At 43.3% G+C, this 492,027-nt stretch overlaps 19 protein-coding genes and 4 long non-coding RNA genes across 52 annotated transcripts; 15 read left to right on the top strand and 8 right to left on the bottom strand.

Annotated features, from left to right (window-relative positions):
- Nucleotides 1-82,805: 82,805 nt before the first annotated feature.
- Nucleotides 82,806-174,405, top strand: Svp (COUP transcription factor 2). 2 transcript variants are annotated; one of them, XM_070665296.1, is made up of 4 exons: nt 82,806-84,695; nt 102,566-102,724; nt 127,807-128,358; nt 173,459-174,405. In XM_070665296.1, the coding sequence occupies exons 1-4, from the start codon at nt 84,347-84,349 to the stop codon at nt 173,731-173,733; spliced, it is 1,335 nt and encodes a 444-aa protein (XP_070521397.1). In that variant the 5' UTR covers nt 82,806-84,346; the 3' UTR covers nt 173,734-174,405. The 2 variants fall into 2 exon arrangements, with proteins under 2 accessions (XP_070521397.1, XP_070521398.1); XM_070665297.1 differs by having other exon boundaries at nt 82,808-84,695; nt 102,566-102,715.
- A 13,314-nt stretch (nt 174,406-187,719) lies between these two features.
- LOC139107569 (uncharacterized) lies at nt 187,720-188,925 on the top strand. The gene is made up of 3 exons (XR_011546538.1): nt 187,720-187,936; nt 188,015-188,280; nt 188,359-188,925. It is a non-coding gene; the product is annotated as an uncharacterized lncRNA (long non-coding RNA).
- An 805-nt stretch (nt 188,926-189,730) lies between these two features.
- On the bottom strand, nt 189,731-271,407 carry Trc (Serine/threonine-protein kinase tricornered). Of its 8 annotated transcripts, XM_070665262.1 has the most exons (12): nt 271,239-271,407; nt 267,363-267,493; nt 219,080-219,121; nt 196,472-196,548; nt 195,217-195,450; nt 194,364-194,571; nt 194,153-194,270; nt 193,936-194,075; nt 193,648-193,848; nt 193,418-193,570; nt 193,161-193,319; nt 189,731-193,074 (listed from the first exon to the last, which is right to left on the bottom strand). In XM_070665262.1, coding segments are annotated over exons 1-12 (1,581 nt in total). In that variant the 5' UTR covers nt 271,241-271,407; the 3' UTR covers nt 189,731-192,958. The 8 variants fall into 8 exon arrangements, with proteins under 8 accessions (XP_070521363.1, XP_070521364.1, XP_070521365.1 ...); XM_070665263.1 differs by lacking the exon at nt 219,080-219,121 and having other exon boundaries at nt 271,239-271,406; XM_070665264.1 differs by lacking the exons at nt 267,363-267,493; nt 271,239-271,407 and adding an exon at nt 259,902-260,491.
- Nucleotides 271,408-272,013: 606 nt separating this feature from the next.
- LOC139107567 (protein-lysine N-methyltransferase EEF2KMT) lies at nt 272,014-273,958 on the top strand. The gene is made up of 5 exons (XM_070665267.1): nt 272,014-272,361; nt 272,445-272,579; nt 272,656-272,844; nt 272,955-273,459; nt 273,536-273,958. Exons 1-5 carry the CDS (start codon nt 272,275-272,277, stop codon nt 273,640-273,642), a joined length of 1,023 nt encoding a protein of 340 aa, XP_070521368.1. The 5' UTR covers nt 272,014-272,274; the 3' UTR covers nt 273,643-273,958.
- A 219-nt stretch (nt 273,959-274,177) lies between these two features.
- Mical-like (MICAL-like protein) lies at nt 274,178-311,644 on the bottom strand. The gene is made up of 12 exons (XM_070665254.1): nt 311,581-311,644; nt 290,890-291,169; nt 286,354-286,532; nt 283,618-283,709; nt 277,615-277,926; nt 276,205-277,532; nt 275,904-276,123; nt 275,403-275,738; nt 275,127-275,271; nt 274,835-275,063; nt 274,632-274,744; nt 274,178-274,524 (listed from the first exon to the last, which is right to left on the bottom strand). Exons 1-12 carry the CDS (start codon nt 311,627-311,629, stop codon nt 274,343-274,345), a joined length of 3,465 nt encoding a protein of 1,154 aa, XP_070521355.1. The 5' UTR covers nt 311,630-311,644; the 3' UTR covers nt 274,178-274,342.
- Nucleotides 307,506-323,224, top strand: LOC139107563 (uncharacterized). Of its 3 annotated transcripts, none has more exons than XM_070665256.1 (17): nt 307,507-307,887; nt 313,913-314,133; nt 314,238-314,334; nt 314,422-314,472; nt 315,770-315,876; nt 315,972-316,091; nt 316,210-316,281; nt 316,415-316,594; nt 316,688-316,863; nt 316,952-317,025; nt 317,101-317,230; nt 317,304-317,525; nt 317,599-318,066; nt 319,307-319,632; nt 319,711-319,954; nt 320,051-320,434; nt 320,589-323,224. In XM_070665256.1, exons 2-17 carry the CDS (start codon nt 314,062-314,064, stop codon nt 320,647-320,649), a joined length of 2,784 nt encoding a protein of 927 aa, XP_070521357.1. In that variant the 5' UTR covers nt 307,507-307,887; nt 313,913-314,061; the 3' UTR covers nt 320,650-323,224. The 3 variants fall into 3 exon arrangements, with proteins under 3 accessions (XP_070521356.1, XP_070521357.1, XP_070521358.1); XM_070665257.1 differs by having other exon boundaries at nt 314,238-314,472; nt 315,767-315,876; nt 317,599-317,844; nt 318,010-318,066; XM_070665255.1 differs by having other exon boundaries at nt 307,506-307,887; nt 314,238-314,472; nt 315,767-315,876.
- A 4,800-nt stretch (nt 323,225-328,024) lies between these two features.
- Nucleotides 328,025-335,010, bottom strand: LOC139107568 (uncharacterized). The gene is made up of 10 exons (XM_070665269.1): nt 334,814-335,010; nt 333,573-334,248; nt 330,773-330,838; nt 330,238-330,364; nt 329,990-330,120; nt 329,765-329,874; nt 329,542-329,687; nt 329,254-329,452; nt 329,005-329,121; nt 328,025-328,853 (listed from the first exon to the last, which is right to left on the bottom strand). The coding sequence occupies exons 3-10, from the start codon at nt 330,830-330,832 to the stop codon at nt 328,736-328,738; spliced, it is 1,008 nt and encodes a 335-aa protein (XP_070521370.1). The 5' UTR covers nt 330,833-330,838; nt 333,573-334,248; nt 334,814-335,010; the 3' UTR covers nt 328,025-328,735.
- A 124-nt stretch (nt 335,011-335,134) lies between these two features.
- On the top strand, nt 335,135-339,095 carry Gabat (4-aminobutyrate aminotransferase). The gene is made up of 10 exons (XM_070665266.1): nt 335,135-335,303; nt 336,337-336,461; nt 336,755-336,922; nt 337,144-337,230; nt 337,314-337,509; nt 337,582-337,754; nt 337,845-337,985; nt 338,066-338,223; nt 338,311-338,579; nt 338,651-339,095. Exons 1-10 carry the CDS (start codon nt 335,240-335,242, stop codon nt 338,764-338,766), a joined length of 1,497 nt encoding a protein of 498 aa, XP_070521367.1. The 5' UTR covers nt 335,135-335,239; the 3' UTR covers nt 338,767-339,095.
- Nucleotides 338,950-339,462, bottom strand: LOC139107570 (uncharacterized). Its single transcript, XR_011546539.1, has 2 exons — nt 339,146-339,462; nt 338,950-339,030 (listed from the first exon to the last, which is right to left on the bottom strand). It is a non-coding gene; the product is annotated as an uncharacterized lncRNA (long non-coding RNA).
- Nucleotides 339,463-339,659: 197 nt separating this feature from the next.
- LOC139107625 (uncharacterized) lies at nt 339,660-341,530 on the top strand. The gene is made up of 4 exons (XR_011546543.1): nt 339,660-340,653; nt 340,738-340,969; nt 341,088-341,341; nt 341,427-341,530. It is a non-coding gene; the product is annotated as an uncharacterized lncRNA (long non-coding RNA).
- Nucleotides 341,353-347,050, bottom strand: LOC139107620 (VPS35 endosomal protein-sorting factor-like). Of its 2 annotated transcripts, none has more exons than XM_070665360.1 (18): nt 346,807-347,050; nt 346,613-346,703; nt 346,290-346,502; nt 346,057-346,216; nt 345,397-345,605; nt 345,189-345,319; nt 344,897-345,073; nt 344,482-344,826; nt 344,300-344,400; nt 344,039-344,220; nt 343,830-343,973; nt 343,585-343,748; nt 343,361-343,523; nt 343,075-343,267; nt 342,851-342,990; nt 342,614-342,775; nt 342,057-342,323; nt 341,353-341,966 (listed from the first exon to the last, which is right to left on the bottom strand). In XM_070665360.1, the coding sequence occupies exons 1-18, from the start codon at nt 346,821-346,823 to the stop codon at nt 341,880-341,882; spliced, it is 2,946 nt and encodes a 981-aa protein (XP_070521461.1). In that variant the 5' UTR covers nt 346,824-347,050; the 3' UTR covers nt 341,353-341,879. The 2 variants fall into 2 exon arrangements, with proteins under 2 accessions (XP_070521461.1, XP_070521463.1); XM_070665362.1 differs by having other exon boundaries at nt 341,894-341,981.
- A 143-nt stretch (nt 347,051-347,193) lies between these two features.
- On the top strand, nt 347,194-349,148 carry LOC139107624 (SUZ RNA-binding domain-containing). Of its 2 annotated transcripts, none has more exons than XM_070665374.1 (4): nt 347,194-347,469; nt 347,899-347,960; nt 348,077-348,254; nt 348,329-349,148. In XM_070665374.1, the coding sequence occupies exons 1-4, from the start codon at nt 347,425-347,427 to the stop codon at nt 348,515-348,517; spliced, it is 474 nt and encodes a 157-aa protein (XP_070521475.1). In that variant the 5' UTR covers nt 347,194-347,424; the 3' UTR covers nt 348,518-349,148. The 2 variants fall into 2 exon arrangements, with proteins under 2 accessions (XP_070521475.1, XP_070521474.1); XM_070665373.1 differs by having other exon boundaries at nt 347,207-347,469; nt 348,074-348,254.
- A 110-nt stretch (nt 349,149-349,258) lies between these two features.
- Nucleotides 349,259-355,636, top strand: LOC139107622 (late secretory pathway protein AVL9 homolog). Its single transcript, XM_070665369.1, has 9 exons — nt 349,259-349,835; nt 349,927-350,124; nt 350,201-350,429; nt 350,509-350,698; nt 350,997-351,531; nt 351,614-351,748; nt 351,834-352,222; nt 352,346-352,434; nt 352,765-355,636. The coding sequence occupies exons 1-9, from the start codon at nt 349,767-349,769 to the stop codon at nt 352,974-352,976; spliced, it is 2,046 nt and encodes a 681-aa protein (XP_070521470.1). The 5' UTR covers nt 349,259-349,766; the 3' UTR covers nt 352,977-355,636.
- A 1,138-nt stretch (nt 355,637-356,774) lies between these two features.
- Nucleotides 356,775-393,968, top strand: Tlk (Tousled-like kinase). Of its 6 annotated transcripts, none has more exons than XM_070665364.1 (16): nt 356,775-357,805; nt 359,442-359,805; nt 363,489-363,574; nt 387,173-387,263; nt 387,538-387,797; nt 387,881-388,051; nt 389,267-389,359; nt 389,522-389,983; nt 390,083-390,286; nt 390,379-390,470; nt 390,560-390,707; nt 390,818-390,929; nt 391,034-391,172; nt 391,254-391,365; nt 391,446-391,553; nt 391,627-393,968. In XM_070665364.1, exons 2-16 carry the CDS (start codon nt 359,775-359,777, stop codon nt 391,837-391,839), a joined length of 2,322 nt encoding a protein of 773 aa, XP_070521465.1. In that variant the 5' UTR covers nt 356,775-357,805; nt 359,442-359,774; the 3' UTR covers nt 391,840-393,968. The 6 variants fall into 6 exon arrangements, with proteins under 6 accessions (XP_070521465.1, XP_070521466.1, XP_070521464.1 ...); XM_070665363.1 differs by having other exon boundaries at nt 356,777-357,805; nt 387,881-388,114; XM_070665365.1 differs by lacking the exon at nt 363,489-363,574 and having other exon boundaries at nt 356,776-357,805; nt 387,881-388,114.
- Nucleotides 393,969-394,949: 981 nt separating this feature from the next.
- On the bottom strand, nt 394,950-404,628 carry Top2 (topoisomerase 2). Its single transcript, XM_070665359.1, has 22 exons — nt 404,263-404,628; nt 403,456-403,788; nt 403,122-403,365; nt 402,651-403,037; nt 402,340-402,579; nt 402,010-402,268; nt 401,766-401,935; nt 401,440-401,650; nt 400,757-401,345; nt 400,453-400,684; nt 400,172-400,371; nt 399,828-399,963; nt 399,449-399,748; nt 398,893-399,126; nt 398,633-398,818; nt 398,435-398,561; nt 398,214-398,354; nt 398,012-398,096; nt 397,865-397,944; nt 397,663-397,791; nt 397,471-397,589; nt 394,950-397,243 (listed from the first exon to the last, which is right to left on the bottom strand). Exons 2-22 carry the CDS (start codon nt 403,761-403,763, stop codon nt 397,106-397,108), a joined length of 4,515 nt encoding a protein of 1,504 aa, XP_070521460.1. The 5' UTR covers nt 403,764-403,788; nt 404,263-404,628; the 3' UTR covers nt 394,950-397,105.
- Nucleotides 404,629-405,131: 503 nt separating this feature from the next.
- Nucleotides 405,132-411,763, bottom strand: LOC139107623 (RNA-binding protein squid-like). 2 transcript variants are annotated; one of them, XM_070665370.1, is made up of 9 exons: nt 411,469-411,763; nt 408,190-408,230; nt 407,979-408,106; nt 407,758-407,904; nt 407,531-407,662; nt 407,165-407,423; nt 406,821-406,892; nt 405,824-405,978; nt 405,132-405,591 (listed from the first exon to the last, which is right to left on the bottom strand). In XM_070665370.1, the coding sequence occupies exons 1-8, from the start codon at nt 411,609-411,611 to the stop codon at nt 405,872-405,874; spliced, it is 1,029 nt and encodes a 342-aa protein (XP_070521471.1). In that variant the 5' UTR covers nt 411,612-411,763; the 3' UTR covers nt 405,132-405,591; nt 405,824-405,871. The 2 variants fall into 2 exon arrangements, with proteins under 2 accessions (XP_070521471.1, XP_070521473.1); XM_070665372.1 differs by lacking the exon at nt 406,821-406,892.
- A 232-nt stretch (nt 411,764-411,995) lies between these two features.
- Nucleotides 411,996-414,132, top strand: LOC139107685 (INO80 complex subunit B). Of its 2 annotated transcripts, XM_070665479.1 has the most exons (8): nt 411,996-412,159; nt 412,219-412,331; nt 412,405-412,570; nt 412,781-412,964; nt 413,087-413,320; nt 413,412-413,584; nt 413,672-413,800; nt 414,008-414,132. In XM_070665479.1, the coding sequence occupies exons 2-8, from the start codon at nt 412,286-412,288 to the stop codon at nt 414,015-414,017; spliced, it is 942 nt and encodes a 313-aa protein (XP_070521580.1). In that variant the 5' UTR covers nt 411,996-412,159; nt 412,219-412,285; the 3' UTR covers nt 414,018-414,132. The 2 variants fall into 2 exon arrangements, with proteins under 2 accessions (XP_070521580.1, XP_070521579.1); XM_070665478.1 differs by having other exon boundaries at nt 411,996-412,331.
- A 41-nt stretch (nt 414,133-414,173) lies between these two features.
- LOC139107682 (uncharacterized) lies at nt 414,174-424,610 on the top strand. 2 transcript variants are annotated; one of them, XM_070665469.1, is made up of 10 exons: nt 414,174-414,263; nt 414,497-414,608; nt 415,474-415,597; nt 415,961-416,171; nt 417,050-417,219; nt 417,448-417,625; nt 422,968-423,363; nt 423,558-423,779; nt 423,923-424,141; nt 424,243-424,610. In XM_070665469.1, exons 1-10 carry the CDS (start codon nt 414,194-414,196, stop codon nt 424,410-424,412), a joined length of 1,872 nt encoding a protein of 623 aa, XP_070521570.1. In that variant the 5' UTR covers nt 414,174-414,193; the 3' UTR covers nt 424,413-424,610. The 2 variants fall into 2 exon arrangements, with proteins under 2 accessions (XP_070521570.1, XP_070521571.1); XM_070665470.1 differs by having other exon boundaries at nt 415,471-415,597; nt 422,968-423,126.
- Nucleotides 418,247-422,769, top strand: LOC139107686 (uncharacterized). Its single transcript, XM_070665480.1, has 2 exons — nt 418,247-419,736; nt 420,573-422,769. Exons 1-2 carry the CDS (start codon nt 419,350-419,352, stop codon nt 421,008-421,010), a joined length of 825 nt encoding a protein of 274 aa, XP_070521581.1. The 5' UTR covers nt 418,247-419,349; the 3' UTR covers nt 421,011-422,769.
- A 129-nt stretch (nt 424,611-424,739) lies between the features above and the next one.
- On the top strand, nt 424,740-429,151 carry Slim (scruin like at the midline). Of its 3 annotated transcripts, XR_011546548.1 has the most exons (8): nt 424,740-425,358; nt 425,430-426,221; nt 426,289-426,522; nt 426,809-427,135; nt 427,241-427,413; nt 428,196-428,323; nt 428,441-428,621; nt 428,712-429,151. XR_011546548.1 is itself a non-coding variant. In XM_070665477.1 (6 exons), the coding sequence occupies exons 2-6, from the start codon at nt 425,778-425,780 to the stop codon at nt 428,457-428,459; spliced, it is 1,197 nt and encodes a 398-aa protein (XP_070521578.1). In that variant the 5' UTR covers nt 424,740-425,358; nt 425,430-425,777; the 3' UTR covers nt 428,460-428,625. The 3 variants fall into 3 exon arrangements, 1 of the variants encoding a protein (XP_070521578.1); XR_011546547.1 differs by lacking the exon at nt 428,196-428,323; XM_070665477.1 differs by lacking the exons at nt 428,196-428,323; nt 428,712-429,151 and having other exon boundaries at nt 428,441-428,625.
- An 810-nt stretch (nt 429,152-429,961) lies between these two features.
- On the top strand, nt 429,962-441,029 carry Ttd14 (TRPL translocation defect 14). Of its 5 annotated transcripts, none has more exons than XM_070665473.1 (10): nt 429,962-430,483; nt 433,141-433,208; nt 433,825-433,862; nt 434,597-434,634; nt 437,753-437,881; nt 437,961-438,033; nt 438,166-438,566; nt 438,649-438,856; nt 439,189-439,370; nt 439,566-441,029. In XM_070665473.1, exons 1-10 carry the CDS (start codon nt 430,444-430,446, stop codon nt 439,823-439,825), a joined length of 1,437 nt encoding a protein of 478 aa, XP_070521574.1. In that variant the 5' UTR covers nt 429,962-430,443; the 3' UTR covers nt 439,826-441,029. The 5 variants fall into 5 exon arrangements, with proteins under 5 accessions (XP_070521574.1, XP_070521577.1, XP_070521573.1 ...); XM_070665472.1 differs by lacking the exons at nt 429,962-430,483; nt 433,825-433,862 and adding exons at nt 430,666-431,657; nt 431,782-431,922; XM_070665475.1 differs by lacking the exon at nt 429,962-430,483 and adding an exon at nt 430,666-431,922.
- A 237-nt stretch (nt 441,030-441,266) lies between these two features.
- On the bottom strand, nt 441,267-443,666 carry LOC139107687 (uncharacterized). Of its 2 annotated transcripts, none has more exons than XM_070665481.1 (2): nt 443,423-443,666; nt 441,267-443,046 (listed from the first exon to the last, which is right to left on the bottom strand). In XM_070665481.1, the coding sequence occupies exons 1-2, from the start codon at nt 443,497-443,499 to the stop codon at nt 442,428-442,430; spliced, it is 696 nt and encodes a 231-aa protein (XP_070521582.1). In that variant the 5' UTR covers nt 443,500-443,666; the 3' UTR covers nt 441,267-442,427. The 2 variants fall into 2 exon arrangements, with proteins under 2 accessions (XP_070521582.1, XP_070521584.1); XM_070665483.1 differs by having other exon boundaries at nt 441,267-443,039; nt 443,423-443,665.
- A 192-nt stretch (nt 443,667-443,858) lies between these two features.
- LOC139107688 (uncharacterized) lies at nt 443,859-491,826 on the top strand. Of its 3 annotated transcripts, XR_011546550.1 has the most exons (11): nt 443,859-443,912; nt 444,825-445,110; nt 445,528-445,658; nt 445,760-445,890; nt 445,993-446,224; nt 451,499-451,750; nt 451,873-452,143; nt 452,400-452,504; nt 452,608-452,900; nt 453,020-453,064; nt 489,967-491,826. It is a non-coding gene; the product is annotated as an uncharacterized lncRNA (long non-coding RNA). The 3 variants fall into 3 exon arrangements; XR_011546549.1 differs by lacking the exon at nt 489,967-491,826 and having other exon boundaries at nt 453,020-453,318; XR_011546551.1 differs by lacking the exons at nt 453,020-453,064; nt 489,967-491,826 and having other exon boundaries at nt 452,608-452,913.
- The last annotated feature ends 201 nt before the right edge of the window (nt 491,827-492,027 follow it).

Genomic DNA, 492,027 nt, shown 5'->3' with positions numbered 1-492,027 from the left:
ATAATTTTTAGGCTATAAAATCGGTATTTTGTAACGATAGTGGATTTCACGATGGCATATATTAAATATATTATTCAGCGCTGAGTATAAAAATTTTATAAAAATTAAATTTACAGCCTTTTGTTGGCCGATAAATTAAACAAAGAAAACGAGGCGACATTAGTTAAATTTTTTTTTTGCGCCATCGACGTCTACCTTTTAAATGGATTTTGAGAGGATTTTATGGCGGTTCGACAACAATGCTGGGCGTGGGAAGTTAAAAGCTGAACGACGCAATTTGTCAAGCGGCGGCTCCAAAGGCAATCGAATATTGTATGAGCACGTGCCGCGACTAAGAAAAAAGAATCTCTCCTGGTCGTGCATAAAAATGAATATAAAATTAAATTTTTTCTAAGCAAAAGCTCGATTACGAATCCTTAAGAATATGTCTCAATTAATTTAATTTTTTTTTTACTGAAAAGTAGATGAAAGTTTTGAAGGAAAATTTTTTTTATTAATAGTTATCGAGGAAAAATCAGGTTTATTCCGTTTTTGCCATCGACTCGCACATTTTATCGGTCACTAGCTCCACCGTCGCGGACGTCGCTATCGTCATCCACCGATGAAGAAAAATGTGGTGCTCCGTGGCCCGTAGATGGCAGGGTCGTAAATTTCGCGTTGACTGCACGCACTTGCCGTTGATAGACAGTCGTGACCCCTTCGGTGGGAAGCGCGCGAGAAGAGTTGGTCGTTTCTAAAAATCGTAGAATGGATTCACAATTAACGGTGAACGTAACTCACCGAGCTATCCCGTCCGACTATAAGGACGTTTATGTTCGCGCGCGGACGAGTCATTCGATGCAAATACGGTTCGATTTTTCGCCACGCATTACTTCAAACGTACCGTCTTGCGCAGCAAACGCAAAATACCGATTTCTCGTAAACTTTTTTTTTTCCTTCGCCAACAAACTCAAACTCAAACGTCGTTCATACTTAAAATTACATCGTCGCGTTAAAAAATATTTATTGATAAAAAAGTAGAATTAAAAATGTAATTGAAATTAAAGTTCAATCGTAACGTTCGTACGGATGTCCGCATTGTCGCTAGGTATCCTTTTAGTAACCACGGAGACCGAAAGTCGGTTTCGTGCGGTTTCTTCGCCAAGGGAGATGAGTGGGAACGTGCGCACCATGGCGCGGTTAGGATGGGAGGAGAGTTTCGATGCAAAATACGAAGGCGTCTTAACGAAAGAAGTCGCCGCGCGGATCGGCGGCAATACGTAACGCAATAACGTCGAGCTCGGTTCGGCAGACCCGGAACACATACGGAATACGTGCACGCATACGTATCGGGAGTAGACGATACTTTATCGCGGCGCGTGCCCGCCACTTGGTTATGCGGAATGTGTCTCCCCGGTGCCTGGGTTCCCGTTCCCCTCCTTCGGGCGTAGAAACTTACCGATATCTACTACCGCGTCGGGGCTTCCTCCGCCGCCTCGATCTCGTCATCCTCCGTAAGGCGATGTAACAACTTGATTCCATATTCCCGAGGCGGTTGTCGCCCGTGAAGAATTGAATGAAATAAAATAAAGCCCCGGATTCCCCGTGTTTTATGGCGCGGCTCGTTCCCTATCCGACCGCAGAGCCGCACCATCCACCTCGGCGCGGCGCGGCGTGTACGCGTGTCTACATACCGCGAGCTTCTGCCTTTACGTTTTCCTCCGTTTTGTTTCTGTCTCCCCTCGTTCCCCTATTCTTCCCGCTTTCATTTTTTCACCGCTCCGCATCTTCTGCGCGCCGTACGATTTTCGATCTCTTTCGCCGATGATTGCTTGGTGCGTTAAGTATTTTATTAATGGGATTTTGTTAATTGATCGACGTTTTCATTACGATTGTGAGAACTGATTAAAACTCGAGTTTTCTTCTTCTCTTTTTTTTTTTTTACTAAGAAGTACTCGGCCTTTATATATTATACAATATACAGCATATTAAAATTGTATCGAATAGGAAATTCGTTGCTTTTGTCGTAAAATTATCGCGTAGAATAAAAATTTTGGATTCAGAACAGAATTATATCCGCGAATCATGTGTCGCATTTAAAAGAGATAAGGTCCAATACGAACTGACAAAGTAAAAATGATCCCCGACGAGAAGGCGAGGGCCGAGAACCGGGAAAAAGGCGGAGAACGGCGCGGCGCGGCGAAGGAGATGAAGAAGTGGGCGCGCGGGAAAAAAGTGATGCCGTAAAGCACTCAGCAGGGCGCGTGATCCGCTTACGAAAGTCAGCTGGGTCTACGTTACTACATTACCGGGTTACCATTTTACCAACTCCGGGTTATATCTTCATCCGCGACGTCACGCGAGCGTGACCGAAGACGCTTAACGCTTGTTTCGTTCCGCGAACGGTGTCTAAATCCTCAAGAATTTTCACGATAGCCGTGTGCGATAATAACGCAGAAATTGCAAAATTAATTTCCGACGTTGATTACAAAAGTCCGACATATAATCGTGTAACTGATGACAAATTTGTGTATTTAATTTTTAATTCGTAATTTTGGAAAATTTGTAAAAGTATTTCCGGTACATACCATGCATATATAATAATTCATAATTGCTGATGATTGTTTAGAATCGCATGATTATATCGTACGAAAATTAACGAGTTATCGAAACGTCTGATCGGTTTGGCTACGCGTCACTTTTATACGCGTCCGTAAAATCGGATCTTCGAAAAGGAACATACGCGCGAATATACACTAGCGGGAGGGTGGTGACGAAGATGTTCGGATGGAGAACGAGAAGCCGGGGAGTGAGTTTGCCGGGCAGGAGAGACGTGAATATAACGTGAATAAGGGGAACGTATGTAAACCGCATTCCTGCGGGACGAATACGCGCACCCAGTTTTTATATCGTGCCTTCCCATCTGTGACCGCCCGACGAGGCTGTAAAACTCGTACGTCGTCGTGCACCAAAAGGTTTCCAGGAAGCTTCCTTTCCTCCCGACTCTCGCGGCTCTTGGGTGAGTTTATGTCGCCACGTAGCCGCCTGCACCGTGGATTGCTACGAAGTAGCAGAGTAGAAGGCCGGGAAACCAAGGAGAATCGTAATAGACGCGCATAAAATCCGTGTCCTGCATGCGTTAAAACCAAGACTGCTCTAATCGCGATACGTTCCATCTTTTAATTACCTCGAAAGCTCTTAAAATATATTTAAATATTTGACACAAATATTCCATTTATGCGTCGCAAAGTTTCTATTTCCGTCTTCATCGCAGATAAGAAATTAATTTCTTATTGTCTCCTTTTTTTTCTTTTTTATTTTTACACCAATTTTAACGACAGAATATATTCATATATTTTTAACACGATTATCGTAATACTTGGCGAATGAACAGCGTACGCGACACTCTTAAACAAATGAATCGTTACAAAAGTAACACGCCAGCAACACACGTCACCGACGTATGTCCGCGTTCGTGCAGAGACTCGAGCACTGGTGCAAGCCATGTGTTATCACGTTATCTTTTGCGTTATTAGACGCGTGTTATCACGCTATCTCTTGAAACACAATCGCGGCAAATATAAAAAACGTTATTTTATCTATCATTAATTATTTGCAAAATTTATTGTTAAAAATAATATTTTTTGCGACCGATAATTTTTTTTTTTTTTTTGCTATGTTTACAAAGTAACTTTATTTGACGATATTAAATGTGTTTCGGCATCGAAGTGAGGAACCACGCGAGCGCAGCCGTTTCGCGGAGTAACAAGTGGCTAACGCGTTACTTAATAAATTAAGTGACAACGGCGCAGCTGTTCTTCTTAATGAAACATTAGTTCGGCACGATGCTGTGGCATCATCCTCGACTATGCTCGTTTGCCCGATGATAGACGATATGCCCTGATGATTTCAACGATACTCCTCATTCTCCTTCGTTCTCTCGTTCTCCCCTTAGAAGAATTTATTCCCGCGGAAACAAGAAGCGTGGTTTATTTTTAAACTTTTTAGATTTATCTCTATGGTATCACATAAATTTCAGTTAATATACCTGTTAGATGTAGATGCAAGCCGGGGCACGTGCGAAATAATATTATTGAGACAGATTATTTAATAAAAAAAAAAAAAAAAGTTTGTCTCTCTCGTTCTTTGCTCTCATCCTAATTTTTTTTCACCTTTACACATTTAATCACACCGCAAGATAATATATTTTCACGTAAAATACGTCTTATCTCCCATTTTTGAAAACGTAACAATCTGCGTACGCGATTAAAGATAGCACTGGATCGAAGGCAAAGAAAATGAGGGATTAAGGTTGTTCTTTGAGAGTAGTCCATACGTATAATCTAACTGCGGCGCAGAGAAAGAAAATATAATTAACCGGCTTCAAAGGGCCGCGGTTGCGGTCCGCATGTCGGATACCGCGTGGCGGCTGTGCAACCACCATTGGCGCAATCGGCCCTTTGACGGGGATGGAAATACAGAAATAACAGCGGTGCTTTTCATCGCGGAAGCGGCGGGGTTATATTATGCATTTTCGCAGCACGAGAGAGAGAAAGGGAGAGAGAAAGAGAGAGATGCGCGAGCACGGCGGCGGTAGGTAGTGGCATTGGCAGACGTTCCTGTCATTTTCCAGACGCGCTTCCATCCTTTTTTTCCCATTCGTTTACAAAGCTATTATTACGAGCGTTATATTAAACTCTGGCTCGCGGTGTGACTTGTATGGGAGACGCGCTTCTATTCACTACATAATTAAAAGCTACATTCATATGGCCGAGTCCATTCGCCGCGCGTATTCGCGCGGCGCGCGGACCTGTTCTTCGCGACAGTCCCGGCCGGGGTAGTCCTCCGGAGCCCGCGAAAGTCAAGAATGACAATGCTTCTTCGTCTCGCCATTGTGAGCGACCGTCGGCTTTTTACGTTCCCATTCGATTCGTCGGATCGAACGCGCTGCGCACCTTTCCGCGGCACTTGTTACCGTCCCGTCGTGCGTTATTTCATAATTACCTGCACGAGTGTGCTATTTCTTACCAGTAAAAAATGAAATAATTATGTAATCGCTGCCATACGTCGTTGCGTTATCATCAGCTTAGGCCGAATTAATTATTCGAGTCTTATATATGTACTATAGTTGGTCTATTTCATCTTTTCTTTTCGCTTGAATCGTTTTACGAAAGTGTTTCCGCGTGAACATTTTGAAATCGCCTCGAAGTCTCTTTGTTATCTCTGCTATTGCAAGTCGACCTCTATTTCATGGGTTTTTTTTTTTTTTTTTTTTTTTTGAAACGTGTGTACTCGATTCTCCCGAATACTTTTTCGAGGTAGGGAAACTTTATCCGAAGCCCTGGACGAGCGATCGATCCACAGCCTGGCGCGTCCGAAGAAAGCGAGGAGATCTCCTTTCGAATCAACATAACAAATTCAATCTCACGAACGTGTGCCGATGGACTGCGATAGCCACCGCCGCTGACATCCCCGCGAAATGTATGGGTGACATCAGCATATGCATGAAAGAAGGGCAGCCGCTGTCAGTGTCGGCCGCCCACTATCGATTGCCTTTTGACTCTTGTGCTGTGGTCATTGCTAGCTGGTGGTGCGATCGCTCGTCGGAGGGATGAGAGCGAAGGGCGACAGAATATAAAAAAAAAGGAAAAAAAAAAAAAAAACGGAAGAATAGGCAGGCAGAAGTACCAACTGCAATGGCGATGGTCGCGTATATGCTAGGGACGGCTGCTAAAAGAACACTCGGGGGAAAAAAAAAAAGACTTTAAGAAAGAAAAATATTCTCATTTCTTTCGCGATTCGTCGTATATTTCCAAGAAAATATTCGCTCAGTTTTTCTCCTTTGTGGAATTAATCTCGGTATAACGAGAGCTACAGTCTTCTCCCGTCAGAACGAATTAAAATACGATGAGTGCAATACTCGGTTCCGCTATTTCTTCTATTCGAAATCCTTTTCCCGGGTACATTAGATTACCTCGCTGCTTCGAAAACGAAGCTCCTTCGACGTCTCGTTTCGATGTTAATCGAATGCCGCGGACTTGTTTTCTCGCGGAAACCTTCCAATCTCGTCGCGCGCGCTAACGACATAATTAGAAAGAAAGAAAGAAAGAAAAAAATCCCAGCCGATTTATATTTATGAGTTCGCGATGGACGTACCAGTGGGAATTCCGCCGCCGGGGAGAAATTTTAGGTCGACGCCGTTGGGAGAAGTCGGGTTTTTAGCTCTGTCGGAAAGTGGCGGTAGTCCATTAGAACATCGTAGGGGAGGGTATGGGCATTCTTATTACGGCGTCAAGGGTAACTTGCGATTCATGTCGGGCAATAATTACTCCCACGTAACATCAGCGCGACACGGGGTAGACGATAGGGAACGTCGATGGCGCGCAAGTTCGGCGAGAGGAGCTTTCGCAGGCACGATGACAAATGGACGACGGAGGGTGAGCTTTCCTGTGTGCGTGCTCGAGAGGAAGTTCGCCCGCTTCTTCTTTGCGACAAACAGCGAGTAGCGCAATTGCGGTAAACAAAAAGCGGCGCGCCACGTGAAAGTTACAAATCGAAGTAATCAACGTTATAAATCGAGCGGTTATACATATGTCGAAGAAAGGTTTATCAAAATTAATAAACTCAACTAGATTAAATTGCGAAACGGGAAAATAAGTTTAAAAAAAATTTTTTTTTGATCCGCGTTTGAAATATTTTGAAAACAATATTGTGCAATGTTTTAATTAAATTTAAAGAATTATGTAAATTATACTTATGAATTAATTCTTATATAAATTGATTGACAGTTAATACGTAATTCAATTTGTATTAATATTATTTTATATATTTTATTTATAAAACTGTAGATTTTGTATTGGTCTTTAAAAAGTTAATTATCAAGCATTCATTAAATTGCGTGGGCTCGACCAAAAGGGCGCTTCCTTTTCGTTGTTTCCACGCTTTCTACAGAGGGGGAAGTAAGAAAAAGCGATACGCGTTCGCTACAGTTCGTTAGCGACTCCAGGGAGTTAATTAGCGAAAAAGTTAATTTCTTGCGCGCTCATAAACGGACACCAGTGATGAAATACGAGCTTGATAAAGGCAAGTACTCGCGGGGAAACCGGAGTTTTTGGCGCAGGAAGAAAGGGAGACCCGTAGCAAGTAAATAGATTAACATTGTTCTCACTTGACAGGGCGTTACGTTTAGTTTTTAAATTATTGTATTATCATTTAGCGTTCCACGATCGTCTTTCTTGTGTGAATCAGATTTTTATTAGAAAAAAACAAAAAAAAAATTGCGGCTGGCTAATAGCGTAATGAATTAATTTATACTAGGTCTAACGTTGGACTTAATTTTTTTTTTATATCGTCGCAAGGAGATTCGAAATATCAGTTTGGGATAGAAAATAAGTTGATACAAAACGGAAACGGGCAATAATTAAAATAATCTAAAAAATCAAAAAGATGAGTGAAACCGAGAACTTGATATACATATATCAATGCAAAAGAAATGGCTTTAGCGTGGAAGGTGCGACATTATGTAAATTTCCGGGGAATCGTTAAAAAGAGGAGCCAGCAATCGGGCCGCCAAAGAAGCGCGAGATAACTGGCGGTGCACCGGGCGCCGCTTGTGAATTCCTAGAAAGAAAAATATTTTTGTTTCGTTTCGTGGCGCAAATGCGCGGCTGACTTGCCCGGCGGCGGCGGCAGCGGCGGCGCTGAACTTTCTGAATAATTACCGCGGCTATGAGCTTGATTCATCACCGAAGTTCGCCTTCCTAAGATGCTTTATCTGCGCGTCGCAGTCTCAGCGAAATTAATATGCTAATACTCCGCGTGGTCCCCTCGGCCTCGACATCGTACACCCCCGTGAGCTCGGGTTCGAGAGATCGAGCTCCCGAGCCCTCGACCTTACTTCGCCACGAGCCTCGCATCGGAGTCTTGTTGTCCCGGCACTACATTCTGGTAGCGATCCTTAACAAGTTATCGCGTTCTGTTCGCCAAATGTCCAAAGCCTCAGTTCTACGGAAGATTGATAGATCGATTAGTTTCCTTGATAACTTTAAACTTGCAATTATACCTTTGTAGTTTGACGTACGATTAATCGGCTTTTATACCGGAAGACTCTTTCGACTTTTGTTATTAGATAAATTATAATTTTCTTATATACCTGTATGCTATAGGATTTTTTATTTTTAATAATTTAACATCTCGCAATTTAGGAAATTATTTTTTTAATGTTTTTAAAACTCTATGTTAAATGTCATTTAAATCAAAGTAATTTTTTTTTTTTTTTTTTTCAAATGATGCGATGTTTAATGTTTTTTATTCGACTTAAAAAAATTTTTTTTCCTGTATTTTTAAACAATTTTTAATTCTCACTCGACATTAAAATTTTTGAGACGTCTAGGTAATATTCTTATTTTAATAATATCTTAATAAACCGTTTAAACTTGAAAGCAGGGTTAATTAAACTCCGTTAACTCGTCTGCATCTATGTAGCTTATCCTCAGTAAAATTCCTTAACGTTAAGTAAGTTCGTAATTATATCTCAACTTGATTGGCATCTGGTAATAATATACAAACACTCGCAAACGGTGGTATAACAATTTCATTATTTTTCAACACTTTATAACTCGTTTAAGAAAATTATGCAAAATATTCTACAAGTTCCTTAGACAACCCGCGCCGTATTACCAGTTTGAGGCACGTAACCCTGTTGCGCGGCGCAAATACGCCACTCCGTTTCGCGGTATCAGCAACACCCATTACAACCGTTTACAACGAAGCTTAAATAACTCTTTCGACCCACGTCGGTTTTATACAACGATGTGTACGAATGTAGTAATCGAGGTAGGCATATGCCAGCGACGGTGGATGTTGCTCGCCGGTGAGGTCGGGAGTTTTAGATAGAGAGAAAAGGTAGAAGGAGGAAGCGAGAAAGAGAGGAAGTGAGGGCCGTGGGATAAAAATTGATCCATCAGTGGCTGGCACGACGTGTAATTTAGTAATGAAGTCCATACCTTGTTCGAACGTGCACGCGGCAGTAAATCACGAGACATGGATTGGGGCTCGTCCCGTCCAGATGTGACCCAGTGCTTTCCGCTAATTTGCTGTTCCCGCAGTGTACGGTGGCCGTGTTCCCTTCCTCGTCAGGTCGCGATGGTGCGAGAGCGAGAACACGCTGCACCGGGAGCGACCGGCTGGTTAGGTTAGTAACCGCGTTTCTGCTTTTTGCCAACTTATGTTTCCGACCGTTATTAGCAAAGGCGTGCTTATCAAGAAGCGTTCGTCTTCCCACGCTTCACGCTAATGGGATGTCCGTACGCGGGACGATAATTATGATAATACTATATCGTTGATCGAAAAGTCATTTCGCTGAGTTTTATTCGCTGAGAATTACCATACTTATATATTTTTCTGAAATCTTGATTTTAACGTAAATAAGTAAAAAAAAAAAAAATAATAAAAAAAAACTTACTGTTATCGGATCGTCGGTGAACATTCGTACTCGATACCGAAGCATGTCGCTCGAATCTCGTGCTTTAATCGACAATGGAAGTAGAGAAAAGTACAGTCGTGCGTTCGCCTTTGGGGTTCGGGAGAAAGCACAATGGAATTATGCTCTATCGTATCTGGGCGGCCGGGCCGCGTGCTGCACGGGGAAAAGCCTCGGCGAGAAAGAGAGAAATACACGCGTGCATATACACGAACGTGCACCGTGCACGCGCACAGCGACAGGACGACGGACGAGCGATATAGCATCGCGGTATGTCGGATATGCTCGCTATGCCGGGACCATATTCTGGTTTTGATCCGTGCGCCAGATAAGATCGCCCTTTGTTACCGAGGCTCGTGCCTTCGAGACCCGAGAGAGAACCACCACCGGTGTACTTTTACCTACGGCTCGCCCTGCATTTTACTCTTCCCTCGCCATTTGTCTCGTCCTTATCCGCGAATCCTCTTGCGAAAAGAAGATACGGTACGTTTTCGCGGCGAAAGTGGAAAAATTAGCGGAAAGCGGTAGGAACGGATCGTCATTATTATTTTCAAAATTGTATTAAATTAATTTATTAATATGTTGAAACGAGTAATATACATTCGAAGATAATATTAATTATAATTTTTATTAAAAAAAAAATTTTTTTTTTTATTTACTCAAAATTCAATCGGCTGCAATGGGACACTGGTTCGTATTAATAAACTCGCCGCTACTCGGGAGAGTATCGACTACTCTTGGGTGACGGTGGATTACGTCGGTGACTTTATCGGGACGCGTACGTCCTATCGCGTGTTAACCACTATCCTGATTCAATCGAATTAATCGCGGAACGATTTCCCGCTGCGAGGGTAACGCTTGTTTCAACGTCATTCTTTTCGGTCGATTCGATACTCAAAAAATCGTTGATATTTTCATAATTTATATATAAATAATTAATATTACATAATAATTATTTTTTAATACCACAAATTTGTATCATTTTTCCGTTGCCTTGTCTCTGATATTATTTTATTTTAATGAAATCCGAATATTTTGTTACGCACATCGGCCGGCACTTCCCGTGCATACACGTTTCATTTTGTCACCGTCATTATTGTCGCGAGACCAGCATAAGAAAAGCGGTACTCAGGCTCGAGTAATAGACCGTCTAATGGAAACGTGTTTTTCTGCCGGGCAGTTGAATGGTCGTCTTCGCCTGGGTGTTCGATGTTGCCTCTCATTGCAGTGATTAGCAACGCGGCATCATCGGGTGCCGTGACGAAGATATAAAGTACCATCAGCTGTTCCCGAAGGAAGAGCCATGCGTGTATTATGTGCACGCGTTGCGCGTTTACTCGCGGCGTCCGCTTCGTAAAGACCACGTACACCTAATGTTGAATCAATGAAGATGGCCCTCGCAATTTTTTTCTTACCGAATCGAGTATTATTATCGACTCCGCTTCTCCGCACTTTCTCAATTAACATAGAAATGCATTCGATTGATCCGCTGAATAAATCGTCCCCACGTGCATTCATCTCGTTTAATTTCGAATCGGTCTCTTCGAGACGCCGTCCTAACGATCGCCTAATAATACGCGGTAATAAAATCTGGCTCGGTTTTATTGACGCCGCAACGAATCTCTCGAGTCTCGAAATGTTTGCGCCAACGGAACTTCGTACCACTTTTTCCTACATTGTTTGTCACATATGCATATTTGAAGTGGATTTATCACTCGTCGAATTGAACAAGTTTCAACGTTTCAAAAAAATTAATATTAAAAAAGAAAATTATTTTTTGATATATTTTTAATTTTATTTCAATTTAAATGGCTCGTTGCTTAAACAAGTACGCAAACTTTTAAATACGCAAACTTCTCTGTCGCTGCTAGCATTGTCATTGCCCATCGTTGCCGATAAACGGCAAATCGCCGAGGGCTGCTGGCTGGCAGGCTCGCGAATAGTAAGACAAGACGAGACAAGACAAGGCAAGGCAAGGCAAGGCGATGCAAGCTGCGGCAGAGTATCGCGGAGATATGCCCTGTCTGCCTGCGGGTGCAACGACCCGTCTGACCTTTGTCCGGCCTGTACTTCGGTCTGGCCCTGCCGGTACCAACGAGATGCCCCATCTACCGACTCGCATCGCGGCCCGGTTTGTTCCGCTTCGAGCTCGGGCTATAGTCGAATTCGTGATCCGTCTTTTATTGGAATTGAACGCGACAAACTCGAACAACGGGAAAAATCGTGCGCCGTATAGTGTTTCGATAGAGAAGTTTGACGCGTGAGTTATATCTAGAAATAAAGCAGAATTTCCTAATTTATATTACGTATAAATACTTATATGCCTCGATTGGTATCGGAAGAAATAATAATGGAGAAAATTAAATTTGAAAGAGGAAAATTCTTTTCTTTATTAATTATAATATATTTCTGGTAAAAGTAGGTAAGGTTTTACTTTATACAAGTTTATTAATTAATTATTTCGGGGCTCGTAATTGCAACTCGTGATCGTAAAGACGTGACACGCGAATCCCACGAAGACCGACGCACGCGATAATTCCTCGGCTATTCGGAATTCCTCAGCTGGAAAAACGTGTCAATGACTCCGCTCGAGATCTGAAGACATAAAAAGAAGCGCAATAAAAGGGCGTAATCTTGTTGTCGTCGGGAATGAAATTATTTTTAACCGTAATTCAGTTCCCACACACTTGAAGGGAACGAGAAACGCGTTCGCGTTCCCGAAGAGGACCGGGCCACCTTTCGAGGCGAAGTTTAATGACGCAATAAAAATCTGGAGGTCGTTAGGTGGAGCAGCCGGGCTCTACATTTTTTCCGGTACGATGACCGCGCATGTGATTGTTTCAAAATTGTCGTGACAAATATGAAAAATGCGAGACATCCATCTCCACGAGATATGATCGATCATTTAATTAATTAGAAATAATCTCGTTTTTACGAACTGATTAATGGGGTTAAACTTTTTTATTTTTTTTTTATTTTAATAGCTTTTGCGAAATTTCAAGTTTTATTATTGGATATGAAATATGATATCAAAGAATTAATTGCTTTACCTGTTATTAGCTTTTGAGATACCTAATACTGCGTCGGTGTAATCTTTTAAATTTTGTCATCAAAATTTTACATGCTCTTTTATAATTTTTTATTTGATGAGGTAATCAAACTATATTACACGGCGACATTTTCTTGACTCCGTTAAGCGATGCGTTACGCGAAGGTAACTGCAAGAGCGATTTAGCAGATGGCGGTGCGCAGGTGACGTTGCGTTAAGTTACTCTTAAGATCATGGCTAAATAATTATTACCAGCGGGAGGATGGATCTTCTCGCCTAATTTGATGACGAAAATTCACCTGTCTGACGGAGGACTTGTTACGCGGATTACTTGCCTAATCAAAATCGCGATATAATATTAGACACACCGCGAGTTGTCTAACAACATTATAAAAAATAATTATTTTTTAATTTATGCTTTAATTAATTATTCTTGCGAAATCAATCTCAGTTATACAGAGCTTGCCTTTATTTTTTCACAAATATTCAAATATGCATATGTGTACGAATATAAAAGTCGCAACGAGGTGTAATTATTCTCGATTTCGAAGTGACTAATTAATTAATAATTTATAACGCGTCTTTGTTTCACCGTGCTTGTTTAGATAAGGATCGCACTTGGTATCGTCTTACTAACAGCGGGTTCGCGTGTAAATTCCTTTGCCTCTTTTTGTTAGATAACGAGACGAACTTTCCACGATAAAAGCACTTTCTTGCAACGAGCATCGTCGCGATATTACTTTTTACGGGTACGTCGGGTGTTGTTAGACGACACTCTCGAGGGATGCATTTATCTTCTAGGGTCCTTAGGTATCTCGTGTATCTCGATGACGTTAGTAGTACGACGTAGGATCCAGAGGACCTGAAAGTAGGATGAGACTTGGCAATGATTATGTTGCCCCGCTATTCATTGATACGAAATTACTTTCGGCGCTTGCTTTCTTTTGTCGCACTCACACCCGGCGGTGTCTGTTCTGTGTACTCAACGACGCGTTATTAAGATCGTTAAGAGACATTAAACGGTGACGTAATTTTTTTTATTTCTCTCGTGGAAGAGCAAATGTGCGCCGCGAGAAAGTAACATATTACATTTTGAAATAGAAATATATGAAGAGATTAAATAAAATTGCTTTATGTAATACATAAACTTTTTTCAACCAACAATCTTTATTTCGGATAAATAAAATTTTAGTAAGGGGGATAATCTCGTGTGGCGAGCGAATACTTTAAAGCTTGGCAAATTACGGAAGAGCGGTTAAAGCGTGGTCGCTCTCAAGACGACGTCGCTATCATACCGCGCTGGTGTGACCAAACGTAATATCACGCTCTTCCACGAGAGTCAAGGCTCGACGTCACGCTTATCCGCTCTCGAAATCTCGCACCAAACAGTTTTTCTGCTGCGTTACAATGAGTTTATCACCGCGAACACGCCTGAACGGTCCGTAGTCGCGCTTTTTGAACCTTTCATGCCTAATGGGTCGTTCATTTTACTTCATAAAAACGATATACCGATCGGGATTTTCCCAATGATGAACATTTAACGATTATTTCAAAATTACAAAATAGATTTACGCCGTGCGTTTTATCGTTTTCTCGAAATATATTCTTGTTACTAAATTTAATTCTGCGATAAAATGTCAGAAAAATAATTGTAATAAAATAATTTAGAACTAGCGACAATGTTTAAAAAAAAATCATGTTTGACGCTGGCCGCCGCTTTTATAAATAAGGTGTCAGATTAGACCATTAATTTAATTAAAAAAAAAAAAGAAATAAAAAAAAGAACAGATGTAATAAATACGTACAATGTATAGCTTTATCTACTAACATGCTATATGTGCAGTAAGATTTAGTACTCCGTAAACACTTGCGCGTTTGAGAAAATAACTTGCAATGTTCGCGAATCGCCAATCGGTTCGCCGATGTTCCGTCGAAAGGAACGAGTCGAGAACGAACGGTAGGTCGCTCGTTACCGCTTCTGCTGATCGTTTTATGTGATTTTTACGATAGCTACGCACGTGTCGCGCAAACCACACTTCCGTGGGATCTCGTCGACAATTCTCGCGGCGCGTACGTGTTGGTTTGTGTTCGCGGTTCCCGTCGTCGGCGGCGATTTAAGAGCGCTACCGCGCGCGGGCAGTACGCTAAGGCTACTTTGTGGTTACGCGATTACAGCCGTCTTCATTCTTGCGGTGCGTAAACGGCTGCGCAAAAAAACACAGACCGCGGCTAATATTTGTGGTGTATCCCATCACCGGTGGAGCTACCCGAAAGTATCAAATTTTCGAAAAAAAAAAACACAAGAATATTATTAATAATAATTACAATTGAATATATTTTAAGTATAACGATTAATTTTGCTATTTTACTCATTATTATCAACGTTTAATTAAAAGACACTTTGCTTTCGTAAATAGAAAAACAGTTGTTGGAAACTAATTTTTTTTTTTTTTTTACATTGTTATATTTATTTGTTCATTGAAACAATTACGTTGTGCGTACGCGATATGCATATGTAATAATCGTACAAGGGCTCGATAATTTGTTCTCCCTAAAACACAGCGACATACGGATGCTCTCGCGCGAGCAGAAGGGAGAGATAAAGGGATACGGAAGTCGAGAAGTTCCGAGGGTTGACGAGGGTGACGAGGGAGAATGCGAGATCGATGAATCGTGAAAGGAAATGGAATCTCCGAGATGGATCGCGCTCCTTCTTCGATCTTACGAGCTGCTTATGGAACGGCTAATTAATGACGCGCGGATCTATAGTTTACAAGGGCGCGAAGATTAATTTGTTAGTTCGTGCCTTCTTCGCGTACGGAACCAACTGATCAGCGGATCGATCTCAGGCCGTAGCATTGTAACCGGCCAGAAGAATGGCCCGTCGCTGTGCAATTTATCAGCATTTATTAATCTTCATGCAACGACGTATTAGACGTCGATAGTTCGATCCTTCAAAATTAATTATACTTGTTCGTAATTAGAAACGTACGAATCTCATACGTTCTCTCTGATCTAAAGTATCGACGCGTATAATTAAAATGATTTTATCTTAGGGTGGCAATTAGGAATTAAAATAGGCGCAAATTCGGCAGCATCGAATTCTTGTTAAAGCCTGGCTTTAATGGCAGTCCTTGTTACCGTGTTTCGGAAACTAAATCCCCACGTGGTAGAAATCTCTGGGCAATCTGATCTCGCCCTCGTGTGCAGGGCCTAGATAGTTCGAAACGTATAACAGCGACGGTCAGCGTCGAAACTAACGTTACGTTACGGGATAATTCTCCTCGAGGATCTCGGGCGGCGGGCGAGCAAAAACGAAAAACTCCCGGAGGTAGATAGGCCCTTGTCCGCGTGATTAGAAAGGGATTCCTGAGTTCGCTCGGTTCCTGGCCGCATTCTTACGCAGGCCGTGGCGATAATCGATTGGCCACGAACCGTCACGGATGGCGAAGGTAATCGATGACCTTCGGCCAGCAGAATCCGCGGCCGTTTCTTTTACATGTTAACGATCGTTACCTATGTTTTCCATACGCTGTTAACTCAATAGCGTGACCGCCTCGACGATACAGACTTATTTATACCGCGCAGGTCAATGAAAGTATCGATAGGGAAAATTGCACGCCTGTTTAAAACCCAGGATAGCTCCGCAGCCACTCGGACACTGTCGACGAGATATCTCTACGCTTTTATAAGCTGTAAATCTTAAAGATTAGATTAGAAAGAGAGGAATATGCACGTGCGCGTATTCCGTCCGCAAAAGTTAAACGTTTGAATAGACACTGCCCACGGCGAGGCGAGACGTTTTAGCATTTCTCGCACAGTCGGTGAACCGGAATGAGTTTGACTCGGTCGTTCCGCGAGAGATCATGTACCTGATGACGACTGAATGTCACCAGTGACATGACAAAGAGGTGGAAGACGGACGGTATCGCGACGGCCTCGCGGTGATTATTCCTCGTTTTGCCACGCAGCGAGCGGTCCGTGTAGATCGTGCGATCTACGTGGATCGTATACGATCGTCCGCGCGCGTACGAAGAGCGGAGGGCCGGCGCCGCTAATGATCGTAATGGGCACGTTGCTCCGTACGTACGGGACGAGGTGGTCGCGTTCGCTTCTTCCCGTTGGTTAGCTTACCCGTAGCGGTCGAGAATGGAACGAGGTAATGGCGATATTAATGGTGGTACCCTGTGGGCTAGCTCGCGATATTGCCGCGCCGATAGCGCGCGAAAAAATCACGCCTAATGTTCTAAGATTGCCGTTTCATCGATAGTCGAACTCTTGAGTGCCTGAGGTCGCATTAAGGGCCTTCCATCGTACTTTTCGCGTTCTCTCTCTCTCGAAACTCATCATCTGCTCGTCGGCCCGGTATACATATTTAGCGCAAAGTATTTCCGTTGGATTATTCGGACGAGGAGGAGAGTTTAACGATTTAACTGCAGATTGAAGAAGCTAAAGTGTTCTTTTTTACATAAACTCACGCGTTCGGGAATAATTATACTAATTTATATATTATTAACTTATGTAATTTAAGAAATTAAAGTTTTTTTTTTAATTTATTTCTAATGATAATGTATGTAAAAGAAGATAAAAATGACATTAAGTCTTGTAAGTTATAATAGAGAACAAATATAGATATATTGCGCGCGTATATGTTTTCGAATAAATGTCTGACATGGCTTGGCGGCATTAAAATGGGAATAAACGAGTATATCTATATGTTATAAGAATTGAGAAACATAATTCACTACATCGGCAGAACAGCCGTTTCCTGATTATATCGCATATCTATCACGCAGATACTGAAAATGAGCAATGATAAATCGCCGCTATGTATTGAGAAAGATAGCGTTTTACTGAAAAGTTCCACTCAAAGTATAAAGACATATGATTAATTGTTAAATAATTTAACTCGTCGTCGGTTGAAAATTGCATAAGACGATTTCGATACTCCATTCAGATTTCACTCCCGCAGTACGCGCGGCAAGACATTTCGTCGCGAGGAAAAAAGAGAAAAAAGGAAAAAAAAAAAAAAAGAAAAGCGATGTTGCACTCGAAGAAACGCATTTTCTGCGTCAATATCTTCGTGAAAGCATGGAACGACGTATTATCGATTATCTCGCTGAAGACAATGATGTTTAACGGCTCGTCAATTCCGCGGAAACGTCGCTACGCGGCAGGTAATAAATTTTAATGCGTGTAATGCGGGAATTAATGCGGGATTGTTTCCGCGTATCGGCGGAGAGACGCAATCGCGATTCCCAGCCCGCGATTTAACTGCGCGTTTAACGGCCGAAGTTACGACGATACCGCGCGCGAATTGTTAAATCAAATTAAATTAATTCGTACGATCGTGCCCGTCATCCGAAAACACGCGAATCGGTCTTTTCTTTGTGTCGCCGCCGATCGAAATTCCGTTCGTGAAATTAGCCGACGATGATTTCGCGCTCTCGTTCTCTTCAATCAATTAAACTTTTGTCGCCTTTGTGAGCGGCGACGTTTTACCGCGATTTCTATGCATTATTATGTATTACATATTAAATATCGCTTCGAACATTTGTCCAACAATATCTGCCTGATAATGTCGTCAAAAAATGGCAACTTATTTATGCGGAAAAAAAAAAAAAAAAAAACGGCATACGAATTAGTTAAAGCGATAGTGTACAATGTAGGTATATTGTAAAAAAAAATAATTAAACGGTATAATATATTATTGGAAATTAGGATAATTTTATTATATTAATTTTTTATTAAAAGCCTTAATGTTCTTATCTTCGCTTTATCTATGACTAGTAGATGCAGTTGATAAATAACGTAGCTCACTTTTTTTTTTTTTTTACACAAATTCCTTCACGATTCCGCGCCTGCCTGCTAAGATCCGCGACGTTATGCATCAAGCAACGCGTATCTCAGTTACTTCATCGCAAGCGTCTCTTTCTCCACGCTGAAAACTATATACTCCATGTAAATCACGCAGCGCAGCACTGAAAACGAGTAGAACGTGTATAATATACGTACATATACACATACGGTTCGCGAATCTTTAATTAGACGGCGAAACGGCGAATTAAAAACAATTCTTTATTTAATCCCAAGTATTCGAGCACAAAAATTGTAGGCATAGAGCTAAGAAAATCCTAACGGCGCGTCTTTCCATCTTCGCGTAACGTTTGCTTTCCCAATCGTAAAGATGCCCGAGTGGAAATTGAGCGAAACACTGTTTAACGCTGAGCCAGAAATGCAACGCTCGAAACGTCCAGGTACTAAGCAATCATTATTGGTTAATAACGAGCTAGTGAAGCTAGATATCTAAACGTTTTTCGCCGGTGTGCTAGCTTACTGCGCGTACAGATCTACGTTAACGAGCGATCGAGTGCCGAGTCCGCCGGGCCAGCTGAGTTCCGCGCCACGTGGATTGTAGCAGCGCGCGCGCGATGGCGAGGTAAACACACGCACGTGCTCACAGCTGACCGCGGTCAGCCGACTCGGCGGATTTGGCAGTCGAGCACGCGTTGCATGGGTCAGTACTTGTAGTAAGTTAACACACGACACGACAAATGTTTAGATATTTAGCTTCTCTTGCTCGTTATTAACAAGTAATAATTATCTCGCTACATGACCCGCATTGGACAGTGGACGGATACTAGATGGATTTTTTTTTTTAATTGCAATCTTACTTTTTTAATTTTATACAGTAATGAATGGACACTAGATAGATAATTATTAAATAACAAATACTCGCGTTGAGAAGTGTACAGACTTTAATACAGCGTCGATTTTTGAAAAATCACCGAGCAAACGGGAGAACGTCCCCCGAGAGTAGAAAATAAGTTCGTGAGAAAACTGTGATCCAACGGACCGTTACTCCATCGAAATCCGTAACGTGTTGCGCCTCGTAAATATCTGCTTACAACACGTCCTCGCGATTCGTCACGTCTCGGACTTCCGTGAAACGAAAGATTGTCGGAAATCGGGGAACGAAGCTCCCTTATTAGCGTGTGAACGATGGGCCAGTCATTTAAAAATATAAGGATATAGAATAAAATATTTCTACATATGTTTAAACTGCGATAATTATATTTCTTATTAAAAATGTATCGCGAAATGTGGGATGTCATAAAAATTCATGAAAATTAAAATAATTAAAAAACGATCGTGAGAAATTTAATGCGGACACCGCGCATAAAATTACACAATAAATTTAAAAAGACGATACTTGCGATTAATTATTTTTTAGATTATTACTATTGATTTATCGTTACTTAAGAAAAATTTAGACCGACTTTTACAAATACTTTTTTTTGGAAGTTGATAAGGGAGAGAGATCAGCTAGGAAATACATTCACGAGCCGAACAATACGTATGTTTTCGAAACCGGGAGACACGGCGGAGCGCGTCGGTGTCGAATTCGTAATTGGAATGTCGCGAGGGAGCGTGTGGTTCACTGGGGGTTGCACCCAAAGAGAAAGCAAGTCCGGGGAACGTCCACGCGAGGTGGGGGATTGAAAAAAATGTGGCCGGCATGCGAGATATCTGTCCCCCTCCCGATATGGTGTCGATATATATCGAGGAGCCGAGGGAGCAGCGGGGTGGCGGTGTTGGTGCCCGTCGGCGACTCGTTTACATATTGGTAAGCTCTCTGCGGGTCCGGGTCCGCGCGCGATAGATGCGATGCGACGATACCGCGGCGCCAGAGCCCGGGCTCTCCTTGGAACTTTCTCAGCGACCGGGGGAGGAGGAGAGAGAAAGAGAGACGCGGCGAAGGGAGAAGCAAAGAACTACGCGAGGTGGAGGTAAAGATGGCAGGGGCAGATGGTGCGAAGATCGGACCATTGTTTGCCTTCTGACAGCGATAAGTTCACAATAAAGTTACATTCGCTTCCAAGTAAGTTCCTGTCCTTCCTCCCTCCCTCCTCCCGGCCGTAGCCTCCTTCTCTCTTACCACTGGCTCTTCTCCTTTTAGTCGCCCCCGCGCACCCTTGCCGCACTGGCGGCAGCTTCTTCTCTTCTGCGGACACATGGGAGCTCCTTTGGAAGAGGTGGTATACTCACTAGCGATAACCATAACTCTCTGTACACCCGCGCCACTGCGCCTTCTCCCCGTCACCCTGGCCCTCCCGTTTCGCTTTTCTCGTCCTCGTCCGTGCTCGCCGTTCTTCCCGTCTCTCTCTTTCTCTCGCGGTCTTTCCTCATCACTTCTTCGCCATGTCGTCTCCTCCCTTCTTCTCCCCCCGATCATCCTGTCGCATCGACCACGGCTATTCCGCAATTGTTTTCGACCTTTCTTGCTCTTGTTGCGGTTGCCCGCTTGCAAGAGAATTTCGCGTGCCTTCCGTTAGCACGTATTTTACTGGACTTTTTTTTTTTTTTTCTTTTCGTTCCCTTCTCTCTTCTCTCTTTTCTTTCTCGTTCTCTCGTACGTTTTCCTCACCGCCATTTATCCCCTTCTCCCCGTTGCGGTCTGGCATCCATTTCTCGAGTCGTCGCATCTTCCTCCGGACTTTCGCGCTTTCTTTCCACCCTCTGCACTTTCTTTCATTCTCGAAATGGACATCGGAATTCATGAGATGAAATTGACGATTACGACGTTGAAACAACGAGCCGAACGGTCAACAGCTACTTGTCGAGCTATCTATAAAATAAAATTAATCCTTCTGTCATCTTTTACCGATCCAACTCGTTTGCCGATTTCTCCTTCTCTCTCTCTCTCTTTAGCCGTCTACTCCGTTTTGCACATCGAACGAGATACGATATGCGGACGATGGCCGCGCGGTTCCCCGTCGAGATAATTGTGCTGTTTGCTGTTTGTCACACTTGCGCCTCGCGGTCGTAACGACAAAGCGGCTTAACACGTCGAAATATTTCAAATCTCTTATTTCAGTGAACTCCGATTACATATATCATATGTGTAAGGTTTAAGATATGTTTTATGTCGGACATAGATTTGTTTTCGAGATGAAGATTTCGTAGAACGGGCGAGTGAGATAAGGGGAAAGTATGTTATTAGATTAGGAAAAGCAAGACGGGCAGCTGAAGCAGATCTCGTAGCGATGTACCCAAGACACGATACTCGACGCTCAACGCGTAATACTCGCACGGATAGCTAATACCGCTCCATTAGGCCCAATTAAACAGACAGTTAAATACACATTCCGAGCATAGTGTACTCCGTACGAGCACGCGGTTGTGCTCAGTGATATTAGTTGCCGCCATTGAACACAATTACCAAAAGATATCTGCTGTCCGAGTGTGTAAAAAACAATCCGGATGTTTTCTGTAGCTTACGAGTTACAATCGGCCTTATAGTTGGCGTCTTGATCCGTAGTTATTTTTTTTTTTTTAATTAAAAATTATTAATATCAAGTTTTTCCTTTAATTTACAAAAAATTATTTTAATTTAATTAAATTTATTGATATTTTACTAATCAACTAGCGGATTAATTTACGTCTTAAATAAGAAAGATTCGGGCGAGCACGGGAGTCTTTAATCAAATTTCGTGGCGGTCTCACGACGAGTATCGAATCGTAGAAAGATCGTTAAGTCCGTCGTACGACTCCTTGGAGGACTAAAAGCTCACCGTCTCGGTGAATTATTACCATAGATAAGTATATCGACGGTTGGATAAAGCTCGTGACGGGGAAAAAACTGAGCCGAACGCATCATCGAGCCGAGAATGGCCTGATAACCATTATTATTATTTACTTATCGCCTCTCGAATAACGCAATTGACGTCCATGAGTTTTTTTATTTTTTTTTATTTTTTGCTCGTCGAATAAATTGAGTTTCGAAAACCGATCAAAATCTTAAAAAAAAATATCGATACATTTCGCGGATATACATTTCAATAATATTTCTTTAAATGTGTTTAATTAATATAGAGTAATAATTAAAATACATTTAAGTGACCTAATAAAATATCAGAAATTTTTTTTTCACGTTAAAGCTGTAATACATTGCACTGTTTAGATTTCTGTATATTTTTCTCTGCGTTGTATCATTTTTACTTCTTACGACTTGGCGTGTCATATTATTCTTAGTTGTTACGAATCACTACAAATTGATCGTTATTTCAATATTCGTTAATGAATATTTAAGGAACCACTTTCGAGCTGACAAATCGTATTTCTTAGTGTTCGCGACGTGTGCGCGGGTGCGGGCCAATTTTCGTTCATAAAATATTTTTAGCCGGCCGGTGATTCCACGATTTCCGATAAAGACGTCGCGCGTGGTAGCCGTCGTCGTGCTGCCGGGCGAGAGCGCGAGAGAGACACACTCTTTGGTGGTGCATTCGAAGAAACGCGGGGCCGTTCGTGGGAATAATATAAGATGGGCTCGCATCTGCGCGAGTTATGACGGAGCGAGCCATTAAGTGGCCGTGTTTATTTTTAGAGGGAACCGAGAGAGGCTAGAGAGCGCAAAGTGGAACTCCTAATTGTTCTCGTTAGCGCTCAGCTCGCATCTGTCTGAACCCGTGAACTCAGGACGACGGACGACGGAGAATGTACGGGGCCCTTGCGCGCGGGACGAAAGGGGCCCGTGAGGGTAAGAGGGACGATGACGTCGAGACTGACCGGTGGTCGCGTCGGACAGTCTTGGCCGGTCGGCAAACCAAAAAAAAAAAAACAAAGAAAAAAAATTATAATAAACGGAGCCACCGCGCGGCGGGACGGGTCACGAGAGCGAGAAACGCATTTCGCGGACTGCAGGCGAAAACAGATGCCCCGACGGGATTTGCATAAACGAGGCTAAGCCGAAAGTTAATGTCGCGCGTAACGATCTGCCCCGGATTGCACGAGCGTGTCGTATGCTCTCGCGCTTTATTGTTATTCATCGGAACCCCGGCCTGACGCGGCATGGAAATTAATTCCGTGTTACACGCTGCTTATTTTGTGCTTCTCTTTCTCCTTTTGTTCCTTGTCGCGCCGCCCTAATCGCGCGAAGCATCGGCTGTTACGTCACTTACAATTAGTTTCAGAAAAGAATGCAATAAGATTGAAAATAATAAAAATCTATTTGCTACGCGAGGGAAACCGTAATCGGAGATTAACGGCAAATAAAATTTTTAGTTTAATTTCTTCTTGTTTTTTTAATATTTTTTTATATATTTTTAATTATTTATTTATTTTTTATTATGTTTATGGAGAGACTTGATATTATAATAATTTTTTTTTTAACTGATTTAAAAATGAAAATAAAATTAGGTGTCTAGTTTCTACTTTGAGATCGAAATTCATATGACGGCTATCAGATTAATACAGAAATGGGAAATCGCGGAAATTAAAGTCTGTACACATTTATCAACATACAAGCGGGAAATTAATAAAATGCAAAGGCATGTAGTTGAATTAAAAATACGATTATTATTTAAAAATACGTAAAATCTTTTATATATTTTATATATTGTAAAATAATTTTTTGCGAAGCTCGTTGTCCGCACAAAATTAATTACACACATTCACATATAAAGTACTTAATAATTATTTACATAAAAAGATGTTAAATTATCCGCGTAATATGCGAATAACTTGCATAATAGCTAATTACACAACATATTATCGAAGCAAGTAAATAGTTGCCCGTATAATTATTTAGACAAATGGCGATACTAAATTATACGAATAATACCGAACCCCAATGCAAAAATGGACGCGAGATATGGTTGAAGATAAACCATTCCCGCTGTATGTAAACGATAACGATTTCGTGGTGGCGGATGTTTTACGCGGGTGCAAAATACGAGCGAACGAGCGGGAGAATACAGCAGAGAGAGCCCCCCCTCTAACGAAAAGCTCGATCCGTACGTTGGTTGCGAAGAGGCAGCGACATAATATGAATAAACTCCGGTACTTTTCGCATACGCAGTCGCAAGGGAGAAAGGAGAGAGGAAAAAAAAAAAAAAACGGATTTTCTATTTACGATGACCATTTGGGTTTCGTATGCCAGCCGGGCCGAGGGGCGACTCGTCGTCGGTGATTTTGCCAGCTTTATAGTAAATTTCCCGCATAAAGGCAGCGTGGCACCCCTCGGCTTTATACCATTATTACGTATGCAAGTGTAGCCGTAGAAGTTTCCCCAACGAAAGCGAACGGCACCGATGTGCCGTTGCACCGAATCATTTTCGCAGGGTCCGCGACTGACCGCGGTGAAAAACAAACGTCGGCGATCGATAATGATGCACAGGATCGGTTACTTTTTTTTTTCTTTTTTTTTACGCGTAATATAAAAAAAGAATTTAACTTTCTATGCGATATATGCAGGTGCATTTCACCTGACGCCGCGCGATCATGACAGCATAAAGCGTAACGTAAAATTTTCTCCGTATATTATACGTATATGAACATATTGAAAATAAAATTAAAGAAAAATATGAAATAAATTGTAAAGGGAATTTTGTTGCATGTAAAATATTATTTTAATGAAATTTTCTTGTGTCTGTTTTGCCGGCGTACAAATTTTCACCGGAAATGTTTCCAATGTTCTTTGATTCTCTGTGCGCATATTTATTTGGATATTATTTTATTATTTGAAATATTAATATATTATTTAACAAACATGGGAATACGTTGGAAAAATTTCTTTAATAATTTCCTCAATTTTCTTGAAACAAAGATACATTTAGATGTATTATATGAATCGCGAGAAATATTTGATAATACTTTTTATTATATTTAAATTTGATCATGCACCTGTATTTTTAAAATTATTTTACTAAAATTAATTGTTAATAGAAATTATGATATATAATTTTTGTTGACTTGAGATCACATAAAAAAAAAAAAGAAGTAACTAATTAATAAGCACGGTCGGTTTCGCCCTGCTCTAATTCCCTTTTACTCCATTGAATATTCCGCACGAGGAACACTTTGTGCCGAGAATAACGCACGCCCTTCGTAGGGCCCATCCGATAGTGACCCCGAGCTCGTTGCAGGGTCCCGAGGAGCTTGTCATTGTGTTTTGGGCGTGCTGTAATCCGCGTTGACGCGTTCAACTGAGCGTTTATAGAAATGCGAAGAAAGAGAAGAAGAAAGGGGGAGTAAAAGAGAGAACCGACGAGAGAGTTTCGCACGGCCGTTGCCGGTATTTATAAGTTGGAAACATTTCCATAACGAAACATGCCAAGTTAGAGAAGTACGTCTCTTATCGTTAAAGTTTTCCACGTGACAAATTACGCCAATGCTGTCATATCCATTGACATAAAATAATCTGTTTGCGAACATCCAGGTATAACATTTGCCATTTTGAAAACGGTTTTTTCGATTCGAGTCTAGCTTAAAAATTAGCAGTAATTTTAATAAAAAGAATTAAATGAGGAACCGAGATCAGCCGGCTGGCGGCATCGATGCTATCGCAGTACCATGCGTAAGTGGAGAGTTGGCGGGCGACGTTTAACAAGTAGTCACGACCTTTGAAAAAAAAAAAGAAAAAAAAAACCTGCCGAGGTAGGGGAGATTTCATCTACGTCGCGGGCGGATGACGGCAGGTGATAAAGCTTCGACTTTACGATAGTGGTCTCGAGAAGGAAGAGGGACCTCCCTCCCCCTCGCTCGTTCTACACGGATCGTTCTACTCGTCTTAAAGCGTCGCGCGCGCGATTTATATCTCGAAAATCAGATGCGCCAAGAGAGGTTAAACTTTCACACTCTTTCACTCGTGTCAGAAAGTGATATAAACAGATTTCAGATTTTGATTCTTAAATAACTATAACTGTCATCGAGTTTGAAGCGTGTCGAAACGAGAAAAGTGTTAAATTATGTATTTGAATTACCCGATACGTTCCGTTAATAAAAATGGTCACGCGATATTTTTTTACTGCGGTACGAGTCTCGCAACGAATAGTGAATTACTTGCGGGTTCGACGATGCGTTACGCGGTAAAAAAAAAAAGAAAAAAAGAAAAAATGTCCGAGTAGGATAACGACGTTCGTTGGTTGCGGATTCAGCGTCAGGTTCGGTTGTATCGGTGTTGGCGGGTAGATTTATCGCTCCGAGGAAAATGACTCGCTCGCTCGTGTCTAGATGTGCGTGAGCATCGTACATACCTAATCTTCGAGTCGATGAAGATAACCCTGGCTGGTATCGATATCGAGCTCCGATGAAATTGACACATCCATCTATCACTCGGCATATGCGTGGCATGCATGGGAAAAAGTCGGCACGGTGCGATGTCGCGGGACTGACCATGCATAATTCACCGTATCTCCGCCGTACGGCCCGAAATCCTGAATAATAAGAGCGGACTTGAGCGTTTTTTCGGTCAAACCCCGCGGCACCGTTCACGGCGAGTTAGTTATCTGAGGATCCCCCGCGTTTCATCGAGATATCCCGAATTGACGGAGAGAAAGCGAGAACGTTTTCGTACTTACATATTCGTCAGCTATTCGGGCGAAAGAAGGTTTTAAATAAAAATCTTGAATAATTATTTCTTCAAGCTTAGATATATTTCAATTAAAATATATTCTATACATCGGTTTCCACAAAGAAAAATGCTCTGAAATTTTTGAGATTTAAGATCGAAGGCGAAAATTTATATTTAAATTCTTAAAAGACGTATAAAAAAATTCACGATAGTAGTATACTCCTTATTTCGATTAGCAAGGTGCAGACATTTAGTTGGCGAGGTGGCCGGCGTCGACCGGTCGGTGTAAAATAATTTATAATGTATTCCGCGGCTTCTATCGATGCATCGACGTGTGAGATCATGGATGACCGGTCGTCGCAACAAACGCGCGGAGACAGCACCGAGGTCATTTCCGTCGAGACGGTGAACGAAGGGTCGGTAGGACGGAGGCATGAGGACGACGACGGTGAGAGTAAGAGAGAACCTCGCGAGAGACGAGTCCCTTACCGACAATGGCGATCGGTTCGGGTTACGAGGACCGGCAGGGCGAGCCGAAGTTCACGGCATCCAATATGCAATAAACATACGGGGCTTTGACGTATTTAATAGTAACGTGGTCGTATAATGCTTGACATGCATGGAAGCTTTTATGGGGATGGGTATCTCGGTACGGCTCGAAGCACCGGGCCGTGTCTCTCCCGGGCGGCGAAAAGGCCCCGGAGGGTATCCCCGGCTCTTCGGATCCAATATCACACCGCGAATTAGTCAGTTGAGAGTCGCTGCTTCTCTCTCGCCTTGCTCGCCCCGAAGAAGTGTAGCCGGCGGTTAATTGCATGTCCAAGCTCAGGGAAGGATCTTTAGGCTGTCACGGGCCCCTCTCGCGCTACTCGTGCGTGCAAGGCCCCAGACATGGGACACGTGTCCGTCCGCGCGACTTCTGAAGCTACAAGTTCCGTGATAGCGAAATCGGCCGGATTGAAAATAATCCGATAGCGCTACTCCTCCTCCCGTCCGTTTTATTAATATTTATCTCCTTCTTTTTTTTTTTTTTCTCGTGGCACTCGAGAGCATTTCTTATTCCTGTAAAAGCGAACCGTAATTAAATACGTAATATGTATGATTAAAATTACTTTTTTTTTTACGCATACGTTTGATGCGTTTTTTTTTTATACGTTGATTTCTATTGTTAGTAGCGAGACATTGCTTTTGCAAATGATGGCGATGCATGCGAATAACGCGGAGCTATTATGATACGCAGGACTAGAATAGGTACTGTAGTCAACGCATTCTTGACTAATGACGGGCTCTCGTCGTATTGCTGCAACCGTCGCGCTGACGAATTGCGAGACTCTACATATTCCATCCACGCATTCGCATAGGATGAGTTATCGGATAACCATCGGACGTCGCGTAAATCATCATGTTTATGCCGTCAAGAAACTAAGCATGAATATGTCAGCTGTTACAAAATAGCTACGAAGAAGTCAAAAACTTTTTTTCAAACCACTTAACATAGGCGGAAAATTCTTAATCGCGAGAATATCAGCGTATCGCACGTAAATTTTTTACAACTTTTATAACACTTTATTCCAGAATTAATATTAGATAATAAATTTTGCGTATTATTATTTCGTACTTGCGATATTTTAAAAGAAACGAACTAATAATTTTAAAATGATAAAAATGTTATTTAGTTTTTTAATTATTTTTTAAGAGCCACTTAATTTTGAGAAGCACCTTTCGTATCGCTTCTCGCGCGATTTTGTCCGTTCGCGTGATTATGCGATCTCGAATAAGCAAACGGAAACGTGGTAGACAAGAAGAAAAGGTACAAGCAAATGTATCGCTCGAACGGTATTTCAATCTTCATAATGACCGCTCAGCTCTCGTTTCGTAATCGCGTACTAAGAGACAGAGTGAATGCTAATAACGGAGAAACTCCGTAGTGTCCGAAAGTACCACTCGTCCAGAGGTACTTCTTTTGCGTCCACGTTCACGTCCGAGCGCAATGAGAGAGAGAAAGAAAGAGAGAGAAAAAAAAAGAGAATGGGCGAGAAGGGGTAGAAGAGGGTTGGTCGAAAGGTTGGAAAGTCGATCCGTATAAGGGTTGAACGAGAAACGAAGAGAGAAGGGTACACGAAAGTCGGGTATTCAATGGCCCGTGTCATCGCGCCGAGGCACACACGTAATGCTCGATGTAAATGAGAGAGAAAGAGAAAAGGTAGATGGAGAGAGGGAGAGTACGGGGGTGTAGTAAGAAAGAAAGAGATCTGAGAGAGAAACCGGGAGAGTCGGAGTACCGCACGAGTTGCGGCGGGTGAACAATGGAGCACCGGTATAGCGCAACACTGCCATACCACCGATACCCCTTTAATTCCCTCCTCGCTATTCTCCCTCGCTATTCTTCTCGCTTTCCGTTTCCTCCTCGGTAACCTATCTCTATTTCACAGGTTATATTTTAAACGTTTGTAAAACTCGGTAATATATATACGTATATAAATATGGCAGTTGTTGAAATATTACGAAGAACGGAGTTAGAACGATCTCTATGATGATGAAAGAAAGAGGGAGAGAAGAGAGGAAAGTGGCAGCCCATCAGAGATGGCAAGGGGGGGGGAGGAGGGGGTGGAGACCGGGCCACCGGGGGCCGGGGCAACAATTACACAGAGTGCGCTACCGCGGTGAAGCCCTTTCAGCCTCTCTCCCACCGGAGATGATGGATTTGTTGTCTTCGTGGTCCCTCTGGTACATTGTGCATCTACCGGACCGTGCCACCAAGCGGGCTGTTACTTTCTCTCTTTCTCTAGCGCGGCACTTTCCTGTAATTCTCGTGTTATAGAAGACCGCGTGATACTGGGGAAAATAATCGCGCGTAAATAGCTTCTGAATGCAAGGCAATGATGGGAAAAGAACAAACAATGAAAAGTAGCGTGGAAATTATAATTGAATCATTGCTTGTTAAAGTCTTTTTGGCAAATTTATTTTTTAACGTAATATAATATTTATTATAATTATATTTTATATAATTATATAAAATATTATATAATTAAATATATAAAATATATTATGATAACATAATATTTTACAATAAAGTAAAAATATTGATATTCTTTAATAATAGAAAAAAAGAAAAAAAAAAAGAGATATACTTTTAATATTGTTGAATTAAAAATTTTTGACCCATATTCCGGACGCGGTAAATATACATATTGTAGAGTAAACGATAATTGAATTTCCGCGTTACCGAAAATTCACCCAAAGTTAATGTCGATGAAATAGTGCTTCGTTTAACCCATCAATTTGCAAATACTTATGCTCGGGGGAGAATTTACGATGCGACCGGCATATTTTATTACGTACTGTGAAACGGACATCTTCGAGATATTTATGTGACCGTCGCAGGTCGGAAGAAGGGAGTTAAAAGAATGAGATCAGAAGAGGATAGATGGCTTCGATATAGAATTAGTCGAGAGAAAAAAAAGTCACCCGCGTCGGTACGGGATTAAAAAACTGACATGGAGTCTAGATAGTTGCGACAGAAGTAGATGGGATTTCACCCTCGCGCGCGAGACTCAGTAAAAAAAAAATGGTAAAAGGGATTCGGGAGAAAGAATAAGCTGGCAGAATTAGCGACGGAGTTTCGATCTGCGAAACCGCGCCGTGAACGGTACCTACTCGTGAAAAAAGGATCGCAAACTTTTTCAAATGGCAAAGCCATTGCAAGTTGTGAAACGTTACAAAGCACGCGTACATCGTTTTCCGTAAAATTATGAGACTCGATTAAAAGATAAAATTCAGATTAGACATGTAGTTTTAACACTAAAGAAATTAAAAAAAAAAAAAAAAGAAAAGAAAAAACATAAAATATATTTAATTAAAATTTTCTCCGCACAAAAATAGTTGCATACTTTTACTTTTATCGATCTGAAAAAAGATAATTTGCAAATAACAAATCGCTGCTCCTACTCAGCAAGTTTCTTAAAAATATACAATGCACATGTTGCATCTCGGAGTCACGCGAGTCACATCTGGCGTTTAATCGAGAGAGGACAGACAGCACGAGCTCGCTCGTGCGTCGCGCGATCGTACGGCCGCCTTGGGTGTACACACACTCTGGACACTAAAGGGTCATCGTCGGCTGATTACACGAATGCGGGGCAAAGCCGATGGGAAGTGAACCGAGGAGAGCCTGGAGGCGCGTTCCTCTTCCGCTGGTGATCGACGATGATGGCCCGTGGGTGACGGGCGTGTGGTGGGGTTGGGGGTCAGCCACGTCGAGATACACCGCGCCGCTGGGTGAGCCACGAGGGTAAGACCTCGGTGCCCTGCAGAGGTCCGGGTCCCCGATTAAGAGGTTCTTCCTTATAGTCGCGCGCGGCGTCCGCGCCACAAGAGGATATCCCTGTTTTGTCTCCTCGCGCCTCTTTTCTTCGCCCGTCTCCTTTCTCTCTCGGTTTCTCGCTCAGACGGCGTGGCTGCGGAACTCGAGATAGGCGTTTCTTCCCTCGCACGTAGCTTGGACTATTGACCGAGGAGATGTTCCCTGTGTACTCTGCCTATTTGTCTTTCGCTTCTCCGCGCGCGCACGTTTTCTTGCTCGTGCTTCTCGCGAGGATGGTTTCGTGTTGCAAGTCACCGCGAGTCGGGTAGATATCGATTAGCAAATAAACTACGACTCCGTATTTTTCCAAAAAAAAAAAAAAACGTATGTATTTTTTTTTCTTTTTTTTTTTAGCTCGTTAAGTAGAAAATTAGCGTCGCTAGTGATTACTTTAATCTTTTATCTGTAATATTTGATATTCATATGGTACACGCGCTTTGAAATTCTGTTACAAGCGTCGAAATTATATGTAGATACAGCAAATATCTATTATGTTGACATTACGATATCAGAAAACTTTCATTACGATATTATAATTATTTCGGTCACATTTATACGATTCTATATAACCTCCTCCGAATTCAAAATAAGTGAACAATTTTATCAAGTATTAAGCATAAGATGCAGACCTTTTTTCTTCTCGTTACCCGTGACGAATTTACGTATCGCTAATTCTCACTCCACATTTACAATTGTCATCGCGTATGTAAAAAAAAAAAAAAATTGATCGCATTCGCTAGTAGGTAGCGTAAATCGACGGGGATTTCACATAAAGGATCGGCGGGGTCATTTACTATCTATGCGTCGGTCGCAACGACGATGCTGCGCTGGGACTGAGGACCATACTGCTCTCTTCTCTCTCTTTCTCTCTCTCTGTCTTTATGTCCCTTCGTTCGGCGAAAGCCCAGACTCCTCGTGCTGATCCTCTACCGTCCTTTCTTCCACGGAACAGCGGAACAACGGATGGGCATCCAGAGGCGGGGAGGCTGGGCGAGCCTCCGGAGATAGATGGCAGACTTTCGTAGTGCGCGCCCACATAGCAGCAATGTAAGTCATGCTTCTTTATGGGGCGGCCCGTGACCCCGCTACTTGTAAACCGACTAAAGATTCAGAAATAGCTGCGGCACGGTTACGAGCTCCCTGTCCGCGTTCTTTTCTCTGCTTTCCTTCTCTCCTCTTTTATCCCTCTCACCCCCCTTCGCCGCCGCCGCCGTTTTACCTTTATGGTACGCGCTCTCGCGTACGCTCTTGATCGCTTTCATTGTCTTTTCCTTATCTTCCACATCGTCGATCGGTTCGCTCGAGATCTAAGAACATCCCGTGCAATATTGCAACGTATTTACCGCAATACGCTCCAGACGACAGAATACCGTAAAATCACCTGAATGAGTAAACGAGCGAAGGAAAAGATCATATCAAAATGTACCTCCTTGAGTTTTTTTTTTTTTTTTTTTATTTCTCGCGACGACTCGCGATGATCATAACCGTGCGTCTTCGCTATCGCGGAAACCTAAAAGATCTATTGAACTGATGGGGGACATTCGCGGCCGAGTTCGCCTGTATCTCGACCGTGATCGATTTCCTTCCCCCCCGCGCGTCACGGAACTGAGCGGGCGGAGAGGAAAAGGATTGTCCGCGCGGCGCGTGGATCGAACTCCTTACAATAGGCTTATTATGTTGCGGCGCTTTCCAGCCAGGCAGTGACCGATTCAAAATGTCTGTCGATAGTCGTCGCGGAATCACCGCCGCACACACGCACACGTGGCGGAATATAATAATATTACCGGGCGTGCGTTATCTGTGAGAGAGAAAGAGCGCGCTCTCTCTCCCTCGCGCGCGCACACACGCGCGAAAGACCGATGCACGATCAATCATATCTCGTGGAGAAAGGCGCCTATCCTTCGTGGCCGAAGCGGCGACTATTCAGCGCTTATTTATCGGTCCGGAACGCGCACGTTGCTGCGTTGCCGGAAACGTTGAGAGAAAACGGCCGCGAGTTTGTCGCGTCCCGATGAAAGAGCCAAGAGAGCAACGCGATCTACGATCGCCCGCGCGCGCCGTTACGCCTTTTCGTCTTTGCGAGATCATCTTAGAGACGTCATCCCGGCGGTGACTTCCTGGCCGTTCGTAAGTCGTGACATCTTGAAACGAACAGTTATCTAAATATTGTACCGCAGCGAAGAATGCGGCTGCATGTACTTCATTTATCTTTCAACTAGATGTGACGCATGTGACATTTGATATTAATAGATGTAGAGGATACGCGTTGTTAAAGAGCTTATGCCAGCGGTGATTTAACTGGAAAGACAAAAAAAAAAAAAAAAAAAGAAATAGTCGGATTCAGTCGCGCGAAAACGTAATCTAACACGGGAGTACTTTATGACTTTTAATTTAACGTTGTAACGTTATGTAACGATAAATTGCAAGTAAGTTAAACTAAACATACGCTGAATCTTAGAAAGCTGAATTAATCTCGAGAGGTGGTAGCTTGTTGTTACGCATGACTCGATGAAACGTCCGTGATTTTTTTTTATTTTATTTTTCTGTTACATTTAGTTTTATCCTTTTCACCTTTGATTTACGAAATACTTTGAAAGATCTCAGTCGTGATCTTTAAATGTAGTGCTTCATAGCTTTTTTTCAAATAGCTCTGTATGCGTGGCATTTTAACTATATCTCAAGTGGCTTAAAGCCGGCAGCCGTATAAGGTGTTGCGAGGGTACCTGACGTGAGAGTATTGTTCGGCGATCTCATCAAAAAAGCCAGGTGAGCATCGCCGGTTCATTGTCGTAATACGCAATGTCAGCAGGTACACGCGCGGCCTTTTCCGTGGACTGCACGTCAACGAAGTAGATTGAACAATATCGGATTTCCTCTCTCGTATATCGATCATAGCAGTCAGCTTTTCGAACCGAGTGTAACGTCTCGATTACATCAAAGAAGCGGCGCACGTATTTTGCAGAATTTTTATTTCACGGCAAAAGAGATTTTTCTTATCTTTTTATGTTTTTTTTAAATACGTAATGTGAAATTCTTTATTTGTTATATTTTCTTTGATATGTATTTTCTAATTTATTTTAACCTAATATTTAAAAGGCTCTTTTTAATTAAAAAACAAAAAAAAATTTTAATTAACATAAACTACTGACGTAAAGTAATTGTTATTTAAAGGCAATTAATTAATGCGCATATTGCTGATTTCACATTGCGGGATAATTTACTTTCGTATTAAGATCATCACGTGAAAAAGATAGATTTAATCGTAATCGGTTTGCGGTTCCTCGGCAGATCTAATTGGGATACTTTTGGACTTTTAATTTCGCAAATCGTATTATCACATTGATGATATATAATAGTTATTATACGCATAATTATCAATGCGGATTACAGAGAAGAGCGGATAAGCGCGTCGGTGCGTCGGATGCGCGTCGCCGGATTGACGCGACGATTTTAAAGTCCGACGATGATCGCGCCCGATAATAAATTTAAATCACGTAATGGTAATGAAACGCGCCGAATTCAATGCGCATCACGGCGGATATTACTTTGGATGTAATTTCCTTTTAAAGGCGCTAAATGTTAAAACGCAGTGCGTTTGTGATAAATTCGAGTATTCCTATATCGCGAGATATATTTTCCGCGATTCCGTTCGTCCTCCTCCCGTCAGGATACCGGCAGAAGGACGCGGGGGCTACGCGCGAGTCGCTCTTTTGCCCTTATTTTATTGCGTCGAGTAATTTCGCAACTGAATTGAACTTTCCCGTTATCGACGATTTTGTGATACTCGGCGTAAGTGACGGGAATCATTTTTAAAGAAATGGAATTCAATGGAAGCGGCCTGAATTGAATATAAATTTTATTCTAATTAACTTTTGCTTTGCACATAATTATTAATACATTTAAAAAATTGTAAATTAATTTAAATATTATTAGCAGCGAGTATATTTCTCTTCGCTTTATCATTTTTCGTCGATTGGTTAATTAAAGAGCGGAACGTTCTCGTGACTGCCGATAAGAGCTCAGAGTGTAATTGATAATGCGCTATCGATGTTTGGCCGCTCTCGTGAAACGCAAATGGATCCCATTTTAAGCTCGCGGGGGGAAAAAAAAAATTTATGAAAGATAATTAAAGATCCTTCGGTAATCGTGGAGCTTTGATTGTTACAAAGTTGGCGTGAAAATTGCATACAATTCACAATGGCGATGGTTTCGCTGTAAACACCATTTGCTATTTAAATTAAGGGATTTATTGAGATTGTTTAGGCAGTACGCGAGCCAACTAGTTGTAAACGTGCCGTACGGCACGCCGGTCACATTCACGACAATTGACAATTTTCACCTCGGGCACTTGAAATTTGTTATGCCAATGAAGACAACCTCACTTCTATGCTCCGAGGCCCGCACATCCGTTGCACAACGTATTATCGTCCCACTTGACGACGCTTGCGCATAAGGAAATGAGAATATTATCTCGCTAGGTACCACCTCGCAGGGCCTAAAGTATCGTCATTATTGATGTACAGCGGCGAACGCGCTGTTTGAATTTCTGCCAGGCACGCCGCGCTTTCGTCATTACTTTACTCCACTCGCGGCGCAGCCGGTTATCGTCTCGCGTGATTTTCTTTGACCCACTTTCGATTAGTGCAACTTTTTTTTTTATTCGTTACCCTGGCGAAGCAAGCGTTACAAGTCGGGGGCAGAGATTACAAAGCCATTTTTTTTTTTTTTTTGTACCACTTTGTACGAGACGCGGAAATTACGTTCGGTAGGATGAGATTGATTCGCCACCGCCGTCATTTATGGCCGCGTAAAATTGGGAGGGGGAGGAAGGGAAGAAAGACACTCGTGGACAACTCCTGGACACTCGAGCGTTAAAAGCACATCGCGCGGATGCCACGGGAATGGAACGTTCGGGACGGGCGGAGTCGCGTCGACGTGGAGAGACGAGTGGGTGCTTCGAGAAAGTGCATACACTCCTCGCTCTTTGCACCCGCCATCTTCCTCCAGCCCCTTTCTCTCCTCTTTGCTCGCTCGCCGACACTCCAGCCCCTATCGTCGATGGCGCCTTCGGCCTGGATGCTGCACCGTATCGCTGACGCGTGGAGTGTTACTCGATTATGACTGCAAGATGCCGAAGTCGAGCACGCGTCATATCTCCATCTCCTCTCTCTTTCTTCCACTTGACTTTCCTCGTAAAAGAATCGATCTGGCCTTCTTCGACTGGGACCTTGTATCTGGCGTCTCTTCGCGGTTAATTCTTCGCGCACGTGTTCGGAATTTTTTTTCTTTTTACCGCCGATTGACTTAAATATTTTAACTTTTCCAAAGAGTTACGCTTACGGTGCACGTTAACTCGCATCGATCGTGCATCTCGAAGGTCGCACGTTGAAAGTTTTCGATATCCCCGACGTCTTTCGCTCTCGATTTTATCAGCGTCGTCGTCGCGCGCGAAGCAAACCGCCATCGCGGTGGAACTTGAACGATGTCAAACCAGACGCAAAGTTGTTGCAACAGCGTCACTTTTTATATTTCGCGACGTACCGGAGTAACGAAAGTAAAGCGAGGAAAGGCTGGTGGAGAGACCGGCCGGAAAAGAGGGGCGAGAGGGGGAGGTGGGGCACACAGAGGCAATAGAAGACGAAGGTTGAAGAACAGGAGAGAGAAGCCACTCGACTCTATCTCTCGGTGCCTCCTCGGTCGGGACCAAGAAGTACCAGGGGTACCGCTAAAGAGGCAATTACGGAACTCTCTCGCTGGAAGACGCTCGTAAAAGTTAGGGCGAACGAACGAATAAGAAGATCTCTTCGGAGCGACGAAGCTCGCGCGGAGAAGAACGAAGGAGAAGAGAAAAGAAGAAAAAGAGGTAGAACAAGAAGAAGAAGAAGGAGAAAAAAAAAAACAAGAAAGAGCGCGCGGCGATGTGAGACGAGAGAGGAAGAACGGGAGGACAACCGATCGCGGTCCCTCGGAAGATTCTGTCCCGGGGCGGCGTGTCATCGGTTCGCTCTTCTCCTTTTAGGCCGAACCGTGCCGAATCCGCAGATGCGAGACTGACGCGCTCGCGCTCTCTTCGACGAGATCAAGATAGCCCGGCTAGAGGGGCCTGACAGAATACGACCGCGAGATACGACCCTCTCGAGAACAGAACCGGCGACCGCGAGCGAGCGGGCATTCTTCGGATAGTATATGCGAGTCGTTATCGACGATTTTCTTTTTCAAATCGCTCGTAAGCCTTTTGTTACCGCTGAAACGACTTTCTTTTTTGACATACCCAGATTGGTCTTTTCGTTACTAAAAATATCACTCGCAGCTGCGAGCTCTGGCGTGTATTAAGAGTAATTAAATCGTGTAACGATTTAATTAAAGAATTTTCTTTGAAGGGATAGATGATTTATTTTGTTGTTTTATTTAAGATCTGATTAAAAAATTAATTTGTTTTTTTTTTATAAATATTAAACTATATATTTTAAACGTCTCTACAATTAATATTTTATATTTGTATGTTGCAGTATCGTCACAGTTACAGTTCGCTGAAAATCTGCCGCTGTGCATCGAACTGGTGAGTAGAAAAAATTTTTTTCAACCTTAACATTACGAGAAACTATATTACTCTACTAAAAAGAATTAATATCGATAAATTAAGACTTTCTGAATTCGTAATTCCGTCGTTTAAAACTGTCGAATCGTAAATTGACGACGACTGACCGTTTACTCCCGCGGCGCGGAGTCAGCTAATAAATGACCCAAACGGTATCGCGGATAAATCGGCGAGAATCAAATATGGTGCGATCGCGTTCGTGTGTAGGAACGAAAAATGCAAAATAGAAAAGGAACGATGCGTTGAAATTCGACCGGAAAAATCATAGTAGGAATATATCCGGCGACCCTCGATAGTCGATAATCCGGCGGAGCCGGACTTCTGGGGTTTGGACCGTGCGTGAAGATGAGAACTGGGGATGAGATGAAATGGGAGGGGAGGTAGAACCGAGACCAAGAACTCGGGCCAAGGGTGGACGACCAAGGGTGGATTGATCTGCGGTCATCGTATAGGGTGCTCCAACTCACTCGTTGTTAGCTGTATCTCTTTCCCTCGCCTTCTTTCGTTCTCGCAGTCTCTCTCGCGGTCTCCGGAATATATATTTTGTTCTGGTCCGAGTGTTATATCGGCCGGTCATTCGTCGACTCACTTCATTACGACCGGGACGACAACGGCAATGACAACGATTCTCTCCCTCTCCAACGGTCTCTCCCGGTCGCCCTTAAGTGAAATCCAGGCATCGATCTTGCTAACGACCCGGGATTAACGCTAATTTGTCGACCGTCGCGATATTACCGAATCGCCGAGATAACTCCGTGGGCTCATCTACCTCGCCCCCGACCGTTTCTTTCTGTCCCTTTGTAAAGTTACTCACTCCGCGTCCTTTGCGAGGGAGGGCTTGAATGGATGGCGAGACTGGCGGGCTCACTTTGTTCGCAACGATATAACTGCCCGGTGTTACGTGCGACGTGAGGAGACTATTGTGTCTGGTAATGTAAAAACTCGTTTCGTCGCGAGGTTTCGTATAAATCGCACAAGTAACTATATACTATACACACGCTAACCCATTAACAGTCGGCTATGTTCTTAAAACAATTACGAACTCGAGCTTTTTTTTTTTTTTAGTTAGCGAGAATGAAGCAATAAATGAGGTGGAACAAAATTTTTTTTGTTTGCACATTAAAAAAAATTTTATTTTTAAGAGAAAATGTTTTACGAATAAATTATTAGTTTGCTATAATTATTATTACTCGTCGGTTACTGTTATCTTCAAAGTCTACAGCGTAACATCTCAGATTTTAAGAGTAGGAATTACGAAAGTAGATTTATTTTATGTTTAGACTAGCAGATTGTTGATCGATGTCGATCAAGTGGAAATTTTTCTAAAATAGAATGCAACAAACGCGATTTCGCAGAAACATCTAATTGTGAAACTTATGTGCAGTCATATTTTCGTATTTATCAGTTTAATACGCGTTAAAATATTTATCTAATCATATTAGGAAGAAAATATAATTAATGAAACAAAAAAAAAAAGAAGAGTAGAAGAAATTATCATAAAGATAAGCGGCAATTGATAAGAGACTTAAAAATATATCTGGACCGTAAAAAGGTCATATAGAATGCGACTAAAAATTCAACTCAATTGCTCTAAATGAGTGAAGAAAATATGGGCTTGAACCACTTTAAGATTTCGCTCTTTTAATCGCGATAAGGAAAAGAAGGCATTTAAACCGTCTAAAGGCAATTAGAACGCGAGCAGGGTGTGGGTAGGGCAGCACGAATATTATTCGTGCAGTTTACGCGGTTTATTGCCGTTAATTAATGGACTCGGGTGCATTCGATGTGCATACGTACTCGTACGCTTGGCGTAACACAGTTGCTCTGTATCTGTCACGCTCCCGTCACGAGTCACGTTTGCAACTGCCCGCAACCCGGCGCGCCCGTACGTGTTTTGCTCGTGAAATTGATTCGACGTCCTCTCGATTCTCTTACGTATCGAATCTCACGGATGGATTCCTCGTACCAAATTCAATTGTCTTGCATTATCTCGCGCTTTCTGTGTCGCAAGTTATTCGCTACGCGTCAGTATTAATTATATTAAATATTGAAACAAAATAATTACATAAAATTAATTATGTGGTAGTAAAAAAGTTTCAATCTTTTCAATTTTTCCAAAGATCATATTTTATACTTTTTTTTTTTTTTAGCTTTATTTATAAAAGAATAACTATCTCTTGCACGTATTAGACAATTCACCAAATGTTTTAAGATGATATAGTATCGGGACGTTAGAGTCGCGAAAAAAATAGACTCGATACGACTACCGAGAACCGATTTGAAGACTTTACTCGGGGAAAAAGGGAGCGTTGTCATTACGACAGGCGTAGCGACTGAAATACCAGGAAGCAATGTTGCTCGCGAGCTTTGAAGTACGCGAATTATCGCAATAACGGGCGTCGAGAGTGTCAAGGCGAACAGTAAAGATGAAAATTAATTTCTCCACTGCTGAAATTAAGTTGCGGAATTGTCATCGTTAATTTTTAATAGCGAAATAAATGTAAAATTAAACTGCTACGCGGTTCGATGTATAAGTGGCTTACGGTTTTACCGGCGCGCACCCTTCGCTCGTGGAATCGACGATCTTTTCGACGCGCCGTCTTGCAAATACGTGCAATCGCAACGCACGCGATATCGAGCCGAATAATGCCTTTTCCTTCCTTTTGGATTCCCAACACTAATCGTCTCGAGGACGACATTAGGCGCGAGGAAGGGGTGGCGAGTGTATGCAAAGTACCTTTTTCGTCTCACCCTCGCCGCGCGAGATCGGACGGAAGGGTGGATGGGTTACTGGCGCGGCGGGAATCGGATTACGAGGCTCGTTAAAATATTATTCGGGCGTAAGTTCTTGGTGACACGCGGCGTGGCGTGGCGCGGCGCGGCGCGGCTCGACGTCAACGTCGACGTCGGGCGTTGTCGTCGTCTTCGTCTATGCAAAATAATCGCTTCTTAATTGCGGAGTAATTGCGAATTCGTGAGAGACACCGGGCGCGCGCCGGTGCTTTCTCGCCCGTTTTCCTCCTCCGTTTCCCACTTAAAACGGCGCCGTCTGTTGCCCGCATTATCCGCGCGAACTTAAATTTAACCCTTCGGGAACGCGCAGAAAAATGTTGCCGCGCGCAGTCTGCTGCGCGACTGTCGCGCGATTTTTAGTCCGCGTTTCGTTCGAGCCTGCCTCGGATTACTAACGCGTCGTAATTGTTATCTCCGCGGTACGCCTTACGTAAAATTTAGCAATAATTTCTAATGCATATCCGAAGACTTTCCGAAGTCAAATCGTATTTTTTATTGAACCCCAATGTCCTATTAGATTTTACAAAATTTATAATAGAACTTTCGAACAAAGGGGTTTATTCTGTATCATTTTCGAAGCGGTTTCGATTAGGAAAAACGTCGGCTAGCATTCGTCGCGCAGAATTCGAAGCCGTGCAAACGTTCTCTTCGGGGTTTGTGTTGCCACTAGTGCACAGGGGATGGTTCCTGTTTATCCGACGTTTCTCACGGCGCATGTCTCGAGATCATGGCCGATATACACGTCGGGGTCGACACCGGCGTGTTAGAAGACGCGCGTTTTTGATGGCCACCGCGGTGGCGGCGCGCTCGAGAGTCCGTGCCAGAATGCGCGTAGGAGTATATGCCAACCGCTGGTGGCAAGAGTAATAGCGCGGGCCCTCTTCTAACGCACACCCCTCATCTCGCTTCTGCGTGCCGGGTGCCTCTCTTTTCGCGGCACGGATAACACGCCGCAGTTCTTCATGCCGCTCACCGTCGGCCAACCCCGCGAACAAACGGGCCGCTGGGCCGCCTTATCTCAAGACGCTTTAATGTGTTTAACCCGGCGAAGATAGTGGACAATTTATTGCTCCCTATTTTAAGCGGGATTTCTATCTCTCTCTTTTCCCCTGCGTCTATCTCTCTCGGCTCTCCTATCTTTTTCTCTGTCTCTCACCCCTGCTGTTTTGCCCCGTAGTAGCTCTTTCTCGAATTTGGTTTAAGTTCGACAAGACCTCTATTTTTTTTTACGTGAAGCGAAGCGACAAAGAGAAACGCTTCTGTCTATTGTTTTCTTTAATTTAATTTTTTATTTCTCTTATGATAAAAATCTTTTTTTGCAATAATTAAATTTAAGTATAAGTAATTATTTTTTTTAGAAATTTTTTTTTATGAAACTGATACGTAATTTGCTTTTTTTTTTTTGGGAGGGAGAATTTTTAGTAATTATATTGTAACAAAGACATATATCTGCTAGCATTTCATATGCACAATAAAAGTATAACAATACTGATTGTTTAGAATAGGGCGTGTCGGTATAATTTCTTTTTTTTTTTTTTTTTTTTAAGTGCAGTCAGCGAGATTTGAAACTGTCTTAAACCAATTTATTAGTCGGCGATAACGGCGGAAACACGTGCGGCGAGCCACGTTACGAGCGTATTCCGGGCCAGAAATCGGAGTCCTTGCTGTCATATGTTTCTTCGCTCCTCATAAGACCGCGTTTCGTATCGCAGAGCATTCCAAGAAGATTTCGAGAACCGAAATTCCGAAAATGAGGCATGTGAAGTAAATTAATTTATTCAAACGCGACGTAATATTTAAAAAAAAAAGAACATCTTAAATTTTAATATTAATTACATTTAACCTCATATTTAAAAATAACATGTATACATTTTCGTGCGTAAGCCTTAATTCTAAATTCAAAATTTTGATTGCACAGTTAAAAATATTTATTTAATCAATTTAACATTATATTGTTTTTCTCTAAATCTTCCTAAAAACTCAAGTCTTAAGGGTTGGAAAGGAGGGATTTTGTCGATGCTACAATTAAATCGCGAAGCGAAAGAACAATGCCCACGTCCGCCCACTCGCGTGTTCAATTCAAATTTAAATGTCCGTCGTAAATTGGAGTTGTATTGCGCATCGAAAGGTCAACTGTGCCGGCTAGGCGACCGAGCACGCGACGGGAGAGAACAGGCACGAATTTTTCCGCGTTGGTTGATAGACGCGACACCTATTTTCCGCTCCGGCTTCATAAACCACCTGGCGAGACCATCGAGACGGCCATTCAGCGGCCGCCGCGCGATTTTTCTCTCCGCGCGAAACCCGCCGTGCGTCTCGTCGCGAGCGAATGAATACGCGACCTTTCCTCCCCGTTACACAACGACGGCACTCTGGATAATAGAGCCGCATCCTCGATGCGCTCGCGCGGCACGCAACGCGGAGACGCGAACGAAGCACGTGCGTTTAACGTGGCCGATTAAACAACGATTTATAAAACTGTAAATTTCTTATTTTCTGATTTAAGAGATCGTGATATCAAATGGCTAAACTTTGATAGTTCTACGCGTAGCGTGTCTTATTTCATTTCTCTACATACACTTCTCGAACGCGTCTTTTCTGCCTTTTGTTTCTTTTTCTTTTGCTGCCACTTCTCGTGCCACATTTTCTTTTCTTTTTTCTTTTTTTTTTTTTCTTTCTTGAGGATGAGGTCAGCCGGCGTTAATGAGCAAATAAATACGCATGTGCGTGGCCTATGCTAATTCGGCGTACGTCCACATATGCTTATCGCCGACGACAATGCGCGCGGCATCGGCCATCGGCGGCGATTAGCTTGCAGTAGAGGTGACGCGCGAACTTTGACCCGCGTCGTAAAAATCGTCGAGTTACCGTTTCGTTGCAGCTGTTACGGATGCAAATGCCGATGTTGTCGCCGTTGCCGTATAGCGACCCCGATTACTCGCCTCGTGAGTCCGTCCGGACCAACCGCTGCGCGATTCTCCATTTCAGACGATAATTACCGGCCGATCGGCATGCTTTCCTTCCCCGCGGTTTCGTCAGATTAGGTCAAACGCGAATTCTTTTTAACGACGTCTCTCCGCCCAAACGACAGGTGATCGAATCTAATCCAGCGGCATGTGCCGTCGAGTCGCTGGCGATCGTTTTTTTTTTTTTTTTTACCACAAAAAATATTTATAATTCATCGAAAAAATTCATCGAAATACACGCGCTGGAGATCGCGGTCGGCAAAAAGTTGTTTGCCGCATGCTTAATAATTAAATTTTCAAGATCGGTAGATTTTACAACTAATTAAACAGGTGAATAAATATTAGTTTCATACGCGGTATATAATTTTATAATAAAATAGAACGAATGTACTAGATTTTAATGCAATTTTATCTTTATTAAACTGTTAAAAAGTATCGTAAAAAAAAAAAGACTTCTTGAAATATTTCATACACATAATTTTACGAAGATATCGGCCTTTTCTTTTCTACAATCGCATCTTCTTGACAGATTTGTTTTGAATAATATTAAACTTTGTCGCGATATGCGGTATCACCTCATCCTCTTTATCGCACGAAAGCTTATCAGCATTTTATTACAGCATGGCGTGTCTTACTGTTGTACACATCGTTACTTGTATCCGATAACTCTTGCACATCGACGCGTAATTTATACAATTTTTACTAAGCGTAACCCGTCCTCGTGTCGTCCTCGGGCTCTTTTCTCGCGTGCGTAGACGCGTGTTATTTGACATTCGAAACTTGGTGCCTACCGCCGCATTGTCGCGAAAGATCATTACTGTTAGAGGTACAAAACGCACGGCACGTGACTCGTTCCTGATTAAAATGTTAATCAGCGGTTCGCTCTTTATTTTTTCTCTCCCCCCCGCGGCCTCGCCTCCCTCTCATCCGATATCCTTTCAATAACTCGGGCCCGGAGTCCCGGTCGGTGAATGAGCCGCCCCCGTAGATCCCTGTGCGCCCATACGCGTCTCCGGTTACCTCTGTGGATTAATTATGGGGGTAGATCAAAAGAGCATGCGACCACAAAGCCGGTAATGCCACGGGTGGTCCGCTTTCAAAAAGTGCGCCTCGTATTTTGAACTCGGTTGAAACCTTCGTGAAAACGAAATATGTAGGTATCCCGAATCGACGCGTGTATGCGTATCATGCGCGAGAATTTTTGTATTAAAAAAAAAAAGAATTCTTTTTTTTTTTTTCCTTACTCGAACCGTCTGTCTTTTTCTTTCTTCCCTCGTCGCCTTGCGCCTTTTATTTTTACAGAATTATGAATTTCTATTTCTGCAAGGAAGAGATACAGGGATATCAGCTCTAAGCAGAATGCTCGTTACTTATTTATAATTAAATGAAAGCTATCGCGCTTTATTTACTCACAATTAATTATTTATAAGATTGCGCATATCGAAAAGTCCGGTGGTCGTTCGCATATTTATGACAAAGTCCCGACTACTTCTTCCTCGCGTTTCAGACGATTATCGAAAAGTCTCGAGAACCGATCCACCGCCCTTGACTTTTGGGTTATCGCCGGAGGTCGCGGGGTCTAGCTGATATATCCATAGAGTGGGACGAAAAATCGCTCTTCTTCTGCACGCAATATGTGCAATTTATGCGCTTTACGAGTCCGTAATGATCTTCTTTCGTTCGAGCGGCGAGTGTTAGGATGTTAATTACATTGTGTTCCTTTCGTAACTGTTCTTGTTATAACATATTAATTTTTAAGTCTGCTGGATAAAAGTGCGATGATACCTTTTGTCTGAGATAAATTTATAACATATATATATTATATATATTTTTTTCTATCTTACGTTTTTTTTTCTCTCTCTCTCTCTCTCTCTTTCTCTCTCTTCTTTACGAATAAAAATCCGTGCGTATCAATCGGATAACCGACATATTTCGTGCTCCATGCTGGACGTATTCTTTAACGGGGATTCGCACTTCTCGGATTAAACGAGATATTATTTTTACTGTGCGCTGCCACAAAAGCGAAAAGTTGTGCTGTGCGCGGCGTTTTTGAATTTTTTAAATTCCGCACACTTTCTCTACCTCCACCCGTTGCCGCAACGAGTGTTTTTAACTTTTTGTGGATTACGGTCTCGTCGCAGTCGTCGACGCTAGGGCGTCGCGTATGTGCGTACCTGTTATCCAACGCGAGAAAGAGTTCGGTCCTACAATTTAAACGCGCTGCGGTTTCGCATTGTCAAACAGCTGGCACGTAGATCCTCAAAGGGATCGTTAAAACGTAGTTTTTGCTATAAATATCTCGCAGCGAATTTATCGCGATATAAGACAACAATTTTTATCATTTAATAACTATGTTTTTTTTTCTTTTTCTTTTTTTTTTTTGAGGAAAAAATTTTTTAATGGTACATTTTTTTTTAAATCTTATATACGATCACGATAAATAAGATGTTGCAATTGATTACATTCTAAGCAATTTTACCCTTTAAATTAAAGAAATGGCGACTACCCATTTTTAAAAAATATAATTTCGCAGCTGTGATTAAAATTCACCGTTCACGTAAGTGAATTGAATTTCTTCGGGATTGAAGCGGTTAAAAGGTACTCTCTCTATATAATATAAATCGCGGCACATCGTTCGAACCTCGGCAGATCGTCAAATTAAAGGTTGCCATTGGAACCCACGCCGCAGTATTCACGGGGGAGGCAAAAGGCGGCCGCCTCCAGGCATATTTATAAATTCACGCCGCAGATGCGCATAATGGCGCCGATTCATGACATTTGATTAGAGCATTGTCGCGACTCACCCCACACCGACGTCCGACTCGCACTCCCGCCGTTTTCCTACGACTGTGTGCAAGCGGTGGTGCGCCGTAAATCGCAACCCCTTGTAGCCCGTCATCTTTCTTTTTTTGTACCGGTCTTGCGCGACGTTTCGCATCCGGCCGCACGCGGTCATTAAATTGCGGCACCGGTCATTACTTTCCGATCGCCAGATCGATTTTCACGTCAACCGCAAACTCGCGGCTTCGCCTCTCAAAGTTTCCGCGAACAATGGCCCAAGTTGTGCAGTCGTGCACCGGGTGTTCATAAGTATCGACCTGACAGTTCTCGGTCGAAAGATCCGAGACAACAAGCTCGATCATGTGGATGCATAGATAAATCTGTTGACCGAGGCCGATCAAAAGCGTATTAAAAAAAAAAAAAAAAAGAAAAAAATTATTTATCGAGCCGTTGCAAAAGTTACGAATCATATAAATGAAAAAACGACACACACGTGTGTGTAACGAAAGATAAGATATGCACGTACCTATGTATAATACGTATAGAATAAAAAATTAACCGTTTGCCGAGATTAATGCGTGATATAAATTACTTCTTGGCTACCGCTTTCGATTCCGCGCGAACGCTCCGGCTCGTTGTGTATAATAAAAGAGACAATAATTTCGTTAGATTAATGAAGGAGGCTACCGTCAGATTTTCAAAGCTATCGGACTGAGAAAGAAGATATTAAAACTTAGAAGGAGGGCATTGTTGCGTCAATTCTCGTAACAAGGCGCGCTCGATCGGCGTAAATAGTTGCCAGTTAGCGCGCGCACACCAGGCCCCGGCCACCGGCGGCGATTAATTTATTTCAATCATCCGCAAGTCATAAAAGTTTCTTTCGTTGTCGGAGCGATGACTCGCTCTTTCTCTTTCTCTTTCCCTTTCTCTCGTTCGGCTATTAGGACTTGAGCCAGACCAAGCGCGAAGTCCGGGACGGTGCAACTGGTTATTAATTCAATGATATATTCCGATCCCTCGTCACCGGGGGCCGATGGAGACTCTCTCTCTCTCTCTCTTTCTCTCTGTTCACCTATCTATCCATCTATTTATCTCTCTGTCCTTCCCTTCGGTATCCATCTATCCATCCATCTACGCTTCTCTCATCTCTTCCGCCCCTCCGTTACTCTATCTCGCCACCGTCTTTCTTCTCTCTTCGCCCTGCACTCCTATCGCTTGCCAACTTGCGAGAACCGCATCCTCGCGTTATAGTTGGGGTAGTCGTATCGCCCGCGGGTTGGTAACGAGGTTACGGACTCATCTCCTACTCGCCCGACAACTTGGGCCCTCGGTTCATCAGGCCACAATATTACTAATCAGCGCGAGGATTGGCTCGGTCGCTAAGTGCTCCCAGGATTACCAATTCACGATGGCACGTGGAGTGCCGAGGCGGCGCACCATTCTACCGAAAACAATTCGGAACAAGTCGCCCGTCGTGTTGCTTTTCGTATCCGTAACGACCGTGCAAAATTACGTATTCATTACAACGTAAACTTTCCTTCTCACTTTATTAGTTTTATTTAGATTTGTGTAGAGAATAAACGTTCTTAATTAAGTAGGTTTCGAATATTTTATAATAAACTTTTTTTTTATTTTATTTTATTTTTTTTATCTAAATATAGTCGCTGGAACAGGTTGTATTAACTAAATCAAGGTATTTTCTTTCTTTGGTATAATTTTAACGGTTGGAAAAAAATTTTTTTTTTGAGAGAAAACTGCGAAAACCGCGATTGATCGCGATTATTTGAGGTGCGATACAATGATCGGCAATTAGGTCGCGCGATGATTACGCGTGATCAGGGCGTGGTCGCGTAATGCAATCTTAATGAATTGCCATCGAGGGGATCGTTAGGTATAACCATCAGACGGATATCCACGCCGTTCAACAACCTGATTACACGTCGGCTAATTATAACGCATTGCGCCGGTAATTAATAATCGACTTCGGGATTCGGCCGAGAGGCGCTTCCTCGTCCTTTGAGTTTCCAAGCGCCTTCGCAAATTCAACTCCCTCACTCCGGCTCACCCTCGTCACCCCCAACCCCATTCCGATGAGTGGATGGATCGAGTTGTACCTCACGGTGTCTAAGAAAGTTGCGTGCCGCGTTCTCGTCGCGTCGGATCGATGTCCTGTCGACAAACTATTCTCGTCGCGTTGCGGCCGGGGATTTAACAAGGTATATTGCCGGTACATTAATCGACGATTGAGAATAGCGCTAAGATGGCCGCGACATTTCGCAGTTCGTATAACGTACGGGCTTCGAGCTCGAAAATTGAATTCGGAATAAAGTATATTATATTTTGCCATTTTGCCTTCGATTAAAAATAGCTCGTAATTTTGCCGAGCTTTTCTCGCGCTTAACCCGATCGTCGGAGAAACTGAATTGCATAACGTTGTTTGAAAAATTAAAGCGGCACTTTTTGCACAACGATCTCGCCGTGTCAACAACTCAATTACCTCAACGATCATCCCGCGTCATTGAGTCCGATCTAACAGCGCGCTCTGACCTATTTCGCTCTTTATCGCTTTTTGCCGCGCGTCGCCTTCGGTAACGTTTATTAAAACCGCCGGGCAGTGTTCTACCGCGGCAACGGCTTTCGAATCGTTCCGAAGAAAATCACCGTCGGTTCGTCTCGGCCGAATTCGATGCCGACGGGGAGGAACAAAGCCGGTTTTCGGGACACGCACGAACGCGCTAATCGGGAATCCGGCGGGTGTAGAAACGCGCAAGAGATCGCCGTGGAAAATACGGCACCGTAGCGTCAACGTGGGAAGCGCCGCGCGCCGGGGCGATTTCTTGAAGAGAGCCGGTCGCCAAGATTTACAGCGCCCATTCTCTCGGCGGGCGCTTTCGCGTCCGCCCCTCGCCATTGTCCATAGCCCCGAGACCATATCTCCTAATGACCGCTTATTAATATCGGACACTCCTACCTAGCACCTTTGGTGCCAACGTATTTATAGCTCGTCATTTGTTTGCCGAGAGGGGGGGTTTTCGCCTGTACGCTCCGCGTAATCACGAGCGGTCGCCGCTGCACCGATCAGAGCGGTAAAACGGTGGCCGACCTGACCCCGTGCCCACGGCTGCGGAAAGAACCAATCGATAGTTCCGTCGTATCGGTCACTTTCGCCTCAATTTTTCCGCGCCTTCCAATCGCCTCGTAATTAAAGCTACCACAGAGTAAATCGTGCTGCGACCATTTCATCTCGAGCGAATCAATGTTCTCATTAAATAGAAAATAATTGAAAACTTAATTTCGTTTTGTTAAATTATTTATTTTAAAGTAAAGCGGGATTTAGGTTTTTAAGTTCGCTTTATCGCGAATTGACCGAATAACAGTTTCGGTATAACGCTGAATAAAATTGGACAAATATCTTTCCTTAAACGCGAAGAAACGATAGCAGTTATCTCGACTCGGTGAAATGCGTGGGCCAATTGTTAAGCGCGCTACAGCATCCACGCGGCTGGACCGCCGCGGAATTTTTCCACGAAACGCGAGTTCTTCGTCGTCTTCGTTCTAATCGACGCCGGGCCGTTTTATCGCCGCCTTTTCCTCGCTCTTCGCTTTTTCGCCTCGTGCTTCTGTTTCCGGCAACACGTCAACGCGAAAGATTGATATAGAAACAGCCTTTATGCCAGCGCGGCCGCGATTAATTATTACCTACTAGGTGCTGCGTTATTACGGCCGGTTGCTACAATATCGATCAATTTCTCTCTACTTAATGGCGATGGCTAGCGCCCCGGCCTGGCACTAATGGCGCGGCAAATGTATGGCTCTCGCCAAGTTTCTTCGCCTCTTTCCTTTTTCCGCTTCGCATCTCGCGCCGCTGCATTTCGTTCATCTCGCGCGCGCGCGTTTTTCTCAAACGCCTCGCGCGGTTAAGCCACTTCTGCCTGGTCAGGGTGCAGACACGATCTCGGTGCCGTGCATTGCGTAATACCACGTCCTCCTACCCGCGCGTCCCGCTCACGTTGGGCGAGCGTGATCTTTGTTCTGATACTCATTTTTATTCTGCTTACACCGCCGGCGATGCGTCGGCTATTAATTTCACGTTTAACGCTAGACTCGACAACCGAGGCTGGACCTTGCTTCCTTTTTATCGTTCGATCGGAAGAAATCCTAATCTGTCTGCTTTATTTCATCATTAAGGAGGACTAATCTGTGTTTAATTATTCTTAATTCCAATTTTTTCCGGGCGCGAAACGGGGATTTTTTTTTTAATATATCCGCATTTTTCTACTTTGAATTGTGCGTAAGATTTGCGGTTCAAAGGTTTTCATAAACAAATCCACGCGGTCGTTTTTAGAGAGATATATGCTAGAATTGTAATTATCTCGTATTTATCTTTGTAATTGAATTTATTTTTTAAGCATTTATTTTTCTGCATCGATATTACGCCTAAATTCAGAAAAAATATGCTCGGGAAATTAGCAACATTGTCGTGAAACGGTAACATTAGTAACGTAACATTACGCAAGAAATTATTTTCCGCGGTATAACGATATCGCGATCTCCGATTGCGTCATCTTGTTTGCTTTATTAGATTTCCACGGATGGAAAACGTGATACTTTCTCTGCACGGCTAAAGTAACATGCGAGGATGACATTTATGCGAGAAGAAAGTTAAAAGTTGTCTTGTACGTTGTAATTAAATCTGGGTTTTTTTTTTCTTTTCGCAATTTTATTAAATTTATAGATATACAACAGACGGAGACTTTCGTCGTCAAGTTTCTATCGTAATTGATTACAAGACCGCAAGTGTGTTTCTCGCGAGAAAAATATGACCGTTAAGCTACGTCGTATTCCGAGATAATACCACCGCCACGTTAACCGATTGTCACCTAATCGTTACCACGGCTGTCGGTGGCATTTGCGGTTCGCCGTGAATCAACTCTGGCAGCACGCCGCTCGTTTCGGGTGTCCCGGCCGTTAAGCTTTTTTAAATTAGCTTTTTACGTTCGGACGGGCGTGTAGGTGCGCGCTGAAGGGAGGAGGTCGATAGAGGAAGAGTTTAAAAAGAGAAAGAGAGAGAGAAAGAGAGAATCTGACCGAGTAGCAAAGTCCGTCATGGCCGGTCCGTGTAATCGGACTAAATTGGATAATGCATATTTAGAACGACCTAAAAAAAAAAAAAAAAAATAAGCGAGATACTCGAGTGCGCCGAGGGTAGACATATGGGGCGTAGGCACGAGGGATACGCGAAGGGGCAAGGGGAGAAACAAGCTTTAAAGGTCCTTCTTGACCTGCTCGAGTGGCAAGACGTGCCTGCTCACCTCGCCTTTCGTCGCCGTCGACGTCCATTCCGTTCATAAAGACCCACCACATACGCGCGGTTACAACAGCGAGCGGATGTCCCATCGATTCGATCGACCGAGAACACGGTTACAGTCATCGATAAACCATTCCTTAGACTTCGAACTCGTTTAATACCTTTCGTTAACGTTATATCGCAAGAGCGTCGTCGACGAAATCGTTTTAATGCGACGCGTTACGTATCCCGGATTGATTTAGTTTCGCGAGTGATTAATATAGGAAAGTTAGACGGAAAAGGAGAGGATGAGATATGACCGATTGATGGCTTCATTTACTCGAAGTCCCGGAGCAGGATAAATCATGCGCGCGACGTGTCGCGCGATCACGCCGCGTTCCATTTAGCGCCGCCGGTGAAGTTGAGCTCTCTATCTATTCTGCTTTTAAGATTAGGCACTTACAATAAGTATCATATAAGCTTCCAATTACTTTTTATCTTTTCTCCCGCGTTACGTTATCGCCGGCGCATTTGGCGTCGCTCATTATGGGAACGGCCGAGGCGCGATAGAACGCTGAGTTATGGCACCGATAAAACAGACGCTTCTCGTGTGTGTGCTCGTGTTTCCCGGGATAAACTATTTTTCAGATCTAGATTCTCGATATATCGTCCGTCTTCAAAATTCTCGGCTGGTGCGCCGAGACGTGGTCGAATTTTTCTTTTTTAACGTGTTACCCGTCACGTTGGTTCCCATAAAAAAAGAAAAAAAAAAGTGGTCGAGAAACTTTTTGTTGCCCAAGGAAATATTTTAACGTTTATCGTATCGGTACGGTTAATGGTAACGTCTTAAAATGTAGTATATGTATATTTAGCAAGCGAACACCGAACGAGCGTCGCGATTGCGGAGATTCGTTGGTAATCAATGTACGTTTTTGTAACGATTTATTTATTTGAGAATTTAATTATTACATTAATTAAACTTAAAAGAACAGATGTGAGAAAAGAGGAAGTGGATAGGTGGAAAAAAAAAATGATTAGAAGGGTCGTCCATGGAAGGCCTTTCAGGTCGCTTCTTCTGGGCTCGGTACGTTCGCACGTTCAGATTCATTAAAGATTTGATTTCGTTAAAGTATTATACGAAAGGCGAGCTCGGTGCGGTTTATGAGAGATATTTACGGCCTCGCTTCCACTGCTCTCGCGATCAGGAGATAGACATCTCTATAGCGGTAACGGGAGATGTAATGACGCGCGTGGATACCTCTTCTTCGATGTGCAATGCGACGCGACGCAAATATCCGGAAGCACTTAAAGCGACCGTGTTCCACGTACCCACTCTGGCTATCGACTAAAAATCGTCGATACGCGCATGGTTATCGGCTCGGCCGTATATAGACCCGCATCTCTCTCATTGCCGCCGGCCGCCCGCCCTCCCCATCGGTGGCCGAGGATAAACGGAAAATCGATCCGCGATTCGAAGGATCGGAAAGAACACGCGGAAGATAATGGCTGCATTTCCTGCTACGAATTCCCTTTGATTCCCCCGGTCGCCACGTATTTCACGCGATTATTCTCTTTGCGGCTGATCACACACATCCCCGGCAACGATCCATTAATGATTTTGGTGATCGGGACGCGATTCTATTCGTCTGAAAATTTCATCTCTCAAGAGCGCCATACGCGTCGCGTGCATCATTATATAATATATTTAACAAATATGTATATAACTGATACTCGGACTAGATTTTTTTTTTCTTTTTCTTTTTAAGGTATTTCGTTTCTTTTATCATAACCGTAATGTTTTCTCGACTCCGGTGCGAGATATACAATTTTTTTTTAACAGTTTTGTATAATTTATTCTTTGACTGCAATTTTCTCGTTTAGAATTTGTGTCATATGCATATTTTTATACGTATATTTTGCGAACATGTGCACGGTTAATACGGTTTATCTCGAGACATTTTTATCGACATGTCCATTAAAATTTCTTCGATCCTGCGAGGATTATTTTAAAGCGACTATAAAATCTTCGCGTATCTGAGAACGATTTATAGCGAGTCGAATTAATTCTTTCGCGTGCACTGGTCAGCTCTTTCGAACCGAGTTAACGATGCTGATGTTTAGCAAACGGATGGGGGGTTTACAACGGAAAGGCCATGAAAAAAAAAAAGAAAAAAAAAATCCCGTGCTGGTCAAACTTTCGCATATACTAATAAGCATACATATGTGTGTTTATCGTAACGCATATAAATATATGTACGAAATATTTTTAATTTAATATTACAAAATTGCTAAAGAATACATATTTAATGAATATAATCTCTTATAAGAAATTACGGCATAACTAATTTTTTTATTTTAAATGCTTACGTAAATAAATTTATTATTTTTTTTTTTTTTTTAAATATATGCTCGTTTATATACATATGTATGTATGCAAAGGCGCGCGCGGTAGGGCGTGTAGACGTGTATTAAATTTCGGATAATACCGAAGGAACGTCCGTTCGCGGGGTAATTAATGTGCCGTCGGGGATCCGGTCAAGGAAACGGAGGGACCGCGCGCGGAGGGAAACAGTCATGGATGAAGGAAAACGGCAACGAAAAAGGAAGGAGAAGGGGGCCCAACCTCGGATTGGTTTTCTCACAGTGAGCACTTCGTCCCGTACCCGAAAACCGGACATCTGGACACAGGACAGCTGCGCCGACCACAACAGGGTCGTGCCGCGGAAGGCAGGGTTTCACGGGGGTGAAAAACCATGCGCGCCGCATCGATACGACGCCACCCCGTAGCGTGCATACCTACGAGGCCGCACACTATGGGCACGTAGGCCCATCGAGCAAATCGTCGACGCGGTAAATGCGGAATCGTGTCAACGATCCCCGAAATCATCGAGCGCGACGCGAACGGTGGACTTTTCTCCCCTTATTTTCGCGCCGCGAAAACGCGCCTCGTGTCTTTCCCCATTTTCGGGAGCATACGCGCGAGAATGTCGGCCAAATATCCGTGTGACCCGACCTGGAAATCAATGCAGCTTCTATTGACTGTACGCGGGGCACAGGTATCGCGATGTGCATTCGAAAAGCTGTAATTTTACAACAGCTCTGGTCCGCATTTACGACACAGACTTTATCGATGATTTTAGATTAACAATTTTAAGATTTATATGTTTTTTTTTTTTTTTTTTCTGACAATATTGAAAGCCTTTAATTTTACTAAAATATTTCTACCGCCGGCAAAATAAGAATATGACGGAATTCTATACGGTTTTGGGAGTAAAAGAACTGCTTCTTCGAAATGAACGACAGAATCCGAAATTTGACACGAGCTAACACGTGGTCCCCGAGTAAAGTGGCACTCGGTCGCTTCGCCCCATGCTTTCCGGACCCCTTCGAGTGCCACCCACCCGTGCTTTCATCGTAGTGAGGGATTGTGCTTTCTCGCCCCTACCCGCCACTTGTCCACCCGCACAGAGTGGCCGCAAGGTGTTTCTCCTCGTTGCTTTCTACCTGTCAATAGCGGAAACGATCTCGACAATAGCCATTTATTATTGATCGATACACCATAAACGCATCGCTCAGAACGCACATGACTACTGTTTCGTTTTGCTTCGACGGAAATTATCTTCTTATTAAAAAAAAAAAAAAAATTAAATTATCGCACACTTGATTTTTTAAAATTGTCGATCCGCCGTTCGATCGTCGCACGTTAACTCGCACGTTAAAACGCAATAGCTGATGCAGCATTTCGAGGTCAGGTATTAGCTACCTCGGTGTAAGTCCGGGCAGGTATTTGCCGAGAAGCGTCGCGCGGCGTTTTGTTCGGGAACAGCACGGACCAGTATTTCCTCGCGAAGTTCCCACCCGAAAAAGGTGGACAGTGTCCAGCTCGTGAGGACTGTGGCAATTACAAGAGCAGGCTCCGGGAGGAGCGGGCGATAGTCCCGCGACGAGGAAACTAGTTTTCTCTAGGAGAAACGTCCCGGAAGCGATGCGCGGCGCGTTCTAGTACCCCTGTCGTGTACGGCTCGGTGAAACTTGCTTTTGGATTTTGATTATCAAGAAAACTCGATCCCGATCCCGTTCCGCACCCCGTATCCCTGGGATTCCCGCGGAGAGAAACGTATAACGTGCAACTCGTCACGGCCCGGCCGAGAAAGTCACCGAAAACCCTGGCGAGGTCACAGGGTTGGTCCGGGGTCACAAACGGCTGTTTCTGCCAGTTTGGCGCTCTTGGTCAAACGACTATCTTCGCTCTCGAAGACGGAGAGGATCGCAATAAATTTCGTAGTTATAATGGAAGTAAAGAAATTTAATGCGATAAAATAATTTACGTTCTTTGTTTAAAAAAATTTTTTTTTTAACTTTTTATTTTGTTCTTATTTCGAATATTTTCACGAGTAGCATATTGTGAGTTATTTATTACTTTACTTTTCAAAATCTTTTTTTTTTTTAAATAAAACAATTAATAATAGTTATTTAAATTTTAATGAAACGACGATACTTTAAACTGATAAAACTTATAAAGTTAATTATTACTTATAAAATAAATTAATAACAGCTTAAAAAACAGCTGATTACCAAGAGATAATTAAAAAGGACATTCGGCGATAATATATTGATCATAATGATCTCGTTTCGTTTACGACTGCAATAACGTCGAAGCTCCGCCTGATTAAATTTTCTCTCCCGCATTGGATATTTCCGTTACGTACATTTACGTAAAGAAATTCGTAAAAAGGCGAGAGCAGAATTTTCTGCGCTCGCTCGCTCGCTCCTTATCTCATTAATTATGACCATCGTAATATGCCATTGATAGTGTCGCGTCGACTGCTTGTTGACGCACCAAAGTTTTTTTTTTAATATTTTTTAAATATTTTTTATTTTATCGCGTCTTCGATTATCGCCGTTACTTTCGTAAGCAAATATTTTCAATTTACGTGAAAACCGATCGACCGCGTCCGCTTCGCTTCAGATTTGTTTTAGTTGTTCATAACAAAAAGTTATATACGCTGCAGACATGCTTTGCAATGCGAAAAATATGAACAATAAATTCTAAAGGTAAGCTAGAACAAAAAACATCGTGTGAATATATATGAATAGTTTGGCTTACAAGTTACGGGCTACATTCCATCGGCAATCATTGCTGACCGATAAAATTTTTTTTTTTTTTAATGTAAATAACACAACAACAGTTTGGTTAATATTTTTTAATTTTTTTTCTTTATTTAACTAAATTTTTTTTTTTACAACTGTGGAAGGCCACAAATTAATCCAGAAGATTGGCGTTAATCGATGTAGCGAATATATGTACAACTAAAATATTATTTCGAAAGTCTGAGCGCACGGTCTAATTATATTCTCGTTAATATCAGCTCTTATCAGTTTCGGTCGGTCATTAGTAAATGCGTGACGTAACTTCGCTAAGCGACAAGCGATGCTTGCGAAACGATTCGATCTCGTTATTCGCGAAGGTCCCGGGCCGCCGTTTCTCGTCGCCGCGATTTAATCTTAAGGGCGGCGCATTGTCATTCATCGCGCGCCATATCGTCCTTCGTGGCGGAACGAACGACTTCGAATTCGGGAGTCCCGGATATAGAAACGGCCGTTGTCTCGGACCTAATGTCGCGGAAGAGAATAGGGGGACGGAGCGCGGTTGAAAAGGAAAGGAAAACGGGAATCGAGTCGGATCGTGGGAGTGTATCGTTTCCTATTTAGCGTCGCGGTCGAAACTTTTAAGGGGCAGCCTCCCCCTTCCTCTATTGTTGAGAACTGAAGGACCGTGGAGTACCGAAGGGAGAGAGAGATAGACAGCGAAGAAACTACGGAAACGGGAAGAGGAGGAACGTTTCTCGTGCCCGAAGTTGCATTGAGGTTTCGCCAGTGGTCACTCGTGGTTACCCTTCAGTCGACAACGGACACGGTGTTTGTTTGTTCCGTCCTGGGTGTCACAACACACCCACTACAAACCGCAGCAGGGTGCTAACTAGCGTTATGTATTCGCCTAGGAACCCCCATTAGATTCGTGAAAACCGCGCAGCAGATTCGCAAGGTAGCAAGCGGTGTCGGTTAAAGATCTATTGTATATTTAGATATAGAGGGGTATTTTACGTTATTTAATAACGCTGATTTTTATAGTAAACCACAAACTTTAATTCGTATAAATTTTTATTAAAATAATTTTATACAAATATTCCGCGGTAGTGTCTACTTATCTCTATAAAATTCATAAAAAAAAAAACTCGTTGTTGAAACGATTTGATACCGCCCCGAACTGAGATTTATACATTTGTTTCCATTACTTGAGCTATTTGAAGAGATATACGTTGCGGTCTTGCCGTTCTATTAATCGAATCGGTGATTCCGAGATTTCCGGACCGTTGCTCGCGTCGCCGTTCGTAAAGTCGCAGGCCGATCACACACTCCTTCCATCCCCGGCGGCTCGTCTCGCCCGCGGAAATTTTATTTGCGTCCTACCGAGATTTACTGCCCCGTGCGACAGGATATGGGAACCTTCGGCTCCAATCTCAGGGTCCGGCTGCGTAAACTTTCGGGACGAGGAAGAAGTGCTCTCTTCTTCCCTCCCCGCTCCTTTCCTGACTCATACTTGCGGACACTCACGTGTGGTGTCCGACCCCTCGGACACGGTTCATAAACATTTTAAACAAAATTCAGGAAAATCTGAATTCGTCCTGCGGGGAAGGGTCCGCGCGGCGGCCGGGGCAGAAAAGCGTCTCCGCGGGGAAGGGAGGGGAAAGGGAGATATCCTGGTCGATTCATACATACGTCAACGTGTCCCGTCCACTTCCATAGGTAGCTATGTACTGCGCGCAGTTACGGGAGAGTCGGGGGCACACTAAATCATATGCAGGCTTCGAAGCTCAAGGGCAACCGCGTGCGGTCGGCAACCTTGCGGGACTCATTTCCGCTTCCGCTTTATGTTTCCGCTTTATGCGGACATTAATGCGTACGCAAGAACCCTTGCGGCCGAATTTCGCGGAGAGCTCGGCGATTTGCGGCGAGGCGTTGCTCGGTATCGATTTCCATATAGATTATGCGCGACACGTGCGACATTTATCTCGACGTCTTTCGTTCGACGATTAATATCTTTATGTTAAGTACGCAGGAATGAGATAATTGAAAGTAAAATTGAAAAATATTCGGGACCTGCTTTCGGCATTAAAATTGTTCGAATAAAATTAATATATTATTAAAATAGATTTATTTGCATGTACGTTACTGAAATAAGCTGTGGTCATTTTTTAAAAAAACTTTTGCATATTAATTTCGTACCATTTGCAACGTCTCGCGGAAATGTATTGTGGCTTAAAATAATACTTGAGCGCAAACAGTTTTTGCGTTCCCAATATCGTTTCACCCTCTGTTTCTATGTTTTTCATTCTTTGATATCACGAATGAAATAAAGCCACGGTTCGCGAGTTTTTAATACATTTATCGACATCCGACAGTTATTTATGTCCACACGTGACAAGTATTTCAGTTTGCCCAATGGAGGGTCCGGGTCTCGGCTTTTGCCCCGAACTTTCGATCAATAGCTTAAAGCTTAATACTAAAATTTTGCTTCGAGCCAGGCTAATTCGCACAAATAGTATTTCACGTGCGTTTAATACTCGCGCTGAATAAAAACACCTTTTCAATAAATATTACATTAACATTAATTGTTACGCTCGAGCGCAGCGATATACATTTTGAGATGAGATTAATATGTTTATCTTGCGAGAACAGATCGCAAATAGCGACAACGTAATTTCATCGTTCGCGTCTGCATGAATACCGCAGTGATTGCCGTCGTAGAGTGTAAAATATAATTTATTCGCGGGACATCGCCGTCCGCGGGATTTCTGGCGATTCCTCAGATTGATATTCCCGGCATTTCTACTCGAGTCGCTACCCGATAATGGAGTATTGTTTTATTAATTTTGTCTAGAAAGAGAGACGGCGAGTACGCGCGTCATCTTAGGGGTCCACTTACATCGTACATTAAGAAACAGATTTAATATCGTTTATTAAATAATTAGTGATATATAACTTTTACCGCTTTTATTTATTTATTTGTCGCTCGAAAGTGCATAAAAATCCCGCGCGACAAATCGAACGTGGTTTTATTAATTTTGCGGACCGCAGATTCTTTTTCTTTAAACGACACGTTTTACAAGGTAACAAGTGATTGAACAACGGTATAAGGAGAGAAATTGAAGACGGATTTCATCGACGTGCTTCGGAAATGCGTCAGGTCTGGTCTTCGCGTTATAATGACCAATAAAATGAAAGTATAATCGATTTCTCGCCAATCGAACTGCACCCCGATATAGTCAATTTGCCTCCGGTTAAATGGTTTACATCCGGCCAACACGCTGTCGTAAAACCGTTTACATTGCGCTGCTTAGGCTTCTTACGCCGATTTATGCCTCGCGAGACCCCGCGTCGTTTCGTTTCGTTCTTGCGTCCGGCGTTGCAAGTGCGCACCGTCGAGATCTCGTTACCGAGCAGTACGTTAGTACGAGCGCAGCGTGCGCGCGTTCGATTGACGTCGTTATTTACCTTGCTCATTTGCTAATGTCTACCTCTAACGTATTGCTATCCTTTGCGCCGCATGAATTTATAGATCGCCATTACTCCGGGCGACTTTTTCTATTCCCGATCATCGACGAGCGGAGCTCTATTTGCACCGCGATCGCGATGCTCTTTTATGCACGACGTGTAGCAGCATGAAATTAGCGAGCGAATTTATAACTATATTAGTGAAAATATTTCTCTTTATTGCGTTTCGGATGATATATTCGGGCAAATTAAGAATCGTCGTATTTATTAATTTCTTTTTTTTTTTTTTTTGTTTTAATGTCACAACTTACCAAAATCTCACTCTAATATTTTAACCGCGAAATAGACCGCGTACGTAACCGTTTTAAATCAAATTACTTTCGGCTAGGAACTGCGTCGACACCGTTCTGGCGTTGCGCCGTCGCAAGTTTTAAGTGTGTCGGCACCAGTCAGCAAATTGCGTGCGTTTTCCGCGTCGGGAAGCAAGAGAGGACTCGCACGGTCGTACGGGTGCTGCTTTTCGTGAATTTACAACGCGGGCAAAGTCGAGTAAAATGTAATGCGCGACGTTACCGTTGTTCGTTGCCGCGCAAGAGGCTCTCGTTCTCCTGAAAATTATATACGGCGGGATAAAATCGCGCGCGAATAATCTCTCGAGAAACGTCCGGGTAGGTACGATATGCGAAATTGATTCGATGCGAAATGAACGTTGCGAGATGTAAGTTTTTTTTTTTTTTAACGAGGCACTTTTATTGAAGCGATTTTCTGCGATCTCAATTTCTTGAAAAAAGTAATCGACAATTTGAGACCAGTGCGCTGCACTTTACCCCCAACGGATTTCTTTTATGTAACGTTCGTAGTAGGTAGTTGTCGCGAGATCAACCTTTCGAAAGTGTCGGGCGACGGATGTTTTAGGTGGCCGTCGGCGCTCTGTGGGAACTCGGTCTTGGATTCCAATGGGTGTTTTATTGCGCGCACATGTCGGCGAATTGATCCGCTGATCGTAAAGCAAACGACGTTGCGAAAGGTGAAAGGCACCCTCTCTCTCCACCCCTCTCCATTAGTTTATGAAATGAAATCATTAACGTATAGTTACTGGAGCTTAAAATTGAGAAGACCGTATAATAATAAGATTGTATAAAAACGAGCGTACGCAGAAGCGATGAATTGATCACGCAATATAGCTAGGTATTATTCCCGCATTTTTTCAGCGCGCATGATAATTACGACGTAACTAATTATCGCTATCCGCGAGAGACACCGATATAAGACGAGCTAATCGAAAGGTACAGGGATGTCGTTCGCGGTTGTCATTCTTGGGTGTCTGAAGTCGGCGGGGTACCGAGAGCGAATGGGTAGGTAGGCAACGTTTAACCCGTTACAAAGTACTCAATCGGCTTTTAATAATACACCTCCGCCGCGTCCGATTGTGCGCACGGAGCCGAGTTTGCGAGCGGCTCACCACCCGCGGCCGTTCTCGTCACCGTAGCAACGCGACATCGTTCTCGGAGCATTGTGACGGGTCTCAACCCTGGGACAAGCTGCCGCCGTCGCGCATCGCACTTTGCCGCATCCTGCGGGATCCCCGGGATACATGCTACGGTAGATTCGAAGAGGCTCGCTTCCTCCCTCCCCCTCGGTCGTTGTCAGGAGGCGACCGAGCGAGCTCTCGGCGACAAACTCGCCCGAGCTCGCACGGCGCCGACGAGTTTGCGCGCGTGCCCGCGTGCGTGGGCGCACGCACGCGCGGGGGGAGTACTCCGCGAGAGACAACGGAGACGAGAGGGTACGTCGAGAGGCTGCGGATAATCGAGGTCTGCTCTGGCAGCGCGGGGTGGCTGTTACGCCACCCTCGTCGTCACGGCGCGGCGCGGCGCAACGACACATTGACGGCAGGCAACCGACCGAGGACGGATTAATTCTGCCGGATTAGCAGCTTTGCGTCGAATTAGGCACTGTTACCGGCTAATAAAATCATCGAGACGCACCCGCCACTCCCTGATGCGTTCGCCGGATGGGAAACTTGCCTTCGTCGCGTCGGTGGCTGTAGGGAAGCATTGTCAGCGATCAGCGTCTTGTCGGCACGGGAGATTTTATTCTATTTCAATTTAATCATATTATCAAAAGAGCGGATTAGAGAGAAAGAGAGAAAGATCTTGCAGAGTGCTTAATAAATTTTTTAATTAACTTTTTTAAATTTTTTTTATATTTTTTTATTTATTTCAGGAAATACATTTACGACAAAATTTTCGATAAATTTTAAATCAATTATACATATATGCATACGTGATCAGATTTATAAATAGAACACAATTATTAGAAAATGAATTATAAAAGTTTAATGAAGATAATATTTTATTTTAGATGCAGTAAAAAAACAAAAAAAAATACTTTAATCTTAAGGATTAAAATAAAAAATAATTACGCATATCGAACAGAATGTAAGTTTCTCAGGTAATGAAATAATTTTCGAACCTTCGGCGGAAATCGGCAACGCGGGGTATACATGTTATACATTATTAAACGTCGCAAATCACAACGCAGAAAGATTTTTGTTCGAAAGTCGGGATACAAACACAGAGATCCGTTTCATGGTTAATTAAAGTATCACGACAGGGCGTTTACAAACGAGGCGGGACGTATTTCGCGACAAAAGGTGGAAGAGTCTCCCTTCGTGCGCGTTCACTTTGAACCGATATCAAGTCGTGAGAGGGCCCGGAAGGGGAGAGCTCGTAGAAAACCGAGGGTTCGACTCGCGCGCTCGTTGTTCGTGGCATATTCGAGGGAAAGCATCCGACCGAAGTCGGATTAATTCTGCCAGATTAACGCCTCTGCTTTCCGATCTTTTAGCAAGCTAATATACAGAAATCAGAAAGAGGTTTTTCTTCTACTTCGCGCGTTCTTTTTCTCTCCGAAGATTTTTTTCGAATTAACAGCCACGTTATCCCGTTTCTAACTGTTACACGGTACAGTTGATTCTTGATTGCCTCGCTATCGAGTCCAATTAGCCAGATATTACGTATTCCTCATTACGCTTCCACTCGGCTGCACGAAGCGCAATTTCGCTTTGACGAATCCAATCTATTAGCTGAAGCGCAGGTTTTTTTTTTTTTTACAACTGTTTGCGAAATAGAGTTGATGTAACGCGATCTGTCGGGTCATACTTTCAGCTTTTAAATATTACACTGCGCTAGTAAAAGAGCAATGAAAACGATATAAAGCCAGGTTAAAAGGATGTAAAGACGAAAGTAATGGTCTGTCAGGAATTGTGCCTTTCGATTGAGAATCGTTCGGCATCGAGGTCCGGGCGCAATTAGAGCGAAACCAATTCTCGTCGGAGATGAGCGAGAGGTTCCCTTCCGAAACATCCGCGCCGGCGATCGACTATCCCACGACGATCCGCGAGAAAATTTTTTTTCGGCCCCCCGATCCGTTCTCCGGGCCGCGTGACATTGCGGATCTCGGAATGAGCTTTATAGCCGTTTTTGTCGCGAGCTGGAGCAAGAGCCTCGGGGCATGGGCCGATTTTCCAGCCGATGATTCGCCGGCCCACACGGCGACTCTATTACCTCATTCCGTCGAGCTCTAAAAACTGGCGGTGCACATACGGTCTTCTTTTTCATTCTCAAGCTCGATCATGCGAAGGGCTAGAAGGAAAAGAGATAGAGAGAGAGAGAGAGAGCGAGAGAAAAGGTGTATTCATATATATAAAAAAAAAGCAAGGTAGAACGAATATTGTGAGCAAAGTTTATTTAAATTTCAAAAACAAGACGAGCACTATTTTTAATTAAAAGTATAAAATCAACAATTAAAAAAACTTGCTAGTAGGAAAGGGAACGACGACGATAAATAAGAACACTTAACTATATTCCGTGCACTCTAGGCTAACAATACTAAAATACCCACAAATATGGAAATAGCTGTACTAGAGAAAACTTAGAGAGAAAGGGAGAAAGGTATGTGCATCTTATGTGCATAAGGGAGCACGTTGGAAGGACATACGCGCGTACGCACGCAAGCACGCCAGCGAAAAGAAACCAGCGAAGAGGAGGGCCTCGTTTTTCATTTCTTTCCACGAGCGCGACGGACAAAGGCCATTGTGGAGGATCCCATTGTGGAGGATTTTAACGTATGCACGCAGACACGGGCGGGCGCGCGTACATATACTCATATACACGAGTTCATATAAATTGTATATGTATATGTACCTAGTCGGGACGACTGTGCGAACGCGGGCATGCTCACTCTCATTCTCGTACGGCCCGCCAGCGGAATACGCGTGTGCGTACGCACATGCATGTGCATGTGCACCCGACCATCGAGGAATCCGAGCTGACCCCCCGGGTGACACGTTGCATATTTATACCAGGAAACGATCGGTCGTCATTGCGCGCGCGACGGTTATCGCTCGCGCCGATAGATCTGTATCCGACAAGCGGAAGAATACAAGTCTGAAAATTCTATTTTCCGTGTAGTAAAAGAAAAAGAATCTAAAAGCTATAAGATTAAGGCGATCTCGTGTCTTAAACGTATCCGCGTAAAAATAATAAAACTGATACATGCAGATATTCTGTGATATGCATCCGTGGGTTTTTATATTTAAAAAAAATGCATTACGTGTTACGTTATTTTTTAACGCACGTAGTTTTATATTATTTCAATCTCTCTATTATTAAAAAAAAAAGATTTAATTAAGTCGACTAATTTTTAAATTTTATAAAAATTTTTTTTTAATATGACACTAATTACAATAGATCGATTTAAGAAAGATGCGTAGAGACGCATTTTTTATCGGCGAGAGTCGGAAATCGGAGATCTAAATACGAACGCGAACGCGTCCCGTTCGGTACTTATTGTTGCACACCGCCGAGGAATCCGAGGAAGAAGATGACACCGCAATTTCGTTTGTAGGAAGCGTACGGACGGCTACGCGGCGAATAGGATCGTTCGATTCGACGTCGAACCGCGGCGCGAGTCAATAGAACCATCGCGGTACTGCTAGATAGCAACAAACGATAAAGGTTTATAGTGGACAACAGTTTCTATAATCTTTCCCACGGATCGTTGCCCATCGCGAGGGCACGTTCCCGATCAACGTTTGGCGATTTGCGCATTAAGCACGTGCTCGACTCCTAATAGAGCTTCAAATGCTGGACGTACAGATTTAACTGCGATAGCGAGCGAAAATATTCGTGACTTTGAGCTTAGACCTTATTAAAAAAAAAAAAAAAAAAAAAAACCTCTAACCTCTCGTGAATAATTTAGATTTAATTTAATAATAATAAATTTAATAACGTGCTCGCAAAGTTATTATTCAAAGCAAATTAGAATTGTCGATGAAATTAATTACAGGTGTTTTGATACGCGATTATTAATCATTTTATCCCTACTATTATGCACTCTGTTAATTTACACCGCGTCTATTATTTCGTCTGTTACGTGAGATAATTCACGCGGAGCAAACGTAATCATATATGACCGTCAGTATCAGCGCGCGAGGTAAGAGGCCGGGTCTCTTGCTCGCCGCGGAGAGGATCCTGTGCGTCTGTGCTTAACAAGGAACGCTATCACAGGTTCTACGAAGATGAGCAGGCATGGACACCACCGGGTTCGGCTGGTGCTATCAATGACGCTTAGCAACGCGGAAGCCATTAGCCATATGGCGTATGGCATGCTGCACCGTACGTACACACCGTAACGCAGCGTTACCTACCTCGCGTTGCAATACGTCCGTACGTCCATCAGTGGTTGCGAGTTGCGCGCATTGCACCGGGTTGCGCGCGATACGCCGGCGATTGCACCGGAGAAGAAAGACGAAAGAGAAGAAAGACCCGGGGGAAGGGAGGGGAAGCCGAGGGAAAGCGCACATCTCGAGAAACGCGCAATCTCACCTTCCATGTTGCTTTTGCGAGATAAAACTGTGGATGCGGATGTACGGCGCGTACAGCCGGTACACGGGGTGCTCGTGATCGCTTTTGCAATTTTCCTTTCGCTGCTTAGGATTTCGCGCGCGATAAAATAATGAGAATTAGAAAAAGGGAGGGAAGACAATCTCTCTTTTTTTTTTTTTCCATCGTGTGTATATTTTATTGATAACGTTATTGCGTACATCATTCAAGTTTCTTTAAGTGTGCCATAGATTAATATCGAGATACGTTCGATTGCAACTCTGGAGGTGAAAAACCGATCTCTCTTTGTAAACCGCGAAATCGCGCGATTCCAGAGCGCCCGGATTAATAATCCGATATTAATCAGCGTCCTAATTAATTTACCCGTTGTGACACGGAGGGCTCCGCTAATTAGCCGTGCCCGACTCTCGTCGGTGTCGAAATCTTGCACCGTGGGCTCTTATACTATCGTCGTCGTCGTCGCCGTCGACTTCGTCATTACCATCGCTGGCACTGCCGTCGTCGGCAGTTCGCCAATTTGTAAACTCGAAACTGGGAAAACATGGAACCTTCATTTATAATAGTATGGTTTCACGGTTTGCTCTAACGCCGGTCCGAGTTGGGATTTAAATTCGCCGTTGCGGTGTCAACTTCACAAGTTTTATCGCAAAAGGAGAGAAAGACCGATTGCATCGCGATTTATTTAGTTCACTACATCATCTCGTATACAAAAATTAATTGAAATATTAATAATTGTTTGCAATTGCGCTGAAACGTACCTCTTGTCCACGCATTCGATGTTTCTTAATTAATTTTATTCTTTTTTTATAGTTATAAATTTATTCTTATTTGAAAAAGCAGACAATTTTTTTTTTTAACTTTGCTATTATTTATTATTATTAATATTTTTTTCTTTTAAACTGGTAGAAAGTTAATAATATGAAATCAGTTATTTAGCGCATAGCTATGACGATACGTATTGTATCGCGAGTCTTTTCCCTCTTTTTCGCTGTTAAGGAATACCGTTCCGATTTTGCGGCCAAGGTTCATACGTACCGTCACGAAATATCGTCTAGAATACGCATGATGCACTTCATGGTATTGCAACACGGAAATGGACGTCGAGCAGTCGTAAATTCTCCCATTCCCACCGTCCGCGACTTTTGTCCGGGCGATAGTATAATAGCATAAATAGCCGGTCCGGTACGTTGCATCGCGCGCATAAGACAAAGTGTTAAGATCCAGGGGTAGACTCGGGGCGCACAAAAAGGCCCTATTAATTATGACAGGTTGATGTACGAGCCATGCACACAGACCCAAGCGAATGAATTCGATCCTGGCGATCCCGAAAGAGAGAGGGAGAAAGGGAAAGAGATAGAGGAGAACCGGCCGCTCACGGCTCTCTCGTCTCTTCGCGGCAAGGATTCACGGTCCTTTTAAATCTGCGCCTCCCGAGCTTGGCCACGATGTCCGTTCTTCGTAACGTTAGCCGCTTATCTAATGCTACGACAAAATTATTGTCACTCGTATAACATTTATATGTATAATATATTATACGTAAAAATACTTTATGCCGCTAAATATTTCTATACGCGTAAAGTTAATCAGGTAATAATTATTAACGTGAGAAATTTTTTCAACTTTTTTCTTGACAGATTTTAATTTTATTACAAAAATAATATTTCTTTCTTCTTTTTTTAATTTTGTTTCTACAAGCAATTTTTTCACGTCAAAGTTATATTTATTTCCGTTATTAGAGGTACCAAAATCAAATAATAATTTTATTTTGAGGACCATTGAGACAATAGATCGCATTGGATATTTCGCGATCGGCCGATAGATATATCTTTGCTAAGAGTAAAGACGATCTCTTGTTTCTCACATCTTTTCTCTCTTTCTCTCGGCGTGGTGTACTTATGGTAATCCAGCCGATGCGTTTTATCGACAATGGCAGGACGGTACCGCAAGTATTAAAAGCCTCGCCTCCCCTGTCAACCCTTTCTTCGAGCCCTCGCTCCCGGGGGATGCACCCTATCATCGGTACACTCTCGGTCTCTCCCCAGGGAGACAATGATGCCCTCCCCCCAATCCGACCTCCCCCTTCTCTCTCTATCTCTCTTTCTCTCTTTTTTTCTTTCGTATCCCAAGCACCGCTTTCCTCTTTCTGCTCTCGGATCTCAATCGCTCGCAAAAAATCTCATTTATCCATTGTGTTCCGCGTTACCCGATGAAAAGAGACCTGAGAGGAAGAGAGAAAGAGAGAAGGGCCGCGAACGTAAAAGATCGGCGCGACAGAGCGAGGAAATAAACTAGACGGAGAGAAAAAGGAAGGAAGGAAAGAAAAAAAAAAAGGGCGTATCTATTCTCGCTTTCAGTTTTTGGCTCGTGCAGGTTATGCACTTCGGCGTTCTTGTAAGACATGTTTATTAAGGCGCATCCCTATCTTCTTTCCTCTTACCCCTCGCCCTTCCTTCTCGATCTTTGCCTCCTCGAATTGGAGGTCGCGTTGAATAGATCTCAAGGGTCGTAACGCGCGCGAGCGGTCCACAGGACCCCGGATGACTTGCGTGTGCTTTTCATCATTTAGCTAACCCGTTGCAGGCCCCGCCGTAGTACAAGCCCCGTGTCTCGCTTCACCTGCGAGCTTCACCGAGCACCCGAATCAATTCCTTCGCGACGACATGATGCGCTTAGCGCAAAGACGGAAGCTTGCACGGCGCGAGGCGAATCGGTCTTACCTCGTTACACATCTCGATCTCCCGGTAATCCTGTAATCGTCCCGAGATATCTGGCTGGGCCTCCGGATGCGCCCAGATTTTCACAATCGATCCAGCATACCATGCGCCTCGGGGCGAACAAGTGCTTAACGAAAAATTTATTTAATTAAACAAAACTATTTTTTTTTTTTTTTTTTGCTCGCGTACGACGAACGTTCTCTCATTTAATCCCGTGGAACTTGAAAAATATCGGCACCACTGGTCGCGTTTCGAAAAAGAGTCCACTTCAAATTGATTAAAGAATTCCAGAGCACCCTGTACATACGCGAGATTGCGTAAATAATGCGCATTGTCGACGTCACGGTGCGCGTTGGCGCATACGCGCGTGCACACGCAGAGGAGAAGCGGGGGTGCGGGACAGAGAGAGAAAGAGAAGGCTGTAGATCGGGGTGGAGAAAGACGAGAGAGAGAACAAGAAGGGGGCGCGGGGCGACGCGTTTTGGCACAGGGTGCAAGTTTCAAAGCTACTCGTTCGTAGTACATTCGAGTGTAGGTGGCTCCGGGGGCTGCAGAGATGCGAATGAACGGATTAAGGGATGATCTCCCGACGCGGGAGAGGCGTCCGCCCTGTCGGCGACGTTAACAGGATTGACGATTAACGTGTGGGTGGTTAGTATGCAACCGTTTTCATTGTTGCCGCCGCCAGTCAGGGCGCAGGCCTCTCACGGAAGCGACGAGAGCAGCGGAATGGTCGCCTGGATATTTAACAGCCGGGAGATGAGGGAAAGAACGGGGGCGCGATAACGGCGAAGATGGGCCTCGCAATTTCGCACCGCTTCATCACGTTTGATCCGGGATTGAATCTACCGCGATCCGCTGATCGACGACTTCCGCCTGCATGGTTACTTTTGGTTCGCGCGCGAAAAAAAAAAAATGTATCTTTTTAAATAGGATAAGCTTTGCCAGTCGTGTGGTCGGCAAAAATAGTTGAGATTTGCATTAAATGATTACATATTGAAGTTAAAATTTTATAATGTCGAATATATTTAATCAAAGCGCTGCACTACGTTCAATGAATGCATTTATTGTTTTCAATTTTTGCTCCTTTCTTTTTACCTTGTAACGAAAAATATTAATAACAAAATTATTACTTTGAAACTAGAATCTTTGGAAATGCTTTCAACGTGATATAATTTTGTTTAATAAGAATTAATTATACAGTTATTAATTCTGTTATAATGAATAATATTCCTCATTTACTTTTATACGAGTTTTCCACGCGAAAAAAGGACCACTTTTATCGTTCCTTCCTTTTTATTCCCCTTGTTCTTTTTTTTTTTTTTTAATTCAATAACCGGCGAATTATTATTTGCGCTGTGCAATTTTCATAAATCAACAAGAAAACGCAAAGTCACCGAAAGGTAGCCACCAGATCGTTCGGGTGGAAACTGCGAGTCGGCCGTTCTCTTCTTTTCACCGGGATATTGTTTCGGTTATGGGCGATTTTGGCCGGCCCTCGGGCCACTCCGCTGATTAATGCTTATGTAATTCATTGCGCGAGACGTTAAAGGCATAATCTCCGTGGCCTAACTGGCGGCCTCCGTCATCCCTCCTCCTCCCCCCCTTCAACCTCGGGCATATCAGTTACCGCGGACAGGTATATGCACAAGGCAACCCATCGAGGCCCCACCTGGCGCGCACGGACTGACCAGGGTTTTGTTTCTCACGCGCAACAAGGGGCACGGGCGCCATTGTTTGTACATAGCTCGAAGTAATTACCTTTCGGGATCTCGTCGTCGCCGCTGTCGTTGCCCGCACGGGGACCCACAACCCGTTCCGTTTTCTCGGGCCTACAGGCCCTCTGCCCTTCTCTGGCTCCTTCAAGGATAATCGATCACTTTTTGAGGGTCTATCTTTGCGAATAACCCTGTTCGGTGAATGCCTCTCGATTTTGTTTCGATCAAACTTGCCTGACGGTTAATTTTATTATCAGACTGTTAAATATAATCACGGTTAAATTGATCCTCCGCGCTGCAGGCTCGATACAAGTCTTGTAATAATCGTCGAGTTGACTTTTAGAAGAAGAGTTCCCCTTCTTCTTTCTTTTTTTTTTTTTTTTTAATCAAAAATTCTTCGCGCAATTGACGATCTGAGGGGAGGGAGAAAGAGGAAGCCTTTCGGAATATTCGCCGGCATATCGGAGCAACCTCAATAATCATCGGCCAGGCTGACGGTCAGCGGTCGGGCTGCCTATTCACGCGGTGTTACGCGGCCTTTCACGGATATCGGGTTGCCCATTAGCAACTAGAGAGGCTGTCCAGTAATTACGGCTTAATTAATCTCCCGGCCGTGCCCCTTCTCTGCCGGTCCTGCCAACTGATTAACGTTCGCCGCTCTCAAAGGAAGAGCCGACCACGCGGTGACCTTTTACGCCGAAAACCAGCTACCAGCTTCCCCGGGTGCGCGCTTGCTCTCGTCGGTCGATGTACCGACTCCAAAGTCCAAAAGTTTTAGTCACTGTAAGCGCCTGATCACGCCACAAATCCGCAGCTCGGGTGAAAATTCGCGCGATAAAGTCCATCTTCTCGTTTTAAGATTTACAGAAAATTCAATATTTAACACGTTGGCTTTAAATCTATTTTTTTTTTTAATTTTCTCCTTCCATCGCCTGTTACAAGTGACATTTTGTTCACGCAAGATGTTTTTCGAAAAAAGAAAAAAGAAAAAAAAAGTACAAGTGCTTACGCTAGTTTTTTGACGCGCTCGAACGCTTCTCACCTCTGTTCCTCTCTAATGTAGCTCTCGCGCGAGATCTCATCTAGTCGCCACAGGTGAACAGGTAGACGGTAAACAACGGAATCAGCTTACCGTTTTCCAAAGGGCGCAAAGGGTTGCGTCCCCGCCGCGTTTGTGAATCGGCGAGCGCGTCCGACTAAAAGATTCATGAAGCAGAAAAACACTCTCGCGCGCGTATTACGTTCCCGCGTCGGTAGGATAATAGGAGGAGAGGAGGGCGAGAGATATTGTTACATAGTCACGAGTCTTTGCCACCATTGTTTAGCTAATTATGAAATACTGGCAAGGCCGACGAAGCGATTGTGATAGACGACGAAGGGTTGACTCGCAACTAGAAGAATGTCTCTTAGACATCGACGAGCGTAATTGACTTTCTAATACCTGCAACAGCGTCGTATTGTGACGACGTAACATAATTTACCGTTGTCGTAAAATAATAGACGTTAAAAGTAAGATGTTTTGCTTAATTTGTCGATTATTTGTTGCGAAATCAATTAATTCGGTACATTGCAAATTATCGATATTTGTTTTACGTATTTCACGGCATGTTTTATAAAACAAAAACTGTAATTTACTTTGCCACATTGCCAAATAGTAGTTAATTTTATTTAAAAGAAAAAAAAAGAAAAAAAAAAAGATTTCTTTATTAAATCAAACTATTTTAGCGATAAACTATGACGCCTGCATTCCCTTTTGATATTTTTATTACAAAATAATCGGATGCAAAAAGAGAACAATAATGTTAGGAAAACCGAGCCAAACGAAACAAGAATGTCGTTCTCGATAGCCGTTAAAATCGAGCGGACAAGCGCGTTAGTCGAAGGAAGAAGCAAATCGAAGAGCGAAACGCCAGGGAGCTTTTGCGCTCCAACGATCGCTCCTCATCAATTACACGGCTGCCTAATTAACCGCGTCGAACTATTTTACGATACCGGCTGCGCCACGATAATTATTTATTGCACGCCACATCGATATCCTTGCCGCAACGACTGGTCTTTTATCCGTGGCTTCTCACCCATAATAAATCACGTACAAATGCGTAATAATCGCGAAATTAAAGATACATTTTAATGACGCCCGATGGATTCGCCGTTAGCGCGACTTTAACTGTTGCGTAATCTCGACGTCATACGTATGACCGAAAGGCAGCAAGACGAACAAGTTCTTTTTAAATTTCGGAGCTATTATTATTATTAAAGTGTTTGAAAATTAATTGCAAAGTTTGCCCGAGAACTGAAAGACGTCGACGATGACGTGCTCGATGAAATTTTGTAAAATTGATAATAACCCATTAATAGATGTTCCTTCGGTTTTAATTACGGGCTACAATTATCATCGCAAACTCACGCGCGATTGTGATAGATCGACGACAAAATTTCCGCGGATGGGGTCGGGTCGCGTCACAACACCTATCGTTAATGCGTGGCCGTACGCGGTCCTAAAGGAGCATTACTGTCAGCCTCTCTTTTTCTATCTCTCTCTCTCTCTCTTTCTCTCGGTAGTTCGTTAATATTTCTTGCTGCAATCTCGCGTGGCGCACCGTACCTTTTATCCGCGCGGGCCCCTCTCGAGGCCCAATCGATACCGGCGCGCTCATCAACGTTCAACGTTAACGAGTAACGTTCGGGCACCTAATGATGGACAAGTTTTCTCCTTGAGGTATGCCAGCCGGAATTGAATCGGGATGCAAATTACAGCCGGTCCCGGGCCTGCGCGCGAGCGCGCCTCCCCACAAATAAGAACGCCCGTCTTTAACATCGAACTCGCGATGTATCTACTAACGATCGGCCACAATGAGTAATGGAAATTTATCGTGCGAGCTGGTCGCCGGGCGCCTTCGAAACTCGTCGAACTCTCCGTGAACTTTAGCGCCAGTAGTACCTTCCATCGTGGAGGAGCACGCATACGATAATAAATAAAAAAAAACAAAGTAAAAGAAAAAAGAACTTAATCGAGAATGGGCTGCATTAATCTGGTTAACGAGATCATGAGTTTATTACTATGAAACATGTAACGCGAACATTTTCCACGTCATAGTATGCGTGCGGACGTCACATGCCAAGCTGTAATTTGCCGGTGTATGATTTACCGATAAACTTTCAAAACCACTTTATCTTAATACATCTTGCGAGATTATTAAAATTATTAATGTTTTTTTTCCGAGTCTTTCGGTGTCTTTTCTTTTTTTTTCTTTTTTTTTTCTTTTATGAAAGAGATCTCTAATACTAGGAAGGAAGAATGGAAAGTTCAGAAAGAAAATAGTAATTTCAGTTTTTTTAATTATATATTTTATACATTCTTACAATCTAACGTGCTATATTTTTATCACTTCTCACCCTACTAATTTATAATTTTTATTTTAAATAACATATCTCCCTTTTTTTTTTTTTAACGCACATCGTATTGATATTCAGTCGTTACGCTCGTTAAGCATCAGCTGTCGAGTCTCTTTTTATTCATTTATTCCGCGAAAGAAACTTTCCCCGAGAAGAAACGGCGCGGTAGCCTCGGTGCGAATTTTTCGCCGCGAAAGAATAGAAGCCCGATGTGATTGAGCGGCGTAGCAGAGCGCGAAGCGAAGGAGTCAAAGGATAGGCGAGGCTACCGTGAGAGGCGCCTGTAATTATTTGCCGAGGGGTGTCAACGAGACTAATGACGTCCGTAGATGGCGAGCGCTTTGACGGGTTGCATTACTCGTCACGTTGATGCAACGATTCCGCGTCGTTCTCTCTTTCGCCTCGCTCTCCTCTCCCCGGCTAATCATCCTCAATCATAATCACGCACGATCGTCGCGTCGATCAGACAGATTGCGCTTTATCGCCGGAATTAACGTGCGGCGTGCCTCGCAGCGACGACCATGTCTGTCAAAGTCTCTCGTATTTCTTTCCGTCCCGTATACGCGGTCGCTTCTCGAATACTTAGATCGTTTCGACACGCGGCGCGCATAAACATATGTTGGAAAATAATACTCGTTTAAATATATTTTTATGTATTTTTAGTGTGCAATTAAACGAGCGGGATTTATATCGCGGAAGAAAAGCGGTGAGAATTTTCCGCTTTCGGGATTTCGTGCCTTTTTTTCCTTCTTTCTTTTTCTTTTATCTTTTTTTTTTATAATTACCGCTCGGGACGTTATTGGCAGAATTAGAAAGTAGCTTGCACACTGGGGTGTAAAAATAATCATGCATGCGTTACTTTTGTAACGTCATGAATACAATGATGTAATGCAAAGGAAGCTACTGAAAGTAGTATTCATATCGCAGTAATTAAGTGATAATGGGCTTCTTGAATAATAATCCCGTCTTTACGAAGTCCCTTTTTTTTTTTTTTTTTTTTTTTTTACGAGTACGTGCTGGAAATCGAACAACGGTCTCGGGACTTCGGTTTTGAACATCAGGTTAAAGCGCAGAACCGGGGAATGGGTTTTTAATCAGGGTGTTCCGGACAATAGACTCCCCAGGGGGCACCAGCCACCCTTGTAGTACCTTTCTTCGCCCTTCGTATACGGAGGTGCCTAGGAACACCCCGTCGTCCACAGGAGTTTCTCATCATCGTGTACAACCCATATCGTATTGATAGCAGTAATTTTCCTTTCGCACAATTTATCACGTTAAAATCAATGTTCAAACGCTTTAAAAAGAAGGCATGTGTGAGTTTTTTTTTTCCTAGCTGCATTCGTGAAACCTTTCGATCAAATTGACACCTTGATGAACAATCATATTTCTTAACAAACTTTAATAATGCGATGGTATCATATAATTTCTTATTATACAGTAATTATGAAAAGAAACGTAAATTATAGTAAAAGTTCGATAACTTGAAAGTTATTCTTTAGAAAAAATACTATTGTTCAATAATATTCTTGTAATCTCTGACGTCAATCAGCTTTAAGAGTAATCTCGTCGGGTTTAAGAAAGTCAAATCTCCGCGTCAAATGTGTACGCTCAATAAATATGCGTGTACGTCTGCAGTCGGTGTATTAATTCGAGCCAGGGTGGCTGCGGAAGGGTCAGGGCGGGTCATTACCACCGTCATGGATGCGAAACCGCGGTGCGCCGAGCGTGGTTGAAAGTGAAACCGCGGTGCAATCAGTGATGGCCATATGTCGCCCGGGTGCGCGTACTCGCGTCGCCAATCGAGGGGAAACGCGGTTCGATCCCTTCCGGCGTGTCTCCCCCGAATGTCACTCCAACCACTCGAAAATACCACGTGTCTTTCGCGCTCTTCTCATTCGCACCGACGGCGTCCCGTGAGTCTCGGTAATTAACGCGCATTAGCTCGGTGCTCGAGACGCATGCATCTCCTTTATTCAATTTTGAACGTGCGAGAAAGTTCAACCTCGTTTTAAATTAAAAAAAAAAAAAAGAAAAAATGACGCGAAACTTTTATTAATCGCATTAATTAAATTAATTACTTTTTAAAGAACGATAAAACTTTTTTTTTTTTTTAATAGTTTTATGCAAAATCAGCTGTAAAAATTAGCTTTAATTGTTGACACTTTTTTTCCAATATCGTTCACGAAAATTTCTTTAACCAACTGTTTCCCGCATCTCTCGACGTTCTATTTAACATTGTTCAAAGCGCGGAGAAAACGTTAAACGCTCGATCGGCGAATGACTGATGCGAATCTCACCTGCGCTTGGCATCTGCAGTTGGCGGACTTGCATGTAAAGATTTTCGGTGAAATTTTGCACTCGCATCGTCACGAAATCTCTCTCTCTCCGTAGCTGCCAATAAAGCTGTTTACACACGAAAAGACTTCACAGGAGATTAATGATGAAACGCCATGAAAGTTCCCGCGCGGTTAAATGGCCAGCCGGTGTTTGATATAGAACCATTAGCGTTCCCTTCAGAACTGATGTCCGATTCTCCGTCATTTCACAGATTCATGAAATTTTCTCCCCGGTTTGTATCGGATCGTTAATGATCGCGCGCGCAATGACCATCGTCTACTTTTTGGCCATCGCGAGCAAACAGAACCTCAGTCGACGCAATTTGTCAATTTAATGGATTAGTTTTTATTCAAAAATGCGCAAAATCAAATATTATTCTTTATTTATTGTTATGTTTTATTGACTCGTATTTTTGTAAAATTTTTATATGTATCGCGTTTAAATATTTCAAAAAAAGAAAAAATTATTTAATTTTTAAAATCTTATTTTCTAAAAAAATATTTTATTTTTAAAGAATGCATGTAAAGTTATTCGTACGCGCGCGGCGTGAATCAGGTAAACGGGACAGTTTGCCGATTTGAATTTTCGTGAGACCAACCGGTGTCTCGAAAAACCATTAATTTATCGCAAATGCGTCGAACGAGGATTGGCCGGTGAGGTATAACAAGGAGTAGAGCTGCTGACCAGAGAAAAAGGGGGGCGCACGGGGGTTTCGTCGAAGTGCAAGGGTCCCGTTCCCGGCAAAATCCCTCTCGCAATCTTGACCCTGGATAATCGTGGGACAGGTGATCCCAAAACTGGACGACTGACCGGTAGCTTCGTCCACCAAGACGAAGGGTCAAAATCTCCCCTATGCAAATGTACGACGGAGGGTTCCTCCCTTCCGGGATATCGCTTGATTTATCGCTCAATCCCCAAGAGGAAGGTCCGGCCGATCTATGTCTTTTCCGATTGTGACTTGAATTTCTCGCGCGGTGCCGAAGATTCTCTCTCGCGATTTTATTCACTATCGAAACAACATATACATACGTTTATACCTTGCACTTAACGTTAAATACGTCCGAGCATTAATACGTAAATTTTATTCCTTACAAATATTCATGCGAAGAATATTATAAAAATCATTATCGTTATTACAATATAAATCAAGTACCTACTTAAGAATTTTTTTTTTCGCAACAGACAAATCGCTTATTCTGTCACCGCCACCATTACTTTCTTCATTCCAAGAATAAGAACAATTACTACTAAAAGATCAGCGATCGCAGCAGCTTTTAACACTGTTCACGGCACGTAATCAAGCGCCTTTTTCATTACTGCGGTAACCGCTCTCATTGCGATTTCAGTCCTTAAATTGTCGTCCTCTACCTCCGTTCACCCCCGCCAATCTGTCTTTCTCCGTCGGACATTCTTCGCGGAACCGTTTCTTTGGCCGGCGATAAAACGGGACGCAATAAAGGAGGAAAGCGTTATTAGGACTACGTCCTTTTACTCGGCGGACCCTAAGCCCGGGAGAATCTCCGACCGGCCTCGACAACCGCCGACGACAAGGGGTTGAACCGCTGAACCTCCGGAGACAAATCCGACGATGAAACGACTCGAGACTCGAGCTCTCTAATCTTTTTCTCTTTCTCTCTCTCTCTTTCTCTCCCCCTCTGTTCGCGCGGTTCATAAATAAATTAATTAAGTGTGCCCAAGCAACTGATAATGTTAAAATAATACCGCTCGCGCGGGGCACAATGGGATAGTGGCGGACGAAGTATGGCAAGGGCGGACGAGAAGTAGGAAAGTGTACGTATATATACATATATACGTATATATAAAATATATAATATACATATCTATATCCCCAGTCGCGCAGTTCTTAAACTCGCTCCTCGCGGAGTTAATTTCGCGGCATTAACAGTCGAAAGAGTGCGAACAAAAGGGCTCCGAGGGTAGGGAAGACAGATAAGGGATGGAAGGAGGCAAACGCAGGAAATATGAACACACTCATAATGCAGGCGCCGCCTCCACCGTCGCCGCTACCGCCATCGCCAACGCTGTCGACATCGTCGTCGCCGTCGTCGTCGTCGTCGCGACGATCTACGAGATCAGTGATTCTCCCTCTGGCCAAAATTTGGCGCCTACATAAATATTTTCTTCAACTTTGATTTTCGTCTCTCTAAATTTGTACAAAAATCGATAACGTTTCTTTGGCCGGCACGAGTGTTTAAAAGACCCGTGAATCCGCCGGCTTTTAATATTTTTCTATATTTCCGTCGAGACATTTTTTATCACGCGACGCGAAAATGTTTAGCCAAACAAGATTCGAGGATTTTGTCGCGCGTATTTAAAAAATTTATTCTAATATCTGAAATGTTTTTCGTAATATCGTAACATTCGTTACCGTAATTCGCATTTGATCCAAATAGTATTAAAAATGTATTTGAAATTTTATGACATATAAAATGCATACAATCTGTGAAAGGAAACGTGTGTGAAATGTAGAAACAAATTTTTTTATTTTATTTTTAAACATATTTTTGCACATTCAGACGTAATAAGTTTATAAATTAATATTTACGATACTGTTTTTTATGCACACTTTGATATGCAGCGGACTAAGCAAGCTGATAATGTAATTTGAATAACATTAAATGCGTCAAGAAAAATCGTAAATGCACGAACCGATGAGGCCGCAATCTTGACGTACGATTGCACAGGTATGGCGAGAGTGAGAACCACGTTCGGAAGGGAAAAAAAAAAAGCCAACGCTACCTTGTATACGCGAAGCAAACAAGCCTCGGTTCGGTAATAAACCTATCAAAGACGTACGGCAAGATTACACGGCCATCAGATGTAGAGGCGGGCAATATCTGCGTTCTTTACGGTTAGAGTTGAAAGATTGGAAAAATATCATCCGCCGTTTGCGTTTCGCGAACCCGGCCCGCGACTCAAACGAGCAACCGACTTCCCTCGGTACTTAATTAATATCGCGAGACAAATATTTGCTCGAAGTAACATGCCGCATTTTCTCCGCGATTTGAAATACGAGACTACTCTCTCGAAACGTTTGCGATTTAATACATAGTTGCGGCGCCAGATACAGTAGCACAATATTTCAGAATACAATTAATTATAAATTTGTCAATCGATAAACAATGAAATAATTTTTAATCGACCGAATAGAAAATTATTTTGAAAGCCTTTTACGTACGTCAAAATTTTTTTTTTATAAAAAAAGAAAATCGTGAAATATGTTTTTAACTAACTTCGCGAAAGATAACACGGCGCGTAACTTACCGTAACTTCAATGTAGCATTAAAAATGGCAAATTAACTTACGAGCTTGCATGCATTAAGAGCACAATGAAAAAGTGGAAGAAGGTCATCGCGTGGACTAAGAAGCACCGCGATGATATTAAAGTCGGAGGAAGGGAGAGAGAAGAAAGGGGACAAACAACCGCGGAATGGCGTGGAGTTTAGGGAGGTAGTTTCAAGGGAAAGGGGGAGGCGAAGGGGCCTCGTGCGTTTTCGATGTACAAAAAGTAATTACGGGATGGTTTCCGGTAATCATATCTAGAGCGCGTTGAATGAGCGCATTGTTCGGGCCACCCCTTCGCCGATATGCACTTGTACGCGACTCGCCTACCCTTGCCTTACGCTCCCATTCCCCCCCTCTCGCCCCGATCTACCGCTAGGACTTCTACCCTACTAACGTATCCGCGACGGCCGCCACACACGCGTATCCCTCTACAACTATTACGCACGCTCGCTCACCCTCGATCGCGGTTGCGGGGGCTGCGGTTACACCGCAGGTCGTTCTTAGGCTCGCCACGGGACGCCTCCGTCGTCGCCGGTGGGGCGGCTAGTGCCTCGGGTGATTCGAGATTTTTAGACTCTCCCCGCATCGTTATCGGATCCCGTGATTCTAAAGACGGTCCGGGAGTACGTGCGCCGCGATCGAGTTGCTTCTCGTGCTTTAGGAAAATGTCGAAAATTTATTTCCGAGTTAATTTAATAATCGTTATAATTGAATATAATTAAAGATACTTTGTTATCTTAAATTGATAAATTAATTAAGATAATTAATTTTAATTTAATACTAAAATTAATAAAATTAATAAATTAAAGGCAGCTTATTAGGAAATATTTTTTTTTTCTTTTACATACATTAATATCGCTTTTCTGTTGAAACGGAAATCTGGATTGAAACGATATACGTCGTCAGGTGGAACAGGTCGCGCGAAATTCGATGCGGTCGCGTCGGGTGCAGCCTAAATCCGACCCTCGACGACATCCACGACGACGGTGCTTGTAACGGCCGGAGGAGTCGGGACGCCGGTCGGAGGTCACGCTTATTGAGTTCGGTTCAAGAGCACGCGAGTGCCAACGGCTCGCCTCGCTACAATCGCTTTCGAGCCGCCCGTACCCTCGTTTCTCGTTTTTCGCTCGGCCGATCAACCGCTGTTCGCCGTCCGCGCTATTTGCGTGCGCGTAACTCGACGTAAAAAGAATAGCGCCGCTGCATCGTGAGCCCGGATTCCTCGCGCTCGAATCACGCGTCGTGGATACCTCCCTTCGGCTTCGGTACCTCGGCGAGAAGATCGTCTTACGCGCCTGCTTTGGCTCGACATCGATTACGGCACGAAGAGAAACGCCAGCGAGCGGTTGCGCGATAAGAATGTTGCGCGATGGAGTTTATCGGCGGTGGAATGTAGGATAAGCCGATTGATGATGTAACGTGAAATTTAATCGTTCTAACTCTCCGGCGCACTTTTATACCCGTCGTCATGTAACAGATGACATAAATTTGTGCCTCTGCGAAAGAAAAGTGTAATTAAATATTGATCGAGCGTTTCTCGTCGTATTATTTAACCTTTTTACATAATAAAAGGAGGCGAATATTGATTTAACGATGTCAGAACGCGACGCGCGAGCCGGTAAGACATTCTAGATAAAATTGCAGATATTAACACGAGGCGACGTAAGCAGTAGAGATTTCAGATGTTCAATATTCCACCGTGCCGTGCCATTAAATCAATTATAGGCGAAAAGGAAACAGAAAAGGCGGTCGTGAAAAAATCTCAAGTCTCGGAGAGCGGCTCGGAGCAACGTAGGGATCGCGCGTCGTAAGATTCGCAAGGGAAAGACGGCGGGTTCGAGGAGGGAAACGAGATAGAAGAATAAAAGATAGAGAGGCGAGGAAAGAGCAAAGAGCTTGACAGACGAAGCTGTAGGGGTGCAGGGCTGCGACCCGACTGACCCTACCTCGATGCCCCGGCCGTCTTCGGAGCCCTCTCTAGCCCTACTCCGCGCACCCTTACCCTCACCCTTAGCTACCGGGGGTGGATGGAAGGCGGGCCGGCCCATTTTTCGCGCCCCACTTGACTTCACGTCCTCATTGGCTGCCGCCCTCTCACTCTGACCTCTCTTTCCCCGGCTGCCCCTGACACCGGCGGGGTGGACGGCCACATTCCTTCTACCTGGTTTCTTCTTCCGGAGGAGAAAGGAAAAAACGGCCGAAAACACCCGGGCGAAATGTTAATCGGCGGCCCGTCCATAGTCGTCCCGTCCTCCCCGACCGGGCTAATATGCTTTCAAACAAATCTTTACCAAGCAGTTTTACAACAACGGTCTTTTCTTTTGTTTGCGGCGCGGGGATGAGAGTGCAGGCACGAGCGACGTTAAATGGCAAAAAATGAAAGAAATCGCAGAAGAACGCCTCAGAACTGCTACTCGTCGCGGCGATTTCAGAATGAATCGGAGTAACATTCGGCGGAAATAATCGCGATCGGATTACGTTAACGCGAAAAAGGAAAGGAAAGAAAAAAAAAAAGTGATAGAAATCGAGGAGGATTAAAAAGAACTCGAGGTTGAATCCAGTGAATCGAACACAGAGCCCCCCTTCCACAAGCAGACCGATGAGCTCGACAGGCGCTTAGAGGCGGCGATGACGACTGTGTGGTAGCGGTCGCGGTTGGTTTGATAAAAAGCGTAATAATATGATCAGCAGGTTGAAGAATCCGGAGAACTCGGGTCCGCGAGAAGAGATTACGAACGGAGTGGTGGAACATGGTGCGCGGTAGAAAAGGAGAAGCGCAGGGAACGCGATAAGGAGAACTGCGAGGCACTTGTTCCCGGAGTTTGCGAACGGGGAGCAGAAGAAGAGAAAGGAGATGGGATAACGGAAGAGGAAGAGTAGGACGAATAGATCGACGGCAGACGAATAGATAGGTGAGGAGCGAGAAAGCGAGCGAGCGCGCGGGGCGCCGCGCCGGTGCGCGGCGAGCGAGACGACGTCGAGAGCGGCAGAAGGAGACCCGTTGATCAGCGGTCGCGAGAGAGAAAAAGGGAAACGACTACTAGATCGACAAGTCCAAGTGGGTACGGAACTACTTGGTCGGGCAACGCGTGCTGTTCCTCGGGGTAGGGCATTCCCGTAGCCAATGAGAGGACGACCGGGGCGAGCCCGGGATTCGACCCCACCTTCGGTAGTCATGGCAACTGGTGAAACCCGCGAGAAACCCTCGCGGGTCCGCGATAGTGGGGGGTCCAGGTCGGTGTCAGGGGTCGCCTTAGTCGGCAGTCGGTCTCTGGTCGGCCCCAAGAATAGTCGTATCGAGGCGGTAGTCGAGTATCACCTCTTTACTTCTCCTCCTCCTCCTACTACTACCACGGCCCTCCGCTCTATCGCTGCTTCTGCCACCGCCGCCGCCGCCGCCGTCGTCGCTGCCGCCGCTACTATTGCTGCTGGTGCTGATGCTCGGCGCTGCGAGCGTGCGACGGAGGAACGACATCATCACGCACACCATCGCGCATCACGCATCCGAAGAAGTACGCGCGCACGCGAGGAAGCGAGCGAGCAAACGTACACATCGAGGTTCGCGCAAACGCAAGTGCCGCTCGCGGTTACGATATATCGGCTGCGTGGGCGCACGCATGTACGTACGCACGCGGGAACTTACGCAGGCACGCTCGCGGCTACGGATGAGAGAGCGTTGAAAAGATACGCTCCGAGTCGCGCCAAGAACTCGGTACCGCTCCGCGCGTTTCGGGCTCGTCACAGAAGTATATTCAAGTTTACCTTCCTTCCTCCCCTTTCACGGTGGATTCACTCGCCCTGTGAATCGCGCGTCGTTTCCTCGTTGCTCGAAGAAGTCGTCGCGCAGTGATTCGATCGGCGCGAGTGCCGGTGTCTTAATCGTGAGACCAAGTCGCGACGTGCACGTGGATAAAGTGAAGTGACCCCCCGAGTGCATGACGAAGTGTGAGGGCTGTTACTATTGGCGTGTGTTCGCTGAAGGTGCTTACTCTCGCGAAACGGCACTGTGATTAGTAGCGCGAACTGTCCGCGAGTAGTAAATAATCTTCTTGCCAAATGCGATCGATCTTTAAAAAAGTTAGTGAATTAGGTAAAGCTCGGTTCTCCAAAAATCTTTAATGAGCTCATAAATTTTTTTTTTTTAATTCGATGAGTCAAAAATTAAAAACAAAAAAATAAAATTTTTACTTTGGTATCTCCGACAAGTATTCACACGGTACAATTACATTCGAACGCTACTTGAAGAACGTAACCGTCGATCTATCTGTGACTCTCTGCAAATATGATAGGCGTCGGACACCACTTGTATAATTTATTTCGCGATTACGCGTTATTTATCGGGAAGTTTAAGACAATGAAGAAGTGAGTAAAATATAAAACACGTGGCTTCCAACGGCGATCGTCGACATATCGGCGTCGAGCTTGCCGAGGACATTGACCGGTGCCGAGGGATTTTTACGCCTTTCAAGGAATACCGTTTCGAGTTAATTGGAAGAATTCTCCGGACGGATTAACCTGACCGGATAACCTGCGGTCGGTGCCCCTTCGTCGTTGTCGGTCGAATCGCGTCATACGGATAGGAAACCGGCAGGGTGGTTCGCGGCGGGACAGTAGGCGCGGACGCCCTGGCGACTGCCGGGGTGGTTTACCCGGCCGCGACGGCGACGTTGTTCCCTGGTCGGGTGCCAGCCGGACACCACCACCCCGAGTTCACCACCACGTTGGAGCTGGGGTTCCCGGCGCGCGGCACCACCGCCTCGATGGCGTTGGTCGCGCCGCCGCCCTCCTGGGCCTCGCGGGACCCCGGGGCCGCCCTGGGCGCAGCCGGCGGCGGTGGAGGCGGCGGCGGGCCTCTTCAAGTAGGCCCGCCGCCGCCGATGCCACCCGCGCATCTCACACCTTCTGCTACGCCGGAGGACATCACCTGTCTGGTGCCAACGGGCTCGGTTCTGACTTCGCGGGACCCCTTGCCTCCTAGCACTACTCCTGGCAGCCAGGCCAACAGCTCGCAATCCGGTAGCTCCCAAACGGATAAATCGCCGAACATCGAGTGCGTCGTTTGCGGGGACAAAAGCAGCGGGAAGCATTACGGACAGTTTACCTGCGAAGGTATGTCACTCGCGTTAGCTCAACTTTATTTGAATCATATTTTTCGGCGTGAAGAAAATTAATTGAATTTAAATTAATAAGAATTAAATTAATTAAAAAAAATTAAAACTGAAATAATTCTCGAAGAGATTTTATAACCGACGATACGAACGATAGCACGCGCGCTGAAATCACACGGTGACCGCCGAGAAATCTCTACCGTCGCGATATAGGTTCCCCGCGAGATTTTCTTTTTTAATACAGGCACACGCCCTTTTGACAACTGTTTTCTCTCTCTCTCTTTTCTTTTTTTTTGCCGGAGCATCGAAGGGTGCAAAAATTTCTTTACCTGCGTCACCGATTTGTCACCGCGCGAGGTGGCCAGAACTCGTTCACATCATAATGCCCGACATTTATTTTAATGCTCACGCTTATATTAATTTATTCAAGATATGCGCGAGAGGGGGAGGGAACGGAAGCGGAGAGATAAAAGGGAAAAGAAACGACGAAATTCCGGGGTTAATGAGAAGAAGAAGGAGACCGTTACGAAAAAATGATAGAGGCGGAACGGGAGATAGATCGAGGGGTAGTCGCGAGAGGAGGTCGAGAGGAGAAGGAACGTGGAGGAGAGAAAGAGTACGTAGCCACGTCGTGGCCGTCGGGCGCGGAGAGTACGAAAAAAACAAAGAGTCACCATTAATAACCCAGTGGGGTGTTCCCCGGAACGCTTACACGTCTGTTACGAGCCTAATAACGATGTAATAGGGCCGAGGAAATGAAGCGGGAGGAACGAGGACAGACGTCGAAAGGGCGAGGCGGGCGCGAGAGGGAAGGGTTTATCCCATTCTGGCGCCGATGATGACGGGGTTCGGTTCCGATGGAATGAGAAACAAATTGTTTTCACGGGCGGAAACAAATCCCAGCGGGTCGTCGAGAACGTGCGCGCGACGAGTTATCGCGCGTATAAACCGTAGCGGCTAATTATCCATCGGCCAGATGTATCGAGGATAACTAATTAGCCGCGCCGCGCCGCGCCGCTTGTCGTATCGCGCCGACGAATCTCGCGATTTGTCGATACGAGAGAACCGAGTTCCGAACGATCAGCGCTTTGATTCGCACGCCCTCGCGTTTCCTTTGCTACGCGGATTTGTATTAAGACCCCGAGTACGTGACTTCTGGATTTATCAAACGATTGTCAACCCGCGAGAGCGCAGAAAAAAATCTTGAATTTAAAACGCTGTGACACGCCACACGTACGTGGTTACTCAAAAATAATGTAAAAATTATTTTCACCTTTCTAAGATAATTTTTCGAGCTGTTCTATTATTAGATGTGAGAACGTAGAATCCCGTTAACAATTAGCGGTAACAATTAGCCGACATAATCGACCGTAAATACGGAGAACGCGCGTACATGTATATTCGACAGTGAAGACGTAACAATATTTATTATAACCGCGCGACAATCATTTAATTCTTACGATACCTAAAAGCAATGCTGCTAATTAGCTGCGTATTGACTTTCGTTATTTCGACACTGCGTGGGAATGGCTTTCGTATTCGCGACGGAGAACGTCCAGGCTCCTCCGAAGTCCGTCCGTTAAATCATTTATACGGAGCCGAAGGATCGAAGGCTCGAGACGAGCGGAGAGTAACGAAGAGAAATGTCGCGACTCGGCTCGGACAGGCGGACGGGCTCGGGTTAATCGAAATCTACAGCACCCTCGGAAATCAGGAGTTATATATCCTCCCGCGCGTCCGCCCTCTCTCGCACGCCCTATTATCCCGAATTACGCCTTATTGATACCAGATTGCCCGCGGTAATTTATTTCTCGCGGGTGATTTAGTGCACTTCGAGGGCCTTGATTAATGACACGCAGCTATCTGCGGTTCCTCCTTCTTTTCGCTCTTCTTGCCTACCAGACTTTGCCCGATGCGTTGAAGCCGCGATGAGATTCGCGAAAAAAAAAAAATTCCCCGACTCTCGCAACATTAACGATCGAGCGATAAATTGCGCGATGCGCGAGATAAAAATTAGGGCGGGCAATGTTTGAACATGCGACAACCACGGTTTGTCGACGCCTCTGAAAATTTTTATTCCCGAGCATACGAAATTAATTATCTACGGGTCTGCGTCTTTAAAATATCAAATCATTGTCGTGATATCCGCGATGAATTATATTAATGACCCAGCGTGAAAAAAATATCCACGGATCTCGTAGCTCGGAAACGCATCAAAGCAGCACGCGTGCCTTTTCCACGGTGAAACAATCTGAAATTCGTATGCGGCCTCTCGCGTTGAAACGCTTCGAATTAATCATTTTGACGTAAATGAATATCGCAACGGCCATTCTCATCGCCGAGACGATAATTGGATGATATCTGCCTTTTATTAAGGCGGAGAATATATTATTCTCCACGGCCGGCCGAAACTATTTTTTACCGGGCGTTAAAACGGTACGCTTTGCTTTCGCGACCCCTCGAGGGATCGGTTTGACGGCGAAGAGAGCACGGCGCGAGTAACGCGCGAATATCCCATGCGAGTTCATAACATTCTTCTATTTACCGCACATTATCCCTCTTGCCGCGGAGTGGTTCCGCATTTCTGTGCTTGGCATTCATCGCTCGCTAGACTTTATCCGCTAGACTTTATCCAAGCCTATTTGCGGTAACCGACAGCGAGGATCGGGCTATTGAAATCTCGTTAGGTTCACTCGGTGTATTGCCCCCGACGGGGGACGAGACCGTGCGTGGGATCTGGCACGTAACACGCCTGGATATCGCGTGGAAATCACGGGATGCCGAAGCGCGTAGAAACGCTGCCCGAGCGGGCGAAGACGAGGCCGACAGACGGACGGAGAAATCTGCTCGGCGGCGAGCGGCGATCGATTCGAATAGATTGAAAAAGCACTACGGCTCGATCGATCGGAGCACCGAGATTGAAGATATCCGCGAAGCACCTTAACGTCGTAGGAAAATAATCCCTTTTTATTTTGTAATTTATAAACAAATGATAGATAATATTAATATGCGATCCATTGTTCGAAGCTCGGAGACTGCAATAAATTTCAGAAAATTTAATAAATTTCAATTACACGATGTAACAAAATTTTTTACCAGGCAATAATTAATTTAGTTACATTAAAATTTTTTTTTTCTTTTAATTATCGTATAGATTTCTTTTCCGATTTTCTTGCGTACGTAATTAATATTAATTGTCCGACAAAGAGAATACTTCACCTCTGCAAATTTTGTTTTAAAACAAGTAAGATAGAAACGGCACTTTTCATATTTATATTGATTATTACACGGGTTCTCGTGTTACCGCACGATTTACAGACACTTGGAAAAAATAATGAGCCGTTGGGGGTGGACGAGCCTGCATGTCAGGCAATTAAAGCGTGTCGTCCAGCTCGATTACTGCGGCCGCGCGCCTGAGAGATAATTGCTTCCGTGTACAGTGTGTAAACCGTTTCCGGCGGCTAAATCGCGTGTAATCTGTGCGCCGTGTAACGACGAATTTCACGAATTGCGCCGGCCACGTCGGCCAGATGTCGGGCCGACTACCATCGCGCCCGTTCGCTTGCTCGGAGCACGCGGAAATGCATCCATGGGGCTTGCTGCCAGCCGGCCGCATCGCGTCGCGTAGCGTCGCGTCGCGTTCCCGAAGGGCCTGTTCTCGCCACGCGAGATAATTGACGGTTGAGTCCTGCCGGAAGAACCCGACCGACTTTATTCGATGAACGAGTTAGTTGCACAGCACCGACTATTAATCTGCGGTCGCGTGTAATGAATTGATCGCAATTTCTTTTTTTTTTTTTTTTTTTTTTTTTTGTGGAAAGAAACAATCTTAGAGGCTTTGCGCGCCGCTCACGTACCAAAGTGACGTTTTAACAGTATTATAAAGAAATATATCAATTTATTATCGCGTGTATTCGATTGTTACTTGATTTAATCTGTAATTATTAAATATCTGACGAAGCTTGAAAGATGTTGGATCTATCAATAAATGCATCGCAAAAGTAGAACGTTTAATGAAATCTCAAGCATATTAAGCGTTTCATTGTAGAACTTGAAATAATATACTCGCCTGTTTCTCACATCCACGTTGAATCGCTACGGGCGTTACTGCCGTCGGTCGGTCGCGTGGCGGAAACTGTCGCCAAGATACGACCTGATATCCTAATGAACCCGGGGGCTTCTCTAATTACTCGCCCTGCAATGCATCCGATACGTCCCGCCGGAATTCCTCGGACTGAAACGATCGTCTTCGTGTATCCGCCAACCTTCTCGTCAACTTGTACTCGATCTATCAAAGGGCTCTTTCATTCTTTGCGCTATTCGCTTTTTTTTTTCTTTTTTTTTTTATTTGTTAGAGCGTAAAGATTTCCGTGCGTTTCAAAACATATTATTACAAGTTAATAATATTTAAAATATATACAGGAATATATATTTTTTGGGGGAAAATTATCTCGCGCATTAAGATACCTCGTGCGAAATAAAATGAAATAATTAAGATACTTAAATAAGGGGGAATCCGTACAGAAAGATCTCGTTTCACGCTTCGTCTAAATGAGAGAGCAAGTTATTGCGTAATAAACGAATCCGAATAATGAAGAGTGATAACTAGCGGCTACTAGAAAAATATGGGAAAGCAGTGATACCGTGACGAATTAACACGAGATACGGTCGATGTTAAATCGTCATGGTGAATTCGAGGGCCGAACCGAGTTAAGAGTTGGGCCCTTAATTGAGCGCTCGAGTTACAGCTGCGCGAGGCACTCTCTCTCTCTCTCATTCTCTCTCCGGTGTAGCAATTACAACCGCGGTAACGATATTTACCATTGCTCGAGCTCTCGCGCCTATCCGTAGCATTAACAGTGCCGTAATAACACGGTTAATCCGGCGATAATTTCTGTTCTCGGTGATCTTAATTGCCCGGAACACCGCGAATATCTCTCCCTTGTCCCGCGCGAAACGCGCCCGCGTTTATACCGCACGTCGGTCTTTCTACCCTCACCGTGAAATGGGGTTTGATTGCCCCGGCAAGGGTGACTGCACAAGAACGAAGTAAGGTCTCGAGTTAAGAGGATATCGAGATGAGGTTTATCCGCGACGAGAGTCACGTGCGAGAAAGCGACGAATTATTTCTCCTAAACGCAGAGATCTGCAGAGCGTCCGACGAGTCGGCTCGAACAATCGCAGTTAACAATTGCGCGGCCGGAAGTGGCTTATTATACAAAGAATAATTCACACCCTAGTCGAGATTGCCCCCGCGAGTCATGCGTATCGAAGGTTTCCAGCCGTCTTTCTTATCCGACGCGTTTGTCGTCGGACTCGTCCCGATCGACCAGGCAAATTGACGATAACTCGCAGCCGTTTGACATCGCTTGACATCAAAATCAACCCGCCGACGTAATAAAGTGATCGCCGACAATCAGGCCGATTACGCCAATGAACGTCCAATGCGGAACGGTGCATCGGCGGCGCGTTCCACCGATTTCTTTCCTTACAACGAGACGCATCGCCGACGAACGGCCCCTCCGCTTTTGGCGCGCGCTGACGCGAGGACGCGCGATCGCGAACGGACGAGGAGTTCGCCGAGTGACGACGGCCCGCACGACTTCTCGCGCCAGGCTCGCTTGTTAATGCATTTTCCGCGACATCATGCTGATTACATAAGCGCCGTGCGTCGATCGGCACGCGTTACACCGGTTATGCGCACCGGAATGGGATAGCCGCGAGATTCCACGAGTAACAGGTGCGACAGCGACGTTGAGAGCATACGACTGAAGGACTATGAGGAGCAGTTAAAGCACTGGCCGCTTAGTAAAAACGTGTTACAAATAAAATGAATGCAGGCGTACGAAAAGCATTAGTTCTTTCTTCTGCGTTTATTATTCAGGCGTCAAGCCCTTCGTCAAGTTCTTTTTTTTTTTTTTTTTTTTTTTTTTGATATCTCTTTGGAAAAAATATTAAAGGAACTAATAATAAAGTTTTTTTTTTGTTTAAGCGTATGACTTTAATAATTTTTTTTTTTATTACATATTTGTGATAGATATATTATTAAAGTAAAAAAAATAAAATCCATGGGATTGGAAAAGGCTAAATTACACATATAAATTATGCACATAACTAGATTGGAAATATGAATACTGAAATTAATTTATACGAATTTGCTGCTTAGAAGGATAACTTATTTTAATTGCTGGTCTGATTTATTATTTTTTTCTGAGATACGTAAGCGATATTAATTCATTGACATGGAAATAGCTGGTCCTGCGAAAATATCCGCGGCGATCGAACGTTCGGCCGTTTCCGTGGATGACGGGAACGAGCTATAATTAAAGCGGTGGCCAAGTCATTATGCCGTACCGGCGATAAATTACGACTTTTACGAGGCCCCGAGCAAGGCCGCGCGCCAACGCGTCCAAAGAGGAGAGCCCTCGCCGCGCCGCGTCGCGGCCGGTGCGAACGTCACGGTTACAATCGTCGAAGAATCGAAAATGACGAGGATGGCCCACCGCCGGTGTCAGCGGGGGGAAAAGGGGGGGGGCGAACGGGGGGGAAATGAAAAACGCACGCACGTTTACGCGCCGTGAGGTATAAATTACCCAAGATCGTGAAGCCCCGACGTCGAGATCGTCGTCTGACAAGACGAATCTCTTTCATTCGTTTAATACCCTTCCTCCCTTCGTGTCAGGGCTAACGGGGTACCCGTATGGAACCCCTTGAATACCGAAAATATACCGTATGGAACGTGACATTGGATAATCGATAAGACGGAGTGTTGGGGCGACTCGCTGGACGCTCGCACGTCCCCGCGCGTAAATATTTTGATTAATGATCCCGCGAGGACTGTCTGGTCCGGTCGGGTTCGGTCCCGGGACGCAACGGCCCGATTCCAAAACCGGATACCCTTTCGCGTTCCCCTTCGCGCCGGAGATCTTCTGCCATCCCTCCCTTGCCGCGGCTCAGCCTCGGCCTGATCGACGATTATCGGCCCTCGCCCTCTCTCGCTCGCTCTCTCGCTCCGCCGTGTTCTTTGATCTGGTCATCTTCTCGACAGATAGCCGCAAACGTGTTCTAAGGAGGCTTCCTACGGGGTCACGTGGACAGGCACGCCGTCGAGGTCCTGGGAAAGACCTCGGACGTTGTCCTCGCGGTCGGAAAAACTGGTCGTCGGTCAACTGACCGTGGATAATGCGAACCCCTCTCGCCGGCACCTTCAAACCGCGTTAAATGTCCCGTCGGGTATTATCTCGCCGGCCCGAAACAACGCCCGGAACGACCGGAGGCGTTGACGCTTTCAGACCAGTTCGACCTGTTCGAACGCGCTTGCGTCCGATTTCGGAAGGTCCCTTTATCTGGAGAAACGTTCTTGTAAGTGCCGGACAGTCGTCAAGGACCGGGGGATCCGAGTATACCCGCCGTAAATTAAACTATTCGTTCATCGGCGATTCCGGACAATCTGAACGATACGCGGGTGACCCTTTCGAATCTTTGATTATCGTTTGAGATTAGGCCTCGCAGGCGGACAGGAGAAAGACGGATGGTAAGAAGAAGAGAGGGAGATAGAGATTAATCTGTCGATTACAGAAGCCCCGGAACCTCCCATTTCAAGTAGCACGACTAGTACAAGATTCCCTGTCTTTGGTTATTGCGCAATAGTCATTCGCGATTCGACCCGGCCTTTCGCACAGGCGTAAGCTTGACCCTCGAATTTTATCGGCCTTCAAATTGAGATGACGACAGATTAAACGGCGAGCGACTGTATAACGAACTGATCTCGTAAAAAGAAATTGGAATCGCCGTTACGTTACCACGGTTTCGATAATTACAAAAGAAGTTAGATCGATCCACGTTGCTGTGCTAATTAAATCTAATTAATTGAATGACGATCGGCGGATCGGAGACACCGGCCGTCCGTTTCTGGCATCGGTGCTACCAAGCACCGACTTTTAGGCCTGTGTTAGACTAATATTTGCCGACAGCTTAAGCTTGTGCGTTAGACCAACATTTCTTACGCCTCGAAAGAAAAATTTAGCGAGCTGTATAATTGTCACGCATTAAACTGTTTATTCATGTGCGTTTACATCCGACCTTCAATTTTTTTTTCTCTTAATCTTCGATGCAAAGCTTTCTTAAGCCATGTTAATTATCATATTCCATAACTTTAATGTTTTCGCTCATAATTCTTTTTTTTTTTTGCGATACCTTGCTTCCGTTATTTATTATATTTTTACATTTAATTCCACAGTTAAATTTATTACTGATTTGCATGCGGGGAAAAAAAAATTTAATTATATAGAATATATAAAGAAACTTCTTAAAAAGGGTCGTAAATCGACGGGCGAGTTGCAAATTTTATGAATGAGTTCGAGGCTCAATTGCTACGGTGTTCTTTCACGTAACGGCAAACGCGGAGCATTGTTTCACACGCTGGCTACGTTGAACCCTGTCATTATCTCTGCCACGGCACCAACTCCCTAATTTTCGAGAACATCGGCACACCTGTGTGTCTCTGTGTTTTTTTGAGATAGGTTTTCGGTGGACGCGAGTGTTCTCCAGCTGCGGTGAACCGTTCGCGGCCTTGAACGTTCGTCCTTGCACTCCACAAGAGTGACGAGAGAGTATTCGATGTCGTTCCCAGAGGATACAGCCGATTACATTTATTTGTTCTCGGGGAGAGGGAAATGTCGCTGTGAATGAAATCGTGGCGTAACTACGGTGGGAATTGCGATTGAAGCGCATAATTTGTATCTTGGCGATCGTGCTTTCGAATTATTAATCGAGTCAATTAATTGTTCAATTAAATACATATAACATCGTCTTATTTGTTCAAATTACCATTTCATTCAACCTTTTGACGTAGATATACATAACGCGTGACATATATTTATATTAATTATGTTACAACATCAGATGTTTCATTTATTTCGATTGTAAGACAAATTTAAAAAATTTGCTTAAAGAATTTATTATTATTCTACTTTTGAAAGTCCACGTTATAATATTTCAAGCAAATTAATACCACGCAAGGTACTAAGAATATTAAATTTATATTTATTACATCACAATTAATTTAATAAAATTTCAGAAATGGCTTCCACGGGACCATTCACATTTCGAACAATGCGCCGTTATTACATGACGAATTCCATACGAACGTACGTGGTCGAGGCAAACATTACTTAAGAATCCATGTCCATATGATTTTGATTATAGTAATTACGCGCGGCACGAGTAAACTGGTCTTTAAGACAGAAATACTATTTGTCGTGGAGTGACGTACATTCTGTACGAGTCACGTTACACCTTTGTGAACGCAGCACGATCGCGGAGAGCGATATTTATTATACATATTATACGTGCTACGGGTTTTTATCTTTTCACACAGCCGAACCCTTTTCCAGTCTCCCCTCAGCGCGTACTAGCAAATTATAAACCCAAACTATTTTGACATAATTACGTCAACAATGGCGAATATAACGAGCGGAGAGTAAAATGGGCAAGGGCATATATTTCTAAAAAACGATTAAGAGTAATTGTCTCGTGAAAATCTGGCACGATATTCCTCGGCGTTGCGGATGCCTCAGGAAAGCGAGTGGAATCGGAAATGTATCGAGAAAATTAAAGCCATTTTTAATCCCATTACGTTCACAGTACACACATACCTTTCGCGCGATAAAAAAAAAAAGGTTTTCCGCTTTCACGATTTTGTTTAAGCAAAATCGTTTTTGTAAATTTGGTTACAAGCAAATGTGAAAGTTAGGTTTCTTTCCCCGGCTTTATATTTGACAGCGTAAGATCCAACTCCCGTGTTTCCCACGCCTCGATTCCTTACGTAAAATATTTATTAAAAATTTTTTTATTAATCTTTATATCTTACGCAAGGCTTGTAAAATACGTTACACTTTTATTTTCCGCGTAAAGGAGGATATTCCAAACGTGTGTCAAGCTCTTATTCGATTCGCCGCATTAGGCTTGCCATTTATAAATATACCGAAAAGTTTCACTGTTCTGTTCGGGGTGGAAACTTGATTCCGGTCGGAGGTACATTCGCGAGGGGCTTCCTATCTTCTTCGCGGTACTTCGCTCCCTTGCGCCTTAAGCGAGTCTTACGCTTACTTACGGACTTACGTTTGAAACGCGCGGAAGGAAGAAGCCGGAGCGACCCGCGGGCTAATCGTTCTAACAAGATCATACTGTATTATTTCGACTTTGCTAATCTTTATTAATCTCGTTTCTACCTGAGGCATACGTTTTCGCGGTTAGCACGAGTGTTTCGCGAAAATGAAACGGCGCGGATCTTCGTGACGGGCCGCCGGCGTTTTGATTAACGTGATCACATCAAATCATGCAATGACGCGGTCTCTTTCCGACGTTGTAAAGGGTATGATACGAAGAGGAAAGGCTGATATACTTGAAGATGATTTTGCGCGGATGGAAAAAAGGTCGGATAATTTTTGTGGATTTAAAATAGTAAGATAATGAAATTTTTTTTCTAATTGCAATGCATTTTGTCTTGTTAAATGTACAATTAACGAATTTAAAAAAAAAATTTTTTTTTATATTTATTTGTAAAAAAAAAGAAATGAGAAAGAGATAATTATTTATAATTGTTATTAGACGTTTTAGATTTTCTCTCTTTTTTTTTCTTCGAACGTTTTAATACTGCAAATTACAGATTCAATCAACTCATTTTCCTTAATGACATTTATTACCAATAATTAGAACGATTACCCAGGTTAGATGAAAAATTACTTAACGCATTTTGATACTTACGCCTGTATATTTTAATCAGCTGGATGTAAATAGGGACACGTCGCACGTAGCAATTATCCCGCAGGCATTACGTATGAAACGAAAGTAGAGTACCTATATGATATTCGCCGCGCGATCGAGGTAACGTTCCGGAACACAAGGCGAGCCTCGAATCACGTCGCGACGTGGCGTTTGATCTCGCTGAGACGCTCGCTAAGCACTATCTTACACGAACAGCGTATTCACAAGAGTCGGACTTTCTAATCGGTAACTATGTGCGCTGCTCGATATCGTTGAACGGCGTTTCATCTCTCTCTAGAAGAGAATCCCCGACGTGTATTTCTCGATCGTCGCGGATCTCGAGGATCGAGGGCATAAGGTAAAAGCGGTAAAACTCGACGGGAGGACACGCGAGCGTATTCGTGACTTTTAATGAACAATGCTTTTTACTGCCGACTATATCTAGGCATCGCGCTATTCAGCGAATTGTGAAAACTTATCTATGAACCATCGAGGATCCCGAGAGAGATCTTATCTAGTAATCTCCATCGGTAAAATTGACTTCAGGAAATGAGATTAGCAAAATATGAAAGTGAAAACGATTAAAGTTACATTTAAAAGAAAGGCGACGTATATAGAAATGTAATAACTCAATTATTTAGAAATCTCGCGGGGGGGAAACAAATCAAGTGCGAGGCGTCGCTTATAATCTATATGTTTATATGAAAAGAACGATTATAATTATGGTTTTTTTTTTTAAACTGAATTAAGAAAAAAAAATACTTAAGCGAACGAGAAGGAGAGAATAGTTGATGTAAGTTATGTTTCCTTCCACTCGGGTACGATGCAATGTGCCGTGTCTTGGGTAGCTTGTGGTTGTTTCTAAGAGCATGCACCAGCGGCAAGGTCTTACATCGCCAGGACGTCGGACACGGCACCGGGTCTGTACGCGTGTGTATATACATATATATAGATATATATATATGTATATCGCGTCGAGCATAGAATTACCAAGGCGCGACTTACCTGGACGCATCCTCTGTGACCAATTATCCTGCTAACGAACCTCGCGCTCTCGCACACCGCCGCTATCTAGCCGCCGCTTCGCCGTCGGTCTGGCCGAGCTAATTAATTATAACAATGTCGTTAATTTTACGCGACCGAGTCGAAACGTTACTGACCGAATCGCGCGCCACTTCTCTTCCTGCACGGTAAAAAGAGTTCTTCTTGCCATTCGTCCCCCTCTCGCTGTTAAACAGTCGAAATGTTATCGAGCGTCCGCTGAAATTTTGGAAACTAACGTGTACGGAAAGTGAACGATCAGACTTGGTTGCAGATATATTTATTTTTCGTTATCCTACATTTTTTTAATTTATTTATTTAAAACTTAATGTGGGAAAGAAGATTTGAAAATTATGTTAAATAAAATGTATATTTAATCATGAAATATTACGATTAATTTTAATTTTATTTTTGATATAATTGCTTTTGGAAAAGACACATACTAGAAACGTTTAAACCTTGTCATCATTTCCCACGCATGTTAGCGTTTTCTTAATAGATTCGCCGATGAGCACAACAAACCGGAAACGTTTGCTAATTCACTCTATCGTCTTCTACCTCCCAAGGACAAATAATTAAGAACGTAACATGCGAAACGAGATCATAATGAAGGGAAGCTCGTGATGTGGCGGTTATAAGGTAGAAGAGCGCGGTCCGCTATCGTTATCCCTTGGCCTTAATACCACCGCTTGCATATCTTGTCGGTCTTATTATTATAATTACCGTCATTATTCGCCACAAAGTCGCTCGTTCCGAACGTCGTGACTCACGTCTCGCCGCGGACATCCTCAGCGGCGATCGCTCGCGATCGATTTCGCTACGCTTTCGTCGACGATATCGAAGCGCGATTAGCGCTTCATCCTGCGAAAAAAAAAAAGGGAAAAGAAAAGAGAAACAATCGAAACGAAATCCTAACACATGGTCTTCAACTTATCGATCAACGATGATGAATACGTTCGACTATCATCCACGCTCGCGTGAAGCTTGATTAATACGGCGCGATTCACATTTTTCGTGTCTAAAATTATGTCGTCTAATTAATATGTATCATTTAAGAAAACTTGTCATTATTTTAGTCAAGATAATACAGCAGTGAAATAAATAACGATTCATTTCCGCGCTTCTTTTTTTTTTTTTTTAATTTTTTTTTATTTAGACCGGTATATCAATATGGAATTATGTAATATTATAAAAACTTGTATATTGAGGTAAAACAAAACACGTAATTATGGAAATAAATGTAATGCCAGTAGCACACATCTTCAGCAATGTTTATGTTGCAAATACTTGTGGACATTTTATGTCTCGTATTTTTTTTTTAAACGCGTTCATAATGTCCAAAGTCTGCGAGTGCCAAAGCGTTTTGCAGAGTCACGGCATCGCGACAGTGCAATCGTGAGTCACGATCAGTCAATTCTCTTTGGCATAATCGCGTATCATGGTCCGTTCGACTCGTGTCTCATCGCTGATGACTGTACGTTAATCGTCCTTTGCAATTTTTTTTTTCCTTTTTTTTTTTCAGGAAAAATCGCGAATTTTCGTGTGACTCATCGCGCGCGTACGGCGAGTCCTTAATTAAACCATTTAGGAGACCGTTAATGATGATCCTCCGAAATGTTAAATCGCGCGATGTCCTCGAGATTACTAAGCGATTGTGAACGCATAATGACAAGCGGAAATGCTTGTTGCAAGAAAAACGTGCATGAAACACCTGGTGGTTTATTGGCACAATTGTAATGCTTACTTTCGTATGTTAATAACGTTACATTTTCCCTTTTTTTCTTTTTTCCAGAATTAATGACTTGCTTTGCGAACTTTTATGTATAATATAACGTATCTCGTATCTGATTTTAAATAAGAAGAAAGATAAACAATATCATGTTATATATTAAACCAATATTTAAAAAACGGGAATATTAATACTCGAAATTAAAAAAAAAAAAATTACGCCAATAAAATAAAACCAAAATTAATAAATATATCAGATTATTAAAAGATTTCTATAACGTTGAATAAACGTAATTGAACGTTTCGCTGAAAGATATTACTAGTATCAGAGCGAAACTTGATAAAATTTGCCGTACGGAATATTTTGATTTCGAACACTTTTGATATTGCGCACGTTACAATAAGCTAAAGTACACAACGCTATAAAATGCATATCGTTATTTGTTCAAAGAGAAATTAAAAAGGAACTCGGGGAGAAGTTAATATTTCCTCATCACTCTTTCCCTACGTGTTTCACTACATTCCATTCTCAGATTCCCTTTTCCGACTCTCGCGCACATTCCTGGATCCTTTTTACTCGTTTCTTCGCGAGCATAGTTATTTTCTCGCGATCTTCTCATATGAGTCGCTTGCTTCTTATTGAGATGCAATGTCGAGCTGTCTAACGCATTTTATCCTTCTTTTGCTGGATTCCAGCTCTTGTTAAATTAATCTACTCACGAACGATACTACTTATCGAATTTGCCACAGGTGTAAAAATAAAAAAATAAAAAAGTAATTGGTTTAACTACAAAATCGATACGTACAATTGTTCTTTTTAGACTGTTGAGGAATCTAACAGATACGTAAAGAAGAAATTATTGAAACGCGATTACGCGGAAAGAAATAAAAAATTACTACTTTTTAATTTAAATATACCAGTTATTTGTATCTATAATATCTGCAAATGTATTATTAACTAAACGACACGCTAGGTTATCTCCATTCGTCTCGTGCAATTTTCTTTACTCAACACTCGCGGAGTTTTAATTTTGCTAGATTTACCTATTCTTCACGCACATCGAGAGATAACGTCGTGCGTCACGGCTAAGTGCGAATCGATCAATTGCCGCAGATTCGCGCGCCAACGAGGACGTCGGTTCTGCGACGGTAATTACCGTGGCGACTGGCGACGCGATCTATTAAAATTAAATCAACTTCTCATTAGGCGCGGCAATAAGTCGATCCGGCCTCCGAAGACCCTCCAGGCGGCATCTTTTTTTTTTTTTTTTTTGCAGAGCGCCACGAAAAGCAATAACGGAGCCCCGTCTACGCAATGTTAATAAACCATAAATACCCTTTCGTCGCAAATGGGACCTTAATTAGGTGAATCCGATCGAATACGATCGTCCAGCTTGAAGCAGCGAAACGTCCTGGAGGGATTAAGACATTCTCTCCACATCGACGTACGCGGGGATTTGTCCTGTCGCGAGTTGGCACTCGGTACGCGCCGTGGCATGCCACGAAGGACTAGCAATGAAAATTCAATGACGCGAGCAATTTGAGCTCGCGGCGAACCTCGCAAGCTACAATCTGAAAGTATAAACGGTAGTTGTGTACGAGCGAGCTTTCTCTCTTTCTCTCGCTTTCTTCCTTCATCTACATCGTGCTCGCTCGGTGTTTCTTACGTTCTCTTTCTTTCGTTGCTCTTTCGCTGCCACGGAGCTCACATATACTGCGTGGTCGCCGGTGGTTGGCTCGCACAGAATAATCGCGTAATTTGCGTGTAACGATGCAATTTGTAGTTATGGCGACCCGGCTCTTTTTCCGTCTTCTTCTCCCTCTCCCCATCCCCTTTGCTCGTACTTGGCTTTTTGTCGGTACCGACGACATCGACGTCGGCGACAACCACGTCGCCGTCGAAGAGCCACGGAGCTTAAAACTTCGAAGACGCGAACGACTCGCGAATTCAGTTCGCCTTTGATCTCTCGTTCGCGAGCTTATTTTCTCGTTTAACGTTGGAAAGAAGAAGTTCAGTTATTTACTATTAGAACCTGATAAAGAGCAATTACTTTAGCTCGATGCTGTACGTCGGAAAAAGAAAAAGAAAAAAATTTGTTTGACTTAATTTTTAAATCACGGCGACGATTCATGCTTCGCTTATGATTGTTTGCGTTGCCAATATCGCGTTTCTCTATCTCGGTGACTCGATGGAACGTCTTTGCGGATTCACGCGAGTGAACGAGAGTATTAGTAATCTTGCGAATGACTTATGGACGTCGGCAAGCAAAATCACCTCTTTATCTCGATTCGAAAGTTCGTGCGCAGCGGGCGTTCTGTTACGATATAAATTGCTGACTTAACTGCGCGCTAACTATTTATCTATATGTACGTAGCCGTGCCATCGATCGCGACAGTAAACTTTTCTGTACCCAGGTCCAATTCTCGGGCAAAATATATAAAATATTACGAAATACGCACGAATTCCATTCGTTGAAACAGTTTTGCATAAATTTGTGATGATGAAACTACGCGTGTATCTAATAATTATGTATCTGCATATATTAGCGATGTTTAAAATAATCATTTGAGAACGGTAGAAATTTATCATTTCGCAACATTCACTTTTTTTTTCTCGAAGTGCAAGATATCTGCCAGGATCTTTTTTTCTTTTAAAGATTAAGGCCTACTTATATTAATAAATGAATAGATTCTACTTTAATCTTCGATTTCGTTTCGCCGATGCTCGTACGCAGGTGTGCGCGCGGATTCTATCCAACGGGGTGTTTTAATTAAAATCAGCCGAGTGGCCCCGATCACCTTTTAACCCCTGGTACGCGCGCGCGTGCACCGGCCGGCGCTGGTTTTACTCACGTGCGTGTCCCACGTGCTTTTACGACGCGGAATTATTGCCCGCCTCGCTGTTTATTAAATTGAATTGTGTCGCACCGCGTCGTCACCCCGTGGTAGTGGCTCTTTATCGGACTCCTTTCTCTCCTGCCGCTCCATTACCACCAGCAATTAACTAACCACTCATTAGGGAAGCCGCGTGCACGACCATTCGCGCGCCAATCAAAGAACGACCCGGCCTGTCGGCTCGCCACGATTATTATTGCGCTCGTCCTCGCTGTCCGCAGTTTTCCGCGAATAAAAAAGACGGGGAGAATTAAAACGATTCGTATAACGTGTTTAAGAGAAATAAAAGTAGAGAATATTCCATCTCGCAAATTAAAAAAGAAATATATATAAAAATTACGTACAACAATTAAAATTTAATAAACGCATATCACGAATTGTAAATGGCACTGACCTTTAATTCGGAAGATAAATTCTCCCAACGGTACCTTGCAGTTTCGGCAGGATCGTAAAAGCGCATCTCGCGCGAATCGATTTCTGGACGAGTGATATCCGAATAAATAAATCTCGCGGCGGTGAAAACGGGAGAGCGCTCGGGTCTCAGCGGGACGGCTGCTAATAGGATTTTCGTGATCAAGTCCGTCGGCACTTTCGACTCATTCCCATAAGGAGGCAAGCAGCCCCCTTGTACCGAGCGTCGCGCGTGTGCGCGGCCTCGCCATTGTGCCAGATCGTGCATCCGCCGTAACTTAGATCCGCGCTCCCTACGATGACCTCAAGGTGCATCGGTCTCGTTGCAACGTGCATGTTACAAAATTTGCGTAATCACGTATCATCGGTCCCGGTGCCTCCCCGTTTCTGCCCTCCCTATGCTCGTTCTCCCGATCACGCTACGCAATCTCGTCGTTCCACACGTGCACGTCTACGTGCGCCGCAAGATGCATCCAATAAACAAGAGAAACTTACTATGCCTTTTCCTAAGCATCAGTCCCGTCACGTTTATGGCTGCTCATACACGCTCTATCAATAAGAATCCGCGTAACCGTCCACGTACTTGGACGGATCTTGATTTCAGCACGTGGTAGGCTAATCGCTTGTGCTTTATCGCGTGCCGATCGAGCGTTGCCTCTCGTTATTCCGCGCGTTTATTGTGGCGCGTGAATTTACGAGAACATGGAAAAAATACGCTACCATACGTCAGCGAAAAGTGGTTAAATGTTTTTTGTCTTGGAAGATTGGTCTCGCGAAGCGTCTAATCGTATATGACGTTAATAGAGAAAGCACGATTGATGTCTTGAAATTTAAATTGCCTGCAGAGAAAGACGGGAAATAAATTTTTTTTTTTTCACTCCTAACGAGGACATTCGATTTAGAATTTGTTTTCCAATGGGAAGTAATAAATGTGTTAATCGTCGCGTTAAAATGTTTCGCGGAAAATACCAATATATTTTTTTTTTTATTTAAATGTATCTGACGTAGTGCATTTTATTTTTGTTTCAGGATGTAAGAGTTTCTTCAAGAGAAGTGTCAGGCGGAACCTAACGTACTCGTGTCGAGGGACGAGAAACTGTCCGATCGACCAACATCATAGAAACCAGTGCCAGTTTTGCCGCTTGAAAAAGTGCCTGAAGATGGGCATGCGCCGGGAAGGTATGCACTGTACTGAACCCTTTTTACGAATTTATTAGCGATCGATCTCCACTGGTGATTACATCGTGGTCGCCGAAATGCCTTGACAGCAGTGTCCGAAATTCAGGAAAAAGATTAATAATCGCCAGTTTGTTCAAAGAAAAAAAAAAAAGAAAAAGAAAAGAGAAAAATATCTTTATATTAAATTTAATTTTATTTCATAATTTATTCGAGCGACACTTTTATACGATTATCGGCTAGAAAGTTACTTGTGTTCACTCAATATTCGGGGAAACGTCGCCGTCAAGATGTCGATGCGATAATAGTATTCGCGACCCGCTGTGATCACCCGTTAAACTCTCCGTCACACGGTCCGCAAATCAGCTTTCCTTTTCAAGCTCTTGGCATTGTCCCGATTGAACTGCGGAAATTCTGATATCACATACCATAATTATACATAAGAATAATAAGAAACCGCACGGCTTACATCTAAGAATTACACTGCTCATTTTTATACGATAATTATTTTTTTTATCTGCTGATGAGATACGCCCGCAGAAGTTTCTAAAATAACTCTGCGAGTCCTGACGCGTTGGCGTTCTGCTTGGTCAGTTTTACGCGTCCGAAAATCGTCGCGTACCGAAGCGACGGCTTTATGACGCGGCCAGGAACTTTTTAATTGCGACCCGTGGAAAGGCCGGAAAGGTTCCCACGCCTTATCCCCCGCCCGTGATTCCACGTTCCGCCGTTCTTGAACTTGGCTACTCGCATCGCGCGCGATAAGATCTGACCTTGTTCCGCTGCGCGCGCGCAACGAGGAGAAAAGAAGAGCGCGCGCTCTCTCGCTGGTCATCGGCTCTCTCGGACCTGCCCAGGTGTACGGCCACTTCCGTCCGAGACTTGGCCGTTCATCGTGGCCGGCGCGGCCGTGTCTGCCTGCCCCGAAGCGTGCTCGCGCCGCGATCGTAAACCCGGTAAATCACGCGTTTTTACGCGTATCAGCCGCACGCGTCGACCCGGCGATCGACCGCGAACGGCGATTCTGTCGCGCCCGAAAGGAAAGCGTAACGAGGCGCAGACTACGCGAACGAGTTGAATTGATTTGTTACTTCCTCAGGTGTAGCAATTAATCGAATGCCAGCCGTACGACACTTTCAGATCGAGACGCTTGTTTAACGCAATTTAGCGTCGACTTTAAATTATCTCTTAAATTGAAATTTTAATAACGCGTCCTCTACGTGATACAAAATCATCGAATTTATATTCGACGTAATTTCTTAATGCTTTTCGAATAATATCTTGCTAATATCTTGCATTGCGAATTATCAAAACCTTGAGACCGGAACCGCTGTTCCTCATTTTGATCTGGGCTCTCTTTCATGCGCGGGCTGTAGAAAGCGCACGGCTTCCCAAAGGCACCGCATTCTTGAATATCGTGAGTCACATTGTACTTTATGAAAGAGAAGCTCGCGCACGATTATTCGCACGAGACCCCGCCGGCTCTTCTAGCCCGCGGCGGAGTTTTTCCCACAGGAACGTAGACGGGAGAAGCGCGGAGAAGACGTCGCGTTTTCTGCCCTGTCACAGCGACATCCGCCCATTATCCGCGATGATGCCCCGGTCTTTGATAATAATTTGAGCTGCTCGCGAGCACGGGGCACGTAACTCTGTCTACACTCACCTGGTCTCCACCATATACGTTCGCACGAACGAAAGATTCGCGGGAAGGAAAGAGGAAAGAAAAGAGAAGAAGGAGAAGAAGAACTAGTAGTAGTAGTAGAAGTAGAAGACGAAGAAAAGGCCGAGGAAAAGAAAAGTGCACGAAGGGCGGAGGAAGAGGATGACGAGGGCGAGGGGGGTTGCCGGCACCGCTGGCAGGAACGGCAGCAGCAGCAGCAACAGCAGCGACGGGAGAAGGCAGAAGAGGCGAGAGGTCGTGGCTGACGTAGGGAGGGGAAGGAGGGTTAAAGAAGCGAGACGAGAGAAGAAGGTACGAAGGTGGAGAAGCATCGAGAGAAGAAGCGGGACGCGGGGAAAAGGGGACCAGAACGAGAGAGAGAGAGAGGAGAGACGATGGTCCGAGGTCAGCGGGGTGCATGACCTTACCTCGGGGCCCCTTCCTTCCGTGGGGCCCTCGAGGCAGACAGGATGCGCTGAAGATTACCCCGTAGATACTGTCCGCGATGATTACAGAAATCTAGGAAGCCGCTCAATTTAATTAACCCTTAATTGCGAGCGCTCGGGACGGGATGGTGCGTTTACTCCGGTATCCTGGCGCTTTTCCCCCGTTCCCCCCCCTTGTCTATTCGAGGACGATGATGATGATGATGATGGTGGCGGCGGCGGCAGTTGTTCCCCTTGTGTATGAGCGCGCGACGATGCGTGAGTTATCGCTCCGCGAAACGAACCGCGCTTCTTTTCTTTAAAGACGAATGTTAGACGGGACAGAGACAAACTATGGACACGGCGTGTAATACAGTTATGTTGCAGATTCTATCTAGAGTTTGTTAGGTCACTGAGTCTGAGATCGTGCTTTTTGCACGGGAGGAAAAAAAGAAAAAAAGAAAAAAGAAACGACGCAGCCTTCGCGAGGCCTTACGAAAGACACGCACGAAATTTTATAATTAAAACCTTACATTATGAGGTAATAAATCTCAAAAAGATTTTTTTTTTTCCTTTTTTTTTCGTTCTTTTTAAATTATCTTTATTACAGTGGAAGGATAGGATCTTATTAGTCAATTTTTTCCGCTTCGTGATCACAGAATTGGAGATCAGTTTTATCGCGTTGAACGTTCCTCAGTTGGTCGCGTAACTATCGAGGGTACCCATCGCGATACACCGATAGCGATTCGCGACTAGGAGGCCCCGTTACGTACTTAATACGCTCGTTAAAACGAGGAACTTAGAAACGCATTCGTTCGTGGACGCGCACGTTTTCTTCCATACCCTCGCAATAAATCTGCACTGTTTATTTTACAACCCGCGGCCGTTACTTCGCGCCTGCTATCTTTGCCCGAGGAAAAAGAAAAGAAAGGAATAACTAACAGCGCTCAATATCCCGTGCGACGAAACGGCCGCGTATACTTAAATTTATACTCGTGCCCGGATAATAATAAATCGACGCAGATTACGCAGAGCCGCTGAGGCTTAAATAATTACGGGCAAGGTTTGTTTTTCATTCTCCTGTAAATGAAATCCGTTCGTCGCGGGTTTTATAAATTCTCACACGTGGACGACGGGGCGCGTAAACGCATATCGTCAAACGTTCGTTAACGCCGCAACAAAAGGAGTCGGGAGACGGTGAGGGACGTGGGAGTTGAGAGAGGAGACGTGGAGAGAACTCGAGAGGCAAATAACCCTAATTTCATCGTCGGAGACCTGCATTCAGAAAGTCATTATCAAACGAGCGTTCCGCGCGCCCGTTATAATTACGCGGGCGTTGCACAACAGAAATGTATCGAACTGTCTTCTCTCTTTCTCCCTCGTTCTACTTTTATGCCTCTCCTCTTCTCGCCGCCGCGGTCCTCTCACTGCCCTCTTCTTTCCTCCCTCCTCTACTTGCCCGTTCTCACGTTCGTTATTTGCACGCGTTTCGCACCGATCGCTCGCTCCAACCTGTACGCACGCTTGTCCATCCGCCCATTTCGCTTTCATTCCGATTACGTGAATTTTTTTTTTTTTTTAATAATTACACGAGCCCTTGCGCGCTGCGTTTTTCTTCGATTAGGCCGGTTTATCGTACCTAATGAAGATCACGTTCCCAGTTTCTCAGGAGTTAGTTACTCTGGTAACTACAAAGCTACTCCGAAAGTATTAACTTGCTTGCGGCAATTTTGCAATGTGCCGGCGACGAGCACTCGACCCGCGTAACGTTATCAATTTCTAGCTGCGTTCTCGACAAGTCGAGAATTCCGGGCTTCTCGTACTCAACTCGATTACGAATTCACAGCGTTACGTTAATTAATTAATCACGTTTCAACGAAATATTTTAAAATCAATTATTTCCGGCTGCGGCGTAACAATACGTTGCATCGATATTAGCAGGATAATAATCATCATCTGTTATTATAATCTTGTCAGTGTCAAATCACGGGCAAAGTGAAATTGGCTATTATTAATTATTAATTTCGCCGACGTTATACCGAAGGGCGTTAGGAGGAAAATTTTCGTGGTGGAGGCTCGGCTAGCGTTCCCCGGGATTTCGCTGTGCCCCGGTGCGCCAAGTACGGTGCCTTATCAATCGACGGCGCGCCTATCTCTCTGGCCGATCGATCGGCCGGTCGATCGGTCGCTTCCTCTCTGTCCTCCGACCGCGGATAAGCCTACGTACTCGCAATTGCACGCGGATCTCCGCCGGTTATGAAATCCTCGTGGAGAGCAACCGATAATCCGGTGCACCGGTCACGGCTGCGCGCATCCGCGGCCATGTGTGCGTCTTGCACGTGCATGCAACACAGCTTACGCGGTACGCCATGTCGGCGCGGATTTCACTTATCTCTCTTTCCCGGCGTCGAAGTTCCGCGCGCGCGGGGCCTCGACGGCCATTATAGCCGCATTAACTGAAATTAGACATTGTTTCCCTTGCCGGGGTGGAACGCGGCGGGCGCAACAATGGGGGAGACCGACCGACGGCGACGAGGCAGGGCGCGCGGCCACGGGGCGAGCCAAAATAGCAAGGGGGGCAAAGTAACGAGAGAGAAGACGATGGGAGGGAAATGGGCGCGAGGTGGATACCCCCGAAGAATACCTTTCTCTTCCTTCATCTCTATTTATCTCCGGTCTCCCTCGCTCTGTCTTCGCCAGCGTGCGCCGTCGAGAGATTGCCGATATTACGGCAGGGTCAGGATCGTGACTTTAATCAATTAGCGGGGTTTCTCGGACCCGGGAAATGATTAGTAATCCGGCCGGCAGCCAGACTCTCTCGGCCTTCTTCTCCGCGGCCCCGGACACCTCCGCTCCGTCGCTCTTATCCGCAACGGAGGGATAAGAATACGCGCGCGCCGGTTTCGACGAGCCCGCCGAACGAGGAAGTAATTGATGAGAGAAAATCAGCCTATCTTCGCGGATGGAGTTCATTACTTCGCAGACCCGCGGGAAACCGGCCGCTGGATTTACGGAATGCTCGTTGATTCAACTTTAATGCGAAGGTTGATATAAACGGCTTTTAAGAGGAAACAATGCTGCGTTAAACCGTGAAGGACTCTTGGGAATTCTTTTTTTTCCTATAGCTCAAAAGTATTGTCTCGGTCAAATTTTTTTCCACGTTAAAAGCGCAAGCTAAAGGGAAATTTTTTTTTTAATATTGATAGAGACACTAAAGTTTATGAGAGAATGGTCAGTATTCAAAGTACCGTTATAGCGAGATAAACTGTTGATACGCAATAGCGGCTGGCGGTGGATAAGCAACGAATCGATCGGTCACGCATCCCCCGCGGCTGCGGAAAGGCTGTGTGGAAATGTAAACGACTTTGACGAGATTCCACGCTAATTACGATTAATAGCAACGCGCATAAGGTGGTCTTATCGCTCTTGCTCCACTTGACCGCCGTTATTTTCCAGGTCGCTATACGCGATCTATTCTATTTTTTTTTTTTTGCTACGCGCCGAGAGAAACTTGACACGCGCATGCATATCTCATTTGCCTGGCTTTTAGTAACGTCAGGCCGAGTTATAGAATAAATTTCTTCGACTCGTTTTCATATCGGCCCATGCCTCGTGGGTAAAAGAATATTCAGTAAAATAACAAAAAGTACGAAAGAGAGAAGTGTACTTAAAAATTCTTTATTACAACATTTCTTATCGATAGTAATGTTTTTTTTTTCTTTTTTTTACACAAGAGTATTTTTACTGTTGAGAAAAATGCGAAAAGGTTTAATACAATCGCATACGACTAAGCTACGTAATTAACTTGGGCTGTAGTTAGGTTGAATTACAGGACGCGAGCAGTTTACGTGTAGCGAGGGACTTCCCGTTTACATTTACAGTTATATGTTTGCCGAGGGCCGATCTTAAAAAAATGAATTATTTATCTGGGAAGCAATAAGGTCGTTAGCGCGTTATTTTAACGTACTACTAGCCTACTCCGAAAGTTCCTCGTCGATTGTACATGTCTCCTGACACGATGGCCGGCGTGCGAGGCGGCCACGCTTCCCCATATTTACCCGTATAATCTCTTTCCGAGCATTAAAATACAAAGTAGCCGCATTACCATGACAAAACTGTCGGGTCAAGAGAGCCTGACACCGTCTGTAGGGGATTACGATCGGCGGTCGAGTCCGATATGCATATTCAGCGGTGCAAGGTCCACCTTGTGCACGTAATCTCGCGTCTTTTGTTCATCCTCGGCCAATCCGGGCACGCCGCGGTTTTTCCATTTGATCGTCAACACGTCTATTATTACTATTTTTTTTTTTTTTTCATTTTTTTTTCTTTCCCCTCGGATTCACGCTCGCGTTGAATTATCGCCATTGAATATTCGACGAGGTACATCCTCGGAAATTCGACATTGAATTTTGCTCGTGTACGCGATCCGCATTGTCATCGACGTCGAACTATGAAGAAACAAGAACATTAGAATTGAAAGAAAAAAAAAAAAGAAAGAAAAAAGAAACGTTATCACCGTCGAGATCTTCAAGGAGACTTTGATTTAATGCAAATGAGCTTCGAGCCTCGCGATATAGCATGGATTAAAGAATGACGAAAAAAAAGCACGTGTAATAAATATTTAATAAACATATATAATGGAGTTTAATAAATTAACAAATAATATCGTGCATATGTTACTAAATTTCGGGTTATATAAATGTAATATACAATTAATTTATTAAAATCTATACATATATAGACAGTCAGAAAATTGTTTCGTTATTTTATTTATGTACTGACACGATGGTAATAAATTTTATATATATATATAAATAGATAATAATAAATTTTTTTTTTTTTTTTGTTAAGATCTAAAATTAGATCATTGTATAATTGGAGACAAATGACTGGACTCGGAACAGCAGCTGGTCAATTCGAATGGTGACCTCAGGGACTCTCGAGGCACCGAGTTCGCTGTTTCAATCAGAATGTGAAAGTTCAGCCGCAAAAGGCTCGCTGTGCTGGCCGGCTTTATGCGCAGCCGGTACGCGCTCTCTCGCGCCAAGATATGCACACACACCTACACTATTATTCGCGTTTTCCCGAGCTTCTGTCTATGCCTACTTAACATTGATGGCTCATCTCGCAGCCGATTTACACGACGGACGTACGTACATATATTCGACGGCGGCCGAGTCATCCCGCTTTCGAGGCGGAAGATATCTTCGCGATTCATCAGTTGATCTCGGATACGGTGAATACATTCTCTTACAATTTAATGAGAAGAAGGTGATTAATTACGATCGGCAGAAACGTCAGGCGCCTCCTGCTTGAAAAGGCGTTGCAACTCCGACACGAAACGCATTTATAAAATACCGACAGCCGTAATTCGCACTTTAAGCGAGGTATAGGTAAAATTACAGAAGATGCCTTTTAGCGTTATGGAGAATAATTAATCTCTCGTGAATATATTGTCCGCTCCGGGGATAGTTACATCGAGGTCATTTATCGCCGCGCTTCATTAAATTTCCCTTAATACACCTCGACAAACACCACTCAGCGTGTCAATTTCTAAATTTACATCTCTATTTATATTTAAGTTCTCTCCCTGCTGGAAGAGGCTTGCAGGAATTTTTCTCCTTCGAGATGTAGAAATAAATGGTGAAATAAATTGTAAAAATGTAACTGTACCAATAAAAAAAACGATAGTAATACAGTTTTATTTCTAATAATTTTCTGTCTGACGCGCGAGTCTTAGAGCAGGTTAATTTAAAGACCTAATTGTGATTAGATATCGATTAATTGATCGTTAAAAAAATTTTTTTTTTTCTCTCTCGAGAAAAGTACATCGAGCCGTCGAGATTGCGAGACCGGATGCGTCTGCCCACGTTTGTCGCGTGAGAGCTAGTTCGCGCGACGAGAAGCAGGTGAATTCCGATACTGGCGACCACTGGCCGCTATTTCCATCGAGGATCTTTCTCTCGCAAATCCCCTGCACCCTTTCTCCGTCGATGCGATGCGGCAATCATCGCCGCTCCCTCAAATACGTGTCAATAACGCGGAGATACCGCGGTTAGAGCGCCGCGGAGCTCCGCTTCATCGCCGCGCCGTCCATGAATTCCTCGCGAAAATCCACAGGGCCCCGTATCCGGATTCTCGACACGGCGAGAATTGCGTTATTTTCCTCCGCGCGCCTTCGGGTTTCATTAAATCGCTATTTATCACCGGCGTCGGGCCGGAGCGCGGTAAGTTGATTACGCATTCACGAGGCGATTCGATACGCGCCGGCTAACTCGACAAAACCCGACAAATGTATGTCCGGTATCGACAGGGACATAAATTTCAGGCCTCGCAGATACTTACGTTCTTTAATAATACAAATATCATATATCGGGGGGAGAGAAAACGCGCTTTCACTGCGCGTTACCTTTATTTAATACGCTCTTTCGGGCTGATAAGCGCTCCGTTATAAAGTCTGACGGTGAGGAAAAGTTCAATTCAACGGTAACGACGCCGCGATGCTAAATCACATTCCTATCGCTCGTAATTCCAGGATTATTGGCCTAAGCGGAAAAAAATCCTGTGATGTAGTAAGACTACGTGGGCGCGCGAGGCGCACCGTGGCATCTCTCGCGAGGTCCGGTCGTTGGGTGCGCGTGCGGAGTCTCCGCGAGCCGTCATCGCTCGGAATCAACGTAAACGGCGTGGGAAAGCCGGCCGACAACCGGCCCGGCTCCCGGTGAAGGATGTGCCGTCAATTTTTAAGTTTGCGCGCCAACGTCAGAGAGGCGTGCGACTTTGCGTACGAAGGCGCCAAGGGGGCTCGAACAGGTGAATCACGTACGGAAAACACCCCGTTCCGGTATCCCTGACGAGTCGCGAAGGGGAAAGAAGGCTCGGAGAGTCAAAGTGGGTCAAAGTAACCGTCTCTGACCGCGCGGGCTGAAAAAAAAAAAAAAAAACTGGGTCGTCGAAGGGAATTTTTCTACGCGCGTGAAAATCACGTTATCTTGGGTTTTCGCGGCGATTCGGCTACGATAAACGGCAGGCTGGAACTTGCACACGCGATATTAACGCTCGACGCGCCGTGCAGGTATAATCTCCGACGATGCACGTATCGCGACCGCGGCGGATCGGCTGAGAGCAAGCGGGCGGCGCGGTTAAGCATCTGTCTGGTTAAGCAGCCAACGTTTAAGCCTATTCGCTTCGCGCCAGTGAGCTCCGTCTTGATCGTGAGATAGGCAAGCGGTACACGAGCCTGAGCGGATCTTTAATTCGAATCGCGGAAGGTGGATTCGTCCCGAATTGTGAAATTACGAAGCGCAAAGTATATATATCGTAAAACCTTGACTAAGTCGTCGATAAAATCTCTCTTCGTCGCTTTGTCGCCGGATCGTTGACGCGCGAATTCGTCTGGAAAGTATTATCTCCAAACGGAAAATCGGCGCGCTATTTTTGCGATACATAATCGCCACGAGTCGAATCTCAATTAAAGTTCAAGACACGCCGTCTCGGAATTATTATTAATAAAGTCCGAGGAGGTTGATTTTCGCTGAATGGATTTATGATGGAACGAGACCGCCACGGAGATTCGACATTCGGCGCGTAATTCACGCACGGCCGGCGCATTATTCACGGCGAGGTTACGCTAAATCCATAAAGATCTAGTCGTTGGTACTCTCGCGGGCGCGATTACGAGCCGCGTAAGAGCCGCACGCTCGTAGAACCAGTCCGTATAAGCGAAGCCGGAGTTGGTTTCGCGGAGACCCGCGCTTACGAATCACCGCGGCGGGCGGAGGTGAACGAAAGCAGATATTAATAACGCGCCGCGTATACATGATTGTTGCGTGGTCCCACCTTCGCCTCTCCTCCTGTTTCTCTACTCTCTTTCTCCCTTACGTCGGAGGTACGCTCCACCTCCTTCCGACCGCTCGGCTTTCCTCTCTTTCTCGCTTTATCGTACGCTCGCCACCTCTCTACCTTCGTTCCTCGCCGAGTTCGCCCGGGTCGCTCGTTTCTCCATGCCTTCCTCAACCTTAATGTTGCTCGTATAGCGTAAGAGCATAGCGCGGAGTAGCATGCGAGAGAGCCTCGTCGAGGCCTCGCCGCGAGCAGGCACCGTGGGAACCTTAGGCGGGCCTCGCCGCGCGCGCTCGCTCGCTCGCTTGCGCGCGTTCGCGCTCGCGGGGCCCTGTTCTGGACGCGTGTAACCTTGTAACCTCCACCGACCTCTCCCTTTCTCAATCTCCGGTCTCTTCCCTTTGCGCGAGAGAGGCGCGCGGGGTCTTCCCTCTTCGTTCCTCGTCCCCGTCGGCCGTGTGCGCACCTCATAACAGCGCGACAGGCCGCCCTGCGTGGCGGAGGTGCCTTCCGAAGATGCGATCTCGATCTCGATCCCCGATTCTTCGCGGCGAACGGTGAACGGGTCGGAGGCGCGCAACGAGCGAGACGCCGACGACGATCGACGGTAAAGAGCGCGGCCTGAAGAACGCGGGAGAGCGCAATACGATGCGCGCTCTTGATTGCGATAAATGTAGCGTAATAAATTTCATACGCGTCAGCCGCACTTCGAGGATCGCTCAGGCAGCCCGGTCGATTGCGCACGCGATACCACGCTCTCGTCGTTACGTTCGATCAATAATAAATTTCACCGTCGGGGCAGTAAATTCCGCATTCTCGGCAGCTTGTCTGGTAAAATATCGCAGCCGGCGAGAAAATGAGATGGACTCGAGTCACCTCTCTAAGAACGCTCGCGATAAATTCAAGCGATTTCCTCCCTTGACCGAATAAAAAATTACATCATTTCTATAAATTATTAAAATAAAAAAAAAATAAAAAAAAGAGTTGAAATAAAATACTATTTAATCACCTAATGCTACAGTTCGAAGGGCGGGCATATCTCGATGCAATATTACAAGTCGTTGCTAATAGTAACCTGGTAAACTGATAAGGAGCGGTGATTCCCATGGTTTCGACCACTTGAACCGTGCCCCGGGGAAACGCGTCGGTAACGATCAAGTTTGCCACAAAGTGTCCCTATAACTATACACACGCTCGAATCCCCGGGTAAGAAAGCAAGCGAGTTTTCTGCGGTCGGAACCGCGGGATAGGGGCAGCGTCGAATTAGCGGGTCCCGTAATGGCGAGCTGCCGTCCGTCCGGTCCGCGCGCTCGGACCTCGCGCTATCTTCTTTCCCGTGGAACGTACGCGGCCGTGCAGTCCGGCGGTAAAGGCGAAGAGCGGTCGCCGACGGCCCAAGTCGGTAACCTTCTTTCCGGCGAAATTATCATAATGGCTCGGAACAGAAGCATGGCCCGAAGCGACCTCCGGCTCTCGCCTGGAAACTGCCTCTCGCACGATCGCATACTCCTCGGCCCGGCATCTTCCGCGAGTCTAAAAGCAAGAGGGCCCTCCCCGCGTGCGTGCGTGCGTGTCCGCCTACGTGCGTGCATGCGTTCCCCGTGCGTGCGTGAGCCGTTTGCGCGCGTGGTTACGGCCGGGGTCCCTCGCAGCCCCTAGCCCCGGTACCTCGAAGCCGCCCCGCGACGGGCAGGGAGCAACGCCAGGTATACACACAGGTATATATCCCCCTCGCACGGTAATTACGTGACGTATTAATACCAGTTATTCCGCGTCGACTGGTTCTCTCTCCCGGCCGGCCGGCCGTCTCGATCCGCAGGTGTATTCGGCCTGTTCTTTTCTCCCTTTCCGCCCGTTCTCTCGCCTTCTCTCTTCGTACGACGGTCCGCTCTCCTCGCGATCTCACCTCGCGTCTCCCTCGAGCCGACCTCCTCCAACGCCACTTCGCCCCGCCCGCGAAAAGCACTCGCTCGCGCTCCTCTAACGAGATACTTTTCCAAAGCGACGAGACGGACTTTTGTACGCCCCGCAAATTGCGAGCGCCGGGGCCGCATTTTGCACCTCCGCGCCGCGTACGAGAAAGCGTTCGACGTGCGAGTTCCGCCGGGCTCTTTTCCCGGCTCTATCAGTTAAACGAGTTACAAAACAACGCGCTCGCAATGAGAGCCGAATGACTTTTACTCTCGTGGTACGGAGTCGTTTTTCAACGATACTCGATGCAACGCGTTTTCTTACCGCGTCGAAAATGTATTCACGCTTTCAATACGACGTTTCTGCGAGGGTAATAAAATTAGAATTGCAGAAATTACTTGCCGCGTGATTTATTTAAAGAAATATAAATCTTTACGAAACAGAAAAGTATTCGGATTATTAGATTAATTTTTAGTATCGCTGGAATCGAAGTTTTATAAAGCGACGACGGTGTTGGAGCTCGGAAATGTCAGCTGGGTCTCAGAGTCGCGAAAAAATATACTCGAGCATCGAACATGATCTGTTTTTTTTTTTTTTGTTACGGTAGGATGTCTCGAGCTCGGTGAGCGAATAAAAAACAGATGTAAACATAGCTCGGCGTCGAGCTCGGCGCTTCCGAGAATTTGACCGAACTCGGCGCTTCCGAGAATTTCGCCGAACTCGGCGCCAGGCGAGAGAGAAGGACAACGCGCAATTGACGATCGACACTATCGCCGTCTCGCTCTCTTACGCGGTCTTCCTTTTTCTTCTCTTTAACGTCCGAAATCCCTAACGGCCAGTCTAGTTGCGGAGTCTCGGACGTGCGGGTGTCTCTAATCGCTCTGCAATTTCGCGTTATTTTCGATCGCGCGTAGGAAGTTCTCGCGTACGAATCAGTATCGACGACGTCGACTCGGGTACGAACGATCATTTTCTATACTCCAGCGACGTTCCACTCGTTTTGTGCTTCGTTTCGAGGCTCGAAAAAAAGTGCTTCGGAAAGAAGAGGTTATGGCGTCGGCGGAGCGCGCGCGCGGAGTCGTCCGGCGTGAAGTACGCCGCGTCAAGCGTCATCGACGCCCGCTTCCATCATTATTTTCTTCCGGAAGTTCCGGTGACTACCATTATGAAAACGTGACGTATGCATTCCGCCCGTCTTCTTCGTCGCGGCCAGGATCCTCGTCCCGCGTCGAGGAAATTATTTTTGAGGGACTCGAGGAAGAAGTGCGCGGGGAACATTTAACATCGCGGCCCGTCTCGTTCGCCGCTCGACACGATATCACGGTGGTGTTCATTCCGTCGACGGGAATTGACCAAAGGGCTAGAAGTGAATTGACCAAAGGACCAGAGACTCGTTTTACATCGTCGTCAGTTTCTGTCGGGATCGAGGACGACTCGGCAAAATTAACAACGCTATGAATATCGAGAGGACAATTTTATTACAACGAATGATCGTTCGTCGCGCGAATTATTTTAATTTTAATCGTAAAAAATCGCCGCGATAAATTTACCGTCGTTCTTTCGGGCGTTCGTCTCTTGAGTGACAGTTTAGTGATCAATGACAATAATAAAAAAAAAAATAGCAATATAGTGTCGAATGATTTGGAATACCACGACATGTCAGAATAATCCGGAATACTGTCGCGGAAAGAAGGAAGGAAGGAAGGAAAGAAAGAGAAATTAATCTACCCTAACCTAACCGAAAGCTACGAATGTAAGTAAGCCAGTAACACGCCGTAGATCACTCAATTATAATAATCATAAAGAAATTATAATAACGCTCACGAATTAAAATCTCTTGAAAAAAAATATACGCGCGTGGCGCGTGCCTGATTTCTTTTAGTACGTACAAGAAATTATATATATTTTTTTTATGTAACGAATATAAATTGCTGTAGGTGTATGTAGAAAAGCTAATTGAATGGGGATATTAATGACTTCGGAATAGCGTTTATTACTCGAAGCTGCACATTGCATCGACGTCGAAATCACGGAAGATCGCGCAAAACGAGAGCTTTAGGACGACGCAGAGTCGATCATTTTACAATTACCACGATAACCGATCGCGCACATTCGCGGACGTTTTAAGTAAAAACCGCATCGAGGAACGTCGAGGTCGTTTTTTTTTTTTTTTTTTCTCTCTCTCTCTATCCGACGAAGAGACCTAGCAAGCGTATCTCGGATCTGCGCGAGGCCGTGAAGGAAAAGAGCATGCCGAAGGACCGTAAACGATCGAGTATCCGCTCCTCGGATACCGGGCCCATCGTGGTTCGGCCGAGCAAAGTCGCAATCACGACCGTTAATCGCGGCGCGATTAACTCTCTCGAAAGCCGCTGCGAAAGTCCCGGGTGGATTCGAGGCGAGTTCTAGGGAGGATCGTCCCTGCTCGTGGTACCCTGTCTCCTCCTACCCGCGAGATGAAACGCGCGCGAGAAAGATCGTCCCTGATATGCTTGTCGCCGATACGGCAAACGCCGTAAAATAACGTTATGAAATGATACATTAATAATGGGATGTGGACACGATAATGGTTTTGAAACGTCGCTTAATCGTTCCTATCGGACGTATCCCTGTGGGCGCTGATAATACATATATTAAACTTTGACCGTGAAATTTATTTTCTTTTTTTTTTCCTTTTTTTCTTTTTTTTTTTCGTCAATGCTGCAATCGATAATTGCGTTCTCAAGCGTGTTTATAGAAACCATTAATTTAATAGTTGATAGGTATCTCTGATTAGCGTGTACATGCTCACGGTCGAAAGTGGGCCAAACGCGATGGGTATCTTGCATGGGAATTTTCCGACGGGCTAAAATGTGACTCGAGCCCGCACCGCGTGCGCTTCGCGGCGAGTCCGGCGAAAAGGGACGGATTTATTGTTAGTTCAAGTAGAAAATTAACTCGTGCACGTGACGACACGGCGTTTATAAATACGATCGCGCGTGACGTAATGCCCTCTGCGCGGGGAAGATAAAGTGGAAGGAGGTGGAGTTCTCTTAACAGGACGAAGGATCGCCCGGGGCGTCTTGTCGTAAACCTCGACTGTTCGCCGCCCAGAAGTTCGAGCTAACGAACTTATCGTCCGCGCGCGAAACTGGGAGATGCGCGCCTTGATTAGCATCGGGAATTGCACGCGAATTAAATTTCGCGAGGCCGTAACAACATCTCAATATTCGCGAGCGATTGCAGATAATCGGCCGTTTAAAAGCTGCCGAGAGAATAATGCGAAACGAGCCGTTTTACACGAATTAAAATTCTTTATACGCTACGATTGAGGCACGCGATCGTGAATTTTATCGAGCGGAGTTCTTTAATAAAATTTCGTCGCGCCATTTATCGCTAACAATAAAAATCACGACGTTCGAACCCTTAGGTATCGTTTGCTTTCGCGAAATGGTGGGAATATGGACCTTTAAAGTCGTCGAGGAGATGGGTCCCGACGTGATTCTGACCTTCCCACAGTCGTCCCTTAAATGTTGATTCGCTTCGCGATATTGCGAGGGATGCGTCGCCGTCGTGAAGCCCTCGACAACGCGAGACAATGTTTCGGAAGCTGTCCCAAACGTGGCATTAGCGTTTCTATGACTGTCGTAAAGTCCCACTCTCGCGTCCGATTTGTGAGGGTCGACGTGTGAACGAACGGCAAAATGAAAGGGACGAAACAGGAGTACGTACTTTAAAAAAAAAAAAAAAAGAAAAAAAAAATGACGCGTTCCGCCGAAAAAATTGCGCGATTTCGTAAACGCCCGTCTGACTGGCGAGCGTTTTTAAGCGTGCGGAAAGATCGTGGGAACCGGCTTGGTGCCAAGGTTATCAGAACAAGTGCAGTCGGCCGAGCAGGTAAGCGGCGTGCGCGAGCTGGTGCACACCTGCTAATTATTAGACGATCTATATGTCGCTGGATCGGCGACAAGTCGCGGAACGGCCTTGCGAGCTAGGCCGCGCGGCGTACGCGCTAAGCCGGCTCAATCTTCCCTGCAAATTACAATCCACGCGATGCTCATCATTGCCATCACGCCAGCCTCCCGTCGACGTTGACGAGCCCCGCGACACGTGGCAAAATTACGTAAATCCCTATGGCGATACTTCCCGCGTTAGCTATTAGTCGGGACCTTAGGCGTTCATTAAGCATCTTCGCGTGGCAATAATCGCAATTGCAAGCTGATGAAACGATGCAGCTCCCGATTATTTGGAACGTACAGAGTCGCGTCTTATCTACCGCTGTTCAATTATTGCAAGCAATTTCTTTTCTTATTTTTTTTTTTTATTTCAACGCTAACGATTCGACGTCATTTATAAGCATTTACGAATTTCTCTTCTCTCGAATATATTTCTATAAAAGCATTATTAATCGATAATGTAGATGTAGGCTGCGCTCGTCGTCGTTGTCGATTAGAAGAAAGTACGCGGTGTTGACAAGGGCAGGAGAAACAGCCGATAGGAAGAAGCTAAGAGAAACGGGCGAGAAACTAGCACATCGTGATGATCGAGCGAGTGGCCGGCACTCGCGAGGCGGTCGGGCGCGCTCGAGGGATTTTGTTAAACGGTGGGCGAAGGCAAACAGCTCGAGGATGAGCACGTCGGTACGTTTGCACGACGCCTAACCGATGACCCAATGACCTCGTGCGATGGTAGGCCTCATGTAGGTCGTCACCGTTGCCGAGGAGAGATCGTAGGCGGACGATTCGCCGGCCGTCCTTCTTCAACTCGCGCGAATTTCTCTCTCGCGAAAGAGGACCCCGGTGTCCTTCTCTCCGCCGTAAACTCGCTGGCAAACTTCGCCTTTAGGGAAGCGATACTCGAAACGCTTATTTCTCGCCGCGGGTCCTGTTTTAATTTTGATGGAGTGGTCCTTTGGGAGAACGATGGTCCTTCAAGTGTATTTATTGTAAAACTATTCTCCGAGCTTGTTCGGTGAGTCACCGGGCGTTCAGCGAGCAGATATCGCTTACGACTCGACGCGGCGGTTAACATATACCATCGGTATTAAAATAAAAGGCAAGCGCGAGACCGTCAATTAATTAGATAATATTTAAAAATAAATTATTTGATATTCTATGCCGTTGGTAATTAATATGTATAATTTAGTTTATGTCCCGCTATTATCGAACGTTGAACTTTTTATTCGAGATCCTAACACTTCCCTACGGATCGTGGCTGAGCGCGACTAAAGCGTTGAATAGATTTCCTCTTGCGATTCCGCGAGATTTCTCCTTTACGACACGGTGACAATAATTGCAATATTTTATGCCGGGCAATTAACATCTCGCGACAGCAGCAGCCCCCCCGGTATCACGGATCTCGGGCGAAATTGCGCGACTTCCCTTCCCGCGATAAACCGAAGAAGCTTCTTGCAGAGCGTCGTAAAACATTGAACGGAGATGTCGCGGATCGATAAAACACGACGGCGAATCGTTGAGTTTCACCTGTATGGTATTTAGGTCCGTATATCGCGCGATGCAAAGAGGAGGCGCCGCGTATCCGTTAAGATCGGCGCGGACGCGAGAAATATCGGCCGACAATATAAACCGATGACACGCAGGAAAGTTTCACGAGCGTAATCGAAGACGACTCCCGTTCCCGCTTTCCTGCGGCGGCTTATGCTCGCGATGACATTAAACCGAGGCTCGCCCGGAATCGCCGTCGAGTTTATGTTAACGGCCCAATATTTCTCCCGCCGTACGGGCATTAATTCAACAATCCTGCCGCCTCGATGCTGAAAGTAGTATGTAAATTTGATTGCCAGGTGTTAACGGAGTCGGTCATTGAATCTTTAGCGTGCGCGGAATTAAATCGATAATACCATTTTAAAAAGCTGCGCCAGCCAATTTATCACTTCTTAACTTATCGCTCGGCGCTCGCATGTATCTCTGTTAATGTGGAACACGTTTGTTATATTCTCCGCGGTATTGCGCTTGTTGAAATTTACTTCAATTGTTGCCACTAACCTCCGTTAATGGAATTAACTAATAAAAAGTAGCACGGTAACATTGTTCTTTTTTTTTATTTTAATTTTTCTTTTTTATTTTTATTGCTGCGATGTTCTTTAAAGCTAAATTATATTTTCGTATTCATTATTCTTTAATACTATTTTCATTTGACCGCTGAATTATTATATGCAGTATATTTAATTTATAAAATATAGATGTACAAAGTTATTTGTCTAAAGTAGTCCGATTCGATCGAAAGATAGGTGTGAATAGTATATCGCCCTTTTACGTATATGGAACATTAACGAATGAGCAGTAGCTAATGGCTCTCGATAACAATGCCGAGAGCACCTCGTAATAAATTAATCAGCATACAGGAAACGGCCATACATTTGTAAGCAAACGTTCGACGTCATTCGTGGTTGAGTTTCACGCGAAGCTACGTTCGCCAGCGAGCCGATTCGGAATATCTACGAAATAACGCGCGGCGGTTTATTGACTCGCGCTTTGGAATCCTTAAAAAAAATTCAGGACCTTCCCAGCAAACAAACAGAAGAGATTTGTTACCTCTTATCGGTCGCGCTACCACTTGGCTCTTAAAATTATGCAAATTCTCGATTACTGTTCATCGAATGGCGAGCATAAACCGGGAGGACGGTGATAAAACAACGCCCACTGAAATAATAAAACGCGCAGAATTTTTTTTCTCACTCGAAATCAAAGTCGACGTCGACAGTAAACGGGACGAGATACGGTCGCGTTCTTTTAATTTGATTAAAGGATTAAAACGTCATTTGCCAATTATAATGAAGACATTGTATAATATCCGCATTGGCACTTCTTAAATCTATTCGACACGAAAAAGAAACGCTTTCATGGCACGGATAAGCGGCTTTTTTTTATCTCTCTCTCTATCTCGCTTGTTTCACCTGATTCACGCGCGCTCGCTCTCGGCATGGTCGTGTTAAATTTCTAAGTCGTACGTCACGAGCACTAATGAAATTCCTTTACCGCGTCGCGTCTCGTACAGCCGTCTTAATCAACGCGGCTGTCGCCACGAAACGAAAAGAATTAGCATTTTAAATCACGCTCTCCGCGGGTGCTCGCCACCCCGCGCCCTCGACTTTTTTCCTTTTCCCTCCCCTCCCACCCTCTTCCGATCAGCGGGCCTCCGCGTCTCGTCTCCGATAATTCGTTTATTATTATCGAGGCGGATCGGAAGATTGATCGTCACTCCCCGATGTTCGTAATTATTTCGGGCGATACCGTGGCATTCACGTTGCACGTTACGCCAGAACGGACGGGCGCTTCTTCTCGTCCTCGGTGGGACGCACACGCGCGCGGACGGAGTTCCACTTGTAACGCTGTGACGCCGCGCGAGAATACGCACGAGGATACGCGATTCCACGCACACTGGTATACGCGCGAAAGGAAGAAAGCGATAGGTTCGACCTCGGCGTTTTTCTTTTTCTTTCTCTTTTTTTTTTTTTTTTTTTTTTCTCTACTTGGATACCTGGCCCGCTTCTCTCCCGTATCCCCCTTTTTTCGAACCGCGCGCCAGGATCATCAATCTGCGTCCCGTGGACTCCTTCGAGGATACGCCACGCGTTTGCCGCCGCGAAAAGATCCCTGGTGAAGGTACCTTCGATACGCGCGCGTCAAGGCTCTCCCTTTCGCCCCCTCTTGTCTCCTCCCGAGGAGTTTCCGCGATTCTTCCGCTTTATCGGTGAATCGCGCGATGCCTCGCGCAACGATCGGCAGACACGTCCGCGCTAATGAAGCCACGTCGTTTTGACGAGCGGCGCTATCGTTTACCGAGAGAAAGCGTCAGGCAAGATCCTCGCGCCGGACAGATCTTTCATTGTGGCTCTCGACGTACTTCATCGCGATTTCACGGTATTACCGAGTCGTACCGAACGACCTTCGACACCGAAGTGTCGCGATGACTCCGCTCGATCGTTACGCGTGAGAAATCTACCGTTAGCGACTTCCCTTTGTCAACGAGGTTCTTCATTTAGGCAGTCTTCGAGTGGAACGAAAAAGCATTTCTTTTCTTTTTTTTTTTTTTTTTCATCGATTTGTAGAATTTCACGGTTAACATTGATTTTCGATGCCGGTCGTAATTTCATTTAGTGGAAGGCTACATGAAAGATTCATGATCATTTATATAGTCAGCACACCCTCATTTCTTTCGTTAGTCGGTTAAAGTTCGGTTTCGATTCAATAGCAAGAACTTTTTACTTGCGGTATTTTTTTTTTTAATTCTTTTTTCTCAATACTTCGATTAAGTAATCGAATGCGAAATAATTTCGATTCCAATAAACGACCCGCTAATAAAAATAAAATAATTAATATAAATTCGTAAAGCGAGCGATGGATTTACATTCATTGTCGTTCATGCCCGGTGCGAAACCAATCGATTTTCATTCGATTTAGATCTCGGTAGTTAAAGATAGCGATAGACCGTCGACTAACAACGGTACAAAATACGGTGGCGGCTATCGGGGGGAGGGGAGGAATCGCGCGGAGCATCAGCATCCGCGTTGGTGTCTTTTAACGAGGAGAAACCACGGATCGATGCGGTTAATCCAGCGCGGCGGAGACGGTATCGCCTGATTGCGGCTACGACGTCACGCGGGCTGCTAAGGCACGGGAAGCCAAGGCGAACGAGCGGGCCCGGCTCTTGGTCTCGGATAGATGGCCGCGGCTGTAACGGTACCAAATCTGCATACGCCGTACCGTATACACGTTTACGTCGCACGCGCAGTCGGCGCTATCGGTCGGCCGCATCATGCTAATTCGCATCCTTCGCCGACCGTTGAGATTCTCTCGCCCGCGAATCGTCCCTCGCCGGGACCGACCACGGGCCGTCCCGGTTTTCGCTCGCGAGACCCAGCCAGGTCGATACGCGGCTGTTTCCCATCCGTCCGGTTTTCTCTCCCTGCGAGAGAGACCGCGGCGCCGTTCCCCGGCGAGCGGTGCCTAGGCCCGTTTATTTCCGCGGGATACAAGTGCCGGATATCGATAAAATAACGAATTGATAAGACGTCCCCGCGTGGAATGGGCTAGGGCGCTCGGAAGGGCAGGGTGCGTGTATAAGGAAAATTGTGTATTAATTAAAAAATTAATTGTATCAAATTTTATTTTATTTTATTTTTTACATGCAATACATACAATTTTACATGCAATACATACAATTTTACATGCAATTGGACTAATTTTGTTTCTTCTCATTCTGGCAATTTTCTTTTTCTGGTTTATAAATCGCTTTCTCGTTTTCGCAAGCGTTCATCTACGATTCCATGCGCCGCGATTACGGGGACGATTTAAAGAAGTCGGGCCGAGATGTCGGCGAAGGAAACGTAGATAAAAAAAAGAACGTGGTCGCGAGTCTCTGCCGATGAATCACTTTCGGTGATATCGTAGGATCTGGACAAGCTCACCCGCATGCTCGGAACATGTTTATCTCCGGTTTCGCGTGTCAACTTTACGTCATTGTGCGCGGTTTCCCTTCATCTTCCACTCTCTCTTTCTCTCGCCTCGTCCGTCGATGCATCGATATCGCGGAAGTGCGGCGCCGCTGTCCGGAGCGTTAAATGGGACTTTCGTCGATCCGTCGCGTTACGGGGAGAAACCCGGAGGATGGTTCTCTCCGGCTGGACCTCTCGCGTGGTCCCTTTCGCGAGAAAAGGCGAGGGAGCGGCGGGGGAGGGACGGGGACCGGAACAGCCGACGGTGAGGCGAATGAAAAGAGAAGCGGCGGAACGGAGAAGGAAGGAAGAGCCCGTTCCTTCGTTAGAGCCGCGGGGCGGAGGAGGCTGGCATCCAGGCGCTTCTCAGCGGGACGCCGTTTCTTCGAGTCTCGGGGCCCCTCTCTCTCTCTCGAGGAGAATCTCGTACGTGAAGGACTCCCCTTTCCCTCGCGCTTCTCATCTTCGCTGCCGTCTTCTTCTTCTTCTTCTGCGACCGCTGCCTCTCGTCCGTTCTTCGTTTCGCTTTTAACGTACCACCTTTCTCTCGGTCCCGCGCCGCCCCGCTAGTCTCGCGAGCTAGAGCGATCCTTCCTTCTCGCGTTCGCCATCTCGCTCTCGAGTCGCTATCTCTTCCGAGAACACGAGCGTTGCATCGCGCCGCATCGGTGCGCCCGTGTGTACCGCCCACGCGTTGTTACGAGTCACAATTTGCCGGGGTACGTCCTAGACGGTATTCCCTTTCGGCTGCTTTAAGCGCGCTCTCAATGTTCCGCCGCTCTATGTTCCGCGTTCCGGAGATCGAGAGCCCTCCGGAATGCGGCCCCTCGAGCTGTCGCTTACTTAAGACTCGCGATGACTTTAATTTGACGCTCCGGTATTCACGTTTCGTTCATTAGCTGCATCGTTACACTTGGGCGCAGGGTGCCCCAAAATTTAATATCTAATAATATTTTTATAAAGCCGAGAATCGGCCTCAGGTTTTCCTCCGCGTGAAATATTCTTTTCTCCGACGCGTAACGATTATCCCGCTTGTTCTTCGCGACCTTAATTGTTACACATTACGAATGATCGTTATTACTATATCATAATGTAGCAGTGCAAATAATTATTATTGCCAGTTCAGACCTTCTCGGAAGAGGAATAGCCGCCGAGGTGCGAAATTACCATTCTGAATTACACGGATGCTGTTTTTTCCAGCCTTGAGGCACCTCGGGTTTCCACGTATTCGCCGATGCGCGGCGTTAAAATAATTCACGTTATTCGCTTCAATACCTTGAAGGTGCCGAGGCGCAGATTTGCGAAGGCTCGTTCCGGTCGCCTCGTTTTCAGCATTGTCACGCGCACGCGTTGCCCCGTCATTTGCCAATTATCGCGAGTGAAAGCACACTCGAGTAACGCGAAGTAATTGCGTTACGCGGGACAGATGAGCGCAATCGCGCGCGCTCGCACGGCGGACAATCGCGCAAGAATACGCGCGGCCGTTACTCAACCAAGTAATCGTCCACTACCTCCTCCTCCTTCTCTTATTTGCGTGTACGTGTAGCTCGAAAAAAAAAAAAAAAAAAAAAAAAAAGGAAAAAAAGGTACGCGGCCCGGCAATAATCGCGGTAATCGCGCCCAGAGAATGCGGCAGAGGCACGTTCTATAAGTACGTAACGGTTTGCAGGACATCTCGCATGATCGCGCGGTAGAGAAGCCTGAACCGTTCGCGATCGAAGCCCGCAGGAAATCGTCGGATCGATACCCGAAATCGCTTTGAAACGGACAGTTACGAAGAACGGTCTTTTAATCTCGATCTTGTAATCGGCGACGCGTTAAAAAAAAAAAGAGAAAAAAAAAAATTATAGAGTTTAAGTCGTTCATTAATATTTTCACGTTAGCCCGGCTGGGTTTTAATTTAATTAACTTTATGCAGATTGCGATGTATTAAAACGTTAAACATATACCGCGCACGAAATTCACGGCGTAATATATTAATTGGACAAACGTGTAATTTGCGCCGCGATCGTTTGAAGTATAAAGACGTCGCGCGCCAAGAAGAACGTGTTAAGTTTTTATCAGACGTACGCGATTGTAATAACCATTACTCCGGGATGCAATAATCGAACAGGATTGTCTTGCGAAAAGTTCGCAGTCCGCGATCCATAATGCGGCAAGATTACAAAATTTTCTCGATGAAAAAAAGAGCGGGGTAACTAAATCCGTCGAAATAGTACGTCTAGAATTGCACCGGGCATTAACCTCAATGATACGACGACGATGATGGGGGATAATGATGATGACGATAATAATGGCCGGTCGATGAACCAGCGCGGCCGCTCGCACACGGCTTTCGGCGAAATTTGTACGGCCTGTACGATCGAATCGCCGCCGACACCGACGGCCGATCCGTATTTGCGCGTACTTGAACGGCGGCGAGCACGTTATGGCACGTATACCGCGGCGCGTATTTGCCTTTGCACAATATTTGCAGGCACTCGAGAGTATCGCCGCGAGAGAGGCTCATCCGGGTTCCGGTACAGGTGTCGTGGCTCTCTCGGCTGGTCATTCGACTTCTTGGAAGTGGCCGGCGCACGTAGCGAAGTAGTGTACGCGGGTAAATGAGCGGCGCTATGTATCCCGCGGCTGGAAATCCTACGGGCACGAATCGCTCGAGCGGTCTTCACCGCCGAACGGACCGTTAGCCTACGCGGTGGTCGGTCGGCACGAGCGGGAAGAGGACCACCGCTCGTTACGTCACGCCTCGCGCCTGCCTGACGAGGACGATCGCCCTGAGCGACGTAGAAATTCGTATTATAGACACGCGTGGCGTAATTCGTTCGTCAAACTTTTCGATCGAGTGAGCAAAAGTTGCCCGTTTCGTCTCGCGGATATTCAAGGATATTTCGTACGATCTTCTTTTACGCGCAGTCGACCGGCACCGTTTGTCGCTAAATCGATTCTTATCTCGCGTTCAGAGAGCCCAACTCGGAATCGCGGTTTCGTCGCGTTCACACGCCTCTGCATTATTTTACTGTTAAGTTTAAATTAAATTAAATTTTAAATTAAACATTATTCGCAATTGATCTCTTCGACGAGATGAAGGCATCGAAATTACAGTGGGCTATCGCGACGAATGCGATTGTACAACACCGATTATAGCCGCAAAAAGAAAGAGTCAAGTTGGGCTCTTTGTTCGCATTAATGTACGAAACGTGTTAATCGATACGAAACATCGGCGTGATGATTTATACCGACGGTGAATCCGGCCACGTATCTTTGAGAATGAGCTAGGTACGGCTTAAAGAGATACCATTTCAACCAGAGATCGCGCACCGAAAAGTGAAAGAGCCCCGTTTCTCTTCCGTGCCGGAGTCGCGAACTCGATGACGCGTGACTGCATAGATAAATCTTATTGCGCAACAAGGCTTATCACACCCCACGTGCATTGAAATTTTCTTAAAAGCCTCGAGGCAGTTTTGAAAAAGGGATGCACGAAGGTCGCAGAGAACTAGGACGAGTTTAAAGCGCGCTGACGTTAAAGTGAAATTATACATATGTATATCGTACTTGTTAATAATTAATAAAAGTTGCGTAAAATATTTTATATTATGTACCATTAAATAGAAATTAATAGTTTAACTTTTTTATTCTTTTTTTTTAAGATTTAGACAGTCAGATTCCGCAAGCTCGATCGCTTCAACTTCGCCGTTTCGATCCTCCTTTCCGACGAGGCGGCACTTGAAATCGAACCGTGTAACGTGAAAGCGAGATCAACATCTTAGGTAAAGTCGAGTCTTCACGTAATTGAACGGCGCCTTTTCTTTTTATTTTTCAGCTGTGCAGAGGGGGCGGGTGCCGCCATCGCAGCCTTCGCTGCCGGGTTTACCGGGCCAGTTCGCCCTGACGAATGGGGACGCGGTCGCGTGTGCCAGCCTAAACGGACACTCTTACCTCTCGTCATATATAAGTCTACTGCTGAGGGCGGAGCCCTATCCGACCTCGAGATATGGACAGTGCATGCAACCGAACAATATCATGGGTATCGACAATATCTGCGAGCTCGCGGCGCGGCTGCTCTTCTCGGCGGTCGAGTGGGCCCGGAACATCCCGTTCTTCCCGGATCTTCAGGTGACGGACCAGGTGGCCCTGCTCAGGCTAGTGTGGAGCGAGCTTTTCGTCCTGAACGCAAGCCAGTGCTCGATGCCCCTTCACGTGGCGCCGCTTCTAGCGGCGGCGGGCCTCCACGCCTCGCCGATGGCGGCCGACCGCGTGGTCGCCTTCATGGACCACATCAGGATCTTCCAAGAGCAAGTGGAGAAGCTCAAAGCGCTTCACGTCGACTCCGCGGAATACAGCTGCCTCAAGGCGATCGTCCTCTTCACCACCGGTGAGTTATTTTTTTTAATTTATATTTTTATTCGCTTACGCTAATCTCGCGATTTAATCCGAAAGACAGTTGCTTGCTCTTTTAATTTTGAAGCAAATAAAACAGGCTGTAATTTTTTTTTTTTTTTTTGTAAGAGGAAAAAAAATTAACACTTAATGAGGTATCTCGTGAAATATCATTAAACGTTATGAGCCCGCGATGACAGATTAGCCGTGAATTCTTTTCGAAAAACACGTCGGGGGAGGTAGGAAATTATTCGCGTTTTTGCGTCCAGCACGAGCCGAGGATCTTTACGACATATTTTCTACGCGCAACGATACTTTAGTCGTCGTCCCGCGTATTACCCGCGCCCGCCCGCTTGCCCGCCTGTCCCGCCTGTAATCGTCATGACGATGCTATCTCGAAGACGCTCGTTGTCACGTAGCCGCGATCCTCGACGGGCCTAGAGAGCCTAACAACGCATCGGGATAGGGACAATGCTCTTTCTCTTCCTCCGATCGCGAAGCCTCACGGTTTCTGTACCACATACCGGGTGGCGGGAGAGCCCGTGCACCGGAAGAACACCGGTCATAAGCGGGAATGGCTCTCCTTCTATCTCTCTCCCTCGCGACACTCGGCGTCTCTTCGGGCAAGACGTGACGCTCTCGCGACGGCGTCCGGCCGCTCGCTGACCGCGGGCTCACCGTCTAATCGACGTGGCAGAGATATTATCGCCGCCGGTACGCCTGTGACTGTCATCCAGCAGCGCGATCCCCGTCGGGACCAGGAGACGACGGCGACGGGATGACGACAATTCACTGATGTAACAATGTATAACGCCGCACCGCCGGCGGACGTAGGCATATACGTATGTACGTACCTTCGTGTGTCGCGATCGTCATCGAGCCGCTGAAGACAATGCGCTTCTCCGCTTCCCTCTGTCCGTCTACCGGCGCAACGTGTTCTCGCTCCCCGAAGCCAATCTCTAGTCCCGGTATCTATCTCCTCCCTCTTTCCCCTCTATCTCCTTCTCTCTTTCGCCGCGTCCGATGACAACCGCATCCTGTCCGAACGAACGCTCGCGCGAGCTATCTCCCGGCCCATCTGCTCCTTTCTCCAGGAGGAACCCACCACCATCGCGGGCGTATCACGAACACCGAGAGGATTTCGGGCCGGGCGATCTTCACTCCGCCGGTGTGTCCTCCCGCTGGATACACGCACGTTCGCACGCACACGACTCGCGGCCGACGGTTTCAGTCAGGGGGGGTCGGACGAGAAACGATGAGGACCACGACGACGGCCCATGCTTAAAGCATCTCGCCATAGATACGAAACGGGGGGCTATTTATTTCCGTGCTATATGGGCACGCTTAGCTCGGCTTAGCTTATGCTAATGTCCCCATTCTCGGGGAATCACCTCCACCTCCTCCTTTTTGCCCCGCTCAACTTTTTCTCCTTTTTCTGCGTCCGAATGTGATCGGATCTTCCAGCCTCCTTTTCTTCCCTGCGTATCTTTTCTGTACGGTTGAGCCTTTCTTTCCTATTCTCCCGAACGTTTAACGCTTAAAACATTCAGCTAGGCTTATGCGTAATTTTTTTTTTTTTTTTTACTGTATTATACTTTTCACGAGCGCGTGTAATTTTGTACGCGCACGAGGAATATATTAGGTAAAGTGTACTTTGACTGCCTTGAGGCGCTCGAGTTATTAAAGAAGAACAATGAGAATTCAGACTGTCGCCGCCGACATCCGAGATGAACTCGTTACTCATTACAGTTACAGAGTTGGAGCGCCACTATTGTGAAGGTTAAAAAGCGAATAGGTCGGGACGCCACGTCGTCTTGCTTAAATTAACATTGAAAGCAAGAGCGTGGCAACGGTCGTGAATTTGCCCGAGATGGAAAGCAGAATGAACGTTTTTCACGTAATGTCGCTCGTTATTACGCTAATCGAGATGTGTCGCTTTAGCGAAACGCAAAAGTAAATTAATGCGCGATACATTATTAATTACACCGCGACCGGTATGCTATTTTAAGATTACATTATGAGATAATGGGTCGGATAAACTTTTGCTACGTTTGTCTCTCATAATCCGGAGCATTTGCTAATTAACGCCCAATAGTTGACTCGATCGTGAGAAATATCTAATGTCGCGATAATGATTATCTTAACCGGTCTGACTTGCAAATTGCTGTTACCAAAAAACGAACGTCGCAACGCTTAAATCATCTCGCGGCTATCCGCGGTCTAATAATTGGATTCTTTTTATTAAGCGTAAGAACTCGCGTTACGAGATTTGATTAACGAGAATTGATTAATGTTTAACAATTGCAATAAAATTCAATATAATTCCGCAAAGAGATTTTTTAATTTAATTCTTTTTTTTTTATTAGCAAATATTACTACTTATCAATTCATCATCGTTGTATTGGCAATTTCCTAATTACTTGCGATTGCTCTCTATTTGTTAGAAAATCCACGTGAGAGAGAATGAGAAGTTGCTTAATAATTTTTCCAAGTGCACAGCTTCTTGCGTTAATTAAAATATTTTATTTATCGAATGAATTTTATTATAAAAGCTTTCCCAAATAATCCCCCGCCGAATATCGCCGCGGTAATGGTAGCTCTGGTGAAATCGTGCCTTTCGTATTCCAATATTTATCGTATTTTAATACATACGTTTAACGTTGCCTCGAGAGGACTCCGTGCGATTACGTGTCGCGTGTAATTGACGTGAAATTAGCGTGTCCGGCGGCGCGAGCGCGGATAAATTTCTTTCCGCTTCCTTTCTCTCTCTTTCACCCGCAGCGAGAATTCCTGTCCGCCCGCGAGACGGAGGAGGGTCGGGAAGGGGTTGAGACTTTTTTTCGCACACCCCCGTGGACGTCGGGGCCACGTGTCTAATTGTTCGGATAAAACGGCGGAACGAGGGCATGGTGCATAAAGTACGCTTAGTTCGCCAAGATCGGCCGGCCTCTCCAGCTTTCTCCGGTGTTTCTGTATGCACGAGATATTGCATACTCGGTGATCCGAAACGTTCGAACGCGCCGCCGCTTGAATAATCGTCGCCCGGGATTATTACCGTCCCCCGACATCAAATACATCGTCCCGTAATTATACGGGGAAAGAAGTTTCGCCCGCGCCACAATAGCTCGGAGAGACCTTTAATTGCAGGAACAACCGCAGCGCTGCCATTTATCCCGCAGTCAGTAATGACGCCCGAGAATCTAGCGATTAATTTCGAGACGGCTGTTTCGCGTCGCGTTGCAAAATCGAGGCGTGAAAAGAGCCGACCGCCGCCTGGTTAAGTTACCTGGCTCAATAGCCAATTTTAATTTTTCCGCAAATAATTCTTCTACGCGGAACGGGCGTCTTTGATTAATCGAAGCGTTCTTCTCTCACCCTTCACTCGCAAGACGCACGTGCGTCGCTCTGCCGCCGTCCCGCTCGAAGCTCGTGTCCGATTTTGGTCTTGAAATTTAAGCTCGGCTACCGCGGATAAGATCGGCCGCGTTATCTCGGCGTGCGCCGTGTCGAGCCACCCCGTAGAGGCGGACATGTAAATGCGCGCGGCGCGGATATATTTATGCGAGAGAGGGTATTACCGGAGCCCCGCGCGCGAGCGAGTGTGCGTACCTACGTGTATCTTGATGGGAAACACTCCCACGATTATGTGGCATGCGATGCAATTCCCTCTACCTCTGGCTTGCCCAACAGCCATCGCGGCGCGAGGCCTGACGAGCGGTACGGGCGTTGCGTTCCTGCATGGTACGCCGCCGTTGCGCGGTTTCTGCGCGCGCGGATGCCACCGGTATTTAACGATCTAATTAAGAACGTAAGCCCAACGAGGGACAGTCGACGTAAACCTCCACAAGAGAGAGAGAGAGAGGAGGATGTAGATCTCTACGGCGCCCCAACTACTTCCGGCTACCTACGCGTTGATTTTTTTTTTTTACCGCGCTGGACGATGCCGAATGTATTATACATACATCTCGTTGATGGTAATGAGCGAACAGAAGGGCTCTGGACCATTCGGTTCATTTGATGGAGAGATAACTATTAATGAACGTTGTGTACTGATATTTATTTAGACAGAGTTGTTAAATTCTTACGATTAAAGTCACATCTTGATTTTTAGGAGTCGTGTTTAAATCATACCTCGTTTAAAGGGACCTCGTAAATTTTTATTATAATATCTACTTTCTTGATATTTTTTTTCTTATTATAAAATATCTTTGAAATTTCTTCCGAGTGTCGTGCCGGGGACTAACAAGTTAGTGCTTATGATCCACGACGTTCATAAATAATATCCGCGTGATGCTGCTATTAAACTATCGTTTACTCTCTCTTTCTCTCTCTGTCTTTCTCTTTTTCTGAGCAAATATACTCGAGTAAAATTTCTAAACTACTAAATGTATAAAATTTAAGTAAATCGGTAAATATCGCGGAGCCGAGTGACTCTAATTGTAAGAGGAGAAATCGAACGAGATGAATGCGAACCGCTGTAGCCGTCGGGCTCTCGAGCACCGCGTGCCGGTATGTTTAATAAAATATTGCCACATCATTAATGTAGGCACCGCGCGAGGCCGCGCGGTCACTCTTCTTTTTTCCTCCATTTCCTACCGCCGCCGATGACTCGGTACATTCGGACAGGGGCACCCTCTATTCGAGCCTAGATACTGAACTGACGTAACGATTGGTACACACCCACACCTGTCAGCCACCACTGACAAGGACTGTCAATAGTAATTACACCTTAATTTCATCACGCAAATATCTCGGTGCGCCGTACTCTTCCCTCACGATCTTCTGCCGCATTCTTCGAATGATTGACGAACGTTTCGAGCTTATTGCATATATATCTTCTCGTTAAAAATCGATAGACTAGCCATTTACATAGTTATAAAAATGAAAAGTATATTCTAAATTCGTTAAAAAAAAAAAAAAAAACCGTTTATTTAGATAAATTATACATATGATTAATTAAAGAGATATGTTTTATCGTTTACCTTTCATACTTGCGTGATAAATGGATCGTGGAAGAGAGATGCGAAACTCTCTTTTGTCTGAAACGTGCCAATTAGTCCCGGAAGGTGATCTGTGAACGGGATGTGCACTTCGCGTCCCGAATTCGCAATCAAATGCCAGGCCACGCCGCGATTTGTAGCAACGGCTACATCGGTCCATCATCGATATCGTAATCGCGTGCCCGAATAGGTCGGTGTATTATTGACGCGTTTATCATTGTCATTATTATCGCCGTCTGTCCGTCCGTACTCACCTGTTAACCCCCGGATAATTTATCGATGTGACGAAACAATCGTGGACTCGAAATGTCGAGGCACGGTGCGGGAAAGAGATTTCAGCCGAGGAGGATACGATTAGCGAAAAGGGGGGCAGGAGATCCGATGCAGCGGAATTCAGAATACAAGATGGAAATCTTTCCGATAGTCCAAGTCACGTCATCAACTAATCAGCGTCCGTCACCGATTAAATCTAAGCGAGAGAGGCTCTGTCAGACGTTCGTCAGTCAAGTAATCGTGATTTTTTTTTCAGTCGTTGCGATCGTAGATAACGGTAACGAGTAGTAACAATTTTCTTCAAATATCTGCAGATTATTAGTAGCGCCGGGACTCGATGAGGAGTAAAACGCACGCGACTTTTGTAAAGAGCGGACAAAAGAACAAGGGGGAGGGGAAAAAAAGCACCCGTCGCAAAGTCGGCCTCCGCGCTTCCTCGTAAGTGTCACTCCTCGCGGCCCACAGAAAAACAATGTAAACGTCGACGCCACTGTGCGGCACATCGCACCGCAAACTACCCGGTTATGTTTCGAGAGGGTGACGACTCCCGCGTTGCGTTCTCGTACACACACAGGCGAATACGCATACATGCTCATATAATTCATATACCACCGAAAGCGCGACAGAAAGAGAAAGAGAGAAAGACAGAGAGAACAGAAGGGGTAGAGAGATGGACGGCGGTCACAGCGGGATGCGGAGGGATGCTGTTATCTGTGAACCCGAGTCCGCGACCCTTCCTCCTATCCCACGACCGACGTTGGGTCCTCTATCTCGCATTGTTACACCGCGCATCGCTCGGGTCGGGGGTTCTCGTCGCCCCCGAACTCTTGACTTTAAGCGTTACTCATTTTCATTTTATTATCTGCCCTCTTCATCCGTGCATCGCACCGCGTTGAATCAACCCGCCGCTCGAGAAACGCATCGATGCGTCGTCGCGATCAGAGTGTCAATTATATCGACACATCGGCAAACAATCTGACGTTAAAGCCCGTAAATGATTACCTCCTAGCAACAATCATCGTTTTAAGTTTATTTTATTAAAAAAAAAAAATTTTTTATTCGAGGAATATTCCTAACGTTACCGTTCGCGTTGTAAACGGCGTATTCAAAGTGCCATTGGCAAGAGAAAACGGATCTAGCCGTGTCTGCATGCATATTCCTTATCGGCGTATCGCAGGGCAAAGGGTTGCCCCGGCATTAGAGTAAGCCACGGTATTAACCCCAGAGTTTAATATAAACAGCGAAGCGGGATGGTCTGGTGTCCCGCGAGGGGTGGCGAAGTTAGGGCACGGCAGGAACACGTGACTGCCGGACAATGCAGGCGCCTTATCGACATCGTGGATAGCACCACGGCAGCAAACCCCGGCTGGATTTTCCGTGGTCCTTTTGCCAATCTCTAACTCCCCTCCCGTCCCGCTGAAACAAAACTGCGTCCACGCGTCGTCGCTTAACCCTCCCACGTGCACATCCGCGAGCAACGCGTCGCGGATCCGTTCAAGTGCGATATCGCGAACGATGGAAACAAAGAACCCCTTTTCGCCGAGGGTCGATTTGAATAAAAAAAAAAAAAAAAAAAACAGCCGCTTGTGGAAGATTGAGTTAAATTATAAACGTAAAACGATTAAGTCTTAAAATTAAAAAAGATTATTACGTGTGTACGATAATTCCTCGAGTATTACTTTAAGAATAGTCACGTTAAAAAATATTTAAAGTAAAATTTATGTAAGATTACTTAAGATCTTGAAAAATAAAATTAGAATAGAACCGCGACACGAGTGCAAAGAAATTAAATTATAATTCAGATACGAAACTTAACCCGTGAACTCTTTTTAGATTTTTTCTTTTAAAGTAAAAAAATAAAATTATATAAAATAAAATCTTTAGTTTGAATTAATTTTTTGGAATTGAATATTTTACAATATATATAATTTATGTAATTTAAGAGGGGACGAGAATCGACTTTCTGAAAAAATATGAAACTCAACACTGACGCGGAGAATTCTCGGACAAATCTCATATTTCTTGTACGCAGCCGGGAATGGAGGGTGAATGGGAGTATGAGGAAAGGAGCAGGGGGGTGTCAAAGTGGATACGAGTCGTAGCTGCCTATTGCCTAGTTTTGCCGAGCAGACGGCGAACCGACCGCGTTTTATTTACGCGCAACCGTGTTTTATGGCCTCGTTTTTGACATGGGGAGGACGCTAAATATGCAGGGAGGACACCCGCGCGCGTCCCGCAAAGGCCTATCCGCGTGCGGGACTAACTTATTCTTTCTCGTTGCAACGCGCGTCTGCTATCGCACCGTCGCACCGTAAAAATAGCGGCCGTATTGGAATCCCTCGCTATGCGTTACGTGCTAGGAACTTGCGGGGTTCTATTTCGAGAATATCGACATGCGGCGTTGAAACGTAACGTGTCAGAAATTGCCAATGGCGAAAATTATATTTTCCAGACCCTCCCGCATCGTAACGTATTGCACGTGGCAGCGGAGCAGCGAATGCCCGAGTAACGTAATCTCTCGTTTGCGCGGTTAAATCGCTTTCGGTAAGTGCAATCGCGATAAGCAAACGCGTCACGACGGTGCGACACTTTTTTTCTGCCTCGTCAATGAGTCGCCGGCCTACGCTCATTAGTGCGCGCGGTCAAATTTAGATCCTCGTATAAATCGCAAGGTCGAGAGGAGAGCAGCTTTCGGAGCGTGCTCGAGCGAGAGATTAATCGCGCTGGCGCGCGTTCTGCTCGCCTCGTTTTCTTTTTCGCCAGAACGGGCACCCGCTAAAGAGAATCACCGCAAAACCGAACCGAGCCCTTCGTTGCGGTTCCCTTTCCTCCTTTTCTACGCCCTCCGGCGAGAAACGGTGCCGGGTCCCGGCCCGAGGACTCTTTAAATTAGGAACAAATGCGCTTGGAATTTACGGCCTTCTCCGCCGATTTACGTCCTTATTTACTCGACAACGCCGTTGGCCGCGCCAACGTGGTTTTTGACGATTCCCTTCCCTTTCGCGGCCCCTCTCGGCATAAATCCACGCTAATTTCTTTCGCGACGGTAAGCACGCGCGCGCCGAATGCGTTCTTTCTCAACGTTTCTTCTGCCAGCGCTCGCGCAATTCCTTTTATCTTTCTCTGCACGCTCGACGCACACGACGATGCGCGCGACATGCGGCAGATTAATCCTTAAACGCTTGTTCGTACCCGGAAGGTGGTAATAAATATCAGATGAAAGTGCTAAGTTGTCACGCGATGGGTATTAACTCTCCGCCGTTAGCGAGCATCTGCGTTGTAATCACGACCAAGTCGTGAAAATTGTTTTCAGACTTTTTGTCATTTCGCCGACGACTAAACAATTACTCGAAAAAACAGGAAAAAAAACGACGGTATTAAATATCAGCGAATGACACTAAAATTAAAATCTATTTTTATACGTATTATTTTAAATTTTCTTAAATTACTTGCCCAAAGAATAAGTAATCTTTTTTTTTTCTCTCTTTCTTCTTTTCCTTCTTTCTGAATTCGGACCTATATTTGTGATACCTCGAACACAATACATTTTTTTTTTTTTTTACCGATTTTATTTTGCATGCCCACACACAGGGTCTTCTAGTTAAGTAGTTACGTGCCGCGTGCCATCGCGGCAGAAGCCAGACAATATCGCGCATTCACAGATTGCGCTGTCAGGCGACTCAAATAATATTCGGGGTGACACGCCATGTATCCGCTACGCGGTGCCGTTGTGTCGAGGGTGTATGACTCAGCATCCCTAACGCGCGGGGGCTGCCCGAGAAATCGGCAGGGAGATTTAGGAGGTTTGGACCCTTTCCTCCGTCTCCCGCTTCCCTTCTTCTTCGTCTCCTCATCGCGCAGACTGGCTTCTTTTTCGTCCTCAGATATAAGAGAAAACCGAGAGAGAAAGAGAGACCGTCGTCACCACGTGTCCGTGACCGATCCAATTTTTTCCTGTACGCCCCGATACGTCGCACACCCTCGTGCGTGGGCCTCGCACATACGCGCGCGCATGCCTCCATCTTTCCCTGACTTCTCAATCAGGAACAAACCGCATCGGCGGCGGTGGGTATCGAGTTTGCCAACGAGATTCGTCACGCTCGATAGATCTTTGTGAAATACTTCCAAGTTTAAAAAGCTCGAAGTCGACACCCGCGGGCGACTGTGACGAACGCGGATACGTCATTACCTGCATTGAGATTAGTTCTTCGCTTCTGACCGCTTTTCTGGATTTATTAAACCGCGCACGTTCGTCGCCGGTCGAAATTTGGTTTCGGAAAACATTTCTTAATTAAGTAATCGACGATTTTTAATTCTAATAATTAAAAAGAAAAAGAAAAAAAAATAAAAATGTTAATGTGCTTTAGTCGTAAATTAAAACTAATAATTTTACACGAGTACGAAGGCATGCCTTGCAACACAATTTCCTATTTTAGAACGCACAGAGTTTAGACGTTGAGCACGCACGTAGGCGAGAACGGATACCGCAGATGAAGAAACGCTTTCACTGCGCGCATTACGATCGCGTAAACGAAGGAATGGCCGCACTTGCCGAGAGACAAGTGCCGTTGAATTATTGCGCGTGCACGCACGATGACGCGAGTCTATCGAGTTTCCGCGACCGATTCTCGGGGGAACGCCGCAATTTTATTGAGGGCGAACGAAGGGAAAAGACGACCGGAGCGAAAGATAGAAAGAGAAAGAAATCGTTTTTCCCTAACAAAGTAAATTCCATGCTTCTTCTCCACCCTGTCTCCTTTCGCGCCGCATACAATCGAAAAAGATCGGCCTTGTGCCTGTGCCGGCCGACCTTTAATTAATCTGATTTACATCGGGCTCGATCGCGAAGCACATTCGCGACAGAAGCCAGCCTGCACATACCTTATACTGTTACTTCCTAATAGGGCTCTCATTAAAAGCGAAATAGATTGTCGAAAATGTGACTACCGCTTACTGCGTTCTACTTCTTTTAAAAATTACTACGGCGAGAATCTCAAGTAAAGTAAAAATATAAATTTAAAGACGCAATGAGCGACTGCAAAAATTAATTTTTCCACGTGGATCGTTTACGGAATTAAACTCGGGGGGAAAAAAGAAAAAAAAAATTTATTTCTGTAATAAAGTATTAATCTTTACAAGGGTAATTTGTCGTTTCGTTTGTGAACCGTGATACGCTTCGGCAATCGACTTTTGTGCCGTTGTTGCATGCCCGCGAGTTTCTACACCACTGTGCCCGGAACGCGGGACTTTCGGTGCTGAAGTGTCAGGCCACTGATAAGCCGAAGGCATTAATTTTACGGTGTGGTCCCCACCGCGGTGGCGGGTCCATGGACCCTGTCTCGACTAATACAATTATGTTATAACCCCTTGCCAACTCGTGCTTCCAGCACCCCTCTGTCCGCCCTTGCCCCTATCTTCCATCACCCTCGCCCCCGATCTCCGGGCGAGCCCACCGCCGATGGGGAAGGTTGCGGAAGCCGAACACGCGTTTGTTTCGAATCCCGTTTACGATCGCGGGCATACCGTCGCATACCCTCTATGCCGCAATCTTCCTTCTCCGCGCGAGCTGAATTATTACGATCTTCGCAGCCGAGCAAAATATTCCAAACACAATTTGCATAAATTTAATACTGAATTATTGAAAGAAGTTATAACAGCGACTTGTGCGAGAGCTTGAAAATATGAAAAAAAAATAAATCACCATTGATTTTATCGGAATAATAATTCGTCGAATAATTGTCAGTTTTTATCCCTCGGCCATTTCGTCAGCTTTTATTTCCACGGCGGTTTAAGATCAGCAAAATCTGTCGATAAATGTAACTCGTACCTTCGCGAGACGCTCTCGTCGGAGTAGTACGGTAAAGGAACAGTTAATCCTGATGTTACCTCGGCGACGTAAATACTAGGGAGATATTCTTCGGGACCGTTCGTGCATGACGTAGCTAGAGGCCCCGGAAGACACCGGCGACGTGTGCGCTTAGGTCTTTATTACAACCGAGATGCGATTTCGCGGTTTAAAACCGTGCTATTAACGCGAGCCCGTGTCCTATCCTATGTATCTCGCGGAAGCGCGGCTGTCGGACGAGATCAGCGCTGAAAATTCCTCGATGTAATCGGCCAGTCGGCGCGAAAGTACCAAGACGCGGGGCAACGCGCATAATAGCTGCGTGATAAATCAGGAATCGGTCCCAAACGCCACGAGCGTGCAATTCCGAATGCAGAAAACGCAATTGACCCGTCCCGTTCCCGCTCTTCCGCGTCCGCGCGTCTATAACTTTAGTACCTTTAGCCGAAATACGAGCTGCAAATTATCGCGACGACGCTCTCGATGCATCGAAGTAGGGCGGGAGAGGAGAATGAAAGCGAGGGACAGAGCGCGACGAGAGGCAGGGTGGACCGCTAGAGATGAAACGAAACGAAACGAAACGCGAGAGCAAGCGAAGCGTTGGAGGTAGCTCGAACGAGGGTTAAATAATCTGGTTAGCCGTTCTCGCTGACCGCCGGGTGAAGTATGGAAATGAAGGGCATTCATTGGACACCGGCTATCACCACGAGCGAGCCAGTTGCGGTGGCCGGCGACCATCGCTACCATCAGCGGCGTGGCCGGCGAAGAGAAAGAGAGGGTGGCTCCTCCGGCGTATCTGCATACAGAAGCGGCAACGAGCCCGCTGAACGAGTGGCTCTGACAATTAACTAACGAGCAGTTGACACAACTTATCAAATCATATCGCGTCATGGCGCGCCGCGTCATGCTTCAATTATGCGCGGCGATACCGCGCTTTCTTTTTTTTTGTATTTTTTTAATATTTTTATTTTTATTTTTTTTTTTTAACCGCTTCATGGCATCTACTTTTTGCATTTTTCTTGCGGTCTCGTAAAAGCCAGACGAGCTCAAAGTTTGCACGACGCGCTGGGTTCGATTACCGGACTTGTTAACATATCCGACTCTCGTACTAACTAGATATGAAAAGAATAAATTTTTTTCAAGACACAATGCGCCTGTGTTTATTAAAAAAAAAAAAAAATCAAGTAATATTCGTGTTTCAAAATATGTTATTCTCAAGTTCGCAATTTATATATTTTATATAACTATTGCGACTGATCTCGTTTGGTAACTTAGCGGGCAACTTGTTGTTTTGTAGGTCATAGCTCTAAATTATACTTAAAAAAAAAAAAGGAGAGAGAAAAAAATAATTTAATCATATTCAGCACTAACATCGACTGAACCGGTTCTAAAATATGGAACTATCAGGCCTGTCACGAGAGTCATGCTCCAAGTATTGCTAACGTCGATAACAGTCTAATATATCGATACCCTCTCTCGCTACATTAGCTATTCTATTAACTGTTATAGAACGTAATAATTCCTAATGATTACAAAATCGCATATTATAAGATATACGTTTATCGATTTGCCTTTTTTTTTTTTAATTCTATTTTTTAATACGCTGAGACTCATTCCAATGGGTGTTCGATTTCTCTTTGCAAATTATTTCATTCTAGGTACGCTTTTAAAGTCCTTAAACTCATCGAAATTATTTCAATATCCTAACTGGCCCCGATTACGCTAACGTTCAACGTGGTTGCGTCAGATCTGATTTTTAAAAGTTATCGACACTGTCGTGGGCCGCGATAGCCAAGAGTCGAGTCCAGCACTCGAGTACGACCGGGAGATCGGGGTCCGTTGCTCCGGATGCAGGCGACCAGGCGATCTATCAGGAACATCGTATTTAACTTAGCGCGGCGTGTACAGCGCGCGGACACGCGATTCCATAACCGTGCACACGCACGGTATCTACACGTTTAAGCGGCGATGCGTGCGTGCGCGTACGATGCAGGTTCCACGACGCCGCGCCGGTTACCAGCCTCCTTTTCCCAAGCAGTTCGATAAACTGGTCGGGGAAGATTTCACCTCGCGAAGGTGCACGTATCGCCTATCATCCCCGCGCGAGCTCTCGAACGCATTTAAAACCGTGTTTACCTGCGGCCCTAACTCTGCCTCGAAATGCAAATCGCTAACCGGATAGATACCGGCGAGAAACGTGAAAACGAGAGAATATTCTTAAATTTAAAACGGATTCTTTTCGAAGCGCGTGGTCCTCGGCGTTTGTGACTCGGCGGAGAGGCGCGCGAAGATCGTTTGCAATTTTTTTTTTTTCTTTCCCTTTACGAGCCCAACGAGCGTCGTTGGAATCAGGAAGAGAACCGCAGCATTCCTCACGGAACAATGATAAATAATTCATGGGATTTCTAATTTCCTTGGCGGCGAGATCTCTTCGCTCGACGCCGGCTTTCGCTCTATCGCGCGATCATGCTTTTTTTTTTTTTTTTTTTTTTTTTATCTCCCGCGGCGTGTGGGCGTTCGCGGCGATAATCAAAGTGCGAATGACAGTTAATCGTTATGCGCGGCACGCGCTCGTTGATGGACGCTGCTCCGACGTGCGGCGACAATCGTTGCGCGACCGAACGGCACGCGCGAAGAGAATCACTTGAGAGTTGATCTCGGTCCCCGTGGCACGACGAATTATTAAGTGCCCTTGTCCACGTAATCGAACACGGCCGCGATTTATTTCATCCTCGAAGATCTATCCTTTTTTCGCGCGACGACTGCCGGCGCTAGGTTACACTCGAAATTTTTTTTTTATTTTCTAATTTAATTTATTGCGGCGCGAGAAATGAGTAATTTATTGATCCCGCGTTTTCAGCCGATCCGTCTTGTCTGCGCCAGGCCATCATCATCTGGCTCGGCCAGTTTTCAATTTCCTATCTGCGAAAGCTGCGTTTTCACGTCAACGATTACTTATTCATGCGGAGATACCATTACATCTAAAAATACAAATCATTCTGCTTTGCTAAACGTTAACTGCATTGCGATGACGATCGCTTTCGACGACAATGTTCCGTTATACGCTCTCGCTAATCGGCTGTATCGCCGATTAGCGAAACCCGCGCGCGAGTTACACGGAGGAAGAAGGAAATCGCCGCGCGTTGCATTTTTGTTGCTCCTTTCCGCCGGCGACCTGTCTCGCGCTGATCGCAATTATCCTGGCTACACGATGTGCGGCCCCGGCGCGCAAAAATACGCACTGACCGCGAGTTTGTTAGTTCCGCGAGGCAGGCGCCGAGCGAGCAAAGATAACATCCCGAGTTAACGCGGTTCTAATAACGTTTCGACCGAGGAAAAAATTCATCCGACTTCTCATAGTTGGCGCGGATAATCTGATTTCACGATGCAGCTCGACAGCTAACGCGAGGCCGTTTTCGGGAGAACTTGACGTATTGCGAACTGACGAGCGGGGAAAAAGAGACTAAACGCGGATTTTAAAAAAGATAGAAAGAGCAAGAGAGAGAATAAAAGAAAAGAGGAAGATGGAAAGGTGGTCTCGGCGTCGAATATCGCCTCTTTTCTTTCCTTTTATATCTCTCTCTCTCTTTCTGCGCTCTCCCAGGTCTCTCGCGAGATGAGAGGGCAGGCCGCCTTGGATCCCGCGAGTGGATAATTATTAATCGTTATTTTCGCCAATCACGGCCGTTTATCTTGAGGCACGCAACGCCAATTATCTATCGGCGGTTCGGCCGATCGGGGAAGGGACGCCGAAGAGCGAGAAAGAGAGGAGGATGAACTTGATAAAAAACGCGGCAAGGGGGTGAACGAGAGAAGAGAAAAGATAGGCGGGGGAGAGAGAAAGAGAGATCGCCGATATGCCTAGCACGGCTCTTTTACGCTTCTCCCTGCGAGCTACGGTTGCACCTCTTCAGATTGCACGTAGCGTATGTGCGCGAGAAAGACCGAGGGTGTATTCACGTACACCTACATCGCCAGGCGTTTCCCGTCTAAAGTTGCAGCTCAGGCTGCATTTTGACCCGAAGACTCCGGAAATTCTCGTCGCCGGTGAGGATCGAAATTTCCTTGGAAATTTAATTGCGCGCGAACCGATATCGCGCAATTAATCTTCGCGCACGTTGTACCCGCGTAATATTATTTATTAATAAAATACTGCGATATTTCGAAAAGGTGATTTTTCTCCTCCGTACGGTAATAAATATCTGGACGAAATACGATAATCCGGAACAATTCGGCCAGTCGAAGCAGAGTCGTAAAAATTTTTTCTCTTCTTAATCCTTGCTTATTATTCATTTGAAGTCGTCCTGACAATCTCGACGTTCGGGTTAACCGCAACGAAGTTATTTATTTTAAAGCTCGTGCCAATTTTATCGCACGACAACGCCGGCGAATCCTTTTACCGCAGCCGGCCGCAATTTTATTGCGGGACGACGTTCTCGAAGGCTGAATCACCGGAAATGGAATCGCTAAGGCCAGCCATGTTGGCAACCGCCTAATCCAACGCGGCGTGTTAAAGGTGCGCGGCGGAGTCTCGCTGATGCTTAACGCGTCGGGCAATTATTAGCTCTCCGAGCGGCCGGCGCGGCGGCGCGCAACGGCTCTTATTTCATTCGTGGCGTTTCCGCGTTGCCCGTTTCAAAAAGCCGGTGCCGCTCGTGCGCGGCAACGATAGAAGGAAAGATCACGGCGAGCGGGAACGAGGAGGGGTCGAGTACACGGCGGGATAAATTAATCGGCTGATATCAGGGCCACGACGTCATTAACTTCACGCTGAACTTCTCGGCGGGGTGTGTCGCACCCCGCGATCTGAGAATTGCCATTTTTTTTTTCCTTTTATTTTTTTTTTCCCCTTTTTTTTGTGGGATGAACTCGAGACAGGTGATTTGTACGTGTAATCAAACCATCTCGCGCGTAATCAAACGATCAGCTAGTTAGCTGTTCGTTGTCGAAATAAGCGGGTATTAATTAAACGAAATTGATATATCAATTCGTTTGCTAATCTTCTGTCGAGAATTTATGAGAAAAATTAACAGGCGTGAAAACGATGGAAAGTATAAAAATATATATATATACAGAATGCATTTTATTTTATCGTCTATAAATTCCTGCGCTTTATGAAATATTTTTGCGATTGATTGATAATAATCGTCGATTGACCCCGGACGATCTTCCGTATTTATTATCGGCCAGATTTATCTCGATGATTATCGTCGCGGGATCAACGCACTCGGAGAGATGCCTCGAGAGATGGTTATAATGAACGAAAAAGGGAGGACGCGCGTGTGATAAAAACCCTTCGCGCTCGAGTTGGCCGTTTGATAAGGCCGTTCTGAAAGGGTGGATCGTGCAACAGGCATACGTACATAAGTAACCTGGCATTGCTTCCGCATGTGAGCCGGCGTTCATGCGAGAGAAAGAAGAAAATGGGCGATGGAACGTCAGGCGAGACATTTACATTGGCTCATGGCGCTCGTTCTTCAGGGTCCATCGATCACGGATCCCGTGGTGATCCCTGCCGCGCGTATCGCTCGAGGTACACTCGTCTTCCGCGTTTTCTACGACACCTTCGCGTTTTCCCCCGAGTCCCACACGCTTCGCGTCGTGTAGCGCGCACGCAACACGTGCACGTGATGAACGGCTTCGGCGACGCGTTAATAATCCCGAAAGATTGATGCGTTCGACGTGAAACTGTTGCACCGCCGGCCGCGACTCTCTCGATCGAGGTTACCGATTCGCAAATTAATTTTCGCCCGAATTTGCGATTTAAATTCCTCACAATACTCTAATTCTAATTTATTAATATATTAAAATTTAAAATTAGTTCTTTAATCGAATCAATGTCAACTTAAATGTAAGCGCGTATTTTAGGTCTAAGTAATTTGTTCATTTACTGTCACTGAACTTTTTTACGAGAAATTCGTTAAAGACCAAATCTTCAGTCTTAAAAAAAAAAAAAAAATGGGAGGGAAACCGGATATCACCCTGGAGAATTTACGAAGTAGATTTCTGTTCGTCGTGCTAACTCACTAACAATATAATTTTTCCGCGGATATAATGGCGATCGTTAGGTCTCCGAAACCCCTTTCTCGTCCCTCCTCGCTCCCTTCGTCTCCTATTGCTCTCAGCGGCGGAAGTAAGGAGAGCTCGATAAAACTTCTCACTTATCCGGACTACCCCTTTCGCTCCACAAATCAGAAAGTTACGAAGAGACTGTCGCCGGAGCGGCATTTGTTCGATTCGGAATGAAGTTTAAAACTCGACTCGCCGCATTCTCCGGACCCATTGTGCCTCGGCGCTGACTCAAAGATGTTCTTTGAGCGGAATACCGTAAGATGCCAAATGGCGGTGCTCGGGCATTATCATAATCACGACGAGCGGAACTTCCACCTTTTTACCGGGATATACAGAATATAACTCAATCAGTCGGCCGAAACTTTCGAGCTTATTCTCTTCGAAAAATTTAATTTGCCCATTTTGGCTCACGTTAAATACCAAGTAATAAGTCGCGGGTTGTAATTTTAAAATAAAGCTTACGCGAAATTGAGGAAAATTTTTCAGGAACAAAGTTTGATTTTCGACAAAGAGAGAGAGAGAGAGAGAGACACGTCCGATCGCGATCATTCGCTTACTCACGGTCGCCGACCGTTTTTTCGAAGATTCCCAACCGTAGGAGTCGAAGAATCGGCGATTCCCGCAACCGCTCAGATCCGTCATCCTACGTCGTGACGCGGCGCAAATATCGGCCAAGTCGCGCGTCACCTCCGACGTCGAGATTTTCGGCGGCGAACAATGAGCGTGCGAGTTCCGCGGACTTTTTCACAATGCCGTGCCTGGACGAACGCTTGAATAAATATCGATCATAGCCAACGTGGAAGGAAATATTATTTTCATATACGCCGGGCATTCCGTGGCGCGCGTCGGGACTCGCAGCTGGCCGACGACAATGCCATCGTAATCCAATAACGCCGGTGTTGTGTGTCCGCCCCGGTGAAGAGCCCGATCTCCCCGGCGACTTCTCTCGTCGAATGCAACGGCCGTTGCTGTTGCATCGTCACAGCACCAGCCGGCTGCTTCTTCCGCGGTTGCACGTCCAGCATCGCGATCTAATCGCGGCGCACGATTTAAAAAGAATCGGATTCGAACGACTACGTTAAAGCCACTATCAAAATCCGGAGCGCGGAGTCTCGGTGTTCGAGAATATCGAAATGCACCTTGCTTTTGGATTATTCACAGCGATTAAAGATTAACTGCGGAACAAACCTGACGAGCTTCAATGAAATAAAGTAGAGAAATATTAATTAAAAAAAAAAAAAAAATTATAGAGAAGAAAACTGCTAATAATAGAGAACGATGAAAATCGGGACTGTCAAATTTATCAAGAATATAAGCACCACCCCAAGTTACCGAGCATGAAGAAAATATAATCTGATTCTTCGACTACGACCCGTTCGTGAAAAGTGCCTGAATTAAAATTAATGAAGCGACGACTGAAAACGCGAAAGACAGAAACGGCAGCCGGTGGATAGCAATATCGTGCGGCGTATGCATTCGCTAAGTAGCCAGATAGGATTACGCGATATTACGATCACGGTCTCTTTCTTCCCGCTGACGAGTGCGGAGCTCGTTCCGTGTGGAGTATTCGGCAAATCGGATAACCCGGCGCGACAATGACCCGGGAAGGTTAAGCGTGTTTGCCCTTCTCTCGAATGCCCATTCGTGACACAATAGCTCGCTTTTCAGTTCCTTTTAGAGGAAAGAGGGAAGGGGAGGAGGGGGAGAGAGAGGCAGAAATTCCCCTTAGGTAACATGCACGCGCGAGCAAAAAGATCCGGGAACGAAATAGCGACGGGGTGGAGGAGGAGGGACCGGCAGAGAGACGAGAAAACGTGAATGTTAGAAGTGAATTAAATAGAAGAGATCGGTAGGAGAGTCCTCGCGTCGTTTTGCAGGGACCCCGTCATTCAGGAAGTGAGACCACCGGGCCCCAGCGGCTGACAGGAGCCCCCGGGTTTCCGCGTCCGTCTTCTCCCGCGAGAGAAACGAAGAGTGCACGCCCAGGCCGGCCACAATGAGCCTAATCAACCGACGAATGTATACACAATCGACAACAAACCATATATATTCGAGGTGAGGAGCCTCCTTCGCGGGCGACGGCGAGAAACGGTGGCCGATCTTAATCTGGGAGTAGCGGAAACGTGACCGAAATTTTGTTGACGTCGCTTTGGGAGAGAAGACGTCAGCTGCCGCGGAGGGCTCGGACGAACGCTTAACGAATCGCAGTAAGATGCGATCTTGACGAATTTTTAAAATCGTCGCGGCGATTCGACGTGCATATTACGACGAGCGGCGGGTGTTTTATGGCACAAGGCACCGAGAAAAGAATTCTCCTCTGGCTATCGTTAGGAAGGTGTCGGCGTATAAATACGCGTCCCATTTATTCGCCCGTCTTTTCACACGCGACTCGGTTGCCGATTGCCATCCGTGACTTTAACTTCGCGTAAAACGTGTCCCGGCTGTCGCGTTATTTTCCAACAGCGGTTTCTTTGATTAAATCAGACTCGGGCTCTCTTCCGGTGAAAACATAATGGAAATTAAATAGAATTTTTTCTTTTTAACGAATCGTTATTTACGGCGGAGATTAAGTTACATCTACGTGCTCAGCTTATCGCCAGCAATAAAAATTAAATGAGATATTATAGAATATAATTTTTGTACAATAAATAATAAAATATCGGCAGTTCTGTAAAACTATTGCATATATATTTCATTATCACGTATAAAGCAGCGATAAAATTGATGTAACGGGGGAGAAGGAAAAATATCGTCACTATTAAATCTCTAAATGAAACTTGGAAAGTTGAAAGAAACTACGGTAACGTTTGGTCCAGTGACGGGCGCGTCCGTCAAGAACGTCAAGGAGGCATCCTCGTGGTCGACATATTGCGCGAAAGCGTCGATCGTTTATCTCGGTACAACGATCTCGGAAGAATAGGGAGTTTGAAAAACAGACAAGGGAGGCCCCCGTAGCTCTCGAGAGGTTCCAGCTGGCACGGCGCAACACGCCCATGAAGTGGCGGTCTCTCGCTCTTACGGTTCGGTGAAACTACGACCGATGCCGACGGCGAAGAAGAAGAAGAAGAAGAAGACTATGACGGCGGGCTCGGCACGTGTTTGACTAAACACTCGTGCGGTCGTTATCTTGTTCACGCTACGGCGGGAAACGGACGAAGATCGTGGGGCCCCCGTTGGGGACAGGAACGATGCGCCCAAAACACGGGCTATTCTTCCGCGTGCCGGGGAACCGGGATCGAAGAAGAGAATAGCGACGCCGCGACGCGCGTCGGTGCATTACTAGCCTGCCAATGTACAAATCACAGCCCATTTACTCCATTCAGCGCGACACTCGTTTAACGACACTCGGACGCGAGAGAGGACGGGCCGTAAATCCTCGGCGGGCCTCGTGCCATCACAGCTCTCTCGCTCTTTCTGTCCTGCCTTGTTTGCCGTTTTCTCCCGATCGAAAGAGTATCGGTGGGTCCTCGGAATTTATGAAGTCCCTGCATATTTCGATTGCGTATTTTTTTTCAATTTTTTTTTTTTTTTCCTTTCTTTTCTTCTTTTTTTTTTTAATAAATAATAAACCACGCTCATTTGCGATGCTACGAAGTTGGAAACGAGAGGTGAGAAAATTTATTGACGCTTCTATAATTAATCTTCAGGTATAAAGTGTGATATTTCCAAGAAAAACATCGTAAAATACTTCCCTCTTATGGCGCGGTGAATTTACGGTGTAAATTTAGACGCTTCGCGGTTTAAATAATACAAGACTGTCAAATTGAAATAAAATTCACGAAGCTGCCGAGGTCTTGATACTGTTATAAATATAAATGTTGAACAGCTGTTTCTGCTAACTAAAGATATTAAAATAACTTGCACCTTTTTTCTTTCTTTTTTTTTTTTTTTTAATTATATTCTATAATATCGTGACCAAACTTCAACGCGTTTCTTAGTTTTACGTTATACTCATTCTATTATTTATCCGAAATAGCTCCTTTCAGGGAAATTTCCGGAACGCGATACATCTCTCTCTCTATCTCTCCTCATCTCCGCGCGGTCTACGGAGGGTACCGGTTTGCCTTACGATGTTACGTAGCCTGTTTCGGTACAGCACGTACGGAGGCTACTCCTTCGCGGTTTATACCCTATCCTGCGCATGAATGCGCTCGCGCGTAAACACGTAAACGCGCGAGGATGTATGCGCCACGTGAGTGTCCGGCGAGAGCCGGTCTCGTCCGTGTTGCCCGTGCGCGCGTATGTGCCCAGATACCACACAGGACTACCACCTTGGTAGTATCTTGATAACACGATTCTCGTCGTGCGCAGGAGAACGCGAAGCCGAACCGCAGTGATCCGCATTCGTCTCTCACGGCGATACGGACTTTTAAAATACTCGCGAGCTGTCCGCATATTTATTTTACACTCAACGCGTTATATTAAAAAAAATAATTTGTCGAAAAATAAAGCTTTAATTGTATATTATGTAATATTAATAGATGACTTTGTAAAATAAAATGTTTGGCAGCCCTTATCTTTTAAGCGCAATTAAAGTGTCGCGTTAAAGAGGGTGACTCGCCCGTTTTGTTCATTCATCGATGCGTTCTTCGATTCGACCGGGTCATTGTTCGAGGATGTTAATCGTATCGCGGGGGAAGAGAACTCGGCTGAATTCAATCGTGCGAGAGCGATGAATGGCAACCACTGCCGGTGGTATCTGCGTATCTTTCAACAAGCGCGCAACATGGAGCTTAAATTGAATGAAAATCACAATTGACGAGGCATTAGCATAATGTAGCACGGATCGGTGGGTGAGGTCTGATACGGTACGACTGGCGACGAGTCGAGCGTTTCGAGTGTGTCAGCGACCCACACGACGCGTAGATTAAACTCGCTTTCATCCTAAGCGCGTAATCGTACGCGCGTTATATCTGGTTTCTTCTCTCTCTCTCTCTCTCTCCGGTTCTCCCTTTTTTAACGGGGGAGGAAAGGGGAAGGAGAAACGTACAAATTCCGCGAAACAGATCCTGGTGGAAGCAAAGAAATATGATATTGCGCGATCATTCTATACGCTTAATCGTCGCCGCGAGATATGCTGTCTTCCGCGCGCCGACATAAAATCATTTCGAATTCACGTAGAATACGATTTAAAGGAGAGACTCGTCGAGTTAAAGATGGTACGTTTCGCTCGGAGAATAAAAAAGTAATGAGAGGGTTTAAAAAAATGTTGGAGAAAATTAAAAAAAAAAAAAATTAAACGAAAATAAAATACGTTCGCATGAGAATGACCGCCGGTCCTCGAATCTTCCAGCTTTCAAAATCGACGGCTCAATTATACGCGTGATTTTAGCACGACGGCGAAAAGTGTCGCAACGGTAGTTCGACAGAGATTTTTCGCGCTCGTCCGCCGAATAAAACCTCTCGCCACGGTGATCGGGAACTGGTTGCTTTGTTCCATTTAAGTGCGCCACCATAAATCAGTCACGGTGCCCTTTCCGAGCGAGTGATTTATGTTCGTAAGCAGCTATCGGATAAATTAGCGAACACGAGCTTGCGCGCGCGTTCAGCTCGCGAGTAAATGCCTCCTCTCGCCGGTAAACACCTACAAATGTACGACATCTTTCATTTTCTTTTATCGCCGTTTCGGTTTCGTTCACGCGCAATGAAAATAAGATGGGAATCGTGATCGATGGAAGCGTCTCGCTGCTTTCCGCGCGAATGCACATGTATTCTAAAAGACTCGAATAAGCTTTAATGTCTCTCCTTTGAGTATGAATATTTAGAATAAGCCATATAATCATCTCCGGAGATGTTTTCTGTTAAAAAAAAAAAAAGTTTCAGAGTTTAATATCGTAAAGAAGAACAAGAGAATTATATAGCACCTTTTTTTTAAAGAATATTAGGAAGGGCTTATTTTAGTGAAATCTTAATTAAAGCTCATAACAAAGGTTTTAAAATAAGTTCTAACAAATATTTCTTTTTTTTTTTTTTAACCTGATACAGAAATTTGCATTTTTTTTTACATTTTTTTCGTTTAAATATATAATTTTTTGCATTCCCTCGAGATACTATCTTATTGTTAGTGACATACGCAACTACGGGCGTGTAAGTTAAACATCGTGCTCGAGCGAGGAAATTTCACGGTTGCACGCGCAGGGAATCTACCTGGGCGCACCTGTGGCCCACAGACTCCGTAATCGTCGCGTCGAGCATAATTAGTCGAATATTAATACAAGTTTCCCAGCTGGGCGCGGCATGTTCTCGCATACTTCTCGCTGGAAAAAAAGTACGCCGCGGAGAATTCTTCGGACCGAAGAGAAACGGGATCGACGACGCACGAGAGAAAGAAAGAGGAAGATGAATGGGAAGGAAAAAGAGACGAGGAATGGGCGAGAAAAAGAGAAAAAAAAGCGCGTGATGCATAATGTGAAAAAAAAAAAAAGAAAAGAGAGCGAAGAAAGTATATACGCACGTGCGCATCATTGCCGCGGGGGGGCTAAGAAAACGGGGCTGAGGAGGACGAAGAAAGAGTCCCCGAAGGGACGTTCGTCGCAGAGATCGTTATGCGGGTGTTTATGGCTCGCGGGCCTTTACGATTCAAGGAGGGGGCCTCCTCTTGCGTGCCCCCTTCTTTTTGTTGCCTCTTCGCGCGTTCTCTCGCACGAAGCCCACATGGGCACACCGGAACATCCTCGCTGTCTCCCCCTTCTTTTTCCCCCTCGGCTTCACGAGAAGAAGACTCTTTCGCTTCTCGTTCGGAAAGAGTTTCAGATTGTGTGATAACTGGCTCTCCCACACCGAGGCCGAGAAATCGCCGGCCAGTCGCCGCGACCCCCCAGCGTTCAATGAGAGACATTTCTCATCATTTTCCATTCAGCCCGTCTGAATTATAAGCCTCGGCTACGCCTTCTATCCACGGCCACAATCGTTCGATTTATTATAAGCGCGCGAAAGAGCCTAATGAATTTAATTTCATATTTCACGAGCGGTAAGTAGGCAATCGTGAATATGCCCGCGGATACGTGCCGGGCGTGGATTTAGGTGGCAAGGCGCGCGGATATATTCGACGACTCGAAGTTGAGAAAGGGAGCGAGAGCGAGGGCCGATATCACTTGCCATATTTTCGCGGCTCAAAATTGGGTAGACGATGGAATAACAAGTTGTACTCTCGGCTCGCGAATTTATCGCTGATTGATTAGCAGAAGAAAAAAAAAAAAAAAGGGTACGCGTGACAAATGTACTTTAATGCACCGCCGCTTTGGCGAAAAAGATATTCGGGTGAAATTTAAATTAAGTATTCTCTGCGAAAAGCACATTTTTCCACGCGAGTCGTAATTCTTGGCGATTGGAGTAATATTCCGCAGAGTCTGTTCCGCAGAAACAGCGCGCGGTAGTTAAGTTATTAAATTTATCTTCGCAAACCGCGGAATAAAAATCACGGTGATTTATTATTTTTTGCTGCTTAACGACGCGAGCGGAGAATATGGTTCAAGCGGTATCCCTGCGCCTGAATCTTTCATTCCTCATCTTTCTTTCTCGCTCGCCGATCGTCTACTTCCTTCTCGGTTTTTTGTCCGTCCAACTTTTTTTTCCCCCGGATGAATAGTAGGATAACTCCGTGGTATAAATTTTCACGGTCGCGACTCTTGGATACAAATAATCGCGTAACTTGTCTCGAAGAAGCCAGGCGGAAGGTTCACCGGCGTTGTATTTCTGTACTTATCGTCTTGGATTTTTAAAACATTCGAACTTGGCGATAAGATCGCCACTGCGTCCACGTTATACGTCCAATTATAATTACCTAAATCGTTACGTTATGCTTTCGCTACTTGATACGACAATAAAAATTTTTAAAAGATCTTAATTCAACGTAATTCAACATTTTTTTAAGACGTCCGACAAGAAAGTTCATGATACGAGACCGCAGAACCAATTATGCTCCCCATTCATCTCGAATAGATTGATTGGGCTACTTTTTCGCTCTCCTTTTCCTCTTTTTCCCTCATCCGGTATCTCCCGTTACTTCCCGCGATCGCGTAGACGATCTCGCCGACTTCCGGCGGCGAAGTACAAGAGAGATTCTCGGCGGTGGTGGCGCTTGGTCGGCGCGACACGGTTCGTTTGCCACGTGCTCGGGCTGAAGAAACTTCCTTTGCTTTTCCTTCTCTTCCGAAGACCGCGGCACCTCGAGCGAAGTTTCGCGAGAAACGGTCAGATAGGTAAGGAGAAGCAGGGCAAAAGCGTGGAGCCGAAGCCGCGGAGATTCCCCCGGGTACATCGAGCGGAGCCGAGTTCCTTCTCGTGCACGGGCCTTGACGCTAATGGCGTACATTAATAGTCAGGAAAAAAAAAAAAAAGACGAACTAAGAGAGAGAGGCGCGGAGATGATAAAGCGGTTATCGAACGAAGGCGTGCTCTCTTTAAAAATTTGCGTCCGATTAATCTTTCATCTCACCTGTGAAATTCCGAGAGTTAAAAAAAAAAAAAAAAAACGAGATCGCGACTGATATAACTCGCGCGATAAAATAAATTCGAAAACGCACGTCTATAATCGTAGCGGGAGAACGCTTTCAGCGAACGGTCTTTCTTCCTCGTCAATTTGTTTGCCTTCTTACTTTGTTTCAACGTTTATTATACGATGCTATAAAGCTATTGATTCATTACCGTTATCCATTACGGTATCTTAAAGTTAATTAATTTACAATAAGTCCCTTCTTTATCTCTCTTCCGCTGTTTCTGCTTATCCCGCGGGTTCAATTTTATTTTTCGAAATTTTAGTTCTTATTAATATAGATTACATCGCCAGGGATTCAAGGGCCGGGTCAAGGTTCGCTATCGAGTGGAATTGAAAAGTGACCGCGCCCAAGCAATTAGCGCTCCACGTTTGACTCGCTTTCGCGCGTTTACGACGCGTATGTCGTAGGAAAAGGAGGAATTGTGAGAATGAGGAAAGCACCACGCGCGCGCGTTGCACCGCGCAGGATATGTTTACCGTTACCGTGCACGATCGCCGCGTCGATGACCCCGCGGCTCGTTTAATGGTGATTATAGGAGACCGTGGACGCGGTGAGCTCCGCGGCGTCGTAAAACGATGATTTAGGCCGTCGTTGGTCGATCTGCGGGACGACAATCTCGTGACGCGGAATTGGCGATCTACGCTGAGACGTCGTCATTTCGTCGAGCGGGATTATTTACCGACCTGGCGCCAAGCGCGCACACGCGGACATAATCCGGTGATGGACCCAGAACCCCGTCGTTTCTAAACGCAACTCGCAGCACCCGCCGCTTATTTCATTTCAAGTTTACGCAATGATTGCGAATTATTTATCGTAAGTTACGAGCGTTCGTATTAATCGGCTACTCGACGACCGCAAAAACGACGTCCGATCCGATCGTCTCGCGGAAGATGCCTCTCCGGGGAAAGCGACGTTCTCCCCTTTTCCGCTCGTTCTCCAGGAAGTGACAATCGAGTATAACGCGATACGATTTCGTGCCTCGTGCCCGTCGTTTACGGTAGCCTAAGGGCCCGTTTCGCGGCGGACGAGGCCGATAGTGTCGTTTCCAGATCCCGCCGAGAGATCTCCGCCACTTTGACCATTCGCTCGGAACAATACGGGCGCGACCGACGCCTCGCAAGATCTCCTTGTATTAATTTCATCGATTTAAAGTCGGTTGACATTTAATCCGCCGTGTATATCTAATCGTCGTCTCTTTCTCCGGTTTTTTGACGCGACGGACAATTTAAACGGACAGCTGCGATTAATACGTTTCTCCGCGTTTGTTTCTCCGTCTCTCTCTATTTCTCTCTCGCGGCTCTCGAACGTGGAGAACGGACCGGCCGGTGGCAGACTTTTCTCGGTGACCGCTCATTACAGCGTACGCGCGAGGTCGTTACAGTCACTGTAAAGGCATAATTGCATACGAGCGGAACGGCGGCTCGTAAAAATACCCGCGCGTTTTCCACACACGGCTCACACGCACGTAAGCACGCATGCACGCGCGTCGAACGTCTAGTTAGCTAAGATGACCGTGCGCTTTTTAAAGTACCTACACGCGTGCACGCGTGAACGTGATCTTAAATCAATATTCAGACGGCAGGTGCGCGTCGCGTCGCGTCGCGCTAATCAAGCCGACGCGATTTAATTAATCAGTAGGCTGCGGTCGGAAGGTGAGGGGGAGGGGGAAGCAAGTTTTACTTTGAGCGCGGCGCATAATGGTCTGCGGTCACAATTGTGGTTTCACCGGCGCGTTTCACTGTTCTTGCACCGAGATTCTCGGCGCGCGAGCCATGAAAGCGCATCTCGCATTCTTCGTTAATGCTGATTGTCGAAATATCTACGACATTGTTAATAGATCTTCGGCTGAAATTTCAATTTAGAAATCGTCGGGAATCGTATGGTCGTCAAACGCCAGTCATATAAATTTAACATTAATTTAACGTCGTATAATCTTTTCGATACATACGCTGGGAGAACTGTACGAAGGTTACTTTCAAACACAACGAACAACGTTGACAATCACTCGACAGACTCTACAGTCGCCTAATTTTTTCAGTTCTCACCTCGCAATAAAGTTGTCAAGTGTGCAATCATTACGAGCCTCTCGTGCTCCCGTGACTCTACGCCGAGATAAAATGTTGATAATAATCAGAACGGCATTCCATCCGAGGAAAGACACCGTGGACGATCGATTCGAGTTTGCGACGAAAAAAAAAAAAAAAAAAATTAGTAAGAGAACAAGGTGGCGATGACAATGTCGACGGCTTTAAAGCGTAATAGCGTAACGATATGGAAGAAAAGGAAGAAACGGATACGGGAACCTAAAGGGAATCGGGGAAACCGGTTCTTACGGCACCTGCGAATCTAGCGTTTCTTTTGTTCGCGTTATCGCCACCGCGAAACCGCAAATACGCAAATACACACACGCGGGGAGAAACGGCCCCGGGTGGACGCTGCGCGGACGCCCTTCGTAGTCGCTCCCGTTTTTCGCCTGCGACCCCAACGACTCCCCGAGATCACCGTAGCCCGGGGGCTGACTTCCCGGGGGGGAGCGCGACCCCTCGCACTTGGAAAATAATTCTATTAGGTTATATCGCAGTCTGCGTTGCAGAAGAATGACGCGCATCTCGCACGAGGGTGGCCCGTCCTTGCGATTCGTCGCGAACGCGAACAGCAGGAGAGAGAAACGGTGGTGTGGTGACGGTGCGGTTACGGTGGTCGTGGTAAGCCGAATCACTTTGCAACATCAAACCTAATTGTTACGCTCCCAGCCGCTCTCCTAATCAATTTTATTTAGCCCACGTAATTGGGAGCGATCTATTAGATCAGTCGGACGAACAGCGCGGCAGAGTCTTTCTCCAGATTTTTCCCGCTCAGAGAACAAAGCGCCGTAAAAATTCTCTCCGTATAAATCGAAGACTTGTAAAAAAAAAAAATAATCGGAAATAAATGACTAAGGGGAAGGGAAATTCTGGCGGTCTTAGTTTCGCACAGTTTCTTATTCTAATTTAATTTCGATTATGCTCGACGCGCGTCGTCACGGTTGAAACGAGAGGATACAAAAGCGACGCTCGAGTCGGCTCGCCGACTTTTTCGTGATTTATCCGCCGGCGTTCTCCTCTCGATCTCGCTCCCGGGGTCTGCCATGTCAAGCTGACGCCGAGCGCGCGCGATGTTAATGCGCCTTTTTCGCGCATATCTCTTTTTTTTTTTTCTACCTTCCTCTCCGGGTACGGAGTCTAACGGGTCGCGTCTTCTGCGTTTTCGGGCGTCCTTAGCGATAGTGGTCGGTACGCGCTGGTTGCCGCCGCCGCTGCTGCTGGCTGCTGCTGTTCTATCTCGCGCGTCTATAAATCAAGGATGGGCGGAACCGACATGGAGAGACACCGTAGAGGTTGGAAGGAAACCCGTCTCTCGAAGCAACGCCTGGTTGAATTTATTGCGGGGAGAAGGTGAAGAGACGGCGCTCTCCGTTTCGCTCTGCCGCTCTATCCTCCTTCTTCACCCTGTCCCTTTCTCTTTCCTTTCCCGTTTTCGATTCTTTCCATCTTTATCCGCCGCAGGAACGACCAGCCCGCCGCTGTTCTAGCCTCCTCCCGTTCCATCTCCGACGTATTTAGATATCAAAGTACGATAATTGGTATTATACCGCGGATAATCGGTGATCCCGTTGAGCACAGAGCTCTTGGATCTGTACAAGTGCATTAGCGGGAGTACGCGTGTTATTTAAGAAAATTTTAAATTATTGCGACACGTAGTTTTTTTTCATATTGATTTTGAATCGTCGTTGCATTTTATTTTTATCTTTTTTTTTTTTAATTTTTCTATTTTATTCAACTTTTATTTTACGAAGCCTGAAAGCCTATCCATTTCGCAATCGTTAAAGCAGCGTTTCTTTTCCGAAAGCTTTACTTGGTGTTTGAGCGACCTGCCAGCGAACGAAACTTTGTTAAGCAAGAACCGGAAGCAGGGTATGCCTCGTTTCTCTTAAAGCGACGCGACCGGAAGCTACGGCAAAAAATACTTGGCGCGTCTTTTTCTGCCTTAATGGTCGTATAATATAAACCATAATATCACAAACTCGTAACTTGAGCCTTTGTAAGCGCTATCGCTTCTCCGACCCGCTATCGTGCCCGGAAGCGCATATCGCGCGGGGATTCATGTTTCTATCTTGGCATTCGCACAAGAGTCATCGGTAGGAAGGGCGATCTCTCGATCATAAAATTCAGATGACGGTCACTTTTTTATCACGGCGGAAAAGAAAAAGAAATAAAATAAAATTCTTGATAATTTTCCCGCAAGATTAACAGACTTCAATATTAAAATCTTAAATAAAAAGTACTCGAGATATCTTTACATTGTAAAAATTTTCCCGCTGCGTTTGCCACCGCTTAAATTTCTTCCGAAAATAAATTAAACGTGTGTTGAACTGTTTCGTTAAAGTAATCTCTGCGACTCGTTTTCTTTCCCATCGAGCTTTCGATTTGAAGACGATTGCGGCGACGATTCGTCATCGCGAAAGCTCGGCTATCCCGGATAATCGTCGCGACAGCTGTCGCTTGCAAAGTTCGACGTTAACGTCACCACTTTCTACCAACCTCTCGCGGATAATGTGCATTAGCTACACGCGCTCGTTTATCTCGTAACGCAAAGATCAGGCCTGCCGATCGAGAGCGGTCCGTAACGTCCAGTCTAAATCTCACGTTATTGTCTATTATAACTATTAAGTATAAAAAGATTAGACAATTATGTCCCACGGATACGTCGATGATTTTCCCTTATCGACGAAACGCTCGTACTTATAAAGAGATGAGGGAAAGATTAAATTTCCGTTAACGGAAAATTGTTGGTTTCTAATCGCATCGCGATATCTATTATTGATACGCTCTTCGAGCCGCTTTATCGCGCGCGTGATTTAACGTGAAATTAGATCGCGAGACGAAACGGGCGAACGAAATCGATGACGAGCAATTGCCCTATCGTCCACCACGTGAAAGGGCACCGGTGGAGCACGTGCGTATCCTTGAAATCGTGCGCATTAACGCGTGCGCGCGCGATACATCCCGCATGCCAGGCTCGCGAACGATGCGTGACAATCGTCTGCCTCTCTCCCGCCGCGTGCGAGAAGGCAGCGTGCACCGCATAGAGTGTGCACCGCCTTCGAACTTCCGGCAGAGAAGGCGTTCAGTAATTGCACTGACCTGCCCCACGACAACGAGATCGAAACGCGCCAGACCGAGGCTGTAATTCATTAGGAGAGACGTTAATCCAATTTACATCGCTCGCTGGAGGCATGGATAATAAGAATATTAAGCAAAGTAAATTTACACGTAGCGCTAATCGATATACGACGCCGTAAAAAGAAGAAAAAAAAAAGAAAGAAAAGTGATCTCTTGAAATTCGATTACGAAAGAATAAAACTCATTCTCTTAAACGTGCGCACGGTCTAGTTCTATACATTTAAAGGTTACATCGGCATTCTCTCTTTAAACCCAGGGCTCTTTCAGCTCCCGCGCTATTAACGATACCCACTCGCGCGCTGATATCATCGGCACGCTTCACGCACCGTGCGTGCGACATTATCAACGACGGTTCTAACGAGGTCGGGCGCGTTAGTCAGTGCACTGCAAGTGCACAGCTGAAAGATCTAAGATCGATTCGCACCCTTTCATAAAGCCTCGCTAATGATCAAACTGATTGCGGGGCCTACCTCTAACATCGCGTTTCTCCCTCTCGCGTTCCGCTTCTCTCGCGTAGTCCCGATCGTGTTACGATCGCTGATCTCAGAAGGCGGTAAATTACGATTTACCATTCGGACACTTCGGGGCGGCAACGCGCGCTTCGGCCCGCTAAGAACTGGTTTTCCAGCCATTACTCGCGACCGGCCGTCACGTTTCGCATAAACGCACCAGCAGGATATTACGTTTACGGCATAGGTCCGCGCGTGCATAGAAATACGTGCCCGCGATATAATATAGCGCGGCGTATTGTAAAACAGCCTGGCCCTGCATCTCGGCCTCGGTCTCTCTCTCTCTCCCTGTCGAGGAAAGATGCTCTCGGAAAAGTACCATCCGCGCGCGTAAACCGGTGACGAACCTTAGCCCGTAAGTATTGAGTAAAGACCACGGGTGATAGTCTACGATTTACGCGTAACGATACGTCATTCTTATCTCGTACGCGCGAAAACATGATATCACTTTTGTACGTTGCGAACTTTATGAATTTCTCATATCTTGTTTCGTTATTTATTGTTTCGGGATTTAAAAATAACTTATCTGCATCTAAACTTTGTTCATCCTGTTTTCTTTTTCTTTTTTTTTTTTGTAATAATTTTTTTTCTTATTTAAATTTACGGACTCGTGTCTGCCTTCGAGAACGTGTAACTATATATTCATTAAATAAGTACATACACTATTCAACATTATTATTATGTTAATCCTACGATTGTCTCGTTTAAAATGCATCTATTTTCTTTATTTGCGCATAATCTATTCTTTTGTCTGCGGTATGAATTGAACGGAGTCAAATTTATTTTTTTTTTACGAAACTTCTTTTAATCTCTCCCCGAGAGCGGGTTAATCGAGGTGTTTCCGACGCGAGAAGAAACAATCGGCAGGCTCGACAGAGCGATCGATCTTTCGGCGTGCATTACCGAAGCGCGGAACACGCAACGCGCGGCGGGGACGAAATGGAATTGAATGAATTGGCACGCACGCTTGCGTAAACTCACGCGTGCCTCGGAGTAAAGGGTTACGCGCGGCGCGAGAGAAATAAAAATAAACGACGGGGAGAAGGAAAATAAGAAAGATCAGAGATCGTTATGCACCGGTTTTGCAAGAATCGCCGCACAGGATAAGCACGATCTCATTACCGGTGCGTAAGTGATCATTTTCTCGTGGCTAAAAAAGAAAAAAAAGGCACTTGCGGAGACACCGGCGTGTCGCGCTCGCGATCCAGATGTTTCAGCGATTAAGGGGCTCACTCGTCCCGCGTCCGGTCGCGCATAATGAGTACGCGGTCTCGGATGCTAATGCGCGGCCGGCACGTGCATCTAGGCACCGATCGATTAACCCTCGGACGATCGGCGCCGTTTGATTCGATCGTAACGCGCGGGGATCGCGCCATCGCGTAAATACGTGCGCCGAGATAATCGCAGCAATTTTAATGATGAAATCGCTCGTGGCGAAATGTCCGAGTGGGAAAACCTTGCGAGAGACCCCCAATCGAAAAGCAATTGACGCTGAAGCCTATCAAGAGCGGATACGTTAGTTTTTATCGTTACTCCGAAAAATTAAATTGCAAATTATGGTTACGTATTTGCGCTTTTATTTAAATCCGCGGTGAAAGAAATCGAATTAAAACGCGAGATAAAAGTGCGCTTACGATCGCGCCACGACGTTTAACAATGTAAGATTTTGATTGTTATCGTTTCAAACGAATAAGTATTATAACCACACATGGGCTATTATCAGCGTAACCAATTTGCGGCCAGGGGTGATGCCGGACTAGCTTCTGCCAGCCGGTGAAGACTCTTTAAAATATGCCCCGATCCGCCCTAAGAGGATCGCGCGGCGGCTAAGTCAACAGTCGCCTCTCGCGCGGGATACACGCGCGTGCACGGCCGAAAATTAAGTATGTTAAATCCGACGTCGCGCTTAAAATATTCAAGGCGAAATTTATTACGAAAACAGGATAGCGGGACTCGGGCCGGGCTCGGCGGTGTCGGGTTAACAAAGAGCGACCGACGTTTTAATTGGAATCGAAGTAACGCCCGGCGCGCCTCCACCCCGCGGCCCCAATGTCCGGCGTGACTGTTTGACTCCGCTCTCGCAGCCGGCTACAATGTGTTTCCCGGGGTATCCGCGCTCCTCTCCGGGCTGACGTTGATCTGGTTGGAAACTTGCCGCGGCTTCGCCAGCCACGAAGAGAGAAAGAGAGAGAGAAAGAGAGCATCGCCTATCGCGAGCGCGAACGCGAGCGACAGCTCCATTAACGCTCGCCGCAGGAATCCGCGAGCAGCTCTCTCGCGAATCTCTTCGTCTCGAGAACGACTACGGTGCTCTTTTATTTATTTTCCCTTGCCGCCGCGATCTCTCATCCTGCCTTTCCATGTCGCGACTCCGCGAACGTCTGCGAGCGATACGCCGCAACAGCTTATGGGATACGTGCACCGCCGGGATAATTGAAGACGGAAAGTCCTGGGACGTGTTATTTGTCAAATTAAGAAATCTCCCCGATTACGGATCGTAAAAATACGCTGCTATTTAAAATATACGCGCTAATAACACGTCGGGCCGAAGTACCGTAGAGATGGGGCAGGACAGGTGTTAAAATTCCTCGCAAGTAATAATTACGATAAATATAGAAAATATATATCACGTACATGGAAAATCGGTCGCTACGTATATATTACATCTTCGAGTATTATTTATATTGAAAATAATATAAGGCTATGCTGAATTATAGGTATCAAATAAAATATTAATGATTCGACTTTCTTAAAAATTGCAGTTTGCATTATTTAACTCCGTTAAATATTTTTTTTTTCGTATTTATTATTGAGAATCTCAGGGCTCGTTTAATTTCGCCCGCGACTCAAAGAGAACCATGCATTATGAACGGCAAAGTGATAAACCGCGGCGCGTCCACTTAACCCGTTCCCTCGGAACAAAGGAGACGACGGCCTCGGCACCCTCGCCTCACGGTAGCGTCAATCTCGCGGGCCGAAAATCGCATTACTCCACCGGCAGAGAAAGCAATCTCTGCCGTTGCGCACTCGGAAGGAGGACGTCTGCGGATATAAAATATGCCGGAAGGAGATCCCGCTTTTACCACGTCTCGCCCGCCGCCGACCCTTTGCGCGTCGAAATATCCCACCCCTCTCACCCGCCGAAAAGTGATCACCTCGTAGACGCCGTGCTCGCCGGAAGAGATGAGAGTGGTTTTAAAGCTGGCGTGCGGTTCTCTCGATATTCCCCGACTTCACCGTATCGCTCGCGAGATCGTAACGCCGTTGTTCACTCGCAGCACTTTCAACCGAAGTAATTGAATCGAATTTCATTGATTCCCGCGAGCTTAATTAAACCACGAAATTTTGATTAATGAAAGATTGACTCCCGCACGTAATAACTTCTTCTCGATACCTCGAATCGCAATTATGCAAAAAAAAAAAAAAATTTAACTTTCTTAGTGCCTCGGTGCGGTTGAAAATGGAAGTTAAAAGTCAGATCGTTGCGAATTGTACCGTACGTTATCGAATCTCGTCACTTCGTTTCACAGTTTTGTCTTCGGAGATATGATTTTTGCGCGCTTTCGAAGGGTGGACTACCCCGCGCGTTGGAATTGCGGGCGGGAAACGCGAGAGGCACGCATAGAAACGGGACGACAGAGTAGGCTCTCAAAGGCCTGAGGCGAAGCCTGACATTTGGTTACTGACATTTTCACCCCGGGGTTGACGGCGGGCAACCCTTTGGCGTTGCCCGCGCTCAATCACTCCATTGTCTCGGCCGGCGCGCTCGTTTTATGCCCGCGTCAACGCTTCATTATAGGGCCCGAGAGGGTACGAGAGGGGGCGGGAACGTAAAGGGAAGCGCGGGGGAGGGGACCGAGAGGGCCAGCAGGCCGAGGGGGGCGCAACCGAGTCCGGTCGAGTTGGCTTCTATAGCCCACGTGCCCGCCACATTGTCTATCCCAAGAATACATTACGCGCCCACGCGATCGTCCGGCACGCGGCTCTCCGACGGTAGAGAGTATCTCCCGTCGACTTGGCCAACGTCAAGCCTGCTATCGATATCCGCGATCGCGATCGAGGCGCGATGAGAGCCCGTCGAGCGTGTCGATGAACGTGCGCATGGATAATGCATAACGCCGCGCCGGCTCGGCGCTATAAATTTCGACGTAGAAATTGAAACCGATGCAATTCCGGTGGGCTCGACATACATACATACATCCGTACATTTCACCACCTGGCAATTTTTCGTGCAAGCTGAGAGAACGAGGATTCCCGTTGTTTTCAAAGATACGTCGCTTTGAATTAAAAAAATAAAATAAAATAAAAACCGGCACTGCAGCAACAGTGAGATTTATCGCGTACCTGTCTGCGTTACGGTCGAAATTACTGTTCGTACGTCGGAGTAGTTTTAATCGAAGTGACCTAGCTGAAAATAGACGATCGCATTGCGGGAGTTGGCGCGAGAGGGAGAGAGGACGGTGAGGGGTAAGCGAAGGTGAGGTCGTGCTCGAAGTCTCGCAAAGTGGAAGCTGAATAAAACTGTTGGAAGGTAATTGATGCGCAGTTACCGAGGTTGAGGCGGGGATCGAGGCACCGTTACATCGCGTCGGCTCGCCGGTACCGGGGGCTTCACCACCGTCGGCCAGGGGGCCGAAAGCGCAACGCGTTTGCGGGCCAATGCGGACAAACGCGCCGACACGCACGCACGCCACGCGGCGCAATTAATTACCGCGTAAAGTCGCGCGCGCGCTCGCCCGCTCGATTAATTGCAACGGCCGGCGATCGGCGCCGGGCGCATAATTGACATTGTTGCTGCATTGTTTACGGTGCCCACTGAATTTATCAATAGATTCCTCGTGCGCGCCCTGCCGTACGCGACGCGGTATTCCGCCGCGCTCACCCTTCGCCTTTTGCCGGCGGGCAGGGTCGGGTTTCTAGGCTCACCCTAATCACGCATCTCGAACCGTAATCGACACTTTTAATCTCGACGTTATTTATCTAAAAATAAATTTTCCCGTGCTCCACGCTCGTTTAACGAAGGGACGTCAAATAAAATTTTTTCTTTTTGTTTTTTTTTTTTAATTTACGTTTATAGCTCAAATGGCTTTTACGCTTTCAACTTTACCCGGAGTGAATTCGGCCCTGCGAGGCTGGTGCATCCAGTTTAGCTTGAGCCTCATAGTTTCACTATTGGATAAGCTAATAACATATTTCGGAAGCACGATCGTTATTTTGGTCCGGCTCGTTATTTCGCTAGAGATCCTCGAATAGCTTTCGCGTATGATCGTAAAATTGCAGCGACGCGGCGCTTGAATTTTCCGCGAGATGATCGCGGACGACTCGACTGAAATTGAGTCGCATCTACATTTAAACTTTATCAACGACGTTGTTTCGCTTCGTATAATCGCAATTTTTCGCTCCGATTAAAATTACGTTTCCCAACAATTTATTAATTTACCGATCTCACCGTGAACATAATTATTTTACTACGTTGATTAGTTTTGTATTTTTTAATTATGCGCATTATTTCGTGAATTAGAAATTAGCAGAGGCCAGCTTTGCAAATAAATGTACGATTGTGCCATTGTTCTTTTTTTGTCATTTCGGGTCGAGAATTACATAATACGGTCCGACATTGAAATCGACGTCGCGCTAATCGTTGCCGCTTGTTGCGGTTGCGACCTTACGCAAAATACGCGAGAAAAGCGACTTTCCGCTAATCCCCGTCTCGATGTTTGCCGACGACCCTCGTGTTCGGGATTTAACCGGGCAGCGGTTCTCCGTGAGACCGGTTAATGTCGGACGTAATTCCTTTTATACTACCGCGAGGATTAATTATATGGTAATTTGAGATAATGCTTTTACATCAGATTTTTCTGATAATGCATTTTTTACAGAAACAACCTGCATTTCTAAAATGTCTAAGTAAAAATTTTATTTCGCGTAGCTATAAGCTTTAATTCTAGCTTCGAGAGAAGAACAAAATTTTTAGGAATATCCGAAATAAAGAAAATTATTTTTTCTAAAGAATTTACACAACAGTGATTATAATTAAATTACAAACGTTATTAAAATTTTCGTTATTGTCATTAAAATTGGATCTCCTCATATCGTTTATCTCGTAAAAGAGAAAAAAAAGAATTAAGTTTTACGGAGGACTTGTTCTTCACGGGAATAAGTAACACCAGGCACGAACGAACGAAAACGAGGCTCAACGGAGGGCACGAAGGGCGCGAAGGAGCGAGATCGGCGACCGCGAATCCTCTCAGACGGATTATGACACGTAGAAAGTTCACGACCTTTTGTAGTCTGACACTACCCTCCTCCGGCCTCGTTCTCGTCCGACGGTGATAATCCTCTAACCAGGCCGTTATGCCGTTGTTGAAACCGGTCCCGAGCGCGTCCGAAAAGGCGGGGTCCCTGCAGACAGGATGACGCGCGTATTCCGACGCGTTTTGCGAGAAAGAGCGTCGATGGGAAGAAAAAAAAAAAAAAAAAAAAAAAAGGAAAAATAAAAAGTTGACCTTCGTAGCACCTGCCTGCCGGGGGATCTACCTGCCCGCGATTCGGCAAGGGGAAACCGAGCCACTCGGAGGCCTGTTGGGTCTCCCTGCGCGGGCCCCGAAAAGGGCCCGCGGCGCCCGCTATCCGGGACGACGTAATAGGATTGGCATTGTCGGCCATTAACATGACAATGTGCCTCCTAAACGGGACGCTTGTACGTACGTACGAGGGCCACCTATGGGGTGTGTATTTCGGTTAAATGCCTGTCGCCTCGATGCCTAGCCGCGATAGGGACCCGAAGGAGAGAAAGAGAGAGAGGCGTCTCTAAATATGCGGTGTTGTTATGATAATTATCACGCAGGGCCCGCCGTACGCGTACGCGGGGTACCCATTATACGCGAGAAGGCGCCTCCTCACAATATTGTGATATCCGATACAGCGTGTACCGCATGCGATGCGCGGAACTGAGCACGCTATGACACTTCCGCTCATCAGCACCGGCAATCTGGGGTTTCTCATTCACGTTACGCGTTACACGTTAGACGTTACAATTGCGGTCGCAGCAGCCGCCCAGGGAAAGATGTACCGCCTTGGTTTTTTTTTTTACAAACTTTTTACTTGCTCTTAGGGGGATAATCGCGGATTAATATTAGAAGCAGTGTGTTTTTCTGAGAAGCACGGAAACTTTTAAACGCGCTGTGCTCGGAGCTATTATAAATTGTAGTTACAGTTTCTTGGAAAATTATGGACTTAGGTTTTATGCAGGAAAGGATATATGTTTCGATAAATAATTTTTAAAACGCATATCTAGCGTTATTATTGTCTATTATTACGCAGTCTCTTAAAAGAATTGCATTCTGCGATCGTTGAAATAAACTTTTATACGACACGTGGCCATATCATTACTTATGCATGGTATTGATTACCATGCATAATTAATCACGATACAGTTAGCAATACTGTTGTTGAAAATCTGCACTTTCATGCCAATACATAATTACGCAAAGACGATCCACGTATTTACGCGACATTGATAGCAACCTTTTTTTTCCAGCGTAATTAATTTAAAGAATTGTTTTATTTAAAAAAAAAAAAACGTAAAGAAATGGAAAAGCAATTTCTTTTAAATTAATCTTACATTTAATAAAATTGAAGAAAGTTAATTTTCCTAATTTAAAATGAAAAATTGAATCAATATTGCATCGAGTTCTATAATTTAATCTTTTAAATTGCACTTGCAAGTCTTATTTCTTATTGCAACGTGGACATTTAAATTAAATGACCTAGGATCGCAATTAGATGCAATCCTTACATAAATACGAGCCGGTGGACAATCGCGGGGTAGAATGAGGAAGTCGAACGCTACGACGAGACGTCTCGGGCATATCGCCCGAGACTAACAATTATGAAAGGGGACGAGACTTAATTAGCCGTTCGCGTCGCGTAATTACAACACTTTCGATTCCGTTACGAGAGAAACGACGACCACCCCGCCGGTAAGTCTAGTTCCCTTTATGCTCTCCCTCGATATCCCCGTAAAACTGCCCGCCGTCTACGGCCATTACCTTGAAGCAGTCCCCGCGAGGAAGCGCGAGGCGCCGCGATATACATCAAAAGCATAATAATCACCGTTGAAAAGCCATTTTTACAGACGACGATTTCATCAACGCGAGTCGCGACGACCGTCCGAGAGACGATTAGCCCATCAAATACTGGACGCTGAAGCAAATTCCCGTTTTAACGCCAGCGGTCTTTGTGACGCATCGAATTCGCACCCTCACGGCGCAAAATAGAAATATCGTCCGATCTTATAATTTAACATCTCGCGTGATAATTTTTTTCCTGTCGCGATCTTTATCGTTCCAGGATACAAACTGCGGGTTATACAAGATACATCTGGCCGAGCGTGCGCTCGTTGCATAGAACAGTAACACGATCGGGACTTGTAAATCTTGGAAATCAACGAGCATATTAGGGGGCCTCGTGCTCGCGAGCGAAGCTCCGGTGCGCTCCTTTTAGGCGCGCTTATTAAGACGCCTGTTAACACCCGTCCGCGGAGACCCGCTCGATTAACCGACCGTATAATTATCACCTCTCCGTCTCTCCTCCACCCCCCCCCGGCGCTTTTCTTCGTTGCGCCTTATCCCGTCACGGGTGCATTCGAGAAAACGCGCGGAGGGTCGCACCTTGACCGTAACGCGAAGCTGAAGAGGTTCCGGCCTGTCGATACTTATCCGACACTTGAGAAGTGAACGCGGTCTTTAAATACGCTTAAATATATTTTGCGCGTTAAAAAGAAAAAAAAAAATAATAAAGAGCGTAATTTTAATTAATTATTTCAGATCGAGAAACAACTCTGACGTAATTTTTTATGACTTTTTACTCGAGCAACGTCCAGACTCTTATCTATCAATTAATCATCCGCGTCTCGCTAACACGGTGCCTGTTTTCTAAAACAATTTCTAATCCTCGGTAGTTTCCGACGTCCGTAATCGTCGTACGCGGTTACTTGCCCTCGCGCTGATTTCGCGACAATTGTTAATCATCCGCACGCTGGATCGCACGTAAAGGATTTATGCTCGCAATTTGCGAGGATCGCGGCGATACTCGGTACAGCGTCTCTCGGCGCGAGAGAAGAGAAGAGACCGAGAGGAAGATCCTCGCGCGCGATTCCGCGACTCTCGTGGCGCGATAAAGCGGCCGGCCTTTCTTCCGCGCCACACGGCCGCGAGATAGAAGCCATTAATGTAAGTCACCTGTTACAAGACGCGCGGAATTAAGCACGGTAAATTATACGTTACGTCATGCGCACCCCGTCCGTGTTCCCCCTCGCCCGCTGCGATTGCGGAGAAGTTATCGAGTACGCGCGGTACGATCGTAATGAACTTCCTCTCTCCAAGTTGTTATCACGAACGCGTCTCGCTGGCAAATTCCTTCGTTATCTATCAGGATCATTCTCGCACGAGGTATTAAGCGGTGACGTGCGCGCGGACTGTTATACGAATAAGAAGAAATATCGCGAAACCAATGTCTAAAGAAGGAACTTGATGTTTATTAATGATGTCTGGTTTTATAATTATATATGTGCGTTTTCTTTCGCGTTATAATATTTTTTTTTTTTTTTATTGTTGCGCGATTGCTCCTTTAACAACTTATTACTTTATCTCGCGATATTTTTAACTTGTGGTTTGAAATTTCATGTTAATAATTCTTCGCAAGAGTGAGATGAATGATCTAAGCTTATAATTAGTATTTACCAAAGGAGTACGTTTCGATCTACTTTATAGAACACATAATTATGCAGTTTGCTACATGTCGACGTGGAAGATTGACGTTCTTGGCCTCTCTACTGGAAGTTATAAGCTCCTAAAAAAATGTCTAATACTAATAGCGGATGTAGTCTGCATTTTTAATCGAGAATCGTCTCTTTTGCAGACATTGAAACTAAAAATCAAAAGTCTTTGGCGAGTGAAGGAACAGAGATTGCGACGGACATAGTAGGAAAAAGAAAACGTAGTCGATCAAAGGTATCAACTTTGACTACGTCAACTGTCAGAAAATAATTAAAAAAAAAATTGAAAGATGAAACTTTAATGCAGCTTTGTATCCTATCTTTAAAAAAGCCGTGTTAGATCGAATGGAGAAAAAAAATTATTCGCGCGACTTTCCGAAGCCTTCTTCTTTCTCAACGTAGAAAGAACAAGTAAAGAACAGGGTAAAAGGATAATTTTTAATAAAAAAAAAATTGATTTATTTATCGACGTTATGTCTCGATATCGTGGATGATCGCGTCGTGCGTAAAATAATCTTGGGAAGAACTGGACGCTATGCGGAAAAAGGCGAAACGCGACCGTGAGCGGGCGAACGAGAAAACCAAGGCGGCGGGTACGCGGGGAATTCTTCTATGCCCTTCGGAAATGTCATATAGCTGTCGGGTGCTGTGGAGGCAATATTTCACGACGGTAGGTCCCCCTCTTCCCCCTTTCGCGGCTCGTCCTTCTCCCTCGCGGGTCTCACCTCCTGGCGTCACCTCCCTCGCGCGTCCCCCGGTACTTTTGAAGGAGTTTTTACGGAGTCCCTCGATCTTTAATCACAGCTCGACCTTCCATTGTCAGTGACGTCACCTCCGACTCCGGGAAGGGTGCTCAGGGGATGCTTTGTGTCGGGCTGCGTTGATCCCTCTCCCGCGTCATTTGTCTCCGGACGCCTTATTTGTACGCGCATATAGAGAGCGAGAGAAAGAGGCGAAAAATCCGTGATTCTACGGACACGACTTTTTACGCGAGAGGAAGAGGGACGGAGAGTGGATATGCCCCGAAGAAGAGACACCGCCGTACCCCCGCAGCCGCATATCGATATGTATATCTCGGCAAGAAATGTCGCGTCTTGTCGACGCGAGAGCTTTTGCTGAACGAGCGATTTCTCGCGGTCTTACGTATACCTTTTCCCTTATATTCCTTCGATAACTTGCTCCCCGCTGGGTCGGATTACACCGAGGTATATATACGTATCCTCGGGATTATTCTATTGGGTATGGACGCGCGATCCACGATCACTTCCGTTTCGGCTTCAATATCGAGGCAATATTACTCGTTCTTATAAATGAAACTACTCGAGAGCTATACTTACAATAATGGCAGTAACGATTTTAGATTAAATGTAAGAGCTTTAAACAAATAGATTTTTCTTTTTAATTTTTTTAACTACGTCCGATTTTTAAAGATTTTTTTTTAATATTAGGAGTTTCAGAAACATATGAATTTACTTTGTAAATTTTTTTCTTTGTAAAATACTTATTAAAATGATACGCGAAGGTTACGCAACGTGCGTCGTAATTATATCATGGGTATTAGAACTATAAGACGGTTGACGACATCGAGTATCTCCCGACGAAATTGAGACTAATAAAGCAAAGAGTGATGCTGGATCTAGCCAGTACATACTGGAAAACGGCTGAAACTCGAGCGATTGACATTAACTTCGAGGAAGCGATAACAAGGATCGCGTGACTGAAGAATGTACTTGAAATTAAAAAAAAAAAAAAAAAAAAAAGAAAATTATAAAACTAATAAAAAAAAATTGTTAGATTGACAAAAAATTAATTTGTGAATACATACGCGGAGTCTCAAGAAATAAATACTATCGTGGCGTACTTGTTCGCATAAAAAATAACTAAAATTTTTTTTTCTTTAGTTCAAATACCCTTTTCAATATTTTATCGTTCATAGCACGTGTTAATTACCAGTTCTCATTTAATCATTGAAATTAAACCACGTTGGGCACGGTTAGTACTCGAACGGTGATCAAGTTACGGCAAATTATAGAAAGTCCTGCTTGTTCGGATATTAAAAAAAATTATATAAAAATTTCTTCAGACTATTTTCAATTTTTTTTTTTCAAAAAACATTGGATATTCCTCTTTTGAATGAAAACGCTTTTAATATTACTCGACCGCCAATTATCTTGCCAATGCTAAGACATCGCAGAGCCACGAATAATTGATTTAATGTCGCAACTCGTGCGAATCACTAGTCGAATCGAACGTCAATCGAATCCGGCGCGTGAAGGGGGGTCCCGAGGGGGTGTGTGCCACTGGCAACGTGGAAGATAGCATGAGACTCGGGTGATCCCACTACAAAAGATTGGTCAATTTATAGTGGTGCTCGGTCAACGAGGCGCCACAGCATTTAACAGTTAACGCGTGCAACGATGGAGAGAGAAAGAAAATGAGACGATGCGAAGAAGCAACCAGAGACGCCACTCAACGGTATTATTCGAACTGATGCGGTGAATTGACGCTGACGACATCGTGCAGAAGCAATCCGACAGTTTGTTTATTGGCCGCGCGTTGGCGGATTCCTCGCGGTCTTTTTAATTGAGATCTCGTCGATCGGGGCTGATACGGGTACGCGGTGGATCGCGCTCGGATTTCGTATCTGTATCACTTCGACGTATAGAAAAAGAAAGGCGCGACTCTTTAATCATTTCAATTCAGCTTTCAAACAGCAAAGCGGTAAGTCGAGCGCTAAAAAATGTACTTGCATATAGCAATGCGATTCGAGCCTGCATTATGATAATCGTCCAATGATAATCTAGTCGAATTATTATTCCATTTCTTTATTCAAGCGCGCGCAAAAAAAAAAATTATATATATATTGCGTGAAGAGTTTTTCCGTGGTGCACCCGTAAAGAACATTATAATTGCGCAATTTATCGGTGGTTCAAAGCTGCATTTAACGATCCCCTATACTTTGATAAGGTTCATACGTTAAGAATTAAATGTCAATTGTCGATACGAGTGTCCTCGACGCGACGTAGATGGAAAACAGCCCGTCGTTCGACGACGAGAAATAATAGCGCGTGGAATAATAGCGAAATTAATTTTCACGCATATTCATACGCAATATTCGCAGCGCGCGCGGTATGTATGCTTCTCCTTGAGAAGCAGAGGCTGCGATGATCTGTTAAGATCTCGTAAGACGCATGTTCCCTCGAGCGTTCGGCAATGATACGCAAACAAGTGTGTCGCAAGTATCAAGTGACGAATGCATTTTTATAAACGAGCCGAGTACATTGAACAAATTATTTGTCGAATCAAACTCTCCTAACGTTATCTCCCAGCCTTGCCGCGTGACTGCGACGTGACGAATAAAAAAACGTTATCTACGGATCGTAATTGTAAAAAAAAAAAAAAATATATTTTTGCAACATCGGCTTACAAACTCGAAATCATTCGCTCCATCGCTGCTTGACGAGGTCGCGTATAATTGCTCCTTACTTTTCTCCGTGCCTTCTAATCGCAATGGTTAAGAAAAAGAGTTCTCCGGCTCGCTAATCATGCCCTGGCTAATGGGCAACAATGATAATTACCCCGATAATAAAGCGTGGGTGCTTCCTTTGTGCACGTAAATTAAACGGCAACAGTTATCGCCTTCCGCGCGTATCGCAAGACACGCTTCGACTAACAAGGAAAATGTTCGGAGCGGAAAAACTGAGATTTTCTACCGCTGGCCGAAACAGCGGATTGAAATTAAAGCGCGTAGGAACGACCTGCGATTTGTAAAATATTTCGATATTAATTATTTGTCCTTTTTAAGTTGTAAATGTTTTTTTTTTTTTAATCCAAAATCAATCTTTAATATCGTAACGCGACGTATCTAAATTTTGTTTCCCTCATTTTTCTGTTACAGACGCCTGTGGCCTCTCGGACGTGGCGCACATCGAGTCCCTACAGGAAAAATCGCAATGCGCCTTGGAGGAATACTGTCGAACTCAGTACCCGAATCAGCCGACGAGGTTCGGCAAGCTGCTGCTGCGGTTACCGTCGTTGCGCACGGTTTCGTCGCAGGTGATCGAGCAGCTCTTCTTCGTGCGGCTGGTAGGGAAAACGCCGATCGAGACGCTTATCAGGGACATGCTGCTGAGCGGCAACAGCTTCAACTGGCCCTACATATCCACGATGTGACACTCTGTCTGGCGGCAGCTAGCTTCCGCATAATATTACACCTCGAACGACGGTATCGCGGCGCTCGATGGTCCGCAAACCCGACCCGCGTAAAGAATAATCGAGGGCGGCGAGGGAATGGCCCGCAAACTCTAAACGCGCGCGGACGGTAAACGCCGGCTTCGGCCTCGTTGCCGCGAGGTCCTCGAGGTCGAAGATTCCCGACGCGTTCGTTCTTGTCAACGTCGCCATTAACCCGGTTACGTATCCGCGTTGTTCTTAGCAGCGTGACGCGACAATATTCCTCGTCATTAATACTTGTTACACTCGCGTTTCGTTAAACCAATACGGCACTTGCGAACGAGTACCATCGTGGAATATCAGAATCAAAACTTTTCAAGACTTTTCTACCCCGAGTGGACACGACTCGACGATCGGAAAGAGAGACCAGGCGCGATTAGAGGGGACGAGCGAAAGAAAAATTAAGCTAGACGGTAGAGATCGGAGAGAGTTAAGAGATCGTTAATTAAGTGTGACCAAGAATGGGCCGAGATAATGCGTGGCAGCGAGAAAGGTGGGCGTGCAATGAGAGAGGTTGTCTTGTCCACCGGAGAAAAGAAATTTTCGGTAACGCGTTGGGAAGACGAAAGAGAAATAGACAAAGAGAAAGAAAAAAAAAAGAAAAAAAGAAAACGGTATACGTAATAAAGACGTAGTTTATCAGAAAACCGCGGTAAGCACCGAATGACCTGATTGCTCGTGAACATTTATTGGGCGTTAAAACTTGACCCTCGCTAATGTAGTCGAGCAAAGAAGAGAAAGGGATGTATGCGCGCAAAAAGCTTGTCGGTGCGAGTGAACGAGCGAGAGAAAGCGAATAAATGAGAGGGAGAAATAGAGAGATTGAAAGAGATATAAAAGGTTTCGGGGAGAAGGGATGGATAGATAGATAGATAAGCGTTTTGTTATATAGCAAAGAATCGAGTAAAGAGAGGGTGGAAAGAAGGGGGCGAGAAAGGGAAGACGAGCGTGGCGTGAAGAAGTCATAAATTAGCATTTATAATCAACGATGAGGGGAGAGAGAGAGCTTGGCGGATCTCCCATCGCTATCTCGAATCAATCTTCGCGTCGAGTACTTGCTGTTAGTCGAGTCATGCCATGGGCCTTAGTCATTCGTCTTGACGCCTCTTCTACGAGGCTGCGTTCTTCAAGTTCATAGCCCATGAAACATTCTTTCGAAAATATTCCCTTTCGGCCGGACGACGATCGCGCTTGCACCGTACATCGCAGATCTTAAATCCCACGACGTCGCTTTCGTCGGATTAGTCCGCGGTCTTCGAGGATTTATCGACGGTAAGCCGCGATTCTATCTCAATTGTTCTTATCGCGCAATCGAGCGTTTATCCTAATTGTTCGATTACGATAGAAAAATATTCTTGGAATTTCAGAGACGATTATAGCCGGTGTCGCATAATAATATATTTTCGTAAATTATTTGTGTAAGCGAATCTTCCCTCCCAATTTTTTTTTTTTTTTTTCTTTCAAATTAATGTATAAAAGATACATTTACTAAATCAATAAAAATTTATCTTCGCGAAAAAGTACTTTTCCTGAAATTATCAAATCTCTGCATAATCTTAACTAAATACTTTACATAATAAATCGAAATATAGTAATATATTCGAGCTCTATATTTAATATTAAGAAAAAATTGTTATTGATACTTTGGAAAAAAAATTTTCCTTAATATTACGGTATAAAAATTAATTTCGACAAGTTCTAATTTTGCATTACGCATTTTTCTTTTCCACTTTCTCGCCCGTTTGCAATGTTTTAATATGTGTACTATACATGTCGATCACTATCGTTGACGCGTTATCTATATTTCCGAGAAACAAAGTCGCTTAAATGTCTCGTTGAATCCGCTTTACTTTGTTCTATTTTAAAAAGTGAATCATTTGCAAAGGGTACCGTAAATGGCACTATCGAAAATTTCGTCTATATTTAAAGATAAATATATTGTACAAATTTTTATGTATAGTACTTAGATAAACGTTTAAGAGAGTCGGACATCAACTGGTAATTTAGCGAAGAGTCGGCTTCACTAATAATAAAAAGAAATTGTTGTAAGTAGAATATAAAAAGTGCGAGATCGCGAGAAGCTTACGAGAATCGCGCGAGATAATTTAGCCTCCTTCGCGGGTTTGCGCGGCGATATTCGTAACGGCGACATTTTTGTGCGCGCGTTTAGCACAGTCACGTTTACTTACGCTAGAATTATGGCGATTTCGATGTCTCATTTAACGCGACGATTGTCCTCGAGGAGAGCCTCGAGAAAAAAGAAGAAAAAAAAAAAAAGAAAAAATGAAAAAAAAAAAGAGGAGCAGCGAGCGACGACGAAACCCCACATATGACGTTCAAGGTGGATGACAATACCGCGCGATATCATATATGCAGCCAATATTATGTATCTTGTAAATATGATATTTTTACCTTGGGTTACTTAAAAGCGTATACGTGATGAGACCGCTCGAGAGTTGCGTTGCAACGTCTCCTTCGTATGCCAGTGCCATTGCGCGTCGCATCATCGCGTCACGATCAATTCCGCGGCAATCACAGGATCGGTCGATCGATCAATCGATAGAATGCTCCGGGACAAATACCGACTCGGAGATGCTAATTCCGAGATGAGTCGCTCGGAGGAAACGCGCCGCGGTAAGGTAAGTCGTTATTTCTGTTGTACTCGCAAGGAGATCTCGGCAAACTCGTAAACCGCGAGTGTTAATCAAATTTTGCATGATTTAATTAAACATCGGTAAACAGATGTATATTAAAAATTTTTAGTGACGTTGCCTTATGAGAGATAAATCTGCTTTATAGAATTGTACATTAATATATCTACATTATTTGTCTATTAAAAAATTATGTACATTTATTTATTTATTCGTTTCGCATTAAAATTTTCCGAGTTTACTAGATTTCCTTGTGAAATACTTAAATAAACGAATCTAAGAACTTCCGACGAAATGCGCCAAACTCATTTTTTTTTTTTTTTCTTTTTTTTTCTTTTTTGTTATTTCTCACAACCTTTTATGTTATTGAATTGTATGATTAAAAATGTTGGCGGAATAACTTCGATAATTTGTTCAATGTAAAAAAAAAAAAAAAAAAAAACGACAATTTAGGACTCGTTATATCCTGTTACGTATGACTCTTAAATGCAAATGTATATTGGATAGATTATAATAGAAAGAATGTATTAATAATGTTTACGAAGAGAGTTTAAGATTAATGATACAAATTAAAAAAAAGAAAAACATATTTTATTTGAGTCTTTTTGATTAATTATTTATTTTATTCGATTAAATACTATATATGTTATTAGTTATTTTTATAATTTATAATTTCTCTGTGTTATATTTTTCTATATTTTGATGCAAAATTAATGTAATGTTCAATTTGAGATATAACGAGTCAAAATTGAGACAAAGACGGCTACGAAATATATCGAGATATATTTTTGATTGAGATACGAAAAAAATATTCAATATTGTCGCTGGGTCTCCGACAGATTAAGATAAAAAAAAAAAAAAATAACTGTTGAACTGCGTAAGATGAGAACAGCGCTGCGAAACGTGTGTTTCTATGAGTATGCGATAAATTTCAATGTATGTGCGTTACATGCGTACGTCTGCTTCGTGCGTACGGAAAAAAAAAAGAAAATTAAGAGAGAAAAATTCAGCGGGAGCGCGAGAGTGTGTGCGTGTGTGTGTATAGTGCGAAAGAGAAACGAGATCGGAAAATAATGTGATAATATGTACGTCAAAAATAAAATCCGATTTTTCGAAAACGGTGCTTTTTCTATCTTATAAATATTGTACAATATATTGTATACACAGCTGCAGCACAACGGATTCGATGCGTTGTATAGAATTGTTTAATGATATTAAGAGGAGATATTTGAACACTACGTTATAGTAAATGTAGCAATGTCGAGCTAGTTACTTAGTGGAGCACTTTTTTCTAGGGGTATATGGGATATTTCTAATATGTTTAAGCAGCGGTCGTTCCTTTAAGGAAATTCTGCGGTTGAGCGTCCTCGAGTGGGATTCAATTAACGATACTGAACTTGCAGATAATTTATTCCGCGTTATTCGAAATTAACACGTTTAATTTTTAAAACGACGAAACAGATATGTAATCTGTCCCGAATAAGTTTCCTTTTCTTTTCTCTCTTCATTAAACTTGAATGCAATTCTATCATTTTTTTTAATCTAAGAATTGTCTAGAAGAAGCTTGAAATAAATTAAATTGAGATCTAGAAAAAGACGGTCACTATCATCGAGTACTTAAATGCCTGTAAGTGATATCATAATTTCAGTACACTCTACATTTGCTTTGTTTCACCTTCGCTCATTCAGTAGCGTCAGAAAGTTGATAGTGATTACCGGAATGTGAGAAGAATCAATGACGATCGGATAGTCGAGCTTGTTGCAAACGCAAAAAAAATTGACGAAAATATTGAATAATATAATTATTTTGTCAAAGAAACTTATTTTCCTATATGTAAAAGTAAAAATATCCTTCGAGAACTAACACGTGATGAACTCTGCTGTTCACTGCTTCATTTAACTAAAATATTAACTGCGAAACGAGTCCTGTCGATATATTTTCACCTGACATAGATCCCTCTCGAGGTGCTCGCACGATGATACGGTTGCTCACGAAACTCAAAAATGTATTATAAACGAACGCGTGTGTAAGTACGTCAAGGCGCGAGCGAGTGACGTTCTTATACATAGTTATGTATAAAATCGCGAAAAGCTTTTGTATAAAAAACGTGTAAATAATTAATATATATATATATATATACATACATATATATATATAAAAATATAAATAAAGAATATAAATATAAATGCATATAAATATATAAATATGAAAAAAATTAAATATATATGTATATATATACATATATATACATATATATAAAATGGATATATAATGTATCGTAGCGTCGCGTAGAACACCGCTACGACGAATAATAAAAGCATTATTGATGATGATGTAACCAGTTTCGAAATGCATAACGGCGATATGTATGGAGTTGTAGACGTAACGCGACTGGTCTTTTTTGCAGATGTTATAATAAGAAAATATCACGTTACAAAATATAATCGATGTACTAATTATTCTAACCCCTGCGCAGCATTTATGAGATCGTAAAATCTTTAGCGATCGTTATTTTTTTTTTTGTTATGCATACTACCGCAGCTATAATAAATCGCGAGCTTCTCCATCACTGGAGCGTTTTAATTAATCAAAAAATTATTACGCTTTTTAATAATATATTAAACTTTCAAACGTTATTATCTCTTAATAATTTGTTGAATTTTTTTTTCTAATTCTATTTAAAGTAATAAAATAATTTAACGTAAAAGAGAGAAAGAAGCTGAACTGAAGGGAGGATCCCGCGAAACGAAAGGCAAAGGGAGAAGAAACGGAGTGTCTTAGCCGCTGAGAGGGCGCGAGGTCGCGATCGCAGACAGAGGCATCGCCGTCACGTCGGCCAGAAATCACTCGTGCACGGGCCCGGGGAAAATTCGTTCGCCAATTGTTTATATTGAAATACGCCCGTGCAAGAATGCATCCCGGCAGATGCGCCGAGTGCTCTTCGCGCGCGCGTCTTCTCCTTCAGGAATGCACGGAGGCGAGGGAACAGGAAAATACGGGACGCGCAGCGACGAGGCATTCGAAAAAGAACTCGAGGATGCATCCGAGATACAACACGTAAGCCTACAAACAGCACGACTTCCTTTTCCATTCGCGAAACTCTTCGACTCCTCCCGTTCGCGATGCGCGCCGATGAAAACGAACGAGGTTCCTATTTTCAGACCGTATTCTCACGGCGAGCTTTACAAAGCGCATTCGAGACCCGCATTTCACCGTAAAGTAAAGTTAGAATTGATACCATTATTTATAAAGATAAGATATATTTTGTTTCTAAAGTAAAAAAAAAAAAAGTAAATTATTTCACAGTAAAATATCCTGTTAAATTTTTACAAAATCGAGACTGATTTGTTATTATCGAGGAATGTCCAGGTAATAAATCGAACTTTGCCTAATGATAACCCTTACCTTACGCGCACGATCACTTGTAAGTTAAGTACTATTCGGACGATATTTATTTCTCTATAATTGGTATTCATTATGTCTCTACTCCGGACACCGCAGCTAAAAGTAAAAGAAGCTGAAAGGCAGCGATAAGAACAGATGTCGTTCGTGAAACACGTTCTGGTTTGGCGCGTTTCCAGAAGGCACGCTTCTCTTGAACCCGTAAACAAAGCGCTCTTGACAGGCATACTTTCCATGCCGAGGGCATCTTGAATCGAAATTAATCGTTCCGCTCTCCAGACGTAAAACGCATTCGCGGACGTTTCGGAGTGAATTATTGCGAGACTTGCGCGTCCATTCCGCACGGAATTTCCGAGGACACCATCGAATCGCCTCTGACGACAATGGGAGCACACACATGGGATTTAATTAATTAAAATTAAAGCGACGATACGGAATTGCTGTGTTCGCGGCGATAAATTTTATAATTCCCACAAAGGACGAAATATCTCATATGTTTCCAAGACTATAAGTCTTATAAAAATATTTTAAATAATTTTTGTAAAATAACTTGCCGAAATAAATTTTTTACGTTATATTATAATAAATAATTGTTGTTTCTTAAGATCTTGTTCTTTTTTTTTTTTTTTGTAGATATTAATATACAGCCAGTTTGCGATATCGACAATAAATAAGCGCGTATTCCCATTTCGCAGCATCTTGATAGCATCAGAAAGGAAAAGTGCTTCCGATAAGTCTCGCTTTGCTCTATTAATCGAGAAGACGTTACGTCTGCGAGTCCCCGATCTCGCCGCTAATCGCACGTTTATAAAGAACGACGATTGATCACGGAAATGCGGAGAATCCGCTCCGATTAGGCACACGCCGGTTTTTAATGCCGCGATATTCTCACAGCCGACGATTTGTGCGCCACGTCGAACAGAACGCTTCATTCAGAATCCGCTTTTCTCATCGCGCTTATCAAAGCGTAAACGCGATGAGATAACGTCTCTCGCCCCGCGCGCTGTTAGCTTCGAAATTACATTTCTTCATCCTCATTCGGGGCAAAATATACAACCGCTGATGTATTGCGTGCGTGTACCGTTGTGAAACGCTTCGCCTTCTAAGAACGATCGCTTTCGAAATACCGAGCATTAGAAAATTATCAGTATTAGAAATAGAAAAAAAAGTCTAAAATATTATCTATAAAAAAAAAAAAAACACGCAGTAATGTATTTAAACGTCTTCACACTTTACTTGATAAAGCTTCTTGACTTTTTCGAAATTTTTCTTTTTTCTCTCCTCGCATATTTGACTAAAAGACTCGATTTCTTTCTACTCGGCACAAATATATTATAACAATTTATTACGTAATTTAAAAAGATCTATTTCCCATAATAAAAAAAAAAAAAATATCAAAGATAAAAAGTAACGAAACTACATAAACGTATACGAATGTGGAGAAGAGAAACAGAACGGGAGAAAATTAAAATTCGCTTATGAAAGTACGACCTAAGAACGGAGGAGACTAAACGGCGAGGGCAGCGATCAACGGTGTCGGGGGTTCACGCGAGCAACTCCGAAAGGATGGAAGGTAGAGGATGCGACGGAGGATTTGGTACGGTTCCAGCGGCACCAGCGATGGCCGCGTTCGCTATATATTTCCGTTTTATCGTTTCCCTCGCGAGGCGAGCGGAGGAGGGAGAAAGAGAGAAAGAAAGATACGGTCAACCCCGGCGATAACCTCGGCGTCTGACCTTATTATATCTCGCGGGCGGAGGGCTTCTCTCCTCCGGCGATATAATTTTAACGGCGCGGCGCCCTCCGTCCCGCCCGCCCATTTCTCTCGCCCGCCGCCAGCCGAAAGTGCAAGAGAGCGGAGGATCTCTCGCGCGAGAGATAATGAATTTCCTGGAAGCCGCGGCGTCGCGCCCGGCCGCCCGCGGTGCATCCGACGGAACAATCGGGGCCGCGAGTCAATGGATTTTCCCCCCCATGAATGAAGTCCATCCCTATCTCGCGTCTCCCGCGAAGAAACCGCACGAGAAATCGCATCTTTTCCTCGCGCGGTTCCTCCGCGATCGCGGCATCTACGCATCTCGGCTGCGCGCGAGACGTTATTTAACTATCTTTGTTACACTTAAATCTAAAAGAAATTAAGTTTTTTTTTTATTATTGATAAAAAAACAATGTTACGTGATGTTTTTTGCTTTCCGAAGATGACTTTATGTCGAGACGTTTGTGTGTGTGGCGTTTGATAAAAAGTTTGAATTAATATAAAAAGAAATTTATTTGATATAACGGAGACTCGCGAGTTTTTTTTAAGTAAATTGTTAATTTGATAAATCCGCGGTGTTACCTTGCCGAAAACGTCGACTGTAAGGGTTAAGATATAAGTATAAGTAATGATTCTATCGTTAGAAATTTGGCTCGTTTATCTTTTTGTATCGTTCGCTTCTCTCTGACTTTGATAATGAAGATTTCATCACGTTTGTAAATGAAAAAAAAAAAAAAAGATCTAATTTTATATATAATTTATATGTTTTGGAAATAAAGTGGAGCGCAATCATATGCTCGTATATAATTCGTATAAACTAATGGATTTATGTATTTCTTTCTTTAGTGATTTATGATTTCGTTGATATATCCCGCGACATGTGACTTCCGCATATTGCGAAAACGATGATCCACGGATCGAGATCGATTCAACGAATTTACGGCATTAAAAGATACGGAGCCGTAAAGCACGATACGCTCGTCGCTGTAACGGAGTATTGTCGGCGTGGCATAGCGTGACCCGGTATTGCATCACTGGTAATGCGAAGTAAACAGCCGTTTTTACGTATCTCGTCTAATCGCTTTGAGATAACGAATACTGAAAACACCGATTACGATGCATCTCATTTAATTGGACACGCTGTCGCGGTGGGAAAATCCGTCCGCGTCCGCGATATTTCGGTAAAAATCACGAGGCGACTTAGTTCGGCAGTGTAAACTTGATAAAACCGAAGAAGGAAGTTTTAATATTGCCTCAAAAGAAATGTAAAATAAAAAAATAAAGTACAAAATAATAATACGGAGAAGCAATTTGGTGTCGCATTTTTAAAAGGAGTAAAAAGTGGACCGTAAGAAAGTTCCCTTCCGTCGAAAGAAAAAAAAAAAAAATGATTCGTGCCGAAACAAGGACTGAACTTATACGCGCGATTGAGACGGTAAGGTCTTAACGACAATATCCGACGGCGGTACGCACTCGCGCATAGGATCAAAGAAGTCAAAGGGAAGTTCACCGGAGAACCGCGGCCGCTGCCTTCCGTTTCTTGTTGGAGTAATGTGCGTTTGTTATGTTTCAATTGCCGTTTCGCCACCTACGCGTCGATTCTCCCCGGACTCATACGTGCTCATCGAATCATGCGTTTCGTCAATTCGTTTTATTCGATTATCCGCTGATTAATTTAAGACTTAATTTTTTTTTCCTCTCTCTTTTTCTTTAAATAGTCCAATCTTTAATAACTTCGATACATTTTAAGGCAGATATCGGTATCAAAATAATTTTAGCTGCGTACGCGTACGCAAGTCTTGATGACTTTGCATTTGCATATGTGCGTATGCCCGATTTTTACATGTTAAACGTATTCGAAATGAATTAACAGGCGATACACGTGGATATTCGCCGTTCAATTGTTCATTTAATCCAGATTCATTCAAAAGCCGGATGTTATTGTCCTAGATATCTCGATTGATTTCGCAATCTGTTATGATTAAATGGAAACCGCGGGGCACGAGCGGAAATAGCGACAGAATATAAAATAGTGTAAATCGAGCGATCGCACCGCCGGCCGCCGGCGAGATAGCAACGATACGGAATTTTAAAACCGCTCGCGAGAGATCCGCGAAATAATCATCGCGGTAACGGAACGATCGCAAATTACAGCCGATGCCGGTAAGTTAATATCCGCAATGTTGCACCGAGGAACGATAATTTCCTCTAAGGACGTATGATGGAGGGCGTAGCGTGGTGTTTTCGATTCTCCGGCGATCGAGCGAGAAAGCATCGGCATCGAGGATGCCGGTGGATGCCGTTGCGTAACCCACGAGAAAATAAATTGCACGAGTAGGAATCGATCGCGCCGACCTCGATTAACCCTTTAACTACGAGTGAGCCGTATCCAAATCTCTCCGCGTTCGCCGAAGTCATTTTTCACGACAAAATTTCCGCGTAGAAAATTCCTTTCTCATATTAACGCGACAAATGTTTCGTCACGTATCCCATCAAGTATGTACATATATTTAATAGCTTGTTTGAAATCGATTAAATTGTTAAAAAATAAAATTTCATTATTGTATTAATTAAAAAAAAAATAATAATATGCTGCATTACTACATTTACTATATATTTTGTGTGTTATAAAAATTTCAAGTTATATCTGCAGATTCTTTCGAATCTTCGTACGCTCCGAATGTTTAAGTGGCACTCTGGGATCTGAATATGCGACGACATATTTGCCGATGCTTTCATGTATCATTGAACGTAAGAATTACTGAACGCGCAGGCCGGGAGATCCAAGTAACGGACTAATACACAAAGAGCATAATTTTCATCCGCCGAGCTCTCAATTAAGCCCTCGGCGGCTATAAGCGTGCGGTGAATCATGCGAGAATCGGAATGCCAAATCGAGCGATTGTCATAGCTCGTTTAGAGTCCACCGAGACTTTTAGCCCGGCTTAATTAACGAGGTCGATGGAAGAGAACCAACACCAATGAGTGCTGGAACGCTAATAATTCCCGTTCTAATAATTCCCACCACGACGGTCACATTACGAAACGTGCCGGTTGCCTTCAATTATCCAAGAATGTCATTAACAACGACGATAACCGCGGACGACGACGGGCACCTAGCCGTCTTTCAGCTATAATCGATACAAAATCGACAAATATTTATAATTACGTCGAAACTTTAATTAGCGGACGCGAGCCAGGAACTGGTTGATCCGGTTACGCGATTGAAGATTAACGTATTTTTAGCGCTTAGACAAGAGAGCTTCTCTATGTGTAATATTTCAGGCGCGATCGCGACGCGTATCGTGGTGCTACGAATATAATTAAAAAAAAAAAAATTAGTATTAATAAAACCGACGCGTTTTCTGTTCCCTCGGGTTCTCGATTGGTGTCTTGGCTCGCGTAAAACGCGGACGCCATCACGATACGACGACCAAGCGCGAGCGTACGTTAGCCACGCTCGCTTATGTACGCAAAGAAGGCCCGCTTTTAATGCGTGCGTGTCGGTGCGTAAGTGAGAGGCGGAGCCGTGGCTCGACGGAGGTCATAGGGCAATACCAATCACAGCCCCGTGATAACCATTCTCCTGCCATGCGTCCCGCGGATGCGTGCGTGAGTGCATGCGTTCGTGCGTGCCCGTATGCGTGCGCGATCGCAGGCGTGCGTCATAGTTGCAAAACTAATTATTTCTCGCGGCACTCTTGCCGCCGTCGCGCCGGGCGTATCCCGTCGAACTCGGCGGATTTTCAGGGCGAGGGAACGAGTTTTACTATGCGAATCGCCGAAGATCCTACTTGACTGTTCGCCGAAAGAAACGAGAACGGAGACTCACGTGTCACCGAGAAGCCAGCGATGCCGTACAATTATTTAATAATACAAATTAAACCTATTCTCGTAGTCGCGAAGTGAGCCAAAGTAGTAGAGTAATATAATCGGCGACGTGTTATCGGTTCAAGGGATTCGATTTCAAACTACGAAAAAAAAGCATGCGACTCACCGATCTGCATGAGCTTCAGCGGAGTTGTTGAATTCAGGCGGTGGCTGTAACATAAAATAACAATATTAATGTAGACATGTTAAAAATAAAGAGTTAATGATTAAACAAAAAAAATTATGCAGATGTATTTAATTCTTTAATAATTCTTTAAGTTGATCCTTACCTATGAGTTGCTCCGCTGAGGCAGGATACCCATCCTGGGCCTGTTCCTCCTCTCAGGTGGGACGTGACGAGCCATCCTTCCGCGCACAAGTAACTCGCGAACGCGTCCGGGTGAAGCTACAATCGCGAAAATTACTGAACAAATTTTTCGACACTCCCGAATTAAAGAGAATCGTAAAAAAACGCCCGGTAACTATCGGCAGCCCCGAACGACCGACGAACCGGCTGCAGTTCGTATAATTTCGAATCGGCGTGCGGCACTGAGCGATGCGACGCAGCGGAGTTTCTCTTGACCTGAAACAAAAAAATAAAACAATTATTTAGTAGATATAAAATTTAATTAAATGAAAAAATTAAAAAACGTTATTAAAAATCCAAAGAAAAAATTGATATATACCCATGGGTTGCTCCGCCGGGGCAGGATACCCTTCCTGGGCCTCCTCCTCCTCTCAGGGTGTCTGCGGGATGTCGGGCTGCTCCTCCTTCAATGGTAGTTTTACCTGAAACAGAAGACTTGCAATTAGAATATGTCCTGTTCAATGTCTTGTTGAGCGCGTTTTGTTTATCGTACCGCGTGCGTATTTTGATGCCGGGTGACCGGACACACATTCTAACGCTAGCGCAACTATTGCACACCGTCCCCCCGACTCCCCGCGCTCTCCGCGCCTACAGCGAGATCCTTCTTACGAATAAAATTAAGAAGCGCGACGATCACTCGTTGTATAAATCTACCTTCCCGATATTCGTGCTTACCTTTATCGAGTCTTTACTTGAGTCGTCCTCGATCTCGATACGAGCAACTGGCTACGACGTCAAGCCTGGTCAGAGTCTCCTCGCGTCAAGCGACGAACGAGACGGGGCCGCGACGTGAAACGTCCCCGCGTCTTCCTCGAGGTCCTCAAAGATCTCTTGCTCGAGACGGGACGAGAATCTCGGCCGCGACGACGAAGACGGGCGAGGTGCAGGTCTCGTGCTCTCAGCTTTGATCTAGAATTAAAGTTCCTGTAAGGTTTTCAATCGCGAATGCTGCAGCTTCGATGCTCGCGTATCGTCGCCCGACCACAAGTATGCGATTCCGGGAGAATAAAGAGTGTGATCATTCACCTCTGTCCAGTCGGGTGTCGGCGAATGGACAACAGTGGTGTCTCGTGCGAGATACTGCGGTTCATAGGGGTCCTCAGGGTGAGGCGGGACATAGATGCACGATGATACGCGCTGAGAGAACACCCTCAGATGCCTCGACGTCTTCGTCTCGAGAACCGACGTGCTGCATGTGGCTGGCGTACCTTCTTGGTCCGTGCAGATGAGTCGCGTAGACCCCATGCGATCAGGCGATCACGGAGCGCTGTGATTGGTCGGTGCGCTCAGGTGCTCTAGCATGATCTTCTAGTACTCCTCGACCTTCGCCGAGCGCCGACGACGTGGCCCGATCGCGATCACTGGTTGTCGGGGGTGTAGCGCGGGGTGAGGAAAGGGAAAATCACGAAGACCGTCTTTGCCTGGACACGTTAATTAAATCGTCTCGCGTTTCACATACACTTAAATGACTGTGTAACTTTGGACTTAAAAATAAAAATCGGAAACAGATCAAGGGAGTTCCGAGTCTTTTTTATCCAGCTTCCTCTCATCGTAAAACGTGTAACTGTAAGTATCAAATATTAATTTTCTTTCAATTTCTAACACGTCGAGCTAATCCTTCGGGAAATACTTGGCTCGAGCTTGTGTCAGAGTGTTACATTTGTCAAACGTAATATGCAAGTACGGTTTAATCTTTCAGAGCGAGAGGCGAACGCAACATGCGAATACAATACATGTAAATTTTCTGCGGTTGCAAAGAATTCGCTTTCGGTTCGCGTGGCTGGCGAAGGGAAGGAGTGCTCGCGTGGAAATGGACGGTGATACATCACCGGGATCAATCCAATCGCATTTTCTCAAGAGTCAACCGTCGGCGCGCGCCCGTGTCACGACTCGCATAATCGTACGATTTGTACATGTCGCCGTGCCATCTAACCTCCGAGGCGAGGTTCCTCACATCGAACACTCGTTCCCGTTGCCTCGAGCATGAAGAGCCTGTCAAAGTTCCTGCGATTCTAAAGATATATAACGCAAACGACAATGGGCCGCCGCTGTTTCATGAAAAAAAGTCACCGAGATGTTTTTCAACGTCTAACAACGTAATTATAATTAATATTCTTATTCATATAACATAAAACATTACTATTGAAAATGATAAAACATTGACTGCTTTGTAGGTTATAAATTATGCAATGAAGCAAGCAGCTATGGTATACAAGGAATTTTTATGGAGATGCTCGAGATTAATTATTTATTGATACGTGTTTAAACGTATCAAAAATTCGAGTAATTAAATAATTATTCGTGCGTCATCTCCAATTCAAACTACTAACGCCATCATCTCGGCGAGACGCTGTGAACTGGAGGCCAAAACTCGATTGAAGATGTCAGTAGCAGCCAAAGATGAAATTACCATTACTGCAGAAGCAGTCACGTTCGTGTTGTAAGTATGCGTATTGTTGCGTGCTGTTGCGTGCCGCATACCTATCTTTACCATAAATAACGCTTTTCTTCTTTTCAGGATTGCGTCTTCGTCACCAGAGTCCCACGCTAGAAATTATTGGAACGTCATGCAGGAAATGCATCGGTACCGTTTGCGACAATTAAAATAAAAAACAATTTATTAACGACATAATTACAATAGTATATTCTGCGTGTGGAAAGCAATATTTCTCTTTTTTTTATACATCGTTTTGTTTTTTTTTTTTTTTTTATTTTATTTTATTTTTTTGTTTTGTTTAACTCGGACCATTCGACAATAATTCCTCGGTTTATAATCACAAGCCTACTATAAAATATCCGCTCTCGATATACCTCGGCTGTCCGCGTGTATAATTCGGGTTCTGGTCTTCTCCGTCCGTTCTTGAAACAAATAGCCAACGATGGTTTTCAAATAAAATTGCAAATCTTATAAGATTAACATCGCATACAAAACAACCGGACAGACAAATCATGCTCTACAAGTTTATTCCACAAATTCGATCTTCATACAATCGAGTGCAATGATGATGCGTTCGCCTTTATATTTTTTTTATATATTCTTTTAATTTTTTGGTCGAAATCGGTTTTTGAAATATTTCAAAAGAAAGAATACAGTGATATTCAATTTAAGAAAATAGTTTCTAATATAATACATATAAAAAATAAAGTCTAACAATAGTTTTTCTTTTTTTAAATTATTAAATCTAATTTAATTATATTTGTAATAAAAATCAAAGAAGCACAAATCAACCGTATTAATTACAGTAATAATAATAATGTATTTATTAATAAGATATAATCGGATATATGGATGTATTTCGGATATACTTTACTATTTTTATTAAAGAATGTAACGGCATAAATGATTACGTGCCTTTTACATTACAAGAGATAAATAAGCGTTTGGCTTCTTTATAGATTAATCGTTTCGTAAATTATATGTTCATCCAAGACATACATACAAACTCTCCAAACATTCTCAGAAACTAGGATTATTTCCGTAATGTTTTATCTTACATTAAAAATCAACCATTAAAAAATTCAATATAACCCCTGCAGAATCATTGCACTTGCTTGTATCACGACGATGTTATCTAGTCACCTCTAACTTACGGCGCGCGGGGACTGGCCATATCCAAGGGTTTTATTATCGCTACGCTTGAATGGGATTAATTCATGAAAAACTTGTACTTAATTACGATACGCTAAGTCCGACTTATAAAATTCAGCTAAATCACTGTACAAAGCGATAACGTGATAAATCAAAGCCGCGGAATATTTGCGCAGTTATAGTGACTGATAACAACACTCGGTATCCCCGAATAAGAAACTCGTCCGGTTCGCACGATTGTCGCAACACACGTACTTGATTCCGTTACTCGCGAGTGAAAGTAGCGCTGATATTATTTCGGTTTCTTTTTTTTTTTCTTCAGCAATGCGCATCGAGACGATACAAGTTACTCACACGCCTAACAATTTGCGTGAAATACGAGCGTGTGAGTGTAATTAATCGTAGATATGGTATTGCGTAATCCGAGAATTCTACATTATCGCGACAGAAAAGAATCATATGAACCAACACGAAAAGATGACGGCTACGATAAGACAGAAGACGTGAATGTGGGAAGCGAAACATCTGGACGTGTAATCATCGGAAGCGAATTCCTGTTCGACGAGAGAAAAAAAAAAAAAAAAAAGGAAGAAACAATAAAGGAAATGAAAGTCTCCTCGCCGAAGGGAGTAACTTAACGACTAATTAGTACGAATTAGCTAGGAGAGATCTATCGCGGGTTGCTTTCATTTAAATTAACCATAAAATTAACAACTAATCAGTATTCGTACAATGATAAGAACACTATCGTAAACACGAGCAAAAACGTGAAACTGGATGATACACCGTACGTTTAACACACCCGTAATGCGATTCATCATGCGCGATATACAATAATAAAGAGTCGAGGATGGCAGTACAGCGGTAACCAATGAAACGGAGCTCAAACTGCCTCTTAATCATATTTAGTTGCCTCGTCAGTATTTACAGTGTACATCGACAATCAATACCGTTAAGTCTACTTGGAGATTTCCTTCTCACGTGTTCTCAAAATTACGTTTTACATCAAATGCGTTATAACTCGATACGTGCGTACATACATTTCGTCACAATTCCGTTATATTATAATACGCTCGTTCCCTTTCTCGTGTTCGAAAGAAAAAGAAAAAAAAAAAGAAAAGAGGAAATAATTGTACACTCACCCGACTTCAAATTCAGAACACACCTATAATTCAACACCTAAATTTAGCGCATGTTACACTTCTCTCTCTCTTTACTAAAAGGTATCTATATGTATGTATATATATGTATACGTATGTACGTGTATATATACGTATATATATATACTTTTTTTACATATATTCTTATATATTTATATATGCACTGTTCCAGGGCACCGAAACTTGTTGCGTCGAAGGCATCTCGTGGCTATTGTTGTATCATTTATTTAGACTTTCTCTTTAAATAAATAAATTGTGATCACTTCTTCGTTTTTAATTTTCTTTTCTTAGTAGCATGGACGTCAGAGCATCTGTATTCAATGGCGACAAGGAGAGACTAAAAATATTCTGTAACTTCCTAATCTAACTTTCCCGCTTACGTTACACTCGTCGATTTAACTCCTAGTAATAGTGCAGAAAATAGTTTTCACCTTTTTTTTTCTTTTTTTTTTCTACTAGTTTCATTCGAGGGTGATTTTCTCCTTTCTTTTTTCTCTTCGTTTAAATTACTGACTTAACGGGTAATACACCGTAATCTAGGCGCTCTCTGCTTTATTTAAACTACCTGGAGACTTTTTTTTTCGATAAATGGTATTAAGATACGCAGGCGGAGTAGTCGTATGAAACTAATCTCTTCGTCGAATGTACAGTACAGCGTGATTACATGATTATTAAGTGGAGACACGCCGGAACGTCACGTGGAAGGAGCGTTGAGAACTTTTGTTTTATACATGTATTATATTATCCAAAATGTAATTCCGTTTCGAATGCGCACGCGTGCATTTTCTTTGTTTAACGTATAGGTACTTCTGTGTGTATGTATGTTATCTTAAATGTTACCTAGTCTTTATCGTTATTTTACGCTATTTTATTACCAAGGTGCCCTGGTTGTCAGCAAAACTACGAAATGTATATCGTAAAATTGTTCACAGTGCGATTGAAAGAAAAGGTATTCGGTTCCATCAAGTGTTAAAATACACGGGCGTGTGTAAGTGTGCACGATTTTCTATACATACGTCGTAACACACTGCCTTATTTCCTCACCATTTTCCATTGAACAAGTGGCATGTCTGGCTCATCTCTTTCGTTTAAACGTACGGGTTTGTTGGGCTGTCTGTTAGGAACCTTAATAAGGCAACGAAGGAGCCCTGAATCTTACAAGTGTAATCTTTCTTTCTCCTTTCTTACGCCTTTTTACGGTATCTTTTAAAGCCTAGCATTCTTCATCGTGTATTCAGACACGGCTAAATGTTGTATTATTGCCTTACAAGAGAAAGAGAGATAAAGAAAAAAAGAGAGTCCCGGTACCAAAAGTGTGTACTGTTACACAATGTTGAAATCATCACAAAATGTCATCGTAAAATATGTAAAATATATATATTTTTTAATATGAAAAACTTTGCACGTGTGTCATTAACTTGTGTCACTAATTCTCCTAGTTTCGTGAACGAATCTAAGCTCTCAAAACCAGCACAAAAATACATATTACAAAATTTTCATCACAACAATTTTTAAATTTTCAAGACATATCGAAATACGATTAATCACATATATGTACAACACCAATAAAAGCGTAGCATCCACTAACAGACAAAAAGGTCTGAAGATAGCAGATATTTTTAACAACTTTATATATCACAGAGAGTTAATTATAAATACAACGTTTGAACAAACAAAAAAAAACTCCAAAAAAAAAAGAAAAAAAAAAGAGAGCTTAATTCAAGAGCTTAACCGAACGTTGACAAATGTATTTCACGAGATAAAATTTTACTGACACGCGCATCGTATAGATAAATAAGAAGTACGTGAGAATCGTGGCACCGAGGCTCTCTCCGATCATTTCCATTTAATACCATTACCACAGAGAGCTTATTATGCTATGCTTCGCACAAAACGTCTCCTCCGCGGCACGACAAGAGTAAAGAATATCGCATCTCAACGGGGATACATACGAGGGTCACACCGTGAGTTACACAACGAAAGACTTCTCTCGTAACACCCCTATCACGTGTTATCGACGCACGCGTTGGGCGTACGACATTCGTGTATTGTGCACCTTTATCGTTATGCTCTCCCACATCCGTCCATCCGTTTACTTGATTGACCGTGCGTTGCTCACGCCCGTCGATATTCATGATTGACGCCGCGTGTAATTTCCAACAATCCACAGTCATCACATATATACAAATAATGACTTGTGTTCGATACTTGAACCGCGCCAAAAAGACAGATCAACCGTCCGTTGTACGTGACACCATTGCCGTCGACGACGGTGGATGAGGATGATGTACCAAGGCCGGAATTTCGATCACGTCAGCTGGCTGCTGATTAGCGACGGCGTTGTTGATCGAGCAGGAAGTGAGGGGTTGCTATTTCTTGGTCGGTGTGCCCCGTTGTGTCAGACCCTCGAAGCGCTTGAAGGTGTAATTAATAAATACCCAATCCTTGTATATTACTTCACCGTCCTGTGGCATTGGCGCGGATGCTGTAATAAAGCCCCCCAAAAAAAAGAAATAAAGCACGTGTTCTAGACATCGAATCGTAGTAATAATATATATATAAAATACGTACGTATCTCCAATTTTACGTCCGGAAATTCGTCAAAGTTTGACGTGTCATCGATGGAACGCACCTCGACCGGTATGGCGGCTGGTCTTTCCCTGATATGCTCCCAGTCGACACCGCGGAAGAAGGGCGCTAACTTGAGCTCTTCGATACCCCTTTGCGCTCCTACGGAATAATTGTAATAAAATCAAATTACACAATTAAATTTATTTCTGTGAAAGAAATGCATTTTTTATTTTAATAATCTCGAAATAAAATTCCACCTAATCTTCTATCAGCTTCGCAGCAAAATCTGATAATGGTATCTTTAGCCTCTTCGCTGATGGGAACTTCCGGTGGAAACACTAACGTTTCTCGCCAGTTCATTACTTTTCTATACGTTTCCTGCGGATTCTCACTGCAGAACGGTGGATATCCTGAAATAGTTGTGTTATTATTTAACTTTGATCTTTCACAAATAAGTTTAGACAAGAAAATGTAAGAGGTAACGTACCTATAAGCATCTCGTACATTATAACTCCCAAAGACCAGCAATCGCAAGCCGGTCCGTAACCTGTTTGCAGAAATACTTCCGGCGCGATGTAGTCTGGAGTACCTACCGTGCTGTAAGCCAGCGCTCTCCTGTTTCTCTTCCAACTCTCAGCTCTCCTTTTGCTGTCCATCGCGCCACCGCTTCCACTCCCGCATGATGTCACTGTGCGAGAAACAGACGAGGCATTAGATAAATCATAAACCGACATTACGTAAATATATTCTCTTTGAGAAACGATAGTTTACTCACTGAAATCAGAAGGTTTCGCTTGACTCAGGTCTCGGTAAAAATCAGTCCTATGTGATTTTTTCAAACCCGTGCACAGCCCGAAATCAGATAGTTTTATGTGGCCCCTTGCGTCCAGCAACAGGTTGTCTGGCTTGATGTCTCTGTAAAATGTAATGCAGTTAAACTTTAGTTAAGGCCACAAAACATGCGTTATTTATCTTGACCGCGACGTACGTACCTATGAATAAAACCTAATTTGTGTATGGAGTCAATCGCTAACGCCGTTTCGGAAATATAAAATTGCGTGCACTCCTCGGAAAGCGTGTCCTTTTTCATAAGTAACGTCATCATGTCACCTGTAATTCATACCGTTCGAATTATTTGCGATGCCGAGAAGTAGGTGCTTTCATTTTCAGCTTGTCACCAAAAAATCGATACGCGAGACTTACCGCCAGGAAGAAACTCCATTATCAGATAGAGATTTATAGGATCCTGGAAACTGTAGTACATCTTCACGACCCACTGATGGTCCGCTTCCACGAGAACGTCCCTCTCTGCTCTGACGTGCGCGACTTGCTCCTTTTCGAGCATGTCCGCTTTTCGGAGGATCTTCATCGCGTACACGTGTCCAGTGTCCTTCTTCTGCACTAGTCGTACCTGTTAAAATATTTTTTTTTAAATAATTTTTATTTCACAGAGTAAGCGCTTTGTGAGTAAAAATACCAGCGGACTTCCGTCACTAGCGATTAAAAGCCGTTCTAATCTTAAACTTTACGAAAAGGATTCCACTTGCTCCGCGAAGCGAGGCGAAACGCTACTTCTTCTGAGAAGTAATGAGAAAATTTCGCTCTCTCCTGGACGTGACTACCGCCTGAGACTCTTTCGCGTATTTCCGTTATTATCGTAATTATTACAACTACGAAGCACAAGTCAATCTTCGTTTTTAACATTAAATCGCAGCACGAACTATAAATAATTTACGTGTCGTTTAAGATATCATTTAAATAAAATTAAAAAAAAATTGTCTCTTATAAAATTGTATTAAAAATTTACATTTCTTGGCGAAACGAGAACGAATTCATGAAATTATAATATTTTATATTTCGAGAGACAAGATATATACGTCGATTACGACATCGGGATTCTCCGCTCTTGTTACATCGCGAATGAAGCTCTGCTTCATAATTCCTCGTATTAAACCGCGGCGAAATTAACGCGAATAAACTTAATACCAAGACCAACACGAAACCATCCTAATTCGCTAGCTCATTAGCTCGCTCTACGTCGGCTATCGAGTCTCACCTCGCCAAATGCTCCTCTGCCGATGACTTTGAGAGGCTCAAAATCTTCAACGCCAAGCCTGGATCGCTTCAACCGGAGGAACTCTGTCTCCTTTTGAGCATGCTGCAGCCTTTTCTCCTGCTTTTGCTGCTCCGAGAGACCCTCATCCTTGAGGGACTCCTCGAGCTTCGCCAGCCTCTGCTTCCGCTCGATATGCTGCGCTATCAGATTGCTGTAGTAGTTCTCCAGCGTTACCTGCAAATGGCAAAACCCGATGCACCGATTATCTTCCCATATAATCAACCTCGCGCCGATCCTTTCCTTCGCGCGATGTCGTCCGCTCGAGAGCTCGGCGTAATGTGATCGATAACGTTTTATCTCGCGCGCGACAAAACCACTTCCGCTGGTGTTACCGCGGCCCGGCGCGATTATTACGTTCGCTTCAGATCAGGTTCGCGCTCGCCACGGCAAGACTTTACTTCCCGTCGAAGCAGCCACACGGAGCCGGGAGCCTGAGATAAATTCCTAAATTTTCCCGAGCAAATTGCTATCTTTCTAAATTAAAATTACAACTGCGAATGAAAATTCTACTTTAATTATATTTCTGCCTCCCGTGAGTACTTGTAATTACGATGGAAATTAAAATAATTTTAAAAAATTAAAAAAATAAGTGAGTGCAAAGTAAAACGAAAGTGATACAAATGACGAAAATTCACGTTTGATTATTCTTATTAGGTAATATTTAATAATTATTTATAATTGTATAAAGCTTCTCTTTCTTTAACACACGGATAATAAATATTGTAAATTATATATAATTTACAATCTTATTTTCGTCGAGCGGAGTCGTAAATTCCAGAAATTTTTTGCAATTTACTCCGTTCCTAATTTTCTCAACTTTTTCACAGTTCTCTAAACTAGTAGAAACTCTCTTTTGTCAAAAAGCTCGAGTATGTACGCCGACATAGACAAACTTTTTCTTTTTTCTTTTTTTTTTTTTTTTTTTTAAATGGTTACAAATTATTATTAACGAAATTATTATCGAGACATCGTTGGCAACGCCGACATATGTTGAGCAATAATTGTGCAGCAATTAGCATTATACGTAATTAGCGGAAAGAGTTGGCTAACTTTTAGTAATTCTTTTCTCAGGAAAGCGTACGTGGCTATTAAGCAAGAACTGTTTCAAATTAAGCGGAAATTTTCGTAATTCGAGTATCGCGGCGTGATTAATTCCAATGTGGAAAAACCGGGTTGAGACTAAACTCGTACTCACCTTGGCCTTCGTCGCCTTGTCCAATGTGTGGCCGCTAAATCGGATCGTGCTCTCGGTAGCCGCCATCTCCAGCACCCCTGCAACGAATACAAGAAAAAGAGGTCATTCGATGTCACCAGTCGTTCAGAGTTAATGCCTGTAACGCAATAAAAATATCGCTCGAACGAATCAGAAGACAAGCAACACTTTTGCAAACCTGGCGGACGTTTAATTGATAGATAAACTTGTAAAGAAAAAAAAAAAAAAAAAAAAATTATTAACTTTTTAAGATAGAGAATTAAACATTCATGGTTTACGTTTTATGTTCTATACATACGTATAATTTTTAGCGACAGCTTATAACTTTGCCGTGGCCAGCAAATTTCGTTAATATTTTCGAGCCAGAAATCTTTTACTGAGCAACACATTTAAGAAACTCCATCTCCGATATCGTCACGCATTGAGAAGAGTTTCACGTGAAATTACCCTGTACCGAACGCGTTACGCAACAACGTTAAACTGCCAATGAATGTTACCATCTTTTAAGACGAAAAAAAAAAAAAATCGTCAAGCTACACACCCACAAAAGATGACGGAACATTATAAATGCGCATTATGAGCAAATTATCCCGAGGCTATGGTGAGCTTGGACCGCATATTTTCATCCGAAGGCCAACACGTGGAAAGTGAAAACGTCCGTCACATAATTATTTGAGCACCGTTTATGAATCATTCTCTTTTGCAACATCGATCATTAATTGCGATTATAATTTAATGATAAAAAAAAAACGAGAATTCCTATGTTCTTTTATTTAAAAAAAAAAAAAAAAAAAAATATCGTATACATACCATACTAATTAGCTATTAATTCAAATATTAATTTAACGAAAGTAGAAAATAATTTTTACATTTCCCGTTATATTTTTATTAACGAAAACTTATTTTACCGAGCGTCAAATGAATATCGTTGCCTTTCCAAACGTGAGGAAAATTGGAAAATGAGACGCGGCTTACTGTGATTCAATTTAATACGTCGCGATGCATTGTTTTACTAACCCACATTTTCCTTTGACACTTTCTACACTAACCCGTTTTCCTTTGCGATTCAGGATTAAGTGGTTGATGACAGGTGTTCAGGGTGGCCCAATTACAACTTGCTGCTCCACGACAGAGTTCCTCGCGTGACTCAAAGGGATTCTTGTACGAAAGATCCTTTGTTAATTGTACGTTTTATAACGCTGCATAATGTGGAGATAGATTTACAACCGCACGTTAAATATTTGAAACAACAGCGCCCGGCCGCAAAGAGCTTTACAACAGACGTTAATTTGTAATTACATTGCGATGCTATTTTAGCTCGCCATACAATGTGGCTCTGAATAATTGAAATTTATAATTGCATGTAGGACAGTCGTTTGAAACGAAGAGAACGAATAAGGAATAACGTGAACATATTGTAACATTATGCTGCATTATAAATGTAGCGCTCTATATTTCGATTATCTCTTAACGCGATTTAACCATATCGCATTTAGTTAAAAATAAGACAATAAATAGAACGTTTTACTTAAAACGTTTTATTTAAAAGTAAGAATTCAAGACAGAACTGATCCTCGTTAAATATTTATGTGCATATACATTTAAAGCAGCGACGGAAGTATCATTACGTTATCAGCCTGGCTGATGGAGCGACAAATCTCTCGTCCGGCTTAAAAGAACGGCACATTTCGCAACTGCACGTCAAGTGTGTTTACCGTAACGCAAATGGTTCTTCACGAGGGGCGTTTTATTTCGAGGACACCGCGTGGTGTCATCGAATGAATCATTATTACGCAATCACGCGTTGCAGGTATCAGAATTACAATGAGCGGCAAGAAGATCCGCTCAGTTGAGCAACTTGGCGCGTTTCTTTTTACAAAAGTTATATTTAAACACGTTAACATCGCGCTTCCGCGTCACGACGCCGTTGTTAATGATTCATAAAAATTTTATTCGCATAAATAAATATTCACGGAGCTGGAAAAATTATTTCAAAGATCGGCATATCCCTGACCCTCGGCTGTCGAAATATTTTACTTTCTTTTATTTTCAATTAAAAGATCACGTTAATTACATTATGTATTTTAACAAAGGAGACATTGCGTGCGCGAGGCTCGTTATTTTAATGAACGAGATACACGGGTTTCGTCGACGTAATGGCAAAGTGCTAATTTGCGTTAATCCGTGGCGCATCTATTTGTTTCGATACTCGATTTAATAGGATCACCGACACCTGGCAAGTGGTATTGATCCTGCAGCGTTATAAAATAATTAGTGCGGACATTAGTTCCACGTGTAAGACCAAAGGGCGTTAAATACGATTCACGAAACACGAATAAAATACGATGTAACTCGATCGTTAACGCAATAATTTATATCTCTCTCATTTGTATTTATTTTATGTACGTAAATATATTAACATATTTTTTTTTTATTATTTCTTGCATAATCGCAGTTTAAAAAAAATAAAAAAAAAGGTTTAAATATTAAATCGACGTGCACAGTGTTTAGTAAAAATTGAACAAAGTCGCTACAATTTTTTTTTTTCGCGTTGACACGCAAATTCACTTGCGATGCGGCGGAAGAAAGTTCGATGGCCCGAGCTGTAACAGCGGCTGGACCTACATGCAAGGGTTTCCCCTTGCGGTTTATTTTATGAGCGTTGATTAGACGCGCCTGTCAGGAATATCGCGCTATCGTAACTGCGCTAGACGTTAATTATCTCGGACATCGTATTAATCATCGTTGCGTGATATCAACGGGTCTTGGGATACAATATATTCCATTAAAAACGGAAGGCTGTACCGCTTACGCAGTTAATTTAACCCATTTCTCTTTTGATTTACTTCCGCGAGATACGGTAGGTTCTTTAAAAAAAAATATAGACTATTTTTCGCTCGAATTTTTTCGGCAAGACGACGGTGCGCTGCCGAGACCGTCTGCACGTCGCAGTAATTTCAGGGAGGAGCAAGGTCGCGTGCGGGAGAAAGAATCTCGTGTTCCCCGAGTGGAACACGTTAGAGAAACCGTAAAGCGGGTCCTTAAATGGCATCGAAGCGTGGATGAATCATGAGGACAGTTTGACTTTGAAGCATCTGCGATGTCGCGCACTCACGCCACATGCGGCCCGGCATTCGGCCTTGGTGCTTATTAAATGATAACAGCGGACGCAGTCGATATTTGTGCGCGGCCGCGAGGCATTTTGCAACGATCCCCTCGCCGGATTTACGCAAACGCCGCGATGCCGCCGTCAGCGTGAATTAAGCCTGCGGCCCCCGAATAATTCAGTCGACGATGGGCAGTTTTCTGTCTTTTTTTTTTTCTCGAGACTCCTACGCGCGGTAACTCCGCGTTGTTCCGTGGCGATTCGTTCGTCAATTAAATTACGTCGACGCACATCCGCGCATCGCGGTGAAATAATTTTCTTTCCATTAATTTTTCCAACTAACGTTTTCTAATTTTTTTTTCTTTTTTTTTTCTTTTCCAATTTAAGCGATTTTTCGCATCCACGTAGGTGATGTTTTTACGCTACGAAATAAGACGTCGCTGAAATCCCTCTTGTGATTTTTAGTCGAACTCTACGTCGGCACCGGTTATTCGTTCCCCACGTAACAATCCGTTATAACGCCATTCACTGATTGCATTACGGATTACAATACCGCGCGGAATCGACTCTACAGGCCATTAGATCTAGTTTGCCCGGTGGTAAGTACACAGAGAGCGACGTCATCAGGAAGTCGTAACGAAGATTCGTCGTAGATGACGGCCAACGTACGGAGAAACTTACGTCAACATCTATCATTGCCAATAAAGAGAAAATTGTAAACTGCGCCGATGCTCGCGGGTACGTCAAAAATCGCGCAAAGTCCATCTCCTACGTATAAAAAAAGCGAGATAACGCGAAGTTTTAAAATGTATTTCTATCAAACGATATATTTTCTTAATTTACAAAGCCGCGAGGTCTGCTTGCCAAGCCTCACGTGCGTCCATCCCGCGCGTCCTCCGCTCTCGAATTTCCTTAAAGCCTGCATTTCGCCTCGGATCGGCAACTTCGTTGCGTGACGATTCTCACGCAGTCGTGATTTCACGTGCACGGACTCTCTATCTCGTCGGCGACTGGAGGGATACGGAAAATCGATTTCACGGCGCAAGAAGTCGACGGTCCTTCTCGTCTTTCGCGCGGCACATCTCGGGACCTACGTGTGCGCTTTTACGCTCGCGGAGCCAACCTACTTCCTCGAAGGTGAGGATAACCGTACATAACGGTCGCTGCACCTTTTTGCCGGGTCGGCCGGACGAATCGGCGAGAAGATCGACGACGGGATCCCTCTCGCTTCACCTCTCCCTCCGTCCATATTCATCCTCGAAAATAGAAACGCGAGCGCGGCGAATAACGTCTATCAAAGGCGATCGCGAAAATATATCACGGCCCGCGGATCCCCGCTGGGTTTCTCATTTACTTTTATTTGCACCCGACCGGGGGAAGCGAGCTTAATTAGTTCACAGGCAGGCGCGCCTATGTTTATCGCGGCTCTCAGCGAGCGTTTAGACCGCGTGGTTACTATTTGTATAGACTGCGCTAGAATGTCCAACAGCTTCCTTCTCAGAACGCAGTCTGGCTTTCTGCGCCGTGCAGTGTGCATTAAGTAACTCCAAACACACGCGTTCGCTTCAATAGATATTAAAAATAAAATGTATCAAACCGTAGGTGAATTAAATTAAAAGAAAAAAAAAATAAGCAATGATTTGTCTGGTAAAATAATCGTCTCGCGAAACATATATCGACATAAATATGTGCCTAAATTAATTAATGAGTCCGTTGGATCAAGGAAAAAAAAATTCAAGATTAAAACCGCTGGCACGACTATTGCCCGAAATGCCAGATACTATTTTCGCGTTTTAACGCATACGCGCGAATTCCGCGGTCGTCTATTTCCGTTGAGCGTTCCGTTCCATCGTATAAGCAGATAATGGACACGAAACTTGCAAATCCGCAGGCGAAGTGTGAGAAAAACGAAAAAAAAAAGAAAAAAAAAACGCGGAAAGTAAAATAAAAGAGATGAATAAAAAGGTCGGAGTCTCGTCGGATCTTGCGATTTATCGTCGATAAATATCGTTCGCGCTTTCGCTTTGACGCCGGCGAAACGTGCTTGCGTGCGAAATACGATAGTTGTGTGCGTGTACAGCAAAAACACGCTCCTTCCGTTACACCGTGCAACGCGAATGGCGTTCACATATCAATCGGCAATAAAACGCGAGTCGATCACGAGGAAACGTTACTCGCTTTCTTCCGGACTCGAGTACATATTATACATGCAAAAATATGCATTAAAATAAGTGACATTAAACATCGCACGTTCAATTCGAAAGCGGCATAAGCGAAATAACGTCGCGAGAATCGATATACGCGTCGCACATTTCTTCCCGGTGCGGGATAATTAGAGATATTTTATTAACATTTAGTTGATCGTGATAATGAAAAATTAAAGAGCAGATGACATTTAAATTGCAGCCGCGAGTTTAGATAAAAGGTCTCTTTGACTAAAAAGCCTCTGTATAATTAAATATTATAATTATTATTTCTTTAATGAATGATTTTATCGACTCGTTTCGTGATACAGTGATACGTTTAACGTTTACGTGACTCGATATAATTTAATGGGCTCATTTCATTAACTAAATAATTTTGTTAGTTATTTAATGGGAAGTATTACGCGCGATCGCTACGCGAACGCGAGCTGCGTGCCTTGCACGCGTGCCCGTGTATGACGAACGTAGCCACGTGCGAGACGATATTCCACGGCAACCGGTAATTGGATCTAGCCTAGTATCGACCAGTGAAGCATGCGAAAATAGACGCTGGCCGACAACGACGACGATGACGGCGACGGCGACGGCGACGTGTCGCTAATCACGGATACAGCGACGACGGAAGAAACCGAGAGCCAACGTCGCGACACGCAGCTCCATATTAATCAGGAAAGATACTAATTAATTTTGTTACTTTCGCGGTAAATAAAAGCAATTTGCCAAATTGGCATCCACAAAAGACACGGTATAAGAAGAAAAACGTACCCTTCGTTGAAGTAATTAGTAAGGCTTTACGTAACAAAGACCTATCGGAGAATACTTTACGCATTCTAAAATTATCTTCAGAACGCTAAATTGTATTGACAATTTAAAAATTCAACTTTAGATAAGAATTTTTTCTGTCTCTATCTTTTTTTTTTAAGAAAAGTTTAATTTAAAATCACTAGACGGTAAAAATTCTTTTTTTATTCACATTTATATCACGCCACTAAAGCGTAACAAAAAATAAAAAAATTTAAAAAAAAATTTGATAACGATAAGAGAGGAAAAAAAAAGACAGACCGGAAATGGAATTATATATGACGTCAATCGAAGATAACAACCGCCAGATGCTGCAGCTAACAAGTTACATCGATTGACACTCGCGCGAATCGTTAGCGAAATTCGTTCGTTACGTTCGCAACCGTCATCTTAATTGATATCGCAGATGCGGGAAGTTGAACGCGGAAAATTAAAGTTCAACCAACTTCTCCGTGAGAGAAGATAGCGGCAGTCTGAAGTCTACGGTGCGCAGCCCAGTAATTCGCAGTAGCAGCCGACCGGAAGTGTGTCGTCCTGCAATTACGTCTACGATTCGCGGTACGAGTGGTAGACGCACCTTGAATGCAACGCGAGGAGGAGAATGACGCGGCGTTGAACTTCGATTAGAAATCGTGTGAAAGTGAAAACTCGACGCGAAAGAGAACCGGGTTCCTCGATTCCTTACGAGAATACGGCATACGTAGCCGAGGAAAGAGGAGGAAGGCATAGATGCAAACGGAATTATCAAGAAGAAAGGGAGGAGGAAGGTCTGCGTCGAATTACACGCAATGGAAATAGACGAGCTGCGCCGCTGCAGGCACGAAATTCTTCTCTTGCACCTTTTGCCCGCTCGTATTTTCAGCCTCGCGTTATGAATGGCGATTTCCCGCTTGATATCGACCTGCCCTATGCGCGAGGAAGTATTAAAATAAAAAAAGAAATTACGTCACCGGGGTAAAGATAAATTATCTCTGACTCAAGTGAAGGAGAAGGGGAAGGAGACGAAATAGTATTTTAATTTTAATCAAGCGACAGTGCTTTGACAATTGTAAGACATCTTATCTGTCCATTATCGAGAATGTTCGTCACATCTATCTTAGACGAGGTATGTACGTCTGTGTGCGTGTGTCTGTAGTGACGAGGCCCATCCAACCGGCTGAGAAAAGGTGATGGGCATCGAGATACATCGCGGGACAAGCACGACGGGCGGCTGTAATTGCACGCAGAGATATTGCTGTTGCACCACTATATCTCGATGCCAGGAGCGACGTAACAGAGGTGAGCGTGATAGTGTTCCCGTGATTAATGCTCGCCCGAATTAGAATCAAGCGCGCGCAGATTTTCGTTACGACATCGAGAGGGCCACGCGAGGGGGCTTGCACTTTGCGCGAATCGCGAATAACTGGGGACGAGAGCTTCGACGCGGACGGACAATTTCCAATAGCGGGAGGAAGACAACGTTTAATCGAAATTTTCAGTTAATATTAAAATCCCCGTAGTTAAAAAGAAACGCGCAGCGGCGGCTCCTGGAATCACGCGTCTATATCTATGCAGATAAGCTATTCCTGGGTATGCATTATTCACCTTATCTGAAAGTTAAAGCACGGTATGATAAAACGGCGAATGTAACAATTCAATTTTTCCAGATTAAAATGATAATCGACATTCTCATATTACTTCGCCGTGAAGCGCGAGTGTTAAAGAATTATAAAATTAATGGCAGTAAATTACGCATCTTTCGCGAATGCAGAAACGAGCGAAATGGCAAACGTGCTCGGCGAAAATTAAATTAAATTATTTGCATGTAAAATAATGCTTTGGTGTTTCTCGTTTCTTTTCCTCCTTCTTTTTTTTTTCTTCTCATTTATTTCCTTCGACAGATAATTAAAAAGTCAATGGTAAGTTCGTCCGACGATATTAACGCGATCTTCGAAAGCAATTGCACGCGGACGAGCCTAACTGTGCAATGTCCGAATCTATTTTTGTACGAATGCATTTTGCTTAGTACCACGCAACGAGTTTATTTTGCAACCCGCGTCGGTGGATGAGACAGCGGCGTAATAAATTTATGAATGAAAGATATTTTTAGTTCGCAGCCGACGTTCGAGTGATTTTCTACGACAATAATCCGTAAAGCCCGTAAAGATACACTTGAGAAGCTCACTTAGTTACAAGATTTTTTTTATTGCCAGTGACATCAATGTGAAATTAAAAAATGAAAAAAATCGTCTTGTACTTCACCGTAAGTATTTCGTTTACATTTACGTTGAACGTTTAATTAATTAATTCCTTTTTAAATTCCTTTTTCATTTTCAACACAGACATTTAAAACGTAATAAAAGGAATAAAAATTTTTCTCGATATTAAATTTTTCATTTTATTCTCATTACGTAATATTTAATAGACAAAGCTTGCAGCTAATAAAAGGTTTCACAGAAAAATTAAACGCAGCTGCCCCTTCCGCCGTGTATCTTCTGCATTATTTACCGTCTTTTTCACTTGGTCATTAAATTAAATTTACATTTATTTAACTTGCTCGGTTCGTGGCATGTTTCTTTTAAAGCCGCGACCTATATTTCTGTACGGATGAGGCAATAATAGATGAAGCAATATTAAATGAGCCTCCGCAACGCGGAAATGCCACCGGCTGGCTGATTGAAAATGCATTCCTCGGAATTACGGCAGCCGCGTCGACCCGATCTCACGGCGATGTAATAAATCTTTCTTTACGAGAAAATTCCTCGGTGAATATTGCAATGTATCGATCATACGATGCCCGTGCACCTGTTCGCGGCCCGCCGCTGCATTTTGCGACAACAACAACGTGAATCATCCACGACGACTGTAGGCGTCGAATGCCATTATCCTTATCGCCGCGTTTAGAGAGATTATTCCCGTTCGATGGCTGAGCAAATAACGACGCGATGTCGCTCGTTGCTCGAGTGCGTTACCCTGGAATACTAAACGCGGTGCATATTTAGCGGAGATTTTTAAGCGCAGGATTCGACCGACCCGGCCTATTGGCCATAGGTCTAAAACTGTAATTGAGCGAATAATCCCGCGCGATTAAGTCATCAGATAGAAACTGTTAATTGCGTAGCTTAGTGCCTAGCGGTTATTTACGAGATGTAGTTATCTGCTCGAGAGGATGATAGAAAGATTACTCTCCGCGTTGCCTCGATATCTAAATTGGGTATTCTACAAAATTACATTACCAGTAAGAGCAGAAGCTCGTCTGATATAATCAGCATCTACCTCTTTGTTAATAAATATAATAAAAATTAATCTTCTTTATTTTTCTCCTTCCTTTTTATTTAGTTACTGAAAATTACGCTTGCTGAAGATTAAGTATAATGAGAAGGGATATTTCTATTTATTTCGCATAATGCGATCTGTACTTGAAAACGTTCTGGATAACTTAGATAAATTAATGTTAATGTTACGTTAAAAAAAAAAAAATAGAAAATTAAGTTTAGATTTGTATTCAAGAATAAAAATATGGGCCATGAGAAAAAGTAGCCGATTTCATTAATCTCCCTTAAGTTCTCGTTAACAAAGATTGGATTCGATTTTTAGTGCCTCGTTAAAGCCATCGTGCGGTTTCCAACAATCGTCAGCGTTAACGGACGTTGATGAAACGGCCGTTATCTGCTTGAGGGAACTTGATGAATCCGGCCGTAAGTCTTGCAAAAGGCTTACATGCAAAGTCTGCAAAATGACAAGAAGTATCACTTACGTCAAAACTAACCGTAAAACATTAAGAGCTGTTTCTAAATTCTAATTTCTAAATTCTAAAAATTCTTTCATCGCCGACATAGATCTTTTAATTATAAAAATAAAAAAAAAATTTTGAAAGCTCGCGAAATATTCAACTAAATTGCGTGGATCTGCAAATCTTTATTATTCAATGTCTCGAAAATATTGAGAGGCATTTTTGCATAGATTAACCGGCTCTATCAAATGATTGATGGTCACATTTATCTTCAAACTTTTTACTGCATTTCTGACCTATTGTTTCATTTTTACGCGAATTTCTCAGTCCCGTCCACTTTAATGATAAAAAATATCGAGTGCATGGTACAGCGCATTTTACAACTGCTGCAAAAGCAGCGATATAATTCCGGGATATCGTTACGTGACGGTGAGACGACAATAAAAATATCACGATGCAAGGGATATCGAGATGAGGTTTTTCTTTTTCTTTTTTTTACGATGATTTTATCTCGCAACGGGGTATCTAGGTTAATTGATGTCTATTGTTAAAATATCTTCGCGTCAAAGCGAATCAGCGGTGCACTTAACCGGTGCTCGCATCCGTTACGTTCGTTACGCAACAGATATATTGCACGTGATTATCGTTGTTATCGCGTTTATTATCACCGACGTTATAATCTGCGATTACAATTAATAAAGCTGGCGGTTTGACTGTTAATGAATGAGATAAATGTTTTAACGCGCGGCTGCACCAACGAGCTCGATTTCGCTCGCAAGATACTGCTTCGGAGCACATTAATTAGCATTTCGTCTCTTATTCCGATAATCGAGAACTTGCGTAGTTTGTCAGGAGACGGCGCGTTTCTTTTTGCTCTTTCTTTCTTTTTTTTTTTTTTTTTTTTTTTTTTAACCAACGCGCGACCAGTCTTTTAGTTTTCACTTTCCCCTCGACTTGACCGAATGCAGGACAGGGAATCAAGAGGCAAGATGTCCATTATAATGGACGTTTATCGTTAAAAGCGATTTCCATTAACTACAGCTCGAAGTGGCGATCGACCGAAGCGCGGCCAACCCGCCGGGAAAAGTGAGCTATTGAAAACTTTCGTTCGCCTTTGCATGTTTTTTTTTTTTTGCACAAATCTCGTTGCTCACGCCAATGACGGTTTATCAAATATTCTCTCGCAATATTCCGGGGAAAAAAAATTTGATAAAACGCGAGCAAGCATAAATAATGCGTGCCTTATAAATTCTTTTCTTAAATTTTCAAAGGAAACCTTGGATAACGTTACCAATATGAGTTTAAGAGAAGTATCTAATATCGAACATATTTTCTGTGAGAAAATATCTCGGAACTTTTTAACTAAAGAATAATTTTCAAGTCGAATATTCAATAATTCAACAATTTCAATATTCCCAATCATTACATGATTATAATATAGCTATCGCAATGTGGTTATCGTTTTTTTTTTCCCCCCGCAAGTCACTACTTACTTTGTTATTAAAATTAATCGTTCGGACTGTTCTATTTCCACAATTCATATACAAAAGTGCATTTAAAATTCAAACCTACACGGTACGATGTATAAAGTGTCCAATAATACACCCATCAAGATAAGATGTCAAAAATCCATTCGCAGATTTCGCCACGCGGGTCCGTCTTGGAAAAATATTTGCATCACGAATGCCAGATTCAATACGAGTATGACGTAAAACGGAATAAAAGTTGCTTTACGTAACACGTCGTATATACCCGTCGGATTACTTTTCTCTAGCAAGAAAGCCGAAGGTCACGATCGATCTTCAAGCCCTGTTCGGATCGGACTCGCGGAATAGGTCTTGGCATTCGTTCCTGTTTGACTTTCTCACGAATCGCGAGATCCGCGATCGAGATATCCGCGAAGACGGATAGAAATTACGAGAGATGAAGTAAAAGCGTGCAAGAAATGAGCATAAGTTTCTTTAAAAAAAAAAAAACCTTTAAAGTCTACTCTATTTTTGTTCGCATTCTCGATAAAAAGTGGTAAAAACTGAGAACAGTAAAACCGCATCGCATTAAAATTTCCCTAAAAAATGTATTAACTGATATTTAATTAATTTTAATTTAATAAAACTAATTTTAAGCAACGAAAGTATAAAAATGATGTATTATATCGCAAAAAATGATATCGAATAACTGTTTGCAAATCATATTAAGCGATGGGAAAGTTCCATTGTTTTCTCTGTTGCGCGTCTGATAATCACCGATTGTTTTTACATTACGCGTGATAGATGCTGCGGCAGCTGAACGACCGCGGTGTTTTCAATTTAATCAGCAAGGTGTTATCGATCCCACGTTAGTCAATGCTAATAAATAATTTTTTGCCTTTAATTAATCTGCAGTAGGTCGACGACCCGAGCGCATCCGGTATTCGTCGCGAATCGTGTTACAAGTTAGATTACGAAACCCATTTTTTTTTTGTCGCAACGTGTACGCAACGTTGAAATATGCATCCTACGGTTTCGTGATGTATCGAGAATGGCGTGGCGACTTTTGGTCGAGCACGCGAAATAATTGAAAAAGTTTCTTGGACGCTAATAAAATCGATACGCGGCAAGCGGAGGCTAAAGCGTTTTATTCGACAAATGGCCGCTTTGTCTTTTGTGAAAACTAGGGCTATGATAGAGTTTCTAATAACGAGAGCTTTTGGCTGGACTCCAAAAGCTACGGGAAAACGAGGTAGGTGTCGACGCCTCGATAGCCGTCGATAAGATGATCCACAGTTTGAAACAATAACCGCAAACTATTTCCAACTAAAACTATAATTGAAATTGTCGTATTGTATCGAAACTTAAAAAAAAAATTGAAACAAATAACTATCGCGCTGTTGATATTTAAATAGATAAATATAAAAATAAGGAAAATTTTATTCCATCTTTATCTATGATAATTGATAAAAAAAAAAGTTAAGGATAAAGTTGAATCAGCAACGATATTATTAAAAAAAAATTTTTTTTTAAACCTTGAGGAAATCTATCGCTTTAAATACACCCGCATTAACATTAATATAACGAGACAGAGTGAATATGAGCACGGCGATTGTCACTCAATGTGGCGAACGCCAGTCACGGAATTCTGCCGGCAATAACCCTCTGTCATCGCTCGTTTCATCGTCGACGATATAATTTATGCTTCGAGAATTTGCAAAAGATAAAAAAAAAGAGCAAGGTCCATCGTCAGCAGAATGTTAATTGCGGACTAAAATTCTCACTAGATGTTTGCAATACAACGTACACACGAGTTTTAAATACTGCGCACACAAACTTTTACAACGATGCCTCTCGTTTTGTACATTTCCTTTTCCAATTCTCATACTCAATATTGCAAAATGGTAACACGGCCGGACGACGTAACAAAAAAAAAATTCTAAGAAATATTTTTCTCTGCAGAAATTTTACGTGTAATAAGAAACTAACAATCAGCGAATAAAAAAGCTCACCAACGCGCGTGTAACTGTAGAGTTTAACTTTAATAAAGATTTTTTTTCTACGCTAAATTAGACTTTAATGAAAACGCCGCGGCATCGTAATTATACTGCATCCTTTTATAAATTCACATCACACGGTCTTAATTTATTCTTCAACGCTTCGTTGTCGCTACTGAGTAAACGCATTGATTCTAATAAATGTAGAGGAGCGAAATACACGTATTTGAAATTATAAAATTAAATACATTATACGTGATATTTAAATTACGGAAAGATGAACTTTTGTGACAGATAGAACACGAAAGATTAAAAAAAAAAAATCCGCTATAAGTGTAACTTTCCCTTAAGTTCTTAGAGAAAAGAACAACTTACTCGCGCAATCGTGATCGATGGCCCGTTACGTAACGTTCAATTTGACGGAACAGCTTTTATGCTAACATCACATTCCATGTCAACGTCAAAGCTGCTCGTCAAAATAGAAGCTGTTTGCTTTGATTTGGTAATATCCTAATACTCGACGTAAGGCGTCGGAAATATTAAAGTAACCCGTTACATAACGTTTACTTATATTTGGAAAGGTGGACTTTAATTTTGATTTGCGCAACGTGCGCAACGTAAAATAAGTGGGAGCGTTCGACGAATAAATTAAGTTAATTCCAGAAGCTAAATTAATCAACTGTGTTACACGTATGATTAAAAGCGACCTATGGTTTCAGCATTATAAATATAATGGGACGATAAGAAAAAAAGAAACGACAGCAAAGGGATCGGGAGCGTATAATCTGCTTGATGATTAATAAACCGACATGCAAGTGGCTACTGTTCTGTAGCGTGCGGATCAAAGTGAGCCGTTATCTATTTGCAAACTCATCTACTCGCGGCTCCGCAAGATCAAACCAATTTGTACGTGAGACCAGTGTATTTTTAGACGAAATCGTTTCGGGGAATAGTCGTATCGAACTCGGAGATGTCCGAGTAACGATCAGTCGTTCGCGCTTTCACGCCGCCGCGTGTAAATCAACGAAGAACGTACCCGTTTATATGCCGCGCTCACCAAAAAGCCCGAGCTGGCTCCTGGGCGAATGGAAGTGGCACTCACGCGACGTTACCTCCACAGGCGAGTAGCCCCGATAGCGCGGCGTTATCGATATCCCTGTCTTTTATAACGTCACGACGACATCTCGCCGATAGCGATATCGCCCGCGCGGTAACTTCCGGCTCCGAGACAGGCACAATTCCGTATTTGGGTCACATGTAACCTGCGTGCGCGGAGAAAAACATCCGAGAGAGCTCGTACGGGAGATGAAGATTCAAGCGGATCGTTCTCCTTTTTTCTTCTCTTTTTTTCGGGATCAGAATTGTTATTTAGGTCGAGATACTTGGGGGGGAAACATTGTACGTCGAGAACGCGCGGAAGCAAAATGTCTATCAAACGCCAGAAAAAAAATCCGGATCGGTTTGAGATAAATTGGAGATGTGTTAATGGAGAAAAATTTCAACATTATTTTTTTTCCCCTACTTTTCACGATTGTTACAGTACTCATCGCGTTGCAATTCGGGAGAATTTGCGAGTATTGGTATGTAAAGGTAAATGTGTAGGCATAAATGATTAGCCAAATGACCGTGCAGATCGGCTATCTCTCCGCGGGAGATACTGCCATTGATACCCTCAAAGTCGGTAGCAACATCAAGTGCGAACCGAATGATCCGTAAGTTGTATCGACGAAACTACCCCCGTTTCTAATAACATAATGCCAAACTCGTATGTCACGATCGATATTACGAATTCCACGAGCAGATTGTGAAGCTCGGCGAAAGAAAGGTGATCACAATGGCCGTCACGAGTTTCTGTGCCACGGATACTCGGACTCTGAGTCACTCGGCAGCTCGCTCGCTCGACCGCTTGCATTGTGATCTTTCACCTAGCAACGCACTGGTTCCCAAACTGGACCCCCGCAAAAAAATGCTACTAAATAAAAAACGACGTTGCCGAAAAAAAAAAAAAACCCCAACGTACATCTTTCGAGTAGAAATTAGAGATACTTAACGTAAGAAAATTTATCAATTTTATGCCTCGAAATATTCAATTCTCGAATTAATGCGTTATTTGAGAAAGCTTCAATGTAACAAATAAAATGTGTATTTTAATTAGATTCACTGTAAATTAGTCTGTAATAAATATCAGGGTGTAATTAGAATTTCACGGCGATATTTCGACAAATATAAAAGTCAATTTGGGAACCTCTGTGCAAACGGCTTTAAAATCTCGAAGCAGCAATTCCTGCCGACCAGCACAGAAGAAAGGAACGAGGTACGAGTATGCCGATCGAGGATAATGCCCCGCTCCGCAGTCATCAAGTGCGTGACCCGGCTGGCTTTCTCAACGATTGACGTCGCGATTCATCATCCAAGAACTAATAAAGCGTCAAGTTTCAATAAAATCCACAAATTTACCCAGAGATTCATTGCGCAAGGCAGAAAAAAAAACATATTCCCCGTAAATTCTTTCGAGTTTAAATGGACTGCGTGATTTAAATTAACGTACGATATACCTTGCCGTTAACGTCGCGTCGCGAAGGAACGCTTTAACAATCTGAAAGCTACCTAAACGTGAGCCCTGCGTGTCGCGTTTTCCTTCCCGGCGATTACAGCTGCGTTCGTTCGGAAATCGCTCCGTTGGGAAAGCGCGTAGTCGCGAGGGAGCGAAACCGATGTCGTTCGAGAGAGAAATCAGAACACGTGATGATCGCGAGTACATACGTATTTTGCAAATCGACGAAAGCGCGGCGGGATCTTGGCGCGTGGCCGAGATAAACAGGCCGTTGGACGATCGAGTCGTGGAAATTCATATTTTAGGACCAAATTAGAATGTATCTTTTCACCGCGAGCGGACTCGAGTCCTTTTTCTTTTTTTTTCTTTTTTTTTCTTTTTTTTTCTTTTTTTTTTTTGTTGCTCGTCCAACTCTAGATCAGTTTCCTGATCGCTCATGCGTCTTGTTAAATACTACTGCCGGTGCTAATGTCACGGTTAATTATAAGCTACGTGCGCGAAGGGGACCATACTTTGCGGGATTTATTATCGCGCTTCGTTCACTGGAATGTAGTTCGCATAACGGAGCGACATGTGCGATCATGCGCGATCGCGGATCTATCTGCGGATTTGATCTATCTTCAAGGATCCGCGGCGATGTGTGAGCGAGCTCGTCCCTGGGATATCTATACAATAATCGAGGAAAAGTACACATACAACTTCTCCCGTTCGTACGAAACTGTGACGAGTGGCATTTAGCGTCGTCAGGCATTTCTTTTCTATTTCTTACCGTAAATGGAATATCTTACGTCACTCGGGATAGAAACGTCGTTATACAGAACCGAGGCGCATAATGCATGGCCAGGTGCATCAGCTTTTCCACGTGCACGCGCGATAACTTTGTCGGTGGAAATTAACTTTGCGAGACGTACCGCTTTTTTTTTTTTTTTTACAACAAACATGAGAATAGGCGCGGTTATCGTGCACTTTTAATCAAATAAAACAATGCTAATCAAAAGAATTCTAATGAGATACGAGGGTAATAAAGTGCCCTGATAAAAACGATTTGAATTAAAAGTAATTTAATAATTTGTAAATAAATTTTAGCGATTGTTTCCAATAACTAAGAAAAAAAAGAAAGAAAAAAAAATAATATATTGGAGTGTTTTTCGCAACAAATGAGATATTCGCGAGAACGAATGCGTGCGCCAGGTTATAACAAGCGTCGTGTCGGTGTTCACGAAGATCGATATTCGGCGCGAACCAAAATAGAGCCCGTCGAAGGCGTGAGACGTCCACGTCCCTCGCGATCCGGCAATTTCGCAAGTCTCCGGCATTTCGGAGGTAGTCTCTAATTGGTGACAATTTACCTTTCGCGCGGCAGAAAAAAAAAAAAAAAAAGAAAAGAAAAGAGATTCTCGCTTTTTACCTTCGTTATCGCTCGCGGGGTAATCTCTTGGCCAGACGCATCATCCGGTTCGCCGCGGTCAGCTGCTCAACGTCGCGGCGGAGGTATCCAATTTTAGCGCTCCGGCGGCAGTCAGTGTCAGACGGCGGCACTCGCGGTCGCGAATAGCTCGTGGCGCACACCTCGAGATGCCGCTCCCGGAGAAGCTGTCCTCGAAGATGCACGCGGCTGTCCTCCTCGCACTTGCGAACGCGCGCGCACACCCGTTACCTTCCTTCCGACAATTACCTCATCTCCCGCGAGTTTCGACGGGCAACGAAAACGATACCGCTGCTGCGATAGATACACGTCGTGACGAACCGCGCGAACGTCGTGCGGCGACTACTACGATTTCTTTGGTGGAAGCCGCAGGGTGAAAGGGGGAGGTTCATCCCCGAGGGACGACGGAGAGGACCGATGGACTCTCGTCACCTGATCGCGGCCGCGTCTTGTCCCTCCTCCGCCTCTTGTTCCGTAATCCCTTTGCCGTCCCTCCTCGTCCCGGATCCTCGCCTTCGCTACCCTCGGCTCCGAATAGGTCACGTTCTCTCGAAGCTTCGCGCACGGTCACGTGTCGCGATCGTGGATCGTCCAGGTTCCGGTTCCGACTGCTCGCGGTGGCACGTAGACGACGTATCTCGGCGCCGATGAAAAAGAAAAGATCGAGGTGCCGCCGAGCGTGCGAACGGCGCTCACTCGCGGGAGACGATGACGCGACAGGGTGCACGGTTCTCGGGCGTCTGAGCGCCGATGCGGAACCTGGTCTCTCGGCGAGCGACCCTCGCGGCCGCTTCCGCCGGCGCCGACGCGCGGCCTCCAATCGCTCCGCGGTCTCGTTCCCCACTGTCGTCGGTCATGCTCCAATGACGAAGCGCGGACGAGCGGACACCTATACGGCGCGCGATGCTGCGAGGCCTGATAAAACGCATCGCCGTCGAGCGGAGTCGCGCTCGAAGGGGACTGCTCTCTTCCGTCAAGTCGAATTCCCCTCCCCGCTGTTCCCCCTTTATCCCTTTTCTTTCTTTCCTTCCTTCTTTCTGGGCTGGCCGCGGAGATTTGAAAGTAAGCGCCGCAGATCCGGCACGCGGGACCGGCGGATCGAGGTATGATTTATTCGCGAGAGTATCATGCCGCGCGAGCGCGCCGTTAACGAGTCGCGAAGGGGGTCAAACGTGAAGGGCCCCCAGCTTCGATCGCGCTTTCTAAAAATTAGCGGCTTCGAGATGGCAATGGCGAGGCGGGTGCGCCGGCGGAGTTTATCGATCCGATGTGAGGCATTAGACGATAAACAATCGCAGACAAATGCGCAAAGGTGTATTTCGCAAAAGAGCCGTCGAGTAAAAAAATTATACAACACTTTAACATCTACGTGCAATAAAGAACAAGTCAGAGATGTCACTTAATTGATCGATGGTTGCCTAATACGGCAACCATCGATAAACTACGTCACACCTCAGACTTTTTTCCTTCTTGCGCAAGGATATATAAAAATGTCTATAGCGGTAGACGTATCGTACACGATAAATGCAAAGTGCGTTTCCACCTGGGAAGTTAAAAAAAAAAATATTATTTTTCCTTTGAACAACTGACCGGAAGAGAGAGTGGGAAACCTTGCGGAGCTTTTTAAGTCTCGAGAATTTCTTTTCGTTATTCTCTTTCGAGACAACGTCAAATTTATTTATCAAAAGGACAAGGATTAATGAAGATAGTTGCGCGACACCTTGACGCTCTCCAAATTTCAACGCTCGTTCCTAAACCGGCGTAATTATAATACATTTGATACGCCGTCGGGGGACCGATATCGGTTACACCGCCGCGAAACGCAGCGACGTGTTGCGTTCAGCCTAAATTACTTTGATCGTCACGGCCAGTAATGACCGGCCACCTTTCCCGGGTCGTCGCGTAACACGTCGCACAGCGAGCGGCGAGCTTGGCTCGTGCGTGCGCTATATACGCGTACACGTGAGAATATTGATTCCACCGCGTCAGCTGCTTGCCTGCCTGCTTGCTTGCTTGCCCTCGTCGCGGCTTGGTTAGTCTACAGCCGCATTCTAACCCACATTCACGTGCACCGCCACGCGGCCGCGCACAAGTTACCGACTAGGATATCCCCCCATTCCGGGTGCCTTCCGCTGTATCGGTTTTGCCGAAGAGACGGATATCGATATCCCGAACGCGACTGCGACTCGAGCATCTGTAATCGGACTTTAAGCCTTTTAAATACGAGCCGCTGTTGAGCCCGTCGGAGGAAACGTTACAAAACCGCGCTACGCGGGTCTTTAATCTCGAATAAAATCCCTCTTTTAATTTCTTTTTATTTTATTTTTATCTATTTTATTTATTATTAAATTTAATAAAATATATAAAGAAATATTAACCTGTTTAATCTGCCCAAACAAATGAAAGAAATGAATAGCACGAATTTTTTGCAATTTACTTTTTTCTTTTTTTCAGGCTAGCATTCGTCATAAGGAAATGAATATCGAAATCCCGATGCTCCGTGCAACGAAACAGCAAATTGATAATGAGATCAGGTTCGACGAGTGCGTAATTGCGGAAGCGAGAAGATCGTTTCCGATACGCAACCCGATGGGAATCGTTTAATGCTACCTTAACGGGAATCTCGCGGGCGGGGTCACGACCAGCTATTCTTTATCCGACCCTAGTGTAGGCGCCGTCCGATAACGTGCGCTGCAAACCGCATTCAATAACGTCCATTGTCACGCGAGCGGTACAAGCAACATTAATCCGGTTAATCCATTTAAATAAGCCGCATCCAAAGCCCGGCGCGCGGAATCCTCCGATCGTAAAATGTGCCGTTGTTCGGTCACGATCGCCGAAGGGAGGGCCCACACGTGGTGCCCGGAGGTTATCGACGAACGTCAACGTACTTTGCCTCGATTATCATTATTAAACCACTTGCGCTCGACTGGCCGAGTCGATATTTACGATTCGCCCGAATCAAACAATCGACAATTTACGTTCCTACGTGGGTGCAAGTTTGCCTACGCGGTGCAGGACAATTATCCTCGTGATTTCACAGCGATCAGCCGTAATGGCGGGCTGAAATAATTAGGCGAAATATTTCTAACGACGTTCGCAAGACTATTAAAATCCGGTTTCACCAGTTTGCTAAATTTAACCCGTAGCTTAACGAACGTCCGGCCTCTTTCCTTCTCTCGGGGTTTTAGCTCGAAAAAGCGGCAGATCGTCTATTTAGATTCCAACAATAGCATTCGGAAATTGATCGTTTCAAATATTGAATTATTTCATCGACGTTGTCAAAGAGCGTGTTCCTTTTAATTATAGGAGTTTAGACCACAATGGTCCCCGTTCTCGGAGAGAAGATACCTACTAAAAGTAAACGGGAATCTTACGTTTCAATTTACAAGGGTGTCCCCCCAAGCTGCCGCCGTTCTTCGACCTACTTCCAGTTCATCTTTCTTCAATAAATATTTGATTAACCTATCTCGTCAAATTCTAACATCGAATATCTTTGTCAAGTAAATGACAAATTAAGAATATATCTATTCAATATTAATTAAATGATAAAGATCCCGCCCTACATTTGTATTTCGCGTTTTATTCTTTTTATAATCTCGACCTTTCTCGGTTAATAAATTAAAAGCCATAAAAATATTTTTACGTGCTGTATATTGTATAAAAAGAAATTATTTCTTTTTTTTTTTCTGCGTAATAAAAAGATTAATTAGAATGGCGGACACCCTCGAAGGGAGTAAAAAGTTAATGCACGTGCTGTAAACGTTATTCCGGAAACATTGGCGCAAAAGCGTGAAACCCAACTCCTTTGTTTCTGGGCACGCTCGGCGATCTCGAACGGATGCATTGACCCGCTCAAAAGTACCGTTCTCTAATTGCAGCGAACACGGACCGTGAAAAGTAACAAACACAAGAATCGAAATTGATAGTTTCAGATTGCGGTGCGAAAGGTAAGAAAAAGTGCCGGGATGAAAGTCATCTTTTTTGGAGCCCGACCCGAATAGATTGCGGCAAAAGCGAGCGATATGTCGCAATCAGAGTATAATCTCTTAAAGAAAATGCTTCTTTCAAAATTTTCACGAAAATCACGCACAGAAAAAATACCGACACTTTACTAATTTTTATAATAAGAAATGTGCATCTGAGATTCATAAATATTTAATTAAAACGAGACGCTTTAGGTATTTGCCGTGGAAATCAAATTAATGAGATAAAAATATTTTCGTTTTACGTTCGAACTCCGAGGATTAGGTTCTGCGGAAGGGTTAACCAACTGCAAGAGGACACGGTCAGCCGTGCAGCCGAAGGATTACGTAAGTTTACATAAATTGGCGGACGTGACTATCACCCATGGCTCCGCTCGATCGTATTTTCAGAGAGAATTACAGGCACCTATGTGTGCAATAGCAAAAGCTCAAAATGTGTCAAGATAGATTTCCCGTGGTCCATTTATCGCGAGAGAAATAACACGGAGAGATGGAATAAATTGGAAAATAAATTAAAATTATTTCACCGTTTGAAGAGAAAAAAAAAAAAAAAAAAGATAGTCACGGAATAATAACGCCGTACTACAAAAAAGGTTTATAAATTATTCCATTATTTTTCAAACTTATTGGATATTAAATAAATTAATAATATAAAGAATAAACGTAAATTTTTTTTCTACTTCCTTTTCTTTCCTTCTTTTCACCGCAAAGAAATATCACAATGCGGTCGCCGGACTTTGAGTTACGTACTTTCACGAAATCTTTTGTTCTTCAAAAGGAAGAAAATGTGACTTTCGCGCAAATGGTACTATATTACACGCAACTTTTTTTTTGTTTCTCCCATTCGACGTGACTCTCGTACTATTGTGGGTTAATACTATTTTACATTTGTGTTTTTCGTAAAAAAAAAAAAAAAAAAGTGCGCGAGGCGGAACTTATCGCTTTCGTGCTCCAGACCCTTCGTTCCGTTCGCGTTATTCACCTCCCTGCCGGTCGCCATCGGAAACTAATCGCCGTTCTGCACGTTACCGAATAGAAAATCACGGTGCGATCATCCGTAAAATGTTAAGGGATTGCCACTAATGTGATGTAAGACGCTCCATTGCGCGTTGTAAAATGCGCGGATGGTTTCAAGTTTTTCTGTCGCGTTCACGTAATCGAATCCTCTCGACTATGAAAAATCCGAGCATGACTTGAAAAATATTTCAAAGACGATTCTGAGTCTTAAATATTTTTACAATACCTTTTTTTAATTCTACGTAAAAAAATATATGACGTTCGTATTGCGCGTAATAATCGTTCAAGCAATAAATAATGCGTTAAAGGTGCGTTATTTACCCATTTCGTAGAGGATTCTTTCCGGCATCGGGGCATACTGACCTGCAAAATAAAGAAGAATAACGTCATTCAGAGATATTTTTTTTTTTAAGCAAAATATTTAAGCAATTTTAATCTTTAAAAGGTTTAAAAGATCGCGTCGCTATTCATTCGGAGATAAGATACGATCAGATTAGCTTCATCGATAGAACAAAGAGCTCGGTATAGAGAATTTGCACAAAGGTGTGCAATATTTCTGTCGCAATGTACGATCGGAAATGTGGATTACATTTACTCGTTCAAAATGACTTGATAAGCGAATCTTCGATGTCAGATACGCTTTATCGGAACAGCGAGCACTCACAAGACATCAAATGCGAAAATATTTTCCATTTACGATCAAAATGCGAGTTTCATTACTCGCTCAGAATAACGCAAGATAATGCAAAAGAAAAAAAAAAAAAAGATTAATTAGACGTTTAACAAAAAAAAATTAAAAAATGCAAATCATTATTTCGCTCGACTTTTTAAACTCGAGCGATTCGTCAGGGAACGTGAAATAAATGAATCGCTATAAATATAACGCACCAACACGCGGTCGATGGTGTTCGTTAGCCAAATGTGTGCAGCGCACCTTTAAACGTCGAATTAAAATCCTATTAAAATTCGATCTCAGATAGTGACACGGATAGCGTTTTATTATCCGTCTGCATTTGCGGAGTTCGGTTCGCGTATCTAATTGTGGCTTTTTAAAATTTCAGCCGGTGAAATATATTATTAAAGATAAACTCGCTTCGGGACTTGGCAGAAAACGCCGGGCGACCACCCTCCGTCAAGTTCTGGGATAACCAGTAAAACGGTAGCCGGTTATTGTCAAGCGCAGCTTCTTTCCCATTGCTGCCCGTGGGAATTAAGCGCACCGGTCCGTCAGACAACCGCTACGAGTTACCGAGGACTACCGGCGAAGCAGTTTTGCTCCTAAAGGCGGTAGTATTATCGTGAGCCGGGCGAGGAATATAACGTGGCTTCTCTTTCAGACAGTCACGATATAACGTTGTAACATAACATGCGATAACCGTGTATGATTTTCGTAGAGATTCGCGCTTATTACAACGTACAGCGGCACCGAGGAGAAGAGGGCAAGAACCGGATTCTCAAAGCTAAAAATTCTTCGCGCTCATTGATTCATTTCGCGTTCACTTCGGGTTAGTTTGCTAATTATCCTAATTTCGCCGAGAAACAGATTAATCCATTAGTTTCTCTTTGTCCTCTTTTCTATTTTTTTTTTCATTTTTTTTCCCCAGACGGTATTTGTAACTTTGATTCGCTTTCTAAATTTGTGCTCGCCGAAACGTGCCGTCTGTAAAAGAATTTAGTTCCTGAAATAATTTCGCAGATTTGAAAGTCGTGCACAAGCAACGTTTTATTTAATACTTAGAAAGAAAAAAAATTGTGAAACATTAAACTACTCCTTTTCTGTCTAAAAATATCAAACTTATGATTAAAAAAAATCTTTCCCATTTTTTTTTAAATTTAATCCGAGCTGGCGAAGCAGTGTAATCTCACGTCGCAATATTCAAAGCATTGAGATAATCTATTTGTCATTCTCGAGGCAGCTTATGGCAACTAAATATCCGGAGTCGGAAGGCTTCGACCGGAGAATCGATGTTTGCCTCCGAAACGTGTCGGGTCGCGCAGGAGCAGGTCGGGGACACGAGTGCACGTTCGTGCGATCAGCTGTGCCGGATACTCGGTGGCCCCAACAAAGTGTTCCACGTGTGCATTCAACCCTTCTGAGTCACCCTGCCCTCTTTTATTCCCCGCGCGCGCCGCTTCCCTCTCGTAGTAGCGGCTCTCTTCTCGTGTGACGCAAAATGTCGTACCGCCGGAGAGAAAGGAAGCACGAGGGAGAGACCGCGTCGCGAAAAAGAGAAGACGGACGGTACGAGCCAACAGGGAGAGTCTTATTGATTTTTTCAAACATCTGATCGACGGTGACGGGGAGAAGGCTGCCGAAGAAGGGCGGCGAGAAGCCTCCGCCGTTTTCCTCCAGCCCCTCGGCTGTTTCGGTGGCCTTCGGAGTGTCCTGTACCTGCGTTGCCACGGTAACAGCCTAGATTCTAGAGAAAAGTTGGAGAAGACGCCTCGCAGATGGATAGCTCCGTGGGATAACGAGAGGAACGGAGCGCGAAGAGGAAGCAGCGGGATAAGAGCTCGTGTTACGCGGTCGCGTCTCTTTGTTCCAGATTTTCGTGCCACCCGAGTGTGGCATCCGAAAGTATTAACGCGCGTCGCAGGGTGCGGACATGTAAATGCGACGGGTGCATTCGAAAGTTGGATGGATCCAGTGAACACGTTAATGAGAGGGCACGAATATAGTTAAAGTTCGACGTGACGTATGATTACCAACTAGTGTCATTACTCGGAAACTAATTGCTAAAACATTTCTCTCGATATTTTTGGAGACTTTCGCGTACCGCTTTTGTGCGCCTTTTTCCCAAACACGATATTCAACAGACACGAAAAAAAATTATTCAACTTCTTTTTTAAACGCAGGATATTTTTTATGACTTTAATTTCATAAAAAAAAAAGTTTATCCTCAAAACTTTTAGTAATCCAACTTTAACGATGCTGTAAATGTTCTCTTTTTCGATTTGTATTGCGACGCCGCTAATTAAAATAAATAGCTCTCGAAAAACTGTTTAATTAGCAGTATACGTGGCCTTCTATTTGAGCTTAGCAAATAAATGACCCACGTAACCGTCCCTTCGTTGAACTGTATATTTACTGAGAACCTGCGAAATAATGCAAGAGCACACGTAGATTCACATGATTCTCCTATGCGTGTGTAAAACAACTAAAGATAAAAAAAAAAAGTTTGGAGCAACGTATAAATAAAAATAAAAATTCCGATTTTGACAGACGGTGGAGCGATTTTAATTGTGAGCGACGGGACAGTTTGCGTTATACAAATCGAGCAAACGCGATATCGAATTTTTTTTCATAAATATATGATGGAAAACCGCGTCGATCACATAGATGATTATACGCGCTCATCGAGACGGACAACCATTCCTATTTTAGCGCTTTTCGCTACGCGAAAATATAGTTTACCCGCAATTATTTTCGCACCAACCACCGCCCTATTCGCGAAAAGCTTTCACGTGAAATAAATCGAAGGGATCGAGAATTCGCTCGCGGAAATCATTATTTCATTCACGTGCCAGTGGCTTATTAAAAAGGTCGCGCGGGAGTTGGCGTTTGCATGATCAACCGTGACAAATAACGCGCGATGGAGGAATGTTTTTTGCAACCCAATTCGATTGCTGCAAATTCAATGGTAGACAAATTGAATAAAAACTGTACGCGATTAATCCAAGCGAACTAAAATATTTTCTACGCAAAGGTAGATACAAATAAAGGTATTTTCGACACTTTAAAAAGAGAGGAAAAAAAAAAAAAAAGTTGATAGTTTACAAAAAGATACTTTGCTATATTACGAAAATAAGCATAACATTTTTCACATCTTTCGTGTCTCTCCATATAATAAAGTTTATTAGAATTACTTATTATGCGAGTAACTTTCTAGGAGTAATCCTATTTAACGGATAATTTAAGACCATCATTTGTCAGGGAGTTCTCAGAGGAAACATAAATTATTTTTTTTTTTTTTTTAGGAAAGGTCATTTATCACGAGGTATCAGCTAACGTCGTATATAAATCTGACGTAGCAGTCGCTAAAAATCACCGCAACTAAAATAAAGCTGCTAAACTAACTAAACTATATAAGGTTCGCTATCGATCAGCGGAAAGTAAGGCTGCAATTTTGCAGGCCTCCCCTTTTGATTTCTCGTTTCAACCGACCGGCGCAGCATCTCGGGGCTAGCAGAACCGCCACTGGTGCATGAACTCAACATCCCGCGTAACGATGGGCATCCTGCCAGACAAGAACGTTCCGCATGCCAGAATACATAGAGCGCGATAATCCAACTGCTCGCGCCGCGCGTTTTGAAAGATTTAAGGGGGAAAAGAAAAGGTTTTTTTCCCTAAAAACTGCCTCGCAGTTTGCCCGAGCAATTTTTAGATAAAAGAGCGACCGCGTTTACAATGACTTCGCGCGAGCGGTAAGGCCGCAAAGTAAAGAAGAGCGTAAAGGCTGCGACGCACATCATTCACGCGTGTTTCATACATTTTCTGACACGCGCGAGCCCGTGTACTTTCGCGGCCGACAAAAGCGGCGCTGTTAAAGTATCACCGAACGCGACAATAAATCTTTCAGAAGACGCGTGGGTGTACATCACGCGGGGTATGATTTCAAGTTGGCGTGACGCGAGGACCGTAGCAACGCCGAGGAACGACTCGTACTCCTCATACGTGGGTTTTGCGAAACCGTTCAGACGGAAAACGCTGGAACGGCATTTTATCGCGGCGGCTTGCGTACTTATGAATATTTATAGGGAAGGCATATTGTTCCTTTCTTACGACACAAACCAACTGGCACGCGCTGTTATAAATTTTTAATATATTTACAATTATCCCGTTCGCTACGCCACGAAAGGAGCTCCGGCGAAACAAACGTGGCCGAGATCGCAAATTTTCCCACGCGCCCATCGATCCTGAAGACGTTTAAGCCGGAAGTGCCGAAAAGGAAAGGGAGTTCTAGACCGGGAACTCCGTGAACCCAGCGGAGAGGAATAGTACCGTAACCCAGTTTCACGAAATCCGCCGGTCGGGTTCTCGCGATGCGTCACATACTACTCGCGCGTATGTGTGACATGTGCGGTTGAACGTATGTACACCCAATCACGCGTTCGCCGATCCATCATCGGCATGCACAACCACACGTATCGATTGCAACGTGCCGATACTTTCATCCCGATCAGATCGCTCGCTCGAGTTCGCTTTTATTTCAAACGTGACGCGAGAAATATAAATGAGCTCTCTTTTCTCTGCTTGTATCTCTCTCACTTTAATTTTTTCTACCTTTCTTTTTTTTTTGCGTCGATACTACTAATTGTAATAAATGCACGCGATATTACGCGCGTACACTGGGGTGATTCATTAGTGTCTTTCATTTGTGCTTTTGACGTTTCTAAATTTAAAATTGAATGACGCAAACGATGAGTGTATTTTAAACGTCGCGCTTTCTATTCGTCATGCATTGTAAAGATTTATAATATTTTTTTTTCTGTCTTTTTTCCTCAATGACGGTAACTATATATAATTTTCGTACTTAATTATTGTCATCTGAGCTGCAGCATTCATCATACGTAAACATTAAACACGTCATAATCCGCATATAATGATAATAAATCGATTAATTTTAATTTAATAATTTAATTTAAAAACATTAAACATACAGATTTGTAATTGACAAAAATTAAAGCAACATGGAATAAAAACCGATCGTTTCAGCGAATCAGAAAAAAAAAAAAGAAACTCGATTCATTAATTTTTTAATTGATGTTTTATTTGCTGCAGCTGCAAACTTTTTGAAAAGGATATCCCATTACCGTTGCAGATAGATCGACTTCCGCCAAAGAACAATATTTAACGGAAGTACGCGCTATAGAGCGAAAGTCAACGACCACCAGCGTGTGCCATGCATTCGCTGCTTGACAATGGGACATATTTTTTCATTTATAATCAGCAAAAATGTTTATATGCGCGACAGTACTGTGTCAGAAGTACTCTTGATTTATGGTTACGTCTCTCCACTTTCACTCTTATTCAAACTTCTTGTTGTAATTTTTTATAATTTAAGCGTTTCATACGTGCAAGAATATAAGCAAACTTATATTATCACTGTGTTAAAGCTGCTGATAGAACGAGCCTTTGTCGATTAAAATTTGTTTGAATCCAAAATCTTAATATTAAATAATTAATTATAAAAAGTTTTAATAAATCATGAACTGAGAATTTACAAAACTTAGACAATTTTGTCGACGTTGTATATTAATGATTCATTTCTGAGAGGAATTAAATTCAAACAATGCGGTATATCGCGGGTGCAAGACGCGATACATGAGAGAAAGAGAGAGATGCTTTTTCTAATCAAACGGGCGGATCTGCGCGGGAAGCTCATTATCGTCGAAGAGAGAAAGTGCATCCGCATAGCGGCCTATCACTTTGTTAACAGTCTTTTTTTTTTCCGGCAGCGCTTTCGCACGAATCGGCAATTCCACTCGGTTTAGAATCGCCTTACGCTGGGGTATCGGCAAACAAATATCCAATCTACGTGCCCGAGGTGCAAGCCCGTGAATTACAATTGCAAAACGCTTTGCGAGCTTACGCAACGCAGTCGCGCGCTATCGGTGCTATAATCGCCTGCTTCGCCGAGTGGAATCAAAACAGATAAATAAGCTTCAAACCGAAAAAATATTAAGTCATTAAATTTTATTTTAAAGTAATTGGGAAACCAAGAAAAAAAAAAAAAAGTAATAGAGAATAATGGAGTAGATTTGCATAAATTTAAAGTTTCAAAAAAAATGCGTTTCGATAATTCTGTAAAATCGAGTGGTCAATGTGGGAATATTTTGATTTACTGTCACCTGTCCTCGTACATATGCGAGCAATATCGGCATACTAGCCGATAGTAAAAGAGACCGCGGACTGAAAATAATATCCCGACGAGTAATACCGATCGTGCGAGGGCTTTTTCGTAAAGCGTTATACCCGTAAATACAGCTGAGCGTTCTTCTCAAAGGTACCATTATCCTAAACGCCGAACAATCGTCGGTTTCTCTTCTCATGCTAAATTGTTTTCGCGATAATCGAAGGGAGGGATTCGAGCAGAAAATAACGCGGACAACGTTCCTTTCGGCCGAGAAAACGAGAGCTTAATATTGATTCTTGCTCCAATTATAAAGTAATTTCGACGGTTGAGAAAACCGTTATACTTACCGAAAATTAATCGGCATTTGCACCGCAATGTTTCACATAAATTATTTAAATATTAATCAACTTTGGCCGCTCTTTGTCCGAATGTTTCTAATAATAGATGAGCGTTGATCTCGCGGGATATCGAGCGCGTTCCACCACGTATTTTTTCAAGCTACCTTCCCCGCAAATGATATAAAAGGAAATACCGCGCAAGTTTTCCCGTTGTTGAAAAATACCTTTGGCCGCTTTCACTCGTTTTTCCATTCACTTTCTACAAACAGGCCGCCTCCTCTCTTCCTTTGCTCCGCGCTGAGAAAACAGGATTGACAAACGCGCTTTACCGGTCGCTTTGTTCGTGCAATGACTGCTTGTCAACAACCATATTTCGAAGAAAGGAAGAGAACGAGGACGCCCACATCGCCCTCCGCTTTAAAGTTTTTACTAAATGAAAAGTTTCTTCGAGCGAACTATGCATTTACTTCCAAATAACATCTCTCTTAAGTACTTTCAAAGTTAAAAAAAAAAAAAAAAACTTTCCTCGAAGAAAGACATTTGTTTACTGACAAATATACGGCTCGGCACGCGTACAGTATTTCGGTATCATCTATCGCTTCCATTTTGCGGCAATTTCTATTTTTAACGAGGCGTCAAAATTAAATTCGTAACTTTCATTAAAACTGAGAAAGCAAAGATAAAATCGTGAAATAATATCGCAAACATGATTTTTAGATTAGATAAAAGATATTTGGAATTAAAGCGCATTTTATGATTAAACGCGAAATATATGGGCTATATTAAATACGTCGATTTACGCAAATTTTATTACCTCAAAAAAAATGAATTGCAGAAAGAAAAGGAGCTATCATCAAATAAACGAATGGATTATCTTTCGACTGCTATTTACTGACCTGAGAGGTAGGATTTGGCGCACGTAATGTAGCCGCACATCACTCCTATTTTTGTCCATAGGGTTTTAAAAAGCTCGAAATTGTACATCGGCAAGCAGTGATAGTCGCCCCTCTCTCTGATCTCCTCCTTGACCGGCCCATCTCGGCACTCGCGTGTTCGCACGTAGCAAGACATGTATTTTGCCGTGCTGTTGCGCAAATGTCATTGAACCCGCGCGTGGATTCACGCGGCAAAATGTCACACCGTCGTCGCAATTTCCGCGATCTCGACTCTAAATCACAGGCGAAATCGTCCAATTGTACGTTCTATGCGTGTCCATAATTCTCACGAGGCGTTTGTGTATCGAATGCCGCGATACCGGCCATGAATCATTCAATTACGATTTATCACTCAATCATTATACATATGAACAAGACGATTATTATCGTTACAACGATTATCTATTATAAACGAGAGAATGAATAATACCCATTGTCGTGTTATTGATCTTTGAATACTTTAAGTTGTCATACAAAAAAAAAAAAATAAAATATAAAATAATTATTAAAGAATTATAATGTAATAGTTAATAAAAAAAATTATTTCAAGTTCTGCATCAAGATTATAAAGAGAAATACACGAAGAAGTAAAAATATTTCAATTAGTATATATAATAAAATATTATTAAAAAAAATTATTAATTTACTTATTAAAAAATATTGGCTTTCACTTTTTGCCGTCACGATCCCTTTTCTAGAAAATGTTAAACTTTCAAATCTATTCTGCTCGACTACTGTTTTTGCGACAAGCTCTCACTCTTCATTCAGAGTTTCATAATTTGTATCATTAAAGGTAATTTTCAAAGTAAAATTCTAAAGTACGTATACCGTGTTTGAAAGAGACTCGAGTAATAACGAATGCACTGAAGCAAGCAGTTGATACGTAATCGGCGCGATAGATAATTAATTGTAATCATTGACCCGTCGTTAAATCGTGCTACATCGCGATTCTAATGGTCACGTATTATGTCACGGAAAGTGCACTTCGTGTCGTTTAAAGTGACGTTCGTACACGCGGTTTGTTCCTCCAACCAGCTGAGAAAACACGAAATTACGCGTACACCCACGTAATTTTCTCATCCGACGAGCTCGCGGTGATTATTATGCTCTTGCACTACCGTGCAAGACCATATTTCAAACTGTTTAAACTCGGCGGCCACCTGTCAGATAAACCCGTAATTTTGGAAACTTCGTATGCAGAGTTTCGTAAGGCTATCAAGCGACAAATATGAAATTGGTTCTTTTTTTTTAAGAACATAAATTAATTAAAAAAAAAGTGTTTATCTTATTACAAAATAATTCTCTAATTTATTATTTTATCGTGAATATTAGAGAAAATAACTGGGCCGTTTTTTACCAAAAATTAATTTTATAATTTATAATATATACGTAAAATATACTGCACGTAATATTTCTATTAATTATAAAATTGTGAAATAACAATTATTTATCCCCCGAGGACGGGGGTAAATAATTTTACAAACTCGCCACAGCGTCAAACTGGTTTGCAGGTATGTAAAAATCAAAAGCCTTGAACACGAAAGTCAAGTTGACTATTTCTGATGTTAAGTGAAAGCGAAAAAGTGATCTAAAACACACGGCAATTTTATCGGACATTTTGAAACGTTCACTTCGTCAAATGTACAATTTTAAACTCCGTCTAAATAAACATGTTAAATTTACATATCATTTTGTATTTAGATAATTTACAGAGTTCAGGCAGTTTTACGTCTTCAAATAATCGTTGAAATTTCTTTCCTAGCCGAGAAAAATATGCGAAATTGAAAAGAAAAGTGATATGTATGCGGATATGTGTTTTGCGATAAATGCAGACCATCGTTACGGCGATAACGGAAACGATTAACGTTTTACTGCTCATCCATGACACGAGAAAAAGTGACGTTAATGCCTCTATCTTAAAAAAAATATTTTTTTTTCCCTCCTCCAACGTTATCGAATGCTAGCATCTCCTTCGAGATTATTGCTAGAAAATATTAAATTAATTTCAAAGTAGCTCACGCGATCATTAATTAATTAATGACAATACGATAAAAATTTTGGTACTTTCTAATAAAATTTCTATTATTTTTAAATCTTTTCATTTGACATTTTAATTTTGTTTTCCCTAAAATATCTGTCGTAAAAATTAAATTTTTCTGCATAACAAAAAATGCATTTCTCGCGAAGGAATGTGAAACTTTAAGATATTAAAATTTTTAGATGTAAATAAATGTAACTAGTTATTTAAGACACAGTCGGTTTTAAATTTTAAACTAGATATGATAATTACATGGGTGTCTTTATCACATTTCACTTTCAACTTTCGTAAATAATTCACGAATGATATTACGTGCAGTAATTTATACCTACCACCGATATTGGGCTTAATTATGTTTTAAAATATTTAATAATTCATAGAAATAGTAACAATCCCTTGATTTCCTTCTCTAAATTTTGTTTTTTTAATAAATCCCGGATTTTGATCGCCATATTAAGCGCAAGCACAAGAGCATTAACTCGGAATCGGCACAACTCTTGCGCTGTTTTTCAAACCGCGGGGCACTGTTGCGCTCAAGTTGAAGCTACTTCATTCCGCATCGCTTATTCCACCGGGATATTATCTCGAAAGAGATATAATACTAACTTATTCGAAGATTCTTCCCACCGAAGGGACTCCGGAACTTTCACGACGAATTTACGTCACCGAGTTCATAAATTACTCATCCAAGACCCGGAGTGAAGCCGAGGAACTTAGTATTTGGAGTCACGATTCGTCCATGAAGCAATATAAATTTCGGTTCGATTCGATTCCCGCGGCCGCAGAGGCGAGAAAGTGCGGCTCGGTATCAGGTATTCGCAATTCAATCGCGTGGCACATGAGCGCGGAGATTACTTTCGTTATCTGTATCGCGCGGAACCCAAGAACCCGGCCGTTCGTCTCCGATGTTAATCGGCGCGATTTTCTGCGTGCGTATCACGAACTAAGTCACGAACCGGTTGCTCGTACCCGAGCTGACTGACTGACTAACTGACTGAGAAGTTAACACTACCGAGTGTCCGAGTGGTAGGATCGGGGGGACGACTTCTATGCCCACGCACGTCGTCTGTGCGAGTAGGAAACGGACCTAAGTATACGATCCCGCGTGTGTTGCCTACAGGTGAACACACGCGCCCGCGACAACGTTGTGTGGAGCTAACGTCCACGATTTCACATGTGGAAGCGCACGATTTGCGCATATATCACGACTTATTAATTCATAAGAACGGAAGTGGCCAGTGTCACACTAACACAAATCGGTCCTCTCTACGAGAAGCGCGATAACTCCGACGGTTCACGAGATATATTATCGTTAATATCGTACCTACCAGTTTCGTTTCGATTTAATTTTAATTTTAATTTTGTAGTACTTTTTTTTTCCTTGATTAATTAACGTAGAATTCGGAGACTTAAATTTATCGAAAATATATAGAAAAGCTTTACTGATAAGAATAATTAAAAGAAAAAAAAAAAAGATTTAATTTCCTAAGCAATCACGTATATAGATAATGAATAATTTAAATTATCAAAAGCTATCTCTCATCTTTTTATCATATGTTCGAGTCAAATATCAGCCTTGTGAAATTAATCTTTCTCTTAAAAGAAATTCGCGTTATCACTTCTGTTTTAGTTGAGAGTTTCGGCTTTCTCTACACAATTTTGACGCGTTAGATAGGACTGTCAGATACTGACAATGCATTCGCGCTGATAATACGATATCATTATTTTCGGCTGCTCTTTAATCTTTCACCCGGCGAGTATTGTAGTTCGGGCAACAAGGTCGGTGGGAGATTTCGAGATCACCGAGACATTTACTTCGCTTTTTCTGGCACGGTACCAACCGCACGGTCGATTCGTTGACCGGAAGCCGGAGCACCGGAATGAGCACCATCAAGACGAAATTTGTGCTACATGCGGCAGAAGGCCCACTCGGATAAGCTCGCTGCTCGCTTTAACTCTTCCCTACGAGCGGATCCGTTTTTCCACCACAACCTAAATAATTCTCGCTTCAAGTACCATTAAGAACAAGTATACAAACGGCAACTAAAAGTGGGATATATTTTAATTATAAAATCACCAGCTAAAAATATCAGCAGCTGTATCTATTCGATATCTAAGTTAAAAGACGTTTTGCCAAATGCTGCGCTGACTTAATTTCGTAATCGAAGCATCTAAGCTGTTTCTAAGCACCAAACAACGCGTTAGAAAGTCACGGAAGAAAAAAAAAAGAAAAAAAAATTACGTGACACTTTAACGTTATCGCTGAAATTGTAGATTATACGCGCCATTTCAACGGATCGTATTCGATGTAACACTTCCTACGAGTGTGCTGTTGACGACGGTCGAGGGCAAAAAAATAACAATTATTAATTCGCAGCCGCGTGGCAAAGGGGCGAGCCAACGACGTGGCTGACAATGAGTTCAGTTCGCTTGGCCCCAATCGACGGTCGCGGTGACGCCATCGATATAAAGTTGCACGCGTGTGTTGGCTAACTGTACTTCGCATGAAAGTACGGGCGATACATATACATATAAGCCGAGTGTCCCAGAAGCATCGCCATTCCTCTCAACTACTAAGGATAACGAGAGAACGACGGAGTCAATAGTCGTTAAATTATAATCAATCGAAGACGGCTACGGGCAAATAATTTTAGAAAAATCAAGCACTAGCTGCAGCAGACGACGAGCTTTGTTCCTGAATTAAGTGTCAAGATTCTAAAATTTAAATTAAAAAATAATAAAAAAAAAAGTATATACGTAGAAAGCGGTAGTTTCAATTTTTTTTTCTTTTTTACATATTTAATGCATGCGTGATATATACATATACAAATCAGGTGCGACAACACGCGCAAAGAATGCACCAGTCACACTAGAGCTTGTATACATATGCATAATGAACGGGGAAAAAGATAGTCGTCAGCTTTCGTACGTGTTCCAACGTGCGGTACATAATATGGAAGAGACGACTATGACTGATGGCACAAATAAATGCCGATTGTTCTCGTTATCTTCCGACCGAGACAATGCGACGAGGCGCCTGCCGGTTTCTTCCAGCCGCGTGACGCGATCGAGTGAAAAGCCTTCGAGGGAATTGAAAATCTTATTCACAGCAACTCTTGACACTATTATCTGAATCATTGCACGTACGTGCATGTAAGTACAGCGTCTTACGGCACGTTAATGAAAAAAAAAAAGTTAAGTAGCTCCAAAGGATTTTTATTACATATAAAATAAACTCGTAAAATCTTGCAATTTCGCAGTTTATGGCGCCGTAAATATGACACATATAATAAAGCAATTTCATTTCGTTTCAATCCCATTTTGTGAAATTAATTTCGACGGTAAAAATTGGAGTAGTGAAAAAAAGTATTTTAATTCTATTATTTCTTAAAATTTTTTTTTTCTTTTTTTTTTTTTTTTTAAGTGTTATTAATAAAGATAATGTGCGTGCCGAATAACAGGAAGCTTGAAAGATTACCAAAGTATCTACGAGCACCAAAAACGTTACTAATATTTATTTTAATGATCGTCCGTCATTCTTTTCAAGACTTATCGCAAGTGAACTGTAATCTAGACTAGTGAGGAAAATTGAGTTAACTCTGCACTAAGTAACTCGTTGCACTTGCAACTTTGTGACTAATAACCTTATAAATAGCCATCGTGAAATGGAAAGTAAGTCGTGCTGCCGTTAACATATTTCTTCAGATCCCATTACAAATATCGCAATTCCGCGAAACGTGGTTTGAAACTACTCGCGTGAACAGTCGTGCAAAAATCCCGTCAATAAAATTACCATATGAAAATAAATCTGAACAGCTCGCGGTGCAAATTTCACCGTTGATTGAAATGCGGGAAAAATAAAAAAAAAAAAAAAGAACTTGGCCACAAAATATTTAGACCGCGAGATTCCTACGATAATTAATATCGGTACCAGACAGTAATTACGAGTCTAGCGCCACGCCAGTCGCGTTTGATCGCACACGCTAGTCTGGCAAAATTGGAACGGCTAATCGGTAACCTAACTCCCGGAGGCAGGCACCCACGCCATATCCTTGCACAACGTGAAAACGAGGCGCCTCCGACACACGTCGGGCGTCACGACGGCGAGCGAAACAATATCCGCGCTCTCAATGGTAAGCCATGCTTGTCCGGTACGGTATAACACGGTCACGCGTCGTTCAGGGTCTATCTCACGCCTAAGCAAGCCAGGCACACGCATCTAAGAGTTTTTAACTACTGTTCTATCCACGACAGATTGCAGATAAAAACCCTGTGAACGAACTAGCTAATACCTTCGTATAGGTATTGTGCTTTATAAATTTTGTAATTACTCTGCCTAATTTTTTGCTTTTATACGTTTAATGTATCTTTTTTTTTTAATAAAATTACTATTTTTTTACTTTGAGTTTTTTTTTTAATCCCTCAGAATTGTATATAATTTTTAATCCTTTAAATTAAACGACAAACCGAAACGTGTGCGATAAAAAAGCTGATGAAGCAAGCGGCGCGGAAGATGAAAGAAAATATACGAAATAAAAATATTCGATGGTTTCAGGGGGAAAAAAAAATAATACGCTTGCAATTTAACCCGGGTGAGAGTGTGTCGATTACTCGTGTTGTTTCATCCGGTCCAAGAACGAGTCGCAGTAAAATACAAAGCACAAGGTCGAAAAGTAAATGTAACACGATCGATGGAGAGAAAAAAAGAAAAAAAAAACAGGCGTTGCGACTTAAATTATTGTGCATATTGCAGAAAAACGTATTCGATCAAATCTCTGTGGGGAAAATACATGCTGCTTCTTTGAAGCGATAAGATAAACCCCGTCCGCGTTATCTGCAAGGCTGAAATACGCAAAAACACGTGAAAGAAAATAACAGCATGCCGCGGTAAATCCTATCACCGAGATACAAAGTACTACGTCAAAATAGTCTCCGACTCTTCGAGATTATCGCGCAACTACACTTGTTTTCATTAGAAGGCTTTGACTATCGTCATGTGGTTTGTAACAAAGATAAAATAATCTCTTTTTCTGGAGTTACTGTGATTATTAAATTGATTTTTCGCAAAATATACCGACTGATAAGTGACGCGAGGAGATATGATTTGTTTGTTATCCGACCTACGCGGAAATATATATTACAAAGAAAAAAGCTAAATTATAATTATTCATAAAAGATTTCTTTGCGACATATGTACGTTTCGTCAATGTTATTATCATTAAAGTGTATTAGACGCGTCACTTGCTCTAGATCTCTTGACTCTACTTATCTGCAAACGTTTTTAAACAATTAATTCACTTAATGACATTAATTGCTCCGCGGCCGAATCGCTTTTATCGCCCGCCCCGGCAAAAGTTATGATTAAGAATTTCACGTTACACCACCCGTCCGTGGCTGTGGCTTTCATAATGCAACTACGTTTTCTTTCTTTGTAAATTGTAGCACGATAACAAGGACGGATTAGAAGCCGGCGCCGATATACAACCGAAGAACGAAACCGCGCGAGATTAACCGCTGCACTTAAGGACCACTAAGAACGAACCTATTACATAGGAAGGTGCTAAATGTGGTTCCGCGAAGTGGTTCTGGGCCCCGTACTCGCATCTCTGCGATACCCGAAGAGGTTTATGACGCAAGGCGGTATTGCCGCCCACAATGACGAATGTTACGGCTGCGGTGCATTTATCCCTCTCAAAAGTCGGCGAACCCTACGAGCCGTTCTCGAGACCAGCGTCATCAAACTACTAAACTGACGAAAACCAAGTAACGACGGACGTCATTAATAATTGGTACACATTAAAACCATTTTTTTAATTGCTCAAAAAATTCCTTCAATTATTCTCTTGAATAAAAATATCTGATATTATTTTGCAACTTTTTATGACGTGCATTAAAAAAAATATATATATATATGTATCAATTATTGGTTTTATTATGTGGAGAGATTAAAATACTTTCTCGGTTATTTTTGTGACCAACTATGAATATTCCTAAAAAAAAAATTCTTAAAATTCCGGGCGCTAACGATGTCGTAAAACAAAATGATTAATAGACGCGGACGTGGATACAAATAGAGATAAATCGTTAGCGACGGCTTCATCGGAGCAAATTATGGCACGACGAAAGAAGAAACGTCGTATTCTCCGTTAAAGACGTATTTCCGATGCTATATTTTCGAAAGTAGATAATAAAATAGTTAACGCACCTCGTTAACTACGTCCAAAGATAAACGAATTTTATACGACTTAATAAAGCACCGTTACGTACAATAAAATTATCTACTACGCAAAGTATCGTTCAGTCTACATTTAAAGTAGATGTACCAAATTTTTGTGTCTAATGTCACCAGTTAAAAAATTCACCACTAACGCTCGAAAGATAAATATGAAAATTAAATCCTTTGGAGCACGGAACGAAGATTAAGTTTCTATCGTTAATTTTTACTTAATAAGCTTATCTCGCGGTCCATAATGAAGGATTATAGAACCGGACAGACGGTAACATCTTGTGTGCGCAAGATGCACGACCGATTTCGAAAAGCCGAGGGGGTTTTTACTGCGCGAGCGATGTGCGCTCACGGACGCGAAGTAAAATAACAATAATCCCGTAACACACGTGCACGAAAGACGCTCATGAAGTAAGTATGATAGCGGGTCGAGATTGTCGACCCGATGGCCCACTTTGACGGCCAGGACACGCACCACCATCCTGGTTAGCTGGTCCTGCGGAGTCAAGGTTGGCGTCTTGCCGAACGGCGGCTACAACGCTCCAAACATTTACGACGAAACGGGAAAAATTCGGTCTGTCTTTTTTATTACGCCAATAAACCCGATGTCCTGAGTATTTGGACGTAAAATGGTTTCCTTGACCGAAATAATGATATACAACGGACATGAAAAGTTACACCGTGCTGATAGCATCGCAGAACTATCGCGTTAACTGTGGTGCTTGCCTTCAAACGCATCTCTTGACGAGATCAAACTTCGCTATTTCGTGAGGAGCTAAATATTTTACAAGAGTATATTTTTTTTTTTTTTTTTTTTTTTTTCCTAAACGCGAGAGTGCCGGACGCGAATGTGATCAGCGAGTAATTTACGCGATTGTGAAATCACGGTCGGGTGGTTGCGAGGGACTTGCGCGCGGAAAAATGACTCGACACACAAACTGAGAAGAGGAACAGGCCATTAATATTTTTCATTTCACGTTATAGTCGCCGGTAAGACTCCACAACTCCGCTCGAGTTCGTGCAGACTGATATACGTCGGTATGATTTGTTCTAGTGTTAAAAAATGACGACTCTAAATTTATCGAAGAACTTCTGATCAAAAATGAGTTTTATATTCGAAGAAAATTGGAATGGTAATGGAAGTAACCTAGTTTTGATAGACTGAAAAACAACGCTTTCCGATTCCAAGAACTTCGAAGGCAAAAATACGGGAATTTCGATATCAAATCGAATGTAGTTACAGAAGATTTAAGAATAACCAGCTAGCGTAACCCGGATAAATAAAATTACGCAAGTAGTTCACGGGTCGCGTAATTATAACCGCTGCTAACTGAAATAAAGTGCATATTGCCATTTGATAAAAAGGAACACCGGAATCTAAGCTTCGATAAAGTTGACCACATAACCCGATTCAAATGCGGCAAATATAGCTAACGTATTTAATAGTTTTAGTAGCTTAATTGCAAATGACAGCGCGATCAGTCGATTTCATTACTTCCGAAACCGAATGAGAGGTTCAACAAATCGAGAGAACAAACGGGTGCAAAAGCGGTGCCGAGAGTAATCTCGCGGCGATTGATTGCGCGCAGACGAAGTACGGGCCGTGCGTACAAGTTTCGTACCGTAATGGAAAAGCGAATTGAAACGTACTCTCCATTATCGACGTCTACGTATCCGTCCGTTGAATTCGATATGACAGTTAGCAACGTCATCGTGATATCGGAATCGAATACATACGTGTATGACTACGGAGCTCGGTAATCCTTCACCGACATCCGCCAATTCGATCGCGGGATAGGTCGGCCAATAATGCCTATCGTAAAATATCGACAGAAAAAGAAAAAAAGAAAAAAAAAAGACATACGGAATTTTTAAGAGTTTCTATCGATTGCATCACCCTGGCGCTATTTTCACTGCCGAACGCTGGTAACCAGTTGTTGATTACGTTTTTACAAAAAAAAAAAGTTATAAAAATCGAAGAAGAGTCAAGCTAATAACGTAAAATTAAAACTAAAATACAAATCAACTTCATTTTCATAATAGAATGAAAAAAAGAAGAAGAAGTAACGCGAAAGGTTAAAACGTTAAATCGTCATAATTCGAAGAGTATCGCCGGCTTGGATATTTCACAAGTGGCAAAATTTTTTAATTAACCTCCGAAATACCAGGTTTGAAGTGTTGCTCGCGATAATTGCGGAATATCCAATTTCAATTTCCCATATGCGCTAATTTCAATATGCGCGCATTCAAATACGTCGATGTCGGTTTGAAATTCACGAGAAACTTCGCGGCAATGCCGCGGCACAATATCGAAGTAGAATATTGATGCATTTTCAACGAGCAGCCGCGTTACATGCCCGACTGAAAAATTACAGCCGAGTGTCAGTTCGCGAAGGCTATTGTCGGTATCACCGGCGTGCTCGCGCATTTCACACGCGCGTGAATGCACGCGCGAGCGTACGTGTCGGTGCGTGAGTGCGTGCGTGCGCGTCGCGTTGAATTGCGCAAGCACGGCGCTCATTGCGCAACGCGGCGAACGCTTTGCGCTACGAGCAAATAAATGGGATGGGATAGCCCCGTTAACCTGCAATCGTTAATCTTACTCGGGGATCGATAAAATTGTAAATTACATCGGTTTTCACAGAAACCGATCCACGATTATTCCTTCGGCCATAAAAACGTGCGAGCGATCTTATCCGAGCTATTTAACAGATTTATTTGATTTTTCCTGCACGGTATTTCGTTTTCAACGTCGTGTTCGGGGGAAGGGGGGGGGTGTCTGGGTGCGACTGTCACGCCGATTAAATCACGTTATCTCGCGAGTATTACGCGGAATCAATACTGGAAGAGAGCACCTCGTTATTCTTGATTCCAGCGAGACGAGAGCACCGTTTCGACGCGAGAGCGTGTCGCCTTGACCTAAAAAATCCTACCGCGGACGTCCGCGTTTTAACGCCATCCGCGGGGTACCTTATTGCCGCTCACCTAATCCATAATTCCGTCACGCATCGAGCTTTGATACTGGTTTTTCGTACTTTCTCGACGGTCGGACGACGGTCCGCCGTTGAGACACCGAAATGGTAGCTGCGCGCCTGCGACCGCGGAATAATAATTACCAACCGTATTTCTCTTCCGCGTTGAGGGATCAACTCTTTATTTGCGGCACGTTGGATTAATCTATCCTTCGCTTTAACCGAGTCATTGAAAAGTAAATGGCTGGCGCGTGTAAAAATGAACAAAACGTAGCGATCGGTCTTCGGCTCCTTTTATTCTGACATGTTTGTCTCGTCCATCCGATCAAATTCCAACCGATTTTTCCACGCGAGTACGGCGGGAGCCTCGATACCACGCGACGGAATTCAACGAACGAAAAGAGAGAGAGAAAGAGAGCGAAAAGGCGCGGGTTATATCAAGCGAGTGATTGCGCCCCGCTTGCATTTACATGCACACTCAACTTCCCGATACCAATACCACATACGTGGTGTCCCTGAGCTAAATAGTCACGGAAATTTATTTCTAAAAATGGGAAAATAAAAGGGGTATTAATCTGCAAGTGTAACGGAGAGAAATTAAAGGGACCTATCTGAACGCGTGGGCGAACTAGTTAAATATCCGAGGATCGCATTTACTGCCGCAAAACTTGGCGGTCAAAAAAATTACGTGTTCGAGTTAAACGCTTCTGACGTGCCGCGAGCGAAAGATTACAACGTACGTCTTGCGAGATACATTGCCGGGATACGGAAGATATATTATCGGTCAAGGAGCCCGTGAAACCCTCGATGTTATTTCGGGACACCCAATATCTTGTAAAACTGCACGTACATCAGCTTGTCCCGAGGTGAATGCAAAATCGCGTGACTAGAAACCGCGGAGTTTGTATGTCCCGGCATCGTTTCTCAAGAATTTTCTAACGTCGCGTGAAAACAAGCCCCGCGATGTATCAGACAACGATATTCCTATTCATCTCATAAGTGAGAAATGCGATTTCCTGCCCGCGAAAAGTATCCGCAAAAATCCAAATGCGATCTGTCAAAAATCTAAAAGCAATGCGAATCCAATTTTACTCCCTCGCGTATTATTCATCACGCCGGTACAAGGATCAAGTAGTAAACACGATTTTTATTCTCGTCCTGCGACCGTAACGATCTCTCTTGAATCAGAATACAAGATTACGAGGAAAAAAAAAATCAAATAAAATCAAATAAAAATAAAAATCAACTTTAACGAGCAGGTCTTAAGAATTCAAACGTTCACATGTGAAGTAAAATAAAAATATCTACAGAAATAAAAAGTAACAAGGATGTAGAGGAAGAAAAATTACGGAAGTAGTAATAAGATTTGATTAAAAATAAATTAGTTGCGATAAAACAAAGATTAAATTAAATATTATCAATATTAGTTCTTTTACATATGCAAATTTTTGTCAAAAATCGAAATTCGCCAGTTATTTAAGCGAAGAATCTTCAGACTGAAATCGGTCAGGGACATCTCATATGATTATGCATACCATATTCTACTGGAGCTGGCTATTATACATATATACGATTGCAAACATGCACGTCCGGGTCGCATAAATCGTGCGGCTTACCGGGAAGGAGAAGTGCACGGACTACTTGATAAATTCACCGTCCTCCGATTCGGAAACGAATGGCTTCGCCGCGTGAAAACATATTCGCAAGGCGGAAGGCGAAAGGAGACACAACGGACCTAAGGTCGATCGCCTTAAAAGCGCGTGAGAATTTAATACAGTTTGCGAAATACAACGCCACAGCCTTGGAATATGCCACGCGTGCTTTTCGCGCAACAAAATTTATCGCCAACGTAGGAGAAAGGCAAGAAGAAAAAAAAAAAAAGAAAAAAACATTGTGAATTAACCCGATCGTGCCGATTGCCGCACGTAGGTACACGTTATTAAATTTATAAGATATAAATTTATTTAAAAAATTAAAATTTTATATATTGCAAAAAAAAAAAATATCTCTCTTTATCTCGACGAAAATATTAAAAAAAAAGTTTTAGGTGCAAAAAATTAAATACAGACAATATAAATAAATTAAGATAAAAGCGTATTAATTAGTATTAAAATTTAATAATGAAACCTGTGTCTTAGCAGCGGAGTCTCCAACGCGTTCCACGGACAATTCGAGTCTATGATTTTCGGCTCGTTACCAAGTCAGCTCGTTACACACGTCGGCAGGATCACCGTTAACTCGATTTCCGCGTGGCGTTCTGTGCGTCTCGGGCCTTGGAAATTTTATAGAGCTCACGAGTCGCGCCTATAATACCGAACCCGGTTTCGTAACACATAAATCCGTCCCTCGAAAGCAAAGCTGCTGCAGATAACTCGCGTCCAGGATCTCAATTCACTTTAGAAATTCTCGCGAGCAACTTAAACCGCGCGTCGTCGTTGACGACGAAACGTATCTGACATTTAATTTTAATTTCCATAACGCGTAATAAAATCAATAATTTACACGTTTTTTTATTCGGCGAGAGTTTGGTAAAAAAAAAAAAAATAAAAAAATAAAAACCAACTGTTTCGTATCAAACGCAATTTACAAGAAGTTGGTTCGAACTCTTTCACGATGACGGACGATAACTGCTTCTCATCTGCAACGCAGTCGAGTAGGCCACTGTAAGTTTGATCAGCATCGACCGCCGGTTTCAAATAATTAAAAGCATTCTCTTAGCTCTTGCGCATCGAGCCTCTCTCCGCCTTGCCTACAATATTAATGGACCCGTTCCGCGTTTCTCTCTCTATCTCCCCGTCTCTCTTTTTCTTAAACGCGCGCGCGTGACTCGTCCCGACGATACGTCTAGGATCGTTTACTCTCCACAGGGCACGACACGTACCCTCGAAACTCTAACTCACTCTTGTTCCCACGCGAGAAAGAGGTTTCTAGTGAAATAGCACTATCGAAGAAGGTAGAATAGCTAGCTGTTGCGCTTCTAAATCTCAAAATAACGGAAAACCGTACTGCGGCCTGAAACTTCTGCCCTGCCTCTTGTTCAGTCTCCAACAAGATTCGAATCGCATACCTTCGATTAGTTCTAAATGCTTTGGAAATCTAATCGATGCGGAACAGCCTCTCAAGACAAATGACTCGTTTGAAAGCACTCCATTTCCTCTTTACGCAAGTAAGGCAACTTGCCATTCTTTTAGTTAAAGCGATGATGTGATAATAGTAATTATGCCCGATTGGTATTGCATGCTTGTTTTTAAACGACGCACGACACGCCGTTTACTACGTTTAACGTTGTAGCTCGTAAAATTGCAATTCATACTAAATAACAAACACTGAATAGCGGACGGCATACGTGACGAGCCTCTACGATTTTTCTTAATCGATGCAAGGGAGCGCGCAGAAAACTAACGCGACTATTAATTTCCTTTTTCGTAACGTTACGGCAGCCGGCACGTAATACCTAACGTTGTTCTATCCTAGCTTTCTAAGAAATATCCAAGAAATCTGATGCAACGAGTGAAATAAAGCGGAATAAAACGAGAAATAAAATTCAAATATTTGTCTCGCATACATATACATACGTGTAAATACGCCCTTTTTTCGAACGAGCTCATTGTGATTTCACACACGCGAGCGTAGGGCAGACGGTACCCCGATTGTAGTTGGTCATTGCACTCACCTGAAACAAAATATGCAAAAGTCCAGTTAATAAAGTCCCGACCTGCATGAAACATTAATGAGGCTTAGCTTAAACTATCGGGGGATCGATAATAATCGGAGTTTATGCAGGCGGGTCAACGCGTATAGAGACTAAAATGCTTCACCCATTAACTTGTCCCATCTCAAACAGGCATCTACGAAATCAAGTTACTTTACCCCACAAAGTTTTAATTGCTAATAGAGGAGCTGGCCAATAATTCAATCATCAGGGACCGATTCCAGATGCTATCTGATAGGAAAGGCGATAATACGATTATATCGGAAGCCCCACCGAGTTGTTTCTATGCGATCACTTTTGATTAATGCAAAAACTTGATTTAAGACAAAAACCGTTAATCCGCCTGCATAATTAAATATAAAAAAAAATTTTCTTTTTCTTTTTTTTTTATTCAGAGTCAATTATTTTCCATCATACTTAATCTCTCTCTCTCATTTCTTTAGCAAGAAAAAAAAGTTCTAAATTTTTTTCAATTAAAAATAATTATACAGACACGTAAGAATATTTAAAAAAATAGAAAGCATTTTAATTGCACCTTTTTATATATCAAACCTAAGAATTACGATCTTGTTTTCACGAAATTTTTTATTTATAAGAATTTTTAATGCCTTTACGTGACGTAAACTAGCGTCACCGGTGCTCTTGTGTAAATCAATAGACAACGTCGTCACTGAGAAGTGAAATCTTAGCCAAGCTCGACGGCAAAATAGCAGAAACGTGTAATGAGCTGTGGATTCTGTTAAATTACTCAAGAATTCCGAGTCGGCATTGTGACGCGCGTTTCCCACATAATTTCATTTGACGCGAGACACTCGCGTTATTAGCATATTACTGCGTTAGCCGCAAGAGTGAGACGAAGGCCGGGGTTACATCGAGTGGGTGGACAGGCAGGCAAACGTGCGCCGCGGCTCATTGTTACGAACGTTATTGCGAAAATTACGTGTGCGCCACAGTTACCGCCCATGTTCGTGTCCAGTTGCCCGCTCGAGCGTAACCAACGAGCTCTCGGTAATCTCTGCTTGTTTAGTCCCCCGGTATCTTCCGCCATAAGCTATCCGTAACGCGATTATGCGTCAACGCGGCGATAAGAAGTCAAAGAAATCAATATCCAAGCCGAGGGTATTATCGCACGATTATCTGTGACGCGCGTTATCTTTCGATTCGTTATTCGTCTCGAGAAAGTTTAAGGGACAATGTAGATACCTACGCAACGTGCGTGCCTACTTCTCGAGTGCAGCGACAAGGAACGAACGGAGGATTCGTGTAAAAAAAATTTTTTTTCTCCCACCCGAGTCGTTTGAATGTCGCAACGTGGTTTCCGCCCGTGCCGAAAAATCCCGGCGCTTCTTTGCGCCCATGAGCGGCGTTACGAAACGCGCGGATGTCGCGAGTATTATTTCCTCAATTCGTCGGCAAGATCCTCGAGAGAGGATCGCACAATGAACCGGCATGCCGTATTTTCCCGCGGGGTGCACACACGCAGACCTATCTCGTGCAATTAACAACAGCCGTGTTCGCGTACACTTAATGCATTCGCGTGGGTTACTCGTGAATCTATCCGCCATCCGCTGAATAGTACGGCCGCAGGAAGGCTCGGGGCTCTATTAATGGCGAGTACCAAACATGCGATAATAACTATCAGCACGCTCTAACACGAGAGAAGGCAGCCGCCACCTCAGGAAACGCGAAGCCCACGTAAACGAAATCAAATCTATCGGCATTACTTTTTATAATATATCGAACAACTTATTAATTTAAAATATTAATAGTTAAAAAAAAAATTTGTGACAAATTCAAATGTGTTATTACATAAGAAATAAGTATTTTTTAATACGTGGCAATATAAATATATGTAAATGAGGAAAAAACTTAATATGTTGAGTTAAGATTCGATGTAAAGTTTCTAGTCTGAATTGCAAATGTTGAATAAAAAATGTCTTTACTTGCAAAAGAAGTTTTATTAAAAAAAAGAAAAAAAGAATACTGCAGGCAAAAATAAAATTCGACAAGATATGTACTTAGTTACCGAAAAAAAAAGAGTGCAAGCACAATGTAAAAATTACGCGTGACGTTACAGGATCTGCTATTTCGTTGCATAACTGCAGCACGAGCCACCTTCACTTCCTAGTGTTATGCAACACACGTGTTTGTTCAGAGAGAAAATACTGGAGCGTGGTTAGTATCAGGATGCGGTTCCTGAAACCCGAAGTTACGGCCAATCTATTACCGGACGCGCGTATATCGATGTATGTACACCGTAACTGCTCCAAATAATACGTTACACGACATTCTTCAATAAATTGCAAATTAAATTCAGCGTGAAGGAACATGCGTGCGCGTATGTTACCGATAAAATAAACGAGATCAAAATACAAATGAGATCGAAACGCTTTTCACAAGAGTCTGCGAACGTACCGTGGACACACCGAAACGAAATCTTCGACGCTACTTTTACAACGCATTATTTTAGAAGGCGAATAAAAAAAATCGATCGACGTTAGCGCATTTATCACATAATACGTCAGAATATTCGCGAGTGCTTATAGTAGTAATAAATGTTAATCTCCCTATGTTTGTCGACGCCTGTATCAACTATAGATATGAATCTGTTAGTCATCGCGACGAATAGCTCAATGTCACGACTTGATTGCTCACCTGAGCCACCGCCACCGGCGACAGTTTCCTCAATTCGCATTTCCGCGCCAGCATTTTCCGCGAGGGAACACGTTACCGGTCCCGCGTGCGTGATTTACGGTATAATCGTGCGACCGCACGAAGCCGGGTCTAAACTCGGTTCCGCGGCTTAGCGTCCCGTTATGAAATGCAACAGCCTGCCTCCGTTAACGAGCGCATCATCATCATATTCGCGAAATTCCACTCGTTTCGAAAGCGGACGCGATTCTCTCCCGCGATCAGTAACGATGTCACTCGATACAAAGTAAGTGTGTTTCCCCGACTTAATTGCATTTCATCGCGAACGCGAATTACCGTACAATAGAAACCATTAAACTTTGTACAATGGGGAATTAAAAGTTCATTAAAAATTTTACGATATCGATACGCCGGCAAAATATTTTAATCCCGCGTACTCGCTGAATGCCAATGAAATTTTTTTAACATCTTTATTCAGGGGGCAATAAAATTTTCTTATAAGGTTCAAGGATTTATCAATGTTCAAAGACACTTGGATATATATATTTTTTTTCCTTCTTTTTTTTAAGAAACAGACATTGTTGCATTCAGGAAAAAAATATAACTATAAAAAGCTGTTAAATAATCTTTTTACTTTTTATAATATTAATTTATTTGTAGTTATTTGCGCACCATTTGCTGGCAAAGTTGAAGCAGAAAATATACGTATAGGAAAGTTCAATTACTTGAATATAATTTCAGACGTATAACGTTGCAACAATATCGATAATGATGTAACGCAGAGCGTAAGCAGTGGATCGTGGTGCTTAATGATAATCGATATAAACTCGTGATATGTATACGTATAGCTCGATTTCGATTTACTTACTCGTTTGCTGACGTAAATAAGTCAGTTTCGTAACGGCACAAGTTAAAAGATTATTTAATCATGTGGCGTGATGTTAATCGTATAAGAATATCTAGTTTTGTAATTTACTCTCTACTTTAATTAAGTAATTAAAAAATATTTAAAAAATTTATCCGTACGAGACAAAAAAAAGACTAAAATGTGTAAAATAATTTTTCAAAATTACATCATAATTCAATTATAATAACTTAATTTTTAACGTCCCCAGTATTGAAGCGATTTAATTTTTGCTGACCAGAAGCGCTAATAAATTAATATAAAAATTAAAACGTCCCAATTAATTACCTTCATATCGTTATTTCTCAATCTGACGGAAGGAGTGAAATATTCTTGCGGAACGAGACCTAAATTTCTCGTTATTTACGTTAATGTTACACGTTTAATAAAAGAGCCGCCGTAAATGAGTTATTTCTGTTTCGTCGAGACACTTGGCATTGTGGGACTTGAAACAAATAATGGCAACCAGTGTCGACCCGTTATCCTTCCTGCGTGCCGTAACGAGAGACGGGGGTTTCGCAAACGCGGCCGACGCACCATAAGAGCCTCGCCGAGAAGCGCAATCTCGCACACGCGCTCGTCGCACACGCGAGATGACAATAGATGCTTTGTTCGCGACTTGGCGTTTACAGATTGCCAAAGTGGACTTCGCTAGCGCGAGAGACGAGAAGTCGCCGCGAATTACAAATAATAGTCGTTCACGCGTAATCCTTGACCTCGTGTGGGAGATTGCGGATATCTCACTTGAATATTTCCACCCGAGGAAAATAAAAAAAAAAAAAGATTTACGACACTGAGCGTTAATTACAAAGTTAAAAAATATTTTCGATAAACCTACATTCTCAAAAGCACGTGAAAAAAAAAAGAAGAATACTTTGAAACAAAATTTTTCATTGTAAAATTTAATCTTTTATACTACGAGCATTTCATTTTTCTTCTTTTCTTTTGTAATATCATCGCGGTATTTCGGCACGAATAGTAAAGAGAGGAGTAAAATTTGTGTAATCGCGATGGCCTGTTTATAAAGCAAAAATGTAAAATTAGTGTGCAGCCTTCTATTTTGGCATGTGATAGTAACGGTCAGTGAATGAGGTCAGAGGGTGAATTGCATTAAGCTTAAAAACCCGCGTCCCAGAAAGAACAGGTCATAAAAGTAACTGGTCTCTGGCGAACAGTTAGCAGAGTATCCTATAACTAGTGCAAGTAAATTAGTAAGCAGGTCCTTTACTTCTTATTCTATTTATTACTTAATTCAATTTGCTCGTGATGTTTTCTCCCGGTACACTTTAAGTGATTAAATAGACTGTATCGAAAGACAGTACCTTTTCCCAGAGGCTTCCTATATCTTAATTTCTTTTTTTTTTTTTATTCGCGTTAAAAGGTTTCGAAAGACTTTAAATTTAATTTTAATTTCGTTGTCGATACGATTTCGTTTCTAAATTATATTAATTATATTTAATATAAATGTGTGAGCATATTAGAGTAGAAATTTAATGATGCACTTTGGCGCAAGCAAAGAGTTGCAGCCAGTCGCATCCGTTTGTTTCCACAATCGCGTGAAAGTCCCAAGAGAGACCCATCGGTTGTGCTAATCTCTGCGCGAAAATCGCGTTCGACGGACCCAGTCTCAAATTTCGAAACCATCGTTACGCGCACGTGGCTCGAAAATGATCGCGGTTTCGCTTTCTTGCTGAGTGCACATCTCGAGAGATGACGTTTCGTGACACGCGGCGAAAACGCTTGTCTTGATTTTCGTGCACCTCAACGTCGCGCGCGGCTAAAATATATATTTCGCGCCGTAATTTTAATCGAGAATCTTATCGCTTATAATTAAAAATAACGTAGACTCGTACATGGAACGAGATCTAACACTTACTGATTATAATAAATTAATAATAAACACGTTACGATATCGCGATTAAAGTGCGAAAAAAATTATATATAAAAAAAAAAAGTAGTTTCCTGGTTACGAACCGTATATGAAGCTGCGGGGCAAGAACAAATCAACCGCTGCAAAAATTACATTACCAACAACACCCATCGTCGACGAAAGTTCGCGGCGCTCGTTCGCTGAGCGTATACGCGCCTTTAAACGACCATAAATACCGGAAGGAACGTCGCGACGAGACACGGCCGCGGTTTCCAGGGAAGCAGGAATTATTCTCGTCGAATAATTTGCGGCGGTCGTACATGAACGAGGAAAGGAAACGACGCGGCGGAACGTCATTGTTCTGATCGAAAGGATTTTCAAGGAAATCCAGTTCAGCCCGGCTCGCGGAGACGAGACCGCGTGCGTTTTCCACGAGATACATTAGTCACGCTTGCAAGGCGGGCGGCGAGGATCGCGAGCGTGTACCGCCTCTTTCTCTCTTTATTCTCTTTCTCTCTCTGCACGGAGCGTACGGAGCGGATGTGCACGCGCGTGTTTCGTGGCGCCCGTACGTGCAGACTCGCGAGAAGGCAAACATCTCGCTCGCCGCGACAGTCGATGAATTCTTTCCCGGCACCTGCGTAATTTTCCCCGCTCGTAGATTACGAGGCATTGACCCCACGAGGCTCGAGGTCCCAATGGCGGTTAAACGACTGTAAAAATAATCGAGCTCCGTAGCGTCGCGTCCCGCGTAACGTAAGTTAACACCTCGCGCGGCATCGCCGGGTCACGCAGAGAGTCGTTACACATAGAACTTGCAGCGGGTTCGATTAAAGTTATAAATTCCTATCTTCTTTCGGAATTTCGCGGATCTACAGCTCCGCGTGAAATTAATAAGAAACGTGTATGATTTTACGCGTTAATTTTTAACAGTAACAGTCTCTCGAAAGGGTTAATAGATCGATACAGATCTAATTTTGACGGATAAATGTTTAAGGAGTCTGATAAATTAATTGTGACTAAATCCGGTTACTCTTGGCAATGGGAATCGTATCGTCGCGCTCTCAATCACACGCGATTGCACGTGACCTCGCCTACACCTTCGTTTCTCGTATATCGAATGAGGACGGAATGACACAATACCTGGACGGCGCGTCGTCGTTAAAAAGTCCCACGTGTACGCCGCACTTCTGTGCAATGCACTTACGTTTACGCCGCGGGTTTCAGACGTTTGTCTGCGTACGCGATTTACCATACAAATCGGCCGCACTCTCGACAAAACTACTCGCGTGCGCGTACATGCACGCGATACTTGTCGCGCAAACAACGTCTATCTACCGGGTGTGTCATCTGCTGGCGTGCTACCAAAGTTTCGAAACGTTACGACACGGCGACGAAAAGTCGCGACATCGGCCTCGAAAATGCGTTACATTCGCTCCTTTTCGCGCAATCACGAGAAATCGAGAAAATTTTGATAACCCTTAATTTTTGTAATTATTATCATAATATGCTAATGCAAATTTATTCATAAAATAAAAAATAATATTTTATACTGTATAAATTATAAAGAATTAATCGGGGACTTTTTTTTTTCTTTTTAGAATTTTATTTCGTAGTAACGTCATTGAATGGTCCGTTCAAACGGGAAGAAGTCGAGCTGGCCAGCCGACAGGTGCAAATGGCAGCCGACAGGTGACAATGTGCGGTCGACCTGCGAGTCGAACGTGAAACGCGCTTCAATTATCTAGTCGGACATTTCCGTCCGATTTAACAGTCACCGCCTATACCCGGAGATACAAGTTTTCAAACTATACTATCGATACACGAATAGAAAACTTGCGTATTTCGAAAGATGCGAGTCGACACGTTAATAAAACGCGATGCAAAAAAAAAAACCATTTAAAAAACTATAATAATTGAAGTCACATTGCAGAATCTGTATTCTACGTTATTTCTCATTCCATGTATAAATAAAAAAAAATATATATATATTTTTTAAATATATAAAAAACCGAGAGAATTATTTCATATAATAAATACGTCTTTCTCACATGATTTCTTAATTATCTGTCGAGATAAGGGACTTTTAAAGGTAACCGCAATATTAAAGCCGTATTATTCGAGTACCCGCTCTCTGCAAGCATGCGAAAGAATATTTCCACCGGTCGGACTATTCCGCATCCTCTTTCGCATCGAAGCCTGAGGAATCATTCCGTAGCGCGTCTGACCGCAGCCTACTTTTAACGCATAGCAGTCGCCGTCGCGGGCGTCGGCTAGCGTAAAGATCCTACAATTCCATCCAGCAGAACACAATCCTGTTCCGATCTCCTTGAGGAAAACTCGCCCGCCCACCCATTTTTAACATCACGGTGCTAGACGACAGTGCGCGACGTAACAGCGCGTAATTTTTTTCGAGCGAGAAAGGCAGAGCGCCAATTATTATTGGAAATATCGGCGCGACCTGGTTGTTATCATCAAATTTAATGTTTATTTATCGAGTTCACGGTTCATCCTCTTTCCGGCCTAGTTATTGGACGCTTACGCGTCGCGCAAAAATACTAATATCAAAAATATCGCGATAAAAAATTGTCCTCGCGATAATATAAAAGATGCGGAGAATAAATTTTCCAAGCAAAGTGTGCAGAAGGAGATTTATTTTAAGTGGACGCGGACATGGCCGCGTTTGCGTCGCGATTAATTTTCAGCGCGTATCTTTATGTCTTATAAAATTTTTAACTCGCGAGATTCATTTTCGAATCACACCGTCCGTCAATAAAATTTTATTACAAGCGTGATTAATTTATTATACTTTTATATTAGATTTTATGTCATAACTCGACGTTTAAAGAACGCACGTATTCGATTTTATTTTAAATAAATTCACAATGTTTACGGCGCCTGACAAACTGTTATCTAACAGAGAAAGTGTCATTTTCCAAATAGAGAAATTCCTGTTGCGTTTTGGTACCGTGGTTTGTCGACCCCGTTGTTATTACGACATTCGAAATCGCCTAGTTTATTCGCCTGGCCTGTAACGTACTCTCAACCCGACACGTGTGGGCCGACTTATCGAATCCTGCCCCGCAATCGCGCGATTTGTGTTTCGTCACGTGTACGACCCACTTGAGCTATGAAATACGCATCAGACCGAGAACGTCAGTTTGAAACGGAGATTTCTACCCGGCAATTTGTGAAAATAATTCAACATCGAAAGGCAAAATCCAAAGGTTAATTGCGAGGAAATTTTTGCAGCCTAAGCAGCCGTGAAAATTAATTCAACGATCTATTTGCCAATCGGCTTTTGCCTCATCTTTGAGATAAAATTATTCGAAACTAAATAAATACGTTAAAAAAAAATATAAAAAATAAAAAACATATTGGATTAAATTTTAAATTATTTATACAAACATAATATATATAAATGTGGACAAGTTAACAGGTTATTTATTTGAAAGGTTTAAAGTCGAAAGACGAGAGTTTTGTTTCCAAATTAAAATTAGATTTCCCGAAGCTTTGTTTTTTAAATAAACGACAGCGAATTTTTAATTGCAGGTTTGACCCTAATTTTCGAAAGTGCCCAACGAGGCGCGCGGTAAAAATCAATGCCGAGTCTCGAATGTGGCACGTGTGTGTTATACGTGTACTCGGTTCCGCCTGAGGAAGCAACGGCTTTGTGCGAATTTTAATACCTACGTCGGTGGTGGAGTCTTCATATAATTTTACGCTTTGTCGATAAAATTTAATTAGGCGATTTCTTTTGCCGCCCAGCGGAACTTTTGAATAACGCGCGTGCGGCGTTAGATATACGATATCAATTATTATTCCCCACGAGCCACATTAACGCGAAATGGTTAATGCGCCGTTAGACATACGATTTAGATTTCGCGGAAATTATATTACTCGGTGCGATTTTCCCAGGACCTCAAATTTAAACCGAATGAACATAAATGTTTGAACGCACGGGTATGAAATTATCACGTAAAATGTAACTAAAGAAAAATAAATGCCAGCGGGAAGCCAGAATTTTCTGCATTAATTTTCTACTTCGCGAAAAGTGTACTTCACTCTGCAATAATAATTTTTTTAAATCGTGAATTGCCAAAATAATATACCTCAGCAATAAATAATACAACAAATTGCCAGCAAAAGCCGTGAGATAGTAATCTGCGGGTTATTACAGCTGTACACAGCAAGTGCGAAAAAAAAGGGAAAGAAGGAAAAAAAAAAGAAAAAAAAAATCCATGCGTAGGATCTATTAAACCTCGGTATAGATTTGTACGATTCAAACATCTGGTACATCGCGCTACGTGAGACCTGTTCAACCCAAGTGCTCATTTGTCACTCGTTTTAGATCCGCCAGTTTCTTTGTTCGCCATATGGACGGGGCAACATCGGCAATGAGCGGCCGAGCGAACGTATTATAAAAGCAGAAATCCGTGTAAGAGAAGAACCGTTAACGCACTCGCGCCGGTACATATACATATATATATTTATATAATATATAAATGTGTATACTCGCGCATCTCCTCAATTACCCATTACCACTACGCGCACGTATTCGCCTTCGCGCGGGCATGTACTTTTTATTAACGGCAACTACCGAGCACACGTATGATGCACCTGCGATGACTAACAGTAACACGTGGATGGGAACGAGAACGAGAGAGAGAGAAAGAGAGAGAGAGATGGCAAGATTGGACTCTATCTACGCGAATTGAGACAATCGCAAGAGCGCGACTTGCTCTACCGGTTTGCGACGAAGACTACGGTGTGCCATCATTGATTACGACACGTTTAACAGTTTCCCCTGATAATATTCGAGATAAACCGCGCTGAGTTATTAATTAATAAATTACCCTGGCGATGGCGTATTTATCATATGCAAGGAAAATTAATTAGAGGAGGAAACAAATGGAAAGAAAATATTCCATCATCCCTTTAAAATCTTATATTTTTTAAACTATAATTTTTATCGGTAAAAATAGGTACATTTATTTTTCAAGTAGAAAAAAGAGATTTATTTAAATCATCGATATTTTTTTTTTTTTTTTAAATCTAAATTGCCTTTTTAAAATATACATACCTGTTTTTCCTATCGGTGGCTGCCCTAATCTGCTGAACCACCTGAAGAACCTCCTAGCCGTCGTAGCCGCCGGTGGTCTGCATCCATCCAAAATCACTACACCATTATTGTTGTTGTTATTGTTGTTGTGCGATCCTCCGCGATCCGGCGGTGCCGTTCTGCTATACGGCGACATCCAAGCCGTCGTCGTGCTTTGTATGGTGGCACCCTTGACGGTGGTGATGGAACTGGTTATCTTGGCGCCCGGATGGGGCACCCAGTCCTCCGAAGCGACCGGCATTTGTTTCGTCTTCTCGTCGGACGAGTCGAAGACGAAGCCACAGAATACGAAGGTCATTCAAAACCGCTTGCCGTCCTGGCGCACCAATAATTAATCCTCTTTCGGAGAGGAGTTCTCAAAGTCCCTTTCCTCGACGTCCAAGTCCTCGACGAGAACGCGAACAACACTTCTTGGCACTTATCTCAATCGAGTAAAACGTTGCTTACATCGCACCGTCGCGATTTAGAAAATGTCCTAGCGAAACTCAGTCCCAGCGTGTTCGGCGTCAAGAATTTTGCAGAACTCAACGTTGCGTGCGATTAAAGTCCGAGCTCGAAGCACCGCGCGGCAAGCTTCGCGACGAGATACGCTCGTGTTCGGCCGCGATCCATCGACTGACCGTTTTTTCTCACGACGTATTGTCCCCGCTCGTCGCGGAATCCCTTATCAGTAACGGCGGCTAAATGTTATCGCCGAGGTCGCGCGTCACCAGGGGCCTTACGTAACGACGCACTTTAATTGATCCGGGCGCACTGCGCTCGCCACGTGCTCGCCCAACTTGTTGCGCGAGCCCAGCGTTCACCGAGATCGATCGGGCTCGAAGGGTGAACTCGTGATGCCGACGCGGAAACGCTTAAGATTCCGTTTCTAGATAATCCAGCGGAAGCGGTCTCGACAGAATCGGCCGCGAGGCGCCGGTCCACTTGTTGAACCTGCGAGAAACCCGGGAGCGATTCCGCCGTGTCTCCGACAGTCGTCCAATTAATCGTGAATCTTATCCGCGGCGAGATTAAGCCTCCTCGGCACTGGTCTCACTATTTGGTACGTTGCAAGGTACTCAGTTTCCAGGTGGTTGTAGCCTCACGAAGATAAAACGTTAAAACTCGGTTCGTCGCGACGTGTCCCGCATCGTCTTACCGCACAACACACTTGAAGGTCAAGGTTGGGATATATACATTTCTCTCTTTTTCTCGCCACCGATGCCGGTCGTGCTCGGTCGATCACGCAGCTCCCTCATTACTCGCGCATCGCCGCTCTGCGGACGACTATCATCACCGTGCGCAGTTCATTCGCCCTGAACGGGCAAGACGACGGGCTCGGAGATACCGAGGATTCGAACGCGGACGAAGAGCGGGGTCTCTATCTCTCTCTCTCGCCCTGGAATTTCACTGGACCGCACAATGACGACGCGGTTGCAATCACGTTATCACTGACAGCCGAAAATTGAGATCACACTCGCGGTAAAAAAAGAAAAAAAAAAATAAACGCCGGTTTGCGCAACTACCGTGCCGCTTCCAGTACGCGTAATTCCTCACATATGCACGCACGCACGCAGGCACGCGCGCGCGCGCGCCCACCCGCACGTTACGACGATGAACGCGGACGATCTCGCGTCGCACCACGAGGACCGATTGGCTCGCTTCGCGGGGGCTCGCAACAGACTCCGGCGCGGCCAAACGTGCCTCTCGTTCTCGACGGCCTCTCGTCACCGCGTAGCCGACTCGCGCGCGTCGCTCGTACAAGACTGCCGCTAATTCCCTCCACTCGGCTTTCTTGCGCTGTTACCCCGCACCGCGGCACGCACACCCGCGCGCGACCATAACTCTTACGTCTTACCCTCACTACTGATCGCCCCTACTACCTGCGCGACCGGAGCACACACGGCTGCCCCCACCCCCTTCTCACCGCGCGGCACGGCGCGCGCTAACAGAGGCGCGTAAAGGCCCCTGTTACGTTAACGATTAAAAAATCGATCCTCGCCACTCGGTTAGCCTCCGTGTGCGCAAACAAATCTCACACACGGGCCACCGACGGTCGCAAACGGGTCAAGAAATTTCGCTCACGATTGCGCGATACACCTGAGACATCCGCGAAAGAGAAATCTCGCTCTCTGATCCTCCCGTTTCTGATACGTCTGATATCTGATTTAATTCGCGTAAAAGCGAACGCGCGCCTGTCTTTTTATTAAGATTCCACGACCCCCGCGGCACGGAGTAGACGTTTTACTTTAAATTACAATTTTCACAAAGTGCGAACCGGGCTTAAACGTTTCTTTATCTCACCGTTCCTTTCTACCCTCTCGCTTTGCCGCCTTGTAGCCCTGTACCTTCGTCTCCTTTCCTAACCGTGACTAGACCGGTCTCTCGTAAATATACGTGCCGTGGCAACGCACACAGCCAAGCGTACTTTAATACTTTTCTCCGCCGCGCCACACGATGCTGTACGCGTCAGACTCGGCCAGGTCGTCAGGTTCGTCGCCCACGGACCCTTTTCGATTCTCGGAAACATTTTCAGAAGCACGGTAAAGTATACGAAAGAGAAAAGAAAACGGCAACGAAATCCGATTATTAATTAAATAGAAAACGAATCTCTTTCATCTACTTATTCACTTATTAAAAAAATTTATTAAAATTGTACAAAAAAATAAAATTAAAAAAAAAAAAAAAATAAAATAAAATAAAAATAAAATATATATAAAAAAAAAAAAACAGAGAAAGTTTTACGCTTTTTTAAAGTAAACGATAGACCGAGACGGAAATACTTTTCGAAGCGCGTATCTGCCTTCGCGCTGGCTATCCGCGCGTGTATTGTGCACGCCGTGAAAGAAGCGTAGGCGGTGCAGCGCAGGTATACACGCACGTGTGTAGGTGAATATACCTGCGGGCCGAAGGAGGAGGGAGGCCCACCGACAATGCCGGGCGCACCGTGACTGACGGTGAACCGCTATCGTGTGTGCGTGCTGCACACGGTTTCGGCTGCATCCTCCCATCTCCCGCGATGCACCGAGCTGGTTCTACCTGCCGCGCCGCGATCGTGCGGCCGTGCTCGAAAGTTTCTAAGCTCTCCTCGCGAGGCGATTCGATCGGGCCGAACGAAAAACGTATATTTAATACGGCCCCTCTTCCACCCGCGTCCGAAACGTGACGGATTAGACGTAACCGTATCTTCGGTTCCGACCCGCCAGGCTCTCTATCTTCGCGCGCGGAAAAACCGAACGGGCAAAGTAGTCGCGATAGCGCGAAACAGTTCCTCTCCTCGGTTCGCCGAGATCGTAAGCCGCGATTCATATTCAACGAGCCGGGGCGTTATCAGCCTTTATTGTATCCTCCGATATTTGCTACAAGGCCCCAATTTATCGGCGCTCGGGAAGCGTGACGTTTCACGCGGCCTGGCTACGTCCGCGTTCTCGGAACCGGCCAATTGATTCGCTGATAAGTCTAAACAGCGATTCGACATGTACGATCGATAAGTGATCGCGACGGCGGCGTATGGCCGGTTGCTAGCCGGCGCGCGAAGGGAAAACGGAGCGCGCGGAAACAACGCGCGGAACGCGAAAGAGAGGCACGGGGGAGACAGACGGGAAAGATAATAGAGCAAAATGGAACGGGAATCTATTGTAGAACTCTAGAACAGAGCTTTCAAAATAGCTCGCAAAGTTGAGACGTGTTAAATCCCGCGAATTAGCACGAGGGGCTTGTAATAAAAGGCCAGCGGAGTCAAATAAAATCTCAGCAGCTTAAAACAGAATTTACAAAGACAAAGCGAATGTAAAATAAGAACGTAACGAGAACCGTGGAAAGTAAAATAAAGGTTAAAAGTATAATGCGTAAACGCGTAAACGGAGGGAGAAAAAAAAAGAAAAAAAAAAAAGAAAAAAAAAAAGAAAGAAAGAAAGAATAAAAAGGATCGTAATTTTCTTTTTCCCGTGCCATTGACGAGACGGACGCGTCGCATTCTCGTTGAAAATGGAAAGTCGTGGCGATTATTATTCGGCCGAGCGGCGTAACAGGGCCCGTTCCAAAGGCGAGGTAAAAACCGAAAGCGTGTCCGCGCGCGGACGCAAGCGCAGCGAGAACTTGACGCCCGCGTGTGGTGGCGTTTAATGACCGTCGTTTCCGCGGACAAGATGTGCTACGGGGGTCTCTCTCTCTCTCTCTCTCTCGAACGCACACACGTAAGCGATACGTTGAACCGCAAACGCATACAAATAACCACGGCTACAAAGAGTCCCATTACGAGCGAATGTTTCATGGAAATCAGAAACGAAACGGAGAAAAGCGCCGCTTGGACTATCGGATGAACGTGCATGCCTTTTTTTCTATTTCTTTTTTTTATGCTGCAGAAATTTGAGTTCTTAATTGAACCTCAATTTTTATCCTGATAGTATTTAAAAGTATTTTTTTTTTTAGATATAATGGATATAGTAAAATATGCTTTATCTACAATTAGAATTGTAATAAATTTAATCATAATTTTATCACCTAAACTCGAAAAATCTAGCCGACTGCTTGTAAAATCTTTTGGTAACTCGATGGAATAAAGACTTGATCGCTCGTTCTTATTTTTAAGTCCTCTGGTATCGGGAATCAATCGACAGGATTTCTCCATCGAAATTCGCTAAATAAGAAATTAAATGAATCGTAAGCCCGTCGGAAAAGGGAAAGATATCGCAACCTAATTGATAGTACGCGCGGTACAGCCGGAGCTCGATGAAACCTCAATACCGGGAGGCACGATTTCCCAAATTGCGAGGATTAGAATGAATTTCACAGCCATTAGCTCGGAAATTTTCTGTTCGTTCGTTCGGCTTCCGCGAGATGTTAATTATGATAAACCGATTACGAGCATGTGCATTCACACGCACGCGGACGTAAATGTGCACCGAGACGATTAGCAGCGGCGCAAGTAGGTAATGGTGTAATCAGAACGGCCCCGAGGGCACCGTCGCCGACCTATCTTCGCCTATTATCAGTATCCTGATGGGTTAGTCGTTGGGAAACAGAAATCGACCGAGGCGGCTGTCAAGGCTTAATTATTTGCGATCGATTTCCGATGCGTCGGATATCGTCGCGATGTCGGGGCTGTCGGAAAACCGATGAAAACTTCTCAGCGAATTATGCCAAGGGGTTGCGACGGGGACGATGCACCCGGTAGTTTCATTTTTTTTTCTTTCTTTCTTTTCTTTTCCCCCCGCGACGCATTCGTCGCGTCTGGGTAAACGAAGCCGGTGATTTATAACAGCGGAGCGACTCTTCCGCACCATATGTAGACAATGACCTCGGTTTACGACGCGTTATCTCAAGTTAAGGTGCGAGGATAAAACAAGCGCGTTACATCTCCGCGATAAGCGAGATATCCCGAAAACCACCGGATGATATTCTAAATACACAGGTTCCCTGAATGTAATGCAAATATGTTCTCCGGCAAACAAAAAAAAAAAAGAAAGAAAAAAAAAAGAACGAGACAAAAATACGCCAAGTTAATTCTAGAGCCATAAAGCTAAAGATAGAAAATGAAAAAGGCCGAATTCACAATGAATCTATTTTCGGGGACTAACTCTCCTTAAAGTTACAAGTGGACTTCGAAATTTCTTAATTACTTTAATTTTCCCCGAGCGTCGAGATATTTTTCCTAAATTTTAATTACACCGTCGAGATGTATTAATTTCATCTTCGCTCCTATCACGAAATCAATTATTAATTCCCGCCCATTACGCGCTCATTTTTTCGACGATGCCATCGATACTCGCGCTTACACACCGCGCTTGCTTCGCGCGTCATAAAATCCCCGGCGTTCGAATACATTTGTTCCATTTTTCGCCCTTCAATCGTAAAGCTGCCGCGTACTCTAATGCACGATATGGTTTTCTTTCTAAAATACATAAACCTTTTTGTTCACCGAATCGTAAAACGGTTACGTACCCACCCGCGAGCTGCCGCTTTACCTTCGAGCGAATTACCGCGCGTGGCCCCGCCTAAGATTCGCTGGCAGGCCATCGGATTATTACCGCATAAAAGTCCCCCGCGATAAAAAGTCGATATTTTTCCGCGGCTGCTGTTAAGCTCTCTGGAACTTGTATTACTCGCGCTCATAAAACACGCGTATTAAACGAGGCCGGAATATAAATAAGAAATAAGAAAAAAAAAAAAAAGAAAAATCTACATAGACTCGCGCTCGGTCTCTCTCCGCTTTCCGAGAAGTGTCTTATCTCCGGGAGACACGAATTTCTTTCTGGGTACACAAGATAGCGTAGCCGGGTAACGCGTTATGCGCCAATCGGAACAGGATGTGGCTCATGCCGCTGGTTGTCTCGGCCGAAAGGATGTGTCCACGCACGATGCGTGCGAACACAATGCGTTAATAATGCGCGTCGTACGCGCGAATCGCCCGCCGTCAGCTGACGCGGCTCGTGCGAGTGGCAAAAAAATGCGCTTTAAAAAAAAAAAAAAAAACCCACGAGTTTAATGACTTTCGAACTGGAGAAATAAAATTAACCGTCCGCGATTACGTAAAAATTCACTGTTTTTTTCGCGTTACTCAAGGACGGAAATGTTATATAAATGTGCATATATACATGTGTTTAAAATAATGCGGTATAATACGTTTCGCGAATGCCTCAGTTGGGTTGCAGTTCGGTAAAGCCTAAATAAAATTGACGATACGCGCTACACCGCCGGCCGTATATCCAGCGCGAGATTTTCGCGATAGCAATGAAAACACGGGCAGATACGATCGTGTCGCAATTTGTGCACGTATAGTGATACTGCGCAATATGTTAATTAGCCGATCCCCGCGTCGTACGGTTTTTAGAAAAAAAAAAAACAGTATACGCGACGTCGTATATCACGATAACAGAATTAATTAATTTGAAATTATATTGCGGCGCCGATAAAATAAATAATAAGATTAATTAAGGTTTGAAGAGGACGCGAAAAAAGAGTCTAGAAAAATAACGTTATATAATTATTTTACGCAATAGCCAAGATTGACGACGGTAATTAAATTGTTTTCTTTTTATTCAGTGTCCGCGCGCGCACTTTGCCAGCTTATCTTCGTTAGTTAACGCGGCGACAACATAAATCAATCCCGTGACTTTATTCCACCGATACCTCGCGATCTGTTGAGATTGTAAGCTCTTTATTAGTTTGGCTGAGTAAATTATGCTGTCCGCTTCTACGAATCACGACGACGACGACGACGACGCGAAGACATAACACACTGTACCGATATCTGTTCCAGACGATAAACTATGTTTCGGTATCGATAGCTCGTGAAAACGCTTATCGATGGATTTCAGTGCTTTTTAAGAAAATATAACGCTTGTTTTAACCTTTTCGATTTCAATTTTTCAAACTAGAAGATAATTATGCGCACGCTACGCAGGAGATTTTTTAAATAAATTCCAATTTACGCAGGTTATTTATATTTGGGGATGTTAATTAATTATAATACTTTTTTGGGGGAATAATTACAATTGAGTGATCTATGATTAAAGGCGTGTCGCCGGTTCACTTACATTTGTAGATTTCTGTTAGGTTAGGTTGGTGATTTTGCATCCTTCCTTCCTTCCTTCCTTCCTTCCGTCCTGTCTTTCGTGGCAGTACTCCAAATTATCCTGACGTGTTATAGCACTTCACATTATTCAACACTGTATTACACTGCTCTGCTTTTTTTTTTATCATCACTATCACTAATCTCTGACACTCACTCGAGAGACGAACGCTCGAAAGAACGACGGTGGATTATCGCGGCGATTTTTTATACGATTAAAATTAGGAAGCGCGACGGACGACCATTCGCTGTACGAACACGCAGTCTTGATATTCGTAGCGTCGTTTACGTGAAGCGAGGTTACTTTTGATCCCTTTCGACCGATTCTCGTCGGCAGGATGAACGATCCCAAGAACTTGCCGCCAAGCCGACGAATGAGACAAGGCCGCGACGTGAAATGTTCCCCGTGCACTGTCTTTCTGAAGTTCCTCAAAAAAATCCCTCGGTCGAAACGGGATGAGAGCGAGAGTCCTGGCCGCGACGAAGAAAATGGGCGGGATGCAGACGTCACAGTTTCATGATGGTGGTTCCGGAGACTTCCGAAGAAAATAATGATGGAAGCGGGCGTCGATGACGCCCGAGGCGGCGCACTTCACGTCACGGGCGTTTCGCGCACTTTTCCCGCGGCCGTAACCTTTTCTTCCCGATGCACTTTTTCCGCGGCGCGAAACTAAGCCCAAAACGACGAGCAGAGTAACGCAGGGGTGCACGAAATGATCGCCCGTTCCTCAGTCGCCAACGGCGACACTTATTCGTACGCGGGACACCCTGTCCGCGGCGAAAAATCCGCGTAATTGCGAAGCGGTTACCGACACGTCCTCGCGCCCGCGACTCCGCGACTAGACTGACCGATTTCGGGCCTTAGAGAGAAAGAGAGGACCGAGTAAAAAGAGCGAGACAGTCGACAGTCTCGATCGTCTACTGATCGCCGTCCTTCTCGCACCTTAGTTCTCGGAAGCGCCGAGCTCGACGAAAATTCCCGGAAGCGTCGAGCTCGACCGAAATTCCCGGAAGCGTCGAGCTAATCTGCTTAAAACGACGCTTTCTTTTTACGATTTTCAGATTAATCGTTCACGTTCGAGCTCCCGAATATCGTCGTCGTAATAAAACTTCCGCTCGTCCAAGCCTCAAAAAATAATACAACCGTCTCCTGAATATCGCTCCGACGAACGATCGAATAGAAATAAAAACCTCCATTATTTAATAAAATCATCAATGCGAGAAATAAAGGGATAATTACATTATCCAGGCTGTAGCCGTTCAATTCAATCAGCAGTTAGCCTTAATTCCAGTAAAGTCAGCTCTCTGTTGCGCGAACGGGCGTACCCGATCGGCGCGATACAGATCGTCTGCGGTCAGCGTTGCCCGGCATCGTGTCGATGACGAGTAATTAACGATAAAGCTAATAGACGCCGGCGCGCGGCGTAAAGGCGGCGCCAAGTAACGATCCCGCGACGATTCCGCGAGTTATGCAACGCGTTAAGGGACAGTGGCCGCGGTGTAACGGCGAACCCGACGAGATCCCTCGCGCGCGAACGCACACGCGCCCATACGCGCGCTTAAACGCGTTAATGATCATCGCGCCGATGGCGGGGCGTCTTGAATATCTTATTAAACGGCCGGTGCCGCGTGCACGTATCGCCCTCGCGACGTGTTTCGAAGCGTGAGGAGTACCCGTGCCACGCGTCTCGCCTCGTTTCTTTTACGAGCACGCCGACGCCGTTAACTCACACTCGCAACGCGGACGCGACAGAAAATGATGCATAAAACCGATACATCGGGACGGAACCCCGGGACAGCTTTAATCCGCGGCCTTCTTTCCGCTCGGCGCGAGGGTGGATTCGGCGATTGTACCGCAGACGGAAAGAAAGTAACGTGCGAATTTTCGAACGGAGAAAATTAAGATTTCATCTACAGGCGTAATTGTCCGGAAGCGGTTTCTCTTCGTATCCGTGAATTATTATTTTTTTTTTATCCGTATGTAGTCTGAGCGCAGATCGTCTGAAGTAAACGAACAAGCGAGGTATTGATTGGAAAGGCGCGTTGAATTTTATGATAATTGTATTGCCGAAGGAAATCTTAATAGAACTGCAATTAATTGCATTGCAGAAATTCAGACGGAATAATTTAGCGTTCTATTTATATCGCGATGAAAATTTAAGCGCGCATACGAGCCCGCTAATACGTAAAGCAAATTCGAATGATCTACTGATTCGAAGGGCTTTTACAAATATTTGATATCTTTGTGGAATTTCCAGACTAAGGAGATGAATTAAGAAGGATCATAAAGTTCAATATAACGTTCCGCTTCCTCCACAGCGATATCTTTAAACGCGGCGTAATTTGAGGAAATCTATTTCCCTTTAATAACTAATTAATTTTGTCACTCGCACAGTTCGGCGTCTTTTAATGTCTCAGTAATTTAAATTAAATTTGTGCAGCTGCGAGCTTTCAAGAAGCATTAATAAAACTCGCAGGCTAAAAAAAAAAAAATACGTGAAGAAATGTGCACGCGTTACGAATATTGCTAATGTAGCGCGCGTAACGCGGCTTTTATAAAAACCACGAACGTACGATCATTAGAATTCACGCTCGATCCAGGACACCTACGATAGGGCCGCAAGCAGAATTTCATAAACTCCACCGTGTGACTGGGACGCGAAAAACTTGGCGAACAAGAGAAGGCGGGGCATATTTGGCAACGGTTCAAGGGACGTGACCCGACTAAAATACTGCAGTACTCCTCTACATATCGCGTACTAGGTGAAAATACCAGCGTCTAACGAAAAACGGGCTGATTTGCCCTCAGCAACTTGCGATATCGTAAATCTCGCTATCGCGTTTAAACCATGTTACGAGGTAAAACGTGACCTGGAACAATGTGACGAAAATTCTCTCTCGCCATATTTTTTTATTATTTTTTTTTTGCTCCACGGGGTTTTTACATTATTAATTAGAGACCCTTATCTGCGCGGAAAGTTTTTTTTTTTCCCTTGTAAATTAACGTTGTATTATTTCAATGTACAACTTTTGAAATAAATATAATTTTATAACAAGCTAGAAAATTAAACCTTTTTTTTTCCCAATAAATCGTAATCAGGTTGGCGTGTTTTGATAATATTTATTAAAGATACGCATCTTGTTGTTCGCGTTGATTCCACGAGCAGCGGCTGATCTTCCGAACGACAGAGATGAGTACCGTTGTCGTTACGTAAACACGAGCAGTTAATTTAGCACACACCTGCCCGATGAGGAAGGGATTAACGGGCCGTAGATTAAGGATCAGCCGGAGCGAGACGCGCAATTTTCGCGGGCCGGCCCGAAAGTACGCGGCGACGTAATTTGGGCAAAGCCTATTTTCGTTGGCGTGTAGTATCGCGCGGTAATCTCGCGAAGAAAAATGTTGACGGAAATATTTACACGCGCGCGCATCCTCCTGCCGTTCGTCTGCTCTTCCTGCGGATATCGCGAGAACAATGGCCGTTATATAATGCATTCTGTCGCGTGTACGAAACGTCGCCGATACCTTTGTCTCGCGCATTTACATTTTTCCTTTTCCTTTATCTTGCTAGAAAATACGCCTGGAATACACGTCGTTGAAAGAAAGCGTTGGGAAAAAAAAAAAAAAGATAACGTTCGCTAATACCAGAATTAATGCTCGTTAAAATTTCATTTTAACGAGATAGTAAAATTAACGATTCGATTATTACGTAGTATTTACCGCGCGACTCGCTATTTAACATATCGTTATGAAAATTACCTTGCGTCAACGAGTGCTTTTTTTTTTTTATCTGTATAGAAAATTATCTTATCTATACATCATCCGTAATGATTTTTAGCCGAGGAGTGCAAGGCCTAGTGTCATTCCTTGATTTTAAGAAGCGATATTGTTAGGAGAAAGCGGCGTTATCCGGCCGGAGACATCGATATTCGCGGATCCATATTTCGACCTAGATTTGGCTCGGTTACTATGTAAATTGCCGGCACAGTTGGAGGAATCCCGTACGGCATTGGTATTCTTTTGTTTCCTCCGCTCAACGTTAACTCGTTGAGAGAGAGATGCCACGTTGATGATAGTGCCAGGTCAGAAACGTCGCCTCGTTCTCTCAGTCCGAGAAAGGAGTTATTGACTATAATGAAGCCGCGAGACGAAGGTGGAACAAAGGAAGCGCGTTGTTGCACGGGGCCAAAGCTAAGTAAACAGCGAGTCTGCACGCGTTGCTGTCCTCGTGCAGCTCACGTGCTTCGAAAGGAACGGCTCTTGAACTTCCATACAATCGTTTCTGATTTTAGAACGCTGACTGCGGCTAATTGAGGAACAGTTCTCTTTGATACTACGTACGATATCTGCGTTTGTCTAAACTCTACATAAAATGTATCTCGAGTCAAGATTAATTTAAAATTCGTGGTTGAATCGAATCGTAATCAAGTTGACACCGATTCTTGAATTTAATTTTTTTTTTTGCACTTTAATTTTAATTAGAAAAAAAAAAAAATATATTTTTGACTCAAATAAAATTCAGAATGTTACGTTTTAATTATATTTGCGTGATTAATAGCCGATATGCATACTTAAATGTATAATCGTTGTATGTACCGATAGAAAAATCAATAGCAAATAATCTGACTGACTCACGTTCAACGTCAAAGATAAATCGCGATAAGATTAATTTGTTTATCCTTCGTTCCTCCTCCCGCCGACGTATTTTAACGTTGTTTGAAGTTCGCGAGGCGCAAAGTGTCGTTGCCATATGGCACGCAATGAATTCAACTGTCAAGATAACGAAAGTACGAGTGTTCATTGGTCGATGGAATGATTCAATATTATCGACGTATTGGCTCAATAAAAATATTAAATAAAATATCATTATTAAAACGAATAAATGAGAGGTAAGAGAAGAAATATTGTCACTTTACCAGTTAAATCAATTTGAGGATAGAAAAACTATTCATTAACTTCGTTTTTCTTTTAACCACGGCGTCAGCTATGTTAATTTATATTTTAAAATTATTTCCATTATAAAGAACAAAAATGTACGTTAGAAAAAGGAGCGGTGCTTTTTGCAAAAATTAATTAGCATTTAAATGCGATATTTTCTTTAATATATTTATTATGATCCTGATGCGAAGGATCGATTAGCGGGTGATTAATGTCGATTTAGCGGAAGCATCACTACTCGTGAATGCGAATAGTTGGAAGCACCGCGTTGCGCTTCTGAGAATTGTGAGTGGCATTAGTTCGCATCGCGGCACGACTAAACACGAGGCTCTGATCCGAGTACGTGGTTCAATGGACCCGCGCTGCATAATTCGCAACTTGCAAAATTACGCGTTTCTGAGAATACACGTTGCACGTACTGACGTGACTCGATAAAGACATGTTTAAAGCACGATACGCCGTGCACGCCGCACAGAAGTATCGCTAAAACCCAGGGGAAAGGGGTTATCGAGGGGCGGGAGGGAGGGAGGGAAGGGAAGGGAGAGCCGACAAGGGAGAGCCATTTTCTTCGGTGAATAATTAAGTCGGTTTAGAGAAAGCGAGGCGCGCCTACTATCCCTCTCATCGCTCATTCGCTGTTCATAACCGTATCGAGATTAGTTTGCGTGCCGTATTTCATCGCAAATTACTCGCGCCAGCAAGATACAAAGTCGCATCTAAAGACGGTGAGGCGTAATCTTCGCTGCCGGTGAATCAACGATTGAACAGAAGCAAAAAAAAAAGAAAAAAAATATTTTACTAAAGTATAGTCGAAAAATAAAATTGACGCGCGCTGCTTTAGATCGAAATATCCCGCGCTTACGTGACGCGAATCCGAAATATTCGCTCGCGGTCGAAGAAAAATCCTTCACGGAGGATATTATCCTGGGGGCTCTGTAGACATGCACGGTCGAGCACGGTGGCATTGCCACGCATGACGTTACATCGCAGTTAGATAAATCCCATTGAAACTTGACGTGGCCGCGCGTCGAACAGGACGTTGCAACGACCGTATGACTGCCGTATGTGCTGCGCAACGAGACTGCAGGCAGCCGACAGTAGATTCAAATTAATTACGGCAATGACATCGTGCTACGGCGCAGCATAAGGGAAAAGAGATTACGCAAGGCCGGAACTTCAATAACACGCGATACAGAACGCGAAAAAAAAAAATGCTCTCTATTAAAAGAACGCTTTGTGCCTGTTCCTACAGCGGACAACTCTTGAATTAGTTAAAAAAAATTTTCGATAGGTGACGAATTGATAAATTCTGCGAAAATTTGATAAAATCTATTTCCAAGCGTGAGTGAGAAATAAATCAGGATTACTTCCGACGTGAATCCCAATTCAAACAGGTTAGATTCCGCTAAACTCAATTGCTACAGCGACGATTTGATTTTGGAAAAATTCCACGGATAGCGATCGTATTAAATAAAAAAAAATACGCTGCAATAAATTCACCCATATTTTTGGCTGAATACAGCTTGTAAATTCTCGAAATATATTTTAAAATGTTTTAAAACATTTTTACACAAATAAAAAAAAATTTACAGGCTTTCTAGTCCTTGTCTTTCGCAAACGCGAAGAATGACTAAGTAATTTATTCGAGGTAAAACTGAATTCGATGATTCTAAACACGTTTCAAACGCGCTACGCGGAAGAGAAAAAGAATATGGCACTCTGCGTTTGTCCATCTCGTTACCCTTCCGCGATCGCAATCTAATACGGAATGAAAAGCGAGGTAAGGCACCGTCTCGAGACGGTCACCGTCGAGAAGAAGTGGACGGCGATTTCATCGTGTCGCGCTGCGAACTTCCGCGACAGGACGATTAAAGCGATTAATGAGCGAGCTCTTTTCGCGTAGAAACGAACCCGGGCGGAAAGGTATATCTAACTTCGAACGACATACGTATGAGAAATTCGCGAGAGTAATAAGCAACCAAAGATCAAGCGAAAAGGATCCAAATTTAATTCCAACAAAAATCACGTCGTCAAAACTTTCCCAAAAAATTCTTTTCTAAAAATAAGTCAAATTTTATTCGACTGAAACGTCCAGTTGCAATTATAACGTATATTTTCGCGCTATCGAGGATAAAATCCGCGGGCAATGTCCCGCGTTAAAAAGCCGATGGGATAAGGGACAAAACACACACTCGCTAGAACAGCTGGAGAGCAGCAGCGTGACTTTCATTCTTTGCGCTTATTCTTACGCGGCACGCAAGAGCTGCGCTCGAGTGCACTCTGGCACAAATCGGCTAATTTCGACGGAAGATTTTTTTTTTTTATTTCACATGCATGCGTACTTTTAATTCGTTCGCAAATCGTCGCCGAGATATCCGTCCGCGACGGTGTCCGTGAAAGTTTAAGAATATCCGTGTGATAAACTTCGCCACGACGACTATCGATTGCGTATTTCGGTGCCGATAATTATAGAAAATGCGGACTTACCTTCCTGATTGGGGTTGTTGGTGTTCGGATGCGACGAAGTCAGGGAAGACGGGGTCTCGTCCTCAGCGACGCCCATCGTTGTAGCTGCCGTTTGTTGATGATGTGTCTCCACTTCGGTCGCCTCTTCGCACCTGCACATAAATTACGAGACTTTCAGTGACAGCGAATATAAAACAACTGATTAAAAGATTTACGATACACATATCCCACGAGCTGTTAAAACAATTGTCCTAGCGAATTAACTAAATTTATCTTTATCTCAAAGACAAATGGTATAACTGTTTCCCTCGGCTGACTCAGCTCTCGTTTACGCATAATCACGTTGTATACTGCATTGCGCTATCTCGTATGTTATTTGAAACAGCATACGTATTAGTTTTGTTCGTTCTGCTTCGTTTTCTTTAACGAGAACAAATACGAAGGAAAGAAAATGCCTTTGTGTCGTCGTACAGCTGTCCCAATATTTTCGCTATTAAAAATAAATCGCGCGAACGCGCTAATTAAACGCGAAAAATCACAGATATTTCCGTGCGAGTGCCGTAAAAGTAAAATTGTGCCTTTCTTTTTTTTTTTATTTCTAATCCAGGTATAACTAAACAGGTTTATGGAAAAAGGCATGTGAAAGCGGGGGGATAAAAATGAGGAAAAGTGGTACTTGTTGCCACGGCGAACCTTAGAGTGCAGGAGGAAATCGTACTAGAAAGATTCGTGCCGGAGGTCGAGGATCGCTGCATCTGACTGCGTGCACCTACGCGTAACCCGGCGCACTGCAAGAGAAGCAAGGCATTCATCGGATCACAGCTTCCGCCAATCTCTCCTCTCTCTCTCTATCTCTCTTTCTCTCTCGCTTTCGCTTTCGCTCTTTCATTATCTGTATTGTCTTTGAGCATGATACGCGTGTGCGCTTATTGTTGTGGTAATTGCACACGTGCGATTACGTGTGCGGATCGGTGCACCTCTGCAGTGCGGCGGTAGATTAGCGCCGTGTGTGCGTGTATGTACAATCGGTGACGCTGTCATCCGAGTGCGGTCCAGTCCGCGAAATAGAGACGACGACGGCGATGCGCGGCTATAACGGTATGTTGACCTCCGACGCCAATTGCTGCCTGCTTGCACAGCGCACGCGGATGCAGACTGCACGCCGGAGAATGTGCAGCGCGCATTGGCTTTTCGGATGAGGTACGGAACGTATCGATTAATCGGCAATATGCGGCACAACGGAGGGAGAGTGCTCACTTTTTCGCGGTGCACTCGTACGCGGGCACGGGAATCGTGTAATTACCAATAGTCACCGGCGCAGAAAAATAAAGATTCATTAAAATTGTAAAGAAGATGATTAAATAAAATTATAAAATTTTATATACTTTTGTCTGAATATTTCAATGGACCATCGCAGCCTTTTTAATTTTTTTTTTTCTGTCTCTCTTTTTTTTTCCCAATAAATATTAATTATGATACGCGAGTATTGTATTACGAATAAATTTAATCAGTTAAAAGCTATTATTTTAATTGCAACGCACGCGAGTTACGAGTAACGATCTGTTTGTTACAGTATGCACACTCTGAAATCGACGTTATCTAAGCATTCAAGAACAGTTTGTGCTCGATCGTATTAAACGGCTTACATTACAGTTTGATAAAAGCAAACAGTTTACTCGTGATGTTAGCGAAGGTTCGCCGAAGCCCGGTCGTAGTGGACGCCCACGTTTAACCGTAAAGAAGTCCTTCCAAGATAAAATTGACATCGAATCGCAATTTTCTTATCGCGTCTATGATAAAATAATAACTTAACGCGCAGGTAAAATATCGCCGCGATGATCGCGTCAACTGATCGACTTTGGTTCATATCTTTTTTTTTTTTCCTTTTCAACCCTTTTGCACGGCGATACGCCGCGTAACGATTGTGATCTTGAAATGTGATTCGAGAGAACGGGACCGCTTAGACTATCGCGTAATCGCCGCCAGTTTCCCATCAACATCTCTGAAAAGGCTCGCGGAGAGAAAATTGGCAGAGAGCACGCGGCTTTCCGTCGTAAAGCAGTTTTCTGCTTCTCTTTCTCTTGCACACGCACGCATACGCTCTATCCTCTTTCTCTGCCCCACGTTGGATCTTCGCCCCTTACCCCCGACTCGTTTTCTTCGTTTCTCATCCGCGTGGCGAGACTTCAGGTCGTTTCTCTCCCGGCCAACGACCGTCCACCTTCAGTTTTGTATCCTCCCAGACAGCGCGCGCCTTATACGTCGACAGGTAGATGCAACGTTCGAGATATATACGCGTCCAGGGTGGTCCGACGATAAGGGCCGGGGATCGAGGGCCAGAAACCCTTCTTCGTCGACGTTGTCGCGTAGAGCCCGCGCGCTTCCGTGTGGATCGCGCTTAATCCCACGTCTCCTGCGGGTCCTAAGCCCGAATTGATTAAATTGGATTGAATGAGTTGGACGCACTTGTCCAACAAATAGTTACCACCGGCTCCCGTACGTTGATAATTGTATTAATTTGCCATAGAGGAAAGATTACATTAAATTATCGAAGGTAATTTATAAAAATATAACTAACGTACGATACATATGAAAAAGTATATTAAACCTTGTTCTAATTTTTTATGTTTGAATTAGGATAACTTGCGATAAAAATTCGTAATTTAATTAATTATACAATTAATTGTACGATATATAAATTTATTATATTAATTTCTCAAGCTCTGTTCGAGAGCATTTGCAAAGTATACGAGAGCTGCTTCGACTTAATCATGTTAGACTGAAGGAAAAAAAAGAAAAAAAAAAAAAAAAAAGAAAAAGAAATAAGAGGTCACCCAAAGTATCGGATATCCGATATATTTATCCTCGTCAAATATCTTTTTTTATCGGACGGTGTCAACGTCTTCTCGCGGCACGAAATCATCCCACCCCATTTGCATCTTTGTAGACGGTTTTCCAATCGATCTCTCTCGCCTCTCGCCTGATCTCGGAGGCTCTTTCACTTCCCTCTGTTACCTCTAGGCGCGCAACACTTTCGCGAGAGCGAATCGTGGCTGGACGGGAGAACGGAGCGTGACAAGGTGAACGGAACAAAGGGGGTGAGGATAGAAGTGGCGCAGGTGGAGGCGCGGGGGGAGAGAGAGAGTAGATCGGCCCTTTGCAAAAAGCGGCATCCAAAGTGTTGGCCGACCGGTTTCGCGCGCGCATGTACCTGTCACGTATACTCCCTTAAACGCGACGCTACGGAGAGAGGACGCGGGAGAGAGAAAGAGATAAGAGGGACCGACACATGTGCGTCCGTCGTGCACATGCACGGACAACGCAGGTCGAATGGCGCGGTGGCGTGCGCACTCACACCGACGCGCATGCACGCGCGAGCGTAGGCGACGTCGTTATACAGGGTGTTCGAGAATCAGCGAGCGTGGACATTCCCCCCGGACCCGCCACGGAAACTCGGACCAAACCTCGTCCGCGAGGACGTCTGATGCGCCAATTTTATCGTCGCAACATTTATGAGATCCGCGAAAAGACCCCCTCCTCCCGCAAAGTAAAAAAATCGACATTACTTTATTATCGAGTCTCCCTTGAGACTTTTTCTCTTGAATTAATAACAGTTCTAACTAAAGAGACTGGTCCACCGGCTCTGGTTAGGCGAAAAATGTATCGGTCGGTAGAAAATTCCCAAGCTACCCGAAGGAACGAGTTTGTTAACTCCGAGACACCTGGTACGCTCGCACGCAGGCTCGTGGATCGGCCGAACCGGTTTGTTTATAACAATGCCAGCGACGAAGCCGCGCGACGTCAACGAGGACCTTTCTCTCGCCGCCGTGGCGGACCCCCCTTCTCCCCTCCCCCTATCCCCCTGCGATTCGCTCGCGTAACGAGAGCGGTACTTACATCTTAACACACGGCCGTGGACCGCATTCGTGGGCAGGAGGACGTTCCGTGGTTGGGTGTAGATATCTCACGTAGCCGTCACCCGACCAGCTCTCTATTCCGCACGTACGACGCGCGAGAAGATACGTCACTGACGCCGCGTTCCTTCCCCCCAATGACCCCCCCCGCTACCCCCCGACGGTCGGCGGGGATATCGTCACTCCGCGGTACGCGGGGCCGCGCACACAGGTACACTGGGCTGCTACTACTACCACCTCGCACTCCCGAACTCGCTCGGCCAGGTTCGCGCGACGCGACGCGACGCGACACGACGGCGGGCGCTCGCTCACCCGTGAACGGCGAAGGGAAGAGGCCGCCCGCACCGCGGATATTTTTTTCCCCCCCGCCCGAAGGGTGGGCACTCGACGACACGGCGTAATCGAGAGCAACGACGTCGCGATCGGTCCCCCTCGTACGCGTCAGCGTGCCGTTTGCGCGAGGAACGATGCACGCGCGCGCTCCGGTCTCAGCGCAGAACCGCAGAACGCCGAAAATCCGGACCAGATATTGACAAATACCCGGACGGCACGGCGCGTCGCGCGCGACACCGTCGACTAAGCGGACGCGCCGCGGCATGCCGGCGCCATCGCGCGGCCGCAACTAGAACGCTGACCGCCCGTCCGCCATTCATCCCGCCAAGCGCTCATTTTTTTATTTCCACCGACGTGGAATCTAATTTCAACCATTCTTCGTTGATAGGAAGCTGAAGAAAAAAAAAATTGGATTAAAGAGTTAGAAATAAGATACGTAGCTAGCGAAATTGTGATTAGAAGTGGCTCATTTTTGTTAATAGAAACGAGCCTAAGTCGCCTTTCACATTCCATTTTAGTTTCATTAAAATCCGCTTCGAGTCGTCGACAACGATATTTGTAATTTGGAATGTATTCTTTACAGAGATGAGATATCCATCGATAACCTCTTCTTTTATTTTCAGTTATTTAAACTTAAAGACGTGTCGGTGATTTTTTTATTTTTATTTTTATTTTAAGTTCTATCAATGGATAGCTATGCGAATCAAGATCTTGATATAAGCTTGATAAAGCAATTTCTTTGTTGTGCACCATTAATTAAAATGGATTTTACGGTGTATATGCATTACTAATCTTGCATCATATTTCACTCTTTGCGATCATAACAATTTAATAATGTAAATGAAACGTTTTGCAGGCACTGGATTATTGTGGCTTCAGTTTAGATATCCAGAAACAAGTCTTGGATAATACGATAAACAATGACTTAATCAAACAATATCCAATAAAGACTTCCTATCAGAAAGCATTTTTGAAATTGTTTATGCAAAAGGTATATAATTAAAATATATAATTAATTTTTGCAAGAGCTATAGGCTACATAATTATTTTTTCTTTTTACAATCCAGATAGAAGACAGTGGTAATGAAATTCATGAAGATTTATATGCAGCATATTGTAGATTAGTATCATTATCAGATGAAGAATCTGTACATTATCGTCATTTTTTAATAGATAACGAAACGTCGAGATACATTACCTTAAAGGAGAACATAAACTTGATCTCTGAAGGAACTACAGGCTTATGTAGCTGGCAGGTATTATATTTTTTAATTTTATTCTGTGACCTACAAGAGTTGTTCAAATTGCTTGATAAAACATTTTTAAGAATTATCTGTGTATTGAAATCGTCTTTAATTGTTGACAGGGTGCCTTGGCATTGAGTAAATGGTGTGCCGAAAATAAAGAACAGTTTTATAGAAAAAATGTATTGGAACTTGGTTGTGGAATTGGATTAACTGGCATGAGTGTAATTATTACATGCTCCCCAAAGCAGTATATTTTCTCAGATTGTCATCCAATGGTATTGGATGTGTTGTGTGAGAATATAAAACTCAATTTTTTGCCAAATAAACGATGCGAATTATTACGTATTAATGCATCTGAAAGAACGCCAAAACTTAAGTTGCAATTAAAATATGAGCAGAGTGATGTTCAAGTGATGGATTTGAAATGGGAAGATATTAATAAACGTCTGTCAGAGGATCTGTCGCAGCCTGATGTAATTATTGCCGCCGACATTCTATACGAGAGCAGCATGTTCGATTTATTGATATCTGAATTAAAGTGCCTTTTGACACCCAGTAATTACGCTATTTTTGCTGCAACGATTCGTAATGAAAATACTATTTCACTATTTTTGAAGCACTTAGGTATATTTTATATTTTACAGTTATTAGTTAAAAAAAAAAATTCCACAATTTAAATGGAAATTTTCTTTGGTTTCAGGAAACTATAATCTTGCTTTTGAAGAATGTAATTCGCCAAAATCTACTATATCGATACAATCCATTGACGCACCGGTTCAAATATTGAAGATTTTTCAAAAGGTTTAATATTCGTTTTTACTATAGTATTACTGATTTATAATTACTGAATAATACAAAGCACGCGCATTATTTGCTATTTATATTTTTTTAAAGAATATATCTTACATTGTATTTCATCACCTTTAGTTTCTTTAAATATAATTTAAATATAAATTCCGACATTATTTATATTTATTTTTTTTAATTATTAAGCCATATATGCTTTCCAGTGTACATACGACTTAAAAATTAAAAATAAATTAGATAATAAATCTGTCAATTCCGAAGTTTTGCTGCGGCGAGTAGGCCGAATACCCGAAAATGCTCAAAAAATATCAGGAAATATAGGAAGAATAATATATAGGATAGGAAGAGTAAGTACGTGGTACTGTCAGAGTGCCGTTCCCGCCAAGTTTGTGGCCACGCCTTTTTTGTAATGGCTGTTACCTTCAATCATGGAGGCTACAAAATTGACGAGAACGGCGCTCGGTTAGCTAATTCTGAGAAAGTCCACTATGAGCCACCACTGTTGCTACTGACTGTAACAGCACTTGCACCGCGATTGAAGCAATTAAACCGATAAATTTATTATTAATCTTAACATCGATTTCTACATGTACAAATAACAGTGTTAAAAAACATATATATATATATAAAAGTATTAAATATCAAATATTTATTACTTTAAATCTTTATTATATTTATTAACTGTTAATATTATCGCAATTCAAAACCATCTTCTTTTATTATGACGTTTTAATTTTACCTCAGTTTCATCAACATCTTTATCGGCATCTTTTTTTACGACCTTTTTTAATTTCTTTTCTTTCAACTTTTCCATTTTTCCCTTTTTTGTTTTTCCTGCATTAGAATTATTATCTCTGCCTAATAGCTCGTTTTTATTCCTCGCTAAAAAGAAAAAAAAATAAATGTGAGTTTAAACGAAAGCTTGTAGTTTATTACATTGACATTATTACATGCATTATTATATTGATATATACTATTGTATTGCTTACCAGCAAATAAACCCATATGTTCATTAATACTTCGATCTTCTTCTACCTCTCTTCGACGATCCATTTCTAGACATTCAACAATTTCGTTTCTCCTTTCCACAATTTCTACTAACCTACAAAAAGAAAGTGTTTATATATTATGTATTTTTATTAATGTTTTAATGTTGTTTCATATTTTTTTTTTTTTTTCTAAAATAGAATACCTTTGTATTAGTGCTTCTTCTCTCTGTTTGTCAGAATCTGTTTTAGTAGCTTCTGGTTGGCACATAAGACATCGTATTTGATATTCCACTTCGGCATGCTCTTCTTCCAATCTTTGTTGCCTTCGTAATAACATTAACTCGGCCTGTCTTCTGAATAATTCGTTTTTTTCATTTACTAATGTGAACAACTCTAACATCAATTCCTCCAGATACGTAGGAAGCGATGAATCTGTCAAGAAAATTAAATGTTAATATCTTTGTAAAATATTATTCGTATTTATTGTATGCTTACCGTTCTCTGATCCATTTCTTTCTACGGGTTCACATTTTTCCCGTATCACTTTTTCCAACCGCACACCTTGTCTTTCTAATCCTTGTTGTTGTAATTCTATCTCGTCTAATTCTAATTTTACGTCTTTCATAGATATCACTTTGATCTACAAGCAAAAACGATATAATCTTATATATTATTTCTATATTTTTCAAGTCTTAAAATCTAACTAAAAAATTAACAGCAAAAGTTTTACATAAAAGTTACGCAACAAAGACGAAAAAAAAAATAATTTACCTTTCTTCTATGCGGAATTGGTCGCGGTGGGGCAGGACCTTTTTTCCTTTTCCATTTTCCTTGCACGCTTTTATCAGCATAAGATGTATAAGAGGCACTGCTGGTGCACGACGTACTGCTCAAACTTTGTCTATTTCTATTCGCTTCGTCTTTATTTGTCTTCTGATCCTCCCACAAGCTCCAATTTTCATCATCTCTGCGCAACTTGATTATGGGAGATTCATCAAAATTTATTGCATTGCCAGTCGATGTATTGCGAGGTGTGCTGGTTGGCATTGGCGGTGGAGGAGCCGGTTTAGTTTTTCGAGCTCGTGGCGTTGTTCGAGGTGATAAATCCTTTGTTGGAAGAGAAAATAAAATAATAAATTAATTCTAAACTTTACGTACGTAATGTAGACATGTGTTGTATACGTAATGTAATCAATTTTTTATTGCTAAATCAAAAAATGTAAATTAATACTTAAAAAAAAAATTGAAGAAACATTGTATCTTAAGACTTACGTGATACGATAATGTGCCTTCACGTGATTTGAGTATAGGTGACTCATGTTGCTCAGATAAAAACAATTCTTTCGCTACCGGTGGCTGTGGTGCAGGTTTTTTCTTCTTGTACGTTCCACTGGGAGTTGTGGTTGATTCAGAACTAGTTAAGGAACTATTAGATGCGTATAAACTTCCACGATTTAAATCGGTTCTTCGTGACGCATTTACCTCGGAACTCCTGTTCGTATAACCGAAATAAAAAAGAAATTAGATTGATATTCTTGCATACAGTATTGCTACAATGAAATATAAAACTTACTTGAGAGTACGCGGTTTTGGAACAGGTATACTTCCAGGCAGCGTTCTGTTTCGTTTATCCTCGTCGCTACCGTGCTCCTCTTCCTCGTCGCTCCAAAATGGATTAAGGTTGATTTGTGGCGCAGCTAGAACTCGCTTGGTTACGGGCACTTCTCGATTTTCCAACTTATTTCTTACCGCCGGTTTCGGCATATCGGCCTCGACGTCCTCGTCCTCGCTGTCAAATGGGTTTGTCGACACCTTGTTGTTTTTAGAGCTGTCTATCACAGTCTGTGGCTTCGCTTCTACAGCGTTGTCTTCTTCGTCACTTTTGAAAGGATTCAAATCATCCGGATAATCCTTATCGCTTAAATTAATACCTTTCGCAGTCAGCACGCTGCTTCCCATGGCACTTTCGTAATGCTTCTCATTCACTTGCTCGTCATCGATTTGTTCGTTCTCAATCTTCGCCATGTTCTCCTTTCGCCTTTCGATACTTCTGGCTTTTGAATCATCCTTTAGATGCTCACTTTCATCAGTCTGTTCTTCGTTATTCACCTGTACGATATCCTTGGAAAAATTTATTTCGCTCTTCTCGTTACTTACAACTTTTAAGCCTTCTTTTTGTTGTATGCCGACATTCTCGATACTATCTTTACCTTTCTGAATATTTTTAATTATCAAATCTTTCTCGAGCCTCTTTTCCGGGTGTTCTTCTTCATTTACTGAAAGAACGTCCGGAGATAGGTCGTTCCAGGAGTCGCCCTGAACCATCGTAACACCCTGTGATGTCATTACATTTATTTCCTCGCGTTGGCCCACGTTATCAACGCGATTCTTTTCATCCTGAGCCTCAAACATTTGGAGTCTTTTTTGAACCAACGACAGTCTCGTCTCGGGATTGGCTGGTTTAACGGCGCGTCCTGGCGACTCTTTGGTATTCTCCTCTCTTCTTTTCTTATCTATGTCATGGAATGAAATGGCAGTCGACCGCTGATTCTCGTCGCTCTTAATGTCTAAGCTATTTAACGCGCTATGTACATCGTATCGATTAATATTGGACTCCTCCATATCCGGAGAATCCATCACGGAGCTATGGGATTCTTCCTCCAGCTCCTGCTCGTCCTGCTCCTCCTCCTCATTCTCGTCGACGTCTGGGAATGCCGAGTCGACCCTGCTTTCTGTTGTCTCTTCGCGACAATCCGAGTCGATGTCTCTCGTGCTCGCGAATGAATCCTTCGCGACGGGCTCATCGTACTTCTCCGAAAGAAGATGACTGGTCATGAAACTCTTGCGCATTTGTGACGTATGGGATATTAAATCGGGCACCGCAGCGTTCTCCAGTATACTCTGCACATAAAAAAACTTGATAAAAAATCTGTCTTATTTTCACTAATAATCAAATAAAAAACTTGAAAGCGCAAAAACAGACCTTTCTTTCGGTTTTCTCCTCGTCGCTGAGTGGCCTCGGCTCGTTCATCTCGCTCTCCGTACCGGACATGTCCGAGTCGACGTACTTGTGGCGTACACCGTCGGTCTCCTCTTCGTCCGGACACGTCTCGCAACAGTACTGGCCTTGCTCGGTCTCGTAGTAGTTGCCCGGCATCAACTGGTTGGCGCAGCGAGCACATCGGAAGCAAGTACGATGATAAGGAACACGTGCTACCAGCAGCTTCTCCGCGAGGAAGACCGGCAGCCCGCATACGGCGCATGGATCCCTCCGCATCCCCAGACGCGACCCCACCTGCGTTATCAAGTCAGACGTGTGTTAAAAAAAGTTGTCATTATTTTACTTTTCACTTTACGTTTCTAACACGGCGGCAGCAAATAAAATGCACGCAGTTTTACACAACTACCACCACCGCCACCACCATCCCGCGGGTTTTATCGGTGACTCGATCTCATTCTCTAAATTAGTTTCTCGCGCGTACTCGCAATTACTCTGAAATCGTTAAAAAGCATTAGACTTTAATACGGCGCAAAATTCTACGACGTTATCGCCCTATTGCGGAAATCGTTTCTTCCCTCGGCTGGAAGAGCATACAGCTGGAGATAAATATTGGCAAATTGTAGGTCGCGCATTTGTAACGAGCCATTGGATATCGAGTTACTCTCGCGCGTCGGTCTTTTGCAGCTAGCGAATTTCCACAACGCCAACCGGCCATACATCTCTCATATTATCGCGTTATGCATCTAGCGTCCGGTGAAGCCAATAATGCATTGGATCGGGGGGTGACTCGTATAGAGAAAATGCGGGAATACGGACCAGCGCTGGTGTATCGCGCGGCGTAATAATGAGAAAGGTAACGTTTCGGGATAAGAAAAGAACGGCATCATGTTAAATCTTTGTCGTGGAAAAATGAAACGTGCATTACTCGTCGAAGCTCCGGGGATTGTGAGAGCCCCGGTGACTGTACGTAGAATATTCTTTTTCTGGAACTCCTTTTTCAACTTTCCGAGTATTGACGTAAGAACGCGAGGGAGATTCTCCGAATTTCTTTGTGCCCGCGGTCTAGGAACATTCGGCACTGTGAGAAAAAATTTTACGATATTTCAATATCGCAGACGTTTTATTGAGCATTATTTTGATATTATTTGACATTACAGAAATATTGATTCTATGTAAAAGTCTACAAAGAAATTTCTTTTCCCTATTTCTCTCTCTCTCTCTCTTTATGTTCTTCTTTGACAGACACGTAGAAATCATGAAAAATTTATTACCGGCTCCTATTTATTTATACGCGTACGTAAATGAGATTCGAGTTGAAAGAAAATTGATTTAATTAATGAGCGATGAATAATATGTAATAACAGGCAATCTATTCTCGAGCATCTTTCGTCGCCCATCTGCAACGACTAAAGTACCCGCTGTTGATCTTTCTCTTGATCAATTGCACCAAATGCAATTGAACGATAGTTGGCTAACTGAAAGATCAATTCCCCGTTAAAGTTTCATCGGCGTGCCCCGCACGAGTTTTTCATAAACGGCTAAATAAAGCGCGATCAATCGTGAAATGATATAAAATAATAATAAATAAAAAGGGAGAAAAAAAGGAAAAAAAAACTGCTTCGTGATTTAATTTCATCGCAATCGCTTTCTCTTCGCGCTGTTAAATAAATACCGCGTTATCGCGAGCGTGCCGAGAGTCAATACATTTTTATTGGCATACTCGTAACGTGATTACCTACGCGATTAATTAAACGGGATCTGGGTTGAGAATGCCGCGGGTCTGCCGAAACGCTGGCGTGTCACCGCGGCATTTCGCGTCGACGATTTTGCAAAGTGCGTAAACATTGGCCTTCGACAAGCCATCCCCGCGTATCGATTCTCGCAGCGGCATTAAACGCACGATTAATTAATTTAATCGGCGACGAACGCAACGTTAATCGGCTTTTCGCGTCGGCGACACGTCGCTCTCGGTGCCACCGAAAATTTAGGTACCTTCGTTACATATTCGTCGGCACGCCTCTCAGTTTCGAGGCTTTTACCGCACGCGTATTACGCATTCCCGCCGCCGAACGTTGGCGTATACGTGAGAATTGATTCGCGGTTAAATGAAGCCTTTGTCTCGGAAGAAAGTAAGCCGTGAGGGAAATTTCGGTGCTTCCTTACCGTAATTATATAAATGAGATCCTCGCACCGAGGATGCCGACACACCGGGGGGATACGAACTGTGTGGAACTCGCGGAGAGAGGCTGCTGACCGCGCATCCGATTTCTATTACATGAGTGAGCGACCGCACGCGTGCGTGTGCGCGTATCGGGCATACGCAACGAATGCCAATGACTTATAAATAGAACGTCGTGTTCAGGCGAGTCGCCGCTCACGATTAATTACCTTCCCCGGCGTTCATTTGGCTCCGTAAATGATGCGAATAACGTAACCGCTGGTGGGCTAGTATTTCGGCGCAAGCCGATAAACTTTCGCGCGGAGAAATTGAGGAGGCGATTATTAATTAATATTTATATATACAATGGAACAGGCGCGAGGCGTCGCCAGACGATTATTCGACTTGCTTTTTCCGGGCAGCCAAAATTTAAAAAAAGAAAAAAAAAATGCAAAGAATACAGCACGTCGGCACACAGCCATGCGAATCGTTTATTCCGACAGAAGAGTTCTCTGGTCGCGAGAAACGTGACAGGACTTTCGCGACGACGATTCGTATCTTACAACTCATTGAAACTCGCAACGTTCTCGCATCGCGCTTCCCAGACAAACCTTTGCGCAACCGCGAATTTATTTTCCAGCGAGAGAGAAGCGCAAACGTATCCGTCCGACGACTGCGACGACTACGTTTATGCGTGTAGTGTATAAAAAAAAAGGAAAAAAAAAAAAATGGGAAAAAAAAAACGTGAAATAAACGGTGAATAATGCCGCCCTGCTCATCAGTGTCGTTAGCTAGCATGACGTGAGAAAACGTGACAATTTCTACAAGTAGTAATAAGACAGGCCGTCCGGTGCGAGAACCGCGAGTCGAGCAGAGGCTGCGCGAGCTTCTTTGCAAAACTCGATTCTTTTACCTCCGCCTTCTTTTTCGAGTCCAGTCTGACCGCGACGCTGGGATTTCTACTTCCACGCTCTTTCTCTCCCGTTATCGATGGGGAAAAAAAAATAAAAATAAATAAAAAGAAGGAGATATAATCCCGCCGGGTATAAATCTCCCGTTTTCTTTCACCCAAATTACACCCGTGCGCGTTATCAAATGATCGCAGCCGCATATGTGGTGCGTATGTGTGTCGGTACATGCCAGCATGCAAGTTACCTAACAACGATCAACCATAGGCAAGCAAAACAATAACGACAAAGCGAGAATTACCTTCTAGCAGAATATTTCAGGTTTATATTGCCCCATTAAGTCCAAGCTTTCCTCCTGGAGAACAAAAACATACGGTGAGAGATGGGATTTGACACATACGCTTCGATGCGAGGAACGTACCGAGAGTTTTTTTCCCCCGGTTAGCTTCGATTCGCGCGTATTCGCGAGCGAAATAATTGCGCCTCGATTAATTTTCATTGGAATAACCCACGCCGGCATTTACAGGCAGATTTTTCGCTTCACGTCAACCAGACGGATGGTCTTTGTAGGCTTACCGAGTGACTCACGTGCGTCGGCTCAAGTATGGTGGGCAGTTTGCGCGAAGCCGTAATAAACGAAACTCGACCCACGCGAGAACGTACACGCTACATTATTTCACCGACTCGTTTTATTTGAGCGAACCGAGTTGCACGACCAATTTGTAAAAAAAAAAAAAAAAAAAAAAAAAAGAACGAGAGACCAAGTCCGCGATATCCGGCGAAACAGCCAGGATTTCGTAATCGCATATCGCGTCGCGTCACGTTGATACAATACTGCAAACGAGTTAATCACCACGCGACACACGATCGACGAATCGCACGGCGAACTTTTCTCTAACGCCTTATAACGTCTGCCACCGGAATTGTCACAACTCCGTAACAGAATCTGACCTAGCGCTCGCGTGACTTCTACTTTGAACCAGTCAAGCAACATTTTCAGAGTCCTAGTAGGCGTCTACTGAGAAACTCCGCTATTCGCGGTTACTCGGAAATAATGTTGGAAACACCGCCGGGCCGTCGAGAGGACTTTGAAGAAATTCGAGAGTAAACTACGGCCGGTTTCGAAGCGGGAGTAACTTCTTGCACGCGCGAAGGCAAAGGGGGTTTCGAAGGAAAGGAAGACGAGGTAGCTGTCGATACTGGTACGAATACACAATGAGCAGAAAAATAATTGAACGAATATTTCTTTTTTTTTTAATACGGTCCCGGGTTTTTCCGCAATTCGCTAGATCCTCCGGACGTTTTCTCGCCGTTTTCGTCGCGTTGTCGAGCAATCGCGTATTAAAGACGATTATCTGCGTCGGTCTAACAATGAGCGGCGATAGTGGACGTTGGCAAGCGCGAGGAAGTGACCGGAATCGGGATCACGGAAACGGCCGGCGTGATTGACAGAAGCGGTCATTGTTGGCTACGAAATCACCGACTGAATGGGTCCCCGGGACAGACGCGGTGCACGCTAATTGCGCGCTTCTCCATCGGGACTCGTTCGTTTCGCGTACACCGGGGCGTTATTCTCTCTCGAGTCGTTTTTCTACGCGGAAGAGTTTGCGAGCAGTTGCGAGATCGCGGCGGCTTTTGTTGCACGAAGGTCTGGAAAGAGGAACGACGTAGCACAAAAGGTTTTCTTTCTTTTCTCTTAATTTTTTTTTTTTTTTTTTGGACGAGAGTGACAGGCGGCAGACGTAGCAGACATGACAAATTTTCGTATTCGCAACATGTAAAACTAAGACACTCTGAAACACTGACGGAGCTGACTGCAATTGATCATTCGCTAGAGGCCACAAAGCCGCCGAAGGTGCAAAATTATTTCACACGAGGCATACAGCACAGTTGCACATTGCATAACAACTACGTCCATTTATCGCCGTCGCATCTTTCGCGAGTGTGTAAAACTAACGGATCCTGAAATGCAATTGACAGAAAAATATAATCGACCGTCCATGCAGGGTGCGTCGTTACTACGTGTGTGCAATCGTGTGGACGAGCAGGCCTATCTCTCGTCGCCTACGCTCCCATCTGCGACCGGTCTTTGAGCGAGATAATGGAAAAAGGGCACGTGCCCGCGTGTGTGTACGTAAAGATTGGAAAAAAAAAAGGGGGAACGCTCGCGAGTGTGTGAGTGTATGTATGAATGTGTGTGTGTGTCGATAATGCGCGCGTGATTACGCAAATGCAACGACGATGGCATTTGTTGTTGGTTGTTGTTGCAGCACGGTCCGGTGTCAAGGTAAACCGCGCAAGAATGGCCGATACGCACAGCTCGAAAGCTGTCCTCGAGACTCCCGTCTGCGATCTAACGCGAAGAAATTCGGAATATTTTCCAGCACGCTTATAAATGCCCGTCTGAAACCGAACGGCAAAGTAGGTCGACCGGTCTCGCAACGAATACGTATTACGCGGCTAAAGAAAAAGAAAGAGAAAGAGAGAGACGAAAGCAAGAAAAAAGAAAAATGATTAATACATCGAGCAGCGTCAAAGTCATGTAACACGTGGCTCGTAAAGTCCACGCGATCGCTGGACCGACCACCAATTCGCGACGTCGCGTTCAAGTCCGCGGAAAGTGAAACGATTTGTCGCAGCTATACTCGATACAGCGAATAATTTCCCGCGAAGGTGATTCGCGATTGCGTAAGCTAACAAGGAGTATCAACTCAACGCTCAACGTGTCACGACGCGTAGTTCTCCACTCTGGAAAAAGCTTGAAGGAGCTTCCAAAGCTCGCAGTACTTACGAAACTATATAACTACGTATAAAATTACGTAATGACGTTTATTAAAGGAGAGGAGCCGGGCAGAAGGAAGTTACGAAAAGCGTGTTTTTTGTCCTCGATCGGACCCGACCAAACTGATCGTAGCTCACCTTTTGTTTAGGAGATTCCGGAACGGGGGCGATCCTCTCGTCAGCGTCGGCTTCGGCCGTCCTACTCGTCGCCAAACGACTGGGTGAAGATCCTGTGAAAAGCGTAACGTTCTCGTCAATTCGCGCGAGTGTCTTTCGCAACAAGTGTATTTATGCACGTCTCGGCTAAAAATATCAATCGACTTGCGATCGGTGAGTAGCAGCGGGAAGTATGCCTCTATTCGTACGACAATATTGACTTCTTTGCAGGGCGATACGGAGAAAGAGTTATCCGGCTCGGTGCATTTGCATAAAACTGCTTATTTATGCCGATTCAACCCGCGTGCAATTCAAAGTGTAAATTCGCGCGACATTATTTTTTTTTTTTTTTTCCCCGCGCAAGCCTCTCTTTTTCCAGCGGGAGATAGGAATGCGAAATGCGCATTGTAATAACCAGGCTTCGCTCGGGGAAGCTCATTTATCTCGGTTTTCTATTCTCTCGTTTTATCACCGGCGCGGTCGATACTGCTGAACGCGACGCGTTGTAAGTAGAGAGTGGCCGAGGGAGTATCCTCTGTAGTAGCAAGATTTGATAAGTGCATCTCCATCTTCCGCTTAGCCGCTCGCCGCGCTATAAAGCAAGACGAACGTTCAGCATTATCGTCCGCTCGTCCGGGAGAAGCGCCGAGTCCAATCCCGACTGCGAGAACGCGGTCTAATGTAGCTATAAAGCGGCCCGGGACATCGGCTACCGAGTAATTTTCTCGTTGCAGGTAGTGATTTCAGGGTACGCTCAGGTAGGTCCTCGCGATCGCGTTAATTCGCGACCGGCCGACCATTTATTATACAATGCAACGGGTCCCGTCTTCCTTCCTCCTCGTCGCGAGATTAGACGTCGTTCAAAGGTTAACGGTACTGTTAATTCGAGACTGAAATTCCAAGAGGATGCGAGATGCGGAATAAAAGATAAAAAAAAAAAAATAAAAAACAAGGAAATTTTTAATAGATTATCGGGCATCGGGGCGAATATCTCGTCTCTAGCGACGCGTAGATCGCTTAATAAGCTCGAATGATATCCTCGGCAAATCGCGTGCTTCCCCGCGCTCGCAGCTGCGAGCGCGATTGCAGAGCACGAAGATTAGAGATCACGACGCGAGAGAGGCACGTTATAACATCGACGTTCTGCGTAACGAAACGCCGCCGGGTTTCAAAGCGAGTCGGGACTTGAAGATGGAACAATTTACGCCAATCTTCTCGGTACGAGTCAGCTAAGAAAAAAAAAGGGATCGCAATACATGAAATATCCGTTTGATTTACTATTAAAGTTTAACTTTTCAAACGTGATTTTTTTTTTAGCAAGTTTTTTATCGATCGAAACACTGGCTCGGTCTTTAAGAAATATTACTTTTAAAAATGTTTTCAAATCGGTTCTTTTGAAGAATCGCTATTTAACGGGACAAGATAAATTTAATGCGCGCGATAATAGTATAAATTATAACTAACGGGATTATTCGTGCAGATGTTTGAATAAAAGAAAGAAAAAAAAATAATAAATCCTGCCCGCGAGACGCGTTTAATCACTCATAAATTCGCATTTGTCGCCGCAAAGACGAACGAAAATTTCGCAACAACGGCGAGGACGACGTAATAACGTTCGTTCAACAAGTGGTTGTAAACGATAACGTAAAGGGGTCGATGTTAGCGGCAGCTATTTTCCGATCGAGATAGGCGAAAAAGCCGCGGAAAAAGGAATGCAAATCTTGCGGCGACTCAACAAGTGGCTACTCAAATTTTCAAAGCCAGCCTCGCAATCGGACAGCCAGCTAATTGCGCTCCTGATAATCAGAGATAACCAGCGGGGCCGATAAAAACGACAAATGAAACACATCGGCACAAGCTTCTTCACGTTTTTTTTTTATTTTTTTTCGTACGAAGCCACAGTCTCGTGCTGTCGCTCGTAAAAAGTGCAAAGATATCGCAAATCATACCGTAAACGAAACAAGAAAAATTTCGGCAAAATTATCTATAAAATTATCTATAAAAAAAAAATTACTCGAAATTCTTAAACGATCCACGCTTCGTATTCTGGAGATTCGTATTGTCGGGGCAGATACCGACCTCGGGGCTCGTATAGAGCGACTTCCGCGACAGACGTCATCGTACGTGCGATATTAATCGAAGGGACAATTGCAAGAGATACGCCGGTCCCGCGACGAGGAGAAAGCTAGAAACCAATCGGTGACATGGGCGCAATCGGCGCGGCCCATTTACTAACGGGCCGTGCGATCGTGTCGAGCATACGAGACATTAATGCGCCGCGACGTTTCGAACGTCACGCCTGTCGATCGGACTTGGCTGATTTCAACCTGAAAACGAACGTGATGTGTGTGCCGATAAACCCCCCTCCCCCCACCTTTTTTTTCCGCAGTCTGCGCTCCGCGAATTGAAATAAAAAATGTCACCGTCGGAGACGCGACGCGAAATCGCGAGAACGTTTTTAACCGTGCGTGCAAGAGGCAATCGAATTTGCCGGCTGTTCACGGCTACAGGGATCTCGATAGAAATCGTACGAACCCTGATGCATCGCGATAGAAATGTAAATTATGCAAATTAAGTTTGCATAAAGATTCATTTTTCCATACAACTCGTATTAAAACGCGGATAAGCTAAACCGCATTTGCGAGCGTTACTTTCTTTTAATAACAGAGCCGACCTGCTTTCGGCGAAAAAAAAAAAATATATCACGACGTGACTTACCTCCGAAAGTTTGATAAAACTGCGAGAGGTAGGTGAGAATGGACAATCGATCGGGCACTGTACAAGACGCCATGTCCTCGGCGTCCAGAAGCGCAGGAATCCCGAGATGCTGCTCGGCCGTTCTGAAAGCCAGCTCGTTGTTTCTGTACACGTCATCCTTGTTCAAGCTGTTGAAATCGCTGTAACAGAAAAGAAGAAAAAGCAAAGTGAAGGAAGCCTGAGTTTCTGTCTTTCGCTAAGCGGTATTAATCTTCTTATCGGTTACTCTCGGTCATATTTATTCCGTCTGAAGGCCACCCGATGAGACGTCGAATGTGCAAAAAGGATTTCTTGAATAAATCAGATTGCCGATCATCCGTGGGCGTGTATGGCGGGAATCGCTTTTTTCATTAGACCGAGTATATATAGCCGTTCCTGCTGAATATGTGAGTCGTAAACGACGCGGTTAAGTGTGCGCGCCTCAGCTTTATTAAAAAAAGAAGGAAAAAAAAAAAACGATTGCGCGCGAAATCCGTCGCAATTATAACGTTCTTAATAAAGCGAAAATAAACGACAGTCGCGACGCAAAAAACGAAGCGTGTCTCAGTATCTAATAAAATAAATATTAAAAAAAAAACTTGATAACTTTTGCAAGCAAAAGCAAACTCTGATACGTTCGTATTTTAACTTTCTAATTTTTATTGAAATCAGAATATAACGGCAGTCGATGCGAAATCTACACAGAAATCGTGTATAATAAAAATATACCGGAAACACGTAGGCGAAGGAGATTACGTCGGAAACGGTAACGTAATTAAACTTTCGCATGGCTGAAAAAGTGCCGCAAATTCATCTCGCGCGAATCTGCTTTTGTTATTTAGACAGGCCTGTCTAAAGCTATGCATTATTTATGAAAATATAAAAATGCAATAAATTCATACAATAAACGGAAATAATTTAAATGACTGTTTTCTCTACCGCTTCTGGGTTATCTGAAATGATTAATTGATATCGCTATCATAGCCTGCTGTCGGCGCACTTGCAAATAAGAAACGAGGCCGATATTGCCGGCGAAATCTCTCAAAGATCTCAGGATCGATTTGCCGGGACTCAAAAAGACGACCCGGGATAAAATATCCTGGGGAAAAAAAATAGAGAGCACGAGCCTTTGAATAACCGCGAGGATAAATCTTAGACTCTAGAAATATAATATTCCGCTTTTATTTCAATGGACATAGTTTTCTCGCAATTTACAGCCAATTATTATACGCAGGTTTACGCTCTACTTCCTTTTCATGGCGCATTGATACCTTATTTCTTTTTTCCTTTTTCTTTTTTTTTTTCTTCTTTTTTTTTTCGCGACTGTATACGTCGGACTACGAGTGCTCCACTTTTAGGTAAATCGATATGTGCACAGGCCGCATATTGCTCGGCAGTTGAAGTAATACTTGAAATTCTAGGTCGAAAGATGAGCACCTGTTTGATGCTCGAGTTCGGCTGCTCGATTGATAGCGCGATGGCAACCGGCGCGGATGTTAAACCTTTGTTACGAATTATGTAGAGCACGAAATCGACACGTCATTCATTCTTCGCGAGCGTGCATAGCGCGTATACGCCAGAAATCCCGATAATGCGAAATCGCGCCGTGATTACTAACGACCGTCGCAGAGCGAAATTTCGGCGCGACCGTAAGACCTCGCGCGATCTCTACCTTCGATTGCAATGGCAATCGCATCGAGGCTGCTCCTTTTCAATAATAATCCGGCGATAAAACCACTGGTTCGTCACAATTCGGCCGGCCGTCCCAGGACGAGGTCACGGTGAGTCAGAGTTCCACCAGACGGTGGCCACACCCATCTTTTTTTTATTCTCATCCTCCCCCGTGACGCTCTTCTTATCCCCGTCTCTTATCACGGCGGCGAAAGAAAAACCCGGCAGGCTCGCCTTTCGGCTTATTCGTAATATTTTATCCGCACGCGCGCAATTACGTCGTTGTAATCGCCGGTATCTGGTGAAATTACGAATGGATTCTAGGATATTAACGTGACCCCCACGAATTTCGCTAAAGGCGCAAAGATCTCCTCATCGCCACGTGATTCTTCGATCGGTTAGGCACACCTGTCGGACGGTTTCACTTTCACTCGCGCCTCTTGCCGGGGATCGCTCTCACGTGTTACTCTTCCGGGTTATTCTACCTAGTTCTTTGATTCATCAACTCGACAATAAAGGTCGGGCCCCGCGTTTTCCCCCCAACGTTCAATCGTTTTGTACACGGATAGCAAAATAATCGTTCGCGAGGCGTTATGCGCATCGCGACAGAGAATCTCTTTGTCCCCCTTGTCGGAAGTTAAAATAACCCGCGAAGTTCCAAAGTTCACACTCCGAGAAAACGAGGAAGGAAGCGGAGGAAAGGAGAAAATTTTGTTTCAGCCGCGAGAACGGAAGGTAATAAAAGAAAACTTCTCGCCGTTTTATTGCCTCCGCCGTTACGTCCGAGTAGATTTTGCCGGACCGGCCAAGACAATAAGAGGAGGAGAAATGAAGAATAGCTGCGCAACGATCCTTCGTCCGCGATAAAAAGCGAATTCCCTTCGTCGACTGAGACCTTGACTACTGAAGCAAAGTTCTAAAAGGAATTCTCATATAAACAAACGACTTTTTCTGCAAAAAGACTGTCGCATTTTTTTTTTTCTTTTCTTCTTTCTTAGAAACCAGCCAATTTTTTCAAAGCACAACTTTACGTACATTCCGTCAACGACTTTGACTTTTAAATAATTACGTTCCTCGTTTAATTGTAAAAATGAAAGCGGGCAAAATATATCACATGTCCACCGTGCCTGAAAGTATCTAATTTTGTTCCTGACACGAAATCGAGTGGGTAGAATAAAGTCGATAAAAAGCCAGGACGAGGAGGCTTTTTGTGAAAGAATGACAAAAGACCGGGAGCTCTCATTTCGACGAGCAGAAGCTCATTTCTCTTAAAAACGCCACTTAATCTGTACAGAGTATATCTTGTAGCGATATACCGGAGCACAGGCGGGCAACGATCCAATCTCCAAACTCTTTTATGGCTTAGCTCTAATATATTTCGAGTTGCAAATATTAAGTTATTGATCCTGTACGAAAATTAATTGCGCAAATCGTCGAAGCGATTTCTGTTGCAAGAAGATATTCGCTTGCGTTGTTTATTCCCTAGCGATAATTATCACATGTTTTCGACCAGCTAGCGCGGTTTTTTGGAGGGTCGCCAGGAAAGAGCGAGCGTGTCGTTGTTAGTCTCGATAAATTGTCAAAAACAAATCTCCGCGATATCCATCGTGTCAGCTTCGTATTTTACGGTTTATTAATTACGTGTAAAACAGGAGGGCATTAAAATCTCGCGAGCGCTAACATTATTTTCATTCCCTTCATTAAAACTGTAATTAAAATTAACGTTATGATTACGTGAAGAAATGCAAATTGTCAGGGTCCGACCAGTTAAGAAAGCAGGTTACATTCCGTAACACATTGGGAATTATGCAACGTAAAACTGGGTTAAAGCGTGTACCGTCGGCAAGCTGTAATTTAAAGAAAAACACGTCTGGAAAGAAAAAAAAAAAAGAAAAAAGAAAAAAAAAGCCAAACAGAAAACGGTGAAAAATAGAATAGTTTCCAGGGGAATATCTTCGCGGATGCAGGGGCCGTTCGGTTTTACAGCGCGTAGCGACGCGACACAATTCCGGATGCATTCCATTATCACCTATAAAACACCGGGGCACACTCGCTGTGTGATGGGTGCAGGCTGCTGTTGCTTTATCGATCGTCAATTCACTGAACTTCTATTTTTAGAAGGACCTTCCTTCGTCGCCGAGCGCCAGCGATGCGAAATCCTGGGATTACTATCAAGAGGACAATCCGTTAAAGACACCTCGGAATCTCCGGATCTTTGCATCCACGAGGACTACCCCCGAGAGATTCCCCGATATCTTAATAACTCCTCCAACACCGAACGCATCTATGAATTTCTCAATTTTCCTATCGCGTCTGATATTGAATACCTGATGACGGCGAGGGTGAAATAATTGTGACGAAATATTCACGCCGGACTAAAAAAAAAAAAAAAAAACTTTTCTCGGCGAGAAAAAGAGGAGAGATGGTCTACAAACTGCGGGTGATTAAGATGAAATACGACCTAGACGCGTGAAGACTCGAGCTCTCTTTTACTTGATTTACGCGTAATTAAGATAAAACGCGACCGAGCCGGACGATGAGACACTCGAGGGTTTTCTTTCATTTAATTTACGAGACAATCGGCTTAACGAGGACAATTCGAAGTCGCGCTAAGAATCGGGCAACGTGCGGATTAAAGTCGCGCTTTTAAGAGGCGTATATACACGAGCAATTGGAGTAGATTGTTCCTACGGCATATTATGGCACGGTTGGAGAGAGAGCACCATTACGATACTCGTTCGATAAACGATGGAAAATACTTTCGCGTCGTTACCCGAGTAATATGATATCTTTCCGAGACGTTTGCCACGTTACAACGGAGTGATTACATGTGCGTTAAGAACTTACATGAGGTCCGGCCGAAAGTGATGAATCATAGCGCAGAAGGCGAGTCCGTCTCTCCAGGAGGTGGTCATGTTTTGCACGTTTACACCTGGATAACCGTCGGTGATCCGCCGGCACCAGAGCTCCAACGCCTTCGTACCGCGTCTCTCGCCCATCGTGCCTCCCTTTTTTTTTTTCCTCCCTTTTACGATTCCTCTAGTGGCCACCTTTCTTTCACTCGGCTCCTCTATGGCCTCTCTGCGGTCGTCAGTCTGATTTCTTCCGCGCCGTAATAGTTCAGCTTCTGAAAAAGAGAAAGAAAATTTTCTCAGGTAAGCTCGCAGCAATATTATTACATTACGCTAACGAAATGACCAAAGCATTATCTCCGACTGCACTCCCGTTACGCGCAAATAAATCTGAGATATTTTCCCAGAGATCTGTCACAGTTGTCGCAGTTGTTGAACGTCAAGGGAAAAGAAAGGCGAGAAGATGAGGAGAGGAAAAAAAAAAAAAAAGGAAGAGTCGTCGCAAATCAGTGGGCATCGCTTCGAATGATCGAGTGTGCGTTTTGTCGTAACGGACCGCGGCGCTGATCTCGAGAGCTGCCGCTAGGATAGAACGAGGGGAGAAAAAAAAAGAAAGACTGCAAACTGTAAAAATTGCAAGCGCCGTTGACTGTCGGAGACACCAAATGATGTTTTGCGCAACGTGAAAGCGGGAGGCTGCGCCGCGTGAAACCACACGGCGGGTCAAGCGTGAAACCGCGCGCTCGCGCGCGTTTTACGCGCCGCATTTATTAACTCTCTGTCATTATTCCACGCGTCGCTTTTTCTTGGCGTGCTAACGAGTCCGCGAACCGAGACAACTCGACAAAATCGACGATGGAACAACGAGGGGGGAGAGGGGGAGGGAGAGATGAGACGGAGAAAGAGGACACTGCTGAGAAGCGCGGTTATGATATTTCATGCCGATTAAAAATTCAGGAACCGACACTTTATGTAATGGGAAAGCCGGGTACGGCGTAGAATATTTATAAGTCGGGAAGCAATCATATTGATACTCTATTTTCACCTTTCTCGCGAATCGCCCCGTGCGGCGCGAGTCGATAAACGAGAATAGGAGAAGGCCGGCTTCTGAGAAATCCATTCAGGATATCTCTCGCTTCTCCGCTCTGGGTGCATGATTAACGTCGAGTCTCGTCTCGATTTTTCGCAGGGAACGCGACGTGACGCCGCGATTGCTTGAAAAATGCTTGCGAGTCGCGCCGCGGCGTTACGATATCGCACGATTTCGAGCGCGAAAAACTGGAACGGATAGGTGGTTAACGGGAAAGTGCTCTCGGTCGATCCTCGCATTTAGCCGGAGTCCGACCGGTTTCTAGTGTTTCTACTACGCGACCTCCTGTTCAAACAACGCTCGTCTAACCGAGAGTACTTTTCGCGGATTAAAAAAAAAAAAAAAAAATGTTAGTTTCAAGCCTTTGACTGTACCTCACGACGAAACAGCTAGCTATTAATTATCGCAACGTATAGCCGCCAAGCTGCAACGTTTTCATTGTCAACGCATTTTTTTCGCTCTTCGGAACCACGCATCGGGTTTCTATTGCTTTTGTGTTATTTCTCCTTTTTCTCCGACGACTCCGCGACACACTTGTCTCATTCGCTTTCACCGGACGGATAAAAATCACTACATTTTATAGTCAATGGAAGCCATCCGAGTCTCGATATTCACTTTTCTGTTCTCGGAGAAAAAAAAAGTGGGGGAGGGAGGAGAGAGAGAGAGAGAGAGAGAAAAAAAAGAAGGCAGCTCGGACAAGCGTTGACGTCGGATCGCTTTTGTATGGATTACGATGTAAAACCAGGTTCAGAAGCTCCGAAAGTTCTCACCGCGCTTTCCGGCACGGGCGACGTTATCCCACCTTTCCTCTCGCGCTTGGTCGTTAAGCTCGCCCGATTGCAACGGTATCCCGACGTTGAGCACCCGTGATTAATGGTCCAGCCGTGAGTGAAACGTAAGTGCGCAGAAATAAGTAAAAGTTACACACGGCAAAGTGGTCGGCCTTGTTCACCGTTCGCCAGCAGCAGTGAGCCTGTAAAGACCTACGTTAACAGGTGAGACGCAGAGGGCGGATGTCCCGGTGAAACGGAGGACGCAGCCCTAACAATCGCGTTAACGAGGGAACGTTGTCACCGCGATTTTACCCCGTAGCCGGCAGACATTTAGAGAAGCGGAAACAAACGTTTCATTTAGTATCGCCTAACGGAGCCCGACCCGGCGACACGGTTTATTAATCATTTTCCGTCGGCGACGTGTCGCAAGGACCCCGATAAGTTTTTCCCAAGCCGCTTAATCGCACCGCGGTGAAAACCGGACGGGCGTGTTATTTACGAGCCGTTCTAGGAAAATCAGGTGAGAATCGGCGGAAACAATTGGAGTGAAAGTAAAAAGTAAGATAAAAAGCGAGAATTATCAGGCACGCCGAGCCGAGATCGACCGTTCACTTTGGGCCCGGAGGGAACCCGGCGCGATTCGGCGAGCGTCGCTTTCGCGCGATTTAACGCAACGTTACCGCGGCTGGCCGCAATCTGTACTCTCGCGAAGAGCTAATATTTGACACGTGCGATCGTGCCAGAGAGACGAGAGTATCGAGCGTGTCCGCCGGCCGAGCCTCGATGGCGGAGGTAGGAAGGGCTTTGCCGGGCAACGGGGTAGCTTTCGACTGGCCGCGTCTCGACAAAAGTGAAGGTGCATCTAACGTATACCCCGAGAAAGAGAGACGGAGTAGGCCTCATGAAAAATTCATACCGGTATAAGAGGCAGACAGCCCGAGGCATTGCGAGACACCTGCGGTAACCTCCTCCTACTCCGCGAGAGAGCGAGAGAAAGAAAGACAGAGAGAGTTTGCAAGAGATTAGGATGTTCTCGATATTTTTACAGTTAATCGTGTCCTGAAACCGAGGAGAAGAACATACACTTCCGACCGATATACCAAAGGCATCCTACGTGCCTCGTTTTTGTACGTCTCGATTGACGACCGGGTGACACGGTTAAGGATAACTACGGTGACGTTCCGTACGAATTGGACTTTCTCGCGCGAGGAAGCCTTGGCCATCACAAACGCTGCTTTTTTTTATATTTTCTTAATTTTTTATATTTTTTTCCTTTTAATTCGCTCTACTTCTCAATCGTTTCCCTATTCAGATTATTATCGGAAGTTGTCTAAAAGTCAGTAAACTTGCCGCGAGAAAGCTTTAACCCACACTACACGCGTCTCGAGGACACTTTACCGCGACTCCACACGTGAAAATGCGCGAAAGCATTCGCGATTCACCAACTTTTACAAAAAAGAAAAAAAGAAAAAGAAAAGAAAAAAAGTTGAACCCTGAATTTCAAATCTCTCCGCCAGCTTTTTCCCGGGTGGGATCGAGCACGTGTTAGATCGCTTAAAAATCTGTAACAGTCTAGTCTCCATCGACGATTCGTCGGTTCTTGAACGCGGCATTCGCGATGATTTATTAAGATCCGGCTTATTTACACGGTTAATTTGTCGAGAAGGTGACGACGCGAACGCTTAACATAGCTGACGCACGTCGTGATAATGTTTACGCTTTTATGTTCCTACGTGCTCGAGATTAATTCCACGGCGATTCCCGCTTCTTGAGAAATGCGCGCGAGGGGAGCCTGAAGACCATTAGGAAGAAATAGGCGCCGGGAGACTTTCCAACACGCTCGCCGTTTGCCTCCATCTTCATGTCGTTAACGTCTACTTTACGCTAAATTACATGGCTAGAGAAACCGACATACAAATTCATTCCGTAAAACGGGCCAGAGAGAAAAAAAAAAAAAAAATGTGCTCGCGCCGGTAACAGTCCAACGTATTCGCAATTTTCTAAATATATGTATAAGGACGAGGGATGAAAAATGTTTAGCTCCCGAGACAGTAATTCTCACGCAATCTCGAGGTCCCATTGATCCGCAGATGTCGAACGTCGCGCATCTGGAGCCGGAGGAAATTTCTTTTATCGACGACGAATGCGCGGATCTGCGAATTATCGCCGCTTTTATGTGCCGTTCGGCTCGCTAATAATCTCCGTTCGCGGCGATTAAAAATTGCGCTTTAACGAGCGCAATTGTCGATCGGAAGAAAATAAAAAGGCCGAGCGTCCTCGTTCGAAGATACAGCTAGACGGAGCGAGACGGTAGGGTGATCTGCGAAATTTATTACGACGTCGCGAACGAACTAAATGACAGCATCGCTCATACGTCGCGTCATAACGGATGTTATAACGAGACGTTATGTGTCTCATTATTATAAGAGCTAAGTTTTTATTGTACGATAAAAATGAATTTTTCTCCATTTTTTTTATTAGGCATCGTATACACGTTTTATTAGAATTCACTCGCGAGTGTGGTCCACGTTAAAATAGATTCGGGATTGATCGTCCCGCGCGATACATCTCGCGAAAAAAAATGGAAGAAGACCGGCGCCAGAATCGAAACTTTAACCATAAACGCGACAGCCGCGATTGGCGCGGATCAAAAGATCGCGGTTAGATGCGCCTCTATAAAACCTGAAACTGCGCGATCGTTAGGTTTAACGGTATGGATACGACGTATTGCGGACGTGTTACGGAAATCTTGGGGGCAGCTTTACGACGCGCGTGCTTTCGCGAAAGCGTATAAAGCGCGCGCTCCATTCTATTTTCCTCGTGGAATCAATGAGGAAAAATTGCTTCTCGAAACTCGTGCGAGAGACGACCTTCGTTCCGAACAAGCGTGGCGCCGATGTTCGTCAAGATTACTTTTTTTTTTTCTTTTCTTTTCTCTTTTTTTTTTTTTTCCTAATTACAAAAGAAAAGCGATCGTATATCTTTGCGCCTCGCCAAGGAGTTCGAGTTCGTGACGTCACGGGAGAGATATCTTATCCAAAAGGGCGCCGAGCTCCCGAGAAAGGGTCGCGATGGGCGATCGGATACGTTGGTGGGAACGCTAGTCTCGTCTTTCTTTCCAGGAAGGTAATTTTAAGCTGGCGGGTAGGTGATCACGCGATTGCTCCTTACACGTGGAAGAAGCCGCGGAACGATTCTCCGCGTCGAGCCGAGTTAAAGACTACCTGTCCGAAACCCGGCGCTGTCGAGTCTTCGGTCTAAGGTCTTTCTTTCCCCGGGGAAATCCGGCCGGCTCGCGCCGGGGGTCTTAAGTTCCAGAGGGAGGATCGAGAGTATCGTCCTTACCGGGAAAAAAAAAGAGGCGTTTGTCACCTGCTTCTAACAACGATGACTCACGCGGACGTGTTCCTACCGAACCTGTTCGTCGTCGCGCGGTAAACTGCGGGAAGCCACCCAGTCTTTTATCCCTCGTTTCCGGCGAACCTTGAACGGAGTTTCCTCGTCGTTTCGCCCGGGCGAAACGAAGCCACGGACCGATTTTTCGAGCCCGGCCTGACTCACCTTTTTCTCCAGTCTAACGTGACGACGTGCGTGCAACGAGATTCGACCGATCACCGTGAAAAGGCTCCCCGCTTGGAGGAAGAACACTAAACTCGATACGCTCCCTAATTCCGGCGCTTCTTTAAACGTGTAAATGCATATTATTACGGGACGTCGGGAACGTGGCGTTTAACTAGAAAAGAACGAGCGGCTGAAGGCGCCAAAAAGTTCGTGAACGCATCGGCTGGATTGCCGTGTTCGAGAAACCCTGATGCCCGATTTCTTCGATCGACTCGAAGTTTAGTTGAACGTCGACCCCGTTCGTGCGCCGCGCGAATAATCTCGTACTCGATGACGACTCTTGTCACGGCATAGCGCATACGTATAAATATGTATGGTGCGTCGTAATGAAAGCTGATACACAGCCTCGCGAGAAGTCGCGGCGCGCGTCTCTCTTTCGCGCGATAAGATTTATTCCTCCCTTCGATCCCGGATTGCGTCCAACAGCCGCCGCTAATGGACTTATCAGTAAAGGAAATTCTGCGGAGAATGCGGCGGCGTCTTCGTTTTCCTTGCTTTATTTTTTTTTCTTTTTACCCACCCTTCCGGAGATTGCCGAGACAAATCTCGAGGCGTCCCACCCGGGAAAGACTTTACTAGAAATTTACCTGTAATATCCGCGACGCGAACCGCGGCTTCTTTCCTCCGGCAAGTCTCGGGAGCGCGATTTAGAAATGGAAATTGCCGATGCTGACGCAGCGAGGAGGAAAACGACGCGGGTCTAGTAAACGAAGAGGATCGTGGGCCAGCGCGGCCGTAGAAAAAAAAAAAAAAAAAAAAAGAACCGGTATATACGGCGGCATCGGGCGCAAGTCGTGGCGAGAGGAGCGGGTTCAGCGAGCAGGCGAGCACGCCAGAGTCGAACAATATTCGGCGACGCCGTCCTTCTCCCTTTCGCCCGTCTATCCGTCTATCTACCTTTATTCTACCTATCGCGTGCACCTACACGTGCATGCGCGCGCCCGCGCACGTACGCGTGAACCGAGGATACCGTGGGAACGGGCCCCGGTATAACAGGTAGGAAGGCAGAACCGCTCTTTCTCCCTCCTTCTTTAGGTCTTGCCATCGTGCTTCATCACGCAGCCCAGCGTTCATCCGTGCGTGTAATACCGACCTTCATTGAATTTTTATGGATATTCTTACTTTTCGCGATAACCTCGTCGCCTCGAGTTGGAGCGCCGCGGCTCACTCCCCGTCAGTCTCGAGCCGCAACAGGCCCGGACGCGAATTATAAAAACGGGGCTTCAAAGAAAAAGGAAGGAAAAAAATAAAGAAAAAAAAAAACGCGACCCCGTTTCCTTCTCTTTCGCGTGCCAGAGGATCGAGCGGAGCGTAAACACGGGCGCGATAACCCACCAAGCTGTGTACACGGTGACATAATCGTGAGGCCTCGCTCGAATAATTGTAAGTAAAACGCCTCGAGTCAACGCGAGGGATACCGCAACGCGTTGCGAAAGGAATCGGCGCGGGGGATAAAGATCGAAGGCGCGTTTGAACTACGACGCGCGTGCTGCGCTCAAAGGACCCTCCTCCCGCCCCCTTTGTCGCCTTCCGGGAAGTTACGCAGTTTCGCGAGGAGATCCGTTACTCACCTTACGTCACGGTATGACCAGCTCCTTTCTTCCGGCCGCGCTCTCTCCTTCTATCTCTCTCTTTCTTTCTTTCTTTCTGCCGTCGCGCCTCGTCCGCGGGCACCGCCGTTACGCCATTTAGACTCGCTCCGGGGTTCCTCCACCAGTTGAATGTAAAACTGACGCGCTAGCGATCGCGAGCACGGCTCGTCCAAACCCCGACGTGCGTCGTGCGTGCGTGCGTGCGTACGCGCGCGCGCACGCGCGCGTATTGCGACGCTCCGCGTGAAGCAACGCACACGGAAACCGACCTCTTTCTAACCTCAACCGCGATCGCGGGCCTCGCGAACGCGCGGCGCCGGTGAGGAATATCGGCGACCCGACAGGATCCGGCGTCCAGGTCCCCGCGCCGAGGTGCTAATCGCTCGTCGTATCCCGCGTCGTAGCGGCTGGTCCTCGCGAGGGCGAAGCGATTATCGCGGCGTATACGTCACGTTACACGCAACATGCGAACGACGTTGCGTTCACGGCGCGCGCGCGGTACTGCGACTGAGACGCCGCGCGTGGCGCGCGCAGTTTTAACGCGGCTGACCGGACGGCACGGCGGCTATCCTCATCCTTGTCGCACGATTCCCCCCTTCTCTCTTTCTCCCGTCGTCGGTGAATACCAAGCGGCACGGAGCGCCTTATCCGAAGACTTGGCGGGTTTAGATGCGATTAGATGCGTTCGCGAGACTCGTTTCTCGAGATGCTGCGTGCGGTAGTCCCCGCCGGCGGTATTGGTGCCGTCGAATGTATTTAAACGTCCGTGGCTTTCGTAATTCGAACGCCGGGAGCCGCCCGTTATTACGTTTCCGTTTACGGAAAACGATAACCGAGACCCTGATAATTCTCACGATATTTATTCAAGTATTAAATGATTTCGTTATCGGCGGATACGAGAGCCGCGCGTAATGAGACTTAATTTGATTAAATGCAGAAGTACGTGTATATTACAGTGTTTACTACCCTCCCCATTTAGTTTCCACCCCGAGACATTTTTTTCGACGTTATCTACTAGATATATTTTTTTTTTTTAGAACAGATATTTCGCAGATATTATTTGACTGTAGATTTTTAAAAAGATACTTTACAGCTGCCTTTGTATCTCGCTGAAAACTCGTTACACCGGCAGCGTCAGCCGCCAGGTGTTACGAACGCGCGAAGTACAACTTCATCGTTGACAAAGATCGACAAAGGACAGGAAATAATTTCGCGGTTGCTGCAAAGACCCTTTTCGAGAGCACTTGAAATTAACGCGCGAATCAGTTTGACGTTGATAAGTGACCAATTAATATAAAAGTCACAAACATACCGACGTCGAATATTTGCGTCTATTGTTTGTGATTCCCGCCGACTCGCTCGGCGAGGGTGGGTTTTTTTTTTTTTTTTTATGAAAGGGCGCGAATTATAGTCGACTCTGTGGCGGCGGTAGTTTGGCGTTAGCCCGAGACATCGCATGAATTGCTCGAAATCAAACGAGAAACCTTCCACCGTGGCACGATCGATAAAAGCCTCTATGCCGCTCTAATTCTCGCCTGCCGAGCGGTCTTCCGCGGCGACTCCTCGCTTTTTCCGTTGTCTTCGTAAGGCAGCGGGCGAGGACGAGCTTTTGACGTTCCGGCGATTTCTTTCGCGGGACCGGCTTTCGTTTCCTGTACAGCCTTACGTGACGCACGGTTGACCCCCGGCCGATCGCGTTTCACCGCGATACGCGACGATTGTCCGCGCGTGACCGTAATCGGCAGCGGGTATTGGCGGGCGGTGCTGGAAGTGAGCTGGCTCGCTCAACGTAAAACCGAAACGAGGTCAATTAGCTACCTCCCGGACAAGGATAACAAGGTTAACGCGAAAACGTCGCTACGCGGAAATTCACCGTGATTTATCGCGCTTACGAATAGCGACGGCGTCTCTCTTTCTCCCCCTCTCTCTATCTCTATCTCTAAACGATAAACCGCAATAAGCGCTGTACTTGCCGCACGCGATCGAGAGCGGGATTCGGCATGACGCGAGGCGATATTCTTAAACCCGCCGCGGTTTTTGCGGAGGACAAAGCGAAAGGGGAAGGACGGGCGGAAGGAAAAAGGGGAGAAAACGACGCGCGCTCGAAGCGCGAGAATCCTGTTTTTCCCGGGAAAACGAGGAGTCGCCGACGCGCCCCAGATTCCGACGACTCCGACGCTAGACGCGAAAGCGAGGCCCATCGGTACTCGCGCGTGGGAGCCCTTGGACTTGACTCGACGCGTAATACATCGCGATCCCTTGGATTATTTCCACACGTAATTTCGTCCGTTTGTCGACGCTTATTAGGCCCACGACCATTTAACCCTCCGATGTTAATTACCGCTTGCTCTCGTGGCGCCATTGACGAATAACGCCCGGCGTAATTGCCGCTGCTCCTGGAAACGCGACCGGCACCACCGTCGGATAAATTAACGGAAGAGAAACGAGAACGAATTTGTTAATTCGATCGCTGGCTGTTGAACCTCCCGATTCTTCATTATCGACGTAAATCGATTGCGTTCATATTCGTGCGCTCGGATGTTCTAGTTCTTATTCCTCGCAGCTATTTTAAAACACTCTAACGACTCTACACTCACTGCGGGCTCGATATGTACTTTCTGAATCCGTATTGATTCAGTATTAGGATGTAGATAAGACTTGAGGAACACCAGATTCCTGAGATCGGAGGTGGAAGTTACTTTGGGAAAAAGTAGGAAAAAAAAAAGTACGTGTGTGTGTCTATGTAGCCATTGGGTTCTTTAAACGAAAAACAGGCGAGAACGACGTTCTCGATAAGTCATCTCCGATATCGCGTCGACTTAGAGAAAATTAAATGGACCAGTTCGATCGTGCTCGGGTGAGATTCGAAAGTACATAAATACATCAAGAGTATTAAAAAATGACTCGCCGATAAGCGTAATTAACCAGAGAGATAAACGGATTTCCAGTTGAGCGAATTCATTAATATCTATTCGTTAGCCGGACAATAATCTTTGATTTTTTAAATTAAAAGGTAATAATAAAATTAAGCTCTGAACATCAGGCGATATCGCGATAGCACGTGTATAGTTATACGGAGACTCGCGACGCTTTGAGCAATCCTCGCCAGATGATTACAAATCCAAATTAAATGAAAATCTCAGGCGCCACTTAAATCGCGGCGAGTGACAATCGACGTAATTAAAACTAACAAAGTTCCAATCGAGACGTCCGGCGTTCTCGGCTTCCCGTGATCTTCCAAAAGCGAAAGGCCTTGGCGCTCTTCGGAATTCGACCGATGGCTCAAGGTATTGTTAGCACGTAGCTTGTAAAAGGTCAAAAGAGAGACGCTCCGCGAAAACGTCGACGGAATCGATAGTAAAAGGCAACTCCATAGCGCGGCCTTCTTGTTCCCGTAATTGCGCTAAAAGTCACCGCGATAAACGTTCCCCCCATTCGCGTTATTATTACATATACAAGTCCTGCGAGCGTACGAGTGAATTAAACCGCGGCCTCGTGTCCTCGTAATGTTCTGCCGTCTGGATGAAACTTTGCCCGGGTCCTCTCTAATTTCGTGCGAACATCCAATTGTCTGAAAACCTTGGCTTTAAATAAACGTGAGGCCGATTCGGCCGTATGTCACTGATAGCGACTCGAAATTCGGCCGCAGCGAGCCGGGCCTCAATTAAATTTTCGCTGACGAAGTCAGATAGTAGCCCGACGTTGCGGGATCCGTCAACGACGACGACGTTGCGGAATGCATTTCACACGTGAGAAAATGGCGACGGTTAAAGACCGAGAAATAAGAGCGGACAGTGTCGGCGGCGCCGATCTGATAAGGCTAATCGCGGTGAAACGAAAAGCCTCAAATAAATCGACCTCGGGTGCCCAGGCTCGCGTAAGGCTATAGCGCGATAGATAAAGACATGCATTATTCCGCCGGGCAAGCTTCTAGCTCGTGAAAGCGCACTTTTAAACGTCTCTTTGGACCTCTCGAGATTTCAGGCGTCGATAACCGCTAGAAGTATTCGCCGTTTTTTTTTTTTTTTTTGCAAAAACTAGAAAAAAAGACATTACGGTTCATCCGCCGTTTAGCTAAAGCGAGGCGCACAATCGCGAGAGAAGCTGTCGGGAGTCCAGTGTCCGCTCGGCTTTCTCTACTTAATCGATCATGCGTTGTAATACATTGCGCGGCGTGGCTATAGTTCGATATAGTTGTCCCGATTCCATCCAGTTCCAGTTGGCGCATAATTTATTAAGGACTGCCTGGGAAACGTGAAACGTATCCGAGGAAATGACCGGCGTTGCCGGTCAGTCGGCCGGTTGGCGAATAGAATCGTTATCGTGGTCGATTTCCATGCTGTCGTTCACGCGTCCGAAATACAGTAAACCAAAGCACGCGTAACAAAACGCGGTATCGCACGTGGTTTTCCAATTCGCTGGTCTGCGAAACTTCAATATATGATTTCTATCGCGATCTGCTACCTCGAGTTCGCAAAACGTGTACGAAAATAAAAAAAGAGAAATGTCTTTCTCACGTACGCGTGGGATCGTTTTCGTGCATTCATTTTATTTGTCCGCCGTGGCTTTTTGGTCTTTGGTTTTACGGGTTTTTTTTTTTTCTTTCCGTCCCATTTGCCAACTCGCGCCTCGCTCAGTACAGCCAGTACATTTCCGTTCCGGAAGTAAATTCAAAGGGCCGTTATTGCATTTCCGCGTGCCCGTATTACGACAGCTCTTGTCCCGCGCGTGTATAATGGCCACAATTGTTGTATATCATTACGGTACAGCCGTTTGCGGGAAATGTGATACCGATCAAAGATATAATTAAAATTTAATTCAAACCACGTGCATCGTATCAAACGAAATTAACACGAAACAAAAAAAAAAAAGCAAAAAAAATCCACGGTGACATCTCGCAACGTCACGTGCAATCGCATTGCAAAAATATTTTTACAAACGGAATTCTCTTCCTTCGCTTTTGCCCACCGTCTCTCTCTCTTTCTCTTTCTCTCTCTCTCTCGAGAAGAGAGAATAATTGCGCAACATGGGGTTAATAACGAAGCCTGTAGTAAACGACAGATGTAAGGCGAAGGAAAGAATTTCAATTAGCACGCTCGGCGCTAATGAGTGCTCTTATCGATCTTTGAATTCGTTCAATTGATCACGCAAGACCTCTGGCTCGATCGTTGAAAATATGACGCTGGGACAAGCGAAGTGGAAAGAGGCATAAGCGGGGATCAATGCGCTGAAAATCTGACGAAGGTGGGAATTAATGAAATTCCAAAGAAGTAATAATGCTTCGTATGCGCGTTCTTCGGGAGTCGAATAAAAATGGGTCAAGCGCGAGAAAATCCGTCCGCGATTGTATCCGAACGGCGTTATAACAATTTTTAGCAGCGCTTTACAGCCGTCCACGTCCGCCGTTTTATTTTGCCGAAATTGTGACTTTCCGGGAAATTATTGTAGGCGATATCCTGCAATAGTACGGGCTTTGCAAAATGTAATTCGATTAACTCGAGGGACCCTCGACTATGAATTCAAATAAAATACACAACCGCTTTAATTCAGTAAATGGATTTTTGCTAGAAATCAGTAAATAGCAGTAATATATTTCTCACCGTTTTGCGATAAGATTAATGCAAACGGTATAAACAACGTGTCAATTCCATGATATTCTCCAGTTTCATTTTTCTCGGCGTGATCTTATATAACGTTAGTATTCTTAAAGAAAACCAAATCGACAAAATCTTTCGTATGGCGTTTCTATGACGACAAAATGGAAAGATATGTCCCGATGCGATGAAGGGAGAATTCTTAATCTTCCTGACCGCAAAGTACGACGGAGTATCTCGAAGACACTTCTGGGTTCCTACATTTATACCGAATAATCCCACGCGATTTATACCAACGTTGATTTAAAAAATCATTGTATTGGAATTAAAATATTATCCTGCTGTTTTTCTTTTTCTTTTTTTTTTTTTTTTTTCTTATCTGATTTATTATGCATTACCTACTACGTTTCGCGTATATTATTTAAAAATAGCAGCTGTACGTAAAGTATATATATTTATAGTTAATTTAAATTTCACACGTATTATCTCTCGCCTTATGTTATCGGTCAAATTTTGCGCGGCAGCAAAGTGTCACTCAGTGGAAAATTAATTTCCTCCCTTCTATTACCAAAAGATTACAGTCGATCGCTCCGGCGGAATATGCGGCGGAATTGGTTAATTAAGATTTAAATCGTGTTCTAAAGTAGCGCGAATGTTTCTGAATCGACTCAATCAACTCGAGCCTCAATAGTCACGAATGGGACTGTTACGTTTTCAGCAAACGGCACGTATACCCCTCCCCGGCTCCGGCTCTCCGCCTTGACGCGAAATGTCCTCGTTTTTAAACCGATTTTATCTCGAGCGAACTTTATCGAGATTTTGACGTGCACCGCGGAAAGAATGATATCGCGAATAAGCGTAACCATAACCGCTGGCTGGCGTGCTCACAAAGAAAGCGCAAATGCCGCGCATCGCGTAATTATATGCATATTCGTTCGCTCGTAATTTGACGACACGCAAAGGTTTCCGTTCCTGACTCGGTCACGCGATTGGAAAGCAGCTCGCGGAATAACGCATCCTACCAAAGAACGCACACATCCCGTGCATTCCCTAAATTGCCGCGTCGTTCGGCAATTGGGACAGAAATTTAGCCCACCCGAGGGAACCCAGCCCCGCACGATTTTCCCAGCGAGTGGCGAAACGGAAGAGACCTTGTCAAAAATTCAGGGAGGACAGGCGGGGCAGCTATTTAAGACTCGCGACGGAAAATGGAAGCTGTTGACGTAAGTGCGTGCGTGTGGACCGAAGGCTGCTGCCGAACAAAGAGAAGAAACCGCGCGACCTCCTCGCGAAAATCAAAACGCGGAGGATAAGGCGATGGAAAAACAGGGAGCTCGCGTGCATAGCGAAGGGCATGAATTAAACATACGCTGTTCGCGGTTGCTGGAGGTTGCCGAGAAGCATCCCGTCGCCCGAGAGATGAAGGGAGGAATGAAAAGGCGACTCGGCGAAATTGGAGTCGTCCAGCAAGGGGCGCGGCGCGGGCGAAAGGCGGGTGAGGAGATACCCCGGTATCTCGAAGAGCTCTTATTGTCGAGCTTCCACCAAGATGCGGCGGATACGTTCTCCCCCTGGAAATTATCTTAATGAAACGAAACACGCGCGCGCTACGCGCGCGGCTCGCGCAAATTGCAAACTTGCGTCGAACGCCTCCGATCGGGACCATCAATGTTTTTCGGGTTCGATTTCCATTATCTGCGCCGCCCCGGGTGAAGTTCGCAACTCGAGGAGTTGCGTCCTATCGGCACCGATATTAGTTATACGTAGCGCCCAACCCCGACTATGGGTCCGCCCGGCCCGGCGATTGGAGGGACAATAGAACGGAGTTTACGAGAAACGGCCTGAAACTTGGCTCCGAACGGAGAGACTCAAAAACTCATCCCCGTGGCGACCTCGGTCCTTACCCACCATCCAGCTACCGCCACCTCGTTCGCTTTCGGCCGTCCCCGGCGAGGATCGGCCGCGCGCAACCCTTTCCAACGAGGCGGACAGGATGACCGGGGAGAAGCAGCCCGCGGAGAGGGTGCGGCCGAATGCGGGAAACGACGAGGCAAGCGGTTACGAGAGCGATATATAACCGACGGTTTTACGAGCGATAAAAAGCGCGCGACAAAGCGCTTTCGTGGAGAGAGAGGCTGAAGGGAGGGTGAAGCCCGTACGCGTACACATAATTTCTTTTTCATCCATCCTCGCGCCTTTCTCCCTCGCCTCTGGTCCTCGGCCCCGGCGATATATGCGTAGTACGCGCGGACGTGCGTTTATACATAAACGATAGACGTGCCTCGAGCGGAGTAGGAAACTCGCCACAGTCGGAGGGACACGCGTACATCCTTTCCACACACGTATGAACTCCCACGTATATACAGCATCGGCGGAGGGGTCCGGTGCACCGCCAACGGGTTCCTCGACTATTCCCCTCCACGCGGATTAGGTCCTTCTCGCTCGACCCCGTCTTCTCGCGGTCCTCTCTTTCGCGCCCGCACGTTTTCCGCGTGCTGGCCTCTCTGACCCACCCGTTGCCGCCGCTCTACTCCACGCTCGCGCAAACGCCGTGCTCGCCTTCTCCCTACCACCCAACGTTCCGTCCTTGTCCGGCGAGTCCAACATTTCCGTTTCTATCTCCGTCTCGCGTCTCCTACCCTCGCGGAAATATGCTCGACATTTCAGCAGCGGCGGCGGTGGCGGCGGCGATGATGGTGGTGGTGGTGACGACGACGACGACGGTGGCGGTATTGCTGCTGGTGGTGTGTGCGCGCGCGGTGCTGCCTTAACGGCGTATCGGTGCGGACGGTGGCTTTGGACTCGAAGCTGCGGAAGAAGGGCCGCGAGCTCGGCCGTGCTCCGATGGCCTGATACGCACTGCGAGACGTATTCATGAAGCTCCACTGCCCTGACTCGTCGAGTGAGTAGTAGAGTTTGTGACCATATCCCTTGCCGGGTGCCGCCGCGGTGATGATCGAAGCAGAGCCGAGCAAAACGGCAGGATGACACGACGCGGTAGAACAGGGGAGGGAAATACCCGCGGACGTGTCATGTCGTACCCCATCGTGCGTTCTTTTCTCTCCGTCGGTCGCTGTTTTATTTTTTTTTCTTTTCCTTTTTTTCCCTTTTTTCTTTTTTTCCCCTCGTAACGCGATCGTCCGCGAGAGTGGTCTCTTTATATGGAGAATGTCATGGTGAATTGAGGGACGATAACGACGACGACGACTACGACGAAGGACGATAACGAGGACGAGGACGATGACAATGGCAAGCGAATTCACGTCCCCGAAAACCGACGACCGTCAGTGGCGCGACACCACCAGCAACGTCATGTTACGATCGTCCCTCCTTCGTGGCGGCTGTTAAATCGGCGTGGGTCGATCGAGAGCCGGGGCAAGTAGGGGGAGGAGGAGACGATTTTTAGCCGGCGGAGGGAACGTAGAGAGTGCGAGAAAGCGAGAGAGAGTGAGTGAGTTTGCGAAAGAGAGAGAGAGAGAGAGAAAGAGAGAAAGAGTGCGTTTCCTCCTCGAGGCCGATTAACAGTTGGCCCGAGGGACGCGAGGTGATCAAGTCGGTTTCTTCGGTGCGGCCGCGAGCCTCGGCCTCGGCCGAGGCGCAATAAATATCGACCACGGGGAATGGAGGCTTAGCGATGCGAAAAGTGGACCATTCGATCGGGCCACGTCATATTTCCACGCTCGCCCGGTGCCGCCGTCAAAAAGGCGCGAGATGCGTTTACGATCGCTGACATGTGCACGCTCACGCGGGGGAAGGGGGGTTGGATTCGTGCGCTTCCGATTATCAGCGCGGCAAGTTACCCTGGGTTAAATCCTGCCCTCGCACAGGCCGTAACAGATCCCTGACGATGTAGACGTTGGTGCAGTGCGGCGGACGTCGGTTTTCAGATTATGTCGAAAAACGATGGGGGCGGAAAAGGGGGGGAGGGCGGAGGGGCTGAAGAAACATCGATGAAAAGGGTGCGACTATAGCAGCGACAACGCCGCTACGGGATATAGAGCGTTTCGGGATGTCGGCGTATAGAGTAGCGTAACATTAATTTTTTTTTTTTTTGCTATAGTTTCTTTAACGGAACGTATTGAATTATGGGCAACGATTTGTCTATAGTCCTAGAAGTATCGGTAGTAACGTGGACCTCCCGATATCACGGCGCGTATGTCGACGGACGACGTTTTGGAATTGCCACGGAATGTACGGTGGTACGATGACGCGTTTATGGCAGTGCCAGCACAGTGACAGTGTAAGGTGATAGTGCTCGTGCCGATACGTTGCACTTTTCGGATGTCTTGCCGCACTGTTAACGCAGATTAACTCAGTATTAAGGTATGTCCATATCGGTAGACCTCATATTCGGCAACGATTTTTTTTTTTTTTCTTTCCCTCCCAGAAACACGTTGACATATTTCCAAGTACGTGGAAAAACGGCAATGTAAAATAGCGTTTGCGCGATTTCACTATGTATCGTCGGCTTCTCAATTATGCATTATTTGCATGCAAACATATAGCTAAATGTAGACCTATCGTACGTATCGTTTCATATTCCTGAAAATCTAATCGTCCGTCAAGGCAAATTCAGGCGATTGACATTACGATGGCGATAAACGATAATTAAGCCGGTAAATATCCCGTAGACGTCGATCGATTTTTATTCGCCGTACAAACGTGCCTTTATTTATTCGTATCGGCGTGATAGCGTCGGCGGAGCAATGATTATTGAAATTCGCGTTATCGTGCAATATCGATACTTCCCGTTTTGGAATCCACCTGTCTGCTGCGTGACTTTTCAAGGGCTGATGACTCACAGCTGATTAAGCGCCCCGAGCTCATTATTAAGGGATAACTATCGACTAAGTTTCGTTTCAGCAATTAGAAATCCTTATTCATCTTGTTATCTATTCTAGAATTAAATGCCGCAGCAATTATATAACGATTGTAAAGAGAAAAAAAAAAAAAAAAGGAAGGGCTGTAAACGTAATACTGCGATTGTTTTCACAATTTCAACTCGTGCGCGTTATTATAAATAATTTCCATGCAATCTACAAAGTGAGATTCCACGGCGAGAAAGCCGTAGCAATGAAAAGATTAAAATAGCTTGAGCTTCACGGTTTGTCGAGGTTGCATCTTCCTGCTTGCTAAATATTAGCAGCAGCTTTTAAGGATATTTCACGTTTCGCGTAAAAGATACATTTGCCGCATCGCGATTGTCTTCAGGTCGAGAAATAAAATACTTGTGTCTGTATACTCGTACGAATGTGCTCTTAATTTTTTTTTTTCTTTTTAATCGCTACAAAGAGAAAAATAGTCACGACTTTACGATCGACTTGAGCAGCTCGATCGATGCTGCCTCATTGGTGTCGAAAGTTGCGGTGTGAAAACTCAATTAAAATTTCAATTTATCGCCGCTATTGTTCCGCGAGGTGCGAGATCAGGGGAGGCTTTTGGCCGAGTCCTGATTTCGAACGTTTTATTTACCGGCACGGCATCGCATGGCGGGTACCCGGGAGATGTAGACTAAAATTGTGTCTCGTCTCCGCGGAACCGTTCATTCAATCAATTTAGAGGCTATTTCGAGGTAATACTCGCCTCCGGCTTCGTCATTCGAACAAACTGACGGATTCTATCGCGGGCGCCAGAAACAAGAGACCCCGAAACGTAGTCGTTTTTATCTGTTTTGCTCGTAATATCGTTCTATCTGCTCGTTTGCTGAATATACGCGGAAAAAAAAATATATAGAGACTTCTAAATCATACAGTAGATCCGGGATAGACCGGTCCTCATCGGAAAATAAAATTTTTAATACTCGTAAAATATATTCGCGACCGCTGTACTATATTCCTGACGAAATTTAATCGACAAATAATTTGACAACTTGGCCGAGGTTTGTCCGCGTACCTGGCATAACAATCCTAGCATCTGAGAATGTAAAGAACCGAGACTTCAAGTATCTCAAGGCTCAGAATCTGAGAAATCTAAAAGAGCCAACAATTTTACTCCTCTGACAATTGAAAAGGGTTAATGCCGTACACGCTTTCCCCGTTTGCTGAATGTCCTGTGTCTGAATAGGAAACAAGGAAATTCGTTATCGGTCGCACAAAGCTTCTCGAGGAAACAAATCCCGGTGAAACAGAGAGAGAGAGAAAGAGAGAGAGAATTCCGCGAGAGTTAATCCCATAGAAAGGCGAGCTTAGTGTCGCTTCCCTCGGAATTTTATGACGGTCTTCTTCCACGACGGTGATTTTTCCCCGCTGATATTACTTATTCGAGCTTTTCTTGGAATTGGCTCGTAGTGGGATTTTTCCGGATTTTTCCTCACGCACTTTCTACGGCGCGTTACGATACCCGCATTAAAACTTCAAGGGGATATTTATCGAGTCGCAGATGGGCCAATTGTGGAAAATACAAAACAACGATTGCGATTTCCGAGTGTGCGGTATCTATGCGCGTCGCTCGGTAAAGTTGTTTCCCTGATAAGGCAACGGTAATAAATTGGCCCTATTGGGTTCCGTATTTGGCGTCAGTTATCGATGGCACGAAATAACGAAGTTGCGCCATCAATTTGGACCGGGCAGGGCAGCGCAAAATCCTTTAAATAGACGTACGCGAGATTACGTAACATTAATATAGATGAAACAAAAGTCCGCTGCGCGAAAATCGGAACGAGATAATCCCAACCGGGTGGACGAGGGTTAATGATACATGACGCGAGACACGGGAACGCGTGCTTAATTAATTTCTTCCAATCGGTGAAAACTCGTTTGCAATTGAGCGGAACATTAATAACTCCGCGCGGTGAATAATTCGTAGAAACGTACGTCCCCAAAGTCTCAGGACGTGCCGGAGGACTTATCGATTTCAGATTAGCACGTAAATTGGCAGCCGTAGAGAGAAGAGGGTGCAGGCTTGGCGAGGATACAGGGGAGGAACATGCTTCCGCCCACGCATCTGCTTGTCCCCGGGTCATTTAGGGATTCATTTTGATATTCTGGCTATTCCCCTCTTTTCTATATCGAGTACCTCTCAATCGGAATTCAGCCTTTTCAGCCTCCTCGTTTTTTTTTGTTTTTTTTTTTTTTCCTACCTTCTCCTACTAACGCTTCCGCGAAATGTGAGTTTTCTCACGAAAAAAAAAAAACATTTTTAAATTTGTTCCCGTACAATATCGAGTTTAACTTTTTAAATACCACGCGCCACTGTAGTTGGTCTCCAGTTAAATGGCGTTTTAAAACGAAATGCCACTATAGTGGTTCTCTTTTTAAACTCGCATTGGAAAATGTATCTATTTATCGCTTTATAAAGGGCTCAAAAGTATTCTTTTATTTTTTTTTTTCTAAACGCAAAGCTAAAGAATTAAGTAACGAAGTAGGGGAAGCGAGGTGAAAAGTTTCGGAGTACGTAGATGCCACGGAACGATCAGTTTAACAACCTATTTTGTTGAATACATATATTCGACGGCGAGCGTGGAAAAATAAGTGAAAAATAACGAGAATGTAATTGCGAATTTAAAATGCAAAATTTGAGTAATTTCAAGAGTTGAATTAGTAATTTTAGCATGATGCCGTATAGCAATGTAGATCCTATTTCCCTTTTTCTATTTTTTTTTATTTTTACAAGCCTTCTCTTAAGGTAGACGAGAACACTACTCTCATTATCGCCAGTCGAGTAGGTCCGGGTTCGTTAACCCGGGATACATCGATATATCGACGGCGGCTTTATCCGACTGCTCGACTACACCTGATCACACGTGCACACAAAGCCGTCTCCATTTTTAGGACAGCACTCGGGGGTTTTTTTTTCATCGATACATCGCGTCACGGCCTTGATAGCGATTTGCGTTGACCTTGCATTCAAGAGATCAGTTGGATAGTAACGCGATATCATAAGTAACCCGATACTATCGGCAACGCGACGTGGCGTCATAGTGCCATCATTTTTAAAGACAACTAGAAGAAACCATGCTCGCGCTATTTTTTACGAAATTCCGATTACGAACTACGAAAAAAAAATTATGTTACTCACCAATCTGCACCTCAGCGGAGTAGTAGATTTCTGCCGGTGACTGTAACATAAAAAAGACAAAATTATTGTAGACATATCAGTTCATTAATGGGATTAATAAAAAAATTTTTTTTTTTTTTTTAATTTATACTTACTTAAAAGTTGCTCCGCCGATGCCTGATGCCCCCCGGGCCTGCTCCTCCTCTCAGATGGGACGTGCCGAGCCATCCTTCCGCGAACAGGTCACTCGCGAACACCCCGACCGTGAATTTATAACCGCGAAATTTACTCAGTGAACACTCTCGCGTTCCATACTCGGCACTCGCGATTAGAAGAAAGTCGTGTGTCGCAAAACTACGCCCGAATACTCAGCGGATCTCGCGGGACGACCCGACGAACCCACCGCGGTTCGTATGATTAATATCGGCGGTGACGATACACGTTGACGACGGCGGATGCAACTGCGTCGATCTGTAGCAAAGAGAAATATAAAGTTTAATCGCAGTTATCGTGCCGGAAGAGTTTTCGTTAAAAGGAAGTGCGAATTACTTTCGGCACGGACACACGTGGCTGATGTACAGTGCGTAGTGAGTACGTGTGCTCGCGCGACCGCTGGAGAAGGACAAAGCGGGAGTGGGAGTAGTGGGGGAATATACCTATCGTTCAGCACGTAGGCTCGCGCTCGCTCTCACCCCCCCTTGCCCGCCCACCCCCCTCGTCACCCCGCGGTTATCTATTCGTTACTCTCCTTCGATTTAATTCTAATATTTAATTAGTATGTCCAGACAAAGACGGTACTTCCACCAGGTCGTTCCCGATCTCGAAAATCGCGAAGACCGTCTTTGCCCGGACATATTAATTAAATATTAAAATTAAATTGAACCTCAAAATCGACAGCCGACGTTGACTCTCGCTTGGCGTGGAGCAAGCCAAGCGAGAGAGAACTAATCAGCGTCGGTTTTAAGCGGTAGAGAGGAAACTTGGCGTTTTGTATCGTTTTCCGCAAGTCATTCGCCGTAAAAGGTCTCGGATGATTCGTACCGCCGCCGCTTTTAGCACTAAAATGTATTGGCCTGACCCCTTTTTCTTCTACAAGTTTTCCTACACGTTTTCGTAAAAGCTTCGTATTTTTTTTTTCTCCCCCCCTTACCTAAAAACGCGAATTTCTCGACTGAAGAATTTTCGGTAAAAAAAAAAGTCAACTATAAAAACAGATTACGTTTTGTCTCTATGAATCTCTCAATATTCGGTCGAGCCGGGGGACATTTTCCGGATTTACGACGAAACAGCGCGGGGAATTTTTATTCCACTACGAGGAAGCGGCGAATAATAAAGTAAATCTTCATCCGCAATCCGAATCATCCCGCAAGAAGATTGGACTGGAAGCGTTTATAGCGTCGAGCCGGCGTGCATTTTGCCGTTTACCGTTTATTGTCGCAGTTTCGCACGAACGCGATTCGCAATCGCGGAAGACTAGATCTCGATGGGTCCGACTATTTTCTCTTATTTCAATAAGACAATCCATTTGCTTTTATTCATCTAACAATTTTATATAACTGATTCGGTGGAGTACGCCGCAAGCGTGAAAAATAAATCGATTCTGTGCTTTTCATATTTTTCCAAGAATTAAAAAAAATAAAAGAAAAAAAAATAACCGAGTATCATTTTATAATAACTAATATTTTTTTTCGTTTGAAATGTTAAAGAGGCAGCTACACGGGGATGTTGAATCAATCAATGCCAACGACATTCGGCAAATATATTGTCATCAATAGTGATTTTAAAAATAGTTTACGTAAATGTACCTTAATATACGAACGAATGTTTCTGTTTCTGCAGATTAAATGTTCGATATTCCTGTCGACTGTTCTTAATCCGATATGCTTTGATAAATAATGAGAGTGAAGGCACGTTCTCGTTGGCGAAGTGTATCAAACGAAAGTGTTAAAAATTCAATCAACTATAGACGACGCTTCTACGACAAGAATATCTGTTTAAGAACAAGTATCGCATTTATTAAAATTATCATACGCGATTTCCATTCGCCGTCGCAAACGCTTCGCGATTTAATTGCGGTACGTTACGATGATTAAGCGTGGAGTAATTAAAAAAAAAAAAACACTCAAAGACCGAAATCGCAGTCGGCGATTTTTCATGTTTTACATTGTCGCTGTAGCTACACACGCGGTATAATGGAATAGAAAGTTTTCTTGTGTTTACGAATATAGTTCATGATTAAATTCGCTGTACGCGCGTCCTCGTCTAGTACAGATCCAGCCGCGTGCGCTACGTTGATTCTCGTCGCGGTGAAAAAATGAAGGAGATAAAAAGGAAAATTTACGGGATGTTTCAGTGGGCGTGCGGGGGTGACTGGAGTGATGGGATGGGGCCAGAGCCCCATGGAGTTCGGGTAGACCCGTCTCCGGCCCAGCTCCCCAGCCCCCTCCGCCATCGATATCGACACCGCTCCTGCCAGCGACGCAGAGGGCCGCCTCGATCGCGATGGAGGCCTCTAGCAATCAACAACAAAAAGAGAAGGAGCCACGCGTTCACAGGCCTTATGCCTTCGCCAAGGTATAATATCCGTTATCTCGCCCGCGAACGAGATCGTTTTCCCCCCAGTGCGCGCACCAGAGCCGCGATAATAATCGTTACACCCGCATCGATCTCTTGCGCAGATGGAGGGGCTGGTGCGGGAGATGCAAGACCCTGAGACCGGGGTACCCGTGCGCAGCCAAAAACAATTTCTCACCTCGATCCCTTCAGCGTTCATGGGTGAGTGCCATCGGTACCTGCGTTGTGGAGTAAGCATAAGCGGCCATCACGGCCAGGACACTACAGTAGGCTGCCTGCGTGTTGCAGGTTACGATCTCATCGAGTGGCTGATGGAGCGGCTTGCCATCGAAGAATCAGGTACAGATTTGTATGTCTACTACTGATTACCGATCGCCGCCGGGATATGAGCTCTTCGCTCGTACGACACGCGCGGCGCGCATCCGCGACGCTCTCCTTCGAGGACGCGCTCGCGATAATATCGATGAATCTCGCCTTGCACCCCCGGTATCCGAGACCGCATTTCGCATCGATATTTTTCGCGCCCTTTAAAAAATATCGGGTGTACGTACCGGAGCATTATACGCTACATAGAATATTCTCTTCCGTTCAAACGGAATATGAATTATTTATACCGCTGGTTATTTGAAGAGACGAGAGATTAATGACGAGAGAGAGAAAGAGAGTGAGAGCTTGTGCACTTGTAACTGCTTCATGAGAAACAGCAAATATATGTTCGCGCGAATTTTCAGCTTTTTATTTAGTTTTCTTTTCGCGCTCGTGCGCCCGTGTAAATAAAGATCGTAAATTTCCCCCGGTTTTCTCGCGAAAACTAATTCGCATCGAGCAAATTTAAAGAATGAAATTCCAAGGAATAAAAAAAGAGAGGAAAAAAAAAACTGTGGACATTACATTCATCTGTATCTATACGATAGATTAATCGAATGAAAAATGAAATTAATTATTAATTAATATTGATTAATAATTACCCGAGTGGAAATTTATCTAGGTAATTTGATTTTGCAGCCGGTGATTAGATCGCGGAGATTAAATATATTTCTTAATTAGTGACCAGCTTGGTGCTAGCCGTAAATTATAAGAAAGTATTATTTAGTGACTGTCTTCAAAAAATTAAGTTGTCACTTAAAAAAAAAAAAGAAACAAAATCTGTCCAGTATCGGTCGTCTCGTCGCTGTTCAGCGCGGACCGTGTTTCTAAATATATATCTAAACGTTTTTTTACCGCGTGCTTTGTTTACTGTTGTTGAGCTGACCTTACGCAAAGCTCGCTCGACTGCCGAAATCGCCGGACAAACTGGTTCTCGCCGCCCGCCGCCCGCGCGTCCTCCACCTTGCGAACTTGGAAAGCGAAGACTGCCGGCCAGATGTCAACACACGCACGTACTCGAACCACCGCGGCGGTCAGCGGGCCCGACGACCAGCAGTCTGGACAGTCGAGCGCGCGTTAGATAGGTCAGGACGCGAAGGTAGACTCGCACGCGGCGAAAAACGTACGCTTGTTAGAAGAAACGACACACCCGACGACAATACAGCACCGAATAATGCGACGTCGTTAAACGATTCTTAGGGACATTCCTGCCGATACGCGAGCTAACTTTTCTTCCGATATGAAAATGCATTATTATGTTTGACAGTAGAGGCGGTCCATATTGCTAATCAACTATGCCAGTATGGCTACTTCTTCCCGGTGAATGACTCCAAAACGCTTACCGTTAAGGACGATAGCTCTCTATATAGATTTCAGGTGAGTTGAAATCGCTCGAAGGTAATTAAAAAATAAGACCCGCTACTTTGGCGCAAAAAATCTTTAATTCTCATCTGAAAACTTGATACGCGTAGACACCTTATTATTGGCCGTGGCAACATGATAAACCCCCCCACAACGTGGACTACGCGATCTATCTGGCTAAACGAACTCTGAGGAACAAGCAACGTCACGCTCTCGAGGATTATGAGATCGTATGTAAATTTATGTAATTCGTGACGACGCGTCGAAAAGCTCTTAAAAAAAAAAAAAATAATAATTAAAAAAAAGCACTTTTTTTCATGAAAAAAAAAAATTGCATTATCTCTTTAGGAAGCCTTGAACAGTCTGCGCAAAAGCTTGCAAAACAAGTGGGACATAATACAGCTACAAGCGGAAGAACAGGTGAATAATTTATCCGTTACTATCGCGCTTAATTTTCGCTAATTGCCCATCGGGATAATTATCCCGCGCGAATGCTAAAAATGAATATTCGAGCACGTGACTCCTTGAAATGCTGCTGATTTTGTGGGACCAGGTACGCTTATCTAAGGAGCGGAAAAAAGGCGACAAGATAGTGAGCGACTCGCAGGAACGTGCGTTTTGGAGAGTCTATCGGCCGCCACCCGGTTGCCTTAGTATCCTGGAAGCCGTGCCCACTCGTTTTCACTCTGGACCTCCGTCACGTAAACGCACTCTCGCCGATCTGCAGCGTGAGGTGAGCGCGATTCGGTTTCACGACCGCCGCGGCGCGTATTCGACTTACATTTTTATATAATATAACTCGTATTACGTCTGTGCCCTGTAACAGGTGACCCTTCTACGAAACAGTCTAACGCGCACGAGAATAAAGGTTTCGACTGCGATTGAAAATTTCAAATCATACTTTGAAACGTACATGGAATACGACCCGATGTTTGTACAGCCGCAACCTTCCAACCCATGGATCACTGACGATCATACGTTTTGGCAACTGAATAGTCCCTTGTAAGTAATTTTTACGATTATTAATTTTAAACGCGATTAATTTAACATGTGAAATACGAGCGACTCGATCACGTATTTTGTCGTCTAGAGTGGAAGTTCCTACGGAAAAACGTGTTAAACGATGGGCGCTATCAATGGAGGAACTTATGTCTGATCCTACAGGTAAAACTTGCCGATCGCATCGATATATTTATTACCCTAGCAAACTCACAAATGTTGTTCCTATCCCCGCAACAGGTTTACAAGAATTCACAAATTATTTAAGAAAGGAATACAGCCACGAGAATATAAGGTTTTGGCTGGCGGTCAAAGATCTCAGGCATAGTTTTCAAGCACAAATACCAGACAAAGTCAACGAAATTTTTAGGTGCGCACTGCGGTAATTTAACATTATTATTATTGCGTGAAAGAAAAGAATTTTATCGGCAACGTTTGCGCAGAGAATTCCTGGCACCCGGGGCTCCTTGCGAAATCAACATAGACGGGAAAACGATGGAGAAGGTTCATCAGGAGATGAAAAATCCGAGCAGATTTACGTTCGACTCCGCGGCGGAGCATGTTTATACGTTATTGCTGAAAAAGGACTGCTATCCTAGATTTATACGTTCCGATCAATATCGTAATCTCTTAGCTGCCGGCGTGCAACCTATGCAAAAGAAGAGGTAAGGCTCTCTACGTCTCACGTCTTGTGCGCAAAAAAAATACTCAACGCGATCCCGGTTCCTGTCTTTACAGATTTTTCGGCTTCGGCGGCCAAGCTAAGAAGAAAGTTTCCTCCACTTCGACACCAACGTCTAGCACTTTGCAGCACGCCAGCATAGGCGGCGGCGGCAGCGGCGGTGGCGGCAGGCGAAGAGGAAGCGACCGGAGCCTGTCCGGAAGCGCCCACGAGCTCGCGGTGTGCGGAGTCCGCGACGTCACTTCCGCGCCGCGAGTCCCGCACTCTCACAGCCAATCGAACCTGACCGACATCCCATACAGGTATGCGGGACTCGGGGACGATTATCGAGAGAGGGAATATCTATCCTACGCTCTCCGGCGAGATACGGCTACGGCTATTCTCGCGCTTTTAGCATGCTATCCGTTCGCGCGATGTCGGGTGGACGTGGCCGATGATAGCCTTATTCGTGCGCGTCGTATTTTCAGGGGAGATCTACCACGACTCGTAAAGATACCTTCGAGGCCTAGTCCGCATAGTATTCAGTAAGTCACCCCCGATACATACCACGGATTTTCTCAATTAAGTGTAAGAGCGGACGGTGCGCGCGCGGAGCGTTCACGCAGAAGCCCATTCTGTGCTCGCAGCGTCGCGCGTTTCCTTTCGCGCCCGCGTATCTCGAAATAACGATCAGGCGATGACGGAACCGGACCACGGTGCGGAGATGCGCGAAGGGAAGGGCAGCTGCGAGTTATTAATTGCGCTCCGCGTTTGCACCGCGGCTCGGTTGTACCTTCGTCGTATCAGACCTTGGCAGACCCTTCTACTATCTCGGTGTGTTTGAAAACTCGCACTCTCAACGAAATCATTTAACGAAATTTCACCGAAATGTGTGTTAAGCGTGTGTATCGTTATCTTGGTGGCAGTATTACCGTATCACACGATATTGTACCCGCTCCTTTTCAGTGTTTAAAAATAACTATCAAATTCCATCGTACGCGGAATGTCTCAAAGTCTCTCTCGTTGCTGGCGCTCGTTGCTTACTTTTTTTTTTTTCTTCTTCTTTTTTTTCCAATCCATAAACGCCGCGCATATCTCTGTTTTTTCGTGATATAAAATCAAGCAGCAGCAACCGGCTCTTGTACTTTGAGACACTCTGTATAATTGTCTCGATGTCGATATTGTGTCGTCGTATCAAGCTTACTATACCTCTGTACTCATCTACATATATCTCTCTGTAATATTTTATGTAACGCATTACCTATACGTGCGATACTTGTCGAGCACATTATTTGCACAGCAAGAAAAGTATGTACCAACTCTTTCCACGTTATAACATTTTTCTTTATGACTTACGTTTTCTGATGTTTCGTAAAAAGTGTATCAAACTTTTTGTATTTACCCGGGAGCGCGACCAAGAATTGAGGATCGAAGCGATTCCCCACGTCAAAACGGATCCCCGCACGATGCTCCGGAATTATCTGGCTTTCTTCCGTTATTTATTTATTTTTTTTTTTTTTCTTTTTCTTTTTTTTTTTCTTTTTACTTCCGGAAGGGCATAATTCCGGAACTAGCGACGTGTACAAAGACCTACATTTTCCTTAGTCGTTGAATGGAGTCATATGCATGTACCGACTAATGTTGATGAAAGACACCGACACACGCATACGCATACGCAATACACGAACGTCGCGGAATACGCGAAACACGCAGACACGAAAGCGCGTGGTACCTATACCGAAGGCAAACGGTGAAAACTAAATATAATAAAGTTCCTGTTGTCAGGGATGCTGGCGCGACGGAAGCGGCAGTTCGCCCTATGGACGACGTGTGCCCGTGGGAGGCCGTGCCGGGCCCGAGCACGGAACCCGGAGGAACGGGGGACACCGGATCTTCCGGGAGGACAGCGTCAGCTGATCAGGCACGACACGTGTGGGACAGTGGCGGTTACGCGACGACCGCGCACTCCTCGACCGATACCACGCGCGCCTCCCGAAAAAACTCGGCGCAGCTGGACTCGTGCAGCTCTTCGTCGGACGTCAGCCTAGCTATCGCGGATGTCTCCGAGCGGTTGCGCAAGTCGTGTAGTTTGCAGCATAGTGGTAGCATAGGTCAGTACAGCTTAACGCGAAAGCAGAAACGAACGGCGCCGTCACTAAATATCCCTCCCCTGATTTCGAAACGTGCAGGTACATCGACCTCGGGCCCCGGTACGATAACGCGAAATTATTCAACCTGCTCAGCAAGCGGCCGTATTAGACTGGCCGAGATAGGCCGCGCGTCCGTCTCGTCCTGCAATTATCCGTCGCCCCAACAGTCCTTCGAATATTCCCACGTGGTAGTTGAAAAGTTGGAAGAGAGAACGTCTCTGGAGAAAACGGTGCCCGAGGAGGAAGTCGTCGCGGAGGCCGACGTCGTCAAAGAGAGTCTCAAGTAAGACCGTCGACGAGGTACACGTTACGAGCGAGTAGCCTCGCAATGTCGGGAAGCTTGCGCGATCGAGAAAGCGAACGTGGTGTCTGTTCGCAGGGCGAGTGCGAAAGCACCCTTGATCAGCATCAGCGCGATCGTGGGCGATCTACCGAGCGACAATTCTACGATGGAGAACCTGGAGGAGGAGGCGAGCGAGAGCTGCACGGCGAAGGACGCCGCGGGTGAGACGGTCGTCGAGGAGAGAACGAAAAGCGAGGATACTGGAGCGGACGTGTCGCCGGTGGCTGAGGAGCCGCCAGCGACGACGACGACGACGGCGACGACGACGACGACGACGACCGAGGAGCTGCCCGAGGAGGCGCAGGTCGTGCCTGTCTGGGAACCGGACGCCCAACAGGAGGACCGCCCGTCGACGGCGCAGGCAGCACCTCGGGAGAAGCGTGACAATAATGTTAACGAAGTATGCCCGTGGGAGGACGAGTAAGTACCTGACCCCCGACCTAAACCGCTTACGCTCGCAGTCGCGACCGTCGCTTCCAAAAAAAAAAAAAAAAAAACCCTTTTGTCTCTCACCGTTTGTAATAACCTCGTAATAATGTTCTCATTCGTACGGAGCGCTCACTGTCTGTTTCAGGGAAAACTGTAGAGTGGATGCGCCCTATGTAAAAACCTATGCGACTTTAGGTTACTTGTAATTTGTCGTTGATAATTAAATCTTGCATTTTACATTTGTAACATTCACAAATTCGATCTCCACTTTAATCCACTTTACTGACCTCGCGTGTCCAGACCGTTAAGTCACGAAGCTTTCGATGGTTCGCGTCGATCGGACGAAGATACCTCACACACACGTACGCACTTGCTATCTCTTTTGAGGATAAAGTTTCAGTCATACGGAGGCATTTGAACGATTTAATAAAACGAATTGTAGCGCTTGTAGTCGCTGGTATTCAAATACCACAGACGGATCTTCGCGATATATTATACGTTGCATCGGTAATTACTGTGTTGCGTGCAATGAAAAAAATCGCGAGCAGTTTCGTTCGATAGAATCGGTAACGCGACAATGTGCATCGACTAGTCTAGTCTCTAACTTCGCATCGAGTCACTATTTGTATCGTAGGTACGGCCTAATGATTCGATTCGTTCACACGAGATTGCCGGAACAAATCTGAGACGGACCCGCATCGAGATTTCGATCTGAAAATTTTGTGAGCTCCTTCGTCTTTCCCGATTAAAGTTATTTAACCCCCGCCGTTTTATTCGCATACGGCGAGTCGTATCGCGAAACGAGATGGACGAGAAATTATTTATCAAACAAAGAGATTGGGAGCGTTATCATTTAAAATTAGAGAGTAATCCTCCGATGTTTGTAGATTAACGTAGATTAACGTAGACTAGAAAAAACCTTAGATGTGTCGCGTGACGAGTAGCGATAGATCGTGTCTCTCTCTCTTTCTCTTTCTCAGCATTGAGTAAATGTTTAACGGCAACGTGTTGCCGAGCAAAGTAGAAAAATAAGCGCGTAGGGACGCGGATTGGGAGCTCGTTACGTTCAGTTCGTATCACGTGCAAACGCGCGCTCGTAGGGGTGCCAGCCAAACTTGAGCCCTTTGGCCGCTCTCCATGGTCGCGCTTTTCCCAGATACTCAATTTTTCCTCGAATCGTTGCTAGCAAAAGTTTTACGTTTCGACAGCCCGATGAAATATACCCGTACGTTGCAGAACGCCGTTTAATTCCAGGAGACGCGAACGCGTCTCTGATCGGTCCAGCCCCGCGGTCGACGACGTCGCGATCGCAATTACCTTTGAGATATCTCGTTGTTTTACCCCCTTCCCCCCTCCGAGAGATACATTGCATCCCAATGCGCGGCGCGGGTTACGTTGTTTAAGTGCACGTATTGAGTCTCCGTCTTACTTACAATTAGATTTATCGCTTAGAGTTAGCGTGTCTTACGCAGTGTCTTATGAGAGCGTTCGATATTAATTATTGACAAATTATCGTGACCTGATATATCTTAAGTGTCTATTTCGTGTTATAGTCCGCCATTTGTCGCGATCGCGTCCCACTGATTAGCCGACGGCGATTACGGCAAACTCTACGGCGTTTCGCTCGTTGATTCTCGGTTAGGCGAGTCGCGAATTGTAATAGTAACAAGAAAGGAAAATAGAAAAAAAAAAAAAAAAAAGAGTAAAAATAATTGCGCAAATTTAAATTAATATTGATGTCGAAATACCCATCGCGTGTATTGTCGGATCTCTGATTCTGTTACTGCCCCAGGATCTCCGATCCGATGCCAAAAATTGCAGGAGAGGCTACGTAAAGTTTAACGCATTGCGCTCTTATCTATATCTTATCGGTGTCTTTTCGTGTATAGTTTTTAAGATTAAATAATACGTAATTGTTACGCTAATTAACGACACGTTTGTCTCGCGCACTACCGCGGCGCTTTACGACGATTCTAACGGCCAAATCTTTTTTCCCCCGACGAGAGAAATGAATGATCAAAACCCGGCGGTAACGAAGAACGATATGCCTAATTACGTTGCGGTTTACGTACAAAACGGTAACGAAAGCGAGAAACGAACGAACGTGGAAGATAACGAAAACGCGGGTGACTCTAATGCACGCCAGTTTTTTAACGACTGATTTTTAAGTCTCTAGATGACGTTTCGTCTCGAAGGTATTTCGATTTAAGGACGCGTTTATTTTTTACGTGCAACAGCAAGTGCAAGACAAATACGAAAACACCCTCCATCGACAGTTACTTGAACGCAACGAGCCGAGTACAGTGGTCTGGACACGCGAGCGATAATCATAAGGACTCTAAAAAGAAAAAGAAAAAAAAAAAAAAAAGAAAAAAAAAATGATATTCACGGCGATCATACTGTTAATTCAGCAGCTCAACTCAAGTATCGTAAAGTTCTTACGATAGGCTAGCCGATAATATATCTAGATTAACACATGTCCCGCGATTGAGATGTAAGGAAATTAATTATAATGTACTACCGTACGACTTCATTCGCGTCACACACACAGCGGTAACGAATTACTTTTCAATTCGCCCGTGTAATTTTATTGTACAAGCCGTGAGATTAAGTGCGCCATATAGTCGAATCTTTGAGAAGACATGGAAGACGAGCAAACTTGGAGATGCCGGCGAGAAAACGCGAATTCTAAGCAACGGAGGAGCCACGAAGCAAATCAAAAAGAATTAAAATTAAATCTTAAAAAAAAAAAAAATATAAAAAGGAAAAAAAAAAGCAAAACGTTACTCGCCTAAGAGGACGCTACTCTGTGTAAATAATTTTCGACATCATCGCATACATATTCGCTCTCTTTCGAATCTTGAAAAAAAAATATACATCACGCAAGCCAAAGACCTATTTCTCTTTCTCTCTCTTTCTCTTTTTTCATTCTTTCTTATCGCGTTCTGTTCGCGTCGGAAATTTTCCTGATTCCTCGTACGAAATGAGTTCACTGACGTTTTACCGTTGTTAAATTGCAACGAATGATCAACGTACTTAAACATTTAGAATAACGGGGGAAGACAACTTTTCAATTTCAATGTCGCGAATTGTCCGAGCGTATCGGGGGAAAATAAATCAAATCGCGACGAGGGAAACCTAAGCTAGCCGCGGCCGCGGCGATGAATTTGTCACTCAGTTTTTATAGCGCGATCGAATTGTACGTTCGACTTTGTTAATCGCAAGCGCGAGCTCAGTTTGGCAGCAGCCCGAGCCCCGGACCCGAGTGCAATCGCCTCGAGTCACATTTGCATTTTGTACAAGTCGAGGCCGCGTCGTTCGGCGCGCGTGTATCGATTACATTTTCATTCCATCGTTATTAGAACTCGGCCAGCTGAGTTCGGTGAATTTCGTCGTTAAATAACGTTTAATATTAAATAAAACACTGTGAAACACTTGAACGAGTACACCCTCCGCTATTCCGACACGCTGCGATTAACTCCTCAACGGCGGGAGCGCAAAATGTTTTCAAGCACCGGTCAACGAATACCGGAAGAGGTGACCGCTTGTACGATATAACGGTACGGAAATGCGATTAGTTGCATAATTAGCGTACGTAGGCGAAACAGGTAGATATCAATCGAGTCCAGAATATCTTTCTAAAATAGTGTCTATTGCTAAAATATTATTGCGCAATGAGGAAAAATTAAAACTTGCATGGGTTCAATCGCGTGCAAGTTTGCACCTTTGAAAAAGTCTGCGAGATCCGGTGCCACCACGGTATATATTGTAACATTATTTTATACAGCGTTTCTAAGAGTTTTTGTTTTATAGTATGTTTTCTCGATTTAAGCAGAGAATTGTAAATATTGTTGAAATAGTATTTATGTAAGTTTGTCGCATGCATTTATAAATTGCAATTATATTTTTATCTAGATGTAAAACAAAGTAAGAGTGCGATACACATACCCACACACACACACACGCGCATACACGTCTACTTTTCTAGTATATGCAGCAATGCTATCGCGTTTATTGTGAAAAGCGTGAGAAAAATAATTTCAATTTACAACCTCGAAAGGTGTAATAATTATTATCGCCGTAAAGAGATGTAGATAACACGACAACGTGCTGCAGCGGAATTACAGCTGAATGGGATCGCGATTTTTTCCGTGGATTGGCGAGATACCGAGATATTTTTGTTATACCGTATTGTAGACAGTCTAGAGTGAAAAAAAAAATATTTGACGAAACGCGTACATCAAATGGAAAATCAGCGGCGCCCGCTCGCTTATATGCCGAGGTTTTAAAGCCCAGTTGTTCCGACTGCCGTGGATCCCCGCAATCGATAGAGCGATACGCGACGGTCAAGTCGCCGAAATTGTGCGTGCAAATGAAAAGCAATCGTTCAAAGTGCGTATTCCCGCGCGCAGCCTAAGCCTCGTATCGGACTAGAAATTACGAGATTGAAGTTAAATTGAATTTTAAATAATCGAAGGAAGGTTCGGTCGAGTGGAGATGTTTATTTTTATTTATTTTTTTTTTCTTTCTCTTTTTCCGGTTGGCTCAACTCTATCTCAATCTTGATCTCTGGTCTGATAACGGCGTAGAGGACACGCTTTGCTCACCCATCGGTGGGCGCAGTAAAAAAATTTTAAACCAAGGCGCACCGGGGTGTTGATTCCGAGATGTAAATCCACCGTGAGCGATTCGATCGACGCTTGATCTCGGGACGGGACCTCGGCGCAATTTTCCTGGAGCCGTGAGAGACGCACCGACGTTCCAGCAACGCGATTCTACCGCTCGACCTCGGATCATCCGGATGATTTTTTCGCACCTCGACAACACCACGCGTCCCGTCGCCGCGTCTATCAAGCGTCGAAAGAATTCACGGAGTGCGTTCCTTTCGCGATAAAAAAATATTAAAAAAAAAAAAAAAACTGTAGGTCGCGTTTTTGCACTTGTGAGAATGCCGGAAGGATGCGAGAGCGAGCCGAGCTACTATCCGAAATCACGTCCTCTCGACCTCACGGCCGTTCCTCTTTTTCCCCAATCCCTCTCGATCGATTCGACGCGGAAGGAGGATCGATGTCGTTCCGGTTACTCCGCCCGGGTCCCGGGAAGCGAAGTGCGATTTATTTCTCGTGAAACTTTCGCGTCCCGACAACCGTCATTAAGCGCGTCAAGCCGATAACAATCGACTGCGAAATTGTGCGCTTCGCAAGAGTACAGAGACGTCGCGTTTAAAATTGCACTGCCAGTCAAATGATAGTCGGAAGTAAGGGGGATGGGGACGGGGAGGGAATCAAGCGCGACTTTGGTTTCTTATTACGGATTATTACTTTGTAAGTGGAAAATAAAGGGCGAGATAAACGCGGCCTGAAAAGTCGACGGGGGTAAAGCAACGGCATCGAAACGTCCGGGTAACGAAAAGACCTTGCGGTCGAGTGTACTCACCGGTGACGGGCAGCTCTCTACCGGTGACGGTCAGCTCTCCACCGGTGACGGTCGACATCTCCTCCATTTTCCCTCGTTCTGAAGCTCCCGAAGTCATCTTCTTCTTCTCCTTCGTCCAGGCACTTGTAACGATCACTGTCCCCAACACAATAAACGCGGACCGGAAATGCAAACGCCATAGAGGCGCCATCGCGCTGCCGCGGACGAAGGCTTACTTCAACCGATTAATTCGATCGGAGGTTAGGTTCAATAAAAATCGACGGAAATATCATACGAATCGTTTCACGCGGGGCTTCTCCTCCATCGAACGGCAGGCCTCGGATTAAATTAATTTTATCGAAGTAGGTCCAATTATCGCGACGATCGCTCGTCGATGTCACGCTCCAAGCCGCCCGACCGCTTACGAGGCACGGAACGCCAACAGATATCCGGAATGAACAATTAAAGCCGAGAGGATCGCTCCGATCGCTGTCGACGGTGTCGCGAGAAACGGCGTCGCGAATGTTTCGTCCTTTCGATCGAAAAGTAGTCAACGTAAACGCGACGAGAATCACTCGACTCCACCCGCGCGGCGCGCGACGGTTGCGGAAGAAAGACCCGAGTGAATTTAAACCCGAGTCGATGCCCACGAACATCGCCACTCGAAGCCTCGAACCGGCCGGCTCGACTACTCGCGACCGAAACTACACAAGTACATGATGCACCCCCGCCCCTTCCGGTTACCTTGATCGTCGCGTCACTTCACGCGACGCGCACTCGATTACGTTCGCAAAAATCCTTCATTTCCAAATTACCTCCCTAATTTCTTATCGAGTGCAAAGCCGACGGGCGAGCGGTAGCTTCGGTTGAATTTAATTCGCGCAATAATATGACAATATCGTTGATTTCGATCTGTACGTTATCGTTTGAATAAGGACAATAATTTAATACGGCTTGGTTCTCATCTCGTTATCGACGCGCAAGTAATCCGTCAGAGTGACTGGTGTTTACGTACCTTCCCCTCGCGCTAATTGCGTAACGTATCGTGCACTGAACGGCGGATATGGTGCTAGCCGCGACGACGGCCAGCGTACGTAATCTCGTCGTGGTGTGCGTAGAATCTCACATGAAACGCGCGCGTGAATGTGTCACGGAGTGCCAGCCGCCGAGAACTGAGGGGAAAGGAAAGCGCGCCCTGCAATTTTTCCACCGTACTCGGCGGCCGAGGGAGGGGATGAAGACGAAGAAAGTCACATACGCAAGCCGCCGCCGTTGCAGCGAACACCATATCCGCTTTTCAGGGTGCATACATCGTATATGTATATCGACTGTAAGTCGGGGAATGAGAGAGGATTGACGAGAGAGCGGCCGGAGTCACGCGGAAAATCGGAAGAAAGAAGAGAAAGGAGGAGAGAAGGAGTACCCGAGTAACCTAGCCGCAACCGATCGCGGACGTTAATTACCTTGCATAACAATTAGCGATAAGCGACAGTTGGATGATACCTTTGTATTATCGTATACACCTCGCGCTAGAATTTGGCATAGCACGATTTTCAATTTAACGCGGCGCTGTTACGCACTTTGGCGACGGTTATTATCATTATAATTATTATAATTATATTACGAGTATGAAAAAGCGCGTCGAGATATATTATATATATATATAAATGACAGATGAAAGGAAAAAGAAAATGTTGCTAGCTAGCGTTGTAGAAACTACAAAGATGGCTTTAGTGTATATAGTTTTGTAAAGTGTTAACCATAGCGAGAGGAGAGGAAAGATTTATGATTATATGTATGATATATACATAAACAATACATCGCTGCGAAAACGTATAAATCTCGTGTGTGTTTTTCCAACGGTATCGTTAATTATGAGTTATCGCGCTGGCGGCCGAAAGCGCGCAATTGGAAATTGGACGTCTCGCTGAGCACAGCCGCGCAAAAGCCCACGGGGAAAAACGTTGATGATTACGTGTATAATATGTGATATACGCGTGAAATTTTAACCTCTGTCAATAGAATGTCCTAATTAAATACTATAGTGCCATTACACGGTTATTCCTTCGTCTCTCACCCACCTCTCGCGTTTCACGGAGCAGGCAACTCTGATTATCGTTTACCGAGGTCCTCTTTAGACAATCTAGAGATCACGCATGTTACGGATTAAAAAAAAAAAATTCTATTTATAATTTTGATTGCTGCCGTGCAACAAAGAGGAACACGTTTAGCAGAACCGAAATATCAGCGTATATGAGGTATACATGTATATATTAAAATGCATTAAAATATAAAGAGTACAAAATTATACGTAAGAATTCCTTTGAAACCTGACACGCGAATCGTAGATCGTTCAAAATAGATTCGTATCGGCCTACAGATTAGGATTCAGCTTGCAGCTTGAGGTTTCAAGCAATCAAATATGGAAAATTAATATCTATTTTAGTGAACCTTTTTTCCGACTGGTCAAATTTCAATCTAATATCATTTAATTAATTTTTGGTCTAACGCAAGACGAACTTTATGGCCATTTCCGTCAACCTAAGTTATCTGTGATCCCGGTTCAACTTACTCTTTATCTTCTTTCACTTCTAAAAATTCGAGAAAAATAAAAAGATGAGTTAAAACGGAATTGAAATCTACATTGATGAGAATAAACATCACTGTTAACATTTTTTTCCCCCGAGTTTTGCAAGCGGAAACATCCACGGTAAGGTAAGACAAAGCGTTTTCGCGCGTACGGGAAAAACTTTTTCCACAATCATGCACCCGCAGCTACGTTATTTCGTGTTACGTCAGACTTTTATTAATTGGACGATATGCACATTCACACGTTCACATTCACATTTTAGATTCGATCTTGTATGCCGAACAATTTCAATAACAGTTGCAACGATCGGCCGGGCAGTTCGACGGATAACGCATGCAACTTCTCAAGCAGTATTGGTCCGCTCCAGGTCTGTCGGCGATTTCTCCAATAGCGTCGCAAGTGTTCCTGCAATCACATTGATAAGAGAATAAGAAAGAGACTTTACGAAATCTCTGCGGATATGAAAAATTGAAAGTCGCAACCACTTGACTCTTTAATATGATTCCAAGTCGTTGGCAATTGATTGTTTAAGTTTGCCTATCAATTAAATACTTACAGACAGTGACAGATACCCGGCGGGCAGTTGGATGGGACGCGAATGCAATTCACTTGACACCAATTGGTCATATTCTGCCTGTATCGATAAGCCGCTGTCGGCTCACACACTTGAACTCTGAAAATTGCAAAATAAAACTCGTACACGTGGACATAAAAAAAAAAAAAAAAAAAAAAAAAATAGACGTTGACAAGTGCTTTTGTATTAAATTAATTTGATGATGTTCTTATCAAACACGTTGATTCTTACCTCAGCGGTCGAGCGAGCGGCGCGGTCGAAAACTTCGGGGCTACGGAATACAGTTCGTAAATCACGTTCTGGTAAAGGAACCGCGGCGGTATTCCACCGGTGCTGGTTACGATGCTCACATCGGCACAATTGCGAAAAGTTTCCGGCCTGCCACACCCGACGGCTTCTGTACCGTTTTCGCACGTGCCCCACATGTTACCTTGACAACAAAAAGAAGAAATGAAAGATGATCCGCGGAGGACCAGCATAAAGGCGGTGAGATATAATATACGTGATAAAATTTCATGCCTGTGTAGTAAGTCCATTGAACGATGCATTGCGAACACGTTACGTACGGCGGCAACGTTACCGCGTACTTGATAATGCCTTTTTTCCCAGTCTCACGTGGAATCTCAAAGCGTACGTCCTGCGTCCCGGACACGTACAAAGGGTGGCTGTGTGATTAAAAAAAATTCTGGGTATTAGTCGTTTCATACCGCGTACAAAAAATATGTAGGAGATCATTACTTACGAATCGAAGCACTCTTGGGTGGCCACGCGTGACGGATCGTTGTTCGGGCACAGATACATTTCGAACCTCCCGAAATGATTCGCCGTTAGCTCGATCTCAACCTCGATTTCCTCCAAACAGATTATACTGATATTGTACTTATATTATTACAAGTTTTTTTTACACGAGAATATTTTTTTTTCGCAGATGAAAACGGCGCGGCAGCAATATCAGAAATTACATTACCTGTCCCACGGTGTAGTGCCGAACTATGATGCCGTTTGCAAACTCGCCACCGGCCTCGTGGGGACGTGGTTGACTTAAATGATACGCGTCCCCGCAAATGCCGCATTTCCCTTTATTTTGCTGCCAGTGCACTAGCGAACAATAGCAATTTTCGACATTAGACCTAACGTTAAACGCCCGCAAGTCACGGCGATATATGTATACCAGGCATATATAAATCGATTCGCTTGCAAATTGCCAAAACCAACCTGCATACCCGCCGCAGAAGAGCTCATTGTCGTTGTAATTAACTGGGTTTGGATAACCGAACCTCCACATTGCGTTTCTGCTCGGTGGATCCATTAATCTTCCATGCCCGTGGATTACGTCAGGCACCTTAACAAAGGTTTCGCGACAAAGGCGAAGATAAGGTTTGAAAATTACAAGTATGGTAATAAAAAATATTGCGTAAAAATTGAATCGTCGCTTTGCACCTTTCTTCGATCGCACTATACACGCAAAGTCATTAAATGGGCGGCCTCGTTAACTTTTACTCGCGTGCGTGAGGTATTAAGGGCGCGTCTGCGGGAAAGTGCTGAGAAATGGCAGAATTGTACGAGGGTATTTGGACGCATGCATTTAAAAAGAATATATTGAAAAACGAGTTGGTAAAACGCCCGAACTTTCGTTGCCACTGGCAAAACACGAGGCCCATCAAACTTCCTTAAAACGTCAGTTCATAAAAAGTAGAATGCAATCGCGAGAGAGTGCAAGCTTAATTATATTTAAAGAAAATTGTCTTACTTGCATGGAGAGGTATAATATTACAAGCAGGATGTCATTTCGTTGATACCTGGTGATCATCTTCCCCTGAAATCATTACGTTAAGTATCTCTGTTTAATTCTGTACGCTTCAAAGACTTATTCTAATTAAATCATTATTTTTTTAGGAAAGAAAAAAAAAAAGGAAAGTGAAATGGCAAAAATACTTTCGGCACTTGTGCTCTTTTTTATAAGGATCCCATTCTAAGCTTCGCATTCGTTTTATATTTGACTTCTGGCACAAGGTTCCGAGGATATCTAAAGGGATGAGAATCAATTTTGAGCTTGAATTAAGCGCTGTGCCGAAAGCATTAATCAACGTAACAATGAGTTCCGCCTTCGAATGACGGGTGAATGGGAGACGAAAAATTACAATGAAATAAGATCACTGGCGGTCGTCCTTGGATCAGCTGGTAGAAGCCCGAATCTTGCATAAGAAAATGAAGCAACGCGTATTATGCCAATGGTGTGTTGTTACGACAATAATGGCGAGAACGTCGTTGGCACTTATGTCACGTATTATTAAGCGATACACGTAACGTAGGATTAGGATTCACGCCAAGAATCGTGCCAGACTTGTTTTATTTTTTTTATTTTTTTATTTTTTTTAAGTGAACAGAGTGAAAAGTTTTAATCGATATTACGAATAAATCTTAAGCCATTGCTACGTCAAGTATTGACATAGTGATTATCACATCGAGTGGAAGTGGAATTTATTGGACGTATACACGTGTCATTGACAGCTGTTTGACGCGCGATAAGATACACGGTGATAATCTTAAATCACAATCTTCCATTAAGCTTCTATGAATTTAAAATACCACGGTCTCAATCAGCTGTTAAATTAATGCAGGATGAATTTCGATGAAGGAGAACTCGAGATTCATCGTGATTTGCGACAGATGTTTCGATTTGAAAATAGAAATAACGGTAGTGAGTTCTTTCACGCGATGATATAACTGTACCTTTTTAAATGTGTCATCTATACGAATAATTTAATGTCTAACAACCGTATTCGATATTAAATTGTAGGCGTAATTGTGGCACGTAGATTATACGTATAGTTTAGCCGAGTCTTAATTTTTATTTATCGTCACAAATCTATCATTTATGTAGTTAATTATTGATAAGCCAAATGATTTTTTGCAGCGGCAGGACTCGCGGAGCGACAATGGGCCTTGTAATGCAAATAAAACGAACGATTCGTCGAATATAAAACGGACCCGGTTAACCTTCGTCGAGAACGAGTTGGTACTATCAAAATCGCAGTGATAAACGAAGGAGAGCACGGCCAGTTTCCCTTCGAAGGGACGCCTCGAAGAATTCGCATGGGATAGGGGGTGAAGATGCAACGTAATGGAATTCAAAACAGCATACCGGAACGACGATGGGAAGCGTAAATCTAGCGGCGATAACGACGCAAGGCTGTCTAATTCGGACAACAATGTCCCTCCCTTTTTTTTTTTTTTTTCTCTCCACTCGTCGTTTAATTTTAGCACCAAAACCTCTCCCACACGAGCCAAATTTTAAAAGGAGCCGATACTAATCGTAGTCATAAAGTACAGAATGAATGGAACTTTTGGGAATAAACATAAGCCGAATATAGTACCGGATTCCTTCGTGAAGCGAATGACCGGAAAGAAATGTGTGTGATTCCGCGATTCTTTAAATTTTTCGTTACCTTCTTCCACCGCCGGCCGTCGTTTACGATTTACTTCGATTCCAAAGTTACGAGATCTATCTTTTTCCGCCGTATTTTAAATTGCAGCTAATTAACTAACTGTACAAGACCTGACGTTTACCGTACTTAAGTTACGGCCGGACCTAGTGACATTTTTATTGACTGGCTTATTATGTCGAGTCATAAATATGTCAAGCGAGTGGAAAACGTTGTAAAGATAAGTCCAGTAAGCCGGATAAATACGAGTAATTACAAGTTATCGGAATTTGAATCCTTTTTATATCATATTTCCTTTGTATATATTGGATCGGTTGTGCGATTCGAAAGTTGCAGTCATAAATTATAAATGTCGCGAGTGCTGTCTGCTTTATCGATTAATAAACTCATGAAACCTAAATGTTTATGCGATCGTTGTTGCCCAGGCATTCAAATTAATGTTAATTCCGTACGTTAATATACGAGCTAAAGGGAGTTTGGATTACAAAGCTCGCGATATTCTAGATAACAGATAGTACGACAATCGATAGTAAAGAAAAAAATATCAGCGATTAATTTAGAATACATTTAAATAAAGATTTATGTCACGTGTACGTCATTATTTGTAATTTGTCGGCGCCAAAGCCGACAAAAAGAAAAATTATCGATAAGAAGCGCAGGGTCGACGATTCACCTAAATCCATAAAATTTCCACAAAATAATTGAAATCACGTTCATCGGGTTACACCGGTTCCAGAATATGTCGATATAACAACATAAGAGAGAGAAAGGAAAAAAAAAAACAAAAAAGAAAAAAAAAACTAACGCGCCTGCTGTTTCCACTTCAAGTCAAGGTCGCGAGAACGCACCAAAATTTATATCAAGACTAGAGATTACAAGTTCAATCAAATTTACAGTCATGATTTCACGTTCTGAACAATTTCGATCGACTTAGAACTTCAAACAAATACATATTTAAAAAAAAAAAAAAAAAGAGCAATTAAATTTTTTTTATTGATAATCAACTAATACTTTTTGGATAAAAATTAAATTCATATAATGATTGGTATTGAATTGATAACGAAACGTATAATATGTATGTCAGTACTGTAGAATAATACTCACGTGCACGTGCTCAATTTGATGAGGGATAGTCAAGCAGGTGGAAATCAGCGAGATGCGGCAGCTTCGTATTAGGGTGCTTCTCTCTCGGGTTGCAAGTCGCCAGCCAAGGAGACGGTTTCGCACGATCGGACAGACCCACTCAAGTGCGTTCACGCAAGTGACAATGTGCGTGAATCGCGCGGCCTTAGCTGCCCAAAAACACGGCCACCTCCAACCGTAGGCCTACAGAACTTGAGGCGTGGTTTCCAGGTAAGTCGGATGGGCCTCGGCTACATAGTGGGGACGATCCGAGTGGAAGCTGGAAAATCTTCGATCGGTCCATTCGGCGCTTGAAATCGTATCGTCGATCGGAGGTCCTGGTGATTGTCGCGTGCTCGCACCTTCGAGCGTCACCTTGATATTCGAGCCGCAAAGGAATATGTAACGTGTCCATCTCGTCGTTCGAGATCTATCCATCGGCTCGCTCTTAATTGTTGTCCACAACTGCGCCCGGGTCAATCGGTTTCTTTAAACTTTGTCTCGAAGACAAGGGCGAATCATAATCTATTATTTGCCTTCCGCTTTTCGTAATGGGGTCAAGCGTAGCACAAATACTTTCAACCATGTGTGCTGAGACGGCACGTGTTCATAGACATACACATATGTATGTACCCGCATACATCGAACAATTAGTTACCTAAAAAAAAAAAAAAAAAAAAAATTAGATATATATCTGTATATATATTTGTCAGTATATAAATTAATCAGTCGGTTGACTTGAACTAATGAAATAATTGAAATATGATATATGCCATGAGCCTCGATAATTCTTGTGAATAGTAAATTAAATGCATACGTTGCATATACATACATATGTACACGATAATAATAAAATGTCGATTATCTCAATAGATCGTGTTTATCAATTCAATTAGCGTCGAATTAACATGCAGTTCAACATCAAATTACAAATTAATTATGCGGCATAATTTAGCATCGCAAATGATCGCGCGCGTCTAAACAACGGAGAGAAGAGGCCCGACTTTTCCGAGAAAAACACGTAAAAAAATTGTCATACGTTTAAGTGGCGCAACCCACGACGGAAAAAGCCGAATTTGTTGCTTTCACTTTCACTATCGCGCCGTTGGAACCTGCGATACTATTCCCGACACGAAATACGTATGCGCGACGGTGTGTTTTGCCGGTTGACAGGAAAAGATACAGACAGACCGACAGTTGTGTAAGCAAACACAATTTGATACCTCGCATTAATCAGCAGTCGCTTTCGCAGTCGTCCAGCACCGACGGAAGAGACCAACGTTTTTATTCTGCTTTCGATACCTTTCACACGTGCGTCATTGCACGTGCTGAATTTTTTTTTTTTTCTTTTCTTTGTACGTAGTGCACTCGATATTCATATTTCTAGTGTTTGAATTATAAAATTGACTGTAAATTTCTACGACTGTAAACAGTACGAGATGGGCTTGTTCCTCTCTCTTTTTCTCTCTCGGTCTTTCATCTTCCAGAAGCGGCTGCGCTCGAGCGACTCGCGCCCCCACGAGTCTCGGCTGTTTTTACCGGAACGCTATCAACTCGTATCAGCAGAGACCAGTACGGCTCCATCCCTTCGGCGGAGACGACGTTCCTGAAAACAGACCCTGTTATTCGTGCTCTCGTCTCGGACGGAAATGTTCGTAAGCAAGTACCACCGCGCGTTAAGTGGATGGACCTCGCTCCGGCAATCGCTAAACGGTATTTACCTATCTCGTTCCTCTTCATCGAGTTTGTATAATTGACGTTCGTCTGGGTGCACGCCGCTCTTGTCGAGGATGCTGCGTGGACCGCTGCATGACAAAATCGATAAATTCATCCTCGGCCTCTCCAGCCGCCTTGCCGCCCCGCGAATCTCAAATCCGTGTGCAAAGCAACAATTGCAAAATCTAAAATTAAACGAGGAATATTGAGAAGGAAATTCATATATCGACACCTTTGCGGTATAGTTACGATGCATCTTCGATTTAATATTCCTCTTTTCCATTATTCTAAACGAGCCCTTTTTTAGAACAAGAAGTTACGTGTAATAATAAATTAAAAAAAAAAAAAAAGGAGGTTTCGAGATGTGATATTCTGTTTATGAAAAATAAATATCCACATTATCGCGCTTCTCTTTTATTTTTGTTATTTGAGAAGTTTGAACGATTAGCTATCTTTTGATACAAAAACTCAGATATCAGACGAATGTCAGACGTTCTGACTGATATCTCAGATAGGAAATTTTTTCCTGAATACGTTATCTCATGATCATATTTATTGCATCTTATAATCAGTTGTCGTTAAATGAAAATTTAGCTCTTTTTTTTTAATATATACTTCAACTTTGATACTCAGAAATTCTAGTGTTTTTATAATGCTCTTTTTCAATACAGAAAACGTTAAAAATCTTGATTTGCTTTATTCGTACTTCATTGTTACCGTTTAGCGTTCACACTTGATCTTCGCACGTCATTGCAAATTGTAATTTACAATATAATGATGTACGAGGGGTTGGGATTCATAAAGTCGCAGTAATATATCAAGCAATCATCTTTAACTACCGCCAATAAAATTGATCGTCCCAGTTGTTGAACAATCTAGCCAGTTAAAATGTTTTTCTACTTGAATATGTTGATTGAAAGCCGAAAACGCGGAATCTTTTACACGCCGCACATACGGCAACGTATATCTAAGTCGCACGTAATAGGAATATATATATTTAAATATAAACGTATTTAATGTTGTCATGCAGGCGTCACTACCACGAAGAGATGCTTAACCGGTTCGGTGTTGAGGGAACCAGAAGGGCCGGTACTTACGACGGAAATACCAGGCCCTCGATCCCGCAGCTTGCTACAAGAATTGAACTCGATACAAGTACGTCAGGCACATTCTTAATTCTTCGGGTTACGTCACGGCACAATGTTAGGATCATGTAATTTATCAATTAAGTCGCTTGCTATCCACGAGCGCTTCGACGCTTCTAATTTCAAATTAAATTTGTATTTAATTTAACGCATAACTTATCATTGTACAGAACTGCCATATACGTAGAGTCAAAGCGTATATTTATATACTATATGTGTTTAAGATACGAATAATAATGCGAGATCTTTTGTAAATATGCCAGAGACGAAATGGGTTTACAATGTTGAAATCTGTGACTTCAGCAAGCGTCTTCCGTACAATACTTCGCAGACTATGAAAAATCCGCCGGTAATTACATAATAGACGTTGACGGGAACACGTTGCTGGACGTTTATATGCAAATCTCATCAATGCCCCTAGGGTACAATCATCCGGCAATGTTGGAGGCTCTCGCCGATCCCGTTAATCAAGTGAGTGATATAAAACCACTCCGTCTTAAAGTACCGTATTTTTTCTGATATATGGAATTTGCATGCTAATCTCTTCTACAAGATATATCACTCAAGCTTTAAGAGTACGATGTACGATATTCGATAAGAATTTAATAATAAAACATTCTTGAAATACACGTTGATGTAGCATTCGAGCAAAATACACGAAATGTTAATTAATTATTAACATTTACTTTCAGAGAATCATAGCGAATAGACCTGCATTAGGTGTTTTTCCGGGAAAAGATTGGCCTAACAGATTAAAAAATATCCTGCTTAAGAAAGAGGTAATTCGCGAAATTGTTATCTATTATCCGTCTAGCATTTTTTTTTCTTGCAGTATAAACGTGATTATTATTTTTGTGAACAGTTTGCACCGCCTGGATTAACGCATATCACAACAATGATGTGCGGTTCCTGTTCGAATGAGAACGCTTTTAAAAACATTTTTATTTGGTACGCCGAGAAACAAAGACAAGGGGCGTCGTTCACAAAGGAAGAAGTTGAATCGTGTATGATGAACCAATTTCCCGGTTCGCCGCGATATTCTATTATGTCTTTTAAAGGTAAGCAATTTTTTTAATAAAAGCAAATTTTATTTTTATTATAAATTTTTACGAAATAATTAATATTAATAGGTAGTTTTCATGGAAGAACGTTAGCTTGTCTCTCAACGACTCACAGCAAGTACATCCACAAGATGGATATACCAGCCTTCGACTGGCCTATTGCCTCCTTTCCAGAATATAAGTACCCTTTAGAAGAGAATGTACGAGAAAACAAGCAGGAAGATAAGCGTTGCCTTGCAGAGGTACGATCAAGTTACCATTTAATTTAAATGTCTCTATAAATATTTTAAATGTGAGAAAAGATTCTAACAATATAACGACACGGTGGCCAGGTTGAGGAACTGTTCGAAAAGTACAAAAACGAAAAGAAAATACCAGTGGCCGGTGTGATAATTGAACCTATTCAAGCAGAAGGCGGTGATAATCACGCGTCGGCAGAATTCTTTCAAGAACTTCAACGCGTGACTCGAAAGGTAAAGCTTAAGTTACAAGAAAATTATATTAATGTATATTGTAGAAAGATTATGTAATATATCACGTTGAAATATTTTAGCACGGAGCCGCGTTACTCATTGATGAAGTGCAAACTGGTGGCGGACCAACAGGTAAAATGTGGTGCCATGAACATTTCAATTTAGATTCCCCACCCGATGTGATGACTTTCAGTAAAAAAATGCAACTAGGCGGTTATTATCACTCAGGAGATTTAAAGTAAATTTTCTTTTTTTTTTTTACAATAAAATAATTATATCTTTAAGTTTCAAGTATATTGTCGTTTAATTATTTTTTATATTGCAGACCGAAATTGTCATATCGTGTGTTTAATACTTGGATGGGTGATCCCAGCAAAATAATACTGCTCGAAACGATTCTAGAAACGATTAAAAAGGAGAATCTTTTAGATAGAGTTACTCGCGTTGGAGATTATATTTTAAAGCATTTGATGAATATGCAAAAGGAGCATTCTGAAATAATTAGCGCAGTACGCGGACGTGGAACATTCATAGCATTTAACTGCCCTACGTCTGAAATCCGAGACAACGTTGTCAAGAAGCTCGCGACAAGAGGTAAAGTAGTATCATATTAAACGTGAGCGTTCAGAAGTGTCTTTCATGTTTTCATACTATTTGTATTTTAGGTATTCAAACAGGGGGATGTGGTAACCAAGCTATACGATTGAGACCTGCATTGACTTTCACAGAACGTCATGCTGATATATTTCTGGACGCGCTTCGTTCAGTATTAAAACAATAAGAATTAACTTGACAATTTCTCGTGTCTTCCAAATTAAATGTCTTCCATTATAAAGTGTTCACGAATATATAAAGTCTATAAATACCTAACCATTATTTTTCTATGGCAGTTATACTATGGGAATAGTTTATGATATACAATGAATTAATAACAATATCGTGGCAAACAAATAATTGATATATGTAAAAGAAGATTATGATAAAAAATTATGTGGCTTACCAATTAGCATGAACTTCAGCCGAATTGTAGAGTTCTGGCCAATGACTGTAACATAAAATAAAAAATAATGTAGACATGAATATTAAATAATAAAATTAATATAAATAAAATGGTAAAAGTTTTTATGTAATAAAAAATTTATAAAAAGATTTATTCTTACCTAAAGTTGCTCTGCCAAAGCAGGATACCCATCCTGGGCCTGCTCCTCCTCTCAGTTGGGATGTCTCGGGACGAGTCATCCCTCCGCGCACTGGACACTCGCGGGACACTCGCGTTAAATCATGACTAAATAAATTGGCTACGACGAAAAGCGAAATCAAGAGTGTCACCTTTGGCTTTGGTCACTTCTCGTCGGCGACATGAATGACGCAAAGAACTAGCACCAAGCGGCGAACGAGACGGGGCCGCGATGTGAAACGTTACCCGCTGTCTTCTTAGAGTTTCTCAAAAATCACTCACAAAAAACGAAACGAGAATCTCGACCGCGACGAAGAAGACGGTAGCCAGCAACATCGATGAAGGAGACTTCCGAATCACGTGACCGGCAGTCCTTGCTACGGCGCAGACTGTTCGCGATCAGGCGATGGAGGGGAGTGCTGTGATTGGTCGGCGCTAGAGATTTCTAGCACGCCGACCAATCACAGCGTTCTTCCCCATCGCCTGATAGTGAACGACTACGAGACTCACTGCGCACTAAAGAGGGCACGCCGGCCACGTGCAAAGTATTGGTTTTCGAAATGGAGATATCCCGGCATCCGCGCGTGTTCTCTCACGATTTATCGTCGCGTATCTATGTATCTCCTCGCCCTGGAGTCCTGTGAACCGCAGGGTCTTGCACAGAACACGTCTATTGTTCATCTACCGTCTTCTTCGTCGCGGCCGAGATTCTCGTCCGGTTTCGTGCGAGTAATTTTTGAGGATCTCGAGGAAGACGGTACGCGGGAAACATTTCACATCGCGGCCCCGTCTCGTTCGCCGCTTGATGCAAGTTATCTACGTCGTTTATTCCGCCGACGAGAATTAATCGAAGGATCAAGGTCACCCCCCGGACCTCGCTTTACGTCGTAGTCGGTTTCGTATCGAGATCGCGAATTTATCGGGTCCGGGAGTGTCGTAGACTATCTCGGAAGTATCGTGGACTTTCTTGAGAGTATCGTGGACTATCTCGGGAGTCGTGGACTATCTCACGAGTGTCCAGTGCGCGGAACACGTGCTTTCTGAGAGGAGAATTAATCGAAAGATCAAGGTAACCCTCGGACCTCGCTTTACGTCGTAGTCAGTTTCGTATCGAGATCGCGAATTTGTCAGGTCCGAGAGTGTCGTAGACTATCTCGAGAGTATCGTGGACTTTCTTCAGAGTATCGTGGACTATCTCGGGAGTCGTGGACTATCTCACGAGTGTCCAGTGCGCGGAACACGTGCTTTCTGAGAGGAGAATTAATCGAAAGATCAAGGTTACCCTCGGACCTCGCTTTACGTCGTAGTCAGTTTCGTATCGAGATCGCGAATTTGTCAGGTCCGGGAGTGTCGTAGACTATCTCGGGAATATCGTGGACTATTTCGGGAGTCGTGGACTATCTCGCGAGTGACCAGTGCGCGCAACACGTGCTTTCTGAGAGGAGGAGGAGGCCCAGGATGGGTATCCTGCACCAGCGGAGCAACCCAGGGGTAAGTAGCATCAATTTTCCTTCCTAATTACATTCCGAATTACATTCCGAATCTATAAAATAATTTTCTAATTTTTTGTTACAGATCAAGAGGACCTCCGCTGTAGTGCAGTGATAAATAGTGCCGAACGCCGATTACATTAATAATTCGTCGGTCGTCTCGGGTGTGCCGATAGTTCTCGGGCGTTTTTTTACGTTTTCTTTTTTTACGGGACTTCGCGAGTTTCCAGTGCGCGGAAGGATGGCTCGTCACGTCCCATCTGAGTGGATGAGCAGGCCCACCAGGAGGCATCATGCATCGGCGGAGCAACTTATAGGTAAGCATGAATTTTATTAAATTATATCTTCGTTAAAAAAAAATTTTGATCTTTTTTTTTATTAATCTTATTAATTTTTCGGCACGTCTACATTAATATTTTCCTTTTTATGTTACAGCCACCGGCAGAATTTTACAACTCCGCTGTAGGCAGATTCGGTAAGTCTGTAACCTGTTTTTCTTTCAGGATTTTCTTTTTCAGGAACGCCGAAAAATAACGCGCGATATAGTGTTCAGTAAATTTCGCGACTGTAAATTCACGGTCGGGGTTCGCGAGTGACTTGTGCGCGGAAGGAGGACTCGTCACGACATCCAAACTGAGAGGAGGAGCAGGCTCAGGATGGGCATCGTGCATCGGCGGAGCAACTTTTAAGTAAGTATAAATTAAAAAAAAAATTTTTTTATTAATCTCATAATTAACTAACACGTCTACAGTAATAATTTCTTTTTTGTTACAGTCACCGGAATTCCATAACTCCGCTGAAACTCATGCAGGTTGGTGGTAAGTAGCATAAGTTTTTTTTTCATAATTTGTAATCTCTTAAACCGATCTCTTAACCGATAACACGTCGCCGACCATAGATTACTCGATTAAAATGACAAGCACAAATTACACGAACCTTTCGAAAAATAGCGCACGAGAAGCGTGCACATGATTTGTTCTAGTATTTAAAAAATAAAAATTAATATAGAATAATGCGTAATTAGTTGTATAATTTATATTTTGTTTTATTTCTCTGTTATTATTTGCTAATAAACTTGATTTGTGTACTTGAAAAAATTGTATAATTACAAAATGTCTTTAAAAAAAAAAATTGCCAAAAAAAAAGCCAAAAAAATGCCAAAAAAAAAAAAAACTTAAGAAAAAATATTTAAGCCTAATTATTATCGTAAAATTATTTCAATACCTTTCACCTTGACATCCTTTTCAATATTTCAGCAAAATGTTCGTATTCTTGATGATGACTTTTTTGTATCATGTAAGCCTTCGTTCTCATCTAAAAATAAAATATCTGAGATAACTACAGATTGCAAAACCAAAACAATGTATTAAATAGATTAAATTCTGATTGCAAAAGTGTATTTACCGTAACTTTAGAATCCACTGAACCATGTCGTTGTGACAAATGCCATAAATTTATAGCTATGTTTGCTAAAGCAGCATCCCGTAAATCTGCACGAATAATAAAGCAATTAAACAGTTCGAGCGCCAGAGCTGACTGTTTATCAAATTGCTCAGTAGACCCAAGATATTTGAGATGACTCAAAATTTCCTCAACAATTTTTGAACAAATTTTATTAATTTCGCCAATAAATTTTTGATCAGATCCATATAATTTATCATTTGAATCAACCTGAAATATTATTTTGTGATAAGTATTGTAATTACGTTCTTTAACTTCAAAATATCATAAATGTTGTAACCATAGAGGTGAGAACCAAGAGGGAACGTAATGTTGCATGAGTGAGGCCAAAAGGGTAAGGAAATAAAGTCACGGAAATAAATAACCAAGTTGACCGCCGAACGATTCCTTTCACTTCTCAGACTTTATATTCCTCGCCCTCAAGTATAGATTACGCTTCCTCCTGATATTCTTACCTTTATTATTTGTCCTTTCAAATATGCATTAAAAATATCAAGTACCTTATCGATGTGATATGGATAATTTTCCTGTGCTACCGTTGAAAGGAGGTCGAGAACTCGTAAATACAAATATGATTTAGTCGAGGTATTCTCTTCGAAGCAACGTTGAACGGCGTTGAGCAAACCTCTCATTAAATATAAAACGCCATGTTCTGGACTATCCTAATAACGACAAAGCAATCTTAGAATCATAAAATTAAAATGCATAAAACATAACTTATATCAGCGTATACATACGGGAACTACTAACAGGGTCGACAAAAAATTCGACAAGTATGAGTGTAAGTACGGTTGCGAACTTTTGTGTCTTCCATCAATGTCAATGATTTTCGGCATTTCCGGAACTAAACTTAAAGCAGCTTTGAAGCAGGCATCGGCTAAAAAAGCAGTTAACGTAAATTAACGAGATAAATATAATCAATATATTGAATAAAATAAAAGAAAATTGATACAATTCGCACCTTGACCTAAACATTGATTCAAAAGAGCAACTTGTCCAGAGAGTAGATATAATTGAAGTCGTATATGAACTAAAGTTAAAGATGGTATAGTGATAAAACAGAATGCAGCACAGGCGCGTACAAACGCTGACGTTCTTCTCGTATGATGACCACGTACAATCTTCCTAGTATCAACTGATAATCTATTCACGCACTAGATACAAAAATGTAAAAATAATCTAATTATTGCTACAGCTTTTTTTTATAAAAACTAATATGTGTTATTAATTGTATATATATTAAATACCTGGACAAGTTGTATATGAACGCTATCGAGATTAGGAAATGCCGCTCTAGCCTCTGCGTAGAAACTAAGCTGTTTTTCAAAATCACGACCATAATCTACTCGTTGCACTAGGCCGCATATTAATTGTCCGATTTGTCGTTTTTCATCTTCGACTGTCAGAGCACTGCATTTGTTTGATTTTAGAGATCAGAATAAATTGTTATTGCAAAATTAAATTAACATACCTAACGGAATCGTGCATTATTCTTGCGATAAACATTAGAGCGTTTATAATAATGGGATCTGTAATTGGTCCGCTTTGCGCACTTAATCCTTCTATAATAGTTTTACAAACTTCAACTTTAACACTTTCTTTGTGAAATAGATCAATTAGAGGTAAAAAATTATCCTGAAAAATTCAAAGCATGTTTTATACACTGAATATTATTAATTAAATATAAATATGCAATGATGTAAATGCAATAGTTACAATGGCCAGCAGTGATTCAAAATCCTGTGTGTGAATGACTATTTTTTCTATAATATTCTGCAATTGTGAATAATAATTTTCGAAAGCTTTATTCGGTCGTAGTCGATCTATTATTTTCCCAAAAAATAAATTTAATTCATTTACCTAGAACACACACATATTACAATTATTTAATCTGCAAAATAATATATATTATACGTATAACTTACGGAAAAGTGTATAACACTGAATTGAATCCAAATCTCAATGCAATGCATAAATTTATTAGGATCTGTAAGGTCTGTTATGTATTTCCATATAACGTTAAGCACCGATTGACAATCTTCTTTCGGTGGAGATTCTCGTACAAGACATTCTCCCAAACTTCGATATAAAAGATATTGAGGATATCCTATTGAGATAAAAAGAATTGTTAATATCTTCAAATTAAATACAGATGTTATTATATTTTGTAACTTTAATTTGAATACCATCGTCTTCGCTTGCTACTATTAAATTAACAAAATCCATAGCACGTGCAGCGATATATGTCGGTTTAAATGCAGTTAAAACTGTGTTTAATAATAATGCTCTAAAAACATACATGTATCGATTAAATAGAAAGTTAAAGATTTTTTTTTAATTGATTTGAAGGCTTAATATGTAGATTTACCCATTCTCTTGTTTTTTACATCGAGATAAAACCTCTTCAAGGAAATTTTCGGGCGATGTTGCCACTAAAACTTGTACAATCCAATCCAAAGCTGGAGAATACAAATTAAGATACGAATATAAACTAACGTTTTGCTTCGTTATGTCATTTTTCACAGCAGGTCCAAATAGCTGTTGATATGTGAAAAGAAAGTCATACAAATTCTCTCTCACAAATTCAAAGTCCGATGTTTTATTTAATGCCAATCCCACGCGACATAAATAACATCTGGCGTAAACCGCTATCAATGGATTTCCGATACCTCTTATCATACGAGTTATACGTAAAAATGCAGTATTAATTTCGCTAAAATTAAAATATTATTTTAATATTTTAACTTTCAGATTATTTTAATTAAGTATTAAAAAAATCTTACCTCGTTGTTAGAAAACTATAAGATTTTATTATCGCCATTTCTACATACAAACGTGGTACTAATTCGCGTATGGAAGCTATTTTGTAAAACCAATTCCGACACGTTTCTTTTGCATTCTCAGGAACCATATCGGGAGTAAAATTATCAGGCAAGCTTGTAGGCACTTTACTTCCTGGTCTACAAAAAAAAAATATTACTGTTATTAATTACAAGTAATATTCGTTACTGTGTGACAATTAATAAAATTTAAAAATAGATGCATATAAAAGATATATTTTTTAATAATAATTACTTGAAATATTCAGCCTTCATCTTCAATCTTTCATATACAAGTTTTCCAAAGATATCTAAAATATCTGTGATAAGAACAAACTTGCTGGGGTAAAAAGCCATTACAGATGTATCTACTAATAGTTTGGCACACTGAAATAATTTAAAGTTAATTTTAAAATTGAGTTTTACCCAAACTTTATTATAGGAAACAAATAAATGTTTAAAACCTGTATTGCAATTTTAAGCGCCTTTACTCTTTGATCAGAATGCCACGCTTGTACTAATTCGTTGTTCAATTGTTCGATTCGCGCAGTATATTGTTGTTGTGACAAGTCCAACATTTGTCTAACAGAGCCTTCCTCGAAATCGTCTAACTGTTCGAGTCGCGTTTTTACCTTGTCGACCATTGGTCCACTTGGTTGAACTTTTACTACAACTGTAATAAAACGACATTGCGATAATTTAAAAAGCGAATTCTTGATAAGCAATTTAATATAAAATAAGCAGTTTTTAAATATAAATTTTTTTAGAATTAAATAAATTATTAATTTTATCTTAAAAAAAAAGCTGTATTACATTAAACAAACATTTAATCATGCATTTTGTATCGTGTTTTACGGTAAAAAAATTAATTTAATTTAATTATTAATAAACTGTATTTTCTGTTCAAAATTTTAACCAAGCGACTAAAAAACTTAAAAAAAAATGGAAAAAAAATAGAAAAGAAAAAACCATTTCTCCCAGCATGTGAGAAGGAAAAAAGTCAAATAAGAAAATATGTATTGATTGAATTATTAAATGTAAAACAGCTTTTTCTAAGAAAGAATAAATAATAAATAACGAGGGTAAAGTGCGCGCTTTGTAGTATTTAATCTTTTTAGAAATACCTTTTTCTCCACCTGGTAAGAAGCTAGTGACAATCGATAATTTTTCAGAAGTTGTATATTTACTCAATATAGCAGAACGTCTGACAGACCATGGTTCAACTAATTCTTCAGCTGTATCTTTTGATTTTTTACCCACAGGTGTGACATTAGAATAATCCCACTAATGACAAAAATTATACAATAAATTATATATTGTAAAACTTTAAACAGAAATGTCAAAAAAAATATATTACTTCATCTGCAGCCATTTTAGAGAGAGGATCCATTTCTTCTCTTGCAAATTGTGTAAGAGGATCAGAACCATCTAGGGAAGGGTGACTTAATAATGGGTCACTTAGTGGATTTGCAGGAACTGGTGTGTGTGTTGGTGTAGGTGTTCCAGTAGATGAGCCAGTGCTTGTGCTTCTTAAAGCACTACGCCTGGCTGCACTGCGCCCATCAATTAACTATACAATCATAAAAAAAGAAATATTCTATGAAAATTTGTATATACAAGATAAAAGTAGGAATATTTATAATATTCTGATAATGTAAAGCTTCTGAAAAAATATCTTACAGTAATTACAACTGGTTTTAAAGGATGATCTGTAGCTTCTTCCAAGCATGCAAACTTAATATTGTTTCCATACTCCACAGGTTTTGATATCCTACAACAGTTTTTATATAAATTTTTGCAGCGTTTTACGGTATTGTCACAATAAAATTGAGAATAATAACAGAAGTAGATACGGCGTAAGAATAAAGTCTTACCATTCTATCTCAGTCATGCTTCAAGCACGCCTTTTTCTATATTTTTCTCAAGTTACATGTAGGAATGTAGGAGCGTAGTACGATATCACGTCGACATTGTGCGATCCATTGCGTGGCTCTCGATCCCGAGCCTAATATTAAAAAGTACACCGACACGGGTTCATTCACGACACAATGTCAAACGTTAATTAATCCTCGTGCAAAATGCCGATAAAGCACCATAGACCATAAACAACTATGTTATTAGTAGCGTAGTACTTTTGCAATTTTAGTTGCACAAAAATTTGTTACGATGCGCCACCGTCTACTTGCAAGCAAAGTACGAGTCAACGAGCCAAGTAAGACATCTCATTTTTCAGTAGCATATCTCGACTCAAGTCTAATCGGATCAAGTTTATAAGTTTCAATTACGCAATTCGCGAGTGAAAATGCCAAGATCCGATAAACCGTCGATATCGTCCTCCGTTTTTCTTCCCTCTCTCTTTCTTTTTTCCTCCCTTTCCCTCTCTCTCATTTGAATACTCGCGACATTCTTGCCGCACGCCACCGTCAGCCGTTGCTCGGCACGTTGCACGCGAGTTCTTGGAATTTCCACGGGAATTCGCGACGCATCCGGCCATGGATGAGGTTCTCGAGTGCTGGGAGCAGATAGAGGAATGCGGTGTAAGTCGCACTTTAGAATTTCGTTGCCGGTGAATTCGACGCGGAGCCAGAACAATCTCGCGCGAGTTCATAACCTCTTTCGTGCTCTGACCGCTCAGAGCAGCCCCTTCGACGACGGGGAGACCCGTCCTTGACGCGTACCCTCGCGACGAAATCTTCCTAAACAACTGTCGCCACGCACGTGTTCCTCGCCGTCCGTGTACGTGAGTCTCGATCAATGCGTTCAACGTACGCGCTAATTACGATACCTGACGCTACCATAAGGACACGTTTTTACGCGGAACGTGCAAAGCCGTCGAACTTGTACGAACACGACCTTTTTCTCCCTTCAATAAATTTTCTGTCGAAGCCATCACATGCATTGTTTCTAGACGTTATTTAATGTTTCTGTTTTACGAAAAAGGAATGTAAAATTATGATGGATTTTAGGCACTTGACAAAAGACTGGAAGTCCTTGGATTAAACCCAGAAGAAGAGTTAGAATCATCTAGGTAGGCTGAGGTGAACATTTCCAGGGCTATTTTATGTCCTGTACTTTTCAAAATCGTTTAGAGATGTGTTGTATATAGTATATAGTATGTTATATAATCGATTTTTTGGACAGAAGCAGTCGAAGTGCAAACTCAAGGATGATTATATTAGGAGATGATGGTATTAGATCCCAGTATGTACCACCAAAGCCCATGGTAAAAATATTAAAAAGACCGACTGCGGATTTGCGGGGCAGCGGTGACGGTCCACTAAATGATGATAAACCTAAGCAACCTATTAAATCCCTAAAGCAGGTATAATATAATCGCATCGTTCACATTTATTCCATATTATGCATGTACGTGAGGACTTAATAAATTGGGTTTAGCGGGAGCAAGAATACGCGGAAGCGCGTAGGAGGATCCTGGGGGAAGAGAAAAGCCCAGAAGAGAAGACGCAAGAAGTCAACAGAATTCAGGCAAAGTCAGGTGCACCAAACGGCAGCAACTTTCCTAGTAACGTTGTTCGCATGCCCGCTGGCCCGGACGGCACTCGGGGCTTTAACGTACGTAGGTAGCGCGTCTTCCAATTCTTTTATTCCACCAGTCTTCTTCCTCTCCTTTCTACTTGCTGCCACGGGAAAGGAGAACGGCTATGAGGCCGACGACACGAGCTTTGCGCTGCAAAGCTCGAGCGAGCAAACGAGATATTATCGGAGTTGCGTTCTGGGATTTATCATCGTGCGTAGACTCAGCTTATCAAAGAATCGAGCGAGAATGGACGTAGCTGAGCGAAAATAAAAATGTTAATGTCGCGCTACATTATTCGGCCAATGCTCTCTTATACGATGGATACGAAAAAGTGACGAATGTAGCAGAAAAATAATTATATTTGTGTTTGTACATACATACGTACGTACAGATATAATTGTTTTTACACGTACGCAAACACTCACATACATATACACATATAACGGAATTACGACTTGGATAATACAAAAGGACAGATGCGTGAATTTATTACAAGTAAAGAAATAAATCGCATAAATTGTAAACTTGTATAGTATTTAATGGATTGTGTAATAAGTATGTGGACTGTGTATAATAATTAATTCCTCTGTATATATACACACATATTATACACATGTACAATTGTATGCAATATGTGATTCGTTTTGTTATTAAATCAAAGATACTTTTAACAGATAATTTTCATCGATGTTTTTTAATACGATGTAAACGTGATATAAATATGAAAGCGGAATTATTGCTATTCTTTTACAATTTTATATCAAATTGTAATGCTTTACTCGCATAAATCCAGCGCTAATTGTTTTTATACGATAGCATAGTTTATATTGTTTATAAAATGCAAATTTATCAGTGATTGAAGCTGCTTAAGTTACTTTGTACTGTTGCTTTTCTGAAATTAATTTATAATTATGACTCGTAATTGTCTGGCTGCGACAAGAACAATGCAATTATCTTCAAGCGTTAAGAGAATTTTACAACTTAAAATATATTAAAAATAAATTTGCCCTGTCCGGTAGTAGGCGTTCAAGCGTGATACTTGTGATAATGTCCGTATGTGTGTGCGCTATGTGTGTGTAGCTATGCGTGTATACGTACACGCGCGCGTTCACGCTCAACACATGTGTGAGTACGTCATGGCGCATGTCAAATTGCATGTCTGCCGCTATCAGCCTGCCTTCTCGTAGCATCTCGGTTATTTCTCGCAGTTTTAAAATGATGCTCGCGAGTTGCCTGTGGAAGTAGGCGTATTAGTGCCGAAAGTACCGTGTCGTTACAACCAGCGGGTTCGGAAGAATGGCGGAATCGAACGGGCCGATTCTTCACGTCATCGTCGTCGGGTTTCACCACAAGAAAGGCTGCCAGGTAAAGTCATAGGTTGATTAATTTGCGTTATCGTTACATTTGCGTCTTGCATACGATTAGTCGCACGTTCTAACGTAATGTCACTTTTTAGGTTGAATATTCATTTCCACCTCTAGTGCCTGGTGCTCCGAATGAGTGTCCGTTGGGCTGGAAGTATCTGCCCACGCTCGCTCTGCCTGATGGTTCCCACAATTACGACGAAGACACGGTTTATTTTCACTTGCCTAGTCTAAATGATCCGAAACGCACGATATACGGTATTTCGTGCTTTCGCCAAATACCTGTAGAGGTACGAACTATTTTACATTGACACAGATGCATGTAAGTTGCAACTTTGAATAAACATTGAACAAAAATATTTACAGAAATTAAAGAATCGCACGTCTGATATAACAAGAGGCACGGTTCAAAAGTCAGTTTGTGTGCTGAGTACTTTGCCTTTGTATGGACACATTCAGGTGAAAATGGCCCTGATAACGCATGCATATTTTGAGGAAGGAGATTTTAGCAAAGTATCTTTGTTAGAGGATACTTATCATCATCTTAATTCGTGTATGAGCAGTGAAAGTCAGATACCACCACAAATATTTGTTGGTAAGAGTAATAAAGAAAATTGCTACTTAACAAAATTTAAGTCATGACATTTATTTTAATATGTATAAATTATTTACAGGTTTGTCTGCAAGAGATTTTATATTGCAATTCCGTCACAAAGTGTTGCTTTTATTTAAATTATTCTTGCTCGAGAAAAGGATAGTCTTTTATCAATCGCCTGTACAGCCGTTATGTGCTACAATATTAACTTTATTGTCATTGTATCCAGACATGATCGAACACGGTCTCCAACAAGCGGCTTGTGTGAGGTAATTAAAAAAAAATTTAAAGAAATTTTTTTTTAATTAAAAATTAATTAAAAAAAATTTAAAGAAATTTTTTTTTTATTAAAAATTAATTAAAAAAAATTTAAAGAAATTTTTTTTTATTAAAAATTAATTTAAAAAATTTTAAGAAATTTTTTTTTTATTAAAAATTAATTTTAAAAATTTAAAGAAATTTTTTTTTATTAAAAATTAATTTTAAAAAATTTAAAGAAATATTTTTTAAATTAAATATTGTAGCAATAGCAAGTTTAGTAAATAAATTAATCCTCATTTTCTTTAGACCATCCAGACCGATGTCACCAATTCCGACTTTTGATGAAGAAGAAATCTCAATAAATAATGTCGACGATTTTAACTTGTCCTCTTCTTGCATCGTCAAAGAAAATATGTCGAATGCGAGTCACGAACAATGCAACGACAACAGTAACAGAAATTCTCTATGCATTAATGACAACAAAACCATGGAGTCGATGGAGGGTAAATGCTTGGATGAGTTGCAGCAAGTAACTTTACAAAAAAATAACAACGATAATGAAAATTTAAATATAAAAGTCATTGAAATAGAATCGGCGCAAGAATGCACTGAATCTTATTTAGAGGAAAGCAATTCTAAATACTCGCCAAAGCCGAACGATAATGTGCACAGGGTACATAGTGTAAATGCCATTACGTTAAGCACAGGTGATCCAGATAACGGCTTACCTCGTGACGCGAGTAGCGATACACTTTCTGACGCGAGATTAACGAATAATATTACGCAAATCGCGCACATTAATCCGGAATTGTGTGGCCTACCTCTGGAGTTATTTACGAAGGTAACGATATCTAATCTGTAAAATATATATGTATAATTTCGGGGAATATTTTGCAAATTTTAAAGTATACATTAATTTTTAGGGATATCTCTGCTTACCTTACCTATCGTTACCCTATTTGGATTTGTTAGGGGACATTAACGTTAGAGGATACATAGTAGGTGCAACAAATGTGCTGTTTAAACAAAAAAAGCAGCTGATCGATGTTCTAATCGAGGTAAGCTTAAATAATGTTAGTCGTACATTTTAATCGTTATTTAATGCAAACGGTGTGACTTAATCGCGCATTACATTTACGAAAGATCGAAAACACGCGGATAGAGGCGACCGATCCTGAGCTTAGACGGCAGCTGCATCTCACTACTGAAGATCTGAGATTTGCCGATTACGTCGTAAGGCATGTGGCCGAACCTCGAAAAGATATTTTTTTAGACGGAGTGGGATGGGAGGGTGGTGACGAATGGATCAGAACGCAATTTCGAGTGTATTTGTTGAGTATGTTGCGTACATCTATGCAGCAAGATAGTCGTCAGTCGGATCATTACAATGCGGCATTCATGTCCGCGTGGCGCACCACAAATAATTATAAGGCCTGGTGTAACGCAAACAAGCCAGAGATACACAATATTGAACCCGGTCATCCCTTTGCCGGTCAACTTTCTGTTCAAGATATGAAGTTGCGCTTGTCTCAGTAAGTACAAAAATATATTTATAATAAAAAAAAATATAATTAATCAGTTCCATTTATTACTTTTTATGCTTTATTTTGTCAAGAATTTAATTTTTAAGAAAGCAAAACCCTTTGCTATTTCAGTACAATGCAAAATACGGAAAGTGGTAGAAAGTTAAATCAAGCAATGGCATCGACTGGACGTGCAGTGGCCACAACTGGGAAAGCCGTAGGTAAGATCTATTTATTTTAAATATATATACGACGGAAAGTACATTTAAGTATTTTGCTATAATTTATGCACTGAGAAACAGATATGGCATTTGTCGCAACGAAGGCGATTAGCGTATGACGCTATAATATATTAATATGTGTTTTAAAAACTACAATATATATTTCTCTGTAATTTTTATATTTTATATTTACATGCTTTAAATATAATTAATCTGTTATATTATAACAAATGTTAAATTAGACGTGCAATTTAATTCCGTAAAACGTTAAATGTAAAATTTAAAATTGTGTGTATAAAAATATTATTTGTGGGGTTAACATTTTACAAGGGGGAGCGCTGTCGCAAGCAAAAGGAGCATTTTCAAACTGGTGGAGCACACTAACGACAGTTCAACCAGTCGATGAAGTAAAGATTGACAACCAGACAACGAACAACCATCATGCAGTATCATCCAACGTTTCTGACAAAGAATCTGTCGAAGACGAAGAGATGAATATCTCCGCAAGTAATAACGCAGATCTTACCGTAGATCTTGATTAATGCGAAAACGTATCCCAATTAAATTAAAGAAACAAAAGTGATGAGAGCTCGAAATACGAGATATTTGGACATTAGTACAGAACGTAGTATATAGATACATAAAATTGAAACAAGAAACTCTTTGAAAGATTCGTGTATGGCGTGCTTGTCAAATAATTGAATTTTTTCAAATTTTTTTATTATAATTTTTAGCAAGGTAAATCACAAAGAAAATATTGAAAATTAAATCTTTACGTACGTACAGATTATATTAATGTGATATTCGCAACTTTGCGAGATTTTTTTAGGCTGTCTAGCAAGTGCTAGAAGTTAAGCCAATATATTAATGGATTTAAGTACAAATTTTTATAATTTCTATTATTTTCTTTTTAATAAGATGTACGATATAGTTTTGTTACAGCAAGATAGCCATCGCCAATAATCTTTAATCCATCTTTTTCATTTTTTTTTTAATTATTGGCGAATTATAATTTAGCAACTATACATATATAAAAATATTTAATGATTTAAAACTTTAATTAATAGAGAAAGCATTTTTTCAGTCGTAAATTTTCTCAAGGACTATATTTACACACATATATTACAAGTACAATAATTATATAATTGTTTTGTTTATACATAGAGATATTTTCGCTTAAGAAGTACCTGCATCCTTTGTATATAAAGTATAAAAATAAGTACAGCATATTTATACGTTGCACACGTTTATATATATATACATATATATATCGCGATTATCATGATTTTTCGTGCTCTTCATGGGTTATCTTAACATTTTAATCTCACTTGCCTTTTACAATTAAAAAAAAAAGAAAACTTATTCTCCTTTAAACGCAAGAAAAGTGGCATATCTGATATACGTTACATCGCATCTTATCAACCATAACATTTTTATATCGGTGAAAATCAATATTTTGTTGTATTGTCATGGAAAGCAGATTACGTAGTAGAAAATAGGCGAAAAATTAAGAACTGGGACAGGCGGTATCAGAATAAACATTGTACATTGTTCCATAATTAATTTCTAAGGCTAATCCTGTTATTGACAATATTGCTACCTCCACTTATTGTCAAGATTATTGTACGATTACTTAGTTCTGTGTACAACACGACGATCCTTCATAATTTGACAGATCAGCGATGAAAGATCTAAATCCAGATAGATAGTTAAACTATATCCTTATATCCGTCGAATAAATCGTTAGCTTTTACCAAGCCAAGATCGTGGACGATCATTCGTGGAACGAAGAGCTGCCGTTAATTGTAACCGAAAATAACAATTCAATCAAGCTTATAATAGAGCACACACGTACATTATTTTTAGTGCTATTAGCGTAGCCATTATGATAACATACATAACGTCGGATTAAGGTGAAAAGAAAATACTTGGCTGCAATCATATTTTAGAGTTACGTAAAATAATTTTTGTAGCAGTATTAATTTATAATTCGCTCCTTCGTAGAGCTTAGTCGTACTTAATACTCTTTATTCTATTTTTACGTCGTTGTTACATTAATCAAATGGATCTTTAAACGGCCACATTTGGCGACTAATGTCGAATTGCGTTATATAGTTATAAAATCGATCTGTTAGGTAAATTTTATCTTAGGTTATTATTTAATAGACGATGATACGTAGGAATTAAGCGAGCTGTTTATCTTGAATACGATCGAGAATAATCCAATTTCAGTGGCAATTTTTTGCCTGGTTATTCTCTGCGCTTGTACTCGCGCGGACATTTATCACTCTTTAAAGTAAACGACTCGCACGTAACGATAAGTTTAGTTTAAGTCTTAAAGTCCTATAGATGCTTTTTTGTGATATTTAGTTTGTTATGATCTGCGAGTCAAAGCAATTTTTTTTTTTTTTAAAGACAATTCTACGAAAGTAATTTTGTTATTTGAAATACGTCTTTGTTTTTGTGTATAAGTATTTAAAGTGTGCCAAATGTGGAGCGTATACATTCTTAGAAACACCGATGTGCGAGCGAAATGTATTTTGCAATGCGACGCAATGCGAATTGAAGCGTAAAACAAGCAGTCAATTAATTTATTGAACGTTTGATGATTACTTAAATTACGACATGTGCTTGAACTCGTGCAGACAACAAATTTTGCCCGCACCGTCTCGAAAAGTAAATTAGTTGAGCGTGTAGAAGTCAATGTTCCATACATAGATGTATTTTTATTTAAAGTCGTTCATAACACGCGTGTACATATATTTTATTTATTGCGAAGCGTATTTTTCGGCATGTTTTTTCACGAAAGTATACGGAACTTTGATATTTCACAAGCCGTAAAGAAATTTATGTGCGAATGAGCTTTGCGTATTAAGAAATGCAAACCTAGTTGATTTGTTATCTCGCGAATAGTGCGAAAATGGCATAGAAGGTATAACGATCCAAGTCTGCACAGCTTAGATGTTACATTATTATGCGCGGACAAGTTATTTAAGACCCTCCCTCTCCCGCCCACGTTGAACATGACCGAATATGTTTTCTATATTTGTAAAAGACGAGTTTATACAGCTTGCAAAAATGTAAAGGGAGCAGAGCGTCGCGATCTTATCGTATTGTACTGTAATCTATGACTTGTAGCATCTTTCGTCAAAATATTAAGGAGTAATATATTCGATCTTGATGTGTTTTCAGGTCCTGTTTATACGGCACGAGTATCATTACCATTAGCCCTCAAACAGAATGCAGTCCTAACCAGAATGCAGTCCTAATCAGCCTATTTCTTTCCGCTTACGTCTCAAGATTTAATGCATGAAGTTAAGTGTTTGTTTTTTTTTTTTTTAATTAATGCGCTAGACAAAAAAAAGAAAAGATAACAAAAGAAAGTTTGTAAAAATCGTTCCGACTACCGTAACTCAGCGTTCATTCGACCGTCGGTTATACTACACTCGCGATATTTGTTTTCGCCGTGTCAATTAGTTTTTAATCGGTGATAATTAAGGTATATTTATTACGCGACTGCGCCTCGGGTCATATTCAATTATTCGCGGGCACGTGGCGAACGGTGTGAACGCGCCCTTATTAAAATGATGCGGCGCGGTGGCTAGTAGGGAAACGAAAGCGAGAACCACATGGGGGAATAATCTCGCCGCGAGAACCGTGACTGGTCAGCCGACGCGCCGGCGAATAAACATCGTAGCTCACCGATAATAGCCGAAGCGCCTCCGTAAGGTGCCGCTCGGCCCGCGGGAGTTGAGAGAGAGACAACAGAGGAGAGGTCGTGCGAACGCCATGGTGTGTGATTGGCGGCGTCACTGTCGTCGTTGTCGCGGTGATCGCCGTTGAGTACCGCGACTCGCGAGTGCGACGGAAACCGTCGAGCAGGGTGGGCCGCGTGAACCTCGAGGACGTAGTAGACCGTAGTCGGCGGACAAGAAGACACGAGCGCGGGCGTATGTATGCGAGGCCGGGTGAAAAAGGACGCGGCGCCGCGTCGGCACGTTTAAAAGACTACTAGTGGCAGCAGCAGGTCGTGGCGCGCGGGGCCGCGGTCGGCGCTCCGTTCCGCTCGGCGCCGCGCCGCGCCGCGCCACGCCGCGTCGTCGCGCCGTGACGCGCGGTGCAGTGCAGTGTGTACCCGTACGAGGCCGCGTGCGCGCGCGCGCGCCTGCCCGCGCGTGTCTGCTTCTACTACGCGACGTACATGTGTGCGTGTGTGTGTCGCGAGAGTGCCTCCGTGTTCGCGCTTCTGTGTATCGAGAAGAGAGTGCATTACGGTTCCTGCCGAGGTGAGCTTTTTAGTACGAATACTGTCGGGCCAGCGAGCGAGAGTACGGCCGACGTGCGCGCGTTACCGGCATCCGAGATTTTGCCCGTGTCATCGTTCCAAGTGTTGTTGTCGTCGTCGTCGTCCTCGCCGCCGCCGACGTCGTCGCCGTCATCGTCATCGCCGCCGTCATCGTCTCCGTCTACGTTCGTCGTCAACGTCGTCAACGTCGTCATCGTTATTATCATCGTCGCCGCCGTAATAGTGTCGTGTTGTGATCGTCGCGCGCGGTACGCGCGTCGTGTAACCGCCGTCCTCGCGTCTCTCAGTGCCGCAGTTAACGACCCGGTGCATCGTGACCGCGGTGAGCCGCGGCCTCCCCGGGTGGCGCGCGGTGGCCCCCGTCGCGAAAGAGTGCGCCATGCGAGAGAGGGATAAATCGGTGACTGGCAGGCGGCGGCCATCTTCCAGATGAGTTTTTCCTCCTTTCTTCCGATAAACGAGGCGCGCTATGTCGTGAGGAAGGAAGACGGCGAAGGCGAGCGATCGTAAGAGAGATCAACTGAAAAGAGTGAGAGAGAGAGCGCGAAGACGGAGGGACCGAGGGAGAAAGGAGCAAAGGTACACGAGAAAGGTGCAAGGAAGAAGGAAATTATCGTCTGCGTCGTTTATCATATGCGACGAGAGATGCGGTGAACGGCGCGTGCTGTTCGGCGGAGTCACGAAATTTCACGAGCGCGTGTCGCCGTTTCGACCAACCTTCGGCTCGCTCGGACCAACGGAAACGGCCGCTCGCGCGCTCCCCAAGAAAAGAGACGGGACACCTTATTGGAAGTGCACTATTTGCCACGCGTGAAGAAAGAAGAAATAGACAGAGAGGGGAAGCGGAGCGGAAGGCGCAGAGAGAGAGAGAGAGATAAACGTGCGGGGGAAGAAAACGGAAGCGGTGCCGAGTGAAAAGGAACACGGAGAAGTCTGACTTCCCCTATCGTCGCGCATTTTCCTCGTAATCGCATCGTTCGCGCGAGAACGCGAAAAGACCGGCGGCCGGACGAAGGCTGAAGAAAGAAGTACATAAAGGAATCGGAGGAAAAGAGAGAGAAACAAGTGAGTCACGCGCCGCGTTATTTCTTCCTGCGATCTCTCGAGGAGCGCGTTTGTCGGTGCGGAATCGATTACTTCGGCCGTGTGTAACCTCCAAGTCTCACCGGCTGGACGTCGCGAGGAAACTGCGAGCGGCGGTCGGGGGGGCGGGACGCGGGCGGAGAAGGCGGACTGGGTTCTCGGCGACCCGAACCGTCGTCGCCGTCGCCGTTGTTACCGTAGGCTGCCTTGCCTCGCCTCGTCCCGTCTCGTCTCGTATCATCTCGTCTCGTTTAGCCTCGTCTCGCCTCGCCGTCCCGTTTTCACGCTCGGGATTTCACGCGCGCGCTGCCCACCGCGCAAACTAGAGCCGATTTTCGAAACGTCCTTAACGGCTCCTGTGCACGATCGTCGCCGGATCTCCGGGCGAGGGGGGGAGGGGTCGCGAGCACCACAGATTTCGCGTATGCGATGCGGGATTAAACGGCCGGCCGTGTCTCTCGGATCAATTTGCCCTCCCTCTTTTTCGTCGGCGAGCGAAGCCGGCGCCTACGCGGTCGGTATTGTTGCGTTATAATTTTGTCGACGCCAATATCGGGGCCAACGGCGGATCGCGATAGTACGGCGCAATTCTCGCGCGAAAAAGAAATAAAAAAAAATTCAACGCGAAGCGGTGCATCGCGATTGTGCGGTCGGCGCGTCTACAATCGCGTTGCGTTTGTCGCTACCGTTCGTCCGACGAATTTCTCCGTTCGGTGTTCACCACGGTACGGTTCGAGACCGAGCAGACGTTATCGGCGATCAACGCCATCTTTAAGATTTTGAATGGGGGGATCCTTACCGTTCGATTCAAGCGACTTTTACGCCTCCACGTCACGTCCCGGCGTGCGATAGAAATCGATCGTGCGCGATTAGTCGTGCGCTGCCGTGATGACAATCGTCCGTTGTGCAATTTAGGTTCGGGTTCGGGCAGTCCTCGGCGGAAAGTGCCAATTCTTGGCTCGCATCGACACGTATCCCTGTTGTCCCGCGCCGCATCGTCCTCTCCATAGGGAGGATCGTGGAGAATAGGTTTACGACCAAAGTCCAGCGTGCGCGTTAAACACCGTCAAGGTTTTCGCACGAATTTTTACGCTCCCGGAATCCCGATTGGATTATGCGCGCGGCTGCTACGTCCGAAGGATATCCTCGCCCCACGCCATAGAGATAAGCGTGCGAAGTCCCCCGTGTCCGAAATTTCGAGGCCAAAGAGCGCAAAGTGGCCTGCGCCGACCGCCAATTATTTTCCGTCGGGTATCGTTCGTTCTCGCGTTCACGTGTTTCGTCGTAGTCGGCGTTTCGAATCGACCGTCATAGTCCGTCGATCGCATCGAGCGATCCTCCTCGCGCGAACGACACCAATTCGATCGATCCGGTCCAGCTTACAATTAGATTTCCTCCGCGGGGCGACGACTCGGCGTTAGGCACGGCGTGTGCACGTGTTTTTTTTTTTCTCGAGAGCCACGGCGATTCGCGAAAAAAACGGTTGCGAGGGAAAAATAAATTAAAAAAAAAAAATATAAGGGAAGCGAAAAAGGAAACGAGACGAGACGGGACGGGAAGAAGCGCAGCAGCGGCTACGGCGGCAGTTGTGTAGACGCGCGTGATGGTGCTGTTACAGGAGGGAGATCGTGAGCGGTGGCCCTTCCGGATGACCGGCTAACGCGATCGGGAGTGCGCGAAAATCTTCACAGTGCGGTTGCCCACCCGGTACATCGCGATCGAGAGAGAGCCGTAGTGTGAGATCAATAATGAGACAGGTGCTCTCATTGGTGTAAAGTGATGCGGCGGAGCTGAGAGTTTTGTCGGGCGGCACTCTAGGGCTCATGAAAAGTGTATCCGGTGCGCGTAACGACGCCGCCGCCGTCAAAGACCAACGTGCCGCGAGACATTCCAGCAAGTTGGATCAGTGTAATTATAATGTAGTGCCAACTCTGCAAATGGATAAACAGGGATGACTGATAATTGCTGGAACTCTGGTGGTGGTAAGTCCTTTTCTTATTATCTCTTTACTCTCTGCTTTCCTCTGGCTCCTCGGGCAAGCTTCGCTCTACCGATTCCGACAAGTGTTCCCCTTCGCGAGGAATCTCGGTGAGCCCGGTGTATGAAAATACGGATGTTATTTCGGTCTCTTATAATACGCGAGATTAGATAAGTAACGCCGAGGCTAAATCAACCCGGGCGGACATACCGTCGCGTCGACTGGTCGCTCAATTACGTTTATGTGTACGTATTACGAGATGTGCGGGATGCTAGTAACCCGCCCGGGCGACCGCAAAAACGTATTTCGTACCGTGCCGAGCCGGTAACGTAGCTGTTGGCGAGAAAACTTTTTGTTCACCTCGCGCGTAAAAATACTGCTCGAGGCACGCGACAGCCTTGATGGCTCGTTCCTAGACCGTTTTTGAAATCCTTGCTCGCGGAAAAATTAAAGGTGACGGCGCCATTCCGCGGATAGATCTCGCGTAAAAAAAAAAAAAACACAAATCTATTTTCGGCCAATTCATTTCCGAGTAAATACGCACGTCATATCCGTAAAAAGATACGCGGCGCGACTTTCCAGCATTCACTGAGATACAATATTGAAGGTCTCAGTTGACTCTTGCTCGTCCACGCTGCCTCTCGAACGATTATTCCCAGTTTGTTACGATAAAGAGAAAAACCCCATGGCGGAGAGTGTGTCACGTTGCTTCATCGCCCTGCGGGGACAATTTTTTTTTTCTTCTTCCCCTCCATCCTTTAGTTTTTTCTTTAGAAAACGAGACGTTCGCCAATCGTAGGTAGGTCTTGCAGTCTCTGCGGCGACGCGAAATTTTACAGACAGCGTAACGTTACATTTCGCCGATCGACGGCGTCGGTTTTATGGCGAAACTGAACGAATTTTTTTCAGGGGAGGAAAAAAAAATTAAAAAGTAGCGAAAGGTACTCGACTTTGAGAACAAATTATTTATTTTTCAAACAGAGATAAATTCGTACAAGAATGTGACGATTTTCGTGCAGCGTGCGAGCAAAGACGCTGCTTCTCGCGTTGCGCAAAGTTGCACGTTCATTGATCGTGACGAGGCAGGAATATTATTTTTTTTTTATTTCTTTTTTTTTTCCGTGCAGGCAGCGTAAAGAATAGACGCGACAGTGGCTCGCTATTTCGTGATAACAGATCGACCGGGAACCCGTTGTCTAATTAATTCCCTCCGCGAGCGTGTCGCCAAGCGCGGTCGTGGCCGACGACGAGGGACAAAGTTTCGCCGGGAGCGGAGTTCGGTGTCGCGTTTCGGCAACGTACGGCGGGACGACAACAAAGCGAATCCGTCGTATCTCGATGGCGTCGTGGCGCCCGCTAGGTTGCGAAGAGAGACGTCGGTGCTGGCGTTTCGATGGCATACTTTTTCAGAGGAACGCCGGTGGATTCAGACGCGGACGGACGCAGGCGCGCGTAATGCAACTTTACCGTGCGGAGAGCCCGCTCGCGAAACATCCTGAGCCGCGTCTCACATTGTTGCCCGCGCGCCTCGCTTTCTCCGCGCCTTTTGTAGAACGAACGAATGAGATTCCGCGATGGCCGTTGCCGCCGTGACACTTGTTCGACGTAAAACGTCGCGCCGTCGATGTAAAGGCGCCAAAGCAAAGCCCGAAAGGTGCCGGCGGTCGAGCCCCTCGCACGGTCCGCGGAATATCGCCGCGCTTGCGCGTCAAATCGCGACGTTCGATTATCCCGGCGGCGAGATCCAAGGGGTTTTCTGGACTCGTCGCGTCCGATATCGCCGCGCCGCCCGCCGTTCAGTAAAAGTGCGCATTGTTTTGAGTTGCGCAATTGAACCCGCCGCCGGGCGGGAGTCCGCGTTTTGTCTTCTCCGCGCCGGAGTCCGTTCGCCTATCCCAGACGCTACGAATAAAATAGCCTTGCCCCCGTTTTACATGAAAATTGTGCGCCGACGACGATGAGTTCAATGACTGCGCTACTGCACTCGCGCGAGCGAGCGCGCGGCCTCGCGCCTTCTCTCGTTCGGATTTATCGGCCGGTCGGACGCGCGGCGTCCCAGCTCTCTCGGCCCGAGCTGCTTTAATTGTCGCATACCGCCGTGTCCCTCTGCGCGCGACGTCAATTTTCCCATCACTTTCTCAATTTTCTCGCCGGATGCGGGCGCGCGAGCGCGCGCGCCGGGGTATCGGATCGCAGAAAAAAAAAAGAAAAAAAAATCTGTAAACATCGGCGTATGAAACAATGTTGCGCCGTTCGGTATCGCGCAACGGCCGGTCACGCATCGTGAACGTGTATAATGTCTTTAACGGATTGCAGTGATTCTCGAAAGTAACGGCGAGAGCAGTGCGACTCATTCAATCGTATACGTACGTGTATATACGCGAATCGACGTCGCGAAAAAGAGGAGGGAGAAATTCCGTCTGTAGAAATTCGAGTTTCCTTGCGATACACGCGGGCGGATCTTTTGTTTTTCGTTGCGCTGATATGCCTATCGCTTTGCTGATCAGCGAGTCTAGAGATGTATTGTCGATTATGAAAATCTCCAATTACAATTATTAAAAAAAAATATATGCAAACTCTCACCGTAAATTAAAAAAAAAAAAAATAACTTCAAGCTCGGAAGCATCCGTAGAGTTTCTTTATCTCCGAGGGTGAGATGGACATCAAGTCTAGACCCTATTCGTTACCTTGGTTAATAGCCCCATCCGCGACGTAAAATGACACGTAACGAGCGCATACGCTTTGTTTAACGCGCGAATCGTTTATTATTTCTGTCGGTTTGTCGATTTGACTAATTTTAGAGACGGTGCGGCGTGCCGCACAATAGAACACGGTTATTTGCGGAAAAGGATTCTATTCGACGCGAGTTAAATCCAATCTGTTTGATTAAAATAGATAATGCCCCCGTAAACGCTAATTATAGCGTTTGGATTGTGCCGTTTACGACGCTCGAGGATGTCCAGTTTATTACATGCGCGGTGATAGTCCGCGGCATATCGACAGCGTTTCGCTAGTTTACAATCGGTACACGTCGATGGTATCGGATGCTGGACGATGTCGACGATACGGCGGATGTTGTCGTTGAAACGTAATCGCAGCTTCCCGTAGGTTGTGCCGTTCCCGTACAAATTCTCTATTCGGAAGAATTCGAATTGCAGCTCGTCGTTTTACTTTTTTTTTTTTTTTTTTTGTAGAATTACCTCGCTGAGATCGCAAAGATTTTTGCAAGCTTCTTTCGAGCCAACGGCGAGAGAATAACCCACGAACTAAATCGGCGACCTCCAGACATCTCTCCGCGGATTTCTCTCTCGCCGAGGAATTTTATTCTCGTTCTCTCCACTGACCGGCGACAATGGACGCCCGTCTCCGATATTTAATATCGATTCCGCCGAAAATTTTCGCGTCAAATCCCCGGTCTCTTTGCGTCTTCTTCGTCCCGCATGGATGATCCTTCGTCTCTTTCTCCACGCTCTTTTCATTCTCTCTGTCTATCGTCTTCGTTTCTTTCGTTCCGACGTATCGCGATAAGGTTTTCGATCAGGATACACGGTCCCCCGTACGCAATCGATTTTTTCATAAATCGTGGATAGGCTTTCTCGAGCTTTACTCTGGATTTCTTCGTTATCTTTCCATCGACGCCACGGGCGAAAAAGTCGAAGATTGTAATTCGCTGACTTGTTGTTCCAGGCGCTGGCGTCAAGATGGAGCACTTTCAGGCCACCCTGGACCCAAGGAAGCAGGAGTTATTGGAGGCCCGCTTTCTCGGAGCGAGGGTGAGCTGTTCTCTATAGTATATATTCGCTTAGTAGATTTTCGCTTGACCTGTCGACACCCGTTGATCGATCTCGCATACTCCGAACCGCCGAAAAATCCGAGTGAATTAATTCGCGACGCCGCGCGATCGCGGTTACCGCCCGTACGTCCGCGGAGCAAGGCTCGCGTTTCGTTCGCAAATTTTCCACTTGTCTCGTTTTATCGCGCTCACGCAGGCCCGGCAGCACGCATCGACCGTCGACCTTTATCTCTTGACGAAATCGCGACGTTCGAATTGTCACGCACGCCGTTACAACGCGATTGCTCTCATTTTCTATTACCCCGAGCCCTTAAATCCCAACGTAGAAATGACACAGAAATCGACTGTCGCTCGCGGCGACCGCCACTGCCCGATCCGATAAAATTCAACAATCAACGTCAAAATTACGTTACTGACAGCAACAGGGTAGTTGAAACGTAGAAAAAAAAATAATCGTACGGTTAAATAAAGTACCTTAAGTAAAAATTTTATGAAATCAAACATTCGCGGGTACGAATCCCGTTTCGAAATTTCACTTCTGACGCGTTCTGTAGAAAGAGACTTTGTTACATTGGCGTAACTTGCTTCGACGTATATAATGTAATATTGACAATGACACGATATCGATCGCAGCTTGCATTTATTCAGGCATTTAGTGTCTGCGTCTCCCGATGACGTAATGTCGCCAAAGAATATCGACGAGCGAATGTCATCCCCGCGGGGTGTAAGAGGGGGGGAGGACAGTAAAAAGGAAGGAGGGACGGGATTGTATGTGTTACGTTAACGGCATTATTAAAGACGGCGACTACGCCCGGTTTCGGTTTGATATCTCCATTTTTGGAACTCCAAGCGGCGAGCGCGATTGGTACTTATTCCGGATTTCTAAATCAGTTATATTACCTGGAGCAAATCGCAATAATACTCGGTGTCCCAGAAATGGAATCGGTGAGATCGATGGGTTAAACGCGTATATGTATAACTAGGGGCAGAATAATATACATAGCTATAGCGGGATGGATATATTCATAGATACGTGGTACCGTCTATATCATCACGTCTGAATGCACGCGGGATAAGAGAGATTGAAAGACTCGTTCATCGGTGGTCAAGAAGAGGTGGTGGTCGTGCGCAACGTTCGACCGACGAAGTCAGGCAGACGTGGCGACGTCGTCGGGTCACTTGGGCTCGGTGCAAAGGCCCACGCGAAAAAAAAAAAATCACGGGCGTATTTCGCGTTCGTCGTATCAGCCCGGTGTCGTTCGTTTCGGCTTCTCGTTGACCGTCGGCCGAGGGATTATGAATATGGTGGAGAAACGATTGCTCGTTTAGTTATCGCGTTTGCCATCGCGTCTGAAGCGGCCGCGGCCGCACGAAAAGGTGTGGCCAATCGCGATGCACCGTGTGCGATCGTCCCGCGTGCTATCGGAAGCACAGCAACCTGGGGTCGTGCGCGACGACGTCACGTGGCGCTCTCACTTAGAGCACAGCAGTCAAGTGCGCGAGCCCGACGCGCTCTCGCGCGCCCGCTGAGCCGTGATAGTGAGGGAGGAGTAGCGGGCGGGGTGGAGGGAACGCGCTTAAGGGTGCTCTCACGTGGTTGACGACGTCACGGCCGGTATTCTCTTTCCTTTCTCTTTCTCTTCTGCCTTGCTCTTTCTCGCCCCCCGTTCTTCGTTAATTATTATTGACGGTGATTATAATTGCGTTACGACCGCGTTATATTTTTCTCTTCTTTCGATCCGTCGATTAATTACTTTTCGTAGCCAGGAAAGATCGCGACGGGATGGTCGCTCGACACGTGCCGCGAGAAGTCTTATCTGTACCCGCGACGCGCTCCTCCACTCGGGACGATATTTCTCCCGTACATCTTCATTCGCGAGTAACTCGACTCGCCCAGGGTCGCCATCGACCTCCTTCGCGGTCGGGGGATAAACCAAACTCCCCGGAGTTACCTCTGGTAATACGCGCGCAACAAGCTCGGATTTATAAACTCGGTGTATACGTACGATCGCGGTTTTATTTCCTCGCGCGAACATACATATATTTGATGCACTACGACGGGTGATCCTCTGCGCTTCTTGTTCACGTCCCTTTGTTTTTTTTTGTCCTTTTCGCGAAAAGACGCGAGATGTGCGCGCATAAATGCAGTTTCACCCACACCCACGCGACTGCGCGGTGATGCAGCATCCGCCGGCGTGCAATCGAGGCTTCACGAGCTTCTTGCATCACTTTGAGAATGTTACGGTTTCTTGCGTCGTGGCAAAAAAAAGTCCGCGAGATCTCCTATTCTCCAACTTTCAACGTAAATGCAGATTTGGAGCGTGTTTCGATCGCATTAATCATACGCAAGTGCGTCGCGAAAGGCCGCGGGTCTTTTTCAGCGCGTAGTTCATAACGTCCAGCGAAGTATAGCCTCCTCATTTCCTAAAAATAAAATAAGGAAAAGGTATTAATTAGAGTGTTGATTTTCTTCCTCCGCGCGAGAGTTCCAAAGTTGTCGGATGTTCTTAGAAAGTTTGTCGTTTAAACTGGTCGTTATTTGAAAGGTAGGAAAGCTAATTTCACACACCGCCTTCATTTTTAGATAAAAAAAAAAATTTTTTTTAATTTTTAAAATATGTAGGGCTAGCTATACAGACGTCAATTTGTATTTAAACGGAATTACGTTCGGTGAGATATTTCTCGTTCGAGACCTGTTGGTTAGACGTCCAAGTTTATCGATTCGTGCTCCGTATATCGACCGTTCCTCTGGCTACGCGAGAGAAAGAAATCGCTGCATCGAGCTTGCCTGCCGCCCGGCCCGAGTCCGGGTGGCTAAGATTTATACCTGCCCCTGCCTTGTTCGCTCGAACCCGAAGTGAGACCCAACTCGTTGCCGGCTATCCTCTAGTCTGCCGCTTGTCTACTAACCGTTTTATACAACGCGGCTCTCTATTTGTAGCGACCCTAGAAACCACAAAAGTTTATGCTATTTATACAATACCGAATCAAAGTCCCCGTAGCATTCCCGTTAACCCGATCACGCGATTGTTTTACCGCGAGATTCGCTGACCGTTCGTAATTGTTTGCGGTACTTTTGCGTTTGTATTTGCGAGCTGCTTGAATTATCGCTTCGTTATTCAAGAAACGGAGATCCGCGCACGTCGCTTCCGAGCCTTCGTAGCGTGAACGTACGGCCGTGAATCTTTTTGCGCTTGCCGTAATTATTATTTCGCGTTATCCGTATCGTCGTGGTTTATCGGCGTCAATTCAATCGCGTTTAAAAACAGCTGTTTCGTGGCGGCCGGGTCGTTCTATCGGCGGCGTCTATCTTTGCGGGATATTCCCTCGCTCGTTCATCGAATCGCGTCGAGATCTCTACGTTTGACGCACCGCCGTCTCTTTCCGAGACACCCGATGTGTACGCGCGGGCACGGAAGGAATCCGTAGGTACCCGACATTTTGCAGTACTGTTCGTACCGACGCGGCGACGGGCATAGGTAGTTTCCAAGCGCGAGCATCATCCCTTCGTTTCCCTTCCACTTGGCCCAATATTCTCATCCTTATCTAACTCATTCCTCCCCCTTGTCCCCTCTGCCCTTCCTTGCCACATCCGCTCACATCCGCAGCGTCTCTTGCAACCCCACCCCTATTAGTTATTTTCTCGACGAGTCTCGCTCTCCTCTCTTCTATTTCTCTCCTCTCCTCCCTCCCCCTTTCTATCCTCTCCCTTTGCTTACTCTTTCACCCTTCACTCCTCTCTCTCTCTCTCTCTCTCTCTCTCTCTCTCTCTCTCTCTCTCTCTCTCTCTCTCTCTCTCTCTCTCTCTCTTTCTCTCGCTCTTGGAGTCACCTCTGTTGGTCTCCACATCCTTCGAGGATCGATCGAGAGGAGCTCAGCACTCTGTATATATATGTATATATATCCATTTCCAACCCCTTTTCTCCCCCCTATTCCCCTTCGACTCCCCTGTCGATTCCATTTGCCCAAAGTCCGCATAGAAACCTACCGTTCTCCCATGTAAGTTACAAGCAGTAGATATCGCCGTAGAAGCGTCTCGCCTGTATCCTGTATCCAAACGGTCTTTAATTAACCTTTTAGACACACCGAAATCGAATCTCCCACTCGGTTCACGCTCGAAACGGTTCGCTCGTGCAAAAGTAACATTTACACGCGGCAAAATTCCCGAGGCCGCGCTCGATAAGGTAATCAGGTGTCGTGCGGACGGGCAGCCTCCGATAGAAATAAAGATGACTCGGTACGACAGCGCGGCGAAATACACGGCGTTGAAAATTTTTGTTACGCGGAAATATTCCCCGGTAACTTTGCCCCTCGCCGCGACCTCTCCTTCGAACGCGAGACCTAGGCGATGGCCCGTCATTCGAATCGACTGGCGCAGGCTTGACTATTGATTCTTAATAAATGCCATTGTAATCCAATGAAGGAGTCCCCAAGCTCCGTTGATCCGCTTCGCGGTCCGTCACTGATCAATCAACTACTTTCACTCCGTCGCTATTATGCAACGTTCAAAACTGGCGTTTTGTCCTGTCGCCACGCAGACCCCGCAAAGTCTCGATCTTTAACTGGTTTGGTAGGATTCTGAACTGTATGTAGAAAAAAAAAAAAAAAATTGTACATGATATTATGCACCACCCGAGCACGTTGTGCGTATGGAAATCAGCTTTCGGTTAATGCGTTTGTTTCTACGCTGCGTACGTTTTATTGCCGTGGGGAAAAAGGTCTCGAGGAAGGCACCGGGATTGAAGGAAGGTAACCGTAGGATGTAGAAGCTGGTCGTCAGCAATGATCGGGCGAACTTTCGCCCGTACCGCGTTTGTCGTTTCTTCGCCACATGGCGGCTCGCGGCGGTACAAACGGTCGCGTGACAATGACGACGATTCTGACTCTCCGCATTGTATGTTTATTGAGCGAAAATTAAGTTCACGCGTTACGTACGCCGCGAGGCGGCGATTTTCGAGCGGCCTCGGTTATTATTTCGCTGATTGAACGACGCCCGAGGAGCGTTTCCGAAGTCGTTCGGCTGATTTGACCGTCGCGAAAGCTTTTTCCTCGGGAAGAACGCAAGCCCCGTTTTCGTCGTGCGTCCTCGCCATTTCTCCACCCGTTTCCTCGGGGGTTAGAGATCTCCAGCCACCCGTAACCGCTCGCTCACCCCGTATATGCAATACAGTATTTAGTACGCGCGACGTATACGTAGTACGTACCCCGGACTATCGATCCCGGACCTTAATAGGTATAAAGTTAGTGTTTAGAGCTGGTATACCAGTGTGTGGTCGGTATCTTCTAGCGAATGCATCCAGTAACAATATGGCGGCTCCCGGCCGCTTCGAGATGCGCCGGATATCTGCGAATAATTTTGCTCGAGCTTCGAAAATCGATTTCTCATTCGCAGTGCTGCTCGACGGAGAGCGATCGCAGGGAAATTTGTTCAGGATATATCCAACGTAAATGCGGTAGTAATTGTAAAATTTAGTTGGCGAAATAATGTTACTTCTTCCTTTCTTTTTTTTTTTTTTTTTCTTTTCTTTCTTTCTTTCTTTTTTTTTTTTTTTTTTTTCTTCTTGTTGTAATCATCGTGATTTAAAGAGACGAACGAAAACATCGGAGATTAAACGCATCGCAAGGTATCGTGATTAATTACACCGCGCGATATGATAATCATTCGCTCGGCGATTTTATTAATCGACTTATCGGCTAACAGCGGCAAACGAAGCACCGCGGGCGGCGGAAATGCGGCAGTCACGCTGATTTAGGAACGCGTGAAGCTGCGCTCGTTAATGGGGCTCGCCCCGTGCCACTGCCGATTCGATCACGCCGTAAATAAGAGATTCGGATAATAATACGCGGTCGTCGAATGCCGGTCGTATTAACATCATTATTATCTGTTTGCTCATTAACGGTGTTAATTAACCGTACCGTTATTAACGCGCTGCCCCCGAAAATCGCGGACTTGCGCGACCAGAAAATAAGATAAAACGAGAGAGAGAAAAAGAGAAAGAGAAGAGAGACGAAAGCCGGCTCGGTAATCGGAAGTTATCCGGTGTCGTACGGCTCGCTTTATTGTCGCAATTACTTAAATTGTTCTCCATGTTTAAAGTTAGGCGTTCCTCCCGTCGCGCTTGATTAAACGTAGCCCAGTGTACGGTAGAGAATTTGGGAGTTAGTCAACACGCGAACCGCGGTCCCGAGCGTAGCAGTGTTCGCGGATTTTCTTCTGGTATTCTTAACTCTAAATTTGGATCGCACGCGTTTTCTATAAGTCGCGCAGTAGCTGCGGGAAACGGTGATTTCTCCGTTAACGATCGGTATCCACCCGAGCAAATTTACGGAACGGGCAAGATTTTGAAAGCGGCTCGCTGGAAAATTCTTTACGAGACTCGGCCGGGATTCCTTCGGGAGGCTGTTTCGGCGGGTGGTTAAAAGTGATTAGCAGTCACGTAGGAGTGTGTGCCATCATGTAAATTTGCCTTGACGGCGGCTCGATGCGGGTTTTCGCGGTACACGAAAGAATTCGCCGCAAGGTCGACGGAGGCGAAGCGGATGGAAGGAGCGGAAGCGAGAGGCGGGGGGCGAGACGAACGAAGTGAGGTCGATGGAGGCGAAAGGGGACGAGAGCAGGGGTGTTATTGCGTAGTAGTGTGGTTAAACGTATTGATCCCAATCACTACGATATGTCCAGGCTCTGCTCCGCTACGAGCACTATGGCCGGGTCATCGCCGGAAAACGAGACACCCGACGTGCGGCATCGTTCGAGTTAAAAGTGTTTCGCGTTATCCGTTTCCCCGGTCTTCTCTCTCGGTCGATACGTTAAAGCGACATTAATCAGCTCGCGTCGGCCGAACTCGCGTCGAGAGTTTTATGAACAGTCGAGAAATAACGATACACCCCTGCTATTCAAACGTAATACAAAGTCTTATTATTTTTCTATTTTTTTTTTCCCTTCTCGAGAAAGAGGAGAGGCGCAAAGTCGCTCATTCAACTTAGGGTCGTTCCCAAGTGGCTTTCGTTTTTTTTTTCTCTTTCTTTCTGGCTTCCCGAGGAGCAGTCGTGCCTCGAAATGGAAATCGCGGATCGATGACGAGATGTCACCGAGGCGCGAGACACGGCGAGAACGTAGCCAGCGCTTACGTAATGGCCTTCGGGCGCTTTTAAGGCGTACGCGAGCACCATGTCGCGTCGCTCGCGATTAATCGGAGCACGTGATGTAAAAAAATCTGGCAACAGCGTACGCGTTACACTGCGGCATTCCCTCCGCATATTCGTAATGTCGCGTCACACGAGTTCAGCGTTACGAGAGAGCGAGCGTTACGCGTGTGCTAATTGGACCTCGCGTATTATCGAGCCACCAATCGCGACTCTCCGTCTGGCCCTTGTCTTCCTTCTTGCGTCCTTTATTTATTTAATTTCTTTTTTTTTTTATCCCCCTTTTATAATTGAATCTCATTATTTCGTTCGAAAGCGTAATTGAGCCGATACCTGCCGCTAGCATTTTCTTTTTACATTTGTAAATTACGTACGTTTTCAATCGTAATTTAGGATTCGTAATTAGGATTCCATTTTCTTGTGTCGAATTTTAATCTAAAAAAAAAAGGGTACTTGTCAGATTTTGAAGTGGGAAGGTAGTTTATTTGTCTATTTTAATTTTTCTATATCGTTTTATTTTATTTTCATGGCGATTGATGCTCGCTTTGTGAGTGAAATGAGCGCCGACCCTTTCCCCGAACGCGCTGCAGAATTTCGTGAGAAGGTTTTGGTTTTGCGATCGATGTGACGCTCTCTGTGGCAAACCGTTGGTCGCTCGTGTTTCCTACTGTATTTCCCTCCCCTCGATAAGCTACTTATTCTTCTAGAATAAAAAGTGTCCTCCGTATACCGGACACACGCGGTCCGCGCCCACGCAAGAAATTAAATAAAAGCGTCGTACATTTCTTAATGAAATAGATTCGCCCAGCTGTTTTTTGCCCCGAGCCGCGAATATCCCTTTTAATTCTCGCTTCCTCTACTATTGTCGCGAAGATACAATTCGCACGGGAATTATCTCAGGCGCCAACGAGATCGCCCGACTCTAAGAAATTCTTGTCAAATCAGATACATGCCATCTTGCACGAGCGAGGTCTATGAACCTAAAGAGAATACGCGATAAAAGCGAATAGCGGCGAATAAGCAACGTCATTGTGAACGACATGTCGGCGCTCCGGGTACATTTTTAAAAAACCTCCGCGAGGAAAAAACGTGTGCAACGTATTCATAAAAAAAAAAAATACCCTCGTTGCGTTACGTCGTCATTACTGTCGCCGTCGTCGTCATCGTCAGTCATCGTCGTAGTCGGTAATGCAGAAGCGTGGCGCAAGTCGATACGAGAAAACCACCCCTCTCGCGCACGTACCCGTACTCCGTACTAAGCGGCGTGCATGCAATAGCGTAACACCGGTGAGAGACCAGACGGTCGGTCGACGTGCCGCCTATTTATATACACTCCGCGCCCGCGCCCGTCGTCCAGTCGAGCGACGACGATCGTGTCGCGTCGTCTCGCGTCGGGAGGAGCCGAAAGCGTGCTTTCTCTTTCTCTCTCTGTCTCTCTCCTCTCCCGCCACCCTCGGGTCGCTCTTTTTACCTCCCTTCCTTCCTTTTGTCCGCCCGCGCCGTCAGCTGCACCTGCCGGCCGCGCGTCGCCACCCGTTAGCCGCGTCTCGCCACTTGGGACACAGCCGCCGAGGGCAACGGATCGCGTCGTACCTCCAGCCCGTCACTTGCCGCCGCAAACGGGCGGCATTTGCGACGATAACGACGAGCCGCGTATATCTGGTTCACCGCCCGGGTCCCAGTCGCATTGAGAACCGTGGTTAATTAGGCCCGATTAGCGATTTCCTGTCCCGCGCCTAATCGCCGTCCCAGTTTTCGTATCGGATCGGCCTGCGAGCTCGCCGACTACATTGTAACGCCACTTCGCCGCTTCTGGAATGCCGGTGACTTTTGCGGGAACGATTAACATATCGCGTTGCGTCGTACCCCGAGAGAAATTGTAACGTGGACGTTCAACTTGTTGAATTGCGAAACGCGCGTTCGCGAAACGATGTTCGATAGATCAAACAGTTTTCTTATAGACCTTACGAGACGTTAGATACATCGGCGTCGCCGCTGAAAGGCACTCTCGCTTCCACGTGGAAAAAACTGTACGTCGGTCAAAATTTCCGTAATGAATATTTAACGCATTCGCAAGTCAATTAAACTGATGCGCTTAATCAGCTAGGTAAAAAAAAAAGTGCGAAAATATCAGAACGTGTTATATTTTACTGTAAATAATAATAGAATTAACAACGTGATATTAGCGTCGTCGTTCAGCGTTGTCGTGTTAAATTAATAAATTTTTTCACCGTACGAACGTGTGTCAAATTTAACGCGAAATTCTTCAGCGAAGCAATTTATCTCGACTTATTTAATCGTAGTTAGCTACACGCGTTGGAAAAAAAAAAAAAAAAAAGAAAAAGAAAAAAAAAATCGATTAAACGCGGTAGGGACCCGTACCGGGAAAGCATACTTTTCACGGGCCACTCGGCATCTCCGGGCGCGTACGCGGAAATCGAATGGACACCTCGATAACCCGTTTCCGTGGCTCGTCTCCGTAGATACCGCGGACTCCTTTTCGCTCGCCGCGTACCTCGGGTACCCTCATAGGTCGAATCCACGTCGCCGTCGGACCCCGATTCTTTTCTTCGTTTTTTCGCATTGTCCAACGCTCGCTCGTCCCCCCCCTTCCTCCCTCTCGTCCCTCTTCCCCTAGGCGTCGTTCCAATTTCCCATTGCAGCCCCCTTTCGATCGGGGAACCTTTGGCTGCCCAGCTCGGTAGCGTGCTCGTGCGAATTCGGCCTAATCGAGCTGTCTCGTCTCGTCGGACAAGAACGCACGAGCGCCACGCGCGATGCCGCAAGCTTTCCTTAGCCGTGGGCGTGATTGGCCGACTGAACAATGAAACGGGCGGTGGGGCGACACGTAGCGCGCGCGAGAGCAACGATGGACAAAAGGGAACGGGGCAAAGCCGAGATCCTCGCGGCCGAGGGGTCCCCTCCCCCGCGTACCCCCCGCCTCACGGTGAAATTCATCGCGGATAATACATGCGCCGTTACCGCGTATTAATCTGTTTATCCGGCCGTGGTTTCGGCCTGCAGTAGGGAGGCCTCGCTGTTCGGCGCGAAGTGAAAACCGACCCGGCCGGATGCGGAACGTTCCTCCAGTTGTTAGTACGTCGGCGTCGCTCTTTATGTCGCGCCTGTTTACCGAACGTGTTACGTTAAAACGCTCGTTGTATCCGCTTCGGGAAAGCAACGCAAATTAAAAGCACAACGCTGTCGCGATCGCATGTCTCTCCTACTATTTAATTGATTTCCTACGAGGGTGGAAGAAGGGCTGGAATTCGGACGGAGAAGTTTTCCTGGAAAGAGAGAACGAGTCGGTACACTTTTTTTTTTTTTCCTTCTTTTTTTTATCGCGATAAATATTTGCGTACGTTAATTCCGAGCGGCGCTTGGTTGCCCGATGATGTAACCCGTGGAGTTGTAAATACCGTGGCTCCGGTTTACAGTTGGCAACGCTGGTGCGAACGAATTTGCGGATCGTTCCTCGGTAACCTCGTCCTTTTGCTCTCGCTCCTCTTTCTCTTTCTCGCCCGCGTAGTAGTCCTGCGAGAGCACACGAGCGTTGCCGAGTTCCTCCGATTACGGGACGCGGTTGACCGAAGAGGGTGAAGGGCACTGTCCCGATGCTACACCCCTGGTAGGGTGACCTCCGTTTGTTCTCCCCGTTCCGCCGCTTCGAAGAAACTCGATAGCCGAGACGACTCTCGGCGACTCTCGCTTTTCGAGATCGCGAAGACGCGAGGCGAGGCTTTCGAAAGACACTCGCAAATATCGATAACTTGACGCTGGACCAGTTGGCTCTTAAGGCACAATCTCCCTTTCCCCCCCCCCTCCTCCCACCCTTCTGCGCAGATCTCTTAACTTCAACGCGACAAACTCGTCTCGCTTTTTAATTAAGCCAGCTGCTTAAAAAACAAAAAAAAAAAACAGTCACCGAGCGGGAAGGCCTTTCTAAAAGCGGCCTAAGCGTACGTCGTTACTCGCGCTGATAACGTATCTATAGATTGTAATATACTGTTGCTCCGATTGAGACAATAATTCATCGAAATAGATAGGAGGGTCCCCCGGGCGGGCGGGCGGGCCAGCGCGTTTTAAGAATTCACGTTGATTCCGCGACCCCGCGGCCCGGGCTGAAATTCTTCTCCCCAAAGGATTCTTCCTTCCGAGATGTATATTTTACGAAGGTACTGCGTGACCTACAATTTGTAGGCGAGGGAGATTCATGAACGCGCAGGCAAGCGAACGGGGCAGGCAGGTAGGAAGGTAGACAAGCAAGCAAACAGGCAAGCAATCCAAGCAAGCAAGTTGGTGCATGTCCCCCGTATTGATCCTTTCGATAGTAAGTGAGCACTACGCGCATTGTATGGAAGGTTTCTACATACCTACCAACCTTGGGAACGCCGAATATACATGTAAGCGCGCCGTAGTTGCAGCCGGCAAGCTCCCGGAGCCTTCTTCCTTAGAAATCTTCCATCGCGAGCGCGGCTAGTGTTTTTCCAGCCTTCCCGATGATCGACGGTGGCCCCGTCGAGTTCTCGGAACTTCGAAACTGGTATCGTTGCCTTTCTCACCAACCTTTTTAGTTTCTTTTCTTTTCTTTTCTTGTCTTTTTTTTTTTTCCTCCTTTTTTCTTTTACGTATCGCCGTGCAACGCAGCCTCTCGCCGTCTGCCGAGTGCCTCGAGGGGAAATTTTTCGGCCCTTTGACGCATGAATCTCGGGCACTTGCGCGCGTTTAACGTGGCGGATGAAAAATTTTCGTTCGCGAACCGATCGATTTCGCCGGACGTGTGTGCGTCGCGAGTGGCACCGCGATGTTCTTCGCCGGCCCGGGTAACCCAATCGTTTTCAATTGTCGGGTGGGCTCTGCGATGATTTCGACGCTGATTTATCGGTACGCGACGGGGAGGATGTCCGTTTCTCTTCGGTGAGCGACTATTGTTGGTTCTATTTTCGTTTTGACGCGGAAAGCCCCGGTAGACGCCGGGTGGCGATTGGGAAGACTTCGGGATCGGGGAAACCAGGTTTCCACGGCGTAAAGTCGCGGCGTGTAAATCGTACGAGGATCATAGGGCGTGACAACGTCCGTCGTATTTTAAGAACCTCGCGCCGTGAATCCAGACCTCGGGTTTTCACCGTTGTGCCCCCGTAGTTCGAGGAGGATTAATCGGCTAGGAATCCACGGAATGGAGAGCGAAACGACGGCCAATGGGCGGCCGACGGCGAGGCGAACGGACGGTGTGCACTCGAGAGATGTGCACCATACGATGCAACGCGGTAACGGGAGACGCCCTGAGCCCGCAATCTGCATTACCGTCCGCTTTTACCGCCACATTGAACTTCTTTCGCCGACTGCTGATATATCGACGCCTGAATAGCAAAAGAAGCGAGCGAGAAAAATATTCGTCACCCTCGGTGCCTCGTCGTTTACGCTTATACGATATCCCTTTCTCGTATCCGCCGCCTCGCCTCGCGTCGTCTCGTTTTCACCGCCATTTATGTACCGCCAGCACGGCTGGGTAGGCACGCCGGTCAAAATCAGCATCGAGGCCGAATCCTCGATACTTCGATAACGAATACTTCGCTGGCGCTAGATTAACGCGTTACGCCGATTCATAGAACGGATGCTGCTTATCTCCCGGACGACGCGAACGCTTGTCTCGCCTAGATAGCAAAGTACGTTGGCGTATAGTCGATCACGATCGTAAATTTGGCCCGATTAAATTTGTTAGCATCTGGTAGTAATTTACGTCTTGGATAACGTCAATTTTTTTATCTGTAAGTGACTGGAGCGTTAAAATGTCCCGTCCAGAAATAAAAGATCAATTGAGAAGCGTCCGACGGATACTTGAATTCGAGTAAAAAGAAAAAGAATATTGTTTTTTATTATAAAAATTTGTTAGAGCGTTAGAGTTGGATAAAAGTAAATGTTAAGGTATTAAATGTTTAGACATTGTCTTTTTTTCGCCGTAAAATTGAAGCCTGTTTGTTAACAACTGGCTTTTGATCGCGCTGACTTCACTAAATTGTTTACGACCATTCATCATTTTCTCGTTCATCTTACTCGTTTGAACGAGACGGAACGGACAGCGGCGACGACTATGTAACAGCTCGGCCTTGTTCCTGGACTCGTCCGACATTTTTCTGCTCCGACCGTTAAATGTTCGGCTTATTATTACGGTCCACTTGAATTATTTAATCGTACGTAATTTCAATCAAGCGGAGGACAAGGACGATACATTTTCCGAGTCAACGAAATTAAAACAAGCACAATTCGGTTCCCGTTAATATTTTTATTCATTGCTCATTTACATAAAAAAAAAATTGTCGAAGCAACTTTTTTTTTCTTCTTCTACGTTTATATATCTCTGTATAAATATGTGGATAAAGTTACAAAACTGATGCATGTAATCTCTAACAGAATCAACGTGCATCGTGCCCGTATTGTAGATCTTATGCCCGTAAGTTGCACTTGCACACAACATTCTTGCGGTTCCCGTGCATCCCCGCGGATAAAGTCGGACCGTGCTCAGCATCCGTGCGCGTTTCCGCCTTTTTTTTTTTTTTTTTTTCCCCATTTTTTTTTTCCTGCCCGCCTAAGCGGGGAGGCTCTCGGCAACCACCTAGTGCCACGTGCAGGAACTAGGGCCTTCGATCGTTACTGATCTACCTACGTTAAGTGTTTGCCCGATGTCCGTGCGAGCATCGAGCCCCACCCTGATTGTTATACCGCCCGCGGTCGGGCTGAACGGCGGAGCCTTACGACTAATTTGCACAATTTATTTTCGTGCGCCCTCGACTCGAGGAAATAAACGTCTCGCGCGAAACGACAATATTCTCCCCGCGTGTTAAAACCCGAGAGGCTCCGGTCGCCTGTTATTTCGAAATAGGCCGCGCTCCGCGCTACGGTAAACGCTGCCGCTCTCTGTCACGCCACGCCGCGAAGGAACATTGGACAACGGGACGGGAAAGCGAGGCGAAGGCGTTTGGGTGTTAAAGAACGTCGGTTCGAAGACTAATCACGCACGCGCGGGATCTAATTTTATCCGCCTTACGCGTGGAAAAGGAGGACCCGCGAGCCGAGATGAATTGAGATATCCGTCGTGATTTCGTTATTCTAGAACCCGGGATGGTCGGAGGCTGCGTTTTTCCCGTGGACGCGAATACGAGAAGATTGCCCGCTCTCTTTTCCGCTTTTCTTTTTCCCCCTTTTTTTTCCTTGTTATGCCGCGCGTCTGCGTGCGGGTTGTATTATTCTACGTCGACAAATTGTACGTGATTCCTGTCATAATACGCGGCCGACAATGTTGCATCGCCGCGACGATAACTGCCTTATCTTTCAGTCACCGACGAATTGGTCGTTCGCGGTAAATATACGACGTATCCGATAAGAGGTCGGTCTCGAAATAGTCCCCCCGTCGTTTCTCGAGTTTCGGCCTTATTTGCGACGATAACGCGCGTACAGTCATTTTACATAAGATTTACTACGATGCGTCCCCGTCGATCGGGAATCGTATGCCTGCATAGGGTCGGCGGGTTGTGGGAACGTTCTTTTCGCATTTTTGTCGCCGTCCCCGAGAACTTCCCGGATTCGTAATGTCAAGTTCGAAATCATTTTCACCGTGCGCGTGCTCCGTTTTCATTCTTTCGGCGAACGGCGTGCGGAGGTGAAGCCAGTAACGCCGCCATAACGTTCGCTACGCTTCCTAGGCGGAGTATTCGTAGATTTCATGCGGGTTCCACCTGCCGACGCTATTTACTTATCGCCTGCGCCGAGCTGGTACGGAATGTTAATTGCCAAGGCCGGGATTTAAAGTTTAAATGACGCTGGTAGGAATATTATACAGAGAAAAACAAACGGAGCGAAAAAAAAAAAAAGAAAAATTATTGCCTTTCACGTTTCTACTTTTTTAACGAGATGCGTCGAATTATTAGCCTCCGTGAAATCTTTCAATATCGCATTTATTTTATTACGTGATTTTTCGCGTAAGATCCGAGTCCGTCTCTCCATCTTTCGTCCGAGGATCTCGAATAGTGTAAACAGGCCTTAATGGAGAGCCAGAAATCTGCGCTACGGTTCACGACCAAGCTTAATACGCGCCGTCCCAGACGGAAGAACGCAAGAGAGAGAGAGAGAGAAAGAGAGAGAGATAGAGAGAGAAGGAGGAGAAGGATAGAGAAGGAGGAGAGATTGTATCGCGCGCACGCTGTTGACCTGCGGGAGTAGTCCGCGCGGTTATGTCGTAACTTTCACAATGAGTGTGTTCGTCGTCGCACCCGCTAGTGCCGATCGTCATCGGCGACGATCGGCAAGGATCGGCCGCTCTCGCCAGGCACCCATACGTCGTTGTAAGTAGGAATGCTCATGATACTCCGATAGTATCCGAGTGTCGATATTTTCCTCCATTCGTTGCCCCGTGTATAATACCTTTTCGACGCGAGAGCGAGCGACGCTTAGGCAACTCTTGTTTCCAAATCGTGAAAACCGAAAGCGATCGCTATTATTTTCGTCATTGATTTTGCAGAGCAACGATAATATTGCGCAAATACATGTAGTTCCGCTAGACGAAAAGACCGACTCACGTCGCGGAGTAAGAGAAATTTTTTAATCGTCGACGCTGGACAAAAGTTAGTTTTCGAACTGATTCACGGCTGAATTTATTCATTTTTTTGGTTCTTTATTATTTTTATATGTCGCGAAAAAGGTCACGAAAAAAAGAAAAAAGAAACTTAATAATTGTAAGATCGATAAATCAGCGTCCAAAGCTAATAGAACATCGTCACCGTTATCCTCTTTATTATTCTCTAGATCACTATAATTAGCATTCTTACGTGTCGACATTTCTTTCACTTTGCCAGTCGAAGCCTACCACCGTGCCGTTGACCTGCCAACTTGCACGGTTACGTCGTGCTGTAAAAGTTACAGCAAGTTTCTTTTTTATTTTTTATTTTTTTTTTCTTCCTTTTATCACATTGCTTGACCCGTCTCGCCAATCCACCGATTGATATATAATACATTTTATAAATTATCACACAATTTTGATTGTCGTTATCGTTTCTTTCGGATAATTTATAATAAAACTTTAATAAACATCGAAGCTCCGGGGTCGATAAATCGTGACGGTTACAATTTAACGCAGCTATCCGTGAAAGCTACGCTCGCTTTATTCAATTTTAACTCGCGATGAAACGCGACGCCTAACAGTTACCGTCGTGTGAATGCGGCTTAATTCGGCCGCGAACGCGTCCTTGCACCGTGTCGGCCGCCACGCCGTTTACACGGGGCGCCGGGCTGCATCTAACCTCTCGTAAGTGTACCGTGAGCACGTGCGCGCGCGCATACGCACGCACATGCACCCACACGCGTGCGTTTTCCCCGTGCGTTTTCCCCGCTGCCGCGCCGCCGGCTCTCCCTCGTTGAAGCGACATACACAGAAAACCGCGTGGCGAGCCGCGGCGTACACGGCGCAAGTCGAGACAACGAGGTAACGCCGCGTGGCCGACCAGCTGATCGCACGACGACGTGCACGCCGCGAGTGGTGAGGGGCGCGAGGAGAGGAAGTCGCGCGCGACTGGGCTAATGAGTGTGCGACCTATTGGTGGAGGAGCCTCCCGCTGGTGGGGAAAATAACGTAGCAGAGGGAGAATCCGCGCGCGTTCCCGTCGCGTCGAGCAGATGAAAGAGGAGGCGGGTTGGCCCTCTGCGTTGCTGTCACGTCAGATAGTTGTGCCTCTTGCTGCCGCGATATCGATGATGTTTTCTATGATCAAGTGGCGGCGGTATCGCCAGGTCCAGAAAGTCCGCGCGTTCGACACCATGGCTAGATAATTTTTTTTATTTTTTTTTTTTTATTTTTTTATTTTTTTTTGAACGTATTGAACGTGAACTTGTTGACGCTTTCCGTTTAGAATTAAATTTAGATAATTGTGACGTTATTCTATATTTGTTTTAATTTAAAAAAATGAAAAGAAAGAAAGCAAAGCAAAAATTAAATTAATTTTTGTCATATTAATTATTCTGTACGACTGTCGAACCGGCAGCTTCAATTTATCATCGGTATATATTTGCTCGTAAAATTTCGAATGTTATTTTTCAAATGCAAATTACAAGTAACGTCGCGTCATCTTCTAGAACCGTGATATAATTGTTAATATTTTTTAGTTCCATAATATATCATGATGATACATTCTCAGGAAGTCAGTCAACGTTTGCGTAACAGTTTGTAAAAACGATACTATTAGCACGTGCAGATAGCTATTACGAAAACCAACGTCGTAACTGCGAAGCCTTCCTTCATCCAACCTACCAAACCAACCTGGCGGTGCGCGCGCGCATCGTTACTCCGTTCAAAGAACTTGCATTCCAGTCAACGTTATTACAATTTAGGGCAATATGCGTTCACAAGCGAGTGCCGATCTTTCAAAGAAAAAAGAAAAAAAAAAAAAAAGAAAAAACGTTCATTGTCTCTCCGTTTCACCCGCGAAACTCGTCGACATTTCGCTCGCGCTCGTTTATTTGCCAGAGCCCGCGAAATTGTTTTCACTCGTGGCAGAAATCTTTGCACGTACGAGGAAACTCACTTTGCGCACTTTTTGTGATATTTTGGCGGCGTCACTCCGACTGCTTTTGCATTCATAGGAAATTCCGCATCGTAACTTTGCCGGCGAGAACCACGCGTAGCGCGAGCTCAGATTTGTACGGTCGCTCGACCTGTTATGTTCGTCCGTTGCGCCGTGCTCCGTTTTCTTGTACGTGACTCCCTTCCGCGCCTCCGTATCTGCTCCCTACCCGAGCACTCTGGCCCCTCCACTGTCCCGGCCTTAGCATCTCTCTTGCTAATACGCCCTCGCAAGCCGAAGCACGCGTCGACACAACGTATTTCACAGGAATGTAACGAGTCAAGTTTGCTGCGAGAGCACAATCTCGAAAGAACGATTTTCCCCGGTAGTATTAGGGCTCGGTATACTGCATCTTATTATTTTTATTTTTTTGTTTTTTTTATTATTTTTTTTTTTTTTAATTATAACGCTCTTAATTAGAAATCAAAATCGTTAAATAGTAAAATAGTTTGGGCGAATTAGTACGTAGCTTTTTTCTATGGCACGTACTATTATTTAACGCCATAAACCGCTAATTTCCCTCTGCCCATTTTCACGAATGCGAATCAATTTTAATTTTGATTTAAAAAAGAGAGAGAAAAAGAGGAAAGGAGAGAACGTCTGTTGTTGTATAAGAACTTTATGAATCCGTTCAAGTTTTAATTGACGAATTTACTCCGTTATTGCCCGCACCCCCCGAAGCCTTTTAAGCATTTCGAAATCAAAACTTTGTAATAATACGGCAGATACCCTCGGACATCACGATCGGGTAGTTCTTTTGGTGAGCGAGCGGTGCCTGTTCTCTACCTTCTATAAATATTCATTGATTTATATTTACGCGGCGCGATAGATAAGGCGCGTTTCTTCCTCGTCAAAGAAATCAACGTAATGGCAAAGGAAAAAAAAAAAAACAAAAAAAACGTAAAATAAAATAAAAACCGAGCGATATTCGTTAACCCGACTGACTGCCTCTTCTCTTGTCCGAGATACAAGCTAAGCGTAAAGTAACGCCGCAAGGCGGAACCGCGGATCACATACGGGATATGTATCTCGGCGAAGAAGCGAGGGTGAAGAGAGGGTGGTTGTAGCAAGGGGAAGAGAAGACGGCAGGGGGGGGTAGGGGGAAAGGGGGATACAACAGAGAGAGGTACAACGGAGCAGAGGCACCCTTTGCACGCTACAGCGGCACAACTACACTCCGACCACATCGATTTTACCGGCTCACTTGCACTCATACCCGAACGGTCGACTCGTTCACTGAAGGAATGTCTCATACGCCTCTCCCCTCTTCCCCCCCTTGTGTTCCGACCCCCTTCCTCCTTCTCCCTGGTTCTGTCTTCCCCTTCGATCCCCCGCAACACGCTGGCTCTGCTGCTGGCTCTCGTCGCCACCCTCTATGGACCTGGTCTCCGTCAGTCACGGACATCTCTCTTTCTACCTTATCCTCGTCATCCCTCTCCTCCATCCGACTTTGCCAACGTCTGCCTCCACTCTCCCGCACGTTCTCCCCTTTCGCGTTACCTATCGTTCTCTCTCTCTCTGGCCTCTGTTCGTCCGTCTCTTTCTCTTTCCTCTCCTCTCATCTCACGTTCGCTTGTACATTCTACCAAAGTGTCCCTCTTTCTCTCCGACTCTGTTGTGTGCGATGCGGGGCGGTAGCGGCACCGCGGGGGGAAAGCATGAGGGAGGCTGCACCTTTTGCCGCATCTCGGAATCTCGCGCGATGCTCATTTGCCGTACGTAGAGGGACGCGAGAAAGAAAGAAAGAAAGGGAGAAAGAGAAGCGTTAGAGTGACGAGGAGAGAGGGACAAGGGAACAAATATATATGTATATATATATATATATATACATATATCTATGTATATATATATATAACACACGTACGTACCGAAAGAGAGAGAGAGAGAGATATCACAGGACTAGGTAGTAGTATGCGAGAGTGGCGGTGGCACAGTGGTCGGACAGTTCCAGTTCCGTTTCGATTAGGCGAGTCCACGCGCGCCGGGTTTTTGGCTTCGCGCACTCGTAACGCGTATCGCGCGCGAGGCGAGACGGAGAAAGAGAAGAAGTACGGGTACGCGCGACACCGCTCGTTCCCCGTCGTGTCCATTGACGTCGCCCAGTGCTGTTGCCTGCCCGTCGGCCGCTGTCGCTAATGCTACCGCTTCCGCTGTTTACTCGATGCGCCAGGCGCACGCCGACATTTACGAGCCCATCCAGGAGGCAACCGAGCGAGCGGACTTCGCGCGGCGACTGGGTGCGGGAGAGATCGAGCGCGACAGGAAGAGAGAAGAAAGTCATCTCGTAGACGTTAACCCATCCGCGATATGAGACGCGGCTCGGCTTCCCTTCGATCGCGGCACGTTTGTGAGGAGATCGACCGCACGATTATGGTCACGGCGGAGGCAGGTCGCCAGGGTTACAGGCGTGTACTGTAAGAGTACTCTACATGCTCCGGCTCGCCGGGTTCATACGTACGTACGTCATTTATTCGGCGGAACTTTCGGCCCTGCGTTCGCGATTAGCGCGCCGACATTCTCGCGTAGTCAGGGAACCTCGCGCATCGTCAGGCGCATCTACCGCGCGCGATCGTATACAACACACGGGGTGCCCATCCGTCTCGATGGCGAATTGCAACAGCAAACAGTTGGAAGGAGACGAGAATCGCCGTCTCTTTCTCTTTCTCGCGTCACCGGCCCTCTAGCCCAGTTCCAGGCACGGCCACTGATCTATCGATAAGGAAGTTTGCTGTCCTCTCCCGCGGTGAATACGTGCCAGTCGTGCGCGTTACGCGAGGAATCCACGAGAACGAACATCTCGTTGTCGCATAGTCGACGTTGGGAAACGCGGTATGTGCCCGATCGCGAGACCGAACTACCTGCTGGACGGGACGAATTACGGGCTCGGGAATTCAAATATCAGATCGCCGACTCAGAGACGAGTGCATATCTTTCTTCAAAACGATGTCTTGTCTTGAAAAAAAAAAAAACAGAAAAAAAAGAGGCAAGATATGCTCTCGAAATTTTTCGGAATAAAACTTCGCTCGAAAGGATCAACTCTGAATGAGTTTAACTTTAATTCGGTTTACAAAAAAATAAAACTGCGCTTGCTGGCTTACTACTTTTTTCGCGTTATCGCTTTTATAATGTAAAGTTCAATAATGTTTTAATACGAACGAATACGAGAACGGATGAGATAGCAAGTCACGTTGAACATTATATACAAATTTGTATAAGTTTTTGAATGGTTATCTCATTAGATTGGCGCTGTCACGTGGCAGTGTTATACCTTATTTTAATTTTGCCATATAGTTTAACAGTATTGTTCTTTTTCTTTGTTTTTTTTTCTTTTACTGCTTTCGCATCAAACGTCAAAGGCATTTAATTGTCATGGCGATCGACATGTCAACGACGAAAATAAGAGATTACGTTTAAATTCTGAATAACAATTTAGCGTGAGTTTTCTAAGTAAAAAAAAAAAAAAAAAACCGTATACGTCATCAGTATTTTCGATCGATTTCAGATATCATGCCACTCAAATGCGTCATGACTTATTTATCGTAAAAGTAGAGAAGATAAGTACCAATCGTTGTTATTAATTTTACCAAATGGAATTGTCGCGAAAGAATTAACTTCACCGGCTTTCAAGAAATTAATTTTAATTATAAGAAATCGTATGAACAATATTCCCCCCCCTTTTTTTTTTTCTTTCTCTTTTTACCGTGACGGGTTAGTCTTCTCGCGGATCTTTCTTTCTCTTAACCCGCGTCAAGATATAAATAAGGTAAAACAGTCTCTGAGAATAGTGCCGGGATAAAAATAAAAACTTCATCAATTCAAGTATTCCAAGTGGATCTACCTCGCGAAATTGACGGCGCTATAACAAGAAGCGCGCAACTGATCGGATTAATTAGATCGGACTGGACTTTTTGACGATTCACGCCGGGCGAGGAACGGATAAGCCACTCCGCCGCCGCCCCTCGTCTAACCTGAGCCTACCGTACCGATAGATTACTCGATATTCGAATACAGAAATCTTTCTAGATGGCCGCCGAAGGTTTTTACGATTATTAATTAAAAACGCAGTCGTAATTACGAGCGCAAAATTATTATCGGAAACTAAATGCAGCGTAATAAAAAGTAGTCGCGAAGGTCGTCGCGCGTTCGTACAAATTAACGGTGGCAGAGTCGACGACACCGGAGTAGCCAGCGATATTAAATTCGAATACGAAAAAGTGCGGCCGATGCGACGTGCGAACGCGACAGAGAGAGAAAAAGAAATGAGAGACGGATGAATTAAAAAAAAAAAAAAAAAGAAGTGTGGGTGGGTGCGTAATTTGTCGCTACGCGGGACGCGCAACGGACGGGCGACGACGTCAACATTTCGCGCGCCATGCCGTGAAGCCGTGCGGCCGGCCGGAATGACGTAGCGTGTCGTCGCTCTCTTCTCTCGCTTATCGGTGCTGTTAATCGAAGAGGCGCGAGGCGCAGCGTGCGGCGAGGGGGCGCGCTCCCCCGCCGTCCGCGCGCGCGATGCCATAGGCCATCGGTAACCGCGACCGTGGTTACCGCTCACGAAAATATGCGCGACACGAAAGAGCCAGCCGACGTTTAAACGCGGCCTCGGCCGCGCGGTATAGAGAGTACAGAGACGCAACGTAGTAAGTAAAGCTGCATCGTCGCGGTGCGCGCTCGCGGTTTCCGATCATCGCCTATGCACTTCTCGAATTGTGCCGTCAAGTCTTCACCGCCTCCTACCCTGCACGCCCTACGCCTAACCATTTTCCATGTCTCCTTCCCCTACAACGCCGCCGCCGTTCGTTTCTCCCTTCTCGTCCCATATGCGCTTGTTGCCCCTTGGAACCTCTGTCGCCCTTCCGTTCCCTCTCTCTCTTTCTCTTCCTTCCCGCCCGCCCGCCCGCCTGATTCCCCGCTGCTCTAAGGTCCTCCATTTTGTCGTGATTCCTCTGACTCTAAACGTATATACTGGATAATTCTCTGACACGCCGCCGTGGTTATTTACGGCAGGATCGCGCGTGAAAATTCCGTTTTGCTGTTGACACGCCGCCAATCGGCCTCGGACGATGCGATTACTATGGGACTTCACCATAGGTCGCGTCCTGGAAGGTGTCGGTCTCTCTCTCTCTTTCTCTCTCTTTTTCTCTCTCTGTTATACTCACTCCGTTTCTCTTTCACACTGCCATTCTCTCTCACTCACTCACTCGCGCATCTTCTCTCATTCGCTCACACGTGCTAACTCTTTCTCTCTCTCGCTTTCTCATTTCCCCTTCCGTGCCCCTCCACGCACGTCCGGCGCCCCTCGTCTCTCCCCTTTTCTCCGTTCCATAAGTTTCTCTATCCTTTCAGGTTTGTTCTCCCCAAAGTAAATTGTGTCTTTCTAACAACACGCGATTCTCTCGATTCGTAGCGTCGTACGCCGGTCTGCGCCATCCGCGGAGTGTAACCTCTCGCGCCGCCGAGAAAGATCATTGAAGCCGCTTCTATCTTTCTCGCTCCCTCGTCGTTGTTGTCGCTGTCGCCGCCGTCGTCGTCGTCGTGCCTCGTGCCTAGTGCCCAGTGCCTCGTACTCATCGTTCCCGTTGTTGTCATCGCTATCGTTCGTGGTCGGTTTCGCACGCCACTTCGCTTCGTCGTACGACCTCGTCATTACTATGTGGTTGCGACGTGCCTTACTCTCGATAACGGTTGTATCGTACAGGCGCACCTTGTGACTATAGTCCGTCACTATTTGGTTCGTTTCATAGCTTCTCTTCTCTTGACCACAATCATTGCTACTCGATCAAGTCTGCCGATGTATTTCACGTCGTCTTTTCTCCTCTTTTCAGATGTCTGCTGGGTCACAAATTCAGATGGCACCCCAAACAACTGTAAACTCTGGTCAGACAGTTCATAGTCAAGACTCGAACATGAGCACAGGTAAAAAGTCAACCTTGTTCTCTAGAGTTAGATACACAAGTAGATAGAAATTATATCAGAGAGTGCTATCTGCGCATCATGGTATTTTAAATAACTCGCTTGCTTCAAGGATAAAGTTTGGTGCATTTAATTCGGTTGTATTCTTTTATTTTTGTTACATTTTTATTGAATGCAATAAATGAGCATTCTATTATTCTGTATGCAGTTATTTAAAATCAATCTTAAATTTTTAAATGTGTCATAGTCATTCTAACAATGGATTATATTTTTGCAGGCTCATCACATAGTGATAAGGAGGTGGATGCAAACACTCCAGAAAAAGTACCACGAACTACTTCTGAGAGGAAAAGAAAGCGTAAAGCCGATGATGGAGGTGGAGGTGTCGCAGGTGGTTCTGTAACTAGTAAAGGTGCTAGATCGGTTGTTCTTGATAATAAAAAGATCAATGAGTATTTTCCAAAGCATCATTTGGGCAATAGTCCTATTAGGCATGGCGGAGCCAAGAGTCCCTCCCCTCAACAGGGTTATCCTATGGTAAGATTTAGCATACGTGTTACCAAAATTATCTTAGCTGTAGCTTCGCAATATCTATATAACGTACGTTTTCTTGCTTACAGTATCCGCCATCACCTCAACAGTTACTTTCTCCACAAGTAACGACACCTAATTCTTCGGTGGCGGAATTCTCTTCGTTGATGCAGCCACCAAGACCTCATCCTCAACCTCCACCACCTCCACCACCAGCTTCATCGCAACCTGCAGGCTCAATGGTCAGCAAGCAGGTGCAGGTAAGGCCTACCAACCTCAATAGGACAAGCCAAATCAGGCAAGCGAAGACTAACACCCCAAATGTAAGCAAAATTCCGGTAATATCTGCAAGCATTTTATAAAAAATGACCCAATCTATACTACTTTTACTGCATGAGTTTGCAAGAAAGATACGCAAACACTTTCCAAACTTTCATCTGTTATTAATCTGACAAAATTAAATTATTTTTAACAATTTTAACATCTTGATAAAAATATTAAATTAATGTCTGGTAAAAATTTTATATATAGCAGCATTACTTTTATGAAGATTTATCTCCAGTTTATTTTTCATCAAAATTTAAAATGATAGATGTAAAACTGGAAATAAAATGATAAATTATTCTGACAAAGTTAAAGTATTTCGAGTATCTTTCGTAATATTCGTGGATTTATATAAAATGCACATATATAAGATTTTTATTCGTATACTTACATCTGTTATCTTGCAAGGGGCATTTCTTGTCAAATGTTTGCAGTAAAATCAGCTACTTTTTGAACAAGTTGTAGCACTGTATACATTTGTTATATATTATACAAATACAGGCTATCTTGTGATGTTATTTATCTCCGTTACGAGATATTTTTAAATTCTAAAAACCTTTAAAAATAAAAACTTCTATCGTATTTACCGTTGGAGCATAAACGAGTGTTGTTAGATACATTGTATTGTTTCGATATGTATATTGCAGCTTTATTCTTTAGGATTCATTGAACATTGCATTTGAGTTTTAATGAATCCGATATGTTTGACTGTTACAAAATAAAATATTGGAAATTTTGTTGGGGTTACACACGTAAACGTATATTCATAATAACGTTAATATATGAGAATATTTTATACATGCGTACATTTTTGGTGTTTCCTTGCTGCCTGTGTGATTTTCAGTTTGATCAGTATTCATTCATGTTCATTTAAATTTATTAGTATATTTTTTATAATAAAGATAAAATTATATCTCGTATTAAAGCATAAAAATTATTACGTTATGGAATTAAACACATAGTTAATAGAACATCAAACATAGATAAAATTAAATTGAATCCATGCAACTTACTTTATATTTAACAATTCGTTTCTTACATATACGTGTAGCAAGGTATCCGGTATTTTCAAGCAATGCTGACAAATGTATCAGATGTTACAGATGATAATATGTTTCATTTATCGTAAAACTGTTCAAATTGCATTCCAGACAGAACTTACTTGCCAGAGGATACAGGAATTTGAAACTCAAGCCTCTTCAGACTTAGAACTACGTAACAATAAAATTGACGAATTAAATAGGGTAAGTGCAATCGTGATTTTATGAATTAACTTATGTAAATTTTATCAGTCTTATTTTAGATTGAATTACGCAAAACGCACATAAAGTTTATTGTATGGGCGATATTATGCTGTACAGCTTGTCGTTGGCAAATTAATTTTAATTAATCTTTGATTTTTATAGACAACGGATGAACTTAGGCATCAAATGGCTAATCAACAAAAAGTGATTGAGCAGCACAAATCACATATAAATAAGTGTATAGACGTTGTAAAGAAGTTATTAAAGGAAAAATCAAACATAGAAAAAAAAGAGGCTAGGCAGAAATGTATGCAAAATAGACTGAGGTTGGGCCAGTTTGTAACGCAAAGGGTAGGCGCGACGTTTCAAGAGAACTGGACCGACGGTTACGCATTTCACGAACTTGCGCGACGGCAAGAAGAAATAGCGACGGAGCGAGAAGAGATCGACAAGCAGAAGAAGCTGTTGCTCAAAAAAAGGCCATCGAATAGTGAGACCGGCAGAAAACGTAGTCAACCACAACCTTCCTTACATAACGGCACTGAAGCGACATTTTTAAAACCAGATGCAGTACCTGGGTCGTATACGTGGCAGGAATACTATGAAGCTGACGAAATACTCAAGGTATCATGATATTACGCGTTTATATATATATTTATTTTATATATATATATATATTTAATTTTTATTCTTAAACTAATATATATTATAATTTGTTTTTAGTTGAGGCAAAGTGCGTTGAAAAAAGAAGACGCGGATTTGCAACTAGAAATGGAAAAACTCGAAAGAGAACGAAATTTACACATTAGAGAGTTAAAGCGTATTCACAACGAGGACCAATCGAGATTTAATTCTCATCCTGTTTTGAACGAGCGTTACCTCTTATTAATGTTATTAGGAAAAGGTGGTTTTAGCGAAGTGCATAAGGTAATGGCATAGCCAAGTTTTATCTACTGTTCTTGTTAGCTATATAAAAATATTTTACTTACTCTTATTTTTATTACGTTTTTAAAATATAGGCGTTCGACTTAAAAGAGCAACGGTACGTGGCTTGTAAAGTGCATCAATTAAATAAAGACTGGAAAGAAGACAAAAAGGCTAATTATATAAAGTAAGTTTTTCAAGTTTTTTCATCTGTCGATATTACTTGTTGATTGTAATCAATAATTAAATTTACTCGTTTCTTTTTAATTACAATAGGCATGCATTACGAGAATATAATATTCACAAAGCATTGGATCATCCGAGAGTTGTAAAATTGTACGACGTATTTGAAATTGATGCCAATTCTTTTTGTACTGTTCTGGAATATTGTGATGGCCATGATTTAGATTTTTATCTCAAGCAGGTAAACTTTTAAATGTCATGTTCTACATAATTTTTTTTTTTTTTTTTTTTTGTGATCGAACTATATACTTTAATTTTTTTCCAAACTATATCTGAAATATTTTATTGCAGCATAAGACTATACCTGAAAGAGAAGCGAGATCTATTGTTATGCAAGTTGTATCGGCATTAAAGTACCTCAATGAAATAAAACCTCCAGTCATACATTATGATTTAAAACCAGGTAAATATTATAAATTTAAACAATTATTATTGCGAATATTATCATTTCCGAAGAGCGTAATAAATTTCCGGTAACGAATGTTTTATTGATGATCTTATTTGCAGGCAACATTCTTTTAACCGAAGGTAATGTGTGTGGCGAAATAAAAATTACAGACTTCGGTTTAAGTAAAGTTATGGATGAGGAAAATTATAATCCAGATCACGGAATGGATTTAACGTCTCAAGGAGCGGGTACTTATTGGTACGTATTTCCTTTCGGATTATATTGCCAGATTAATTATTAATTAATATTACGAACTTGTAAATTAATTTTTTTTTATAGGTATTTACCTCCTGAATGTTTCGTTATTGGCAAAAATCCTCCTAAAATATCATCTAAGGTTGATGTGTGGAGCGTAGGAGTTATATTTTATCAATGCCTATACGGTAAAAAGGTACTTATCGAAATATATATTGCAACATTTTACTTTTTGCAAATATAATTGATATACATTTAAAAAAATTATTTTTACAGCCTTTTGGTCACAATCAGTCGCAAGCTACCATTTTAGAAGAAAATACGATACTAAAAGCCACCGAAGTCCAGTTTGCGAATAAACCAACCGTCAGCAATGAAGCAAAGGTAATTGTCTTTAGTGAAAGATATATGAAATCTGGTGTTGAAAATTATTTTATGACACGATGGTTTGTTGCAGAGTTTCATAAGAAGTTGCCTAGCATATAGGAAAGAAGAACGTATAGACGTACTGACTCTAGCTAGACACGAATATTTGCAACCCCCAGTGCCAAAACATGGCCGCCAAGCGAACAGCCAGCAGCAGCAGCAACAACAACAGATTCAGCAGCAGCAGCAGAGCTCGTTCAATATCGGCATGTTTAGTGGTATGAACGCGTCGAGCAGTTCGTAGTGGAGAGGAAGGACTAAGGACAAAATCCTCAATATATCCTCGATACCAATACATGCCAAATCTTGAGCGCTCGGACTGTGTACACTATCTCATCTTAGGAAAATAACGATTGCTATAACCAATTGTAAATACTAAAACCGGATATTATCATCGTCACCACTACCACTACCGTCACCATCACCTATCACCACTACCACAATTATTATCACATTTACCACCGTCATCACCACACCATCACAACTATACTTACAGAATCGACTACATAGGACATTGCAAGAGAGATGCGAGACTGGTCACCGCAAGTCCAGGAGCTTGCGTCTTTCTACAAGCCACGCCACATTATTCAACATGACAAGAAACAATGTTGTGTTCTTAAATATTCAATTGTATTATCGTTCCTTGTATCAAACAGTGCGATGAAATGATAACAGCGTTTAAAAGAAAACGAGAGAGAACGAACGAGTGTGTGAACGAAAAAATAACATGTGATAAGTCATTATGAGATAAAAGTGACGTTTAGATTAAGAGGGGGGGGGGACTAGGAATACGTGTGTTCGTGTGCGCGTGTGTGTGAGAAAGTGAGGAAGTGTGCGTGTGCATGTGAAAATAGAGAGAGAAAGAGAGAGCGACAAATAAAACAAAACTAAAATAAAAATTTTAATTGAAGCAAAGTCGGTGAATTAAAGAGAGCAACGAAAAATAAAGAGAACAAAGTAGGAAGAAAAAAAGCAATTGGAGCAATCGCTTTCAACAAAGATAACTTTTCTCTCTCCTGGCGTTTTAGTATGCATGAGCGAACGCTAGAGGGTTGTTAAAAATTAGTGTGAGTGTATATATTTATACTATATATATATAAATTTATATATATATATACATATATATATATAAACTAATAAATTCGAGACATAATATATATATATATATCTATATATATATATATGGTGTAAAAAGGACGACAAGCATTGATAGTGGGAAGACAACTGTGGTGGCTCTATCCTCGCATGACCTCTAGCGCCGGTACTAGCATTCCATGAATGCTTTGCCTGCGCATCATGTTACTTTATTCGAATATTAACATTATTACTTGTATCGTGACTAATAACGGTTAATATACACGCGCATCCATGGCCCACATATTAAAACACGTACACCGACACGAGTACACGAAGGAGATTCGATTGGTTGTTCCTATTCTGAAACGAGAGTGGGCTTTATCTATAATGCCAGAACGATAGTCCAATAGAGAACGAAATGAGAATCGCATAGAGAGAATGATAGAAAAAAGAAAGAGTGTGTGTGAGAGAGACAGAGAGAGAGAGTGCGTGCATGCATGTTTGTGAATGTGTGTGTCGCGACATGCTCCCAAAGTGAAAAAAGAAAAAAAATAGGATCGTAGACCACCTAACTTAACCACTATCATCACCACTTGTGAAACCCGTTCTCACGCGTGTATAGTTTAAAACCCCATATCGAAATTTGCTGTAATCGAGAGCCACATATTATGTTTTTCCTTCTTCACTCTTCTTCCATTTTTCTTCTTTTAAAAAATTATAAAAAGAAAAGAGAGGGAGAGAGAGAGTGAGAGAGAAAGAGGGAGAGAAAAAAAAAGAGGGAGAGAAAAAAAAGAGAGAGAAAAGAATGCGGATCTAAATACGTGCTGCAGAGTAACTTTCGCGCAAAAGGTTTAGATTGTTCAATTAATCAGCCGGCAAATGGAGAAAAATATAAGAATAAGGAAGAATCAGCAAATCTTTAAGACAAAAGAGTCGTAAACGCTATACCGACCCAATCATTATTTCTTTACTCGTAATTTGTTTTATATATGTACGTTATATATAGATAATTATGAAATAGAAAACTAAGTTATTTTATCAAGTGCCCTTGCTTTGTATTATAGTCGCATCCGTCGACGAGCCGTAGCTTCTGGGAGTAAAAGAATCGAGAGACGGAGAGAATGCGTTAAGAATGAACAAAAAGACTAAGAAACGAGTGAGTGTGTGTGTTGTTAAAGTGTTGCGTCAGTTATTGATACAATGTGGGCACCGAGGTATTGATGACGATTCAATACCATCAATGTGATTGGCAAAAGTGTGGCGAGAGAGGAGAATACATTACAAGTCTGAACAGAGTCTACTATTTAGATTCGTCGCTTCAATTTTAACAAAAAAAAAAGAAAAAAAAAAAGAATAAGTCAACTGCTCCCGCATCCTGCATCCCACTTTTTGCAAAAAGAGATATATGATCAAAAGTGCGCTCTTGATTTTCTTTTTTCAATTTTATAAAGCACGACATCACGCAAATATTCATTAACGATTTTATTACGAAATGAACGCGGCTTCCAAAATAATAACTGGCGTCGCAATTCGACACCAGTTTTCTTAAACTATTTTATAGGATTCTCGAAAAAAAAAAAAAAAATCTTTTTTTGCTTACTCGGCAAGAAGAGGGAGAGGGTATAAACATGATCAGTAATTATAGCAATTGTTATTTGCATTATTTCTCTGTTATATAATTTTTATAAGACACTTCAGATCAAGATAGAGCTTATCTCTAAACAGTTTACTGCAGCCGGCCTTAAGAAAAAAAAAAAAATGATCCGAAAACGTAATCTGATGAGTGTCAGACGCTTTTGGAATCTCGCGATGAATAAAAACGAAGATTCACGTGAAAACGTATATAGGGCTCATGTGTACTTTGCGACAGGAAAGATATTCTACATTTGTACATATCTATAGAAATCTCTGGAAACGTAATTACGTGCATGTAAATAGAACGAGAACGAGAAAATGGAAAGAAAAAAAAAAACTTTTTATCGACAACTGTTTCTCACTGAGCACAAATAGAAAGAAAAATGCTTTCCTATCAATTGTAAGGTATTACCATGCCCTACACACTACCTTAAATAGTAATCCGTAATATAAATTTTTTTTCTTTTTTTTTTCTTCCTTAATTGTTCCTGAATATCAGCATAGTCACGATTTTTCTCATGATAAAAGAAAAAAAAAAAAGGGAAGAAAGGAAAAGTATTGATAGTAGGGAAAAACAGGAATTGTCTTGAGAACGATATATAAAAAAAGGTTATAGCAATAAATTTATGTGAAATTTGCATATAATTTAAAGTTAATAGATTTATTGATTATATATAAACCACGCATCTCACGATATTGCCCTCGCTACTTTTCGTTTCTTTTCTATCATTCTCACTTTGGTGAACGATGTTGAATAATGAATCGCCAGGTATCTAAAAAGATCCTTTATACATATAATACATATATATACATATGTATAGTATATGTATATATATATATATAAATATATAGTATAAAGTGTCTGCTTATTACTGATACAACGCTCGTGTCCGGGTAGAGCGGGCTGAACTGACAATGAGTTAAGAAGTCCATTTTGTAATTTTTGCAGTGGTTGACGAGTTACTGTTTTATTAAAAAACCGCCGAATTTGCCCGGCCTACCACCGAACGACGGTAAACGCTTAAACCTTGTTTTAAAATACGATTGTTTTTCGGTCTTTTCTCTCATTGCTACTTGTACAAATTCCCTCACACCTTGCGAAGCACGTTGCCGAGTAACCATATTTCGCCGAGCACTTGTATACGGCAATAGACTGGGTGAATTCGGCAATTTTTAGTAATTGCTAATTACACACATACACGTATCCATACATACGTGAAATATACAAAAGTAAAAAATTGCCGGAGATACACAAGGTATTAAAGCTGAGAACGCGCGTGTTTGAACTAAAAATATTAAATTAATTGGTCTCTATATCAAGATATTCATTTAATAGCAGGTATAAAATCGCGCCAATTACAATCATATTAAAAAAAAAAAATCTTATTCTATGAGTAAAATATTTTTCCGTATACGTAACTCTATAATATATTTATAATTTTCAGAGATCAAATTCAATCAACATCGATATTTCAAAGTAATCATTTTCGTCAATTTCACACATAAATAAAATTAAGGTTATATGCGAGAGAAGGAAAAAAAAAAACACGTAAGTTATAAAATTAAACGATTGGTTTTTGATTCGTATTAATTTTTCCAATTCAATCGTATTTCCGACTGTCACATCAAGGTTTAATTATCCAGCCACGAGTCGAGTCTCTCGCTCAGCATTTTTAAAGTCTTGTAAACTTCGTTACCTAAAATGAGATAAAAGCACGAAGAAAGCTTACTTTTATTTTACGTGGTCAGTATAAGGCAAACAAATAAAACGTCCGACAGCTTTGCTTAACCGATTAAGCGCTGCATAATTCTAAGATCCGTTCTATGTATATATGTATAATAGTTACCGCTGTATAATTTCTTTAGTCTTTAGATAACTTGAAAAAAAAATCCATATTATGACATATGTAAAAATATATTTAAAACTTGTGTATATTTCATATTTTTCTTTCTTTTCTATAAAACATTCGTTTTTCGAGATGAACATATGCTTTTTGGTTTTAGAATAACGAAAAGTAACGCAATAGTTGAAGATCTACAAAAAGAATATTGTCTAGGTTTTGCAAAGCGCTAATTAATTTTCTATTTAACTTAAACAGCGTAACTAATTATCTTTTTTTCTTTTTTTTTTTCCTTTTTTTTTCTTTTTTTTCTCCCTCTAAAGTACAAAACTCGTCACATGTGTTTCAGAGATTTTTTTTGGGGAAAAAACTTTATATGCTAACGTTTAAACCAAACACATTAAAATTACTTATCGATATCACAATGTAATACAATATACATCAACGCTAAAAAATTTTTTCTGAGGAGATATCAATCATGTTATAACATTTGTGTGAGTATTCTGGACACATTTAGTATCTTTTACACAACTATGGTATTTATAATTTCATGAAATTTTACTCGTTCGCAATGTTATATACCTTATTCCAGGAATAAAATTATGTACAATTGTACAGAATGTTTTATGAAGAACGTGCCAGAAGTCAAGCAAGTATATCGCTTGATAAATGTTAATCAACTGTTATTTAAGGAAAACAATACAAATTATTTTCATTTGTAAAATTATTAAAAAATGTATTCTGGCAGATTCTATACAAAATATCCCTCAAAATTACTACTTATGTCGGCCAACGTTCGGTGGGGACAAAATTCTCCAAACTTGTGCAATGTCTTACCACAACAACCCGCGAGTTTTATATACCATCAGATTCATATTTTTTACCAAATTCATACTTCTAAAACCACTTCAGTCAATTGTGTACCACCTACGGTATTTTTAAGGTGCACGACGAAGTTTAATCAGAATCGCTGTCGTCTGATTTTAATAAATATGATATAGGTTTCCGAATTCTACCAGCAGGCTTTCGAAGTGGCGGCGATTGGTCTGTTGTAATGTCTTCATCAGAATCTAAATCCTTCTTTATTTTTTTCGTCTATAAAATTAAATTAGATCAATGATAAGTTTTAACGAAAAAACATGTTTTTCTATTGTTTTTAACCTAAGCTATCTTTAAAAAGAACACCGCTTCCGCGCATCGCCAGCGCCATTCTTGATTGAAAGTGGGAAACTACTCAATACTAATAGAATGATAAAACAGAGGTAATATTACCCATTGATAAAACCTCTGTTCAATAAAAAATATTTAAAAATTGCACTTACATTTTTTTGTTTAGTAGTAAACAGATCGTCCGTATCAGAGTCTTCGGATGATTTTGACTTCTTCTTTGCTTGCCTTTTTACTCCTTTATTACTAATTTCCGCTTTCTTTTTGGCAGGTGCTATAAATGCAAGAAATAAATAATTACAAAATAATTTTTACTCAGTCATATGGCACAATTAATCGTTAATTACCCTTTTTAGGCGATATAAACTTCTTAGGTGAATCTTCCCCAGATGAGGATATTACAATTTTCTTTTCAGGTGAAAACTGTTCTTCACGAGAATTGCCGACCAACGAATCGAAGAGTTCCTCTGAAGTTGCTGTAAATATATAAAAATATATGAATATGCACTTTAACATTGTTTAATTTAAATATATGTTGTATGCGCTTACGATTCGATTGAGACAGTTTCTTGCTCGGTTTGATGTTGTCGTCAGAATCACTTAATGCTAAAACCTCTTTCTTCTTGGATCTAAATAAAATATATAATGAGAAATTGCTCTGTTAAAAAAAAAAAAAAAAAAAAAAATTATACATACATTTGTTCTGAATCTGAAGTTAGATTGAACATCTCAGCACTCTCATCCGAATCTTCGCTGTTATAAATATAATTTTTCTTGGCTGCTATTTAAATAAATTTAACCAATGTTAAAAAAATATTTCGAAAACAAAAAAAAACGTAATTTATTTAAATATAATTTTTTACTCAAAAGAAAAAAAAAGAGAGAGAGAGATTGATACCTGTGGCTCTACGAGGTGTTCGTTGTTGCGGAACTGGTGAAATGCTACCAAAATCGATGTCATCGCTATCATCTGAATCTTTACTCTTTTTTTTAGCTCCTTTCTTGACCGGCTTGAATTGTAACGTCGTTTGCTTTAATCCTACTTACATCAACAAAAGTTTATCATTAAAGTGTTTTCTGGAAACTATATATATTGTAAATTAAAGTTTAAAATTTTACCTTTCTTTAAGATTTTTTTTTCTATTTTTTCAGGAGAAGTTCCAAGTCTCTGTTCGAGAGGTTTAGTATTAGATTCAACTAATGCATCGAACTCGTTTTCCTCCACAGAGATTTGCTCTTTTTTTACCTAACATAAACATGTTGTATTAATACGTGTGCGTGTGCATTTTCGCGCGCGTGTGCATGTAGTAGACTTACTCTTGATTTCTTTATGCCTTCTTTCTTATCTTTTGACACAATGTCGGCCTTTTCAATTTTTTTCTTCAGTTCAACATCAATGTGTGGAATTATGCGACGAGTGTCTTCCGCCTTGTAAAATCTTGCAGGCGGTTTTTTCTCAGCTTGCTTCGTTTTATTTTGTTCTTTCTGCTCTTTCTCTTCCACCTATAAAAAAATTAAGTAAAAATTATAAAATAATAGAAAGAACAAAATTAGTTATCTTTTGAAATATATCCTACCTTATTTAATTCAGTTAATAAATTATCCAGATCTTCTTTCCACAAGGAAATTGGCGTGCGAGCTTGTAATCTCTTCAATTCTGCTATTTTTTCATCTCGTTGACGTATCAATTCGTCTTTCTTTTCTTTCGTTAAGTTCCACATAGTCATACCGAGAAGATAATCATAATTTTCCTTTTCTATTGCTTCCACGGTTGGAATGACATTTTCAGTATCATTTTCTGCAGTTTCTTGCTATATATTTGCAATAAAAAATTTACATACATTAGTCGATATCAAAACAAAAGTATTTTTACAAATTCAACCATAATCCAAAGCTATATATTTAATTAAAAGTTCTCTATTCCCTTTTGCTAGATAGAAAAGATTTAGCCATTGGAAAATAGCTGTATTTGTTAAAAGACTTTTATATTGTAATATCTACATTGGAAGTTTTGCATACTGTTTCTTCCTATATTAACTTACTTGATCCTCCTGACGTAGCAAAATTAATAAAATCCAATAAGTAACTAAAGTTTTTTGCTGTTGCAAAATTTTCAAGTAAGACTTTACTCACCAGCACTTCCTCTCTATTCTGTGTTAATTTCCAAGCTAAGACTGGATCTGATGTGTACTTGCTTCTGACTAATTCCGCTATCATATCCTTCTTTTTCTTATTTTCTATCACTAACGTGCCATCGCATTTCTCGAGAATAAAGCGCGCTTGATTTGACAATTTTTCCGCTTCCGCTTGTAAAATTCCTTCTAGGTAATCTTTCCTCTTGTAATACGCCTCTAATCGTACTTTATAAAATCCTTTTAATATTTGCATTACGTTATCATATTTGTTTAAACAATGATTTTCATCAAATGCACACTAAAAAGATATCATTGATAACGTTTTAATTTTATTTTTATATGCTATCAATATTATATTAATATTTAAACTATTTTACCATTGAAGTTACAGTCATTGTCGTCTGTAATTTAAACGCTTTATGAAGGCCGTCTTTTTCTAACTCTAACAATTTATCACGGTTCATTATTACTATGAAGTGTACTGCAACATCCGTGTTGTACTCTTTGTAATCCCTATAATAAAATAGATTCAAATAAATACAAATGTGATTCGACAACACGCCGTCGGTCGTAAAATTGTAAGTAATTATCATAAAGAATTAATTATAATTAACTAATATCCTAAAATGTAATGACGTGCGCGCATGGTCTCTTGAAATATTTTATAAAAATTAATAGAAAACCCGTGCAAATTTTATTATTGATCGAGTGCAACACTTACGTGATAACAGGTGGCGATTTATCAGTTCCATGTAACATAGGTTCTAGTACAGTTTCCTTGTAAACTTGCGTCCACGTACCAATAGGAAGTTCAGTAATCTCTACCTTATCCGGTCCAATTACTGATATCTCTCCGCTTATAATAAAACGAAAATCTCCGCAGCTCTCTACGACGCCTTTGAAATTTTTATAATGCGGTATCTAAAAAAAATTTGTGAAAAAAGTTAAGATAATAATGGGTGCCTCGATATTTCAAAGTTATAAAATAACATTGATATATACCATTGGTTTTGGATCTGCGCCGTCCATCATCCTATGTAAATTTTCAATTATTTCTCGAGGATTGTAATTCGGTATTTTTGTCATCCATCCAGTACCAATGCCTTCGGCACCGTTCACTAATAGCATAGGAATTACAGGAATGTAGTAGACAGGTTCGATTTTTTGGTTGTCATCATATTCGTGATTTAACAGAGCATCATCATGTTTGTGGAATATAAATCTTGCTAAAGGACTATAAAAAAAAATATATATATACAGAAATGTTTTTTTTTTTTTTTTTTGGAGATATTACAATAGTACATACCTAAGCATTGTAAAAATGTATCTTGGACTGGCAGCATCTTTTCCGCCAACAAGTCTTGTGCCGAATTGACCATTAGGTTGCAGCAAATTAATATTGTTGCTGCCTACAAAATTTTGCGCGAGATTAATTATGGTCGCCATCAAAGACATCTCACCGTGATGGTAAGCCGAATGTTCGGCGACCGATCCCGCTAATTGTGCAACTTTCACTTCCCGTTTATCATTGCGTTTCAAACAGGTATAAAGTACTTTCCTCTGGCCCGGCTTAAAGCCATCCATCATGTTCGGAATAGATCTTACATTATCATAATTGCTGTACAGCACCAATTCAACATTAATAAAATCGGAAAAAGAGACAGTACGCGTGTCCTTCTTGTAGAGATAACGCTCGTCGAGTCCAATCTCTTTTCGTCGTTTTGTTTCAGTCATGTGGTTCATTAACCAATCTTTACGTTGGTCAACACATTTTTTGCTAAATGCCATAATGATGTTTTTATCATCCTGGTCGCCCGTATATTCGAAACGTATTCTGTGTCTGGTCATATTTTCGAAGTACTCTTTTGCCTCTTTGGCAGTAGAAGTACCCAAACCTATTCAAATTCGAAAAAAAAATTATTAAATAAACTTTCTATATCAATAACGTCAAAATTAATAAAATTCTAATACAAATTTTTTAATAAAAACCTTTGTAGTATTTGATTTTATACGTGTGAAAATTTGGCGTGTCTTTTTTCCACGAAGCGAATTCCGGCAGAGAGAAAAAAGAAAAGACTTGACTGCCTTTAGTAGCTTTCACAATAGGTGTAATAAATTCTTCAATAAAGTTCAGCTTTAATAATGACGGCCAGTTGTGGTGGATAAAATTGATTAACAGACCTTTGATATGTGAACCATCCTAAATTCAAATAAATATTTATGATTAACAGATGCAAATATATATGCACAGTAAGGCATTTAATATTAAATGTTACACTCTTAATATAAATATTGTTTATATAAAGAAAATTAACCTGATCCTGATCAGTCATAATCATCATTTTTCCATAGCGTAACGTCTTCAAATCCTCTCGTGTTTCATATTTCTTTTTATATTGAAGACCAAGGATTTTTATCAAATTATTAATTTCGGCATTTTCCAAAATCTGTTTATGTGTAGCCTCGCGTACATTTAACATTTTACCTATAATAAAAAAATTAGTCTCATCATGTCATTAAAAATCCATTTATTATTTTTTTTAAATAAAATTAATTTACCTCTCAATGGAAATATGCCATATTTGTCTCTGCCTATAGAAGCAATACCAGATACAGCCATTGTTTTGGCTGAATCTCCCTCGGTTAATATGAGTGTACATTCTAATGACTTTCCAGTTCCTGCATCATTGGCATCTTCTAGTTTGGGTATACCATGAAGTTTCCTCTGTTTTGATTTAGGACCTAATTTTTCAAGCTGACTAGCAGCTTTAAATTTCGCCCAAGTTAATACTGCTTCCACAATACCGATTTTCGCGGTCTACAATTACATTTAAATAAATGATTGAACGCTTGTGCATAAATAGACTTAATAATATATATTGCACTTACTGAGGTGATAAACTTATCAGTTAATACACATTTAGAACCAAAATTTTTTGGTTGTAAAGTCATATTTTCCTTAGTTTGTGAGTCAAAGGTGGGATTGTTGATGAGACAATTAATAAAGATCCATATATGATTTTTAATTTGAAACGGCTTAATTGTCACGCCAGCTTTATTCTTTTTCTTTAATGTTTCAATTAATTGTTTAACTATTAATTCAGTTACGTGATCAACATGTCTGCCACCCTGTTAATATTAAACAATTTTTATTTATTTAAAACATTATTATATTTGATAAAATATCACTGCAAACTTACCTTTGTTGTTGCAATACTATTTACAAAAGACATTTGTTGAAATCCTTTATCGGAAATAGTAAGAGCTACTTCCCAACGTGGACCACAACTTTCATATACAATTTTTAATGGATTACCGATATCGTCTTCTTTGCCTCTGATAAAAAAATCAACATAATCTTTAAAACTTTTTACTGGTATACGACTTCCATTCAGATAAACTTTGACACCCTTTGTAGATGCAGCTACATCATATGCTCTTCGAGACATTAACGATACAATATCGTCATCGAGAGATTGCATCTTAAACTTTGACAAGTCTGGCGAAAATGTGACCTTTGTAAAATCTTCTCCAAAATGTTCTTTAATTTTAGGCTCGCTAGCTTTACCCATATTATCGCCCCATGTCTAAGTAAAAAAAAAAGAAGATAATTATTACGTAAATAAAAATTAAAGACTTAAAGATTTAGATATCAATATATATTATTTTACTTGTTTTAAAGATTTTTTATATTCTTTTGCCGCAGTCTCGACAGTAAAACGATGACTAAAAATATTACACAGCTTTGCCCCGTAACCGTTCCTACCACCAGTTACTTTCTCTTCTTCATCATCATAATTTGATGATGTTAGAAGGTGACCAAATATCATAGTAGGTACATACATATTTTCTTCTTTGTGTATAACTACAGGAATACCTTTGCCATTATTCCATACAGAAATTGTGTTATTTTCCCTATAATAATATAGTATTTAATTAATACAATTTGTTTTAACTTTTTCAGAGTAAATAAAAAAAAATTTAAAATTATAAAAATTAACTCACGAATCAATATCAATTTTGATCATATCCATTTTAGGATCGCGTTGTTTGTTATCTGCAGCATTTACTAGAATTTCATCAAAAATTTTATATAATCCAGGAACATATTTTATGTCTCTTTGCACCATCATGTCTTTCTCCTTATCAAAAACCCACATCATTTCTGTTATTGTCTCTACAGATCCAATATAGGTATCTGGACGTAGCAGAATGTGTTCCAACTGTGATTTCTTTTGATATATGCCTTCAATGGTTTTTTGCTTGGCACTTGGCTTACCACTGCCAGCTCCATTTTCCATGGCACTACTCATCTTGATATGATCTACTTTTGGATATCTATAAATTAATAAAATATAGATTACATATACAATAAAAAATATATACAAACTTCTACTATCAGAAATAAAAATATAAACATCTTTGCCTTTGTAAAATTAATTTTGTGAGCAGTGAAAATTCAAGTGTCACAGATACTTCTTGTATTTAATTATTGAAAATAAATGATTCCGGAGCCGATAGAAATGCAAACGTCCAATTTCAGAAGGAATGCTCTTTATTTTTCAGGGATAAAATCCATTACCGCAGAAGTAGACGTCCACGTTGCAAGCTTTGAAAAATATGGCGGGAAAAAGCCGTCATGTAAGCGCGCAGCGGCTTCGAGAAATCGTTTCGTGACGAGGACACCTGTCCACCTCCCCCCCCGACCCCTCTATCATCCGGTTAACAATTTACAAGAATTTACACGGGCCATGAATCTACCGCGAATTCGGCCCGATGCTCCACTTGACCGGAATAGTATACGTTGCGTACCTTGAGTGATCGCGCCTCGGCGTCGAGAATGCGTTGCTCACTGCTTGGCGTCGGGTGTCTCTAGGATCGCAGGACCTCCATTCGCAGGGTCATAAATGCTAATTATTGGCATATCACATTCACCGAGCGGTTGTCCCGCTGGACGCGCGTTTGGCGCCGATACGTGATTATGCCAGTCGATTTCTCTTTTGTTCGCACCGGTGACCATTAAACGCACGCGAAGAACGAGGTAACGTACGCGACACTTCGAACCGCGTCGTACGCGTACCGCTATACCGCTTCGCGCTACTCAGCTTGCCTCCGAGGGCTCCGAGAATAGAGCTGCCAATATCGCTACGCGCAACCTTACGCTTATTTCACATAACACCGAGACCTATGGAACAAGCATTCGATTGGTCCGTCGATGGACGTTACCGTAGCATAGTAGACCGAGCCTTATGCAAAAGCGTGTTCAAAATATTAGCGGATGAAAAGAACGCACCCAGAAACACACTTTGATCTGAGGAAAAGCGAAATTAGTCGACTATGATTGAAATAAATTTCTTAATGTAAATGGAAAAATTAAAATGTCTATGATAGACATAAATAATAACTCTAAAATAATTTAAACGTTACACTTTCGTAAAAACTTAATAGCTCAATGTTGAATAAATTGTTCGTCCTACTTAAAGAAACAATTAAATAATAAAAAATTAATTTATGTTAATAAAACATCGCTTATACAGATATCATTCAATGAGCTAATGTTCATTTAAGTAGCTTATCGCAGAAGACTTATTCGATCTCTAAAATATAACATAAGTTAAGGATAAGTAGGTTTATATCGATAGGAATAATTCTGGTTACGCGATTCCTCAATAAACAACACATTTTTCTGACGAGGCACGTGTTGTCGTGCTTACATTGTATCTTTATACAACTAATTCTTATTCCATTATCTATCATACGGAGTTATTTTTTTTTTTTTTTACGAGACTGTTACACTGTTGGATACTTTACTGCTTTGTTCGGTATTACATTCAAAAATCTGCCTGGTGGTTTTATATGCTTGCTTTTCTACCGTAAACTATTAAAAAAGGAGAAAAAAACGACACAAGCTCGAGCTATCGACGGCAGAAAGGAAAGCATATAGACGCGGAATAACAAAGTGGAGTTAAATACAAAATGAAATTACTACTGCTTCTCTGTCCCGTGATTTTCGATGATCGATTTCATAGCAGCAGCTGTCCACATTGTTGAAAAATTGTCGAAATTCTTGCGAGGAGGGGCGCGGCTTAATGGAATGATGATTGGACGAATGAAGAGATCGGTAGTAGTGAGGAAGAGTACCTGTGAAAAAAATTAAGTACGCTATGTTGTAGATATAACATGTATTTTCAATTTACAATTTGTGTCGTAAAACATATTATATTTATTGGTAGCTGTTATATTTAATTAGAAAAAAAAAAGTAAACTAGGAGTAATTAAACGAAAAGGATAGGAAAAGGTAGGAGATTGCTGCTTATGATATCTTAAAGTAATAACGCGATATACACCGAGTTCCTATTATGTAGCAACTCACCAGCGGTTACAATGCAAATTGCATTGCGTTCGCGAATGAGGATTTTTGTTAGTACGGCTGATGCCTCTGATTTTGGCGACCACCACCACCACCACCACCACCTCCACCTCCTCCTCCTCCTCCTCCTCTTTGCTTGCCGCCATAGCCTGAGCCACCTGAAACAAGAGAGATACTGTATTGTTAGTTTATTTCCACTTCTATAATAATGTGAAAGCTACAATTACGATTAATACAATTATTACACAAGTTAATAATATAGAATATATCGATTCTTACAAGTATAATATAATAATGCACGCACATTTCAGTAAAAATACACTACGCTACTAACAACAATTAAGTACTACAAAAGAAGAAATTATTGATAATAAACGTAAGAACAAAGAGGCTACAGGCTAAGGTAGTAAGCTGCATACTTTTCGATTTATTTTTTAACGTAGTTTTCAGAGATTCTAATCGTTTTGGTTTTGTTAAAAAAAATTAAGCAATATGAATTTATAAGCAAAAATAATTTTAAGAGAAAATAACTTTTTAAAGTTCGAAAAAAAGTTGTTTGTAAATTATTTTAAAATATACTTTGTCGAAATCGTATTACTAAATGTTTCACGTTTTTCAACTCTACAATTCAAAGTTACACTAATTATGCATATTTAGTAAAAGAAAATTTATGTTTAATCCATAACATTTCAACAGAGTATATTTTTTTAAAATAATTAATAAAAAACTTTAATCCGCAAAATTTCATAAACAGTTGTTTTCTCTTGAGTAAAAAAAAGAACAATTTTTTTTACTCGTTTATAGATACAATTAAGATTTACGTTGAGTTGATATTTATTATGACAAAGTCGAAAGTTAAATTGCTCTCATTGCAATCAAAGGGTTACAACAAGGATGGGTGCAACGCTAGCGATGGCAAAGCTAAATGTAAAGGAAAAAAGAAGAGCAAAATACAAAATGTTGAGTAGTAAAATATATCAAGGAACGCTGTAATGCGTACCTTTACCGCGTACACCACCACGCCCGCCCGCGTAGCCACCTTCGTAATTACCACCGCCATAGCCATAGCCATCTGCGTTTCATGAAACACATGGTACAATGGAGTCAGTATCCGTACGTACCATCGAGATTTCAATGCATTGTAAGTATAAAAAAAGAATTCGTGCAAAAGAAATTTTGAAAAACGAGAATTCTAATCCGAAGAAAACGATGCGAAGATGCTCTCCGAAGATCGCCAGGATACTGACTATTTCGTGACAGAAAGTACCTCAACCTGAGGCATTACTTAAATTTAAATTCGATTTACTAAAATTTGCTATATAGTAAAGAACAAAAGATAATCACCACCATATCCGCTGTAATCATAACCACCGTAACCGCCGTAACCGCCGCCGTAGTAATCGTATCCCCCATAACCGTCGTACCCACCGCCGTAGCCTCCTTGGCCATAGCCGCCGCCATAACCGCCTCCGTAACCCTGTCCCCAACCACCTTGTCCTCCAAATCCACGCCCTCGACTACCACGAGTTCCTCCTCTGCCTCGGCCCATCATTCCACGCACTCCGCTTATGTCGAATTTAGGCGTAGCCCTTTTTACATCTACCTGTTAAGAGAATTAAATAATGTTGATTTAATGTCAAGTTTTAAATTATGAAATATTAACATTTTAAGTTGAACATTATTGTGATATAAAAAGTCGATGAAACTTACAGTTTTTCCATTGATCGTTTGTTTGGGCGTTTTAAGAATTTCATTTACCACTTGTTCAGATTCAAACGTAATAAAGCAGAAACCTTTCCTTTGGTTCTTTGTCTTATCAAACGGCATTTCTACTTCGACAATCTGGAAAAGAAATATGCAATAATTTTTTCTTTCAATTTTTTTTATATACTATAAACAGATAATAGATAATTATATTTTTTTTACACGATATTTACATTTCCAAACTGTAAAAAAAATTTTTTTATATCTTCATCGGATAATTCTGTCGTCAGACCACCGACAAAGATTTTTCCATGCCTAGCTTTCGCTTTCTTAGGATCGACTTTTTTGTTGTTAATAACATGATCGCCAGCTGCCATAATCTACGAAAAATAATTTAATTTATTTTACAGCAATAAACTATATGTATGACATCGGAAAAAGAAAAAAAAATTACTTTATCGAGAGCTTCGGCTATGGCAAAAACGATAAAGGCAAAACCTCTCGATCTTCCTGTATTAGGATCTGTTTTAACATTAATACTTTCAATGTCGCCATATGTACTGAAATGTTCTCTTAATTCCCCTGTAACATTTTATAATAAAAATCAATAATTTTTTTTTTTAACGCAATATATCGACAAATATAAATTTTTTTAAAGTACTCACTGTCAGTAGTTTCCCAGCTTAGACCACCGACAAATAATTTTCTGTAAACAACAAACAGAAATCAAATTTTTAAGTAAATGTAATAGAAGGTAATGTGTTTGTGATTTTAATTTTTCAACCGCGATAGCGGTACTACAAATCCTAATTGCGATATTATTTTAATTGAATTTTTATAGGCACAGTATTAAAAGATAAACGAAATAGAAATAAAAATTGAATGTGCCTATTAATATTAATCATAGAGTCCTGATTACTTCCGGTCAACCTGCAAAGCAATGGAACTGATTTAAAAAAAAAAAAAAAATTAAATAAAAAAGTAATAAATTAAATGCTTCTAAGAATTTAATGTCGATATAATGTTATCCCTGTGTGCAAATTAAAGCTACACTACAATTTAACAAAGTGCAATTGATGATCCATAATGCTATCTGGAAAAAGCACTGCAAACAATTTCGTTTTATACAGAGTGTCCCTCCCCATATTATCACTCTTAAGAATGGGTAGATCTTTAAAAGATTCACCTATCCGTAAAAGTTTTATAACATAGGGTGGGATACCCTGTATATATATGTATATATAAGCACGATAATCGCACAACTATGTCCAATTAAGATTTAGTAATAAAAATATTTAATTGCAGCAACACGCAAATGTAGGTATTGTCCTACATACGTACATATATGCATGTGCATACATATACGTACAGATTTGGAAAAATAAACACGTTCCTTGCGTGTAAGACTGAACAAGATATTTATACTAACAAAGAGTTATAAGATACCATATTCCTAGAATAAATGAATTTTTTATCAAGTTAAATGTTATATATTATACAAATTATATATGCAATTGCTACGCGACAGCGTAGTAAAATTCAAGTAACAAAGAAGGCAGGTTTGCATATACAGGACAATTAAATTTAAATATCATATTTCGTGAAAAATATCAAAGGAAAAGTTTTAGAAAAAAGTACATATCCATAAGTATATATGTATATGTGTGTAAATGTGTAAAAAAAAAATGTATTAAAGAAAGCAAAGTACTGTTACAACGATGATCCAAATAAGCTACCATACAACTCCAGTTGAGATACGGCTGCTCCTAAGGAAAATACAAACAACTTTTCTAAGTTACAAATCCCGATTATTAATTGGCCCAAAATTAGTGGCACGTGGTAGATCGACTGCAACTCTATATAGGAAAGCTAAAAATTAATTTTAACATTACAATAGATTAACATTAGTCATTGCACGAATTTGCTTTGTTCTTATCTCTCTCATTCTTTGCTTTTCTTTTATTTGACTTCTTTTTAAACAATATTATTGTGCATTATATCCGACACTCATACGCATACATATATAGATATTTTATCTTACAATTCATTAAGAAGGCTTACATTAGATACAATTTATCTCGAATTTCGAGATACACTTTTCATACTTTTTCATATTCAAATAATAATCTGCAATATGTACACACTTTTTTTTCTATCTTTTCCTTAACTTTTTGTTTCCGGCGATGTTAAGTTTGTACTTATATACGTTTATTGATATATATCGTTTTCATATCATCTATTGCTGATGATAAATACCATGGGTACCAGTCTCTCGCCGGTATCTGTTGTCAGGTCAGGTCACAGCCGGTTGCAAGCAGCCCACCATAATCGCTCTGGGACGTTTGCCACCTGCAGACCAAGTCACAGAAACTGCGTTAATGGCGTTCCGGAGCCTATTGGAGATGTTTGCATTGGCCCTAGTGTCTCTGTGCATTTTCTCATGCCCAAATAATCCAAATCACTCGAATCAGTGGAAATTACTCTACTCTGTATTATCCAGCAGGCAAGTATGTATCGCTGCGACACATATTTGATCTCAAGTAACATTTAACTCGACTTGATTCCAGCACTTTTCATGTTGTGACATAACATGATGGACTTGAGAACTCGATGCTCGATTGTTCACAATAATTCCGACCCCAAAGCTCATTCACGAAGTCTCACAGTTCAATTGAGTGATCCCAGATAAGCATGGATGGATTTGTCAATCGTTTCAAGCAACTGACTGATCTGAATTTGACTGTAAACTGTACTGTGAATAAGGAAAGATGACTCGTAACTGATCAAATGTGGATTTCAAAATTATATTCTATAAAAAAAATAGAAATACAATACAAGTATTATTTGTATAGGATATATATAAGTAAATCTACAATATACATACAAACTTTATCAATGATGAAATTGTTACTGCTCTCCATTAATTATAGGACTAAAAAAAAAGAGTTAATCGGCTGAATGAGAACAGAAAGAAGAAATTTACAAAAAAAAAAAAATAAAAAAAAAAATAAAAAAAAATTAAAAAAAAATTAAAAAAAATCAAAGTTAGAAAGCTTGAAAAACAAATGGACACATACCTCGCAATAATAACGCATATTTGTTATCACAACACAGTAATGAATGTAATTATATATTTACCTTATTTTATTTTATATAACGAGCAATATAAAATATTTTAAATAGATTTTACTACGAGTGCATTGGTAGTCGATAGAACATAGACAAAAATTGTACAATTCATATTTAATTATATTTTTTATATATAAAATACCTAACTTTAAATATTCGTGCTATAATAAGATATTGAGCTGCTTAACGTCAGACTTATTGCACTATACTGTGTACCTACTCTCTGGGCTCGAATAGCAAAAGTGATTAATGTTAAAGTGGAGAGGTGAGGAAAGGTAAAGCGGCAAAAGAAATAATTGAGTACGGGAACAACGCACGGAGTAAACACGCGACACGCGAATGCGATAAGAGTTTCGTTACAGGCAGGGTAAAAGAAAGGAGAAAGAAAAAAAAAAAAAAAGAAAGAAAAAAAAAAAGCCGCGTCCGAGCTGTGGCGGTGGTAACTCGCATTCGAAGTACCGGGAATGAAAAAAAAAAAAAAGGCCGGCAAGCGCATCGTGACCGAGCGATGCGAGATAACGACGCGAACGAGTGATCGGCATTCCGTGCACACAATCGATGCGCACGGATTATGGTATTGCTTGAATTAGCCCATCGCCATCTTGTCTGAAGCCCGTGTCGAAAGCAGAGATCCCGCCGCAAGGGACGCCGACTGATTTCGCGGGAAAACGTCTCCGACAGGACGCAACTGCGCTCGAAATCAGAGCCGTTCTCGGGCCGCGAGGGATGTCGGTTGCCGCAAATCGCGTGGATACGCGCGGTACGACTGCGTTGAGGGACTCTCGGGGGCTCGAATATACGAATAGAGTGGTTACCTGTCTTCTTGCGAGTCCTGGCCATTCTTCTCGGCGTCCCCGCCACCGCCACCGGTACCGCCACTTTCGGCATCACCGTTCTTCTCACAATTTTGCTCCGCCACGTCCTTAATGAAATCCTTGCCGTCTTGCTGATCAGCCATTGTTTAAAGCTGTGTTTCGCTCACTCGCGTTAACGATACGAGGGAAGATCGCGAAAATAGAAAATAATCACAATCGCACTTTTATCGATGGACAACTGCAGAGAGATCCCCCACGGCAAAGAGGGAGAGAACGAGTGGGACGTTCTACTCGATTTCAAGGAACGTCGCGTCGATCCGCACTCTATCGGCAAGAACGCGAAGATCAGTTTAGTTGCCACCGTTGTGACATTAATTAAAGTGCGCCACAAATTTTTCGAGCGCTTTCATTGGCTGCGAGCTAAAAGAAAAAATTTTATTGGCTCAAAATTTAAGAGTCCTTCAGCCAATTAACTTGTTCGGAAGAAATTTAATCTCGTGCACAACTGCCTTTAGCGCGTCCTTTCATTTGGTCAGGGTGTTCGTGGTGTAACAAATTTTCTACGGTTAGAAAATGTCAAGACGTTCGAGCTTCAAGTCACGTCTCTGCAGCGAGAATTTTAATTATCGTCTTCGTCCAATATTCCCGAATATGTGCTACATTTATACAAACGGCACATTTCCCAAATCAGGTTGAATAAAGTCTGTATATTTTTTTATTATATTAATTTGGTAATTGAAATTAATTTAGGCCGTAGTCTAAAACGCTAAGTGCAGTCGTTAATCGTCGAGTGCATCGACTGTTTACCTCCGTCTGAATGGGCAAGCCGAGAGACGTAGGCGCGGAAGAGGAAATAAATTTAGGTAATCGAATATATATTTAATACATTCATTTAACACGCGTATTAATATTGTTATTTCGATTGAATTTTTATAGACGCAAGCGATGTCTCGCCGCAGAAAAGACACAAGAAGCATAAACATAAAAAGCATAAGAAGAAAAAGCTTATGCACGATGACAGCGATACTTTTGTAGAAATTTCAACTGATGCTGATCGGAAAAAAAGTTTCAGAATAAAAATGAAAAAAGAAGATGAGCAAAGGTATGCATATTATACGACGTTTTTTTAATACAATTTAGAATTTATATTGTGAGAGAAAGAGAGAGAAAAGCTGAGAGGTATACAAAATTATTCAGTTTTTTTTTTTTTTGCAATTTCTATTTAAAATAGTTTTAATTTGAATTTTAATTAATATGTTTTATCATGTTTAAATAGTTACATTATTTTTATATATTTTATTGTTTTTTTTAGTTTGGATAAACGTGAAAAAATATTGAAGGCATGTGGTTTGAATGCCACTACAATAAGCACTACTCCTTCTCCAAAAGCAACAGCAAAGAAAAAACTTCCAAAAAGTAATAAAGGTAAAGATAGTGGAACTAGCAGTGAAGAAGAAAGATGGTTGGATGCTATTGAGTCTGGTAAATTGGAAGAGGTACTTTTCTTTAAATGTATTAGCATAGAGTTTACCTATTATTTGTATGGCTTTGCATTTTACTATACTTGTTAATAGTTCTAATTAAAAATAAAAAAGTAAAAACATAAATTTTATTTTAGGTTGATGATGAACTGAAAAAAATTAAACCAAAGGATCCTAAATTAATGACGGCACGGCAGAGGGCAATGTTTGAAAGAAAAACTGATACAGAGCCTAATCCTGCCGTTGAACAATTAATGTCATTACCTACTGGATACAAAGAAAAAGTTATGACTGCAGAAGCTATACAGAAAGCCGCTCTAAAGTCTCTGAAACGAAAACAGCTTGCTGACGAAAAAAGAGAAAAGGATAAGGTACTAACAAAACTTTAAAAATGACGAGAAACATTCTTTTTATTTTGTAATAATTTTGTAAGAAATTAAAATATTTAAATTACTTATATAGAAAAAGACAATGGAAAGGCTACTTAAAAAACAAGAATCTAAAGCGTCTAAAGTCATCAGTAAAGGAAGATTATCTAAGCGACAAGTTCCATTGGTGACGTATCGTTTAACGATCGAAGGAAGTTCTATATCTCTACCACCGGGTGAAAATTTCCCACTTTCTCCTATCAAAGGGTATGACAAAATTATTATTTGCCTTTAATTTTTGTGGCATTTGAATCATATGTATAATATTCGATTAATTTATATTTTATATTTTAGGAAAAGTCCGTCAAAACAAATTCTTTGCGGAGTAAATGGATGTAAAAATCCCAAAAGATATTCATGTTCAAAAACTGGAATACCATTGTGCAGTTTAAAGTGTTATAAAACCAATCTTCTGGTAATCAGGTAATTAATATACAATCGATAGAACTGTTCAAAAAATTTGTTTCAATTTATTTATATACGTAATTTACATGTACATAAGCATACATACATTTATGTGTTTGTCGCTATTTATTCGAATATGAAGTCTTTTATGCAAGCGTTACATAATGAATATATTGGCGAGAAAAAGAAGAAGCAGGCCTTTCTTTGAATTGTACTACTTTGTAGCATAGCCTAGGCCTTGCTTTCACCGACTTCCTTATCCACATCCTCCAAGTGATTCGCAAAGCCAAGCGTTCACGCCGCCGTGAAGCCGAGTCGGTCATCGGCTTGGATTCGCGCAGCATCGCTGGAACTTATGTACGTGTGCGTGTACGCGTCTGTGTTAGATCAACCCAGGTATTCTGGGCTACCATGTCGTGCTATTGCTTAGTTTTAATATTTGGGTTTTATTCGATTTCGGCATATTCCCTCGAGATACTCGGTGAGTAAAATCTATATTTTTCTACTTTTTTTAAAGATAATTTTTGCACATTTTATTTAATAAATAAAGAGCATAGTTTTCAAGGGAAATGTGCAATTTTACTTGACTTGTCGATATATTGGTTTTTGTCTTAATTGTAATTAATAATTAATTGATTTTTTGGCATAATTATTAATGTACGCGCGCCATGTTTCACTTGTGAATTAAACAGATTTGTTTCATTTATTTAAAAGAAAAGGTAACTGATGATTATCACGAATGTGCGCGACCCTGCACGGACGAGTCAGCCTTGAGAAAAACGTGCGTTTATCATTTCGTTGTTACGGAATCGTACGGCGCAACGAGGTGAGATACTTTGACAAAAGTTGTCAGTTTTTCTTTGCGAAGGAATAGCCTATTTATTGCAACTTGGTAGATAGATTAATTACCATCTTGCAACGTATTCGTGTCTCACGTAAAAAAAAAAAATTAAAATTAAATAAATTAGAGCGGAGAATGTTCGAAAGGTTTTTAATATTTATACGCGCTTAATGAGATGAAAGTTACGTGTTTAAATGTGATAAAAACGAGCGATATAGAACGACAGGAAAGTAGCACGCACGGACCGGTTAACTCGGTTATCTCTTCTATAATTGCGTGATAAGATGGAAACGAAACGGATACACGTACGGCGTGCATTCGCGCGCGGTGATTCTAACGGGACACATTTATGACCGCGGCGTGCGATAATCGTTAATAACTTCCGATATCGTTAAAACCGGTATTTAATATAGTCCGATCTCGTTTCAAGTAACATTTTAAGATTCAAGTACTGGTTATACTCAATATTAAATAAGACTACTTGAGACAATTTTGAATAAAACAATTGACTTTCGGTGTCACTGTCAGACATCTTTGTGTATATTGTCGTACCGCGTCGCACCTTCTCTTTCACATCCGCTAATTGCCGCGGACAACGGACATTGTCGATCGGATCTCAACGGGAGTCGTTTCCTCTGATCGCCTTAGAGATCAATCTGCATCTAATCGGGGGAAAAGTCGTTCCGAGTTAGCACGAGCGACCGACCGAAGACAGGTAACTTGCTACACGAGAGTTGCGACGAGCTTCAACGCGATTTCGTAGATTGTAGAAATGACGGAAGAAAAACTGAAAATACCGATGCCGCGTAAATAGGCGGTATGATTAATGTTCTCTTAACGTAATTAGCAGTTTCTACAATCAGAAAGACTTCAACGAGAATGACGAGACTTCCCCCGAATGCGCGAATGCTACCAAGGTGCAGGAGAAAAGCCTGTTGGCGATTAATGGGAAAAGTCCGGGACCAGCTATACAGGTCAGTATGGTCTAATAAATATAAGTAAACTTAATGGAGTGCGGCGACAGGAAACGTAAGACGTTACCAGTACAGGTTAGTATAGATTGCAATCAATCTTGGTCTTGAGACTTTTCGAAAGTCTAAAAAAAAATATACGATTAACAAAATAAATATTTGACGTCATATTTAATTATGATTAAATTTTATGAATAAAACGGCACGATTTTGTTATAATTTGGTTAATATAAAATCAAGTTAATATTATTTTAGCTTTTTGTTCTTTTAAGATATATCTGTTGGCGTACAATTTAAAGATACGAAAGACATTGACGCTTAACAAACTCTTTCGAGCAAATTATAATTTTATTTTTATTTTTACAGGTATGCCTCGGTGATGCAATAGAGGTTTTCATTTACAACAAGCTGGAGAGCGATGAGGTGGCCTTCCATTGGCATGGAATCCGGCAAAAAAATTCTAATTATATGGACGGGGTGTCCATGATAACGCAGTGTCCGATTCTACCCTTTAGTGGTTTTCGTTACAAGATATATCCCGAAAGCACAGGAACATATTTTTACCACGCTCATTCAGGTACATATATGTATATACGTATACAAGTTTATACATAGATACGTTTTTTTTTTTTTATTGCATTTGTAGATTCTCAATTATGATTATTTTACAAGCGGCGCGGTTTATATAAATTTTTTGTATCTAATATATGAATGGTCCCAAGAAAAAATGCAATATCTTTAGATCTAATATAAAATAACGTTTAAAAATACTTAAATTTTAATTCTTTTTACAGCAGCATTACAAAATTACATCGCGTCTAATTTAGATATTGCTAGACATTATTTTAGACTAGGTGGTTCCGGCGTCTAGGTCTGATAAACGTCTGTCCGATCTTGCGTTTCTTCTGGGACAGTAATTGTAAATAGATGTAATAAAAATTAAGAAGAAATTGTGCGCAAACTCGAGAACACGGTTGCGAGTTTGCACGATTGCAAATCGCGAAATTTTGCGAGTCGACTTGCCCGAGTTTTGACTCCGGTCTACGCCGTAGAATCCGGCCTTCTATCCGGCGCTCGCGCATCAAGAGAAGCCAAGATCAATAATGTTCGCGGTCTCGAAAGAGCAGCAAGAGGAATTCGCGGCGCGTGCATACATATCTTTCCTTTCGTCGCTTCTTTTGCGCGAATCAACAGCTTCCGCATTTCTCCAAGTAGAATTGGCAACTCGTTCGAAATGGTCTACGCGCCGTGGAAATGTCCTTACAATTGGAGAAGAAAGATCAAGCGGTTACGCCCACATTACAACGTAATGCGAGACGACGTGCGACCGATTGTTTCCTCAAAAGCGTCTCGTTTCGCATGATTATCTTCGAAGCGTGTAAAACCGTACAACTATCGGCTTGCGCGGTCGCGATTGCGGTTGCCAGTGAGATAAATAAAAACGAAGACCATTAGTCTCACAGCAGGGCGACGGGCTGTACGGGTCGTTGACAGTTCGAGGACCACGGGACAAGGATCTCAGTTGGGAAAGGACGCTCATCCTATCATCAAGGCCGCCGACTCCTCTGACACGACATGCAAGCCTTTATCCACCTACGCCAGGCGAGCTTCTCGTAAACGGCCAGGTATATAACAACAGCTTCTCCATCTCTTAGGTATAGCAGCTCATAAAAAATCTCCATCTCGGTTCAAGACCGGTATTGAGTCGAGTCAAGATAATGGCGTATATGGCACATATTACAATAAATATAATCGAACTATATCTTGAATCCGTATACTTATAATTGCACATCGTATACACGGCGACCGACAAATTTGGATTTTACATGTTGTAACATTTGATATGTTTTTAGGCGCGGCAAGCACTCGTGAGGGTGAAGTATGGATTTCGCTATTTACTACGCCTGGTTAACGCAAACGCTTACGATTGCCCCATTTTATTATCCACTCATGGACATTCGCTTCAAATACTTGCTGCTGATAGCAACCCTGTACAATCGATGACGGGCACGAATGTTGTTTTATTCCCAGGTATGTTTTATTCCAGCTAATCATATTCATAATCTTTTTTTTCCCCCTCTTTATTTCACTTTATTTGTTCGGCGCGTGTTTCAATCGAATTAATTTTACATTACAAAAGTGTGGTAAATTTTATTTCTTTCATGACATTGCGTTAGAGATGTTGTACATATAGTTGAGGATTAAATATCACGTTAATGAATGCAGGAATATAATTATTATATATTTAAACTAATACAGTGAGGTGTATAAATTTGTTGTAATAATTTTATGAATTAAACTTGTTTAATTTATGAAATTATTTTTATCAGCAAAAAAAAAAAGAAGAATCTTTTGAAGGCACGTATATGGAACATATTGCACGTGCTAAATATTTGCTTACACTAAATCCCGAAGTAATAAAGCGTCTGACTTATCGTTAAAAACATTTATTGCTTGATGTTAACGTATTTTAAAAATGAAATGTGTGTAAGATAATAAAAGCACATATATATGTACAACCTTTCGTAATAAAAATAATTGACTACAACTATTAAATTATTAATCGCGCGTTAAAAAAATTAATGTGTATAAGAAATGTACTTATTTGTTATTAAATTCTATTAGATAAAATGAAAATCATGCGATGACTTTACGATAAAAGATACACTGGCTGTTCAAAGCCAGACGAAGGGTTTTATACGTGAGAAGAAAAGAAACCAGTTTATTCGCACATGCGTTCTTTATCACCGTGTCAATGTGTTGATTCCGATCAATCTCTCGCACATATCCCAATTTCCAATATGACGACTCTTGTGCCTCATGATTACCTACTTCGAGAGAGGTCCTGAAAATTGGACTGGAAAATCGTATGAAAGAAGAGATAATCGTTGCGTACAAAAAGGAAAATTTTTAAGTTGCCACAGATTGAATTTATTCACGAGCAATGACGAAAACGAATACATTGAAGGGCTACGACGAAAAAGAAAATATCTGAAACAGTGAACATTTTAAAAAATCACTATTACAAAGTGACCATCATTATATCCAATTTTTTACATTATAAAATATAAATGCAAAGAATATTTTGTAATAAATTAAACAACTTTTGTAGACGACTTAATTTGAACGTGACTACTGGAACGCGTTTACACATCTCATGTTTGAGATTTAGCAGAGAAACCAAGAAAAAAGAAGAAGAAAAAAAAAAAAATGAAAAAGAGAAGAGACATTGATGGCATCGGCCAAGGATCGACAGAGCGATGAAGATAACAGTGGTGGCGTCGGCAACGAGCAAGAGAGGGAAATTCTCTCGCGTTCTCTCTCTCTCCCAATGACATTAACAAGCTCGGGGATAACGATGTGGATGTCGAGCGGAGTGCATGGAGACAGCATGGCAAGCAATCGAACGTTCGCGCAGACTCGGCCGTCTTCGTCCTCCCGCCGGGGTTTCCGCAAAGAGAAATAAAGAAAGGAAGGCGGCGAAGCGCGCGGCGCGCACGAGCTCCGTGCAAAAATCATTAAAACGCGTGCTCGTTTCGCGACTGCGGCTTACGTCGTCGTGTTGATTCCGGCCCGTGATTTAATAGCGAACGAGACAGCGGAACGCCGTTCGCAATCGTGTCGACGGTGATCAGCGCGCGGGCGCGCGCGCGCGCAAGCGAGATGTGACATCCTCCAGGTCCAGGTCGGAAAGACACGCTCTACGAGACACCACCTTCGAACTGATATATCTTTTGTCCTGAGATACCACTTACATGTATAGTCACTACGGACTTTGGGGCGATCTGAGCAGCAACGAGACACGCGCCGGCATGGAGTGGACTCGCGACAAGACTCTAGAGCTTCTGCGTGAATATCAACAGCGACGCGTTCTTTGGGATTGGAACGCCCGAGGCTATCGGGACCGTGCGAAGCGCAAGCGAGCTATTCAGGAGCTGGCCGAAATTCTCTGCTGCAATACTCTCGAGGTTGAGAAGAAGATCACTAATCTCAAGTGCCAATACTCTCGGGAAGTGCATAAAATACAGAACAGCCGCGATGCCGCTACCGGCCCAGACGACGTATACGTCTCTAAGTGGTTCGCCTTCAAAGCCATGCAGTTCCTACAATTTGGCACGCGTAGATACAGCAAGCGAAAGAAGGTAGGCTTCCCGGCCTCTTCGCTTCTTTATCTTATTACCTTTTGGCCTCCTTGCATCGTCGAGGAATATATCGTTTAATAGAATAATACAGTGTAATGCTTGGTCGAGCTAACTGGGTAACTTTGTCTCACTACCGCATAATATTCATAAAATGATAATTTAAACATATTGTGCATTATTTTAAGATATACAAAGGGGTTGAGAGATATTCAACTGTAACTGCGTTACGCGACGGGGAATAATTTGTTCGCGATGAGATTTTATCATTAAAACGAGCTCGTCGCGTCGCTAATCGAGATAAATACTTTATTGGCTCGTAGCGACGCATGACGATTCGTTATCGTTTGCTCATTATTTTCAACGAAAATTTAAGTTATTTTTTTACTTTTATTGCGTACATGAGCAAAGATAATGTCGGGAGAAAAATAAAACAGATATATGTACTTTAAACAATTTTATTTAGCTTGACTCTTGAAAATTGCTGTATTTTTTTTTTTTTTTTTAATAAGTAAATCAAATATGAGCACTTTTATCAATGCTTTATGCAGTTTATGCTGTAGTAATTACGTCGTAATAGCGATGCAGTTCCCAAGTTTTGTGAGAGAAAATCAATACGCGTGAAAACTCACTACCAGCCTCTCTCAGAGATCAGAGCGTGAGATTGAGATCAAGCCGTGTGAACGCGATACGATCCTAGTTTGGCTATACATTAATTAAAGATAATTACGAGCTCGAAAAAAAAAGAACGAGGCGTAAAATAAATTTCTTTTTATCGCTTTTATACCAGAGTGATAAAAGTGGTAAAAATCCTGATCCAACCTGATCCCTTTTCACAGAAAATTGAAGAGGAACCAAAACTACAAGAAGAGTATATTGTAAGCGACATCGATCCGGAAAGTATTACATTCATGGATTGCAACGAAGAGACAAACGGCTCCGGTACCGGTTCCTTCAACGCTTCGCTGAGCGAGGACGCCGAAGAAGAGTCCTCATCGTCCAGTCTGAAAGCAATGGAGTTGTACAATGGTTCTTTGCCGAGCCAAGACAGATCACCGGCTGATCTCGACGAATCTGGACAGATGAAACTTGAGCCTCGCGCATCAGATGCAAAAGAACGAAAGAAAACAAAGGAGGAGTTTGCCAAGTTTGGGGAAAGTATCGCTTTGCAGCTCGCCGAAATCCCCGATTCGTATTCGAGATCAGTCGCCAAACTCAGAATTAATCAAATTCTCTTCGAGGCGGAAATTGGAATTTACGCGCAAACACACCGCTAATGAACCGGAATTACAGTGCGAATCAATGTGAATAGTCAAATGTGAAAAAAAAAAAACATTGCGAAATGAAGTCGTCGTATTCGCACGACGCATCCTCGTTTATTGATCTCAATTTATGGTTACTCGAGCTGTAATGAGCTATACTCGTTCTTATTCGAGTAAGTTTTGGGATGGAAAGGATTCAGGACAATAATAAAAAGAAAATTTAAGCCCGCCAAGTAAAGTGAATAAATCGAATAAAATTATTCATCACGGGAGACCGTTTTATCAATTGATCGAGTACGTGCGTTACGAAGTACAGAGCAGCGAAGTAAATAACAATGCATCTTCCATTTGTTCTACGTGTAATATTTTTTTTCTTTTTTGAATAGGTAAAATGTTACTTAAATTATTATGCATTCTCGATTTAGAGAATTAGAGGAATCAAACGTGATAATACGTGTTCAATACTAAATTCGTCATTGCGAGCGCCAAGTGCGACAATTTTGGTGATCGCATTGCTGTCCGCATCATATTACTTATTACAGCTGGACACGAATGCTTCTAAAGACTGATTCAATCATCAAGACTGTATAATAGATAATTTTTTTTCAAAGTGATTGAACGTGAACATCACTATATCGAAATTAAATTAATTTATTAATTTTCATTTTTTAGCTAAACGTTAATATTTTTATTGTGTTCGTGTTCATGTGTATCACATTTATGTGCTTCACATTGTTTTAAAAACTTTGATATGCACGAATTATCTCGATTAGATAATTCGATTATTTCGAATGCAATGCTAATGCAAAAAAAAATACAGACTAAGTAGGACAAATCTCTTTTCTTCTGTATTTTTGTATACTTTTGAAAAAAAAAAAAATGTGCTGATGCTAATGAGATTAAATACGAATGAACACACTTTTTATCTTTAATCGTTGTCATGATAATATTGCATACACGCGCACATACACGTTTACACGCAGACACAAATATTGCTATTTCCTTAAAGTGCAATCATCGACATTTCGATGTAGATTAGTGAATAGTTATTCTTAGCGCTAAGATTTTAAATGTCCACGATAATCGACGGTCTCCGATAGCAATGACTGTAAATTTGTATTAGTCTAACACAGTGCATAATTTTTCCTCTTCTATAAGCAGTGTTTTCTCACTGTCATAAATATGAAAGTGAATTATTGCATAGTGAATTAAACATGTATTGTAATATCGATTTAACAATATCGACGTTCTATTTGAAATACTTAAAATTCTAACACACATCGCGATATGTCGCCCTGTTAATCTTGAAATGCTTGTAAAGCAAATGAAAATAAATGCACGTGTAGCGCTTGTCGATTAACTTTCTTCAAATCTTAACTATATTGCTTATATTATAGTAGGAAGTGTTAATAAGAGTGCAAATAAGTTGTTAACATTTTTAATATAAATTTCGAAAGAATTAAAAATAAAATTAAATAATGTGTGACTTCAGAATAGGTCGTCAGTGATAAACGAGTTTAAATTCGATAGTTATTATTGTTAATTAATAATTGAGCAGCTTTTTATCGTTTGTAGCGAAATTAAAATGAAATATATGTCGATGTGATAAGACGTTTCTTCAAAAAAAAAAAAAAAAAATACTTTACTATTATTTAGATATATTTTTTAGAGATAAAACTTACATGCTCACACACATATATGTGTGTGTGTAAATATATGTATATGTGTGTGTTGAAATTTGTACATTTTTGTTCAATAAAAATTATAGCATTAATATATTGCTCTTGCCGTTAAAGTAGTTCCTTCAACTTTTAAACTTGTTTCAATCACTGCATTTTAACAGAAATAGTTGTAGTCAATTATATTTGATAAAATATTATTAAGTAGTGTCATTAAATCAATCATTATGCCATTATGAAATATAGCGTATAAAATTGTATAATTATTTATTAATTATGGGATTTGTTTTCAGGAGAACGACTTGACGCCATTCTAATAGCTGATCAGACGATCGGCAAGTACGTCCTCGATCTTCAGGGTCTTCGAGAATGTCGCAGTTTGCGTCAAGAAGCATATATTTTTTACGAAGATGCTGCACTCAATTCACATGCAATAAGAACTCCAGATGCCGGTAACTTCAACGAACAGTCGTTGAAAATTGCCGAAAGTGGTCATCATTGTCACAAAATATCAAAAAATGTTATTTGTTCTTTGGATTTAAAAAGTTCAAAATTACCACAATTAAAAGAAAAAGCGGATGAAACAATCTACGTGCCTTTCGATGCAAATACTTTCTCGTTCTTTACGGACGAGATGACAGATAATTCTTACAACTTTTACATATCCAAATATTATCCAGCTTACTTGAGTAAGATAATTTATTTTTATATCGTCGCGCAATATTTTAAATTGTTAAGTTAATTAAGAAAAGAAAGACAAAGTTATGAAGTTTTACGAGATATTACCGCCTGTATAAGTGTAATACTAAGCTCGTAAAAATTTTTTCCAAGATCATAAATGTAATAATATTACTGTCACATTACATATTTAAAAAAATTTCAGGTTTAAAGAACGGCGCGTTAAGGATACCGCAGATTAATGGCATGTCTTTTAAATATCCACCATCTCCAATACTATCGCAGCCAGAAAATACTTTGGAAAAATCAGTATGCTCTCTCGACAAACGTTCTAGCGAATGTACCGATACACCGTTATTTTGCGAATGCCTGCAGTTACTTCAAATTTCACCACAAAAAACAATTGAAATTATATTAATAAACGAAGGTAAATTGCCACGGATAAATCCATTCCCTAAAATATTCGATATTTTGTGATTTTAATTATAAAATTCTTATTCTTACAAAGCTATAAGTTGTAAAGCAAAAAATTAGTAAAATTAGAATATATTAATCGGAAATCTTTTCCAGGCTTTGGAGGTAACGCATCCTATACGTTTCATTTACATGGTTACAATGCCAGTATTATTGGCCGAGATAGTTTCGAGCAGCCTCTTACCAAAAATAAAATTATATCCATGGACCTAAATGGAAAAATACGTCGAAATTTCATAAACCCTGTACGAAAAGATACTTTTGTCGTACCAAATAAAGGATATATTATTCTTCGTTTCTACACCGACAATTTAGGTAAACGCGTTTCACATATGTTATCGTAGAAGTAAAAAATACATTGATACGTTTATATCTGCTACAACGAGCGCCCTTGTTTAATCGAAACTTTTTATTAGGGTACTGGCTGTGGGAAGTGAGAAGTACTGCTTTGTATCCTCCTCTACTCGGACCAGGAATGCAATTCTTAATGAGAGTAGGTCTTCAGCGAAACCTACCGGTCGTGCCGATCGAATTTCCTAGTTGTGGAAATAACAAAGGCATGGATTTACTATTCGAAAACTCGTAAATCTCCCAAATTTCTCAAGAAAATGTATTTTATTATATCGAGGGTATTTATTATACGTATACGCAAATAGCTTTACTATAGTATATGCACATGTTAATGTTAATTATTTTAATTAATTAATGTTAATGTTAATTCATACAGATAACGAAGGAGAATTTTTATAATGTACCAAATAAAATATTTATTTCTTACCTCGTATTTTTTAGGTATTATTTGCGATACTTATGATAATTTAATTTTTTGTATCGTTGATTTTTATATTTTAGAAATTCTCGGAGCTAGTCTTGTTCGACAACAGCTCTTGATAATTATTTTGTGATAATAATTTTGTGATAATTATCGATTGTCGAATGCTAGTTTGAATCACGACCTTCTTGAAGTTCCCGTATGAGGTCTTCCAAAACCGGTTTACATACCCTACTGTGTAGAGTAGCGTTTCTAGCTCCGATCACTGATGTACAGCGCCACACTTTTTAATCGTCGTTCTTCGTATTGTTAAGCTTTTTTCTTTAATAATGTTTCTGTTTAATCAATTAATTACAATATATTTACGCCAACAGGTTTTCTAATAAATTAGTCGGAAATAAGTGCAAAATATCCAGCTGGCGACGCGTGTGTTGGAGTACTGTCGATACTCCGTGCGATCTTTTCGACTTCTCGGCTTTATCGAGTTCCGGAAAGTGACCGGAAAGGTCCGGAGCGTCATCGTGGATCGTGTTACATCTGAAAATAAACACGGGAACTTTCCGAGGTCAGATCGCTTACATTTAGGTCCTTCTGTACTTTCCGAGACGCGAAATGTAAGATTGAATAAGTGTCGTGTATAGAAAGTAGGAAAAAAAAACGGCGATTGACCTCTTTCAACAAAGAACCCAGTTGACGAGATTGTACAGCCCGACGTCGTTCGTCATCTCGTAAGAGAGCGAACGTCTCATTAGTCTCACAGGTAAGCGATGTGTTTATCGGTATTCGTAGTTGTTGCACGGAATAAATAATTTGATTTTATCTCGTTTGCAGAGAGACCATTTCCAATAGTTTCCAACAAGTGCTGTACGGAAGTGAGAAATATTACAATTTCTCTCGTGCGATTTATTCACGATTATTGTGAAGGACGACGGAAAGATCCGTAAAGACAAATCTCGTTCAAACAGGTTTAAAGGACATCGAGTGAATAAGAGAGGCCTAGAATCACGACGTGGAGGTTAGATTGATCCTCTAGAAGGTTAGAAATGGTCGCGATACGTAACGGAGCTTCCTCGAGAAGAAAAGTCACGTAGCTCGCAGTATCACTTTCATTTAATCGTAATTTGTTGCGGCGCGATATTCAACTCGCCAAGCGCACGGAACTCGGATTATCGGATAAGCATGTATACTTTTAAGCCATTCGTATTTACCAAGCACAAGGCAAATGGGCCGGAACGTCCACCAAAAGCACGCAGCGGTCATCGGATTGCATGCGATCATCGAAACTTATATTCATATGGAGGTTTCAATCCATGCGTCGCTGATACCGACCCGGATATGCGCGATGATCAAACGTGGTTCGCCAGCAAGCCTCTGTTCAAGGAACTGTGGCGTTTTAATCTAGTTAGCGAGCGTTGGAAGCGGCTGCCCGGTCAAGAAAATATGCCGAACGAGTTGGCATCAAATGCAATGATACTGTGTGGCAATGCACTTATGGTATATGGTGGTACTGGTGTACCTTTTGGGGAAAGCTGCAGTAATCAGCTATATGTTTGCAATGTGGATGATGGTGCAATGAAAGTTGTACCGGCCACGGGTGAGCTACCGGAACCTCAATATGGACAGGTAATTTTTTATTTCGCAATATTGATACAAAAATTAAATATATTTATATATTATTTATTTTTAACAGGCGCTAGTATGCCATGATTCCTATCTCTACACAGTTGGTGGTACAACTGGATATGAATACACTTGTGATATTCACCGATTTGATTTAAGAAAAGGCGTCTGGGAAATAGTATATATTTGTTCAGGTAGGGATGAATCAGAGCCGCGCGGAAGATACAGGCACGAACTTGCTTTTGACGGCAAGATGATTTATGTTTTGGGTGGCGGTACTTCTACAGAATCTTATGGTTTTGCAGTAAGTAATTCTTTAAATATTCTATTTAAAACGGGTGCAACTTATCTTGTACACGGTGTTCCATAATAACGAACACTTTTTTCGCGATAATAGCTGAAATATAAATTTTAAAAATACTAGTATTTTTGGGCGATATACAGCTGTCCTTATATCACCGCGCGATTTATTCGACGCACGGATTGAGTGACCGATCGGCGGCAAGGCGAACGAAGATGCGCGGGCGGAACTATGTATATGTATGCAGTAATTTTTAATTTTTATAACGTTTACAATATCCGTTTTTAAGGAAATACCAGCATTTGATTTAAAGACCAACAAATGGAGGACTTTAAATACCCATGGTGATACTGACACTATGGTACCAGCACCACGACGTTGTCACGGTTCTGTTCAATACACAGATGAGAAAAGTGGAGTTACTTCGGTCGTTATATCGGGTGGTTACAACGGTGATTGGGTATTTTCTGACGTTTGGCGGCTTAATCTCAATACGCTACAGTGGACACGCCTAAGAGAGTGCATTTTGCCGTGCCCGGTATACTTCCATTCGGCTGCACTGACTCCAGAAGGCCGCATGTATATATTCGGCGGAATAGTAAAAATAAACAACAAGGTTATTGTCACATTATATCAATTGACGTAATATATTTGACGAATATTTAATTCAATACATTTTCATATATATTAATTCGCAATCGTGATAATTTTATCGTTACAGATACAGAGAACGAACGCCGTTCATTCTGCTTGGTTAACAATTCCCAAGTTGTCTGAGATCTGCTGGCAAGCGTTGAATTATTATTTCCCGCATTTGAAGGACAGTTCACCAGACAAACTTCTTCACATGGGGATACCATTAAAATTCGTACAAAAATTTGATTTTTATGACTGGTGAATTTTTAGTTTTATCAATATTACTGACTTCTTAAATCAAATATTTCTTGCGCTATACGCACTTGAAGGCGTTTGGATACGCTTCGGTTATTCAATTTTTCGATATATAATTTTTAACGCAATTTTTTTATAATATTTATTACGTAGTAACAATAATAATTAAAGTAATTCCATAGTCCTGTTTATTAAAATTATGACTAATAATACAAGTTGTTTGCGAAATAATAAATTTGTCCTCTCTCAAATTTGCATTTTAATCCAATATTTAATATTCAAATTGCGCTATTTTCTTAATATTAATAGCAATTGATGCATCTCTTTAAAAAATGTACAAATCTAAGAATAAGAATAATTTTAAAAATTATATAAAGATAAGATTACGCATCAAAGGCTTGGTTTTACCAACGTAGTTAATTTAATCGGTTAGTTAACTTCTAGGGTTTTAACCGACCGATTAGATTAATTCACGTTGGTGAAACTGGGCCTAAGATATAATTTATTAATAACATATTTAATGTACAGTATATTTATTCTGCCTTTACATTGTCTAATATGCTGTATAATATATATATATATACATATATATATATTCTTGAGTATAAATTGATAATTTTTACTAATTCTAATATTCTTAAAAAAAAAACAAATCTGTAGAAATTATTAATTCATACTGCGCAATGATGAAATATTCTGAATGTTTAAAATAATATCGAGAAATAATGTTATTAATTATATATTTTACCTAAAAGAGATTGTTGATGAACGTAATTTATCCGCAGTGCCTAATAATTAAAGCGATGCTCGTCAAACTGCTTGTTTAGAATAAAGAATTTCGAGATCTTTAGCTGTGACATTAAAAATCTTGGTCATTTTTTTCCTACGTTAAAGAAAAACGTAGTACACATATGTATGTATCTACAATAGTGGATATAGCTCGTTTAATTTTTTTCTGGATATTAATTTTTCGACAGATATTTGATATATTAATTTTATATTTTTAATTCTTTGTTCTTTCTTTAAATAGGCATCGAAGTACTAACTAATGAGAGAATAACCTTGGAGGAGACGAGATTTCACTACTACTGCTGCTGCTTGTGCTGTTCGTCAGCTAGCAACGGATAATGCAGGGCTACTGGATCATTTGGCATATTGCTAATTACTAAAATACCTGTCAAATGGTTCAATTCTGTGTTACGAATGCAATTGTAAGTATACAACAATATGTATATTTAAAACATATTTTAATTAAAATTAAATTTAATTATCAAAATCTTTTAATCCGCTTAATTTTCTAGCTAAAAAAAAAAAAAAAATAGTTGTCGACCAGATATACAACATCAAAATAAGGCGTCAAGTTCTTCTCACTTTACCTGCCTATGCGCGCTCTGAGGTTATTCTCTTGTTGGACGGCGTATGTAAACTTGTTATTATATATATTTTTTATTAAAATTATTTTGATTTTTTTTTTAATAATATCGTACTGTACATTTTGTTTATTAAGACATTAAATCTTTAAGAATTAAAGTTCACTAGTGGATAAATCGGGGACGAACGATCTTCTAATTGTTCTGAACATTATATAAATATATATCATTGATCATAATTACAGTAGATCTCGGTGCTGTTTAATGAAAGCGTTAACTGTACATTAGGTAATGTTACTAATAAATAAGAGAAAAAGAGAGATATTGTAAATATAAAAATGGGAAAAATACAAAAGAATCAAATCTTCCGATTGAAGGTGTTTTTACTCCTCGAAATTCATTCAGCGACGAAAAGAAAATAATCTTGTTGGCAATATGAGGATAAAATAATTAAGAAAACTGAGAGAAACGTGCTGTCTGTGCCAAGGCCATTATTTTTATTGCAGTCGCGCAAACGGTACTGATAAAAAGATGTTGATTGCGTTTATTTTCCATCAAGGTGTTCTGCAAAGTTTAAACGGGTCACCTCGACGTGGGGAGTTAAATATATAAAGACGGAAAGTTACGAGCTCCTCGTGATCTCACGATAAGGCTCGTCAAATTACGTAAACGTAAAAATAATAACCAACGTGAAAAAGCGTAACCGTAATCGACCGAAAATCTCTTTTAATGCTTGTAAATTTCTGAAATTACTATTTAAACAATAAATTGTACTTTTTTTTATATGATATTATTAGTAGGGCGATTCGATATTTATACAAATTTAAGTAGATTTAATTATGTACTGACAAAAATATTTTTGAATATTTTAACAATCTTTAATTAACTTTTTCTTTTCTAGAAGACTTTGTGTTTTTACTAAACGTCATCATGTGACCGTGAAGCGTCAAATAAAAACCAAGTAGTTTTTATTATACAAAAAAAAAGAAAAAAGTACTTATCTATCTCGTAAATGAAGACAATGGTATAGTTTGGCACGTTTTGAATTTTGCGCGGAAGCGGATCGCCGCGAGAGCGCGCAGGCAGCCGTGCTACAAGTCGTGTCCAGCTGCACCTGCTGCACCGCCATTTCGTAGTCCGCGGCCTCCACTCTTCGCTCCGCGTAACAATTATTCAGATGCATCCGAGCCAGAGTACGGGTTGGACGTGCGCGTTTATCAGTGCCAACGTACCGTGACGAGGTATCGTCGCCCTCATCGCACCGCAGCAAGAGACGGACGTCCGCGGTGAAAGGAGATAGCCACGAACGAACCTTCGATTTGCCTGGTCAAGTGAATTCGCGCCTTCGCGGGGGTTCACGTTGGTCGCTCGTCGGTGTGTCCCTCTCCTCCCTCAACCTCCTTCCCGATGTATCGTCTGTACACGCGGTCGAGCACGCGCCGACCCAAGATGCGCCACCAGGTATTTATGTAGTACCGACCACCGCCGCCCTCGAGTGTCGCACATTCGTCACCCTCGGCGTCTCCCCGTTACGTCGGAAGGGAGGACAAACCCGGCGCAACCCCTTCGAGGAAGGCTCGTCGTCGTCGTCGCTATCGGGACGGCCGGGTGGGAGCGGAAGAGGAGAACGATTTCGGTCCAAATAGAACTGCTGCCAACAGCGATGGATCAAAAACGCGTGTACAAGTTGGTGCTAACCGGTGGTACGTAACAATGGGGATAACACTATGACCTGTAGCACGCAATAAATCGAGAGAGCGGTAGACCGACCTCGTTCGCGATCATCCCTTTTTAGACCTGATCACTCAACCTCGTTAATTGTCGTGACATCGGTAATTAGACGATCTCGACCGTTGCAGCGCGGAAAGTCTCCCATTGATTTTTTTTTTTTTTTTGGAGGGGGGAGGGTATTTTGTCCTTGAAATTCGCGAGTTTAAAGACTTGTTCTTCTCGTACCAAGTCTCTTGCGAGTAATTCAATTTTTTTACAGGTGTTTTATTACAAAATATTGGGGTTGTAAAAAAAGTTAGTTAATATTGGCCCCTCATAATTGAATTACCTCTCTCTATTTTATATATTTACGTTCCACTTATTCGCCTTCGGCCTATTTTAAACCTGCGTGCTCGTGTGCACATTTTGGACCGAGCGCTCGATTCTTTGCTCGTCTCACGTCAGCCGGTGTGGAAGAAAAAAAAACGTTTTACATGCTCGGTATTTTAATAAAGAACTGTTGTTCTTTTTCGAACAATGTTTCGCCAACTCGGGGAGGGAAAAACCGATGCGTTAATCGCGACGAAATTCGAGTTGAATATACGCGGTAAAATAAAACGAGAGAGACCTTGAAACGTGTGCTTTGCTCAAGAATATTCCTAAAATTGTTTTCAGCTTCGCCGAAAGTTCCATCCCTGCTTTTGAAGGAAAACAAAGCACTGGCACATATCCTCTTCCTTTTTTCATATTCTTTGAATCTCTCTACTTTGAAAACGAACGCCGGGGCGAAAACATGAAAGACTTTTTCTCGATTGGAGCGTGAATGAAGAGCATCCGCAGCACACGTGGTGCGTTTTTCTCTCGTTCGTCGGTCAAATGATGAGCAAGGTCGGAAATCCGCGGCCAAGAAAAAGGAAAAAAAAACCTGTGCGATTTACCGACACGAAAGCGCAAACTTCGTGAAGGAGTCAGTATCCCATTTACAATATTAAAGTATATAATTGAAACATGACATCGATATAATGAAGTTTTGGCGTCTTTTCAGAAAGTTCTGGGTACGTTTCAAAAAACAAAAAAAATAAAAATAAAAGAGTAATCGACGAGATATAATGCAAGGAAATGGATATTTGAAAACGCAGAGCCTGCTTTAGTTTTATTGTATGAGAAGTGAGTTCTATTCTATTCAAGTTTAACTACCTGAATCTTACATTTTTCAAACGAACAATCACTTGGAGAGAAAAGAACTGCAGTTTAAAATAGAAAAACAATTTTTTTCTTTTTTTTTTAATAGTAACAACAGAAGTGTAAAGGAGGCGCGGCACATATGAGATCCCAGGTTCTTGATTATCGGAATTTTTCTAAAGCATGTCGAGAGCTCTTCAGGGCCAGCGTAGAAAAAAAAAATAAAGGAGCAACTGCGGTAGAAATGCAGGTAATATCGCGGGTTCCGTTAATGATACTGAAACTTTGGTAATGGGAGACTGACTCTGGACTCATCTCGCTGTTCACAACGTCGCGTCACACTGTTTCTCGTCACCCTTTGCAACATTTTGCAACGTTTGGACATTATCACAAGCCACGCGCGGATGACGATCGATTTCACGTAGAGGACACGCGGCCGCAACGTTGTACCGGGTGACCCCGTCAGAAAGGTTCGCCGGGAACAAGTCCGTTAGCATAATTTTTATTAAACTTTACTCGAACTGCGGAACGAAGTTTTACCGCTTAATTAATTGCCTTTCGCTGCTCGTGTCGCTTGTACCGTTTATCCACCGCGCATTAACAAGTTCTACATATATCAGCGCAGTATAAACTTTACCGATAAGACCTAGATTATTGTCATTTACATAAGTCTTTTTAATGATAACTGAATATCGTATACATCGGCTATCGAGTATCAGGCGCATATTCACAGACGTTTCTTAGACACCCGTGTTAAATGAGTCACTGTTATTTTTTTTTTTTTTCTCTTTACCTTGATAAGCGAATGTTTTCTTATATTTATGTTCATTTCAGAAAGATAAAAACCGGAAGTCACCCGAATTAGATAGCGTTACGCTGGGTGGCCTTGTCGAATTCGTATTATCTTGGACTACGCGTTATCTTATATACTTATTAATGGCCTTACTTGACATTACGAAAAATTGCAAAACGTAGAGTGAACTGAACAGAAATGATATCGTCGAAATAATGCGAAGGAATGTAATGTGAGTGACTCGAAAATGTATGCAGGAACTTAAATTTTACGACCGCTACCGCTGACAGTGTACCCGATAAACGAAAACGTAAAGTTACCGAGCTTAATTTAAACGATCAATTGTAGTCACACGATGGTGAACTTAAAAGAAGTTGCCGTCATTCCTAATGAATACGATGTATAACGTCGCGACAAGTTAATAGTCACCCCGACGCGCGCCAATTATAGTAAATTTGACTTTTATTAGCGTCTGGACCTTTTTATATTCGTCGTTTAATTTGCACAATAAAAAAAAAAAACGAAAGAAGAGACGTTAATATCGCGAAGTAGGTTTAGCCCATGCAAAACGATGCTCGCGCGTATCAATGCCGACCTCTCGATCTCACATACTTTTTTTTTTTTACAAAACTTAGTGCAGCCTAATTTGATCTAACCACGTATTCGTAATTTCAGGTCCATGTGGTGGTAAAACAACCGGGCAGACCAGACTGTGCACTTTCTTCGAGAACATGGGTTGGAAGGTAGGTAAAACTTTTCGAGCTTTCAGAGCAAAATACCTTACGTAAAAGAAAAGGAAAAAAAAAAAGAAAAAGAAAAAAATAGAGATCTTTGTCGCGAATGTTCCTCCTTGTGCTGATCTTTTGCTTTTCTTTCCGAGCGATGTTCGCTCGTTGCCATTGTTAAATTCGATTCGACAGATGCCGTATAGTATTTTTAACGTAATGCAAGGCGTAGTTTCGTTATTGCCAGTATAACCGAGAAGGGGATGATTGCCATTCTGTATAGAGTCTGCTGTACTACTTGCAGAACACATCGTTCGATTATCGCGTGCTGTACAATAATTCGAGTCAAGGATAAACGCATTTATGGTATAATCTAACTATTTTTTTCATTCCTCGTCTCCCCATGGAGCATAATGTATTTTAAATTTAACGTCAAACGTATCATAAAAAAAAAAGAAAAAGGGAAACACGACAACGATGTTTCTTGAACTGCTCTAATTAAATGTTATAAATTTATCGCGAATTGAGGCAGTATAGCCGAGCAGAGATTTCCGAAAAGAAACGTGATCTAGTTTCGGGGGGCTCTTACCCTTCGTTTTGGATTCGATAGAGCGGTGGTTATCTTCTTTTTCAGGTGTTTCGTGTCCCCGAGACAGCGACCGTGCTGCTCAGGTATGCAATTATACGATCACAAATTTACAACCAAAAAAAAAAGTAAAGAAAAAGAACAAAAAGCAAGAGAGAGAGAGAGTGTGTGTGTATGTATATGTGTGTGTGACATAGAGAGAAAGAGAGAGAGAAATTGGAACGAGAGTCACCCCCGCATAAAAGTGCGATTTGCTTTCGAATTAACTCTGAAATGCTTTCGTGATGGAACTCGAGAATAAAATCGTCGAGAGAATAATTTTAGAAGGTTCCTTCTGGAGTTAGATTCCGTAAGAAAAGAATTTGAAATAAGTTTTGAAGGTTTATTAAAAGTTCACTGAAAGTATTATGAAATTAAGACACGTCCCGCATATTCTTGCACGTGTGCGTTTAAAGCATTGCAGGGTTAAAAAAAAAAAAAAAAAAGAAAAAAACTTCTGAAGAATGAAATAAAGCCATTCGCCCTCGTTCGCGTGATATATCAATTGTTGCGAGGAAAAATTTGTGAAATGGTCTTCAAAAAGGAGATTGTAATGTCGGGTAGAGGAGAGGCCTGAAGATGATTTTTAAATGGTCCGCGTAACAATGAACCCCTTCAATTGCCGCTGCGATTGCAACTGCGTGATATTTAATACCGTCCCACCGTCACAATAGTGTTGCAAATACTTTCGATTAAACTCAATTAATTAAAACACTCACGCGTGTAGCGCGTGCCTCGTGCAATTGTCTCATATTTGCTATCTGCTTTCTTTCCATTTCAGTGGCGGCATCAAGTTTTCAGACCTGAATGCGGAGGAGGGTAAGTTCGCTGATTACATCGTTTTTATTTACACACATATGCACACACTCGCACACTTCCCTGTTCCTCATCATACTCGAGCGATTTTTCGGTGCTCGACAGTGCGCGTTCCACGACGTAAAAAAAATTTTTTTTTCAACGATAGGCGGTGCAAAAATTAATTAACGATTAATTAGGTAGGTTCATCTAACTCGACGGATTTAGTAACTGATCGTCGGGCCACCATCCTCCTATTTTTTCACGCTCAATTCCCCGGAAGGAGACTAATCGGGTGCGTGCGAGGTGCGTTATTTTTCCCCGACCTTGGTAAATCGCGGTTCGGACGCATTATCCCGGTAATGCGAGGAATTGCGTCAACCAGCGCAATCGCGACGTGAGAACAAACGCGGACGGAAAAATCCCAAGTTTTGCAACGTGCGAGGTAGAGTAGACGAGAGGGAAAGAGAAAAAGAAAGAAAAAAAAAAAACAAAAAAACTTGGCATCTCGATACGACGACAGGAAGAAAAAAAAAGAGGGAGGGGAAAAAAAAGAAGATAAAGAAAACCAGTTCGACCTGTTGTGTCGCGTATGAAACGTTGAATCCTCGAAAGCTTCGACGGATCTCATCCGTGAAGTGAAGAGTCCGCTACGTTTCGCGAGGGCGACGGATCTCCCACCGCGAGCTTGCTCGCTTTTGCCAACGACACGGAGAGACCGATTGCATAACGCGTTAAAATTCCTGGCTTACGCTAGACTTGGCCTTCCGGTGTATGATGTATCGAGAGGACTTTGTCCGGCATCCGGCGCGGTTACGCGAAGTTTCATTATCGCCCGTGTCGGTTGCACGTCTCGCAGCCGTGTCAATTGATTTACCATTCGGTTCTATTTTTGATCCCTTGTACTATTATTCCTCTTGCAAATGTAATTTCGTTACACCTCGCGGCGAGACATATCACGCGCGTTTAGACGAGCTAAAACGTATGCGCCGTTTAGTCGCTTTAAAGTCTTTTTTTATTTTTTATTTTTAAACCTTCCGCCCGATCATCTAACACATGACGGTAGATTTTAACGTTTAGCGTCGAGATAAGGTAATAACTTTGTTACGTCGCGTCGATGATCGTCACACGAAATGCCACGTTCGTCTTACCCTTACGTAAGACGATTGTGTGTCTTTAATCAGCTCGCCCTTGAACGAATACGAACGAATGCGAATCGCTCAACGTTAGGCTTCCTTTGCTTACGTTTCGCGCACACGTTTTATCACCGTCCTGAACGTAATCTAATATTTATGACATGGTACACGATTCGCGCGCGTCATTACATTCAGGGTCATTAGTCAATTATAATAATTTCTTTGTAATTACAATTTTACGGCCGACGGTGCGTTGCCGGTTCACTTACGTTTGTATCTTCCGGCTTAGATTAGGTTTTTTTCTCCATCCCGTCCTTGCCCGTTCAGCTATTTTCTCGCGAAGGCACATTCGTCAGTCAAAAATGGGTGTCCAACGATAAAACCGACGTTTTGAAACGTGAGACTCGATTCTGGGGTAATACGATCCGCGCGTTTCTTTCGCCGGCGATATTAAAGTGTTGACATCCGTTAAATTTATCCTCGAGGAAAATATTTCATTTAATTTCGTTTAAAAAGAAGGAAAACAAAATTGAACTATGTGGAAGGAATAACGCGCAGGGATCAAGGTACACTCCGACGTCGTAGATACGAAGCCTGAATTTATATTCCCATCCTGATAGGGTTCCTTTTAATCCTACGACTCTTACTCTCGCGATTCAGCCACTTGGTGCAAAAGCACAGCGTTCTTTTTCAATTTGAATCTCTGGATGGCATGGTACCAAGATCAAGGTTGATTCTAGCGGAGAACCCAAGTCCTTTGCACGCGAAATCCTCACATCTAGATCATAGGAGCGATGCCTCTTACAAAGGCAAGGCGAGGTGGCCGGAGATCCTGAAAGTCAATTCCGGTGTGGGTGAGTCCGAATTATAGAGCGCTAGAGTGTGGCCTGAGACACGATGAAAATCTTCAACGTAAGACGCAAGAAAATCAACGAGTAATTTAAACACGTTCAAAGAAAATTTTTAGCGATTGATTTATTTCAAATTTTCCACCGTATCGTTGCAAAGAATATTAATTATGTTGATTGTCTCCAGGCGTAGTGCATTAAGTAGACATTTATCGTAATAATGTATCGTTCTTGCGTCAGGAATTAATAATTCATTCTTTTCGTGAATTTATGGAATGAAGAGAAACTAATTGGTACTACACATGACATAGATATTGATTTAATAAAACTGAAGGCGAAAGATGTTACCAAGTAAAACAATCTCTAATCATTAAAGTAAAAGAACTTTACAATCTGTGATCGGTATTTTGTCTCTTTTAAAATCGGTATCTCTCTTTAATTTGCCGGAGTAACCGGCTTTTTATAAGTCAATCGATACACTTTTTACCTTGTCGTCTAGTAGGCATAGTAGTTTATTTTATCCCTTAGTCGTATCTTCTCGCTTATCGATCGCTTCTCGTAGTCTCGACCTGCGTATCGGCACAATATCGTGTATTTTACTTATTATTCTGTTGATATTTGATCTTTATACTTCATTGTGTCTCGGCATTGAAACTCGAAGCACTCTAAAATTCCCGCCCACGAGAAACAAGTCCTCGTGCACTTCTTAGTCTTAAACCAAATTTTTATTTTTTTTTTTATTTTTATTAATCTGCTTATTGTGAAATAAAACTATTTAAGATATATTTATTTCGCAAATTTTTAATACAGTAATGTAAGCGAAATTATAAAGCTATTAAATACACGAATATCAAAAAAAGAAACTACTAAAAGTTGACGAATTTTATTTGAATGAATGAGGATCGTCCGTCCATCTCGACAGAATCTCTTTTAAAAAGAGATGTAACACGAAATTGTTTTTGAAGAAATTTATCGAGCTAGGTATTTTAAAGGCTTCCTTTCGTAGAACTTTAGGCTCCCTTTATTACGATAAATTACATTATTCAAGCTAGCGCTTCAGGTATCGTCGAAGTCCACGTGCAGATCATTTTACTCAAACAATACTTGAAACAAGCGAAAATATCAATTATTTTAATCGCTTTAATATTTGTGTTGCAGGATTCAAATTTCAGGAAAATCTTTTACGCACGATGATACAAATCGAAAACACGTTCTTTCAACTGGGTGAGAGCTGCTCGAGAAATTGCCTGATCATTTGTGATCGCGGTGCGATGGATGCTTCTGCCTGTTAGTACATATCATTAAAGAATAAATTTAGTTGAAGCTTTCTCGTTAACGTTAATATTAACGAAAATAATTTTTGCAGTTATTTCAAAAGATAAGTGGGAGCTTATGATGGCTTCAAACGGATGGAACAACGTTGAACTGAGAGACAACAGGTAAAATTAAGAATAACTATACTATATAAAAAAAAAAAAAAAAAAAAAAAAAAAAGTATAAGCTTGTCTTCGGAATAAATATGTTGTATTTTAAATTAGTGAATTAATTTTCTCGTACTCTTTGTTGACCAGGTACAACCAGATCATCCACATGGTTTCAGCTGCAAACGGTGCAGAGGACTTTTACTCTACAGAGGAACACGCATGCCGTTCCGAGGGTGTCGAACTCGCACGTGAGCTCGATTATAAGGCCGCAGCTGCTTGGGTGGGCCATCCGTACTTCGACGTTATCGATAATAGGCAGGATTTCGAAACAAAAATTTGCCGAATGATTGAATGCGTGTGCCAGAAACTGGGCATCGATACCGGCGACCGGTTACGCGCCAGCAGCCGCAAGGTCAAGTTCCTTGTGAAAGCGCCGTTGCCGGCGGACAGCGAATTCCCTCCTTTCCAGGACTTTGACGTTGTACATAATTATCTTCAAAGCAACAATCCCAAGATGCAGGCTCGGCTGCGCAAGCGTGGCCAGAAAGGTAAATTGCCATGCAAGCTAAAAGCTCTCTTCTTTAATAATCTAATTGTAGTAATGCGATTTAAATTTTTTTATTATTTAAGGTCACTGGTCATATATCCACACTATTCGCCGGCCGAAAATGTGCGGCCAAGTGATTGAGGTCAAGACTCAACTGACGCACCGAGACTATTTGAATATGCTGGCCCAACGAGATGATTCGCACTTCACTATTTTTAAGCGTCGGCGTTGCTTTCTTATCAATAATCAGTATTTCCAGTTAGATATATACAGAGAGCCGGCGCATCCTAGGTAACGTTCAAATAATATTCTCATTATTGAATAAACTAAAATGTGGACTTTAAACTATATTTATCTTTCCATCTTCGATGGAAAAATAAAACAGTGAACTTAGTGTAAAATGAATTCAAGACAACCAAACGTTTGCATAAGAAATATGACTAAAAAAACATTTAGTAGAAGTGGTTTAGTTATAATTAATTCCAAGGTTAAAATTATTAAATATTAAAATAGACTTTTGTACTTCCGCCAAGATCGTTCTGCTTTATACTCATGCATTCACTCGTGGTAAAAAAGGAATATTGTATTATTACAATAAATATAAAATTGTACTAATTTTACAGATGTCGAGGTTTAATGTTGCTTGAAACCTACACGGCGTTGACGGGTGATGAACTGAAAAACATTCTGCCTCAATTTCTGACAATCGAGAAAGAGGTCACCGGCAACCCAGACTATAGCATGTTTAACCTCAGTTTACGTGAAGAATGGAGCAGTACTAACAAATACTGTCACAATTTGCACGGTACTTCATTCATATATTTAATAAGCCATGTAATTAAATGAGAATATCTATTTTGTTATATTTATTTTATATATTTTCTTATTTGTATTGTGTTTCAGCTAGAAAAATTTTAATTTTTATATTATAAATTTTATATAAGCATAAAAAAACTATATTTGAATGCTGATGAAGAGTATTTGATATTTTATTTTACAGGGATACAATTAGCAGAGAATCAAAGTACTTCGATTTCAAAGCCCATGACGACCGAAGTACAAAGTAATGGATTTGATTGCAAAAGTAACAGTGCGCTAGGTTCGATTACAAACAGTCAGCAAATGATCACTAATAAGAGCGTCAATGGCACCCAAAATGGTTTAACAAACGGTAAGGTGACGTTCGCTGAACGATATAATATAAATTGCAATAGCCAAGGACCGGAAATTCGTAATGGCAATACGATAAGAAAAAATTAGAATTTGCGCGGGTTAAAAAAGTCGATAAACTGTAAAATAATGGATTTGATAGTAGATTCTAATGGAATATGCGAAAAATTAAGGAACAATGAAATCTCTTAATGATAAATAATTCGCAAATAATTCCAAACTGTAGCAGAGACTTAACGTTATTAATATTGGCGATCTAATATTTGAATTATATTGAGTACACTAGCGCGATAGATTTCTTAAATTTCACACAGATAATATCTATTTTTTAACCAAATTTGCATGTCGTACTTAAGAAATTTTTGTGAAAGATTTTATCACTTTTGCCAACGTCGATTAAACTAGGGTCGGAATCAAGATCCAGTATAAATTTTTCAAACTTATGACAAAAATTATATGAAATTTAAGAAAGTCTTGTAATATCCAAAAGATTTTGAAATAATTATCCAATTTTTAACATTAACAAACAGCAACAAAGTTTTGTTATAGCTTATATTATGTTTTCAAACTCTTTAAAATTTGTATATACTTTTTTAGTATTTATAGAAAACTTCTAAGTTTTTAGATCTTGAGAAGTTAATCTGGTCTCGTTCGAAAAAAAAAAGCATTGGCGTAATACAGTCGATTGTTACAATCAATGAACTTTTAATAATTGAAAATATATTAGTACTTAATAAGTGCTTGCCTGTAAAAGTAATTAAGTTAATTACATGTGACGCAATTATTTTTGCTGGATCTATCCATTTCTGTGATTAATTATAATATTATAATCGCGATCTCACAGACAACGGAACAAGAGGTTTACTGAAAAAAAAACTTGATTATAAAAGTATAATTAAGAGATTTAAAAAAAAGTAATTTGCAAGATTCTATATTTTGCTCGTAAAAATTGTTCTAAAACTTTATAATGAATTCTGCGATGACGCTTACTTAAACGTATGTCGCTCTATCACATTTTCCACACGCCAAACTAATATTCACAAATTTTTGCCACTGTTTAGAGACAAAGTGCCTGTGAAACATTCATTCGCGAAAATAAGGAAAGAAATATATACGTGCGTGCGTGCGTGTGTTTGTGTGTTTATGTATGTATGTATGTATGTGTAAAAAAAAAAAATATGAAAGTCTATATTTTCAATCAATGATGCAACAGTGATCTATCAATGCGCACTCAATTTACGTAGATAATTGATCTGAAAAATTATACCCATCTAATAAAACAATGTCACGTGCCTATCATGTATTATGTCTCCACCATGTGCTAAAATTGTGCAGAATATTTCAAGGAATCCTTTTCTTAAAATGAAATTTATTTGTTGTATTCTTTTTTACTTTTTTTCTCGTTTAAAATCCTAGAAAAAGTTATCAGATTTTTGCAATGTTGTAATGGCAATCATCGGAAAATTCTATGCGCTACACATATTTTATTTTCATGATATGAGGTATAGGAAAGGATAAATTAAATAAAACGTTTATTTCAGCACAGCTGAATTTATTGGCCACTTTAGAAATCCTCAGAAATCCGAAAAGCCTCTTTCGAGTCACGGTAGTTACGATAAACTATTAGTTTCTCACTGCTCTTTCTATTTTGTTTCGATCTATCATAATTACTGCATTAGACAGATCAATGCATTAATAAATGACCGACATTCTACAATATTTACTAGTATTGTAATTATATCTGACTTAATTTAATACTTTATCATCGAATTCATCTCATCAATCATGATAGAAAGAAACGTAAAATAAATATTTTATAAAAAAGAATATAATCAAATTACGCTTGAATGAATCTTAAATTCATGAAAACGTATGGAAGTATTGTATATAGGATATTTTTTTTTTTTTTTACATGTGGGAAGAATATACTCTAAATTCGTTGAAGTTCTTATGTAATTACAATACAATACAGTGTCCGGATTCTATCGTGCAATATAATATTCTCACGAGTAAACTGTATTATCAAATGGTTAGTAATGATAAATTAAAATAACGAGAAGATATTATGTATTACATGATCGTTGCATTACAAAAGACGAATGTTAAAAAGGCTTCTTCCACACGCGTTCTTTTTGTGTGCGTTTTATTTATTACGTAGTTTTTTATTTTATTATTTTTTTTTTGCGATTTTATATAAGTTTCTCAAATAAAGTACCTATACTATACTATACATCGTACATGTTTGCATTGGAAGCATAAATCGGAATTTTTATTTCTCTTTTTATATACCTATACTGATTTTATTCACGCAATTCTTTAATTAAATAATACTAATCTAAACCTTAAACATGATCTCGGTTAGTCTCATCGCTATACACGCTAATGGCTTCCACTTTGTCAATAAAGATATTTCAAACTTGATTCTCATAATCGAGAGAGAGAGATTACAATTATCACACTGATTCTTTTCTATTTCTTTTGCAATTTCTAATTTATAATATATATTTTTTTAACATTTTTTTTTTCAGTTTTCATCCATTAAAAGCTTCAGCAAGATCTCTTTAATGCTAAACGTGGAAAGCTCAATGTTGCACGAGAAAATTACTCGTTATATGTACCATCCAATTTGTAGAACATATAACAACTCGGTTAGAAGACAAATTCACTATCGTGCCAAATGAAAAAATAATATTCATCTGGTTTTGGTTTGCTGCTGCTGCTGTTGTGCTTTGAACTGCTTATAGACTTTCTTACTTGGAAGCAACAGTTGGCACAGACCAGGTCTTTTCTTACGCTTTCTGTTCGCCGTCTGATTATTCTCCTGATCTACTTCGTTCTCGTCATCATTTATGGGCGACAGCATTTGTTGCTGTTGCTGCTGCTGTCCATTATACCGAGTTTGACAAACCAATGTCTCTTGCGGAGTCCGTAGGGCCTCGAGCTCTGCTGCGCTACGATGTAAATCGGAGTCGTGGGCAAAAGTGCAATTGTGACCAAAGCGGCAGCGACCTTTTCGATAATTCCAGCATATCTTACGACCGTTTATCATTTTCGTGTCGTCCAGCGTAGGCGTCATTTTAACATGCTTCTCTAGAATCGCGCTCTTTGCCCGTTCTGCCTCAACAAATGGATTCAGAAATACAGAAGTCTTCAGTAAGGTAGGCGTGCTGTTAAAATCTGGCGTTGGCAATGGAAGCTTTTCTTTGGAAGCTGCTGTTTCAGTAATTCTCACGTGTCCGTCATTATCCTCTTTATTACTCTCTTCCTCCTCGTCTTCCATTTCGGACTCCACCTGCTCCGTACCCTTAAAGCTAACGGTGAGGCAATATCAGATTACAAAGAACAAGCTCCATTCTGCGTGTATATACCAGTTGTTGAACTTAAACAAATGCCTTGCAAAACGTATGTATTTCCCTTTTTTCTTTAACGTCATTAATGGTATTGATGTAGTAGGAATACGACTGTCTGTTTTAATCCGAAATTATTAGCTTTGCGTTTACACGACGTCGTCGAACTCGACGGATTCCTCGCGGGGTCTCCGCGTCGCGGTGAGTTTGCGGTGACATCGCGAAGGATCAAACTACCGCGGGATCGGTGTAAAAAGAAAAAACGAACAGGCCGAGAATGATCGGCAAGCGATCTGCGGCAGCTTTTTTTTTTTTTTTTACGTAAACGGCCGAAACTTACGTGTTGTCCGAAACGTCATCGTCCATCTCGCCGTCCGAGCCAGAGGAGGTCCCGTAATCCGCGACCAAGGAAGCCATAACAACAAGTGTTTAATTCAGTCGATCCCTACAAATACTAGCTTAACCGTACAATCTAATTAATCTAATCATCGCGTGAAGGGCCAGCCAGCTAGCCGGATGCTGACCAGGAAGATCAGCGGACTTTTGTCGGCCAACTTTGCGACGGCGACGCCACCGACATCTAACGGCACGCCGCCCAGAAGGCGGAAATGCGCACTTGAAATTTAATGTCTGCGTAAGAGAGATAAAGGAGCTCTTGAGAGCATGCTGTCTCTCTCTAATTTTTGTACGTGTTTTAAGTTTAACGCGATCTGTTTCTATGTAGTATTTTTATAGTTCTCCCGCACTTTAAACTGGACCGTCTTCGCGGCCGGTGCCTAATATGGGACATCTAATCGCTTCGTGTATGATTAGATACACATTATACTGAGGTAACGTATGCTAACGTTATATGCATTAATTAATTTAATTCAACAGCAATCAAAGAACTTCTTTATTAATTATGACTCGATTTAACGTCATTAAGAATATTATATTGTACTGAAACTTTCAAAGCTTCCGGTTTGATAAATTACGACCAGTTTTCTTAAGGAGCCGAAAGCGAATAAATGTTAGATTATAAATAATAATAATTTGAACGACTGAAAGGTAATTTAGTGCGGTTACACAGTTTTATGGTTAACCTCGCATGGGCACAGACAATTCCTGCTTTTACGATCTTTCGACATGGCAAGTGCGAAAATATTATATACCGTCCATGTCGCATTATTTCCTGCCCACCGTATGAATCGTACGTGGACGTCGTGTAGCCGCAAAGAACAAAAGACCATCGCCACAACATAACTTTACACTTGCGGTTGTCGCGATCCCGTCTCAGCTCGCGGTCAGCGTAGAAATCGATGAAAAATACGAAAGTCGACAGTCCTGCATCTGCTATTCGAAACTTTGTCTTCCAATTCGTTTTCCAAGGTACGTAAAAATATACGAGAAAATTTGCGAAGATGCTACGTGAAGCAATTGTACCGACTACGTTTTCAGAGCGAGAGAGCTTCGGCTTCGTCGTATTTGTCATCGATAATAAATGATTTCGTAAAATAGCTTGTAAAAAAGAATCGATAATTCGAGGTATTTATTTGTTCGAGTAATTATCGGGAGATTTATCGGCTGGATATTTTTTAATCTTCGTTAATCTGATGGCGATGCTTTTCGTTTAGATGACGCCACATAATTGTTAAACGCGCGAAGAAACGAATGAGCGTATATAATTAAGGAAATTATGGGATACATCGATATGATTATTTATTCAACGACACGCCTGTCTCATGGAATTGTTCTTTCAACAGGCATTTTTTACGCGTAGCGACAAGGTAGATTTCTGCGTCTGTTACCGGGCAATGAATTGCCCTGTTGTATCCAGCGCGGTTATCGACAGCGCCGCGCCGCAGAATTGGCGCGCAACCGACGACCATTTTGTGTTCGAAGGCGATACTTGGCGAACGGCGAGCAACGACGGGACGCGTTCAATTTGCGAATTTGCAACTAATATGGATCTTCCGAGCTGCCGCATCGTCGTACGAATAACGCGAGGTCGATGCTCATGCGGGGACATGCGGGGACAAACGGGCGGAGGTAAGAAATATCTGATTATCAATATCGAACTTTATGTCACCCGAGATGGCACTTACGACTAACCACCGACTCCCGAAAATTGTACGTTTCGCCTATGTCGCGTTATTTCACTCGCGAAGACGATGGAGTACGTCAGCACGAGGTGCGTGAGGCTGATAAGGTTGTAGTAATGTGTGCGTAAGATTTCACATGTGCCGCATGTATGTACCGCGCCGGCCGGATTGCCGATGACTGATTTCCCTCCGTTCTCTCGTCCCTTGCCTCTGCCTCTTAGGGTTACGTACACTGAAAGACAGATATTTCTTGCGACTGGCGTACGTAACTTCCTCCTCTCTCGATCTTCTCGTTCGGCCTTCTATCGGAATGTCCATCGTGAGAGTTGACGACATATTTTTAATTTTTTACCTTTTTCATCAGTATAATATAATCGGACGGCAACAGAACAGCAATACGGGACGAGAAGACATCAGACGATAAACGGGGGAGGAGGAGAGGGAGTGGAAGGCAGCCAGGAAGGCATCCGACAACAGCAGAGTAATATTTTTATGGTAAGTACCTTACAATTAATTTTAAAATTGAACTGCATTTATCTGAATGTCCATTGTGAGAGTTGACGACATATTTTTAATTTTTTTTTCTTTTTTATCAGTATAATATAATCGGACGGCGACAGAAAAGCAACACGGGACGAGAAGACATCAAACGATAAATGGGAGAGGAGGAGAGGGAGTGGAAGGCAGCCAGGAAGGCATCCGACAACAGCAGAGTAATATTTTTATGGTAAGTACCGTATAATTAATTTTAATATTGAATTTAATTTATCTGAATGTCTATTGTGAGAGTTGTCGACATTAAAAAATTTTTTTTTATCTTTTTTATCAGTATAATATAATCGGACGGCAACAAAAAAGCAACACGGGACGAGAAGACATCAGACGATAAACGAGGGACGAGGAGAAGGAGTGGAAGGCAGCTATGAAGGCATCCGACAACAGCAGAGTAATATTTTTATGCGAAGAAAGCCAGGATGGCATCGGACGACAACGAGGGATGAATAATGGGAAAGGAAGGCAGCCAGGAAGGCATCGGACAACAGCGGAGTACTATTTCTGTGGTGAGTACCTCACAATTAATTTTCACGAGTGATTAAATCGTCTAGCCTTTCCTTCGCGCGCTAAAATAGCATTCTAATGCTACGCGAAGCCGCGCCTGTCATTGCTAATTAATCTAGCGTTCAGGCTCTGACGTTGACGATCCCGCGCGCGTGTTTAATACAAACACTTTCGATTGGGAGTCAATTCTGCCTTCGCGAGGCGCGCACGTGGTTAAGTAACCGCGAGAAGTTATTAACATTCTCATAATTTTTCAGACGGTCGATAGGCGCGCCCGTTCTATTTCATTGATAGCGGTGATTCATGTCGGCGATAGCTAATATCGCGCACGGTAATTAGAGATCCGCCAAGTCGTAACGCGAATCCGTCATTGCCGTCACTTCCCAATAGACGGTCGGTTGTAGGAAGGAACATCTCGGGACCGTTTGTAATTAACTGTGATTGAACTCTCGCTGCTCATTGAGCCGCCAAAGTTACCCCTGCCTTTTCCCCTTCGGTTCTACGCGAGATCGCGGTTATTTTATTTAACGGATAGGCGCGAGTCGCGTGTTTTGCGCGGAATAGTTTTTGCTAGGAAGTGCCGTCCCTTTCGATGCAGTAAAGGACAGGAGCCACGCTCACGCCGCCCGAGGCGATGCGAGGACGCGAGAAAAATCCGCCGGGCCGGTCGCCGAGGAAAGCTGGTTTTTACGAGGCACTTAAGCGTACTTAATTAAATAAATCTGTGCACACCGCGCACGGTAGACTTTATTTCGCCGTTCGCGCAACAAACAGTCTCGCGAAAGGCGCCGTGCGCGTATTATCGGGAGGCCGCGGTATTAAATTGAAATAAACGCCTGTACTTTTTAATTATCGATATTTTATTCGATGCTAATATTATCAACGGATTTGCTTGTTGTTCGCCGTCTCGATTCGCGTGTTACTCCGATCTTCGCAGTAATTAGTAACTAATAGCCATAAGAACCATTAGCTACGGTCATTCTACGTGGCATATTTTCTGTTCTCATTTTTATAACAATACGGGATCGTTTTATGTAGTCGTAAAAAAAAAAAAAAAAGAAAAGATTAGTAAATTAAGTCCCCGAGGAAGTCAAGAGCGGCCGACTCCATTTAAATTAATTTTTCCCGTATATTTCATATTATTTTAGACAATTATTTGAATTGTGAGCTTAATCGCTTTTATTTCATTAAATATAAATTTAAGCTCAGCCGCGAGTACGATCTAGCCCGTGCTGCTTTGTTTTGACTCCGGCCGAGATCTGTATAATAGATAACACACGTATAATTATAACGAATGGCTTCTACGGAAGATACGCTTCTCCAACGTCGACGTAACCACCTCCGGTCGCAATCGAGTAGCGAGAAATAATTATTATCGACACGTACGTGTTCCCATTTCGTTTCCGAGGCCGAGCCGGAGTGCAGGCGCGCTGCCGGGAAAAATCCGCGTCCGCAGACTCATCGTGCGCTCCGTTACACGATCGCTCATCTTTTTCGTGTCCGCCCGTGTAACCGGTCTTACGTCACGGGCGTAGAGGCGGTACGTCTTCCGCGGAATTACGAGGCGGCCGTCGAGCTACGTGAAAACGTGAGACGGCGACCGTGTTCCGTCTTGTTCGAGATGCTCTCTTTCCGCGGGGGTCCAGTTCTTTTCCCTCCTGCGCGCACACGTCCACATCACGCAGGAAATTTAATTTTCGACGACGTTGTCCACTCGATGACGGAGAACAGCGTCCTTCCGCGAAACCAGTGACTCGACGGTATCACGCGCGTCCGAGAAATATTAAACGCGCGAAGAGTACAAGCTCCGAGATGCGCTTGCTTCCGGAACGTAATTTCTGTCGAACTCTATAATTAGTAATAACAGGCGTATCAGGTATACTACAAATGTCTATTTTGACGGAGGGGAAAAAATAATAGGATTGATAGGACGGTGAATTTATTCCAATTATTATTTAAAAAATTCAATATCAATAGACTCCGTTTTTTTTTTTTTTCTAACTTTTGCGTTAGATCGTAATTAAGTGCAATGGACTTTATTAATATTTTAATTATAGAATTCATTGAGATAAATTCATGCGTTAGCACCGAAATCGTTGGCCTCGTTATAGGGATAAATCCTTAATCGAACAACCGTAGTCGCCGATTTAAATTCCATCGATGATAGGCGAGTACTCTATTGTGACAAATTGTTAGGTGTGCAAAATTAAGTCGTTCAGCGACCGGTGCGGTCGCGAGCGGTCATCTATCACTTGTTCGCGTATCCCCGGCTTTTATTCTGAAAACCGCCGGCGAGCCGACGGAACGATATCGCCTAGGTCCCACGACTCGGACGCGCGCGTACTTTGACCCCGGGGTAAACTCCGTATATCTTGCGGTTAAAATTATGCGGGACTGGATATACCGGCTGCTGCTACGGACGAGCAGCGAGAGTGTCAGCGGTAACGAGTATATGGCAGTGTCGATGCTTGCCAGGACGCTACTAAGCTAAGCATTACGCACCAGCTTACACGCGTATCCACGCTAATATATTACGGGCGAGAGCTATGGTTCTCCTCGGCAACACGCTCAAAACGCGAGACTTTGAACCGAGATTTTAATCTTGAATTATTAACATGTCCGTTTTTTTTTTTTTTACATCTACGTCGTTGAAGATTTCCGAATAGGATATGTATTTTCATACTTTTATTTTTATTAATTAAATAATTGGAAAGGGAGAGTGGTTGGATTTTATTTTAAAATAACAATTCGAGGCAGAAATAATTTTTTTACGAAAATATATTTTATTCTATAATGATGAATACATGTTTAGAAAATATTTTATTGCAACGCTTTGGAATATTGCTAGTTAAAACGGTAGGTAATACACGGTGGCGTTGTTGCGCGCGTTGCTTAGATTTTTCACGACGGTTTCGTAATAAGTTGTATATTTTATACGGTGAGACGGGAAGTTTCATTGTCGACGCAACGTAAGCGAAAGAGAGCAAGAAACACGGTTTCCTTTGGGTACCAGACATTGCGCGTGAGCGATAGAACGCTGTTAATATATCCCGAAGAGCGAGATACATGACAAACAGGTTTCTCCATAGCGTTGCACGGCGTTAAGAAGCCATTGAAGCGAGCGGTGCCAAGTTCCTATGGCAGGTGATAACACGGCTTGAGAAGATTCTATCGAGGATACTGCCGGATTACGCGGAACTATTTAAAATTATAACGTTACATCTTAAAGATCGCGGCGCGGCACACACGCGCATTAATAACGAGAAAATAGTACTTAGCGATATATTTACGCCGAATAATATTAAAATAAAATAGGAAATGACTTGATCAAGGAAACGGTTTCGTCGCTTTAAATTCAACGAAGGTACCCCTTTTTTTTTCTTTATCACGAATTATGAGACCTAGGCTTCGCGGGTAAATTTCCCTGACTTCTCGCGTTTACTGATCCATTGATTGATGCATCCGGACATACGCGGCGCGTGTGACTTTTATAAATCGCGCGGCGTTCGTGTCGAGCGGGTACACGCGAGTTCGTCGGTCGCGAGCACCGAGACATCGGACAGGCAATGCCATTAACACCGGGAACAGTTCTAACCGCGGCTTCACCAACCAATCGGGCTACTCAGCCTCGGTCCAGTGCAGCGCACCCTCGCACGTAACGCGGCGAAGGCAGCCGCTTTCTATGCGGACGGCGAGCACGTAATAGCAGCCGAGTGCGTGGCGGACAAACGCCTTTCCCGGTCTGGCCCTTGGGGTCAAAACTATTTTTCACCGTGCCTTCAGATAAATTATGCATGAATCGTGACCGCGCGGGCGCGTAATGCCGTTAAATACGAGTCGTATGTACGTGGCTCGCGAACAGGCCCGGAATCGGTGGCCCGTCCAATTCTCGTCCGGCGTCCTTGCTCAATTTCTTATCCATCGCCCTTTCGTTCCTTCCGCGCGAGATAACTCGTTCTTCCTCTTTCTTCTCGCGAAAAATATCGTCGGCACTCTCGCGACTCTTATTTGCGATCCTTGAATAGAATCCTTCGTCGCGAGACTAATTTCAGGAGTAGTCAAGCGTTAAGAGCCTTGTGCGTCGACGGTAGTAGTTGAGTGATAGGATAATTCGCTGCAATGGTTTTTTAACAATTTAAATAATTAAAAAAAAAAAAATAAAAAAACGCAAGACGTATGAATTCGAGCGAACTTGGAAACGTTGCCTTCACAATACCGCGGAGGCTCGACTTTTGTCAGAATGTGGGTGCAAAAAACGCGACTGGGCGTTTCGCCTTCGGGATGATCGGCGCGGCACGTCGTATCGCGTTTCGTAGTAACGTACCGTTGGATATTTACACGCAGGCACGAAAATTGTGAGGAAAATTATGGTGCTGGGGCGAGGATTATCGCCGTCGAGGCCAGGCCGTGTCATGGTAGAGAGCCGAGATCTACGCCCTCGTAACGATCGAAATTCATTTCCATAATTATCTCACGTTCGCGCGGATCATCAACGCAGAAAATTCCGCGGCCCGATTCCTCGCGAGACATGTCACACCGTGTGAGGTAATCGTACCTCCGTAACTTCCGCTTTTTACTGCCGACACTCTCGTTGTCTTCGTTCCTGATCGTTGCATTAATTTATTAATCCTTCGCCGAAGAGAATTAAAATTAAACACGCTGACGCGGCAATTCTTTTATTATATATTTTAATTTAAGATAATATTCCTCGTTTGTCGATTAATTTTTTTTTTTAATGAAATAACGTAATTGACAAATTAAATTAAATTAATTGGTGTTATTTAATATTGAAAAATATTTTAATACTTCTTATTTATTGAAAAGTTATCTGAAAATTTTTGTAAAATTGTTAAGCGATATCTGATGGGATTATTATCGAGAGACGTGAAATTATTAGAAGAGTGGATTGCTTTATATACATATTTTTGCCCGTCATGCGTATTCAGCCCTCATTGTAGCAGTTTTACGGACATTAGCGTAGGCCCCTATGTTCCTCCGCATTCTATTATATCCTTGAATATCGTACTTAGCGTCGGAGTAGCCCGTAATGCTGTATAATTCCGTAATGTGCGCAATATAATGCGCTACGCGAGTTTATTATTATTTTATTTAAAAAAATAATTAAAAAAAAAAAAAATTTAATTAACATATTCATGCAAAGACGGTGCGGCCCCCGCCCCCCTTCCCCTCCTCTCCTCCCTCCTTCCCCCCGCGACCATAGTCCAGGTTAAGCGTCAAAAAATTGCTGGTCCCTAAAAAGAGATGGGTGACCCTAGGCGCGGACCAATCAGAGCGTTCTATCGATCGCCTGATCGCACGGGGTCTACGCGACTCAGACGCATGGTACGCCAGGCACATGGAACACGTTGCTGCTCGAGACGAAGACGTCTAGGCATCTCCGGGTGTACTCTCGACGCATATCATCGTGTACCTATGTCTTGCCTCACCCTGAGGGCTCTATGAAGCGCCGTGTCTTGCACGGGACACCGCCGTTGCCCAGTTACCGACACACGTCCGGTCAGGTAAAGGTAAATCGTCACGTTCATTACTGTGCCGTGATAGTTTCGCGTATTCGCAGTCGGGCGACGATACGCGAGCATCGAATCTACATTGTTCGCGATCAAGGATCTTACAGAAGCCTAAATTCCAGATCGTATTTGAGAGCATGAGGCCTGCACCTCGCCCGCCTTCTACGTCGCGACCGAGATTCTCGTCCCGTCTCGTGCACGTGATTTTGGTGGAACTCGAGGACGACAAGGCGCGGGGAGAGTCTCACATCGCAGCCCCGTCTCGTTGGCCGCTTGGCACAGGCTTTCGCCGACGAGGATCGAGCCGAAGGATCAATGTGACTTTGGATCTTGCTTCACGCCGTCCAGTTTCTTGCCGAGATCGAGGACGACTCGAATGAAGTCCCGATAAAGGTAAGCACAGCAACGAATATTAATAAAGTATATTTTTTCGAGTGATCGTTCGTCGCGCTATTTAATTTTATTCGTAAAAACGTCTCAGTGCGGCTGGGCGCGGGGAGCGCGGGGAGTGGGACGGACTAGATGTGCTGGCGCTGTTGTATTCGTCCGGTCACCTAGAACGAAAACACGCGCGCGGTACAGCACACAATACACGCTCAGTAAGATATTGAACAGAACGTAATATTCAATGCAATTTTTACTGTTTCAGATAATACTCTGCCATCGAAGGAGGACCGACCCGACATCCCGAGGACATCCTGAGAGGAGGAGGAGGCCCAGGAAGGGTATCCTGCCCCGGCGGAGCAACCCATGGGTATATATCAATTTTTTCTTTGGATTTTTAATAACGTTTCTTAATTTTTTCATTTAATTAAATTTTATATCTATTAAATAATTGTTTTATTTTTTTGTTTCAGGTCAAGAGAAACTCCGCTGCGTCGCATCGCTCAGTGCCGCACGCCGATTCGAAATTATACGAACTGCAGCCGGTTCGTCGGTCGTTCGGGGCTGCCGATAGTTACCGGGCGTTTTTTTACGATTCTCTTTAATTCGGGAGTGTCGAAAAATTTATTAAGTAATTTTCGCGATTGTAGCTTCACCCGGACGCGTTCGCGAGTTACTTGTGCGCGGAAGGATGGCTCGTCACGTCCCATCTGAGAGGAGGAGCAGGCCCAGGATGGGTATCCTGCCTCAGCGGAGCAACTCATAGGTAAGGATCAACTTAAAGAATTATTAAAAAATTAAATACATCCGCATAATTTTTTTTGTTTAATCATTAACTATTTATTTTCAACATGTCTACATTAATATTGTTATTTTATGTTTCAGCCACCGCCTGAATTCAACAACTCCGCTGTTGCTCATTGCAGATCGGTAAGTTGCAAAAATCTTATTTCACATGTTGTAATCGGGTCTCTTAACTCGATATCACGTCGTCGATTATAAATTAAAATAACCTTCCAAAAAATAACGCACGCGAAGCGTGAGCATAGTTCTAGTCAAATTCATAAATCCCGTGTGATAGTTGCCATTTTCTCATCGGTGTGAATTGCCAATCTTGCTAGGTATATCAACTATTAATTAAATCTCGTCGAATTTTTTTGCTGAATCGGAAACAAAGGTTTAACCTGGTCGGTTTAGGATCTTGATCGGTTTTCTGTATAACTTGTGGGTTTCCGGCACCTCGTAGGGACTCGTTTCGAGCAGGAATAGTTTTATCGGCGCGTAAAGAACGGGCGAGTTCTTCATTATCGTCCACGGGGCCAAATTGCGTAGGCGTATCCGTACCTTCGAACACACACGTTACCTTGACGTACTACGACCGTACGCACGCGCGCGCACGCACACGCACACGCACACGTTCTGGGTGCCCGTGTACTCAGATAGGGGAACAGAGGTGGAGAGAAGAGTAGAGAAAAGAGGAGAGGAGTGAGCGGCGAGCCGAACGTCAGCGAAAACGACCGAGCGAATGGAGCCGGTTAGATTGCGGATCGTGAGGTGGAGGGCCAGTATCGCGTCAGTTCCGGAGTGAAGCTGGTCGGTGGTCTGTGTCAGAGCAGAGCCGCTCTTTCTGTCTCCGTCTTTCTCTCTTTCTCCCCTTTCTTTCCCCCCTGTTTTACGTGGCCTCTTTCCGCCCTCTTTGCCTCGCGTCCCGGACCGCCGCGACACGCCGTCCCCGCGTACCGTCCGCGCGCGAGGTCCTCCGAAATCGATGTATCCCGGTCTCCCGGTCTCTCCCTTCGGGTGCTCGCGAGACGCGGTAGTACACAGTGCCGCAGTGTGGAGTTGTTACCAGTGGGAAAAACGCACGAATTAATTTATTTACAAACGGACGTGCCACGCGCGACCAGTCCCGCCGTCCACCGCCGTGGTTCACGATCGTCACCGACCGCTGGATAAACCAGACAAGTAAGCGCAGTTTTGTATTCGTACACAATGGTCCTTCGATTGCCGCGTATCATAATTGCAGCGCCAGTCCTTGCTCTTGCTCGACTTATCGCGATCACGAACGTTCGTTTGTTTCAGCAGTCTCGCGCTCCTGCAAATATATCGCTAATATATGTACGTAGATAACGTTCGTTTTGGAAATTAATTTATTTAGGTACGCACTAGATAACATTCGTTTTGGAAATTAATTTATTTAGGCACGCACTAGATAACGTTTATAATAATCGATTAAAGTTATAATATTAACGTTTGTATCGCGAACTCTGCCGTGCGCAAACCTACGTCTGCCCGAGTTATTTTTTTTTTTTCTTTACGCGTATGTTCTGGTATTCGACAACGCAATAATGTACCGAAGTTGAAGTGAGTTTATGGCGAAGCATTCCAATTTGCATAACGCGTTTGTTATGGCAAGGTCAATTTCCTCTTCGATAAAAATATCCAAGATAACGACTTTAATGCACAGGCACATGTATAATACGCGTACCATAAAGGAAGCTCGATATCTCTCTATCTAAAGTGGTCCCTTGCAAAAATTACAAGTTTTACATTTCTTCATCAAAATGTTTATGGCTCGAGATGCGAATTTATCGCGTGTATAAAATAAAACGCAAATGCCTTTATTTCGTTGCACCGTTCAGTAAAAATTCTTTCACGCGGACGATATAATTTACACTTACATTTTTATCTTTCTAATACGTTTACTGTTAATTTCAAATTATTATTCGACGTGCTCGACGATCGTTTCCTGAACGAGGCATTATCTTTCTCGCCGCTCGCTCTGCATTAGGTGGAGCTGCATATAGTATACGTGATTTTACACAGAAAGCTCTTTTGTAGCTTCGATCCGCGGGCATTGTACTCCGAATGCGCGAATCGTCACGCCGTAACTAAAATCGAATGTGTGTCACGTTCACCGCGGTGATTAGTAATCAGGGCACGCGAGCACCAATTATATTTGAAAAAGTCAATGTTACCGGGAAAGGATTTCGTGCGGGTTTACGCAATCGCGCGCGATTCACGCCCGCGGTAGCATTGTTCCGGGTTTATCCGACTATGGAGAAAGTGCAGGCCAGACATTGTCCTCCCTGCTCACCGTATGTAGAGGTCGGATCCAAGGTAAATGAATACTCGCAAGGCGAAACGAGTCGATTTTTATCGCCGTGAAAATTACATTTTTTCGAAAAATCGTATTTTTTTTTCTTGAAATAAAATAAAATATACGGAAATTAAATCTACCACATCAATGTTTTTTTTTTTTTTTTTTGTATTGGAATTGACTAAAAATCTGTTTTCAACGCTATTCTCGATCTCATGAATAAATCATGCGCCGGAAATATCGATCAGATAAACGACTTTATGTTACCGCCAATTACGAGATAAATAAAAGCGCGAATTAATTTTTTTTTTTCTTCCCTCTCTTGCCGGATACGCGGAGAAGAGCGCGGAATAGAGCGGTCATTAGCGTGGGGCGAGAAAAAAAATATCGCCGACGGTTTTATATCTCTCGTTAATTATCCGTCGCCGCGGTCAAAGCTCGTTGCTCGTCTCGGCCGCGATAAATATAAAACAATTACGCGCCATCGGCGTCGCGGTCCCGACGGTAACGTTCATTAATTCGGAGTTATTCTCGCGCGAATTAACTCGATTTATCGGCGACGACTCGTCGGCGATCCTCCCCCCGTCTTATCTTTTTTTTTTTTTTTTTTTATCTCCCCCGATTTTTCCCAGCCGGCGGGTGACTACGCGCCACGGCGTGCAATATCGCCGCGCGCCATAAAGTGTCGGAGTCTGTAAGGCGGCCGTGATTGCCTGACACGTCGCAATTGAATGTCATAACGCGATAGGCACGCCGCACAATACCGCGCGCGGCCGCACGACGGCATTAAGCATTATATGCGTAATTTACGAAGGTTATTTACTATACAATTAGATAGCCCGCGCCAAGTATTACGCGCGTGTGCGCGTACGGTGCCGCGGACGCGCGTGCACGCACACGCGCTCACGGCCCGCCGCGCGGACGTGCATGATAATGGTCCAAGGGTCTCATCAGTGGCACACAGAGCGAGCGAGCGAGAAAGAGAGGAGAGTTCTTACTTTTTCCTCCGGCGTATCTAGGATAATATACGATATATACGGTGTAACGAGGTATGTAATGGGTAATAGTGCGTAATGATATAATGCGCACATTCCTCGACGTACGTCTGCTATAACAAACATTGTTAGGGAGAATGCGTCGCTCGCGCGCGCATCTCGGCGCGTGGTCCTTGGCGGAGCCGCACGCTTTACCGTTTGCGAACGAGAGCATGCTAACGAGGCCGCGTGTTAGAAATTACGCGAGCTCATTAATTATGATCGTTCCCCAGCCGTTTGCCTCTCCCACGGCCGCGTGACGCATCCCGCGATGCGCCGATTCCGCCTCGCGCCCGATCCCCGAACGTTCCGTTATCGTACGGTATTTTTTTCGCGCGTTCCCGCCGCCGCCGCGCCGTCGTTTAGCGTATCCGGCGAGAGTGATGAAACGTTTCTTTTCGCGGATCGAGGTCGCCTTCTTTCTAAGGAATAGGATCCGGAAGCGTTGCCTCGTGTCCCGATGGGAGTCAATGAAAATTAAATAGACTGCAACTTTGTGGAAAATTACGCGTGATAGGCTGGACTGCGTTTTATTGCGATAATAAAATTAAAAAAAAAAGAAAAAAACCAACTAAATATATTCCTAGACTCGTAACAGTATTAACATCGATTTTAATTCGACTTAATAAAATTAATCTCGTATAATATTCCGCCGTTTTAAGGTACGCAATTATCTAATTAATTATCGAGAAAAAAAAAAAAAAAAATTGCCTAGCGATAAATGTGATCTGCAGCTCGAAAACAGACGTTAATCAATCGGTCGGTATTATTATTTTGTCCGTAGATAGTAATGAGAGCGTAGTGCGGATGATTTTCGATGTTTCGCCGGATATTTGCACGCACTCGGTGTAGGTCCGTTGCATTTGCCGCGGATTCCAATGCGTCTGCCAGCGTACTTGTTGAATGATAAAAGCGATAACGAGAGCACGCGTTAGGACCGAATTACGCGGGCATCTACACTAGCCCGCGCGGAGAGTCGACGGTATCGCGAACATTGTCGGTATATTATGCGATAAGATGTAGAGCCTCGTAAAGGAGCTACCAGAGGCCGGGTAATTAGGCTCCTTTTCTGCTCGCTCTCGCTCTTAGCCGAACGAGCTATCGCATGTAGCGTATAATTGTCGAGTGCTATAACCGCAATTTGCAGGAAAATCCGCGCGAGAATATACTGTCATGTGCCTCGGTTATCTGCAGACGTTTGCTGCAATTCCTACGCACGCGGTATTCCTCCTCCCTTCCCCCTCGATATTACGTATATGAACTGATAAGTTACAAATGGATTATAAAATTTGTGATATTTGAGTTAGGGGAAATCGAAAAGGGGATCTCGTAAGAGATGGGCCTTGCCTTGACTGGCTAATGATCGCGATTATTCTAATAAATAACGCCATATCTAAACGTGAATTGAACGCGAGTGCTTGTCGTTGAGTTTACATTAATTTACTCCTGCCTCCGAGTATCGGGGCGGCGGCGTTCCCCAACCTCGGCCGTCGAGGAGGCGAATATCGAACGTGAATTAAACGGATCGTTTTGTATTTCAATTTGCGAATCGATCCGAGTATCAAGGGAGACTTTCCCCTCCGTTGATAATCCATTACGCTAACGTCTATTTGTTCTCGGGAATTATTAAATCTGTGCCGGCGAGAAAAATGCGAACAGCCAGAGGGTCCGGGTCTCGAGCGGAGGCCTCCGCGAACGGTGTTCTTGACCGGCTTTAATTTCAGCTTCAGCTGCAACGTCAGCCCGCGGCGGCGAGAATGCATTTCGAACAAAACGTAAATCGCGGAAGTGCGCAACCTATTGTTTGCGCACGACTTATTCGAGCGCGGTCCTGGCTTCGTTGCGTTAAAGCGTTATCGGCGAGAGTGATAAACGTGACGAGAGATACGGTAGATTAATTCCTTTCTATTGCAACCGCGCGGCGTAATTCTTTTCAAACGGTAAAACAAAACGTGTACACAGGTATACATAATAATGCGATAAAGAAGTAACAACTTACTGACGGGAAAATAAATTTTTCAGCCAAATAGAAATACGTATTTAAATCATGGTACGTGAGATAAGATACAATATTTTTTTTTTTTTTATCTATTTTTACTGCAACGGAACAAGTTTGCGAGACTCTCCGCAAAGTGACACGGGAATTTATCTTTTTAATCTTCGTCTTCTTGATTCTAATCTTTCTAGCGTTTGATCGGCAGCTGTCAAGCTGTCGTTTCGAAATATTCTTGAGAAATCTGCTTGATTTACGTAAATAGATAAGTCGCGACATAGATTGTCAACAGGAGGAAGCGCGGGTGAATAATCTCTCTTATTAATCGATATTATTAATTGATGTTAGTTTTATGAGCCTTGCTATGAAATATCCTATTTGATCATCCGCGATGTTAGTTTTGCAATTAACAGATAAATTATCGGGAAGCGTCGTGGAATGTATTTATTAATAATGCCATCGGAGGGTTGCGATAAAGTTATTACGCGTTCTATTTCGAAATCCGATTACCGCAGAAATCAATCCCCTTATCGATATTTAATTAACAGATATGTTTGTTATATCTTAACGAGCGTTTAATTGGAATCTGATTACAATGGAAATATTTATAGATCGTTTCTTGTGAGACGGCCGATACTTTTTACGATCGTTAGCGGAAGGTTAACTTCACACGTGAAATTAATTCTTGATTTTTCGCCACCGACTTTCGCTTGCGCAGCGGAATGTTTAATTATAGCGCGACATAAATATTTTGTATATAAATACCGGCTTAAATATAACGCGTTGGGTGCAAGATTTACTCAGGCCGGCGCCAGTTCCACCCGAGTTCCGTTAATAGCTCGTCAATTTCCATATGCGATTGATACGTCGCCGTGCCCAGGTTCGCGTATCTCCGCGCGATGTCTACGGTAGCCCGTCTAATGATTCCCGTTTAATCGAGGAGTATTATTAAAATATTAAGAGGGATCTTTCTCTTCGCCTCCACTCCCCCCGCCTCTCCCTTCGCCTTCGCTCTTGGTTGAACGTATCGGGGTAGAGAGGCTAGAGACCAGCTCGTCTACCTGCTCGCCCCGGAGCTTTTGCATCTACTTTTGATCGTAGAACCGGAAGATCGAGTCGCCTCTCCGGTCCGGCGATCTCGAGGAAGGGAATAAGGAGTGAGTTTCCATGGCCCTCGTAAATACCAATTACAATAATTACGATAACTGTGGCGCCTAGTCGCGCGGTGCCCGGCGCTACTTTTATCTGCGCTTAACCAACCCTCGTTCTTCCCTTATTATTAATCACGTGCTTAATTAATATTCCGGGATGTTACTCGAGGTAGCGATTAGCCGCGGGGCGTGGTCGGTCCCAGTTAGCATCTTCTCTAATAGATGATATCGTATCTCGGTTATATTCAGCTCTCACAGTTTTTATCAACTAACGGTGTCAGCTCGGTCGAATTCGCTCCGTTTAATAAACGCTTTCCGCGTCTTTTAATAAACGTTCCTCGATCCGCGTTCCCTTGCGCTCGCTAATAATATTCCTCGAGCACGGGCAACAATTTTACTCGACAATTTTTTTTCGATCGTTTAAATCCGTAGCCTAAGCGAACCGCGAAGAGTGCTCGCCGGTTCCGTCGTTTTCACGTTTGCGAGAACTTGGATTATTTGCGATCAATTAAATACTTAATAATAAATAGGAAATTATTTCAGTCACTTAGCCGGTGCCGGTCGTTTTGTTAGCAAAGTTAGAATATACGAACGAATGATTTATTGCGGCTACCTGCCTATTATTATTATTATGTAACGATGTTATTACGATAATGAAATTGTTTCCGTTTCCGTTGCGCTATAATGGACATCCCCGGCGATGAATGCGATATTGTTTTTATTTGAAATCGGATCACTTGACGCGAAAGCGCGACACGGACGTATCTCCTGCAACGAGAGAAATCGTTACGCAGGATGTGAGGTTTAATAACCGGGTCGGAAGCCGCTTAAGACTTTAACCGTGCGAAACTCGGTCGTCGTTAACGCGGATTAGATATTACTCTAGAGCGTGCACCTGCCATGTCGCGCGAGGAGAGAGCGTATCCGCGTGGCCATAAGTGCCAGCTGCAGGTGCGGTAGCCTGTCTTCGCATAATAAATCCAAGAGACGGTACCTTGATAGCACGCTGACGCAGATGTGTATTAGCATTTATTTCAAACCAAGAAAATTGGTATTACCCAACGTTTTTTTATTTTTTTTATATTTTTTTTTTTTTTAATAAACACGGAGATATTTTCGTATATCGGCGTATTTATGAATCTCACAATTAAAATCTGGAAATACGTAAGAACCTTGCCCGATAGGCGTACGTTTTAATTAAAAAGAGAGAAGGACATTACGCGTTTTAACTTGCGCCGCCTCAAAGCCGACTTTTGAGCGAGTAAAATTAAATCGCGCTAGATTTCACGCAACGCACGTCACCCTGAACTTTCATCTGAAACGAGTTTCGCGTTACCGAACTTGGTCGGTTCGAGAGTACAACGACGGGTTTCCGCGGAAGTCGTCTAGCCGTGCAGACACTGCAGCGCTCACGGATATTTCTTATCATTATTATTACGCGCTCCACATGCGCCGCGCGTACGAGACGGACGTTCTGTAATCGGGCAACAAAATCAATCGGAATAACGGCGATGGAAATGTCTTACATCGCGCACTTTCGTTGAACGCGGAATTGTCCGTGCTCGAGAGGCCGCTTTTCCATTTCGAAGTCGCTCGACACGCACGAGCTCCCCCGGGTTGTTCCGTTTCCTCAAAGCCACGGGTATTAGTTGCATCTGTTCGACGTGCACCTTGTGTTACTTGCCTCTTTTCTTCTTCTTCGGCTTTGCGCGCTCTTGCCCCCTGCCCTCCGTCCGCCGTTCTCATTATCTCGTTCCCTCTCGTTCGGCCTACCTTGCCCCGCGTACTCCGCTTTTATCTCCTTCGCGGTCTCACCCAGATACCCGCGGATCACCCAGACACGGTGGTTGAAACCATCCGGCATAACAACGGGGCAAACGTAACCTGGTTCTGGGGATAAGGCTCTTCTACCTTCCTATTATGGTTGTTATATGCCTCGGGAAACGCGCGCAGCACACACACAGGTCCGCCCGGTATTTTTTCATTGCTCCGTTACCGAGAAACACCGCGTGTACTTAAAATGCGTGCAGTCGTCCCCTTCTTTCCGTACGCGGCCGTATGTGCGCCTTTATGCGCACCGTTTCCGACCTTTCTCTCCACCCCGCTTTGGAGCATCCCCCGGTACGTAACAATAGGATTCCGAGAAAAGAGAATTCTTATATATATTTTTTTTTTTTTTTTTTTTTTTTTTATCGCAGCTTTAGTAAAAAAAAATCTGCGTTTAAAATCGACGAGTATTATTCGAAAATGTTTCATGGAATAATTTTCAAAATTTGGGTCAATTAATGAAACGAGACAATGGTACGATTTTTTTTTCTTCTTTTTCGTGGATGTTCCACAAAGCTCAGGATTCCGCGAAAACACAATAGACGCATTCTTTTTTAGTTCGAAGGAGGATAAGGCTACGCGCGTGTCTTGCCCCCGTTTCATTTTCACGTCGTTCGCCGGGCAATTCTACCCGTTTGACACAGTGCAGCCTTCGTGGGACGACCTTCGCGAATAATACCCACGTTCCGCAGCGAGCGCATAAATACGCCAGGCGAATCGCGTAGTATATGCTCGTACTTTTAGCTACCCGTACGCGTGTGATTACCAAGTGCAGCCGGCTATTATTATACCACGGTGAAATTAATTCGCGTGCGCTAGTCGTGTAATGCAGTGTACATACATTTACATTAACAAGCTATTACGATCCCTCGAAAAAATGTTCCACGATCTCTCGTTCGTTTTATCCTGATGCTTCTTTTTTTTTTTTTAATATCATTGATTCGTATTTTAATTTTGGTTGATATTCTTTATTAAAAAAAATGCTTTTGGAGGGGAGAATGAATAGGTAGGTAGGTGGTAGGTAGGTGTTTGAGATATTTTTTTTTTTTTCTATCAAGTTGATTTCTAGATTTATATTAAAAATTAATATATTCTAATTCGATCACGAGTCCCGTTTATTCTCATTATCATTTTGTATTCGATTTTCGATGTTCACGCCGGTGTTAAAAAAAAAAAAGAGACGATCGGAACGGTACATCGTTCACTAATTTAGCCGCTGGTGGTTCAGAGAAACGGCTGGCTTAATCTAGCGAGCTCTTACCGCGGCACGATATATATGTGGCGCGATCCGGTTTGCCCTCGAAGATGTAACCTTCCACTTCTTAGAAACTAAAGGAACCAATTTGCCGCGAAGGGTGCAGGTTAGCAGCGATCCTCTCCTTCTATTATGCTACAAATTAGCCTCAATCGAGGCGAATAGAACATCCGCGGCTACGATTTGTTGATTATGAGCGAACGCCCGAGGTAGAAAACGTTGTAGGCCTTTTCTGCTCTCGCGAGAGCAGAAAAGGACACGTAGGAGAGACGAAGGTCCTATTTCAGCCGCAGGGAAGGTCGGCAGGATCCCGATCGGAAATAATCTAATGGATCTTCTTGATCTGCGACACGGGGGTGGAGGAGCCTTTAGATCCCGCCCGCGAGCTTCTTGGAAAAGCGACGAACAAAGGACTCCTGCGAATCGCATTTGTCTCGCTTGACGTTTTACGACGAAGATAAACGGCTCGAAAAGTCTCGTATGTCAGAGATGAATGTATCGATAAGTACCGATAGAATGCCCCAAGTACAAAACGTCGTATTTCCACGCGATATTATAAATAAAATTAAAAAAAAAGAGAGAGAGAGAGAGAAAAAGAAAACGTAGAACAGAACGCGACATTAATGATATCGATATATTTTTTAATAGATAGGATTTTAAATAAAATTAGTCAAGAATTTTTAATAACACTTTTCTCGAGAAAAGAAACTCCGTGCGATACGCAGAATACTAATAACGGCCGGAATAATTTTATTCGAGGACACGAACGTAGCTAAAACGTTCCCTCTAAGCCACTGACACAGATATTCATGGTCTAGAGATTTAAATGTTTTCGCAGCCGGTCGAGATCTCTCATATTGTAACGAATGTGACATACTTTCACCCGGTTCGACCGGAAATCTTACGGTCAACCGGTTGATCAGCGACCTATCACGCGCGCTTGTGGATCCAATGGTGCCTTAATCAGCGTCATTCAGGGTCAATTTAGAGCCTGCAATCTATTTATCCGTAAAATCATTATACCGTGTACGGGGCCGATTCTCCGCGCCGCCGGGACCTTTTCCGCGGCTCGCGTAATCTCGACGCTAATGGTTTCCATAGCCAATACGCGCCCATAAATCATCATCGCAGAATAGCGAGCTAATAATCGGCGTTTTTTTTTTCCCATGCACGCGTGCAATTAACCGCGTTGCGAAATCTCCTTTTTCACCTCGATCCCCGCGATTTCTGCAACGCGGCGCGGCGAAGTCTGCGCGACGGATTGTCGTTCTTTCGGCTAGGCCTTCGCCGCCAAATGAATTGCCCCAGATGAATGGATCAGATAACGCGGCCGTAGTTCACCGCGTTGCTCGACTATCGCGCGGCCTGTGTAATGTAGAAAATGACTCATGCGTGCCGCGTGTAGTATCGTCAATGATTTTTACTCGATTTCTTTTTTTCTTTTTTTTTTCTTTTTTTTTTTTGAACCAGTTCGGTGTCCTTAAATTCTACACGTACACGCGTGTCTCGCTTGCGTAATTAATAGCTTTTTATCGAGCGTATGTTTCGACACGTCGGACATGCAACCGGATTATCCATCAACGACCAACAACATGATTTACAAAAACATGCTTCGCGGTATTTAAATATCTTCTTTCTGGCATGTTAGCATGCACGCGTACATGATATTCGCATGTCGCGTCACGATTTCGACAGATTTCTTTACGCGGACGTGCAGACAGGGTTGTTTAAATAAAACGAACGTTCGGAGCTGACAAGCGGAAGAATGCAGATCGGAAAGTTTATCTTTTTAACGAGTTATCCAATTATATTTATATAAAAAAGAATTTCATTAAAAAAGAACGGAAGCGAATGATAAGAAGTACATTAATCTCTCAATTAGTAGAACACAACATTTTTATTACATTATTACGTTAATATTCGCAATCGTGTTTTTTTCTTTCGTTCGCTAGAACACTTAACTCGTCAGAAGCCCGTCGGTAAATCTTCCATTAAGTAATAACAAGGCCAATGCGCGGCAGGGTGTATTTTAATTTTTTTCGCGTTTTACTTTAGGCGCTTCGCGATAACGTTAACAGCCACCTACGGCGATTTTTGCTAACGAACTTTTGATTACGCTAATTATTTGCCGCGCGCTGAACGTCACGGATCAAGGCGCGCTCGCCGATCGTTTCTGCGGTCAATAATCAAGATGTTTCGATTGCGCGTCCGACTCGGGCGAGAGAGGTCCGTGAAGCGCCCTGTCTGCCGCGTGTACATTTATACGCCGTACGTAAATGGATTTAATAACATTGCTGCGAGCGAGATTGACAGCTGTAAACGAGCGCACATTGCAATATTGCGTAGCGGTGCGTTAAGTCGTTGCGCCGAGCTCTTTCTCTCTCTCTCTCTCTCTTCGAGTATCGCGAACATTATTCACCCTCCTTCCACGCAACCACGCCTTTTTCATTATCATAATTTTCTGCGCGAAGTCCGCGTGTCTCTCGGTACAAACAAATACAGGCGAGCAAATGCGATTCCGCTATTGCGGCGATAAAAAAAAATTAGTTCCGGACGGGATTCCGTCAGATTAGGCGCTGCGGAAAATGCAAGAGCGATTTTCGGGATTTTTTTTTCCACTTTAAAGCGAGGGAGATGCTGAACGCTGAGACTCGTCCCGCGATAAAAAAAAAAAAATCAAGCCGTCCATGCGTTCGTAGAGATCGCGACGTTATCGCGGCGCTGCGCGCTCGAGCGTGCCCGGCGAAATGACGTCCAATGAAATGGCAAAAATGGCTCGTTTATTTTCCACTTCCGATATGTCGGCTGCAACCTGGCTTCTCCTCTTGGCGACGCGCGGTGGATTCAGCGTGACTCGGCGCGACGACCGTGGAATATCGTCGATCACTTAGGCTCGTGGCGAGCGACGCTCTACTTGCCGAGAAACGTCAGTCTCGTTCTGCGAGAACGGCCGGTATTTGTCGCGACCCGACGCCTACGATTGTTTTCTCGCCGTTTAAATAATATAAAACATCTTCGTGGTGATTGACGCCAGTACGATTTTAATTCATAGACCGCGCGATAATTATTTATTCTATAGATTAATTTTGGCGTTTCGATTTCTTAATTTCTTCTCGCGTCCAACGCTTCCGCTATGTAAATAATTTCAACAGGATAATAGATCGGTTATTTGAGTAGGACGAATTTTTGAGATTTCCGATGAAAATCGGTGTTGCCCGTCGTCCCGTGGGTGCATCAACGCGGATAGACGCGCCGCGCGTCTCGTCTCGTCCATGCGAAATCGCCCCGGCCGCGTTCTCCACGCCGACAAAAGTGAGCCTCGCCTCCCACGCGATATTAAGTTTAATACCCTCCTCTGCAGGCCATTAGTGTCGATCGTTAGGCAGGTCTGTCTTACGTGCGGAACAGAAACGATCGTGCGCGCGATCCGGCCGTGCAAATGGTCCAGGCATCTCGCGCGCGCTTCCTCCGAGGCTGCGGCCGTCTCGTCCGCGGGTAACTATATCGACTTTTACTGTGCACGCGCGCACGCATGGATGCATTCACGCCGGGGCGTTTTGCTGCACGCAGCGCGGTCGCGCTCTCGCAATTTATGTAGGACTGGGACTACGAAATTATCCGTGGAGAATGGCTCTTATATGCATAATCATCGGTATTACTTAAGGTGCAGAGAAAACCGAGGAATTCGCCGATCAATCTCGGCGCGATTTCACTCTCGCCGGTTCTGTCTCCCTTCGCGAGCGGATATTTCATTTGAGCTTTCGCGCAAGCGAATAAGTCTCGTTTTATCGAAATTGGACTTTGCGTGCGGATGGAAGTCGATATGACTCGAATAGACGGTTGGGTTTTTTTTTTTTGTTCCTAGGTCTGCTCGACCGATGATAGCTCGTGCATCGATTGACGAGTTGTCGTGTACGCGGAACGTAGAGACCGTTTCCGTGAGTTCGCGTAATTGGAATCCAGATTCAATTCTCGGTTCGCTCGTAAATTGGGTTGTTTTGGGGGAAGGTAGATAAAGCGATAACCGCGATACGCCGACAAACGTGCGTGTCCAGGACGCGGAGGCACGTAGAGAAAAGAGGAGAAGAAAGGGAGGTACCACAGATGTGCCGACTTCTTTCCTCTTTTCCCCTCGTCGCTTCTTTCATAGCACATGAATGAACACCGGGCGGAAGTAGGTTACTATTACGTCATGCACGGTACGTTCGCAGTGCAGCCGGATAGTTTCGCGCCCATATTCGCCCAGATCTTGGCGATAGACCGCCGCGGAGAAAGTAATTAGAGAGGCTGGGAGGGAGCATAGGCGTAGTTTCCGCTCTGCTAAATTCAAGGCTACCTATTGTCGGTCTCGGGTTATCGTGGCCGTGAATCCTCGCCTCCTCTTCCCCGAGTTGCCCTCGGAATGTGGCCGGTTCATTACGATGCCCATACGTTATCAAGTAACGATCCACGATCGATTTTAAGGCTGAAATTTATTTCCTAAATTTGTTAAATATATATATTTTTTTTAATTAGTCTTATTTAAATAAAATATTAAGAAGCCAAAATAATTACGTTATCTTTTCTGAAACTTGAACCGCGAAGAAATACGCTCGATACGAACGTTAGGATGAGAAATCAATATACAATTAGCGAAAAGGCGGAAGCGAAGGCATAGACACGTTCGCGCGTAATCGCTTTTATCGCTCGATTCTTTTCTCATACGGTCGCTATTAAAGACGGTCGATACGGAGGGAAGTTTAATTTCGCCGCGGTCTTTACGCACTCGGCACCTAAGTTTTACGCTCGGTAATTGTGTGTTTATTCGATACCTCGTTGGGTGATATTTACGACGACTATTCGTTCGGCGCGATTTATTAGCCGCGGTGGAAAACGGAGTCGCTCATAACCACGTGCAAATTCACGTGCGTGAACGCCGCCGCCGGGCTGTCGGATTATAATATCTCAATTTCGCGGAAGAGATACGATCGGATCGCGGTCTCTCTCTCTCGCCAGGCGCGGTTCGCACGGCACGATCGATCGCGTCGTATCGGCGGGTTTCTCATTAATTTTCGACCCCCAGAGCGGGTCGCGCAGCGCGCTTGCTTTGTCGTTTCGCGAGCGGAACCGCTCGCAGCCGCGGCTCCGGCAGGAATTTAACGGCCGTGTAGGCGACAGTGAAAGTAGCGTTACTTAATACCTTATATCGCGGCTCATAAATAACAATAAGATCGCGTGCGTGTGTGTGTCCAACTGGATCGACCGACTTTTGTCGCCCCGACCTACGGCGGCCGTATCCGTTGGCCAACGTCGGGGCAATATATGACGGGAACGCGAAAGAATCGCTTGGCGTCGGCCGCATACGGCGGCGCGTTGCACGCGAAAAACGCACGCTTCATTTCGCAAGACTTACTCGAGGGGGTCATCAAAGTGCAAACTCGAAAATTCACGAGAAGTCCCTCCACGAGGCGGACGTGGCGTTTCAAAACCACAGCAAAAAAAAAAAAAAAAAAAAAAAAAAAAAAAGAAGGAAATATCCGATTTTATTGTGACGTCCGGGAACGCGTTGCGCTTTCTCTCCTCTTTTTGTCCCACGTCTCAATTTTCATGTCTTTAATATTACGTAATCGAGCTGGTGCTCTTCGTCTTCTCGCACAGAGCCTTTCTCGGGGAATAAATTTTCCCCCCGCCGTCTATCCCGCGCGCCATTACATAGCTAGAGGTTTAATATCACTCAAACGTCACGAATTTTTCCGTCCGCTTATTACGCTGTCGGGGGGATCATCGTCATTTAATGTAGATCATCGGCAGGCGCGACCTTCGTCGAGGTGGCTATCCCGTCATTAATAAAAAGAACGTGCCGCGCGGCGCACGCATTTCTCCGCGTTGATCTTGGTCTGGCGCCGTGTAAATCGAGGACCCCTTGCTCGTGCACTTGCCAGGCCCGAGGAGACAGGTTTCAAGGCTGCGACGACCGATCATCGTCTTACCGGGAAGGGTTCTCTCCCTCTTCTCCCCTTCGTCTCTCTCTCTCTCTTTCTCTCTGTCTTTCTTTTTTTTTTTTCCTCCCTTCGTTCTTCGCGCACGGATCGCAGAAAAAGTCGCGGAGATGTGTGCTGCGAGAGAATATAACGTAGACGATATATCGTCGGCTTATCATTTTATTCGTAGAATGTAGAAAAGTGAGCAGGCGATTTCTTGGCCTCGCGTAAGAGATTGCTTCTTATGAGGCGTCTCGCGCGGATACGAGCATCTTCCCCCTTCGCGAAATGCTTCTTTGTATTCTCTCGCGGAGGCGTTTTGAACGCGCCGCTTGGTACTCAGTACTTAAGGAATAAGTTGGATATTCTTGCCTGTCCTTCTAACGTTATGTCGACAAATTATCATCGATAATTTGCCGACGTAAAATTAAGAAAAAAAGGAAAAAAAAAAAAAAAATAATAAGAAAATTTTATTTTATAATTTATTCGGGTTTAATTCAGATAAAAGTTATACGTATAAAATAATTTTATTAATACGAGATGAAACAAAAATTTACAACGTGTATCTGCATGTGTCTGCATAAATTCTTATTTTAGAAGTAAATTAGTTAAGATATTATGCATTTATTTTATAAATGATTATAAATTGAAGACACATCTGCTGGATAAGTCGACGTTAATTTCTTATTATTTTGTTAATGCTACTTCGAAATAATACGCCTTTGTCGTGCGCTCACATTATTTTCTGCAATATCGGCCGTATTTAAAAGCCCGGTTCGTACTGCGCTCCCTCGATTGAAAATTTGTAATAAAAAACGAACGGTAACGACATTCCCTTTCAATGAGCCCGTACGGCGCGTAATTTTGCAACGCTGACACACGCGGCTATTTATACTACGAGTTCAACGAGAGGACGATAGCTGGATAATTACATGGAGTTCAATGTTCGTCTCATTGATACGCGAAATGGACTCTTCCATCTAATTATAGCCATTAACGCCAGGACTCTTATGCATTTGTAATGCCGTATATCTACTTTGAGAAGTTTCTATTGCACTCGTGATATTAATGCCAAAGACATAAGAAAAGAATGCGCCGCGTATTTATAACGTGCACCGTGAAGAAAAGAAAATGAGCGGTTTAATAAAAAGGTAAAAGAAAAGAATCGAGATAATTACCGAAGATACCGCGGTGACTAAGAGATACACTTTCCGTGGTCTAAATTTTATGAAACAAGTCTAGAAATGTTACTCGGACGTAATTACTCGAAATTATGTATACAATACGGATCCACGCGACGTCGGTAATTGACATAATAATTGAATGTCTTTTTAATTAGCCACCTAGCTAATTACTCGGCTCAATTAATCGCACGCACTGTTTACATCTGGGATAATGCGTCTGCTACTACATTAATTTATAACGTAATTAATACGCGGCTGCTCCCCGCACTCCCAGAGGGGCCGTCTGTCACGAAAACCGAACCGGGGCGCGAGCTGAAAATTCCGCTGGGCGCACTCGCGCGTCCGCGCGAGCGTAAAATGTCAAGGCCGCGATGACATTCTCGCGGTTCGCCTACTTGAGCGCGGCTCGTATTATCCACGTGAAACATATCTGATATGGAAAAGGCACCGGGGGAATCCCGGCTCTCGCGAACGGGTTTCTCTATATAAATAGAAATACGAAATGCGACCAGTTAAAGGAGCAATTATGACGTAGAAATTAAAGCGAGCGATCAGTTAAACGCGCTTCTTATCTATTAAAAGAGACGTATTCACCGACTAATTATATATTAATTGAGATACGCGGGCTCGTACGGCTCTTTCAATTTATAAAGAACAAACGCCCGTGGTGCGGAGGGTGCGCCGAGGCGTAGGAAAATAGATCGCGAGATAGAGAACCGCGGGGTGAAACGCGGGAGGGAGGGGGGGAAGGGGAGGGCTCGTCTCCGACACGTGTGCGGCTGTCTAATCCGTCGCGTGTAGGTGTTCAGCGCGCGCCTTCGACACCTTCGGCGATATGTGTAACGGCGTGTAAGCCTCCGCTTTACAAGGTTAGGGGAATTCGATCTCCGGTACGAGCGTAGAGGAGCACGACGCGCGTAACGACGTCGGGGAACGTTGCGCCTGGAATTAATCATCGGCACCTTCTCTTCGCGCTAGCCCCGTTGTCGTGTGAATGGCGCGCGGATGTGTTTGCATACCTACCTATGCGGTGCCGCGCGCCGCGCGGTCCGGGCTCGCGTGTAACGCGCGCGGCCGAGATGAATAATTTTCGTATTTAATTAATTGCGATTTAATGGACGATAGGGAACGTAACGGGACGGCCGTTACGTGCGCAAGACTCACCGTGCGGGCTATTAAACGTTTGCTTCCTCCCCCCCTTGGGGGGAAGGGGGCCCTTTTTCTTTTTCTCTTTTTATCTACCTTTTTCTATCTCTGTCGGAAACTTTTAAGCACGTTGGGATTGTAATCGGCTTGGGTGAAATCAATTTTTTTTCGAGCGAACGAAGCGACGGCCTTCGGTAGGGTTTCGCACTTTCGTGGCGGATGCTCCTAATTGATTTTAATTGACGGCTAATAATCGACCAGGCGCGTTTCGCCACGTCTGAGTTTGTTAGTATGTATCTGATTTCAGTTTAATTAATCGCGCATTAAATGTCGATTGCGGTGCAACACGCGCGCGTGATCGCCCCCTTTGATCGATAATCCCGCTTAGGATTCTTATTATACGTCGCCTGTCGTGAGAAGGCTCTTTTGCACACACGCGTTTTCTGAATCAGAATAAATTTGGAAACTGATAAATCGCGTTTACGCTGTAAACTTAGAAGATGTGAGGTCCGTGGACTGCCGTTGAATTAAGACGAATATTTTTTTTATAGCATGCAGTTTTTTTTATTTTTTTTTTATTTATTAGAATTATAGTTTTCGGTCATTTCTGAGCGTCGAAAAGCGTTATCGTACTTTACGAAGATGCACTTTTAACGGGGGAGGGTGTCGAGGACCTCTGGCGAGATCTTTTCATGCGGTTCCGTTCGTGAGGAGCGAGAGAGTCCAGGTTTATCTCGACGGGGAGAGGAAGCCTGGCTCTCCGCGAGCACAATCTCGTGCTGCCCGCGTACACACACATACACACACATAGGCGCGCGCGCGGATAACACGGTTTACGGTCGCCCTTCCTCCGCCGCCCTCCCTTCGTCGTTTCCCGCTGTCTCTTTCTTTCGCGCCGCGGCCGTCGTCTTGACGTCCTTTTCCGTTTCTGCCGTGCTTCCCTTGCCTCGCCCCGCGGTCTCGTTCCGTCTTCCTTCGACGCTCGAAGCCGAGAGCTGGTCCTGCTGTAACCCGGAGTCGGCTGACGGTCGCCCCATGTATGGCAGCTTGCTTTATGCTGCCTGCATCGCATTGCAATGCACACCGAGCGAGCGAGCGCGCGGCTTAGCCCGTCGTTGCATTTCGGTCGAAACGCGCCAACCTCTCGCGGTTGCTCCTCATGCTCCCGGGCCACGTGTACCACGGTGGCAGAGTCAGCTGCCCCGCGATCCTTCCCGGTCGTCAAAACGTTCGACGTCGATTTAACGATAAACTCGGTACGCGAATTAAAAAGACGTAGATACGGCTGAAGGGCGGATAATCGAAGACGTGATTTTAGCGGCCCACGATGCTGCAACCCCGTGAAATCTCGAAACGCGAGACGGTAACAATGCACAATGGGCCCGGTCCATCTTCCGGGGTACTTTCGAAACACTTACGTAACACGTGGAGAAATAAAAACACTCGTCTATAATCCGCCGGATCTGTCGGGTTGCCCGTTTCGGTCAGTCACGAGTAGGCTCGAGGAACAGCCTCGTTTCCGGCGAAGTACTCTCGGGTATTCATTCATATAATTTATTGTTAATACTATCCTAAATGGCAATGGTAAACTGCACGAAATGCAAATGCGTGCGCAATTTATCGTAAAATATAAGGGACTCGTGCACTAAAATTGTACTTAACGAACGGCAGCGTGGTGGCGCGAGCGCACTTTTTTTTAGCTTCTTGTAGCGAAACGAACGTCGGAAAGATCGGACTTTTTGTGACGTTCGAGTGTCCACGAATGGACGAATTTTTCGCGCACGTTCCTCGGTGCATTGCTCGACGGGGGCGAGAGGGTGGGCAGGCGAGAAACGGGCGACCGGACCGTGACAGCGACTTCGAAACGCGCGTAATGGCATTCCTCGTTCTCGGCTGCGTTCGCACCCTGACCTTACTCGCCCATATTCGGGCCTGGTCGTGATTGCCTCCCGCCTTTTTGCCACGACAGGCACATCCCCGTGTATCTGTATGCGTCCGAGCGCACGCCATTCTTTGCACGTCTACGCACGTCGCGGCTGGACGGGATAGGCGCGTATTTGACGCGAGCCCCCCTCGCGAGATAACGACGACGGTATCGAATGTATTTCGAGAACGCATCCACGAGTTATTTCGCGGCCAGCAGCATCACTTCCTACATGTCTCGCCTTGCGAGATTCAACTCGCCCCGAGTCTTCGCATTAATAATTAAATGAAAGGGTCTTAAAAATTTTATGTAGAAAACATAGCTGATTAATCGTTTCTTAATTATTACGGAGCAATTAATAATGTAAGGGAAAGCGTTGGGTAACTTAAAAAAAATTAATAAATAATTCTCTTTTAAATTTAATTTTTATTGATATATTATACATTAGATAAGAGTCTTTTAAATAATACGTAGAAACAATAGAAAGATTGACGGATATTAATACAACGATCGGGAATTTAAAAATTCCACGGAGCGAACTGCAATAAGAGAAAGAAATAATTTCTCGTAAGCGCGCAGCGGGAGATGAAACATTCGACGTGGCACGTTATAAAATAGAAGACGAAACGAACGTGATTTCGTAATATGGTATGGTCGAACTTCTACAAAAATAAAAAAATAAAAAAGTCGCGGCCGGAACCAGTTTATCCTTATTCCAGCGATATCCCTTTGTCACCGAAGGTCGCCTACTTTGTTTCGTTGCCGGACGATAACTTTTCCGACTATACAGTGCACCGTGGATTTACGGTAAAAACTAGTTTCACCGGTCGCCTATTTCAGTCCTCGTTCGCAGTGCAACGTGGAAGCGTTGCACCGGGAGTCGATTTATGTATCTACGTCTGGTAATTGACGGTATCGACGCCGCGAATTCGAAGTGCACGCATGCCTCGTGCGTTTCAACGAAAGCGCGAAAGATATTGATAAATTTTATTTTGATATTTGTAATCGAGAGAAAGTCACAGTCATTACGATATATAAATTAAAAAAAAACATATTTTTACATTATTCTAGTTGGCAGTTTATACGTAATTTTTTTCATCGTGTAAATATTTCATAGAAGCTACATAGAATATTCGCTGATAAAAAAAAAAAAATCCGAAGCGACAAGTAGATTAGTTCGACCACGACTGTATTTACGATTATTTAATTGACTGAATCGTACTGTAATTGATACACAATTAGCACCGGATTTACGGAAACTTTATTGCAAATATCGAGCGCTTGATAATAATAATTTACAAACAGTAGCGTGTACGCGTCTGAGGTTAAAATTAATTAAGCCCGTAGTCCGAGGAGCGAGATTGATCGCCACTGCTTATCCATCTAATAAACGTTGCCGCAATTGCGTGCGCGAAAAACGAGCAAATCCCGGCTTACTTAGCGTAGGCACTTGAGTGATTTTGTAAGCTTAATTGGTAGAAATGCGGTAAACGCGTCCGGCGACGTAGGATTTATGCAGATTTTATTGCGACGAATAATCCGATTAACGTGAGACCGCGATCGGGCGCGATACACGACGGGAGTGTTAAAATTAATTAAGCTCGTTATACGCGATCGATCGCTTCGTCCCTTTTTCGATCCCCGCCGAAAGCGGGGACCAATTTAATTACGGCCGAAAACGTGGCGGCCGTGCAATTTAATTGGCCGAAAAAGAAAGAAAAAAGAAAAGAGAGAAAAAAACAGATTTTATCAGCAGTGATTCGATACTCGCGAGAGCCCTTGTATCTTCCGAAGTTCATCGCGTATTTTTCTTTCTGCATTGGCATACGTCGTCTTTCCTCGCGGTGCTCGGCGAACAATGCGAGTAGTAGCGTAACGCGCGAAAGGCAGAAACTCGCCGCCACTAACTGCGGCCGAAGTAAAATTACGCAAACACGATCCGATCAGCCGTATCGTACAAGCGCAACCTTGACGCTTCGTTACGGTACTTTTCTTCGCGGCGAATGCATTTACAAGCGCGGGCGCTTCTCTCTTTCTCTCTCTCTCTCTATCTCTGCCCGCGTCTTCGTCTATGTGGCAAACAGCGGCGTTTTAATTGGAAAAATAACGCTTTCTTCATCGCTGCATCATCTATATCTCGACGAGTACAAATTGCACGCTTAAGCGAGTTACTGTTACGCGATAGCGCGCCGGGAGAACGAAATGGAGATGGAGACGGAGATGGACGAGGGACGTAGGGCAGAGGGACGGGGGACGAATCGCGAAAGAAAGAAGGATGCGTATCCTCGAAGGTCGCCTCGTCGTTGGCGTCATCGGGAATTGCATTCTACCGCGAATAAAATTACAAGACGCGCGCGAGCGACGGCGGGCCAGCCGCGTGGCATTGAACGTGATGATACTCGTTTTCCCGTACCGACAATTACTTATAAACTCCGCGTCTCCGTGAATCGCGCGGGTCCCATTACTCGCGTTCGTCGATAGTAATTAGATTGTCCCGCGAAAGGGCCGCGCCGCGCGGCGAAGGCTCCCCCCCGCTTGTTAATTTCCACCGCGCGAATTGAATGTCGTGGGTGTGACGTGAAAATAGAAACGCGAGTAAAACGAATCGGTGATTAAAGCGTCCTGCGGTTAAAGGGAAACGTAATTGGCCTCGGACACCGTATTACCGCAAGGCAGAGGTATTTTCTCTTTTTGGCTGTACGGGAGGGAGTTAATCTCGTCGCAAATTACTTAGATGTAACCGCCGGCCTCCAAATCCGCGCGAGAAAGAAAGATAGAAGCACGGCACGTTCGTTAATCTTCGCCGCGGACCCAGGATCAGCGAACCGCGGAATTTTCTGTCGGCGCAAGTGGGTGGAGAGAGGAGAGAGCGAAAAGCAAAGCCGAGAGAGAAGCGCCCCTTTTTCTTACTTAGATAATTTGACGCGCAATCGTTAAACCCGATCAGGCATGTAACGCCGATGTAATTGCGCCGGAGAGGAGCGGGACGGGGTCAGAGGGGGGGGGAGGACCGCGTGCGCCATTTTTTGCCGGGTGAGATCATCTTCTTTTCTTCCCTTCGCCTCGGCTCATAGGTTTCCTCTTTCTTCATTCCCCATCGCGAGAAATCCGTTGTTTGCGCGCTGGCCGCAATGTCGAACCGCCGATTAATAATGATCGGTATTTTTAGACACTCGTAGGTAAGACGTTGCATCCTTTGACGATCGGTCTTATCAGCGATCGGACGTACGTCGATCAATCAGCCGATCGAAAACGGATTTGTAAGCGACGCCGGTGAGGAATGTCGGCTGTAATTTATATCCCCGCGTGTTTTTATAGGAATTATTTTCCACATGATACCTTTTATTTTTAGAACGCGATGTAACCGAAGAATCTTCCGTTTCTGATTCCGCGCGATAATTTTTTATTTCACGGTACGCCGAGAACATCTTTTATTTTATTTATCTACTTTTTTTTTTCATATACACATTTAATCGCAACGTCAAATTTTTTTAGCCATAATTTCTATCTCGCGCATTGTAATCCGCGCCAAGAAAAAAAAAAATATATATATATACTCGACCCTGTGTCGAGTCAACATTCAGAAACGATTAGTATTTTTAAGGTCTACGCAATGAGCATTCTTGCATGCTGCGAAATTATGCAGTCTCCGCTTCGCAAATATTTCTTACATTCTATTTAAGCGGTTAAGTATTCCGTACTTGAAGAAACATTTACTCGGTAAATAGCCAACTATCACGCACAAAAAATTACATAGCGCGGGATACCACTTCTCGCGAGTCCGTTTATCCACCGGGATCCGCTAACGTCGCGACAGAAGAAAGTAGCGTAAAACGATATTGCGTATCTTTTGCAAAGCGTCGCGTTGGGACTTGTTGCCATTCCGCTGACTCTCGTGCAGGTGGCAAATTACATTGGCCGCGCGTCTATATTATATGCACATATCGCGTTTACAAAATGCACCATTTAGCGAAATGTGTAATTGCCGGCGAACGGAAGGCCAACTCCGCGTTAGGTGCATCGACGCATTCAGGATCGAGTCGACGGAAAGTTAACAATATATTAATTAGGCCGATCGATCGATCGGGACTGTACGATGCATTTTTTTCGTCACGCTCGCCGCGATTTTCGTGCAAGAATGCTGCCGCTTTAGCCTCGATATTTTGCACACTTTTCAGCTTCCTCTGAAAGGGCAACTTGCGAGAAAATACATCCGGCCGCGGTCACGCACGCGTTTTCCCCGTGAATTTGCACCGCGTTCCCCAGTCGCTGAATCGCACCGCTCGCGACATGAATAAATTTAACGAAAAGCTAGATGTAATATTATGGAATATTAATATTTTTAATTTGAAAGAACGAGCATTAAATATTAAAACGTAAGACAAATGCGCCTTAATTAACTGAATGTAATTGTAAAGCTCGCAATACAAAGTTTAAGGAAACAGACGGGGAGGGAAAATTCTGTCATTAAATTATATCGAAAGGTGTAGTCAGTGGGTCACGCACTTCTCTGTAATCCTGGCGCAACGTAATTGCCCTCGTTGGCTCTTTAGAGAGGAAGCACGCAATACGGTACCCTATAGTTAACTCACGTTCGAAATTTTTATTGGAATTTAATTAACGCATATTTATTAAAATACATTCTTCCGGGGGAAAAAAATTTATAAATTAAAAAAATATCTACAGGGTGTTTCAAGCAACATGTTGCTTCTAAAAATTATGGTAGGAAGTTTTTTGGCTTTTTTAACGTTAACATATCGTCCTATCTTTTTATTGCTATTTATAAACGATAAAGATAAAAAAATGTATTAAGGCTTAATTTTCTGCCGTGAGAACGCGAGACGAGTAGGTGAAATTTTCGCGAGGGGACTGATATTTTTCGTGGCAGTAAAAGAAAAGCTGCACCCGGCGAGAGCACGGGTTTACGTAACGCCGTGTTTTCGCTACGAACGTAAAGTCTCAGGTCCGCGTTACGACTGTCGGATTCAGCGTGTCGTTATTGTTTAAAACCGGCAATCTTTGTATTATCGTCTATCGATGCGGCACCCCGGCGGTTGAGTAACGGAGAGTTACGACATTCGTAAAACTCGTTCACGACTCGGTCGCCTCCTCGGGGGCCCTCTCTGCCTCTCCCGTGTTTATTTTGCCCGGCGCTATTATACGGTTTCTTTCCACGGGCTGGAGGAGAAAGAAGGAAGTGGGTAATCCCGGCTCGCTGAATCTGGAACGAACGACTAACGATGCACCCCGAGCGCGCGTGTGTATACACGTTGCTTTTATGACTCTTCGGGCCCTCGAGAGCCTGTTTCGTAGCGACTCGCCTGCATTTGATGCACGATGCATCGTGATACTCGTAAAACTCGTGAAAACCCCCAGCCGCTCTCCCAGCGTTCGTTTGACTCTTTAATTCGATCGTTGCGTTTCGCTTTTTACAACGGTGCAATTAATTGGAAACGAACTCTGAACCGCGGAGACGAAGAGCCGCCGGCGATTAATCGGGAAATGGTTTTTTTGTCTCGTAAAACGTCGGCATAAACGCGACCGTATTGCAATTGTAATAAAAATTGCACGGGCTTCTAAAAATAATATTAATCTACGTGGCTCGCATATTTATTTACGTCATAGGCTTAATACACCTCGGCTAAAGAATTTTCCGCGCGTAGGGGAGCGTAATAGATATAGCGGCATTAGAAAAATAATAACGCGGGACAGACAAGGAGATCTTCATGCGGCTTGCTAACGTGGAACGAATGAGTGGAGCAAAGTATCTTTTATGACTTAGGCTGAGTACAGCCTCTATCTTGATTCGTGATCTTAATGTGTCAGTGAGGTACGCATGCTTATTCACCGTACTGGATTCGCGCATTACCAGTGATGGACTTAGCGGTTACTCCACTGCTTTCACTGTCATGCTCGCAACTACGCGAGCTATTTTGCAAAATATTCCCTGCTATCCATTGATATTTAATCGCCATCTCGGAGGATATTCGCGTCTTTTCGGTTTATCGTTTCGTTTTATTTTAACTTACGGTCTCACGTTGCATTAAAATATGAAAAAAGATTATCAATCGATTGAAAGCGAATTAAAAAAATTTAAAGCGGATATATATTACTTTATGAACTTGATAGGAATAAATTAATTACGAAGTATTATCACGACGCAATGGAATATGTATTACGATAATTATAACGATAGGCGTAAAGAAAACTGCGGCTGGGAGTGATAACAGTGCATATATTGTCCGCGCGATGCGTCTGACTCCACTTAGGCGATTAGAGTTGAGAAACAACTGTCTACTTAAACGCATCCGCGTTTCTATCTTGACCTGAAAAAGGGAAATTAAGAAGGGTAATCTAGGGGGATCGATAGACTTATGGACGTCATTTGTTTCTCCGAGGATGAAAAAGGCAAGATAGAAATAGGTAGGCGTTCGTGAGGCTGCAGGCCTCGCGGTCTTCCTTTCTCTTTCTTTTCTCTCCGCTGCTCTCGCTCGTGCACACCCTTTTCCTACCTCTCTCTCTCCGTCTTTCTTCTTCTCTCTCGCACGTGCAGTGTCAAGTTCATCGTTCAACGTTCGTCCTACGTGTGCTAACGCACTCGGCTTCGCTTCCTCTTCGGCCATAATTATGCCTCTTGCGCAAAAGCTTATACGGCGATGTTCGTGTCTTCGCGCAACTGCGTGACCGGCGAGAAACAGAGAAAGAGGAGAGAGGAGGGAGAAAAAGAAGGAGACCTTCTTAGCGGTCGATCGACAGCTCCGAGGTCGCTTTTCCATGCACTTCCTTCGCCGTACCTTCCCTTCTCGGGAGCATGTCTATTAATATTGAGAGCAAAATGACTTCATATACATCGACTTGTTGTATAATAATCCATCACTCCAAGTCCATTCAACTAAGCCCTACTACATCTAATTATATAAATTTGTTATAATTACCGTTTGAAAAAAATCGCCAAAACACGCAAAATAATATTAGAAATAAATGAGGATGGCTTTTATTTAAAATCTGTGTTGAAAGATAAGGACGATATTTAAAATAATAGGATTCAATTTAACATTTCTTTATTCTCGCTTGAATAATAATACGAGTCGAGGGGACAATAGAGAAATTAAAAAGAAAAAAAAATTCGCGTCTACATGAAGTGCAATGCATGCAGCTGTTAAGTGTGCATGCATGTTTGTATTGCAAATATATGCATCGAAGGAGGAAGAGGAAGTATGATTTGACAAAGTATTATCGATACGTGACGGGAAAGTCGAGCCTTTGTTATATTGCACGCGCGTAGGATTGCCATTCGTTGCACGAAGTGCCGCCCGCTTTTCGAAGAAGCCGTTGCGCCTGAAAAAGAACCTCGGATACTTAATCCTTTGCCAATGACGGTTTCATTAATAAAATTTTAAGATTTCTCGCTCGCGATAAGGAGGTAACGGAAGTTGTATCAGGCAACGATCAACGACAAGTTATCGATACGCGACGAGAAACGCATATCGCCGTTCTCATGCCGAGAATATAGGATTGGTATTCGTTGCGTGGCTCTTGAAAGGGGGGACCGAACTATCGGTATGCAAACCGACTCGAATATACCACCGACATTGTGCCTCTGGGTTCGTGATCGTCGGACATAAATTACGAGGCTCGCGTTGCGATTTAAGGGACCGTCCTCTAAGTTTCTCCATAGACCTCGTCCTCAAACCTAGCGCACGCGAATCAATTAACTTTCGCCGATCGCGAATTCTGATCGCGGCAGTTTCGACTTAGGGCCCCTTGCGATTTCGCGAGCGATTTTTATCACTCCGCGTGCGGTCACGTACGATGGCGTGGCGCGAATTTAGCGCACGGGTCGCTCCTCCGCGGCGGCTTCGCCGTATTCACGTCGCTCCACTTTTAAATTAAAAGAGAGATCAGATATCCAGCGCCTCGCGAATAATTCACCGCGGTGCGATAACTATCTGCGGCGCACTCCTACATATTTTTTCCAGACAAGAGCCCCCGCGTATCTGCTCCATATGTGCGAACAGTTTTTCAAGACAGTAGCACTTTTTCCAGAGGAAACACGGTCACGGTTTTACCGTGCGGCCAATTACACGTGCGATATTTTAATTTACAATCGAGCGCAACAATACCGAGAGCGCGCGGTCGTAGCGCTTTTTTTTTTCTTTTCTTTCCCCCTTCGCCGTCATGTTAAATACATATAGATAGATCCGCCGCCGATGGCGGTATGCATAATACCGACGGGAATTAGAATCGCCAACCTCTTTAGTCGCGGTGCATGCGAGAAAGTTCCGCCACGGTGCAGAGAAATTGTGACGCGAATATGTCGATGAATGCATACGCTGACCGACAAACTATGCTTCACCGCGTCCCGTATGAATGTGCGCGCCGACGAATAAATGCAGAGAGCCGAGCCGATGCGCTGTTACATCTTAAACCTGGTTCGAATCGAGTGAGACGTTTAACCTTTTCCTTTCGTTCGCTTCCGTATTTGCATTGGTAAAACGTATCGATGTTTTCCCCGTCGTCGAGTCTGCGGCGTCAATGAAAAATAGTATCGACCGCGGCGTAAGAATAGATAAGGACGGGCAGCGCGGAGTGAGACGTCAAGGTGTTGTTTCAACGTTCGAAAAGCGCAGGAGATCACGTCCGATTTTGACGGCTCTGACGAAAGATCGGCGATCGATAAATTCAAATCATAATTAAGCACGCGGTCTCGACGAGCACAATGGGGTTTTAGTAGCCGGCGTTGCGACACCCGTTGTCACTCCCGACACATTTCTCCTTTGTTCTATCCATCTCGGCGGCTATCTCTGCCTCTTCTCTCCGAGAACGTATTTCCCAATGTGCAACGCGACGGCCCAACCCTCGATTCTTCCGCGTCGTATCGTTCTTCTGTCGTTCTCCGCGGATCTCTCCACGTCGTTCTTTTCCTATTCATAGTGACGGCGGATACGTCCGCACACACGGGCACACTTATATATATATGTATATATATACGCGGCCAGGGTGCGCCTTTTCGGCCGCACCCTGCTGTCATCGTCACCGCGACATAAGGTTGTGATTATCTGACAAAGGCTTGATTCCGCACCGCCGTCTAATTGAATGAATGCCGTTCGTAGCGACCCGTTCCTTAGATTAATTCGCGGAACTGCTTCATTTCTACGTGCAGACCCCTATTTTTATCTTCGCTCTTTTTTTTCCTTTTTCCTCCGCGCAGTCTGCATTTCATGTTCCTGCGGTCGGTCCTTCGAAAAGGACGACCATGATTTGCATAGGTCTACAAAGAATGCAACAGTCTCGATCGTATAGTCGTTTTAATCCTGCGCCTTCATTAATTCGTCTACCCTCGAACGAAATACAGGGATAGGTCTAAGATCCATACACACGCGCGCGTTTCGTTTTTGGCGCCATACATTCAGCTAAGAGAAAAAATAAAAAGGGAAAAAAAAAATGCGGTAGGATAAAGGGTTCCTTGTGTGGCGCGTAATTGTCCTGGGATTTCTACACGGTGACCGGCGGCAGTCGCGGACGCACTGCGCGATTTTACCGCGAAATACCGACACGTCCAATCATCGCGCCGGGAGAAGGGACAGCGAAATTGTCGAAAATTAATACTTTTGCCGCGGAGCGGAGTATAAAATTGCGGAGAAAACGCGTAACCTTTACAAAATTACGAAGTCAGGTGCTTAGCCTCGTATCGTGCGCACCCGCCATTACAGCTAACAATGTGCCGACGATTTTCTCGGTTCGTAGCGTTCTCGTGGCCTAGGTCAACGCCGGAGCCAGCGGATAAAAAAATTCCCGGGTCATTAGCGAACGCAGCGTTTATACCGCGGATATTTGTGCGAGTTTAAAATGCACCCTTCTATTTCTCAGATAACTACGAACATTATATAAAGATTATAAATTCTGGAAATTCTTGGGAACGCAGGGAATTAAATTGAAACGTATGCTCTTTATCTTTACAACAAATTCGCATTTGCAGTTTAATATTTATTCGCGATAAGATGAACGACAGTGACGTTTGTTAATTATTAATTATCCACGTGACCGAGCGAAGTTTAGCTGTGCTTAGCACAAAAATAGAAGAACGCGTGAGAGCTAGAAAAAAAAAAAAATATTTTATGTACTTTTTAATTATTAAAAACTGATCACGGAGTTAAGTGACGACTCTTAATATTCACGAATGAAGTGATTAAAAATGTTGATTATAATTGGCATGGCGTGTTCTTCGCATTAGGGGAGTGCTTTTCCCACCGGGGACTTAACACGCTCTACCTTGACGAGAGAGCCGGCTTACGATTCTTCGCGCGTTAAATCGGTAAGCCACTCGGTCGATTACGAGTCGTTTACTGCATCGCTGTTCGATTAACGTATTTAATTTATCGGCCAGTTTGCACGCCGCGTGTGCCTGCGTTTAGTTTAGACCTTTATCACCGCGGAGATATGCTAATGCGAGAGGATCGTACCGATCGGCAAATCCCTATTCGAGGACATCGGAAAATCGGATTTGCATTATCCGCTGGCCTAAAAATGCGAATACTTCTCTTCTCAAACTCTCGACGGGCCGCCTTCTTCTTTACAAATAATGTAATAAAATCCGGCTAGTATGTAAAATTTTACACGGATTGTAAAACCGACGGTTTTACTTGCGAAATAATTTTGGTTTAACTTCGCGCAAAATACTTGAAGCCATTTCGACGTTTGCGAATTTCGATAAATTACTTTAAGCCTGAAATTTTCGTGTGCCGGAGCCGTTTGCCGAAGTGGACGCGTGATGAAATCTCGTTCGGGTCGCCGATACGCTAAAGCCTGGGCTCTGATAGTTAAAATAATAAACGGATTTCTCTTTCTCCTGGTCCATTTCCCCGTATCGCCTCCGTTCGGTGCGCGCAATTATCTTCGTCGCAATCGCGGCGGCGATGACGAAAGAACGTTGCGTTCGGGCGCGACGTAACTAATAACATCCGAGAAGGAAGATTTAGCTCGCGGAATTTCGCGCTATTAACTCTCTTTGGAGTTATTGCCACACGCGAGCGCGTTAAATTAACGCTATTTAAACGTGCGAGAGCGACTTAGTTTTGCGCGAATAAAACGGTACACGATATTTCATCGTGCGGGCTCAGGGTGACGCCGAGAATCTGTTGATGGGATACACGATGCGTTATTACGCGATATATTCTGCTACGTTTGAAATAAAATCAGTGCTTAATTAGCGTTAAAATTATTAAGTAAATTTTTTTCACCGTGTTTAAAATTTGTTGAAATATTTGATACATTTATTCGCGAGACGCTCGTCGGTTTTGTTTGCTAGATTGTTAGCGGACTTGTACAAAGAACGTCCAAAGTAACAAGTTCTGGGTCGAATTCCGCCGGCGGATGCAACTACTTTTTCGTAGCCGGTCTTCGACGGAATGTTAATTTTGTTTATAGGGCCAGCCGGGCTAAATGGGTCCCCCAGTAATTCACTTTGTGAACAAATCAGTTAGACGTTAGCGCGTTTCTTTATATGAAGGTTTGCTCGTCTTTTAATTTATCGATTATCTTAATTATTTCTGCCTGTATTCGTTTTATCCGAACGATCCCTCGGCCAAAACTGATATATTTCGAATCTCCTTGCGACAGTCGAAAAGAAATTATATTCGATCCGTTCCCGTGAGGATTTTATTTCGGATGCGTTCCGACGAGCGTTTATCGCTACCGAGAAAACGCGGGGCTCTCTAGAAAAACGGCGGCTGGACCGGCGCAGCCATCGGCTTCGCATTAACGTTCCGAATAAAACGCAGACCTTGAATTAGCGAGGCTCGTCTTTCTCCGTCATTTAAATTCTTTTTCGAATAATTTTCAAAAACAATAGCCCGTAGTCGTATTTATCACCGACGCGCACGCAGATTCCGCCGGGCTGCATACGTTCGAAGGAAAGTAAAAATATATCGACGTGCGTATCACACGATAACTTTCGACGTCCAGCGATGATGAAATTATTGAAAAGTAATAGTTATTAGTTATAAGGGCGTCCCAGCCTCGGCGACTCGCGTCTCGCGGCTTATCGCTCGCCGGCGCGCGCGGTCCCTCCCGAGAGCGATAGAGAAAGGAAGATCGCTCGGTGCCGGTGATGCTGGTGGCAATTCCACCGTGGCAATTACCAGCGTGTCGAGTCGCGCTATCGGCGGACACGTCGCGGCGGGCCCTCGCCGACTCGTAAACACCTGGGACGATAGTACGCGGATAGTCGCCCGATTTCGCCGGGCGATAAGGGCCCTTTAAAGGGCGCGCGCGGGCGGCCGTCCAGGACAGGCCGAGGAGAAAAGGGGCGAGCCGATGCGCGCGGCGCAATCTTTAGTGCCGCCGCAGAAAACGTCATAACTCGTATCTGCGCGGCGGCCGAGTGCAGGCGCGAAGTTACGACTACGCGGCTCGGCAAGGATAACGCGGGAATATATCCGCGACGATAATTGCGAGTTCGTTGCCTGCCTCGCCCGCGCCGCCCCGCCGTCGCGTTTAGGTGGACGGGAGAGCGAGCGCGTACCCCCTTTCCCTTCTCCGCGTCGAACTTTTTTTTTTTTTTTCTCCCTTTCTCTTTTTATCCTTCTCCTCGCCGGTCGATTCGTCCCTCCAAAGGTTATGCTCTTACGAGACAAGTTGAGCAACCCGGCGAGATCGGCTGACCGATCCAAGCGGCTGCTACGCGATTAGGCTTTCGTGGGTCTAAATCACGGAAACTGCTCGAATCCCCTTCGCGAAAAACGAACACGGAGTCACACGCGGACGCTTGGCTCTCGCGAGGCGCGGCACCGCCCGCGGATATTTTTTTTTACTTAGTCTTTCGCGGTGAAAACTCGGAATTGTCCGTGGATCTTGATAAGACTTACTCTCTCCCGGCGTGGCGTCGATTTGACGACAAGAAGATTCATAGCGCGAAGTAATGTCAGTCTAGTCCCGGGGGGAAATTTTGTGTCGATAGATTTTCAGCGCTCCTTTCTTTGCTCCTCGCAATTATCGATCGACTAGGCGTATTGTGAGAAGAAATCTCACGCTCGTAGCTGAATTTAAGCCATTTTTTTTAATTATTTTTTTTTATACTTCGAGATTGTAATCAAGAATCGGCGTTGTTTTTGTGGCATCCGAGTTTTTTTAACGATTTTGCAATGCGTGACATAAATATATAGTCGTGCTACGCCGGCTTCGCATCGCGTGTCGTCTCTTTTTCAGTTTTATAAAGCTCGCGCTAATGACAGCATATAAATGAAACGAAAGTCTCGCCTTAATCTTAACAGAGAAGCACGTTCGACAAAGGAGAAAAAAATCGGCGCATAAAAAATGCCGCGAGAAACCGTGATCGTTGTCGTTTCGTAAAAATTGCTCGGCGAAGGTGGTCATTAATTGCGGCGTTAATGCGGGACCGCTCGTTCGAAGATTTGCTTTTTTTTTTCTTTTTCCTTTCTTTTCGGCCGTCTCTCTTTCTGTCTTCTCCTATTCCTGTCGATTGTCAGCGCCGCGATCACTATTGAATAGCCGCGCCGTATAGATTATTCCCCACAATAATGCTTCACGGTCAATTAAAATGCGCTGTTGGATACTGATATACTGCAAATTAACCGACCCCGCGTTGCCGCTTAATCAGCATATTTATTGCCGCTACGCAATGAGAATCGTACGCGCGGGCGCAGATGCGATACGACGCGGTCTCAATGTTGCAAGTGGTGTGCCCCAGCCTCATTCGAGATACCTTTAATCCTTTCGCGGTGGTAAGGGGTGGAGGTAGGAGGGGGGAAAGGGGAGGCAGGATGACTCGGATACCGGGTCGTATAATGGGAAATCACCGGTGGCGAGTAACTCGGTTATAAGTCATGTTGCTCCACTCTCTCGTTCCTATAAACGCGCGCGTAATATACAGCGCCTGCGGAATTTAAACTTCCTCGGTTCTTCATCGCGATCGCGGCCTCCCCGGGCCGGCCGGCGTCGGGCTTTTTTCCTTCCTAATTTATAACGCGGGACGGTTCGTTGGTGGGCGCCTTTAGCGCGCCTGACGGCATTCCGCGGCCGGGAACGGGAGGTGATTTTGTCCCGACTGACGTGCAAACGTCGATGCGCGAAATGTTTTCCGAACCGGGGGATCGGGTGGAAGAACCCGGCGCGAATCGACGGTCCCCGCTCGCCTTGCTCCGAGTCGAGCGCTGCTCGCCGTTGCCGCATTTTAATTACAAATGGATTAAACTCGCGGGCGACTTCGATACTCGGGCGATTAGCGCATCGTCCTATTTTTAACGCCCAAGGTTAATTGTGATCGGCAATTCGCCGCGTACGCGAAGCGCCGCGCCGCGTAATTGGCAGACGCATAAATTGCGCCGCGATAATAAAGATTTTCGCGAGAGGCCCGAGAGGAAAATCTGATGCAAGCTGGTGCCAGACGGCTGGGGCATTAGCCCAACTCCCGCGACCTCGTTCAGGGAAGCCTCCCCCTTATCTCCGCCACGGATTTTTCAGGCCCGATATTAATTGCGGACGACGGTAATTTACAGCGCGAGTGTCACGCTCCGTGAGATGTATATTCTAATAAATCGTCCCACAATGCGGAGTAATATCGCGCCGGTGTCTAGGCCAGCTCGATTTTTTATTCGCCGCGGTATAGCTCGCGATATTAATTGTGAGTCTTGTTGATTTATATAAGCATTTATGAGTATAGTGGCGGGATGAAATGCGCCCGCCGCGATAAGGGCATGCGGGATCACGATGCGGGGCGCGAGCGAAACGGCGAGAAGGACAAAGGCATTTTCTTTCGTTCTCAACAATATGGCAATCGTATTTCGAGGTGCATCGAAAGGTCGGAAAATGACTAATCGCTTACATTAATAACGCATCGATGTCTAAGGAACGTGTAACAGTACACTCGGACAGTGTTGCGTAAAAATCAATTGAGCAACAATTAGGAATAATGCGAGGTTAAAATTTTTTAAGAGTTTGCGACTTTATTATTATTATTAATTTTTTTTTTACATTTATATTACGTTACAAAATGGTTAGAAATTTCACATGTTGCGTTAAAAAAAATCGCGAGGGAGATAGGTGTTCTCAATCCCGCTCCGATTCGATACGCCGGCGAGTAAGCTCTAAAATCCAAGGCGAAGCGCTTTGCGGGATAGAAACGCGCGTTTAAAGACTCGGACAAATTGCGACCTGCCCGCGTGTCCGCCTTCTTATACTAATATGCGAACACGTTCGCTGTCGTGGCTCGCGCGGAGGGCTCTCCTCTCTACACGAGGCGGCGCTCACATATACGCGTGCAACTGCGCCGAGCTCTCCCCACAGTTAAGTGTAACTACGTGCTCGTAGTTATACGCTCGTAAGCTACCGTCCAAGCTCCGTACGTTACGTATACGGAATATTTCCGAGCTGATCGCTTTTCCTCTCGGCAATAAGCGCCGCAGCGTTCCGAATGACGGACCGGCGAGAAGCGCGTTTCAATATTTCGAGATGTTTCAATCGGTCGGAAAAGACTCACGCGGATTAAGTCCGGGGTGGCGAGGGAGGGGAGAAAAAGCATCGCGAGACGATATCTCGCCGTAGATAAATACAATAAATAAGATAGGCGATCGAAGCTCGTTGATAAGGCTGGCTTATCGAAAATGCTCGTGTACGTCTCGCGCCGTACGTATCAGTGATCCTCAGCCGGGCGTTTCGACCACTGTATTTTTCGCCGATCGCTGTGGCTCGCGGCTTCCCGCGGATAGCACCGACGATTTTACGTGCCCTTACTTAGGACGCTATCGCGCCGGCCGTAATAAAAAAATGCCGTTGCGTTCCGTAGCTGGAGGAATGCACGAGACGGAGATTGAGAAACTCTGGGATACGTGCGACTAGGGGTCCGCCGGCGGGTCCCGATACCGGATTATCCGAGGAGAAAATGTAATGGAACGAGTAAAGTTTGCGTTCACGCATCGTTGGTCCCGTCCTGCGTCTGGCGAGGGAGGCACCATAAGAACCGTCGACACGGCGCAACACCAGCGCGATTAGGTAACTGAAACCATATCGACGTGTGCAACGCTACCATGTGGGTGTACCGCCGGCCGTGTGTAGCCGGTCGATGCGGCGGGATAATGCGCCGATAACACGGCCGGGCTCCGTGAACGCTCTCGGTCCAGATTCCACAAGACAGCCTAGTTTCCAGGAGAATCGTGCGAAATGCGATCGCGCTCCAAGTTTTTTCTTTTCTTTTGTTTTTTTTTCCACGCGCGTTCGCGATTGCGTTTCGTCGGTCGGAAAAAGAGATCGCGCCAGTCTCGATTTCAAGGCGACATTAGCACTTGTACGGGCTGATTCCTAAAGCGATTCGACGTGACGAAACGTTTCATTTTTATCTCGAGAGAAGTCTAGTAAGATTTTTTTAACAGTTCTCGCGCGACATTTTTATTATTTTTTTTTTTTTCTAATTTCGATGCATGTACCGAGAGCGTTACTTAGACGGCGTCGCGATGAGTTATGCGACCTTGCGCGTGAGACGATCGTTAGACATTAAAAGTGGTTTTGAGTGGCGCGGCGCGGCTTAAAATTATTACGTCGCCTTGCGTGAACGAACACGACAGTTTAACGATCCTCCTAGGGCGCAAACGAAGCAGAAACTTAGTTCCGACGATTGATCGTCATGACCAGCCAGACCGTCGTTGGATAAATTAAGGCGTAACAGGTAAACGGCTCGTTAACGATACTCGGCGATGAGCGTGTTGCGTTGTTGTCGGTCACCCAGCAGTTGTACCGAGAGTCGATTGAGAAACTCTCGCGCGTCCGCGTGAATCCGCGAGGTCATCCGACGGCGCACTTACGCTCTCCGATCTAACTCGATCCGGAAGAAAAGTAACCAGGGAGCCCATCCATAATCAATCTTTGTCAAAAGCGTCTTAGTAATGCGGGAACGATAACGCGCTGGAAAGCATGCGGCGATTCCGTACGCAGGGAGCGATGTTTACCAGAAAACGCGACGTTACGAAGGAATACTCTGCATTAAAAAATATTCTCCTAAAAAATAATGAGCTTTATTTATTATATAATTTTAAGCGCTTAAACATTTAATGAACATGGCACATTTTTATTTAGAAATAATTTTTTGGAAGATTATCGTTTTGCATTTTCATATCGATCTAAAAATCGAATATATTTGGAAATATAATTTTCGCACATGAAAATTTATATATCGTTGAGATAAAATTAAAATAGAATTATCTTAGGTAATTTAATTATTCTAATATCGTTTTTATTTTATTTTTCAGAGACTGGAGAGTTTCGCACAGAGTCTCAGAAAAAGAGCAACAACGTATCGGTAAGTCAATCCATTACTAGTATTTTTTTTATTTAGCACAGTCGTCATCTATGCTCGATTAACGTCATTTCAACCGTTTTTTTTTTTTTTTTTTTTTTTTTTTTTTTTTTTGTCGGATTGTCTCGAATCGTTTAAATCTCGCTGTTTCTCCTTCAAAGCGTAACAATTATTACACGTATGAACCGGAGTGAAATATTCACATACGTGTTTCATTATCTTCTTTTTTAAGAAATATAGGAAAAATTTACATAAATATTGCGAAATCTGATTCAGTCAGATATATTAAAAAATTTCTAATACCGTCTTAAAAAAAAAACGTAAAAATTAATACTTGTCATTTGACAATCGCATCGCCAAATCAATAATCCTCTTCGCTAAAATACGGTCATATATTACTCGACGTAACGATAAAGTCTGATAACATTGTGCGTTTGCGAATATAAGATTTAGAGATCGACTATCCATTTCGGTGAATTTGTACCGTCATTATTCGTGCGATCGTCGTAACCTTCGCCTATGGCCTTCTTTCAAGTTTGACAAGGTTCCTACCGATTATGATTTATCGATAACGCACAATCTTGCAGTTATCTCGGTTCATCTCAGGATCATCGCTTAAAAAGAAAATAAAAAAAAAATTTGGGTGGGAATACATGGCAAGAACATATTATTTATTGGATAATTTCTGACAGCTTTTGCGTGTGGCATCGTCCATCACATTTATCGTAATGAATCGCATAAGCTTTTTTTTTTTTAAACCGAGCCTTAGAACACGTTAAACCAAATTTTCTCAACTTGTAAGAACGATTTAAATCGAGTTTGCACATTTCTTTGTGCGCGAGTATTAGACAGGACGAGAAGTAAGGCAGAACTTTTTTTTTTTTTTTATCGTGTAGACTGCACTCGGATCGTTCAGCTTATCGGGTTTCCGGGGCTTTTCTTGCGCGCGAAGGCGGGCGTGGACTACGAGCGTTGAAAATCGCGGCTGACCCCCGTGTGCCAGATCTTTTTTTTTTTTCCCCTTTTTTCTCTCTTCTCGTGACGCGCGCTCCTTCGGGGCCAGCCGGCTGGCCGACTGTTCCCGTCGACTGTACCGGCGGCCATGCATCGCCGATGAGAATATGACCCCGGCACGTATAGCTCGGGCCTCGGAGTAAACTACATAGGCGTTGCGCGCGTCTCTCTCGACTTCGCCAGGCGAGTCGGTGGTCGTGCGAGTCGGTGTCGTCGGCACCGGTGCTTCGTGTGGCGTAGGTGATGGCGGTGCTTTACCTTGGTGATGGTGGGAGTACCGCAAGGGTCAATCCACGGTCCACCATTATATTCCTTCAGCGAAGTCGTGGCACACGGGGGCCTCGGAGCGGGTTCACAGCAACGACGACGACGACGACGACGGCGATGGCGACATTCGAACGCTTAATGGTCGGAATTTGTCTGGCCGGCAGGTACACTGACAGTCGGTAGAGTTAGTGACTCGGGTTCGCTCAGTCAGAGACCGAGATAGCCAGGGCACGGGGATCGCGAGATCGACGCTGGCGTAAACCAAAGATATGGATCAATCTCGCGAGGAGCGATTCTCACGCGGCGTTAGCGGAAAAAATTATTCGAAAATTAGCTCACCGATTTTTATTCCACGATACCGATACGAATTGTCACGATTTCGAAATTATCGCGGACACTTCTCGCTTTTACAGTTTTCTCCACGGGATTTCACGCCGACGTTGCCTCGGCGTGATCTTCATTTTAAGCGTTCCGCGTTCGAAGAAGCGGTTAATCGTTAGGAAAGCGGTTAATCTATATCCATCATCTACACAGTTAAGATTCTAATCGTCTAATTAGCGGAATTGTTAACGATGGAATGATCGGTAATTCGTGTACGTGCATCCGTGTGTGCATCAGGCGGTCCGTCATCCTTTAAATGCAACTTTGACCTTTATGGGGGGTGGAATGTATCGTTTGCAAAGAGGAAATTAAAAAAATGAAAAAATAAAAAAATCCGCGACGAAGAAATGAC

This window comes from Cardiocondyla obscurior, linkage group LG13 (assembly GCF_019399895.1).
Source record: "Cardiocondyla obscurior isolate alpha-2009 linkage group LG13, Cobs3.1, whole genome shotgun sequence".
Classification (NCBI taxonomy): domain Eukaryota; kingdom Metazoa; phylum Arthropoda; class Insecta; order Hymenoptera; family Formicidae; genus Cardiocondyla; species Cardiocondyla obscurior.
Note: the sequence above shows the minus strand (reverse complement) of the source record. Positions and strands in the feature narration are given on the sequence as shown.

What these genes read in the sequence shown, in the direction of transcription:
- LOC139107624 (XM_070665373.1), top strand. Translation starts at nt 347,425, where the DNA reads ATGGATGAGGTTCTCGAGTGCTGGGAGCAGATAGAGGAATGCGGT. An exon ending in AGCAGATAGAGGAATGCGGT is followed by an intron (nt 347,470 to 347,898) that starts GTAAGTCGCACT and finishes GATGGATTTTAG; the next exon opens with GCACTTGACAAAAGACTGGA. An exon ending in CTATTAAATCCCTAAAGCAG is followed by an intron (nt 348,255 to 348,328) that starts GTATAATATAAT and finishes AATTGGGTTTAG; the next exon opens with CGGGAGCAAGAATACGCGGA.
- Slim (XM_070665477.1), top strand. Translation starts at nt 425,778, where the DNA reads ATGTATACTTTTAAGCCATTCGTATTTACCAAGCACAAGGCAAATGGG. An exon ending in CGGAACCTCAATATGGACAG is followed by an intron (nt 426,222 to 426,288) that starts GTAATTTTTTAT and finishes TATTTTTAACAG; the next exon opens with GCGCTAGTATGCCATGATTC. An exon ending in TAGTAAAAATAAACAACAAG is followed by an intron (nt 427,136 to 427,240) that starts GTTATTGTCACA and finishes TTATCGTTACAG; the next exon opens with ATACAGAGAACGAACGCCGT.
- Ttd14 (XM_070665472.1), top strand. Translation starts at nt 431,815, where the DNA reads ATGAGATCCCAGGTTCTTGATTATCGGAATTTTTCTAAAGCATGTCGA. An exon ending in CAACTGCGGTAGAAATGCAG is followed by an intron (nt 431,923 to 433,140) that starts GTAATATCGCGG and finishes TCGTAATTTCAG; the next exon opens with GTCCATGTGGTGGTAAAACA. An exon ending in TCGAGAACATGGGTTGGAAG is followed by an intron (nt 433,209 to 434,596) that starts GTAGGTAAAACT and finishes TTTCCATTTCAG; the next exon opens with TGGCGGCATCAAGTTTTCAG.
- Tlk (XM_070665363.1), top strand. Translation starts at nt 359,775, where the DNA reads ATGACTGATAATTGCTGGAACTCTGGTGGTG. An exon ending in TTGCTGGAACTCTGGTGGTG is followed by an intron (nt 359,806 to 363,488) that starts GTAAGTCCTTTT and finishes TTGTTGTTCCAG; the next exon opens with GCGCTGGCGTCAAGATGGAG. An exon ending in AAGCTGACGAAATACTCAAG is followed by an intron (nt 389,984 to 390,082) that starts GTATCATGATAT and finishes ATTTGTTTTTAG; the next exon opens with TTGAGGCAAAGTGCGTTGAA.
- LOC139107567 (XM_070665267.1), top strand. Translation starts at nt 272,275, where the DNA reads ATGGATAGCTATGCGAATCAAGATCTTGATATAAGCTTGATAAAGCAA. An exon ending in CAGGCTTATGTAGCTGGCAG is followed by an intron (nt 272,845 to 272,954) that starts GTATTATATTTT and finishes AATTGTTGACAG; the next exon opens with GGTGCCTTGGCATTGAGTAA. An exon ending in ACTATTTTTGAAGCACTTAG is followed by an intron (nt 273,460 to 273,535) that starts GTATATTTTATA and finishes CTTTGGTTTCAG; the next exon opens with GAAACTATAATCTTGCTTTT.
- LOC139107622 (XM_070665369.1), top strand. Translation starts at nt 349,767, where the DNA reads ATGGCGGAATCGAACGGGCCGATTCTTCACGTCATCGTCGTCGGGTTT. An exon ending in CTCTGGAGTTATTTACGAAG is followed by an intron (nt 351,532 to 351,613) that starts GTAACGATATCT and finishes ATTAATTTTTAG; the next exon opens with GGATATCTCTGCTTACCTTA. An exon ending in TGATCGATGTTCTAATCGAG is followed by an intron (nt 351,749 to 351,833) that starts GTAAGCTTAAAT and finishes CATTTACGAAAG; the next exon opens with ATCGAAAACACGCGGATAGA.
- LOC139107620 (XM_070665360.1), bottom strand. An exon ending in TAAAACCAGTTGTAATTACT is followed by an intron (nt 346,503 to 346,612) that starts GTAAGATATTTT and finishes ATGATTGTATAG; the next exon opens with TTAATTGATGGGCGCAGTGC. An exon ending in TGTAAAAAACAAGAGAATGG is followed by an intron (nt 344,401 to 344,481) that starts GTAAATCTACAT and finishes GTATGTTTTTAG; the next exon opens with AGCATTATTATTAAACACAG.
- Top2 (XM_070665359.1), bottom strand. Translation starts at nt 403,763, where the DNA reads ATGAGTAGTGCCATGGAAAATGGAGCTGGCAGTGGTAAGCCAAGTGCC. An exon ending in TACATTTTTACAATGCTTAG is followed by an intron (nt 400,685 to 400,756) that starts GTATGTACTATT and finishes TTTTTTTTATAG; the next exon opens with TCCTTTAGCAAGATTTATAT. An exon ending in AAGGCATAAAGAAATCAAGA is followed by an intron (nt 398,562 to 398,632) that starts GTAAGTCTACTA and finishes TGTTTATGTTAG; the next exon opens with GTAAAAAAAGAGCAAATCTC.
- LOC139107686 (XM_070665480.1), top strand. Translation starts at nt 419,350, where the DNA reads ATGTATAGTCACTACGGACTTTGGGGCGATCTGAGCAGCAACGAGACA. An exon ending in GATACAGCAAGCGAAAGAAG is followed by an intron (nt 419,737 to 420,572) that starts GTAGGCTTCCCG and finishes CCCTTTTCACAG; the next exon opens with AAAATTGAAGAGGAACCAAA.
- LOC139107687 (XM_070665481.1), bottom strand. Translation starts at nt 443,499, where the DNA reads ATGGCTTCCTTGGTCGCGGATTACGGGACCTCCTCTGGCTCGGACGGC. An exon ending in GATGACGTTTCGGACAACAC is followed by an intron (nt 443,047 to 443,422) that starts GTAAGTTTCGGC and finishes CCTCACCGTTAG; the next exon opens with CTTTAAGGGTACGGAGCAGG.
- Mical-like (XM_070665254.1), bottom strand. Translation starts at nt 311,629, where the DNA reads ATGTTACAGTCACCGGCAGAAATCTACTACTCCGCTGAGGTGCAGATT. An exon ending in CTCCGCTGAGGTGCAGATTG is followed by an intron (nt 291,170 to 311,580) that starts GTGAGTAACATA and finishes TCTCTTTTTCAG; the next exon opens with AAGCTGAACTATTACGGCGC. An exon ending in AGGAGAAAACCGAAAGAAAG is followed by an intron (nt 277,533 to 277,614) that starts GTCTGTTTTTGC and finishes TTTTATGTGCAG; the next exon opens with AGTATACTGGAGAACGCTGC.
- LOC139107563 (XM_070665255.1), top strand. Translation starts at nt 314,062, where the DNA reads ATGGAGGCCTCTAGCAATCAACAACAAAAAGAGAAGGAGCCACGCGTT. An exon ending in TGGCAACTGAATAGTCCCTT is followed by an intron (nt 316,864 to 316,951) that starts GTAAGTAATTTT and finishes TTTGTCGTCTAG; the next exon opens with AGTGGAAGTTCCTACGGAAA. An exon ending in CCTAGTCCGCATAGTATTCA is followed by an intron (nt 318,067 to 319,306) that starts GTAAGTCACCCC and finishes TCCTGTTGTCAG; the next exon opens with GGATGCTGGCGCGACGGAAG.
- LOC139107568 (XM_070665269.1), bottom strand. Translation starts at nt 330,832, where the DNA reads ATGATCACCAGGTATCAACGAAATGACATCCTGCTTGTAATATTATAC. An exon ending in ACCCAAGAGTGCTTCGATTC is followed by an intron (nt 329,688 to 329,764) that starts GTAAGTAATGAT and finishes TTAATCACACAG; the next exon opens with CCACCCTTTGTACGTGTCCG. An exon ending in CCGCTCGCTCGACCGCTGAG is followed by an intron (nt 329,122 to 329,253) that starts GTAAGAATCAAC and finishes TGCAATTTTCAG; the next exon opens with AGTTCAAGTGTGTGAGCCGA.
- Svp (XM_070665296.1), top strand. Translation starts at nt 84,347, where the DNA reads ATGGCGTTGGTCGCGCCGCCGCCCTCCTGGGCCTCGCGGGACCCCGGG. An exon ending in GCGCCGGGAAGGTATGCACT is followed by an intron (nt 102,725 to 127,806) that starts GTACTGAACCCT and finishes TTTATTTTTCAG; the next exon opens with CTGTGCAGAGGGGGCGGGTG. An exon ending in GATCGTCCTCTTCACCACCG is followed by an intron (nt 128,359 to 173,458) that starts GTGAGTTATTTT and finishes TTTCTGTTACAG; the next exon opens with ACGCCTGTGGCCTCTCGGAC.
- LOC139107623 (XM_070665370.1), bottom strand. Translation starts at nt 411,611, where the DNA reads ATGGCTGATCAGCAAGACGGCAAGGATTTCATTAAGGACGTGGCGGAG. An exon ending in AAACGATCAATGGAAAAACT is followed by an intron (nt 407,424 to 407,530) that starts GTAAGTTTCATC and finishes TTCTCTTAACAG; the next exon opens with GTAGATGTAAAAAGGGCTAC. An exon ending in TGATTACAGCGGATATGGTG is followed by an intron (nt 406,893 to 407,164) that starts GTGATTATCTTT and finishes CATGAAACGCAG; the next exon opens with ATGGCTATGGCTATGGCGGT.
- Trc (XM_070665258.1), bottom strand. Translation starts at nt 252,682, where the DNA reads ATGACCTTCGTATTCTGTGGCTTCGTCTTCGACTCGTCCGACGAGAAG. An exon ending in AAATTAGGTTTTATTCATAG is followed by an intron (nt 194,076 to 194,152) that starts GTACGTACGTCG and finishes TACATTTTACAG; the next exon opens with AGACATCAAGCCAGACAACC. An exon ending in CGAAGCTGATAGAAGATTAG is followed by an intron (nt 193,320 to 193,417) that starts GTGGAATTTTAT and finishes ATTATTCCGTAG; the next exon opens with GAGCGCAAAGGGGTATCGAA.
- LOC139107682 (XM_070665469.1), top strand. Translation starts at nt 414,194, where the DNA reads ATGTCGTGCTATTGCTTAGTTTTAATATTTGGGTTTTATTCGATTTCG. An exon ending in ATATTCCCTCGAGATACTCG is followed by an intron (nt 414,264 to 414,496) that starts GTGAGTAAAATC and finishes TTTATTTAAAAG; the next exon opens with AAAAGGTAACTGATGATTAT. An exon ending in TTTTTACCACGCTCATTCAG is followed by an intron (nt 416,172 to 417,049) that starts GTACATATATGT and finishes GAAGACCATTAG; the next exon opens with TCTCACAGCAGGGCGACGGG.
- Gabat (XM_070665266.1), top strand. Translation starts at nt 335,240, where the DNA reads ATGTTCGTAAGCAAGTACCACCGCGCGTTAAGTGGATGGACCTCGCTC. An exon ending in GCTCCGGCAATCGCTAAACG is followed by an intron (nt 335,304 to 336,336) that starts GTATTTACCTAT and finishes GTTGTCATGCAG; the next exon opens with GCGTCACTACCACGAAGAGA. An exon ending in ATATCCTGCTTAAGAAAGAG is followed by an intron (nt 337,231 to 337,313) that starts GTAATTCGCGAA and finishes TTTTGTGAACAG; the next exon opens with TTTGCACCGCCTGGATTAAC.
- LOC139107685 (XM_070665479.1), top strand. Translation starts at nt 412,286, where the DNA reads ATGGGCAAGCCGAGAGACGTAGGCGCGGAAGAGGAAATAAATTTAG. An exon ending in AGTCTGGTAAATTGGAAGAG is followed by an intron (nt 412,965 to 413,086) that starts GTACTTTTCTTT and finishes ATTTTATTTTAG; the next exon opens with GTTGATGATGAACTGAAAAA. An exon ending in CCACTTTCTCCTATCAAAGG is followed by an intron (nt 413,585 to 413,671) that starts GTATGACAAAAT and finishes TTTATATTTTAG; the next exon opens with GAAAAGTCCGTCAAAACAAA.